General features: G+C 39.3%; 3 protein-coding genes, 1 long non-coding RNA gene and 1 pseudogene across 8 annotated transcripts; 2 read left to right on the plus strand and 3 right to left on the minus strand.

The window, feature by feature from the left end:
- The first annotated feature begins 94,633 nt into the window (after positions 1 to 94,633).
- On the plus strand, positions 94,634 to 102,978 carry LOC116411717. Its single transcript, XR_004223311.1, has 3 exons — positions 94,634 to 94,781; positions 98,870 to 98,935; positions 102,486 to 102,978. It is a non-coding gene; the product is annotated as an uncharacterized LOC116411717 (long non-coding RNA).
- An 11,515-nt stretch (positions 102,979 to 114,493) lies between these two features.
- creb5 (cAMP responsive element binding protein 5) lies at positions 114,494 to 392,920 on the plus strand. 4 transcript variants are annotated; one of them, XM_031904176.1, is made up of 12 exons: positions 114,494 to 114,824; positions 165,032 to 165,103; positions 167,549 to 167,642; positions 173,042 to 173,163; positions 197,196 to 197,365; positions 322,180 to 322,306; positions 333,592 to 333,702; positions 376,442 to 376,768; positions 383,596 to 383,823; positions 387,642 to 387,750; positions 390,217 to 390,252; positions 391,371 to 392,920. In XM_031904176.1, the coding sequence occupies exons 2-11, from the start codon at positions 165,050 to 165,052 to the stop codon at positions 390,219 to 390,221; spliced, it is 1,347 nt and encodes a 448-aa protein (XP_031760036.1). In that variant the 5' UTR covers positions 114,494 to 114,824; positions 165,032 to 165,049; the 3' UTR covers positions 390,222 to 390,252; positions 391,371 to 392,920. The 4 variants fall into 4 exon arrangements, with proteins under 4 accessions (XP_031760036.1, XP_004915450.1, XP_002933437.2 ...); XM_002933391.5 differs by lacking the exon at positions 390,217 to 390,252 and having other exon boundaries at positions 114,495 to 114,824; XM_004915393.4 differs by lacking the exons at positions 333,592 to 333,702; positions 390,217 to 390,252.
- LOC116411824 lies at positions 142,446 to 142,603 on the minus strand (annotated as a pseudogene).
- A 62,036-nt stretch (positions 392,921 to 454,956) lies between the features above and the next one.
- Positions 454,957 to 459,393, minus strand: tril (TLR4 interactor with leucine-rich repeats). The gene has a single exon (XM_002933390.5). It carries the CDS (start codon positions 458,685 to 458,687, stop codon positions 456,069 to 456,071), a length of 2,619 nt encoding a protein of 872 aa, XP_002933436.2. The 5' UTR covers positions 458,688 to 459,393; the 3' UTR covers positions 454,957 to 456,068.
- Positions 459,394 to 473,362: 13,969 nt separating this feature from the next.
- Positions 473,363 to 547,619, minus strand: cpvl (carboxypeptidase, vitellogenic-like). 2 transcript variants are annotated; one of them, NM_001016807.2, is made up of 13 exons: positions 547,391 to 547,531; positions 543,008 to 543,203; positions 542,782 to 542,900; positions 538,510 to 538,624; positions 536,788 to 536,846; positions 534,144 to 534,223; positions 529,477 to 529,543; positions 517,348 to 517,470; positions 516,943 to 517,074; positions 513,920 to 514,018; positions 506,419 to 506,592; positions 487,214 to 487,396; positions 473,363 to 473,486 (listed from the first exon to the last, which is right to left on the minus strand). In NM_001016807.2, exons 2-13 carry the CDS (start codon positions 543,195 to 543,197, stop codon positions 473,379 to 473,381), a joined length of 1,449 nt encoding a protein of 482 aa, NP_001016807.1. In that variant the 5' UTR covers positions 543,198 to 543,203; positions 547,391 to 547,531; the 3' UTR covers positions 473,363 to 473,378. The 2 variants fall into 2 exon arrangements, with proteins under 2 accessions (NP_001016807.1, XP_017950149.2); XM_018094660.2 differs by lacking the exons at positions 473,363 to 473,486; positions 487,214 to 487,396 and adding an exon at positions 497,632 to 497,981 and having other exon boundaries at positions 547,391 to 547,619.
- Positions 547,620 to 573,335: the final 25,716 nt, after the last annotated feature.

Consider the following 573,335-nt stretch of genomic DNA (forward strand, 5'->3'; position numbering starts at 1 on the left):
TACCCAGCATGCAATGGAAGCGGGTGGCGCTTGTAACTGAAGTCGGAGTCTGGAATCTATTTAGTGCTCTGGTCGGCTGGGGGGATGCGCTGAACTGTTGTTGGAGGGGTCCGTGCGCAGGCCGCGTTGTGGGTAGCACGTACAGGTATGGTTTGTGGGTAACACGTAAAAATACGCTGCTGCCCAGTACCTGGGTACAGTAGCAAAGGGGTCGCCGGCTCTCTCACAGCTGGCAAGTCTTATACATGATTTTGCATTTTTGTGGAGGGGTTTGTTTGTACAGGCTAAAGCACAGTAAGGGGGAATACGTCTCACAGTGTGACTTATTGTACTGTAACATTTCATATGCACTTGTAACTACATTCACTATATTTATGCCCACCTTGTGTCTCAAACTGATTACTTTGAATTGACTTACATTGATGATTTCTAGTATTTTACTGTGAAAGTTTTACTCCTTTAAGTCCTAGGTACCATAAAATGTGTGGCACCAAAATAAAGTGTATCAGTGACAATGTTTCTATGGTTGTGAGCTCCATTTTGATTTAAGCAGGAGAGCATTTGTTCTGTTCATGTGGCGCAGTAGAATGAAGGAACCCTGCACTGAAGGATACAGTGTGGGACAGCTGTGAGTATCCATGGAGACGTGTTGGTGTATGCAAGCCAGTAATGTTTGTATTGTGTTGGTGGGAGGAAGGAAATGGCTCAAATGCTGGTTGCCTGCAGGTAGCTTTCAGGGGGACTGAGAGATCGAATTAAAACTCCTTATGCTAAGCTACGTGTAGGGTTCCCTAAAATTTGGGTCCCCTAGGTTGGTTGCCCCGGGATAGACCCCAAGGGAGGGTAGTACTTTAGTAGTGGGACACCTTGGGTGGTTGGCACTATAAGGGTTAACGGGGAGTTAACTTCCCTGCAGTTCCATAGTTAGGCCACAGGGTGCACACAGTATATAAGGCTGTGCAGCCATGTGCCTGGAGGTCTTTTAGCCTGGGACCCCTCTTGGAGAAGAGGTTAACAACAGGTTAGAGTTAGACAGTTAGAGATTTGTTATAGACCACTCTAGGAGTGGGAGACAGGTTATCTAGTTGGGCAGCGTGGCCCCGACAGGAGGTTTAATGGATTAAGATCCACCAGCATAGCTGGAGTCAGGGTATAAAGTGCTAAGTATAGGAGATTTGCCTAATCCAGGGGTATCTAAGTGGAAGTACCGGGGTGAGGTCTGCTGAGGGGGTGTCCGCTTGGCGGGAGTACCGGGAAGTGCCCTAGAGAGGGGCTTCTGGCGAGAAGTACCGGAGGGAACCCCTAAAGGGAATCATCTGGCGTGTAGTACTGCTAATATCTCGTGGAGAGAGGGTCTCTTAAGGAAGAGGGAGTATACCCTGACTGCCTCATTGCTCCTGTGTATAACCTGCCTGTCTAATACATCTGTACAATAAATAAGTTCCACTGGTTAAACATCCATCCAGTGTCCTGTCTCTGCATATCTGGAGGACCCACCTGCCTGGTAAGCAACTACCCCAGGGAGGGGGCAAGGTGCCAGGGGTGCTGGGAGTCCTCACACTGCAGTACAGTATCAAGGTCCCAGGAGGGGAGTTATAGTTCATTCTATCCCTATCCTGGGTGGAGGCACGCCACAGTACAAAGTAATAGCTGTTCCCCATAGTAAGCGGGGCTCAGGACTCCTGAAAGCGCCAAGTAGAGTGATATATCAGCAGGTAGTGCCACATCTATTTATAAAGTGGGCTACATACGTATCTAGAGTCCTTTTTTTTTTTTTTGCCAAAAAAACACTTAGTAAGTACTAAACTAGGGAACAATAATAATGTCTGCACTGATCCTTTAGGTTTATTTTCTATATGCTACTTTTCTTTGGGGATGAAGTGTCTTGTATTTTATTAACTTGCAACCCTCTGTTTACGTAAATGTACTCTGGGCCTGTGAAGGGCCCAACTACTGTCACTTAAGAGATGCAGCTGCAGCCGCCTGACCCACTAGTGCAGGAGATTTCTATTTACATATATGTATGTATGTATATCTTTATTTATAAAGCGCTACTTATGTACGCAGCGCTGTACAGTAGAATACATTAATACAAACAGGGTGTTAATAAGATAATAGATAAATACAAAGTATAACAATAAATACAGATAAATACAGCAGCAATAAGTTAAGAGTCGAGGACACAAGAGGAAGGAGGTCCCTGCCCCGTAGAGTTTACAATCTATATGGGAGGGGTAACTAACAGACACAAATAGGCAAATATAAGTGCTGTAGGTCACAGTGGGTGACATTACAATATAAGTGCCAGTTCCCAGATTTACATAATAGGGTGGCAGTTCTGCGCTTTCTGTACAGCAACAAAATGCTCCAACTCACCCAGTTTACCTGGCCCACCTTTCATGCATGTTGAGTAATGTAGATTTTGTTTAAAGGGACCCTAAACCCTGCTGCACAGCACTGCTCAACCAAACTTTACTCAGCTGTTGCTGGACTCCCTTCATTATATGACACAGGAATCAGAGATAGGTGTAGGGATCCCAAGATTTGGGCCCTAGGTTGGGTTCCCCCTTAGACAGGCACCAGAGGGTGGCCTTATGGGTTATGGACACCTAAAGGTGGTCCTAGCTGTTTATGTGTGAAAAGGGAGTTTCCCTGCAGTTCTAACAGCAACCACTAGGTGTGCTGGAGTATAAAAGGGGATGGCACACATTTTGTGCAAGGTCCCCCCCCCTCTGTAAGAGGTTAGCTACAGGCTCCAGTTATAGTGTTCAGGTAGACCTGTTATAGTCACTCTAGGAGTGAGAGGATAGACAGGGTATCCAGAAAGGGCAGTCTGAAGCCCCAACAGGAGTTAAATGAGGTAAAGACCTCCCGGCATTACTGGCCGGAGTTCAGGTACATTAAGTGGCCACCCCAGGTGGTAGCTAGGGACCACAGAAAGGAGATTGCCTAAGGAAAGGCTATTCTTGGCGTGAGTACCGGGGAGAGTCCAAAGGGAGTGTCTCTTGGTGGGAGTACCGGGGAGAGCCCTAAGAGAGGGTCTTCTGGCATGAGTACCAGCGAGAACTCTAAGAAAGGATCTCTTGGCAGGAGTACCGGGGAATAGGTCTAAGTGAGAGGGTCTCCAGAGAGAAGTAAGGAGAAAGTACCTGAACCTGCATGATATACTACTGGATACTCTGTGTGAATACAATAAACAAGTTCATCTGGTAAATCAGCACTTCCAGTGTCTTGGTTAATTCCTCAAGGATTGGATCCTCAACTGCCTGGTAAACAACCACCCGAAGGAGGGCAAGGTCCCAGGAGTTGCAGGGCATCCATACACAAGGAAGACTGTACAGAGTTTCCCAGGGAGGGGATTTACAGTTCAACCTGTCCCTACCCTGGGTGGAGGAACGCCAAGTATAAAGTATACCTGCTCCCCCATAGTAAGCGGGGGCACAGGGCTCCTGTTAGCGCCACATGCAGTAATTGCGTGGTAGAAGTAAAGCCATAGCCAAAAGTGGGCTACATAGGGATAAAGGACAGACTTGCTCAGTGCAGGGAAATTGTGCTTAACGGAGAAGGAAAGGCTAATAGAGAGTTAATTTCAAGCTGCAGGCACACCTTCAGTTCTCTTAATAGTGCCCTTAAAGGCCCACATACACGGGCCAATTTTTTACTGTCAAACGACCGATTCCCGAACGATCCGATACTATCGTTAAGTTATCGTATAGTTGATGGTGTGCGAACAATCGTCGGCCCACTAATCGACCCGACATTATCGTCCCCAAAATCGATCGGCCAAGTTTATAAATTTTAGTCGTTTAACGATAAAATCTGCCAGTTGGTGTAAGTGTCAGACATTTGTCTTCGAACGATTGTTCTCTGCGCATGTCATGATTGCCAGCAGCGGAAGTCAACAAACATAAATAAATAAATACCGCTTCCGCCACGACATTGGATCGTACGTAGATGTACGATCGTACGTATTTTACGATAATGATACGATGAAATCTTTTGCAAATTATCGTTGCCCGTGGATGGCATGTCGTATGGAATCGATATAATCGTTCGTCGCACAACGAGTGAAATCGCCTCGTGTATGGGGACCTTTAGTCTCTCTTGTAGTCCAGCAACAGCTGAGTAAAGTTTGGTTGAGCAGTGCTGTGCAGCAGAGTTTAGTACCTCTTTAAGAAACCTTTGGACAGCTAGGGGGTGCTAAAGAGTGAGCTTTAGGGAGGGTATGTATTCTGAGAAAAACAGATAACACTGCTTCACAGGTAGTGAGGGAGTTAACTGACAGTCTAAAAAGCTTTATTTTCAATAATCCCTTGACAAAGCACAAGTTTTTTGGTGTTATTTTGTATTTTCCCTTGTCTGGATAATAGTTAACTTTTGAGAACAGACTGGTTTTCTATTTACTCAAAGGTATGTATTAGTCCTTTAATTAAACTGCTGGACCTGGAGAGCTGGGGAAAGGTTTTTGAGCAATGTTGCTTTAAGAATACAACCATGGTGTTGTTGGACTACAGCTCCCTTACCTTAACCTTGATAATATGTTAAAGTATGCTGGGTCTGTATTCCAACAATAACTGACATAAGTGTAGCTGAGTAACAGTGCTTTGATCCCCTTTAATTAAAAAAAAGAAAAACAAATATTTACAGAATTAAATTCTAAGTATTGCATAAATGTCTGGCCTACGTGTATATGAAGCAGAAGAGGCATATTGTTGGACTGCAGCCAGATGTCTAAAATTAGATATAACTGCCACAAAACCAGTTAGATCTGGTAAAACATTGCTAGGCAAACACATGCTCAATCTGCCTGGTAACTTTAGAGTGCAGCTTTTAAGGATTTTTAGTGAAAAAAATGTGGCTTTGTAAAACACTGGATGTTTGGTGATTTTCTTTTCTATACTGTAAAAGAAGCATTGCTGTTTTCTTTTGCTGTTACTATGTCATGTTTATAAATATATGTACATGCCTTAGTATACATAAAATACATCGGGCTCATTTACTAAAGTGGGACAAAGTACAAACAAACATGGGGAAGGCTTGTGTTTTTGCCCACAGTACACATTGCTCCCACTCTTTTACTAGTATAGGAGCTGAGAGCACTGTGAATTTTTCATAGTACTGTATATACTCAAGTATAAGACTAGTTTTTCAGCACCAAAAATGTGCTGAAAAAGTCACACTCGGCTTTTACTTGAGTCGGGTGCCATGGGCCCTTCCAGACTAGCACCCTCTGTCCTTTGTGTGCAAATTAGGCTACCCACAACCAGACCCGCCAGTGCCCTGGCCTGTTCCCAAATTCATCTTCATCTACCATCCTCACCTGTCCCATTCTGCATTAGACATTGCACTTATATATTCTATATAAACTATATATCGTTTTGAAGGATTTTAATTCTTTGTGTTTTAGCTTGGTTGCTGATTGAGCTAAGGGGGTAGTACTCTTAAGGTATCATCGTTGATACCATATTGTTTTTGTTGACCCTCTTCTCCACTAGAGCTAGTTTACTGTTTAAATAAATATTTAAAAACATATACCCCACTCATTTAATGTCATTTTATTACTAGTTTTCTTAGGTAAAATTAAGTACCTCGGCTTATATTCGGATCGGCTTATACTTGAGTATATACGGTAACTCTTTTGTGCAACTGAATCATGCAAAACTTACCTGCTCTGAGTACACCTGACTACCTTTTCGAACACCAGACACCTAAACAAATGCTACAAAAAACAAAACCCCCAGAGCTAGAGATTTTCAGGGACATTTGTATTTTACACAAAGGGGGTTAGAAGGGGTGATTTAGAAGTTCTTGCAGCTCACCAAAACTGGTTGCCAAAATGAAATCTACCCCATGTGCCACAGGCCTAAAAAAAAAAAAAGACACACAGACACACACACAAATCTGTAGGTGCATGCTGGTTGGCATTCTAACTGGGCCTCTATAAATATAAAGTTATATTTCTTTCTGGAAATAGTAATAGAGTGTTGTACACTTTTTATGGGAAGGTGATACTGTTTATTGGCTAACTGCTATATGTAAGAATGCAAGCTTTGTAAAAAAGCTTACATTTCACCCATGCAATTCTCACAAGTCACAAATCAATATCCTGGACATTGCTAGGTTGTTCACATTAGGAACAATTTCATCCAAACCTCCATATATTGCAAACCAGCTGAACAACCCTCCTACCTTAGATGGGATAGCTTCCAAACCAAACACACAAAAGACTCTATAGTATATAGCCAGGCCATAAGATACAACTAAATCTGTTCTGAAGACCCAGACAGGTTCCACAAGGTAACCAATTTCTGGCAAACCTTTACTACATACAGATCCAGTACTATTCATCAAATTAAAAAGCAAGCAGAATCCCAAGAGAGATAAACAATGAGGGACAAAAGGATAATTGTGTACCCATATTGGTTACCTGCAGCCCTCACTTGGGAGTCCTAAGAAAAATCTTAATGGAGATGCAACCAATATTTCAGAGAGATTAAAGCTGTTAAAATATATTCCCGAGCCGGTCCTTGCTCTCATACAAAGAGCCCCTAAACCTTAAAGTGGTAGTCCACCTTGTATAAGGGTTATTAAGGTTGTACACCATGGACATTAATGTGTTAATAGCACTGTGATTTGTGTCTAAAAGCTTATTATATTGCACACGAAGGATACTAAAGAGTTAAGTATGCTTTGAATTGATTGGCTACCAAAGGAAGGGGGTGGGTATGACTGTGTTTAAATCTTACTAACTGCTTTGTTATGTACACTTGATAAAGGGCACGAAAGGGGCCCGAAACATGTCGTGTATGGCATAAAAAGCACTTTTTTTGCAGAAATTTTGCATTTTGTCTCGTGTTCCCCCCCTATATATATATTTTTCGGTTAATGATCACTCAGACCCATGAACCCTATGCCGGTGCAGTTTACTCCTAACACCAGCAGGGTATCGGATAAGTGATTAAAATCACTGAGGGGTACCTAACATTTGGCACCCCCCAGTGATTGTAACTTCCCTTATCCTTTAATAATGTGCCTGAAATGTCCCACAGACTGTGTGTTGGGAAAACAGGACAGATGCTTCAAGACCAAATAAGAAGGCACAGATTTACAGTTAAAATCAACAAGACAAAGTCCACTAGGGGCACATTTTACTGGTGCCAACCACAGTATAAGTGACCTCATGGTCACTCTACTAATGAGAAACCACACAGAGGAACAGGAAGGCGGGGGAATGTAAATGTATAAAACCATGAAAAAGGTCCAAGGGGGGCTTGGGTGCTCTGCTCTGTGCCTTCAGTTTAGGGGGTGGACTTTATCTGTAAAATATAGAGCACTTATATAGCACTTTAATGAGCAATCCTCCACACGTGCATATAAAACGAAGTAAATCATTTAGTTTAATAAATATGCTTCTAAAAATTCCATAGGAATGAATATAACATAGTTACATAGTTACATAGGGTTGAAAAAAGACCAGTGTCCATCAAGTTCAACCCATCCAAGTAAACCCAGCACACTTAACCCACACCTACCAATCTAAACACTCACATACATAAACTATAAATACAACCACTAGTACTAACTGTAGATATTAGTATCACAATAGCCTTGGATCTTCTGATTGATCAAGAACTCATCCAGGCCCCTCTTAAAGGCATTAACAGAATCTGCCATTACCACATCACTAGGAAGGGCATTCCATAACCTCACTGCCCTCACCGTGAAAAACCACCTACGCTGCTTCAAATGGAAGCTCCTTTCCTCTAATCTAAAGGGGTGACCTCTGGTGTGCTGATTGTTTTTATGGGAAAAAAGAACATCCCCCAACTGCCTATAATCCCCTCTAATGTACTTGTACAGAGTAATCATGTCCCCTCGCAAGCGCCTCTTTTCCAGAGAAAACAACCCCAACCTTGACAGTCTCACCTCATAGTTTAAATCTTCCATCCCCTTAACCAGTTTAGTTGCACGTCTCTGCACTCTCTCCAGCTCATTAATATCCTTCTTAAGGACTGGAGCCCAAAACTGCACTGCATACTCAAGATGAGGCCTTACCAGGGACCTATAAAGGGGCAAAATTATGTTCTCATCCCTTGAGTCAATGCCCTTTTTTATACAAGACAGCACTTTATTTGCTTTAGTAGCCACAGAATGACACTGCCTGGCATTAGACAACTTGTTATCAACAAAAACCCCTAGATCCTTCTCCATTAAGGAAACCCCCAACACACTACCATTCAGTAGATAGTTTGCGTTTATATTATTTCTACCAAAGTGCATAACTTTGCACTTATCAACATTGAACCTCATTTTCCAGTTTGCTGCCCAGTTATCTAATTTTGTCAAATCGCTCTGCAAAGCGGCAGCATCCTGCATGGAACTTATAGTTTTGCACAATTTAGTGTCATCAGCAAAAATAGAAACAGTACTGTCTATGCCCACCTCCAGGTCATTAATAAACAAGTTAAAAAGCAAAGGCCCAAGGACTGACCCCTGCGGTACTCCACTAACCACACTGGTCCAATTAGAAAATGTTCCATTTACAACCACTCTTTGTAATCTATCCTTCAGCCAGTTCTCTATCCAATTACAAATATTATGTTCTAGGCCAATATTCCTTAATTTGATCATTAACCTTCTGTGAGGTACTGTATGAAACGCTTTAGCAAAGTCCAAGTAGATGACATCAACTGCCATTCCAGCATCAAGGTTCCTGCTCACCTCCTCATAAAAGGCGACTAAATTAGTCTGGCAAGATCTGTTACGCATAAAACCATGCTGGCACAAACTAATAGTATTGTGAACTGCAATGTATTCAAGTACCCTATCCCTTATTACCCCTTCCAAAAGTTTTCCTACTACTGATGTCAGACTAACAGGCCTATAGTTTTCAGGCTGAGAACGGGAATCCCATCCGGCCCTGGACCTTTGTTTACCTTTACATGTTCAAGTCTCTTTTGAATTTCCTCCCTAGTGACCCATGCATCAGTAGCTAAATTACTAGAACTGGGCATATTACAAGGGAAGCCTTCATTATCTGGCTCCTCAGATGTATAGACAGATGAAAAATAAGAGTTCAAAATTTCAGCTTTTTCCCCATTCTCATCAACCAACTTACCCCCCCGTGATAATAAAGTTCCCACCCCTTCTTGCTTCATTTTTTTACTATTCACATAATTAAAAAATAATTTAGGATTCTTTTTACTCCTAGCAGCAATATCCCTTTCCATTTCTATTTTAGCTTGCTTGATAGCTTTTTTGCATGCTTTATTTGCTTCCCTGTACCTGATGAAAGTTTCTGCTGTCCCAGCTAACTTGAATGCCCTAAAAGCACGTTTTTTCTTACCAACCTCGACAATAACACTTTTATTCAGCCATAAAGGTTTTGCTTTGCGATGCCTCTCCTTGCTTACAAGGGGGATATACTGTTGTGTATACCTACAAAGCAATGTTTTAAAGATGTTCCATTTTCCTTCTGTGTCTAACCCCATGAAAAGCCTTTCCCAGTTGACACATTGCAGAGATGCCCTTATACTGGCAAAGTCTGCACGTCTAAAATTGAGCGTTTTAGTTACTCCCTTATAGCGCTGTCTCTGCAGCATTATCTCAAAGGAGACCATGTTGTGATCACTGTTCCCCAAATGCTCACCCACACAAATGTTAGAGATGAGTTCATTATTATTAGAAATCACCAGGTCCAAAATAGCATCATTCCTAGTGGGTTCTTGAACTGCCTGAAAAAAAAAGTTGTCATTTAGCATATTTACAAACCTACTAGCTTTTTCTGACTTAGCCACCCCATTACTCCAGTCAATGTCCGGATAATTAAAGTCCCCCATAACAACAACTTGACCTAGTTTTGAAGCCTCCTCCATTTGCAACAATAGCTGGGCCTCATCCCCCTCATCTATACGGGGTGGTTTATAGCATACACCAATGATCATTTTCTTTGTGACCTTCAGCCCTACAGAAATTTCTACCCAAAGAGATTCGACGTTTTCATTGGTAATGTCTTTATTACATGGCTTTAAGTCTGACTTTACGTAAAGACAAACCCCTCCACCCTTTTTAATCTCTCTGTCCCTCCTAAAAAGTGTATAACCATTTAAATTCGCAGCCCAGTCGCATTTATCATCCCACCAGGTCTCAGTGATACCTATTAAATCATAATTTTCAATACATGCAATAGCTTGCAGCTCCCCTAATTTACCCGACAAGCTACGCGCATTAGCCAGCATGCAGCGGAGATTTTTACTTCTCCCTCTGATGTGAGTTTTTATGTATAAAAGGGGTACTAAACCCTGGTGCACTTCACTGCTCAACCAAACTTTACTCTGTTGTTGCTGGACTACAAATCCCAGAATAATGTAACATATAATGAAGGATGAGCCATGCTGGGAGCTGTAGTCCAGCAACATCAGGGTTGTATTCTTAAATCAATATTGCACAATAAAACTTTTCAGGCTCTCCAGTGCCTGCGGCAGCATTGAAATGCAAAGCAATCCTCCAATAAGAATCCCAGCTGATGTGTCTAAACCTGGCTCCCTGGTCTTTGTTCCTGCAATTGGAGTTGGGAGCATTAAAGGAGAAAGAAATGTAAAAACTGAGTAAGCTTTATCTATGTAAATAAGAACTTACAGAAATGCTGCACTGACTTCTCTGTTCCTGCAATTGGAGTTGGGAGCATTAAGCACATTTTCCCAGCACTGAACAAATACTGCTTTCAATACCAACTGCATTTACAAATAACTGTTTTGTTTTTTTTTATGAAAGGATATTGGAATATTGCATTTTCATATTAGAGTTTTTGGGTTCATATTCCATCTAATTTCTCCATAATTCTGTGTTATCCTTACTTACTGAAGTGGTATATTCAGTGTCAATAAAAAGCATATACAGTTCTAATAGACCTATTTAATGTATTAATAAATATAGTTACAGAGCATACCACATGACATTGCTGTTGCTTAAAGGGGACATATAGGATAAATGGGAAAACCCTAATTTTGTAGGCAATTATATAAGGTGCTGGTTTCACTTTGTGCTAAAAATGAATCCTATCTGTAAAAATGGCCCCTTTATTGGAGCTCCCTATAGATCCTATCACTTCTCTGTCTGAGTTTGAAATGGAGAGTGGACGTGTCCTAATGGTCCCTGCCAGAAGCACAGTAGGAGGGGGAGAGCCAATCACAGCCCTGCAGTCACACAAGCACAGGCAGGCTTCAGTTCCCTTTCAGGTCAGCCTAGCTGCTGATTGGTTCCTATCTTATAGTGCAGTGTACGGAGGGCCGCCGCCTCCCCTGCACATCCAGAGAATTCAGCCAGCAGGAAGTGGAACAGATGGGAGGGACTAGTGGAGTTTTTGTGGAATTTCTCAATAAATCGGTCTGAAATACAACTTTTTTAAGCACATTCCTTCTATATCTAGAGGAGTATAATTCTCTGGTACATTCTTAATTTTTATAGGATATGTCTCCTTTAAAGAGTTCTTTAATCAGCATACAAAACCAAATACACAACTTAGAGTTTTGGTAAGAATGTAAAAGACTATCCCCCAATTGCTTTATACTATATCGGTGGAACAAACCCAAAGGTTTGAGCTAATGGAATATCAATTTTTCTTTGTTTTATATCAAGGCGCATTATTCACAATATAGTTCCAGTTGCTATGGTGCTCCTTGGCTCCTTAGCCAAACTTTTCCAGTCAATTTGTTTTACTGGAATTGAGACAATTAATGTCTCTCAATACATGTGCGTTGACTGACTTCTTGAAGGGATCATAGAGCAGGCCTTCTCCCAAAGGTCTGCCCAACTAAGACTCTTCCCCACAAATCTGTAAATCTGTCCCTTACGATAAAATTATTGATTTATGAGACCATATGCCTGAACTTCTCTGCCAACCTCTACATGAAAAAAAATTTTTTTGAAAAGGAACCTATTCAGAAGTATTCCTGAAACCATACACACAGCCATTTAGGTATGCGGAGCAACTCAAAAAAATATATAGTAGCTGTGCCAAACATAAGGTTATTGTTGCTGACCCTCCAAAAAAAATATTTATTTATCAGGCAATGTTATATGCAGTTATCCAAATTTTCAGTTAATGGGTCATTTACAAATCAATTGCATTGTAAAACACATTGTACTGAATATTTTTCATGTATTTACTTACTAAACATGAAGTAAATGTAATACAGATGACATTGTTTCAATGCAAGAAAGTATTAAAGGGGTTGTAAACCCTACCATAACACTGTCCCTCTGCGCCCCCTAGTTTTGCTATAGAAGTTGTCAAAAAACATAATTATAGATGCAAGAAAATTCACCAATGAGAATTCTACTGATCAAAAACTTCATTATAAATACAAAATAATTGTGTCAGGCATCTTGATGTTATCTTACATATAGAAATAATTGTGCAATATTGCTTTAAGAATACAACCCTGATGTTGCTGGACTACAGCTCCCAGCATGCCTCAACCTTCATTATATGTTAAATTGTTCTGGGATTTGTAGTCCAGCAACAGATGAGCAAACAGATGAGGTTGCTCAGTGCAGCACAGTAGGCTTTAGTACCCTTTTAAAGGGACCCTAAAGGCATATTTATCTCTATATGTAAGATAAAAGCAAGATGCCTGACACAGTGCTGGAATCAGCATTCTTATTGACCAATTCTTTTGCATCTTTAATTAAGTTTTCAGTCAGTAAATAATAATTCTTAATGGTGAGTTGGTTTCCATGTGTAATTATGTTTTTCATCAACTTCTATAGAGAACTACCGGGAGCAGTGTTACGTAGTTACATAGGGTTGAAAAAAGACCAGAGTCCATCAAGTTCAACCCATCCAAGTAAACCCAGCACACACAACCCACACCTACCAATCTATATACTCACATACATAAACTATATATACAACCTCTAATACTAACTGTAGATATTAGTATCACAATAGCCTTGGATACTATGCTTGTTCAAGAACTCATCCAGGCCCCTCTTATAGGCATTAACAGAATCTGCCATTCCCACATCTCCAGGAAGGGCATTCCCCATCCTCACTGCCCTCACCGTGAAAAACCACCTACGCTGCTTCAAATGGAAGCTCCGTTCCTCTAATCTAAAGGGGTGGCCTCTGGTACGTTGATTGTTTTTATGGGAAAAAAACATCCCCCATCTGCCTATAATCCCCTCTAATGTACTTGTACAGAGTAATCATGTCCCCTCGCAAGCGCCTCTTTTCCAGAGAAGAAAACCCCAACCTCGACAGTCTAACGTCATAGTTTAAGTCTTCCATCCCCTTTACCAGTTTAGTTGCACGTCTCTACACTCTCTCCAGCTCATTAATATCCTTCTTAAGGACTGGAGCCCAAAACTGCACTGCATACTCAAGGGGAGGCCTTACCAGGGACCTATAAAGGGGCAAAATTATGTTCTCATCCCTTGAGTCAATGCCCTTTTTTATACAAGACAGCACCTTATTTGCCTTAGTAGCCACAGACTGACACTGCCTGGAATTAGACAACTTGTTATCTACAAAAACCCTTAGATCCTTCTCCATTAATGAAACCCCCAACATACTACCATTCAGTAGATAGTTCGCATTTATATTATTTTTACCAAAATGCAGAACTTTGCACTTGTCAACATTGAACCTCATTTTCCAGTTTGCTGCTCAGTTTTGCACAATTTAGTGTCATCAGCAAAAATAGATACAGTACTCTCTATGCCCACCTCCAGGTCATTAATAAACAAGTTAAAAAGCAGTGGGACAGCTTTACAGTTGGGTTTAGTGTCCCTTTAACTTTTTTTTTTTAAGTATGCCTAAGCAGGCTTTTAAAGGGGTTAACATATACTCTCCCAGGAACCTGTGCAGGAAACTCATTAGAAATAAATATAGTGGCTGTGCTTTCAGCTACCACAAAGTAGCCAATGCATATTAATGCATGCTCTTAAACATCTGGTAGGCAGCAGTGATAACTGCTAAGGGCTCCCTGGAGGATCTGAAGGGCAACACTTATTTGTAAATTGCCTGGCAAACATCACATCCGTGTTGTGTCTAAAATAAATTATATTACCGCACTGCATAAAGAGTATAAGAATATTGTCTCACTACTTTAACGTGATATTGACAAGATAGGAATAATGACAGTTTTATCCCCTAAATATTGATGAGTAAAGCTGGGCTGTTTTGCTTTGCTGAAAAAAATTTGCAAAATTATGGAAAAATTTCAAAAATTCACCAGTGTGTAAAGCCAGTGCAATGGCATAGACAATTTTTTCTGCATCTTTTCCAGCTACTAAAACCACATTTTTCTAGCAAAGCAAAATGTTTTACCTAACCATACTCTTTAATGATTTTAACTTTCTCCTCTCCTCAGGTTTCCATTCCAGCCTCCCATAATGAAACCATGGGCAGTCACTATAACTATAGCCACTTGACAAATGATAAAAAAAAACACTTTTCCATCTCCTGAAGTGTTGTGTGGTAACAAATTTATTAAGTTTGTGAGCCACCCCAAGTAGTACATGGCCATTAGCATTACGGAATGTTAATCACTTAATTAAGGAACCACACCTGTATGGAAGCATACTTACTCATAGTTCATGTAAACAACTATGATCTCCTATACTGTATATGTATGTGTAGCATTCAAGTTATCAGTGTCCACATCTATGGGGCTGATTTACTAAGACACGAATTCGAATCTGAATTGGAAAACGAACATTTTGCTACTTTTTTGTATTTTTTGCAATTTTTTCGTCGCCGTTACAACTTTTCGTAAATTGTCGCGACTTTTTCGTAACCATTACGATTTGCGCGAAAAGTCGCGACTTTTTCGCAACCGTTACGATTTGCTCGTATCTTGTCGCGACTTTTTCGTATTGAGCGCTCGTAAGCGGCGGGCGAAACTTTCAGACTTAGCATGATTTTGGAAGCCTCCCATAGGACTCAATGGCACTCTGCAGCTCCAACCTGGCCCAAGAAAAGTCACCATACTGAAGCTTGAATGAATCCGAAACTTTCGTACTCGGCGCGAAAGCTGCGAAAAACGGTATGTAACGGTACGAAAAAGTCGCGACATTTTGCGAAACATTCGGAATGGCTACGAAAAAGTCGCGTCAATTTTGCGAAAAATCGCAAAATACCAATCATTACGAAAAAAACGCATTCGGACGCATTTGGCCCGTTCGTGCATTAGTAAATGTGCCCCTATGTGTGTGTGTGTGCTAAAAGGTACTTAAAGAAAGCCTAAAAAAATGTTTAGCTGTGTGTTTTGAGCTCTTGTACCAGCCCAATGTGACTAACACTCTATAGAAATAAATAATAAAAAAATAATTGACCTGGGGTTAGGGATCAACTCACAATATTCTTATTTCCTTTGCCAGCTTGCTCTAGTCACTGCCTGTTCACAGATAAATGCATATAAGCTTTACAGTCATGTCTGGCTGCTCCCTAAAAACTGAACTCCTGCTTTGGTACTTTGAGCTAGGAGCTAGACTTTAGTTAAAGGGGTTGTAAACCCAGCCATGATGCTGTCCAACTGTGCCCACTAGTTTTGTTATCGAAGTTGCCAAAAAACATAAATATAGATGCAAGAAAATTCACCAATGAGAATTCTACATTATTGAAACAAATAAAAAAACACCATCATAAAAACAAAGTCATGGAAAAATATTTACAAGATATTGTCACCATAAAACTACAGAATGTTATTCCAACAGTTTAATTTCCACAAACACATGGCTTTATCATGACCAGGATGTTTTTATCGCTTAAAAAATAAATATACATTTCAATAAAAGCCATTTTAATACAATCATTTACAACAATAAGATCACAATTAAAAAGTAAAATATTACAAACCTTCCAGATGGCGTTCTTAAAAATAATCATCCAACCAATAGAATATGGGAGCAAATAAAAAGACCATAAAGCATACTCGTGTTTAAAATCACAAATTCCTTTAAAAAGAGGTCTTGCTGTTTTCCCATACATTTTGCGCAAAGGGGCAATTCCAAAAAAGATGTAAAACCATCTCATTCATACAGCAGGACTCACTTGAGCATTTTGCTCTAGCCACCAACTCTCTCCTATGCTGGAATTCACAGGAAGGCATTGGTGAGCTATTGCCCAAGCAAGATTAATATGAACATTCGCCAGAAACTTTCCAAAAACATTTTTCCATTTTTTGATCTTGCTTCTGAAAATGTAATTATAAATGCAAAACAATTGACCAGTGAGTATGCTGATTCCCAGCACTATGTCAGGCATCTTGCTGTTATCTTGCATGTAGAGATAATGTAATGTAAGAATCAGACATGGGGATAATGGACAGATTTGTTCAGTGCTGGAAAACTGTGCTTAAGGGCTCTGGCACACGGGGGAGATTAGTCGCCCGCGACAAAACTCCCTGTTCGCTGGCGACTTATCTACCCGAGTTGCCTACCCCTGCCATCCCGCCGGCGAACATGTAAGTCGCCGGCGGGATGGCACACGCGGCGGGGCGATTTGAGCGAAATCGCGCCGACTAATCTCCCCCGTGTGCCAGAGCCCTAAAGCTCCCAACTCCAATTGCAGGAACAAAGAACAGGGAGCCAGATTTACACACATCAGCTGGGATTCTTATTAGAGGATTTTTTTGCATTTTGATGCAGCCGCTGGCCCTGGAGATTTGGGGAAAAGTTTAGGAAAAGGTCTTTTGTGCAATATTGCTTTAATAAAACAACCCTGATGTTGCTGAACTACAGCTCCCAGAATGCCTTTACCTTCATTAACATTATATTATTCTGGAAAATGTAGTCCAGCAACAGCTGAGTAATGTTTGGTTGAGCAGTGCAGTGCACCAGGGTTTAGTACCCCATTAATTCCTTATTGTGTGACTTTTCTTTCCACCTTGTAATGATTCGAAATGCTGAGCTGTGTTAGTGTTTCCTCCCTCACGTACAGTGGATATAAAAAGTCTACACACCCCTGGTAAAATGTCAAGTTCCTGTGCTGTACAAAAATAAGACAAAGATAAATAATTTCAGAACTTTTTCCACCTTCAATGTGACCTATAAACTGTACCACTCAATTGAAAAACAAACTGAAATATTTTAGGTGGAGGGAAGAAAACAAAAAAAAAACTAAAATAACATGGTTGCATAAGTGTGCACACCCTTAAACAAATACTCTGTTCAGATCACCCCACAGATTTTCAATCGGATTCAGGTCTGGGCTCTGGCTGGGCCATTCCAAAACTTTAATCTTCTTCCTGTGAAGCCATTCCTTTATTTATTTGGATGTATGGTTTGGGTTGTTGTCATGCTGAAAGATGAAGTTTCTCCTCATGTTCAGATTTCTAGCAGAAGCCTGAAGGTTTTGTGCCAATATTGACTGGTATTTCGAACTGTTCATAATTCCCTCTATCTTAACTAAGGCCCCAGTTCCAGCTGAAGAAAAACAGCCCCAAAGCAAGATGCTGCCACCACCATGCTTCACTGTGGGAATGGTGTTCTTTTGGTGATGTGCGGAATTTTCTTTTTGTGCCAAACATATTTTTTGGAATTATGGCCAAAAAGTTCAACCTTGGGTTCATCAGACCATAACACCTTTTCCCACATGCTTTTGGGAGACATCAGATGTGTTTTTGCAAAATGTAGCCTGGCTTAGATGGTTTTGTTTGTAAGAAAAGGCTTTCGTCTTGCCAATCTACCCCATAGCCCAGACATAGAATACGGGAGATTGTTGTCACATGTAGCACACAGCCAGTACTTGCCAGATATTCCTGCAGCTCCTTTAATGTTGCTGTAGGCCTCTTGATAGACTCCCTGACCAATATCTTCTTGTCTTTTCATCAATTTTGGAGGGACGTCCAGTTCTTGGTAATGTCACTGTTGTACCATATTTTCTCCACTCGATGATGACTGTCTTCAATGTGTTCCATGGTATATTTAATGCTTTGGAAATTCTTTTGTACCCTTCTCCTGACTGATATCTTTTAACAGTGAGATCCCTCCGATGCTTTGGAAGCTCTCTGTGGACCATGGCTTTTGCTGTGGGATGTGACTAAAAAAATGTCAGGAAAGACCAACTAGAGCAAGTGAACTTTACTTTGGGTTAATCAGAGGCACTTTAAATGATGGCAGGTGTATGCTGACTCCTATTTAACATGATTTTGAATGTGATTGCTTAATTCTGAACACAGCTACATCCCCAGTTAGAAGAGGGTGTGTAACCACATTATTTTAGTTTTTTGGTTTTCTTCCCTCCACCTAAAAGATTTCAGTTTGTTTTTCAATTGAGTGGTACAGTTTATAGGTCACATTAAAGGTGGAAAAAGTTCTGAAATGATTTATCTTTGTCTCATTATTGTACAGCACAGGAACCTGACATTTTACCAGCAGTGTGTAGACTTTTTATGTCCACTGTAATCTAGGGTTCAGTTGCAGAATGAATATGTACAGGGATAGCAGAGCCATACACAAGTACAGGTCTTTGAGGGGAGGAGGAGAGAAACAAAATGAAGTACTTGTATGCATAATAAAATTAATACATTGATATGGCTAAAACTCAAACTTTATTTACATCCTTAAAAACCCAGAACGCCATTTTCTGGCTGACCATGGTGCTTTGCGAGCTGCTTTCTTCAGAGATTTGAGTTTGCTCCCTTGGGCTACGGGTTCGGGGCTCCAAGCACCCGAACCAAATTTCAACAACTTTTAAAGCATAAAACATTACTTTAACTAGGCTTTTCAATTCCTGGGTTTGTGCAGTAAGTTCATAAAGTTTATATTTATGTTCAGTATACAAAATACAGCATTTCTAATGATTTTCAATTTTAGACTTTAGTTCTCCTTTAGCATATTAAAAGAACACAAATATCAGTATTCTCTCACTTTAGAAGACTGCTGCAATCCATATACAATTAGCTTATTTACAAATTATGGGGTGGGGGGGGGGTGGGGGAAAAAAACTTGCACAAACTGCCATGGTTTGTGTGCTCTGTACCCTGCCGATAGGTGTGTTCACCAACATTGTATTCAGGCTGGGGGTGGTCAGGGCTGCCATCAGAGGGACACAGTGGGGACAGTTGTCCTGGGTGATTTTTACTTTTAAAGCGGGCCTGGCGGTACTACAGTTTTCTTAGTAGCTCGGGACCTGCTTTAATCAAATCCGAGCCCTGTCATTGGTCATCTGGATGGTTGTGCCCCATGCATACATGACGTGTGTCAGTACATGATGTCAGTACGCATAGGGCACAACCTTATAAAAGAGCCTGTCTCCTTTTGGAGGGGCCCAGAAAATGTTGTTGTGAAGGGCCCTGTGATTTCTGATGGCGGCCCTGGGAGTAGTTTCTGGGCAGCCCCATTGACACTCTCTGCTTGCAAATTATTTAGAAACACAAGAAGCTAGGGATCTCCAGAGGTGCAACCTGCTACTGAGGCCTTATGATGATTGCATCTGATTGTAGTGTGCTCTGCACTGTGTGCTTAATTTTTAGTGTATATGCCTCTAACAAACAATTACCGTACATTAAAATTATCACTTGTAGTTGACTAAGCAAAATGTATTGTTGATTGGTTGCTTTCAATGTTAGTGTCAGTGTCCCCCAGTGTCGTACTACTTGGTGAATGCAAGGGAATGGACAACAATAAAATAAAGCTATTATGGGCAATATATTAAACCAAAGGTGTTGCCAGATTTGAGTCCTTCCCAATGTTTTATTGCTCCTTAATCCTAAAGGACCAGAAAGCAAGAGCAGAGAAGGAAACTGGAATGAACAGTACATATCTAATAGAATAGGAATGTTGGAAATGTGCCCAGTGTCAGTATTTAGAGAGGGGAAGGAGACAGAGTCACAATTCTAAAACTGTTTATTTTTGTTACCATGGGAAAACATATATGTAGCCCTTGCCATTATCAGGCCTCTCCTGACAGACTTTTCCAAACACTTTCACAAGCACTTTCAGACAGAAGTTTCGGCAAGTTTTGTGGTGCATGAAAAGAGCAAGTTAGTATTACTTCCTGAGAATGTAGTACTGATACATTTAAATGGATTGCTGCATAGTTTCTAATCACAGCTATTTAACTCCCTGAAGGGCTTATTAATGAAGACCCTGGGCAGACATGCAAAAGCTTAAGCTCTGCAAACTTCTGCATAGGATATAGCCACCTTCTGCACTTTGTGCCTTAAAAATGTGGCATGAAGTGCAGAGCACAACGTCAGGCAGACACAGGGAATGCCCTCCCTCAATTATGCATTTGAATTAGTGTTAGACTGGCCTACCAGGTTACCAAGAAAACTCCCGGTGGGCCCAGGTGCCAGTGGGCCCTCCTGCTCCTGACCATTTGGCCTGCTTCATGGTCATTCCCTGTTTCTGAATGTAAAGAAAGAGGAGAAATAGATGGAAGAATAGATGCTAGCATGTAAATAAAAGACTATGAGAATAAAGAGGTTGGGTGAGGAAAAGTGGAAAAATAGTTTGGAGAGTGGGCCTACGGTCTAAGGTTTTCTGGTGGGCCCCTGGGGTCCCAGTCCGACTCTGATTTGAGTGAGATAGGGTTGCTTACATACCTATACCTTCCCACCCCTCATAAATACAGTGCAGCCGAACGCATAAAGCACTGTACTCATGGGGGCAGTCTCAAACAGAGCCGGTAAACCAACCCAGAAAAAAAAAATCTCCTTTCTAACTAAAATATATTTCTCATGCCTTAGGTATAAAGTGATTTTGTGTTTTAACCCAGCTACAGGCTTTCCTTCTAGACTGGCAAATTAATGATACTCTGGCCTACTACGTCCAGGAAGCCACTGGTGAGCAAAATAACTATGCCTGCAGACAGAAGATTCTAGGCATACACTAAATCCACTCATTTGGGATTCGGGCAAAGCCTGAACCCAATGAGAAAGATTTGAGTGAATCCTGAATTTAATCCGAGCCCTAATTTGCAAATGCAAATTAGGCAAAGGGAGCACAAAAGAGTTGGAAAACGTAATTATAGATGCAAGAAAATTCACCAATAAACTACTGATCAAAAACTTAATTATTTATGCTAAAGAATCAACCAGTGAGAATGCTGATTCCCGGCACATGTCAGGCATCTTGCTTTTATCTTACATATAGAGATAATGATGTCATATTTTTCTTTATTATATGACACAGGAATCAGACATGGGGATAAAGGGCAGACATGTTCAGTGCTGGGAAACTGTTCTTAAAGCTCCCAATGGCAGGAAAAAAGAACATGGAGCCGATTTACACAGATCAGCTGGGATTCTTATTGGAGGATTGCACACAACGCCTTGAGACCATGGTATTGCTTTGCATTATGATCTGGTTGTGTATGTTCAACTTGACAGGTTTTACATTTGCATGGCAGTTAGTTACTATTTTGGTGAAAGTATGTTCACTGTCTGGAACCAGGAGTCTTTCAATCACTGTTGTACTCTTTTGTAAATACTTGTAATTGTGAGCATTTTATAAAGAAGACGCTACATTTACAAAGAGATGAGCTAATTCTTTGGGTACTAGAATTGTGCGCACACAGCAGGATGGGAGCGCACACAGCAGGATGGCAAGTACTTGTTACTTAGTATTGCAGCTTCCTTAGCCTTCCCAAACTTGCTTTTGTCTGCTGCTGTACCATTTTTCTTTCCCAGTGCTGTAACTCTTCAAGGCAGGAGGGTCACCTTTCCCTAATCTGCAGCTGCCAGCATGATATATTTATGAAGAGTTCACAGGGGGTCACACTGAGTGTCCTTTTATTATTTATTTGATTATTGAAACTTAGCAGTAGCGGCTGCGTTTCCCATACTAGGCTTATACTCGAGTCAATAAGTTTTTCCAGTTTTCTTAGGTAAAATTAGGTACCTCGGCTTATATTCGGATCGGCTTATACTCTAGTATATATGGTATGTCCTCCAGCCTATCATGTCTTTCCACCACACGATACTTCAGTGTTCTGTCTATATCCTTAGTGTGGAAGCCTGAGAAAGAACAAAGAATTATACTGAGATGTTCCAAAAATGACAGAATACAAATTCATTAAGAAATAGGCAAGCTGTTTGTAATTTATGAGAAGCACTGTAGAACCAACAGGTGGTGGCCCTATATTTGCTCCACAGAGAGGAAAGTTACAGTGAACCTGAAAACAGTGAATGCATAAGATTACACCACAGAATATCCTCCATTATATGGCCTGAGTGGCCAGCATGCAGAACTGACCAGTTGCCAGCAACGAAAAAATCAGGACCCAAGTGATTAACAGTTGGGTGTGTGCAACCTAACATTAGCCAACATTAGCACACAGAACATTGCCAAGCATAATCGGCAACTTTGTAATTTTATTTATTTAGTATCCGGGTCATTACAAACAAAGCAGCCAGCATGCCAAAGAAAATGCACCGTCTAAGCTGTGTGCTATGCTTGCAAACACATGATATGACCCCAGTGCACACAAGAAAGTATGACGTGCACAAATTTATCCAATTAGAGAAAACTTTTGGACCAAAAAAATTGTCCATACTACATACAACATGTCCGGAAGTAATACGTATTGGTAAATTCATGAACCCTATTGCTTAGTTTTAGAGTACCCATATATTCACCAATGAAATATTCCAATATTTATTTCCAAGTTACTTGGATGTTACTAGGGTTTTAAGGGTTTCAAATCACTTGCATGTTTAAGTATTGCAGGACATCTCAGTAAAAGTTTATTACAGTATTGAAAGTATACTAAAACTTGAATATGAAAGTATAGTAGTTATGTAGAGCCAGGCTGGATGGAATGGGATGAATGGATTGGAATATAACATTTATCCATTTAAACTTAGCTCAAAATGGTCATCCATTAAAGGAGAAGGAAAAGTTAAATCACTGGGGGTGCCAAAATGTTAAGCTCCTGTTAGGAGAAAACCGCACCAGCCTGGGGTAAATTCATACAATCATCCTCCTTCATCTTCTTTCTGTGCATATGAAGTGAAAAGCCAAACTTAAACAAAAAAAGTTGGCTTTTTGACTATTGCGCATGCATGGGCCCCAGGCTGGTGCAATTTTCTGCCAATAGGAGCACCAGCCTATGGTATCTGGTAAGCGATCATAAATACTGGGGGGTGCTTAATATTTGGCACCCCCAGTTACTTCTCCATTAAATTAAATATCTAAACTTACTCCAACATAATAATCATCACCTTCTGGCTCACTGGATGTGGACAGCCTGGCAACAGGCCATGCTGTTCTTGAAACATTACCAAGGAATTCAGATATATTTTTTTCTAACAATATAAGCTTCCTATCCTCCTTTACCTGTGAACAGTTAACACTAAAAGACTTATTCCAGACTGCCAACCTTTTAGGCAAAGCACAGAAAGCCACTAATACAGCTCATGTGAAAATACATACAACAACCCAGATGTCCAGGGAAAAATTGCTTCATGGCAAAAATATGCAGACCACATTGAATGTTGGTATTCTCAAGTCAACAAAGTCTAATAAACACATACTAGCAGAGTAATAGAATAGTGTGAGTATTTAATTGAAATTTTGATACAATGAAATGCTTGAAACTGTGGGTGTGACCTTACTCGTCAGTAGTGTTTGTAAAAACTATGGAAGCCAGACTAAAGGATTCCTGAGAAATCAGGCCCAGGCAGGGATTCAAAATAGGCACTGGCATTTCAAGTACATAGAGGCCCAAACAGCCCCTTACAGTCCAATATATAGTGTCTGTCTATGGCATCTTACAGCAGCCCCTCTGGCATTTGCCAGAACCCACAGATTGCCAGTCTGGGCCTGTGACAATTCCTTTGGAAGGTTCTTAGCACTATGAAGACATAAAGTGATTATGCTGAGCTGGTAAAGTTGTGAAAATTGTTACCACCACAGGATGGGTTACCACTGTACTTACATAGTTATATAGGGTTGAAAAAAGACCAGAGTCCATCAAGTTCAACCCTTCCAAGTAAACCCAGCACACACAACCTATACTGACCTATCTATACACTCACATACATAAACTATATCTACAACCACTAATACTAACTGTAGATATTAGTATCACAATAGCCTTGGATATTCTGCTTGTTCAAAAACTTATCTAGGCCCCTCTTAAAGGCATTAACAGAATCTGCCATTACCACATCTCTAGGAAGGGCATTCCCCATCCTCACTGCCCTCACCATGAAAAACCACCTACGCTGCTTCAAATGGAAGCTCCGTTCCTCTAATCTAAAGGGGTGGCCTCTGGTGCTTTGAAAAAAGAACACCCCCCATCTGCCTATAATCCCCTCTAATGTACTTGTACAGAGTAATCATGTCCCCTTGCAAGCGCCTCTTTTCCAGAGAAAACAACCCCAACCTCGACAGTCTAACCTCATAGCTTAAATCTTCCATCCCCTTTACTTGTCCATGATTGCTCTGCCCATTTACCCGCACTTCACTTAATTTCTTCACTTTGACATTCAAAACACTGGGCAGAAATCACATTACGTCAACACCTGCCTCTGGCCTTCATGATGCTTTGTTTTAGCAGTGTATAGTCCACATCAGTTCTAAGTCAGCTGCTAGGCACCGGCCAAAGCCATTTTTACCCCCCCCTTCTTCCCCGCCAGCACCCCTGCTGCTGGCGAAGTGGAGGAAGAGAGATGCCAGGAGGCGACTGGTGGGCAGCTCATGAGAGAAGCTGCCAGTCTGCATCATCCAGCTGTGGTATGTGTCCAGCCCCATTCAAACTCTAGCCCAGTGATCCCCAACCAGTGTCTCACGAGCAACATGTTGCTCTCAGTGCTCAGTGTCTCAAAAGCAGGTAGTTATTTTTGAATTCCTGACTTGGTGGCAAGTTTTGGTTGAATAAAAACAAGATTTACTTCCAAATAAAGCCTCCTGTAAGCTGATAGGGTGCATAGAGGCCCCTAATAGCCAATGTTATCACTTATTTGGCACCTCCATGAACTTTTATGATACTTGTGTTGTTCTCCAAGCCTTTTTACATTTGACTGTGGCTCATGAGTAAGAAAGTTTGGGGACCCCTGCTCTAGCCCAACTTTCCCAGCCCTTAGAGCCAATCCATATCTGGAAGCTACATAAATGACTTGCTGACTTCCCTTACCTATATTGTACCATGCTTTATGATGGTCTAATGAAATTCAACTGTTTAAAGGGGTGGTTCACCTTTAAGTTAACTTTAAGTATGTTATTGAATGGCTAATTTTAGGCAACTTTTCAGTTGGTCGTCATTATTTATGTGTTATAGGTTTTGAATTATTTGCCTTCTTACAACTCATTGCAGTTTTTAAATGGCTGTCACTGAGGCCAGCAGTGAAAAATCTATTTCCCTGCGAGGCTTCATTATAATTGTTATTGCTACTTTGTTACTTTCTTTTCTATTCAGTCCCTCTGCTATTCATTATACCAGTCTCTCATCCAAAGCACTCCCTGCTTGCTAAGGTAGCTAGGACCCTAGCAACCATATAGCTGCTGAAACTCCAAACCAGAGAGCTCCTGAACTGAAAATGAAATAACTAAAAAACTACATATAAAAAATGAATACCAATTGCAAATTGTCTCAGAATATTACTCTCTACATCATACTAAAAGTTAACTCAAAGGTGAACAACCCCTTTAACTGTACACGTCTACATTAGCAGTTATCTTTAGTTTCAGTGAATCGGGACCTTATTACTTTTCCACCACTATACCAGTATCAATGAGATAAAACCAAATTGAGAAGGTGTTTTATTTTCTGAAGGCCAAATCAGATATACACCTGCTTTTACATGAGAAGCAGCTGAGAGAGCAAATCTAACTTTTTGCATTACATGACAGACAATCCCTCATATTAATGTACTCCGTATACAAAAGAGTATTCACTTGCTACAGGACAGTGTATAAAGACTGTCCCGGATGGCTGCTCGCTAACCTTCTCTTATGAATGCTTTGACTTTCATGTGCCAAACAAAGATGTTTCATTTTCCGGATCTGTTCCCAATGCCCTCTCATCTCATACACAACTGCAGAGCTTGCCTGGCTTGGACTGGAGCCAGATTCTATAGAAAGCAATCGGAAGAGTCTTTCATTATGGAAATCCTGGGTGTTTTTCAGGACATCTGGGCAAATGGATCTATTATAGGATGCTAGGAGGGAGTTTCTCTTGCTTTGGAATTTAAATGGTGCTTCAGTATTTGTACTATTGAAATGTATCATTTTTCCTCCTTGTTTTCCTAAGCAATTAAATAAAAAATAGAATGCAAAGATATGTGTGACAAAATGTAATTATTATGTGGGTTTGCTCATGTAAAGAATTTTTAGTGGGAGCTTTATATTATGGCATGCTACACCACTGAAACAGGCATAGGCAACTCAAGAACAATGTGGCATGCTTAAAGTTATGATACTCAAAGTACCTAAATCAGTGAATATTTACCTCTCCATGTCTTTTTTGTACTGGGAAGTGTTATAATCACTTTTAAAATATCCTTCATTGTGTATTTGCATCGCATTGTAAAGATACTATTCATATCCCTGTCTCCTGTGCTTGACCGCTTCTAATTCCTATACAGGTATGAAACCTGTTATCCAGAATGCATGGAACCTGGGGTTTTCCAGATAAGGGATCTTTCTGTACTTTAGGTCACCATAAGTTCACTAAAAATCATTTAAACCAAATCAAATAAACCCAATAGGTTTTGCCACCAATATGGATTCATGCAGCTTAGTTAGGACCAAGTACAAGATACTGTTTTAATATTATAGAGAGAAAAGGAAAAAATTTAAAAATTAGAATGATTTCCTAAATAGACTAAAATAGACTATAAGTGATGGCCCTCCTGTAATTTGGAGCTTTCTGGAAAATAGGTTTCTGGATAACGGATCCAGTGCTTGTACTTATCTCCTGCTGCTACGGCTTTACTAGGCTTGGGAGAATGCAAAAACCAAGCATGATGGTTCCTGCTGCAGATGAAAGAGACTGAAAAGCAGGTAAGAACAGGTGGGCTTGGGGAAGGCACGGGATTATAACATGTTACAAAAGAACAGGATAAGGGGTATTTTTAAGGTGTGTTTCTAAAGTGATGCCGTCCTTCATAAAAAGGGCAACCTGTTGGGGCATGTTAGTATCTGCTGGTCTAGTAGCAGAGCTCCTGCATTCAGTTCCATCCTTTGTGTCAGATGCACCTTTGATAGAGCAATGTTTGCACTGCACAGAGCTTACATTAAAGGGACACTAAACCCTACTGCACTGCTGAACCAAACGTTACTCATTTGTCGTTGGACTTCAAATCTTAGAATAATGTAACATATAATGAAGGTTGAGGCATTCTGGGAGCTGTAGTCCAGCAACATCAGGGTTGTATTCTTAAAGCAATATTGCATAATAAAACTTTTCAGGCTCTCCAGTGCCAGCGGCAGCATTGAAATGCAATAGAATCCTCCAATGAGAATCCCAGCTGATCTGTGTAAATGTGGCTCCCTGTTTTTTGTTCCTGCAATTGGAGTTGGGAGAATTAAAGGGGAAGGAAAGACTAAGTCACTTTGGGGTGCTAAAATGTTAGGCACCCCCACGTGACTTGAATCGCTTACCTTGTACCCCAGGCTGGTGCCCGTTAGGAGAAAACCGCACCAGCTCGGGGCACCTGGGGTGATGCGCTTCCTCCTTCCGCCTTCGCTAAGCCTTGACTGAGAGTCCGGCGCATGCGCAGTAGAGTGAAAAGGCGACTTCTCTGTTAAAGTTTGGCTTTTCACTCTACTGCGCATGCGCGCGTGGCGAAGAAGGAAGCGCTGCAGGTACCCCGGGCTGGTGCTGTTCTCTCTGTACAGGGGCACAGAAAGATAGCAGCAATATGCCTGACAGTGCTGGGAATCGGTGTTCTCATTGGTCACTTCTCTTGCACTTTTATAATGAGGTTTTTAGTTAGTGGAATGCTCATTGGTTTTTTTTGCATCTATTATTATGTTGTTTGACTTTTAACTTCTATAACAAAACTAGGGGGCGCAGCGGGACAGTGTTATGACTGAGATGTTTACAACCCCTTCACTGGGGATAAAGGAAAGACTTGTTCAGTAAAAGTTTGGTTGAGCGGTGCTGTGCAGAAGGGTTTAGTGTCCCTTTAAAGCTCCCAACTCCAATTGCAAGAACAAAGAACAGGGAGCCAGGTTTATACAGATCAGCTGGGATTCTTATCGGAGGATTTTTTGCATTCAAATGCAGCGGCTAGCCTTGGAAATTTGGGGAAATGTTTAGGAAAAGTTTTATTGTGCAATATTGCTTTAAGAATACAACCCTGATGTTGCTGGACTACAGCTCCCAGCATGCCACAGCCTTATTATATGTTAAATTATTCTGGAATTTGTAGTCTGGTAACAAATTAGTAAAGTTTGGTTGAGCCGTGCTGTGCAGCAGGGTTTAGTACTCTTTAACAATGCAGCATCATTTCTGATATTTCCACCTCATTACAACCCCGACTATCATGAAAATTTGTTTCTGCTTGAGTAACCCAAGCCCTATATGGGCAGCAAATGTAGTGGTGCATTCTTGTTGCTGGAAAGTGAAGCTGGTATGATAGAAATGTTTGCCAGCAGAATGCTAAACTGTGGTCAGCCCCAAGCAGGCAGGGCACAAGGCACACAGAGTACATGCAACATTAGAGGGTACATGTGGATAGGTTAAATATAGCCTGAAATATTTCAGAGCTTCTGCATATGGAGGAATCAGGAGATGTACGACGGATAAACCGTATTTACCTTTATTGAGCCTCTCAGTATAAAAGGATGTCAGTGTGCCCTAATACCACAGAGGAAATTCATCTTGGCATGGAAGGGGCCAACTAATACTTGATGGGATTGGCACTCAACGCAAATATATTTCAAATGTTGCACCAGTCTGAATAAATTGAACAGCTTATAGCAAATTAAGAGCACATTAACCTTACTGAATTAGATATGAGCAGACATGTCAAGTGAATACTACACAGCGTGCTGCCACCCTAGGCTGGAAAATCAACCTAAATAATGAGGAGCTGCCAATAAAGAAGAAAAATAACATTATGTATATGTTATATGGTGTAGAAAAATGCAAGAAAAAGTCTCATACCCTTTGCATTATGCAGTGATAGAGGTAAATCAATTACTTTCCATACCCTGGAACTTTGAGGGACTGGTTTTCGCAGTTTAGACTATAAGCTCCCATGATGTCCATATTTCGCTGCTCACTGGGTGGTATTAATTATGATTGATATAGACGGTTTATCCCACCCTACACCTTAAACTGGGTCTTCGCTGGTTTTGCATAATAAAAGAAAATGCAATTCTTCGCAGCTTTCCCTTATAAATTATATATGAAAATTAAACATTTTCAGTGCTTAACTGTAAGTATTTATTAAAGCAGTATTTGTTTATCCCTTTCTATTCTCTGGTTCTGACTTAAAACAATTTAGGGGATGAATACTCTTCTAGGTTTGTTAATGAGCTGGCTTCTGTTACACGGTTTCCGGAGTCAGAGCAGGGAATGTAAACAGCCAGACAGACATTTTTTTCATTATGCAAAATCAGTTTTTCGGTGAAGATCCTGGAAGGCTAGGGTCATTGATCCTGATGAATCTTTACCCACTAGGGGTGATGAATCTTTACCCACTACCCTGTAAGTGGCATTGGAGCTAAAAAAAAAAAAAAAATAATTTACAGGTATAATGTAAATTATAGGTACATTGTGTCCAACCTCCTGCATACCAAGATCTCTCAGCCTATTCCCAAGAGATTGCACACAGTACAATGGACCATACCCGCTGAATTGCATATAGTCTGATAGGTGTTGCCTTGGTAACTACCCCATACTTCAATCATCTTGATGGAGAATACAACTGATCTTACTAGCTATCCTGTCTCACCAGAACACCTTCATCACAGGGTCCCTTTTCCCGGCTTCACTAAAATATCAACTGCTTGTACACAATTTGTCCCATTAAAGTTTTATATAGTAATATGTATTGACAATAACAAAAGGTCCTCTGCACTCCCATTATCAATATATATATATATATAGGCCGTTAAGATATTCTGTGCATTAAGCCACCAAGAATTGCCCTCCTCTTTAAGCAAAACGGGGATTGTTTGTCCATATATTGCAGTATATTTCAAGCTGGCCAACTGTGTCAAAGTCATCCCCGTTCTGGCCAGTCCTACGCTTACTTTTATCTGATTCATTAAGAATTCTACTGCTTCAATATACATTTAACAAAGGGGTCGAGTCTTACCTGCAACTTACTTGCTTTTAAGGTTAAAACCCTCAAATGGTTGCCCTTTTAGTTATAAAATGGAGTTCATAACCAGACATAACCAAGCCAGGCTAGGTGGAAAGCTGCACCTTGCTAGACTTGGCAGAGAGAGAAGGACTTTTGTGACCTCAGTTTAGGGGTGAGAGACAGGATAGCCAGGGCCACCATCAGAAATCACGGGGCCCCTCACAGCAACATTTTCTGGGCCCCCCTCCCACAAGAGCTACTCCCACAAGGGCTACTCCCACAATGGCCCCTCCCATCAGTGTACCCCCAATACATTGGTGCCCAGGGCCTGCCCTTACAATGCTGGCCAGTGTGCCCTCCAAAGACAGGGCCCCCAATTGCCCCCATACACAGGGCCCCCCTAACTGTATGCTGGACAATTCCCCCCAAAGACAGGGCCCCCAATTGCCCCCATACACAGGGCCCCCCTAACTCTATGATGGCCAATTCCCCCCAAAGACAGGGGCCCCAATTGCCCCCATACACAGGGCCCCCCCTAACTCTATGCTGGCCAATTCCCCCCAAAGACGGCCCCCAATTGCCCCCATACACAGGGCCCCCCCTAACTCTATGCCCCCAAAAGACAGTGCCCCCCGTTAGACAGTGCCTCCTCCAGGGTCTTCTTTCTCCTCTGGCGGTGGCTCCAGCGATACTTCCCGAACAACTCCTTCTCACTTGTGTCTCCATGGGAAAGAAGACAGGCCCTTTTATAAAGTTGCGCCCCGTGTGTACTGAGGTCACACGTACGCACGGGGCGCGACCAATCGGATTCAAGTATTGATGACAGGGCCCGCAATAGATTAAAGGGGGCCCGAGCTAGTCAAAAAACTGTAGCACAGCCGGGCCCCCTTTAAAAGTAAAGATCGCCCGGGCCCGGGACGACTGTCCCCCCTGTGCCTCCCTGATGGCGGCCCTGAGGATAGCTAGCAAGAACATCCCTTGTCCCAATGAGGAGTGAGTAATTAGGGTAGTGCCCCTAGTAGATTGTGAGCCAGCCAGGGAATTGGAGTGTTTATATGTAGGTTAGAGGAGAACCTATGAGAGTTGTGGAGAGTCAGCTTGAGAGTAGCTTGGGCACTGTAAAGTAGACAGGGGAGGCCTTGGTGAGGAATGCTGTACTAGTGAGAGGAACCGACAAAGAGGAGAGGGGTGGTGTGTTTGCTGAAGAGAGAGGGTCTTCCATGCTGAGATATTTATTGATTGAAATAAACTGAAACTTGCTAGTCAGTTGACTCTGGTCTGCTTTTGTATTGTCTCTAAGAAGCCTGCAATAAAGTCTGCTGTCGTTCAAGGTTGTTAAGGATAGGGCTCCTGTGGGGGCTGCTGCTCTGTACCTTGAGCATCTGAATGAGGAAAAACACCTACTTGCCTCCCCTCCTGTCCTTCATTTATACAGTGTATTAGCAAAAGTAGCCACAGGTCTCCACACTCCGAAACTGAGCGCAGAGGCCCGTGGCAGTTTGTACATACCTGATCAAAGCATGCAAAATGCAAAAGAAAATGGCAGATTGTGGGCTTTTTTTTTTTTTTTTTTTTTTTACACTTTGCATGCTGCACTCAGGTTCACAAAGTAAGTTAAATCAGTCCCTCTAGACTGCATTACCCCATCTAGATGCATTACAATACTCAACAAGACTCACAAAAGAGATAATCAACATCAAACACCAAGATCAAATCATTGACTCAGCAGTTTCATAACATGTAGACATGAAAAAATGACTATCCTCACTGATGTAACCTACAATTTCATAGACCCTGGACACAAATCAGAACCCTTGGTGTTTTATTTAAGAAGCACTTGCATCCAGTGTCAAGCTGTGTTCTGTATTTCCTGCCAAATTCCAATGCTGAGAGAGGTGCAGATCACAGTGTCATGGGCACATGAAAGCCCTTCCTTTTTGCCTGCTAATTGGCAGCGTGCAAGTAAGTACAGGGGCTCTGTGCAGTCTGCGGCAACTGGTGCTCCCTAATGTAGGTGTCTGAATAACACACAACTGAGGAGATATGTAGGTAACAGGTGGAGTACAACTACCATTCTCCCGTTGTTTGCCCCTCATTAATACAGAACTGCATAATGCAGGGGCAAACAAAGTTGAATGTGCAAGTGGGGCAGGGTTCAAAGTGCGCACCTGTTTTTTTGCATATTGCACTCTGCTCTCAGCTGCCATTTTATCTTGGTCTCCATAGCTTTCTGCTTGCAGCTAAGCCGTTATAGATCAGATTACTCATTCCTAAGGGCGGGGGAAGTGAGTTTTATGAAATCTTATGGGAGGGGGGAGCAAGAGAGAGGAGAGAACTGTGCACACTCTGGCTTGGGATTGAAGGTTTTTTCCGAGAGGATGTCGGATACCGTAGAACATGTTTACAAAAAAAAGACAAGAAATTCTGTTTTTCTTTTGATAGAGGACTCAGCATTGCTGTAAGTGCTTACAGCTGTATTTACATAGACCTTTCTGATAAAGCTTACTTAGTTTTTACCTTTCCTTCTCCTTTAAAATGCAGACACCCCTTTTTCACCCCTGCACTCCGCGTCATGCTTTTCTTGCATTGCATTCTTAGGCAGTGAGAGTGGAGGGTTTTTTCCCTGAATAAACCTATTCCTTTGCCAGCTGGGTGATTTTACATTTTTTGAGAACTTCTACTACCAATGAGAATACTGATTCCCAGCACTATGTCAGGCATCTTGCTGTTATCTTACATATAGAGATAATTATGTCATCTTTTTTCTTCATTATATGACACAGGAATCAGATATGGGGATAAAGGACAGACTTGTTCAGTGCTGGGAAACTGTGCTTAAAGCTCCCAACTCCAATTGCAGGAACAAAGAACAAGGAGCCAGATTTATACACATCAGCTGGGATTCTTATTGGAGGATTTTTTGCATTTTAATGCAGCTGCTGGCCCTGGAGATTTGGGGAAAAGTTTGGAAAGATTTTATTGTTTAATATTGCTTTAAGAATACAACCCTGATGTTGCTGGACTACAGCTCCCAGCATGCCTCTACCTTCATTATATGTTACATTATTGTGGGATTTGTAGTCAGGCAACAGCTGAGTAAATTTTGGTTGAGCAGTGCTGTGCAGCAGGGTGTAGTGCCCCTTTACGTTATCTCTCTGTATCAGCTATGGGAATACCTGGGGAATCTCCAACTCCCGTTTGGCTTCTTTCAGAGGGCTAATTACACAATAGGTAGCCTATGGAAGGTGATAAGTAGCTGGTGACCAGAGAGCTTCTTAGACAAGGATAAAACTGCAAGCTGTGCAACTAATACATTTAATACATGATTAAGGTGTGAACATACATTTTATGTGCAGGATAATTCCTGTTGGCAAAGTTTTTAGCAGAAGGTTGGCTCAGGCAAAAGCTGGGGTGGAAACACCAAACCACCACATTAGACTAAACTGGGCAGTCAAAGAGGGTTTAATGGTTTGGATGAATGGCAGTTTGCTACTCCAAGCCAATAAAAAGCCTTGACAAAGGAATTGCATCTGTTCATGAAGACTGCAGATTTCAGCACACGCTTTTTCAGGCACTGAGTTGAGTGCGTTTGTCTAGTAAACATTCTAGCAGTGCTGTATGTATGGAATAGAAGGAGGGACAGCAGGACTGTATATTACTCTGATGACAAGACCATCATTCAGGGGAGTCATAAGTGGTTTTCATCACCCTTTGTGCTGATGCTGAGAGTGTTTGTGTTGCAGTGTTGCATGTTTGGTGTTGTGCGGCACATGCGTGGTGTTGTGAGGTACACGTGTGATGTTGTGCGGTACATGCATGGTGTTGTGCGGTACACGTGTGATGTTGTGCAGTACACGTGTGATGTTGTGCAGTACATGCGTGGTGTTGTGCAGTACACGTGTGATGTTGTGCGGCACATGCGTGGTGTTGTGCAGTACACGTGTGATGTTGTGCAGTACACGTGTGATGTTGTGCAGTACACGTGTGATGTTGTGCAGTACATGCTTGGTGTTGTGCAGTACACGTGTGATGTTGTGCAGTACATGCGTGGTGTTGTGCAGTACACGTGTGATGTTGTGCGGTACATTGTAGTGTTGTGCGGTACATGTTGTAGGAAAAGGTAACTGCTGATGCACTTTCCCGTTCTTTGTAGGAGTGTTTTATATACATTAATATTTACTGTTTCACACTGAGTTGTATTGCATTCAATAGTATAAATAAACCTAAAGCAACTGGACTCGATGAGTTGCATGATATTTTGGTAATCCTTTCAAAGTAACTCCACAGCATTCACACCTCTGTGAGTTTCAGGTGTCACCTCTCTGAAGAGTTACGGAGTTTTTCCTAATTACGGGATGTCCATCTCCCAATGAGCTAATTTTAAGTAAATCATTCTAACTTTTAAAAATGTACAGGTATAGGACCCATTATCCAGAATGCTTGGGAACAAGGGTATTCCGGATAAGGGGTCTTTCTGTAATTTGGATCTCCATACCTTAAGTCTACTAAAAAATCAACAAAGCATTATTTAAACCCAATAGTATTGTTTTGGCTCCAATAAGGATTAATTATACCTTAGTTGAGATCAATTACAAGGTACTGTTTTATTACTACAGAGAAAAAGGAAATCCATTTTAAAATTCTGAATTATTTGATTAAAATTGAGTTTATGGGAGACGGGCTTTCCAAACCTTGAAAAAGTTTTCAAAACTTTCTGGATAACGGATTTCCGGATAAGAGATCCCATACCTGTACGTGGTAACTAAGATGCGTGAATACAAATTGGTGGCAACACAGTCCTGTTGGTCTTATTTAATCACGGTATGGTTATCCAAATTATGGAAGAATGTCTTATACGGAATTGGAAGCATTCTGGATACTAGATCCAACATCTGTATTATAAGCTGCACTGCTTAACAATTTCTTGGCCATTACCTAAAACCTTACTCAGTTATTTCCTTATGTTCCTTTCTCAACTAAAGGATCTTATTTAAATGATAGGAATGGACAATATATACTGTAGACTTGCTCCCCCAAATACTGTAAGTACTTGTGCTCAGTTGTATGTAAAGGCCATAAAATTGCTACAGCAAAACATTTTTTACACAAAGATATTTGAAACCTTTGATTTCTTTCTGCAACTAAGTTATCAGCTAAAGGAAACCTAAGTTCACCTAAAATGAAATTAGCTTTTTAGTATGTTATAGAACGTATGTAGATTTTTTTAGGTTGTTTTTTAATTATTTGCCTTAAGGCGGCCATACATGGTAAGATTTACTAGTTTGGCTAGGTTGCCAAATGAGCAAATCTTTTCCCCCTATATGCCCACCTTCGGTGAGCAAGATTGTGATAATGCAATTGTTTGACCAAACAATTGCATTGCAGTGTAGGGGATACGAGAAGTTTGAGCAAGGACCAAATGAATGAGCCAACGTGGTCCTTGATCAGAAAAATCAAGCCTGTCCAATTAACATCTAGATGATTTTTGGCAAGGGACCTGGCCAGGCAACCCAGCCGGCCACCTTGTCCCCATCTCTGTTTCTCCGTTCCCCCCCGTGCACATCCACGAACACGCACATGCGTGCCATTGAGAAGTGAGCGCAGCACTAAAGCACACAGATGGCGTGCAGAGGGGGGAGCGACCATGAAATCAGCGGTGGGGGTAAGGGATCCTGGACTAGGGGTTGGCACCAGAGGTACCTGCCTTATTGTGCCCTAGGCAGTTGCCTCTTCTGCCTACCTCTAGTTCTGGCCCTGGCCCCATACATGGGCAGATGTCTAAAGGACCCAAATAGACAGCTTAAATCTGCCATGTATGGCCACCTTTACACCTTTGCCTCTTTGCAATTTTCTGGGTCACTGATCCCACAGCCACAAAACAGTTTCCTTGTGAGGCTAGCAAGCACATAGCTGCCGAATTCTAAACTGGATCGCTTCTGTACAAAAAGCTAAATAATTACTGTCCAATCTTCTCTCAGTTCTTTCTGCATTATTATTATATTCAGTTTAAGATGCAAAAAAAAAAAAAGAAAACCTTTAAAAGAAAAATCAAAATAAATAAAAAAACAGAGATTGATTGCAAATTATCTTAAAGGGATAACTTGAAGACAGTGATATTTAAGTCCTAGCCTTTCACATTTACGCTCATTACTTGTAAGTACAACTGATAATTCAGGGCTTATAGCCAAAGGGCACAGTGAACTGACATAATGATATGGAATGACAGTTTGCTGAAGCAGGCATATGCTTTAAACTAACCAAAATTAGAATTTGCGCTTATCAAAGCTTGAAAAGTCGATTGTTAAAAAACATCGAAAAATAACGTAACTGCAGCACAATCGAATTCTACTCACCAGGCCAAATTCACAGCGAGCAAAGTGCACTTTTTGACGCAATCAGAATGTTTTTTTCCCTAATGTATATTGGTTTTTTCCATAACTCATGCATCATTGCACGCCCCATTCGGGTGTTTAAACAGATGCAGTTGCACAGCGCCTGGCTCTTGCACCCTATGTCCAAATTGTCAAAATAGATGCAACTGCGAATGCACTTCACTGTAAATCAGACACAGTTGTGCCACGTAATTTAGTAGACAAATTTTTGCGTCCATTCTGTTGTTTGCTCATGTCAGCTCCGGTTTTCAGCACATGAATCTGTGCCCAATTCTTTAGGCTCAAGGGCTCTGCATCTATTGATGCACGGTGCTGAGGGAACCCTGGAGCTCTACAGCCTGGGCAGGAGGTGACAGTAGCTCCAGGGTTCACATAGCACCAGTCAATAGACGCAGCAGGACTCATTTTGGAATGAAAGGCAGGGAGCACTGATTGCAACCAATGCAATTATATGGAAGTTTGCAGAGCGCATTTGGACACAAGTACCTTTAAAAATAGTGGTTTTCGATGCAACTCACTGTGGGGAAAAGGACAAATTACTCACTGCGTCTGTGGACATAAATGAGTCCTATGGTTTTGAATCTATCAACTTTCAAAAATATTAAAAAAATATGAAAAACTTGAATTGAAAAAATTGCTTACATTTTGTCCCCTCCCTTTTACTGATACATAAACTCTTCAGCTTTTAGATACCAATTATGGAAATTCAAGCCTTTTTTTCACTTGTAAATTTGAGCTTTGGAAACTTTAAGTCAAATTTGAGAGTTGTAGTACAAAAGAAACTCAGATCACAATAAAAGCTCAAATTGGAACATAATTGAGACATATTAGGTGACATATATGTCAATGGGTGAAAATTTGGTGAACTCTCACTTGCACCCACTCAAATGGAGTGTCAGAATTGTTTTATACAATATGTCCCCATGTCTCAATTAATAATGGGCAAACATATTTCAGCTGGTAAATCTTTTCCCCTTTCAGATTATGGAATAAACACTGGTTTACAGTATATAACCTGAATAATCTGCATTTTATTCAGTTGTTTTTTTGGGTTTCCCCTTTCTGTATAATCTGTTTAGACAAGTGAAAGCATTTTATTTATCCCATGTACAGAAACCTAATTCACCACTAGGTGGCAGGCTTGACAACGAATTGGAAGGATTGAAAAATTAACTTTTGAAAAAAAAAAAATCAAGCAGAACAAAAAGGATTTATTATCATAAGAAAGCATAGGGATACTGAAATCTACACAGGGAGCAATGCTGGATCCAAACCATAAAATACATATTTTGGTGTCTGCCTGGAGAATAAAATAGATGTAATTAATAGTTACTACGGTCATGTAGATTTCTTTTCTGGTGATTTGTTGCCACAATAAAATTAACCAGCCGTAATATTTTCAGTACAATTGTAGTTGTTTTTTTACCATGGGCAGTTTTGTGCAGGAGCCAATGAAACTGTCTGTGTTCTCCCTGTGAGACAAGCACAAGGGAGAACACGGTCTCTTTGCAGATTGTAGGGCTCATTTACATCTGCAGACACAGAGAGCAAAGTGCAATTTCAAGCGCAGTTGCCATGTTTTTTTCCCCACAATGCATTTATTCCAAGAATGCAATGCAGTTACACTGTGCCTGATTCAAGCACAAAATGGGCACAAATGTTTGTGTGCTTATTTGCAAATATTTTAGCAATCTGCTGCTATCATTATCAGTGTTCGGGGTGCGAGCAATGACTGCACCAGATTTTTAGGCACAAGTGTGCGGCACCTATTGACGCAGGGTACCTGCAGAACCCCCTGGTTAGGAGGTGCTGGTAGCTCCCGGGATCCCCAGTATCAATAGGCACAGCAGTGGCTGATTCAGAATGAAAAGCAGGAAGCACTGAGCAGGGTTGAGTGCAAAAAGTTCATTTTTATTTTAATAGAAGTGGTTTTAGGCACACAGTGAGGAAAAGCGCAACTTGCCAACTGCATCTACAGACAGAAATGGGCCCTAGTGGCTTAGCTGCAATTGAACCTAGAACCACGGTAGTGTAGGGTAGCATTGCTAACTATATTATTAATAATATTAATATTGATAAATAAAAAATCCACAACCTTTAGTAACTGAGCCCCTTAATATTCTTGTTAAAGGAGAAGGAAAGGCTGTCACTTGGGGGTGCCAAAATGTGAGGCACCCCCAAGTGACTTTAATCGCTTACCTTGTACCCCGGGCTGGTGCCCCTGTTAGGAGATAACCGCACCAGCCCAGGGTAGCTGTAGCGATTGTCTCCTGTCCCTTCTCCCGTCTTCGCACGCTTGCGCAGTAGAGTGAAAAGCTGAAAAATTCGGCTTTTTCATCTACTGCACATGCACCGGCCCAGGGATTCCGAAGAAAGAAGGCTGCAGCTACCCTCGGCTGGTGAAGTTTCCCCCTAACAAGGGCACCAGTCTGGGGTAAAAGGTAAGCGATTAAAGTCATTTGGGGGGGCCTAACATTTTGGCACCCCCAAGTGACTTAGCCTTTCTTTCTCCTTTAAGTCTCTCTGCTTGAGAGCTATGTGACAACGCTGTGACATTAAACCTTGTAAACCAGCATAAAATAATGCATTAAAAAATCATGCCTCTAATTAAGGCAAAATAAGCATTATATTGTATGCATATTTACTTTTCTTAGAATTTCCCAACACAAAGGCTGAAGTATTATCCACACCTAGAGCAATTAGCCATTCCTTCTGCCAACAATTCACGTGGGATCAGTAAGAAAAACACACTTTCATTACACACCCTTTTTATTAATGTAAAACTTGCAGTTGGGGATAAAAGCTGCCAGAGCCGGAGCGGTGTCAGTGCTTGCCGATGATAGGTATATGCCTTAAATTCAAATAATAACAATATCAAGGTTAATAAAATGCCCAAAACGCACTTTGGGGAGAATAATTGTACTTAAGGTTTGTAAGGCCACAGCACGTGTTGTATAACATTGTACAGGCAACATAGAAATGAAGAGATTTGGGGTGCAATCTGCACATCTGGAAGAGAACATTTTGTCCAAACTCCTAGGAGAGTTTAAGGGGAGAAAATCACATGCGCTTTAAAAGAACACAGGAGCTTTTTGCATTTATTCCTGCTATACTATGTCCATTGCACATTTCCAAAATAAGGGTTTTCCTACACTTTACTTTCAGAACATGCATTAAGTACATCGTAGGTCTTATTCTGTTACTTAAAGGACATGGAAAGTGTTAGTTTCAACTAGTTAGGCACCCCCAGGTGATTATAGTCAGCTATTTTCAGCACCCCTTCCCCTTCGCTAAAAAATACACCGGTTTGAGCTAATATTCTAGTAAACACTGCGACTACACATTTCATTATGAATTTTACACAATTGCACAGAATCCTGCCTGCCGGCATTTCTAGTGATTGGAGTGCGAGTGACGCCTGCACCTGATTCTTTAGGCACAAGAAAGCTGCGCCTATTGATGCTGGGCACAAAGGGAACCCTGGGGCTACAGCCTGTCAGGTACAGTACGGTACAGGCGGTACAGTAGCTGCAGGGTGCCCCTGTGTCAGTAGGTGCAGCAGTGATCAATTTGAAATGCAATGCAGGAAGGGTCGAGTGGCACCGAGCACAACTATACGGAAGTGCAAGGAGCACATTTTGACACAAGTGGCTGTAATGAATGTGGTTTTACACGCAACTGTGTGCAGGGAAATTGCAGGGATCACAAATGCACTCGTGGACTTAAACGAGTCTTTGGGCTTCAGATGATTCTAGATACAGCAGGACCCACCTTCTCCTGTAACAATAAGAGAGTACCTTGTACTTGATGGTAACTGAGCCACATAAATCCTTACTGATTGTAAAAATGAAACCTATTTTTTACAGCGACCAGGCCATTATCTGTGCATGTTGTATAACTTCTGCTATGATTTTATCTCGTTAAAAATAACAAGCCATGTGGTCGATGCAGTGCTTAAAGGGGATCTCCACCTAAAATTTTGCACAATTAAAGAAAATATAATTGTTAGCAACTTTCCACTATATGTAGGTATAAAGCTGAAAACTAATTGTAATTGAAAGGGGTACATATGTGTTTATCCCTTGTTGTTATTTGGATCTAAGGCTAATACCACACATATTCCCCTATGCTTAAAAATTCTTCAACCTGTGCCTGCACCCGAGAGCATTGAATAAGCTTGGGTTCAGGTGCAGATCTCGGTGCAGAAAAAACATTTTCTTATTATGAAAAAAAAGTTTTTAGGGTGGTGATCTCCATTACCTGATGGGGTATTTTTTGTTGAAAAAGGGATAATCATTTTTAACATTTGCCAGATTCTTTAGTCATGTGACTGTAAATTCTTCCAAGTTATCCCAAAGACAGACTCAATAGCATCATGCAGTAACAAAGTAAAACCTTCCCCAATCCAGTAACCCATAGCAACCAGCCAACATAGGGAGGCCCATTTATTAACATTCTGATTTTGGTGGTTTTAGAATTTTAGAAACATGAAGATATAAATAAAAAAAACAAAAATGAATGAAAATGCAGAATGAAAACAAAAAGAACATGAAAACCTCATTTTTTTTGTTTTTGTAAGAATTTTCATGTGCTTACAAAAAAAAAAAAAACCCTGTAAAGCCATAAATTAAATAAAGATTGTTACAACTCCCTTTGATTTCTACATTACATTGCCAAGTAAATTAATGAGTACAGGTATGGCTAAAATATTGAGCACGGATATGGGACTTTACTTGGAAACCTGTTATCCAGAATATTCCGTATTACTGAAGGGCCATCTCCCATAGACTCCATTTTATTCAAATAATTCATTGTTTTAAAACAAATTCCCATTTTCTCTGTAATAATAAAACAGAACCTTTTACTTATATATCCCAACTGAGATATAATTACCCTTTATTGGAGGCAAAACAACGCTATTGGGTTTATTTAATGTTTAAATGATTTTTTTAGTGCTATTGTGATGCTTTTATCCGGAAACCCCAGGTTCCAAGCTTTCTGGATAACAGGTCCCATACCTGTGCTAGCGGTAGTGGTGTGATGGGGTGTTTGTATAGAGATCAATAAACAGATTTTACGCATTATTATTCCTGTTAGGCTGTGCATATGTGTATAATGTATTATGTGGAAATATGTCAAAATGGGACATGTATACCAAAGCATTATGCCTTAAAATATGTTTGGTATTGTATTCCCATAAACTGCGTTATATTGGCTTATCGATGATTACATCTGAAATAGTTTGTGAAGGATCAGAAATTCCCCAGTGAAGTATATTTGTATTTTTTAAAACATTAAAGCCCAGAAAGTCTGTATAGTATTAAATAATAAATACAACCATTTGTGATATGAAACCTTATTAAGAACAGAAGACAGGGTCACAGACCCATCATCCTGGTTTTCAAGCATTTTCATGTGCCTTTAATAATGGAGTAGAAGAAAACAGTGCCGGGAACATATTTCATTGATAAAAGAAGAACTCGGATCATCTGTTTTGTTTTCAGCAAAAGGGGAGGAGTGGCAGCTTTTATTTATGCACTAATATATCGGCAGGTACCTATTATTCATTATATATCACTGTCATCTCTTTGTATATAAATATTAGTTATAGTTACAGAGGCATATTGACCTTTTTTTTTTTTTAAAGTTTCTTTCTCATATGAAGAAAGTTTCCTGTTGGATACATTATATTATTGCCAAAGTGGATATGTTTAAGTATCACTGTATTATAACCTAAAAATGTAAATAGGGTGAACTCTTGGATGGTAATTATCAGAATTATTGCAGATGTTATTAATACAGAAAAAAGATAACAGACATATAACATACCCCGAGATAATGGTAATGACTGTCAGCTATCAGAATCTTTATTTAATGCATATAGGATACAACATATCGTCTGGTATAATAGTGTGAACAGAATATATTATAGTTCCCAAAGTGTGGGGTTGGCCATAACTGTCTGGTGGTTCCAGCCTGTAGGTCAGTTAAGGACATATTTAGGAAGAATGCTTGTTTGCTGTCCTACATATTACTGGAATCCATTCTTGAATGTCAGTCAAAGTAGAATTTTTGTTTTATGGCACTACCACTGAATGGAAATATTTTCATATGTTTGCAACCTCAAAATGAGCTACAAATAGACACTGGCCAAATGTTGGGGTTTAATCAAATATGTTCAGAAGCTCTGCCATGAGGTATATATCATACCTTTCGACATATACACTTTTTGCAGGACAGTCCCACATCGCTGTTAAAAGTCCCGATCCTGCTGACCCCCCCCCCCCCTTCCTTCTAGAGTCTTGTCACAGTTATGTAAGATGAGACTGTGCTGTCACTCCTCACATTATATAAAGGAGTGAACCCAATGGAGTGGCCTAAAAGCGAAAAATATGTATTTAGGAGAGCTGTCTGTGCGGGGATTTTGGGGTGGGTGGTGTGCCACAATAAGGGTCTATTAATTAAAAGAAGGCAGAGTTCAAAGTGTAAAAAGGGCCACAATTGAGAATCTGTTTGTGCATTGCACACTGCTGTCTACTCTTTTTGCATTGTACAGATCAATGTGTTCCAGTGCTCTGCACAGTTTTGTTGCCCCTGGTCAAATGCAGATTTTTAGGCTATATTGACTAAAGGTGGCCATACAGGGCAGATTTCAGTTGCTAATTCGGGTCCTTCATACCAATTCGGCAGCTTATCTGCCTGTGTATGGGTACCCCTGATGTGTCTACCTGACCAATATCAGGCCTAAATCTGGCCAGACTACAATTTGGCAGGTTTGATTTTACAGTTGGATCAGGGACCACATCAGCTGGTTGATGCAGTCCTTGGTCCGATGGTGCCTATGCCTGCCGTTTTAATTCGATTATTAGGTGGGCCGATATTGCCCACCTTAGGTCACCAAATGAGCATATTGCAACGTGTATTGTCACCTTTAAGGTGCCCTTGTTTCCAAGTGAAATTTTCATCATAACAAAAAAAATGGTTCTTTCTAAGCAAATGTTTTCAGCCATGCACAGACAACCTGCATCAATCCGTAGGGTTGCAATTCAACATCCATTGGGTTACAGGTTGAGCACTATTTATCTTCTCATGAATTTAGCAAATTACAGTAACTTAATCATCCCAGATGTTCAGAGGATCATTCTGGCAATGAAGGGGTTGATATAGCAAGTAATAAGAGGTAAAAACCTGGATGCTATGGGCAGCTGCGATTGGGCAAGCCCCCATTATAAGTGTGTGGGAATCTCCTAGGACTGAGCTCTGCTTTAATCAGGATTCACCCGGGGATTTCTGTTTCTCCTTTCCCTGTAATTGGAAGCCACGCCTGATTGCTGTTGACTTCCTATTCGGAATGATAATTTATGATGCTGACATGGAAGATTGCAATCATTATTGTAACCTGAACATTTCGTGAGATTTACTGCTGCCTTTCTTCAAACTAAATAAGTTCCATCTTTGTAACTATAAAAGGGCTGGCTTCAATGCAAATTCAATACAATGCATATTTTTTTTTTTAAACAAATCGGATTTGGGGTCTCAGAGTAAGGGAATTCATTTTTCATTTAGCTGACAATTGACATGCAGCCTATCATATAAGAAACAGGTATAAAACTTTGTGGGAGATTCAGATCTATAAGAAAGAATAGTTGTGGATAATGTCCAGATTTCTCAGTTGGATTGAATGGAGTTTTCCTGAAATAAAACAGTTTTCTCTTTAGATTGAATGTAGCTAGTTGTGTTAAAACTGCGCTTTGTAGTTTTACATTTCTAAGCAAAAATGGAATAGCTATTATAAACATATTGCTGACTGTAGCGAACCTCCTGCTCCCACATTTACTTTTCATTGAATGAAGCCCAAACACCAGTGCAACTTCTGGATGCAAAAGGCAAGCCAGATGTAACTAATATCTGGGACCAGCCAATTAGTGGCAAGGTAGCCACACATGTGGTCTCTAAATTTGGCGCCACCAGCCAAGATCTTATCGGTGTGCCCCCTAAACTGCTACAATAAATTCATATATGACTACTCTCAAGCAGGGGAACTTGAGTATAGTAAGACAGGAAAAGTGTGTGCTTACTAAAATGGACATGAGGTCAAGGCATGCCAGCCTGTTCCAACAGGGAAACGATAAAGTGTAATCATAAATACCAGCTTTGTTTTAATTAAATATATTCTTTAGGAATATTTGTTATAATAGAAAGTAAAATAATGGTTACGTTGAGCTGATTAAAATGAGAGGTTTTCCTTTCTTAGGGGATGCTTCAGTCAAAAGTTATAGCAGATGAAAGTGTGATGGTGGATCCCCAATCCTGGTGGGCCCTGGGCAATTGCGCTTTTGCTCATTTATTAAAACAGCCCTGACCATGGCCCCCTGCCCACTATGCCCTATTAAAGCCTTGTCTTATCATTTGCCCAGCTATACAGTAGCTCCAACGAAATCTTACAAGGCAAATAAATATTCACCCTAAATCTTACTCTGATTGATCTTTGGATCAGGCTTCCAGGAATATATTGAGGAGGTAAAATCAGACACCCCAAACATCTCTCTGTCTGAGTAAGTTTTAGGTTGAGACCCAACATACCCTGGGTTCTCCTGGAGAAGGAAGCCCACAGTTTAGGATACTTTAAAGGGGTAATAAACCCTACTGCACTGTACTTCTCAACCAAACCTTGCTCAGCTATTGCTGGGAGCTGTAGTTAGGATTTAGGATTAAATACAAGCTATTAGAAATCTTTTTTAAAATGTGAATTATATGATTAAAATTAACTCTATGGAGCTTTCTGAGTATTGGATTTATGAATAATGGATCCAATACCTGTATTGGCTTAATCTTACTGAAATTAGAAGCTTATGCAAAATAGAAATATAATCATAATAATATAATACAATATATACAAATTTGGAACCATTCCTGAAATAATCAATTTGCTCTATATTATCCCCCCTCTCAGCAATCTGTCTTTTCATGCAGGAGGGGGAGTCAGTTAAGTTAGTTATTGTGTGCCCTTTGCCTAGACAATGGGGGAGATTTATTAAGACACGAACGCTCAGAGTGTTCATTCGAACGCTCTGAGCGTATTTTCGCCGTTTTTTTCGCACTTGCGTGACTTTTTTGTTTGCCTGTGCGACTTTTTCGTACGCTTGTGCAAAAAATTCGGAAAGGTTCTGCCACCGTTTCCAATCGTTCAGTACGAAAATTTTTATGACTTTCGGATCAGCAATACGATATTATCATGACTAATACGTTTTTTCGTAAGCATTTTCGTGATATTTGCGATCTTCAGAAATTATCGTATCCAATCCGAATTTTTCCCATTCGGGATTCAAACTCGTGTTGTAATGAATCGGCCCCAATGTGTTACAACTGGTGGATATTTTATTATTATTATTTATATAGCACCATAATTTTACACAGTGCTTTACAGAATAAACGAAACAAAGGGATACAAATAAAGACCAAACATACAGATAAACATTTTTCCAAAAATGATTTACAGTTACAGTTGGATATTGTTAGAAGAGTGTTGGGGGGGGCCCTGTTTGCAATAGATTTTAAGAGGGAGAGAAAGTGAGACATACGGTGAGAGTAAACATTGTGGCTGTAGAGTTTCTGTGAAGGTAAGTGAAGAGTAAGAGATAAATACCAGTAGTTAGTGAGCATGTGAGCAGAGAGTAAGGGGCCTCGGTGGGTGGTTAAGTAGCTGAGGGCTCAAGTTATGGGCTTGAATGAAAAGGTGAGTTTTAAGTGACTGACTGAATGTCTAATGGGACGGGGTAGTTAAGAGCCGGGTGTGACTTGGACAAATGGTTTTTAGTAATCAGTACAACTCCCCCATACACATAAATATGTATAAAGCCACAAACACATATGTATATAACACAAATAATGGCACCCAAGATGAGCAATTTCTTACACCATGAATCTATTTTAAAGGATTCGGCCGAATACCAAATTAATTAGGATTTGGAAGGGTTAAATCTCCTTATTTTTTTACACTTCCGTGTTTATGCGGCAACATTAACCCTTCCAAATTCCAATTAGTTATTAGTTTGGCCAGGACCGTGGATTTGGCCACATCCAAACCCTGCCAAAAAAGGCCGAATCCTGGATTCAGTGCATCCCTAATTCTTAATTCTTGTCTGTAGAACTCACTAAGGGGTTTATTCAATTGATCAACATTTGCTCCAGTTTTAATAGCAACCAGTGAGTAAATACCATTTATTGGTTGGTTGTTTGAAGCCGACATATAATTGGTTACAATGAATAGTTAGACCTTTTTGATTTTACTTACTTTTAAATAGCAGTATGCCCCGAGGCAACCAACTGGTACGTAGGTAAGCATACATAGGGACATTTTGCTTCATCTGACAAAACTGTGTATTTCTTTGTAAATTATTGTTTTTGTTTTGTTTTTTTTAAACATTTCCAAAATGTGGTCATACATCAAACAAAACAATTTACAGAATACATGGTTTTAATGAACATAAAAGTTGTTCCAATCCAGATGTTCTGATAAACACATAATCTTGTACTTTAATTAAAGTAAGTCATCGATTGTAAAACTAGCTACTGAATTTGTTGAAAAGTACATAAAATATGTCCAGGGCCTCTTATACCATGAGGTCTCACTTAGCAACATATATGAGACTTTCATAAAATGAAAACCACAATCGTATATAACACTACTACCACATCCTACAGTTGTCTCATAATTTCAGATCTTTTTAATAGATTGGTAAGTTCAGGCCTGAATTGGTAACCACAAAAAGCACAATAAGAAATATAACTAGACTTGTATTATACACTATGACACTTTTATTATGGCATCATAAATTGAATCTAAAGTGACTGCAATGGAAAAAAAAATAGCTCAAAACAAATTCATGGAAGAATGAAGCAGCTGCCATTACTAGTCCTGGTATTATGTTTATATTTTACCATTTGGTGCATTTTGGTCTGAACAGAAATGTTGTTCTTCCTTGCAACCTCTTCACAAGCACGCTCACAAGCTTCCCCTAGAGCAGCAGCTGGAGCAACCTACATTCCAGTTTTGTAGAAAGAAGGGGTGCTAAAAAGGCTTTGCTTAGGAGTGGTATCATTTCTACTTATGACACTAAGGGGCTGATTTATTAATGTTCCACATTTTCCCGTGATTTGAAATTTTACCTGCAAACACTTCCAGATTTGAACTATGGTTTCTTGAATGTTCGATATATTTTCAAAAGGTTTGAAAAAACTTGAATGTAAAAGTTTGGCATTGATTGAATGTTCATGTAGAAGCCAATGGGAGTTGTCCTAAGCAACATTTACACAAGTTTTTTCAAAAATTTTGAGAGCTTGTAGAACCCATCGATGATTTGTACAGCAGAATTTAGGGATGCACGGAATCCAGGATTCGGTTCAGGATCCGTGCAATAATGTACAGTTATAGGACCCGTTATCCAGAATGCTCGGGACCAAAGGTATTCCAGATAAAGGGGTCTTTCTGTAATTTGGATCTCCATACCTTAAGTCTACTAAAAAATCAACAAAGCATTATTTAAACCCAATAGTATTGTTTTGCTTCCAATAAGGATTAATTATATCTTAGTTGGGATCAATTACAAGGTTTTATTATTACAGAGAAAAAGGAAATCAGTTTTAAAACTCTGTATTATTTGATTACAATGGCGTCTATGGGAGACTGTAATTCGGAGCTTTCTGGATAATGGGTTTCCGGATAAGGGATCCTGTACAAGAAATATGCATAAAAGTTGAATTAAAATGTACCTTAATATTTTTTCGGTACAACTGTTCAGCATATTAAGTGAATTACATATTAAGCTGCCCCATAGTATATTATTGGCCCTAATAATCCTGATATCCGCCTTCTGCCTGTTTCGAGGTTCTTAAAAAAGCGCAGAAGCCCAAAATGCATTACATTTTTATGAAGTGTAAGTTTAGTGATTGGTGGCGCAGATCTGGCATTTTTGTAGTTTGTATTACTCACAAGTAGAATGCAAAGTTAATGTTTTTTTTTTGTAATATTTAATTTTTTTAATAAACATTTGGGTTTGGTAAAATTTTTAATTTATCGGAATGGGAAAAAAAACTTTTTTAAAGTTTGAAAATAAAGGAGCCTTTGTGGATATAAGTCGCACGTGTAATACAGCAGATAGATAACTCAGTTATAATGTCACTATTATTTCAGGTTGAACATTATATCTACCTTCCCTTTCGATTTGTAGGAAGTAATGCACCCCTATTGTAAAATAGTATATTATATATCACCAAGATATTCCATGACTGATAACTCATGACAACACCAAGCACTGTTTATAATGATACATTTTACAGAATATTCATGGCTCTTGTTTATTATATACTAATTCTTGGCAACAGGTCCATATATCTAGCCTGGGGTTCTATCCAACACAATGCATAGAGACAGAAAATGGCTTATATGAAAAATATCTCAGCTATGACATGTCTATCAAAAGTTTAGACCATGTGAATGGTACTCTACACTTATACATTTATAATTAAAATAAGAATTTATTTAGACTGGAGGTAGTCTTTATGGTTAGTGGTATCAAATACCTAGAAGCTCTAGAAGGGCTCATAGCATCCACGTTCACTTACAATGTTCTGTTTTTTAAAAATCCTTCACATTTATACCCTTTATGAAATGACGGTATCTTGCTTACTGCTGTAAATAATTAGTAAAGTCCAAACTGGCAATGTGTGCTTTGATAAGTCAACTGTTTAGCATTAGAATTGTTGACATGCAGCTATAAGGAATGCATGGTTAGGATCACGATTCGGTTTTGTTTGACTTTGTAACCTTATTAGACAAAGCTTGGGTTTCTAAAAGAGAACAGTCCAAGAATGTGAAAGCTCTTTTGGGAGTAAAAGTGGCCAAAAATATTTACTTGCAGCTCCACCTAGAGCCTTTTCTCATCACTAGAGGGAATTAGAAGATGTGGTCAATACGCTCATATACCGAGCTGTTTCAATGTGCAAAATTATTGAAATAACTCTGGCAACTTAACCTATTCTTTCTTGCATAGTGAATAGACACACTCTGGTCCCAATGTCATTGTGTTAAAGCTGAATATATTTTGATCACATATATAGAGCTATAAATAAAGCCAGTATCAATATTTCAGTATTTATAGCTTTACCATTATTGTAAATAGAAATAATCTAGGCACATTTAAACTGATTGAATGAAATTGTCCCGATCTCATTTTGTACCTAATCGGAGTAATTAAAAAAATCACATCTATTCCCATTAACATGTCTTGTAAAAAAAAATTCTATCGCTATGGCCAGAAAATTGCATCACTGCTAATTATGTCATAACTCTCGAACATTTTTAGGTCTTCGTGGCTACACCCAATAATGTCCAAAACCTGCCTCTGGTCCACCCAAAATCCGATAACCATGACCCGCGAAAACAGGAGCAATTGATATGCTAATATTTTCTCTGTAGTTTGAATCTTTGTAACTCTGAATAGAAATCTACTGTTCCTGAAGCTAAAAGAAAGGTACAAGTGTTTATCTGCATTTGAACACTTGGAAAATAGTAGCAAGTTAATCTGTTTACAAGAGAAAGATGATTGGATTGGGGAAAAAAGTAAGCACAGCTGGTGCTCCATGAACTTGTGGCCCGTAGCAATGTTCCTGTGGCCCGGATGCGCGGTGCTAGTTGGACATGCCCAATTTATATAGTACAATGGATAAAGTGCAAATCCTTTCATATTTGTCATAAATGTCAGACACATTATTAATGTTTCTAACAACACGGCCATTTATCTCTTTTTGAGTGACCTGTTATGAGTAGCGGGAACTGACTGTGTAAAACACCAGAGGCCAGATTCTGAACTCAGTCTTGATTTTCTGGAAAAAACTCAAACAATTTTGGATCGGTTTCAAGCCCTGAGGCATTGTTCCGAAATAATCCAGCTTCATCCCTATTGACTTAAATTAATTAACTAAGGGAAAGAAGAAATGTATTGCTTCAGGACACTGTAACATCCCTCCTGCTTTAGCTCTAGGTACCAAGATGTGCATTTAACCTCTTCATCACCAAGATTCCCTTATTTATCAACACAATGTGATCTAAGAATATAATACATCCAAAAATGCGTAACGCTGCTCTGTTCATCTCTGATCAAGTTTTTTCTTTTCATCTATTTTTTTTGCAATTATAATAGTAGCTCCTCCCTAACAAGGGGAAATGCACATTTTCAATTAAAGTCACTCTTAAAGAACACTCTGGGGGAGATTTACTAATCCACGAACAGACCGAAAGCATCCAAATGCGATTTTTGCGACTTTTTCGTCGCCGCCGTGAATTTGTCGTATATTTTCCGCAACTTTTTCATCGCCGTTGCGAAAAAAACGTATTGTCGCAACGAGTACGAAAGTTTCGGATTCATTCAAGCTTCGGTATCGTGACTTTCCTTGGGCCAGGTTGGAGCTGCACAGTGCCATTTATTCCTATGGAAGGCTTCCAAAATCATGCAAAGTCGGTAAGGTTTTTCCGTCATTCATGATCGTTCAATACAAAAAAGTCGCAACGGTGACGAAATAGTCGCGCAAAATATGAAAAAATTGCGACGGCGACAAAAAAGTTGCAAAATTTTTGTTTCCAATCTGATTTTTTCCCATTCGGGATTCGGATCCGTGGATTAGTAAATGTGCCCCTCTGTGTTCAATCCACCTACACCATACCACACACCCCATTTTCTCCTGTGCTCACTTCTGTAATACAGGTATGGGACCTTTTATCCAGCATTCTAGGGACCTGGGGGTTTCTGTAGAAGGGGTATTTATGTAATTTGGATCACCATACTTTAAATTTTAACATTAAATAAACCCAATAAGAATTAATTATATCTTAGTTAGGGTAAAATACAACGTACTTGTTTATTATTACAAAGAAAAATAAATTAATTTCAAAAATTGGAATTATTTGTTTAAAATTGAGTAATTCAGATCTTTCTGTAAAAGGGATTTCCAGATAACAGGTCCCACACCTGTATGTGAAAAATTTAGTATACATGTAACTTTATTTTCTTGAAAATTGAAATTTCAGTTTATTTATAAATGTGCAGTCACATGGTACATGTTTATAAGTAATCAACAATTCAATTTACACGATACAGGCCTAATAAACCCCTAGTTGGGGCATTGAAGCTAAAATATATTGCTTATGTGGATGGGGTGCTCATAAATGTACCCTATGTTATAAAACTTCAATAGCAATCCTATTTGGCATCTCTAATTTTCTTTCACTATATATATATATATTTGTATATATATATAAATTTGTAATCAATAACAGTCTTTAAGAAGTACAATTTGAATACAATACATTTTGAATTGACTATTGTTATCCCTATGATTTTAAGGGATGCAAATTACTTCTTATACATGCATTTCAGTGGGACAGTAGTGACATCACTAATTATATAATAATTATAACTAGGGATGTACAGTATGGAATCCAGGACCTGGTTTGGGAGATACCATTTAGCCAAATGGAAACTAAACCCTAGGGGGGTGGTTTATCAACGCTTGAATTCAACTTTTTTTTCCAAACTTCAAATTTCTTTGCGCTAAAACTCCCAATATTTATACAGGTATGGGACCTGTTATCCAGAATGCTCGGGACCAAGGGTATTCCGGATAAGGGGTCTTTCCGTAATTTGGTTCTCCATACCTTAAGTCTACTAAAAAATCAATAAAACATTAATTAAACCCAATAGGATTGTTTTGCATCCAATAAGAATTAATTATATCCTAGTTGGGATGTTTTATTATTACAGAGAAAAAGGAAATCAGTTTTAAAATTCTGAATAATTTGATTAAAATGGAGTCTATGAGAGACGGGCTTTCCGTAATTCAGAGCTTTCTGGATAACGGGTTTCTGGATAAGGGATCCCATCCCTGTATTATGGTTCAAAAACTTGAAAGCTCAATATTTATTTAGTGCAAAATATCCAAAACCTCAAATGTAAAACTTCAGTGTCTAAAAGCTTGCAAGTTGATGTAGAAGTCAGCGGGGAGTTGTCTTAGGTAAAATTCAAGCCATTTTTTCAATTCAAGGTTTTTGAGTTTTTTTGCACTTGTAAGGTATTCAAGTTTTTTTTTTTACATGATTTTATTAAATCAAGTTTCTTTTGCAGTAAAAAAAAACTCTGAAAGGGGCATTTCAGTTTGTATGTTATTTTTTTTTTTTGCAATTCTTTTTTGCGCTAAAACTAAATTTAAAAAAACCCACAGATTTTCATGATAAATTTCATGATTTATTGAGAGTAAAAACCTCAAAAACCACTAATACAAAACTGCCATTTAAAAGCTGTTGAGGTCCTGTAGAAGTCAATGGGAGCTGTCCTAGGCAAACCCTAGGAATCATTATTTAATTCATGGTCTTAGGGTTTTTTATTCGTAAGACCACAAAGATTTGTGGAAAAACATAAACCCCACAAAAATTAATTAATTTATGCTTTTTCAATTTAGATCTCTTAACAAAGGATTAGACGTTTGTGGTTTCAGTGGAAGTTTATTTGTGGTTTTATAAAACTCTATAACTACCAAAATCAGAATGTTGATAAATGGGCCTCCCTAATTCACAGATTCTAAAATTAATATTTAAGCCCATAGGAGGCAGATTTATTCATTTTGGAATTCATGGTTTTCCTACATTTGGTCACAAAAATCATGTATAAATTACAATTTCATTTTAATTTTCTTCTGGATCACTGGTATATTTACAAATAAAATTAAATTTTTCGAGATTTTTTTATTTATAAATTTTGAAAATCTTGAGTTTGGAAAACTAATTTGAAAAAAATTTAGATATTTTTTTCCTGTTGTTATTTTCTTGAATTTATAAAAAAAACAAAAAACCTTTAATCTTCCCCATAAAGTTATTTTAAAGCTCCAGACTGCAATAATAGTTTTTTCTCTTTTCTGTTTTAGATATAAGCAAATCAAGGTTCTGATGTCTCAGTATTCGGACTGCCATATTGGATTTAGAAGCTGTTAGACTACTACTCTCAGGCCGGTCTGTATGTAAAACATTTGAGTAAAAGCCTTCTTTCAAATGTCCAACTGACTTTAGCCAATCTGATGTCAGCATGTCTCAATATTGCGACCAAGAGTGGAATTGGAGATCCGGTTTCAGTAAGATCAAACATGTTTGACTGCTTTTTTTTTCGTAATCCAATTTAATTCAATAGTGTTTTTTTTTTATATATTACAGTATATTTTTCACTCTCTCATAATTAAATTATATTTCTAATGTAAATTTGATCTTGATTTGTAATTTTAGTTGAGTAATTATAGTAATAATAATCAGTATACAGCTGTTGGGTTCGGCAGAGATGAAGACCCATACTTGCGTATCCTTTGCACCACCAGGTCAACTGGGCAAGATTGGCTCAAACCAATCCTAATCTGGCTACAGTCTGAACAAAACATCTGCAAATGATTGTGTGGATCAGTGGAATACAAATTCATTGCAGTAATGCTCTCTCGAGTTGTAGTTGATATTTCCTGTTTTGCAGGTTTCCTTGGTTTCTAACACATTGGACTGTTAAACACCAGCTGCTCCAACTGAGTCAGATTTACTATGTCTTTGATCAGTTATCTTGTCGTGATTAACCAATTTCTGAATAATTGGTGGAAAATAGTTTTTTTTTGTAAACATAAAGCTGAATAAACATTTGTAAGCAGTTTTAATTTAATTCATAAATGTGAGCTTGAGGCTAACAACTTTAAAGGCGTTTTATTTTTTTTAAATCTATTTTTCCATAATATTTGGAAATTCTTCTAATTGTATGCGGATGTTGGTGGAAGATGAATAAAAGGAAAAGCTAAGCTATGAGTCCAGGTCATATATATATATATGTGTGTGTGTATTAGCAGGGCTGGCTGTACAAACCATCAGGCTGTACCAGGGCCGGCTATACCAACCATCAGGTATGATTTGGGACAGCATTCACCATAGTAAAATTCTAATTCCCCAAATTGTTCAGACATAACATACCAACTACAATTATCTACTGAAATGTTTCTGGAGGCTAGATGGAAAGGGAAAGGAGTGGGAGTAAATATGAAAAGAAACAAGGCAGAAGAAAACCAAAGAGAAGGAAGAGACCATATATATATATATATATATATATATATATATACTGTATATACTCGAGTATAAGCCTAGTTTTTCAGCACCCAAAATGTGCTGAAAAAAGTCACCCTCGGCTTATACTCGAGTCGGGTGCCATGGGTCCTTCTAGACTAGCACCCTCTGTCCTTTGTGTGCAAATTAGGCCACCTGCAACCAGACCCTCCAGTGCCCTGGCCCACTCCCAATACTTATTCCCCCTTACATTCCTCCGGGACCGGATCTGCTGCCAGTTTGCCAATGTGCAATGAGCGTGGGGAAGTACTCATATTGTTTTTGTTGACCCTCTTCTCCGCTTACAGAGCTAGTTTACTGTTTTTCTTTTAAATAAATATTGAGAAACATATACCCCACTGATGCCTCATTTAATGTAATTTTATTGGTATTTATTTTGATTATTAAAACTTAGCAGTAGCTGCTGCATTTCTCACCCTAGGCTTATACTCGAGTCAATTAGTTTTTCCAGTTTTCTTAGGTAAAATTAGGTACCTCGGCTTATATTTGGATCGGCTTATACTCAAATATATACTGTATATATATATATATATATATATATATATATATATGGTACGAAAACTTTAATGGATTGAATTGGTTAAGTTAATGCCCTTTTATGCATGACAGCCCTTTATTTGCTTTAGTAGCCATTGACTGACACTGCCTAGAGTTGCACAATTTGTTATCCAAATACAGTATTTTCTGATGCACAGATCTACCTGGCTAGTGGGCTGTGGTGGCTAAAGTGTAGTATATCTACACTGTGTCTTTGTTAAGGTTTAGTTATTCTTTAAATGCAAATTTATTCTTATCATCCTTAATACTAGCCTTTCTATCACGCTTATGGTTTTACTTTGCTATGTCTTTCCTTGGCTACAAGGGAAATATACTGACCAGCAGCAGCATTTTAAAGACATTCCATTTTCCTTTAGTATTTAACCATGTCTTTCCCAGGTAATATGTTGCAGAAAAATCCCCTTAATACTTCCCCACACTAGTGCTGGAAATACATTTCGTAAAGATATTGGATCTATTATCTAGAATGCTTGGGACCTGGGGTTTTCGGGATAATAAATCTTTCTGTACATCACCATGCCTTATGTCTGCTAAAAATCATTTAAACACCAAATAAACCCAATAGGATCGTTTTGCCACCAATATGCATTCATGCAGCTGAGTTGGGATCAAGTACAGGTACTGTTTTATTATTACAGAGAAGAAGAAAATCATTTTTTATAAATTACAATTATTTCCTTATAATTAAGTCTATGGGAGATGGCGTTGAGCACTCTTTAGATAATAGGTTTCTGGATAATAGATCTCATACCTGTATTATTAGTTATAACAAAATCCAAATGATCAACTGCCCATAATGAAAAGTTGTCATTTAGCATATTTACAAAAATAGGTTTTTCTGACTTGGCTACAGCATTTCTTTACTTCAAGTCTGGGTAATTGAAGTCACTAAGTTTGAAGGATTTATTTCTCAGGTGAAAGTTGTACTGTACCATAGTAATTAAAGCAGTACTGAATACCACTTATTAGTCCCTGGGCACAGCTTGTGGTCCAAACTGCCTTGAAAAAAACCCAACAATTAAAAAGTTTAATTAGTGGTAATATGCATTCAAAACAGAGGTTGTTGTAAAAAAATGTTTTCCATCATTTTATAACTTTATATATTTGCTTGAGTTCTTAGTAAATTACATTTTCTTTCCCAAAAAAATATGAGTTTGGGTGGATAGATCTGCAAGTTTTGACTCAACCCTTTCATGCGGCTTAATTAACCGGTTGGGCTGTAATTGCAATGGGACATATGGAAAACATACTTTAGCTGAAAAGAACAAAATGTTTATGAATTATAGCTCTTTTAATACCCCATTAATTTCATTTAGATTTCTAGTGATGAAAACCAGCTTTTCAGAAGTTATCATAAAGTTACTTGAGGTTAAACTGTGCATGTTTACATTAATGTTATAAGGTGTGAGGTTTAAGGGTCAGATTCTTCTGCATGGCTAGTTAGGCCCAATGGATTCCAAATAAGCATACCTCTAAATTAACCCCTTTTTTGCTACGGTTAGAGTAGGTTTAAGGTGACAAAGAAATAAAAGAACATACTATTGTTTTATTACAGGGGAAATTCATATTTCAATGTTCAAACTTTTAGCATTTTGCTGTTGGACACAATGTAATCAACCGTACATGTAGGGGCACATTTACTAACCCACGAACGGGTCGAAATGAGTCCGATTGCGTTTTTTTCGTAATGATCGGTATTTTGCGATTTTTTCGTATTTTTTGCGATTTTTTCGGCTTCTTTACGAATTTTTCGTTACCAATACGGTTTTTGCGTAAAAACGCGAGTTTTTCGTAGCCATTACGAAAGTTGCGTAAAATCTCACGATTTTTCGTAGCGTTAAAACTTGCGCAAAAAGTTGCGCTTTTTTCGTAGCGTTAAAACTTACGCGAAACTTTGCAGCTTTTAAGTTTTAACGCTACGAAAAAGGCGCAACTTTTCGCGTAAGTTTAACGCTACGAAAAAAGCGCAACTTTTTACGCAACTTTCGTAATGGCTACGAAAAACTCGCGTTTTTACGCAAAAATCGTATTGGTAACGAAAAATTCGTAAAGAAGCCGAAAAAATCGCAACAAATACGAAAAAGTCGCAAAATGTTCGTTTTCAAGTCGGAACTTTTCCAATTCGGGTCGGATTCATGGGTTAGTAAATCAGCCCCGTAGTGTAATATTCCCATCAATCCTTCCTGTGGTATCTGGGACATGCAGGGTTTACTTTATCAAGGTGCCCCTTGTTGCAAATGACAAAAATGGGGTACATAACATTTTGCATCAGTAAAAATGCCACACAGAAATCATACGTGAATGTTACCCTTTTGTGCCAGTGTCGCAGATCCTAGGGTGCCTGAGCCATAATGACAGCTATTCTGATTTTAGGTAGAAAGTACAATCGTGCTCTATAGGCTCAGGGAATTACTGTACAGTTACACATGTTTTTCAGCCCAGGGTTCTGGCCCACAAATGGGCAGCATGTAAGGGAACCCCTATACCATGTCCAAATGATGCCCGTACTGACCCTCATGCACTTTGCACACTTATTATGGATGTCAGTGGAAGCAAAATATTGCTTGCAGGGAAGAATTGTATATTGTGGGCAAAATGTGCACTGCTGTTAATAAATGAAAGCAGCTATAAAAGCAGATATAATTGTTAGGTTGTTATTTTGGTTTTAGATTGCTTAACTTCCTACCTGGACCTTCCCTACGCATATGAGAGAGAATGCAAATTATATTGAAATGATAATTTACCAAAGTCCACTTTCATGCTCTTTTTTTTGGACATAAAAATTCAAGGTGCTCATTTCACAAAAAGAGCATATTTACCCTGTAGAGCAGGGATCCCCAAACTTTTTATATCCTTGAGCCACAATCAAATGTAAAAAGAGTTGGGGAGCAACACAAGCATGAAAAATGTACCTGGGGGTAACAAATAAGAGCTGTGATAGGTTATTTAGTAGCCCCTATGTGGCCTGGCAGCCTACAGAAGGCTCAGTTTGGCAGTACATCTGGCATTTATTCAACCAAACTTGCCTCTAAGCCAAAAATTCATAAAATAAGCACCTTCTTTGGATGGTGGATGGTGCTGGATTGACAAAACGCATCCTATGTGTCCAATATAGTTGCATGGGTTAAAATAAAATGGAAATGATGCTTATCTTGGGGATACCCACTTGTAATAAGGCTCTCCGCTACAGCCCATTCACATTCATCCACAATAAATGTTTTGCAGCAAACCTGCTGAAGCTTTTTTCCTATTTTTTAGATTTCTGATGGTTAAAATACATTGACTGTCGGCTGTAGATGAAGGAACAAAACACACCATCCTACTTTATCTGATCCGACTTTACATTACAGCCTATGGAAATCAGATTTTGTAGGATCGTACCTTGCTGTTGCATAGTGCTGTTGCATAGTGCTGTTGCATAGTGCTGTTGCATAGTGCTGCATGACAAGATCAGATAAGATTTGACTCCAAATCTGATCAAAATGAGCTCTTAGTTTAGCTCTTAGAGAGATACTATGATGTACCCCATATTACAGTTTATTTTATTTGATGGTTAATATCCAAACCAGAGATGCCCAACCTTCTATACCCGTGAGCCACATTCATATAGAAAAAGTTTTGGGGAGCAACACAAGCATGAAAAAAGTTCCTGGTGGTGGCAATTAGAGCTATAATTGCCCATTTAATAGCCCCTATGCTGACTGGAAACATAAACAGGAGGCTCTGTTTGGCAATTACACTGGGTTTTTGTGCAACCTAGCTGTCTTCTAACCAGAAATTCAAAAATAAGCACCTGCTTTGAGGCCACTGGGAGCAACATCCAAAGGGTTTAGCGAGCAACATATTTCTCACAAGCCACATGATTTTTAATCCTATTATTAATATAGAATCCTCTGTGATGAGAATATTAAGTTGCAATTTGCAGTAAATAGTGCACAATTTACACATTTTAAAAAGAAGTCTGTCAGTGGGGTGCTAGGACTTGTATTTCGGGAACAGCTGATCAGCAATTCATTAACCAGTCTTTGTTTTACACATATAATATAAAATATAATAGGGCCTTAGCATTACAACAACCTTGACTGCACTGCAGTTCCTCAGATGCTGAACACAATGGGCCATATTTGCAGTTATTTGTCAGTAGAATGTTCCTTGTATCTTTAGAAAGCAGAAATGTGATTCGATATCTCCCTACACTCATCACACTCCCCTCATCTGTTCCCGTCAGAACGGCTCTAATTCTTTTCTTGCCCACCTGTGTAAATATATCTGATTATTAAAGAGCAAATTGACTGGATGGCTGGAGACCTGTTTGCTCAAAGAACCTCGCAGAACAAATATTTTATTGTTCCAATTATTTTAAAAAGGGTTTTGGCAGAGGTTGCTGTGTGTAATTTTCCTAAAAGAGGTTCCAACTACTCTATCAGAAATTAAAGGGACACTGTCATAATTAACACATTTGAATTTATGCCTAACAACAAGCTTAATGTTCGGTAAAGTAGAGTCATTTAAAAAAAAAAAAAAAGTTGTAGTCACTTTTGTACTTGAATTTCTTTATCTCGTAAAGCAACAGTTCTAATTGACTTAATGGCTTACATTCTAGCTATTATTAGTATTTAGACCATGATGGTTATATAATTAGATTTTCTAAAAAAAATGGTACTTATTTAGTACAGGTGTGGGACATATCTGGGCATCCTGCTCAAAAAAGAAGATGCCTGGAAGCTTCTGCTGCTCCAAAATCTGGGAAAATCCATTCCAAAGCTGTCATTTTGCTGGATTTAGAAGTGATTTGTAGGTTTCTTTCCTCCATTCCAACTTCCTTCTGACCCAGCCAGAACTGAAGAGAGCTAAACACCTGTTGCTCAGTGGAACACAAAATTAGATTTTACCCTAGTGGTCTGGATTCTGCAAAAACTCTTTCGGTCTTGAAAATTGTATTTCAGTCATTTTTAAGATACTGAGCTTTTTACAACTATGGGTGGGGGTTAGTTGATAAATTATTCAAACATGAACTACATGTGCAGGTGGTGAAAATATGAAAACTGGCAAAGGAAAGAGTACGTTTGTGCTCTTAGGATCCATATATACAGGCCCTGATTACTGGGTTACTGCTAAATGACTATTTAAGATCACTAAAGCTGGCCATACATGTGTAGATTTTTAAAAGATCTTTTCGTTATTGTGCAACCAAGCTCATCTTGAAATGATTGTTTAACCGTCCATTTTGTCCATCAACCAAAACAACCAAATCAAGCAATATTGTCTAGTTGAAGCTATGAAAACTACCTGTTTGGTCCTGCAAACTGTTGGACAGTGGGCTAACAACAAAAATTTCAGATGAAAAATCGCTGGATGTACAATCATTTGGTGCACTTACCTTGCGATAATTTGATGGTTTTGTGAAATTGCACTGAAATTGGTCAAGGAAGGAAAAATTGTTATGCGTAAGCCTTGGGCCTGCAGTGCTCACCTCCAGAGATAAACAAACTCCTCACTGCCAAGTTATATGGGGCAAGTTATGGTTAATACATGGGGCCTGCCATTTCTGGCTGAAGCGCTCCTCAGAAGAGTTTGTATTATAAACATTAATGGTTTGTCCTCAAATGGAAATGACTTGGAACTAAAAACAGGTTAAATTTGTACCACATGCATGATAAATATGAATCAAACATGAAAGTTGTTACTAGTACTAGTACTTCACTGGAACTATTGGCACTTTCTGGTGATTTGCACATTTCAATACAATAAAACGGCATTTGGTTCTTGTATGATTAATATCAATTAATGCCACATATTCCAAAATAATACTGACACTATTTTGGGAGATTAATCAGTAAATAAGTCATTCTTTCTTTTTTATTTACTTTCATTTTTGCTATAACACAATGTTTTATGAACATTTTACACGGTTCTGTTGATTTAGAGCCAAATGCTGCACCTGGAATAATTCAGAGATAATACTAGCCGGGGAGAGTGCATTGAGTCCTATGACAAGTTAATGGTCTCCTGCTGTGTATTTATTGGAAAATAAATGGTGAGGGAAATGCTGGGCAGTTATTTTCAAGGCAGGGGGGCAGTATTATCTCATCACAATGCTGTGACACTGGCAATCTTTTTTTAAATGTGGCGAGTTTATAAAGAAAATAGAGCCAGCAAAATGATTTAAAAGAGCAACACTGGCCTGCAGGAATGACAACAAGTGTAAATAATAATGGCTATTAGAGGAAATATTACCTCAATATTATGAATGCAGCGTGTGACACTGTCAACATTACACACAAACATGCTGGGGACTTACATGGTATGAGCCTCCCCTGGAACCAAAGGTTAAACATATCTGTTTGTACACTTGACCTTAACCTATTAATGCAGGAGGAGATAGCACCTCACGTTCTATAGATCTAACAGTTTTAATGAGGGACATACATTTCATAAAACACAGAGCACTTTGGCCATGTTTGTCATCTTTAATACACATTCTTTAAAGCAAGCACAGACCCTGGATCTTTAAATCCACTTTTTTTCAAGAAAATCAGATAAAAAAAATATCATGTGTAGTTTAGTCCTTACATAACACATTATATTATATAATTTTGGAGAAAGGCTCCATCCTTATACCACAGACCTATTATTCACGTGCCCAGACTCAATTGCTGTGATAGATTCATGGGGGCTGATTATTTCCCTGTGTATATGGCACTATAGAGTGTTAGTGCTCACTAAACCTCCTGAATATCCACTTATAGAGCAAGAATATTCCACCTATAGAGATATTTAGAATGAAACGCACACTTTCTACATATTTTCAGCCATTTAGATGCTGGAAAACAACAAATACTCAATAAGGTACAAAGCTAAGGTGCCCCCAAATGATATGTATACACAGAAGACACAGAGTACTGAATTAAGCACCCAGGGGCCCCTGAGCTGCCTGAGGCGGCTCCTCCGATGCCTTCCCCCTTGGCCCTCCTCACTTACCTTTACAGCACCAGAGGGGGTCCATGGGGGCAGCATCACTAGTCCAGAGAGCGCAATTCTGCTCTGAATTTGATGCTGAATTTCTGTTTTGATAACTGGAAATCCAGCTGTTAAAGTTAACAGGAGCAGCTTTTTGCCACCCCTGGTAACTTTGGGGGCGCTGCCGTCCCTGGCAGCACCAACTGCACCCAGTGGTCCCACCAAAGTACACATACAGCTTGAGGGCTCCAAATTAATATAAAGGCATTGGGGTAGACTTATTAAAAATCATATTTGAGTAATTTTTAACTCTCACTCTCACTTTTTCAAATAATTTATTAAAAAATATGATTATAAAATGCACAAATGAAAAAAATTGTGGAACAAGTACCCCTGCAAACCCCAAGACTTCGAGTAAAGTAAAGTATTTTAAAATTTGCAAAGGACACCTCCCATTCATTCCTACATGATCTCCCTAGCCTTCAAATGGCGCAGTTTTGTATTAGAGTTTTTGTGTGGCTTTTACTCGTAATAAATTCTGACAATTTGTCATTTTAGAGTAATTTATTAAATATACAGTTGTCTGCATTAAAAGGTTCAATTCAAGGGAAAGAAAAAACACCAACATTAATAAATCTGCCCCATTGTGTGCCATAAAACAAAAATTATTGTAAATGAATGAAAGTTCCCACCTACCTTCCCCAGGTTAATGCTGAACTACAACACCCAGCAACCCACCTTAAAGGGGTTGTAAACCCAGCCATAATGCTGTCCCATTGTGCCCCCTAGTTTTGTTATAGAAATTGTCAAAAAAACTTAATCATCAATACAAGAAAATTCCCAAATGAACACTACTGACTAAAAACCTCATTATAAGTGCAAGAGAAGTGGCCAATGAGAATACTGATTCCCAGCACTATGTCAGGCATCTTGCTGTTATCTTACATATAGAGATAATTATGTCATTTTTCCCTTCATTATATGACACAGGAATCAGACATGGGGATAAAGGACAGACTTGTTCAGTGCTGGGAAACTGTGCTTAAAGCTCCCAACTCCAATTGCAGATTTACACACATCAGCTGGGATTCCGTTTGGAGTAGTTTTTGCATTTTAATGCTGTTGCTGGCCCTGGGTATTTGGTGAAAAGTTTTATTGTGCAATATTGCTTTAAGAATACAACCCTGATGTTGCTGGACTACAGCTCCCAGCATGCCTCACCCTTCATTATATGTTACATTATTCTGGGATTTGTAGTCCAGCAACTGTTGAGTCAAGTTTGGTTGAGCAGTGCTGTGCAGCAGGGTTTAGTACCCCTTTTAAAGTAGCTCATTCTTTTCAGTTCTTGTAATCATGGGACTGCACTTAAAGGGACACTAAACCCTGCTATAAAGTCAACCAGACTTTACTCAGCTGTTGCTGGACTACAAATCCCAGAATAAAGTAACATATAATGAAGGTAGAGGCATCCTGGGAGCTGTAGTCCAGCAACATCAGGGTTGTATTCTTCTTCGTATTATTATTTATATAGCGCCATCAATTTACGCAGCACTTTACAGAATATTCTTAAAGCAATATTACACAATAAAACTTTTCAGGCTCTCCAGTGGCAGCGGCAGCATTGAAATGCAATAAAATCCTCCAATGAGATTTCCAGCTGATCTGTATAAACCTGGCCTCCCTGTTCTTTGTTCCTGCAATTGGAGTTGGGAGCATTAAGCACAGTTTCCCAGCACTGAACAAGTCTGTCCTTTATCAGCATTTTAATTGATCAATTCTCTTGTATCTTTAATTAAGTTTTCAGTCAGTAGAATTCTTATTGGGGAATTGGTTTCCATGTGTAATTATGTTTTTTATCAACTTCTATAGAGAACTAGTGGGACAGCTCCCTGCCCGACCATTCCTCCCCTGACGCGTTAAATTTACGTGAGCTCAGGGGAGGACGTCGGGTGGGGTTAGAGGGGCCCCTGTGGGGGGGGGGGGGTTTAGGGGACGCGGCCGGCGGGGGCACCTGCATGGCCCCGGGGGTGGGAGCCCCTTTGCACCCTGCACCCCCCAGTCCGACCCTGCCTTTTAACCACCAAATGAGGGTAAGAGGCAATGTTTCCTTTAATTCCTTCTTGGCTCTGTGCACAATTCTTTTCTTTTAAACCTGTGTGCTTGGGTAAGAATAAATATAAAATGTTGTATATTTGCACAACAATTTTTGCCTGCACCACAATTTGTTGTGTGTGGTGGCCTCAATATGTGTATGCTGCGCAGCTTAGAGAGAAGGTTTGTGCCAGATGGTAACATTTTACCAAAACAAATAAGGAGGCATTTATCAACATTCAGATTTTTTGGGTTTTAGAATTATTTGAAACCATGACTAAACTCATTTCCACAAAATCAAAGGTCTAGTCATTTATTAAAAGATCCAAATTAAACAAGCACAAACAAAAAAAGACATGGAAAAAAACGTGAAAAAGGGCACCTGTCACTGACTTCTGCATGATCTCGACAGTTTTTAGATGCGTATTTTTTTCAGATTTGTCACAGTTTTGTCACCTAATATATGGCAAAATATGCTTTTTCAGTGACAAAATCATATTTTTGCACAAAAAATTCAAATAAAAAAAAAGATTGAACATTAGTAAATGTCCTCTAATTGTCTGAGGCTGTTTCGCATTCTTTGGGGTGGAGATCCTGGTTCCATTTCAGGTTTTAACCTTAAAGTGACAGTATAAGAACAAGCATAATATCCAAGGCTATTGTAATACTAATACAGTTAGTACTAATGTTTGTGTATATATATATATATATATATATATATATAGTTTATGTATGTGAGTGTATAGATAGGTAAGTATAGGTTTGTGTGTGCTGGGTTTATTTGGAAGGGTTGAACTTGATGGACTCTTTTTTCAACCCTATGTAACTATGTACAATGACATTCTATGCTACCTACTTTGTGGCAACAGTTTGAGGAGGGCTCTTTTCTGTTTCAGTACAATAATGGCCACGTGCACAAAGCCTGTGGGAGAACCTGAGAACCTGCGCAGCGCTCTCACCTAATATCAGCATGGAGCTGGCCACTGCTCCTGTCATTTAGTACCTCTACTAAGTGCATGTTGCAATCAGAGCAGCATTTACACTAAGCTAAATTCATGGCTAGGGGATGTCTCGCTGTATGTAGTTTGTCCCAATCTGCTCCTGACTGGGCATATAGAGCACAGTAGCGTGAGGGACTGTAAAGGTTAACAGCAATCTTACCGGTGCTGGTTTGAATCCAGCTCAATGGTGGATTTTCCTCTTGGGTCTAAAAATAATGCCACCCTGGCCCATAAATAAGGTGCTTGATGCCAACCTTATTAATAGGGAGGAAAGATAAAAAATATAGGCAGGTCTGTATTTTTTTCCAGAAAAGCTGCCAACTCTAGCCCTTACACACGTGTTTGTATTTGCAGGCAAATAGGGCACAGTTAGGAGCCTGTCTGAGTTGCAACTGGTGATCCCTTCAATAGCTTAGTGGTAGAGCAGGGACTGTACAGGGGTTAAAATAAATGCCCCCAGCCTCTGCCATGGATTTTGATAGGAAATCAGATGACCGAGCTGGGGGTGATGAAGAGGTAGGGGGTCACGGCGCTCTGTGGAAGTGATGTCACGCGCACAATGTAGGGGCATGTTTATTCATTCAGACAAAACCGGCGTAGATTCTTATCTAAAAAAAAATTTGCCTGTTAACAAAAGCCCCCCTTACCCAAAACAATGGATCTGCTTGAGTGTCTGTAAGTATCCTTGTGAACATAGTTATATAGTTACATATGGTTGAAAAAAACCCATCAAGTTCAACCCTTCCAAGTAAACCCAGCACACACAAACCTATACTGACCTATCTACAGTACACATACATAAACTATATATACAAAATATACAAACATTAATGCTAACTGTAGATTTTAGTATAACAATAGCCTTGGATACTATGCTTGCTCAAGAAATCACCAAAGCCCCTGTTAATGGCAGCATGTAAAAAGTAGGGGTTGCAGACACTGCAAGTGCTTTCCACTCTGTAGTGGCGATGAGGCCTTTCATAAAGCTCCACAGTGTGAGGAGCGAAATGCACATCAGGCTTGTCCTGTATTGTGTATTTTAAACAATATTGGAAGATGACAAAAAAAAAAAAAAAACAGTTTTTGTGACAAGGAAAGAACTTTTTTATACATTTGGGTCTCAATAATAACCTATGCCTATCGAGGTTACTGGCCATTTAGAGATACCAAGTAATGCAGCAGGTGGGTGGGTAATAAGCACACTGGGGTGCAAATGAGGTGCAAATCAGCCTTATATTGTGACATTTCTATATATACAGTATATTGTGAGTCCCTAAGCTCAGTAAGTGACAGCAACACAGAGCATGTGCAGGGAATCAGCAGAAAAGAAGATGGGGGGCTACTGGGGCATCTTTGGGGGCACAAATCTTCCCTGCTAAAGGGCTGTGGTTGCCTTGGGCTGGTACAGAAGCCTAAACATTATGTACACTATTTCTGCCCTACTTCTTTAGTTAGGCTTTAGTTCTCCTGTATGTGGTGTATTAGAAACCATATCAGTCACTACATACCTGCTGAGACATATTTAATACCCAAGTAATGAGTTTTTTTTAACAATGTTAATTTTCAAGGTATAAATAAAAGTTATGTTTGAACTTTTTAACCTGTGACAGTCTGCATCAGTTGGTGGGAACGCTTTTTTCCCTATTCCTCTGTGGTGGGGATTATTTCTTTTCCTACAAACTTTCCTTCAAATGATTTTCTTCTACTGCCAGATAACTGTGGGTATACATATTTTATAATTCAGTCGCAAATTAGCAGTTGTTGAGAAAACTGTCCGTGGGATCAAGGGGCGTTGTACAAACATGCAACTGTGTAGTACCCAGAAATTGTCACTTATTGTTCCCACTGTATAAGACCTATGAAAGCTAATTGCCTTTTAAGTGCCACACTGGTATGGGATCCGTTATCCAGAAAGCTCCAAATTATGAAAAGGCCATCTCCCATATATTCCATTTTAACCAAATAATTCACATTTTAAAAAATAATTTTCTTTTTCTCTGTAATAATAAAACAGTAACTTGTACTTGGTCCCAACTAAGATATAATTAATCTTTATTTAAGGCAATCATATTGGGTTTATTTAATGTTTGAATTATTTTTTAGTAATTTTAAGGTGTGGAGATTCAAATTACCGAAAGACCCCTTATCCAAAAAACCCCAGGTTCTGTGCATTCTGGATAACAGGTCCCACACCTGTATATATTTCTGTGCCCATGCAAAAATGTACTGATGTTTGTGAACTTTACCCTGAGCCAGCATGTACAGAGTAAAATTACAGGGGGCACAGGGAAATAGTTCTATGATATTTCCCAATTGCTTTATTATACATTTTAATTAATTTATCAGTGATATTAAGGCTATGCTGGGTAATGGTAATGCTCACATGCCTGGCTTTGTTTGAAAGTGTGTATGAAATAGGCAAAGTTTCCACCTTGAATTATGGAAGGATAAATGCACCCTAAGTTTTCAGAGACACGGGGTTCATTTTTGGTTACGCTGTTAATCTAAAGCCCATAAATTCTGTTAAGCAGCCTACAAGGCGGCTGTGTTTTGTTTTTTCAGCCCAGATGTACAAGTGTTTTCACAAACGATCCCACTTAAATATGGAACAAGTAACAGAGCCATTCAGCTTTCACTCGTGCGTCAGGTGTGTTTTATTTCACAGCATTTTTATGAAGAAAAAAAAAGTTCAATTATTACCTCTTAAAATCTTTCAGATATTTAACGCAACATTTCGTTTTAGCTTTTTTATTTTTGATTTTATGGCATTTTTCACGGGCTTACTTTTTGATTTAAACGTGTATGCATGAATAAAAACAGAATGTGAAATGCGTTTGTGTTCAAATTTTAATTAAGCAAGATTTTATATGTCAAAATTACAGCATATATATTTATTATGGTTGTTTCCATAAGTCTCAGCGAACACAGTACATTGATGCTTATGATTGCTCTGTTATGTAGTTTTAGGCACGAAGAATATATAAATTACATCTAGCAAAAAATATGTTCCTACCTGTATCTGTTTTTTTGCTTTTCACATTTTTAAAGGTTAAAGGAGAAGAAAAGGAAACATCACTGGTGGGGGGGGAATACCAAAATGTTAGACACCCCCCAGTGGACTTTAATCACTTACCTGTAACCCCCCCCCCCCCCCCCGCCAGTGCTCAACTGTGCATTGTTGGACTCTGAAGAAGGTAAGCGATTACAAACACTGGGGGGTACCTAACATTTGGCACCCCCCCCCCCCAGTGATTTAACCTTACCTTCTCCTTTAAGATGAATAGAGTATTTATGGCTAAATTTACAAGGGTAATTTACAAACTCAGCTACAAGTGCAGTAAAAATGAAAACAAATATTGTAAGTATTGAAACCATTTGTTAATAGCAGCAGTGTAACTACGAGCAACCGGGCTCCCCCACAAGAAATTCTACAGGGGCCCGGAACTTACTCTTGGCCACAATTACAATTCTTATAATGGTGAAGGGAACTACAATGCAGCAGACCCAGGGGTCCAGGGTTCCCCCAACAGCCTCTTTTGTTTTGTAGTTTACGCCACTGATTAAAAGTGCTTGTGCTAACACACTCCTTGCACTTCTGTATGGTTGCACTAAGTGCCACTGCATTCATCCTGCTTCTGCTGAATCATAAAGTAGTGCCACTATTCTTACAGTGGAAACCCTGGAGTTACTGCCACCTTGAACGTGGCAGTAATTTCAGGGTTTCCACACTGGGTTGGGTGATTGGGCATGGCAGTGTAGGGGATCAGAGAACCCTGTCCCCTGTTTCTCAGTCTGTGACATCATCCAGCCTAGCTACAGCCTGGGGAGGGATCCGGTTGGCTGGCTGCCCCAGTGCACGTCTGGGAGAGGTGTGCCTAAGTTTTGGAGCCAAAAATCTAGGGGCGGGCCCAGCAGCTTATAAATGTAGCCCCTGCTGTTGTTTGCCAGTACAGAGATAGAGACCCAGAGTGAGCAGTTAGCACAAACTGTGTGAGTTCAGACTTGAAAGGATAAAAGTCTGCTGGGCTGCCAGGGAGTATAAAGTCCTCTGTTGAACTCTCAGTGTCTATCCCCTGAGTGAACAGGTATTGCCCGGTTACCTGCTACGTGGGAGCCACCCTTTTCAACGGGGAAGGAACTCTGGGGCAGGTAGCACTACCTGGGGGGATTTAAGAGCTCTTTGGAAAGGGACTGAACTGATTTAAGGGTTGGGGGAGTCTATCCGGATCCAAGTTGGGGCTGGGCAAAGTACAGAGACTGTGCCAGCCGTGGATAGCCCACACAAGTTCCTCAGGACAGGATTATCAGTCCTCCCTAAGCTGTTCTACTTACTATTTCAAAGTTATATAAAGTTTGATATTGCTGCAAACCGTGTGTGATTATTTCCTAGTGGAATCCCCTAGAGGTGTGTTCCTCAGTGTCCACTAGGTGGAGGCACTGCGCTGTTCCCAGTCCCCAGTATCAATATTCTTTGAGAACACATATCTCCTGTGAAATAAAGCCAATATTAAGTGAATGTGCCAAGAAAGGGTTACAGCAGACTATAACACTAATTGCTGGTCCTGACAGTGTTAGCACATGCACTTAAAATTGCATTTGTTTGATGTATTGGGTGCAATTGTAAAGGCCACATGGAAGCGAATGGAATTACATACTTCCCAACATTTTGAAAACGGAAAGAGGGACAAAAAGAAATGCTGTGCGCAGCGTGACAATTTTGACCACACCCATTTTGACCACACCCCCTTAATACCACTCCCATTGGACTAAATTTGGCAGGTTATTTAAAGTTTGAACACATATCTGGGGGTTTTGGGGTCCTGTTTTATGTGTTATTACAGTTTTGCTGAAAAAGGTGAAATTGCCCTTTAAGCTGCAAGTCTCAGTTCCCCTAAGAGACCTGTTTAGCTTATTGGTTACCAGGGGCGGGCCAAGCTGACTGGGCACCCTAGGCAACCTGGTCGGCCACCTCACCCCTTGCCCCCCATCCCCCTAGCGTTTTGGCGCACATGCGCATCGGGGGGGGGTTGCAACACGATAATTATGGGTAATGACAAGTGGAGGGGCAATGACAAAGGAGATAGGGGTAGACAGGAGAGGCTTCTGCCTGCCCCCCCCCCAATTGTTGCGCCCTAGGCAGCTGCCTCTTCTGCCTACCCCTAGTTCCGGCCCTGTTAGTTACAATTGTATCTCAGTGCAGGGTGGCTTTTTACCTTTCTGGGCTCTCTGCCAAAAGCTACTTATTTAATTAAAAGCGAGAAACAATGTATCTAAATGCAGGTGACGCTCATTAAGATTTCTGGGCTCTCTGCCAAAAGCTACTTATTTAATTAAAAGCGAGAAACAATGTATCTAAGTGCAGGTGACGCTCATTAAAGCTGGCCATACACGAGCAGATCCGCTCGCTTGGCGATGTCGCCAAGCGAGCGGATCTTCCCCCGATATCCCCACCTACGGGTGGGCGATATCGGGGACCATTTAGGTAAAAAAAATAATAATCCGATCGTTTGGCCCTGGGGCCAGACGATCGGATTATGTGGGCGGCAATGGGGCAGTCGGATCGGGGAGCCGATGCGGTCCCCGATCCGACCAGATTTTCTAACCTGGCCGATCGAGATCTGGCCAATTTCAGGCCAGATATCGGTCGGCCAGGCCGATCTGCTCTCCCCATACACGGGCCGATTAGCTGCCGAATCGGTCCAAGGGACCGATATCGGCAGCTATAGTCGGCCCGTGTATGGCCACCTTTAGATTTCTGGGCTCTCTGCCAAAAACTACTTTTAACTAAATTTGTATCTTTTTTTTTATCTTTTTTCAGTGCAGGAGATCAAAGGGAAATGAGGGACTTTTCAGTAAGAATCCGGGACTGGGGGTTGAGCTGTCAAAAGAGGGACTGTCCCACGAAAATTGTGACAGTTGGGAGGTATGGAATTATGAGAAAGCTCTGCATTATGGGTAAAAACATGACAATTTGCATCCAAAATTGCATTTTACACACAGCATTTTCATAATTAAATAAGCACCATATTCATTGGTATAGCTGTACATATCTATAATATTGTTTTACAAATACCTGTCTGATATCCAAGAACAAATCATAATATGATGCTATTGTGAAATCACTCATGGTGGATAACAATAATATAGGCATCACTAAAATGTATATGGATTTTAGAGTGTAGGGACAGGAACTTCTAACTGCTGTTCAGAGATTAGAGATAACACATATATTACATGTAATTTATATTTTGTAAGTAAATAAGGAGGAAGAGTGTATCTCCTCAGTCTGACCCAAACCTACAATGGTCACTCCTCACCCCTGACCCACTTGGCCTAAGGGTAAACCTGGTGGTCCTTGGGGGTCCCACGGGTCACTAAAATGAAATATAAATCCCATCACCTTCAGACAGCCAAAGACTGCCCATTGTTTTTATAGTTGTAGGCCAGCTAAAATAAGTTTATATGGTTCAAAATCCCCAAAAGGAGCGACTGCAAATTCTCTGATATATAGGAAACACCTGAGGCCATAAGCTAGTCGGTTTGTGCAAAATACTGGGGCATTAAAAGGGATAATGTCCCCTTACTAAATATATTTCCAAGGGTATCAGACATCATCTTGGAATTCCTTGACCCTATGAATGGTTTTGGTTTGTGATATTCCAATATCTTTGTTCTTTGCCTATTTAACAACTGTGCTAAAATTAACATTTGTAATGCTATTTTGTATGCTACAAAAACCTCAGTGTTAGAAAGGCCTGTCATGTACTGTAACAGAAAGATGAATTAGATCTAGCACCTGCAGTTTCAGACTAACATCTGTCATCTATGCTTAGACAATGTAATTGACAATTTTGAAATCTGATAGCAGAGAAGCCCTGACCTCTGGCTATGACCAATGATGAGACACAATTTTTCATAGTTTGAAAAGGTGTTGACACTATTGTTTGTAAAGAGCAGGGGTTCCAGGAAAGTAAAGTCAGGGATAGGTCTTTCTGTTCTTTTTATTTTCTCTAAACAGGTTTGCTGGTATCATGCTTTTTAAAGGTACAGAAAAACAGTACAAAGAATACATATATCTTAATTGAAAACACACTGAACAGTAATTACTAATTTATCTCTATCTATCGATCTATCTATCTGCCTATTACCTATCTATCTATTTATCTATCTATTTATCTATCATCGTTCTGCCTACCTTTCTATCTATCTATCATCTATCTATAATCAAACTTGTGTCTGAAATAAGACACACTGGGCAAAAATTCCTCAATGTAGTAACCCATAGCACCAATCACAAATCAGAGTCAACCACAGTTTCTAATCACATGTGGCATTTTGTATACATTCAGTAAACTGTAACTCCAAATCCAAATGTAATTCCACTGGAGTTTACTGTTTATTTCACTGGAGAAAATTTTCAATTTCGTATTCATTTTACTACTAAACACGTCCCCTTTTGATTGCTGGAAGTTCAGCAGGTCCCACTAAAATACCTTTAGGTTGTAATTCGAGGTCACGATTCCATTGCCCAGCAGGCAGTCAGTGAGAAAAACACTCCCACTCAGCAAGTTGCAGTTGTGAGATTCAGTAAGGGACCTGTTATACCGAATACTTTTATGGCCATAAATCTCTTTAATTAAGTTACAGCCCTAATGAGTTTTAAGAAAGTCTTGGGATGGTTTTTAATCCTGCTCTTCAATGTGATACAGCCTTACATACAAAATACTAAGTATTTATAAAGAGGAAAAATTGTACTCTACCTCGGAAGCAGCAAAATTAATTAAATTGTGCTTGTTAATGGACTGTGTTAAATGAGTCTTAAAGGGGTGCATGCAATGACTCTTTGGATGCAACGACTATTTGAATGCAGATGGCCACTTAAACCGTAAAGATTACAACCATCTACTGAGATTTGGAGCTGGCAATTAACTTGGAAAGTTGGAATTTACTTGGATGTTGGAATTAATTAATCGGCAACATTGGATGAATTTGAATTGCTACTTAAGCGTTAAGCAGTTCCGTGCATATATATTTAGGGCGAAGACACATGAGGCGATTAGTCTCCACAACTTTGATTGTGGCGCCTAATCGTGGTAACTTAACTTCCATAGGCTAATATACAAGTCAGCGCAACTAACCGCACAACAATTTGTAGTGTGCTAATTAGCCACTATGACTTTTTAAAAAGTAGCGGTGACTAATTACTCTACTGCATATTTGCCTGTCTGGAGGCACTGAAGAAAGAAAAAGGAAGAAGACTGCTCCGTGGTGCTCTCTAACAGGAGCACTGGCCCGGGGTATCAGGTAAGTGATTACAATTGTTGGGGGGTGCCTAACATTTGGCTGCAGAATTTTGCAACAGAAGGGCCACTCTCTCTGAAGACAGATTTCAAATGTATTAAAACATTTACATTTGTTTTATTTTTTGTACTGTGTTTTTAACAACTGTTTTATAACCAGTGCTGCAAACTAGAGATTCATGGGCCATAACGCAAAATTTAGTCTGGGAACCCCTCTTTGCCATCCCCAACACAACTGTCCAATATCAACACCAGATTCTTAATCTGTCCATCCCTGTCACTTAATCATAATGTGTAATTGAACTTTTGCAATCAATGTGGCCCCATTCAACATGAGAGAGGCATAGAAGGGGGTAGGAATAATGTTTAGTTATGTCAGTATTTCCTTCTACCCAGGAAATGAAGAGCTTTAGCCTGCTTGACTACTCCTATCTGTTTGGTGGAATCAAAGCTGCAATGTCTTCATCCCCAGCTGTTGTATATCATTATCCTATAGGTTTTATCTAAAGAAGGTCTTTGTTCCACTATTGTCCACTATGTGCTCAAGTGGTTGACTGTAACAACTCTGAAACAGTAGCAGACAGTCAGCACCAGTCAGACTCTTTCATGAACTGCTGAACTCCTGTTAACACCAGTAGTGATAAGCGAATTCGTCCTGTTTCATTTAGGCGAAAAAGTCAAAGATTCGCAAAATGGGGAAAACTGATGCGGGTGACAATTTTTTGACACGGGTGACAATTTCTTGACACACAGCAAATTTTTCAGCGACGAATTGTGTCACCCGTTTCGAAAAAAATACGTGCCAATGGCGAAATGCGGAAATTTGCCGCGAATCCATGCCTGGGTAACTATTTCGCTAAACACCAGTCTTCACTGATGCTCTCTTGGGGCCCCGGAAATTTCTACTGAGATGTTAACAGAAAACCAATTCATTTCAGAAAACAGACCAATATAGTGAGGTACTGACAGGAGTGAGACAAAAGCAACATACTCATGTTCCTCCATGGTGTGATAATACACGATGACATGAAGACATGATGACATGAAAACCAACATGACAAACTGACTAAAATCAAAGCCCCCCCCACACAGCTCTATGTTGGTCCTCAATCCCCACTTATTTTCATCCCATATAGCACCATATATGATCCTTTGCACTTTCCATTACCATGTTTTCAGGAGCTCCTCAACTCTTCCATTGTACATGACCATCATGTTCAATTACTGTGCAATCCCGTCTCTTCTGTAAGAGCCCTTCATTTTTAACAATTCTTGGGGACCTTGACATCCTCCGCATCCAAATGCATTCTTCACAAACTTGGCATCCGTGCCCAACAGCTCCACATCATCTGTGTAGGCCAGCTATGGAAGATCTGGTTATAGTGTAACCCAGGGGCATAATTTTGGGGGCCTGGGTCTCCCACAAAAAAAATTCAGTGACCCCATTTGCGAGGAACCCCTGCATAAAATCATGGATGACTCGGGACACAAGCAAAATTGCATGTAACCCAGGATTTGTGTGTGCATGAGCCACCTGCAGCCTACCCTGTCCAGGGCCCCCTGTACCCCTGGGATCCTCTAACCATCTGTAAATACATTTCATTATTGATATTTAAGGGTCATTTCTTCTGTATTCTGAAGGATGCTTATTAGGTTTCCATATCTTATGAACTCAAAGGATACTTTAGTTCTTCTAAGGCCTATAGGCTTATGGCAGGTGTTCAGTTATTCTTGTAGTCTAATTCCCATAATACAGGGGAAATACATTGTACTTTAGCCTACTCAAAGTATGTAGGTATGCAATTCTAATAGCAAGTATAAGCAATAACAACTGATGTGGATATAGGAAAAGAGGGAACTACATCAACAATTTCAAATATGGCTGGCACACAAGATGCCAAACCAACATACCTTGAAGAAAGGACTCTTTACATCTTCAGTACCGTGTTCACCGGCCCGAGGCAATACTGTGGATCTTTTTTCAACAGCTGTAAAACAGATTTTAGTTGAACAGACAGATACTTACAGTTTAGCACAATGTAGGTCCGTCCTGCGACAATTGCATTGCAGGACCGACCTACAAGCAGCAGACACAATCGCATCTGCTGCTTGTACTAGATGTTCAAGATGGCGCCGGTGAGGATGGCAGCCGTTGCTCAGTGTCCTCCTCAACTTTGCTTTTTTCTTATGTTTGTCGTTATTTTTTAGTTTTTTTGCAACCTGCAATGCTCTCATCTTCTATGACAGACAAACTCTCCTGGACATTCGACAAAATTCACAATCTGGACCTTCACAGACTGAATTTTTTATGAACAGAGGTGACTTACCTTGGCTACCTTGGCAGAAGAAACACCGGAGGAAAAGAGGGAAAAGAGCTGGGATCCTGGTCAGGCTGAGGAACAGACAACACCGCGCCCCACTTCCCAGCATTCTTCTAGTGAACGTCCAGTCTTTGGAAAACAAGCTGGATGAACTAAGAGCCAGGATAACTTTTCATAGGGACATTAAGAACTGCAACATCTTTGTTTTTACAGAGACATGGCTTGTCCCTTCCATCCCTGACTCTGCCATTGTTCCTGAGGGACTTTTCATTCACCGCCGGGACAGAACGATAGACTCAGGTAAATGCAGGGGGGGTGGTGTGTGTGTACTGACCAACAAACGGTGGTGTACTGATGTACAGACAGTTTCATCTGGGTGCTCTCCTGATCTTGAATATCTTATGATCAGATGCAGACCTTTTTATCTGCCCAGGGAGTTTACAGCAATATTTTGTACCGCTGTTTATATTCCTCCCCACGCCGACACCACACGGGCACTGGATGAACTGTTTGATGCTATCGACCGGCAGGAAACAGTACACCCGGAGGCTGCTTTTATCGTGGCTGGCGATTTTAATAAAGCCAACATGAAGAAAGTTCTGCCGAAGTTTTACCAGCATGTAAACTTTCCAACGCGTGGTGAGAACATCCTGGACCATGTTTACACTCCGTACGCACATGCCTATAAAGCCCGCCCTCGACCAGCCTTCGGCAAATCAGACCACTCCTCAGTCCTGCTGCTGCCAGCCTATAGGCAGAAGCTGAAACGCGAGCAGCATATGATGCGTTCGGTTCAGCGCTGGACCGACCAGTCAGACAGCACCCTGCGTCACTGCTTCAACATCACGGACTGGGAAGTCTTTCGGACTGCCGCTGACAACAACATCAACAACTACGCTGAGTACATAATGGACTTTATTCACAAATGCATCAATGATGTCGTACCGCGGGTAAATGTACGGACTTACCCCAACCAGAAGCCATGGGTTGACGGAGAGGTCCGCGCAGCGCTCAGAGCGCGGACTGCAGCCTTTAAATCCGGAGACCCAAGTGAGTACAAATCATCCCGGTATGCACTCAGGAAAGCAATAAAAACAGCTAAGGGACAGTACAGAGAAAAGGTGGAGTCCTGCTATAGCAACTCTAACATCAGGAACATGTGGAGTGGACTGAAGACCATCACAGGCTACAAAGGAAAGAGCTGCAGAGTGGGGGAGGTAACTGCTTCGCTACCTGATGAGCTGAACACCTTCTATGCACGCTTTGATAAACACCTATCTCAGGAGCTTTTGTTGGAAGAGGACGGTCGCCCTTATCAGATATCTCAGGCAGACGTGTGTAAACACTTCAGAAAAGTAAACACACGGAAAGCTCCTGGACCAGATAACATCCCAGGTCGTGTTTTCAAAGCCTGCGCCCATGAGCTAGCAGATGTCTTCACAGATATTTTTAACCTTTCCCTGCTCCAGTCTGCTGTCCCAACATGTTTTAAGAGGACCACCATCATTCCTGTCCCTAAGAAAATGAATGTGAGCTGCCTAAATCGCCCAGTAGTACTCACCTCCATTGCCATGAAGTGCTTTGAGCGTATAGTCAAGGCTCACATCACATCTTTACTCCCTGCTTCACTTGATCCACTTCAGTTTGCCTACAGGTCAAATAGATCTACAGACGATGCAATAGCAATTGCACTTCATACTGCCCTCTCCCACCTGGACCAGAGAAACACATACGTGCGGATGCTGCTCATTGACTACAGCTCCGCTTTCAACACCATTGTACCATCCAGACTTGTCATGAAACTCCGTGACCTGAACATCGGTTCCTCCCTGTGCAGCTGGATCCTGGACTTCCTGACAAACAGACCTCAGGTGGTTCGGATCGGCAACATCACCTCATCCACACTGACACTTAGCACCGGTGCCCCCCAGGGATGTGTGCTCAGCCCCCTGCTGTACACCCTGTTCACCCACGACTGTACAGCAACACACAGCTCCAATACTATCATCAAATTTGCAGACGACACCACCATCATTGGCTGCATTTCTGATGGAGATGAGTCGGCTTACAGGGCAGAGGTGAGAGCCCTGACATCATGGTGCCGGGACAACAACCTGCTGCTCAACGTCAGCAAAACTAAGGAGCTCATTGTGGATTACAGGAGACTGCAGGGAGGAGGCCATACCCCCATTCACATTGAGGGAGCAGAGGTGGAGAGAGTCAGCTGCTTCAGATTCCTTGGCATCAATATCAGTGAGGATCTGAGTTGGTCTCACCATGTTGGTGTGATCACAAAAGCTGCAAGACAGCGGCTCTTCTTTCTGCGGCGCCTGCGAAGGTTCGGCATGGACTCCAGAATACTCACAAACTTCTATCGATGCACCATTGAGAGTATTCTGTCTGGCTGTATCACCACCTGGTATGGCAGCTGTAATGCCTTGGACCGCAAAGTTCTGCAGAGGGTGGTGAGATCAGCAGAGCGCATCACCAGGACTGAACTGCCGGCCATTCAGGACCTGTACAGACAGCGCTGTTGGAGGAAGATGCAGCGGATCCTCTCTGACCCCAGCCACCCCAGCCACCCCAGCCACAGACTTTTCACGCTCCTACCATCAGGCAGGCGGTACAGGACCATCCAGACCCGCACCAGCAGATACAGAGACAGTTTCTACCCACAAGCCATCAGGCTTCTGAACTGCTGACATTCTACCCAAACCAACACACACTCCCCATAACTACTGGACTCTTCCCAGTGTCACTTTAAGCAAAGCCACTTTAAATCCTCACTGCACAATTTCAAATATTGCATTTTATTATTGTAAATACTTGTACCTTTATTGCACACTTTTATTATATTTAATATTTTTTTTTTTGTTTGTTTTTTGTTTTGTTTGTCTATGTAAAGTTGGGAGGAACATGGGTCAAAAAAATTTCATTACAGTAATGATGCTTCATTGTTATTTGTATATGACAATAAACTTGAAACTTGAAAACTTGAACTACTTCCTCCTTCCACCCCCAGCGCTGCCTCCCACTGACTTCCTGCCAGGACTGCAGCTAGAAGGACCAGACAAGCGATCCGTGCTTCAGGACAGGTACTGTATATATCTCAACCTGGGCGCAGGCTGGAAGATACCATTGCAGCCCAGAGACAGGTACACATCTCAGCCTGGGCAAAGGCTGGAAGATACCATTGCTGCCTAGAGACAGTTACATATCTCAGCCTGGGCACAGACTGGAAGATACCATTGCAGCCCAGAGCCAGGTACATATCTCAGCCTGGGCACAGGCTGGAAGATACCACTGCAGCCCAGACCCAGGTACATATCTCAGCCTGGGCACAGACTGGAAGATACCATTGCAGCACACAGTTACATCACTCAGCCTGGGAAAACACTGGAAGATACCATTGCAGCCCAGAGCAAGATACATATCTCAGCCTGGGCACAGACTTGATGATACCATTGCAGCCCAGAGCTATGTACATAGCTCAGCCTGGGCACAGACTGGAAGATACCATTGCAGCGCAGAAACAGTTACATATGTCAGCCTGGTCACAGACTGGAAGATACCATTGCAGCCCAGAGCCAGGTACATATCTCAGCCTGGGCAAAGGCTGGAAGATACCATTGCAGAATAGAGAAAGTCACATATCTCAGCCTGGGCACAGGTTGGAAAATACCACTGCAGCATAGACTAGGTATATATCTCAACCTGGGCGCAGGCTGGAAGATACCATTGCAGCCCAGAGCCAGGTACATATCTCAGCCTGGGCAAAGGCTGGAAGATACCATTGCAGAATAGAGACAGTCACATATCTCAGCCTGGGCACAGGCTGGAAGATACCACTGCAGCCCAGACCCAGGTACATATCTCAGCCTGGGCACAGACTGGAAGATACCATTGCAGCGCACAGTTACATCACTCAGCCTGGGCAAACACTGGAAGATACCATTGCAGCCCAGAGCCAGGTACATATCTCAGCCTGGGCACAGACTGGATGATACCATTGCAGCCCAGAGCTATGCACATAGCTCAGCCTGGGCACACACTGGAAGATACCATTGCAGCGCACAGTTACATCACTCAGCCTGGGCACACACTGGAAGATACCATTGCAGCGCAGAAACAGTTACATATCTCAGCCTGGGCACAGACTGGAAGATACCATTGCAGCCCAGAGCCAGGTACATATCTCAGCCTGGGCAAAGGCTGGAAGATACCATTGCAGAATAGAGACAGTTACATATCTCAGCCTGGGCACAGGTTGGAAGATACCACTGCAGCACAGACTAGGTATATATCTCAACCTGGGCGCAGGCTGGAAGATACCATTGCAGCCAAGAGACAGTTACATATCTTAGCCTGGGCAAAAGGTGGAAGATACTATTGCATAATAGAGACAGTTACATATCTCAGCCTGGGCACAGACTGGATGATACCATTGCAGCCTAGAGACAGTTATATATGTCAGCCTGTGCACAGACTGGAAGATACCATTGCAGCACAGAGCCAGGTACATATCTCAGCCTGTGCACAGACTGGAAGATACCATTGCACCTCAGAGCCAGGTACATATCTCAGCCTGTGCACAGACTGGAAGATTCCATTGCAGCCCAAAACCAGGTACATATCTCAGCCTGGGCAATGGCTGGAAGATACCATTGCAGCCCAGAGACAGGTACATATCTCAGTCTGGGCAAAGGCTGGAAAATACCACTGCAGCCCAGACCCAGGTACATATCTGAGCCTGGGCACAGACTGGAAGATACCATTGCAGCGCAGAGACAGTTACATATCTCAGCCTGGTCAATGACTGGAAGATACCATTCCAGCTCAGAACCAGGTACATATCTGAGCCTGGGCACAGGCTGGAAGATACCATTGCAGCGCAGAGACAGTTACATATCTCAGCCTGGTCAATGACTGGAAGATACCATTCCAGCTCAGAACCAGGTACATATCTGAGCCTGGGCACAGGCTGGAAGATACCATTGCAGCGCAGAGACAGTTACATATCTCAGCCTGGGCACACACTGGAAGATACCATTGCAGCCCAGAGCCAGGTACATATCTCAGTCTGGGCACAGGCTGGAAGATACCACTGCAGCCCAGAGCTATGTACATAGCTTAGCCTGGGCACAGACTGGAAGATACCATTGCAGCCCAGACCCAGGTACATATCTCAGCCTGGGCACAGACTGGAAGATACCATTGCAGCGCAGAGACAGTTACATATCTCAGCCTGGTCAATGACTGGAAGATACCATTCCAGCTCAGAACCAGGTACATATCTGAGCCTGGGCACAGGCTGGAAGATACCATTGCAGCGCAGAGACAGTTACATATCTCAGCCTGGGCACAGGCTGGAAGATACCATTGCAGGCCAGAGCCAGGTATATATCTCAACCTGGGCGCAGGCTGGAAGATACCATTGCAGCCCAGAGCCAGGTACATATCTCAGTCTGGGCACAGGCTGGAAGATACCATTGCAGGCCAGAGCCAGGTATATATCTCAACCTGGGCGCAGGCTGGAAGATACCATTGCAGCCCAGAGACAGGTACACATCTCAGCCTGGGCAAAGGCTGGAAGATACCATTGCAGCCCAGAGACAATTACATATCTCAGTCTGGGCACAGGTTGGAAGATACCACTGCAGCCCAGAGCTATGTACATAGCTCAGCCTGGACGCAGAATGGAAGATACCATTGAAGCCCAGAGACAGGTACATATCTCAGCCTGGGCACAGACTGGATGATACCATTGCAGCCCAGAGCTATGTACATAGCTCAGCCTGGGCACAGACTGGAAGATACCATTGCAGCCCAGAGACAGTTACATATCTCAGTCTGGGCACAGGTTGGAAGATACCACTGCAGCCCAGAGCTATGTACATAGCTCAGCCTGGGCACAGACTGGAAGATACCATTGCAGCCCAGAGACAGTTACATATCTCAGTCTGGGCACAGGTTGGAAGATACCATTGCAGCCCAGAGACAGGTACACATCTCAGCCTGGGCACAGGTTGGAAGATACCACTGCAGCCCAGAGCTATGTACATAGCTCAGCCTGGGCACAGACTGGAAGATACCATTGCAGCCCAGAGACAGTTACATATCTCAGTCTGGGCACAGGTTGGAAGATACCATTGCAGCCCAGAGACAGGTACATATCTCAGCCTGGGCACAGACTGGATGATACCATTGCAGCCTAGAGACAGTTATATATGTCAGCCTGTGCACAGACTGGAAGATACCATTGCAGCACAGAGCCAGGTACATATCTCAGCCTGTGCACAGACTGGAAGATACCATTGCACCTCAGAGCCAGGTACATATCTCAGCCTGTGCACAGACTGGAAGATTCCATTGCAGCCCAAAACCAGGTACATATCTCAGCCTGGGCAATGGCTGGAAGATACCATTGCAGCCCAGAGACAGGTACATATCTCAGTCTGGGCAAAGGCTGGAAAATACCACTGCAGCCCAGACCCAGGTACATATCTGAGCCTGGGCACAGACTGGAAGATACCATTGCAGCGCAGAGACAGTTACATATCTCAGCCTGGTCAATGACTGGAAGATACCATTCCAGCTCAGAACCAGGTACATATCTGAGCCTGGGCACAGGCTGGAAGATACCATTGCAGCGCAGAGACAGTTACATATCTCAGCCTGGTCAATGACTGGAAGATACCATTCCAGCTCAGAACCAGGTACATATCTGAGCCTGGGCACAGGCTGGAAGATACCATTGCAGCGCAGAGACAGTTACATATCTCAGCCTGGGCACACACTGGAAGATACCATTGCAGCCCAGAGCCAGGTACATATCTCAGTCTGGGCACAGGCTGGAAGATACCACTGCAGCCCAGAGCTATGTACATAGCTTAGCCTGGGCACAGACTGGAAGATACCATTGCAGCCCAGACCCAGGTACATATCTCAGCCTGGGCACAGACTGGAAGATACCATTGCAGCGCAGAGACAGTTACATATCTCAGCCTGGTCAATGACTGGAAGATACCATTCCAGCTCAGAACCAGGTACATATCTGAGCCTGGGCACAGGCTGGAAGATACCATTGCAGCGCAGAGACAGTTACATATCTCAGCCTGGGCACAGGCTGGAAGATACCATTGCAGGCCAGAGCCAGGTATATATCTCAACCTGGGCGCAGGCTGGAAGATACCATTGCAGCCCAGAGCCAGGTACATATCTCAGTCTGGGCACAGGCTGGAAGATACCATTGCAGGCCAGAGCCAGGTATATATCTCAACCTGGGCGCAGGCTGGAAGATACCATTGCAGCCCAGAGACAGGTACACATCTCAGCCTGGGCAAAGGCTGGAAGATACCATTGCAGCCCAGAGACAATTACATATCTCAGTCTGGGCACAGGTTGGAAGATACCACTGCAGCCCAGAGCTATGTACATAGCTCAGCCTGGACGCAGAATGGAAGATACCATTGAAGCCCAGAGACAGGTACATATCTCAGCCTGGGCACAGACTGGATGATACCATTGCAGCCCAGAGCTATGTACATAGCTCAGCCTGGGCACAGACTGGAAGATACCATTGCAGCCCAGAGACAGTTACATATCTCAGTCTGGGCACAGGTTGGAAGATACCACTGCAGCCCAGAGCTATGTACATAGCTCAGCCTGGGCACAGACTGGAAGATACCATTGCAGCCCAGAGACAGTTACATATCTCAGTCTGGGCACAGGTTGGAAGATACCATTGCAGCCCAGAGACAGGTACACATCTCAGCCTGGGCACAGACTGGATGATACCATTGCAGCCCAGAGCTATGTAAATAGATCAGCCTGGGCACAGACTGGAAGATACCATTGCAGCCCAGACCCAGGTACATATCTCAGCCTGGGCACAGACTGGATGATACCATTGCAGCCCAGAGCTATGTACAAAGCTCAGCCTGGGCGCAGACTGGAAGATACCATTGCAGCCCAGAGCAAGGTACATATCTGAGCCTGGGCACAGACTGGAAAATTCCATTGCAGCAAAGAGGTAGGTATATATCTCAAGCTGGGCGCAGGCTGGAAGATACCATTGCAGCCCAGAGACAGGTTCACATCTCAGCCTGGGCAAAGGCTGGAAGATACCATTGCAGCCTAGAGACAGTTACATATCTCAGCCTGGGCACAGACTGGAAGATACCATTGCAGCGCAGAGATAGTTACATCTCTCAGCCTGGGCACACACTGGAAGATACCATTGCAGCCCAGAGCCAGGTACATATCTCAATCTGGGCGCAGGCTGGAAGATACCATTGCAGCCCAGAGACAGTTACATATCTCAGCCTGGGCAAAGGCTGGAAGATACCATTGCAGCCTAGAGACAGTAACATATCTCAGCCTGGGCAAAGGCTGGAAGATACCATTGCAGCCTAGAGACAGTTACATATCTCAGCCTGGGAACAGGTTGGAAGATACCATAGCAGCCTAGAGACAGTTACATATCTCAGCCTGGGCACAGGTTGGAAGATACCACTGCAGCCCAGACCCAGGTACATATCTCAGCCTGGGCTCAGACTGGAAGATACCATTGCAGCGCAGAGACAGTTACATCTCTCAGCCTGGGCACAGGCTGGAAGATACCATTGCAGCACAGAGCTAGGTATATATCTCAACCTGGGCAAAGGCTGGAAGATACCATTGCAGCCTAGAGACAGTTACATATCTCAGCCTGGGCACAGGTTGGAAGATACCACTGCAGCCCAGACCCAGGTACATATCTCAGCCTGGGCACAGACTGGATGATACCATTGCAGCAAAGAGTTAGGTATATATCTCAAATTGGGCGCGCGCCGGAAGATACCATTGCAGCACAGAGACAGGTAGATATCTCATTCTGGGAAAAGGCTGGAAGATACCATTTCAGCCTGGGCACAGACTGGAAGATACCATTGCAGGCCAGAGCAAGGTACATATCTCAGCCTGGTCACACACTGGAAGATACCATTCCAGCCCAGAGCAAGGTACATATCTCAGCCTGGGTGCACACCGGAAGATACCATTGCAGCACAGAGACAGGTACACATCTCAGCCTGGGCACAGGCTACAAGATACCATTGCAGCAAAGAGCTAGGTATATAGCTCAACCTCGGCGCACGCCGGAAGATACCATTGCAGCACAGAGACAGGTAGATATCTCAGTCTGGGCAAAGGCTGGAAGATACCATTGCAGCCTAGAGACAGTTACATAGCTCAGCCTGGGCACAGACTGGAAGATACCATTGCAGTGCAGAGACAGTTATATATCTCAGCCTGGTCACACACTGGAAGATACCATTGCAGGCCAGAGCAAGGTACATATATCAGCCTGGTCACACACTGGAAGATACCATTCCAGCCCAGAGCAAGGTATATATCTCAGCCTGGGCGCACGCCGGAAGATACCATTGCAGCACAGAGATAGGTACACATCTCAGCCTGGGCAAAGGCTAGAAGATACCATTGCAGCCCGGAGACAGGTACATATCTCAGCCTGGGCAGCGGCGGATTTAAAATCCGAGCGCCCGGAGGCCACCCAACGCAGCCGCCCCCCGCGCATGCGCAACTCGCCCAGAGCACGCATGCGCAACTCACCCCCCCAGCGCACGCATGCGCATTTTTGCGGGCGCCGATATGAACACATACGGAGCAGCGGGGAGAGGTCCCCGCTGCTCCGTATGGGAGCAGAACTTCGTTGCGGCGGGGCGGCATGCCGCCCCTAAATGTTTGCCGCCCTAGGCCCGGGCCTTTGTGGCCTCGCCACAAATCCGGGCCTGAGCCTGGGAAAAGGCTGGAAGATACCATTGCAGCCTAGAGACAGTTACATATCTCAGCCTGGGCAAAGGCTGGAAGATACCATTGCAGCCTAGAGACAGTTACATATCTCAGCCTGGGCACAGGCTGGGAGATACCACTGCAGCCCAGACCCAGGTATATATCTCAGCCTGGGCACAGACTGGAAGATACCATTGCAGCGCAGAGACAGTTGCATCTCTCAGCCTGGGCACAGACTGGAAGATACCATTGCAGCCTAGAGCCAGGTACATATCTCAGCCTGGGTGCAGGCTGGAAGATACCATTGCAGCACAGAGACAGGTACACATCTAAGCCTGGGCAAAGGCTGGAAGATACCATTGCAGCCTAGAGACAGTTACATATCTCAGTCTAGGCACAGGTTGGAAGATACCACTGCAGCCCAGACCCAGGTACATATCTCAGCCTGGGCACAGACTGGATTATACCATTGCAGCAAAGAGCTATGTGCATAGCTCAGCCTGGGCACAGACTGGAAGATACCATTGCAGCGCAGAGATAGTTACATATCTCAGCCTGGTCACAGACTGGAACATACCATTGCAGCCTAGAGCCAGGTACATATCTCAGACTGGGTACAGACTGGAAGATACCATTGCAGTGCAGAGACAGTTACATCTTTTAGCCTGGGCGAACACTGGAAGATGCCATTGCAGCCCAGAGCCAGGTACATATCTCAGCCTGGGCACAGGCTGGAAGATACCATTGCAGCACAGAGCTAGGTATATATCTCAATCTGGGCGCAGGCTGGATGATACCATTGCAGCCCAGAGACAGGTGCTGTAAGTGCAATTTTTTTTGCTTACACACACATACATACTTTTACATACATTTAAACACAAATATAGCACACAATTTAGCACAGTTTCTTTTTTTCATTTTGCACACTTAAATAGACACTTTTTCATGTGAACATACTTGTATACACAAACTCACAAAATCTTTTTAATTTTCTTTTTCATTTTACTTCTTTTTTTTAGTTTCTTTTCCCTAAAAACTGTTTATTTTGACAGCATGACTATTGGATCAGATATTCTGACCACTAATTACGCTGTTGTGTGACTTATTGTTTTGTTCCATTGATTTGCACAATTTTTGTGGTTTTATTGCTTTTTTATGCACTGTATTAGTGTTCCTGATCTGTTTTAAGCATAGCTTTGCTTTGGTGTAGAAAAATAACTTACCTATTTTGAATTCATCAGAATGTTTACTTTACAAAAATATATGGTTTTCTGGGGGTCTCTGTATAGTTAGGGGATGTTATGGCACATAATACGCTGTCAGGGGGCTCTGTATGCAGAAGCTGAGTTGGCAGGCGAGAAATCCATATGTGCTATTTTCATTTTGGGGTCAGTAAATATCACAGACTTTGGTATATTTATGCATATTGTGCATCAAACTGTTCAGTAGACCCCTGGTGTTCCTATTTGGGGTGATTTTCCATTGTATGCAAGAAATTGTGTGAGATAAATGCGGCAAACCGCAAAATTTTTAGGCGATTTTCAGAAATGTCACAAAAAACCACTAACTTCAGGAAATCTTTGCAGATTGGCAGTTTGGTGTAGAAAGGACTCTTTACCCATGTTGGATTTATCAGAATGTGTACTTTCCAAAAATATATGGTTTTCTGGGGATCTCTGTATAGTTAGGGGGTGTTACGGCACATAATATGCTCTTAGGGGGCTCTGTATGCAAAAGCTGGGTTGGCAGGCAAGAAATGTCATAAATATCGTCAAACTTAGGAAAGCTTTGCGGCTTGGTTCTTTGGAGTAAAAATAAATGGGTACCCATTTTAGATTCAGGGGAATGTGTACTTTCCAAAAATATATGGCTTCCTGTGGTGAGCGTACTATTTTGTAGCATTATCCCACATATAATGATGTAAATATGTTGATTTTGCAAGATGACAGGATGACAGAAATGACAGAACATATGGGGGTATGTTCACATTGATGTTCACAAACTTGATAAAAACCAATAGCTTTAGGAAAGTATTGCAACTAGTTATTTTGGAGTAGACAGACAGTTCTACCTATTCTGGATTCCCCAGAATCTGTTCTTTCTGAAAATGTTTAATTTTCTGGGATAAACTTTCTTCTGGAATTTTTGAGAAATCTCCATAAAACTATATATATTTGGTATTGGCACATTCAGGAGACATGGGACTTTCCAGATCAGTTGTATTTTCATGCATAAAATTATTTTTGTTTCTGGTGTATGTGTTTATATTATGGAAAATATTTTTTTTCATTTTTTAGACATTTAGAGGCCTATATCTTGTTACAGAAATGGAATTATACAAAAATTCTACCATATTTTGAAAACTGTCTGGCAGTAGAAGTTCCACTTTGACCAAAACAGCTGGCAGTGAAAGGGTTAAAGGAGAAATAAAAGCATAGGGCAAAGTAATAAAAGAAATGTTTGCTTCTAAACTAAACATTCACTATACAGATTGCAACATGCTGATATCATGCTTGGAACTTACATTTAATAATATACTGTGGGTTTCCTCAGTTATATCATTGGGATACTTTGGCTCCAAGGAGATAATAATTCTAAAAGTTTGAAGTCTATTTTCTCCATAAAAATGCATCTGAAAAAAACCCAAAACAGAAAGTTTAGTTATTTGAGCGGGATAACGCTAAAACAACAATGACCATGAGCTATTATTTGGGAACTAAACAGATTTGAGCAAACACTGCCAGTAATTGTTCAGTTTATTCTCTTAATGGATACTTACAGTTCCAGTAAGCAGTTTATAAACAGTTACTCCCTGTGCCCACCAGTCTACTGATGTTGTGTAATATGGTTTTAAGAATATATATACATATAGTAGAAAGTTCCACATTCACCCACAGAATTGTCATCAAAAGTTACTCCTGAAGCAAAAGAGAACAGTATGTTAGAACGTTTATCCATAGAAAGACTCTAATAAATGGTTGATTATAAAAGCAGCAGTTCACTGCAGGTCTCTTATTATCTATTCATTACATGTATGTAGACACATACAGTATACATAGATCAGCAGCACAATATGTATGTCTTTATTTGTGGTTGTAATTTTATATATGGCCAATGTCTAGAACTTAGTTGCTCAGCTGGGTACATGCTACATGATTTTGTTTATAAATCCTACCTTCTATGCTTAGCCCATAGTCTGTATTTTTATCCCATACAGTAATACAGTCATGGCCAAAATTGTTGGCACCCCAATTATGCTAACTTAGGGATGCTGTTGTGCTCATGCAAGAACTGCAGGCCAAGAACCATACATTAAAAAAACAAAAAAAAAACCACAGTTAGAAAAATATATAAATTTTATAAATGCAATGATATCAATATGAAAGTGCACAAACAAAAGTTTTTATGATCCCGAATATTCAGTGTAACGTGGTATTTTACTTATATATTATACTTCCCATGGTGCAGTGAAACGTGGACATAAAAGACAGAGCAGCTTTTAATGGCATGCAAGGCTCATCCATGTATCTGAACAAAAGTTTTTTTACCCCTTATGCTAGATCTATTCTCTCCTTGTTCCTCAATTCTCTTTTATGCATATGCCTCCGAGGAGTCCAAGTGCCTGCAAATCATAAGGGCAAACATGGACATTTCATACAACTAGTACAAAATTCCAAGTTAAAGAAATGCATCCTGCCTTATGCATTTCTTACCCTCCAGTACTCCAGTCATAGGCAGTAAAAGTTTAACTAATTATGACTAAATACTGGAGGGTATGAAATGTGTATTTTCTTTTTAACATGGAAAAAGTGTATTTTTGAAAAAATTTGGTTCTGGGGGCTGTATCCTGTTAGTTATGGCACTTTTTGACTGGCCATTGATACATATATATATATGTTATTTGTCCCTGAAGAAGTGTACAGTCAGTACTCGAAACGTTGGATTTTTTCAAATAAATTTTTTCACTAATCATTAAGTCCTTGTGCGTGCGGCTCTCTGTCCTTATATATATATATACCCTGTAGTTGATTAATCAATTTCAACTACAAATACCTAATTATAATGGCATTATTTAAATACAGTGGTGAGGATGCCATAAGCAGTGCTATCACCTTGGGGGCTAAGAAGCAGCACCTCAGGGGTACAAGCCACCTGGGTCACTAAAGGAAAAATGCACAATTTTGTGGGGATTACAATGTTTTTATTTAAAGGTCTACAATGAATGCTGATTCACAATTAATTTGCCAGTGTATACATCAGGCTTGTGACCTATCCAGGGCTATAAAGCTATGGGCGAAACAGGCCATTACAACTTCCAGTACCCTCTCCTGCAGGAACTTAATAAATCTAAGAATTCTATAGACCTCATTTGTGTCCACCTCATTTTGGATCAGGACTTTATCAAGTTTTATGATAAGCTGATAGTCCTCCTCTAGAGAAGGGAAGGAAATACCATTAATTCAGGTTCAATTTGCCATGTATGAGAAAAGCTTTGGAAGATTTTGATATAAACACATACCTTAAACTCATCAGGTACATGAAATGAAAATGGTTTCTTTGGAGGTCCCGATTAAAAGAACAAATGTCAGTTTCACAGGAACGGTGGCCATAAAATGGCTGCAGGACCTTCTGTTTTGTGAGTGGGAATTAATAAGTAAAGGTCTGAGCATAAGGGTTTGGGTAACATTATAACAATGGCATCCTACTAAGAACCATTAGAGAATATTTTCAAAGGTTTCTGAACTAGAGAATGTGGCTATAATATTTCTATTTACTTTGTGTGGGTACTCTGGATGGTTAACTAGTGGCTAGTGTCGTGGCAAGCCATATACACTTGTACTCATACAATTATGTATTAATTCCTCTGTCTCTTATAGGAATGTAGCAACAGCATATCAATTGATACAGTAATCTAAGTGGGAATTGTGATCATATTTGTGCTTTAAAGGAACAGTAACCCCAAAAGACAAAAGTGTAGAAAATTATTTACAATATAATGTACTGTTGCCCAACACTGGTAAAAGTTGTGTAAAAGTTGTTTGCCTCAGAAAAACTACTATAGTTTATATAAATAAGCTGCTGTGTTGATATGGGGGCAGCACTTCAAAGGTGAAGAGACCCTTCTCAAAGGAGAAGAGGTTACATTGGAGATAAGAGATAAAACACCATTATATTTTACAGAGCATATCTGTTACCCGACATGGAACCTGTGCCTTTTTTCTCCTTTTCCAGCTTGAATGGCTGCCCCTGTGGCTTTACAACAGCTGATTTATATAAACTATAGCAGTCTTTCTATGGCAAATTTAATGTAGATGATTTATGCATAATAAAAGAAAATATATTCTCAGTTTTCCAATACACACCAATAAGCACATTTATTAACATTCAAATTTGAGCTTTGAGTAAAAAATCACATGAATTTGAAAATTTTTAAATTTAATTTTTCTGACAAATTGTTGTGCGTGCAAAGCATTTTATAAAAAAAAAAAAAAAAAATTGTTTTTATTCTGACCTGAGTAGTGCTTGCCTCAGGCGGCAGAAAGTAGCTAACTACCAGGGGTGGCAAAAAGCCACTACTTTATTGGCCTGTATATATATATTTTTTTTTTTAAATGCCTTTATTTTCCTTTTTCCAAACAAGCAAAACAAAATAAGAAGAAGGGGAAAAAGAAAGAGAAGGAAAGAGAGGGGAAGAGAAGTTGGTAGAGAATTTACATATTTGCTCGCATTGGGATTGATAAGACGTGGGGGCTCAGTATGGTGGGTCCGGAGTGTCTACTGTTCTAGGCAGGGGGTCCCCTTCCTCGTCCAGCCATGGTTGCCATATTTTATCGAACTTTGCTGGGCATCCTCTGGCAAGGTATGTCAATTTAATGGAGGGTAGGGCTCGGTTGATGAGCTTAATCCATTGTTTTTTCCAAGGAGGTTTGGGTCCCATCCAGCGGAGTATATTCATTTCCGAGCATTTATTGGCCTGTATATTAAAGGATTAGTTCACCATTTTGTATTTTATAGAAAAGTCTGAGGAACCTTTGAGTTGGGTCCTCATTTGCTATTATTTATAGTTTGTGTATTTTTATTTCATTTTCTGCCAATTTCCAGCTTCCAAATGGGGGTCACATTCAGTCTTACCTTGGTCCTATATCCACAGATGTTAAAGGAACAGTAACACTAATTTTTTTAAATACTTAATTCCCACCAATACAACTATAATGATATGTAAGGCCTACTTCCCCTTGGATTTTTTCTTTTTTATATTAGATTTAAATTATCATAAAATTGCCCCGTTAATCACAGTTTTAAATTGGTAAATTATTACCAATGTCTGGATCACCAGTTTTTAAAAATGAAAATATAATATTCCTTTTATTTACATACTATCAAATAATACAAACCGTTTACTGTATGTGCATACAGATGGTAAAATTGGGTTAGACCACTAATCCACATAAACTGTAGCCCATAATTACTGGAATTATAGTGCTGCAATTTAGAACAATGAAACAATTGGCACTGAAATTATCCAAGCACCTGAATAACACATAAGCATTTATCCAAATCCCATCCTGATTAGCCTTCAGGTTTCTATGCATCCATTGCTCTTGGCTCCACCTCTAGGGGCCCAGGTTCCAAAATATCCAATTTTTCAAAATACCATATTATTTTATCAGGGCCGCTCCTGCCATGAGGCAGGGTGAGGTTATACATGTTCCACTTCTTACATCATGTATATATTGAGATACCCTTGTGGCTTTATTTACAGTACATTGGGGAAATTATTTACATATAAGGGAACAATATATGTGTAGGCACCTATAGGGTTAACATTCCCTATAGCTTTAAACTGTAGACTTACTTATTTCTCTGTTACTGGGCAGAAGCCCATGTATCTATTTTTCTATTAGCATATTATGTATTATTGGCTTATATGCTCAAGAGGGACTGGATGGACCAGTACCTCCAGTAAAGTTGGGAAGCAGGGACCCCGCAAACAAAAATTATAAGAGCAGGTTAACATTTTTATAGCACTTTCTAGGAAAGTAAGACAGTCAGCTTTATTTAGTAAGAGCAGCTCTTTTGTACTCCAACCCGGAGAGACAGCAGAAGTATTCTCATATACAGGCTCTGCTGCCTTAGTGAAGTGCCATTTATGCCTGCCATTCCATTTACATTGTGACTATTAATTACCCTGCATTGCATTACTATTGTCTTGGTCTTGCTGCAAAAGAACTACTGGCGTCCGTCTTTTACATCACTATAATACATCAGGCAGTGTAGGTGTACTACAGAGGTGTAGTTTAACAACAACATCCATATCCAGTGTACCCTACGCTCTATTCAACCTACCTGGACAAGGTCTATTCTAGGCAAAAATGGGTCATATAGATTGTAAGCTCTATGGGGCAGGGACCTCCATCCTCTTGTGTCTTTGACTCTTAACTTATTGCAACTGTATTTATCTTGTATCTTGTATTTATTGTTGTACTTTGTATTTATCTATTATTATCTTAATAACCCCGTTTGTATTAATGTATTCTACTGTACAGCGCTGCAAACATAAGTAGCGCTTTATAAATAAAGATATACATACATACATACAAGTATAAAAGTGTGCGAATAACATTTTCAGAAGCAGGACATTCCCTAGCACAAGTGTAAAACCGCATATGTGACTTAGCATTTAGACGTAACTTTAGGGGTCCCAGGCAGCAGTGCAAGAGCACTTAACACGTGCATGATTGCTCCCCTTAGTGCTATGCATAAGGATAACTGCCCAGGGACAAGCACTGTCCTTTTGTGGCCAGAGTCAGCCACTAATCCCCAATTGCATTATGAATGATAGGCAAGTTAGGGGACAGATAGGGAGAGGGGACACCTACTTGCCTCCCCTTCCGGCCCCTCATGAATACAGTGCTGCTTAATTAAGGCACCACAGAGCTTCATAACAGGGCATAGCAGAGACCTGTGCCAATTCATTTACGCAGGAAGGCAGTTATCTGCACTTTGCATGAGAAGCAGGGGTTTTCTGTTTTTAAAATAGTGTTTACAACTGCATCCAGCAGTGGAGAATGACAGTGACCCCCTTTTCAGGGAGAGGAACTGTACCCCATTGAGGGAGGAGGAGGGAGAGATACTGTACCCCATGCTTACATAAAGAAAAGCTAATACTTTCCTGGAGTCAGACAAGCTGCAGTTCATACTATTCTGGAAACCACTTTCATATTAAATATCACATAGATTTAATTAAATATATTCTTGTTTATATGTTTTTGAATATAAATTAGAACAGTATCCACTAGTTAGTACATTTTGGGAAAGCACAGGCATTCTTTCCTGTCACTGAAATGAAATTAAAGAAAAAAAAAAGAACTTTCAACCCAAAGTATTCTCACTATAAACAAACCAATGTAAGTCTAAAGTTCTATAAACAATATGCATTTACTGTCATCAGATTTAAAGGAGTCTATGTTGTAAGGTCCCTTTCAGCCTCAAACACTAATGTTAGCCTCTGCTGTCAAGTTGTTGCATTTCTGTAAACAAATACATAGAAGAGGCGAGAAAAGAAGCAGATGCTGTGTCAGCGCTTGCGGTAGCAGCAAAATTATTTTCATTGGGAATTTGTGGCTTGATGTTAAAAGTGCTCAATATACTTCATATACTTTTACAAGCAAAAATAAGCAAGAGATTAAGTGATTATCTTGTGGCTAAAACGGCTTTCCAGCTCGCATATATATATGTGTGTGTATGTGCTCTTGCAAGGAGAGAAGCACTTAGCATAATTTGTAATCAGCATTTGCACTTTTGTGGTTTGTAGGGGGCTGGCTGGGAATGAAACGAAATTCAGCACGGAATTCCACATGCAGAACAGGGTACCCCCGCTGCCAATATCTGAAGGAGCTGAGAGGCAGAAGATAGGGAGGCCTACACCAGCAGGAAAACGAGAAGCCCACACACAAGGTAGAAATATTTTCATCTAAAGCATCTATTCATGACTTCCACTGTAAGGGTTTATGTACTAGCACAAACTATGGTTTAGGATTTCTTCCCCATGGCCATGTGTAGCTACTGCAAGTTTTCCAAAGTTACAGGAAAAAGCTAAATTTACCCCAAGGTTCTCTGGATGCTAATGGTGAATCTGGTAGCTGTAAACTGATATGTCTAGTAAATCCTCCGGCCAATAAACAATGTTTAATATTCCAAATGATACAAAACTATAATCCCCAGCATGCCGCCAATAGATGGTCTATTGGAAGGGAACTGGGTGTTATGGTCCAGCAAGAATTGGAGTGTTAAATGTTGTCTTTGCCTTACATTTTTCAAATAGTTTATAACCAAATTAATTCAAATCACAGTATTAAACAGCATTTTAAAGGGGAAAAAAGCACAAAAATATAAGACACTGTATACAACAGGAACATGTAGAACTTTATTAGTGATTTCAATATAGGCACATTGGCAGAACAGAACAAAAATAAGCTACAACAGCAATACCATGTCACAAATGTTCTGGCTACAGAAGCACATTAACTCCTTAAATGGAAGGAGTTGTAAATTGGAATCTTTAGGTGGCAAATCTTAATAGGGTTTCACGCTTAATAAGGTTTTCGCGCTGAATCCACCCAAAACTTTTAATTTGTTCCATCCGAAACGTGTACTTTACTCTCATGCTGCCAGCAAGCAAAATGGTCTATAGGAGTCCCCAATGTGACATGGACTAAAAGGTTAAAATGTACAGTACCTCTTTTATAGGGCTGTTCACATTTTTATATCACAGGTACTATTCTATCCAGGGCCGCTGCTGGCCAAATGGGTGCCCTAAGCAGAAATGTCCTTTTGTGCCCCCTCCCCCAAATATTACGGAAGTAAAAATAAAATTAAAAAAAAACACCTACTATAGGGGCCCCACACACAGTGCCCCCAATATCCCCCATAGACAATGCCCCCAATAGCCCCCATAGTAAGTGCCCCCATAGATTGATTGAACTATCCGGGACAGCGGGATGCGCTATAAAAACTGGCGGGACAGGGGGGTAGGTTATAATATATAAAAACGATTTTTTTTTGAGCAGCTGGGATGGTGCCCCCCTGGGTGCCCTATGCAGACTGCATACTCTGCTTATAGGGAGCGGCGGCCCTGATCCTATCCTTCCCATGGAACCCTATACCATAAAGTTTTGGAGGGGGATCTTTTAATACTTTGTTATAGATAGTATATTTTTTTAGCCAAGACCGAAACCATGTTCTATATTTTTGTAAACTATTGGATACTTTGGGCTACAATTTATCCTGTAGATATTGCCTGGTTAACAGCCTAGCATGTATTTGCAACAATTGTAAGCTTAAAATTCTTGTATTATAGCTAATCATTTTCACATAAACTCTGTGACTAAACGTGGTTGTTTGGTACCCCCACTGACGTTCAGGGCTGTATCGTCAGATGTGGAGGTAGAAAAAACAGGAATTCTACCTCCACCTGCCGATTCAGCCCTAAATGTTGATTTTGCTCGGCGCTTTCAATGGCACCCAGTCAAAATCTTTTAACCTGCCTAACGAGACGCCTGATATTCACAGCCTTTGCGCTATTGGTCGTCTTGTTGAGCCGCCATACACGCACTGAATATTGTACGAAACAAGGTTTCGTATGATAATATTGGTGCGTGTATGGCCAACTTTAGTTACTAGTAGGTTTGGGACATTTGCTAGTAAGAAAAAAGACAGGCTAGCCATTTTGTTCCACTTGGCTCTTGGCTTGTAATTCGATAATATTGCCACTCTAAGCTGTTGTTAGATTTACATTCATATGAGCAAACCAGTCATATGAAAAAGTTTGGGAACCCCTCTCAGCCTGCATAATAATTTACTCCACTTTCAACAAAAAAGAGAATAGTTATGTCTTTCATTTCCCAGGAACATCTGAGTACAGGTATGAGACCCATTATCCAGAATGCTCGGGACATGGGGTTTTCAGGATAAGGGGTCTTTCCTTAATTCGGATCTCCTACCTTAAGATTGTTCAGTATCATGGTTTAGGGCAGTGGTTCCCAACCTTCCTAATGCAGCAAACCCTTTAATACAGTTCCTCCTGTTGTTGTGACCCCCAACCATAAAATATAAAGACAGAATATGTGTTTTCCAATGGTCTTAGGTGACCCCTGTGACCCCCAAAGGGGTCACGAACCACAGGTTGAGAACTGCTGGTTTAGGGGAAGGCTACAAAAATCAGAGGTTTAAACTGTAAGGAATGTAATCAGGAAATGGAAGGCCACAGGCACAGTTACTGTAAAACACAGGTCTGGCAGGCCAGGAAAAATACAGGAGCGGCATATGTGGAGGATTGTGAGAATGGTTACAAACAACCCAAAGATCCCCTCCAAAGACCTGCAAGAACATCTTGCTGCAGATGGTGTATCTGTACATCGTTCTGCAATTCAGTGCAATTTTCACAAATAACATCTGTATGGCAGGGTGGTGAGAAAGAGGCCCTTTCTGCACTCACACCACAAACAGAGTCGCTTCTTGTATGCAAAAACTCATTTAAACAAGCCACAGTCATTTTGGAACAAAGTGCTTTAGACTGATGAGACAAGAATTGATTTATTTGGGCATAACAAAAAGTGCTTTGCAGGGCGGAAGAAGAACACCGCATTCCAAGAAAAACACCTGCTACCAACTGCCAATTTTGGTGGAGGTTCCATCATGCTATGGGGCTGTGTGGCTACTTCAGGGACTGGGGCCCTTGTTAAAGTTGAGGGTCGTATGAGTTCAACCCAATATCAACAAATTCTTCAGGATAATGTTCAAGTATCAGTCACAAAGTTGAAGTTACGCAGGGGTTGGTTATTTCACCAAGACAATGACCCTAAACACAGTTGGAAAGGCATTTATGCAGAGGCAGAAGTACAATATTCTGGAATGGCCGTCACAGTCCCCCGACTTGAATATAATGGAAACCCTATGGGGTGATTTGAAGCAGGCTGTCAATGCTTGGAAGCCATCAAATTTAACTGAAATGTAGAGATTTTGTATGGACAAATGGTCTAAAATACCATCATCCAGAATCCAGACACTCATCAAAGGCTATAGGAGGCATCTAGAGGCTGTTACATTTGCAAAAGGAGGGTCAAATCAGTATTGATGTAATACCTACTATTCCTGCTATCCCACAGCCACAGTCCCTTCCCAGAGGCTATTATCCCACTGCTACTATAGGCACCATCTTTCCCTACTCTACCTGCTATCCCACAGCCAAAGTCCCTTCGCAGAGGCTATTATCCCACTGCTACTATAGGCACCATCTTTCCCTACTATACCTGCTATCCCACAGCCACAGTCCCTTCCCAGAGGCTATTATCCCACTGCTACTATAGGCACCATCTCTCCCTACTATACCTGTTATCCCATAGCCACAGTCCCTTCCCAGAGACTATTATCCCCACCACTACTATAGGCACCATTTCTTCCACCTATACCTGCTACAAATCTACAAAGGCATTTATGCAGAGGCAGAAGTACAATATTCTGGAATGGCCGTCACAGTCCCCCGACTTGAATATAATGGAAACCCTATGGGGTAATTTGAAACAGGCTGTCAATGCTTGGCAGCCATCAAATTTAACTGAACTGTAGAGATTTTGTTTGGACAAATGGTCTAAAATACCGCCATCCAGAATCCAGACACTCATCAAAGGCTATAGGAGGCATCTAGAGGCTGTTACATTTGCAAAAGGAGGCTCAACTAAGTATTGATGTAATATCTCTGTTATCTCAAATTTATGCACGTGTCTAATTTTGTTATGAAGCATATTGCATATTTTCTGTTAAACCAATAAACTTTATGTCACTGCTGACATACTACTGTTTCCATAAGGCATGTTAAGAATTAATAGGGGTTCCCAAACTTTTTCATGGTTCTGTATTTAAGAGCTAAAGTATTAATAAAAAAATAATTTAATCAAAAACAATACATTATGTTAATTTTCCAGTAACAATAAAAATATTGTCTGTATTCCTCTTTATTTATAAGAAATGTTTTCCTGTTTTTTTAGGCCCCACCATGGAAAATGTGCTGTGGTTTAATGCCAATGATTTTCTGTGTTGCCCATCATGAAAAGGTATATAGAGAGAAAAAAAAGCAGAATTTATAAAGAAGTGGAGATGAAATTCAATCCATCAGACAACACTATGTTAAAGGGGTAATGGGAATGTATCATGTTGCAGGGTTCTACTGTTGCTTTATTAGCCTCTCAGCTTTATGTTTGAGTATTTAGTACCTTTTGTCTTTCCTGCTCTGTACCTCAAAGGGCCCTGCGCCCAATAGAGAAATGGTTATTTCTTCTGCAAAAATTCAGAAGCCAATATTTATGAGCTAATTTGAAATGCTAGGGCTTTAACTGCTATCCCAAGAGTAACTTCCCAGAGACTATTATCCCCACTGCTACTATAGGCACCATCTCCCCCTACTATACCTGCTATCCCACAGCCCCAGTCCCTTCCCAGAGGCTATTATCCCCACTGCTACTATAGGTCCCATCTTCCCCTACTATACCTGCTATCCCACAGCCCCAGTCCCTTCCCAGAGGCTATTATCCCACTGCTACTATTGGCACCATCTCTCCCTACTATACCTGCTATACCACAGTCACAGTCCCTTCCCAGAGGCTTTTATCTTAATGCTGCGATAAGCACCATCTCCTCTTACTATACCTGCTATCTAACAGTAGTCTCTTCCCAGAAGCTATTACCCCACTGCTACTATAGGCACCATCTCTCCCTACTATACCTGCTATCCCACAGCCACAGTCCCTTCCCAACGACTATTATCCCCATCGCTACTATAGGCACCATTTCTTCCTCCTATACCACAGCCACAGTCCCTTCCCAGAGGCTATTATCCCCACCGCTACTATAGGCACCATTTCTTCCACCTATACCTGCTATACCACAGCCACAGTCCCAGAGGCTATTATCTCACTGCTACTATAGGCACCATCTTTCCCTACTGTACTTACTATCCCACAGCCACAGTCCCTTCCCAGAGGCTATCATCCCCACTGCTACTATAGGCACCATCTTTCCCTACTATACCTGCTATGCCACGGCTACAATACTTTCCTCTTATACTCACTGCTACTACAGGCACCATCTCACCTTAGCATAGGTACTATCCCACAGCCCCTTTCCAGAGGCTGTTATTTCCAGCTTAATTCCAAGTTACTTTATATTTGCAATATATATATCATTTCATTGTATTAATTATTTTTGTGAGATTGTTTCATTGATTTGGCACAGTAGCTCTCCTTAATGACACATTGTATATGCAAGTGACTTCTCTATGACTAGCTAGCCTGAATATCCAGCACTCAGTCCTCCAGCAGTTCGTTGCTGCAATGACAATTGGCAGGAAGGAGCGTCACTTTTTCCTAAGTAGGGGAGTCACAGCATCAGGTCCATATTGTATTGTTAACAGAAGCCAATAATCTGTGACAGGGTCAGCTATAAGTTTGAGTGGTTTAAAGGAACAGAAATCTTTAAAAAGAGCTCGAGTTGCTAACAAAGGAAACTGCCTCACAAAAACCTTTTATTATAAAAGCAAATACATAAGGGTTTATGTCCCCTGTAATGATCAGCTTTATTAGAATTTCCAAAATTCTAATATTCTCTATTTGGTATTCTACTTTTCAATTATTGTGAAATTGTTTAATGCTAGCAATATTTTGTTCACATTATACCATTATTAATTATAGTAACAAGAGAGATTCCTGGTTAGTCATATAATCTTACAACCCATTCCACTGTATAGCAAGACATATAATGTCTGTACGAAACATGTAGAAAACTTAATATTACTCCTCCACAACTTTATTATTTGGCACAAGTAAGGGAAAATCAGATTTTCAGTATAGTAATTACTTGGAAATAACATCAATGTCTCTCACAGGCACAGGGTTTGTCTTGAAAAATATTTAAAGTGACTACCTTTTTGTGGATTCCAAAGGCCATGAATTTAAAGGGGGAATTCCAGTTTCTTTGTAGCTACAAAGCAGTTAGTGTAATTAGTGTCACAAAATATGAAGTGTTACTTGGTTTACAACGTAAATACCTGCAGCTAAACCCATAGAGAATATAAGCATACCCTTGAAATGCGAAACGTGATATTCTTCATCAGTATATTGCTTGCTAAATTGCCAATGCTTAGTGTGATTAAACTTGGGAACCTAATTTTATTCATTCATGTTTCTCTTTAGAATTTAGTTTGTTTAAAAACATCAAAAATTTTGCCCAAAACTCATGATTATAAGCAGGGTTTTATATATATATATATATATATATATATATATATACATATATATAAAAATTTTAAGCATTTTTATGTTGTTGACTGCATTTTATTTAATCAAAAGCTGGCGTCTTTGTTGAGACCAATTACTTCACAAAATTCCTGGTGGCATTGATATTCCTCAAAAAACACCTGGAAATAAAAGGAACACTTGTATACAGTTTAGAGTATATTTAATAAATAACCATGACACAGGTATACACAAATGCAGGGTCGGACTGGGCCGCCTGGACACCAGGAAAAAACCCGGTGGGCATTACCGCATCCCCTGGCCTGCTAATGTCTTCCCCTGACACATTTCACTCACACATGCTCAGGGGGCGTCGGGCAGGTGCCCCTACAGGGGGTTGGGGGGGGCGGCAGCCCCGGTGGGCCCTGCACCTCCCAGTCCGACCCTGCACAAATGAACTGGTAAATGTATTGCCTGCAATAAAACAAAGTTAAAAATTAAAATGTTTGGGATAAATTAGTGAGAAGGGTTAGAATACAATACACCTGTTAAAAGTTGGCTTCCGGTCATTTGAAGAAAGGCGATACGGCGATGCAGGTGAAGTATCAGGGGAAGCGTCCACTATGTGGCGATCGAGTCTAGCCTTCCTTCTGTATATGAAGGAGTCAGGCTTCCCCTGATACTTCACCTGCATCGCCATATCACCCTTCTTCAAATGACCGGAAGCCGACTTTTTACAGGTATTTTGTACTACAGCATTCAAAATAATAAATGGTTTGCAGGATAGGGCAATTATTGGGGCAGGTTATGATAGATTTTTTACTTAAAAATTTTTTGTGTTACTTTTCCTTTAAGACTTTGGTGGAAAATTGGTGTGAATGTTGGATATACAGGTATATACATTAGAAGATTGGTTAGAATGTGTGGTATAGTTTAGTGAGAATAAGTAGAATACAGCAGGTGGGTATAATGGTTAATAATGTAGGCAGAAACTGTGTAAATGTGTTGCAGAGAGGGAATTTGCTGCAAAAGAAAAAGTTGAGGGAAATAAATTATACAATGGAAAAATATGATTTAGGGGAACTTTAGTGAAAGAAATTAGAACAACAGAGCAGCCTTAGGAAAATCAGAGAAGATAGCAACTTACTGCAAAGGAAATTTTGAGGAGATATTGATGAAGGAAAGACATTAGGGAATACAGTAAAGTGGATTCAAATTGGGTAAACAAAGTGAATGGAAAGTGGGCACAAAGAGACAAGTATGAAAGATGAGTCGAGAAGGGTGAATTAAGGGTATGGAGTATAGATAATAGGAATGAAGAAAAACTAAAAGTTAAAAAAAGCTTTTTGGAAAAACACAACACTTTTACTTACAGTTCTATTTACAATCTGGAAACTACAATCATTTGAATAATACCTTACGAAGAGGTGGAGTGGAATGAGAGACACAGAAGGAATTTAAGAACACCTCAACCTCAGTCACTCATCTGTTTTTTTGAACTGCAATCAGCTGTGTCTTTCAGCTGCCTTTGGTTGTTCCATCGATTCTGGGAATTGCTGTTCAAGTGCATCTAGCTGGAAATTCTATGTACAAAATGTATTAATACAAAAAATGACAATATAACAATATGTTTATATGTAAGAAAATTTCCTAAGAAGTCCACTATAGAGTGATAAGTAATAATGTATTAAATGCTCTTAAGTTAACTACTTGTCTAGTAACCTATGGCAACCACCAGGTAGTACAGGTCAAATATTTTAAAACAAATATCTGATTGGTTGGGTTACTAGATGTAGGCAAACTTAAAAATTTTCATTACATTACCAGGTTAGTACATAGGCCAAGCACCCTCATTGCTCTAATTGTATGCAATTGTCACGCTCGGTATCCCAAACCCAGAACAAAAGCTGAGATCCCGGTCAAAGCTCACTCTTCTGCCTATAACAACCACCTTTCGCTTCGGGTGGAGCCCTCCGCTACTCGGGTGCCGCCAGGACTTGTTGTGAGAGGATCAGGGCGAATGTTCTGGGCAGGCAAGGGAACCTTGCGTTTAACGTAAAGTTTTTAGGAAGCTGAGACGAAGTGGAGCAGGCCGAGGTCAAAACCGAACAGGCAGCGAGGTACAATATCGAAATCCGGAACACGTAGTCAAAAACAGGCAAGGGGTCAGTTCAGGCAGCAATCAGGCAAGGTCAAGGTCAGGCAAAGGGGTCAAAACAGTAGTCAGAATCAGAATAGCAGAAAACAGTAATCAGGAGGCAAAACCGAAGTTGGGCGACGAAAATATGCGCAGGCGCCTTTAAATATTTGAATTTCGCGCCTTGCGCGATGACGTCATACGTCGCGCCGGCTCAAGAGGGAGAGCGAGCACCGCCGCTCGCCAGAAGAGCCGGACGCGCGCATCGGCGCGCAAGGAGAGGCGGGCGTCCCCGCCTGGAGAGCGGCGGGCGTCCCCGCTGCCCAGGTACTTTTACATTACCCCCCCCTCTAGAGGGGGCCACTGGACCCCTTGGTTTCTCAGGGTGTTTAGCATAAAATTGTCTGATAAGGCGGTCAGCCTTAACATTAGTGGCAGAAATCCATGATCTTTCTTCAGGACCATATCCCTTCCAGTGAATAAGGAACTGTAACCCCCCCCTGGATAAGCGTGAATCAATAATCTTTTGTATTTCATATTCAGATTGACCATCTACCAAAACTGGAGGAGGAGGAGAATGCTGACGAACCACCCTGGCAGGCTTTAAAAGAGAGACATGAAAAGTATTTGAAATTTTAAGTTCAGGGGGAAGTACTAGGCGAACAGAGGAAGGGTTAATGATGTCAGAAATTACAAAAGGACCAATAAATTTGGGACCCAATTTGGCAGAGGGAACCTTAAGTGAAATATTTTTTGAAGATAACCATACCTTATCACCAACCTGATATTCTGGTGACTCCTTCCGATGCCTATCAGCAGCCCTTTTTTGGGTGCTCACTGCAGAAGACAGAGAATTTTGAATTCTCTGCCAAACTTTTGAAAAATGCTCCACCATAGAATTAGCCGCAGGAACAGCAGAAAAATGTTCTGAAAAAGAAAAACCTCTTGGATGGAAACCATAAACAATATAAAAAGGAGACTCCCCGGTGGAAGCATGAGTGGCATTATTAAAGGCAAACTCAGCCCATGGAAGAAACTCTGTCCACTGAGACTGATTATTGGACACATAACACCTCAAATACTGTTCCAGAGATTGGTTAGTTCTTTCAGTCTGACCATTAGTTTGAGGATGGTAGGCCGAAGAAAAGGACAAATCAGTACCTAAAAGAGAGCAGAATGCCCTCCAGAACCTAGAGACAAACTGAACCCCCCTATCAGAAACAATATTCAATGGAGCTCCATGGTATTTAAATATATTAGTAATGAAAAGACCAGCCAAAGTTTTGGCAGAGGGGAGGGCGGGAAGGGGAATGAAATGACACATCTTGCTAAAGCGATCTACTACCACCCAAATAACAGTATTACCATTAGAGGACGGCAATTCAACAATAAAGTCCATAGAAATATGAGTCCACGGCCTCTCGGGAACAGGAAGTGGTTGTAATAACCCCTGAGGCAGAGTCCTAGATGGTTTGGAGCGTTGGCAACCTGCAGCTGATGATCCAGCTCCTACCCCGCTCTCTTTGGGAATTTCCCTTGTAGAGCCTAAGATACCTTTCCCCGAGAAGTTCTCTGGGGATCGGAGTAAATTTTTTGCTTTCAAGGAAGCATGTAAACTCTATCTTAGTTTTTTGCCTCGCTCTTTTCCTACTGAAACAGCGAAGGTTAATTTTGTGATCACTTTACTGTTGGGTGATCCTCAGGTTTGGGCCTTCACTCTGTCCTCATCTGACCCTGCCCGATACTCTCTAGAAGCCTTTTTTAAAGCCATGGCTATTATCTATGACGACCCTGATCGGGCAGCCTCTGCTGACTCTACCATCCGTGCCCTCAAGCAAGGCAGGAGGCTTGTTGAGGAGTATTGTACAGAGTTCCGCCGCTGGGCAGTGGAGACAGGGTGGAATGATTCAGCCCTTCGTAGTCAGTTCCGAACTGGTCTGTCTGATGCCATTAAAGACAGTCTCATTAATTATCCTGCTCCTTCATCCCTTGATGCATTAATGTCCCTATCCATTCAAATAGATAGGAGACTTAGGGAGAGGCGTCAAGAAAGAATGGCCTCTTCCTTAAACCCCTCTTCTTCCCTGGTACCTGAACCTATACGTAACATTGCTACCCCTATGCCAGTAGAGGAGCCTATGCAATTGGGTTCTACTCGTTTATCTTCAGAGGAAAGAACCCGCAGACGCACTAATGGGTTATGCATGTACTGTGGTGAGGGTGGTCATTTCCGCAAAGATTGTCCAAAGAGGCCGGGAAACTGCAAAGCCTAAACAAGTCTGGGGAGTCTTGTTTGGGTAATGCAGTTTCTACTCCCCATTATGTTTCCTCTAAAATCTTCATTCCCGTGCTCCTCGATTGGGAGTACGGTAATGCTAAGATTCCGGCCTTTTTGGATTCTGGAGCGGCCGGGAACTTTTTGGATATTAATTTTGCCCATAAGCTGGGTATTCCTTGTACCACTGTAGTTCCCCCAGTCAGGTTACTGGCTATTGATGGGAATCCGCTAGGGTGTGGGTTTGTGTCTTCCAGATCTCAGAGCCTAGTCATGTCTATCAAAAGTTCTCATAAGGAACAGTTATTTTTCTATCTAATCAATTGTCCTGACACTCCTGTGATTCTAGGTCTCCCATGGTTACAAAAACACAACCCGCAGATTGACTGGGTCTCCGGTAGAATTCAAGGTTGGGGACCACACTGTGTAGTATCTTGTTTAAAAGGGTCTGTTCTCATTGCTACAACCACTTTAAAGGGTCTTCCTTCCCCATATACAGCCTTCGCTGATGTATTCTCTAAGAAAGCGGCTGAGTTACTACCTGCACATAGACCCTATGATTGTGCAATTGAATTAATTCCTGGGGCTGTTCCTCCCAAAGGTAGAACCTATCCACTTTCTCTTCCTGAGACTCAAGCAATGGAAGAATACATTAAAGAGAATTTGGAACGAGGGTTCATTAGACCATCCTCTTCCCCTGCGGGGGCAGGTTTCTTCTTTGTAAGCAAGAAGGATGGTGGGCTTAGGCCCTGCATCGATTATAGAAATCTAAATAAGATTACGGTTAAAAATCGCTACCCCCTTCCCTTGATTTCAGAGCTCTTTGATAGGGTTAAGGGTGCTTCGATCTTCACTAAGCTCGATCTCAGGGGTGCATATAATTTAATCCGGATTAAGGAAGGCGATGAGTGGAAAACAGCCTTTAATACTCGTGATGGGCATTATGAATATTTGGTAATGCCTTTTGGGTTATGTAACGCTCCTGCTGTCTTCCAAGAATTTGTTAACGATATTTTTCGTGACCTTCTTGGACGCTATGTTGTAGTATACCTAGATGATATTCTGATCTATTCTTCTAATTTGGAGGATCATCGTTGTCAGGTTCAGGAAGTACTACTGAGACTTAGACAGCATCGATTATATGCCAAGTTTGAAAAATGTATTTTTGAGGTTCCTTCTGTTCATTTTCTGGGGTACATCATTTCTCAACAAGGTTTAGAAATGGAACCAACCAAGGTAGAGGGTATTTTGAAGTGGGCTCAACCTCTCTCCTTACGTGCCATTCAAAGATTTCTAGGTTTTGCCAATTATTATAGACAATTCATTAAGGGGTTTTCTTCCCTGGTGGCCCCAATCACGGCCCTTACAAAGAAGGGGGTTGATCCCAGTATTTGGCCCAACTTACTGTCACGCTCGGTATCCCAAACCCAGAACAAAAGCTGAGATCCCGGTCAAAGCTCACTCTTCTGCCTATAACAACCACCTTTCGCTTCGGGTGGAGCCCTCCGCTACTCGGGTGCCGCCAGGACTTGTTGTGAGAGGATCAGGGCGAATGTTCTGGGCAGGCAAGGGAACCTTGCGTTTAACGTAAAGTTTTTAGGAAGCTGAGACGAAGTGGAGCAGGCCGAGGTCAAAACCGAACAGGCAGCGAGGTACAATATCGAAATCCGGAACACGTAGTCAAAAACAGGCAAGGGGTCAGTTCAGGCAGCAATCAGGCAAGGTCAAGGTCAGGCAAAGGGGTCAAAACAGTAGTCAGAATCAGAATAGCAGAAAACAGTAATCAGGAGGCAAAACCGAAGTTGGGCGACGAAAATATGCGCAGGCGCCTTTAAATATTTGAATTTCGCGCCTTGCGCGATGACGTCATACGTCGCGCCGGCTCAAGAGGGAGAGCGAGCACCGCCGCTCGCCAGAAGAGCCGGACGCGCGCATCGGCGCGCAAGGAGAGGCGGGCGTCCCCGCCTGGAGAGCGGCGGGCGTCCCCGCTGCCCAGGTACATTTACAGCAATTCACTGAGGCAGAATCTGCTTTGCACGGCTGAATGCCTGTAAATTATCCTTGTCCTTTTAGCCCCATTTGTTTAAGAGTTAGCAGAATATATATTTGCTTAGGTGACTTCCTTCATTATATGCATAGACAAACTCTAGTATTTCTGGAAACATGATTTGCCTTTGTGGTCACCATAGTCATTTGGAAGTGAAAGGTTGATTTGTGAACTATGATAGTTGTTATAGCAGATCTTGGTTGAAATTTAGAAGGCCTGAGGAGGGTTTCTGCTTGTAAGTGGTAGAATGTTTCTGCTGACAAGCAGTTCACCTGAAACATCCTTATTCTTTAGTTTGGAAACCATCAACTTGTGTCACCTTTTTGGAATGGGATTAAAGAGTTATGGGCAACACCCAAAAAGGGCAACAAGATGGATTTTTATTTAAGTGCAAAAAGCTATACCATAGATATGATATTTGTAAGCTCTTGTGAGCAGGGCCCTCTGATGCCATTATTATGTAACTGTTGTTTGTAAAAATATTGTAAGACCCTGTTTGCTCTAAGTTAATGTAATGCACTGCATAGCCTTCTGGCACTATGTATAAATAATGATGAGCACCTTTACAGGCTGCAGTGTTCTTACTAAACATTCTATCATAATTGCTATTTCCCCAAAATTTGTACCCATCCCTAGTTGTGCCTTGTGACTCAAGTTGTATATGAGAGGCAAGATGCATTGGCATGGTTGTGGGTGTTCCATAGTGTGCATCTTTTACACCATTCAGTTGCAGAGGGGCTGCTGTAAGATGCCATAGACAGTCACAATTTATTGGGCTTCTGTGGGGCTGTTTGGGCCTCTGTGCCAGGGCCTATTTTGAATTGCAGTCCAGGTCTATTTATGTGAGTCTGAAACTGCAATATGTCAGTAATGCATTCAGAGATAACAAAGCAAAAAATATATAGATATTAAGCTCTAAATATTTCCATTAGACAGCTGCAAAAGAAGAATAATAAATAAAGGTATAGTGGATGTTTTATATGGCTTCAAACTGTTTTACTGTAAGTGATTTCTATAATTTTAAATCTGAATCCACTGTATTCTACAGTCAACTTTTTATATAGCTGTGAACAATTAATAAATTCTGATACAAATCAAATCATCCATGGTGACAGTAGGTTTCAACCTTTTGGAATCAAAGTGTTTCCTATTTCTTTAGCGTTTCAGTATGTAGTAGACTGTTGTGATGACGGAGCACTCGTTCCCACTGTGTATGCAAACACTGTAATGTAAATTGTTGACAAAACCAATAGACCTTCATAAAACAATCCAAGGCAGAGGCTCGGAGAAAGTTAGTGCATTCATTGTAATTGAGTGGTTCAGTTTGGGCCAACCCTGTGTTTTATACCCCAATTTAATATTTTCATAACACAAGATATGTTTAATCTGGGTACTTTAAAGTTACCAAATATAATATGTTACAAAGTGGCCAATTCCTAATAATTTTTCAATTGGTTTTCATTTTTTTAATATTTGTTATCCTCTTCTGACTCTTTCCAGCTTTCAAAAGGGGGTCATTGACCCTGGGAGCTTAAAAACTATTGCTTTTTGATGCTACAGTTTTATTTATATTTTTACTTTTTATTAATTATCTTTATATTCAGATCCACTCCTAGTTATTCACCACTGCCTCATTCAAGCCAATGCCTGGTTGCTGGGTAATTTGGACCCTAGCAACGATATAGGTGCTAAAATTCCAAACTGGAGAGTTGCTGAATAAGAAGCTAAATAATGAAAAAAACACAAAAAATTAAGATCAATTGCAAATTTTTTAGAACACGCATAGTAAAACTGATAAATGTTACTGCAGTGCAAGAAGGGCAAGTTTACAAGTCTGAAAGAACTGAAGTTTAAAAATTATTTCATATGCGAAACCTAGACTAAATAGCTGGAGAAATAAGCTGTACCATGATCCCATAACTAGACTGAGGGAACATGTATTAGTTAGGGATTTCCCTGGCCTAAGAAAATGAATCTGATGGAGCCAGCATTTTGGAATGACCAGCTGAAGAACAGCATGATTACGTTGTTTGCAGCAAGAAAAAATGGTAGGTTGAGAAAGCAAACTAGTATCTCTCTCTAATGCCTAACCTGTGTGTGACAAGCAGAGGAGTGTTTGTCCTGATCCCAAATAGACAAAGCTTTGACATCTATTTCACTATTTATACTTTTACTGTATCCCTCAGCTCGTGCTTCATAAAGATGATGATCAAAGACAGCTCACAACTGAGACTCAAAGACTTGCCAAATGTCTTCTTTCAACTCTCTAACAGTTTCTTTTTGTACAATTTATTTGTCTTTTAAGAAGCATCTTTTGTTTTTTTTGCTGTTCCAATAAAGAAATCTTGGACACTAAGGGGCATATTGCCAAAGTGTAAAATTTCTTCTTATTTAACTCTGCTCAAGTTCACCTCAGTTTATCAGGCAGATTTTCAGAAAACATGTCATATTTACTAAAATCTTAAGTACGCTGTAGTGAGAGAAATGTGGTCAGTCTTCACTTTGCTACGTATTTCCCTATACAATTGTAGTGGGGATAATGTGCAATAAAGAAATGAAGTATGTAAGATATTGGCATGGAGGAGGTGATGTAAATAATAAAGTGCAAAAGTGGCTGCTCTATCTTTAAAATGGCAGTTCTCCCAAAAAAGACAGGATTGATCAATGCACATTCCCTGGTTCCATTTTATTAGTAATTTAGTATCTGCGCAGTTATGAGCACAAAACTGGCAAGCTAACCCACACAAAATCACGAATCTGAATCTTTTTTTTTTGCAGAATACAGATTCAACTAACTCTAAGGGCCTGGCTGAACCAGATCAGAACCCTAATTATCACATGACATTTTAAATTATGTGACTTTATAAAGGAGGTTGACAAATTGTGATTTTGCTAATTTGTGTATGCAAATTAAGTACTGGATTTGGACAAATATTTTGTGGTGAATGCAGTATTCAGCCAAATCAGCACTGCCTGAGGCGGCCAAGTGTTGTGCCTGGTAACTTGTCCGGCGCTGCTGCCTGAGGCAAGTGTCTCAATTTATTTTAAAGAAGGAAGAGTAAAATCACTGGTGGGTGCCAAAATGTTAGGCACCCCCCAGTGATTGTAATCACTTACCTTATACCCCAGGCTGGTGCCCCTGTTAGGAGAAAACAACACCAGCCTGGGGTAGCTGTGAGCCACCAATCCTCTTCCATCTTTCCAGGTAAGTGCAGCTGAAGAAGTGGTAAGGAGGCATTGGGCCTGCCTACAAATGTAACAAAACAGTATTAGCACTCCTGTATATATTTGTATGACTAGAATTGTCACTTATTTCTTGTAGAAATGCTGATTGCACTAAACCTATTACCTCTACTACAAACAGTAGAACAGAAAGTGAAAGCCTGGACCCGCCTACCACTATCCCTCATTGGCCGCATTAACCTCTTTAAAATGGTAATGCTACCAAAATTTACATATATATTTAGACAATCACCCACAAAAATACCCAACAGTTTCTTCACCAAAATCAGGGCGCTCCTTATACAACTATACTGGCATCCCTCCACACCAAAAATCAGTATAGCTAAACTTCAACTTCCAACCCAGGCGGGGGGTTTAGCAGCCCCAAATCTTTTTCTATATTATATAGCTGCTAAACTAACCACTGCAAACTGGTGGGCAGCACCAACCCTGGACAACCCGGCCACATGCCTTGAAGCCCAGACAGTTGGCTCATACGAAGAACTAAAGAATCTCTTATATAGGGGCTGCTCCTACACCCCAAAAACAACCCCACTCATGAAAGAAATAGTATGGGCCTGGAATACCGCCCTCAACCTCTTTCCCAAACCACAAAACCACTGCTCTGAACTCACCCCGCTCTGGTGCAACCCCAAACTACAGCACCTCCAAACCATACCAGACCCCCAGCTATGGGCCAGCTTCCAAGTCAAGTATATACAGGATATAGTTAAGGAAGGGAAACTTCTAGATTTCCAGACCCTAAAAAACAATTTCAACCTACCAAATAGGATGCTCTTCCGATATTTACAACTGAGACATGCAGTACACTCGCAGTTTCAAGGAACAACCCTACAAACTACCCCCTCCCGAATAGAAGAACAAGCACACAACTGCCCACACGCCAAGGCCCTCTCCCGCTCCTATGCCCATTTGGCACTGGCTAATGATACATTACTAAACAAACTCTATAACAAATGGCTAATAGATATACCAGACATGAATAAAGAGCAATGGAAGGAAACCCTTGACTCAATCTTTGATTATATAGTGGCCTCAAGAGACAGGCTAATACAGTACAAATTCTTGCACAGGGCATATATCACACCCAAAGTACTAGCAAAGATATCTCCATCTCAGGTAGACGAATGCCCCCGATGCCACCAATCCCCAGCAGATTTCATCCACATGGTCTGGACCTGCAACAAAATAGCGAGCTTCTGGACAGAGGTGGCAGACTATATATCTGATCTAACTAGTGCCCCCACCACGGCAACACCATCCGGAATGCTATTAAACCAAATTACTGATCTAGCCCCAACAACTGCGGAAAGAGCTCTCATTTCTATTCTGTTAGCATATGCCCGTAAGTCTATCACAATGAAATGGAAAGCCCACTCAGCTCCAACCATACAATTCTGGGTAAGCCAAGTCAACCAAGCAATGCCCATATATAGACTGCTATACGTCAGAAGAGGATGCCCAAATAAATTTGAGAAAATTTGGTCCTTGTGGCTAAACAAACACAATATAGGAAATTGATACCACCCCAATAACAGAACAACCCAGAATCAGAAACAAAAAATGAGCGTTGATCCCCCTCCCCCCTCCCCCTCCATCTCTACCACACAATGGTCCTTCCATCCCATGACTCTGGTCTAGAAACCCTAGGAACAAGCGTTGGCAATGCACAGTTTATAGTTGTGTTAAGGTAGTAGTAAAGTGTAGATGTATAAACCACAAAAACAGTGGAACTCAGAATTACAGGGTATGTAATGCTATAGCGAGATCCATCAAAGCACATGTTATGTCACAAAAAGTTTGATATATGTTTTGTACCATATGATCTCTCCTTTGATGTTCTGAATGGAAACTATGTCTGTAATCTGTTTCTGAATAAAACTCAATGGTTAAAAAAAAAAGAAATGCTGATTGCATCAACTTTACTTTGTGGTTCCCCGCTAATATAACGACTGATAATGGGGTACTACATGAATGAAAGTGTGCAGCAATGAAGGGATTACTCATCTCAGGGCTGGCTTCTGTATATTGCTGGAGCCACATATCTGAGGTCAGATACTTGCAGCTTGTACATAGTGGGGCCACAAGTCTGTTATTCACATCCAGATGCATCTTGCTGAGGCCACTAGTCAGAAGTCTGTTACAGTTTCAGTGCATACAATGGGGGGCACAGGCCGGAGTTTTTATTACATGCTCTTGCACATAAGAGGAGCCACTTGGCTGGAGTGTACTACTTCTATCAGTGCTTTCGTTACATTTTAGTGCATGAATTAGGAGCCACAGGTCTGGGTCTCCTACCCATAAGCAGATGCACATGGCAGGGGCAATAGGTCTGATTTCTGTCACATTATATTGCACATAGCTAGGGCCCCTATCTAGTGTATGCTACTCATATCAGTGTATGCAGTGGGGGGCCACATGCCTGGAGAATACTAGCCATATCCATGGGCCACTGGGGGGGGGGGGGGGGTTGGCCCAATGCCCTTGTCCATGGCAGATGACACTGGTCTAGGTTTGCTACTCATATAGGTGTATTTAGATGGAGCCAAAGGTCTGGGGACTGCCAGTCCTATACAGGGGCACATTGCATGAAATGTCACTCCTGCAATGAGGCAAGGTGAGAATATTGTGGTAGCGAGCAGCCATTTACCAGGGGCAGCAAAAACCCACCTCTGTTAACTTTACATTTTTAAAAGCTTAATTTCCGTTCCATGGGAGGTGAGGCAGCAGCCCCTGAATCAGAGCTGATAGCAGGGGCCACTGATTTGAGATCTGACATTACAGTGCAGGCAGAGGTCACAGGTCTGGGGGTTGCTATCTGGGGGTTGCTATCTGGGGGTTTCTATCTGGGGGTTGCTATCTGGGGGTTGCTAGCCGTATCTAAGTTTACTTTGCAGTAACCACTGATATCCCTACCTGCATACCAGTCACTGAAGGCTATTATTTTAAAGGACAAACATACCAGTCTAAATGGACAGTAATGCTCTAGCTATGGTAACGCCAAGTAATTGGGAATTACCATAAAAATTGTTTCTACTAAATAAAATAAAAATAACTAGCTATTGCCTGTGCGATGGACAAATTAAGAACTTATGTCAGTTTCATTCTGCCCTGTTAGGCTTAAGAAAGTGAATATTAACCCTCAGTGTGCTAACTTGCGGATTTATGGAGCTGCTGGATTAAGATACGACCCTCTCCACATGAGGGGTCCAACCGCCTAATAATAATTTTGGCTTTTATTTAACCCTTGGCGGCCCTTTCGCGAGTGTTTTTCCGACGTTAAAAGCGCAATCTGAATCCGTATTTCTGCTCGGCTTTGGGTTGGTCCTTTCTGCTCTGAGCTCTTCCCCCGGATCGTTCAGAAAACTTTCCCATTGCTCTGCAGAGTGCCCGGCACGACGCATCTCCCACAAACACATAAGCATTTCGGCAATTACCCTGAGACAGTGATGCAGCCCCTGTCAGGCCAGTGTTTGCGAGCAGCCCCAGGCACTTCTCTCAGCCCCGCTCTGTCAGGCACCACAGCAATCTCCAGCAGCTTCCCCGGGACGTAACTCTCTCTCTCTCTCTCCCGCCGGCCCCGCCCCTCCGCCACACCCCCCTCCCTCAGCCGACTGCTATGATTTAGAAGTTCAGGAATCCCACGTGACGTCACCAAAGGGTGATGTAATGCTTCTCTAAATAGAAAGTATTGTAATCTTCTCTCAGTCCAACGTGGTTCCTTTGTAGTACATGGCACTGTGTCTTTAAAAACTGCTTGTGTATGTGTGATGCAGGGGGAAGTCACTCCCCCACTCTAGAAAGAAACGGAGAGTCTCTAAGCAGCCTGGGAAGAGTTCGCTTCTCCAAGTGTTTGCCCTGTACATGCTGCAGCCAAATAAGTTAGCACTGTGCTCACTTTACCTGCTGCACCACAGCCTCCAGTGAGAGGAGCCCTGGGAACCAAAGTGCCTGTCACTCACAGAGACATACAAACCTGCACACTTATTCCTCATCTTCTACATTCATTTGGGTAAGTTAATATTAGTTATTATTGGGAGATAATATTTGTTGGTGCCAGCTTTGAACGAATTAAAGCAACATTCTTCTACTCAGTATAGAAGAGATTTTGGGTGAAGGCTGAGTCACGTGTTCCCGGTATGGTTCAACTGTGATTCTGTCACATAACAGGTCGTGGCGGTGCCCCTGCCAGGTGCTCAAGTCGCTGTGCTACTGGGCATGGCTATATTAGGAGCTTCTCTTTGCGCTTCCACCGCGGCTTCTAACGGGTTAAGTGCTGCCCGGAGCAATGGGGACCCTGCGCTAGAATTTGACACAAGACCTTGAACTGGCTCGTACAAGCAGCATCTGCAGCCTATTGTTATCTGCTATACAATGAGGGGTCTCTGCTGTCCTGCCGTGACAAGGGGGCAGTTATGCTCTGCGTGAGGGGGGTGTGAGCAGTTGGGAGCTATTTATCATGGAGAAGATGTATCAGTCAGAAACTTTCTATCACTTGTGTTTCCAACCCCCCCCCCCCCTCCTTTGCAAAATAGGAAGTTCCAAAAGTTTTGTTGTGTTGTTGTGCTCAGCTGATAATAGCACATAGCTCCAGAGGGAGGTCATTAGCAAGTCATTAATATGCTGCTGTCATTCTGTATAGGAAGACACTACTTCTTGCTGCCATCCCTGCCATTCTCATTGTTTTGCCAAGTCATAGATAGATATGACCAGTTGCTGACATTTAACCCCTTCTTTAACTTACAGAAGGGGTTATTTTACCAGCAAAAAAAAGGCTGCCGGACAATTGGAATCATATTTATTGAGATGCCTTTAGGGTATACGTTACAAGTACAATCTAAAACTTTTATGATCATTTGTTTCCGTTCTCATATCGCTGATATTTGACATTAGCAGTTTGGCTTCTACATTTTACACATACATCATTTTCTAATGTTTTTGGTATGCTAGTTAAAAAAAATTGAAAAAATCCTCCCACGCAGGATAAGATCACTATTATTGTTGAATGTGTTGGCGTGTGCTCTGTGCCTATTCGGTTGTTAGGTGTCAGTATTTGTATGTTTTCCCATCCGACATCTCAGAGAGCAAGGCTGGACACAAGGCCCATTACCTCATGCTGCAGCCGAGTAAGTGGGTATGATTAACGGACTCAGATAGTAAAGGGTTGAGGGGTAAGAAATGCTGACTGTGCAGTCTGTCACTCAAGCACAGTGTCTAATCACTCACATCTCTGTTGGTCATGGTTGTAAAGCACAATGCACTTGTTTCAGTTGCATCTATCATAAAGCTTATCAACAAGTTTATTTGTAATGTATTATTTCAAACTCCGTCATTTATGTATATTGTTTGTTACCAAACTATTGCTTCTAAATTACAAATAGCAATCTTGGTAACATCAAAAGCAGGTATAATAATAGCTTTGTTTGCTTATAGAGAAACATCAGTCGGAATACACAAAAGAATCTAGAGGGTTCTTTTAGTCAGGCCGTAGGGAATATAATTTCAGTGCTATTCTCTTATTTCTCTTATGACCCATCTTTACCTTGTAACCTCAAGTAGAGGTGAAAAGACAAGTGGCATTTCATTATGCTGAAAAATGATGTACCTTAGCCCTTGATCTTCTAATGACTTGCCCTCCCAGAGAGCATGAGAAGAAAAGGGGGGTGCAAAAGGTCTGGAGGGTCACTAGGACAGAAGGGAGATCAAGACAAGAAGCACAGGCTTGAGCATTAAAGAGATGTAATTAAGAGCAGGTAGCCTGATCCCAGTGGTGGCTAGAGCAGGTCGATTACTTGTCTATGCACTTAAGGTAAGCATAAGCGGCACTGCTTCTCAAAAGTAAATGGCAAGGGAACGGTGAGAAGTATTTAACAGAGGGGCATCATGATTCGGCTGAAAAGCTCAGGATTACCAAGCTCCTAAAGAATGCAACAGGTTAGAACTCTAACAGAGTATACCAGTAGAGTCTCTATGGTGCTTCCCAAATATGAAAACACAGCTGCATTAATGCACTATGTGTTTTTAGTGTGCCATTTCTCCAGTGGTAAGCTGTTAAATGAGCAGTAGAACTAATCTCTCTCTAAATAAGCAAAAAAAAAGGCTCTTGCTACTATTTATGCCAGTACATTTCTCATCTACCTTCATAAACCATCAGTGTGATTTTCTAGGAAGCAAAAGATAGTGTTTGTAATAACATTTTTATACATAATATTGGGGATTCTTGTGTACAGAATTTAGTAATTTATTTATTTCTGATTAATTTTAAAATTGTTTGTACTGGCCCACTTTAGTTGATATTTTCTTTGAACCAAGCACTCAGATTATACTTTGTGGCATTAAAACAACATTTATTTTTTTACTGAAGAGGAAACTGTAAAAGATGAGATAGTGAAATCAATTGTCATGTATGAAATGAAAGTATTTAAACTTGAAATCCAAAATACTGTCATCACTAGTGGCTACAACATTCCATGAGTAATTCAAATTGTCTTGATTTCTCCTACCAATGTGTTTGGGTAAATTTGCAAAATGCTGGAATAAGGGGGTTTGTTTGTTTTCTGGCTTGGTGCAGCTTTTTCACTTTATAATCTGGAAAATAAATCAAGGTACATATTGTTTTTGAAACATAATGTCATATATTAAAAACTTCCCTAACAAATCACATTGCAGATAGGCAAATGTTACGCCAACCGGAAGTTTTTACTCCTCAGAGCTAACAATTCATGTTTAATAGTGATGATGACAGTTTTCTAAAAATAATGCAACAATTTGACTTGGTGATTTCTTTGAAATTTTAGTTTATCTTGCTCAAAGTATTAATAGAAAACGTGAACTATACTCTTAACCAATGCACAAGATATCTGAGCACTCTTATAATAAGGACAGAAACACAGTCATTTCAACTACGATATTATGCTAACTAATAGGCTACGTCTGATAATAATAATCTAGCTGCCCAAGAGCAGAAAAAATGCTTTAGTACTGGCCTTCCTTAGCATATAATTAATGCAGAATTTTCAGACTGTTCTTCTGCACACATGCACTGAGCACAAAGTAAGATGTCTTTGTCTTGGGGTTTGTAAAACAGAAAGTAAACTTTAAAGCATACTATCATTTTTATTTATACAGTTAAAAAACAAACTGTTTTTTATATAAAATTCTAGAAAATAAACAGAAGATTTATTCATTATATTTAACATGTAAATCCTTTTTGTTCTATGAAAAGCTGCTGAACCTATATCCTTGACATAAAAAGTATTATTCACATTTGACAATAATCATCTTTTTAAAAGATACACACACATATTCTTTTTATTAACTTTTTTGCTGCATGTGATTTACCTGTAAATCACAAATTGATAGCTTAAATGTAAGGTTTAGACAGTATCCTTTGTATTCTAATCAGCAAGCTAGTATTGTAAAGTTTTGATAGCAAGAAATCAAGGCAGTGCTAATGAAACCATTGGCGAATGTGTGGAAATGCAATCTAAACATACAGGACCTGGTCACAGGAGACAATAAAACCTGCAGAGCAAGTTAGTAGATAGTTGAATAGGCTGCATGGGCTTATTAACTAAGCAAGTGGCTGCTTGCTTGGTATCCCTCAGCTCATAACAGAGTTGAGTTTGTTATACACCAGATACTGCAGCTGATTTCTAGCTGAATTTTCTGGATCACTTACTCCTTCAGTGCTTGGAAACACAGTAACCTCTTAGCTCAACCTTATTACGATTTTAAGAAGAATTAACACAAGTTTAAAACTTGTGAATATTTATAGTAAATTTTTATTGTAAAACAGTCAGAATAAATTGTAATATTGTTATAAATGTTATTTTAAAAGAGTGCTTTTTAGGACTTTAAAAAATAACAGGTATTATAATAGAGGAATCCAGGATTGTTTTAAAAGTGTCACTGCTTGTTGCTTGTTCTATAATTAAAATTGTTTCAGTTCCCATCGATGGTGTTCATGCCTTGTAATAGTTAACAGCATTAAAAAATGATTCCAGTTGCCAGGAATGAAGGCAATCCAATCATTTACATGCAACCCCTTTTCCTCCAATTGCTGATGTTCCCAGAGAATTTTTTTTTTTTCTAATATGTGGTTTCACTAACCAAGAAGTCTCACTGTTCGTAAGAAATCAAAGACTAGGCCTGTCAAACAGTATCATGCATCTGTTACATACACTGGCAATAAACACAAGGCCTTAAACATAACAAATATATGGTTGAGTCCTATTTATACTTGTAGTGTTGTTGTTTACTTGATCTGTCTCCATCAATATATCAAGCATGCCACTGCTGACCTGTTAACTAGTTATGAAAATTCACTTACACGTATAACTTGTAAATGTTGACCACATTACTGTAATTTGGGCCTCCAACAAAGTATAGCAACTGCGGGCCTCTGTGGGGGTCGGTGGGAATAATTACATGTGTAATTAAAGAAAATCACTTTCTGCTGATAAAATAGTAGGAGCTGTGCCCATATGCTTATCCAAACCCACAATATGGGGATGTCAGTTGTTGATGTATAAATGGAAGACCCCTGGAGTTCAGATTATTTGTGGGAGAGACAATTTATTCTACAACTATGATTTTATTAGTGTGTCCATTATTAGTAACAACAAAATTATGGAATGACATGATTTATTTAAATACCCTAAAATTATATTATTATTGCAAATATTTGTCAAGAGGTATCTATGTGGCCTTATGTCCCTGTCACCCTCAAGCTAATACTAAGCTCCAATGCTTGGGTTTATATTGGTGGGACATCTCTAGTGTATAATATATGTGAAGTTACAGAGTCTTGTCTATGACTTTCCTTTATGTGACCTTCACTTGCTGCTTGTGAATCATAGTTGTGCTTGACCGGGAAAAGCAATGCTTAAAAATATAATCATGCCTGGATATAAGAGCTAAACTAATAAAAGAACTGCAAGGTCAAAATAAAAAATATTAGATTTATGTATTTTTCCAGTGTAATATTTACTCACTACAACTTCATTTCTGTAAGAAGTTTTAGAGAATAAAGTCAGCTTGGCTTCCCTGAAATCCCAGGTTGCTGTGTGAGTTTCTCTTGATACAGATACTTGCTGATTCAGAGACATTCAGTAAGCGATACAGCTTTAGACGATCAAGTGTCTCACTTTAAGTCCGTTCTACAGTATCTCAATAAATAATTCCTCTTGCTTAATGTTCTGAGATGCTGTTCATTTGTAAAAGCTGTTATTTATATGAAGCGTGCCTATTAAAATGAATATCAGGCGGAGCAGTCTGTAATGGAAGAGTGGGTCTGCAAAGCTCATTTTTCCAGAAGAACTCATAACGACATATTATAGCGTATTTGTAAGGCGCTAAGCATATTCCGTACTCCTGCACATTTACATAAATACAAGAATATAAATGAGTGCTAATAGTATAGGAACCTACAAACCTAGATATGCACAAATGTAATAGAATTTAGCACAATGTAATTGTGTTTAACTTAATAGAATAATTATGCAATACTTTAACTGAGAAAAAAAGTAATAATTGTGATGAGTTGTAAATTTAAATCCTTATCTTATTCAGGTTTTTTTTTCAATTTGGAATTCTTTCTAAAATGCTAATGCAAACTATAGATGTCTATTGGGCAATTTTATTTATAAATTCAATATATTTACAATGTAATGATTCCCTGTTATTTTGTATTTATTTGACTACTTTAGGCCTAGTTGACTATCCTTTGCATTTTATATATGTAACAAGGTAGAAAATATACTAAATAGTGCTTTGAGGGTTTGATGTATTTGCTGTCCTATTAAATCCTTATGGGGCATGTAGAAGTTTTTGGCAGAGCAATGAGCAATGCGCTGCTTATGTGACTGGCAGTGAACAGGTTATTGTGTTGCAGACACTTGGTTACTGGCACACGCTGCATAATTTAAGTGCTATTAGTGTAATTTGTTAGCAATGCATTTTTGTGCATGGTTTGTAGTATTTTACACTCTAATTTTAACAACTCAGTAACTGAACTAAGCATTTGAAATTACTCAATGTAAAGTTAAAGGAGTAGGGAAATGAAAAGTCAGGTTTTTAAACATTCAAAAATTAATTATGCCAATTATGTCATGAAGTATACAGGAATGTCCACAAGAAATGATGGTACAGGGTAATATATAATGGGAGACACTAAGCTGTATGTTTGAATTTGACCTGAAACACACTTCATAACCACCTCCTCTATACAGTCCAGGATATATGGGGGTATAGGGACTAGCATTACTTTTTCACATTACCCGGAATTAGTTCCACCAGGACATTTCTTTGTGGTATTTGTATGTTTTCCCCTTGCTTATACTTTTAGGCGAACTGGCTTCTTATAACCCTAGAGTGTTTGTATGCATGAGATAGGGATATATGATTGTAAGCTCCACTGGGGCAGGGACAATTGTGAGTGAATAAGAATTCTTAGCAACATGGTGGGACAATATTGGGGTTCTACTTTAATTCCAATTTAGAGTGCAACTCACTCCAAAAAGTTACAGGCAGATTAGCTGGTTCCAGATAAAATAAACCATAGGGATTATTGTAAATTATGCATATTCTCTGTATAGTATTGTGAAATATGTCAGGATTATATAAATAAAGAAAAATACAGAGATGGGATCTTTTATCTAGTATCAGTACACCAGAGGCCACCCCTTTAGATTAGAGGAATAGAACTTTCAGTTGAAGCAGTGTAGTTGGGTTTTCACAGTGAGGGCAATGAGGTTGTGGAATGCCCTTCCTTGTATTGGCAGATTCTGTTAATGCCTTTAGAGTGGTTTGGATGATTTCTTGAACAAACATAGTACAAAAGGCTATTGTAATTTTATCAATAAATTCAATATTTTGATAATGTAATGATTCCCTGTTACTTTATATTTATTTAATATGAAATGGGAACAACACCAAGTCATTGGTTCAGATATGTGGATGACACCTGGGTCAAAATTAAAGAACACGAGGTTCCAGCCTTCACCAAACACATAAACTCGGTGGACAAAAACATCACGTTCACAAGGGAAGATGTGAAAGACAGCAAACTGGCTTTTTTGGACTGTGCTATAGTTATCAAAGAGGGGAGGGACCTGGATATTGAAGTATACAGGAAACCCACCCACACAGACCAGTACTTGCTGTTTGATTCCCACCACCCTTTGGAACATAAACTGGGTGTAATTAGGACTCTACATCATCGGGCTGAAACTGTGGCATCCAATACAGAGGCTAAGGAGAAAGAATATAAACATCTAAAAGGAGCTCTGAAAACTTGTGGGTACCCAGACTGGGCCTTCATCAAAACCAAATCAAAGACCAACAGAAAGACCAGACCTACAAACAGAAGGGAGGAACACAGCAGGCGAAACAGCATAGTCATCCCATATGTTGCTGGAACATCGGAAAAACTTAGGCGAATTTTCAACAAACATCGCATTCCTGTGTTTTTCAAACCCAGCAACACCCTGAGGCAAAAGCTGGTGCACCCGAAAGACCCAACACCCAAGCACATGAAAAGTAATGTGGTCTATGCTGTCCAGTGTAGTGAAAAGTGCTCTGACTTATACATTGGGGAGACAAAACAACCTCTCTCTAAGAGAATGGCCTAACATAGGCGGGCAAACTCCTCAGGACAAGACTCAGCGGTCTATCTACACCTCAAAGAAAAAGGTCACTCTTTTGAGGACAGTAACGTGCATATTTTGGACTGAGAGGACAGATGGTTTGAAAGAGGTGTGAAAGAGGCCATTTATGCCAGCCTGGAAAAACCATCCCTGAACAGAGGAGGGGGCCTGAGACACCGCTTGTCACCAACATACAATGGCGCGTTGACATCCTTACCCCGGCAGTTTCACAACAGTTCACACTTCCAGTCATGTACTTTGAAGGATTAACACCTTCATCAATGAGAATCTTGGTACCATTGTGATTGGATCATACCTTCTTACACCTGTCAGTTTCAGCTAACACCTAACTGAACAAGTTCAATGGGACCATTGTGATTGGATGTCTGTGACTCTACTACCATCAAGAGTTTAAATACCGGGGAATTCCCTACCAGTCATTTGAACTGAAGAAGCCACTTGGATGAGTGGTGAAACGTTTTCAAGAAAAACTCAGAAAAGTCCAGTTGTTTTAGACTTAATTCTACTAGATACTGTATATCATGACCTGGATGAATGAGAATCTTCATAGACAGATCAGTAATATGTTTCTGCTGGACTTTTGTCTCTCATACAGTAAAACTATTTTTAGAGTTAAAGCACTCACTAGCCAACTTGGAAAGAATAGCATAATACAAACTGTAGATGGGAAGTTTACAGTGCTTATAAATTCCCATTAATATATTGAATTGACTAATGGAGATTATGAACTGAAGTTTCCTTGATTTCCAACAGTACTGTTGCTTAGATGCTGTAAATATAAGTTCTTCATTTTTATGTATATATATAATTAAAACACATGGGCCAAGGTATGTAGAGAGTCTTATTTTGAAAATTACAATTTTTTATCCAGGAGCTGCCATATTGCTTTTATAAAGTTCTAAGAGATTTTAGTTTAAAGAGATAATTCAACTTAAAATTAATGTCTAGTATGGTATAGAATGGCTTATTCTTAGCAAATTCAACTTTGATCATTTTTTAGTGTTAGGGGTTGCAGGCCAGCTGATGGCAGGTGGTAACAACAGCACCTCATTGCAGTCTGAATCCTCCGCCTCTCCTTAACTTGCACAGCTTCATGAAGCAGCCCTGTATTCACATACATGGTGTATTGCGTTTTTCGTTACCCTTATTTGCTCTTTTTTACCTTATAAAGTGCAGAAAATGCAGTAAGAGTGTATGAGACGTGATAAGAAAAAAAGGGTTTGCTATGTTTTTGTAATATTACTGGTTTGTGTATACAAGTCTATAGACCTGTCCTAAATGCAGTGACTAAGAAATTCATTTTTTATTTGATTTATATAATATACTGTATGTATTGCCTACTGTATGTAACAAATCAATAGTGAAAACCAAGGACTGTCAGGATAAGATAGTTTCCTATCGCATCTGATCAGTGTTCTAAAGTGTTACAACTGTGGGCAACCTGTGTCCATCCAGCTGCTGTTGCCTTGTAGTTCCTCTCATCTTTAGCCAACCAAGTTCAAACACAAATGGTGGGCAGTGATAGACTTGAAAATGTCATGCAGATGTAGTTCTGAGCATAGAATTATCCCTGTTTTGCCTAAGCTCTTGGTATAAAAAACAGTATTCTGTATTTAAATAGATATGCAATGTTTTTGTCCAAACCACTGATGATGTGTTTGAATGTCTTTCTCTCTATCAGATCTATCCCAGTTCTTGTAATCTCAGGAATAAAATGCAGTGCAATGCTCTTTTGAAAGAAGCATTTATCACCTCTATCATCTGTACCAAACCTTTTCTCCAGTGTAGGACTGAGATGCCAGGGGCCCCACCAGAAAACCTTGTACCATAGGCGCACTTTCTAAACTATTATTCCTCCTTTCCTACCTTAAATTTTTTATTATCCAAGTCTCTTTTCTTTATCCTTCCATCCCTTTTTCCATTACAGAAATAGGGAATGACCATGCAATTGGCCAAATAGTTAGAAGCAATAGGGTCCACTGACACCTGGGCCCACTGGGAGTTTTCCTGGTATCCTGGTGGGCCAGTCCGACACTGCTTTGCTTGTATCTGAAAAAGCAAGAAACTAATATACCAATTCTCTAGTTTTGAAATTTGGTTGGGCTTATAGTCCTTATAATTAAATGGAAAGCAGGCATTAGAAAAAATATACTGATTTCTCCCTTCCCAATGATAACATTAATGCAGTTTTTGTATTTCAACATAGCTACTACCCTTGTCATAAATTGCTGATGGTAAAATATCAACTTTCAGAGATAAAACAATCCAACAGGAAAAAATATATCATTATATGTTACATATAAAACCCATGTTTTAAAAGGAAAATAGCACAGATATGTAAAAAAGTAATATTCTACAGTGAAATAATAGTGACATTGGGCCCAGCTGCTTCTAGGGGCCAAGAATAATTGCTGGCCCAGTGGAGCTTCTGTCTAATGTTTTGTTCCATATATGTGTGTAGTGATGGGCGAAATGTTTCGGCAGGCATGGATTCGCGGCGAATTTCTGCGTTTCGCCATTGGCGGATTGTTTCACGAAACGGATGGAAAAATTTGCCACGGAAAAATTCGCCGCATGGGCAAAAATTGTCGCCGGCATCAAAAAAGAATAGTCGCGGGCATCAAGAGAATAGCCGCGCGACGAAATAATAGCCGCGGGTGACAAAATAATAGCCGCGGGCAACAAAAGAATAGCCGCGGGCAACAAAAGAATAGTCGCGGACAACAATTTTTTTGCCGCACAACATTTTCGCTGTTTCGAGAATTTTTCACAAATTTTTCGGCAAAGCGAAATGGAACAGATTCGCTCATCACTATATGTGTGCAATACTTACAGCTTTCCAATTATTTGTGGAATGGAATTTCCAAAAAAGTTTATTAATGTGATAAATGGGATACTTATTTGTTTTTAATTATTGTTAAAGCTTTACACATGCCAATAGAACTTTAAATTTGATTATATCTCTCCAAAGCATATTTTTTAATAAAAGAACTGGCACTTTATCAAAAGTCAAACCTGTGGGTGTCCCAAAATACAGAGAGGGGTCAGAAGGAAAGTTGATCTACATTCTTTCCCTTGCTTTTTTCTTATATTAGTATACAGTGCTCAGTGTTTTCTTTTGTTTATATTTATGTGTCACGTAGGAAACACATAACATAACATTAGAAGAGGAGAAGGTGGAAACTTTGATTCATCAAAAAAAAAAATCATAGTAAAAAGGAATGTAAAGAATCAAAGATTGGTGTGAGGAAGTGGATTCTCTACATGTAATGACATGCCTCTTGCATCAACAGTACTGCCCTATACCCAGTACAACATTTACTACTGGACTAGTAACTCATAGTATCCAAGCAAGTTGTATATGAAGACACAAATCTGAATGGTTGACCTGGACAAATGTTGTCCCTTTAATTACAGTGCATTGATATTTTTGTCAATAATGCATTTCTCCAGTTGGAGCATTTGAATGCTCTGCGATTGCAGGTTATTACAGGACAAGATAGTGTAAGAATATGTTACTATTCAAAATAATTTTTTAAACTCTTGCTTCTGTGTAGTCTTGCCAGCTATTTCAGACCTGGATTTCTTTATGCCCTCTTGATGCTGAAGTAGTCTATATCAAATGGAACAGTTCTGAGATACATTTGGCAACCTGTTATCCAGGATGCCCTTCAAAAATCCACAGTACTTGGCATTTTAGTGCTTAAGTAAGTGTTTTAGCCAATTCTAAACATGGCACTCAAATATAAAAAAAATCTTATCTGGAAACCACCCAGGCCCCAAGCACAATGTGTAATAGATTTCATTCAGGCCTGTTTTCATTTACTGGTGGGCTCAAAGCAAAGATCCCCCTGGTGGGCCCCAACAGCACCCTCTTCCCCAGCAAATGTATAGCAGTATTAACCTAATACTACTTAACACACACACATTTGTTTGTATTAAGGCTGTATTACAAAAAATATCAGTACTTTTTTTTATTAATAATTATTAATGGACTCCCAACCACCAGGTTTTTGGGTGGTGAGAAGAGCAACCCCTTAGTCGTATGTCACATGTAGGCTGAAAATCATTCATCTGAATGACAGTAGAGACAAGAGTGATATACGTGATATAAACGTTCATAAATAAAAAAGTAAAAATAAATTATTTTTTGGATAGATTGGTCCCTAAACACAACACCTCTATGCAAGCCTTAAAATGTAAATGTGCTATGTGCAATTGCAGTTTGAAAAATGCAATTTGTTGCTACTTTTTGTATATTGTGTATTGTTTTGAATATTATTACTTCTTCCCACTAGTACCTTTTGTGCTTTGACTAGGCTAAGAGTGAATTACCCGTACCAGGTGCTGTATTCTCAGTATTAATAAGGCATGAGACCCTGGCCTTAGGAATGTTTTTGTTCAAAAAAAACAAAAATAAATGCAAAAAATATTAGTGGTAATATACAGTAATTCTGTATACACTCATTCATCTTTTCTGGTTGCTGCTTTATTCAGAAATTAATGCAGATGAAATAGCTGATTGTGACCCATATTCTGGTCCCTGGGCAGTTGCATTGATGATTTTCATGCATGATATTGCTGTTTTTTTTTTTTAATTCTTGCTATTAACGCCGATATCTATTTACAATGCTCTAGAAGCACTTACACTTACCCTGTCTTTCTAATTTAAAATAGCAAATAAACTGATGTAATACACAGTCTGTAATTAATTAAATATTTGGCAAACGAACCGGTAGCTTGCTGATACATTTAATATAGTTAGGGGCAGATTTATCAAAGTGTGAAACTATAACTCACTACAAAAACCGTATCCACTCATTCTTATGGGATTTTTAGAAGCAAATTTATCAAATTCCCTCATTTAAATGGTAAACACCATTTTACCCATTAATAAATATGCTTCTTAAAATCCCATAGGAATGAATAGAAAGTGGGTGAGTTTTTTTGTAGTGAACTCTAATCTCACATTTTGATAAATCTGCCCCTAAGAATATAGTTGGGAACTGAGCAAGAGAAAGACCAATTAATTTTTCCCACAACAAAAAACTGTGCTTTTGTAAATGCCTCCATTAATGTATAATCAGCCAGATAACACTAAAATTATTAGACCATGTAGGATGACTTTGTTACTTTTGCAGCCCGCCCCAAAGGTGGCATCAAGATAACCAATACATCCCTATGACACCTAGCAAGTTTTGTTTATCTGATCCAGATTGTTGTAGTATAGAATACAAGGGTGTATTTTAATATGTAGCATATGTGTATAGTGAATTCTATTACATTTATGGTGTCCTTTATCCAGAAACCTATTATCTAAACAGCTCCAAATTACAGGATGCTATCTCCCATAGAGTCCATAGAGTCAATTTAAAGCAACTTAGAAAATTGCTTTAAAAAAAATGATTTCCTTTTCTTTGTAATAATAAAACTGCACAATGTACTTGGTACTTTGGTGGGAAAACAATCCTATTGTTTTTTTTTAATGTTTAAATGATTTCTAGCAGATGTCAGGTACAATGATCCTAATTATGGAAAGATCCCTAATCTGGAAAACCCCAGATCCCAAACATTTTGGACAACACATCCTATACCTGTATTAAACATCTTTTAAAATTTGGTTTTATTAGACTGCTGATACTGTTCCTTCATAACACAGCAGCATACACTTTATGTATATTTTCAACTTTTTAAGACGTGTTATTTACAGCTTTCTACCCTGTTATCCTGCATATACAATTTGTTTTAAAGACCTAAGTTCATTTACATAAATGTTATCCAAGTGAAACAGCTTGTTATTGATGGCAGTTTTAGCCTTATAACAGCAATCTCGTTTCATTTTCCAGTTGCGCTCCTTAATGATAATTCCAAGTTGAACATGCAGGTTTTAATGTTCCTTCTTGTTAAAATGTTAGATCTAAGTTTAAAAATAAGTTATACAATCTGTATAAATGGACTGAAATTGGGAATGTTAGCAATATTACTGCCACATGCGTGAAATAAAAAATAATATGTGCCAAGAAAAGTATTAAAAATAACTTGAGATGTTGTATTCAATATGAGCTTTAAGAGCTGAACAACAACCCACCAGAAAAAATAAATATGGCTCATAAAATATCTGCACAGAATGCTGTTTCATATCCAAACAATAATTTGCCATCTTATTTATTCTCTGAAAAGATTTGAAACTGGTGGTTCTCTTCTACAACTACATATATTAAGGAAAATAATGCAATTAATATTAACTTCCCATCCCATGCCATAAAAACTGAAGGGATCTCAGCCCTCCAATGTAAGAGCCTAATGCTTTTTACCCCTATTTCATGTCAATTTATCAATTGCGGAATTAAATTACTTGTCTGGGTCTTTGTTCCTAATGAATTAACCCAGGCTGCAGGCCCTTAAAACAGAATAGGGTCTAACAAATTTCACAAAAAACCCTTTCAGTAGATTATACTTGTATATGATACACAGTAAAAAAAAATAGTAGTACACATTATAAATAATACAAAAAAAAGCTCTGAACTCTTAAAACGCTTTGAGGCATTGAGGAAAAGCTTCATTTACTTTCTCTCACAGCAAGAGTCATCCATAAAAGTAAAATCACTTAAGAGATGAATGCAGTATTGTTTTGTAAAAATAAACAAGGTCTAGCATGTTTAATAGACTAATTAGCACTTACATCCTCTGACGGCTAATATAAAATATTCTAGCACAGGGGGCTCTGCTGTTCAACAAATCATACATCATACACTCAACACCCATCTGCTTTTGGAATCAGAGGCATGATATTTAACCTCTGCAGTCACCTGTACAGTAGAGAGAGGCATTTTTAAAAACACACTAATTATTGAAAATAAACGTTTATAAGGCAAAAACTACACTATAAAAATTGGAGAAAAAATACAAAAATATTGCATTGAAAGAGAATAATGAGTGTGTATAAACAGTAAACAACAAATAATTCTAGCATTTCAGATACAAGATATTACTGTTTCAGGCCGATTTAGTTGCAGTCTAAATAAAACTGGGGAAGGTAACCCAGACATAAGGAAATAATAGTTGCGAGTTTATAGCTGAAGAAAGAACTGAAATGCTTCCTTTAGTAAGTGCTATTTGAGGCCCTTTCTGAATGTATTGTGGATATAGTTTTACATGGTTCTAGGCATGGTGCAGTCAGAAATGCATTCATCAAGGAGAAAAAAATTCTCTGACTAAACGAAATACAAATGTAACCTTCTTCCTTCATAACGTTACAATTATCAAGGGCCCAGGGAATTAATCAGAACCTTGTGTTCCCCCTTGGTGGATGCACAAAACAAATACACAGCTGGTACCACTTTCTTATCCTAATGAATGCTAATAGGTTAATGATTAATCACCCTTGTGTAAACAATCAGGCTCACAAATGGGCAACTATTTGTTTTACAGGAAAATATCATTAAACAGGATTAATTAACATTTATTAACTTTAAATATATATCACCTTTCTGTAGCTATTTGTATTGATGGGAATGGCTGAGCACTTTGGATATTTGTAGGCCAGGGTAAAAAGTAGTAGTAGTAAAAGTAGTAAAAAGTAGTAAAAAGGCATTGTGCAGGAGCTGGTAGTGATCATTTATTAATTGTCTATTTTTAAAGCTTGCATGGAAGGTTTGGCTGGGACTTCTGTCAGGTCCTTCGAAAATCATGAAACAAATTTTGTAAAATATGTTTTATCTCAGGCTTTATAAATATTTGCACAAGTTTACCCTTGTTACACCTGAAAACCACCAAAAAACAAACAAAAAACCCCCCTGTGTGTGTGTTTTATTAGCATATTATAATTATAATATAATAATATCATCAGGGGCCAAGTGCAAAAATTGCACTGCCACCCCCAGCCCTCCTTTCCCTTCATGTGAGATGTAGATTTTACATGGTGATCCTTTTGAAGGGGTTGTTCACCTTTGTGTTAACTTTTAGTATGATGTAGAGAGTAATATTCCGAGATAATCTGCAATTGGTCTTTATTTTTTTAAAATTTGTAGTTTTTTAATTATTTCAATACTTGTTCAGCATCTCTCCAGTTTGGAGTTATACCAGCTATCTGGTTGCTAGGGTCCAAAATACCTCAGCAACCAGGGAGTGGTTTGGATGAGAAACCGTTATATCAATAGGAGAGGAACTAAATAAAACTGCCAAGAGTTGGAAGAAGGCGGCAAATAATTCAAAAACAATAAGAAATAAATAATGAAGACCAATTGAAAAGTTGCTTAGAATTGGCCATTCTAGAACATACTAAAAGTTAAATTAAAGGTGACCCTCCCCTTTAAGACTGAGTTAGGGGCTGCTGTTCAGTCCATGGCTATAGCTAGATGATTCTGGACTAGCAGGCCCCCTACAGTGACAGCCACAGTAACCCCAGTCACAATCCCCCCCCCCCAAGCACAAGTTTATTATATGTCACTATTTCCCTTGTCTGTTTAAGTGCTGCTCAGTTTCACAGACTATATCCTGCATTATTTACTGTAAAGACTCTCGGGTCTCTAGATCATACCCTCTGCTGGTTTATAGAAGCTAGATAAAGATATTCTCATTTGACAATTACAAAGAACACATGAAGAATAATGATAAAGGGGCTATTGATGGTGAGTGTTGTGGGCAGCTTAGCATAGGTTGCCCTTTTCTTTTTGCTTTATTATTATCTTTTATTTATATAGCATCAAGATGTTTGTGGCATATACAGAAATGGTTAATTCTTTGCCTCAGGTGCTTTCGTAGTGCTACTATTTTCCCTATCACAGTTACACAAACACCAAAGTTTCATCAGGAGATAATTAACCTACCTGTATGGTTCTGTTTGTTAGCATTTAAGAGGAAACCCATGCAGATGCAGCAAGAACATAAATTGCAGATAGGGGCCCTTTAGCCCAATTTTATTCATTGGCTGAAGTATAGGTGGGACCAAATGAAGCAAGTCATGGCACATATCAGAAGGATTAAGCTTGTTTATGGAGTATGGGCTTTGTTAAGGCATTACATGCAGGGCAGCATGGAAACTCTAATACACATGTGGTGATTGCCAAAGTGGTAGGTACTTTCTGTTCGATATCTAGGGTAGCACATACCAGTAGGCCAGAGACCAGGTACTCCACAAATCCAGTTATCCTGCTGGATCTCCAGCAGCAAACTGGGGAATTTTTTTGTGTTTTATGTTATTTTATATACAGGCACCCAAGGGTCTCCCCCGCTACAGCTTCAGCGCTAGGCACAGCCCTTTGAGTAACTATATTTAAATATGGCCCTGATTGGCCCTGAAGATTGGCCCTGAAGAGTTGAATTCAATTAGGGCAAGAAAGGAACAGATCATAGCAGAAACAACTAAATATGATCCAGTGGCAAAGGGCTCCACAGTGGTTTGCCTACAGGTGTCTAGAATCCTAAGATCTTAAGATGGAAATATATATGAATGAAACCCTAAAAACTTTCTAAACTGTTGCTTTTCAATAAAACATTTTTCCAATATAATTATTCTCTATTGATATCAGAAAACTGGACTCTAGTGATGAGCGAATCTGTCCCATTTCGCTTCGGCATAAAATTCGCGAAACGGCAAGAAAGTTTGCAAAACAGCAAAAAATTTGAGAAACGCATTTGTCGCGCGTCTTATTTTTTTGTCACCCGCGCTTTCTTCGGCATGCCTGCGCCCTTTTTTGACGCGTCCATGACTAATTTGACGCGTAAGTAACTTTTTTGCCGCGCAATGGAAGATTCGCAAAACAATTTGTCAATGGCGAAATGCGGAAATTCGCTGCAAATCCATGCCTGGCGAAAAAATTCTCTCATCACTATTGGACTCCTGTAAACTCTTGTTCTGTAAGATCCTGACTGACCCCTTAATTTATATCAAAATCCTTATCCAATATTAATCACAGCAGGATATAGCAGTGGTATTTATATTCTGTCTGCAGCTTCCCAAGTAAAATGCCTCAGAGGAGGCACTGAGATAGAGTATTAGGGTGCAAAATATTTCAAGTTACGTTTAATATTTATTTTCTTTAAACTGGTTACATTATTTCAATGCCACAGAGGAGGCAATGAACTAGATCTTTAGAGTGTTGGAGATTTCAAGATATATTTAATATTTGTGCCTTTCTAGGCTAGGAACATATGGTGTGCCTTCTTAACTGGAACAGATACTCCAGCTTAGAAATGGCGATTCGACAGGCGGGGTGGTGTCAAGCTTATTATGCTAAAATCCTGGGCATAAAAGTAAAACAAATTTTTGTGCTGCCCTTGAACTTTGAACCATTTGATAATGGCTGTAATGCTATATTGTTTTCACATTTTCTTCCCAGAGTAGCTCAGAATATCCAGAAAACATGCCTTACCTGCACTTTAAAAAATAAATAAATAAATAAAATAAAAATAAAATGATTTTGTAAACTATATAAGTATTTATATATTTATATCTGTAGTGTACATTAGGTCTGTATTCACTTGGGTATTTTATTATGTGTTATATATTAGTCGGGCCACAAAACAATGGTGTAAAATGCAGGAAAACTTGAAATCAGGGGATGTAAAATTGAGGTTTTACTGTACTTACATTTAGGGCCTGCCTGTGTTATACACCTAGCGCCAGATGGGAAATGAGTGCAGCACTAGTGAGCTCAAGGCAGTCCTGTCCTTACTGCCTGCCACAGAGCCCACCAGTTCTCTCCAACTTGTGTATAGGCTAGCAAATGGCGGTGTCATTTCTGAGACATTTCCTTGTGCTCTTGTTGCCCGCTGCCAGAAGTTGGCAACCCTTTGCTTAAGGGGTAAAAAGTATGACAATAAGGTGTTCATATTATTTCCTAAAGCTTTACTATATGTAGGGAAGTAGAAATGTATACTTACTCTATAATTTAACCCCAGGCTGACTGAAGATAATCAGGCTTTATGACATATGATTAGAATTTATAGAAAACCAATGACACTACAATATTCAAGAGTAGACAACTAAAGTTAATCTTGTGCCCAAATGGTGTTGTTATTTCAGCAATACTTTTTTGTGCCACTTTGGTTACCCCAAGGAGTGAAGAGTGCCAGATTTCACGCATTTCCTGGTTACCTTAATTCAGTGGGACAGGCTGTATTTTTCAAGTCATCACATACTTAAGAAAGATTTTAGTGGTAATCTGAGCTGAATGAATTGGTTGATTATGTGTTAACTCAAAATGCGGCCTACTTGTTTTCCTTCAGGAATAATTATTGCATGTCACTAATGCGGCTTGTTGTACCTGACTCATTTCACATATAGTGAATTAGAGCTTATGTTTTCTGACATTATTATTGGGTATAACATTTAGCACATATTCATATTATAGAATATAACCTAACCTGGAACACTTTCAAGGTAATTTTGATTTAATTTAGTTTTAAACTAAAACTTCTTCTATGCCACCTACTGCAAGTCTGCACCATTCCAACATAATGGTTATATTTAAACATCAAACTAGGGGCTTAGAGCCTTTGATTTGCAGATCCAGCCTGAAGGACAGCTATGGACATACAGTATTTGGGTAGAATGGCTATGTGCTTTCTCTAATATTCATGGAAGCCAGTCATGAAGGCCAATTAGAGCTGGATTTGGAGTACCAAGATCAATTTTCAGTTATGACTAATGGCTGAAATAAATGGTATTGGTATTTAATAATGAAAATATGTGTAGTTATGGGATCTTTTTTCTGGAATGCTTAAGGCCTGAAGTTTTCTGGATAAGGGATCATTCCCTAATTTGGATCACCATACCTAAGTCTATTTAAAAAAAGGTAAACATTAAATTAAAAATAAATAAGGATTGTTTTGTCAGAAATATGGATCCATTAATATTAGTTAAGGTCAAGTACAAAGTATTGTTTTAATACTACAGAAAAAGACAATCTTAAGAAATATTTGCTAAAAAATAATCTATGGGAGAAAGCCTTCCCATAATTTGCAGCTGAATAATGAGTTTCTGGATAAGAGATCCTATATTTACTACCTAGGTAAAAAGTACTGCCTTATTATTTCAGAGAAATCAGTATTGAAGTTTTTCTTTCTTCAAAATAGGACACTATTGAGGGAACGTAATAAAAGTCGGTAACAGAAAATTATGCTCTGTGTGAACAAATTTGCCTTTTCACTAATTTTATGTGGGCTTTGCAAAAGCGGAAGCTGTTTAATGACCACTTCCGACAATGAAAAAAAGTTTGTAAATGTTTGCAACAGTGCTCAGTGTATGTAATAAAACTTCTTAATGAAAAGGTTTGCTCCAAAAGATTACGCCACCTTCAAGCATGCCTTAAAAAGTTTGCAATGCACAATTAAAATTCGCAATGCAATAACAGTCTAATTAACAATATTACATTGCAAAATGTGATTCTTTAATCTTATTTGTGCGCATTTTTTTTTTCACCGGAACTAGGGGTAGGGAGAAGAGGCACCTCTCCTGCCTACCCCTGGTCCATGCTCCCTTGCCCCTGCTGCTTCTTCTTTCTTCTTTGCTTGCTCCCATGCATTGGAGGGGGGGGATGTGCAGGGGCGAAATGAAAAGGTTTATAAATTGTAATACATTGTATAATCAAAGGTGGGGTCTATTTATTAACCTGTATGCTGTGCAGCGTGCAGTATGTGAACTACACAATGCAACCCCTGTATCATCAAATGCATGAATCAAACAAAAGTGATGCTGCAATGGTATCGAGACACTGCAGAAATCTGCAGGGTGGGTGATGTTTCCCAGTTGCAGATTCAAGGAATTTATAAGGTTGTGACAAAAACTCAAGGGGCTAATCAGTTGGAAATGTCATTAAAAATTAAAGGAACAGTAACACCAAAAAATGAAAATGTATAAAAGTAACTAAAATATAATGTGCTGCTGCCCTGCACTGGTAAAAGTTGTGTGTTTACTTCAGAAAGTCTACTATAATTTATATAAATAAGCTGCTATGTAGCCATGGAGGCAGCCATTCAAAGGAGAAAAGGCACAGGCACATAGCAGATAACAGATAAAACACTATTGTATTCTACAGAACTTATGTGTTATCTGCTATGTAACCTGTGCATTTTCTCCTTTTTTCCAGCTTGAATGGCTGCCCCCATGGCTACACAGCAGCTTATTATATAAATTATAGTAGTGTTGCTGTAGCAAATACACCAGTTTTAGCAGTGCAGGGCAACAGTGCATTATATTTTTATTACTTTAAAGCTCTTTAATTTTTTGGTGTTACTGTTCCTTTAAATATAAAATGGGATGTGAGGTGTTTTATTTAGGGATCATTAAATATATATATTTAATTTAACTATAAAATAAAGGAACTAGTAGCCCCGGATTAAAGTTAATAACAATAAGGTTATGTAGGAATAAAAGCAATAGTGTCATTATTAACCTATCGGTGATACTCTGTAATCCTGTAGTCCATGACTAAACATTGGTAACTGTGAAATGAAAGCAGCCGTGACATTGTTAATTTGTAGGAGATACTTTGTAAAGTTGTTACTTTTATAGCATCTAAGTGATACTTCAGTATTGAGATAGGAATAATAAGGATGTAAAGCTATTGTTACATTCTAAGTTTCAGTTTTGATGTTTCTAATACTATAGCTACTGTTGCAGTCAGGACACAGCTATGGTTTAAAGTAGATTAAATGAGTCAGGTCGAGGATATTAGTGTATTAGTGGTCGGCTTTTGAGAGTTTCAATTATAAAATATGATTAGATACTGTATTTTTAACTAATTAATTAAATAAAATGAATGAACAAGTATTTTATTAATTTGTTAATTTACTGTCATAATAATTAGTAGCGGGATTTAGAGATTAAATTAATGTAACTGAAAGTGGCTAGCTATTTAACTAAAAAGAAATTAAGCAGAATTCACATTGGTTTTTCATCAGATAAGTATGAGTTAACTATGAAAGTTGTGATGTCAGATCCACTGGTATTTTACATTTTGTGAATACATGTATGATAATATGCCTGTGAGTAGTTGTTGAAAGACACAAAACTGGTCAGGATTGATTGAAATAAACTTTGTTTCTTAACCACTTCCATTTTTGTTTGGCGTGCACACCCATCTGAGAAATTGTGCTTGTGGCTGGCTGGGTTGCCTAGGGCGCCCGCTTGGCTTTGCCCCTTTCCCTGATGGCAGAGCTTTGTAGATAACCAGTTTCTAGATAATACATTACAATCCATACCTGTAGTAATTTTATACATTTCTTTGTAGAAACTCTTACTTTCCTAAAAATGTATTAAACATGTATTTGATTATTAATGAAAAGGACCACATTTTCTGGAACTTTTAAACAGTCATGCATTTTTTGTTTAAGTATGGATGCTTTGAATCCAGGATTTGGCAGAATCTCTTACATATTTGCAAGATTCAGCTATAGCTGAAGTATCCAAAACTAAAAACATTTATGCCATAAGATATTAAAGTATCATACTACTGAAGGCAAGACTTTTTTTTTTGCACTAGTGATATAGGTTTACTGATTTATCTCAATTCTGAATATGTAAATAGGGTTCAGATTCGGTTAAATGAAGGATTCAGTGCATTACTAGTTTAAGGTGGTAAATAAAGTCCTAGATAGCCCTATAGCATTTTAGTATTTAATGTGAAGCAGGTTAATTAAAGAATTAACATAACTGAATTCACTTTATACAAGTGCTTTGTTGGGACACTCAACATGTCAGGCCTGCTGAACCTATGTCTGGTATCTCTTAGCTGCTGTGCTAGTGTGCCTTGGTTGTTTAGGTAAGTGGGACCCTAGCAAAAATATGTGTCCATTTGTTAAAATCTCCCCAGACTGTAAGGAAAATGTTTAATGTCCTATATATCTTCCCCAATATTTTAGTGTTTGTAGAGAATTTATAAATGGTTTATTTTTAATTTTATCAGATTTAAACAACTTGGAATTTGTTAAGTCACAGCTTCTGCATAAATTGCCTTGGAGGGAAGATAGTAAGAGGCTGTAAAAATATTTCATTCTTTTCACCAGACCAGACAGAAAACGCCTATGTTGTGGGAGGATGGTATAAAATTGCTCCTCTGTCCCTGCATTTAGTGAAAGGTTAAGTGACAGCCAGTGTTGGCTTAACTCTCCAGACCACAGTCTGCTGGAGCTGCCAGTGTTACCGCCGGCCTCTGTCCAATTATGGGAGGGATCTGTAATGTCACAAGAAGAACACACAGGCAGATTTTGGAGCAGGTTGAAAGAATCAACATTTCTTTCTGAAGCAAGTCAGCTCCTTGGAAGATAAAAAAAATTGGGAAACAAATCAATATGAAAATAAAGCATGCATACTTTGAACTCCCTGTGTATGTTTTGTAATGGTTTGAAACCAGGGCTCAGGTAAATGACTGCATTTGGTTGTGTCATGTCGATAATGTGTCCCCTGACTGTCACCTATTGCAGAGTCATTTTAGGCTTCAGGTACAGTTCTTACAAACTTTCTTAATGAACGCAGGTACAGACTTCAACTATCTTAAAGGAGAAGCAATCCTCTTCTGTCTATCTTCGTTCTTCTAAATCCCGGGGCCATCTCCCATAGACTCAGGTTTATTCTATTAAAGGTATGGGATCTGGTATCTGGAAACCCATTATACAGCAAGTTCTGATTTATGGAAATGCCATTTCCCATAGACTCCGTTATAAGCAAATTATTATTATTATTTTCTTTAATTATCTCCTTTTTCTCTATAATAAAAAAACCATGTACTTGATCCCAACTAAGCTATAATTAACTCTTATCGGAGGCAAAACAATCCTATTGTTTTTTATTTAATGTTTAAATTATTTTTTTGTAGATTTAAGGTGTAGCGATCCAAATGATTGAAAGACCACTTATCCAGAAAACTCAAACATTCTGGATAACCAGAGTCATTGCTGAAATTCATAAGTTTGGTTTGTGTTTTTTAATGTAATAATAAAAAAGTACCTTGTACGCGATCCTAAGATATAATTTCTCCTTATTGGAGACAAAACCATCCTGTTGGGTTTAATTAATATTTAAATTATTTTTTTAGGAGACTTACTGTATGGTGATCTGGAAAACCCCAGGTCCTGAGCATTTTGTATAACATGTTCATACTTGTACAATTAGACAAAATAATTGTAAAATCTTGTGCTGTGCCTAAATGTAGGGCAAAAGATAGAATACAGAAATATACTCTAGATATTAAAAAGCTGAAGAATAACCATGCCTGCTGTACTCTGTCTCTTGCACTGCATGTCAACTTCAGTATTTGAGTTTTTATTTACATCTGACGTCTACTCATATTTTGAAAGCTTATGAATTTCAGCAGCTCAACGGCTCATTATTTTTATGGCTCTCATTTGAAGTATATCTTATCATTCATACTTCACAGTGACATAGATGAAAGAATTGAGGGCTTCTCTACAAATATGTGACAGCAAAGGCAACTTCTTGTTGCAGTGGAGCCTGCTCTTTGCACCATTTGCTGAATCGAGGCAGAGCCTTGTGGGTACAACTCAGCTTTGTATAAAACCACCATAGGTTGACAACTAGTACAGGGCTTGCTGTGCCTTGAATGACGCACAAGCTAAGGGGCATCCAAAAGCAACATTTCAAGCCCTCCTCTCATGAATACAGAGTTGCTAAATGCAGGCAGCACTAGATATTAGAGAAGTAATAATGTGAGAAGTGCAGGTCTCTGTGCTCCAAATAATAAAGGTTGCCCTGCATTTGCCTGTCCCAGATGGGATCTGCTCTGTAGCTACCCCACTTGTACAAATACAGTCACACACCATACACAACATTTTCTGATAAAATCCCTTCTATCCATGGCCAGAACTAGGGGTAGGCAAAAGAGGCATCTGCCTATGGCGCAATAGTGGGGGGCGCCAGACAGGTTCCTCTTCTTTCACCTACCTCTAGTTCCGGGCACTTTCCCCCTCATGGCAGTCCCCCCAACCAGTTGCCCGCAACCCAGCCACTCGTTTGCGAGCATATGGGGGGGATGTGGCTAGGCGGGCCAAAACGGCCAGGTTGCCCACTTTGGTAGCTGGCTTGGCCCGGCACTGCTTTTATCAATAGTAGCTGCTCTCTGAAATGCCACTGGGGAAGAGTTGTTTCTTAGTTTCATGGTTTTGGATTTTAAACAATAAGGTACCTGTAGTATATTTTGAATATAAATTATTTTTTACACATTATTTTCTGTTTTTATAGCTGGTCTTTTGCTGTCCAATTTTTGGGATGTTGCACCAGTGGAAGTTAAATCACCATTTGGAACCAAAGCATATTTTTTTAAAATATAAATATAATTTTATCAACCCCACTAAAAATTGTAAATAACATACCAATAGGTACTTTGGTTTTGCAAAGTTACCAATATACATATACTGTATGTTATATTATATGTATCCCTTCTTTATAATTCCAATTATTTGTATATATTAGGCAAATACGATTGAATTCCTGTCCCAGTTAGTGATTAAAGGACAGCATGCTAACAAATATTCATGAGATTTTGCCCACTGTACAACACATTTCACAGCAACTTTGCCAAACCAGGCTAAACTTAGTCATAAATCATTCATTAAGGTGACTGATAAGTTTGAGAATACGAGTCTTATACACCAGGCACAGGTAACCTTTGTCGTCTCAACTCCTTATCGACAGCCTGCAAGTTTGATTTTTCACATAACAACTGCTGCAATATACAGATCACAATTCAGTAGATACAACTAAAATCACTGTTTTAGGATATCAACCCAGGATTTCCAAAATTCCACATGCCTTTTAATCCACAAATTCAGATTATTGGCAAGAGCTACAAAGCAGAGTTTGGAAACAAGCTCTTTGTTACTGCCAAGGGGGCTATAATTTATCTTTTGTAGTCACTAAAAGTCTAAAACCATTATCTAAAATTCACTGCACTGGAAAATATGTCACAAAGCCTAAAGAAAACCACCAGCTAAGCTGCACACTGATCCCACATGAACCTATATTTTGCACCTATCATAAAAAAATGGTATAAAAGTTTTCATGTCTTGGCAGAATTTAAGATATTTAAAATCTTTGTTGTTTTTTTCCAAAGTGCTAAGAGAGCATTTACACTAATAACTCTAAAATAATGGAAACTCCAGGCAGTATATGATTATTTATTAGCTGATAATGAGTTGGGTTGCCCTTTGCCTTCACAACTGCTCCAGTCCTTGGAATATTGTTATAAAAGCTTGGAAAGGTTTCCAATGAGATTCTGACAATGTTTCAGTACAAAAGTATCCAGTTCTTAGAGAGGTAAAAAGGTGAAGGAGGTAAAAACCTTTTCTTTACCCTTTAGACTTCCAATGACAGTTTAGTAATTTATTAAAAGATAAATTAACCCAACATGTTTGGCACCCCCCAGTGAATCAAATCTATAACTTTTTTCCATGGACCAAAGAAAAAAATACACCTGTGTCTATTTGATTTTTCCCTGGACCAGTGCATTTTTCAAATTTTACTTTATTGCACATGCATTAGTCAATGGGACTGACTTATCAACATTAGTATTTTAATTTTTTCCACGTTTCACATTTTTTTGCACTAAAAATCCTAAATTTGAATTGTGGCTTTAAAGGAGAACTAAAGTCTAAAATTGAAAATCATTGGAAATGCTGTATTGTGTATACTGAACATAAATATAAACATTATGAATTTACTGCACAAGCCCTGGGATTGAGAAACCTAATTAAAGTAATGATTTATGCTTTCAAATTTGTCCAAAGGGGGCCACCATGTTGTTACTTTGTTAGACCATCTTTTATAAGATTTGGCTCTTGCACATGCTCATTTTACTCTGGGCTGCTGTTGGGAGGCTAAGCTTAGGGAACATAGTAAATTATCAAAACGGCACATCAAGTCATATCTGCCATAGAAGCTGATTAATAATCATATTAATCATAATATGCAGACTGCACTGGTTCCTGGGTTGCCATGTCATGTAATGTGGAGTTTTAGAGTTTTTGCATTGTTTAATGAAACATTTATCAGCTCTCCAAAGCCAGTGGCTGCATGGATATGCAAAATAATCCTCCAATGAGAATCCCATCTGATCTGTGTAAATTTTTTTCCCTGTTCTTTGTTCCTGCAATTGGAATTGGGAGCAATAAGCACAATTTCCCAGCACTGAACAAGTCTGTCCTTTATCCCCGTGTCTGATTGCTGTGTCACATAATGAAGGCAAACATTTTGTAATTATCTCTATATGTAAGATAATATCAAAATGGCTGATATAGTGCTGGGAACCTAATTAGCATTCACATTGGTCAATTCTCTTGTGTATATAATTTTTTCTTCAACCTCTATAGAGAACAAGGTGGAATCTAAAAATTAATCCATAAATTATACTGGCCAAATTATCCCATTGGCATAGAAACACAGGTGTATCATGTATTCAGGTACATATAAACTAGTGCTGCCCTATTACACATTTTATACACATTTTATGACAGGATATTATATTCATCCTTCCCTATACAAAGTTTAGCTTAGTACTTAGATGTAACTTGTTTACAACAAACTTACCATATCTTCACCACCCAAAATATTAGTTTAGATGGTAATTGTGGCTTATTCTAACCAAAAAACATTCTGAATTCTATCATTCTACAAACAACTTTCTCTGATGTTGAGTCATCGCCTGTGAGTCCTACCCGAAGGCATGGGCTCCGATGCTCATGTGTCCAAGGCTTTCGCCAATGAACAGCATGTGCGGGCAGATCCACCTTCGCAGAAGCTAGGGTGAGAACCACCAAGTCTTGGCCTAGGGTCAAGCCCAGAGGACTATGACACCTATCCAGGGTGCACAAATCAAACACAAAAAGGGTGCAGAAGTGTACGGGTGCAATGCCATTAATCGCCTTGGTAAGGCTCCAGCTGGCAGCTATAAAAGAAAATGCCCGCATAATGGCTGGGGCAAAAGAAGTGAAGCATGATTAGGCATAATGAGCATGTGCAAAGCCCCCGACAAAAAATAAGTCAGCAGCTCTTCCCTAATGGGAACACAGCCCCTCCGCGTTCATCAAGCTTCAGCTTCATCACAATTAGCAATAATCATGCTTCGGTTTGACCTCATTGGCTATGATACTGCCACTGCGCAAAACAACTTTCTCTGATTCTTTAGTTACACTGACAACTACAGCACAACCAAAACCTTGACCAAAGCAACTGTTTGCAGACTGGGGGTTTTATACAGAGAGCACAACCTCTCAACTGAGTATTAATCACTTTGCATATGCAAATCAGCATTCCTGGGAAGGAACATAGTGTTTGTGCAGAGGTTACCCTGAACATATCATGTTGTTCTGCCTATATACCTACTGGCACAGATTGGCCTCTTCCCATGTGTAATGCACAAACACTTCCATGCAACTGGCTTCATAAACACTTTTAGAGTTATTGGTCTGTTGTGTACTAAAGTTCTAAAGTGAACTAGAAATGGAAGTTTGAGAACAAACTTCATGTTGGGTTGAAAAACATGAAGTCACTAAATGAAATCTGATCTGTTTTTGGCCCCACCCACTTTTTCTTACCTTGGACCACTGTGCAAAGTTTGGGTATCCTGGTGTCTGAATGGCAGCAATTTAAATTTCCCAATGAAAGTCAACGAGTGACATCTGATTGGCGGCTCCGCCCACTTTTTCTAACCTGGAACTGCAGTTACCCAGTGACTAACTCTGCAAAGTTTAGAAACCCTAGGATTAATAGTTAAAGAACAGCAGCAGTTTAAATTTAAACCAATAAAAGTCAATAAGTAAATTGTGATTGGTTGTTGGTGGGTGTGCCCACTGTGTCTAACCCTGACATAAATAGTGTGAGAAAGGCAGTATTTTAAATTTAAACCAATTGGCTGTTGGTGGCTCCACCCATTTTTTAAAACCTAAAAATGCAGTGCCCTAGTGACCCTGGGGTTAATACTTTGAGAATGGCAGGTTGAATTTCCCTATTGAAAATCAATAGTTAAAATCTGATTGGCTGTTGGTGGCTCCACCCACTTTTTCTAACTCTGAAACACAGTTACCTGGGGACTAGATCTGCAGTTTGGGAACCTTAGTGTTAATATTTAAAGAATCGCAGCAGTTTATATTTAAACATATGAAGGCTATAGGGGAAATCTGATTGGTTGTTGTTGGCCCTGCCCACTTTTCCAAACTTAGAACATAGTCACCCAGTGACAAATTGTGCAAAGTTTAGGGACCCTGACATTAAAAATGTGAGAATGGCAGCGGTTAAGATTTCCCCACTGAAAACAATGAAAGAAATATGATTGGCTTTTGGCAGCCCGCCCACTTTTTCTAACCTTGAGTATGTAGTCACCCAGTGACTGACTGTGCAAAGGAACCCTGGCATCAAACCAATAAGAAAAGTCACACAATAAGGATTCAGCTAAAGTCTAGCTCCAAGCTCAAAGTACCAGTGTGGGACTTTAGTTTGTTAGGGAGCAGCCAGACAGGACTGTGATTGGTTGGCTTGTATGAATGTTTAGTTGTGAACAGGCAGTGACTAGAGCAAGCATAGGAATGAAGAATATTGTGAGTTGATCCCTAAGCTCAGGTCACTGACATCAGCCAAGAGCAGACTGAGCATGTGCAGTAGTTTGGCAAGGCAAAAGATGGAGAACTACTGTGGGCATCTTCAGAGGCATGGATCTTTATTTCTATAGAGCTTTGGTGACTTTGGGCTGGTACAAGGGCACAAAACACATACAGTAGCTAAACATTTCTAGCCATATTCTTTTTTTAGGCTTTAGTGTCCCTTTAAGCACTCTAATTTACATTATTTATAAAGCAAAAATAAAGTGGAACAAACTGCTGCGGGTCATAGTAGGACCAATATGTACTAAATTCTGATGAGTTCTCCGAAGGAAAATCAGCTGGCATGGTTACTCAAGTTCCCAGGTCAGCATGTTGGGTTGTATAGTTGTATAGCATAGTTAGTCTGTTGTAGTGAAGAACAATCTGTTGCCCAGGCCTCTATGTCTGCAGCTCAATATGATACCTGTGTAGGTGGCCATGTCTGTTTACAGCACCTGTTATGATACATTATAGGAATGCAGGATACCAAGATACACATGTTGATCGCTCAGCCTGTTTTCTACACCTGAATGTATGATGTTAGATTTGCCTGTTGCTCAAGGCTCCTGTACATAAGGTGGCTGCTTTTCCTTGACTCATAAGCCTGTGTTTTATTTTGAATAACCATGCAAAAAGTGCAGCAGAACATGTTATACATAAAGATGGTCTCCATTTCTGGTTTATGTAATTAAGAATCATGTACATTGTTATACAAAGTTTATTTGTAAGAATGTGTAATTCTAATATTTTGTAACCTATAAATGACTGTTCATCTGTTTGGCATGGAATATCATTTTGTTTGGCACTCTCAATGCAGGAGCTGACTGTTTGGGATGTGCCTTTACTAAATGTTGTCTGTCTGTAGCCTTGGCTTTCATAAGAGAGATTCTGTCCATAGCTTTAGCTACTGTGTTGTTAAAAATTCATTTGGAAACAATGACTTTATGGATCTAGAAAAACTGCATTTAATATATGTTTGTGAAATTTATTGTATGGGTTCTATTATGAAAAAATCTGTGTTGTCTTGTCACTTTGGTATTCTGAAGTTGTTCTTCAATTGTACTTGCTTCTAGCACAGTTGGTGGTTCCATTCTTGTTCAGATTGGATATGATCATTTCTGAAGATCGCAAATATCACGAAAATGCTTACGAAAAAATCATATTAGTCACGATAATATCGTATTGGCGATCCGAAAGTCCCGAAATTTTTGTACCGAACAATTGTAAACAACAGCAGAACTTTTCCGAATTTTTCGCGCAATCGTACGAAAAAGTTGCGCGGGCGTATGAAAAAGTTGTGCAAGCGCGAAAAAAACGGCGAGAATGAACGCTCCGAGCATTTGTGTCTTAATAAATCTCCCCCTAAGGGTAATCAGCAGAATTTCAAGAACTTTGCCCTCTGTGGTTTTTACTCATTCCAAATGGTGTTAGAATAGTCAGCATTAACCTCTGTTGCCCACAGTGGCAATCTCTCAGAAGAGCCTATGATGGTGCTTGTCGTGCCATTCTTACCTAATGATAAAAAAATGGAGCGTGCTTAAAATAAACATAAATTTACCATCACGCATGTTATTTTTTAAATTATTTAATGCAACAATATATAAACTAGGAATTTTACTGTTCCATTTTGGGTTTTTAATTTTTGAAGTAGATATCTATTGTAGTCTAAAGATGCTTAGGGGGAATGTAGTAAAAGTCAGTAAGGGATAAATTATTTGTGAAAATGTATGCCTCTGTGCGAACTAATGTGCCTTTGCGTGAATTTAATATGGGCTTTGTCAACGCGGAAACTGTTTAGCAACCACTTCCAACAGTGGAAGGAAGTTTGCGAATGTTCATGTCTGTGACAGTGTGCGCAGTGTGTGTAATTCGACTTGATGAAATAGTTGTTAAGTTTGCTCCAAAAGATGACACCACCTTCAAGCGTGCCTTAAAAGTTTGCAATTGCACAGTTAAAATTTGCAATGCAATAACAGTCTAATGAACATTGCAAAATGCAAAATTTTATTCTTATTTGTGCGCATTTTTTTCTGTTTATGACTTTTTTTTACATTCCCTTATTAGGCATGTAGTAGAGCATCTCAGCTGTTAATAGGACAGTGTTGAATGTAAACGCTTTCTTTTCAGTGGTTTGTGCCTTTCTTTCCATCTTGTAATGTTTTCGGCTCTCTTTAATGATTACACACAAAGTTATAGATTGGTCACAGGCGGTAATTTGTGGGCAGTCACTTGCTGGGAGCCACTTTATTTTGATGAACTGCCTTCTTAATGGAGTCTATATTCTTTTTAACCACAAAGGCTGCTTTTAAAAATCCATTTTGTAATTTAGTTATCTTCTTTGGGAACAAGTCTTGAACTGTTTTGTAGCCCAGAGGCATCATTTTAGCCATTTGACAGATGCAATGTCAAAATGCCCCTTTAAATGCAGAGATGAATTTGACATCCTTTTGTGGGCTGAACTATTCTGTTACACTTTGATCGTGTTGGTGTTAGTTTCATACTTTACATTATAATGATGGGATTTTACTTCTGTTTTAGCAATAATAACAAGGATCTTACTGGATAAATGTCTCTAATGGATTTGTATTCTACTTCTAGGCACAAATGAAAAACAATCAAGAAAAAAATCAATTCTACATTTTAGTTAAATATTATTTGCTATAACAAGAGATTATTAATACCTAAATATATTATATAACTGTTTGCCAAAAGACTGTAGGGGTCATTTAAGACCCTGGGGGTGCAAGATGAAAAATTCAGTGCTCCACTCAGCCCAGCTCCATCTTTAGATTTGGCAGTTGTTTATAGAGGCCCATATGTTTGCTGAATGTACCATATATTCTGTCAATTAAAGGGTATTTTGTTAGGAAGCATAAGGCTGTTAAAATGATATATATTTAGCTGGTCACATATTTTTCCCCAGATAAACGTAGTTATTAGAAGTATGAGCCTGATCATTTTGGAAGCTCTCATTGATGTTTGCAGTTATAATTAAAAACACCTTCATAAGCAGGTTTTATTGCTTTTCTTTTAGTTTCCAGACCACATAATGCAATGACCTTCAAATCTGTATCCTAAATTTCATCCAAGCTCTCTCAGCCAGGAATATCAAACTGATGACCTTCCAGCTGTTGAAATCGACTCAAAAGTGTAGTTGCAGTTGTTGAGTGGTTGAGAGTTCAAGATCCATGTTTTAATCTATTACTTTAGGTAACCAGGCAAAAACAGAAAGACATTTTGTGATTCTTACAATATTTACAATATTTTTTTAGCAAGTGTATCTTTTTTCTTGTGCAAGGGAGGAGAAGATTTCATGTGTCATCTTAATTAGTGCAGGGTTGTGATAGTTTAGAACAGTGATCTCCAGCCAGTGGCTCACCACCCCTTACCTCACCACAGTTACTGTTGCTCCCAGCAGCCTCAAAGTAGATACCCATTTTTAAATCTCTGGCTTGGAGACAAATTTTGGAAGCACAGACACAGTTTTACTCCAAACAAAGCCAACTGCAGGCTAGCAGGAGCTACATGGGGCTACCAAATAGCCAATCACAGTATTTATTTGGCCTCCCCAAATAATTTTTTTTCATACCTGTGTGGCCCTCCAACACTTCTTACATCCAAATGTGGCTCACAAGTAAAAAAGATTGGGGATCCCTGTTCTAGAACGTCAGGGCAAAAAATGTTCTACACCCCCACAGCTCAAGTAATGGCAAATGTATTAATTTCCTATAGTTTTTCTGTGCTGGGCCTTGTGTACAGTTTGTCTTATTTTTAAGAAAGATAAAAATTGTCAGAGAGTCATGTCAAAAGCAGAGATGAACAAAAAAATATTCATACAGTTTTTAAAAACTGTAGGCATTTTGGTGTTTTTTGTCGAATAAAAGAAGTATATGAGATATAAGATTGTTTTTAGTGAGCTTAAGAGATTTTGAGCTGAAAACTTGCACAGATCTCTCCATAGACTGGCAATCTAAGCATGTAATGGGGATTGTGTGCCAGAAGCAGACTCCTGACTGTAATACATTTGATCTGGTCTAGTCTTGAATGGCTGTTTTTGGCCTTTTGGGTGTTGGCTATTGAACTAACTCAGATTTGCTACTGGAGGTCTTGGGTTACCACTACATCTACAGTGTAGACACTCTCCTGTTACAGTGGGGGTGTAAATCTTTTGACTGTCCACTCAATAAGTTAGAAAAAATATGAAAAACAAATCTGTATGAATTTCTGAGTGCAAAGCATATTTGGCTATTCTAGTAATTTATTGTAAATGAGATTAATTTTCAGAATGACATATTTGTTCTGAAATCCATTTTTCTAGAAAAAGCTGTCTTCTGTGAAAGAGATATGGATTTGGCAGAACACACTTAATTGGGAGTGATGAAGAACGCTCTTTGTTAACTGCTTAATATGCCCATGCCACCAGTCACATTAAATAAAAGATCAATCGTGTTTTTATGCTCTATTTCCAACCTTACTGAACATAAATTAAGCGAGGGCATTGGGAAAATATGGACAAACTGAAGAGAAATGTTATATATTAGCAATTCAAAGGCACAAATACATCAGCAAAGGGATGGATATGAACTATTACCGGTGATTGTTTACAGAGACTGCAGTTTTCTTTTTGCCATGCTATTTTATGTTAGTGGGGTGATGCAAAGGACAAAAAATCTATTCGGCAATTAGTAATGCACTCAGCATGTATTGAATATATGGAATATCCTATTCACATTCTTAAGTATAAATGTGCATTTGTAGTTGGAAATGTAAGTTAACTTTTTCAGTTCACAGCTATGAATGATATTGTAGGAATCATTATATTTTTACTGACCCTACAGAGTGCATTCAGAGGTCTGCACAGAAATATTTTCTCTTGGAAATGAAATCGAATGAATAGACAATACATTTTTCTGCATTCAAATTAATTTTAGACCAGATGTAAATACCAGTGCGTATCTATTAAGCTGTCTCAGTTCATTACTGTCCTTTAAATTTCTGGAGCTTTCTTAGTAGGAAAATGACTAAGAGTATAGATATGTATGCATGAGTGTGTGTGTATATGTCAAACCATTTATAACCATTTAGAAAATCCTATTTTTTGTTGAAATTCAAAAATAGGTAATGCAGTTGAATAAGCCCTTGCACAATAGAACTACTGAATAACTAGTCCATATTCAAGAAAATGGCTGAATTCTGCCTCCTTCTGCAACCATAGAGGCATAGAATTGAAAAGCAAATGTAACCTTTGGACAATGTTAAAATCTTTACATTTTAAAATTCCTCTAATGAAATTTCACTCTTGGTAAGGGTTACACCAGTTTAAGTAGTATAAATATACTTAGAATATTGTAGTGTATTACATTTTGTTTGTTATGTATTTGGTATCAGGGGTGGTATATAGTTGCTCTGACATTATGGTTGTTTCACATGAATAAAGATCACTGTACTTTTAAGGGGATTTCCGCACAAAGCAACTTTCCATAGCAACAAGCTGGTTAACAGACTGGAGGAGAACTAACTGAGCCCAGAGCCAAGTGAGTCAGACCCAGAGAACAGAAAGGATAAACAAATACCGCTTTCAAGTTCAATGTACAATTTTCATGTTTAATTAATGTATATTGGAATTTTTTTTTCACTATGCAAATACAGTTTTGGGTGGTGGTCCCTAAATTAGTAGTCATTTACAATGCTCCACACGGTGTGAAAAGTGCAAAAAAGGCCACAATTGGCATTTAGCTGCAGACCTTTGCTGTCCGTTTCAGAGAGCAGAGAGTTGCAGACTTCGGTTGTGTTGTAAATTAGACCTACAGTATTATGTTATGTGGTACCCATCAAAAATCAGTTTGTGAAGTATCACTTGCTTCCCAGTATTAAATATATAAGAGACAAGAGGTTGAAAATAAAGATGAGGCTATCATCATTCGGGCTCACTTCTTGAGGTCTTGGCTCAGTTTTGCTCTTTGGGTTGAGATTCTTTGTGCCTGTCTGTGATATGGTAATGTGCCTCTTATCTGCTGTAGTTCTTATGAATGCCACAACCGGCCTAATAAACTTCAACACTGAAACTGGTACTCCTTCTAAAATATCCCTGAATGTGCCTGAAAAAAATGGCCCTTATTTATTAGCATGTAAGCAATCTTGCGCTAGTGAAGTCAGTCATTTGCACTGGGCCAGTTGATATTTAAATTCTTATTTATTCAGTAAAAATGTTGAAAGACTAGCAGCAAAATATTGTTCTCCTGCTCTGTTTTGTGGTTTTTGTATTGTGTCTTCACATATTTAATGTGTTGAGAGAATAAGCAAACTACTGACAACAGGAAATTATAATCTTAGTGCCCAGGAATTACCGTCCGTCTCTTGCACCTTTGTTTTCCATTCAAGATACATTGTCATTCCCACCCTCCAGGCAGCAGCAGATTTTAGCTAAGGAAACGTAATGTATTTTGGATCAGTCGAAGTGAATTTAATTATCAGTTTTTTTTTATTCTTTTAATAACGTTAAAAATCTCAACAAAATGCCAGACCTTTTCCAAGCTTTCCAAGTTTCTTAATAATATGTGATATGCTGTTTCTTATTTGTATAAAGAAGGAGAACTCAGCACCTAGGCGTATATTTAGGTATGTATTAATTATTTGTATATAAACCCAATCAGTAGGTCAAATGTATACGGGCTTCCACCCCAAGTGCCTCCATAACCTCACAGGGGCACCCTGCCCCAGTTGTGAGCTGATCCCAGAACCTGCCGTCTGCAGGTCCCCCCAGCGCATACCTTATACTTTACTGCCTTTAGCGGAGGTTGGGGGGGGAGCGCCAGTACTTCATAGTGTTGATCAGGTCTGAGTTAGCCCATGAGAGCTGGGGCCCACTGGTTTTTTCTCAGTGTCCTGCCAGTCCAGTCACTTCATTTTCATATATGTGTGCCATGGAGAGCTCTTGGAGACCAAAGCTTTGTATTTTGCTGATGTCTTTAAGTGTTGCAGGTTGGGAATGTGAATTAATATATTAAATATCTCTTGCTATAATAGTGAAAAATAGATTCAGGAACACTGTATGTAGCCTTACTTGCCAGGAGTTATCTCTTATTTGTGGGGGTTTCGATCTAGATTAAACTTCTGGATATCTTCCAACTTTTCCACCTGGGTTCTAGCAAAGGCATCATCAACCTTGGAAAGTCCAGACTTTTAGAGAGTTTTGTTGTTTTTCTCCTACTTTCTCCATGGTGATCTAGGGTGTTGACTGAAAATTTATGCTGGTGTATTAAAACCAGGTTCTCTAGAGAAATAAAAAGAACTGGCCCATAGTTTTGTTTACTAATGGTATAGCTGCCTGAGAACTGAGATGAATTGAAAGCTGATATTAACCTTTCTTTGGCAGCTAGATAATGACAACAGTGGTTAACTTTTATTTGTTATTATTTATCTTTAACATGGTACTGTTTAACTTTGTAATTGAGAAAGAGCATATGCTTATTTAATTGATAGTTTTACTGATCTAGCTGAACTGTTCTGCAAGGAATTAAAAAGAAATGAAAGTTTGTTATTTCTACATTCACCACAATGAAGATTGATTGTCAGAACTTCCTTTCAAATTTATGGAGCAACATTAAAGGGATAATATTATTTAGAAGGGACACAATTCATAGCATTGGCTCTTAAGGATATGGTATAGTTATGCAACATTAAGGGGCTGATTTGGTGATGATTGAAATGGATGTGGGCAAAGCCTTAACTAGGGACTCCTATATCTCCCTGATTAAAGACACAAGATAAAATGAGGAAAAAGCTCTCATTAAAAGTGAGGAAAAAGCTGGCTAGGACAGAAACTGACTTAGCATAAGCATAAACTGAAGAAACAAATCAGCTATGCAGATAGGTCATATAGAAAATAGATCTGCTGGCAGCTTGCTTTGATAAAGGTAAAAAGGATGGAAGCTACTAGCAATGGTGGCAAAAGGGTATATGTCTGTAAAGGTAATCTGAGGAGTGGGAAATAAGTCATTACCAACCCTAATCAGATGGTTAAGTGCTTTGAGAACTACTTTGGCTCACAACTAAAGCTGGCCATACACGTTCAGCTTTTAGTCTTCTTCCAACTAAAACTACCCTTTAGACTGAAATTGTAGGATAAATCAGAGGATGTTCTAAACATGAAATAGTTGGCAGACACCAATCATATCAAAGTGACTTCCAATGTAGGTCCCCCAAGGATATTGACCAAAATTTTTTAACCTGGCTGATTGACTGAACAACCGATTATCCAAGCAATAATTCTGAGCCCACAAACATATCGAAAATTTACGAAATTATCAGTAATTGTATAGCCAGCTTTAGGATATGTATACAGGCGTTTTTTTCACATGCCCTAAATCCAAAATTATAGTCAACAAGTCCTGTCTGACAGAATTAGACTTGAATTTAATTTGGTCCCTGAACTGGTTCCTAATCTCCATGAGGGATAGCTACTGTATGTCCAGATAAAGTTCTTGAATAGAGCATACCTAACTCCTTACCTACCATCTGGTAAAAATGTAATACACATACATACATACATACAAAGCTGGCAGTGCGACTGTCACAAAAGCCAAGAGTAGTAAAGGGTTAAGCAAGGGTGGAGCAGTAAAGGGTTAAGTTTTTAGAAAGTCTGTTTACCACCTTAACAGTAGGGGGTAATTCACAAATACCCCCTAAAAGACGGTGAAGACGGACTGTCTGACTAGGGGATAGTGAGGTGTGAAGAACCCGACAGGGCCAAATGAATCAACAAAGTAACTAAATTATCATACCTGTACTACAGTGGAGTGGTCTATCTCAGGGCAGATTCTTAGTTAATATTTCTTTAGGCCCATAAAATAAATATCTTTCACCAAAGATAAAAATCATGGCACCCAGCAATTAGCTTATAGCTAGGGCTCCCCACAAACTCCCATGTGATGATGATCCATCTCAGGATTATCCAATATTCTGATAAAACCAGAATAATATGTGTTAGGCCTGGTGTGTTTGGTGTCTATGAAAAGAGAATTCAATTTCCCACATAATGCTCATGGTTCCATAATTTTGTTGAATACCCATAAGTATTTGAGGCTAGCTGGAAAATAAAATGTCACCAGAACAGCCAGTTTCCAAATGGTGACCCACCCTCACCTTTCTCATTGGATTGGCATCTGCTGAAGCAGCAGAGAGGGCAGCGGCAGCAGCAGAGAGGTCCGCAACAGCAGAGAGGGAAGCAGCAGCAGAGAGGGAGCTCCAACTGAAGTTAGCAAAGCTAAAGCAGCAGACAGTACCGCCCCTGTAGCTTCATAATAACTTTTGGTTACCTACCAAAAAGCAGAAATAAAGTGTCATTTACTATAACACTGGACAAAAGTGCAAAAGGACCACAGTGGAGTCTTCTGTTTATTGTCTGGCTGCACTCTCCAACTTGCTTTAGATAAAAAGTATGGTGCTAGGTGCAGAATTGTTGGATGAAAACCAACCCTTGCCTTACCCCCTGCCATATTGCTGGCATTAAAGTGATACTGACACCAAAAAAGTTATTTTTAAAAAATGAACCTGCATCAAAACCTACCTATGGGTCATGTTGACCATTTTTTCCTGAATGTTCTGTAACTCTAAGTAAATCTTACTGAAGTTCCTGGACCCGACTGTCTGACAGCCCGACTGTATCTTCTCTAGCTGTCTGTCAGAAGTGGAGCTTTCTGACATCACAAACTTTCCCTTACTTTGAGCCAGGGTCCCTTACCTGACCCTCACATGTGACCTTTTTTTTCCCTCTTCGGATACCTCTGATGTTTAACATGCGTCTGTCTGCTGCCATGTGAGTTATTTTATCTAGCCCTTTCCTATCCTCACTGGGCTCTTCATCCCTCTCCCTCGTCCTCCCCCCCCTCAAGCAAGGATAATTAATGCAGGCAGGCTTGAGCGCTCCGTTGACTGCCTGCTTCACAGGACTCTGCCCCTTACACACAATTGCAGGGCCTTTCAATTGGATGATTCTTTTTTTTTTTTTTTTCTGAAGGCATTTAAAAGGTAGCATTCACGAGAAGAGGAAAGATGGCTGCCCTGTTAAACTATAGTAGATATGCTTGTTCTGGTAATGCGACTATACTTTTAAAATGTTCTTTATAATAGTATAGTAACTTTTAACAATAAAATTACAATGGCAAGATTTTAGAAAAAAGCGTAATAGGTGTCAATATCGCTTTAAGTACAAGGCACTTTGTGGCCTTCATCTGCCACCACTCCATAACTTGTGAGTCTACATGACGTGCAAATTAGGGTATGGGAGGGGGAATACCTAAACCTTCCCATCCCACATAGCCTCCTGCACCACCACCACCTCTGCCATTTAAGAGAAGGGTCAGTGACCGGGGAGCATTTGCACTATTTATGCATAGAACTTAAAAGGACTAACTGCAATTTAACTGCAAATAGATTCGCCACATTAGTGCCACCTAGAACACTACATTTATTCTGCAAAAAGCATTACCATACTTGATTAAACAGTCCTAGAGAAGCTAGAACATTTCTAAGGGAGGGGGGAGCAGGAGAGTGGAGATAACTGCACAGGCTCTGGCCCCAGGAATGAAGGAGTTTTCTGAGAGATGAAGTCAGATACCCTAAGAACATGTTTAAAAAAAATGAGACAAGAAATCCTGTGTTTCTTCTGATAGAGGACTCTTTGAGTGCTTATGGCTGTAAAAAAAAGCTTACTTAGCTTTTACCTTTCCTTCTCCTTTAACAATACATTTCCATTAGCATTTTATTATTTTAGTGATTGGTGATTTATCCCTTTGCTTCTACATCTCCTATACTGTCATTGAAATAAGTGAGTTTCCATCAACATTACTCCTGCAGTCTATCTGCCACAAAACTGAACCACTGTGGACACCCACTAGCACCCCATTGCACAGCAGCGGTAATGGGTGCTATCATGTTCTCTTCACAGCGACTGCTGACCTGCTCAAAATTTGGTATCCCAGAATCCCCATCTATATAAGGTGACACAGAAGTGCTTTAAATTGTATCTCTGGAAGTGATGGAGTTCAGAAGGCTTTTGTTTATCTGATTGGCTTGTATATTAGAATATTTGTGTATAATTGGCAATAGTATTCTACAGTTATATAGTTATGTCCTTTATGCTCAGTGGGAGAAACATTTGAAATTATAATGTGCAATGCCATAACATTGTGGCCTTTGGTTTTGCTTTGCTTCTTGTATTCCCGTGTGTTTTATTTATTCGAGTACATTTCAGCCTGTTCTGTTCCTTTATTTTTATGTGAGCTTTGATTTGCTTCGTTAATGCATTAAGTAAACTGACCCACCCAGCCACATTTCTAATTTATTGGAACTCAGACTTGTGTTTCTCCTGACATCATAGTTTGCTGTGGATACGTAAATAATACTTCCAAACAATAAACAATGTTGCTGGGCTGTACAAGCCTCTCTCCAGCCGTTTTCTCTGTGGAACATAAATTTTATCTTAAATGGCCTAAAATAGAAATATGACCGTATCTACGTTCATTCTTCTAAAATAACATACAGAAATTCTATCGTTTCACCAGGCTCACTGACATGACACATTTCTGCCTCTGCTCAGATATGAAATACGAGATGCCTTCTCAGATAATACAATGTGCAATTTTCCTTTTTATTAATAATTTATCATTTGGAATATGTAACACTAAACAAAAATATTGAACAGGCTATTTGAGGAGGATTTAACCCCTTTTGGTTACAGGGGTGCATTTTGGAGAAGTAAATTTTACATTTGCTCAGATGGTTAATCATGGCCTACTGTTTAAATACATTATTACAGGCATAGGATTTTTTATTAAATATTATTTGCAACAACCTTCCAACCTGTTTTTTTTTTTGTTTTTTTTTTACCAGTGGGCCACATTCCAATGTAAAAAGAGTTGAGGAGCAACAAAAGCATGAAAAAAGCTCATATGGAGTGACAAATAAGGGCTTTAATTGGCTATTTGGTTGCACCATGTGGACTGGCAGTCTGCAGGTGGTCTTGTTTGGTAGTGCACATGGACTTTATACCTCAAAAACTTGCCTCCAAGCCTGAAATTCAAAAATAGGCACCTATTTTAAAGCCCCATGGAGCAACATCAAATGAGTTGGCGAGCAAACTTTTGCAGTTAAGACACAAGGGCATTAAAACAATTGCTAATTCTTTATGATGAGTTAACTTGTGGTCAGTTGCGTACACTGAATATTCTAATTTAAATAAATAGGTCTTAAGATTTGAAATGATAGAAGGAGAAGAGAGGCAAAGTTCAGAAGTAGATTGAAGGCTGTGTGATGAAGTGTATTTTGTGATCAGAACTGAGATACAGGGAGGGGGGCTACAGTACTTTAAATTTCAGTTGCAAGAAAATTGTGAGCTTGTGAAAGGATTTGCATAGGGCTGATATCGAATCATGAGATAGATGGATAAGTGTGGTGCTAGCATTTAGGGTGAAGGCAACTCGGGGAGATTAGTCGCCCGCGACAAAACTCCCTGTTCGCGAGCGACTAATCTCCCCGAGTTGCCTTCTCCTGCCATCCCACCGGCGAAAATGAAAGTCGCCGGTGGGGTGGCACACGCGATGGCGCGATTTCGCGCAAATCGCCGAAAAAGCCTTGCGAGGCAAATTCGTAGATTTGCGCAAAATCGCGCCGCCGCGTGTGCCATCCCACTGGCGACTTACATTTTCGCCGGTGGGATGGCAGGTGAAGGCAACTCGGGGAGATTAGTCGCCCGTGAACAGGGAGTTTTGTCGCGGACGACTAATCTCCCCGTGTACCAGAGCCCTTAGAACAGACTAAAGTTATGAAATATGATATATTGGTAGCACCTACAAGTAGTACGTTATAGTAGTTAAATTAGAAAACAATAAGAGACTGAATAAGTGTTTTAGTTGTTGCTAAGATAGGGTAGTAAACAGGCAATATAACACTGATGAAAGTAACAGGGTTTTTTCAAGGGTTGGAATGTGGGGTGTAAAAGAAAGATGGAGGTCTAAAATAATTGCTAGGTAATGGCCTGTGTGGAAATATAATACATTTAGTTTTAGAGAGGTTTAGTTATAGTTGGCACTGTTGGCACTGAGATAGCACAAAGGCAGGGTGACTTGGGAATGTACAGAAGAATAGAGGTCAGGAGTAGTAGACAAATAGATTTGAGTGTAATCAGAATGAAGGTGTTAAATATATATATTGATTAACAGCAACATTTATTTGTACAGTTGTAATTATTACGGTTGTTATAAATATATTTTTACCATTACTGTGCTTTTTTTGTTATTGCTTTTATATGTTCATATGTATATATATATACAGGTCCTTTTCAAAAAATTAGCATATTGTGATAAAGTTCATTATTTTCTGTAATGTACTGATAAACATTAGACTTTCATATATTTTAGATTCATTACACACAACTGAAGTAGTTCAAGCCTTTTCTTGTTTTAATATTGATGATTGTGGCATACAGCTCATGAAAACCCAAAATTCCTATCTCAAAAAATTAGCATATTTCATCCGCCCAATAAAAGAAAAGTGTTTTTAATACAAAAAAAGTCAACCTTCAAATAATTATGTTCAGTTATGCACTCAATACTTGGTCGGGAATCCTTTTGCAGAAATGACTGCTTCAATGTGGCGTGGCATGGAGGCAATCAGCCTGTGGCACTGCTCAGGTGTTATGGAGGCCCAGGATGCTTCAATAGCGGCCTTAAGCTCATCCAGAGTGTTGGGTCTTGTGTCTCTCAACTTCCTCTTCACAATATCCCACAGATTCTCTATGGGGTTCAGGTCAGGAGAGTTGGCAGGCCAATTGAGCACAGTAATACCATGGTCAGTAAACCATTTACCAGTGGTTTTGGCACTGTGAGCAGGTGCCAGGTCATGCTGAAAAATGAAATCTTCATCTCCATAAAGCTTTTCAGCAGATGGAAGCATGAAGTGCTCCAAAATCTCCTGATAGCTAGCTGCATTGACCCTGCCCTTGATAAAACACAGTGGACCAACACCAGCAGCTGACATGGCACCCCAGACCATCACTGACTGTGGGTACTTGACACTGGACTTCAGGCATTTTGGCATTTCCCTCTCCCCAGTCTTCCTCCAGACTCTGGCACCTTGATTTCCGAATGACATACTTTGGACCACTGAGCAACAGTCCAGTGCTACTTCTCTGTAGCCCAGGTCAGGCGCTTCTGCCGCTGTTTCTGGTTCAAAAGTGGCTTGACCTGGGGAATGCAGCACCTGTAGCCCATTTCCTGCACGCGCCTGTACACGGTGGCTCTGAATGTTTCTACTCCAGACTCAGTCCACTGCTTCCGCAGGTCCCCCAAGGTCAGGAATCGGTCCTTCTCCACAATCTTCCTCAGGGCCCAGTCACCTCTTCTCATTGTGCAGCGTTTTCTGCCACACTTTTTCCTTCCCACAGACTTCCCACTGAGGTGCCTTGATACAGCACTCTGGGAACAGCCTATTTGTTCAGAAATTTCTTTCTGTGTCTTACCCTCTTGCTTGAGGGTGTCAATGATGGCCTTCTGGACAGCAGTCAGGTCGGCAGTCTTACCCATGATTGCGGTTTTGAGTAATGAACCAGGCTGGGAGTTTTTAAAAGCCTCAGGAATCTTTTGCAGGTTTTTAGAGTTAATTTGTTGATTCAGATGATTAGGTTAATAGCTCGTTTAGAGAACCTTTTCATGATATGCTAATTTTTTGAGATAGGAATTTTGGGTTTTCATGAGCTGTATGCCACAATCATCAATATTAAAACAAGAAAAGGCTTGAACTACTTCAGTTGTGTGTAATGAATCTAAAATATATGAAAGTCTAATGTTTATCAGTACATTACAGAAAATAATGAACTTTATCACAATATGCTAATTTTTTGAAAAGGACCTGTATATATATATTTTTTTTTTTTTTTTTTTTGAAACAACTATCATATGGTATAAGGCTAGGGAGAAAGCAAAGGTAGTGACTGAAAGCAATATGCCCTGGAGGCATAAGAGAAAAAACCATGAGAAAAAGAACACTTTGCACAATATATTTGTCTCCACTGTTTTAAAAGAGTTTGCTCCTATGCCCCTCAAAATTGCCGCAGTCTGGTTAGGTAGAGTATCAGCTCTGCTGCAAATGAAGTGATATTCACATACGGCTGATGCCCAGAATGATATCATAGGTAATGAGTGACTGAAGCTTTACTCGGATTTCAAGTTGGATTTCCCCCGGACTTTGAAATTTGGCTTAAATGTCAGAAATGCATCTGACACTGGTTTTGTTGGCCGAAAGCACAGATTTACCCTTCATCACCTCTACTTTACCCCATTCCTAATGTGATCTAATCGTAAATAGACGTGCTTTGGCATCCCTTTTGGCAGCTCCAAAAATCACTTCAGCAGACAAAGTTATGGTTTTTTTATTGACTTGCTCTTGCATGCGTAGTCAAAATAAGCATTTGTGATAGGCTTTAAAACCCACAGATCAATTGGATTTGGGTATACATTATAAATATCTTTGGGCATTCCAAGACAAGTTTAATCTCCAGAAAATGCAGATATGGATCACCAGATCACTGCTAACTAACATTTCCACATCTGTTTTATTGTTTAATGATACTATTCAACGAGTATTTAGTTAATTTTACTTCTGTATAGATTAAATCTACATAAGAGTTTGCAATGCTTTTGGTGGTTTCTACCCAAGTATCAGTATTATTTGCAGCTGACCTTTGTCTGGCCCCTGATATAATTATTAAAGAGAAAATATTGTTGCTAAAAAGTATATTTTCTTGATATTTAAGGGTATAACTTTTTATATTTCCCTATATCCATTTATATAGGGACACTTATGTAGTTTCCTCCATGGCACCCCAAATTATGACCATCTATGAAGACATTCTATGTATGTATGTATTTATAACTTTATTTATAAAGTGCCACAAGGGTACGCAGCGCTGTACTATCTTACAAAATACAAAATTACACACAGGGAGGACAAGTGTTAAAACAAATAAATACAATAAATATATATAAATACACAGGGAATAAGTGCCATGTGGTATGAGACACAGTAGGAAGGAGGTCCCTGCCCCGTAGAGCTTACAATCTAATTATATATTCTATAGTTGTCTACCTCTAGATTTATAGATTTTATTCCTCTTTATGTTGAGTGTGCTTATCATGGGGAAATATCAGATCTCTTTGAAATCGAAGATAGTGATATAAATCAATTTACATCTTGAAAAATGCCCCTTAGTGAGGAAAAGTAAGGACATAGATTGAAGAAAACAAAAGATTGATGTTTTTCACATAATAAAGAATCTGCCAGGGGCATAGAAAGTACCTTACCCTACCAGGTATACTGGACAGAGAGAAGGTGACCATGGTTTTCTTTCATGCTCAAGCTTTATAAATATACCAACACCTAATGCTTTTTTAAAGGTTTCAGTTAGATCTTTAGCAACTCATTTTAAGCAGGTTTTATTTTATTCCATCACCCTGCCCAGTGAGGGTTGATGTAAAGGCAATAAAATCCCTGAACTGTAAAATTCATCACTATAGAGAACAACAGTAATACTGTAGAGTCAATGTTACCAGCACTCTGGCACTGGATGTTTGTGGAGGCTGTAGTCATAATAGAATCCAGAAAGTGTGCAAGACTCTTTAAGCAAATATTTTATAGCACTTAAAGTGAATGATGTGCGCGACCACTTATTTACTTTTTCACGATCTGTGGAATATCAGTTTCCATTCTTTTTTATTCCTTTTCCTTACTTTTGTTTTCACCATGAAAGACTAATATTAGGAATAGTTAGCAATTCAGTAGGGTTATATAATAAAAGGCACCAAGTTTGCCCAGGTGCAGTAGCCCATAGCAACCAATCAGCAGGTAGCATTTACGGTCACCTGTTTTAAAGCAAAAATTTTACAGTAACGGTTTGGGCAAACTTGATGCCTTTTTTTACATTTGGGGGTGAGAGTGATTGAAACATTGAACTGATCATATTAAAAGGACATTATACTGATAAATGTGAAGTTTGAAAAACAAAATATTTAGCATTTACTTACATGTCTGTGTGTATTTAGCTGCCTTTCTACTGTAACTCTTGGTAGTTGTGAAACCTGTAAGGATGGCAACAATACCTGTACAGGTAACTGATAAGCTGTGTAGATTGCCATTGAACTCTACAGAGCATATCTATAATCTCCTATGTAACCTGTGGTTTTTCTCTTTTTCCAGCTTGAATGGCTGCCTTCATGACTACCCAGCACTTTTGTTTATATAAACAATTGAGTTTTTTTAAAAGCAAACACACAGCAGTGCAGGGCAACAGTACATTATAGTGAATTTACTTTTAAACACTTTCACTTTTTGGTGTTACTCTTCCTTTAAAGATGCTTCCTCTAAGTACAAAAACAGGGTATTGAAGGTGAAGAAAATCTGCATGTGGTATATGTTTTGGCAATTTTAATCAAATATATGTATATTTTTGCTTTTCTCCTTTAATCATTTCTTACGCCTCATAGGCTATTTTTATCTCTTTTTTTATAAAGTATGTGCATGACTCAGCTGATACCTTGGCAACAATTCATACTGCTATTTCAAAGCTTTTAGCTCTAGGTGAAATACTGACCAAAAACTACTAGCAATTGGAAGCTGCCAAAAGATCTCATGGTCTATGAATTAAGGGCTGTAAAAATTATCTTTAATCCCATAAACTTCATTTCTTACTAGGTGATACGAACAGCACTTGAACGTTTAGATTTCTTTTCTTTTGTTCTAAGAACAAATGAAAATAATTGTCATTTGAATGCAGCTTTTTTTTTTTATCTTTGAATGTTATACACGATGACAAATAGTTTTCCCTTGAATTCCAGGAGTTTGAAAGCTTGGAATCCTTCAGTGTTGATGTAATCACTCAACAATTATGCTCTGTGATGTAATCTTTGAATGGTTAATAAGCCTGTAATCGGTCGCTGCACATAAAAAGTTGGCATTCCTCCACTGGTGGAATTCAAATGAGTTTACCATTTGGAATTTTTGAAAACAAACATAGTTGCAAGGCTTTGTAAGGATAGAAATGATGGAAAGGAAATGCCATTATGGGAGAGAGAGGCTAATATCACAGCAATAAAAACAAGGCAGTTTGATGTCTAATTTGTCACAGACTGGTGTATTTTCTAAGGATCTGTAGTGAACAACAGATTCTGTAATAAGAAACGGCATTACCACTGCTTCAGTTTTTTGTTTTGTAAAGTGATATGTCCCTCTTTAAAAAGACTTTAATCCTTGAATACAGCAATTGGTAAGGTAACATTTTAGGGGTAAATTCACCTCTGCGCTGTATGTTGCCAATTTTCTTAAGTATACACTTATAACAGCCATCTTGTGAATCTAATGGCCAAGATGTCTGTCAAGGATCAACGCTTCAAACCTACTACATACAAAATATGGGCTGTTTACAATACTGAGCACATGGCCTGCCTGTCATTCAGTATGTGGACATTTAATCTCGTGAACATTTTAAGGAGATTTTTGTAAAAGAAAGACTCAACATCCCATATCTCCTTCCCAAGGTATAGTTAATACCTCCTTAATTACCCATGTTTGATAACTCTCCACCATTATAACTCTCATCAAACAAGCCCCAACAATCTCAACCAAAAATGGCAAAAAAACTTTTAGAAATACCCAAGATTATTCTACATGATCCCAAGTGTGTTGTGATTTTAATTGCTTAATTTACCTAAAAGCTGGAGCTTTATGGAAACATGAAGATTCACCAGTTACATGCTAATGGCACCTAAAGCCTAAAGAGAATGTTCCAGGATTTCTCACAGGATAGCTAGCGCTATAATTCGCATTACACTGTTGGACAAAGTGAGGGTTACTGTTATTATTTTAATAAAAGAGGAACCAACATTTCTTACAATATGACAATATTTTAGCCAGTATTACTTGTTGCATTTCTTCTTGTGGATAGTTAGTGTTCAGACAAGCTTTAATGATTGTTGACTTTGGTAATTTTGAAGGTCTCTTGATATCTGCCCTTTTGGTGGCTCCTAATCTAACTGAATTATCTTTGTACTGTTTGCTAGGAAGTCCTCAAGTGCTTTTAAGAGGAATTCAACAGAACATCCAAAAGAAAAAAGCAAAACACAAGCTGGGAATCTTTTTGGAGGCGGACATAGTCTTATCTAATCTTAATATTGCACATATGGTTTTTTCCATTCATTTTTCCTTCTTTGGCAGCCTAAAGGTCTATTCCATTATATATTTTTAAAGTAAACATGCATTTAAGCAAGAAAAAAAGTAAAGGCTGACACAAGAGAGAATTTCAAGTTAAACTTGAATTTAGTTTAGTAGGGATACAAGTTATTCACACCAAAACTCTTGGCACTGTGTAATCCAGCTCAAGAACAACTTGGGTAGAAATGTAGAATTAAATGATTTGCACTATGCTACCATCATAGGGTTAAAGCTTGTTGGAAAAAAGGGGATGAAGTAGACCCCCACCCATTTACATTTTTTCAGGGGGCCAGAAAAAATGTGTAATAATGTAAAATCAGGAAAATGCATTATACATAACATATTGTATTAGACCACAAAAGAAGTATAAAAAGCAGGATAACTTCTTAATTCAGGAGGTGTAAAACTGAGGCTTCACTGTACCATATATATAAATAAAAGAGAGGGATAGACTCCTAAATCAGCACTTGTTCAGGGTTTGGCTAAGTTGTAATAACTTTTATTAATAAATATTATAATATACAAATGTAGAACTGAGTGGCCTGGGACAGAGTGGAATGTGGTGTTGCTATGGGTGTGGTTCTGGCTTTCCTTTGTGGCACAGTTTTTAATATTATGTATAGAAATTCTTTTTCCAACACGCAGAATTATTCCTTACAGTCCTGACTGTCTCTTTTGATTGTGTACAAATTTAAGGGAACAGGGATAACAGTCAAATTCTTCTTAAATACATGACAGTTTTCATTAACAACATTTAAAGGACATGTCAACCCCAAAATATTTTTTTGCCTAATAAAAGAAAACATAATTGTAAGCAACTTTTCAATATCAATTGGGGGCCCTCTCCACAAGAAGAATAGAAATGGTCCAAGTGCACTTTAAAAGATATGCAGCAATGCAAATGCCTTGAAGAAATATATATGCAAAATTCTGATGTCCCTTGTTGGACTTGTGCGGATAACGAGTCTTGATGCTGGATATTAAGTGTCTCATTGTTTTACAGTAATATAAATAAAAGGTCCTTAAAACTTTGGATAGCCTATTGCTTTAAGTTTGAAGGGCTGGGACCCTACATTGTGGTTTACAAAAATGCTTTGTAGCCAGTTATTGAACAGTTGCAGGTTATTTGATAATGCTAGTGCTGTAGTAAGCCATTAGTAACCAGTCACTACCAATCATAGCCAATCATTGACTTTGTTCTAATGAGACACCACCCAGGTGCAAATTTACACCTCTCTTGAGCTGTAAAAGAGGTCTCTGGTTTAGGTTCTAGTTTGTCTTTATTACCTAGAAAAGTATCATTCATTACTGTTACTTTCTGCTTAAGTAAATATGTTCTATGTTAGTTATTCCTAAGGGTATAACATTCTATTCACACTAGTATATAAGGTTTAGTTAGTGTATTTTCAGCTATTCTTACTAAAATAATACCTCCCAGGCTTTTCTCATCAGGCTAATATGTTTTAAATTGGCTGTTCTTTCTAGGATAATATGATTTAGCTTGGATACACTTACTATAATAATATGTGTTAGGTAGGCTGAGACATTCCTTAATATGCTTAGCCCATATATCCTCTCATCAAAGCCATTAAATAAGCAGGCATTTGGAACAATACATTTAATTGGCAAATTCTGTAGAGTAAGATTTGTGCATAAATAGATGTTATTTATAATTATTTTTCACTATATTTTGTTACAGATTTATGAGGAACAAGAGATGAATTTGGAGCAGGACAGGTCCTTTGTATGCAATGCACCAGGCTGCTCGCAGGTGAGTTCTGCAGAAGGACATTCATATTACCATACCTTGGCTTGGTTATTTAGTTTTGTGTTTGGAGGAGCTACTATTTTAAAAGTCTCATTTAGAAATAAAGATTCTTTCTAACATTGTGTAAACTGACAAACTAATGTAAAAACTTGATTCAACTCAAGTTCTAGTTAATGATATTTGCATATTTCTTTGTATCACTGCTAAAAAAAGCTTATTTCTTAGTACGACTGCTTACAAAATTACAGGATGTGATGATTGTGTCAAGTTGCTCATCCTGTTATGAAGATCATTATTTTAAAACAGAGCTTTTTGTTTGCATCTATTTCTAAATTATCAGTACAACCTGCAAATCAAGAAAATGTAAATGTACTCATTACTATATATTATTCCTGACTAAGGTATATATTCTGGATTTGTTTGCTAAGTGATTATATGAAACTAAATATATTTAGAATGTATTGTTATCCTATATTTACTGTATATAGTGCTATATTTCCTATCTGTCAGGCTTTGTGCATAACTCTGCACATCACTGCTGCACCTACTGTCTGCAACAACAAAAAAACACCATGCATACAACTAAATGCTAAATTTCAGAAGAAATATGCCAAGATTATTCTTGTTGATTCTGTTATTGTTTACATTGTGAATGTTTTTCCATTAAGGCCTTCTATTTTTTTAATTAATGACTTTCCATTATTTCCTTCATTAATTGTCATTGACTTGTGGATCCTCCCTACACTATGCATTTGGGGGTGTTGGAATTATGTCTGGAGCTAGGTACAGTTTTGTAGCAAAATTTGCCAGTTTCCCAGTGGCAACATTTTTTGTGGATCTGCTATACAATTTTTCTATACCTTTCATGTCAACCAATAGGATTGGAGCCCTCCCCAGTCCTCCTCTTGCCCATTTTAGAGGATGTCCGGGCACTGTATTTGGTAGATATTCACAGCATAGTACAGTGTTTTCTATGAAGAACAGATGTAGAATAATGCAAAGGAGCTTCTCTAGCAAGGTAGGGCAGTGTATATGCTGTTGCAGAGCTAAAATGTATTGGGAGCTAAAAATGATTTTAGGAAATGGTCTGTGTGATAATTATTGAAGAAGAAGTTAATGCAGGAGGAGGAACAGGATTTATTTTTCTTTTTGTGAAAGAGCTTTTGTACTCTTAATGGTGTTTAGGGTTTCTCAGACTCCCAAGAAGCTATGTGCTCTGAAATAATCACTTTACAGTTTCAATAATCCTTTTGAAGATACACAGAATCCTCATTGAGGGAAAGATGATATTAAAAATTACTACTGTATAATGAATGATGTATAATGAATGATAAAGAATATATCATTATTTCATTCCATAATGAAAGAATTCATATTTTAACATAATTTCACAAAAATTATATACATACATAGATGTATACACAATGATCAGAAGAAAATATATATTTTGCAATAACTAAGGACAAAAGGCATTATAAGATTTTTTCCTCAAATGATATTTGCCTCATGTGGGTTCATGTGGTCCCTGCAACTTGAGTAATTTGTTCAGAAAGGTACTCACTCCTTGTCCTTCCGTATAATAGCGCTCATGCCGCTTAGTCCTTCCTGCTTTCAATTCTGAAGTGAGCGCTGCTGTTAACACAGGAGAACCATGAAGTTACCATCACCCAGATCCAGACCCAGATCCCAAATAGGCTCTTGCATTTCCAGTATACTGAGGCCCAAACAAACCCCCACTAGGTCAACAAATAATGCCAGTCTGTGGCATCTTACAGCAGCCCCTCTGGCATGTGTCAGACCACACAGATTGCCAGTCCAGCCCTGCCCCATCTTGTGACTAGGCGGTAGCTCTAGAAATCATTATGCAGGCAGATTTTGGTACATTTAACTTTGCTAAATTTGACACAATTGGTGCTGCACAATTGTGCCGATTGCATTGCCCCTTGTTCTGCAATGAGGCTGAAATTCTGGAAAAACATTTGCATTCTAGGAAAAAACATGCCAATTGCATTTTACTTTCTAAACTTGCGGACATGCCTGTGCCCTCATGAGTTCTTTTAAAGAATCTAACTAATAGGCTCTTCTCGTTGGATCTGAAGGATTCTCTTTATTAAAACTACAGAATTTAATTACAAATAATATTAATGAGTTCTCTGTAATAATGAACATTACCTTATACTTGACCCTATCTATGCTGCATATATCCATACCAATTCAAAACATTCCTGTCAGGTCTGTTTAATGTATTAATCTTTTAAGTAGCTGTAAAGTTTGGTGGACCAAATTATGGAAAGACCCCTTATGCAGAAAATTCCCAGGTCCTCTGCATTACAGAAAATAGATCCCATACCTTTATATCATTCAACACCTATTATTTGTTCTACACAGAAATCATGATGGCATATATTCATTACATTTTCCTTTTTCTTTGTTTTCTTTGCTTTGCAGCATTTTCAGTCAGAGGATCACCTTATGATTCACAGACACAAGCATGAAATGACCTTGAAGTTTGCTTCCATAAAAAATGACAATATGTTATCAGGTAGGAAATTAAATTTGAAACATTGAGCACACATTTCTGTAAATACATTTCATAGCTTTGGTAAATGTAACATTATTAAGGCTGAAAATGATTACATCCAATAGCTTTATCCCTTTCCCAACATAATTGTTTAGAGACCATCAACTTAACTAAATCTGAAGGAAGTAAAATCCCCAAGCCTCCTCCAGTTTTCCTAAAAAAACTTTTCTCCTATTTATGCTAGATTTTCTCATTTTCTAGAAATGCATTTAGCTTTTTCTTTAAATCGACTCCTTATATTTAATATAAAGATCTGTTGTGAGTATGCTGACAGAAAGTGTTTTCAATGTGCATATTATGTTTTTAATGAAGAGTTGATACCTACCGTATATACTCGAGTATAAGCCGATCCGAGTATAAGCCGAGGTACCTAATTTTACCTAAGAAAACTGGAAAAACTTATTGACTCGAGTATAAGCCTAGGGTGGGAAATGCAGCCGCTACTGCTAAGTTTCAATAATCAAATTATTTAATAAAAGGACACTCACAAGTGCTTACATGACTACCATATTAATAAACACAAGGTAAGGGCTGGAAAATGAGGCACATCCAACATAAGATAACCACATGCAAGGTTGTACAGGTTAATATCTCATTTAATTTTACATACATATTGAAATTTTGATGTGTAAATTTGTTATTTAATTCTTATATAGTTCTGTATACTTTTTGGGGTGAGTGATGTAGAATCACAAGTTTATGTTTATCTAGAAACTCCAGCTCCATAACTGTAGCCTGAAAGTGAAACAAAATGTAATAAATGATGTATAATGTCTGTAGAGCACCGGAGGGAATATGGCAGTGCTATATAAATTATTAATATTTGCTCCCCAGCAGCACTTGTATAGGAAAATCTTGTCACAGTTCAACCAGTCAAGTTATCATGTTTCTATGGGATATAGATATATTGATTATGTATTGGCTTTTTTAAGGGATTCTACCAAGTTATCATCCATAAAAAAAACCTTTTTCCAACCCTGCTTTGAATCAAACAGTAGGAAGAATATAGTTTAGCTCCAAACACAGAACTGAAGCCTAACATAAGGGCTAATTAACATTTAATACAAATAATGAAAGCACCAGTAAAGGTGGCAATACTAACTAAATGGAAGTCCTAGACATCGCTTGTCTAAGGTGCTTCCAGCGCGATGCTTGGCAGCCAGCTCCTCCGCTTCCGGCTCCCTGACATGCAGGACTTCATGTGCACCGTAAGTTTAGGCGTCGCGTAACCATGGATACCTTCCGATCCACTGGGTAACGGGGGGATGTTGCGCGCCTCTTCCATAGCGAATGAACGTCCGCGGGGGGGGTGATGTGTCCAGGAGGCCAGAACGTAAACTACCAAACTACCGTATATACTCGAGTATAAGTCGAGGGGCCCTTTTTCAACACATTATTGGTACTGAAAATCTCGGCTTATACTCGAGTATATACGGTAATTATATATCGCTTACTGATGACCAGCCATCCATTCTCTTAAGTTAATTTTCTAAACCCTTCTTTGGCTCATAATAATAATAATTTTCTAGATGAGGCCCTAATAAGTAGTGGATATTAATGCTGAATTATAATGTCCACTGTTTTTTATTTTAATGAAGGGCAATGGTTTACTGGTTTGTGCCACCACTAAATGACTTGTTACACCTTTAAAGGGCACCTGTCACCCTAAAAAATAATTACAAATACTGTTTTATTGTGTTAGTTGGGCAAAACAAAGTTTATTACACTATATAAATTATTTAAATATTGTTTATTTTCTTCTTTTTGAATCCACAATCCGACGGCAGCCATTTTGTGGAAGCTGTTATCAAAGCAAACTTTACAACATCCCAAAATCATGTGTATGCACCAGAAGGAGAACATGATACATATTCCAATGCACAAGCTACAAAATTATAGCCAGTTGGGGGGGGGGGGGGTGTAAAAAGAGAAGAGACAGCTAAGAAGTGCAGAAATGTAAGTGAAAGTGATTGCTGTGCCTGAGGCATAGAGGCAGGATAGGCAATATATGATTGACAGCCAGTGTCAGACGGGGGTGCCAAGGGCCCATCACAAAACCTTAGACCTTAGGCCCACTCTCCCCTTCTCTGTTCACTCACTTTCTTTAGTCTCTTAATTACTTAATTTTACATATTATCTATCCTTTCCTCCATTTCTTCTGTTTCTTCTCATATAGAATTGAGTAATGGCCATGGTATAGGCATACAAGTCAAATGGTTGGGTGAGCAGGTGAGCAGAATTAGAGTTTTATGTTTAATGTAATAAGACTTTTATTACAGAGCTTTTTAATTCTGGGTGACAACTTCCCATTAACTGACTGCTTAACTCATTTCAAATAAAAACAAATGATTACATTATTATTTAAGACAATAATTGTGCAATGTCCTTTATAGTCTTTGGTTATTATGATAACTATAGTATAGTTTTTTTTTCAGATTCAGATATATGAGAATACAGATATCTGTTCATTTGTGGTGTATCTCATTGTTTTTAAATAATAAAGTAATTAATTTTAGGTCTAGCACAGATCCGTAGGTGCAAATAAAGAGAAAGGGAATAATTTAAAATCTTGCACCTATTTGAAGGAGGTGCAAATTGTATTGCAGTTCCCTAGGTTTGAATTCTCTTGCTTGATTTGTTCTGTCTGCAATTCGTGGGAGACTAGTAAGCAATCATCTAATTCTGATCTGCCCATTGGCCTAATATATGCACTGATGGAGGTGGTTAGCCTGCCACAGTTTTGTCAGGATATATCATCCAGCTGGACTGATTCCATGAAGGTTTGAGATCTTAGATGAACTTTAAATAAATCCACCCTATCTGTATCACAATATTGCATGTAAACCCATACAGAGAATGTATGAAACTCTGAACTTTAAATAAAGCAAATAGGATTGTGTGGCCTGCAGTAAGGATCCATAATATCTAAGTACAAAGTGCTGTTTTATTATTACTGAGAAAAGGAAATCATTTTTAAAATTAGAATTATTTGCTTATAATGGAGTCTATGGGAGATGGCCTTCCCGTAATCCAAAACTTTCTGGATAATGGGTTTCGGGATTGTGGATCCCATAGCTGTATTTCATCATATTATATCACAGAGGTCTGCTTACTAATGTTTGCAAACCTAATTTTCTTTTTTGTCTTCAAACCTTAACAGTTAAATAAATAAATATATATATTTTTATTTTTTTTATTTCAGTTACAGAGCTGTGTTTTGGTTAGTAAATGTAGCAGTTGTTTGTTCAGTGCTACATTCACATGAGCAGGACATTGCAAGGAGAGACAGTGACCAAAGTAGAGTCATTTTTTGAAAAGTAGTTAGTATAACTTTAATTTCATAATGGAGTCTATTGGAGATGGCCTTCCCGTAATCCAAAATTTTCTGGATAATGGGTTTCGGGATTGTGGATCCCATAGCTGTATTTCATCATATTATATCACAGAGGTCTGCTTACTAATGTTTGCAAACCTAATTTTCTTTTTTGTCTTCAAACCTTAACAGTTAAATAAATAAATATATATATATTTTTATTTTTTTTATTTCAGTTACAGAGCTGTGTTTCGGTTAGTAAATGTAGCAGTTGTTTGTTCAGTGCTACATTCACATGAGCAGGACATTGCAAGGAGAGACAGTGACCAAAGTAGAGTCATTTTTTGAAAAGTAGTTAGTATAACTTTAATTTCAATGATCAATTAAGATATTTTAGCTTAATGACCAAATATGGTGGCACTCAAATATAATTAATAATATTGTTAATAAAACAATGTACAAAAAATAGCATTAGCAGCCCAATGTTTTGCTGGTCATATACTCTACTGTGCTAACTGTAAGAAGGCAAAATGGTTAGATATATTATTAAATATATCTAGGACAGTGGATGGCAATGTGTACAATTTTCAGTTACAGATTTCTCTACTCAATATGCAAATGTATTTTACAGATAAGATGTTTTTCTATTAACACTGTTTAAATTATATGAACCAGCTATAAGCTATAATTAAGTACTCCCAGTTCTGTTCAAATGCTTGAAGGGCTTGTATCTCAATGGAATGCTCAGCCAATGGATATGACAAAGGAGTCGTGGGGTCATCAGTGTGGTTATCTGGGGCAATATCAGGCTACTGGCTGTAAATTATATTGCCCTATTTGTTTATAGACCACCAACTAGTAAATGTAAAACTCTATAATTGTATTTAGTAATACAATGTAATATAAAAAAGGGCCACAGAATAAAAAAGATAGAGGAACATGATTGCAGGAGGGAGGTCTTTATTGTATAATGCTTTATTTGGAAACACAGATTGTATTAGAATCATGGGGAAGTGGATCTTCCAGAAGTGCTTGAAAACTTGCAGACAAGGTGAGATGGCAGAGAGAGGCGCTAGTAGAAAGGAAGGAAATGTTAGAAGGGATTGGGAAATTTAGTCAAAATGCAGAGTGTTGGAGCTATATAGGGCAGATATATGTGGACTGAGCTACACTGTTGTGCAGGGTCAGACTAGGGGGTGCAGGGTGCATCAGGGCTTCTGCCTCAGGGGACCCTGCACCCCCCAAAGGCCCCCCGCCTTCACCCCCGCAGGAGCCCCCAACACCCTCCGACCCCCTCCCCTGAGCACATCCAAATGAAACTCACCTGTGACGCGTCGGGGGAGGCAGACTGCCGGATCGTGGGACTGCCCTGGGGGGTTTGGGTCTGGGCCGCCACCACAGGGTTTTTTCCCAATGTCTCGGCGGCTCAGTCCGACGCTGCTGTTGTGGCAGGTGGGGGTTGATTTTAAGTCTGAACTATATTAAACTTGAAATGAGAACCCAGAGAAGTACTTTATAGAGACAGAATAGAAACAGCAGCAGTAGCTAGAGTGGATCAGTTTAAAACCAGAGAATAGTGGATTATAAGTAATAGTTTCAGTAAAATAATTTGCTTGTAAATAATTTTAGATATTTAGTAATGCACATGCAAAAATCTATTTTGTTCATGTGCCTTGAAGGTCCACAGCCTGGGGAGTTTTGGCTGTAATTTCTAATGGGGTTATATAATAAAAAGCTTTAAATATAAAGTTTGCCCAGGTGTAGTATCCCATAGCAACCAATCAGCAGGTAGAAATAACTGGTCACCTGTTTAAAAGCAAACATTTTATTGGTTGCTTTGGGTTATTGCTCCTGGGCAAACATAATGCGTTTTATTATTCTGACATATTTTAATAGAAACATGTATTGCCTATTAAAAGTTGCTGACTATATGACCAAGATAATAATTTCATCAGTGTATCATCTATCCTAGCAAGGCCATGCTGGACAAATATTATAATTCTATCTAGTAGTAAAATAAATTTAAAGTCAACTTTTCTATTCACAGACCAAACACCAACTCCAACTCGTTTCTTAAAAAACTGTGAGGAAGTGGGCCTCTTCAATGACATTGACTGTTCTTTGGAGCATGAATTTAGAAGTGCTCAAGAAGATGAGAACAGCAAAAGAGTAAGTCAAATTCCTTTAATGAAAAACATTCATTTTTTAATTTCTTCTTGGACATCAGTATCCAATGCCAGCTGTGTTCAACTTCCTTCCTTGCAGTCTATTATAAAATAACATTTGCAGGCTTTGGTTCTTTGTGTGTCTCTGATAAAAGGTTGGCTTTCCATGCAAATACTATGGCCAAGTATGTAAGCATTGTTTTAAAAAGTTACTAGAAGTTACTAAAAGCAAAGCAGTCTTTCAATAGGACCCACACATTGGGTGCGGGTCCTGGAATGGCAACATTGTGTGGGTTAGGGTCGGGTGTGTGTTGGAGATTTTGCAGGTTAGGGTCAGGATCAGGTTGAGTTTTCTCTGACCCGCACATCACTAATATCAATATATAAGTCACCTGGCACACATTACTTTCTTTTTCGATAAATCTTTATAGAAATTTGCTGTAGGGGCTTGGATAGGTATCATTAGCCAAATGCAGTTCACAGATGACTTTGTAAAATGCAACTAATAACCCACTAATAAACAATGTGTGCCAATTCAGCCACACATCATTTTGATTTGGCAGTTAGCCACTTTAATTCCTTTAGCAGATTGTGCCAAATGAGATGCAAGTTTTTTTTTAAACTTAAAATGTAATACTTGAATTGATTTATAAATTTGGAAAAGAAGCATTGGCACTTTTTTATATTAGTATAAACACAGTTTCCCGGCTGTTTTGCAGTATTTACCAGTATGTTAGAAACCAAAGCCAACGGTGTATAATCACAACTAGTGAATGGACAGTGGCTAATTGCTGTTAAAAAAAAACAAACATCTCGTTTGGGGGAAACAAATTACTTTCCTATAATGTGCTCATTTTGTTACAGGTGGCTACAACATTGCTCCCATAGGAGTGCTGCAAAGAACCACATGCATGGGCTTTCGCTTTTCCACACCTTTCCATGCTTTAGAGAATCCTGAAACTGAAACAGGTTACATGGCCTGTAATGAAAGCCATATTTGTTTAGCAAGCTTGTGCAGACGTAGTTTATCATCGGCCACTGCCATTTCTCCACAGACCTCTTCTGTCATGTGCTAATTGCAATCCCATACATTATATTATGTTTCCAGAAAAAGCAGATTCTAAAGGTTTCTGAATGTATTTTTTTTTATTTATAATTTTCTAATCTTCTTCTGATCACATTTATGAGAAAGAACAGTTTCAAAAGGGCGTTAAAGTTTAACAGCAAGCTGTGCTAATGTTATACCATATACTGGGAGAGCTGTTGCTGATGGTTGAGTATCTAACAGAAAGGTTGATTGAAGTAAACTGTAAAGTTATATTTATGCAGCAGTGAGGAAAAACAAACAATAAATCCCCTTTGGTACCATTAATGCAGTGTGAGGAATAGGTTTCTGTGATGGAATAGGTAGGGGGCGCTAGAGAGGAGATGAGAAAGGTGAGTTTGTAAGGCAGGAGCTGTTAAAGTGCATTCAGGGACAGGTAGGAGTTCAGGGTGGAGGGGACAGAGGATCCGAGACAATCTGGAGGAGGACGGATCGGGCTATGACCAGGACAGGACAGGATGGTGTGGGCCAAGACTTGGAGCAGGACTGGAGTAGGACAAGGCAAGGACTGGGCAAGAGCAGACACAGAAAAGGAGCCAGAGCAGGGAACAATCACCCGGGGCAAGCCACAGTGCTCAATGTAAGGCCAATGCTCAGTCAAGGAATGTTAAAAGGGCTGGGCTTATGTATGGCAGAGTCTGGCCCTGATTGGTTGAGCCCACCTAACCAATAAGGCTGCTGGGGAGATGTAACAAAACCCAGTATACAGGTGTATGGAAGAATAAATGAGCAAAGAGCTCTTATCGGCTGCTCTCCTGGCTCATTGATTAGGAAGAGCAGCCAACAATCAGGAGGTTCAGAGATCAAACCCCAGCAGAGCCTAACATGCAGATGTATTCATATTTTTTGGATTAAACTTGTCATTGTACTACAACATATATTATTTAGCTCAGCTTTCTACAAAGTGGATTGTCTGCAATATAGTGGAGAAACACATTGTAGCCCCCAACGTTTGCCTACCTGCACATGCTGCCCATCCTACTACATTTTGTTTTTAGTGTTTCTAATTTGGTTGTGCTACCTCCACTTCTATCAGCTCTCATCCAACACACAGTGACCCTTTCTCTATTGTGTATTTCACATGGTTTTGCTCTTCACAGCTCAGCACTTCCTTCCTCTCTATCATAGCTCACTGGTTCACTGTAGATTTCCTTTAATTCTTGGAATCCATGTACTGTATTTACTGTTGTGGGTTAGAATTCTCTATTTTTTATGGTGGTCACTGCAGTTTTTAAGAAACCATAATATATTACATTTCTTATCTAACCACATTGAAGAAATAGAAAAAAAACACTACACCATTTCGCACGTGGATTTATTTATTTGTTTTCCCTGCAAATGATGATGTTGAAAGATACAGTCCCAAGTGTATTAAAGATATCATAATAATGTAACAGAGATCTTCCTGAGGAAAAATATGCTTAACACAACTAGGAAACAAGTCAAGGTCCTGGAATAGTTGTTGAACTTCCTTCTCTTTTCAGATTAGGAAACTTTTATTGTCGTTTTGTGCATGCCAGATTTAAATTGGAAATGGCTTGTGGAACGCCAGAATTATTCATGATACTCAGAATGCTTAAGTACTGATTGACATGCATTTCTCATTTTAAGGCCAGCATTGTTAGGTTATCTATTAGCACTAAAATGAAGGCCAACTAAACAGCTATAAAAACACTAGAAATAAGGAATTAAAAATATTTAAAAAAAAAAAAAAAAGAACATAAGTTTATTAAGTGCAAAGACAAACTGCGTTTATGTTACATTACATTAACATTGACAGCCACATGTAGGTATCTGTTATGCAAAGACTCCTACTTTCTAGAGGGATGCAGATATAAGCCAGTGATATGCTTTAAAGAAATATATATGCCTAAATGTCTGTGCCTGTACAGGCAAACTTTGTGGCCTTTGGAACAGAGTGGGTAAATGCCTCAATACCCAAATACTTAAGTACATTTCGGGAATTAGGGAGGAAAAATATTCCATATTTTTTTATTCCTGGGAATGTAATGGTTAAGTAGCACTGCTGATTACCACCCCGCCCCTTCACTATTGTCTCTGTGCCTTACTGTACTTATTATACTGTATAATACATTTGGCATTAGCCTCAGAAGGTGGCAGTTTCTCCAGGGTCCCAATTGGAGGAACTCAACAATGAACATTTTCTTCACAATTACAGTCAATTCATGTCAAAGTGTTTGCACAACTGCAAAAATTGGAAATACAGTCAAGTCCAGGCTGAGGTACATTCTGTGGTTCCCTTGTGTCATTGCGAGCACTTGCACATAATTCATCAGAGAAGGCTGATGTGCTTGCCTTTGTGGCCACAATTCCCTTTGTGCAGGACATCAATACACACAGTTATGCATCTATTTTAGCTATTTTCCCTAAACAAAGGTTGGGATCCATGGAGGGCTTTAACCATACTGATCTCTGCTCTATGAGATATACACTGCTCAAAAAAATAAAGGGAACACAAAAATAAGACACCCTAAATCTGAATGATTTAAATATTCTTATTAAATACTTCGTTCTTTAAATAGTTGAATGTGCTGACAAAAAAAATCACACAAAAATTATCAATGGAAATCAAATTTATCAACCCATGGAGGTCTGGATTTGGAGTCACACTCAAAATTAAAGTGGACAAAAACACTACAGGCTGATCCAACTTTGATGTAATGTCCTTAAAACAAGTCAAAATGAGGCTCAGTAGTGTGTGTGGCCTCCACGTGCCTGTATGACCTCCCTACAATGCCTGGGCATGCTCCTGATGAGGTGGCGGATGGTCTCCTGAGGGATCTCCTCCCAGACCTGGACTAAAGCATTCAGAATCTCCTGGACAATCTGTGGTATAACGTGGCTTTGGTGGATGAAACGAGACATGAAGTCCCAGATGTGCTCAATTGGATTCACGTCTGGGGAACAGGCAGGCCAGTCCATAGCATCAATGCCTTCGTTTTGCAGGAACTGCTGACACACTCCAGCCACATGAGGTCTAGCATTGTCTTGCATTAGGAGGAACCCAGGGCCAACCGCACCAGCAAATGGTCTCACAAGGGGTCTGAGGATCTCATCTCGGTACCAAATGGCAGTCAGGCTACCTCTGGTGAGCACAAGGAGGGCTGTGCGGCCCCCCAAAGAAATGCCACCCCACACCATTAATGACCCACTGCCAAGCCGGCCATGCTGGAGGATGTTGCAGGCAGCAGAACATTCTCCACGGCATCTCCAGACTCTGTCATATCTGTCACAAGTGCTCAGTGTGAACCTGCTTTCATCTGTGAAGAGCACAGGGCGCCAGTGGCAAATTTGTCAATCTTGGTGTTCTCTGGCAAATGGCAAACGTCCTCCATGGTGTTGGGCTGTAAGCCCAACCCCCACCTGTGGATGTCGGGCCCTCATACCACCCTCATGGAGTCTGTTTCTGGCCGTTTGAGCAGACACATGCAGGGCTCCGGCAGTGCTCCTTCTGTTCCTCCTTGCACAAAGGCGGAGGTAGCGGTCCTGCTGCTGGGTTGTTGCCCTCCTACAGCCTCCTCCATGTCTCCTGATGTACTGGCCTGTCTCCTGGTAGCGCCTCCATGCTCTGGACACTACGCTGACAGACACAGCAAACCTTCTTGCCACAGCTCGCATTGATGTGCCATCCTGGATGAGCTGCACTACCTGAGCCATTTGTGTGGGTTGTAGACTCATGTTACCACTAGAGTGAAAGCACCGCCAGCATTCAAAAGTGACCAAAACATCAGCCAGAAATCATAGGAACTGAGAAGTGGTCTGTGGTCACCACCTGTAGAACCACTCCTTTATTGGGGATGTCTTGCTAATTGCCTATAATTTCCACCAGTTGTCTATTCCATTTGCACAACAGTATGTGAAATTGATTGTCAATCAGTGTTGCTACCTAAGTGGACAGTTTGATTTTACAGAAGTGTGATTGACTTGGAGTTACATTGTGTTGTTTAAGTGTTCCCTTTTTTTTTTGAGCAGTGTAGTATACTTATTCAGAAATGACAATAATCATATCCATTAAGGATGTCCTCTTTCTGCCAATATTGTTCTCACAGCAGGTCTAATGATCATAATGTCATTACATAATGAGACAATAGAAGTGTTGTATGGTCATTGCATATTGAGACAATAACAGTTTTGTATGAGAGCCATTCTTGATGTCTACTAGGAAGATATGAATTGGGTGCCCAGGGGGATATAGACCCCACCCGAGCGCTTTGCAGTCAGAAGGTAAAAATCTATTTTTTTGGAACTTGATTTCATCTCACAAGTCATATTCACCACTGTGTTGTTACATGCTGGAATGCCTGTAATATATTATTAAATTAATATTAGAATTCTCATATCTAGGATGACATTGACATAGTTGGCCAACTTAAATATATTCGAATATATGGACAATTAGCCATTGTTTTGTTTAAGGGAGAGAGTATTTTGTTTAAATTTGATTGCAGAGTGTCTCTTGTCGTTGTCTGTTTGCATTTTGTGGTCACACTTAAACTGTGTAGTGGTAAGCACTTAGTGGTGAGAATTTTCCCTTCTGCTATGAACTGCCTGTTTGTTGAGTCATTTTTCAATATGTTTATAATGTATGTTTCACCAGATGTGATGAACACCTATTATTTCCAAATATTATTCCCAGGTGGGAATTTACTAATGCACATAATCAGGCAAGCAGTTGGCTGCATTATACTTTAGAGGTCAGCATGGGCAATGTATAACCATGGGCGTCCGCAGAAAATTTTCCAAGGGGGGGCAAGTAAGCTAGTATCATCCTGCAACAGACAAATATATATATATATATATATATATATATATATATATATATATATATATAAATATATATATTTTTTTTTGCAGGATGATACTAGGGGAGGCTAAAGATGGCCCATACACAGACTGACCTACAGCTAATGTGACACTTAGTGGATTCGCTGCTGGCGTAAAAAGTTAACCTCCCAACTACCTCTTGCCGTTCCCACTGACTCCCAGGGATACTGTACAAAAGTGCGGGGGGGGCTTTTTTGTTTTTACCCTAAAATGTTTAGTATGTTAAAGTATTTATACGCGCATTTCTGTGAGGGGATCTGCAAACATTTGTGTTTGTGATCAGGGCTAGTTCGCATTCAAATTCACTTTTATTTTTAATGGTTTTTCAGTTATTTAGCTTTTTGTTCAGCAGCTCTCCATTTGGTATTTCAGCAGCTATCTGGTTGCTAGGGTCTTATTTACCCTAGCAACCAGGTAGTGGTTTAAACAAGAGATGGGAATATGAATAGTTAAGGGGCCTACTTGGAAAAATAAGTAATACAAAATTATAATAATAATTAAATTGTAGCCTCACAGAGCAATATTTTTGGCCCCCATTTGAAATCTGTATAGAGGCAGAACAGAGGCCTGTGTATAGTACCTGGGTATAGTACCTGTGTATAGTGCCTGTGTATAGTACCTGGGTATAGTACCTGGGTATAGTACCTGTGTATAGTGCCTGTGGGATGAAATTTGCAGCAAAAGTTGAGAGTTGGTTCTCAGTTAAAGTTACAGCTGCAGATTCTACTTTTCAGTCTTCATTTGTTTCCAGTTTGCAAAATCTCCCGATCCCTGTGTGCATCTGTGCTCTGATTGGTCAATTTTACTGTCTGTCAAGGAAGCTGTGCTCTGATTGGAGAATCCACAAGAAGAAAGATCCAATCGGAGCACAGCAAAAATGGGCTTGAGGAGACAGTGCAGAAAGTAAGGTTTTTTTTGCTACTTTTCCAGGGGGGGGCAAGTGCCCCCTCTTGCCCCCTTCTGTGGACGCCCATGTGTATAACCAATACGTTTCAAAAACATTTTGTTCAAGTGCATTCAATGAACACATAGAGCTGCTCTGAGAATGTTAGTTAACTAGCAGCCCATTCTAGAACAACAATTTCAAGTTTAGTATATTAAAGTCTTATGAACAATTTGATGATTACTAGCATTATTGTACGTTATTGCTTTGTATTGTATGTACTTAACCCACTTAAACTCATCGGTAAACATGTCATACAGCGGTTCACCCTGGAATGAAGTAGATTCACAACATATTACAAATTGTTTTTGCAGCAGATTCTTCCATACACATTCTACATATGAAATACAACCTTTTCAAATAAAAACAGGTCTTTCTTCAACACTTTTCTCAGATAAACTGCACATTGTTGTGAGGAATAGATAAAGGCCTGAATTTGCCCCAAAAGTGGAAACTCCAAAGCTGCTCCTTGTATAATAGTATCAAGAGAACTAAATTATCACTGCATCTCTTACTGGTTGTTTTTATTGTGCATATATATATATAGGTTCATTTTGATTTATCAAAAGTGTATTCTAACTGTTCTTTAGAATGCATTCAAATCTTTATATATTAGAAGCCCAGGTGTGTTACAGTATGTAGTATAGGGGAATCAGTTATTGTTATTGGCCTTTATTTATATAGTGTAGACATATCCCACAGCTCACTCACATCAGGTTACAAGCTAAAAGTTAACAGCTTTTTCAGACATGTGTACAGCAAATTACAATTAAAAAATGTTTTTGTAGGTTCTGGTTTTATGGTTCTCATATAAAAAGGGTGTGTGGCATAAATAGTTTATTATGACCTTAAAAAAATGGGGTTTGCGCAGTGCCACTCTTTTTCATTTAGTTAGTAGAATCCTGGACTACTGTAATGAGCTTCAACAAGAGTAAAAGTAGCATGTAGTAGGTACTGTATTTGATCAATTCATGCAATGGCTGTGAAAAAACCCCCTTTAGTACTAAAACATAAATGAATACTTTGCAAAATGAATACTTTCTTCCTAGGAATGTTGTTTTGCATAAGCAAAACATGTGGAGATTTGGTCACAGTTATGCTCTCCTCAAGTTTATTGTACGAGTCATGTTGCTCCTTTTCATCCTATCTCACCTCTGCCATGAAAGGCAAGCCGAAAGCTTAACTGACTTTTCAAGATAATGCCCATATTTAATTAAGGCTATATTTACTGTAAATGGATTAAAAATTCACATTGCACAGTGCAATCACATTTATTGCTCATTTTATTACATTGCAAATTGTATATGTTTCATGCTGATTGAAGGTGGAATAATTTAAGACATTTTACTACATATTTCTATTGTCGGTTGAGTTGCAAGGTGTTTGCAAAGTATATCTTGACTGTGCACAAAGGAAAATTGTTTGTGCAGAGGAGAAATTGTTTACATTGCATATTTTTTTTCACCAATGCCACTTGCTACAAAGTGGGTATGTTTTCCCAGGTACAGTAACCAGTAAGATGTTTTCTCTTACCAGGTGACCCGTAAATACTAAGGGGCTGATTTACTTACCCACGAACGGGTCGAAATGAGTCCGATTGCGTTTTTTTCGTAATGATCGGTATTTTGCGATTTTTTTCGTATTTTTGCGATTTTTTCGGCTTCTTTACGAATTTTTCGTTACCAATACGATTTTTGCGTAAAAACGCAAGTTTTTCGTAGCCATTACGAAAGTTGCGTAAAATCTGGCGATTTTTCGTAGCGTTAAAACTTGCGCAAAAAGTTGCGCTTTTTTCGTAGCGTTAAAACTTACGCGAAACTTTGCACCTTTTAAGTTTTAACGCTACGAAAAATGCGCAACTTTTCGCGTAAGTTTTAACGCTACGAAAAATGCGCAACTTTTTACGCAACTTTCGTAATGGCTACGAAAAACTCGCATTTTTACGCAAAAAACGTATTGGTAACGAAAAATTCGTAAAGAAGCCGAAAAAATCGCAACAAATACGAAAAAGTCGCAAAATGTTCGTTTTCAAGTCGGAACTTTTCCAATTCGGGTCGGATTCGTGGGTTAGTAAATCAGCCCCCAAGAGCTGGATTTTTGCTATAGGTTACTGCACCCAGGCAAATAATAAATTATAATAAAAGTTCATGTGTGTTAGGATACTTGGTATATTTTAACTGGTTGGTCTTTCCACTTTCTGACTAGGGAGTAACTCCACGGTTCCCTCAGCACTTTGCAGGTCAGTTGCACACATCACTTGCATGCTGAACATTGGAAAAGACACCAGACAGCCCTTTTTGACCAATACAACGCCAGAAAATGCTGCATTGTGGCAATTACGTTTTGAACGTTGCACCGTGGCTTGTCAGACTTTTTTTTGTAATGCTAAAAACTTGTTTGAAAACAGTAATAAAACATTTAGAACATTTTATGTAAGGTAGATGGCAGCAACAATGCACTGGTTTTCAAATGCAAAAATTCCCCTGTAGGTATGTCGTCTAAATGCCTTAACATAATTCTGTGGTGTGTCTGCTGTGGTGCCTTCTCTGCACCTGTTTTAGAACTAAGGTTATTTTGTGCCGTTTTTGGCGCAGATACCTGTATCATGATCATGGGGTTCATACCTGTTTTGTGTCTTACTGAGTCATGATATCTTTTGTAGGCAGCACCCAATCCAACCAGGCATATTGAGTTTAAGGAGTGCCAATACCTGTTATCCAGAAAGCTTCACATTAAGGGGAGGCCATCTCTCATTCATATTCATGAAATAAAATAATTCTAATTTTTAAAAATGATTTTCTTTTTCTCTGTAATAATAAAACAGTACCGTTGTACCTGATCCCAAATAAGATATAATTAATCCCTATTGGAAGTAAAACAATCCTATTGGGTTTATTTAATTTTTACATTTTTTTTTATAGTAGACTAAAGGAATGGAGATCCAACAAAAACATTTGTTTTTCTAAATCATTTCAAAAGTCAAGATTACTACAAAACCAGGGATATATGGTAGTTTTCACATTTTCCGGATTTTATTATCATCACATTTCTCCATTATTACCAATGCTATGTCAAATGAAATCCCGTTGATTTAGATCCCATGTGCATTGTAAATATTTGTCTGAAAGTATACTTATGTAAATTGTATACAGACACAAATCCCTTTTAACTGCATCTGCATTTCATTTTGTATTTCGGCAAGGCTGTGTTTTTCTAAAGTATTATCAGCCACTGTTCAGCTTAATATTAAATGTTCCGAGCAGCTGGCAATTGATACATGTTTAAAAAAAAATGATACCATGCAAAATGTAATATTTTTTTTAGGGCTGCACAAACTCTTTTTAATAGACTTGCTATGTGAATTAGACTATCAGCTATTATAAACACATTTTATCTGATTTTTCCACATTCTGTTTTAAGGTGAACACCACATGGAGATACATTATCGGGTCTCTAAGTTAGAACAAAAATTCATCAGCTTTTCTGTAGGGGCTAATAAAAGTGCAGACTTTAGTTCACCTTTGTTCAGGCAAGATAATGTTGAATGGGTTTTGCTGTTGAGTAAAACAAGGTACACCTGGTATAGCAACAATTTAAAAGTTATTACCGTACATGCTAAACCTAAACAGATGAAGCAGACTTTAGTACAGTGCCAGTAACTAGTTACCATGTTCATCTATGGTCAATAACCATGCTATCACAGACTTAACTCTTTCTCTTTATAAAGTGTTTGCATGCATTTCTCCATAGCAGGAAAAATGTTGCTGTTAAAGAAATACTTGTAATTTACTAGTAGAATGTGGTGGCTCAGCTTCCAAAGGTGATTTGACATGGGCGTCTCCTGCTAAATATTTGAATACAGTGTCTTATAGATTCTCTCCTTTTTCCTCCTTTGCTTTGGGAAAGAGAAAATGCTCTGTAGTGTAGGCTAAAGTAATATACAATACCATTTCTATTACGTTCTCCCCTTAAAAGTTTTAGAACAACTTATAACAACCATAACTCCCACACAAACCTTACTTGGACTGCCACTATCTAACAAACAAAAGTAACACATTCCTCTTCCCTATGAGGATCAGGTCTTCCTAGTTCCTATTAACAAAGTAAACTTGGACTGCCCTTTATAAGCAACAGTGGCCTCTTTTCTTCTAATAAATGCTTGATGTAACTAAGTCTAGCAATGATGTACCAAACAGGTGAGACCTATACTATAGTAAGTTTAGGAGATGTTGGTTAAAAAGGTTGGGAACAAATTATAAACCAGAAAAAATGAAATGGACAGGCAAAAATTCTTATTTACTTTTTTTTATTTGCAAAAAAATGTAGGGCTATGTCGCACAATTTATTTTCTAAGCCTGCATATACATACTGACGCATTCTTGCATTGAAATTCACCCACTGAATGCACTGACAGGCAGATGACTTGCTTGTCTGTGCATACCAATATCAGGGTGGAAGGCAGCATATAGCATATTGGCAATGTGTGGCATAGTCCACAGCAAGGTGATTGCAGTTTGGCCATTAGTAGTGATTGTATTTTTTAGCATAAATCTTAGCACTGACTACACCCAGAGATTCAGGCTGATCAGTTTCTGACAGAACTGCATCATTATTTTTAATTGCATTACCCTTTAAATCAATCATTTAGGTGCAATTGCACCAAAGCCGATTGCCCAAAATGAAAACCTCATGTAAAGCTAAAATACGTGAGGATATTTATATTTAGTCTTGCAAACATTATATAAAGGTAAAACTGGACAAAAAAACAACTTTGCAATCATTTTTTCAACATAATAAAAACAGATATGCAATTTCCTTCTGTGAAAAAAGTTAAGTAGACCCTTGGTTCTAATGCTTGATATTGCCCCTGTTAGCAGAAACCACCTCAAGTAGGTTTTTTTAAAATAAATGTCTAACAGTCCCTGACATTGATTGGTCCCACTCCATGCAGAATTTTTTCAGCCGTACAATGTTTGATACTTGCAGCCTGTTTCAAATCACCAACAATCTCTTGATGGAATTTAAATCTGGGCTTTGACTTGGCTATATATAACTTTCCAATTCTTTTTAGCCATTCTTTTGTGGATTTACTGCAATGTTTAGGGTCACAGTCATGTTGGAGGGTCTACTTTTGGTTGAACTTTAGTCTTTTGACAGATGGTCTAATATTATCCTCGAGCACCCTCTAGAAGTCATAATGGATTCTATTATGTTGAGTTGCCCACACCTTCATGCAACAAAGTAGCCCCAAAACATAACATTTCCATGCTTTACAGTTTGTATCAGGTTGTTTTGGAAAAATACTGTCTTCTGGTAATGTGCCAGAGCACATTGTTCCAGATAACTTGGTCTTTGCCTAGTTGTTCATGGGCAAATATTAGTCTTGCCCTGATATTCTTTCTGGACAGCAGAGGTTTTCTCCTTGCACACCGCCAATGTTGATCTAATTCTTCAGCTTCTTTCTAATGGTAGCACTTTGGGATCAGTAGCAACAAGAGCTAACTGTAGGTCCAATGATGGAGTCCTTAGAGAGTTCTTTCAGCATCTTGCATTCTACTCCTGTGCTGAGTTCACTGGATTGACCTAAACCTGGCATGTTGGCAGTTGTTTGAAATCTTCTCCACTTGTAAATGATCTTCTGAATAGTGCAATGATTGATTTCCCATTTTAAGGTGATCTTTCAAAATCAGAAAGCTCCTTCAATCTTGGCCTGGTGATACCACACCCTTAAACAAGAAAGAAGAAACCAAACTAAATGACTGTTTAAATAACACAGGCTCCTGCAAGATCCCCTCCAACAATATTATAACCATGTGCACCTTATCTGGTGCCACTAATATAGGGGTGTAATTACCTTTCTTCATGTGAAATTTGCATCTATGTTTATTGAAATCACAAACTTTAGTACAAAATGTGCATGATATGTTATATATTATCACCTTTATCTAGCAATATTGTTGAAATGAAGTTCAAATATTTGTTGAATTTATTAAAATGAAAGGAAAATAATTGCCATATGATTTACTGAGCACTTACCCCCACAGGAAATTAATGTGTTTGGCCTCTTAAAGCAGTAAAACACATTTAGAAAAAACAGAGGGGTCAGCTTTGATAGATGTATCAGTCCAATAAAATATTTTAACAAAAGTCAGCAAACATAGGTGAAGAGTGACTTTTTTGTTTGGGAGGCTAAAGATGGGCCATACATAGACTGACTTAAAATGGATTCGCTGCTGATGTAAAAATGAACCTCCAAACTACCTCTTGCAGTTCCAGGGATACTGTGCAAAAGTGCGGGTGGGAGAGCTTGTTTCATCCTAAAATGTTTAGGACATAAAGTATTTAAACATGCACTTCTATGAGGGGTTCCCAATCCATTTGTGTTTGTGATCCGTTTGCCTAAATGTGTTTTAATTTTATAGCAAGAAAGGCAGTGGGTACTGACATCCCAGGCACATTATATACAGTGAAATGCAGTCTGTATATACAAAGCTAGCACATTATATGCCGTGAGATGCAGTGGGTACTGATGGCAGATATTCAGGCCCTGGCACTATAACACTGGCACTGATACACAACATTGGTTTGTTTCCCAGCTATGCAGTCTCATGAGGGCTCCACTGTAACTAACTAGAAATGAACATAACAGTGGCAAAAGTAAGTGCAAAAAGAAACAACAGATATATAAAAGCAGAATTAGCTTTTTCAGGGTGAAAGAGTTAATTTAGGACTGGAGCAAGGTGCCAGGTGACAAAAAAAACTATTTCATTTCAGCTAGTGATTCAGCCTTTAGAACATACACAGTATAGTACCTGTGGGAGTGGGATAATACAGTATAATATCTGTGGGAGTGGGATGATACAGTATAGTACCTGTGGGAGTGGGATAATACAGTATAGTACCTGTGGGAGTGGGATGAGGATACAGTATAGTGTCTGTGGGATAATACACTATAGTACCTGTGGGAGTGGGATAATACCGTATAGTACCTGTGGGAGTGGGATGATACAGTATAGTACCTGTGGGAGTGGGATGATACAGTATAGTACCTATGGGAGTGGGATGATACAGTATGGTACCTGTGGGAATGGGATGATACAGTATGGTACCTGTGGGAGTGGGGTGATACAGTATGGTACTTGTGGGAGTGGGGTGATACAGTATGGTACCTGTTGGAGTGGGATGATACAGTATAGTAGCTGTGGGAGTGGGATGATACAGTATGGTACCTCTGGGAATGGAAAGATACAGTATGGTACCTGTGGGAGTGGGGTGATACAGTATGGTACCTGTGGGAGTGGGATAATACAGTATAGTACCTGTGGGAGTGGGATGATATAGTATGGTACTTGTGGGAGTGGGATGATACAGTATGGTACCTGTGGGAGTGGGGTGATACAGTATGGTACCTGTGGGACTGGGATGATACAGTATGGTACCTGTGGGAGTGGGATGATACAGTATGGTACCTGTGGGAGTGGGATGATACAGTATAGTACCTATGGGAGTGGGATGATACAGTATGGTACCTGTGGGAATGGGATGATACAGTATGGTACCTGTGGGAGTGGGGTGATACAGTATGGTACTTGTGGGAGTGGGGTGATACAGTATGGTACCTGTTGGAGTGGGATGATACAGTATAGTAGCTGTGGGAGTGGGATGATACAGTATGGTACCTCTGGGAATGGAATGATACAGTATGGTACCTGTGGGAGTGGGATAATACAGTATAGTACCTGTGGGAGTGGGATGATATAGTATGGTACTTGTGGGAGTGGGATGATACAGTATGGTACCTGTGGGAGTGGGGTGATACAGTATGGTACCTGTGGGACTGGGATGATACAGTATGGTACCTGTGGGAGTGGGATGATACAGTATAGTAGCTGTGGGAGTGGGATGATACAGTATAGTACCCGTGGGAGTGGGATGATACAGGATAGTACCTGTGGAAGTGGGATAATACAGTATAGTATCTGTGGTAGTGGATGATGACACAGTATAGTAGCTGTGGGAGTGGGATGAAATCTGCAGAAAAAGTTCAGAGTTGGTGAGGTTCTTAGGTAAAGTTACAGCCTGTAGATCCTTCTTATGATTGGAGAAGCCACAAGAAGAAAGATCCAATCAGAGCACAGCTGGTACAAAACCAGAGCTTGCAAGAAGGAGGAATGCAAGATTTCCCCGATGTTAAAGGATCCACAGCAGTGCAGAAACAGCGTGAGATTTTTTTTTTATTTTAAGGTGCCAAGCTGGTTTGGGGAGGCCTCCCCTAGCCTTATTGAAAATCTGCCTATGCCAGCAAAGTATTTATAAACATGAAAAAATTTCAAACTGCTTATTTACAAATTAATATATTGTTAAAGTCATAAATGCTACAAGAGGCTATAGGAAGTAATACAGAATTATATCAAATATTCAGTTTTCAGAAAATTGGTTACACTAAGATCAGTAGGTGCTGTTTTCAGGGTTTCTGTCTTTGGTTTCCAGGAATAGTTTGCTGTAATTAGTTGAATTTACTGACTACACAAAAATATTAGCTTTCAGATTCACTTAGTGACCTGCCTTACACTGGTGCCTGATTTTAACATGTAATCGACAACTTCTATATTTGTATGATGATTGACTTCAAAAACACTGGAAAATATTATTCACACAATAAGTTCTCAATCACATCAACCCTATTATCTGAAATCTGTTTTTAAGCATTTTACATTTCAAGGTGTAAATGAAATACTGTCAACCTAAAAGTTTTATTCTGGATAGACATGTACATATGTTACTTATTATATAGCCATTCTGAACATTTAGAAAGATTCTAGTAAGTAAATGCATGAAAAAAAATAGCACACAGAAGTTTATCTAGGCTTAGTTTGCAATGCCAATATATATAGGACATTAAGACATTCTGTGCATTAAGCTAACAAGAAATACCCTTCCCTTTAAGCAAAATAGGGATTGTTTGTCCATATATTGCAATATACTTCAAGCTGGACAACTACGTCAAAGTCATCCCTGGTCTGGCCAGTCCTACACTCACTTTCATCTGATTCATTAAGAATTCTACTGCTTCATTATATATTTTAAAAAGGGACTGAGTTTTACCTGCAACTTGCTTCCAAAGTTAAAACCCCCAAATGGTTGCTCTTTTATTGGCCCATTGGTATCACCTGATTGTAGCCGGGAAGGTTGGGAGCTACAACATTTCTTGGTAGCTTAATGCACATAATGGTTTGGTGTCGTATATATACTGATAATGGGTGAGGGCAAATGACCTCTTGTTTCTGTCTATATAAATTTTGTGGTTACAGCCTCATTGAACCCCTGCCAAGCAGTTTACAATTTAGTGGTGAGCACAACTTTTCCATTTTTGCTATAGTTTTTTTTGTTAGTTTGCAGTGCCATTATCAGTGCATAGACAAAGGTTATACCTATGTCTGGATAGCTTTTGTTTTACAGAAGGATCTCTCACACTGATAATTAAGGAGAAAGAGCAGAACAAAATACAAGCAATTCAATTATGTCTGGAAATGGAGATAAAAGTCTCCCTGGATAAAACTATGTATTTAGTTTTGTTGGGGGTAGAGTTTAATAAGGCTAACTGTAGGTCATACTTAATTGTTGGTGTGAGTGATTGACAGAATCAGGAGTCTTAACTTGCCTAGAACAAGATAGTATTGTTATTACTTTCCTCCAGGCAAGAAGGATATATGTGCAATTAAGTTATTAGGCTGTACTAATAGAAGGAAAGACCATGTAGGTCAAACATCAGAATCTCATGGTTTGAAAAAATTGGGTAAACCTGCATTATGAAGGTAAACTACCAATGAAATGAGCATAAAGTGACACAGGAAAACCTTTGCAAATGAACTCTTCAAGGTACAGTACATACAAAAACTTTGGATATCTCATTTAAAAAAAAAAATATTAGAACAACAAAGGCTGGACTGTCTCTATTAAAAGGCATTTGGTAGATTCAGATTTTTTCATTGACTTCTATAGAAAACTAGGCGGAGCTGCAGAACAGCTTTATAGTTGGGTTTAGTGTCCCTTTAAGAAGTGCCTCTTTATACTAGATAGATGTTGTTTTAAATATTCTTCACATTATTGTACAAAAATTCTAGGCAATCTTTCAGGAAGTTTCCTAATAAGGAAAATATAATTCATGTCTTTAGTTAAGCTGCCCACTATAACATGCCTGACTCAAATGTGCCTAGCCAGTCTGGAAAACCAAAGACATGGAACTAACCACCATGGTTTGTCATTCAGAGCAAGTTTGTGCTTCTTCAATTCTTCTGTATACAGCATTTAAATTTTAATTTGTTCCTAGTTTAGCAATCAACACTGAACACCCCAGTGATTCAATAAGTGCCCAAAAAAACAGCATTAGCCCTTGAAGGACTTCCCTCACCCCTCCAAACTACACCAGTATGCCTATTGGCGTAACTAATGGGGGTGTAGGGGGTGCCCCTTGTAGCCTGGGGCAGACACATTGGCAACCAGCAGTAGGACATAGGAGGAAAGGGGAAGATATTCATGAAGGCTTACCTGCATATGGAGAGGGGGCTGACCATGGGGTGGAGGAGAAGTAGAGGGGATCAGTCCGAAGGTGACTTTAGTTACGCCACTAGTGTCCCCCCCCCCCAATACTGGCTGATTTTCATTACCTATTGAGAAATACCTCAGCAGGCTTGGCAGGCACCATCCCATTTCAACCAAATATTCTCCTGCAAGTGATTGGCAACATGGAGCATATGTAGCTGAAGCTAATTTGGAGTCACATGCAGAAACAGATCTGATGTCAGAAGATGGTGCCCGCCAAGCCTGCTGTGCTGCTTGGCCTTTTCTCAACTAGTAATGAAAGCACAGCAGTATTGGAGGGCTTTTGTTCTCCAATAATGTTAATGCAGTGCTGAGTGCTTAGTGACTTTATTGAATATGTAAAGCATAATTTCTGTGGAACAACATTTTTACTTACGTTATTATACTATGGGCATCATTTACAAAGAACTATGCACAACGGCAGGAGTGCTAAAGGTCACTCTTAGAGCTTTGTGCACTTAATGGTTGCTTCTAGCCCTTTAAAGGAACAGTAACACCAAAAAATGAAAGTGTATAAAAGTAACTAAAATATAATGTGCTGCTGCCCCGCACTGGTAAAAGTTGTGTGTTTACTTCAGAAAGTCTACTATAATTTATATAAATAAGCTGCTGTGTAGCCACGGAGGCAGCCATTCAAAGGAGAAAAGGCACAGGCACATAGCAGATAACATATAAAACACTATTGTATTCTACAGAACGTATCTGTTATCTACTATGTAACCTGTGCCTTTTCTCCTTTTTTCCAGCTTGAATGGCTGCCCCCGTGGCTACACAGCAGCTTATTATATAAATTATACCAGTGCAGGGCAACAGTGCATTATATATTTATTACTTTAAAGCTCTTTAATTTTTTGGTGTTACTGTTCCTTTAAGTGCTTATCCTGTGCTCTCTGCTATACTTACAATCTGAGCACAACAGGCACAATGGGGCCCTGCACTTAAAGGAGACATATCATATAAAAATTATGAATGTACCAGTGAATTATACTCCTCTAGATATAGAAAGATTGTGCTTTAAAAAGTTGTGTTTCTGACTGTTTTATTGAGAAATTCCACAAAAACCCCACTAGCCCCGCCCATCTGTTCCACTTCTTGCTGGCTGAATTCTCTGGATGAGCTGGGGAGCCGGCGGCCCTCCGTACACTGCACTGTAGGATAGGAACCGATCAGCAGCTAGGCTGACCTGATAGGGAATTGAAGTCTGTCTTTGCTTGTGTGACTGCAGGGCTGTGATTGGCTCTCCCCCTCCTACTGTGCTTCTGGCAGGGACCGTTAGGACATGCCCACCCCTCATTTGAAACACAGATGGGGACCTGAGAGGATCTATAGGGAGCTCCAATAAAGGGGCCATTGTTACAGATAGGATTAATTTTTAGCACAAAGTGAAACCAGCACCATATATTATTCATAATTGCCTACAAAATTAGCGTTTATCCAATATGTCTCCTTTAAGGCCTGTCAAAGGCAGCAAGTAAAAACAGGGCATCACGTGGTGCTTCCTAGGATATGGAGGCTAGGAGTATCCCAGGGAATGCCCATTCCTCCAGTACCCAGTGCTGCATATACTATCTTCGGGCTACCATCCTAGGAGTGCAAAGAGCTGTGCTTAATAGTGGGAAAGTTCAAAGAGCTGTGCTTAATAGGGGGAAAGTGCAAAGAAAATATCGTTTTTTGGTCACTTTTTTATTTTGCACCTTTCACTTTTTTTGCTTTTGTATGTTCTCATTAAGTTTAGATTGGACACATTCTTTAACAATTACTGGTAGCCCATTGGGCAATGAAGACATAAATATGATATTTTTCTAATAAGCAGTAACAATATATAATGTTAAGTACACAATATTGTCCTTGTACCATAAATATATGTAGCAATACATCACAGAAACTCTAATATTTCAGACTGATTTTATTTTCATATGTCTGTGAGTCTGTAGAAGTTTCTTCACTGCTGCAGTTACGATTGAATCTGTAGCCCGGATTTAGTTGAAATAAAACATATAAAGAGTCTGGAAGAAATCCAACGACAATATGTTGGCTGGTTTTTATTACATGAACTTGTTTGCATTTCACATGTAAAGCTTGGGCTTTGCAAAATCTGCTATGAATTAGATCATAACTAGGAAAAAAGAAGGAAAAAAAGGTAAAATAAAGAAGTGTAATACTCATTTCTTTACTGCTTGTGGAGTGCTGATATATTTTCATCTGCATAGTAAATGGATAGAATTTACTGAAATATAATATTACTGGTACCAATATATATTAATTGTTGTTACTGAAACAAAGCTGATGTATATTTGATCTGTAGTAGAGTGACACACTTTGGCAGAATGTAAGTCATAAAGTAAAGGAACAATCAAGAAGAATGTACATATACTGTAGTCCTAATAATAATAATCATAGTAAAAATATTATACTACTTTGCCTCGAAATGCACACATGTATATAGCAATGCCCTGAACTAAAACATGAATCTAATAAAATAGCCTGGTTTTAAGCTTATTTTCTTGAAAACAATTATGTACCACATAATCAGTCAAAATGGTAATTCCCAGTTCTGCATCTCTTTGTCATAACTAAATAGAACATGCTTACATGCACATTTTTTTATACCAGTATGTGCAAGTAGTGGTCTATGGACAATGTATCTGGTTAACAAGAGCCCAACTCAAATCTATTAAAAGCCTCAAATGCTCTAATTAAGGTGCACTGTGGCTATCAAAATATTAAGCTCATTGGGAGTAGGACAGATCAGGGGTAAGATTATATGATATACAGTGGATATGTTTGCAAATATATAGTCGAAGACTTTTTTAGACATTAGATTTCCATAGTTAAATACCCCATATTCTTTACATAGAATCAGCCTGATGCATCACTTGCTGTTATAGATCCTCTGCACCCTCTTGAACTTCACTCCATCTGTGCCACAATCTGAAATTTATAGCCATATTAATTATATGTTTCCTATCTACACTGTTGTCCAACAAAACTACTAGCAACTTTACATGGCGAAACAAAGGCTGATGCCACACGTGGCATAGGGCTGATATTTTCGGCAAGCGGAAAAGCGCTTGGCGAAAATTCAGCCCTACGCCTGCTACTTGTGCCTGCACCCGAATGAATGGAATACGCTCGGGTGCAGGCACATGTAGCCGAAATACTCATGAAAACGCGTGAGAATGCAAAGTCTCGTGTTTTCATGCGTATATCAGCTACATGTGCCTGCACCCGAGCGTATTCCATTCATTCGGGTGCAGGCACAAGTAGCAGGCGTAGGGCTGAATTTTCGCCAAGTGTTTTTCCGCTTGCCGAAAATATCAGCCCTACGCCTCGTGTGGCATCAGCCTAAACTACTCTTTGTGCTCCACCAGTATGGCTATGCTTCTCTTGTAATTTTAGCTTCTATCAAGAGAAAGTGAAATAACTTCTGTTTTTTATTATTTATTGAATAGTCTTTGTTATATGTATAGTCTGTAGTGGGTGCTGTATGGTTTTGGCATTGCAAAGTACAAATGGTTTGTTATCACAGGTTCTGTCTGTAAAATAATTCCATAATAATGTCCCGGAAGCGGTGTCAGTTTTCATAAGCTGTATACTCATTTTTTTGTGTTGATGAGATGGGATGGCCCTTCCTAGTAGCACACACGCACTGTTCAAGCCTTGTAGCTTCCTCTCACTTGCGTGATTTGTCCCAAAGTTTGCCTTTGATCATATTTTGGGGGTGTCTTAGTAATCCCAACAGAAAAGTTGCAGTGTCTGACTTTATCATCAAAAACATATCTGCAGCACTTCATTATAACACTCCATTACTAGTACTGTAAATGTAATGTACAAATGTAAAAATGAATCATAATATGTCATGGGCAAAGCAAAACTTGCCTGTACACAGCAGCCATTTATAGTATTTGGATTCAGATTGGCAAATCATCTAATAAACCACCAAAGAATTTAAAGGATTGATGCTGGTACAATAATAATAAAACCGCCTTCAATTTTATTACAAAATCAACAAAAGAATATGAAATTCACAAGTTATTTTTGAATGTGTGAAAAATTTTCATTAGCCCAGGATTTGTTTTTTATGGCTCTGGCATTTAAAATGGGAGTTTTACCTTGTTAAATCAGAGGAAACACTGACTTTAAAATTAAGGTACTGTTTATATTAACACCCTATTTATCTGGTAGATGTCATGTGTTTAGATTGGTATAGAGCTATGTTGCAAGCAAAAAAAAAAAAAGCACACTGTTTGAATGATTTTCTTATTGTTTCACTTGATTAATGCAATTAGCAATAAAGAAGAATCTTCATAACATACCGTACATAATGACTAAATGACATTTCTCTGTTCCTCTGGTTGCTCTCACTAGGGGTCCTGCCGAACATAGTTTTCTTTTCTGTGTCCTACATAATAAATCCAAAAGGAGTATGGTAAGGAGTATGAGACTTTTAGCTGAAAAACCAGTAATCATCAGCTTTCTTAATGAAAGCTTCAAATCATTAACTGGTGAATGGTAATTTCATTATTCTTACCCTCAATATCTAAGAGACCAAAGATTTCCCTCCCAGTAAATTTAAGGCAAGCATGCCAGAGACCTGGTTTTTGGTTTATGTTTCCTCTATTCAGACCATTTATACTTTATGGGACACCCTGATAGATGCCTATTTAATCACATCTACTGTAGAAATGGTACTGAAGCAGTTACATGCTGGAAGAAGATACAGTGTCTAGTATGTACAGTATCTAGTATGCACAGGACTGTGCGTGCTCATTGTACAGGTATGGGATCCGTTATCCGGAAACCCATTATCCAGAAAGTTATGGAATGGTCCTCTTCCGTAGACTCCATTATAATTAAATAATTTTAAATTTTAAAAACGATTTCCTTTTTATGTGTAATTATAAAACAGTACCTTGCACTTGATCCCAACTAAGATATAATTAATCCTTATTGGAGGCAAAACAATCCTATTGGGTTTATTCAGTATTTAAATGATATTTTAGTAGGCTTAAGGTATGGAGATCCAAATTACGAAAAGATTACTTATCTGGAAAACCCCTGGGCCCCGAGTATTCTGGATAATAGGTCCCATACCTGTATTAAACCCATTACATTGTTCCCAAAGCCCCTTCCTGACCTGCATAGTTTTTGACTTGCTACAAACATACTTACCCCGTTGTACTTCAAGGTCCCCTCCTTAACGGCATTTAGAAATGATTATATCAAAAACATTTCATTTTATTATTTTTATTGAATTAGTATGGTGAATGTATGAGAATGTTCCCTAACCATGAAAATCTCACGATTGCTGCCTATTTAAATATAATTCAGGCTGGTGTTTTCAATACTGTTTCTGAACAACAAAGTATAAAACAGTGGCTGACATGCTTAACTGAGAACTGTCCTGCACACATGTAGTGCTCAACATACCAACTTTTCCACAGTTACTCCATGTAAAAGTAGAGTAGAGTAGTGTATGATTATTATACATTTGCTTTTTGCATTAAGCAGGTTTAATTCAAAAATTCTAAATATTCCCTGACATTTTAAGTACAAAGAGGCCCAAACCTCTTACCTGCCCAATAAATAGTGATTGCCTGTGGCATCTTACTGTAGCCCCTCTGGCATTTGCCTGAATCTACAGATTGCCAGTCTTGGCCTGGCATCATAACAGTATCATAACAGGTATGTGGCAACTGCACAGAGTAAACATATACAATTTCTTCTATATAATGTATTTGCATATATACACACACAGTTTAGAGGTTCCATTATATTTGCCTCAGTGGAAATGTTCTTCAGGTGCTATAAAACATCAGAATGTAGCGGTGCATATGTGATATCATATATAGTTCTGCTGAAGCTAAATTGCCAAAGGTTACCTGTCACTGTGTATAAAACAAGAGTGGGAAGTGTCTAAATAAGAAGTGTGGACAATATACTGACTCAATCTTATGCTGTAATCATGCGCAGAAAGTTCACAATAGTATCACAATAAAGAAGGACCTACAGTCCATGCAGTCCTTGCATGGAGGAATTTCAAATTTGCCTGATTAGATATCTAACCAAGCTCCCTACTTTTCCAGGATCAATATTTACAAAACTTTCTGCGCATGATTACAGCATAAGATTGAGTCAGTATATTGTTCACACTTCTTATTTAGGCACTTCCCACTCTTGTTTTATACACAGGGACAGGTAACCTTTGGCAATTTAGCTTCAGCAGAACTACATATGATATCATATATGCACCGCTACATTCTGATGTTTTATAGCACCTGTAAAGAACATTTCCACTGAGGCAAATATAATGGAACCTCTAAACTGTTTGTGTATATATGCAAATACATTATATAGAAGAAGTTATATGTGTTTACTCTGTGCAGTTTCCACATACCTGTTATGATGCCAGGCCCAGACTGGCAATCTGTTTTATTTACACATTTGGCTTACCTAACCATCATTGGTAAAGACAATGGATTTGAAAATGCAAGTGCTAATTTACCTTTTCACTGCTGGTATTTATATTTTGTCTCCTTAGAGTATTACTATGCACAATGCAGCAGGAGGAATGACAGGCCCAGGGACTCACCAGCTCTCAAACCCACGGCTGCCAAACCATGACACCAGCGTTGTAATACAACAAGCCATGCCTTCTCCACAGTCCAGTTCAGTCATAACACAAGCACCTTCTACAAACCGTCAGATTGGGTAAGAGCAGTACTTTCATGGTTGCTTTGTTGAAGTCATTTCTATGTGAAAGCTCTATTTAAACAATAATTTAATGAAAGTTAGTCTCTAACATGGTGGACTGAATGGGTGTAATAGCATATGGGGATGGTCAATTGTCTTCTGATTTCAATGTAACTGGTGATCTTGTGATTTCAATGTAACCATCATTCCATGTTTGGAATCCCAAAGAATCATTCTGAAAATCTTATAAGAGCAGATCACACAGCGGAGTTATTCCAGTCTGCCATGTGTGAGGTATAGAGAATGCACACTTCTGTTTAGCAACTAGTGCTATTAGGACATTTTGCCAAATTAAGAGCATTTTAATGTGCATCTACTTGAACAGAATTCATTAAAATGCATATATTGAACTTACACACATTTTTAATGAAAGTTAATGAAAGTGAGTTTAACATGCATATTTGTGATACTTTCATATTTAATATTGTTATAGTTAATATTTCATTTTTCTACTTTTATATTTGTCGTGTATAAAAAAAAAAATCAAATGATATGTGACTGTGATAAAACACAGACCTGGTTCATTGTAGGTGCAACCAGGGAGAATAAAATAAATTAAAATAATTTGGCTCATGCACAACATTTAAACATGTTTCAAACCCATCAAAAAACATCTGTATGTAAGGGTCATAATGCAGTTGTTGGGAGGTGTTGCACAGTTGGTCAGGCTATAAGGTAGTCCTTGGTATTGGTGTATGCAATAATCTTTAGCACTGCTAATAAGTAAAACCCTTTGCATAGTAAAATTACAATTACCCATTGTAATTGGTGGAGATCAACCCCACCAAGCACTTTAATTTATGACACTGTCTCCAGCATTTGTTGCTGGGACTGTTTGTGCTGCTGAAGTCATGTCTTTTGGCACGTTTATGATAAAACACTCAGCTGTTGGAGAAATCTTCAGGCAGTATTTTTAAAGGAACAGTAACACCAAAAAATGAAAGAGCTTTAAAGTAATAAAAATATAATGCCCTGTTGCCCTGCACTGGTAAAACTGGTGTGTTTGCTACAGTAACACTACTATAATTTATATAATAAGCTGCTGTGTAGCCACGGGGGCAGCCATTCAAGCTGGAAAAAAGGAGAAAAGGCACAGGTTACATAGCAGATAACAGATAAGTTCTGTAGAATACAATAGTGTTTTATCTGTTATCTGCTATGTGCCTGTGCCTTTTCTCCTTTGAATGGCTGCCTCCATGGCTACATAGCAGCTTATTTATATAAATTATAGAAGACTTTCTGAAGTAAACACACAACTTTTACCAGTGCAGGGCAGCAGCACATTATATTTTAGTTAAATTTATACACTTTCATTTTTTGGTGTTACTGTTCCTTTAAGCACAGTAGGTAAATTTTCAGTGCAGTCATATGTTCCACTTGGGTGGGAAAAGCAGAGGAGCACTATCACTTTAATGGCACCCTTCATTGTTCATGTCTCTATTTGTCTCTTTGAGGGGAATATCCACTATCCCACTGGGCATCTGTACCAAGTTGTTAGCCGTTTTCTGAACTCAACATATAAATGATGCTTATTCCATAATTTATCCTGTTTCCCAAAGACCATGTCAGACCACTGATGTGGTCTTCTGCTGACAGATTGGTAGAGGCAATCCAGTGGCATCCATTGGCCTGAAGGTCAGTCCCGGCTGGAGCTGCTGTTTGGGTGGCAACAACTTAATTCTTGCCACATAAACTAGCATTATCTAGAGCGGTTTGCTTGTATTGAGTTGGTAGGCAAGCGGCACATGGGAAGATTAGCTACTGCTCTTGTATACGGTGCTAAATAGCCAGCTTCAAGTAGAAGCTCCTAATGTCACTGTGTGTAATAATCATCATAATCTCTGTAGGACAAAAAGGTCCCTTTTGGTTGCTGAGCATTTTGGGTAATGTTGTTAGCAACACCAACATGTTTTATGAGATTTTTTCCCCTTGTACTCCCATTCAGCAGTTTGATATAATGACTTACTCATAAGACCATAAAATGTATGTGAAATTGATTTCAGCTCTTTATTAACTTTCCGTCTACATTGTTGAGATATTTCCTGTACTCGTATTCGGAAATTAGAGCTGGAATTACTGATTACATCTATAGCATTAACTTAGTTGCAGACGTTTGATGATAATTACTGAGAGTATCTGTGGCTTTAATAACTGTTAACCTCTGATCACATGTGATTATAATTGGACATTTAAAGGATTATCTTTATATTCACTGTGCCTTGGCATTGTTAAGTGGATTAATCTGCTCAAGTTCACTAACCTTCATTGATTTATATCATTCTTACTATTTAGAGAGTTGCTCTTTTTTATTCTTTAGTAAAATTCATGATATAAATGATTACTTGCATTTTTTAACATTTTGTTACTTTCAGCAGAGTAAGCTTTTTGGGGCAGGAACCTCATAACAACTCTGTACTGAAACTCATAGCACTTACACTATGTATTTATTCTCCCTGTCTTATTAATATATATTAGTATTTAATCTCACGTCTTCTCATCTATCTATCTATCTATCTATCTATCTATCTATCTATCTATCATCTATCTATCTATCTATCATCTATCTATCATCTATCTATCTGTCATAATTATTTCTGTCCAGTATTGTCCAAATAAAAAAATCTTTATTCAACAATACGCTCAAACTTAAGCCTTTATCAGGAATGTATATACATACTGCATAATCTTTTGGTTCTCTATAAATAAATACAATACAATACACAGTATACCTAGTATACATAGTGCAGCATTTAAAGTTCTGGCATTAATACTGATTAAAAATAAACAGGTTAGTCTTATTTCATGGGCAGCACAGAGGGCAATAAAATACTCATCATTCTCCAGCTTTACTGCTTAAATAAATGGTTCCTTCATGACTACTATTTGCTCCCAATACAGTATATTAATAAATGAATGTGTCTTTTGATAAATTACATTTACCTTGCAAAAACAGTTATGGTAAAATATTTTTTTTTTGTTTTGCATGTGGATCTGATACAGGTGTGGGATCAGGCCCGGAGTTGTGGCTAGGCCCGGGCCTAGAGTGGCACAAATTTAGGGTGGCATGCCGCCTAGCCACATCTAAACTTCACTCACATACAGAGCTCTGGGGTCTAGGCGCTCTGGAGATTTCTGCACCTCCGGTTGCCAGTGCTGCGCTCTGTGTGTGAGATAAATGGATGCACTTTGGGAGAAAGTAAAGGGGGCAGCCGTTACCCAGAAAGCTCCAAATTATGGAAAGGCCATGTCCCAAATAGTTCTTTTAATCAAACAATTCACATTATTAAAAAAGATTTCCTTTTTCTCTGTTATTATAAAACAGTACCTTGTACTTGATCCCAGCTAAGATATACTTAATCTTTATTGGAGGCAAAACTCTATTGGGTTTATTGAATGTTTACATGATTTTTTAGTAGACTTAAGGTATAGAGATCCAGATTACAGAAAGGTCCATTCTGGATAACAGGTCCCTTACCTATATTGAATGATGTGCTTTATGTGCTGTTATCCTGCATACTGCAGTCTATACAGTGTAAAATATGTTCAGAACACAGGAGAAACCATTAATAAATATTCATTTTTGAAAAGCATCTGTGTGTAGGATTTTCCCTCACTTGTGTGTTTTTTTCCGGAACTCTGAAACAGAGAAATAAAATCTTTCCAAATTGTAAGATAAGTAAAAAACTGAAAAATTTGCCTTTTAAAAATATGTGCCGAGCACAGTTGTAAGGAGAGCATGAAAGGTGAAAAAGCTTGGAAAGTCGTTCACTCATTTCCATTTCTTCCCCAAACACATTAAAATCCAAACATTTGGGAATAAGCAGTATACTAATTTCAAATGTGAATTTCTTATAGTCCCCGGGGAATGTATCTTTTAACATACATTTCGTATTAAGGATTGCACATTACACTTTGTATAGCGCCATGTTGGAGTAATATTCTGATTTTATCACGGCCTCAAACATTTAAGTGTCAAAGTATGGCCAAGCCACCTGCAAATGTTTGAGATGGCTCGGATCCAAAAAAAACAGCCAAGAGTAATGAAAGTCTTTTAGGCTATGCAGTGTGTTTTGCTCCAGCAAGAGACTGAAATCCACCTGTGCCCACGCAGAGACTGACTCGTTGGGGAGTGGTGAAGTGTTCACAGATGGGGCTCTCCTGGGGATACTGTGGTTCCTCTCCTCCTCCCTTTTAACTTGCGCATACACATACTCTCTCCAAACCAGTGTTCATTTCATTCATTGCCTTGGTAACTCTTTTCAGAATAAAAGCAGAAAACCTCAAATATATATATATATATATATATATATATATATATAAAATCCAAATTAATTATTTAGAGGTGTTAACTGTAAAAAGGGCAACATTACATTCTAGAGCACTAAAAAAACAACGTAATTGTGTTTTAGTTGTGAGTGTAAAAATGCTGCTTTAGAGCAATGGAGTATTCAGTGTAGCTACATTGTGTTGCCTAGTTTTCCAGAACCCTGCTCTGTGACCCTTGGCTATAATATGAATGTTGCTCTGTTTTACTTTTCTTTATTGCACAAGTTTTTACTTTATGTGCCTTGTTAGCTATACATTCTTTGGCCTCATTCACGGTAATAGCTTTCATCTGATTGTTAAATAGTTATATAGTTAAGTTGGATTGAGAAAAGACCAAAGTCCATCAAGTTCAACCCCTTCAATCGGACCCCAGTGCACATATATACGCACACTTATACAGACCTTTCTATACACTCACATATATTAACCATATATACCAACATCAATACTAACTGTAGATTTTAGTATCATAATAACCTTGGATACTATGCTTGCCCGAACAATCAGCCAAGCCCCTCTCAACAGACTCTACCATCAAAACATCATTTATGCAATATATTTTTTTCCTTTAATAGACAAGTTAATAAGCCTTACACAATAAACAAGTTAAAAAGCAAAGGACCTAGGACAGACCCCTGTGGTACTCCACTAACAACACTGGTCCAACATTTTCTAACAGGGTCAGTGTTGTTAGTATTGTGTCTCAAGGGTCTGTCCTTGGTCCTTTGCTTTTTAACTTGTTTATTGTGTAAGGCTGTCTGTGGTTGCTCATCACATGGATGAATATTAACATGTTTAAAGCTATGGGGCTGTTTATACTAGATGACTGAGATTTATGTGGGAGGGCATCTGGCATAGTGGCTCACTTGGGGCAAGCACCAGAGATTGAATTAGCTGAGTTGAAGCAGATGGATGCATCTGCACTGGACTATGGAGGATACCTTAACGTTGTTGTAAATGTATGAGTGGGAACTAAGGTTGCCCCCTGTCCAGGTTTTTAACCCAGACAACCCTGTTTTCACAAGGGCTGTCCAGGTCAAGACTGCCTGCCCGGTTTTTAGGAAATGCAGTCAGGATTCCCCTTGCATAACATGGCAATCAACCAATCATTTCTGTCATAGGTCCACCCCCGATGTCATCCATCCTGCCCCTGACATCACCTGCTCACCCTGTGACATCACCACTCTGCTCTCTGTCTGTAGTCAGGAAAAGAGAAAGTTGGCAACCTTAGTGGTAACCTATACAGCCACACTATGAAACTATATATACGTGTAGTTTTAATTGGGTTTGGTAGAGGAATTGAGCTTAATCTGCACTAAGGTCTGTATCCACAGGAGTAGACAGCAATGCTGAACTCAATAAATATACACAACTGCATCTGACTATAATAGAACTCTGAATCCTGTCCAACATGCCCGGACTGACAATCTGTGTGTTCTGGAAACAGGGGCTGCTGTAAGATGCCATAGACAGTCACTAATTATTGGTCTGGTGGGGGTTGTTTGGGCCTCTGTGTACTTAAAATGCCGAGACCTGTTTTGAATATCAATCCATCCTGCTTTCTAAGAAGGTTATGATATGGTGCAAGTAAAAATGAAACATACAAGAAAAGTGTATTTCATTAATTGGGTCCACCCGTTTTTTAAAGGTCAGTGAAGAAGCCAAATGTTAGTGCAATGTGTGCAAGAGACATATACATAAATATACTCCTTATAAATGGTTAACCTTAGCAGGTTGAATCTTTGGGCAACTCATCCCATCACACAGACACTGGCACCCCCATTCATTTCTATGGAGTTTTATTGACTGTTTTTGATATGATGTTATTGATGTTATTGATGAGACAATGAAACAGACGTTTAGAATTGTGCCATATTCACCCCTATCCCCATGAGACTATTGTAATATTGCCCCTAAAAATAATGTTTTTATTAAATAAATGGTTTTAAAAATGATTCTGTCTCTTAATGTATATAGTTACATTTCGTTACATAGGGTTGAAAAAAGACCATCAAGTCCAACCCTTCCAGAGTTATCTACTAGCAACTGGCATTTTAAAGAGTTTTAAAAACTATTTCAGATGTTACAACTTACTGTCGTCTAAATATATATATTCCACAATACCAGGAAATCTTGGACACCACAAAACTAGTAAGCCGATTATATATTTAATGTTTGTGTCTACATTTTTAATAATTCATTTGGCTTTCATCACACTGAAATGCCAGCTGAACTCCCGCGACTTGATATACAGTGGATTTGGGATCATACAGATAATGGGCTCATGTCTGCAATAAGAGCAATGTAGAGAATGGCACATCTATTGCCTTGATGAAGCTAATGTAATTTATAGGGCCTATAACAGAGCTGTATTATGATTATTGTAACTCTGCTGGCTTCATGTAAATGTGGATGAATCCAAGTATTGTTATGTTTCAAGGCAAGCTTGAATTTAAAATTTGTAAGTTCCCAAAAGGAATAAATAAGATGTGATAAATATATCCTAAGTAGAAACAGACAGACGGGGAAAACACCCCAAACAGTAATTATTATAAAATGAATCCTTCTTAACCAGCTTTTTATAGAGAAATATAAATCCTCTAATTATGTTTTAAGCTGCTGCTGTCTAGTCAGTGGAGCTACTTTATGTCTACAAATCGTGTATTTGTAGACACATTTACACTCGCTGTTTTGGAATCAAGGTTTGCAGAAGGGAAAAAACAGATGTGAGTCTTTGCAAAAATCTATGGATATGTCAGGCACTTCAGGGCCAATTTAAGTGGTGGACAGACCTGAAGCATACCAGACTTTGTGGGAACTGTCCAATCCAGTTGGCTCTTGAGCCAAAGGTAGATGCTGGGACATTAACAATAACTGAAGATCCACAGGTTGCCAAAAACTTATATAAGAAGTTTTTGCCATCTAATATTGTTAAAACCAGTTCTCCTTACAGTACCTGCTATTTCACAGCCACAACCCCTTTCCATAGGCTGTTGTGCCCACTACAACTATAGGCACCATCTCTCCCTACTATACCTGCTATTCTATAGCCACAGTCCCTTCCCAGAGGCTATTATCCCACTGCTACTATAGGCACCATCTCTCCCTACTATACCTGCTATCCCACAGCCACAGTCCCTTCCCAGAGGCTATTATACCCACTGATACTACAGGCACCATCTCTCCCTACTATACCTACTATCCCATAGCCACAGTCCCTTCCCAGGGGCTATAATCCCACTGCTACTATAGGCACAATCTCTCCCTACTATACCTGCTAACTCACAGTCACAGTCCTTTTTTAGAGGCTATTATCCCTCTGCTACTACAGACACCATCTCTCCCTACTATACCTAATATTCCACAGCCACAGTCCCTTCCCAGAGGCTATTATCCCACTGCTACTATAGGCACCATCTCTCCCTACTATACCTAATATTCCACAGTCACAGTCTCTTTTTAGAGGCTATTATCCCTCTGCTACTATAGGCACCATCTCTCCCTACTACCTTCTACCCACAGCCACAGTCCCTTTCCATTATCCCCACAGCTGCCATAGTCACCATGTTTGCAAGCTGAGTGCTTTTATACAGTTCATAGAACTCTCAGGTGACTTCTAGTATCCATATATGTTAAAATAAATGGTTCATGACTTTTATAATACAAAAAACTCTTGATTCTGGTGATTGATTGTGGCAATTTTATGCTGAGTATTATGCATTCTCTTGGGGATAGAGCTTGGCCACCAACTCAGGTTTTCATAATTCCAACAATAAATGCATCCTTATTGCAACTTTGAAACAGCTTTGCGGCCATCATTTCATTTATGTTGTTTATCCTTATGCAGCATTTTCCCCTGAGAATTCTAGCATCAATGTTGGCCCCTGCTAAATACAATGAACCACAACAACTTGTGACTGATTCATCAATATTTGTTATCAAGAATGGCATTACTTGGCGTGCTGATGAGAGTGATAGTAAGAGAATTTTTGTGTATTCACTAGAGTCAAGGAGTTGAAAAATGTTTGAATTAGTATTGATTTAGGAATTTAAAATGACTAAAAAAGATAGAAATGAAGCATATTGGTTTAATAATGAATGTTGCTATACAAATTATGCCTAAAACATTCTGTGCTGCTGCATACATAATAGTTGGCAGCAGAATGGAAGAAACACAATTAAACATTGATTTGTAGGTGGTTCCTAGCCAGAGAGCGCTGTATATTTTGTTATATCACCACACCAAACCATCACATGTGATTTTCATGTTACATTGCAAGTTGGTAGAGGGCACAAGCAGGGGTCACAAGTAAGAGGAAACATTTTATTGCAGGCTGTACTACTTGTTATTCTAGAAAGCTGATAAACACTGTGGGGCTCATTTATGAACACTGGGCAAATTTGCACATGGGTAGTAACCAATAGCAACCAATCAGTATTTGGCTTTTTCCATCCAGCTGCATGTAGAAAAATGAATTCAGCAATTTGATTGGTTGCCATAGGTTACTGCCCATGGGCAAATTTGCCCAGTGTTGATAAATGACCCTCCCTGTGTGTTTTTCATTTAGCATTACAGACCACGTGCAACGTTGCAGGCTGAAAGTCCCATAACATGACCATAGTCTGGTGTAACATTGTCATAGATCTGTTGTAACAGTCAAGAGGTTTACAAACAATATAGTTATGAGGTTGCAGTATTTACACATAAAAGGTATCAGATCTCTTACATAAAGATCAAAAGTGGGTCTGAGGACCTCCCCTCCCAGTTGTGAGGTCCACCTGATGCCGCACTCCACTCCATACACATGTACTTTGTATTTTCCCTTGCAGCTGCAATCAGAAGGGTAGGTCATGGTGGAGCACCTAGGGTTTCAGACGCAGAGTGGTTCTGGGTCGGTGGGGCCCACTAGGTTTTCTACCAGTGTCTGACCCTGGTCAAAAGGTTATTCTCACCATATTCAGAGAAAATCATTGTTTTACTCTTGATCATTGTTTCCACTATTTTGCTGCTGTTATCAACAGGGCTTTTACAAATGCATTGGGTACAATTGCCTGAAAATATCCACTTTTATTTTTCTTCAAGTCATTGGCTGATGCCCAGGCTGTTATCTATCTCCTTCATAGTAAGCAGAGGATTGGTGCCCCCCGTATTTATCTTAGAACAAAAACCTGGATTAAAATATGAACATCAGTCATATTGGCACCCAGGAGTCGCTTAGGGCTCTGTCATTCATTCTTAGCACGCCTAAGAGTCATGCATTCCAATTATACCACCCCACCCAGTGCCACCCCAGTAATAGTTTTATTCTTTTTTTCCAGCTTTCTCATGTAAACCATACATGGTTTAATCATTCCAGTTTCTGATCCTTATAGTGATCCTTCAGGCTACAAGATGCATGATTTGGTGAACATATTGCCCCCTCTTTGGATGCCCAAAAATAAACACTCACATTCACCCTGTACTATATATCTTTACATAAAACAGCAAGGTTATTGGAAGATGTGCTATACAGAACTAATTAAACACCTTAAAGTAACTTTTTAGGCACACTTTATATTTATTGTTCCTATTTGAAAATCATACAGATAAATCCTCATGACAAGAACCCGCAAGGGTACATTGTGATTTGTGAAATAGGACCTTAATCTGAATCCCACATCCCGTACAAGGAAACAAAACAAAAGTTGCATGGCTATCACTGCGCGTCTGCGGCTACCTCAGGAGAGATCATTAGAGCTTCATTCTATCATTATGAATAGCAAATGAATTCACACTGTGGCCACTTAATGCTTAGGATGCCTGGTATACATGTCTAGACTGGTTATCCATGGAGTTCTTAAATGGCACATTAACAATTACTTAGCGTGTTTGTGAAACCTGTTTCTATTTTTTCATTCTCCTTTTAATTAACAGTCCTCTCAAACCAAAAGGCTGTTTCACTGTTTGCAGAGTTCTTCAGCACAGTGCTCTGGGGGGAAGTCTGTTTTGCTTTTGTAAAGGAATGGTAACCATTGGCAAGGTAGATGCAGTTGTTCTGTTGTTTTGGGTTCTTATAAACCTTACTTAAGCTGTAAGCCAAACTGGTGCATCAAGTTAATGAACAAAATTTTTTTCGTTTAAATACATTATTAGAACATTTTTTTGGGCAAACTACATGAATGAACACATTTTGTTTTTTTTTTATTTTAAACAGGTTGTATTCATAGAGTACAATTTGTGTATAGAAACTGTGCCATGTTACAGTAAAATACACAGCTACCAATTATATAGCACTCAATATTCCTTTTTTTTAAAAAAGAAGGAAGAACAGTCATTTGTGTCAAGCAAACCAAAGAATTTCCCACTGAAATTGGATCTGGCCCATTGCTTATAAGATTGTAGCTAATAACATGACCAGGGCGGCATCAAGATCTCCAGTCGTCCCCCAGAAATTAACCCAACTAATCACCCTTCTGACCTTGACCAAGTCCATGATGGATATAAAAAGCCACAGCTTTCTTTACACAATAACCATAAACAAAAATATGATACATATAAAAAATGGTAATCAGCACCCCAGAATTGCTCACCTACTGAAGCTCCACCTGAGTGAATGGGCCACCCGCCTTGTCAGCCACCAGGTGCAGACGCCTTCCAATGGACAAGTAAGAGCAGGTAAGGTGCTGCCTCCTGGGACAATTACCCAAGAACCAGAGAATATATGCCCCTTCCTGCCCTTGTAAGCTTTCCCTCTCTTCCGCACAACTATGACAAAACCAATTTACCACTCCTCATACCTAAATAGGGGTGGGAGGATGGATGTTTCACCCTGTGATGCTAAAGGCAGAAGAGACGGTGCAACTCCATGGCACCCCTTCTTATACTCTTTCTCTCACCCCCTCCTTTTTTTCTTCATACCAGACTCACAGATAAATCAAAAGGGTTGAGAAGACTGCCTCATATGTATCAGCTGTTACACTGGTTTCTGCTTTAAAAACCCAGTGGGTGAGTTTTAGCCTATAGGATAAACCCATGTAAATGGGATTTTCTTGGAAATTTTTGGGATTAGTTCCCAGAATTCCTTGTGTTTATTTGCTTATGTATGAGACAGTCTCCTCAACCTATTTGATTTTTCTGTAGACCCACAACCATGGCTTTACCTAAGCTGATCAGAAAACCCTGCTCTACACTGATGAGCCCCAAGAAGGGCAAAACCGGTCTGTATTTGGGGATCTGATTAGCTGTTATCCTTGAGCTCTTTGGGATTAGTTATTTCCCAGAATTCTTTGTGTTCATACCAAAGCCAGTCACTTTCCTCCTCCCCCCCTTGCTCACCTTGCTCCCCCTTCCTTAACTCTGGTGTCCAGGGAATTCCATTCTGGAGGTTCCATACTTCACCTTACAGTGTACACCTACATTCTTGAAACAGTAAACACTTGAATTCTCAGTTTTATGCCATGGCACTGCCATGCTGATTTGTAGCAAACTGGAAGCAAGAACAATTCACATGATGATCTGTAAATGTCTATTTATCTGCACAGAACTCACTATACATTTTTACAATCACATTGAACAACATTTCTTCACTATGTGGAATATTATGGTGGTATGGAATAAATAAACATGGAGGTGCTATTTGGATAGTTTTTTCTATAGCATGGTATATAAATACAAGGGTAAGACCATTTTTAAAATGTTTTCTTAAACTTCACAGCCTAGTTTCCATTTATCGGACAAACAGAGTCCTGGCAAATTATGTTGCAAACCTGCCAATGTTGGCCATGTTGGCCAAGCCCATGGCCCTTTACATCAACATATTTTTTTTACTACACAGTAAAATATTGATTACATTTAACATTCAATACATAAAGCTTTTATATGAAACATTCACACAACTTCGCCTTTTTTAGGTTCCCTTAATAAAATGTGTTTATTTTGTTTCAAGTGGGCAGTCACTTCCACTGTCCACAATTGCTGCTTGTCCTGCAGCATTTTTTGTGTATGAAGATTGCTTTTGCTGTTTGTCTCCCTATTCTTCTACTAAACCTATGCATCTAGGGGGCAGCTGTCCCTCTGTGTGCAGGCATCACTAGACTGGCCACAGATTTTGTTGTACATATCTTTCCATGTATGGGACGTATACTGCTTCCAGTCAGTTGTCCTTTTTTTTTATTTTCATTAGCACACAGTCGGGGTAATTTATAAACACTGGGCAGATTTGCACCTGGGAAGTAACTCATGTCAACCAATCAGATGATTACTGTCAGCGATTAACCTGCAGCTGGCTGGAAAAATCTAACCACTGGTTGGTTGCTATGGGTTACTGCCTAGGTGCAAATTTGCCCATTGTTTATAAATGAACTCCAGTGACTTAACCTCCATAGCACAAGATGTTACTTCCTCAGCTCCATTTTATTGTTGGTGGGTTTTTTTTACACCTGAATTCCTTAAAATTCCTTATTATATAACTTATTAAATTCATATAAATAAAAAAATACATGTTTTCTCAAACCAGCTAAAATTAAATATTAATGCTTATTCAAGAAAATCTTTCATTTTTGAATGGGCACATGCTACAAGTACAAATATGAGGTGCCTAATAATTACGGTTGGATTTAGTAATATACATTTGGCAGTGCACAGGGTTTCATGACTCTCGCTGCACTGTCACGCTGCAGCAGTGTTTGTTTTAGTTGTGAAACAGGATAATGATGTGTGAGTAAGAATAGGGGAGTTTATTTCACTGGGAAATTTGCTGCAGAGCTTCATAGCTGCTTGTTAATGGAGTGAGGGACTTATTTAGGAATGACACGGCAGCAGGCAGCTTTGATTCTGAATGGATGAATCATTCAAGTAACTTGTGGAAAAGGCACAGTTTGTGTGTTTCTGAGTATTTTCTTGTGGGCTTCTGCCTGGTTGTAGAAGTCATAGGTGCTTGGGCATATTGTACCTGCAGGGCCCGTTTTACACAAATGTGTTGTCTAAGCAACTAATTGCTTCAACTTCAAGATTTACTTTTCATCTGATTTAATTACTTCTAGTCCTGTATATTTTTAAGTGAGGCAATATTTAAAATCAGTTGCAGCTTCACTGGTTGCTCCATTTAGCCCTCCCAGGCAGACTTCTAGTCGATCTGTTACAAATTATTCTACTATATGGCTTGTTATCACTTGAAAAAGGGACTATTTTTCTGAAATATGTTCTGATAAGCACCAATAAAAGGTGAATTGCAGACTTCAGTACTGCTATGCCCTGTGTGTTTCTACATTGTGTTTTTGAGCTACTGGAGCTCCCTCTGATTTAATCCATACTTATCTATTGGGAAATATTGGGCAAACAGTAGAACTGTAGCATATAGAAACTGTAACAAACTGGTTGCAAGTTGAGGAGGTTATCCAACATTATTATTCTTTCAGTCAAAACAAAAATGGAGGATCAGTGATAATTTATGTACAGGTACCATGGTATCCATTATCCAAACACCCGTTATTCAGAAAGCTCCAAAATATGGGAAGGCCATCTTTCACAGACTTCATTTTAATCAAATAGTTAAAATTTAAAAAAATTATTTTCTTTGTCTCTGTAACAATAAAACAGTACCTTGTAACTTGTACAATATATCTTTATTGGAGGCAATACAATCCTATTGGGTTTATTTAATGTTTAATTGATTTTTAGTGGACTTATAGAATGGCAATTAAAATTATAAAAAAAAAAATGTCCACAGGTCCTGAGCATTTTGCAAAAATGGTCCTATTCCTGTACTAAGAGGTCTTTACCTCTTTCTTGTCTCAGTGTCAAAGAACCTCTTGTGCCATAGACAGCACTATATTATGTGTATGCCAGGGGTTAAAGGAAATTTGTTCATCTAGTTTTTTTGGGTAACCAGCATGTAAAGGGAATCCATTAATGAAACACTTCTGAGAGGACACAAGATCATAATTGTTTCATCTGATAGCATACAGGACTTGAGACACTCTAGTAGTGATAGTAAATAGTAAGAACCAATTTGTGCATTTTTTGCTTTAAATTATATCTCGCCCTTTCCCAGTGTCAGACACAGACCCACATCTAGCTATCTCTTTAATGAGGAGGGAGGATGAGCCTGTTTGAGCAACACTGAGTCTCTTTTGTTTCAAAAGGCAACAGCTGCCATCAGTAGTATCTACAATGATTAACATGTTCCTAACACCTCTGTATCTCCTATCAAGCTGCTGGAAGACAGCATGTTTTCTACTAGAAAGGGAAGTTGCTCTCTGGGTTGCATCTAATCGTCATATGGTTGATGAGTTTGGCTTGCAGCATCAACAGTTTATAATAAATTATGTCCTTAAGAAACATACCTTTACCATAATCCTGGTGAGTAAAGAGATGCATAGTGCAATTTGTCTTTTGCCCACTCCTTAATGTATTCAAATTGATTAAATAAACATTTTTTTCCCTCAGGTATCTCCTGCAGTTGTGATTTGTAGAATAAAAACATAAAATAAAATGAACTGTTTATGTGAATGGTTATTTTAGGTATAAGGTTTGTTTTGATATTTCTCTTGTTGGTTAGGTCAGTTGTCTTAAGGGATAAGGGGAAGGACCAGAACGAAGGGGTGGTCACAGCACAGGGCAAGATTGAGGCAAAAAAGTCTTAGGAATGCATCACCTACTTTTATTAATCACTCCCTAAGAATGTAAGTATCAGTTGCTTGCTAAAAAGTCATCAAGCCCATTCTTGAAACAATCTAATATATTTGCAAATATAACCATTCCAGAGAGAAAATTCCAAGACTTCATAACTTTCATTGTAAAAACTGTTAAAGATTAGTGAATCTGTCCCGTTTCGATTCGCCGGAAAATTTGCAAATTCGCAAAACGGCAAAAAAATTCACGAAACAGAGAAAATGTTGCGCATCAAAAAAAATTGTTGCCCGCGACTATTCTTTTGTTGCCCACGGCTATTCTTTTGTCGCCAGCGGCTATCTTTTTGTCGCACGGATATTCTTTTGACGCCCATGACTATTCTTTTTTGACGCATGACTATTCTTTTGACGTGGGTGACAATTTTTGGACGCGCGGCAAATTTTTCCACGAAACAATCCGCCAATGGCAAAACGCGGAAATTTGCCGCAAATTCATGCCTGATGAAACATTTTGCCCATCACTATTAAAGATGAATGTGCAAGGGCTTCTCTATGTTATGTGAAAACATTTTATATTGTATGTTTTTTTTATATCAACATACTTTCTTTGTAATGTTTAATTAGGAAATAGCATTTTAATTTTTGCACTAAAGTGGAAAGGAGGAAAAGGTGGTTACTCAAATCAAATCAAATTACATATGACCATACATTTATTATATATAGATATATACAACTGAGACAGACTGCAGTTAGGAAAATCTCTCTCTCTTTCAACTAAGTTTTCTGATTACAAGTGGGTGGTGGAGGGAGGTAATAAGAGCAGAAACAAAATAGTGTCCCATTGGTTGGCTCTGTGTCCAGTACAGGCTATGTGTATTTGTCTTTTGAACACTTTAGAAGTGTAAGAAGTGTGAAACAAATTTTGGCAATGTTACTGACCCTTATTTCCTTATTTAAATGTTTTGGAAAATAAATCTATCTTATTAGACAAGGCCTTTCTATCCCTGGAAATGTGTTTTTTACAATATGGCAGCTGTGGAGTAGTGCCTCCTGACAGTTCATGGTGAGTGATAGTTCTAAAATTTTTACACAACACTAGAAATTGTATAATTGATTTATTGAGCACAAAACTATTGTAGAAAAGTAGATCAAAATTATCTTCACAGCCCAATCTTTAAGTGAATCAGCCCATATTCTACCTGCACTTACATTACACCTAAAAAGAGCTTTTCCTGCTACCTGACCCAAAACTGCTTTTAGAATAGTAGATTAGAATCCCTATTAGACCCAAGTCGACCCAGATTTTTTTTTATCTCATTCTCAGCCTGCAACCACATTCTAACCAATGCCTTCAGGTATCCAATGTGCTGCAGAAAGCCACATTAAGGCCTTTTGCCCACCATTTATTTAAACTAAACGTTCTGGGCTATGACATATTGTACTGTATTTTTTGTACCTGCATCAGTAGTGAAAACACCAAAGAAATAGTGAAATATTATTAAAGAACAGCTGATAAAGAAATTAAGTCAGTAATGCGATTTCATACAAAAACTCGTAAGCCTTGCTATAGTGTATACTGAACTATGACCATCTGAACCTTTCTCTGTGACTCACTGCAAAGGGTGTTTTCATTTCGGACAGAAGTGTATTGGGCTGTGGGAATTTAATGCAGGGCTCTGTGCTGGAATATTGCTTGGAAAATGATTTGTAATTTCCTTGGCACAATGACTGACAGGTTTGAGTTTTTAATATATAATCTAGTGTTGGCATAATACAAAAGTGCAATTATTTCCACCAAAAATACTATGCCAATATACTCCAATAATAGGGTGTCTGTGGTAAGTTTAAGGGTGGGATAAAATCCTCTGGTTGTGTCATTACCATTATCCGTAATAAGCAAAGGCTGGCATATATCAATTTTCCCACATGAACAGGGATTAATTTTGAATGTATAAAGACATAAATTATAAATGCAGAGGCAGAACAGGCACAAAATCTCATGGCTGTTTTTCCTACAAATCTGTGTGTTTGCTGACAAGTCTAAGCCATTGTGGCCACTGATATTTGTGTGCCTGCAATTTGCTGGAGTAAAGTAGCAATGAAAGGGCTGTTTTTGGGTGGGTAAGCACTGTGATGGCTTGTTTGGCTGTGGGAAACCCACAATGTCTAGCTTCAGTTAGCTGCAAAAGATTATTTTGTAGATTGGCAAGTTCGGTAAACTAGGCCCAACATTTTAACATTCATTTGTTTTCATCTGTGATATACCAAAAAAAAAGCTTTATTTTAGCTAGCTATGTGGCTGAGCTGTGGAACATTATACAGACTACCTAAGGCTAAGGGCAGAAGGAGCTGTGCCTTGGCTTCTCTCTACTTGCATTTTTCCGCAAGCACAGAAAAGCTAATGCACTATTATCTTCTTCTGCTTGTCTGCACAGGGATGGCATTGGCCTGTGTGTGGACATACGGAGGGGATATTGGCATGAAAATTAAATCACGTTTTTGCACAGTTGTATGCTTGGTGTTGAGCTGAGGCACAGCTCTGTGTGCCATTAGGCTAACCCAATGTATTCTTATAGCAAGTACATTACTACATATACTATTTTAATGATAAGAAGAATAACAAAAGAGCCTTTAAAGGAAAACTACACCCCCAGAAGGAATACTTAACCAACAGATGGCTGATTGGCTGATGGGGCCTAGCATGTATGTGTGCCTTGGCTTGTTTGTGTGCACTGTGAATCCTATGATCCCAGGGGGTGGCCTTTAATTCTTATTCTATATAGGAGTACCCAATATCACATACTACTAAAAAAGTATATTTTAATGAAAATGGTTTATTTAGATGAAGCAGGGCTTTACATATGAGTTTGTTTATGCAATATATTTTTATAGAGACCTCCATTATTTGGGTGTATAGTTTTCCTTTAATGAATGGAATTTTTTAGCAGTTGTATGCATATATTGCTTGTTTCATGTGTACTGTGTATTATTATAGGTTGCATATTATTCACCCCCCTCTGATTAGCAGACACCCTTTCTGGTCACAGGCAACTGTCATTTACCTATCTTCACTCAATAAAACATACTAAAGTGTGTATTTTCACATACAGAAATGTAGATTTAGGGCCACAAATATTTTGGGTGGGGGTTGTTGTTGCCTTTCTCAGTCAGAGTCTCAGTACGTTGTGATTGGGCACTTTAAAGGAAAAAAATACCTCCCTTTTTCATATAAGCTCATTCATTTGGATTTATGGTTGCTACCTAGCTAATACAGGTATAGGACCCATTATCCAGAATGCTCAGGACCAAGGGTATTCCGGATAAGGGGTCTTTCCGTAATTTGTATCTTCATACCTTAAGTCTACTAAAAAATCAATAAAACATTAATTAAATCCAATAGGATTGTTTTGCATCCAATAAGGATTAATTATATCTTAGTTGGGATCAAATACAAGGTACAGTTTTATTATTACAGAGAAAAAGGAAATCAATTTTAAAAATCCTAATTATTTGATTATAATGGAGTCTATGGGAGACAGGCTTTCCGTAATTCGGAGCTTTCTGGATAAAAATACCTGCCAATGCTAGGGACAATACCTACGACCCTGGCACACCTCTGAATTACCCCAAATCCCCTATTCAAGCTCCCCTTCTACATCCTGAACTCACATATTCCCTCTGATAGCGATCCTGATGGCAATGCCCTGTGCTGTTTGCGCCATTGCCATGCCCCTTACATCAGACCTGCCCCTCATGGACCAACCCCCACCCCAAATATTTGGCCAAAAGGTGGTAACCCTATCTGGGTTGATGTGTAAAAAAATGGGACATCTGTATTTTTTTTTTTACAATGACATACCTGATTCCACAGATTGAAAGGAAACCATAATAGTGTATCTCTCATAGAAATAGAGTTACCACCTGGTCAGTATTTGACTGGCCCAACCGGTAAATCACCAGCTAGGGCCAATTAGAGATGTAAAGAACTGTTCGCTGGCGAACATCGGGTGTTCGCGAACGCGGAAATTCACGAACTTTTGGCGATGTTCGCCATTTTGGGTTCGCCGCGGTTTTTTTTTGCGCTGCGTTTTTTCGCCTCGGTTTTTTCCGCCGCGTTTTTTCGCCTCGGTTTTTTCCGCCGCGTTTTTTCACTTCGGTTTTTCGCCTTTGCGTATACACAGGAATAGCTTGCGTTTTTTTTTTTGGCGTTACTTTTAGGCGTTTTTTTGCGTTTTTTTTTGCGTTTTTTTTACAAAGTCTTTTTCAGAGAAATTTTTGCTTGATCCCCCTCCTGCATGCCACTGTCCAGGTCGTGGCACCCTTTAAACAACTTTAAAATCAGTTTTCTGGCCAGAAATGGCTTTTCTAGGTTTTAAAGTTCACCTTCCCATTGAAGTCTATGGGGTTCGCAAAGTTCGCGAATATTCGCGAGTTTTGCCGAAAGTCCGCGAACGGGTCCGCGAACATTTTTGCCGATGTTCGCTACATCCCTAGGGCCAATATTACAATGCAGGTAAATTTGTAATACCCTACAAATTCCTTCCTTTCCTGACCCACTCTGCTGATGTAGAGTCTTAAATTGTAAACAAACACATAAAAAAAATCTTGTCAATGCCCCACAAACACATATATCTGTTCAGCCCTCAAGATAAAGAAAATTCATGTTGAAAAGTCTGTTAAAGGCTGCTAAAAATTCATGCAGAAAAAACTGAAACCAGTATAAATCAATAAAGAAAAGAAATAATTGTCCAAGGTGTCTGGTAATTCATCATTTATGAAGATGTCCTTTTAGCTTCTCACATCTAGCAGACTATAATTGTCAGACAATAATATTGCAGTATTTGATATATGTTTTCATTTGCAGTAGGGTAATGCAGCCTTCTCAGGGCACATTTTTCTTTCTTGATGCCTAGCCATTTTTATTTAGTCACTAAAGTAATCTTGGGCTTCCAATACTTAAACCAATTTAACGTCAGGTTGTGTTAACTTTTGGGGATCGTTTACAGCTTTGTCACCTCATGAAATTAGTTTACCCCAATAAACCAATATCTATAGAGGAATACCATCATGATTTCTGTGGTGTACTTTTTATTTCTAAATCACTGTTTACATAGCAAATAATTCACTCTACCATTTAAAATGCTATTGTTGAACCAACTAATGTATATTTTTTAGTTGTAATATTGGTGTGTTGTATCTCAGTGCATTGTGCCTGAGTCTGAGCTTTCAGAAAGAGCCAGCGCTACACATTAGAACTGCTTTCAGGTAACCTATTGTTTCTCATACACCATGTAACTGGAGGAGTCCCAAGCCGGACGGATTTCTTACTATTGAGTGCTATTCTGATATCTACTGGGAGCAGCTATCTTGCTCCCTTCCCATTGTTCTGCTGATCAGATGCTGGGGAGAAGCAGTGGCGTATTTAAACATGCCCCTATGTTGAGGCTGGAGAGCCACCCCAAAAACATGCCGCCCTAGGCACAGGCCAGAGTGCTTTTTTTTTTTAAATAATAAAACAGGTTTTCCCATGACAGTATGTCTTTAAATGTCAAGTAAAGTTTTATCCATTAATCTTTGCATCATGTAAACTCTATGCACCTGTGCTGTTTATTGGTATATTACATGTAAAGTGTTCAATAAAATGGAATTGTTACCATTGAGTAAGTTCAGTGTTTTGCCATATATATCATAATTACAACAAAGTACATTTTAGGCAGCAATTTTAGCTTTTCCTTCCTCCCTTCCTCAGTTTGAGGTATGGACTATTGTTGCCATATAGAAGGGTTGGCCTACTTTGTCCCATTGAATTAGGAGCATTGGTGCTGCACCCATTATCAAGCAATTTATTAACTAGTACAATTTTTTTGCCTTCCAAATTGTTTACTTGATTGCGGCAGGTACAATTAAACTGGAACTGTGGGAATTGCAATGTGGGTAAAAACATGACAAACTGTGATTTTTTTTGTTTTTGTTTGTTTTGCACTTTTTTTGGTAAATGATCCCTCTAGGCTCCATCATGCTTTAATATTAAATGTTAGTAGAAATGGAAAATGTGCCCAAATTTTCATAAAAGTGGTGCCAATTGGTTTGCACATATCTTAAAATTGGCATTTTATTTTACAAGCATTAATTCTGATCTTTTCGTTGCCAATGTTTCCATTGTTTCAATCGATAGAAATGAAACATAAGAAAGCATGAAGTCTCTGTAATTCATTACGATGGCAGCAATTATAATGCACGTTTGGAACCACTTCCACTTTTCTAATGGTAACCATGTGAATCCTCTAGGAGTCTGGAATTAAATAACAAAGGAATTTATGGTGTATAAATATATCATTATATTTATGTGACTTTATTTTTTAAGATTTACAGCAATACGTTCTTTCAGTACACAAAATGTAAGATGTTAATTAATAGGTGAACATAAGGACTGTGTCAAACTAAATAGGAAAAAAATAAAATTGCATAGGCTGCATTATCAATACACATCTAAAGGTTGTTCTGTAATATTCTGTGAGACATTCATTGTGCCCCAGGAATTTGTTTTGACATGTGACTGGTTGATATGACTTCCTAAACATGGTGCAAACTTTGTGACTTCTATTACATTACGCTCAAATAGATGGACAGCAAGGAAGGGAAGTAAGACTGGACTAGGATGTAGAAAACACTTGGCTACATGCAACAAAAACATCATAATCCTTAGCAACCACCTCCTCCATTGCCAGCAGGCCCAGACTGGCAATCTGTGGGTTCTGGCAAATGCCAGAGTTGGCTGCTGTAAGATACCATAGACAGTCACTAATTATTGGGCTGGTGGGGCTGTTTGGGCCTCTGTGTACTTCACATGTCAGGGTCTATTTTGAATACCAGTCTAGGCCTGGTCACCAGCCATATTCATAAAAATGCAAGACACAGAATCACATCTTTAATGGTTTTTTTCCTCTGTGAAACCCACCCAGGTAATGGCAGATATGGTGATTTGAAAAATTTGGTAGCTCTGTGGTACAGGGACAAAGCTCTTTAAAACATCTCATGACAAATGTGAATAGACTCCAAAGCCCAAGTCAAGTCAGATGACAAGTACGTATCAAAACTGTCACTTGCCAACATTTGCCATTTGCAGGTGATTCCCATTTAGCTTGAATGGGGTTCATTTTCAATTGTTTTATCCCACTCCCATGAAGCTTCAAAACAATTCTCAGAATTGCTGTGTCTGCCATTACCCTAAGTAGAACAACTGACAAAAAATGCAAATATTATTTGCTTTAAAATTCCTCCGGCCCACAGTTTAATTTTTACCGTATAATTTAAAAATAGGTGCAAAAAGGGCAAATGAAATCAAATTGGGTGTGAAACTATTGCTACTCAAATCAAATATTCATTCTGACTTCCAAAACATACAAACAGCCAAATTTATGCACATATATAGCTGTTATAAAAATAAACCATGGAGCTTTCTGCACACTTGAGGCAAAATTTTATTTTCCGTGCCCTAATAGTTTCAGTGTATCTTTAAAATCCCAAAGTTTTACACTTAGTGAAATTGCAATCAGATCCAACAGGCTGAGAAAATGAAATTCATAAAAACAAGAGTAAATTTGGATCAATTTCCCCTGAATCCTCTAGGGTAGCCGTCTCAGTTTCTCCTTGTTTCATGTGGTTTATTTTGCTAACATTCATGGTACTGTACAGTTTTGAAATTCGGCCTTGACTGCACACATGTGGCCAGAGGGTTGTAAAAAGAGAATGCACTTGCAATCAACTCGGGTTATATCCCTCTGTTATGAAAGCGTTTGTGATTTCTTACAGCTTACTTGAGCAAGATACCCAGCAGAGCCGGCAGTTTTATGTATGATTTAAAAAAAAATAGGATATATTGCTATCCATAAGCCAGTTTCATTAAGGCAACTCACACCCACCACCAGAACCTACTGAAAAGTGTGGATTGGAACTTATCAGACTCTGCAAAGCTTTATGTACAATGTTGCCTACGACCAGAAGTACTTTTAAAACAAAAAAAAAATTTTGGTAACAAATAGTCAAGGTTCCCAAAACAAAAGTACTTGGAGCCTCCACCAAACTAAGAATGGCTAAACACTGTTAATAAGCAACAGCAATGGTATTCTAAACCCTGATCATTGCCCTGCTTAATATAAAGCCTCGTCTATGGTAGCTAATTGTGATTACAGACAATTTTTATCAGCAGTAGTGTTTACATGGAGGCAGATTAATCAACATTCCGATTTTTCTGGTTTTAGAGGTTTTTGACAGCACAAATAAACCCATTTCCACTAAAACACCAAATGTCTAGTTATATATTAAAAGATCCGAAAGGAAAAGGCACAAACGAATTCAAATGTGGAAAACAAAAAACCCAACTAGTGTATAGCTCTGTCTGTACCTGTCCATGCCTTTTGTCTTCCTGTTTTTTTCTGTTTGTTTTTAATTGCTTTTAAAAGGTGACTAGAACAGACTAGCTAAGGATGGATCTGACTATGCAAAATATCATAAATACAATTATCACATTGTTGTTTAAAGAAACTTCTAAGACTGTTCCAGTCTTGCACATGGAGAGGGTTTGTTGTATTAAGACACTGAAGGCATATATATATATATATATAAATATATATTTGTTCCTTTATACCTCCCTATAGTTGTGTCATAAAGAAAATATAAGCAAAAGCCAATATCCACAAGACACACTGGAAATATTATGTTTTATGTATTACAAACCTAACCTTCCCTCCAGTGCTTAATAACAATCAACAGGAGATTCCTTCCTCATAGCATGCATTTCTCTGTTGGTATTTAGTGGCCGCCAGACATATGAAACAGGACCGTGCTTTTTTAAGCCTTTGTGTCTGTATTGAGCTTCCATGCATTGCAGAGCTGTGCTTTTATCACCCTTTTTCTGCATTTGCCATCACATTTTTGACTCCTCCACTACTTTCCGTCCAAATATCCATTCCAATCGTATTGATAACCAATATTGGCTTTTTAAATAAGCATTCATTTTACATGACATCATATAAAGCACATCAGATACCAGCAGGATACCACTCTTTGTTGCGAAGTGGATTACACTTACAAGTACCAGTTGCACCAAAAGAATGGGGCTCAGGCTTATTTAAAAAGGAAGGGTAGGCAAGTGTAGGAGGACAGGGGCAGGACAAACAACAACATACCAACCTGCTCCTTGTTTTGTGGTAGAATACAGATGAGAGGGGATTGGAACTCAGCATGGATATGGTAATTATGCCCCAGTTTTAGCCAAGGTTTTAGCCAATGTGGATGCGGTCTCCTCAGACAAGGGTCCCAGGATGGTGTTGTTTCTGGTTGCCTGCTCCCACTTGCCCATCTGTTGCTCTTGCTAAATATGGCCGGCATGGCAGGCAGCCCAGTTGGTGGTGGTGGTCTTTCAGCAAGCATTCCGTGTGGAGATATAATGTTGATTGTTGTTCTCATATTGTTATTCTAATATGGTAAATGTTTAACAGCAATTTTGTTAATAAAAGCCGTGGCCTGTTTTATCTCAACTTGTTTGTCTTTTTTGTCTTTGGGGGGTTGGTAATAATAGTTGGGGAGGTTTTAGAAAGTACATGAATTTGTATATATATTGATTTGTAGGCATTCAATAAATGTTTTCATGTGTGTCATTTCTGGCAGAGGATTTACAGATATGGCATCCTATCCCTGTATTTTATTTGTGATATATTGAGAGATATAGCAGTAGCCCACACATATAACTGATGGTATTCTTCTATCTATACATTTGATATATCTACGGTATCTGTATAATGATTATGACGGTTACACTAAATTTACTTACATGTAGTATCCTGAAGCCAAAATGACGTTTTTATTGCATTTTCCCTCTCAGATTCGTTGGAACATGTCATGCACGTCAGTCTAGTTTTGTCAGTGCTTGGAAATCTGTAGAAATTTATTTTTGAATGTCAAAAAAAATATTTCCATTTGGACAAGTCTTGTTATTTTGTTATATTTTTCTGATATATTTGGTGTTTCTAGGGCCGTAAAGACATTTTACCCTTTAAAAGAGATTAAAAATGTTCCAAAGAGGACTGTAATGTGACAGGGTATATATATCCATATTCATGATGAAATAACCCCTCCATGGTAACCATAAAATAAACTCTGCATTTCTTGACACTTCATCAGCACTGAGCAGCCTCCCGTATTATACACCTGATGAAGGTTCAGTGACAATTTACAGATGTCTATATATTACTAACCACTTGTTACAAATCTTTCAGGATATGTACTAACTCATTATTAGAGGTCTCTTGTACAGAACCATGATCTTGAAATTGAGAATAACATTTCATGTCTAGTTTTCTGATATTGATTTTTAAGCACCAAGATTTGTAGGTACCATGTCCTATACCCAGCAAGCACATGCCACATGGGTGCAGAACTCTAAAGTAGTCCACATTTTTTGAAGGAGGTACAAGTTAAATTTTCTTAGTCACTGGTACATGTACTAAAATCAGTGTGTAGAAAAAAGTGAAACAGGATGTGCTCATTTAACCCTTAAGGGTTAAAGATGGAAATTGCCTCAAGCTGTTTATATTATACTTGAGACTTCTCTAACTAGCTCGACATTACTTTCACATCATACCATATGTCCAGCTATCAAAATATATTATTTTAAACCAAGCCACACAATATCCAGTACAAGAGGAATACATAAAAAGAGTCCTATTTTGAAATACTGACACAACACATGCCCACGCATTCATAGGGAAAGGGTTAAAAACAGTACAGGCAATTTGTAGCTTTTATCATAGCATATATTTTAGCTGATTGGATATCTATTGGGCATAGAATGACACCATTTTGTAAATTGCTGTTTTTATTTGTAAAGAACACTAAAGCATATGATTTCTAACCTGTGGGAATATTCACTTACTTACACAAAACTTACTGTAGTATATTTCAGGTGAAAATTGTGTTCCTAATGGAGAATAACTTGTCAGTTGCCAGTCATTTGGTGGGCCAGGTTTACCATGCATTTAAATACATAGACCATAATTTACACCCTAGAGGTAAATTCCTTTTTGGCTTATGGGTAGGCTGAGGCGATCTCTATCAACCCCCCCCCCCAAAAAATCATTTAGTCATTTAGTCACCTTGTGTAAGGGGCATTTAAACTTTACCAACCTGCTGGCTTTGAACCCCAGTGAATATTATTCTGAACCATTTCCCATTGTTTAAATTAATAGGTGCAATTGTACACCATTCATTAGAAGAAGCAGGATGGACATTTTCACAACCATGTAAAAATGCATGAATGTGTTTGGACACAAGTACTTAATTAATTGTATCAATACCCACTCTCCATTGTATCCATATTAGAGCGCCCGCTCTTGCAGGCACATTTTATATGACACCCTGTTTGCCATAAGACTACTAATGTAAAAATAGATTATATCTATGCTTTATCTTTAAAACGCAACATGAGCTCAAAGTGACGTTATGTGTTATTTGCTTGTGTTATCTCTTATTGTGATGCAATCTAAGCCCTATTGGCATAAGTTAGATTATTTTAAATATTAAAACCTATAATTTTAAGAACTGGCACACGCTATGGCTTAACTCCGAATGAATCAATAGCCTGTAGCAACATCATATTTAAATGAGCGCATAATAAAACATGTCCTTCATCCACCTTCAGGAAAAACACTTAAACTCCGTTTAAATATGCCACAACTCATCATGTACACTGCCAACAAAAAGCCAATAAAATAGTAGATATAAACTTTCCCACAATGTAAATAATTTGGGGTTGATTTTTCTCTGGCTACAGCTTAGGCTCAGCGCCTGCAGCTTTTAAAGAGACGGCAGTGTATAAAAGCTGAAACAACACAGAGAGGTCTCCATTTATAATACTCTGTTAACCAGCTGCCATACAGGTGTGCTGTATATTCACTTTTTTCAACGCGTACAGTTATTCCCTGCGCATTTCACTAATGGCATAGTAAAAGTAAAGGTTATGGGTATCTGAAAAAGGCAGTTCATTTAAAAATGGAAGGAATAATGCTTCCTTTTAGATCAAATATCAGAAGATCAAAAGATAATCTTGACATAAAATTCTAGAGGCTATAGAAAGCAGAGAAGATGCCACAGATCGTGTGTTACTTTGTGGTGCTTCATCAACAAGTGCAAATTCTCTTGAGTGTAATCCATCACTAGCCTAAGCTCTTTGGTGTGATCTTGCAATGCGACTGTCCCACTGAGAATCATAGCTAGAAGTATTTTATACTAGTAATATCATAGGCTCTTCTTACGGGTATCATGTGATGATTATAGGGAGCTATTAAATTTACTGGCACTGTTGGCTAGAGAAAGACAGAAAAGACACGTAGTATAAAAGGATATTGCCACAAAGCATGCAGCACACTTGTGGCTTAAATTAAATTGGCCAAAAATGCAACTGAAACTATTCTCTCCATGTAGACATTTATTTTAATGGAGCATGTAGCAGATTCAGGGATGTATAATGCATGTTTTTCTGTATTTCAGAGCAAGCATCTGCTTCTTGTTTCCGAAATAGTAAAAACCTCTATAGACCACTATACGGAAGGTTTTACCTTAAGAAAGGTCATTTTCTAGCACTTTAACTAACATTTCTCTTAAGAGCCTTTATAGATGATAGCTTATTCCAGATGTTTTGTTGCTGCTGGTGCAGGTCTCTCTCACCAGAATGAGGGGAGAACCTTCTTGGGTAAATAACACTGGAACCACTGAGCCCATCTGCATCAACTGGCACTATAGTGGCCCCTCACTCATAGGTGCCACTCAAAAGTGTGCTCACTTTGCCAAATGCAAGAATTCGCTTTTGAGTGTTGGAAATTGGTGTTCACTCTAAACCAGTTTTCTTTTTTCTGTTTTATTAAATCAACTTACAATGGTGCTAGTATATATGAGTCATATTTAATACAACCTATGGCCTTCCTGCTAAAGTTGAACAACAACACCCAACTTCCCATGAGAAGTTAAAGTTTTGACATTACCCCATATCATAACAACTGTGCTGATTTCTATGCAAATAAATCTAGATTTATTTTGTAATCAATAACTGTGTTGAGTGAAGACCATGATTCATTCTATAGCAACACTATAGCATTTTGCATTCCTTCTATAGATCACAGCTCTTTACACATTTCCATGTGGGTTTGGGTACCACAACAATATAACAACAATATAAGGGCCATCACAATATGGGAAAGATTAGTTATCACGCTGCCATGGATTGTACAGTTCAGATAGAGGCCTGAGTTTCTTTATAAAGTCAAACATGCTGCTCAGCTGCAATTCTTACTATTTTTCGTAGATCTGGAGTCTGCCAAATCTTTACTACTCTAGCTAAGTTTAACTTTAGCGCAATGGCACATGGGAAGTTTTGTCACCTGTGATAGATCTTGGCTACTGGGTGATAAAACATTCTTTTTTTCCTTTCCACCAACTTAAATGTAAATTGTGAGTTTGGAAACATACGTGGTGTGGCTACTTTCTAAGGTAGCCGGAAGGTACCTCTGCATGCAACTTTTGGCTACTTCACTACATAGCCGCACTGTGAATATTTTCCCACTGGTGATATGCATTTTAACAGGTGAGAAGGCATTTGAAGAAAATTATTCAGCAGTGGTAGAGGATATTTATCACAGGTGACTAATCTTCTGGAGTGTCATTGCCCTTAGGGATTTGGTGTATCCGTACATTTTGGTACATGATGATTGGTTTTATAACAATATAGTTTAGGGCTGTTAATCCATATATTAATACAGACAGAAAGAATACAATGCGGACATTCTAAAGTAAGTAAGTAGCACGTTAGCAATTCAAAAGGGCAACTGTTACCATTGGGAATTACCTTTGATTTAGGTAAAGTACATTTAACTCTAACTATATAAATGACCTGTTGCCTTACAAGGTACAAACTCAAATGTTTAATCATTCTCATAGCTGTTGCATAATTACAAAATCAAGTCAAATAGAATATGAACGTTATACTGATGACTTTGAGTTTGGGGCTAGGTATAACTCTAATGTTTCAATAATTTCACAACAATATTACATCAGATTTCATATTTTTGTAAACATCTTTTAAAGGGTTGGATCACCTTTAAATGAACTTTTAGTATGATGTAGACATAGATATTCGGAGCAGTTTGCAATTGGTATTACCTTTTTTTATTTTTATTGTTTTTTTAGATATTTGTTTTTTTGTTCAGCAGCTTTCCAGCTTGGTATTTCAGCAGCTACCTGGTTGCTAGGGTGTTATTTTCCATGTTATTTTGGATTGAAAAACAGACTGGAATCTGAATAGGAGAAGGGCTGAATAGTAAGATAAGTAACAAAAAGTACCAATAACAATAAAATTGTAGCATCACAGAGCAATAGTTTTATGTCTGTTGGTTCAGTCATCCCACTTGAAAGCTGGAAAGTGGTAGAAGAAGAAGCCAAATAACTCAAAAACTATATAGAATAAATAATGAAGATCAGTTACTAGGAACAGAACATTCTATTAACTTACAGAAAGTTAACTTAAAGGTAAAGCACCTCTTAAATTTGGGTAAACCTCCCATCTATCTAACTGATATTGTTCAGTGTGCGTATAATTCTGTTCAACTTAAGTTCCCGGTACATAAACAGGGGCTGAAGGAACCACAACAATACCAGGTTGGCTTTCCTTTAAAAAAAAAATTTTTTTTTTGAAAAGTGACATCCTTTATCAACCAAATGGTACTGATATTCAGTTTGAGTGATTTAAAAGATGAGTAATGCAACAGTCAAGGGGCAGTTTTTATTTTGACAGTATTTCAGTTGCTTTAACCTTTAAATATCAAATAATAATAAAATACCATCTTCTTTTAAAAAGTTGCCTCATCCTTGTCACTTCCCAAATAGCATACTGTTCTGCAGAACATTTTCATTTTATTAAAAGATATGTTTGTACAAGTATGGGATCTGTTATCTGGAAACCTGTTATCCAGAAAACTCCTAATCACAGGAAGGCAATCTCCCGTAGACTCCATTTTAATTAAATGATTCACAGTTTTGAAAAAATGATTTCCTTTTTCTCTGTAATAATAAAACAGTACCTTGTACTTGATCCCAGCTAAGATATAAGTAATCCCTATTGGAGGCAAAACAATCCTATTGGGTTTATTTAACGTTTAAATTAGTTTTTAGGTTGAGGGCACACAGAGCATTGGCCTGCATTTTTTTTCAGAAAAGCAGATTTGCTTCCCTCCCTAGCTTCTTTGATCTGCACTTAAAGGTACAGCTTCCGCTTGCGTGCAGTTACATGCTGTAGAGTGGAGCAGAGGTTGGCCCAAAAACCCGACAGCAGGTATTTTCGGGCTTCCCCTCGCTCCCCTCTGCTGTGTGAGCCTGCAATGCTCTGTGGCCCTCAGCCTTAGTAGACTTGTTGATCCAAATTAAGGAACGATCCCTTATCCAGAAACCCCATACCTGTATAGGTAATAGGCAAAACATTTCTTTTTACAGTGAGTAGGGTTTTTAGAAAAGAGTATCAAACATTGAGTAACTAACTTGTTGCTTAAGGTGCTCCTAAAGCACCAGCATTCTGCTTATACCATACTTTATTTGCACCATGTTGTTCTTTAGGCACCTTTGGCCCTGTGAGATTTGTTAAAGACTGTTATAGGTGCCGGGCCAAGCCGGCCACATGATGCACACACACAGGTCGGCGGGGTTGCCGGGGCCGCTGGCCCCCCGGGTGTACTGCAGTGGGGGGAAAGGGCCCGGAACAAGTGGTAGGTGAAAGAAGAGGTACCTGCCTGGAGCCCCCCCATCGTTGCGCCCTAATCAGGTGCCTCTTCTGCCTACCCCTAGTTCCAGCCCTGCTCTTCTACCACAACCAGCCCCCCTTGGGCTACAAAGTTTTTCATGTACTAGATTTGTAACTCCATCCTCCAATATTTTTGACAAATTCTTGTCTGCACATGTTTTATAAACATTGATTTCTGTTTCTTTATTCAAGGATTATATATATATATGTATGTCTGTATATATTATATATGGTACCGATATCTGGATTGCATTATAAATATCAAAATTACATTACATGGGAATGTTGCCTTAATGAGACTTTCCCCTTATAAGCAAAAAAACGAAACCAAGAATTTAACTGAATCTGAACGAAACTGTGCAGTTAATGTTTTGATTAGTGGTCTGCTTGTCTACTATTGCCAGATCTTTGAGTGGATTTAATTGTAACAAGTTTCTGAAAAGACATTTATTTCAATTTATGTTGCGTGGATGCCTATGGGTAATAGGTAATCCCGTCAACATATAAGGAAAAAAAAATAAAAATTGGATTGATCTTTTTAGATGAAACATTGTATATAACCAACCGTCCAAGGTATTAAGGGTAGGGGGAGTGTAAAGGGATTTGTATAATACGAAATACCACAAAAAGTGGTTTTCCAAGGAAAACATACGGAAACCTACTATGTGAATTTAATGTATGCCAAAGTTTTGAAAAGGAAACATTAATGGTGAAGTGAAATCTCAAAGGATAACCAAGCAATAAATTTTATGTCAAAGAATCGCCTGTCAGTGAGAATATATCAAGCAATGCAACTTTCGTAAAATGTCAAGAAAAAGAAATAATTATATGTTTATGGAAGGAGTTCAAAGAGCTGTAAGCCGCATCTCATTGAGCAGATTCTAATACATGAGCACAACAGGATTTCCACTAGAGGTTTTTTTCCTGATATAAAGAAAAACAGACCACTATTGTTAAATAGGATAAATCATGGTTTAATGTTTGCTTTGTTACTTACAAATGCTACAAAAAAAAAAAAGAAAAGAAATGGGAATTTTGCTTTTTTATTATGAAACAAGAGCGATTAACCACATGCTGCTATGTTTAACGGAAATTCGTGCTGGGCTACTTTTTCAAGTCCTTGTTGACTATGTGCTGCTCTCAAACATATAGCTGGCAGGCGCCTAGACAGCATTTACAAGCCTGCAAAATCCCTGCAGTGAAAATGTAGACTAGAACTGATATTTTTAAGACTTTATTGGATGTTACATTTTTTTTTAATAAATATTGTTGGATAGGCGCTTCAAAGGCCTGTAAAGCGATATGTTCTAGAAATGACAAAGATATATTTTTAGCTGTATAGATTGATGCTTTTATATAGTGATGGGTTTTTAGAGCACCCCTTCATTTCCATTGGTATTTTTTCCAAAGATACAATATAGGGGAGATTTATCAATCCACGAACAGTCCGATCGTTCATTCGATCGGACCGTTCATGTTTTCTGCAACTTTTTCGTACCTTGCGTATTTTCGGCGATTTTTTTCGTTATTTAACGCAACCTTTTTTTACTGTGCATAAAAAAAAGTGACAATCGTATTGTCGCAATGAGTACAAAAGTTTCGGATTCATTCAAGCTTCAGTATCGTGACTTTCCTTGGGCCAGGTTAGAGCTGCAGAGTGCCATTGAGCCCTATGGGAGACTTTCCTTGGGCCATGTTGGAGCTGCAGAGTGCCATTGAGCCCTATGGGAGACTTTCCTTGGGTCAGGTTGGAGCTGCAGAGTGCCATTGAGCCCTATGGGAGGCTTTCCTTGGGTCAGGTTGGAGCTGCAGAGTGTCATTGAGCCCTATGGGAGACTTTCCTTGGGCCAGGTTAGAGCTGCAGAGTGCCATTGAGCCCTATGGGAGACTTTCCTTGGGCCAGGTTGGAGCTGCAGAGTGCCATTGAGCCCTATGGGAGGCTTTCCTTGGGTCAGGTTGGAGCTGCAGAGTGCCATTGAGCCCTATGGGAGACTTTCCTTGGGCCAGGTTGGAGCTGCAGAGTGCCATTGAGCCCTATGGGAGGCTTTCCTTGGGCCAGGTTGGAGCTGCAGAGTGCCATTGATTCCTATGGGAGGCTTCCAAAATCGTGCACAGAAGGATCAAAGTCGGAAAGGTTTTCCTGCATTTTTCAGATCACCTATACGATATTATCGTGACTAATACGATTTTTTCGTAAGCATATTCGTGATATTTGCGATCATCAGAAATTATCGTATACAATCCGAATTTTTCCCATTCGGGATTCGAACTCGTGTTTTAATGAATCTCCCCCTATGTCTCCCTTTTTACAAACTTCCTGCAAGAGCATTATATATTGTATAGTTGTATTTATCATGATGAAATATCTGTGGAGCAACAGGAGCAGTTATGAAGTGGATAGTGGATGCATTCTTTTTGCTTTGCCTATTGTTATTATCTTTGAGATGATTGTGCTCCTGCGCTACTCAGAAATATGGGTTGTGTGATGCTTCTGGGATAATTTAACAATAGGGGAAGGCATCCACCAAACTGCAAACTCAAGCTCTGGCCAAAGGACGAGCACCCATCTGCAAGCCAAGTGTGCAATTGGGAATTACCATACTTGATACCATGGCACAAGATAAAAATATTGACCGAGCATATGGGGAAAATCATATTTTGTGCACCCCAGAATTTGAGAAAGCATATAATTAATGAACATCTTTAGTTTGCATAGGTAATGTAATGGCTATGTTTAAATACTGGTCACTGTACTGTTCTTCCAAGCAGGAGTGTAACTACAGGAGAAGCAGACAATGCAGTTGCTGGGGGGGGGGGGGGCTCAGCAGTGTAGGGGCCCAATAAGGCCTGCATTAATGAGCATTTTTAATATTTCTTGGTAGAACAGGTCAGCTTACCTAATTTTTGAGGCCCTAAATTGAATTTTTTGTGGGGCCCAGAAACATCTGGTTATGACTCTACTTCCAAGAACATCTAGGACAGCAAACAAAACTTTACCCCTTAATTTACCCTAACTAGCTTTTAGGCTGTTTCCCAGTCTACTGATTTTGGTCTCCATAAGAAACTTTGGGCAACTGCTTCCCCTGCTACTGAATGCACTAGCTTATAGATATGTGTATCTGTGTCTGCATATGTTTATATGTGATTAGATCTTGTGCAGCTCTAATTATAAATCTCTGTGAATATTTGGGTGTGCTATAGTATAGGAATAAATAACTAATATCGCTTGCTGGAGCGTGGGTCAAAGGAATGCATCACCATGCGCTTGCTTTCCTTTCTGTTGGATCTGAGTCAGTGTTTTCTGGGTAATCTGTGGATGAAGGCAGTCGCTTAAGCTGGTGAGCGCATTGGTTTTTTTTTAACCTGTGATGCAAACTTAACAATAGCCCAAAGCAAGATTACACATATAGGGATGACATCATGGGCAGGCAACAGCAAGCTCTGCAGTGCCCACATGGTGTATTAGTCAATGTTTTCAACGGTATTTAGTACAAAGTAAACATGCTTGTAGTACAGTTACGTGCTTCAAAACAATATGCTTAATACAAAATTGTCTTACTATGTGTTTAAAAGGTTGTATCACAAGTCTTTCTTTAATTGAACCATATCAACAACATAAACATAGCTGGTAGAAAAAATAGGTTCTAATATGTTGATAAAATGCTTGGGACTAATGAAAATAGGATGCTGTTAAATTCTGAGAATGTTCATTCTCTTTCTTAAAAGGTTATCAGACAGGTAAGCCCACCTTTTTTGTTGGAAAATGTAGCTATCAGCATTTTAATGGCTCTGCCTGCCTGAAAAAACACCAATATTATAGGCTAAGACCAAATTGTCAGTTGATAGCTGTAAATTGTTTAGAGTATTTTTACTAAAACCCCCAAAACAAGATAGAGTATTCCAAATGACCAGTTGGCATTCAAGCACACCATTTGACCTTCAATAACTTTTAACCAAAAGTGATGACAGGAACATTACAAACTGAACTGGAACATGCTGGCACATATTTAATAAAAGCACACACTATTCTAGGTGATACTAATCTCAGTAAATACACTGGTAGTTATGCTTTGTTAGTGATTCCAAAGTACAGCTAATATCAATCCAGCTGGTACCCCAAGCTATGCAGGGTTTATGGAGGAAATTCCGTAAGATGTTGCAGATGTGCAGGGCAGAGAATTAAATACACTTTTCACAGAGCAGAACAGGAGGTTTCTACTAGGTCCAAAGAAACCCAGCGCATTGACTGGCAAATATAGAGTTCACCATGACATAAACATGTACATCTCATTACTCATTGTTTTTGTTTTCTCTTCTGTTCCATCCTGTGTCTTCATTTTATCTTACTGATTTTCTTTCATGTTCTCTTCTTTTTCTCACCTTCAAGTTAACTTTTATTATGTTATAGAATGGCCTATTGTTGGCTTTTCAATTGATCTTCATTTTTTATTTTATATTGTTTTTGAATTATTTGCCTTTCTCTTCTAAGGGCTCTGGCACACGGGGAGATTAGTTGCCCGCTACAAATCTCCCTTGTCTCGGGTGACTAATCTCCCCGAACTACCATCCCACTGGCGAAAATGTAAGTCGCCGGTGAGATGGCACACGCTGTGCAGGCGATTTCGGCGAATCGCCGAAGTTGCCTCGCGAGGCATTTTCAGCGATTTGCCGAAATCGCCTGCGCATACGCGGTGGCGCGATTTCAGTGAAATTGTGGAAGTTTCCTCTCAAGGCAACTTCTGCGATTTCACTGAAATTGCGCTGCCGCGCGGCAGCGCGATCCGGGGAGATTAGTCGCCCGCGAACAGGGAGATTTGTCGCGGGCGACTAATCTCCCCATGTGCCAGAGCCCTAAGTCTATTCTGCTTTCAAGTGGAGGGTTCACTGACCCTAGCAGTCAAAAACCATTACTCTATAAGGCTACAATTGTATTATTATTGTTAATTTTTATTGCTTATGTTTTCTGTTTAGGCCCTCCTCTATTCATATTCCTGTCTCTCCTTCAAACCACTGTGACTGTCAAAAACTGCAAATAATAAAAGACAAATAGCAAATTCTCTATTTAATACTAAAAGTTAATTTAAAGGTGAACAACCCCTTTACCATTTTTCTCACTTTTAATTCCTCTCTTTCTTTTATTTTGCACTTACCCTTTTTTTGCTTTTATGCTTAACTCCCTTATACTTCACCATTTGGTCTTCCCTTCTCATTTCTCTATTTTAGTTTTCTACCCCCCTCTTCAACTCATCCCCCTTATCTTCTGCATCTAAATTGTCTCCCCACTTTTTTCTCTGGTTCCTTCCTACTGCCCCTTCACACATGTACTTGTTCTTTTCCTTGCTCCTTTTCTTTCACCTTCCCACATTTTCTTCTACTTTTTCCATTCGTCTCAAGTCCCCTTATCACCCATATCACCCTGCTTACATCCTCCATCATTTTGTCTAATGTTCTCCACTTTGATATACCCACCTTATTTCTATTATATTCTGCTACTTTCTCTCTTTTTGTTCTCCCTCTGTCTCCTCTCATATCCATTTGATGTAGATGTTTTGCAGAAAAATAATGTATTTTTTCTTCTTATACAGTGTCACTTTATAGGTATTACATTTTATGCCAAAATGTAAACTTTTATGCTTAAAGTTAAATTTACAACTCTATAAATATACCACTGGAGGTTTTCAGAATAATTACATAATCAAATGTCCATTAATAAGTCATCCTATGTTTGTGATATAGTCTGAACAGTAGTTCTCAAATTCACATAGCAGTGTGGGCCATTTTAAAGAAAAATAACATTTTTGGAGGGACGGAATGCTAACATTGGCCTGCAGTCCCTTGGAGGATACAAATGTGGCATGTAGCCCTTGTGTTTTATATAACTATATTTGGACATACAGAAAGATTGATAAATGCATATGCTTTTTGGAAAGTGAAGGATTCATGAAATCCGATCACTTATGTTCTGTATCTGTAAATACAGTTTGTTGTATAAAGAATATTACCAGTACTGTTTTAAGAAAACAAAAGAGATTAAAGAATTCTTCTTGGGATCTCCTGAGATATGTCTGGTAGTAAACAAATATAAATGTGTACATATGAAAAGCCAGTGGGGGTTATTATCAATGCAGCCCCACGTGTCGGTGCTCTAAATAGATGTGACGGAGAACGCATCTTGATGTAATTTAGTACTTGCATCCAGCTCAACTTGCATGTCTTCAACATGGCTGCAAATGCTTCTGCCCTCCCTCTTCTGATAAATTGTGGGCAACTACATCTATTGATGTTTGGCTACCCTTAAAATGCTTCAATGTGTATCAGACTGGGGTGCCCAGGGCTCTCTGGTTCACCATCTTAAGGGCCACCAACCATCACCCCTGTTGTTAATTCCCCCCCCCCAAAAAAAAACTAACTTCCCCTCTGCCCCATCCCAAATTCTTGCCACACCATATACAGTAGCTGCGGCCACTTAAAAGGAATGGGGAGGGGGTGATCTCACCCATTCAATATATTATATATATAAAGATTTAATTGTAAACTGGATATATAAATTGTTTTTTATACAGAGGAACATGAGGAGGCCTAGTTATCAACATTCTGATTTTCATGGTTTTAGAGGTTTTTGAAACCACGAATAAACTTTTTTAATTTTTAACTAAAACCACAATTGTCTATGCATTTCTTAAAAGATTCCAATATAAAAAGAATTAATTAAAATGCAGAACAAAACAAAAAGACCTCAATTTTTTGTAGGTTTTTACAGTTTTTACAGAATTTTGTGTGCATACAAACAAAAAAAACCCAGAAAAACCTTTAAATCCCAAAATTTAATAAGGATTGTTACAATTTGCCTAGGACAACTCCCATTGACTTCAACATGACATTGACAGCTTTTAGTGTATTTTTACATTTACATTTTCGTGGTTTTGCCACATAATAAATGACAAAACATTTGCGTTTTGTAGACAAAAAAATTATGTTTTTGCACAAAAAATATGAAATGCAAAAAAATATAACCATTAGTAAATTTGACCCATAATATTATCACCCTAATTTGCCACCTGGGTGAAATGGGGGTACCCCTCTCTTATACCCCCTTCAGTAATTTATCATTTCTTGCTGTATATTATTTGTTGTATAATGTTGATCAGCCATCTTTATCATTTAACTCTACCAGCCATAGGGAGTCCTAGTTTTATGCAGCTGTAGGGTCACATTCATAAATCAGGCCAACTGAAGTGAGAATGACCCAAACCTAAGCATCCTTTATATGAGAAAAGTTCTTATGTGCAGTACATCTTACCAAATGTATCTAAATTCATCAATAAGGCAGCATATTATTCAAACAGTAGCCATAGGCTCCTGAGAATCACTGCATATATTACTAGATTTTTCTCTAGTTTCTTAATTTAATAACAGCAGACCAGGCTCCCAAACAGATTTATGATTAACCAAGAGAACTATCAATGAATAAAGAGGCTTGTGTTCTGACACTGGTGTTCTGTAATGTGTTCACTAATAATTTGCTTAATTGGGCGGCCTTCATACAGTTTACAACAGCACCAACATACGAAAAATATTTAGGGTGAAAAAAAAATGTAATCAAAGCAGAGAAAGTACAGTTCCTCTAATTACATCTTGTAAACTCTCTGCTAAAGATCAGCTGTGCGGCTGAAAGCTCTGAATGTTTCTGGGCTCTAGATTTAATGCTTGGAAAGTTTCTGTGCCCTGTCAGGACCTTGTCAAGAATATTTCTTTGACTGAAAGCTTCATAGCAATAATATAAGCTGTATTTGTGGGTACAGTGCATATAAGCAAATTGTTCTGGTGGAACAGAGAATATGCCTCATTGTGCCATGCAGTTAGACAGACACTTGGCAAAAGTCAGAAAAGATTCAATAAATTGTTTTCCCTTCAAATTTACTATGGTAGATAAAGACACTAGAGTTTCATGGGGCATTGAGTGCAACCTTTTTCAGGGAATGGTGGTTCTTTCCATGATTTCTTTCTGTATTGCCAGCTTAAAAAGTGACACCAAAAAAATGATAGTGTTCTATCTATTCAAATATTAATGTACAGTTGCTCTACACTGGGTTGTATGTTTGCTTTAGAAATACTACTATAGTTTATATAAATACCCTGCTGTGTGGCCAGGTTACAAAGCAGATAACATATAAGCTCTGCAGAATGCAATAGTGTTTTTCAGTGATCTGCTAAGCCATTTAGCCCAATTTGTATGTGTGTATGTTATGTATATGTATGTATATTTTGTATCTATATAGCACTACTTATGTGTGCAGCACTGTACAGCAGAACAATAAATTAATTAATAAAACAGGGGGTCATTACAATGATAGAAACGTAAATACAGTACGATAATAAATACAAATACATACAAAGTACAGTTGCATTAAGGATTTCACAGAGCTAAGTGTCACAGAATCATTTGGATTTATTATCTTTATTTATTAACAAATCTTTTAGATTTATTTAGCAAAACATAGTAAAAAAACTAATTTAATGCATCTGAATGCTTGCAAGGTCAGGTAGAAGTCAATGGGCGCTGTCCTAGGCAAAATTTAAACTCTTTAGTCAATTCAAGTTTTTTGAATATTTTTCAAGCTGTGCAACCCATTAAAAATTAAATGAAAATTATGAATTTAGGGAATTTTTTTTTCATTTGCAGTTTTTAATCCAAGTTTTTAAATAAGGTTGGAGGTTTTTTTTTTTCATTTTGAAGTTAAGATAGAAAAAAATATGAAAATTACACAAATAGATAAGTCAGTTGTGCAGCACGACAAATCAGTATGTACAGATGGAGCCTCTATGATCAAACTCTATGACTCTATGATCAACTGAAATAAATAGCGTGCTGTGTGCCAGATACCCAACATTCATTTAATACCAACATTCAATCTAAATATTGTATCCTATTTATTTTACAGCAAGCAATAATAAGATTTGTTTAAACATTACAGCATTCCTATGTTCTATAAGAACTATCCATCAAAAGAAGACATTCTGCTACATATGATCCAAGGGAGATTTTGCGGTCAGTTTTATTTTATAAAACAGCTGAGGTGCCTTGGCCAAGTACTGACTAAGAATTCATCAGAAGCAGTAAATCAGAAGTTTGACTATTCATTTTCTGCTTACACCCTTGGTTTGGCTGTTTGAGGAATAGGTCCCTAGGTGCGCCCTGACATGGAGAAATAAATAAAAATTATAGTAATAAGAAAAAAAACCTCACCCACTAACAGTAACAATTTAGAAACTTTTAATCCCCACATTTTCATAAACGAATAAAATAAAATGCTGACATGGCTTAGGCAAGCCATATATTTTTATGTTTGTATCTCTGAGATAGCGGAGAACGTGTTGCTCTTAAAAAACGCCTGTCACTAAATCCATACCTGGTCAGTACAATGTTACCTGAAATCATCATGGCAATGCTATGATATATTTTCTAATATGGAGTTCTAAGACTTGTAACACCCTATCCTTGGTACTTCTTGGCGCTCAGGAAGCTAAAGTGGTGTAACCTTAAAAGGTGAAGTTGATTTATGGTTGATATGCATTCCTGCCAGCCATGATAGAAAACATATTTAACCCATTGTATAAAAGGAATCGGATTATTTGGAAGGGAACTAATACAATATTTTTTACTCTCTGGAGGACAGTTTTTGCGTCTGCTGTTAAATCCATTCTTTATAAAAAGAGAGTGCTAACAAGCCATATGAGTTTCTAGCTGAATTGTGATGGGGATAGGAGGGTCTGCTTTGGGGCTCAATCCTATCCATAAATCATCTTTCTAAGCGTCTTTTTGGAACCACATTTGGCTGTAGTTCAAACACATAACAAGACCAGGTGCAGAAGCATATTCTATTTATCCCTTTTCTTTACTATTTTAAGAAGTTTTTACTGGCTATGAGATATATATATAGATATAGATATATGCATGTACAATCAGTTGAAATACGTTACTATAGGTTGTAATGTGAACCCTTTTATAATTTGTCCAGCCAAAGAGAACTCACTCATTTTCCATGGCAACACATGTTTAGTTAATGGGGCCCACAGGTATAGTTCCAGAGTGCAAGTTTTAATATGGGTATTTGAAAACTCCTCAATATGTGCATTAGTTGAGGCTTAATTCTCAAGTCTCCAAGGAGACAAACAAGTATGTTTGCTCTACAGAACCTCATAAACATTAAGACATGGCATAATTAGGAGCTTAGAAAAACTATTTATAGGGAAAAAAGTGAGTAAACAGCAAGATTCTTTGTTTGCACTGTAACTGTAAAACTACAGTCTCTGGTTGTTATATGTGGCCTTTTGAAAGTTCTTCTGGAAAATGTGTATTTTACTTGATATTGTGTGTAAGTATCTGTATCTTAATCCATCTAAGTAAAATGCACCAAGTGAATAGGCGCAACTGTAGCTACAATGCAGAAGTGTGTATCCTGATATGCATCCATGTAAGACCAACAGCCAGCTGATGCCTTCTTGTGTGGACCCAATGGTCGATACTCCAGCAAATCATCAGCTGCTGTATGTGCAATATAGCAGTGTATGAGAGTGAGTCAATTAATGGTGAAAACATTTGGAGCTACTAGTAGCAGCTACTTGTCATGGCTACAGAAATAGACAATGCTGATCATTTACGAATAATTGTCTCTAGATCTGTTTTAGCAGAGGCAATTCTCAGTATTGTCTATGGCAGGGTATTTTCAGGTGTTTAGCTGCTGTGTCAAGTAGCTGCTTCTAAGTAGCTCTGTGTGTCTTCTCCCTTATATATGTAAACCCAACAGCCACATAAGTGTCATCAATGGCTTTAGTACAACTTTCCTACAACTACAACTTTACAACTTTTCCTGTTATATAGTGCATTCTTAAGGGCATGCCAAACTAAATGGAAATATATAAATGTCTTGTCTACAGATTTTCTCTCTGGATTCATTAAGATGATTTTATGAATTTTAAAATATCCTAAAAGGCAACTAAACCCAGCAAATATTTTTTACTGTCCCACTATGTCTCAGTTAGGGCATGGCATTACTGTATTACTTACAGTTCTGTAAGGGGATGGTTAGTGGCATGTGCTTGGAAAGTGTTGCATTGTGGGAGGCCCAATTGCACCCTGGCCCATGGTATTTAGTTCTGAATCCAATGATTTACCATGTATAACAACTCTGTGTAGCTAAAATTGTGACTCCTCTGCCTTTCCCTTGACAGTAAGCTGCATATAGCTGCTGTGTACAGTACATATTCCCCAAACATTGTTGCGGGTGAAATATCACAAAATGTAACAAAACAAAACAAAAAGAGCATTTGGATGATATAGTAATTAGTGGATTACTGCAGCAAAAGATACACAAAAAAATTAACCATGAAAACCATAGCTCCATGCACACCAACAATAACATTGCACTTTTTCAGTTTGTATATGAGGTTATCTGGCAGGAATGTGGCCTGGTTCTATGATAGTGCATTTACATTTTCTGTATTTTCTGCTTTAAGCAGTGAAGCATGTCTTACTGATTTACACAATTCAGCTTTTATTTGTTGTCTTCTTGGAATCAGGTTCATTAGCTTGTGGCTTTTGCTATCAGGTTCTCATTGATCAATGATTCATGGTAGAGTAAATCCCTTTGTGTGGAGAGGTAAAACATTCATCTTTAAAAGGCAGGTGAGGTATGTAGCGGTACTGTAAATACGCCAAACACCATCACAACAGATTTCCTGGGCTGAACTTGCTATGAGTACTTTGCATTTTCCAGTGCAATGTACTCATAGAAAGTCCACTAGTCCTAGTCTGTAGGGGAAAATAGGCCCAGACTGGCAAGCTGTGGGTTCTGACAAATGCTGCTGTAAGATGCCATAGACAGTCGATATTTATTGCGCCTGTGAGGGGCTATTTTGAATCCCAGTCTGGGTCTGATTGAAAAGCAATGCTTGAGTGACAATAGTAATATTATAATCATACCCACTAGGGCTCGGATCAGTGTCTGTACTTTTATTTTATAAAAAGCGTGAGCATTGTACCTTGTTGCATATATGAAAGTGAGTGGCATCCAACTGCCAGGGTCTAGCAAAGGGAGACACTTGCCATGGTTTCCTGTGAGAAATTCAACTTCAGGTATGTTGCCTGCCAAGGCTTTTCTCACAGACGTGATTATATATATACTGTATATATTCTGTGCAATGTGTTTCCAATAAAGTTGTGATTGCCTTTGCAGGGTGTGCCAGTCTTATATATTTTTTTGTATACTATATTATTTGACTGTGCACCCCACTATATACAATTTTTTTGCATCAGAGTGCAGCTACTACCAGGACTGATTGGTAAAGAAGGTTACTATTTGATTTAAAAATATCAGTCCCTTTGGATTTTACAAGCTCATTTCAATGCTGGAATAAATATTTCCAAAGTTGAAAAGGGATTTTCCGAATCATTAAGGCCCCCTCCTTTCCCCCTTTAATTGTACTGTGAATCCAAGTGAATTTTAAGGCAGCATTTGATAATTTTTTGGGAGCAAACGTTCAGTGGGATGTTGGAGCTCAGTACTAAAACCTTTAGCACAGAATGGATTTTTATTGCCCAAACAAATTAACTGATCTGAGAAAATGACATGTTGATCAGCTAGATAAATACATGTCAGTCTACAACCAAAAACTGTGTGCTGCATAATGCAAGAAAATGTAGTTCTAAGCAACTTTCCAATACACGTTAATAAAAATGTCAGTGGTTTCTAGTTATATGAAAATGTGTTTGCCATCAGAAGCATGAGTGGCAGGAAGGCCAGATGGGCCAGCTACCTCTTGCACCTCTCCCCTTTATCACCTTTTGGGACCTTTTACCCCAATTCCCTCAATAAAGAGACCACGCCAATTTTTGTTGCATAATGATAATTATTATGTATTACTATATTATTTTGTAAATCCTATAACTTTTTAACCAGTATGCCACTTATATTAACCCTAACCTGTTGTTAACTTAGCCTAATGGCCACTGGTTAAGTGGTCCAAGGATCCCATCCTGTGCACTGGCCATCCTTCCATACCCCAAGTCTTTGATTAACCATCAGCCGCAACACACCAACTTGATGGTACTCTGCCAGCAAGGGACCCCGTGCCCGAGCTGGCCCACTACACCCCATCCAACAAGCTCTCCAGAGCCCATAACACTTGCTTTCTTCATTCCACAGCCTCCCAGGACCACCAACAAAAGCTGTGACAATTAACTACATTAACACATTCTAAAAAACATCATTATATAACCATCAGAGAAGGGAAGGGGGCTGGGACAACAAGTTTTCACACCACTCCTATGGTATCCTGTGCCGAAAGAGGGATTGTTGCCCACTCTCTGGCTCCTTTATAACCCCCACCTAGCCTGTGATGTCACTCCGCTCCCCCCACACTGCGTGCAAGCTCTATTGACCTTCCCGGCTGGATGCTGCCCTCCTGGACATCCCCAGTCATGCCCGCCTCCTGCCCATTTAGGCTCCTGGGGTTTACTGAATTTGAATATCCCTTTCTTTTCACAATTTTCAAATAAAATTTGGCTCAGCCAAAGTTAATTCAGACTAACTCCAGGTATTTCTCAACCACGGGGGTTCATACTGCATTTGCAGTGAAAGAGCCATATGCAAATCTCACCCATTAAGTTTGGTGACCCGGCCATGAGTCCTAACGCCAGTGGAGAATCATAGTTTAGAACCTCAAACGTCAATGTATAAAGGCAAATCAAATTTGGCTGTAACTCGATTTAAATAGTGGTCCGGGTGCTAATGCCCAAACGTGTAGCCAGGGGAGATGTCACAACATTTATCATGAATGGCTTGCACACCATACGATAATTAAAATCCTTTATTCCAAATCAAACATGCTGTCTTTAATGTTTGATTTGGGATACAGGATTGTTACTATCCTCCGGTGTGCAATTCATTCATGGATTCAAGTTATCCCTTTCTGTTCTCCTCCAGGTCTGTTAATCAATAGCTTCTGCTTCACTGGGTGTTTTGAGTGTCAGAAGCAGCAGTGCAGAGAAGATAAACAGTCCGATGATTCTATTTTCAATAGCAATTAAAGCATTTGTAAATTAATAATTATTTTAAAATTGCTTAAAATTACATTTTCTTTCATTGTGCAAAAAAAAATAAAATAAAACAAATTTGCTTTAAAAACTTCCTGATTGTCTGTACATATATGTATATACAAACTAAATGCTTAATACATTATTTTTGTAACTACCTTTTTTTCTGTTCACTCTCCATATTCTGAACAAGTTCTTCTGTGCTATGTCCAAGTACATCCAAGTTGGGGGTGACTCAAGAGACTTAGAACATATAAGGGCAGCATCTCAGCCACTGATAGACCCCATGGGTCGCATAATATAAACCCACTAAAATACTAAATTTGCTTAATTATAGAAAATAATTCTTCATTGTTTGTATAGAGGAACATCATCATCATCTTGGTTTATTTCTATACAGCCTATAAGGTATGCAGTGCTTTAAAATAATAACATACAGGGGACTTTAAATACATTAGCAAATTGGAGAGAGGGATTAGAATCCCATTACTTCAGGCACCATCCAACCACCTACACTTCCCAAACACAGATTCTGTTATTCCCATTATTTTAGATTAATTTGAAGTGTGAGTTCCTACAAAAACCCTCATCTATGAGGGGCCCCGCTATGTGTAAAAGGCTATTGTTTCTGCTAAGACCTTCTATAGACAGGTCTGTTTGAAACCAGTGGACTCTTGGGAATCAACTACAATATATGGAATCAAAATACATCATAAATTGGAGCATACTGTGGCTGTCACACAACAATTTGTTTCAGAAAAAAACATTCTTAAAATTATACAATGATTTTTCTCTTTAACAGCATAATAACTGTTTTATAATGCTGGTCCTGTGGTTGATACTAAGCACGTGTTTGGTTTATTATCCCTACCAGGCTGAGATTAAACTTCTGGCAGTGCACCTGAAATCTCACAACAGGACAAAGCATGTCATTGTAGTGTTTCTTCCACTCTGAGAACTTACCAAAGTTTTCTATCCCCCTGCAGATGTTTCTGTAACCCTTTCCAATGGGGACATAAAACTCCCACTTATCCAACATGGGGTGTGTAGTTAGTTTTCCCTGTGTTAGTGCATGAAAACACAAATGATGACACTGGTGCACACAAACATTGCTGCGTAACCATAGTTGTGTTCACATTACAACTGTATTTGCAATATGATATAGACCCCCCCAGCACTGTGCACTTCACCTCACAAGAGATTTTTAATCTTGCATGCAGTGTAGTATGCATCAAGACCCTTGTAACCCTATTCTGGCTAATAATTGCCAGTACCGGCTAGTAGGTATGAGCACGGGCACATGTGACTCCAACACACAGGCTGGGTCTTCGCAAAACGGAAGAATTACACTTGAGAGGTGTTGCAGAACTACAACTCTCTACTGCCACAACGTGTATATAAGTAATTATGGACGCCAGAGGTTCTTTTGCATTGAACTAGAACTTGGTTTATTGATGGTACACAGCATATGCAGGGTTAATACTCACAGCTTTGAGGTAGAATAGCACATAAATGTCAAATGCAGTTGCAGATAGCAGAAATAGTATGGCACCACTGCGGAGATAGGTATAGGGGATAGCCAGGAGTCCCAAAGGTAGTGTCTGCTTTATCTGGACCGGATCCCTACAGCGACGGTGGTTCAGGGGTTAATAACAGCCTAAATCCTATGTCTGACACTGCGGTCCCTACAGTAAGGCAGCAGAGCCTTGGGGGTACTAAACCCTCTATAGTCTCCTATGTGGGAGCGTATAGCTGCTCATACTAAATAGCCCTGAACTAAGTCACACTCCTAAAGCGTGCTATAACAGAGTCTAACCTGCAAATGACTACACCTCATTCACGGGGTCCCTGATCCCCGACTTAGAATCACTAGATGGATTGGCTTCCTCTAGGGCACAGACTTCTGGGCCCAGTTGAGAACCCAGGCTCAATGTGCAACCTGTTCTGAAGGATAGGAATGCCAAAGAGGAAGTGCCCACACCCTGCAAATCACTATATTACAGTGTGCAGGAAGTGGTCATCCTAACTAAGGGCCAATAAGTGCATAGTGACACATAACTAAAGTGGCAACATTACAATCTGCTCAGTAACAGCAGATAGCACAGTGTAGGGCTAAAGCCATAGGGAGCTTAGTTCCTATGGGTCCCTACATTCTCCCCCGGGAAAACCCATTCCGACCCGGCAATGGAGAGAGAATGCAAACACATATATCAAAACATTTGTTTGAAAATATTGCAAAATAAACAGTTCCATACAACCGCTTCAGATAGTCTCTCCTGAGATCTATCACGACATAATGGATACTGCAAGAAAAGGCATAGTTAAGGCACAATAGTGAACTGTTACTGTTACGTTACTGGAACATATATACAACCCACATGAGTGTCTACCAGAGAACACTCAGGCCTATACTTAGAGAACCATGGGATAACTCCTGTCCCTGCTCAGGGTTTCCCAGGCACACACTTACAACTTGGGAGAGTCCTGCTGCCATCAGGCCCACCCAGGCACTTGCTTAGATTGTGGTGAGGTTTTACACAGTTCGTTACACAACCCCGGTTGGGCTTTTCTGAAAAGGAAAAAACATATAAAGCACATCTTAGCAGTGCAAACATGTAAGTGCAAACTTTAATCAACTGGCCCCACCAAAAACCATTCTTCAGTCAATGCATCTCATCCCACCCTAGCCCAGTGTTCATAGAGTGCCAATTCTATGCACTTTGTAGGATATGAGAAGAGGTAGTAAGTCCCACCTTAATAGGCAAGTCAAAATAGAAGTTATGTTGTGGTGGGGGCTCAGCAGTCTTTTTTTAGAGCCAACTATTTACAAAGCTCAAATTAGTCTCTTAGGTGAGAGTGAATGAAAATTAGACAGCCCAACAACTTTGGGGCAACTGAGGAGATATGTGCAAGTCTCTAACTCATGTGAGTGAGTCCAAGCAAAATCTTTAAGGGAAGAGGTTCCCAATAATGAGAATTATCCAGGCATCCTAGAGCCACTGTGGGTATTCAGACTAGAGTCCCAAACCTCTCAACAGTGTCCTCGTAGGAGATATAGTACCTTGGATGTGGTTTGTCTATGCGAGCACCGCTGGGGAGCAACGCATTGATGCAGAAGTGCTTCTCCTCGCTGTATTTGCCGCAGCTTTTAACAAAATGCTTCATGATGGTACGGCCGTACCACCACTCATTTACGGTGTCGCACAAATAGGTGAGATCTTTTTCTCTTTTCTTTGGATTTGCGTGGAACAAGCCAGCCGGCCCGATATCCTCGCGGCGACATAACTCCCCGTACAACCACTCCTCCAGGTGTCGATCCACTTTATCAAACACCCACTCAGGTGCATATGGCATGAAGAATCCGTACAGGTCTCGAACCCGGAAATTTATTATCCGTTGCACCCGGGAGACTGTGCGGAAGACTTCTGGGTTTGCTCTACCGGGGAGGACCCAAAAGGTACTCTCATCCACATCTGGAAACCGTCGGATGGCAAGGTGCCTCTCACTTGAAGGGCCTACCTTGGTGCTGGTTGTAGCGGTAGTGTCGATTTGTTGAGTCTCTGGGGGGTCATCCTGATCTCCCCATCCTGGAACTGACTCTGGGGCAGATTGTTCTGCAGAGGTTTCAAGCACACTCCCTGAAGGTGATACCCCCAGAGTAGGTGATGGTCTGGAGGAGCCACGGCCGCGACCCCTCCCCCTGGCGGGTGGCTTGTTTTCAGCCGCATCGGAGTCGGAGGACCCCATGATGAATGGGCCTTCCCCTGGCTGGCTCCCATAAACCTCGGACACTGACATGGGAAATGTGCCCTTTTTCCTCGCAATAGTATAGGAAGGTTTGCGTAGGTGGCTTGGAGACAGTCCAGTAATAGGCGCACATTCAGGCGCTGTAGCAGACTCTTTGTTAGGCTCTGTGGGTGGCTCTATAGGTGGCTCAGTAGTATCCACTGGAGGGGTAGCTTCCCCTTTAATCTCTGTGTCTGTGGCGGCGATGGCCTTGAGAGACACGCTGTCCAGGGCTGAGACCACTGAGGAGGCTGGTTCACTGTCCTCTGGCTCCACAACAACATTGAAGGGGCCATTCCAGCACTCCTTTGAGCAATGGGGGCAGATGGAGCTAAATTTGTCAAACTCCTTTATAAGCGCTTGCCCGCACTTCCCACAGTAAGGGGTTACTAGGTGAATATTGTCCCGTATCACCCTTATGCCAAAGTTCCCTGCCCATGTGTATCTGGGCTCAAGCTTTACTTTGTCGGGCTCCCGGAATGAAAAGGGATACTTTACCCGGGGCATATCCAACTCCTCCCATCCGTCCCAGCCGGCGTCCGCCATTTTGTTATCTGGGTACAGATGCTGTGGGGTCCTGGAGGTAGTATCCGCCACAGTGAAATGTCCACAACAGCAGCCGCTGTGTTTGGTAGGTGTGGACTGAGCGCTGTAAAAGCTTTGGAAGCTGTTAAAGGCTTTCTTAGCTAAGTCAGGTAGCGATGCTGCAAGAGCTATCTGAGATGCGTCCGCACTCTCAGCAAGTCTGGCACAAAATGGCGCTCGTGACATCATGTCCGGGCACCTCCCTACAGAACCGCACTTGATTGGCTGCCTTCCCCCACGTGACTGGGGTGATGGGCGGCGGTTTCTGCAGCGCGCGTCTCCTTTACCAAGATGGCGGCGGTTTACTTCGCGCCAAATATGGCGGCGCCAACAGCTTGCAGCGTGGAGTAGGAGATAGGCGCGAAAATCACAAAAATACAGTTTAGTAGTCGGGGCACATGGGGCACTCGGGAAGAACCTCAAACCGAACCCACGGCCTTTTATACAAGTATTATTTCAAAAAATCAGGCGCTTTGCTTTAGTGAGTCCGTAGCTGCAAAAGCGCTTGTCAGTCACTTTTCAATAAAGATTATACACGGCAGTGTGCAATAAGGGCCCCACGTTGGGCGCCATAAATGTAACCCTATTCTGGCTAATAATTGCCAGTACCGGCTAGTAGGTATGAGCACGGGCACATGTGACTCCAACACACAGGCTGGGTCTTCGCAAAACGGAAGAATTACACTTGAGAGGTGTTGCAGAACTACAACTCTCTACTGCCACAACGTGTATATAAGTAATTATGGACGCCAGAGGTTCTTTTGCATTGAACTAGAACTTGGTTTATTGATGGTACACAGCATACAGTGGTGTGAAAAACTATTTGCCCCCTTCCTGATTTCTTATTCTTTTGCATGTTTGTCACACAAAATGTTTCTGATCATCAAACACATTTAACTATTAGTCAAAGATAACACAAGTAAACACAAAATGCAGTTTTTAAATGAGGGTTTTTATTATTTAAGGAGAAAAAAAATCCAAACCTACATGGCCATGTGTGAAAAAGTAATTGCCCCCTGAACCTAATAACTGGTTGGGCCACCCTTAGCAGCAATAACTGCAATCAAGCGCTTGCGATAACTTGCAACGAGTCTTTTACAGCGCGCTGGAGGAATTTTGGCCCACTCATCTTTGCAGAATTGTTGTAATTCAGCTTTATTTGAGGGTTTTCTAGCATGAACCGCCTTTTTAAGGTCATGCCACAACATCTCAATAGGATTCAGGTCAGGACTTTGACTAGGCCACTCCAAAGTCTTCATTTTGTTTTTCTTCAGCCATTCAGAGGTGGATTTGCTGGTGTGTTTTGGGTCATTGTCCTGCTGCAGCACCCAAGATCGCTTCAGCTTGAGTTGACGAACAGATGGCCGGACATTCTCCTTCAGGATTTTTTGGTAGACAGTAGAATTCATGGTTCCATCTATCACAGCAAGCCTTCCAGGTCCTGAAGCAGCAAAACAACCCCCGACCATCACACTACCACCACCATATTTTACTGTTGGTATGATGTTCTTTTTCTGAAATGCTGTGTTACTTTTACGGCAGATGTAACGGGACACGCACCTTCCAAAAAGTTCAACTTTTGTCTCGTCGGTCCACAAGATATTTTCCCAATCTTCCCAGTCTTGGCAATCATTGAGATGTTTTTTAGCAAAATTGAGACGAGCCATAATGTTCTTTTTGCTTAAAAGTGGTTTGCGCCTTGGAAATCTGCCATGCAGGCCGTTTTTGCCCAGTCTCTTTCTTATGGTGGAGTCGTGAACACTGACCTTAATTGAGGCAAGTGAGGCCTGCAGTTCTTTAGATGTTGTCCTGGGGTCTTTTGTGGCCTCTCGGATGAGTTGTCTCTGCGCTCTTGGGGTAATTTTGGTCGGCCGGCCACTCCTGGGAAGGTTCACCACTGTTCCATGTTTTTGCCATTTGTGGATAATGGCTCTCACTGTGGTTCGCTGGAGTCCCAAAGCTTTAGAAATGGCTTTATAACCTTTACCAGACTGATAGATCTCAATTACTTTTGTTCTCATTTGTTCCTGAATTTCTTTGGATCTTGGCATGATGTGTAGCTTTTGAGGTGCTTTTGGTCTACTTCTCTGTGTCAGGTAGCTCCTATTTAAGTGATTTCTTGATTGAAACAGGTGTGGCAGTAATCAGGCCTGGGGGTGACTACAGAAATTGATATTGAAATTGAAAATTGAAATTGATAAACCACAGTTAAGTTATTTTTTAACAAGGGGGGCAATCACTTTTTCACACAGGGCCATGTAGATTTGGAGTTTTTTTTCTCCCTTAATAACGTAAACCTTCATTTAAAAACTGCATTTTGTGTTCAATTATGTTATCTTTGACTAATAGTTAACGGTTTTTGATGAGCAGAAACATTTAAGTGTGACAAACATGCAAAAGAATAAGAAATCAGGAAGGGGGCAAATAGTTTTTCACACCACTGTATGCAGGGTTAATACTCACAGCTTTGAGGTAGAATAGCACATAAATGTCAAATGCAGTTGCAGATAGCAGAAATAGTATGGCACCACTGCGGAGATAGGTATAGGGGATAGCCAGGAGTCCCAAAGGTAGTGTCTGCTTTATCTGGACCGGATCCCTACAGCGACGGTGGTTCAGGGGTTAATAACAGCCTAAATCCTATGTCTGACACTGCGGTCCCTACAGTAAGGCAGCAGAGCCTTGGGGGTACTAAACCCTCTATAGTCTCCTATGTGGGAGCGTATAGCTGCTCATACTAAATAGCCCTGAACTAAGTCACACTCCTAAAGCGTGCTATAACAGAGTCTAACCTGCAAATGACTACACCTCATTCACGGGGTCCCTGATCCCCGACTTAGAATCACTAGATGGATTGGCTTCCTCTAGGGCACAGACTTCTGGGCCCAGTTGAGAACCCAGGCTCAATGTGCAACCTGTTCTGAAGGATAGGAATGCCAAAGAGGAAGTGCCCACACCCTGCAAATCACTATATTACAGTGTGCAGGAAGTGGTCATCCTAACTAAGGGCCAATAAGTGCATAGTGACACATAACTAAAGATGCAACATTACAATCTGCTCAGTAACAGCAGATAGCACAGTGTAGGGCTAAAGCCATAGGGAGCTTAGTTCCTATGGGTCCCTACAACCCTGGACACAAGTTCTTATTGAAGGAGCACCCCTTAGTTCTCTAGCACATGTTTTTGGGGCCTTTGTAAATGATCTCTCTTGTAGGGGTAAAACTTTGGGGGCCCAGGCCCCCCTGCAAAAAAGATTCCAGGTCCCCTCTGCCCCTCTGTGATTTTGTGCGGGGGTAACTTGCGTTTAGGTTTGCCACCTTTTTCGGCTTTAAGATCTGGGTAGGAGGTGGGACCAGTGAAGTCGGGGGCAGGTGAAGTTCCGTTAGTATGGCTATGATGGTGGCAACCCTACCAGTGATTTTGCTTGCTGCCGACGACCCCCCCTCCCCCCCACAATATTTAGGGCGACTACAGAGGAAGCAGACTGTGCCAGGCCCACTGTAGTTAATTCACTACACTCTTGTCTTTCTTGATGGCCTGAAAATAGGTATTTATACTATCCTGGAAGTTACAGCAGCTCCCAGATGTTGTCATTATATATGGCCAGTGTTCTCCAGCCGGTGTGAACTACAACTCCCTGCATTCCCCAAAAACAAAAGATTGCTGGGAGTTATTGCAGTATCATAAGTTTGATGTGCCTAATTGAAAAGCACTGATTCCATTATTTTTTATTCTGTACCTGTTTGAGATAAGTGCACAGGGTAAGGCCCTCTCAGAAAGTTTGTTTGCAGGATCAGGAATACGTGGCTAAAAGGCCTGAGGGAAGCCCTTTATAAAAAGCTGCACAGGGCATTGCAAGTCCTTGGGGCTGCTCTGATTTCACCTTTAATTACAGTAACAAAATACTCCCAGCAAAAACTGCTTTTGTTGTTGCAAAGGTTACACATGATAGATCCCGGCAGGCAATGTGATGTTTTTCTTTCTTAGCCGAAAGATTTATAAACAGACCCATGGTGCGTATTATAAATATTTGTAAGCAGGCTAAGAAAGCATTAGGAGGGGCGGCCGCACTGTTTACTCTCCAAGTTCACGGGGATGCAAGAGGCAAGGTCAATGGTGACTTCCTTTTCAGCAGGGCTTTTGCTTTCATCCTTGCCCCCGTAGAAAGACTGCCAGCACAACAAGAGGGGTTATGGTAAAGTTTCCAGCCACGAGTTCATCCAGTACATCGCACAACTGGATAGATTCAGTCTTTCTTGGTCAGCTGTGGAACCGTACTGCTTGCAAAAAAACTGTTACACTTTGGGGCAAATAGAAAAGGCATTTGCCCTAAATTAACACCACAAATGCTCACATTTTACCACATGACCTAGTTCTAGAGCTGTATATAGCACTCAGATGGGGACAAAGTCCTGTGTTAAACACCTATGAGATCTTGGAATAAACTACACTCAAAGGGCAACTTATATAGGACCTCATTGCACTTGTAATTTCTCCAGGAATTGTGCATAGTACATGTTTTTCGGCTTAGGTTTATTGCATTTATCTGTGCAGACCATTAGACAGGGTAGGGAGTTTTATCTGCTATGGTATACTAAATATGCCTCCAATGGTGTCAGACTTTGGCTCTTGGATTACTAGACTGTATCCCATATGGAGTCATGTAAGGATATTATAACAATATAGGAGAGCTAAGGGAAGTAAAAAGGAGGGTTGTAACCAGCTAACAACAATAGCATCTTAGCAAAGAATAAAACTACTGAGTCATAATATTCCTAGATGCTAAAGGGATGCAAAAGGACAGTTATTATACATTACCATATACATTTATATTTAGATTTTATTCTCTTAAAACAAATACTGTACAAAAGGAAAAATAGATAAATCAGGATATTTATCATTAATTAATGCATTAATATGTTATAGGTATGTTTTTGGTCTATACATCATGCATACATTCAGTGCCATTACAGAGTCTTTTTTTGGTCTCAAAATGAAATCATTCATTGTCACTACTACGTAACACTATTCCAGAAAGTGTGCAGTACTATACTTGTAAATCCATTGTAACTACCCAGCTGCATCCAATAAAACTTAAAATCTTCCTTTATAATATTATATATTTCTGGTGCATAAAACAGTACCAACAAAATGGTCTTTTAAGCACAAATATCAGCATTTGTAGTATTTGTTCTGTCCTGACTTTAGCTAGTCAGCGTTCTTGCAATTAGATAGAAAGTACCCTGCAATATATGTATTTAGTGTGTGCTTATTTGTAATGCAGTTGAGCGTTCTGAAGCATTGATCTATATCTGACCCCATATGCACTGCAATCAAAATCAAAGTTGGCTTAAATCATATTTATTTATTTTTTTTTGTCTAGTTCTAAATGAAGTTCAAAGTATGTTACAGACACTCACTAGTGGCATGTTCAATTGCATTTAATTACAGTGCATACAAAAGACTTTCTTTTCATCTGAAAAAAGAAAAAAAAACAATGGAGCAAGAGTGTTTGTAATAACCCACAGTGCCTGCTGTTATTCAACTTCAAAGTTCTGATAGCAGCAATAACAGGGTTAAGTCTTTGGGGAGTCATTGGGTACATGTCACTGGGAAACCTGAGCAGGCTCTTGTGGTATATTGGTCATGTTATGGAACCCACTATCTTTTCACTTGATGCTGTGAAAAAACATTGATTCTGATTGACAGAATCAAACTTTTGGAGCAAGGCTGCACTTAGCTCAGGCTATCCATTTCTTATAGGATCAAAACAATGTAGTGTACAAGGGACCAGTTTTCTCCTTGTAAAAAAGTTAGGTGGTAGTTGAACTGGGAGCTGTAACTTAAGAGTCACTGGGCTACTGGATGCGGGAGTTGGCACAGCAACCCATCATAAAATGGGTATTTTTAGTATGGACATTACTTGCCCTTTTTTAGTTCTTGCTTGGTAGATTACCAGTGCATAGATGATTACCCTGTAAAATGGACTTCTGCTTATCTTCAAATCAAAACAAAGCTTAGGGGTTGTTTATACAGAGCTCAGTATCTTTATTTAAACGAATTAAGCTACATAATGGTAAGGTATAGTGATGAGTGAATGTTTTTGCTAGGGATGGATTTACTGCAAAATTTTGCATTCGCCATTTTTTCGCAACACTGCACCTAAAATTCGTTGTGACAAAAATTGGCAGAGTAGTTGCGGTCGCTTCAAATATGTTGCAGTTGGATCAAATAAGTTGTAAATTTCTCAGCGAAGCAAAACAGGACAGATTTGCTCATCACTTTTAAGGTAGTTAGTGTAAAAGCAAAATCATTTTCCGGATGTCTCAGAAATAGATGTTTTTTTTTAATTAAAAGAATAGGCAGAATATATTTTCAGTATACGTTCGATTTTCTATTCTTATGTCTATAAAAGTATAATCTGTCCCTTAAGTTACCATTCCTTTTCTTGCTGCTAATATAGAAAGCTTTTGCTTTTTCCATACAGACAAAACTTCCCTTCTGGTCAATTAAAGCAGGACAGCCATGCAATCTATGAAACAAAACTGCCCAACATGATATTGTATTCCATGTATGTATGTATAACTTTATTTATAAAGCGCCACAAGGGTATGCAGCGCTGTACAACCTTATAATATACAAAATTACACACAGAGAGGACAAATGTTATAATAAATAAATACAATAAATATATATAAATGCACAGGGAATAAGTGCCGTGTGGTATGAGAGACAGTAGGAAAGAGGTCCTTAAAAGGTGCAAAGTTTCGCGTAAGTTTTAACGCTACGAAAAAAGCGCAACTTTTTGCGCAAGTTTTAACGCTACGAAAAATCGCCAGATTTTACGCAACTTTCGTAATGGCTACGAAAAACTCGCGTTTTTACGCAAAAATCGTATTGGTAACGAAAAATTCGTAAAGAATCCGAAAAAATCGCAAAACATACGAAAAAATCGCAAAATACCGATCATTACGAAAAAAACGCAATCGGACTCATTTCGACCCGTTCGTGGGTAAGTAAATCAGCCCCTTAGTGTAGAGCTTACAATCTAATTTACCATGTAAATAATATGACATTTAAACGCCTTTAAACTCTTTGAACATATAGAACATTTTATAAACATATCTACAAATGTGCCAACATAGTTTTGCACGTAGAACTGTCCTTCCTTTATAATGAGAGATGTCCCAAACTCTTTCCTTCTAGCTTTTGTTGTAATACAGGTCCCAGCACTGTTACCTGTCAAGGGACACTGGGAGTTGTATTTCAACAACAGCTGGATCACTGTGGGTTGTCCATAAATGTCAGATGTAGAAAAGCTGTGTTGGAAATTCAGCTATTTCATTATTGTTGGAAAAATTAATGGGACTGAAAGAAGGCCTTGGCAGGCCAGCCTGCATTACACTCTGTGAAAACATTATGAAGCAGAATGGTGATTGACAGAACTCTAAACCTGGCCCTGACTAACACAGCTGAGGGCAGCACTGGTTACAGCAACCCAGGAGTAACACAAGCCAGGGCCCAGGAGTGACTTCCAATTGCAAAGCACTTTGGGGGCATGCAGAGAAAGGTTAACGTGGTCCCATAACAAGCAAGCTTTTCCAAACTCAAGGATCATGGGCCAATGCTTTGAAGTAGAGACACAGTCTTGATTAAAATTAGACTCAGTCCCAATTCTCAAAAAGCTAACAAATGTCGCTGTTCCTAATGATTACCTTTCCTTTATTGAGTGCTGACTTACTAAGCAGCTTTGTGCAGCAGGAATTACAAAAATATGGTTCAGATTAGTAAATTCAGTGAAAGGAATAAAATTAAAGCAGTGTATAGATTTTATCGATATCTTGTAAACTTTTAGTACTAGTACAGTGTTATAAGAAGACAGGGACATGTAAATATAACTATCGGCATCCCATAATCCTTTTCAGCACTTTCGGGAAGTAGTTATAGGACAACAATTACCTAGTCCAAGAAAAAAAGCATTTTCATATAGTGGAGAGAAAAAGAAAATGGTGTCACCTTCTCTGAAACAACATCAGTGTTAACAATGTGTAATGAAGAATAAAATATCATAAGCAGCAAATACAAATGTATGGAAAAAGCCCAACAGAAAGTTGTTTGTGACTGGTTTACCTCACAGCCGACAATCAGCTGACTATCAAAAGGATCATTTCCGGCACTTCCTGTCTAGGCATATTGGGATACTGATAGAATGCGTTTCCTTGAGCTGCCTGACAAAGATGACATATTTATCTGGGGCCTTACAAGGATTATCTCTCTGAACTCTAATTAAGGAAATACATTTGAAGACTCTTTTAAGAAAACTCTGTCTTATTTGTTGGGGAACATTACATTACAGGCACAATAAACGACCTTAGTTCGGAGATACAGATTTCTTATACAACGCTATGCGCTTGCACGGTTTTCTGTAAAACCTATAGTGCTGCTAATACAGTGTAAGTAATAAAGTAAATGTGAAATTCTGAATTTTTAATCATCAATTGGCATAGAATAGTTGTTTTTAAAAAAAGGAATAGTCACGAGTAATGGAAAATATTGGCTTATTCATTCCAAACAGTGGGGATCAAGGGAATCATTACAGGTGGCATAGAGGGCCCAATGAGGCCACACTTCATGAGCTATTTCAATATATCTTAGTAGAAAAAGTCAACTTACTTGTATTTTGAGGCTCTAAATTGAATTTACTGTGGGGCCCAGTAACATCTAGCTACGCCACTGGTGGGGATAATGTTTTCAAAAAGAAAGAATAAAATAATTTTTACAGTTCCATTATCTCCTTTTTTTCTTGTTTTTAGGTACAGTAACAGTTTTAAGCTTAAACTGACTTATGTTGCGTTATTTCCCCAGCTATATTAAAAATCTGGTTTATCTTCCCCTTAAAGAGATACAACCCACTGCTGACACAAAATATGAATATGACATTAACAAAATTAAAGTAACATAGTAAAATACTTTTACCATTTTCAGGCACAAACACAATTACGATGGCCACAAATTGGACCTTTTTCTCTGAGACCCCCACACAGCAATTTCAGTTACCAAAATTGGATGTGATTGACCCGCTCTCCTATGTGTGTGGAGGGGGGGGCATTGGCTGACCTGGTCACCCTACAGTCCCTTTACAAAGCAAGTAGACTTGAATATAGTTATGTTTTGAGAAAATGTCATTTGTTTCTCCTTCTTAGATTCCTTCCTGCATTAACTCATCATTTATATGCAATAATCACTTATATACTACAGGTATAGGACCCGTTATCCAGAATGCTCGGGACCAAGGGTATTCCGGATAAGGGGTCTTTCCGTAATTTGGTTCTCCATATCTTAAGTCAACTAAAAAATTAATAAAACATTAATTAAACCCATTAGGATTGTTTTGCATCCACTAAGGATTAATTATATCTTAGTTGGGATCAATTACAAGGTACTGTTTTTATACAGAGAAAAAGTTAATCAATTTTAAAATTCTGAATTATTTGATTAAAATGGAGTCTATGGGAGACGGGCTTTCTGTAATTAGGAGCTTTCTGGATAACGGGTTTCCAGATAATGGATCCCATACCTGTATTAATTAGGCATGAAAATGTAAAGACAGGCAGTTTATGTTCCATTTGTTTTGCTAATCAGAATGATTACAGCATTTCACCCTTCTGCCTACTGAATAAAACAGGTTGACAATAAATCATAAAATAACATGAGATTGTGTGGTGCAGTGTTAAGGCAAATTAACACATGGAACTTATTTCTCTAAAACAGAATCTGGTCATATATACCCTTTAAATATTAGTGAACAGTTGTAATGTTTTTTTCAGCTTTATAGCTATTTTGCATCAGTATTTTATAGTTTATAAAGTTTTAATCATTACCTCCTTTTACTCTAGCCTTAAGGGCTAATGCATGTGAGGCGTTTCAGAGTGATCAAAGACCATATTCTAAAACTTACAATTTGCAAATAGTGCATACCCATGACCTTAGGTTGGGTTATTCACAGTGCTTTCAGTTGTATTCAGTGGAAAGCAACCCAAGGGAGTCCCTACACTGTGATCACTGCTCTGTGTTTTACAGTTTTTAACCCCAAGTTAATACCATTACCCTACTAAAGATAAAGCATACCCAATTATTAGGGCAATGCTGCCTTAGTTGCATATTGTCTATTAGTATTAAGTATAAATACAATAAAAACATGGAACCTGATGGCAAATACAAAATAAGTCATCTCCAACTATAACTATTTCTAATTTCTAGTCATATAAAACTGTATTGTTTTGTGCTTATGCAAATGCTTAAAATTATTGTCACACAAATGCTTTTGCATAACAGCATCCAGTCTGATTTGGTTAGCTTAGTCAGATTTAAAAACCATTTTGGCTAGTATATTTGTTGGTATGTGTGCAGGGTCAGACTGGGGTGTGAGAGGCCCACCGGGGCTGATACCCACACCCCTTCAGGGGGCCCCTGACTGCCAGTCTCTTCAGTCCCACCGCTTACCGCTCTTATACATTGCTGTGATCAGGGAGGGAGGGCAGCAGGGGAGCAGCAAGCAGGGATCGGGTCTGGGTCAGCAGGCCCACCAGGTTTTTTCCCGGTGTCCCACCGGCCCGGTCCAACCCTGAGCGTGTGAAGGAGGTTGCTTGGATTATGATCCATTATGATCTTATAATTTGTTTTAAGGACTAATCGACTGCATGGATTGGTAGCATCAAAAATGGGCGTGGTCACGTAAAAAAAAACGTGAGCAACAAAAAAAAAAAAGACCCGGGTGGCAAAAAAATCTTGCGACAAATGCGTTTCGCAAATTTTTTGCTGTTTTGCACATTTTCTTGCCATTCCTCGAATTTTATGGCGAAGCGGAACGAAACAGATTCACTCATCACTACAGGCCACAGTGGTGACAATTAACACAAAGGGTAAGCAATGGGAAGGAGGGTGGGACTCCGTTTTCTCTCTCCAAAATGGATGCCCTCCTTAACTACTCCTGCTTCAAATTCCTTAAGCTCCACCCCCCCAATGCTAAACAACTAAGCCCAGCTATTAACCCCTGTCTGGCAGTTTGTCCCACCCAGTCAAGAGCCCTTATTCAGCAATTGTTGTACTGGGCTTCCCTGGATTGATCTAATTATCTGAGCCTCCTTTTTTTCCACATTGCAAGAAAATGTAATTCTAAGCAACTTTTTAATATGTGTTTTAATGTTTTTTCGCAAATGTAATTGCTATCGCAAAGAATTATTGAGATTTGCAAAATATCTTAATCCCTACTGCTTTGTTTTTGGCACTTTCATTGTGAGGTAAAATAGGGAAATATGTCTTTCTCTGACATGTCCAAGAGTCTCCCTATAGACCACATACTGTACAGCAACCAAGTTCACCAAGAACATTCACATTGTCATAAAAATTAGGAAAATTAACTGAGGACTCGAAACCATCAATATCTATTCCAACTATTTTTTAGAAGACGCAGGATTAGTTTGCACTTTAATGTAAGTCTTCTATTACTTGTACTTCTTCAACAAGTGGCTACAATATACTGCTTAAAATGCAGTGCTGTCATCTCTGGCTTTGAAACATGAGCATTGATTTTAACGTAAAGCACCTGGAGTAAAGAAAGCCCATAAGCAAAATCCAGATTAACAATATACCATAACATGGGTTATATGGTGCATATTGAAAATCAGTGAAGGCTGTTGCCTGGGATATACAGGGCATATAAATCAGCGTTAGGTCTTGACAACATCTCATGCCTAGTGATGGGCGAAATAATTTGCCAGGCATGGATTTGCAGCAAAAAATTCATGACATGTCAAAAAATTGTCGCTGTGTCAAAACAAATTAGGGGCACAAAAACATTTTTTTTACATAATTTGACGTGATTTTCAATGTTGCAAATTTTTCAGCAAAGTGAAACGAGACAGATTCGCTCATCACTACTCATGCCTTAAGATACTGAATAGTCTATAGACAATACAGATTCCTGCTTTGCTATAATTGTTATGATCTTGATTTGTCAGAACACCTTTTTGACTTTATATTAACATTTGATTGGTCTGGTTATATATTTGAATTTGTAACAAGAGAACCTTATTTTTCTCACCTGATCTAAGCAGAAAGTTGTAGTCACAACTGGCATGATACATGTAAAGAAGTAAGTAAAAGACATACAGTAAGATAAATATTCCCTGGGCCCCTTGTATATTCTTCATAACTGTAATCTAAGGCTTATTATAAAGGCTTTTTTCATGTTGTGCTTTTATTAGATTTATTGTCATTTCTTATTAAATAATGACACTGATGGGACGTGTTTTTGGTGCATTTTTAATGTTCAAGCATGCTTTTCTGTAGAGCCAAACTAGGGACATTCAGTCTCTCTTGTACCCTACACCCATGGTTGCAGTGTTTGGCTCATATGAAAGCCACAGAGAAGAATGACAGCTGGCACTGAAGGTACTTTTTCATACCTGCATGTACATTTCTGACTCATAGGTCTTATACACATAAGTTTTAATAAACTTCATGAGGCAACCTTGGTGTCAACTGTGAAATGTTGGGAATAACATAAGTCTTAATGAACTTCATGAGGCAACCTGGGTGTCAATGGTGGGATGTTGTATTCTAAAGGGACAGCTTACTGACCAGGTGCTGTATTGGATGAAAACAATGTTATTCAATTGGTAAAAAAGATGTTTAGTTTAAAAGTTACTGCTTGGTAACTTAAAGTAAGCATTCTGCCATTTAATGTCAACATCAGTGGATGAGATTTAATATGCTCACATAAGAGAAACCAGTGGCTGTGCCACTCATATCAATAAACATTTTTCAGGCCAAATCCAAACAATATGGATTTTGTGCATCCCTATTTATTACCCAGGCAGGGCCCCTTAGTGTTAAGAATTCAGCGGCACAAAATGGCACAAATGTGGCCCATCTTGTTTTTCTATGATCCCATGAATTAATTAGACCACCTTATTATATAGTATATATATGTATTATTATATATTATATAGTTTTTTCCTAGTAACTTTATAACCCACACACCAACCCCCCCCACCCCCAAAAAGAAGAGTTTAAGAATCAAAAAATTATTCCTCTTAATTAAAAAAGGGGTTCTCCTGGTGCTCAGTACTGTATTTATTCTACAAATGAGCTAAAGCGTGTCAGCTATTTAAAGATCAGCACTGACCTTATATCCACCTTTCTTTAAACAGAAACATAGGAAGTCCCATGAGATAGAATAAAGAAATAGTAATATGGTTTACTTTTTGTGCTGAATATTTAGGACTTTACCCTAGCAGATGTTAGAAGGACGCTGGGCACCTCATACAATCAGCATTTCTTTGCAAAAAAAAAAAAAGAATGTGTGTTGAACTGTTGAAAAAAATAATATAGTCACCCTGGAACCACATTTGAGGCCTTCTGTTTATTATTAAAAACATTTGTTTCAAGTTGTAGCCCATTTTTATGCAGTGAAAATCTGAAAACAATAAGTCTTGTTCATTGACATAAACCGTCTGTCAGGCCCGTGTGGGATTTAAGCTGATAGAAAACAGAGAAAAACTATTTTATTTGTAAAATTAGGAATTTTAGCCTGTGGAACTTTCAGGTTTATCAGCAGTAAAGGTAGGGACACTGGTATTATAAACTGTTAAGGGCTCACCATTGACTCCTTTTCCCATGTCCCTTAGGGCACAATAAAAAAAATATAGATTGGGGAGAGCTGCTAATAACATAACTGTACAGCTCTGCGGCACTGGTACATAGTATTTTTTGTCTTTACAAATTCAAGTGCCAGTGCTGGCACCAAGGTTTTTTATACCCTGATAATATGCAGTGGGTTTATAGATGCATCTAGTTCTCAATACAGTTATATAATGACATAGATGCCCCATACAACTTTGTAATTTTGTGTGTATCATCATGCCATTTTCGAGTATGAATAGCAACTTACCCTTACTAGATCTCCTAGTATTCTATGTGATTAAGATACTGGGACTTAAAAATAGAGTTATGGGACCTGTTATCCAGAATGCTTGGTACCTACGGTTTTCTGGATAAGTGATCTTTCTATAATTTGGATCTCCAGACCCTAAAGGGCCAATTTATTAACAAGTGTGAAAACCATGAAAAACTCTAATATAAAACTACACCATGTAAAAGCTTGCAAGGTTGTGTACAAGTTAGTGGCAACTGTCCTAGGCAGAAGTTTTCCTGATTTTTTCATTTACAAAAAAATGAGGGTTTGAAGTTTTTTGTGTTGTTCTTCGTTATGCATTTTTATTCGTTTGTGCTTTTTATATTCAGATCTTTTGGTAAGTCAACATTTGTGCTTTTATTAATTTGTGAGTTTTTTCATTTTTTTTGTGGTAGAAAAATCCATGAAAATTACACATTCGAATTTTGATAAATCTGCTTCCCTGTCATCATTTAACCATAAATAAATAATTATTTATTTAAAATATGTAATTATAATTTAAATAAATAAACCTAACAGGATTGCTTGGCTTAAGGATTAATTATATCTTAGTTAGGATCTGATACAAGGTACTGTTTTAGTACTACAGAAAACAAAGAAAATCAGTTTTAAATATTTGAATTACTTGATTACAAGGGAGTCTATGAGAGATAACATTTCTGTAATTCTGGAGTTTTCTGGATAACGAGTTTCCAGATAACAGATCCCATAACTGTATAGTGTATTTGTTACCACTACAGTGACCTACAGCTTACAATTGATTGTATTGTTATAGAAAGGCTACAGCTTATGGAAATAAAACACTGGTATAGAAGCCTTCTTCTCCAAAAAAAGTCTCAGAACAGTTTAGTGCTGCTGTGGCTTGATGGGCAATGTAATGGAATAACACAGTCCATTTATATTTGCATGGAAGGTTTGACCAAAATTACCATCCTAACTTTACTCTGACCATTGGAAAAAGTTTTTTGGATCAGTCAGTTGAACTAATGTCACTCGTGTAGGAAATATGTGCAAGAAGCCTTGATATTATTGAAGCAAGGTTTCCAAAAATGTTTACATAAACTGAGTTCTTTATTTTGCTGTATATGTTTGAACACTGTTAAAGCATTTGCAAATAATAAGTAAATAGGGCTAAGTAAAAAAGGTATTGAGCTGTGAGAATATAGGCCTCATTAACTAGTTGCAGGGACAGGTGCAAAGGGCAATACAATGGGTGCAAAATGTGTCAAGTTATTTCCCTGAATAATGTGATGCCTGCATTTGGGCATTCTGTATGCATGTGGGTTGGTCTAGAAACAACATGTTAGCAATTGCAGGAAATAAGTACGGTGCTTCTTTGGTATCCAAAAAAACAGTGCAGAATGTAGCCAATCCCACGTGTTTTTGGTGTTCAGTGGATCGGTCCAATTTTGCACCTCTTGGTGTTCTTTCACTTACCCCTGCAACATAACTTTTAGCTTTTTGTAAGAGGGTTAAACACAGTAGGAGGGCTGGGTGATGATAAAGGTTGGTGGTAGTCAGAGCAGTGTCCACGTAGTGAGATCAAATGACAAGCTGAATCAGTAACGTGATTAAAGGAAAACTATACCCCGAGAAGGAATACTTAACCAACCGATAGTTTATATTATGTTAAGTGACCTATTAAAGAATCTCACCAAACTGGAATATATTTCTCTGTAAATATTGCCCTTTTGCATCCTTTCCCTTAATCTACCATTTAGTGATGGGCTGGGTGCTCCCTCAGAGATCACATGACCAGAAATAATGCAGCTTTAACTGTAACAGGAAGAAGTGTGGAAGCAAAAGACAGAACTCTGCCCATTCATTGGCTGATGGGACCTAGCATGTATGTGTGCCTTGGCTTGTTTGTGTGCACTGTGAATCCTATGATCCCAGGGGGCTGCCCTTAATTCTAAAAATGGCAATTTGGATTACCCAATAGCACATACTACTAAAAAAGTATATTTTTATGAAAACTATTTATTTAGATGAAGCAGGATTTTACTTTTGAGCTTGTTTATACAATATATTTTTATAGAGACCTACATTGTTGGGATATAGTTTTCATTTAAAGAAATTGTTGATAAACAAATAAATATACATTGAGCTCTTACATAGAAGCAGAACTATACATGTCTCATTGCAGTCTGTGCAAGTACAATTTATAAACGTCACCTTTTTCATTACTACTATGCAGGGATGCAGATAGAGACCCAGGGCACCCCTACCATACAGCTATGTGTTGGAGTCAGGAATAAAACAGTTAAATTGCATATTAGAGCTATAATGCTCTATATACAGCATACATGAACAACATGTCTCTTAAAGAAAAAGTCAACCCAGGATATAACTTTTTGCCTAATAAAAGTAAACATAATTCTTAGCAACTTTGCATTATACATTCATTACAAATTTGTAATGGTTTTCAAGTTTTTTGTATATGTGTCTGCCTGTACTTTTCTGTTCTCTGCCCTGGTGGCTCTACATTAGAAACAACGTAACACAAGGCAGCAGACTGACAGGCCTGACTTGCTAGAGGAGACTGGCACTTGCAACATTGTTTGAAAAGTAACAACCAGGAGTTCAGCAAGTGCTGCTTTCTATAGCAGTTACATTTACAAATAACTTTTAAAGCACTGAACATGTATAATAAATTGATATTGGAAAGTTGCTTTTTTTGTTGTGCTACTTGTTAGCGTTCAGTTATGCTAGCAACTAGAGAGCAATTTGATAGTCAGAATGGGCAACAAATAGTAGATGGCATAAAGAAAGAAATTCATGCAAGATATGAATTAGATATTACTGAAGCCAGAAAACAGGACATTATACAACATACTACATACTATTTTATGCATAACTTCCATGATTTTACATTTTCCTGGATTTTACATTGTATCTTCTGGTCCCCTGAAAAAATGTAAAATGTGGGTTCTATTGTATTTATTTTCAACATAACAGACACAGAATTTCTACATTGTTTTGTTGATTTAAATGTTCCTATCTGTGGTTCTGGGCCTGCTTCAATCAATATGTGCACATTTCTACTCCCAGGGGTCCGAGGGCAAAGATAATATCTAACAAAAGGTTCACTAAAGCTCCTTTAAACTTTAATGTACATAAACACAGCCAGAGGGCCCCGGATTGACATTCTGGCACCATTCCAGTATGCACAGTCTGGCTTTATAAATGGCAGCTGCCGGCACTAAAATCCGCTGAGCTTCATTAGCTGGAGATGTTGTTTGTCCTCTTTGTGCATGCATGATACTTAGTGCAAATCTTCATTTAGACTCCCCTAGTATAAAGGTATTTGCTGTACCAGGCTTTATATAAACAATGATTTGATAGTTAGTCACAGCAAATATTGGGGTTGGATCGGAATCCTCAAGTCCACAGTTTCCAGCCTGTGTTCTTTGCTGTACCACATTATACGCCAAGCCATGTTTTCACTATCCCACCCTTTATTAGTGTGTCTTTTATTTTGACATTCGTCACTGATTCTTTCCTTTATTTAAATGTCGTAAAGGAAAGGACACACATGCTTGTTTTCTTTTCAAAATATAGGGCTAGTTTTAGGTCAGAGCACAGAGGGCCTCCTTAGACAGAAATATGTACATATTGTGTAATATTTGTCAGGGCTATGGTGGGAGTTGTAGTTCACCAACAGGCTGAGCAGTCATTGATGTACAGTATGTATGTTTCCATAGTTTTCCCTTTTTAACGACCAGGACATGCTTAATTTTATAGCTTCCTAAATAATAAAAAACAACAGTTCTGCTGCTCGGAATAAAAACATGCACTGGGCTAAGGTTTTACCTGTTACTTACTATCTTCAATATACACAAATTAGTTTGTGGTAGTTTGTTAGTTAAATTATTTTCTGCCCAGTAATGCCTTTGAGAGCCTCTGCCTGTGGGGAAATCACTGCACATGTAGCTAAAATGCCAGTGCCTGCTGCAGTTTCCCTTCTCCTCCTCCGGAAAGTTATTTTCCCAAATTACTGTTTAATATAACATTCTGGTGGTTACCCCACCCTCTCTCATTTAACCTTTTTATCTATCTTTTGCTTGCATTTTGCTTGTTTCTATAAATAGGCCCGTAAAGCATGTGTTTTTATGTGTATGTTCCTTGTATAGTTAGTTGCATATATATGTGAAATGAATGAGGAGACACCCCATATTGTGCTGAGGCAAGCAATATGGCAACATAAACCCGTTGGTACAGTGTATGGGACTAGGTCGGATATTTTTCATTTTCATTACAGCTGTTACTCTTCTTTCATACAGTGTACGTAAACAGTGTGTTTTCTGTAGCCCACAATAATACATACACCCTAAATTTGTGCATGGTGCAACTTACAATGCTTTTTTTCCCCAGAATGCAGCATTGTTCCCATTATTCTAGCGTAATTATGTGAATGAGTGGGAGATGTGCTTGACACATCAAAACTTGAGAGTCTGTTTTTTGTCATTTCTGGCATACAGTGTCAAAATTACACCGCCAAGATGTTGGTAGCTTCAGGGTTCCTCAGCGTCAGTAGGTTCCTATCTGCAAGGTACTGCAAAGACTGCATCTTTTTCCCTGCTGTGACAACTGGTGTTGTCATAAATCAGTCCTTCTGTATCAAAAATATAGTCATGGGCAACGATGTTAGAATACAAAGCAAATATGTTGATTGTACTGTTTTCTTTCATGTGAAAATCAATAAAAACTTTCAAATTAAAAAAAATTAGAATTAAAAAAAAAATATAGTCATGGTCAGGCCTGGATTTGTTGCAAGGCCACAAAGGCCCAGGCCTAAGGCGGCACAAATTTAGGGGTGGCATGCCGCCCAATCCACATATGGAGCAGTGGGGACCGGACGTGCAGAAAACTTAAGCGCATCCTTTCCCCCCTGCTCCGTATGTGAGTTAAACTAACGTGGTGACTGTGACTGTGACTGTAGCTGCTCAACCAAAATTTGTTAAAGAGCCCCACACAACACAGGAACCCTGAATATACCCATCACTGTAATCTGTTCTGTAATCTGGTTTCAGCAGTTTGAATGTTGCCTTATTCATCAGAGGACACAAGGACATTCCTTGATCCTAGAAGAAAGGAGGTTTCAGCTTCAATTCTGTGGTACTGGGGAATTTTCTCTCGTTTATAGCAGCTGTATCGGCAGATACATTAGATAGTTTTAAGAAGGGTTTTTATGTATTAAGCTATAAACTCACATTTTAATAAATATGCCTTTAAGAATTCACTATAGAAGTCAATGGGAATTCTTTCTCAAGATTTCAAGCAACTTTATTTTATTTTTTTCACAATTTGCAAACTTTTCAGCATCATTAAAAATTAACAATGTGATTTTTTAATTTGTGTGTGACAAGCATCTCTGGCAAATTGTCACTGTTCTGTCATAGTTTTTTCATAAAGGATATGTAAATCCTAAATATTCCTATCATTTATATAAGATGGGCACAACTTTCCCCCAAAACAGCATCATTTACACTGCATATATATTGCATATAAACCCCTGGAGGGTTTATCTGTCTTTCAAATGTGCTAGTGCTCTAGAATGAAAGTAATGAAGTTTCCAGAAAAATGTGTTAACCTTAAGCTTTAATATTGATAACTCTGCTCCAAAATGTTTGTATCTGAGGGCTAAATGCTCCTAAATGTATTGGGAAGAATGCAAGCGTAGTGCCTCCTGCTTCTGCCCTGGTAGCCACACATAGCTGCAGCGAGCAAGGGCAGATACTGGGAATGAGTGTATACTCACAGATTTATAATGTCAAGTGTACAAGGAAGACATCATCTAAAATAAGAAGGCTTTATAAGATTCTTCCCCCTGTCAGTCAAAATGGAGATACATCAAGGGCTTACTGCCACTGAGATCAATCAAGTCCTTCATCAAGGTAACATGGGAAATAGGGATGCACTGAATTCACAATTTTGGCATATGTCCAGACTTTGAATCTTTCAAGACTTTCAGAATCTTGGCCGAATCCTGAATCAAATCCTGGATTTGGTGCATGCCTAATGGGAGCGTACAGTGTGTCATGACATGATTTATGTAAACAATAGTTATTTAAAAACAAATACAGATATCGTACCTGTTAACAAAATGCTTGGGACTTGATAAGGGTTTTTTTTTTCGGTAACTTGCCTCTCCATACGTTAAAAAAAATCATTTAAACATTAAATAAACCCAATAGGCTTTTTTTTGTATCCAATAAGGATTAATTATACCTTAATTGGGATAAAGTACAAGGTACTGTTTTATTATTACAGACAAAAAGGGATTCATTTTTTTAAAATGTGAATTGCTCCATAGAGCAATACACAGGGTATTTTTTTAATTTTAATGCTTTAAGTGGTGTTCTGTTGCTTCTTATACTACTGTACTGAGAACAAACACGCTTTCTAAACATCCTAAATAAATGCTCTAGGAAGATATACATTAAAAAAATCTGTAGAAATATTACAGGGTCGTTGAAAAGTGGGAAATATCAACTGGAACTACTTGGAAACTGGATATATAATATCAGCAAATACTTTGAAGCAATTTGTTCATTCGCCCCTCTGATTCAGTTTTAAGATGTGTAATATATACCCTTATATGTTATAAAAGGCGCTAAGTTTGCCCAGGAGAAGTAACCCATGGCAACCAATAAGATATTTGCTTTTAAACAGGTGACCAGTAAATGCTTTCAGCTGATTAGTTGCTATGGGTTACTGCTCCTGGGCAAACTTAGTGCCTTTTATTACATAACTCCCTTAGTTGTGCACTTAATTCAATATCGACAGATCTTTTGATGTTCCCTGGTAACTGAAGGGTAAGAAAACCTGTCATGTGCCAAAACTCATGTTCCCAAAGGATATTGTAAAATGAAATCTGAACCTTGTAACGTAAAAAAATTACAAGTCAAACTGATGTTCTATTTCCAATGGTCAACCACAAACACTTTATAAGTAGAATAAGATGTAGTCAAATGATGTAGACAAATATAGGCTGTTTGGTGCTGAGTCGAACGGCACTAATTAAAATAGGATCATAAATTTCTTCAGCTTGTAAGTCTGAACAGCTTTCTCAGTTATGATATAAGAATGCCATTCTGCTTCCATAAAACACCATTTAAAGGAAAAAATAAATAGGAGCAATGTGATTACAGCTCTGGATAAAAAACATGAAAGGTGGCAGACTTGATACATGAGAAAAAAAACACTTTAAAGAGTAGCACAAGAGAAATATTTTCTAATTATACTTCTGTTCCATACAGACCTTCTCATCTTCCTGGGAAAGGGGAACTTTATCTTGGCAGGAAGTAGATGGCTGCTGATGCCACACAATGATTTATTAGCAAGAACATGAAAATCCATCTTTATTTTTTTTTCTCCCCAGAAAGGCACAACAAGGCACGGTTTTTACGTTTACTTAAAGCGTGGGTCTACGATGCGTGTTGGGCTAAACTCTCTTTCCACAAATGGGAGAGGAGCATGGAAGAATGCCACCTGAGCAAAGACTGGCTAATTGCAGTTTTTGCCACAGGATGTAGAAGAAATCCCATAACACTTATTGAAACCTTTAAGCAACCTCAAGAGAAAACTTTGCTCAAGCCAAGAGCAAACGTTAGCCAGGCTCGTGGCCTTTATAGTGTACGGCTGTAAAAAGCAGTACAGTGTGTTATGTGTCATCTAAGGACGGTGTTAGTGTTTGCTCTTCTTCCAGCTAAAGTAACACATTGCTTTGTTTATTCCTGCTAAAATTAAAGAGAAAGTATCTTTGCAACGAAGGGGCTGGCAGGACACCCTTACTGTCAGTACAGGCCTGCTAAATCAGTGCACTGGGATTTCATGCCTTCCCTTCAAAGGTATTAAGGTCATTTTTATTGGTCCCAGTGAGGTTAGAATAAGTAAAGCAAGATTATTTTAGGTTGTTATGGGTTACGTAGCTTTTGTTGCACCCTATGCTGTTTAGTTATGGTAAGCAAATCTTCCCGGAACAGCTCATGCAGTGCTTATTGGGTCAATATTTCAAATGGTGTTTAGCCAGTCAATATGTTACAAGAGACTCCCTTGTTTCCGAGTAATTTTTTCTTTTTCATAGTTCGTTGTATTTTTTCATAGTTAAGTTGGGTTAAAAAAAAGACCAAAGTCCATTAAGTTCAACCGTTCCAAGCAAACTCACAGAGACCCATACCAACTTATCTATACACTCACATGCATAAATTACATATACATCATCAGTACTAATTGTAGATTTTAGCATCACAAAGTCTTGGATACTTGCCATCACAACATCACTCGGAAGGGCATTCCCCAACCTCACTGCCCTCATCGTGAAAAAACACCTACGCTGCTTCAAATGAAAGTTCCGTTCCTCTTATCTAAAGGGGTGGCCTCTGGTGCGCTGATCATTTTTATAGGAAAAAAGAACATCCCCTATCTGCCTATAATCCCCTCTAATGTACTTGTACACTTGTAATCATACTCACAAGCACCTTTTTTCCAGAGAAAACAACCCCAACCATGACAGTTTAACCTCATAGCTTAAATATTCCGCGAGGTTCCTCTATATATATCCGATGAGCTTAAATATTCCATCTATTTTATTAGTTTAGTCTCTGTACTTCCCCAGCTCATTAATATTCTTCATAAAGACTGGAGCCCAAAACTGCACTGCATACCAGAGACCTATAAAAAGGCAAAATTATGTTTTCATCCCTTGAGTTAATGCCCTTTTTTATGCAAGACAGCACTTTGCTTAAGTGGCCACAGAATGACATTGACAATGACAACTTGTCTATACCCAGATCCTTCTCAATTAAAGATCTTTATACAGGTATGGGACCTATTATCCAGAATTCTGGGATTTTCTGGATAGGGGAACTTCCCATAATTTGGATCTCCGTACTTAAAGTCTACTAAAAAAATAATTTAAACATCAAAAAAAACACAGTAGGATTGTTTTGCCTTCAGTAAGCATTAATTATATCTTAGTTGTATTGTATCTTAGTACAATACAGTATTTTATTAATACAGAGAAAAAGGAAATAGTTTTAATAATTTGAATTATTTGATTAAAATGGCATCTATGGGAGATGGCCTTCACATAGTTAGACGCATTCTGGATAATGAGTTTCCAGATTACAAATCCTATACCTGTACTGTAGATTATCCAGGAAATCCCTCCAATATCCCCTTAATGTCCTGATTTCTGCTTATACAGAATAAGTGTATGTAATAATACAGTAAATTAAGGACTGTTATATTTATATACCAAAAAATGTAGTTCATTTTCATTGTTATATCATTCTCTGTGTAGAATATGATATAGACAGTCTCTGCTCAATAGATAAAACCATAAAACCATTATTATTGATTGGAGCATCAGTAGATACTGTAGCAGACATAAATATCCTTTCTACAGTAAATAAGTCTGAAGTCAAAATGCAACTAACAAGGGGACAATGGGTAGGAAAGAACATATTTAGTACAGAGCTTTCACTGTTAGTGAAACCAAATGTCCTCTACCACCATTTGTTTGTCAATGGCTGTGCAATGAATGGTAGTGTGATAATGCACAAACACTTACACCCTACACTATATTGTACACATACTCTGCTCATGTTGAGACAGCATACAGGTACTGTGTGTGGTTAGGCACAAATACACACACATATGACACAGATTAAAGATGTGTAGCATGTAGGAGAGAAGATCCCAAATGGCAGCACCCAAGGCACCAAGCAATGTTGCTCAACCTAAAGCACAATTAGGCTGAAATTAGAATAACCTGATGGTCTGCACACACCCAGAAGTATAGCAAGGTGAATATGATAACAAAATGACTTTACCAGATAAAGTGAATATGAAACCGAGCAAAAGAATTTTTTTTTGTGTGCCTTGTGCTGTATAAGTTTTATAGGAAGTTTGATTATCAGAAAGGTTTTATAAGAAACCAAACCTTTATGTTAAGACTGTAAAGCAACAGAGCTATTCATTATTAAAACAAAGGCCATAAATTACCTCTTAAAAAGTTCTAAAAATAGATTTTAAACAATGTACATTTGGAGGACATCCCTACCCCCTTATCATTGACAGATGGGGGTGGGGAACTATAATAAATCATTTGGAGACAACGGGGACAGGGAACAGATGCATTCTGGGTAGGGAACATTATTCTCTGAAGGCTTGCCATTGCTTCATGTTGTTCCTGCAAAAAAAAATATGTTAAAAGCTTTTTAAAAACTGTGTGAACAAACCAGTGGGCTGGCTCAACCCCAATACTGCATTATGTGTGTTCATACAAAAATGTGTACACTCTACAAATTGTTGTGTGGACTGGTTTTAAACTTCAGTCGACCTGCAAATGTGCATTTCTTAGTAGGAACATTGCAAATAGGGAATTACCCCAGGGTTACTATGATCAAAGGTAAAATATTCCATATATTATATAAAAAGGGTTATTGCTGCTAGAACCTGTGTAAAGTTTCCACTGGTGGTGCAAATAATTGTTACATACTTATTCAGTGAAACCATTCAGTTGGTTGGTGCACAGAGGAGGCTTATTTAAAAAAATGGAATGGAATGTAAGTGCAAAAACAAAAAACTTGAATGCACTTGAATGAAAAAAGTCACTTACATTATGCCTTGGACAACTCCTATTGACTTCTACATGTACTTGCAGGCTTTTACTGTAGATGTTTTACATTAGAGTTTTTTGTTAATTTTTTGCACTTAATAATTATTGAACATCCGAGTTTTGGAAGCAATAATTCCAATCTGTACAAAAAAATTACAGAAAAAAATATAACTTCAAAACATTGCATAATTGGTCGGCACAGTGCACATTTGAAATCCTATTTCCCATTAAATATTTCAAAATAAAGATCAAGCTTTAGTTATGGCTTTATATTAGGAATGTATTACAGGCATCTGGAACACCTAATGCAATATTTTAAATCATTTTCTTGCCAAAGATATTTTCATACAGTTCCATTACAGTTTCAGCTGAATTAGACACTGTGACTTACACCCCTTTCACATTTTTTATTTTCTATACACTTTTGCCTGTAAAAATATTTATTTCTTAAAACACATAGGCAGCGGAAAAAGTAATTATTTTACCTAAAAAAATATTGGTGGCGTTCCTCAAACTGCTGGAAGATTTCATCAGATTGCTTTGGTCATTCTGCGCAGACATAAATATTTTCTGAACAGCATGGCATTTGCAGAGATGATATTTATTCAGACGTGGTGCCAAATTAGGTGAAACCCATGTATCAGAAATCCAAAGGCGTGACTGATGTACATTTCTTTTTATGCTAATTTTTATATAGGGAATCTGGATTTAGAGTTAATTAAAATCACATTACAAAACACTTGCTTTGGACTCGAGGATCGTGCAATCATAATAAAAAAAGTGTTTTACGAGACGAAGAAGAAGGATGATGTTTAATACAGATGTATCAGTCGCCCTGCACAGAACTTTGCCACGTTGCGCCGTGTGTATTAAGGAGATTGATCCACTGTAAGCACATTGCTGACATGGAACATTGTGGTTAAACCCCTCAGTCGCTTGATCATAGCACAAATGCTCACTTACTCATTTGCAACGATCTCTACAAACTCATATCCAGTTCATCAATACTGAAAGCAACAATTTACTATTATTACTTAAGTGAAATCCCAGGATGCACATAAAATGGGTAATTAAAAGAAACCAATAGTAATGCAGAAGCAAAGAAAACTTTAGCATGCAAGGGATACAGTATATCTTAGAGCTGGGCGGTATGACCAAAAATTTATATCACTGTATTTTTCAAAATTATATCGGTGTCACGGTATTTGACGGTATTTTTTTTTCCATGCATGATTAGGTGTTAACCCCATTTCCTAATAAATTAGAGAATAATTACTGCAGTATTGAAAATCAAAGTCAGGCAAGCGAAGGATCGACAACAGAAAGTCGTAAGGTAAATCAGGCAGGCTTAGTTTCCCAGGCAAGGCCGCAGACAACATAGCACAGGAGGAGGCGTTTGATAGCTTTAAATACCCCCCACGCATGCGCAGAACCGGCGCCGTCAGCGCGTTGCGGACGTGCACGCTTTGACATGTACGTGCGCTTTGACACACGCGCACCTGGACGCGCGTGTGCAACGTCCCGCAGACAACAGGACGCGCGCGCGCACGCAAGGAGGCACGCGAGACCTGGCCGCACGGGTGAGTACCCTGACACCCCGGTATTGCGGTATCTGAAAAATGAATATAGTTTTAAAAAAAAAACACCGGTATTCGGTATTAAACGGTATATCGCCCAGCCCTAGTATATCTTATAAGGAATGAAAACAGAAAGAGAAATTACACAGCACTACCCTGAATAGGGACACAGATTGTATCAGGTGTGCTGTAGAATTGTGCATGCAATAGAATAGGACAGTGATCCCAACCAGTGGCTCAGGGGCAACATGTTGCTCACCAGTCCCTTGAATGTTGCTCCCAGTGGCCTCAAAAAAGGTGCTTATTTTTTAATTCCTGGCTTTTGGGCAAGTTTGGTTGCATAAAAACCAGGTGTACTGCCAAACAGAGCCTCATGTAGGCTGCCAGTCCATATAGCCCCTATAATCAGAGCCCCTACTTGTAGCCTCAGGAACAGTTTTAATGCTTGTGTTGCTCTCCAACTCGTTTTACATTGAATGTTGCTCGCAGGTAAAAAATGTTGGGGATCCCTGGAGTAGGACATCCGTATGGGCTTAAGTAAGGTAACCCTTTATATACCTTCAGTAATAGTCAGGAGTTATATCAAACTGGCATTGAGAGCAGGCTTAAAAGAAACCAAACTGTCTCTCTAGTATCAAACTAAATGGTATCCCTGCCTATACCTGCATTTTTCCACCTCTAGACTTAGCCGACCCTGAAGATCCCTAATAGGAAATCAGAAGGAAAATAGTAGGGCACAAACACCCAGTGAATCCTTAAAAAAAGCTTCTAATAGTGTAAAGTCTTATATCCTTGCCCAATTGGTGGACATTATTCATGTTATAACATTGTAAGTAGGGATCAGTGTTGTGTTATGCCTGAAAAATTTTCACAAAATTTTCATAAATCTGCTCTAAAATTCCATGTTTTATTTCACTAGGACAAAAAAGAAAAAAAAAATACTCATTAACCTTGATTTGGTGCAAGAAAAAATATGCCAGAAAATGCCTATTGACTTTTTTTTTTGTAACTTACAGTTTTTATTGTTTTTTTTCGTTTACAAAAGTAACATGGCATATTGAAGCATTTTATACCATACATTTATCGTTATTAACAGATGAACAACAAAAAAATATAGCAATCAGAAAAGAGAGGGGGGAAGAGTAAGGAAACATTGGTTAACTGGGGAAAAAAAGGGGGAAGGAGGACCAATCGGGTGCATGCCTATTGACTTTAATGGACTTGGTGCAAGAAAAAAAAACATTGATTCCAACGCACACAGTGCCCATTGAGTCCCAAGGATCTGTTGAAAGTTTGTGAGATATTCTGCGGTTGTCCTAATAGTATAACGGACTAAAAGGCTAACAATATCCAGTAATGTAATGATCCATATGAATTGTAAGCCCTGGCTTGTGTTGCCATGTGTTTTATTTATCTGCTCTGATGCCTGCAGATTAAACAAACCTTTATGCTCTTGCTGAAAAGTCAACCAGATATTCATTTTGAAGCATAGTCATTTCAATTTGAGATTTAGATTATCCATTAGACCAAAAAGCCATATAAAGTCAAATTCATGTTTTTGTTATTTTAAATTACATGTTTTCTAAAAGTGATACAGTCTATGCATTAGCAGATATTACTGCCTATATAACCTCTTGGCCACCAGCAGTGCTGCATCAATTGCCTGGATCCAAAAATACACACATTTTTTGCCATTTATTATTAATTACAAAACTTTGCCATCTTAAAGCTGTCAAGGTCATGTAGAAGTCAATGGAAGTTTCCCTACTCAAATTGTAACAATTTTTATTTAATTCATGGTTTTAGAGGTTTTAGTTTTTTGTAAGTCCACGTAAGGAAACTTTATGGTTCTCGTGTTTGTTTCATTTTTGTTCCACATTTTAATTGGTTCTTGCTTTTTCAATTCAGATCTTTTAATAATTGACTAGTCATTTGTGGGTTTAGTGGAAATGAGTTAATTTGTGTGTTCAAAAACCTCTAAAACCACAAAAATCAGAATGTTGATAAATCTGCCCCCTAGAGTGGGGTCCCTGATTGCAGGTACTGTACATTTTATTCTCTATGGCTAGTAAAGGGCTAGTAAGTGACAAATTATTGTATTTATCTACTAGATATACCCATTTGCCTGTAAATTACGGTCACTAACTCTAGCTGCCAAATAGCAAGCTGAATGTTAGACAGAAGAGGAAGGAGAAGAGAACACTGTAGAATTAGGGATATGAAGTGTAGAAGAACAAAATATCAAAGCACTTCTGTAACATTATTACGTTATATTTTTGTTTATTGTTTGTGCGTCATAGAAAAAATAATTTAAAAGACAGTACAGTGGTGCAAACATTGCACCGGTTTAACAGGAGACCTTTGTTAAAGGGACAGTAAACCCTAACAGTAAAGCTGTCCCACTGTGCCCCCTAGTTTCTATAGAGGTTGACAAAAAACTTTATTACACATGGAAACCAATTCACCAGTGAGAATTCTACTGACCAACAACTTGATTATAGATGCAAGAGAATTCACCAATGACAATGCTGATTACTTGTAGTGATGAGTAAATCTGTCCCGTTTTGGTTCGCCGTAACTATCTTACATATAGAGATAATTATGTCATTTTGGATTTATTATATGTCACTGGAATCAGACATGGGGATAAAGGACAGACTTGTTCACTGCTGGGAAATTGTGCTTAAAGGAGAATGCAAGTCAAACTGTAAAAAGCATACTGCCCAATAGTCCTCCTATTGTTTAGTAAAAACGCCACACTTTTGGCTCACCTAATCAAATATTTACTCAGTCACACTTACTTCACATTTTCTAGAACAGGCAGCCATCTCTAAAAAGGTATTCTCCCTTCCTTTCCCTCCTTGCTTCATACTGCACATGTGTTTCATTCCCTCCCCCCCCTCCCCTCTGCCAGATCCGCTTCTGATTGGCTGGTGGGCATGTGTAGCTCAGAACAGGAGACAGGATCAAGTTACACACATGCTCAGAGAATAGGAAGGCTGCCGCTGGCACCTACAGGAAGGGGAGAAAGATTTCAGTGATGTCACTGTAGTCTTCACACTGCTGTAGGCTGCCAGCACCATATCTCAGAGAAGCAAGCAGGGATCTGGGAATTTAGATATGCAGTAAGTACTTAAAAAGAATGCCTTTAGACTTACTTTTAATTTATATTAACCTTTCATTGTCCTTTAAAGCTCCCAACTCCAATTGTAGGAACATAGAACAGGGAGCCAGATTTACTCACATCAGCTGGGATTCCAATTGGAGGATTATTTTGCATTTTAATGCAGTTGTGGGCCCAGGAGAGCTAGGGAAACATTTCATGAGCAATATTGCTTTAAGAATATGACCCTGCTGGACTACAACTCCCAGCATGCCTCTTCCTTCATTATATGTTACATTATTCTGGGATTAGTAGTCCAGCAACAACTCAGTGAAGTGTGGTTGAGCAATGCTTTACATTAGGGTTTAGTGTCACTTTAAAATGACCATGTTTGTTTTTTAGCACAAGTCATTGTCTAATAATGGCAAAGCAATCCAGGAAGACAAGTAAAGTGAAAACAGGAAAGCAACAGAAGGAAAGTTAGCACAAGAAAGGTCAACCATATATCATGCATCAAAGGGCAAGGAAAATACATCTTACTGTTTTTTCCTTTGTAAATCAGTGGAAACAAATCTGTTTATAAAAATGTTTAATTATTTCTCTTGCTCTCTCTCTTACTCTCTTTTTCCTAAAACACTTCCCAAGTAGACTATTTGATATACCTGAGTTATCAGATGTCATCATACATCATCACCAATTCTTTTCAACAATTTTATGGCACAGATTTATGAAAATGTCAGATTAAAACTCACCACAAAAAAAATCACCCACTTTCAGTTCATTCCCGTGGGGTTTTTAGTCCATTTATCAAATGTTGAACTGCATCTTTCACCGATTCATAAATATACTTCTACATATCCCATAGGAATGAATAGTAAGTGTGGGAATTTTTCTGCAGTGAGCTCTTGCACTCACATTTTCATAAATCTAGTGTTTACCATCCCTGCACAGTAAACTCATTTGAGTAGCCCTTGCAATCCTGTAACCCTTGTTTGTTTGTTTGCAATAAGATGTCTGTAGATATTATTTACTGTGGTGATTTCTTAATATTCCTAGATTGTGATACACAACTGGGCGATGAAGCATGTTGCCAAGGCATACATTTTCATATTATTTTACTTCATAAAAAAAATCTTTGATGTGTTTATGTGTATGTAGCAATAATAAACAATTTCATTTGCAAAGATGGCATGATAATTAAATGAGGACGATGTATAATAGATAAATATTCCAAGCCCGTACTTTGATTTCCTAGAACATTTTAATCAACTGGGTTTTAATCCCAAAGACTGCAATTTGTAAACCAAAAGAACCCAATGAGTTTAAAAAACTTTGAAGGTGTTTTCTATCCAATTTTTTGTATCATTAAAGAAAATTAAATCACACGACTGTCAAAATGTACATTCATTTAACATTTTCAGTTCAATTTGTATGGGACCCCTTATCCAGAAACTCAGTACAGGTATAGGACCCATTATCCAGAATGCTCGGGGCCAAGGGTATTCCGGATAAGGGGTCTTTCCGTAATTTGGATCTTCATACCTTAAGTCTATTAAAAAAACAATAAAACATTAATGAAACTCAATAAGATTATTTTGCATCCAGTAAGGATTAATTATATCTTAGTTTGGATCAAATACAAAGCACTGTTTTATTTTTACAGAGAAAAAGGAAATCAATTTTTAAAATCTGAATTATTTTATTAAAATGGAGTCTATGGGAGACATCCTTTCCGTAATTTGGAGCTTTCTGGATATCGGGTTTCCGGATAAGGGATCCCATATCTGTATCTAGAATTAGGGGAAGGCATCTCCCATAAGTACATTTTAAGCAAATAATGCTAATTATTTTATTATTTTCTTTTTCTTTGTAATAATAAAACAACACCTTGTACTTGTTTCTAACTAAGTTGCATTAATCCATATTGTGGCAAAGCAATTACATTGATTTATTCAATATTAAAATGTTATTTAAGTATACGTAATGTATGGTGATCAAAATGATGGAAAAACCCAGGTCCCAAGCATTCCGGCTAATAAATCCCATAGCTGTTTATGTAATTGCTACTGAAAGCAGTATCTGTCTGTTTGCTTATATTCCCAGCAGTGTTGCTTGAGACTGTAGAAACCATGCAGCAGAAGCATCTGATTAGAGAAGAGATTGTAAGCTTATTTGGGCAAGGACCTATTTACCTCTTGTAAATAATAATAATAACAACTGACTTCTGCTACATTGTTTCAATAGTCAGAACCAGAAAACAGAGTTTGAGGTTTAACTGCATTTAATTATAACATTTTCCTTTATTTGTATGGAGTTCCCCTTTAACAATCCTTTCACTCAAGGGACTATACCATAATACACGATAGCCACTTTTGTTGATGTTGTTTCCTATGTTTTACAACAACAGGAAAACCATTTAAAACACAGTCAAACAATTCTGTGTGCTTCTCTTCCCGGGGCTTCCCTTGTATAAACCCTGGCTTCCAGCTGATCAAGCTTATACAGTAACGTATGACAAGGAGCAGACCCTTTTAAAAGATTAGCATGATAATGAAGAAATTGTTTTCAATCATAAGTATTTCTGGATATAAATAAATGTGCAATCTGCAGTGAGTATTATGGGTATGTCTCTGATCATGAAGTGGTTCTCTTTCCCCCATTCAACACCCACATTGTTCCCGAGGTATCTATAACGTTAACAATTCTACCATCACCTAATCTTCCCAGGCCCGGTGCCTTAGGGTTATCCTTGATTCTGCCCTGTCCTTCACTCCTTATATCCAGTCACTTATCAAATCATGTCACTTTCACCTAAGAAATATTTCCGAAATATGATTATTTATGACCCAAGATGCTGCCAAAATTCTTATTCACTCTCTTATAATATCTCGCCTGGACTACTGTAACTCCCTATTAATTGGCCTTCCCCTCCAAAGACTGTCCCCTCTCCAGTCCATAATGAATACTGCTGCCAGGCTCATACACCTCTCCAACCGCTCCTCGTCTGCCATGCCACTCCGCCAATCCCTGCACTGGCTTCCCCTACCATCCAGAATAAAATTCAAACTAATGACTCTTACATTCAAAGCAGTTCATAACTCTGCCCCACCCTACATCTCTGAACTCATCTCTAGATACCATCCAACCCGCTTGTTATGCTCCTCTACTGACCTGCTCCCCAACTCTTCTCTCATTCCCTCCTCACACGCTCGCATTCAAGACTTTGCAAGGGCTGCCCCCCTTCTCTGGAATTTGCTCCCACAAACTATCAGACTCTCTCCCAATCTCTCTGCCTTCAAGAGATCTCTAAAAACGTATTTATTTAGAGAAACTTACTCTAATCTAGTTTAACAAACCCTCAGTGTGCCGCTAAAAGCAATACCCTGTGCCACACCTCTCTCAACTGCTCTTTTGGGCAGGGCTCTCTTCACCTTTTGTATCGGTTATTGATTGCTTTATATGTTACTCTGTATGTCCAATGTATGAAACCAACTTATTGTACATTGTACATTAATATGTTGGCGCTTTATAAATAAATGTTAATAATAATAATAATAATCATGTATCCCAATGCAAGAGTAAAATGGAAAAATGAATGGCAGAACAGACCAGATTGAGATGTTCAGAAAAAGGCGGAATGTATCCAAATACAGCAATGTTTCATGGCTGCATGGCTTCAACTCAAATGTATCTATAGAGTGATCTGCATATGACAGGGCGCCATTTCATCCTACTGCAGTGCCCTTTAGCTAACAGGCAGATTTATTAAAATGTGAGATTGTAGCTCTCCACAGAAAAATCCACCCACTTTCTATTCATTCCTATGGGATTTTAACTAGCGTATTTATCAATGGGTGAAAGTAAGAGTTCACTCATTGATATAAAACTTGAGTGAGTGAATGTTTCTGTGGTGAGCTCTAATCTCACATTTTAATAAATTTGCCCCAAAGTATAAGATTTGCCTATAAACTTAAAGTGTTCCAGTATAGAATAATATGCTATTATCCAATCCTAGATATCCCAGGTCACTTTTGTGAATCTTCAACAAGCAGTTGCTCTCTAAATAGGATACCCCTTATTCCCATTCATTATTTTGGCCCTTGTTTTCTGTAATATTGTTATCATCAGATTTCTAGATCTAGGAATATAGAAAGTTTTATCTAGCCACAGCTGGGGTGATAAAGGAATGCTTTATATCTAGTACTTTGCAAAGGTTTTAATGGCCCTTTTGCAGGCAATTAAAACATTTCAGAAACCTTTATTCTTAGGGATACTATGTAAATAAATTGTGGCAGGGCAGTGACAGATGGGGACCATTGATGTAAGTGGGGTATAGGCAGAAGTGGTTATTCTCAGGGATGCCGGTCTACTTTAACATGGATGCAACTGCACTGCATTATCACAGTGATTTGGTGAAGTGATAAATGGGCCTGTTCTCTAGCAGCAGAAATATATGTCACACAGCTTTCTCACATACACTTACGGGCAGCTTGATGCTCGCTAAAATGTGATTTTATCATGCACTGCTGTCTGCACTACAATCCACTTACTTTTTTTTAAAAGAACCAAAAGCTCAAGTCAATAATTCTTTTCAGTACTGCTGTTTCTCATTGCCAGTCCGATTATTCATTACTGGCAGCTAAGTAGGGAATAGTGACAATGTAAAGCTAAGGTATGCGTTCTGTGGCATGGGGAAAACACATACTAATGTATTTTTCCATTTCTAATCTATTAAATGATATAAAAGAAATTGAAGATTTTTCGAACAACCAGGATGTACATAATGTTATACTAAATAAATAAATATACATTTAGAAATGTACTCCCTTACTTACAAAAAATTCCCATGTTTTTTACCCACATTTCAGCATTTTTTACCAGAAATCCAGCGAAATTGGGTCTACAGCAATTTTTGATGCACCAATACAGATGCAAATTAACATTCACTTTGGCATATTACAATATAGTTTTTTTTACTTGGTATAAGTGTTGGAATGGTATGCAGCATTTGTAATGGCATTTGTGTGTGTTCTACTATTGGAGTGACCTGCTATGGGAGCCCTGGAACTACCACAATGTCTAGGCCAGGGTTCCTCTTTTACCCATGAGCAACAATTAAAAATAAAATAGTTGTCGAGCAATACAATTATGCAATAAGGGGGTTACCAGTAAGGGCTGTGATTGGTTATTTGGTAGCCCAGTTTGGACTGGCAGGCTACAGGAGGTTCTGTTTGGCAGTACATGTGGTCTTTATACCTCCAAAACTTGCCTGCACTTGCTTTGAGGCCACTGGGAACAACATCAAAGGCATTGGTGAGCAACTTGTTCCTCTCGAGCCACTGGTTGGGGATCACTGGTCTAGGCTGTTGAAGAAAGTAGAAGTGATAAGAAAGATTGCCACAGTCTTCTTTTCACAAGCTTGTGACACTTTTATAGACACAAGAGAAAGCAAAAAAATCTACATTCATCTCTTAACATCTCTGTTAGACAAATGTAGAGAAATAAAACAAAAAACAAAGGTATGTTAGCCCTATAAACTTAGACAATGTTATCATAGGGCACCCTTTGGCCAGGAATGGTAATGTGCAAATTACACATTATGATATTTACTGAATAACCTTAATGATTCGCAAAATTAGCCGTTCCTGAACATTTATCTTCAAGGGTTTAGCTGTTTTGGGCGGGTGTTACTATTGAACTAGTCAGTTCCTGACAACTATAAAGCTCCTCTTTCTGAAGCCGTGTATAGAGCAGCACTAGGTTTTTATTTTATATAGTATAAAACTGCAGAAAAATGTGACATTTTAGTATTCACAAAGGTAATGAAAGTCATTTTTAAAGAGACTCTTTCTCTAAGGAGACAGGTTTATGAGTTTAGAACTTAATACATAACAATTCACCCATGTTCTATTCATTCCTCTGGGACTTTTAGAAGCATATTTATCAATGGGTGAAAGTTAGAGTTCACCATTTGATAAATATGCTTCTAAAAATGCCATAAGAATGAATAGGACGTGGGTAAGGAACCACGGAGCGGTTCAGTCGCCTGCAATAGATCTCTGCTATTGCGGGTGACTAACCACTCCAAAATGGCTTTACACTGGCAACCAGGGCCGGAACTAGGGGTAGGCAGAAGAAGCAGCTGCCTAGGGCGCAAACACTTGGGGGCGCCAGGCAGGAACCTCTCCGGCCTACCCCTAGCTCCTTTTTCATTGCCCCCGCCGCTTGTCAATACGCGGTGGGGGCAATGAACTATCGCGTAGCCACTGCCCCCCCCCTCCCCCGGAACTGCGCATGCGCGCTGAAACGCGAGGGGGGGCGGAAGGTGCAGGGGCGAGGTGGCCGACCCGGTTGCCTAGGGCGCCCGGTCGGCTTGGCCCGCCCCTGCTGGCAACAATAGGAGTCGCCGATGGAAAGCCCTTCACATTGCTTATGTATTTCAATGAAGAAGTTTCCTCCGCAATTTCATCAAACCGAATCGAAGCAAAGTGCTTTCCACCAGTGACTCCTGTTGTTGCTGGAGAACAACATTTCAGAGCGGTTAGTCACCGTGATAGCAGAGATCTATTGTGGGCAACTAAACCGCTCCGTGGGTCCTTACCTTTAAGTTCTAAACTCACATTGTGATAAATCTGTCCCTTATATTCTTTGAAGAAGCAAGTTTGCTGTAGCTACAACAAGTTATGACAGATAGGGGAACAGTCAGACAATCTGTTTAAATATTAACTAAAGAGCCCACGCATTGCCACCCACACCCACAGGTCACCAAATAAATCTACATCATTAAATGCGACCAGGAGCACGGATGTTAACTGACACCCAAGAGTGGAACTTGTGAAATAATTTCCTATGAAAGCCCCAACAGACAGAGCTGACATCATGAATCATGACATCCATTGGGGCAAACAAAGCATTTGCTTTAACAGCGTGATCCTTGAATTCCGAGTTCAGAGATGTTAGAAGTGGAGCCAGACAAAGGATCTTCCTGCAAAACAAAAGGATATGAATCCGCCGTGTCAGTCTGACAGGGAGATTGCTCTTCAGCACAAGAAGTGGCCTGTTATTTATTTAAACCTGCTTTCAATGGCTGCCTAGTCCAGCACTCAGTTTATCTGCCACTGATATTTGTTTTCCCTCTTTCACATAAAAGCAGATTACAGGGAAACCATACTATCTATCTATGTATCTATCTATGTATCTATCTATCTATCTATCTATCTATCTATCATCTATCTATCTATCTATCTATGAATCTGTATACACTGTTTTCTTTTTATTATTTAAATAGTGGTAAGTTGTATGGGGCAGTACATCATGTGCTACAGAATAGCTCCCATGATGTTTAGCCAACCAATAGTACTTGTACTTTTGTATTTCAGAAACGGGTTGTGCAATAAATAAATAAACAAATAACTGCATTCAGATAATGCTGCATTTAGCTGTACCTGCAGGGGCCCTGGTGAAGTCCTATAATTTCAGTATCTTTGCATTTTCTCACTTACTAAAAGCCCTTCAACCCCTTCTTAGGGCTCTGGCACACGTAAGTCGCCGGCGGGATGGCAGACGCGGCAGCGCGATTTCACGCAAATCGCCCCGCCGCGTCTGCCATCCCGCCGGCGACTTACATGTTCGCCTGTGGGATGGCAGGGGTAGGCAACTCAGGGAGATTAGTCGCCCGCGAACAGGGAGTTTTGCCGCGGGCGACTAATCTCCCCGTGTGCCAGAGCCCTTAAAGCTATCTAATGTATCAGCCAGTAGGACTGATTCTGGGAGGGAATGTCACAGCTTCACAGCTCTCACTGTAAAAAAAAAAAAAAAAAAAAGAGAATTCCCTCATGTCTGCTGGAAATACCTACAGCTGAATAAAGCACCATAAGGTTTATATGTATATTTATACATTGGTATCATATACACACTTAAGTGCCTCTTCTCCTATGTAAACATTCTTGACTTGGCCAACCTTTCCTCATAACTGGGGCCTTCTATACCCTTTATCAGCTTAGTTGGCCCCCTTTAGAATCTCTCATCTTCCATTTATATCCAAGACACCACTGCATATCCTTACCAGTACTTTATACAGGGGAAGAATAGCCCTCTCGTCCTCTTTTAATACAGGAAAATACATTTGCTTCATGCTGATAACTGGCAGTGCTAAACTAGAAGGTATTGTTTTTGTATGTTTAAATCACATGTTTACTGGACCTTCAATAATGATTCACTGTACTATGCAAACTAGACTACTATCTTAGGATAACATCTTCATGTGGGAAATCCCTTGTCTAACTGTTTCTTATTCTGCTTATTATGTTTATGTGCATGGCACTGTACCACTGTAGCAATTGGCCAAAACATCCAGGATGCCCAGCAAAAGACTAAAGTAGGACATTGTTACACTAAGGGAGAGTGTTTATTAACATTTAAGACAAACATTGCCGGTGTTGTTGCCCCATAGTAGCCAATCGGATCTCTGCTTTTGTTTTCTAACTTGTAGGTTACCATTTAAGTCTAATTGCTGATTGGTTGCTCTGGGCAACATCATCGGCCATGTTTTTCTCCAGTGTTGATAAATACTCCCCACTGACTGCAGATGTTGCTGGCCTACAACTCACTTCATCTACACATTCCTATTGGTGCTTGGCCAGAGAATGATGTGTGTTTTAGATATGTAGTGAATGAAGAGCTAAAGGTTGTGGTAATCCATAAGATTGCTGTATTTTTTTTAAAAGCAATTTGGTTTAAAGTGATACTGACACGGAAAAACAACTTTTACAAATATGAATCTACATAAAAAGTTGCCTATAGATCATGTTGATCATTCTTTGCTGATATGTCTGATTTTGTAAGTAATTGTTACTTGAAGTCCCTAAACCTGACTGTTTTGCCAACCTGACTGTCCTTTCTCAGCCTGTCAGTTATAGCTTCTAATGCTAACGGCCTACTCGTGCACAAATATGGCAGCCCCCTCATAGAGGAACATGGGGGATCAGATAGAGAATGTAAAAGCATTGGACAAATACTTTTATGGCAAAATTATAAATAGTATTCAAAGTCATTGTTATGATAGATGTAAAAAAGGTTTAATTCCTGGTTTCAGTATCTCTTTAAAGCAACGGATTTCCCTGAGATCATTTGTAGCACTCGTTGTGTAGTAAGATGAGTGTAAGGGGACCATTTGATCCACTATATTAAAATATAAAATTGCTTTGGTTATCTGTTTAGTATGTAATAATACACATTTTAATAATATGTCAATTGTAATGGAGAATTTTTATACCAAGAACTTGTTCCCAACACCCCCCCCCCCCCCCCACATACTAGTGGTTCAATATCCCAGAGTTGTCCGTAATACAATGGCACTCAGGGCTACAAACGGGATAAACCCTTAATTGAGATTTTTATTGGGGTAGTGCAACGTTTCGGGGCAAAACAACCCCTTTATCAAGCATGCTTGATAAAGGGGTTGTTTTGCCCCGAAACGTTGCACTACCGCAATAAAAATCTCAATTAAGGGTTTATCCCATTTGTAGCCCTGAGTGCCATTGTATTACGGACAATATTGTATTTTTGGAGGGTGCCGATCCCTCTGGCAGTGAGCACCGGGCGTCTGTTTCTTCTGGAGAATTAAGGGTGTGCGAGGAAGGTCTTTGCTGTAGGCTACGTCACTATCCCAGAGGGCATTAATAACGTGTATAAAGGCTACTTTTGAGATTAGAAAGTCACAGGGCCCGATTCACTAAAGTCCGAAATAAGGAGTGCTATTTATAGCATGCGTTAAAAATCTTATCACTTCTTATTTTTCGCTCGATTCACTAAAAGGACACTTGTCATAATTAAGAAGCGATGTTCTTGGCGTTATTTATCTTACAATGACATATTTTAATGAAAAAAACTATGCGATAAGCGTTATAGGGGCCGATTCACTAAAGGTCAATAACGCTTATCGCATAGTTTTTTTTCATTAAAAAGCATGCGATAATTAAGTACCGATTCATCAAAGTCATTTCGCATGTGTTAATCCGCATATTGCATGCACAAAAAAACGCATTGCGTTAATTAGCGAATAGAAATAGTACTAACGCATGATTCACAAACACATACTGTATGAAGCGTTAAACGTGCAAAATATCGTGTTAATCTGTGTGAATATTAACCCTACTTGGGGCAGGGGGTACTTAAAGTAAATTGCGGTTCGTGAGCTATTGGCAACACAACATGGAGTTTGCAGTTGTATTTTTTCTGTGTTGGCCCTAGAGTGATGCATCCTCCAGTTTTCAGGGAAATGGTGGTTTTCAGAAAGTAATGGTTACGTGCGTAATATATTGCGCTCTGCAAGTGTCCTTTTAGTGAATCGAGTGAAAAATAAGAAGTGATAAGATTTTTAACGCATGCTATAAATAGCACTCCTTATTTCGGACTTTAGTGAATCGGGCCCACAGAGTCTTACCTTTCCCTCTAGGAGTTAAACTAATCAAGGAAACTTTGAGAGATAATTGTGCCATAAAGAATTTCCTGTATAGTACAGTTCTCAATGTATGTATTAACAGGGCCATATCTCCTATATAGGATGTGTGACTCTGAGGTGCCTATAAAGAAAGAAAAACATTTAAATCCCCTGCTTTCTGAGCAGCATGGTGGAGACCCATCTCTTCTGTGATTTCTGCCTGCCAAACTGTAAGGCACATGTTCCAATCAGTCAGGGACATTTAGAGGTCCTCTGAATTAAAATATCATACTGAAAATGTTATTTATGCCCCAAAGATACATGACCTTTAAGCAGGACTTTAAAATGTGAGAATAAGGGCAACAAAATAGTTGGTGAAGGATTAAAAATTATCTTTTATAGATTTAACATGTTCCACTATGCTGTATAAGAGGAATTAGACAAGCATATATTCAACGTGTTTGAAATAAAGGGGAACTACAGAGGCTTGCCTTCTTTCATTTCATAAAACTTCAGTTATCCAAACAAAATTGATTAGAAACATATGAAGAATTCTGTGTTCCAATTTGGACACAAAGGCAATCAGTTTCTGTTAAAATTCATCAGTCAATTTGGGCACCAATAAATCAGTGATGTTACTGTATTCTAATTATAAGGAAATTGCAATCAGTGCTCCCCGGAGTGATTTGAATAGAGAAAAAACAAGGGTTGGCTTGGCATGGGTAACAAAAGCAGCATAGCACGATATGGGCAGTGAGGTTTGCCCATAATTAACCGTTTGGCATTATTCAGTTTCATTTAGGGCCCATAAGCAAATAACTAAGGGAGAGCTAAAAATTACACAAGGAGGGCCATTTATCAATATTCTGAGTTTATTGATTTTATAGGTTTTTGAAACCACAAATAAACTCATTTCCACTAAAACCACAAATGTCTAATCATTTATTAAAAGATCTAAATATTATGAATGAATATAAAAATCACGAATGAATTTAAATGCGAAACAAAAAACACAAAACCTTGAATTTTTGGTTTTCATTTACAAACAAAAAAACTCCAAAAACCTCTAAAACTCACTGACTTCTACCATGCAGAGTGGATCCTGTGCCAGATGGCAATTTGTTTTATTTGTAGTTTTCGTAGTTTTGATACATAATAAAAAATAATTCTGGGTTTTTTTTTATACAAAAAATCATGGTAAAATACAACTATAAGTAAATCTGCCCCATGCTGTTTAAATGAAAGGTATGTGCTTTTCTAAAGTTGTGTCTTAGTATTTTACTTTGTTATTGTTTCGTTGTCCACCCAGCAATTTGTGCCAACACATCCTTCCAAAAATATAACTGCACTCAGGTCTAGACTTCCCCCCATATGAATCTGATCACTGCCACGGCACTTGCATAGTGGAGTCTATTCTGCGGCTCAAGCAGCACCAAACAAACATTGTGTAGCAGCTGATTACTCACCAGACACACATGTCACCCCCCTAACTGCTCTGACACCAGCTAGACCCTTGGAGGTTTATTACATATACAGAAGGGAAGGGAGGCCAGCTGCATTACAGGACTATGGATGCTAAGGTGGAGTTTTTGCTAAAATGTTCAAATGAAGCATTATTTTGTGCATGGTTTAGATCAGTGATTTTTAACTGATGGGTCGGCATGCAAAAATGCGTTCCTATGTGTGAGCTCCATGGGATGGAAGGTACTACGGAGCCCAGTATGTACCACCTCCCGGCTGCAGGCTTTAGGCAGGGGACATCCAATGCCTTAAAGCACTGTGCTCTGTGCCTTACACTAGGTTTTTATGCATCGCAAGGTAAAGAGCATGGTTTTTATGGATCAATACCATGGGTGTAAGTTTTTTTTTAATAGTCAACTTTTATTGATTTTCTTATAAACAAAGGAAATGATAGAAGGAAGAAAGTGAGAGGAAAAGGGGGGGAGTGGGGAATGGAGAGCATATTAGACAGTTGTTGCTGGAGACTCCAACCATGGGTTCCAAATCTTCTCGAACTTTAGTGAGCATCCTCTGGCTAGATATGTTAACCTGTAGAGTTCCAGTTGTGAGTTGATCAACTTTTTCCATTTAATTAAAGTAGGAGGTAGGGGACCCATCCAGTGTAGGGCCACAGTTTTTTTGCATAAAATAGCAGAGCCCTCATAAGTGCTAATATTTTTCTTTGGACTCTTGCCAAAGGCAAATTTTTTGTTTGCAACCATTTTAAAGAATCCAGTTAGGGGGTGGGCATAGCATACAGTCAGCTCACAGCCTATACAGATAGGCACCATAAAACTGCACCAACTTATTCAATCTATACCATGGCTGTTTAAGGGTTAATCATAGTGATGAGCGAATTTTTTCGCCTGGCATAGATTTGCAGCAAATTTCTGCATTTCGCCATTGGCAAATTGTTTCTCGAAACTTCTGAGAAAATTCGCCGCCAAAACATTTGTGGCACTTCAAAAAAAATTGCGGTTGCGTCAAAAAAAGGCATGGTTGTGTCACAATGCCCACAGGCTACAAAAAAAAGATGCAAGCGACAAAAAAATTGCGCGACAAACCCATTTTGCGAATTTTGCTGTTGTTTCGCTAATTTTTCGTCGAAGTGAAACGGGACAGATTACTAGTTAATCATAGTCTGCAGAAATGATATAGACCTAGTTAATGTATCATACATTTCAGTATCCATAAATAATAAAGTCATCATTTAGATTGCACTGCATGATTACATTCACTGGCATATTTCCTTCAGTTGGACACTGCACTTTGCACTGGCAACATCAACATGTTACCAAAGTCTAAAGTTTTCCAGAACATTCTCAGTATTCCCACTGACCCAGCAGCCATGCTGATACAATTTAACTCCCTGCTACTATATTTACTAATATTTTGTTGTTTTGATTTGATATTTTAGCTGGTATATGTCAAAGTCAGACAAATAGAATTGCTTATGTAAACTGACCCTAAACGACTCCAACTGCAGTACTACTAAACTAGCTAAATAGCTAAATTGGACCCAAGGAAAACAGAAATGTTGAGGGTAATGTTGATCAGGTCCTTTATATAAAGTTGCCAGTGGTCTAATTATCTCTGGTAAAAAACAAAAAGGAATTTAATTAGGAACCCTGCCTACTCAGATGCTTGAATATTTTTCCATGTAACATACACTATGAGCTGGTCCTGACTGAACTCTCTAAAAATATTAGTTGAAGCAGTCACTCATCAAGAAATGCCGTTCCATTTGCTTTCCTTAAAGGGGACCTGTCACACTAACAGTTAGTTCTAAATTGTTTTCTATTATGTTTGTCAAGCAAAATAAACTTCACTTACGCTATATAAATAATATAAATCTTGTTTCCTTTAGCCTTGGAATTCACAATTGCAGCAAGCAGGCAGCCTCCATTTTGTGGACACTGTTACTAAGGCAAACTTTGTATCATGCCAAAATCGTGTTTATGTGCCAGTATGGGGGGACCTGATACCCATATCCATGCACTGGTTACACATTTAGATGGTGAGGAGGGAAAGGGAATGTGAGGAGTGCAGCAACATCTAAGAAGTTCTAAATTGAGAGTGAAACTGAAAGTAACTGTCTGTTCCATCTCTGTGCCTAAGGAGGCGGGGCAGGCAGTATATGATTGACAGCTGGGATTTTTAAATGCTTTTATAATGGGTATGGATGTGGTAATAAACAAATGAGTTTGGGTTTTATATTCAATTTGAAAAGGAGTTTTATTATACAGTGTTAAAGGGGATCTCCCCTCACCCATGTTTATTGTTCAGTGTTTTTAAGTTCTCTGTAAATGTAATTGCAGTTTTTCTCTTGCTGGAAAATAATACATTACTGTACTAGGTGAATGGCTTTCAGCATGTTGTAAGCATGATTAGAATTATTTGGAACAATGCACTGGATTTTCTGTTTGTAATGAACAGAGTTTAACGGGACCTTTGTTAATATGTACAAGAAATTCTTGTGCAGTGACACTCAGTCCCATTTTCTAGGTATGACTGTACTCTGTATATTTATGTATAGAAGGGAGGGAAACATAAATGAGTAACATTTGGGATTTCCAGGGTCAGCCCTCGGTTCCAGTTTACCATCCCCCATAATATAATTAGACCATGGATATTGTTTCCCTTGTTAACTCTATCTGAACTTAGGAACGTAGAAAGATGATTGGATAAGGATGCTTTTCCTTATGGATTCCTTGGAGATTAAAGTTTTCGCTGTTGGGGTCCAGCAGCTTATACTGTGGTTTAGCAAACTGGCGTTGGCTTTGAGGCCCAGCTGCTCCTTACTGCAGCACCAGCTGTAACGGAGGCACGCAGGGGTCAGGGAACATTATAGCCCCCACATAAATTGTATCAATTACCATTAACACTGGTCCTGCAATGACAGCAACTCAGAGCATGGTTGTAGCAGTCAGAGAGGCACTGAAAAAACTCTGTTTGACAAGATTTATTTTAAAATATAATAAGTGTCATTTCCTTACAAATGTGTTGTGTGCAAAGTGCAATTTCAGACACAGTTCACCTTATTTTTTACCAACTTTGCAGCATTTTCACTAAAAATCCCAGCATACGAGGGGTTTTTGCATTTGATGCAGGTCTGGCTGACACATTAATTGAAGTGCGCGTTTTGACAGATTGGACACAAATGCCCTGACAATTTTTGGGTTGGGATTGTGTCATTTGCCAGGATCAAAATCAAAAAATCTGTGCGTGATTCTTTAATTGCAAATCTGCAGTACCTATACTGCACCTCACGTAAGGAACCCTGGAATTACCGCACCTATAGCCTCCAGGAGTTCCCTGCAGCTATATGGGCATTTGAGAACAGAAGCTCACTAAGTGCAACTATACGGAAGTGCAAAGAGCAAGCATTTTTCAATAAATGGCATCAATTTGTGCGGCATCCATTTTTGTGAAACCACAACCAAGTTTACAGTTAAAAAAGCCCTAGTATTTTTTCACAAAAAACTAAAATGATAAATATTTATATATATATATATATATATATATATATATATATATATATATATATATATATTTAACTAGCTTAAAAAAACAGAAAACATTTGTTTATACTTCTTTTCCTACGCTGAGGAGTCTGCATGCCATTTGGAGTGTTCTTTCATTGGAAAGATATAATAGCAGCTGTAGTTACACACCACCCGTCACATGATGATTGGCTAGTAGGTATTGTTTTTTTTAATGGTATAGATGTAAAATATGAGCAATGAAAATAGTCACAAGAAAGAAGACTTATTTATGACCCAACTGCAGTGTGCAAGATGCCGTTTCTGATTCAATTCGGCATGTGTTTTACCAAAAATACTGTGTTTTTTTCCAGAGTTTCAGTGTAATTGGACTTGTGCAGGATTTTTTACAGCAGCACTGAGAATATCAATTTTTACATAACGTCAACTTTGCCCTTAGAGGCCCATTTATCAACATTCTCATTTTGTGGTTTTAAAGGTTTATGAAACCACAAACAAACTTAGTTTTTCTGAAATTTATGGATTTATTAAAACTGCCTTTTAAAAAGAGCACAAACAAAAAAGAGAGGAAAATTGCGAAAAACTGGAAAAAACTGGAGAAAAAAGTGACCTTTAGTAAATGCTGTCATTTTCTCATGGGCATGAGCAGAATAACCAAACACCCTAAACAAACATTCTCTTTGTAATTCCAATTTTGTACCTGCCCAAATCGATGTTTTGCATTCCAAATGGAAAAAAACACAATTTTAGGAGCTCTGAGTCAACAGTGGGTACAGTTAACATTTTCCAGCCTCTGGAATGGCAGAATGCCATGTTCAAGATCTGGAGTACCAGGTCCCCCAGCCCATAAATTGGCTCTGGGATGTTTATGCAGCAGAGTTGGTGACTTTCTCAGACTAGACACATACATACCCAATAGTTCCTACCATCAAATTCTTTTTTATTTTATAAAATAGGAATCATATAATCAGGCAGGAATCATATATTATTGGGCAGCAGCATGCAATAATGCCACACTGCTGTATTACCATGTTTTTTGGGGGTGACATTTCTACAATCTGTTCCCTAAATAGGGATCTTTATTAAAGCAAACCTCTTTCTCTGATCTGTGTAGCCCAATGCCCACTGACTTTATGAGCTGATACAGGCCAACTCCAAGCACAGAATGGATCCTGTGTCATCCCCAAAAGCCCGGCATCAAAATGCCGCACTTGAAATGAATAAGAGGAGCCGCAGCAGTGAAATTATGGGTATGATAGAGATTGCACTTTAAGATAAAGCTATCCTACCCAAAATATTCAGTGTGCTGTGGTTGTAGTCATACACACACACAAACACACGCACACTCACACACGCACACACACACTCTCTCACACACACACACATTCACAAACACACACATTCACAAACACACGCACACACACACTCTGTCACACACACACATTCACAAACACACATTCACAAACACACACATTCACAAACACACACACACTCTCTCACACACACACACACACACACACTCACACACTCTCACACACTCACACTCACTCACACTCTCACACACATACACACTCACACACACACACACACATACACACACTCTCACACACATACACACACACATACACACACACACTCTCACACACACACTCTCACACACACATACACACACTCTCTCTCACACACACACACACACACACACACACACACACACACACACACACACACACACACACACACACACACTCTCACACACTCACTCACTCACAGACACACACTCTCACAGACATACACACACACTCTCACACACATACACACACACATACACGCACACTCTCACACACATACACATACATACACACATACAACCGACACAAATTACATTCTCCAACCTCTCCTGTCTGCAGATTAAACCAGTGGCCTTAAATCCCCTTAGCTGCTCTGTCTCCTTAGGACTGAGTATTCCGATAGTGCTTTGAACTTGCAGTTTAAGTTACACCAAACAGCTGCTCTGTCCCTAGAACGGCTTCCCCTGGGAAGTCAGAAATTAAAATATGATAGCTTCTAAGCTTCTCTAAGCTCCTTGACTTACCAGAGCCGCAGCTGTACTGCAAGGCATTGTGAAGGGGATGTTAAAAAGACTGATGTGACTCCTTACATACATACCACCCCGCACTGGGGCACATTGTGCCAAGCATGTGTAGACAAAACAGACATTTTATTGGACTAAAAGTTCCTCAAATACAGGATTTACCTTATCATTAACTGGGGACAGGAAGCAACATGGGAAAAGTATGGTTTCCTGTAAGAATCCAAACCACTAAAACAAAGCTAATAACCTGCACAGGGAAACCATGTTGTCGCCAATATGACTGGATGCATTTAATCAACAAAATGTTACCATTATTATGGTATAAAATACTTCCAATGTCACTGTACATTTTATTTGTCTTAAATCTCTCTCTGATGCCTTCATTAGGTCACACACATATCTGTGTGATATCAGGGACTTAATAAGCAGTAAAGACCAACGGGACTCTCTGCAGGTATATTTATTGAGTTCAGATGCTAAATCTCTAAGAAGGTGGCTTTTTCCTAGTGAAATATTGGCTTCATAAATTATATATAATAACCACAATGAAAGTGCCAAGTTTTCTGTTGTTGTATAATTCAGCAAGATGTCTGTGTTGTCTTTTTTTCCTGATACATGGAAGCAGGTCAGCAAGCACACGCTAGTAAACATGAAATATTCTGACAGCACAAACACCTGTCCTGTTTAGGACCAATTCTAGACAGAATCATCCATTCTCCTGTGAGACCATAAACTGTTCCTCTGTCAGTAAGTAGTGCTTGAAAAAAGCCAACATAAATGAAAAAAAAAATAAAGTCTCCATGGCATTAAGACTGACAGAGAGGCAGACAGACACCTTTACTGACAGATAAATCCATATATTAATATATATATATATATATAGAGCTTGGCGCCCATTTGTGCTTAAAAACGTTTGTACTACACTGAGATGTTGCTGTCCCTGATGAAAGTTCCAGATAGGAACTGAAACGTCGGACTGAATAAAGCCTCACATTTATTCATCTACACCTTTGTGATTTTTCATATGAAAACCCTGCGTGTGCTGTCAATCCTACCCTGAGTATATATATATATATATATATATAGAAAGAGAGAGAGAGGGGAACATTAACAAGAATAGATAGATAGATCATACCTCCCAACATTTGAAAAATGAAAAGAGGGACAAAAAGATTTGGCAAATTGTTTTGATCACGCCCCCTTTTGTGGCCACGCCCCAATTACCACACCCCATTTAAAAAAAATACCCCTTTTATATAGATGAAATGGCGGGTGCAGACGAAAATGTGCTATACCCTCATACTGAATGACCTAAGGAAAACAATATAGCAACTCCTACATATAAATACAAATATAGAAAGGCAGTGAGTTATAACTAAGTACCAGTTTTGCCCCCCCATACACAGTACCCCCATACACAGTAGCCCCCCCATACACAGTACCCCCATACACAGTAGCCCCCCATACACAGTAGCCCCCCCATACACAGTAGCCCCCCCATACACAGTAGCCCCCCATACACAGTAGCCCCCCCCATACACAGTAGCCCCCCATACACAGTAGCCCCCCATACACAGTAGCCCCCCATACACAGTAGCCTCCCATACACAGTAGCCTCCCATACACAGTAGTCCCCAATACACAGTAGTCTCCCATACACAGTAGCCCCCCCATACACAGTAGCCCCCCATACACAGTAGTCCCCAATACACAGTAGTCCCCAATACACAGTAGCCTCCCATACACAGTAGTCCCCAATACACAGTAGCCCCCCATACACAGTAGCCCCCCCATACACAGTAGCCCCCCATACACAGTAGCCCCCCATACACAGTAGCCCCCCATACACAGTACCCCCCCATACACAGTAGTCCCCAATACACAGTAGTCCCTAATACACAGTAGCCCCCAATACACAGTAGCCCCCATACACAGTAGCCCCCAATACACAGTAGCCCCCATACACAGTAGCCCCCAATACACAGTAGTCCCCAATACACAGTAGCCTCCCATACACAGTAGTCCCCAATACACAGTAGCCCCCCATACACAGTAGCCCCCCCATACACAGTAGCCCCCCATACACAGTAGCCCCCCATACACAGTAGCCCCCCATACACAGTACCCCCCCATACACAGTAGTCCCCAATACACAGTAGTCTCCCATACACAGTGCCCCCATACACAGTAGCCCCCTATACACAGTAGCCCCCAATACACAGTAGCCCCCAATACACAGTAGTCCCTAATACACAGTAGCCCCCAATACACAGTAGCCCCCATACACAGTAGCCCCCAATACACAGTAGCCCCCATACACAGTAGCCCCCTATACACAATAGCCCCCCAATACACAGTAGCCCCCAATACACAGTAGCCCCCAATACACAGTAGCCCCCAATACACAGTACCTCCCATAGGCGCTTCGTCTGTGGCTTCGTTATGCCTTGCACTGCGCGACAGGTCCTTTTATAAGGTTGCGCCCCGTGCGTAATGACGTCACACCCACAGGCACAACCTTATAAAAGGGCCTGTCGCGCAGCGCAAGGAGAGGCATAACGAAGCAGCCGAAGAAGCAAGAACATCCGGCCACAGCAAGCGCATCCCGCTGTGCCGGATAGTTCCATGGAACTATCCGGGACAGCGGGACGCGCCATAAAAAGTGGGACTGTCCCGCGAAAAGCGGGACAGTTGGGGGGTATGGATAGATAGATAGATAGATAGATACTGTAGATAGTAGGTATGCGCTGACTCCAAAATTTGGTTTGGGATTCGGCCAAGATACAGCCTTTTTCAGCAGGATTCAGATTCCAAACTGAATAGGAATCCTTAAAAACACATGACTTTTTGTCACATAAACATGGAAGTAGAATATATTTTGTTGTCCTTGGCGCTCTTTAACCCTTCCATATCCAATTTACATATATAAATTAGGATTCGGATTGAGTTCTGTATTCAGCCAAATCCTTCATAAAGGATCTGAAAATAGTAGATTCGATTCATCCCTAATAGATAGATAGACAGACAGAAAGCCAGACAGATAGACAGACAGACAGACAGAAAGCCAGACAGATAGACAGACAGACAGAAAGCCAGATGGATAGATAGATGCAGAGTTTTATTTACTTAACAGTTTATTTTCCTAAATGTGCCCCTCGTGTTGCAGAAGTAATATCACGTGCACACATGGCATCACTTCCTCTACATATGATGTCACTTCCCTGCCTACATACCTGTACATACCTGCCTGTACCCCCTCACCCCCCCAGCTCATAAAACATATAAGGGCTGATTCACTAAAGTGCGATAAGTTTTATCGCACTCGTTTTTGCATTAAAATTGACACAAAAAAACGCGCAATTCGCTAAAGTATTATCGCATGCGTTGTCGCATATCGCGCGCGTTAATTTACGCAGAACCGCATTGTGTTAATTAGCGCGCAGAAATAATACTAACGCATGATTCACAAACACTTAGACGCGCTAAATATCGCATTTGTCTGTGTGAAAATTAACACCTACTTGAGGCAGGCGGTAATTATAGAAAAGTACAGTTCATGAGCTTTTGGCAACACAATATGGACTTTGCAGTGGGATTTATTCAAGTCTGTGTTGGCCCCAGAGTGATGCAGCCTCCAGTTTGCAGGGAAATGGGCATTTTCAGAACAGTAGTTTTACGAAAGTAATGGCGTGTATGGCTAATATGGCATGCATTTTTCTGCACGCGGCGACTATTTGTGCGGGATGCGTTGATTAGCGCGCATTCCGTCAAATACCGCATGAAAATAGTCTTCGCGACTTAAATAACGCAAGCAGCATCGAGTCTAAATTAACGCAAGTATGCTTTTAGTGAATCGTGCGTTAAGACGTGAAAAATTAGACGCGATAACATTTTTAGCACATGCTATAAATAGCGCACATTTTAATGCACTTTAGTGAATCGGCCCTATAGATGGATAAATGAATGTATGGATCGATTCTTAGACGACTGATAGATAGATAGATAGATAGATAGATAGATAGATAGATAAAAATATAACATCTCCAAACCATTTCCATATCATGTCAGTACAGAATTAGACTATTTAATAATTTCACGCTAAAATGAAATTGATAATGTGGATTTATTATTTAGCAGTTAAAAGATATAAAAGGAAAGGCAGCACTATATGAAGTAGCACCTTGCCCAGACATAAATATATCATGCAGGTCAGTGACATTAGAAGGAGCATCTTCTCAACCATGTTTGAGTCACTATAAGTAGAATCTACAACGGCGCCAATAAAATTATAGTCCATCACCTTTCCCCCTGCTATCGCCAGTCAGGCATTTGAAGCTGTTACTTCTGTTGACCACTGAGGCATCACCTGATAATAAAATATATCCAAGGACGGCAGAATGAACATTGTTTTTTTTTTCTTCTAATAGATTATCCCAATTAAATATATTGTCTCAAAAAGACACTTTTGCAATGACAAACCATAGCTGATAGGAAAAAGCAATCCATTCTGGCCTTTTATAGCCTTGTCATTATGCTGGAGACTGGGCCTGTAATCACATCTATAAAGTCTCAGAAGATGTGTCTGCATTTTACTTGCCAGCAGAGAAAAAATTTATATGCACATATATTGAACAAATATCATTTTTATAAGGAGTTAAAATCAGACCATTAAATAAATTACTAAGGTCAAGCAAACATTAAATAACTCTGTGTTTCACTTGGGACTGTTTAAAGATGGGTGATCTGCAGTGTTTAGATATATATATAGGTGGCCGATTTTACAGAGGCGTTTGTGTTGTTTTTCTAAGATTTATTATGGAATACATTACACAAATAGGCCCTTAAAGGAACATTAACACCAAAAAATGTATATATTTCAAAGAAATTAAACTATAATGTACTGCTGCCCTGCACTGGTAAAAGTTTTGTGTTTGCTTCAGAAACATTACTAGAGTTTATATAAACCCTGGTGTGTAGCCATGGGGGCAGCCATTCAAAAGAAGAAAAGGCACAGGTTATATAGCAGCTAACAGATAAACCCTGTAGAATGCAATGGTGCCTTATCTGTTATCTGCTATGTAACTTGTGCCTTTTCTCCTTTTTTCCAGCTTGAATGGCTGCCCCCATGGCTACACAGCAGCTTATTTATATAAACTATAGTAGTGTTCCTGAAGCAAACACCCCAGTTTTACCAGTGCAGGGCAACAGTACGTTATGTTTCAATTACTTTAAAACACTTTCATTTTTTGGTGTTACTGTTCCTTTAAATTTCTTGCTTGCAGAACTACAACTTCTAGCATTCTTATTGCACCTTAGTTGATTCTTGGATGCTAAAATTGATTGAACAGGTATTGTTATCTGGAATGCTTGGGGTCTTGGGTTTTCTTGAAAAGGGATCTTTCTGTATTTTGGATCTCCATAACTAAAGTCTGCTAAAAAAAAAAAATATATATATATATATATATAAATAATAAATCCAAAAGGATTGTTTTGCCACTATATGAATTTGTGCAGATTGGGATCAAGTACAAGCTACTGTTTTATTATTACAGAGAAAAAACATCCCATTCCTGTACAGCAGTGATCCCCAGGAGCAACATGTCGCTCACCAATCCCTTGGATGTTGCTCCCAGTGGCCTCAAAGCAGGTGCTTATTTTGGAATTCCTGACTTGGAGGCAAGTTTTGTTTGCATAAAAACCAGTTGCACTGCCAAATGGAGCCTTCTGTAGGCTGCCAGCCCACATAGCGGCTACCAAATACTTAATCACAGCACCCTCATGAACATTTTTTCATGCTTGTGTTGCTCCCCAACTCTTTTTACTTTTGAGTGTGGCTCACAGGTTAAAAAGTTTAGGAACCCCTGCTGTACAGCATTATCTGCAGCAGCAAAGTTTGCCTGAAACTACTCTATACCATAGAATAGAATGAATCTTCCAAGCATTGTTTAAAATGCATATAGAGAATATAAACTAATACAATGTAAATAAAATACAATTTCATTAAAATATAAAGAAGTTTGTGTAGTGGCTATGGATTGCAGATTAGATTACATTTTTAATAACCAGTCCAAAGTGGCACTAGTTAATATTGTCTGAACAGGGGGCATATACATGGCTAGTACCCCCCCACCCTCAGGAAGTCCTTGTTGATGTCAGTGGAGCAGAAACATCTGCAAAACTATAAAATTAAGGGGGGCATTTCCAAAATAATAGTGTGCTCAAACTGAAAAATTGTGGTAAGCTGCAAAAAAGGAAGGTCTTTTAGGTGTAACGGACTTTCTTATATTAAACTGGGAAGATGGAAGGCTCCGAAGAAGAAGGTGACAAGGATCATCTGCAGTAATACCCTGGGCCGGTGCACTGGCCCAGGGTATCAGATAAGCGATCTTAATTAGTGGGGGATGCCTAACATTTTGGGACCCCTGAGTGATTTAAACTTTCACTCTCCCATAATTTTTTTTAAAAATGTATGCAATCCCCCCATAAATAAACATCAGTTAATTTAAAAATGCAGGGAAATGTGTAATAGCCCATGCAATATACAGGGAGCTGATTGTGGTTGGTTGTGCCGGGCCCCCCTGTTTCTGTCACTTACTGTAGCTACAGCCACAACCATGAGAGATGCTGTGCAAGTGCTGCCTGCAGGGAATGTTTACCCAACAAAAGTTGTCCCTTGGGAAATGCAAAGCTCCCTACAGCCACTGCTGCACATATGTCTAGACAGGGAGAGCTGCAGTATTTTGCAGTATAATCTTTCAGTTTGAGCCTGCAGGGATGTCTGTGGTGATAGTTTAAGAAGCTTTCTTAATGACACCCCCCAGTCAAATGCTGCACTTACTCTGTTGTTTGGAGCTATCTCCTTATAGATACTAAGATTTAGCATCTGTGTGTATTCAGTTTTCCTCTTCATGTATTGCTGTAGCATCTCATTCACCAGCGGAAATGCTGTATATGTAATAACATTTCAATAACAACAATAGTATGATACCCAAAAGATTTATTTTTACTTTGTGACAAAAAAGTTAAACAGGTTTTTAACAGTGATCAATCTGAAATTCTTAAGATATTAGGGCTCATTTAGGTGTGTAAGTGCAGTGTGCAAAGCGCAATTTCAAGTGCAATTGCCATGTTTTTTCCCACAATGGAGTGTTTTTCCCAGAAAATCCAGCGCCATTGTGGTTGTAGTTGCATCTGATTTGCCAAAATTGACACAACTGCGCACGCATTACACTGCAAATCATACGCATTGTGTGGAAGTCTGTCTGAACTCGTGTGGTGTTTGCCAAGCAAGTGACATCTGTGCCTGATTCCTTAGGCACAAGTGAGCTACGCCTATAGGCTTTGGGGGCAAAGGGAATCCTGGAGCTACCGCCTGGTCACGAGGTGGGTTCCCCTGCATCAATAGGTACAGCAGCACTCCATTCAGAATGAAAGGCAATAAGAACTGAGTCTCACCGAGTGGAACTATACGGAAGTGCAAGGAGAGAGCATTTTGATGCAAATGGGTTTTATGCACAATTGACTGTGGGGAAATTTGCAGGACATCAACAGCGCTTGAGTTGTAAATGAGCCCTAAATTATCAAATATTAAATTTTTTCCACTCTTAACAAAAAAAATCACTTTTGTTGATTTTTTTTTTTTTTACTAAACACTCCAGAACTCAATTCTGCCATAACCCATTATTCTTATTCTATAAGCATCTGTATTGTGCCAGAATCATATAAAATGCTTCTTTGGTATGAAAAATGTAACCAATTATTAATAACAAGGATTATCTCAGATGTTTGGTTATGCAAAAGATAGATTCATTTCTGTAGTTCTGGTGAAACAGAAATACTAGCTACGAGTAATCTCTAAAAAGAAAATTATAGTGCTGAAAATACAGTAAAACAAACATGGAGCAACATTATTCATTGGAACTGCTCACTGCTGCCTCTATTGGATAACCTGGGCTATGCAGCATTTGTGTTTTCAGAACTCGGTAATGGCATTTTGGTTGCATCTAACACAATATGTATGCTGTATATTTTAGCTGTCTCACATTACATTTACATAGTATTCACTAATATTAATTTAACAGTCATAATAATAATAATATAGTCTTGGAAGACTGATAGAGAAGAACTATTGAAAACAGAATCCTGTGTAAAGAATATCTACAAATAGGCAAATAGTTATTTTTACTGCCATTTAAACTGTGCAGAACAGCAGTTCTTTTTAAACAGGTATGGGATCCATTATCTTGAAACCCATTATTCATAAAACTCTGAATTATAGTAAAACTATCTCCCTTAAATCACATTTAAAGGGGTACTAATCCCTGGTGCACTGCTCAACCAAACTTTACTCAGTTGTTGCTGGACTACAAATACCAGAATAATATAACATATAATAAGGTTGTGTCATCTGGGAGCTGTAGTCCAGCAACATCAGGGTTTTATTCTTAAAGCAATATTGCACAATAGAACTTTTCCTAAACTTTTCACCAAATCTCCAGGGCCAGCGACTGCATTAAAATGCAAAAAATCCTCCAATAAGAATCCCAGCTGATCTGTGTAAACCTGGCTCCCTGTTCTTTGTTCCTGCAATTGGAGTTGGGATACCTGACAGAATCAGAATCAGTGTCTCATTGGTCACTTCTCTTGCCCTTATAATGAGGTTTTTAGTCAGTAGAATGCTCATTGGTGAATTTTCCTGCATTTATAATTACGTTTTTTGACAACTTCTATAGCAAAACTAGGAGGCGCAGGGGCACTTGGTTTACAATCCCTTTAAGCAAATAATTCTAATTCTAAGAAAACAATAGCTTGTACTTGATCCCAGCAAGTTATAATTAATCCTACTTAATTTATGCAATATTTAAATAATTTTTGGTAGTATGATTACATTACATTTCATTACATTAACATTTATTTATAAAGCACCAACATATTCCGCAGCGCTGTACAATAAGTGGGTTACATACATTGGACATACAGAGAAACATATAAAGCAATCAGTAACCGATACAAGAGGTGAAGAGGGCCCTGCCCAAAAGAGCTTACAATCTACAAGTGAAGCCTTATCTGGAAAACCCTGTGTGCCAAGCATTCTGGATAACAGGTACTATACCTCATACTAAGTAAATCGTTTAAAGCAGTCAGCATTTAAATGCCCAAAGTGCTTTGTGTGTATGTGTTTGTGTACAGTGCTTCTTCTCATTGTGGGCTGGCTCTGCACAGAGCACCATTATTTGAAATACAGGTCCTGGTATAAGATGACATGCCCCCACCTCCCCGAGGAATGGCTTGCTGATCAATAATGACTGAATAGAAGGGGCTGGCTGGAGGGACCCTGGCCATCAGCATTGTAACACGGAGCTCTCTGGGGTAATTACATTACACTGAGTGTATGGGGCTCTTTCACTATCAGGAGGCAATTGACAATCGGGAGAGCCATTTGATGTTTTTGACAGCTGTTTGGAGGTGGCACTGTTTCTCCTCTGTGTTGATCCTGTTGCCAATGGCAACTGCACCACCAGCTCTGGAACTTGGCCTGGGGCTGTTTTGGTTACACTAAAGTTTTTCGCTTCAGCTCTGCCAGAATTAAATGGTGACTTCACCAGCACTGAGAGCTAAAATGAGAAGGAGGGGTGGTGAGCAGGGAGAGAGGAGTGAGAGGGCCAGAACATTACATCACCATCTGGAGTAGAATCAAATGGGAAGGATATGAGTCACACAGGCTAGTTAAGTGTTGGCTCTGATTCTACATACACTCATTCCAGGGCTCTCGTGTTCTGCGCCTCAGCAGGGAATACAGAACCAGTGATGTCCATGAGGTTTGTCTTTCATTTTTTACCATTTTTAAACATTTAAATATTTGTGCACTTTAGAACTTACTTGTGATCCTTTTGATGCCGCCGGTACTTTTTTTTAACTTTTTTTTTTTGTGGTCTGTGAGAAGTTTGTGGAGTTTGCTTGGCTGTAGTACCTTGCTGGGATGCCGGAGCAGTGCATTGCACATTCCTATCACACATGCCTTGTCATTAGTGGGTTAATAAGAAAGAGCCAATGGATGCTTGGTGATGTAATGCTGGCTCTGCAGGGCAGTTAAGCAATGTGAAAGTTTGAGAGGTCATAGCTGCAAAGTAGTTACCTGTCCTCCTGGGGGGTTCCGTTTATTATCAGTATCAGGAACATGAACTAGCTTTAGCCTGCACTCGCTAATTGTTTACAGGCTTCACCCTTTATCTGCTATTAGGAAAGTTCTGTTATATTCCTGCTTTGGAAAATACCAAGAGAGAGACAATATTATCACAGCTGCAGATTATTTTCTGCACAGAACTCCGAGTATTAAATGGTTTAAAACAGGCACCTTAACCTGACGCAAGGGGGGAAGTTGAAAGTTTTGTTAATCCGAAAAGTATTGCAAAGTGTCATTAATTGTCCTTCAACAACAGATGTAACCCTGTGTATGCCAAAAAAAAGCCTCTCCTGTTGCAGAGATAGACTTATAATGGGGATCTGTTTTCTATAGAAGCAACATGATTTCATAATTGTATGGAGCCATAAAAAAGAGCTATCCTAAAAGTTCAGATACTTATAATATCAGAGGAGATCAGGTTTCTGCTTTCGGATTACTTTTCAGTTCTCCATTCCCTGGTTTCACGGAATGTTTAGAAGTTGTTTTACTCTGAACAATGAATCACCTGAGCCCCGTCAGGCTCACTAAGGAGGCAGCATGTATTTGGGTCCATACGTGGGTTCCTTGGATTCTGCAGTTACTGCTCATTGTTCCCCATTTTGTAAGAATGAGAAGTTTCAGACTTGAAGTGACTCAGTTGTATTGACGTCATTTAATTTGAGAATCTAGGTATTCAAATACAGAATACAAGATATATAACTTCTGCTCAGTCTTCTGTCATTTTCCAAAGGCCCAATATGATCTGGTACAATATCTAATACTGATTCTGTCAATACACCCAAATAATGTCTTAAAAGGGATGATGGTATTTACAGTGCAACACCAATTCTTTGCATGATGTTTGCAAAAAGTTCTTGGCTGGCTGTATTTTAGAAATTGCGCCCTGAGCAGGGAGCTATAAATACAACTAATTTAAAAATTCTACCAGTGTAGAACTTTAATAATTATATAATTTAATTGTAATTGTATATTATATATAATCCTTACTGTAGATGGCCAATATTTTATGGGAAGTTACATAGTGGATTTTACAGCTGGATGGAATCCCCCACAACCAGCAGATCAGAAATATGTATGTTTAGGATATAGCAGTGGAACTATGGCACAACTTTTCTTTGCAGTTTTGTAGACTTTGCCAGGAAGAGGTTATTTTCAGGATTCATATATTTATGAATTTACGTATCCAATGAGAATTTTAGCTGAAGGCATTAGTGGAATCCCCCATTAACAAATGATGTGCTGCCCATGATTTTGATGCAAAAGCAATAGAATCTAGTTAATGTATGTATTGCCAGTGAGAAATCCCAGACAGGCATGTCATAAAAATCCTTGCCTGCTTGTCCCTGGGGACAAAATATAACTTCTTTTCAAGAGGCAAATATTCCTGCTTTAGAACCAAGGGGGTTAAATTCCAGCTATCCCAAATCAAATATGTTAGAGCTGGCAGAGAGACAAACCTACATCTTGTTACTTGTTACTTCCCTGTTCATCAGGTTCTTCTATGTACTTTTCTGCTGTTTTGGCTTTAGAAAATGTGTAAGAATGTCATTCACATAAATTACACATTGACTAACGAATAAGCACATAGCTGCCCTTTTTTATGAATCCAAATTAAAGAAAAATTACTTCTTCAAGCAGCAGCAGCAGCAGCAGCTAAATTCCTCGAAGCTCATTGCTGTGACACATTGCTGTCCAAACATGAACTTGTCTTGCAAGGGGGGTGAGAGGGGTTGTGCGCTGAGAGTAAATTGTCTGCTAAACAAGTTGTGCCTGGTGTAAACACTGCCATAATCAGTTGCTTGAAGGGAAATAATTCCTAGCACTGAAATCAGTTTCATTTGAAATCATTTTTGGACTTCTTTTGGGATACTGAAGTCTTGTCATGTTGTCTTGAGTACTTAAAGAAACCTTTTCTGCATAGGATTTTGTCTACCTACTGTCTTCAGACAATAATACTGCCTTAGTTGCACACACATGGTGATACCAGCATACAAATGGCTGCTTGTTTGTTGCTTCTTCTGATTGCTATTGATATTGAACTCCCCACAGTGGGTCTCCAGGTTTAGCGCTGGTAATTTCACCCACATTGACTAAACTCCATTCAATCAAACCTGACTGACATCACTTATACAATTAAGAAAATTGCCCCCTATTCCTACGTGGCTGTGTGTAGGTGCTTCAGTTTCAATGAAAAGCTCTGATTCCTGGAATTAGTAAATTAATTCTACTAATGTCACTAAAAAATATGGCGTGTTCTTTTTAAAAGTTTCCCTTTTCTTTGAATTGTATGTATCTATGCATGTATATTTTATAAACCCAGTCCTGCACAGCAGGAAGTAGAATATATCCAAATAATTCTAAATTAAAACAGAATTTTCCCCAGGAAATAAAAAACATTTCTTTGAAAATAAATTACAATTTATATTGTATTAATTAAAAACAATGAAATCTGAGTTTCAGTATTTTTGCCACTTTGGAATAGAAGACCTCTTATTACTGAATTCTTCTAATAACCTCACCAAAAACCCATGTTTAATAATTTTATTTGAATTAGACTTAATTGCCACAGATTTTACTGATGCACACTTGGGTTTAAATATATATTAGTGTAAGAAGAACGTGAGAAAAAAATTTGAGGAAAAGTTTTGAGCACAATTACAACTGTATTCAATAAACTGTGTATGAATTTTCAATCTGTGTTTAACATATGATTTATCAATGTCCAGTTACGGGACCCTTTATCCAGAAACCCGTTATCCAGAAAGTTCCAAATTACATTGTTAATAATAATAAAACAGTAGCTTGTACTTGATCCCAACTAAGATATAATGAATCCTTATTGGAGGCAAAACAATCCTATTGGGTTTATTTTATGTTTAAATGATTTTTTACTAAAGTTATGGTAAGGTGATCCCAAGCATTCTGGGTAACAGGTCCCATACCTGTACATTCAATAATGTATTCTGTATAAACTTCTCTAGTTATAAAACGGTACTTTCTGAAGAATTAGAAGCAAGTCACAAGTCTGCTTAATCATATAGATTTTTAAATGAACTCAGGGTTGGGCTGGGCCAGCAGGGCACCAGGAAAAAACTGGGTGGGTCCTGCTCCCCCGTCAACTCAGACCTGTGAGGGGTTTTATGTTGTAACTGGCATGGGGGCAGTAGTCTCAGTGGGCCACGGACACCCACGTGGACCACAGCTATCTCCTTTTTCTATCTATAGGTTTTTTTGATGATGATGATGATGATAACATGCCCTGTTACTTCTGAGACAAAGTATTTTTTAATCTCAAGAATTTTGTTCCCTGTTATCTCAAAAGCATTTGTGGTTAGCGAAATGGAGGGAGCTTGAGCCAATATTCCAGAGAAGAGGCTAAAGGGTAATTGAGCTGGCATGTGTGGCATACTAAAATAATAGGGTCCCTTTCCCTTGCGAGCACAGTCGCCCTGGAGCTACCGCCACTTCCTGACCAGCCTAAAAAATTGTGCACAGACATCATTTGGACGCCAAATGTAAGAAATGACTTGGCAACTGCACACATATTTTGTTTCTTTCATTTTGTCAAATCAGACACAATTGCATCAGATGTATCTTTCCCTTGTGACTGCAATGACTGTGAAAAAACTGCATTGTGAGAAAAAACATGGCTATTGCATTTGGAATTGCACTTTGCTCACTGCACTTTGCTCACTGACATAAATGAGCGCTAAACCTCATTGCCACTTTTTGCAAAACTTTATCACTTACCTCCACAGTGCAGTGTATACTGACAAATCTACTGGCTCATATATAAACTAATCTTATTAATGATGGAACAAACTGTGTTTTGATGTCACTCTGCACATGGCACAATGCAACATGCCACAGCATTGGTGCTTCCCATCTCTTATAGCATACCATGACCTTGTCTATCTGTTAGAAGAGGACTAAATCCCAGTTTATAAGAAAGGTTCTTAAAGTATAAAGGTATCAGAACTTATTGTGTGTACAAAACACACACTGCCATATTGTTTACTGAAGCATCATGCGTGGACAGCTATAGCAATAGCTCTATTTATGTAATATCATTAGCTGGTGCTTTGCAAATGCTCTGTTAATGCAAGAGATACAGCAGCTCCTATTCATATGCGAAAATATACAGAGAATGAATGTTCTGTGCACACAGAATCCAATGGCCCTTTATGGAAAATAAAAAGTAGGATGGCAGCTAATTTGCCCTTTTGCCCGAGGCTCCAACATGTAACTGTAAAATCTGTGGGTCATAGCCTGCTGCTTAAATTTTGTAGCTTTGCCGTCAGACAACGCTTATAATACGGTTAATTGTGGCACGCAGGGTGGAGTTGGGGGGTATTTAATAACCAGCCATTTAGTAAAACATGTAAAATGTATTCGTTTTCTAAGAAAATAAGAAGCCATTTTTAATGTAGAATGTGAGCTGCAGGCTAGGGATAGCAGCCTGTTTTTTTTTTTAATGTTAAATGTCTAATTAAATGATATCCGACAATATCAGCATAAGAAATAAATGGCATTTTATCCTGAAGTTGGATCTTGGCAACTGCAATATCCCTCTGGGTCCTATCATAAAAACTCCTATATAAAAACCCCTGAAATCACTTGATCATTATAAAAACAACAAAGCGATGAATACTTTATTACCATCAATCACCATCACTAAAATTACATTCTTCTACCCCTTGCAAAAAGAAAACATTATTGTGTTTATGTAACATTTTTCTCTAAATTATTATTTAAGAAGTCACAATAAACTCAGCTTATCAGGAGACCTGAGGGGTTTCTTGAAGTGATACTGACACTTCTGGTCAAAGATAGTAATCATTACAGTATCACTTCCAAAGGAGGCACTTTATTGATTTTTTTCCTAATTCCCCCAACCCATCACCAAACCCATTGCTACTGGAAAGTCCAACACTCGGCCATGGCTTCATTCAGCTCACTGGGCTGGGGCCTGGGAATGGCAGAAATGATCTAATAGCACATTCTCCAGCCTATTAAAGGATAGTGCTATCCCCAGCACAGTGAAACAGATAGAAGGGGTTCCATGCACTGCTAAATTTTGTTAAATGAACTACAGGGTTGGGGGAAGTTTAATGGTTATTTGTAACAAAATATTATTGAGGGCCTTCATTGGAAGTAATACTGAAATGATTCCTTTCCTTATTAGGAATATATCAGTATAATTTTAATGGAATACTTTGAGGATCATTTACAGGAGTAAGCAAATGTCTTAAAAAGGTGCAAATTTGGTGCAGCATTATTTAAATTCCTCTAATTTAGCTTATCATCACCCCCTTAAAAGAGAAGGAAAGGCAAAGTGACTTGGGGGTGCCAAAATGTTAGGCACCCCCAAGTGACTTAAATTGCCTACCTGTTACCCCGGGCTGGTGCCCCTGTATGGAGAGAACAGCACCAGCCCGGGGTACCTGCAGTGCTTCCTCCTTCCTGTATCGCTGCGCGCGCATGCGCAGTAGAGTGAATAGTGGAACTTTAACAGAGAAGTCGGCTTTTCACTCTACTGCGCATGCGCCTGTCGCTTAGTTGTTGCAAAATGAAGGAGGAAGCGCTGCACTACAGGTACCCAGGGCTGTTTTTTTTTTCCTAACAGGGGCACCAGCCCGGGGTACAAGGTAAGCAATTAAAGTCACTTGGGGGTGCCTAACATTTTGGCACCCCCAAGTGACTTTGCCTTTCCTTGCCCTTTAAGAAATGATACAAACCACCCTTATTTCCTGTAAATTGCACTTACTGTGGCAGTGCTAGGACAGACACATGCATGCATGTATGTAGATTAAAAGCTTAGTATACCCAGAAGCAGAATCCTTCTAATCTCACCTGAGGTGAGGTACATACAGGCCCAGACTGGCATTCTGTGGATTCTGGCAAATGCCAAAGGAGCTGCTGTAAGATGCCATAGACAGACACTATTTACTGGGCTGGTGGGGGGCTGTTTGGACTGTACTTGAAGTGCCAAGGCCTATTTTGAATCCCAGTCCAGGCCTGGGTACACAGGCTTACTGATATCTTAGTTGATGGTATTAGACAAAGCAGAAGATGAAGCATGGTGACAAGGATGCACCCCATATGCTGCAGCACCTTACACTAAATGGCTTTAATAATATAAATACCAAAAATAAATTCTAAATACACAGCATTAGAGATCGAGTGAGTAATGTTTATCCAGATTCTTAATGTAACAGTAAAGCTTAATATGCCCATATGGCATGTTATAAGGCCCATATGTACTGAAAATGTTTTTATCTTATTGATATTAATATCTACTCAGCCCACTCTTTTAGGGGGTGGGGGTTATATTTACATTAGAGGATAAGACGCTTCGACTGCCAGCACCTTTTCCCTCAGTGCTACTGAGTGAGTATTTGAGAACACTGCCGTTGCTCTCAAAGTGATACCTTGACGTGCAATATATGTCTGCCATTTCCCATTCTACTGAATGAGAAATGGCTGTGTCCACTTTCTGGCAGGAGTGAAGCAATACAACACTATGGGGCAGATTTATCAAAGTATTTTGGATTCTGACCTGTCGTTCTTTGATGAATGTGGCCCTATATGCAGCGTCGGACTGGGACCTCAGGGGCCCACCAGAAAACCTTAGACCACTAAGGCCCACTCTCCTTTCCTCCCCCAACCTCTTTATTCTCCCAGTCTCTTTATTTACATGCTAGCATCTATTCTTCCATCTATTTCTCCTCTTTGTTCCCATTCAGAAATAGGGAATTACCATGAAGCAGGCCAAATTATCAGGAGCAGGAGGCCCCACTGACACCTGGGCCCACCGGGAGTTTTCCTGGTAGTGGGCCAGTCCGACACTGCCTATATGTGCTATTATGCTTAAAAACCTAATTGAAAAACCTTTTTAGGTCCAGAAAAAACTTGTGACAGGACCTTTCACATGTATAATATTGTATATCATTGCGCATTATTTCTGTTAGATTTGTCTCTGCAGTGTTCCTTTTCATACTGCACAGTGCTTGAAATTAACATTTTGGGGCACGTTTACTAATAACTTTTATTTTTCAAAAATCAACTCATTTCCATGAATGTCCTAAATTTACTGAAAGTCAGCGGGAGAAAACTTGCAGAAAACTTGCAGCACCTTACTGCGACTTTGTGATATTTGATGTTTTTAATATTTTTTTTTAATTGTCGACCAGAAAATGTGAATTTTTTGAGTCTTTGCTCAAAAACCTGCATCAAAAATCCAAAACCTCTAAAGTTTCAAGACAAAAGAAGGATCTTAAAGGAAGGGAAGGGACTGCTGCCATTGACTTGTACATGATCTTGGCAAGTTTTATCTGGCAAATTATCAGGTTTTTAGCCAATCAAATGCATTGTAAATCGTGAAAAAATCACTTTTTTCTGTGTCTTAGCGCTAAAAATCCAAATCAAGAAAAAAAAAAATCCTATGGTTACTAAATGGGCCCTTTTATGTCACCTTCACAAACAATATCTTATGGCACCCTAGCTAGTTTTGGTGACAAACAGTCTGTCTGCATTACTCCCTTCCCTGTCCGCCCCCTCCAGCTATCTTATCAGTTCTCTGTGGCTTTCTGCTGTGCCTCATTAGCTATATTATAAAGGATTTCCTGGTTCGTATGAGCAGGAAGTCTGGTGTGTGAAAACCATTGCTTCCTCCAGCAACATGTCTATCGAAAATATCCTCATCTAAGTGAAAAACAAGAAAATGATTTATGGCGTTAACCAGTTGTTTCCACTTGAGTGAAAGTGATCAGATCTTGCTATTCTTCAAACAAATGCAAACTCCCCACTGAAATAGATTCTAATACAGATTAGCAAAATCTTATATTTTTTATGGGAGTCCTGTGGTAAAAAGCAATTGCTTTTTCTCTGTAATTATTATACCGTGCCGTGTACTTCATGATTTAAATGGTTTGTTAGTAGTTTAAGGCATGGTGCGACAAACCTTAAATCCAGAAAACACCAAGTCCCAAGCATTCTGGGTAAAATAAAATAAAAAAATATCCTAAACAAAAAAATCACCTACATTCTATTCCTTCCTATTCTGACTTTCACTCATTGATAAATACACTTCTACAAATTGTATGGTTTTTATGTATTTAGTGCTAAACTCACATTTTGATAAATCTGCCCCTATATATCTAGTACAGCAAGAGAGCAAATATGATACATAGGGAAACCTCTTCCCAAAGAACTTACAGTCAAAGAGAATAGTTTATAAATTACAGGTCAAGTCACCTTCGTTCATTCTGTTAGGATTTATGGCTGATATTCTAGCTTTGTGAAAGAGTATTCTGACCACAGCGTTTCAGATTCCTATAGGAAACCCATCGTTTACATGACTGCAGAATTTTGAATCCCTTAACCCAAATATTTAGATTAAGGTTAAAACATAGGATTTCCAACAGAACAGCAGCCCCAATTTACAGACCTGACTCACTTAAGACATGGATTAAAACAGTTTGCTGCCCGCATTACCCAATACAAACAGACAGCAAGCCAACTTCCACCCTGGCTTAGATAAGTTGGGCGTGAAGTTCAGAGATATTGTTCCCTACACGTCGAGTATGATAGTGCTATGAGTTAAATTATTTCAGTATTACTTTAAAGGGATTCTGTCTTGATTTTTATAGTGTACTTTTTATTTCTAAATGACACTGTTTACATAGCAAATAATTCACTCTACCATTAAAAAATTCATTCTTTAACCAATAAATTTATTTTTTTTTAGTTGTAATATTGGTGTGTAGGCGCCATCTTAGTGCATTGTACATTGTGAGTCTGAGCTTTCAGAAGGAGACAGCGCTACACGTTAGAACTGCTTTCAGGTAACCCATTGTTTCCCCTACTCCCATGTCCCAAGCCAGACTTGGATTCCTACTATTGAGTGCTATTCTGATATCTACTTGGAGCTGCAAGGATTAATGTAACTATTTGGTATTAACATGTACCATATTATTGGGCCAAGGCTAGGCCACACCCTTCCACACTTTAATATAGTGTTAGGAAATGGGTGGTACTTTCATCTTGTCCTGCAGCATCTGCCCTAAGTGGATGTCTCCAGGAAGCCTGGAATCCACATGGCCCAGAAGGTTAGGCCCTAAGGGACAAATACCCTTAAAGGGACCCCGTTATTGAGGTAATAGCAAGTGTAGTATATCTCTGGTTATAGTATGTTTAGAAATGTGAGACAGTCAGACTTATTTAGTAAGGGCAGTTTCTGGCTCCAACTAGGAAGTTAGCGGATTAGTCTCCTTTACAGGCTATGCTGCCTTATTGTAGAACCCACTGTTAAGACACAGGTATCAGGCTAGTGCTTATCCCTGATCCATTGGCTGTTTGGGATCTGGTCCAATAAAGTGAACATCCTAAGGAAAGAACTATTTCCCAACACTATCCACAGTGGTGCAGAACTGTTCCATATCTATTGTACTATCTACTGAGTCTGCCTTGCTTTAACACCTCATGTGCTGTGAGTATAATTGCTGAACCCTGCTATACCATCTTTGTCTGCATTAATAAACCAGTTGTTAATTAGGTAATCAAGAGCTTCTGGCATCCATTTGCTTATTTACTGCATTTTACACTTACAGTGGGAGGTGTAGTTAAACAAAACCCATCATATAGTAACTTCCCGTTAGCGAAGGCCCATCCTGCTGAAGAGGAGTCCATTGTACCACATGCTCTACCCATAGCTGGAATTTGTCTATTTTAGCCAAAAAGGGGTTACACTATCTTTTCATTGTTCTGCTGATTGGCTTCTGGGAGGGGGGTGATATTACTCCAACTTGCAATGCAGTAGTAAAGTGTGACTGAAATTTATCAGAGCACAAGTCACATGGCTGTAGCACCCTGGGAAATGAAGAATATGGCTAGCCCCATGTGAAATTTCAAAATTAAATCTTGAAAAAATCTGTTTACATTTTTGAAAAACATATTATAATGCAGGATTCTGCTGGAGAAGCTCTATTAATGAAAAACAATGATGCTAAAACATCCAGGCTAGTAAGAATGAATACTGTACTATTCCCACTAAACATGGAAAAAAAATTGAAAAGTTGTTTCATTCAACTTCATGATTTGCCCTATTTATTTACAGCTGGGAAGGTATTATCATGTTTCAGCACCAAATCGAATATACACACAGTGTTTTAAATAATAAAAAAGATATGCTTAACCCAATAAAGATGTGGTGCTTATTTCCAGAAAAAAACCCACTGGCTCTGAACCAAAAGAAACCTAAATATTTTGCCAGCAGTTTGCAGTTTAAAGTAATCCCCACATATTTCCCCTCTTTCTTATATCTCTTCCTAAAACATATGCCTGTATCCTCAAACACAAGCCACCAGAGAACTGGCGGATTGTAAGATAAAGGCTTGGGTTAAGAGGTTTATTGTTTCAACAGAATCAGGGTTTATTCGTTCAAGATGCTAATAATTGTAGCTTGACTAATCCGGAGAGATAGATGTTTGAGCCACATGCAGCCTATAATGCCTGTACTCGTTTATTCAATGCGACAGGATTACAGGGCAGAGGAAATTACACAAAAAGAATCAGTGGAGATTTCGGTGACATACACGATTTGGTAGGGCCTGCTCTGGGCCAAGGCAGTGGGTCTGCGAGAGAAAGGGCTGGAAATGATAGTTTTACATTAATGACACACATTCACATGAAAAATAGAGGGGGAGTGTGATAAAAGGTACAGTAAACTACAGCAACCAATCAGCTGTTTGCTTTCAAACAGGTGACAAGTAAATGCTGATTGATTGCTGTTGGTTACTACACCAATAGCAAACTTTATACCTAAGATATCGTTGATATTTTCTTTTACATTATTTTTCCAGTGCCTGGTTTGTCAACTGGGTGCCCAGAGGCCGCCCCCTCACTTTTTCCTTACATTACATTTGATCAAGGTCTAGTAACCTATAGCAACTAATTACAGGTTTGCCTTTAGTAAATTCTAATTGATGGATTGTTGCTACGAGTTTGTAGACTACCTGCAAGCTTTCATTTCTACACTAGTGTCTTTATGAAAATGCTGACTGGGGAGTTCTGTCCCCATCTACTGTTTTGTTCCTTTTCTTATTAAAGGGGTAGTTCTACTTTAACATTAATTTAGTGTAGTTATAGAATAGTCAGTTCTGAAACAGTTTTTATCATTCTTTATAGATTTTGAATTACTTACCTTTCTTTTCTGCCTCTTTCAAGCTTAAAGTTTAAAATGCTGTCTGGTTGTTGGGGGTCAACCAACAAAACTATTGTTCTGTGATGCTACAGTTTTATTGGAATTGTTACTTTTTATCTATTTAGGGTCTATTCTATTCATCTGTCGGTGGTGTCATTTAAACTATTGCCTGGTTGCTAGGATAGATTAATTTAGACCAAATGCAGATTGTCTTAGAGTATACCGGTATATATAGTAATAAATGTAATATGAAGGGGAACTGGCCCTTCAATGAGTTAACCTGTGAGATCAATGTAATGCATATGGTGCATGGCCATTTTTAACATCCAGGGAAAACTGACTCTACTGGCAACAAAAAAAGAACAGCAGCTACTTTCCAGTTAACCCTTCTTTTAGTAAGAAGCATCTATATTTTATTTGATGGAGCATATAGAAGGCACACTGAGCTACTAGTAGCAGCTATTTGTCGTGGCTACTAAAATGGACAATGCTGATCATTTACTGATAACTGTCTCTACTTGTGTTTTAGCAGAGACAATTCTCAGTATTGTCTATGGCAGGGTATTTTTAGAGTTTAGTAGCCTTGAAAAAGTAGCTGCTACTAGTAGCCCAGTGTGTCTTCACCGTAATACAACTCAAATTAGGTATCAAAGTTTTATAAATTAACCCTTAGGATATGCCCAGACCAAATCTGTTCCTTGTTTGTCATGTGACTGCTCACAAATCACAATCGAAGACAATACAATTTGTTCCTCTTAAGGTGGCCATACACGCACCGATATTATCGTACGAAACCTCGTTTCGTACGATAATTGGTGCGTGTATGGCATGTCAGCGAGCCGACCGATATCGCAGGAAGCTGCTGAAATCGGTCGGCTCGCCGATCGGCCAAGTTAGAAAATTTTGATCGGGCGCCATAGAAGGCGCCTGACCAAAATTCTCCCTTCAGAGCTGAATCGGCAGAAGGAGGTAGAAATCCTATTGTTTCTACCTCCTTACCTGCCGATTCAGCCCTGAATGGTGTGTGGCGGATCTGACGATGTTTCGTGCGACCGACGGTCGTACGAAACATCGTGAGATCGCCACGTGTATGGCCAGTCGGTCGCACGAAAAATCGTCAGATCCGCCACACACCATTCAGGGCTGAATCGGCAGGTAAGGAGGTAGAAACAATAGGATTTCTACCTCCTTCTGCCGATTCAGCTCTGAAGGGAGAATTTTGGTCAGGCGCCTTCTATGGCGCCCGATCAAAATTTTCTAACTTGGCCGATCGGCGAGCCGACCGATTTCAGCAGCTTCCTGCGATATCGGTCGGCTCGCTGACATGCCATACACGCACCGATTATCGTACGAAACGAGGTTTCGTACGATAATATCGGTGCGTGTATGGCCACCTTTAACCTCTTTATTTTGACCCATAATTTGTCTCCGATTATGAATTTATGGAGGAATCGGTATTTAGCTAAAGACAAAGATTAGGATTCAGTGCATCCCTAGTGGTAATGTCAGTGAGATCAGTAAGAGCAGTTGTATGGTGACACAATAAAACACTAAAGCTTGTAGACTTACAATAGAAGTGTCATGGTTATAAAGGGGTAAAAAGGCAGAACCACTGAAATTTGTGTTACTGAGTTTTCTTAAATTATTTCTAAAACTTCAGCTTTGATGGAAATGGTTCATTTCTATAGGACTAAAAGGCAAATGATTTGTATGTTGGTGAAATGGAGTGAACGGGATTACAAAGCACCATGGGATGATCACCAGTTATTTACACCTGTCAGTGACGGCTATGAGGGGAGACACTTGGGTGTACTATTGCTCCTCAATAAATTGCTTCTCATGGCACAACATTATTCTTTAAAGGAAAACTAAAGATGTAGGGCAGAAATTTATACAGTATGTTTTTGGCTTCTGTGCCAGCCCAAGGCAACCACAGCCCTTTAGCAGGGAAGATCTGTGCCCCCAATGATGCCCCAGTACCCCACCATCTACTTTTCTGCTGATTCCCTGCACATGCTCTGTGCTGCTGTCACTTACTGAGCTTAGGGACCCACTCACAATATATACTGTATATATAGAATATACATTTTACAATATTAGACTGATTACTAATTAATATAGATAATTAGTACATGGCAGCTCTGAAACCACTGCAATAATCATCAGAATGTAATAATCAGTCATGTAGCATTATATGACAGCCGAACCTTATTTTCTGCGTGATCATTTGAGACGACCCCTAAGCTTATCTCATCAGCAGCCCCAGAACAGTCATTGCTGAAGATCTTATCACAGAAAAGAGAAATTGGTTGGAACTGAAAAGTATCTTTTAAGTCATTTTGGTACCATTACTAGTATAAGCCAGACAGTTTTATCCTTCTCTAGTTTATATATAAAGTAGATAAATTTAATGTGTTTCATCAAAATGGTTTTCTGCTACACAGACTGAAGCTGGAAATGGAGGAAGTGATACAAAAATACACTTTTCTCTGTCACTTTCTACACAGTTGTTTATTTTTTTAATTAAAAAGTACATTGAGGTGGCTGCAAAATCACTAATAAAAAATGGCTTTGAACCAGAGTTAGTTTAGTTAAGGCACAGTGTTGCTAGTAAATCGACTGAGATACTCAGCTGGCTGTACTTAGTTGGTTTCAAGTCACTTTATAGCTCTGGACAAATTGTTTTTTGGATTCAGTTCGGTATTTAGCTTTTGTGGAGACTTTGGTACAGGTATGGGACCTGTTAACCAGCTCAGGACCTGAGGTTTTTGGATACGGGGTCTTTCTCTATTTTGGATCTTCTTACATTAAGTCACTAAAAATAATGAATTAAACCAAATAGGATGGTTTTGCCTCCAGTAAGGATTCATTATGTCTTTGTTAGTATCAAGTACTGTTTTATTATTACAGAGAAAAAGGAAATCACTTTTAAAAAATATGACTTATTTGAATAAAATAATACAAATGGAATCTATGGGTGGTTTTTCTGGATAAGATAGTGGATCCTGTACCTGTATTCCTCAGATTTAAAAAAACATTGTTGGATGTTGTTTAGTAATGAGCAAATCCGTCCTGTTTCGCTTCAGCAAAAATTTTTTGAAACTTTGGAAAAATTCATGAAATGGGAAAATGTTGTGCGTCAAAAAAAATTGACGTAACATTTTTTTTTGCATGCGTGCCAATTTTTTTTTTTGTCAAGCGACATATTTTTCCACAGCAAATTTTTGCTCCCATTTTGTGAACAAAATCCGCCGATGGCCAAACGCGGCAATTCACTTCAAATCCATGCCTGCCGAAAAATTTCACTCATCACTAATTCTGTTACTTTACAGTGCATTTGAAACCACTATTCACATCAGAAACTATTTAAATTTGCCCCATTGTCATCAATAAATAAATTCAATAAATTAGTCAGTTAAAAAGATTAGTTCTGAAACATCTAACTTGGTGTAGAAACCCTCCCTGCCTCTCTCTCAAAGGGACTTTTTAAAAGGCACCCATGGCGGCAATGTCTCATCAGATGGCTGTAGTTGCTGTGTATGTAGCTTAGAGCCTGTGATGCAATATAAACCTAACTTATAAATACACTGCATTATCACACCAACATTTATTATTTTACTCCTGTCTTTACCATGTAAATTATTGGCAGAACAATTCATTTATGTAAACATATAGGTTCCATTTTTATCCTCAAGGCCTGTAATAACTACATTTACAAACCATTATTTGTTTTAATTTGCCTTGGAAACTTGCCATGAAGCCATCCCCCACTTAGCCAAATACTGAACTTTACATTTAAATGTAGTATATAAAGTATAAAATTCATAGCTTAAAAAGTTGAACAAGAAACAAGTGAATGTATAGAAAATAAATATAATTATATTAAAAATCCTTAATTTTAAAACTACATGTATCATATTGTGTCAGTATAAATAGTGGTATTGAAATCAGAATTTTCTTTTGTGGAAATTAACCTCTGTTTTGTGAATGTAATTAGGGCAATTGTATGAAAGTGTCCCTCAGTAAGCTCTTCTTGACACAGGTATATACTGTAGCAAGGTGTGGTAAATTAAAAATTAGGAAAAAAGACTTGAAAGTATCTTTAGGTGATTTTAGAAACTCACATGCATCTTATGCCCAGAGCATGGTTTCCATTTGAAAGGTCCCAAACTTCTAAGTCCCAATTTCACTGTGCAAGGAAGCAGTGACCCAGCTACCTTAAAGTCTATAGTGAGTTGGGCCTGGAAAATAGTGAAATAGATTGCTACATTTTTCATGAGCAATAGAGTAGATCTCACTGGGTTTGCACTACTGTGCTTGCATGAACACAGATTTTTGCAAGGGACACCTGGCACTCTAGTAGGAAGGTAAGTAAAATGCTGGCACAGCGCTGAGTTTTTCCGCCGACTGGTGCAGTTTTCTCACAGACTTTACATGTCTTTTTACAAAAAGTTCCTCTCTTCAGCTTCAGTTCTGCCTAACATTTGGCACCCTCCATTGATTGGACCTTTCCTTCTTCTTTAACCTGGAACTAGCATGTTCCTCAAAACAGATGCTTTGTAATGTGATATGCATGCTGCACATGTTAGATTCCTATAGCATTGTCTCTGGTGCCTTGCTGATTGGAAGGGCTTTCTACTTGTATGAATTCAACTGACCCTTTTTTAAGGTGTTCACCTTCCTTAAAAGTGAGAGCAGCTCTGTTGGGGTCCTAAAAGATTCACACACACACTCGACAGGTTTATGGTTAACCCTATGAGGGCTGTCATCTTCTTCTTTTATGCCATGCGTGACGATCAAAGAGCCAATGGGAATGTAGGATTGAATATGTGCGTTCTTCTCAAAGGTTACTGCTCCTTATGTGTATCACCTCTGGGGGCTTTTTTGGTTTGAAGGATAAGGTTCCTCCTTCAATTAACGTGAACGTGCTGGTATTATTTGAACAACCATGTATATGCCTATGTATGACTGAAGCACTGCCGTGCCAATTTTATGAAAGCAATAAAAAGTATCTATGCAGTGACCTACGATTTGTCCAAGCAATATGTTTCACGTGGCTCAGCTCAGACTGGCTAATGACAGTGCAGCAACGTGACAAGTCAGGGCTATAGATTTGCAGTTTTTCTGGGATTAGCTACAAACTTATTTTTATTTTTGTCTCTAGCCCACGGTACTTATGTAGGTGTGTGCTTATTAAGCCTAGGCCAGCATTGCTGAGTCATCACTTCAATACAGAGCTTTATATGCAAGAGCTGCTATGGCTTAAGGTATTTTATTATGGTTTCGTGAATGGCTGCCTCCAAATTTAAGACTATCATCTTGAAATCATTTTAACTTCCTTTGGTCTTGTTACATGTATGCACTTTATTATACAGGCTTTCCCCTTGGGCTTTCAGTCTGCTCCTCATCTTGTTTCTCTATACATAAACCCTTGTATTAACATAAATACACATAAAAAGCTTATTATCCTCCTTTGTGTCATTTTAGAAATATCTATAGACATGACTTTATTATTTTAGAAAAACATTTTTTTACTTAATCGAATTATAAATTATTTTAAATCATTTTTGTTTGGGAACAGCTAATGGTTTCCTGTGATAGTGATTTCATTGGAAAAAAACGGCAAATGTGATTTTTTTCAAATGTTTTCATTCATTTTCTTTACTGTTAATAATATCTGTTGCAAACTATCCAAAACAAGTACTCTGTATATTTTTTTCTTTTTTGCATGTTTTAAAATGTTGAGGAAAGCTTGCTATGGTTATCTTATATAGAGGTATGGAATCCATTATCTGGAAACCTGTTATCCAGAAAGCTCTGAATTATAGGAAGGCATCTCCCATTTTAATCAAATAATTCAGTTTTTGTTTTGTTTTTTTTAATTGAGTTCCTTTTTCTCTGTGATAATTAAACATTAATTTGAGCGTTGGAGAGGAAAAATGCCTATTGGGTTTATAACATTTAAATTATTTTTAAGTAGCTTTAAAGTATCCAAATTACAAAAAGAACCCTAGGTCCTGAGCATTCTGGATAACAGGTCCCATACCTGTACTGTATTTCTTTACTTTATTTTCACTGCACTAATGTGCGATTGGTTTTTGCTACAAATGTTCAGCGATGGGCAAAATTTCCCGGCAGGCATGGATTTGTGGTGAATTTTATGCGGTTAGCCATTGGCAGATTTTTTCACCAAACAGTGCAAAAATTTGCCACATAAAAATTCATCACATGACAAAAAATTTTTGCACATGACAATTTTTTTGCTGTGCGCCATTTTGGGCGTTTCGCAGATTTTTTGCTCTTTTGCGAATCTTTTCAAAGATTCGCTCAATTTTTGATGAAGCAAAATGAGACTGATTCGCTCGTCACTATAAATGTTTCATATTATGTATATAATATATATATATTCTTGCACGGAAATAATAAGTTATGGGTTAACTTTATTAACCCATAAATAACAACAAAGGAAGTTGGCAACAAAGGAATCAGTGGGAAATATTAAATTAAAAAACATGACTTCTTAGATGGCCCCTTACCCTATTTTGCATTATATGAATGAATGAAATTGTACAGTATGTACAGGAGTGCTGGGTGCACACACAGGGAGGCAGATGTGATCACGGGGCAGCTATTTAGAAAGGATAAGAGGATGAATACACTGGAATGACCACTCACCACCAACTTGGTTTTCACCATAGAGCTTAAAAGCTTAAATGGGAAATCTGTAAAATATTAGACTGTAAAGTAGATGCACTTTTAGATACTGGCCTGGCTGGGATCTGAGCCAGTCTGCACCTTGTAGACAAATGAAACAGGGCTAGAAAGAATTTGAAGTCAGACACATGTAAATATTTCAAATTATATTATCTTAACATTACTTTGGGGAATTTACATTTAATTAACCTCTGAATATCTCTTAACTCATTTATTCAGTATAAATAGGATTTTGTTTATTTACCACTTATACAAAGTAGAAAACCCCAAGAAAGCCTTCTGGCATTGAACATTGTTAACTGCAAATCTTTTATTTTTTTTTCTTTTGGCTTTAGCTATTTGTGGTCTGGAAAATATAATAACACAAAGTTCTATGTTATAGTCTGTTGTAGTAAAGCTGGTATCCCTCTGTTATTGTAACCTACAGTCCTGTAATAATATGTAAACAACAGTTATGAATCAGTGTGCATTTAAACTAAAGGTCATATGTGGAACCTTGGTGAGAATATCTCGGGGCTAGTCTGACATGCCAGATAATGTGCAGCAGTTATGCTTATTTATTGTTAATTCTGCCTGATACTAACCATACTCTCTCCCTCCTGACCAGGCCTGTTCCAGGCTCTCTTTCCTCATTACTACATCTGCACAACAGACAAAGACAGCCCATGCCTGCCTCAATGCCCGGCACCCTCCCCAATCCCACCATGCCTGGATCTTCAGCGGTACTAATGCCAGTGAGTCCTTTAACTTTCATTTTGCAATGACAACTGTTATTCTTTGTATAAACACTTACATGTTGCAGTACAGAGGTTATTCATAATTATGTTGGGAGACCTAGAACATGGAAGTCTAGCTGATGCCACCCAGGGATGAAATATGATGCTAAACTGGCTTTATCACTTTTACAGAATGTTATCTAAAAATGTAATTAATAATCTGTTTAAGGGGTATCCTGTATCCTGTTTAACAGATCAATTAGATATTCAATGTTTGGTTGACCAATAGGGACTGCAGCTAGTGTTGATTGGCCAAGTTGAAAAACTTCAATTGAAATGAAACTTAATTTAGTCACCAATTTGTGGCCTAACTGCAGAAGTATCCAAACATTGCTGCACAGAGAGGCATATCAGGGGTTTTCAAGTCAGCAAAAATGTGGAAAAAGAAGAAATACAGTAATTGTTTTTTTTAGATATGAACAGATATAGTAGCATGGTGCAAAATAATCTATCTCTAAAGGAGTCATTTATAGTATTGCATAGTGCAAATAGTTTTTTTTACCCATAATAATTTTTTTTCCATAATTCCAGCATAATTATATATATATATATATATATATATATATATATATATATATATATATATATATAAAATAGTCCATAGGGTGCACACCATTTGCAGCAACAAAACCTGGGTGCTAGTGCAAAAAAATGCACTGGAACAAGGACAGCACTCCTAGGATTTAAAGAATTGTGAGCAAAATGTAAATGCAAAAATAGAAAGGTTTATTACTCAACGTTTCGGTCTCACACAGTGAAGGTTTCTGTGTGAGACCGAAACGTTGAGTAATAAACCTTTCTATTTTTGCATTTACATTTTGCTCCCAATTCTTTAAATTCTAGGAGTGCTGTCCTTGTTCCAGGATATATATATATATATATATATATAGACAACAACCAGCACTTACCCATTATCAATATATATAGGACATTAAGACAATTTGTTCATTAAGAATTCTACTTCTTTGTTATACATTTAACTAAGATACTGAGTTTTACCTGCAACTTACTTGCTTTCAAAGTTGCCCTTGCTTTTCAAATGGTTGCCCTTTTATTGGCCAGTTGGGATCACCTGACTGTAGCTGGAAAGGGTGGGAGCTACAAAATGGAGCTGGCCACTGCTCCTGTATAAACTATAACAAAAAAAGGGAAGTTGTGCTCACCGCTAAATTTTAAACCATGCAATGAGTCAGTGACCACAAAATTTATATAGACTACAACAAGAGATCCTCTGCACTCACCCATTATCAATATATATATGACATTCTGTGCATTAAGCTACCAGGCAATGCCATCCCGTTTTAGCAAAACAGGGATTGTTTGTCTATACAGTGGATATAAAAAGTCTACACACCCCTGATAAAATGTCAGGTTCCTGTTCTGTACAAAAATGAGACAAAGATAAATAATTTCAGAACTTTTTCCACCTTCAATGTGACCTATAAACTGTACCACTCAATTGAAAAACAAACTGAAATCTTTTAGGTGGAGGGAAGAAAGCCAAAAAAAATAAAATAATGTGGTTGCATAAGTGTGCACACCCTTAAACTAATACTTTGTTGAAGCACCTTTTGGTTTTATTACAGCACTCAGTCTTTTTGGGTATGAGTCTATCAGCATGGCACATTTTGACTTTGCAAGATTTGCCCACTCTTCATGGCTGAAACACTCCAAATCTGTCAGATTGCGAGGGCATCTCCTGTGCACAGCCCTCTTCAGATCACCCCACAGATTTTCAATCGGATTCAGGTCTGGGCTCTGGCTGGTCCATTCCAAAACGTTAATCTTCTTCCAGTGAAGCCATTCCTTTGTTGATATGGATGTATGCTTTGGGTCGTTGTCATGCTGAAAGATGAAGTTCCTCCACATGTTCAGCTTTCTAGCAGAAGCCTGAAGGTTTTGTGCCAATATTGACTGGTATTTGGAACTGTTCATAATTCCCTCTATCTTAACTAAGGCCCCAGTTCCAGCTGAAGAAAAACAGCCCCAAAGCATGATGCTGCCACCACCATGATTCACTTTGGGTATGGCTTTCTTTCGGTGATGTGCAGTATTGTTTTTGTGCCAAACATATTTTTTTGAATTATGGCCAAAAAGTTCAACCTTGGTTTCATCAGACCATAACACCTTTTCTCACATGCTTTTGGGAGACTTCAGATGTGTTTTTGCAAAATGTAGCCCGGCTTCGATGTTTTTCTTCATAAGAATAGGCTTTCCCCTTGCCACTCTACCCCATAGCCCAGACATATGAAGAATACGGGAGATTGTTGTCACATGTACCACACGGCCAGTACTTGCCAGATATTCCTGCAGATCCTTTAATGTTGCTGTAGGCCTCTTGGTAGCCTCCCTGACCAGTTTTCTTCTTGGTAATGTCACTTTTGTGCCATATTTTCTCCACTTGATGATGACTGTCTTCACTGTGTTCCATGGTATATCTAATGCCTTGGAAACTCTTTTGTACCCTTCTCCTGACTGATATCTTTTAACAATGAGATCCCTCTGATGCTTTGGAAGCTCTCTGGGGACCATGGCTTTTGCTGTGGGATGCGACTAAACAAATGTCAGGAAAGACCAACTAGAGCAGCTGAACTTTATTTGGGGTTAATCGGAGGCACTTTAAATGATGGCAGGTGTATGCTGACTCCTATTGAACATGATTTTGAATGTGATTGCTTAATTCTGAACACAGCTACATCCCCAGTTAGAAGAGGGTGTGCACACTTATTCAACCACATTATTTTAGTTTTTTTAGTTTTCTTCCCTCCACCTAAAAGATTTCAGTTTGTTTTTCAATTGAGTGGTATAGTTTGTAGGTCACATTAAAATATATATATATATATATATATACAAAAGTTCAAAGGTAACAGGCACTCACGTCTAAAAAGGTGTAAATTTGCCTGGGTGCAGTATTAGAAAGAATCTATTACAGCAAGTAGAACAAAAAATGCCGCACTCACAGGTCTTAGTGAAGAAAAAGAATATTATTTATTTATTGCAACGTCAAACTAACGTTTTGGCTGTTGCTGCACTTTGAGAAAGGCTGCTGCAGCAGCCGAAACGTTAGTTTGACGTTGCAATAAATAAATAATATTCTTTTTCTTCACTAAGACCTGTGAGTGCGGCATTTTTTGTTCTACTATATATACTACTATATACTATATATATATATATATATTAGAATACTCGGGACCTTACCTTAGGTAAAAATAATTTAAACATTAAATACACCCAGTGGGATTATTTTGCCAAAGATATGGAATCATGCATCTTATTTCCATTAGATACAAGGTACTGATTTATTATTACAGAGAAAAATGATTAGAAGAAGTTAGAATTTTTTGCTTAAGTTAGACTTCATGGGAATTGGCCTTCCCATCATTTGGAGCTTTCTGAATAACAAATTTCCTTTCTGGATAAGGGATCCCATACCTCTATATATTTATTGCGTGCAGATATCAGTGTATCTCAGAAAATTATGTTGTTCACATCAGTCCTTATCCCTGTCCCCCCACACACAATTGGATCAATTAGATCAGTAGCCACAGAACCTATGCTTATGTTTGGGAGTGTTGGAGCAAGTTGGAGCACCATGAGGAAACCCACACCCATGTTAGTGAAATCTGCTTCCTACAAACAGTTGTAGTTGTTTCTGTCTCTTTGACAACTGATACAAATGTTTTTGAAGCAGGACCCTATAGCAGATGCTCAACACTAGGCCAGGATAATACAGTACTGAAACTTTAGAGAGTTTAGAGACTGTCAAAAAAACTAATTTTTTTAAATATTTTCCAACAAACCACAGCAATTGATTGCAGAAAACGCAAGTGTTTCTGCCATTGTTTTGTCTGAAACCGGATACTTCGGCTTTCATAAATCAGCCCCTGGGTGTCCCCAATACACAAATATTTTTGAAATGTGACAAACAAAACTGAATAGTCTACTCTAAATAATTAATAGTATTGTTTTAGAGGCTTTATCATTTGTCAAACTCTAAAGATACTTAACAGAAGTCACAGATTATTGTAACTTTTTTAGCTGTTTTTTGGTTAGTCTTGGATTTAAGGTTCTGACTCCAGCTTTTAGGAGGCAACTCTATGACTTTGGTATATGTATCCCTAAACCTACATAATATATTTAATCATGTATGTTGAGGCTTTTAGAACCAAGGGTACACAAAGGCTGTAATTTTGGTCTCGCCTACAGCAGATACACATTGCACTCTGTAGTTCTTTCATAGTTGTTAGATTGACAATGTTTCATGCCCACTTATTTGAGGCCCTTAAAATCATTGAGGGGGGTGTCCATACAGATGGTCATTTTAAGCTACCACATTGTATTAACTGGTATATTAATTATGTGAGTGAGTGTGCATGTAGGTGTTGGTTTCCAAGCCATAACTTCTGCTTTACTAGGTGCCACTATCTCTCCATCATGTTTAGGATAATACCGGACTCCTGTGAATCTCCCGCAGGCTATCGCTTTCTTTCCCCCATCTGTTTTTCTCTTAAAAAGGTTGGCACAGAGTAAGAAGCCAGAAAGGTTTATTTTCTCCTTGTCTAAACTTGGAAGGTATTCATTACACACTTGCAGGTTCAGTTTCAGGACAAGCTGAAATCAGCATTGTTTCCCTTTAGTATAAGTAAAGACTATCAGACACATTAGGGGAAAAAATTACAATATGAATAGAAGAGAGACAATGACATTTAAACAGGCACAGAGTGACATAAACTGATCGTGGGCCAAAAAAAAAACCAAATTGGTATCTCTTTAGTCCACCTTTGTAAGTGAGCCCCTGTTTTTTTTTTTTAACATTGTGAATTTCTTGGAAGTACCTTGCCAAATCTCCAATCCTTCCATTTAATCCAAGGTTTTCAGGCCTTTCCTCTCCAGACGGCAACGATCCCTGTGCTATTAGGGTGATAACAAACATGTCCTGGATTTTCTTCCATTTAATTCCTCTTCACACTAAATGGTAACATGAAATAAAGTCTCAGAAGGCTCATTATAACGCTAATGACATGGGGTTACTTGACATTTCCGAGATAATGAACCACTCTGGACATTTTTGAGACTTTATTTCATGTTACAATTTAGAATGAAGAAGAGGAACTGGGTTTTTAAAAAATCCAGGACTGGATCATTATCGGCTTCATGACATGGGGTTAGTTCACCATTTTTCATGAATAATCACAGTTTATGTTTTTCACAGTAACCATAATCAGAATTGGCTATGTAAAAGCATTTGTATATAACTTCCATTTCTTTCTGTCCTCATGTTCTAAATTGGTGCTCTGTGTCATTAGGCCTCATGCCTCAATTATAAATAGTTTGCTACTTCAAATGAATGGATGCAAATTTATGATTGTTTGAGCCATTCAGCTTGAGCAATCAAGGTTTCACAGGTTTTCGGGCAAATCTACCTTGTTGGTTGAGGTTTTTTTCTCCAAATGGTATTTCTTAAAGGAACAGTAACACCAAAAAATGAAAGTGTTTTAAAGTAATTAAAATATAATGTACAGTTGCCCTGCGCTGGTAAAACTGGTAAGTTTGCAACAGAAACGCTACTATAGTTTATATAAATGAGCTGCTATGTCAACACGGGGGCAGCCATTGAAGCTGGGAAAAAGGAGAAAAGGCACAGGCACATTGCAGATAACAGATAAGCTTTGTAGAATATAATGGGGTTTTATCTGTTATCTGCTAAGTAACCTGTGCCTTTTCTCCTGTAAATGGCTGCCCCCGTGGCTACACAGAAGCTTTATTTATATAAACTATAGTAGTCTTTCTAAGGAAAACACACCAGTTGTACCAGTACAGGGCAGCATTACATTATATAGTAATTACTTTTATACACTTTCATTTTTTGGTGTTACTGTCCCTTTAAGGGCTCTGGCACACAGGGAGATTAGTCGCCTGCGACAAATCTCCCAGTTCGCAGGCGACTAATCTCCCCGAAACGCCATCCCACCAGCGAAAATGTAAATCGCCGGCACCTTGAGAGGAAACATTTTTGCCGGTGGGATGGCATTTCGGGGAGATTAGTCGCCCGCAACAAGAGAGTTTTGTCGCGGGTGACTAATCTCCCCATGTACCAGAGCCCTAAATAACTAAAACTTTGGCAGATTTTAGGTGCCTGAGTACAGCAAAAACTATTAGGTTAGAATAGCATTATTTTGTAACTGACAGTTCTAAATGGATGTTATCATTACATAATTACCAGATTCCTTATAATCCTGTTGAAATTATGTTGTGTTAATTAATTTAATGTAAGAGATAAATCTGGCATAAAATAAAATATTCTGAAATATTTCCTGTTTCTGAATGAAAATATGCTGTAACTTTCTGAATAAATTAAAGGCATTTGAAATAGAAAAAATGTATTTTCTTGACTGGTAATGTAGTGGCAGATATAGTCACCCCGTTTTGGATTAACATTTACTTATATTTACTGATTTATTTTCAGTTATTACAATAAATAAAGTACCCACTTTAGTAGGGGATGCTTGGCTTTTTTTTCCATACATTGTGCCACAATGACTGATTGATTGGCCGCTGTTAACTAGATGTTACCCAATCCAGCTATCTTGCTCTTTGGACAAATTAACAGATCACAGAAAAACGTAATCATGCAAACCAGCCATATTTAGTTCAATGAGTGAAATCAGAGAGATTGAATAATATAAGGGCAGCCATATTTAGTTATAAATATATTATGTATAAAAGTAGAAATATAGGACAAGGCAGTAGCTTTGACTAATGCACAATTTCAGAATAGATTGTTTTACCAAAATTTTAGGAGTTGGAAGTTTATAAAAGTCTGTCTGGGGACCCAGTAACTTTTGCTTCTAACATAAGTAGCCACAATCTGCATATTTTAGTAAATGAACAAGAAAATGATTAAAGTAATGAGACTTTCCATAGCTCAACTGTAACAAGAAGAACATTTGCGGTTTGAGTTTCTACCAAAACAGTTTATCGGGATAGGCTCCCTGGCTCTTTAAATAAGAACCGTTAATCTCTGTACTATACTACCACCACATTGGGCATGCGTCCTATCTTGTCGTTCTGCTTAGTCATATAGTACAGACAGAGGTTATTTAGTAAGCAAGTCTTGTGGGAATCAACTAATGTGCAAATTATCAGACCCATTAGACTAAAACAAATACTTTGAAAGACAGAGCTTGATATTTTATATGCTGCCATATTTCTGCTAATACATCACTCTGCTTACTCTATCTGGGAACTTTAAGGATTTGAGCGAGTTTCTCAGATTATAGACCTATGGCAAAAAAATTCTGCTTTGTGCACTCCCGAATCATGATTCACATTCTTTAATGTTATATCTCACAGCAGCCACCACTCTACTTACCATATCTGGGAACTGTACTGGGCAAGTCTCCTAAAATGTAGGCATAGCAGAAAATGTAAAAATAACTGTAGAAAATGTTTAACAGGGATGTTAACTTTTTTTTTTTTTATAGCGTTTTAGTTATTTACCTTGCTTTTCTGCCCCTTTCTAGCTTTCAGATGGGGGTCACTGACCCCAGAAACCAAAAACGATTGCTCTGAGAGGCTAAATTTTTTATTCTTTCTTTTTATTTCTCATCCTCCTATGCAGTCCTTTGCCTATTCATATTCCAGTCTCTCATTCAAATCATAGCCTGGTTGCTAGGGTAAATAAGACCCTAGCAACCATATACCAAAGCTGCAATACAAATGCTAAATAACTTAAAAAAAAAACACAAAACATACATCTTACTAAAATGTAAAGCAAGGTAGACCACCACTTTAATGTACATTGTAAATATACTTAGAATTATATTTTCTTTAATTATGCTAAACGTTTTGGGGTGGATATCCCCTTAAATATGTCTTACAGTGGTTGATATGGTAACCCTCTAGATCTGATGGCTTTCTTGCTTTATCACACCAACCACTGGGCCACCCTACCTGACTGCCCTCCAATACCTTGCCCTTGCCTTGTATGAAATATTGGGGTGCAAAAGTCAAAGCTAAGTTTGCAGGCTGTGACACTGGGATAGTACCAATTACTGAATTGTATTAATTACTTGAGGACAAAGTTTAGGAGCTGATTTTTGATTGCTTGAGCCTTTTGGAATGGGCTATACGTCATCTTAAAGCTCTTGAGGTCATTTAGAAGGAGCTGTCCTAGGCATTTTTTGTGGTCCTTTTACCTTGAGTTTAGTCAGGAATTAGTGAGCCAAAAAACCATGAAAAAAGGACAAAAAAGCTGTCATGGTCATGTAGAAATCAATGGAAGTTGTCCTAGGCAAATTAAAACAGTCTTTATTTAATTGTGGTTTAGGAGGTTTTCAGAGTTTTTTTCATTTATAAGCACACAAAAAATGTGGGGTTTCCAATTTTTTTTCATTCTGCATTTTAATTCATTCACCTTTTATAAATGACTAGCCATTTGTGGTTTTAATTGAAATGACTTTATTTGTGCTTTCAAAAACCACTAAAATCAGAATGTTGATAAATGGGCCTTCACGTGTTTGTAGGCTATATAATTGCGACACTGCAAAGGGGTTAAACATATCAGGGCTAGCCACGAATGCTTCCAGGTACAGTAATGCTAAATGTGTTTATTTACACAGTACGGTTCTTCTTTTGGCTAATTTAATAGCCAAGGGACCTTGAAATGATTTTTGGAATGTTAATTGAATAAGAGTACATGTATCCTTCATGCTTTTCCACTTTTTAAAAGATAAGTTTTTCTTTTTTTGCTAAGACATTAGCGTAAGCTTAACCTCTAGCAAAGGTATCCGATTGCACTTGGTATGATCTACTGTAGTATCCTGACAGGGCTGCTTGGCAAAACATAACTGGCTATCAGCACCGTGATTATGTAACCATCCATCATAGTGAACTGCAAATCCTGGGCTGGGTTCTAACAAAATCCCCAAATCTGGAACTTGTGTTGAAATATTCCAAACAAGATTCTGTAGTGCACAAACATAATATATACAAGTTTATGTATGTCTGCAAGTGTCCGTGTTCTTACTGTGTGTATGCATGTGTCTGTGTGTGTGCAATCATATGTGAATTGTAATTTGTACTCTCATCCAAGTGAGCAGTAAATGCTGTACCCACAGGGATAATAAGATTGTGTAGAAAACACATCATTATGTGCATGTAAGTACAGAAATGAACTGCAAAGGCCACGTCAGCAGTAAATGAGTGTGTAAGATAAATGCCTTGTACTTTTTAAAGCTTTTAATAAGCAAACCTGCCTGGCAGAGCAAAGCAAAGCAGTCTGTCTATCACCAAGCTGAACATGTCTGAAATAAGAAATCCTCCTAATTCTTCCAGACACTTAGGGGCAGATATATCATAATGTGAGCTTAGAGCTTAATACATATATGGGGGCTTCTACTATTGCTCGATTTTTCTGTTTGGGTTTTTTTATGCTGAATACCTGATTTTGTTGCACACGTTTTTTTTTATTACGCCGGCTAAAACATGTCGAGATCATGTAGAATCAAAGGCGGATGTCCCTTTTACAACTGGAAGATCTTTCTTTGCTTCATGGTTTTAGATGTTTTCGGGGGGATTTGACGCTGGCTTTTGTGTGATAAAACAAAAAAGTTGCAGCTTTCATGGAACAAAGCGAAAAAGTTGCGGTTTTCATGTTTTTTTATGCAACTTTTTTTGTTTGTGCTTTTTTAGTTAAGATCTGTTAATAAATCCATTTGTGGAAATGAGTTGATCTGTGGTTTCTAAAAACTAAAAAACCACAAAAATCCAAACGTCACCCACTTTTTTCTTTTATTTAAAACTAGATCTAAAAAAAATTGTGATTGAACTTAATCAAGTTTTTGTTCCTCTTGAAAAGGAAACTTGAATGCAACAAAAATTATATTGAAAAGATGTTCACTCTTTGTGTAACACAAAAAGTAGGGCAGCACTGTTGGATATAATAGTTTATGCCATCTCAGGACTTCTAGATGGAAAAGCCTCAGGCATCTGAGAGGATTTATTAGTAAATAGCCTTTATGCTAGTTCATAAAAGTAACAGTCTTATATACAATACTCTGAAGCAGATTTATCAAAGACATGAGAGCCTGCCAGAGTAAAATTCCGCCACACTCAATTACTTTCTATGGGGCTTTTAGAGGCATATTTTTCAAAGGGTAAGTTCTCACTTTCACCTACTGATAAATCAGTCTTTAATACAAAGAGTGGAGGAATTTTACTGTGGTGAGCTCTAATTTCACACTTTCATAAATCTGCCTATCTATGTGCATAATCCATAATCCTAAATACTGGCAAGCATGATACCTTGTAATATTGTTTAGAGGACATTATAACAGCATTATTCATGTATTATAACAATAATTATTCATATTTGTGATTATTTGGGAAGCTTTTCCATATTATTCATTCCCTTTAATTATTATTTGCTCAATTCTTTACCTGCAGCTGGGGGCTATATTTTACACACCTAGCTAACACATGCAAAATAATATCCCCTTCCCCCTGTCTTTAACCCCTAAATGCTAGCTTGTGTTCCAGTTTTTGCTTAGCTTTCGTTTATTTTCTCCCCACCCCTCATTTGTTTGCAGTTTCTTTGCTTGCCCCTTATCCTCATGTATCCAGTTTCTCTCTGTATGTTCTCCACTGTGCATTTTCCTTTCACGTGATAATAATAAAGGAAGGCCAGATCAGCTTGGAAAATCACAGTGAAACTAGTTAATTAAAGAAAGGATTCTTGTGTTTTTCTTTTTAAAAAAAAGCCACAAAGCAGTGTAGAGTTACTTTACTACCCTTGTAGTCAACCAAACGTAGGGCTTCATTAATAGAACAGATTAAACTGTACCATTCTGAGATACTTCCCACATCCCAGTATATCTGTAAGCATCAGTAATACACCTCAAACTGCTGTATCTGACCACTTGGTTATGGAGCCCTGCACCTAATCTATAGCTGCTGCTGGAGGGCTGGAGGTAGCAAATATAATAATATGTTTATAACCATATGAGATAAAAACTGCAGCATTGCGTATTATTGCCAAATACATAAATAGAAAGACCCCAACCGTCCCCTTTTGTTGGATCAAAACACATATTTTAGTGCCAGTGTAGCTGCCTACAAGGTGCAGTTAACTTCAAATCCCAGAATCCTCTGTCAGCACATGCATTTCCATAAACACAATTCTTCATGGTGTCTAAATATAGCTGCCACTGATGTGTCCCTGTTTTTCCTCATGTTTCACACAGATGGAAAGACAGATGTCAATGAGTTCCAATATCATGGGGATGCAGGGCCCAAACATAAACAATCCTTGTGCTTCACCTCAAGTCCCACCAATGCACTCAGAAGCTAAAATGGTAAGAGGATGCCTACTGTTTTTGGTTGGTTTTGGGTCTTAAAGAAAAATGCTACTTTGTCTTGATGGAACCATTTATGTACAAAAGCTAGGATAGTGTACAATAATTACAGCATAATAGAACACACAAGAACAGCAGCCCTAAGTACTGTGAGTCTAAGTCTGAGGGGCTGAATATGCATGAATGCGTGTGTATGAGTGTGTGCATATTGAAGTGTCTGTGAGCATTTAGAAGATTAGTGAGTAGGAAGTGTGCATGTGTGTAGGTATGTGTGTGTGACAATGGGTGAGTATGTATGGTAAGTGTGTATGCGTGTGTGTAGGTATGTGTGTATAAGTGCGACAATGGGTGAGTATGTATGGTAAGTGTGCATGTGTGTGTGTGTAGGTATGTGTGTATAAGTGCGACAATGGGTGAGTATGTATGGTAAGTGTGTATAGGTAAATATGAGTGAGTATGAGTGATATGAGGATTAATAAGAGATGTGTTTGCTGGATTTTTTTAGTTCCCGGACCCTTTGGATTTCCACATTTTGGGTCCAACGTAGCTCAAAACAAGCTTACAGTGTGGCTTTCTTGTGTATCTAGGGGCTCAAAAAGACAAATAGTCTCCCCAATTCTTACACCTAACTGGCCTTCAGGTTGAGCCATCCCAACCACTGCTCCAAGTCTCCCTAGGTAGGGGTCAGCCACACAGTCTGTAAATCGCTGTGGTGTAGACCACATACTTTATATACTTTATATGTTCACACGTTTTCACTTACTGATGCAGCTAAAGAAGATCACATACAAAAAAGGCCAAACGTATTGTAGACATGTGTTAACAGAAGTTGGCATTAGCTAAACCCATACTAAGTACTAGGGGTTATGCAGTTACATGTCTTTTCCTTTTTGGCACTGCTTAATTTATTTAATAAAAACATTACTTTTAAGTGAATATGATTTTCAAACCCCCAAATGTTATGTTGTTATGTTGTTTACTAAAAGCACAAAACTATATCTAGATGTGAATTCCTGATTTTAATTTTGAGAGCTTGCATTGTTTTGTTTTTTGGTAGCTGGAAGAATACACGAAGAGTAAATCAAGTAGTTTGTATCCATAGCAGAATTTGTATACCAAGAAATTGTTGAAAGGTTGTCAACAATCAGCGACTGCTGAACATTTGGAACATAGTGCACATGGTGGTTATGTAAAGTGTACCATTGTAGCAGAGCGAGAACGATGCCATAAACAGATGTGCATAGTATTCCCAGTATTTGATTCAGCCTCGGCTCGGAGAAATATTTGTGTATTGTCATAGAAATCAAATGGCTGCGTACAACAGATGTGAAAAAACTAATTGATAGATTCTTGTTTTTGTTGCAACCCTCAGAAATGGCAATAATACTGTTTAAAGAGTTATTTAAGGTCAGGGCTTAAATGCATGTGATTTAATTTTATTTGATTGAGTCCGTGGCAAGACTAATATGGTTCCTCTTCAGAAGCATTTATTACATTTTCAGTAAATAATAATTAGAAAATGATTATTTCTTAAAATCTTATCCATAATGATTGTTTTTTAGTTGCTTATTTTTATGTATAGTTTGCCAAATTCATAACACCATCTGTAGCATATATTTAAGAAATGCCTGTTGGTTATACCACTTAGACATCATTCTGGCCGAACATTTTACTTTTAAGACTTTTGAGGATGAAGTGAAGAATAAAGTAGAGCTGGATATGAAGGCCCCTTATTGGGCATCTAATGTTTAAGTTTAATCTGAAGTAAATCTGCATATATTGCTTATATATATATGTGTGTGTGTACTGGAACAAGGACAGCACTCCTAGGATTTAAAGAATTGTGAACAAAATGTAAATGCAAAAATAGAAAGGTTTATTACTTGATAAAGGTCCCAGGAGGGACCGAAAAGTTGGAACGCATGGGGAATGAATAAATAGAAGAATTGCTGTGAAATGGTGTGCTGGTCCTGTTTATAGGTATTTACATATTTTGATCAGCACCCATCTGTTAAACTGGTTTAGAGTGCGGACACACAGCTTGACTGTGTGAGATCAAAACGTCAAGTAATAAACCTTTCTATTTTTGCATTTACATTTTGCTCACAATTCTTTAAATCCTAGGAGTGCTGTCCTTGTTCCAGTGCATTTTTTTGGTACTAGCACCCAGGTTTTGTTGCTGCAAATGGTGTGCATCCTATGGACTATTTTATATATTTATATATATATATATATATATAGAGAGAGAGAGAGAGAGAGAGACGCACACTCAGGGACTTGGTGCAAAAGAAAAAAAGTTTATTGAAAAAACTCCAACGTTTCGAGTACAAACAGTACTCTTCTTCAGGTTTGTCCCTGAAGAAGAGAACTGTTTGTACTCGAAACATTGGAGTTCTTTCAATAAACTTTTTTCTTTTGCACCAAGTCCCTGAGCGTGTGATACTCTTTCTCTATATGTCTATTTTTTGTCCTGCACCCAGGGCTGTTATTTTGGTGACGGGTGTGCTCCACTCTGTTCTCTCTGCCTGAACAAAGCACAACATAGTGTGGGCCTTTAATCCACCATATTTTTGCATATCAGTTATAGTGGGAAGGCTGACCATTTGGTCCCATCTGCCAATAACTGGACACCTTAAAAGATATGTTAACCCCAATTGTTTGAGTGTAGGCAGCCATCTCAGGTCATTGTGCCTGATCCTGAGTTTTCAGGATTAGCCAGCACTTAACAACTGCTTTAAGATAAGCTATTATTTCTTCTACTCAACATAACTGGAGAAGTCATGACCAGACTTGGATGTTTACTATTGAGCACTGTTCTCATATCTACCACTAGGTGGGGCATGGGAGTTTTTTTAAGCTATGCATGTGACAGCAATCTGTTATCTGGTTACCTTCCTACGCTGCTTGGGGAAGAATGGGGTGATATCACTCCAACTTGTAGTGCAGCAGTAAGGCCTTTGCTACACGGGGCAGATTCTCAGCCTGTGGATAAATGCAGACCGAGGATCTGCCCTTATGTTAAAAAAATCTTATTGTTATGCCTGCACCTGATCCATTGTGTTGGTCCAGGTGTAGGCTCATGAAGCAGAAATTGGCCTGTAACTTGAACAGTTATGTGTCGAAATCCACTTTATAATAAGATGGATGAAGCATAGGGGCAGATTCTGGGTTTGCATTTATCTGCAGCAGAGTACAATTCACATGGCTGAGGGCACCTGGGAAACTAACAATATGGCTAGCCCCATGTTAAATTTCAAAATGAAATATAAAACATCCTGTTAACTCTTTTGAAAAATGGATTTGAATGCAGGATTCTGCAAGAGGATTACTATTAACTGATGTGTTTTGTAAAAAAACATTAGGGTTAGATGTGCAAGAGCTTACAATCTAAAGGTATGAGAAGCATTTAAAAGTTTGATGAAAAGTATGGCTTGTTTACTTGTGATAATTAGGTGAGAATCAAATAGGCTTTAAGAGGGTTTGCTTGCAGATTGAATGAGATATTTTATAAAACACAGAGCAAGCACACTGACGGAAAAGGTTACCTTACATAGTGACACCTCAGTTAGTTTTCATTTTGCTTGTCTTTTAAAAGAGAGATAAAGTGATATTTTGCTGAGGCCACATTTAAATTTTGAATAGTAGACTCAGACTCTGATTTATACTGTTAGACCCAAATGACATACATTAATGTAAGTGAAGAGATTTTAGTCTTCCCTAAGGTTTGTACTAATGAAAGACACTTGTCGATAGAAACTATGAACAGAAAGTAAATAAATCAAATTTGGGTAAATCAGCATGTCAGTATATATAAGCATTCAGTGAGTAATGAAATTAGCATAAGTGTGGGTTTGCTAGTAGAACCTGGATACAATTAAATTCAGCAGCTTGTATATGAAACAATGGTTTTCTGTGCTGCACCGCAAAACCAGAAATGACAAGAGAACACAATGGTCAATAAACTGCAAAAAAAAAAAAACCTCCGGTAACATATGTTTCTGGCAACGATGTAGAACTAAAACCTAAAAATGATTATGGCTAGAAATGCTGAATTTTATATACTGATCTTACTGTCCCAGCAGAGAGGTTCAGCACTATAACAGCAATGATCCAGGCTTTTAGATTGTACAGGAGCTCCCCATCTTGGATCTTATTATTATTTTTTTGTAGTATAAGTGACACTGCACATGCTCAGTGTGCCCAGGGCTGCAAAGCTAAGATTAGGGGTCATCAGAAAAGCAGAAAAGCAGGTTTGTCATAGAAACTGATGCTGCAGGGTTGATTATTAAATGCTGATGCAGAATACACTTAATCTTTGGTATGTAAACCTGAATTTCTTGTTAATTAGCTTCATATAGTGATGTATATAATCTATACTCAGTATATTGTATTCCGGTCCCTAAGCTCAGGAACTGACAGCAGAATACAGCATGTTTTGTGAATCAGCAAAAAAAAAAAATACAGGTAGCTAATGGAGGCATTAACAACATATACTGCAAGTGCAATTTTGGATGCAATTCTATGTTTTTTTTTTAATTATTCAAATGCAACATTTCTCCATAATTTCAGAGTAACTGAAACTGCTGAAGAGAAATGTGCCCAATACAATTGTGTTTGATGCATCAGAAATTGCACATTGCACGAGTCCTAATGTGTAACATTGTTGTCTACTTGTTTCTACTTGTTTGTGCTGTAGTTAACTTGTTAGCAGTTTAAGTCCTGTTGTATGCAGCATGCATTCCAAGGATATTCACATGTACTTTTTGCAATGGCTATCATACATTTCTGCAATGTCTGTCTGAACTCATATCAAAAGACTGACCTAACTGGAATTATAATCACTGATTGTGTGTCTACGTTTTCTTGTTACCAAAGCCTTGGAACAGCGTGCCTCTAAAATTTATTGTGTTTTTCTAGTTCCTTGTAGCATTCGGTGTCTCCCGGTTCTACTGTATGGAATTGCATTAAATCTGAATGTAAAAATAATAGCCCTATATCACCAACATGGCTTTCATTACACAAACAAAGGCAAATAGCATTAATCACTTCAGTGCTTATGATAGTCTGTGGTTTGTGTGAAATCTTTTAGATTCGTTACTATACAGTAGTGGGAAAGTCAAGGTAAAAAATGTCCCTAATGAGTTGCTCTGTTACTGCCAAATGTACATGATAAGCAGAAAGCAGAGCTGCTAAAGCAGAGTGATACTATTGTTCCACTCCTTTGTCAGTGTGGGAACTATGGTGTTATAATAAATAAGGCCTAAATTTGTCTTTTTTAAAAAAATATTAATATTGCTATGATTGCTGCCACATACCTCCCAACATTTGATTAAATATTGTGACATTTGAGGCCAACATTGCTCGCTAAGAATGCTGTTAAACCTACTTAAAGGGAACTCCACCCAAACACTTAAGCTTTTTGAAAAGTAAACATAATTTCAAGCAACTTTGCAATATACATCAGTTAAAAAATATGCAGCCTTTTCATGATTTATAATGTAATAATATGGTTTGGAACAGTTACCTAAGGCTGCCCCCCTGTTCCCCTGCTGATCTGGCTGACTGGTTTGAGAGTCAAATAAAATGTAACAGTGATCAACTGCCCTCAGCCTGCCTCCAAATCCTCCAATCTTCTGCACACGTGACGTCAATCAGGAAAGGAGCGTCACAGTGCAATGCATTGTGGGTTATATAGTTCCTGCATGCTGTCTGTAAGCTGGAAAGAAGTTGTTACAATATGTAACATCAATGTTTTAGTCCCTCCTCCCCTGCCAGGATTTCAAATGATACAAGAGAAGAACTGTTTTGCAGCATATAAAAATTGTATTTATTCATATTCTTTGAAGGAACAGATTACCGTGATAGGTATATTAGGGGTCTGCGTGGGGCTCTTTAGCAAAGTTTAGGTAACATTATGCTTGTATAACTTATACAGGTAAAGGATCTGTTATCCGGGAACCTGTTATCTAGAAAACTCATAATTACGGGAAGACTTTCTCCCACAGAATCTATTTTAAGTAGATAATTCACATTTTTAAAAATGATTTCCTTTTTCTCTGTAATAATAAAACAGTAATTTGTACTTTATCCCAAACCAAGCTGCATGAATCTCTATCGTTTATTTAATGTTTAAAATATTTTTAGAAGACTCAAGGTGGCCATACACGTTCAGATTTTAGTCTGCTTCTGATGAACGTTTTAATGCAATGATCTGAAACTTACATTCAGACTGAAATTGTAGAATAAAAATAAAATGCAAAAAATACAAATCGGAGGATGGTAAGAAAGTAACTTCTATTGTAGGTCCCCCAAGGATATCGTCAGATACACAATGCATCCGCAGATTTTATTGTTATCCAACCAAAAACTAAACGACTGTTTTTAAAAAATAATAATAATTTTTTTCTTTTCATTTTATCGGTATGTGTATGGCCAGAATTAAGGTTTGTAGACCCAAATTACAGAAAGATTTCTTATATGGAAAACCCCAGGTCCCAAGAATTCTGGATAAAAGGTCCCATACTGTATAGTAAAGTTACATTATTTGCAGGAATTGAGAAGACAAATGTTTCTTGTTTGAATCTTATTTGAGTCAACTCTAATACATTCTAGATTTTGCACGGTGGAAGCGAAAGGGTTAAATAAACAGAGTGGTTGATTAAGTTTGTAAGCAACAATAGTTGCTCCATAAAATTCTGCCTCATGTGCTGCTCCCTTTCTTCAGCGCCTGCCTTTTTATTTATAACCCTTACACATTACTGCCTGGCCTTTCCAGGTCTCATAATGAACATTAATTGATTAGCTGGATCCAGGAGAAGTTTTAGCACTACTAAGTACTCTCCCAGTGGGTACACAGCTAAATACTTTATGAGGTAATTAGTATGGCAATGCCTTTTCAAATGAGTCCTTTCAGTAAAGAATTCTCGGGGGGGATTATTATTGGTTTATGTATATATTTTTCTCAGACACAACAGAAAAGGAGTATTGGGATGAAATGTTACAGCTATTTGGAAAAAAAAAAGTCTTAAGTGTTACTGAAATGCATCTCTGTTGCCGGCTTAATTCTATCTAGTGATTAGCGAACGGATTCCTCTTTCCCAAGGGTTTCCATCTTTTAGCTAATATTTTGCTGCAGCTAAGTATCTGGCTAGGGTTACATACATAAAACTCTGCCAACCGTGTTGTTTCAGGTGTATTTACATGTGGAATAAATTGCTGAAACTGGCAGTACTGTTCTTATAATTTACAGCCAATGTCACATTCAGTATGACAGTCTTTTTGGATGACCTTTATTGCCAACCATAGGTTCCTTCTCCAGCTCAGTCCTGCAAAGTGGTGGCTGGAAAATTACATCTGATGGCAAGACCAACATCCTTTTATCTGGTGCACCTCTTAAATTGTGTAGGGTTTAATTCTGGCTTAACAGTATGCTCTTCTAGTCTTTCCATGTGTGTCCTTTTGCCAACAGGGGGTGCTTGGTGATGTGTGGGGCTTGTATTTGCTAAGACAACATTGTTTTCAAGTAAGTTTTTATTTGCACCTACAAAAGAAAGACTAAGGGGCTAATTAATCAACGTTTGAAGTACATTTTTTGGATTATGGTTTTAAAAACTGAAATGTTCGAAGTGCAGAAATTTGAGAAACGTGAATATTAAATTTCTGCATCTTAAAGCTTACTAGTTATTATTATTATTATTATTAGCATTTATTTATAAAGTGCTAACATATTTTGCAGCCCTGTTCATGAAGAAGTCAACAGGGTCGGACTAGGCCAGCAGGACACCAGGAAAAAAACATGGAGGAACCCAGACCTAATCCCCACCTGTCACTCCCATGTTGGTGCAGTGCGCAGGGCCCTTGGGGTAGCAGCACACCCAGGTCCATCACTAGAAGTCAATGGGAATTGTCCTATGTAAAAAATAAAATATTTTTTTTCAATTTGAGTTTATCAAGTTTTCCAAATTTTACTGATTTTTTTGAGACCTTGTAGATCCACTGAAAATTATGAGTAGAATTTCAAGATTCACAAATTTTGATAAATAAGCCTCTCCATATTAGGGGTCCTGGGTTTTGCTTCAGAGGAGATATGATAATAGGGTTAAGAGAGTATAACTGGTGTAATAAAATTATACTTTGTTAAACAATCATTTCTAGCTTAGGTAAATCTGAATCTATAATTTGTTTTTGTTTTTTAAAAATATGAAAAGCTTTGCTATACATAATCTGATACAGGGACTTCCTACTTTATTTCATTAGAATTTCTTGTTGCTCACATGTGACTATTAACATGCACAGTCATTTGTTTAGTCTGACCTTAAAAATTATTACTTTAAAATTAGATCTACTTTAATTTTCCTTTGCAGTTCTTGCACGCGCTTAGCCGACGGGTTGTAACTATCACAGTTGCAGACTTGTTGGAAAATTGCTCATTATTCATGCCAAGAAAAAAACTACAGTCAACAGTACAAACATTGGTCAACCTGGTAAACAGTGGCAGCAAACTTGTGTCATGTTGTGGTTAGAACGCTAAACCAAGAGACCTTGTGCAGGCAATTTTATGTTCCTGTTTAGACACAAAAAATGAAATTGGCAGGGAAATGTTTGCGGCAGAGGTTTCTTACGTGTGACACTATGGGAGGAATTTAGAGGAAAAACAATGAAGTGACAAAGCCACTCTCTTTTACTCGTATACGGAGGAAATGTGATTATTACTACAAAATGAGACTGGGAGTATTACAATTGGTATCAGCACTGCTTTAAATGGAAATTCCAATGTTTCTCTACCCAAATGTTGCAGAACTACAGCTCTAAGTATTTTCTAGGGTTACTCGGATGTGACTGATGGTTATCTCATATAAAACAATTGATATTTCACGGCATCCTTTGTAAGACAGCAAGAAAAAGCCAAATGTCTCAAATGACTATAGTTGTTCTTGGTCATTGTTGTTTTTTCTCTTATGTTCTTCTGGGTGTGCAAGCCTTGCACATATGCACTAATGAAGTATTGCTTGCTGGCATTATGGCTGAGCTTCCCACCTGAAACACAGCCTCTTGTTCTTTATTCTCTTTCCTATGAAATACACCCTTCTGACCTTTTCTGGGCTCTTTGATTTATTTAAATGTTTCATTTATATCTACAGTCTGTTTTCCTTAGCCAAGCTATACCTATTAACTTTCTACAGTTTCATTACAAAAACCAACAGTTATATGCGAGACAAAGCACCATTTCAAGTAATGTTCTGTGATAGAAGTAAGTACAACGGGATCAGGTTTGGTATGCAGTTCATGGAGTTAGTGTTTATTAGGTTGCTAGGGGTGCCTAATTCCCCACCATGAGTTGAAGAGGTGTTCAGTGCAACTGCCAGACTTTTAGCTAGAATAGTATTTTACATGGTTTTTGAAGCACAATCCAGCTAGCCAAGGAACTGCCTTAGAATGCATGCATGACTTCATATTTGGCAGCTGGAGGAGATAGCTGTTTATCTAATACTGTAACTCAAATATACATTCAACCTTGCCTACCTATACAAAAGTGTAGAATATTTTCTATAAATGTAAACTATAAGTGCAAAAATGTAAAATAATGAATTCAAACAAATTAATATTCATTGTGACACAGTATTCTGCTAGGTACTTTCCTTAATACATCCTTTTTACATTATGTGCACTTAAATACTCAGGTTTAAGCACGTTCCTGAAATCAGTTTAGCACTTTTGTCGCTAAGCTCACTATTCTATTTAAACACCTTGGACCATGTTTATATATGAAAATGATTCAGTCATTGAAAGCTTGTTGGGCCAGATTCTTCTTTGACCTTTAACATGGTCAAAAAATTAAAGAGTTTCATATACACTTATGTATACAATACTGTTACCCTGTACATAAAAAAGGCATATGTATATTAGAAACTCGAATATAAGGTAACTCACACAATGTGTGGGAAAAAAGGCCACAATCAGCAATATTTTTGGCACATGCCTACTGCATAGGGCATTGTGCAGGACTCTGCGCCCTATTTGGAATCAAATGAGGCCTGTCTTAGGCCATTCTTCATTAAAAATAGGCGGACACATAGATGTTACCCACACCCATCCCATGCATTTTGTATCATCCAGGATCTAAGGCAGGCGGTAAGGCCAGGGCTGGGGTCCACCGCCTGATGCTGCTCTTTGCAGCGATAGTTGGATCTGTGATTTATCCATCCCTGCAAAGTGCAGCATGCAAGGGTGCAAGCAGGGGCATATTTATATTTAGGCATCTGGGGGCTTGTGCCTAGGGCAGCAGCCACCACCAGATGAAACCTATGGAAATCCAGCAGTGGAACTTGGGAGTTGAGGGTGTACAGAGCAAATAAAGGGGGTGCATGTAGGGCCAGTGCCTGGGGTGGCACCAGATCTAAATACAGCCCCTGCTCTTAGAAAGAACACTAAGGGGTGCGCTCTTGTGCCACAAATCCATACCTTGGTTTGTCCATTATTGCTTTCTACATTCAGAATCCTAAGGCCAATGCACCCAGGTGGCTTTGACTGCAATGTTCTTGTCTCGATTTACACCTTACTATGTGTGTAGCATCTGCATTAGTCTAGAGCATTACATTTCTAGCAGACTGGGCACTAAAAGGCATAAAAATACTTATTCATGTCTTCATGGAAATATGTTTATATTGCAAGGGTTTAGTATGGACCAAATATTTATAACTGAAACTCAAAGTGACTTAAAAATCACTTTATGCAGCCTAAGGCTTATGCCAAACATTTTGGCCCAAAATGCATGCTCACGTGTTTCAGAGCAAAATTCCACTCTGTGTGCCTGCACCCAGGCTGACAACGTGGCTCCGGGTGCAGACACAGAAGATCAGTAATTGAAGTGTGGGGCGGATTCTCAGCCTGCGTTTAACAGAGTACCACCAAGGCATAGATCTCAATATGTTTTTGTGAGTTGGCTAAAATGGATATGTTTATGCACTCACATGGATAGATAGATAGATAGATAGATTTACAACTGTTCATGGCATTCTTCGATTTTAGGGCAGCCAAGCAAGATTTGAGCAGTCAGTACCTTGCAAACATGTGGAAACCACTATGTGGTTCTGATGTGATACAAGGTAACATTTTACCCTCTCCCACACCTTTGACAAGAATTATGTCGCTTTTATTTCATCCAAGCGTCTAAATGCCCATGTTTACATGATTAAATGAAAGCTCTGTAAGCTGTCTGTACCACATGTACATGAATGGTATCTTTGTGAGAGGGTGAGGTCACTGCAGAAGGGAGAGTGAAGTAAGACCACAGCTGTATCTACAGGCTTCTCCTGTACGTAGGCTGCTGTCTGCCTGCTGCACTACATACATAGGGGATCATTCATCAAATTCTCTCAGCCACTGCAAAATTGCTGTCCCTAAAAGCATCATGATTGACATAGACAGAACAGCACTAATTTCCAATTTCCTCTCCTAACGAGACCCCTAATTATTTTGTTAAGGGCATGAATTTGGGATGATATTGTGTTTAGCTCTTCTAGCCAGTTCTGCAACCTAGTGATGTGTTAATGGGTGCTGATAGGGAAATCACTGATTAGAAAGTTTCCAACCAGCAATTTTTAAGACACTCCACTTAATTGGGTACCTTGGCGGTTACTGAGTTTCACAGCGTAAGGATAAAATTGGGATCGTCTAAGAGACCAACCGTCAGTTGAGAAAAATACAGTCATCTACATCTGTCATTCACTTTAACATTAATGTGTTTCAAGAAAAGCTTGTGCTTTAAATATTTCTCTCTGCATATTATTACTATAGCAAACTTTCTTCATAATTGATTACCAAATTAAATTTAGCATCTGCCTTTTGAAATTCGCAAGCTCCCTATTCATGTCCTTCTCAGATTTGTTTATGGAGTAGAGTTTTCTGATGCCATGTGTTTTCATCCGTGTTGATCTAAAAGAAACGGTTGCTTTGGGCAAGGCTCCCTTCACCTCTTGTATTGGGTATTGGTTGTATTTTTGTATGTGATCTGCATGGAGATCCTTGCCTTCAAGGTCTGGCTAGTGCAACTCTTCTTTAAATACCATGCAGGTACAGATTATTCTCTTTAGAGGTGTGTACAGCCTGCCCATACCCCAGTGCAGCCAATCGGTGGAGTGATGGCATCAGTAGCAGCAGGTGTGTGTGGCAGCGTGGGGGGGGGGGCTGCAAACTGTTTCTCTGGTCTAGGGGTGCACCGGCTTTAGTCTGGCCCTGTGCCTCAATGGTTTCTTGTGGGGGGGTTCTTCTCAGTCCATGCACATTACATTACCTCTCCCATGCTGACACATGCACTGGAATTACTGGTACAGAAAACATGATGGCACTGGACTGTTGTGCATCTAATAAAACTTCCCAGGATCAGCTAGTGTTTTTCGACAAGAGGGGAAAAAGCCAGAACTTAAGGGCTAGACACTGGAGCAGGTCTGAACTGGGAATGAAAATAGACCCTGGCATTTCACAGATGGACCCAAACAGCCACCAGGCCCAATAAATATTCTGTTTAGAAAAGTCCCTCTGGCATTTGCCAGAATCCACAGGTTGCCACGTCCAGGCTTGGACTGGAGTTCCTGAAGGTGGTTTCCAAAATGCCTTGTAACAGATTTCACATCTCTGCCAGATTGCTTACTGTAGCCTCCCTTTGAATGTACATGAAACTCTTTTTAATCCAAAAGCAGTTGTTTAAAATCCCATGGTATAAGCAACCTAAATTTCCCTAATGGGCCATGCAGTTTTGTTTTAATCTGTGTCGATTTCCAGAGTCTGACCAGTTACATGTTTTGTCATTATTATTTTAGAAAAGGGTGAAAGATAATAATAAAATATTGTATCACGCAAAAATAAAATATTTTGTAATATTATGGGACAAAATAAGGTTTCATGGAATAGGAGGAACTGTACATACAGCAGAGTCCAGATGGATCAGGATCGCAATTGTGAGTAATTTGCTTTACCGACAGAAAAAAACTATATTAGGACGCATAAAAATTGCTTTCATTAATTTATGAAACGGAGATCTAAATATTTTGTTAGAGCTGTAGAATTGTAGAACATAACTTTGCGATCAATGTCATATTTTTCAGAATAATGTCATGAAAATGTATAATGAATGTGCAGTGCTGATGGAAAGGAAACACACAAATGCACACTTTGGCTAAAAGGCATTTGCAAACATTTCAGGTTGATACAGTCTGTCTGATGATGGACATTGAGTTCATACACAAAGAGGTACGAGACAGAGCCACAAATGGCACACCATGCTGTTAAAGGGAAGATTAAAATCTGCTTCTTTTATTTACTGAAACCCACAAATATTTCTCTGATTACAGGTTTACTAGACAACTATATGGGTGAAAATTAGAGTTCATCCCTACGAGATTTTTAGAGGTGTATTTATCAAATAGTGAACTCTAACTTTCACCCGTGCTTCTAAATACCCCATAGAAGTAGAAAGTGAGTGAATCTCTCGGTGAGCTCTAATCTTACATTTTTATCTGTTTTATCTATTTTTATCTGCGCCTATAAATCCATCAGTGATGGTAAAACTTAGGTGCAGTGAAAGAAGCAAAGTCATAAAAACTACTTCTTTCTTTCCATTGAACTCTATGGGGCAGATTTATCAAAACACAAGTTCGAATCCAGAATGGGAAAATTCGGATTGGAAACAAAAATTTCTGAAGATCGCAAATATCACGAAAATGCTTACGAAAAAATCGTATTAGTCACGATAATATCATATTGGCTATCCGAAAGTCACGCAATTTTTGTACTGAACAATTGTAAACAGCGGCAAAACCGATCCGATTTTTTCGCGCTAAAAATACGAAAAAGACACGGAAAATACGATTGGACAATTGGAGCATTCGTGGATAAGTAAATGTGCCCCTATGTCCTTAAACTGGAAGTGCGTGCAGTTGTGATTTTTTTGCTTCCAGTTTTTCAACATAGAAGCACACAGAGGGGTTATTAGAACACATAGAGGGGTTATTTTGCTGGAAATGCATTGCTACGGTGCAATTACCCATAGCAACCAATGCAAAGTAGAAAATAGAAGCACCGGAACAAATTAGCACCTATAATAGTAAATCAGATAAAAAGGCAGACTGGATTCAGTACCTTTGTCAGACAACTTAACTATAATTCAACCTTGGAGTTGGACCTTGAACATTCTAATTATATAATGCCATTTCTACTTTACCTTACATCGTTTCTGGTCTGGTGACCCTACTACCAATACTGATATATTTTCTCTTTTTTAAATTCAATTTTCTTTCGACCCTCTCCTGTCCAAAATAAAATCAAATCTACTTAAAATGGTATTTTTAATGCATTTTGAAGAACAGCTTGTAAAATCCATTGATTGTAATTCCAAGGCGGAAAATACTAAATTATGACTACAAAATATATATGTTCATCTGATAAACTCATAAAATCTAGATATTGTAAATCTGGGACAGAAGCCAAATATCATCTTTTTACAAGCTACTTTGAACTCTGTGCGTCTCTTTGTTTTATGTATAATTCTCTGTACCAAGCAAAGGTTTTAATTATTAGGCTTGGAAGGCAACTTGGCATTAAATCCAAGGGTTTTATCAAATTAGAAACTGATTCCCATAGGTGTGCTCTTGGGTTTTACACACATGGTTTGTCCTCAGAAGGGCACGCCACTAGTCGCTTGCTTCCTTTGCTTGCTGATGCCAATAGCATTTTCTTTTAACCGTTTAGCCTCTCTTGAATAGGTAAAAACATATTAAGGGGCTTTACGTACAGCAGTATCTATGCACCCAGCCACACTTATCTGAATTCCAATTCATAGTAACATAGTAAGTTAGGTTGAAAAAAGACACACGTCTTTAAGTTCAACCATTTGTGTCTATATGAAACCTGCCTAAGTTCTAGTTGACCCACAGGGAGGCAAAAATACCATTCCAAAGCCTCTCAAATTTGCCTCAGGAGGGGAAAAAATTCATTCCTGACTCCAAGATGGCAATCGAACCAGCCCCTGGATAAACAGTTGGACTTTTTTGCGTCTTGAATCTTTATATTTTGCTTCATTCTAACCATTGGTATTGGGTTGCTAGGTTCAGTAGCGCACAGAAACTAAAAAGAAGGTTCATGCTGTAATTAGATTTTCGTTGCCATTATGAGTTTCATGTACTGTATATACATGTTCAGGCCCTCTTATACATCTACAATCATTTAGACATACTAAGGGGGAGATTTACTAATCCACGAACGGTCCAAATGCGTTTTTTCGTAATGATCGGTATTTTTGCGACTTTTTCGTATGTCCCGCGATTTTTTTGTCACCGTCACGACTTTTTCGTATATTTTCCGCAACTTTTTTGTCGCCGTCGCAAAAAAAATGGATTGGTTTTTCCGGCGTTTACTAGCGCTCAATACGAAAAAATCGTGACGGTGACGAAATAGTCGCGCAAAATATGATAAAGTCGCGACGGCGACAAAAAAGTCGCGACAAATACGAAAAATCGCGACAGCGACGAAAAAGTCGCAAAATTTTCGTTTCCAATACGTTTTTTTCCCTTTCGGGATTCGGATTCGTGGATTAGTAAATCTGCCCCTAAATGTCTAATAGTTAAAAACACTCTCTGAGCTTGAACGTGTGGTTTGCATCACTGCTTGGGCTCTTCTTAAGGTTTTGTGGGTGGAGAAGGGCACTTGAAAAATGAAAAATCTGCATGCTTGCATGTTAAACAGAGTATGCAGTTATATTAAGAAAGGTGGTGCAGGAATGGCATAGCTAAACACCAAAGGGCTTATTCACAAATGCTACCACAAAGGAAATTGTGGAGACTTTGAGGCAGATTTACTAAAACTCAAATTGTGTCTCACTTTTATTGTTTTTTAAACTTTGAATAAACTCATTTCCACGAATGTCTGACATTTATCAAAAAATCTGAACTGAAAAAGTATGTGCAGGAAAAACTGTGACTTTTTCGACTTGACTCTAGAGAAGATGCTCTCGCTTGGCGAACTCAACAGGCGAGCGGATCTTTACGTGTATGGCCACCTTTAGTAAATGCCCCCTTTAATTGCTGTGCACAAAAATACTTGCACCACTAAATGTTCTTTGTGCTTACTGCCAGTGTGCTGGTTCAGCCGGAGAAGTAGAGCAGTTGAGCTGTTCACCAAGTAAGCATAGTTACCTATCTGTCCCGTTTCACTTCGGCAAAAAAATTGCAAACCGTTGAAGATTCACGAAAGGGCAAAAAATTTGTGAGCTGTGAGTTTTCTTTGCATCTCTGAATGAATCATTTTTTTTTTAGCATTCTGGGATTTCTTAGCATATCATAACTGCACAAATAACTGATTTTCATCTGTTTTTGACACCATGACAGATGTGACACATTGCTAAGAATTTTCAGTTTGCACAGGGTTTAGCAGAGCAGATGCTAATTGGATCCTGCATTGGAAAATAGTGCAGGGAGTTCTACTCTGAAGGCACGTTCTGTTATGCTGGAATTCTGGGGAAGTCATTGCATTGTTGGTAATGAAACCAGGACATTTGCTTGAACAGTTATACGTGTGAATCTCTGGTGCAAGTAATGGGCACTGAACCCACTAATAGTAAATAAGGCCTTTTGTGATTTGAATAAAAGTTTTTATTTAAAAATATCATGACCAAGGTCAAATAGTACTGTTGCATTAAAGGAAAACTATACCCCTAAACAATGTAGGTCTCTGTAAAATACATTTCATGCTCATATGTAAAATCCTGCTTCATCTAAATAAACCATTTTCATTAAAATATTATTTTTTAGTAGCATGTGCTATTGGGTAATCCTAAATAGAAAATTGCCATTTTAAGAAGTAAGGGCCGCCCCCTGGGGTCATATGATTCACAGTGCACACAAACAAGCCAAGGCACACATACATGCTAGGCCCCATCAGCCAATTAATGGACAGAGTTCTGCATTTTACTCCCACACTACTACCTGTTACAGTTAAAGCTGCATTATTTCTGGTCATGTGATCTCTGAGGGAGCACATGGCCTAATGGTGGCTCGAAGGAAAGGACGTAAACTAATGTATATATCTCACTTTGGTGAGATTCATTAATAGGTCGCTTAACATAATATAAACATAAAATAATCTGTTGATTAAGCATTTATTATGGGGGTGTAGTTTTCCTTTAAATGTTCTTAGAGGGCAATGCAAAATATTGAATGATAAAATGAATGTTGTTTCTCCATTAATGCACCGCACGTCACATCCTTTTTAAATGTAGACAGCCTGGTAAATTTCCCATGACTATCAAATCTCTTGACCCAATCTGATGCAGCAAGGTAATCATGGGTTTGTGCCTTGCCTCTGTGCAATTAACTAAAAGGATTTAGAAATGAAGCATTTTTCCCCCTGGAGCCAGCAAAACGCTGATGTTGTTTTCACCTTTCTGTTGTCAGCCAATAATTTATCCCTGTACTTAGGGTAATCAGCTTTAGTGAAGCCATTTGTTCTTCCTAGATGGTATAAATCAAAGGTGCCCTCCTGTCTATATAAGAGCGCCATATCAGTTTCACCTTTCCCCTTCTGTCTAAATATGGAAGTTTTACAATGTAATGTTATATGTCTGAAGGCTTTCAATACCTAAATAAGGTGTAATTGCTGTTTATGCTCGGCACTCATAAAACAAGGCACAAGGGATATGTTTTGGGACTTCCGTCAACTTAAAACCCTTTATGAAAAAATTAATAATATTTTACTATATAATAATATTTCTTTATAGAATATTATGTAAAGCATAAATTGCAGACAGAACACAAACATGCAACAGTTTTCTTTCCAGAGAGTGGTGGAGAGGCTCATTATTGTATGGCTACTTATTGTGTATAGGTGTAGCCAGAGTTATCCCAAAGTGAATTTAGCTGCCTATCCATGCCTGGCGAAAACATTTACTCATCACTATTGCTAAACACTTTAATATGAGGGCATACAGCTTATTCAAAAAATGACATATTATTAACCAGCTAATGAATGCCCCAAAATACTTTTATTTTTCTACCTATGTTTTTTCCACGCTAAAGGAAAAATTGCCTTATTAACAGTTAAGGATTCACAGTGCACACAAACAAACCAAGGGCACACATACATGTTAGGTTACATGAGAAAATTAATGGACAAAGTTCTGTCTTTTACTTTAACACTATTTCCTGCTACAGTTAGAGCTGCATTATTTCCTGTCAGGTGATCTCTGAGGGAGCACGCAGAACATCACTAAATGGTGGCAATGACACCCTTATTTTAGAATTTACCTGTGTGAGTGACCATGCTTTACCCAAGTAGCCTGGGAGTCACCAGGTTCTATTTATACTATTATAGGCACACCAAAAATATTGCATAAGGCTGGTTTAACTAAAAGTATAAACAAAGGTAGCATCCTATATTTACAGCATACATCTCTACATATAACTTTTTTATTAGGCCTGCTTTAATTTATTCTATAGTGTATCCTTCATGTAATAATTTGTTTTAAAGAGAGATTGTGTTATGTGTAAAAAGTAGTGATGAGCGAATCTGTAACGTTTCGGTGAAAAATTTGCGAATCTTTCGAAAGATTTGCGAAACGGCGAAAAATTTGCGAAATGGTGAAAATGTTGCGCGTCAAAAAAAATAGTCTATTCTTTTGTCATGCGCAGCTATTCTTTTGTCGCCTGCGGCTATTCTTTTGTCGCGCGGCTATTCTTTCATTGCGCGGCTATTCTTTTGTCGCACGGCTATTCTTTTGACGCCCGCGACTACTGTTTTTTGACGCTCAACTATTCTTTTGACGTGGGCGACAATTTTTGGACGTGCGGCAAATTTTTCCGCAACAAATTTTTTCATCCATTTCGCGACACAATCTGCCCATGGCGAAATGCGGAAATTCGCCGCAAATCCATGCCTGCCGAAACATTTCACCCATCACTAGTAAAAAGTAATAAATTGCCCAGCTGCCAGGGCATTGGGAAGTGCCACAGGGAAGGGTACACTTTCCCATCTACCTAAGCACCTAATTCTAATTTGTTCTTCTTTATTATTAACATTTGTCTAAATCATTTATTGACAAATATGGTACGGAAGCCTTCATGTGTGGTGAATTATGTAATGAATACAATCCAAGCCCCTGAAATATGAAATCTGTGGAGCAATAATTAACTAATCACATAGAACAATGGAATATACTGAACAGCCTGATGCATGAAGTTGTCATGGACCTTAGATGTGACTTTGTCATACCTGCTATCCTTCAGCCTGGCCATGGCTTACAGATAAACAGTAGCCACTTGCTACATATCAGAAGAAGAGAATTCTGTCATACTAACTGATAATCATACACCGTTGTTTTTTGTATGTATGTAAATCACAAATTGTACCTACTATGTACAGGAGTTGGAGCATTGGTCATTAAATGGCAAGACTCAATGAAAGGTTGTGCTTAAAGCAGTTTGAGAAAGGTCCCAAGGGTAACCAAACCATTGGATTCACAGTGATGGGGTGTGAAATAAAAGTTAAAGCTAATCAAGCAACAGAATACTGGCCCTTCATCACATACTGTATATTACTATTTGATTTCAGCACACATCAAAAGTTGTGTTTGAGTGGAGACTCTTTTGTACAATGTATATATTTATATATCTTTAGTTGATAACCCTCTGCCTGCAAAATACTTATATGTTTACTCTTAAAGGGACAATTTTTCTTTAAATTTTCTCTTTGTATTCATAAAGTGGCAATATTAAAATGTATATGTAAAAAATGTTGCCTTTGCTTTTTTCCCACTAGTTTTTACGCTATGCCAAAGCTGCCATTGTCTCAGGCTGGCTGGCCACAAGCTTTCTAATCAGATCTCCCAGATCAATATGCCTAAGCACAGTCAGACATCTAATTAGAAGTGCTTCCCTCTCATTTATTATAGGCTATGTGTGCAGCTGGACAGAATGTGCCAGATCATTCATGCAAGCATTGGATATTTTTACTGTGTAGCAGTATTTAATATGCTTGTGGTTCCTTTATTTAAAAAGTTAATAAGTGGCCAAAAGCAGGTTTTGTCTTTAGAATTGAAATTATGAAAATGTTGGAATGTGGTTTTTAACCAAAGAGAACATTACATGAACCCGGAAAATTGATGAAAATACAAGATTTCTAGTGCAGCATTTTTGCATGTGATTAGTGCAAACTGATTAAATTAAACCTGTACTTAATGAATGATGACACAATTCTGTTACCTTTTCTACAGACGGAAAGCATTGCTGTTCTACTTTTTGTTTGCAGTAATTTGTTTCTTGGGATTGAAGTCACAATCTCGACCTTGATTAATCAATAGAAATTTGGTACAGCCAGGCAGTAAGGGCAGTGACACACGGGGAGATTAGTCGGCGAGCGACAAATCTTAATTGTCGCTGGCGACTAATCTCCCCGCAATGCCATCCCCCGGTGGGATGAAATATGCGGTGCCGCGATTTGCAGAAGTCGCCCAAAGTTTCCTCTCAAGGCAACTTCGGCAACTTCTGCAAATCGCTGCGCCGTGTATACCATCCCACCGACGATTTACATTCTAGCCAGTCGGATGGCATTTCGGGAAGATTAGTCACCCGTGACAAGGAAGATTTGTCACGCAGCGACTAATCTCCCCTTGTATCACTGCCCTAAAAAGTAGCCCCATGTAAGTGATTGTTTGCTCAAGTGACAGTTGGTAATTTCAGATCTAGGAATGGCAGCTCAACCATAGTGGGGGCACTGTCACAGGCTGTCTTGTTTTTATTCAGAGATGAAATTATGGGTGTAACCCATTGGCTGGGTCTAAGTAGGACTTTAGCAAACTGTTTACTCAGCTGTCCCAGAGCAGCCACTTCATGACTTATGGATAAATGTAAAATCCCACTCTGTTGGATGCTTTATGCCATTCATTCCACTTAAATGTCACTTAACAATTGGAAACCGAGTGTCAGCCAATCACTGTGCACAATTTGGTATATTTCCAAATATATTTGCCAAGAATGGCATGTACGCCTATTTACATATTTATTAAGATGGAAAATACAGGCTTTCCTTGTTTTATGGATGAAAAGCCAAAATTTACACAGGTCTTTGAAAAAATACATTAAATCTTCATATCTTAATATGTTTGCTGATTTCAAGTTTACAACGTGTAAATTAATAAATGGATCAAAATCTATACCATGCAGTTACAGAATGTTTAAGAAGGCTGCCTGTAATAATGTGGGCCTTTGCTGCAACTAAGCAGGCAAAGCCCTTCCTTATAAGCTAGTTTGACTATACTGTGTGATTTTTGTGTAGACACCCTAGTACAAAGGAAATTGAGCAATTAGAATTGGAGTATAAAAGTTTCTAATCCAAAATCCAGGCTAACTGTTGACCCACTCTGGAGAATGAATGAGGTTTTGTTGCCCCGGACTGCATGGGCCCTCACTCTGTTCAGCTCTCTGACCAGTTGGCTCACAATGCCCTTTGGTTATCTACATGTGGCCATATTGTACACATATCTCAAAAGTTTCCCCATGGGGCCTGCATAATACTCCTGCCTTTATCTGTACCATGGCAAAACAGAATTCACCTAAAGTTCCTGGGCCTGTAGAAAACTCTGTATTTAACTCCTTTGTGACTTTATGTATCTCTATATTTCACTGTAAGTTAGAATTTTTTTAATTACATCTGATGTTTTTAAATTTGCCCACACTCAGGGACTTTCAGTTTATTGAATGGGGGGAGCCATGCAGTTTAAATGTAACATATGAATTGACGCAACTAATTTATTAACACAGTTTGACAGCAAAGATTGATTGTCAGGAGGATCCAGGGATATGGCAGTTCAGTTTGGTTGGAAAATTACTAAATTGTCTCTGTCCTTGTTGGCCAGTCAAGTACTGTTCAAATTGTCACCAACAATTTTGTGTGGGGTTCTGAAAAGAAAATTATCCATGGGTTCGAAGCCCCTGAAGTTACACTCCTGACTGTGCCTTGGGATTTATGGAAATCGCCTTACGCATTTTCACCTGATTATGGGGCAGATTTATCAAGACATTTAATACATAAAAACTCACCCATGTTCTATTCATTACTATGATAGTTTTAGAAACATATTTATCAGTAGGTAAAAGTTAGAACTCACCATTTGATAAATACACTTCTAAAAATCCCATAGGAATGAATAAAGCATGTTTGAGTTTTAATGTATTAAGCTCTAAACTCACTTTTTGATAAATCTGCCCCTAAGTGTCTGAAGTGTAAAGTGTTTTACAAGCAACCATCTCCATTTATCCAGAGTCAAAGGTAGTTTAGAGGAGATTTCTCATGTGCCCCATTTGGCACATTATTTAATAATTTTAGCTGATTTAATCAGTTTTATGCATAAACTTCTTCCAAATTGCTATCCATATGTTCTCAGAATCAAGCTCCTCCCATTTACATGTCATTGTATATTAATTTGCCACATGATATAAACAAAGCAGGGTAAGGAAAGGCAAACACATTTATATGAGAAACTCACTAATTTTGTTTTTGTTTTACATTTGTCCTAAAATGTATTTTAAATGAGAATTTATAATTTGTCAATCCAGGACTAGCCTGTTGTAATGCCAAACCCATTCCAGCAATATATGGGGCCTCATAGGTTAATCACTTCTCATTGTATGCTGTAATTCCAAAACAAACTTAATTCGATACAGTTAAAGCCTAAAGGGCAAGAAACAAATATTTTACACTAAATATGATGTTATTCTAGTGATATGTGGTATGAAAAAAAACATCTGGAGCAAAAAAAGGATGATACACTGAACGGGATTCATTTTATCATGTAGGGCTAGTGCCAATCCATCTGCAAGCATTTAAAGCATAATCTCCAAGTGCTGTAATATTTGTGGAACGTGTACGGCCACAGCGGATTAGGGCTCCGCCCAGTGGATACTGGTCCACAGAGGATCTGGCTGGAGTAATTAATGAATCCATTTGGAAAGTCGGTGCCCTTCAATTAGCCTCCATGCAACAGAGCAGCTGTGATCCTGGCCCCCTGGGAAGAGTGCAGAGAGAAAGCCTGAGACTGCTTTATGCAGCTGATTTATAAGAGTAATTATAGGCTCCATTTGCTCAATATTGTTCAATATAGGTGCAGTGAAATGAAATTAAGAATTTATAAGCCATTAATCACAACTGCACTCAGCATCAGAGTCTGCGGGATGTGGCTCAACACAATACAATCCTTCATAAAGAGCATTCAAAGCAGGTCCTGTATATAACTAGTCACAGCTGACCATTGGAAACAAATACTGTGTATAGGGAATGGATAAATGGAACAAGTGAGAACCGTGAAAAAGTCTGCAGAGGGAAATGTTTTTATTTTTAGGATACAGTGTCAATAACAACAAACTGATTTGTATTTCTCAAAATATTCTTTAATGGTAAAGGAGATGTTTTTATTGCTACTGACAGTGGGTGAATGCAAAATGACTTTACAGTTTCTGTTTCTTACAATATCATAGGTGCCAGTGCAGCATGGCGTTGTGCATTTTGTCTCCATGTCTTTGGGCTGCCAAACATGGCAAAGCAGCCAAGATATATGGGGTTATATAATCTATATAATTTATACATACCGTATTTTCCGGTGTATAAGACGACTGGGTGTATAAGACGACCCCCAACTTTTCCAGTTAAAATATAGTGTTTGGAATATACTCGCTGTATAAGACTACCCCTCTTCCAACGCACACCAAAGGCCAGGCGACTGGCTGGTTGTTGTATACAACTGCTTTCATTGGTTAGAGTGCTCACACAGGACATTGGTAGCCAAGGCCCCCTAAAACATTAGTAGCCAGGGCCCCCTAAAACATTGGTAACCAGGGCCCCCTAAATCATTGGTAACCAGGGCCCCCTAAAACATTGGTAACCAGGGCCCCCCTAAAAAATACATCATGCAGGTAGGCAGCTGTGAGTGTACATGGAGCATAAACAAATCAGAATGTCACTTCCGTGTTGCAGCCATAAAGAAACAAATCATTGCCTGTGAATAGTGCTTGGCTAAAGTTACCCTTTAGCAATGTACAAGTCAGCGCAGTGGACTTTCTCCAGCACCCACCCAGCGACTTCCTCCAGCTTCCTCCCCCCCCCAGCAACTTCCCCCCCCCCCCCAGCAACTTCCTCCGGCCTCCCTCAGCTTCCCCCATCCAAGCTACATCCAAGCTACCTGTATTAAAAAGGGCCTTATCGGCTCGGCGGGGACGCCCGCCGCGCCGCCATCGGCGGGGACGCCCGCCGCGCCGTACTCCCAATGCGCCGGTTCCTTCTTAGTGCGCGCGCGCGCGCACTTCCGCATCTCATAGGCGCATGCGCGCTGACGTCATGACGTCAGCGCGCAATGGCGCGAAATTTAAACTATTTAAAGGGCCATTTTCATACATTCATTGCCCGTGATAGGTTTTACTCCTGGTGCCTGTAAATTGTGCTTTATGCTTCCTGGTTGCTCCTGTTTTGACCCTGCCTGGCTTTGACGATTCTAATTCCTGTGTCCTGATCCGTGCCTGTCCCTGGCTACTGTTTCTGCCTCATCCTTCTGATTGATTCCCGGTTTGACCCTTTGCCTGCCTGACGATCCTAGTTATCTGCCCGCCTCGACCCAAGCCTGTCTGACCACGTATTTGCCTACTCTTATCTGTACCGTGACCATCGGCCTTAAGACTTATATACAGTCGTGCCCCATTGCTAGCCAGAACTCCTGCTCTGCACCTCTCGTATAAGTCCAGGTGGCATCCGAGTAGCTGAGGGCTCCTCCCGAAGCCAAAGGCGGTCACGCTACTGGTGAAGCACGAGCCGAGACCAGGGTGCTTTGCACTTGTTCTGGTATTGGGTGCCGATCGTGACATTATCACGGGCCATGGAAGACTATGGTCACGAAGCCGCTGCTGCTCCATCTGCCTCCTCCACCACTGAAGTGTTGCTGACCACCTTGCTTCAACGCCTAGAGGAACAGGAGCAGAAACAAAACTATCTCCTGCAGGGTTTTCATAATCTGACCCGTAAACTGGAGACCCCACAGCAGCGGTCCAGTCCAGGATCTTCTCCTCCTGTAGGTTCTGCTAACATGTGGGGTAACACCATCAAGCCCCAAGAACCTAAGATTGCCTTCCCTGAAAAATTCTGTGGGGACCGATCCAAATTTTTCACATTTAAAGAGGCGTGTAAGCTATATCTTAGTTTCTTTCCTCATTCATTCTCTACTGATGAGGAGAGAGTAAGATTTGTAATGACCCTCCTTCAGGGTGACCCTCAGATTTGGGCCCTCAGATTGCCCACCTCAGATCCAGCCCGTTCTTCCTTAGACGCTTTCTTTGACTCCATGGCGATTCTCTACGATGACCCGGATCGTGCATCCACTGCCGATGCCGCGATTCGTAGGCTTCGCCAGGGGAAACGGGATGTAGAGGTGTACTGCACTGAATTCCGTCGGTGGGCAGTAGAAACTGGCTGGAATGACATGGCCTTGCGCAGTCAGTTTCGTATAGGCCTGTCTGATTCTATTAAGGATAGCCTGGTCAACTACCCCCTATCTTCTAACCTGGATGACCTCATGTCTTTAGCCATTCAGGTAGATAGGAGACAGAGGGAAAGAAGAGGTGAGAGGAATACCTCTCTTCGTTCTAATTTTTTCAGCTCTCCCAAAGCTGTGTCTAATTTTGAATGTGCTGGTCCCTCCGTACCTTTACCTCAGGAAGAACCCATGCAATTGGGCATTTCCCGCTTATCTCCTGAGGAAAAGGCTCGCAGGCGTTCCCAAGGGTTGTGTATATACTGTGGGGAGAAGGGTCATTTCTTAAATCAATGTCCTAAGAGGCCGGGAAACTCCCAAGCCTAAATGGAGAAGGGGAGCTCCATTTGGGTGCAGGTGTTTCCTCTCCCCTATCTGCCTCTAGGATTTTGATTCCGGTCAAACTAACCTGGCCCACGGGCTCGGTCAAGGTATCTGCTTTTGTGGACTCGGGGGCGGAGGGGAATTTTTTGGATGCCGCTTTTGCAGCCAAATTTGGTGTTCCTTTATTACCTTTAAGTACCCCCATGAGAATCATGGCAGTAGATCAAAGACCTTTAGGATCAGGGTTGGTTTCTGAGACAACCAGGTCTCTGTCTTTGAGTATAAATTCTCATTATGAGGAGTTAGCACTTTACATCATAAAGGGTGCTACCTATCCGCTCATTTTGGGGTTGCCGTGGCTCCAGACTCATAACCCCACAATTGATTGGGCATCCGGGAAAATTATATAATGGGGACCTAATTGTGTGGGTTCATGTTTCTCCTCTATAATGGCAATCACGTCCCTGGAGGGCTTACCCGCAGCTTATGATGACTATATCGATGTATTTTCAAAGAAGGCTGCCGAGACACTACCCCCTCATAGGCGTTATGATTGTCCAATTGACCTCATTCCCGGCTCTACTCCCCCCAGAGGAAGAACTTATCCTCTTTCATTGCCCGAGGCCCAGGCAATGAGAGAGTATATTTCCGAAAATCTAAAAAGAGGGTTCATTAGGCCCTCAAATTCCCCTGCCGGTGCTGGATTCTTTTTTGTGGGCAAGAAGGACGGAGGTCTTCGCCCATGTATTGACTATAGGGGGCTTAATAAGATTACTGTTAAAAACCGCTATCCCCTTCCACTAATTTCTGAGCTTTTTGATCGCGTTAAGGGTGCCAACATCTATACTAAACTAGACCTTAGAGGTGCTTACAATCTCATTCGTATCAGGGAAGGGGATGAGTGGAAAACCGCTTTCAACACAAGGGATGGCCACTATGAATACTTAGTAATGCCTTTTGGTCTCTGCAACGCTCCCGCTGTGTTCCAGGAATTTGTCAATGACATTTTTCGGGATCTGCTGGGGGTGTTCGTAGTGGTCTATCTGGATGACATTCTGATTTTTTCCTCTAACCTAAGTGACCATCGTAGTCATGTCAAAGAGGTGTTACGAAGGTTAAGGGAGAATAATTTGTACGCGAAACTTGAGAAATGCACTTTTGAGGTTAGTTCCGTCCAGTTCCTGGGGTTCCATATTTCTAGTAGGGGTCTAGAAATGGATCCAGAGAAAGTAAGAGCAGTTCTGGACTGGACACAACCTCTCTCTCTACGTGCTACCCAAAGGTTTTTAGGTTTTGCCAACTATTATCGTCAGTTCATTAAAAACTTCTCCCTGATTGTTGCCCCCATCACTGACCTTACTAAGAAGGGAGCAGATCCCAGCTTGTGGCCTTTTGAAGCTGTGCAAGCATTTAATTTTCTTAAGAAAGAATTTGTATCTGCCCCCATTCTCCGTCATCCTGATACTGCCCTTCCCTTTATTGTTGAGGTCGATGCCTCTGAAGTTGGGGCAGGGGCGGTTCTCTCTCAAAGGCATCCTTTGACTAACAAACTGCATCCCTGTGCATTTTTCTCTAGGAAATTTTCCCCTTCTGAAGCCAACTACGATATTGGTAATAGAGAACTGTTAGCAATTAAGTGGGCCTTTGAAGAATGGCGGCACTTACTGGAGGGGGCCAAACATGCTGTTTCTGTATTTACAGATCATAAAAATTTATTATATATTGAGTCGGCCAAACGGTTGAATCCTAGACAGGCTAGGTGGGCTCTATTTTTCACCAGGTTTAATTTTTCTATTACTTATAGGCCTGGCTCCAAAAACACTAAAGCTGATGCACTCTCTAGGAGTTTTGAATCTAATCCTCCTGACCCTAGGGAGTGCATACCCATTATCCCAGGTGAGTTGATTGTGGCAGCTCTGGGGGTTGATCTCACCAACCTTTTATCCACAGTTCAGTCTTCTGCCCCAGTTGGGACTCCCTCCGGGAGGCTATTTGTTCCTGAAAATCTCAGGGAGCAGGTGTTAAAAGAAGCTCACGACTCTAAAATGGCGGGGCACCCTGGCATTGCCAAGACCGTGTCTCTCCTGTCTCGTAGCGTTTGGTGGCCCTCCCTCACTCGAGATGTCAAAGCGTTTGTTAATTCATGTTCTGTCTGTCATAGATCTAAACCTTCCAGAAACCTTTCACAGGGATTGTTAAGGTCACTGCCAATCCCTGACAGACCCTGGTCCCATCTTTCGATGGATTTTATTGTAGATCTCCCTCCTTCCCAAGGAAAAACGGTAATTTGGGTGGTGGTGGATAGGTTTAGTAAGATGAGTCACTTCATTCCCCTCCCACACCTCCCTTCCGCTAAATCTTTGGCTGATTTATTTGTGTCTAATATTTTCAGGTTACATGGATTTCCGATTAACATTGTTTCAGATAGAGGGGTGCAATTTGTTTCTAAATTTTGGCGAGCGTTCTGTTCTCTGGTGGGGATTGAATTATCTTTTTCCACCGCATATCACCCTCAGACTAATGGGCAAACTGAAAGAGTTAACCAGTCACTTGAACAATTTCTGAGGTGTTATGTGTCTGACAATCAGTCCTCTTGGGCGGAGCTATTACCCTGGGCAGAATTTGCATATAATAACGCCACTCACTCCTCTACTGGTCAGTCTCCTTTTTTCATTGTCAATGGTCTTCATCCAAAAGCATTTTCATTTTCCGGTTCATTGTCATCTGTGCCCTCTGTTAATTCTTCGATTAGTCAGTTTGCTAAAATTTGGTCTGATGTTCATGATTCACTTTCTAAAGCTACTGCTATCCAAAAGAAATCTGCTGACAGATCCCGCAGGGAGGCTCCCCACTATCAAGTTGGTGATTCAGTCTGGCTATCCACAAAGAATATTAAGTTGAGGATCCCTTCTCTTAAGTTGGGGCCTAGATTCATTGGCCCATATGCTATTACTGAGGTTATAAACCCCTCTTCTGTTCGTCTTAAGCTTCCGCAAACCTTTAAAATTTCTGATTCTTTCCATGTTTCCCTTTTAAAGCCAGCTCCCCAGGTCCGTGTATTGCCTGTTCCTCCCCCAGTATTGGTTGACGGGCAGTCCGAGTTTGAGGTACAGGAGCTTCTCAACTCTCGTATGGTGCGTGGTCGACTCCAGTATCTAGTAAGGTGGAAGGGCTATGGCCCTGAAGAGAATTCTTGGGTTTCAGTTAATGACATCAAGGCTGATCGTCTCAGGAAACAATTCCATTCTAGGTTTCCTAAGAGACCTGGGGGTCCAGTGGCCCCCCCTGGAGAGGGGGGTAATGTAATAAAAAGGGCCTTACCGGCTCGGCGGGGACGCCCGCCGCGCCGCCATCGGCGGGGACGCCCGCCGCGCCGTACTCCCAATGCGCCGGTTCCTTCTTAGTGCGCGCGCGCGCGCACTTCCGCATCTCATAGGCGCATGCGCGCTGACGTCATGACGTCAGCGCGCAATGGCGCGAAATTTAAACTATTTAAAGGGCCATTTTCATACATTCATTGCCCGTGATAGGTTTTACTCCTGGTGCCTGTAAATTGTGCTTTATGCTTCCTGGTTGCTCCTGTTTTGACCCTGCCTGGCTTTGACGATTCTAATTCCTGTGTCCTGATCCGTGCCTGTCCCTGGCTACTGTTTCTGCCTCATCCTTCTGATTGATTCCCGGTTTGACCCTTTGCCTGCCTGACGATCCTAGTTATCTGCCCGCCTCGACCCAAGCCTGTCTGACCACGTATTTGCCTACTCTTATCTGTACCGTGACCATCGGCCTTAAGACTTATATACAGTCGTGCCCCATTGCTAGCCAGAACTCCTGCTCTGCACCTCTCGTATAAGTCCAGGTGGCATCCGAGTAGCTGAGGGCTCCTCCCGAAGCCAAAGGCGGTCACGCTACTGGTGAAGCACGAGCCGAGACCAGGGTGCTTTGCACTTGTTCTGGTATTGGGTGCCGATCGTGACACTACCGTACCTCCTGCGGCTTCCCTGCGGCTCCCCCACCAGCGACCTCCTTCGTCTGCGTCTTCCTTGTTGCAGCTTGCTTCCTCATATGTCCGGCCAGGGCCGCCGTCATTGGTGGCCAGCGGAGAATTTGATTGGTTGCGCCCCGTGCGTGCGTGCGTCCGCTGGCCACCAATGACGGCGGCCCTGGCCCTGGCCGGACATATGAGGAAGCAAGCTGCAGTACCCGGCATATAAGACAACCCCCGACTTTGGCACAGATATTTTGGGGTAAAAAAGTCGTCTTATACGCCAGAAAATACGGTATATATAATTTTCGCAACTTTTTTGTACTTTGCGACAATTTGTGCAACAAAATCGTATTTGTTGCAATGAGTACGAAAATTTCGGATTCATTCAAGCTTCAATATCGTGACTTTCCTTGGGCCAGGTTGGAGCTGCAGAGTGCCATTGAGCCCTATGGGAGACTTTCCTTGGGCCAGGTTGGAGCTGCAGAGTGCCATTGAGCCCTATGGGAGGCTTCCGAAATCATGCACTGAAGGATCAAAGTCATAGCAAACCTGTAAGCAGGTAGCATTTACTGGTCACATATTTAAAAGTAAAGCTCCTGGGCAAACTTAGTACCTTTTATTAAATATAGGAATGTATCTGCTATGTATATCAAAATCCATAACTTCAGGCTCATGTTCACTATACCTGAAAAAGGCTAAACCACTAGGCAGAGAAACACAGTAAATTAACGAGCTGAAAGTGGTGAAGACTCAAACCTACAAACAGTATATAAAGAGGTTATAACAAATATTAAGACTTTAAATGATTACAAGAAAAAAATGTTACGTAAATACAAACTCATTTTTTAAACAAAGAACTTTCTTTTGTTCCCCTGTCTGCAGGGCAATGCCCACAATGATCTGACCCAATTTATCTTGATTTGCTTGCTTCTTGCCTGTAGGCATTATGCCTGATCAATGCAACTCTTTGTCACTCAGGTTTTCCCACAAAGAGAATCATCAAAAAAGATGGGTGATGGATGGTGCTGTACCCTTTCCAGTCAATAGACATTATTGTTTGTTTATTTAATTACACTCAGAAGCATTAGGGTAAAAGATGTCTGTAAATATTTCTTCATTTCAATCACGTTTTAGCTTAGGGCCTCAAAATAATATTCCCTCTGCTAGGAAAATAGTTAACCAGTGAAATACCAGGATACTCCCAACATATTTATAAATAACAAGTAGGGGTTATTCATGCTAAATTTATTATAATAGGCAGCTCACCTATACCTATTCAGTTCTCTATGAACCTCTACTACATGCTTTATGGACATCTTTACCTGGATCTTGTACATAGGTTTGTCAGTCCAAATGGCTGGCCACCTTACTAAATCTATGATTTATGATCTGAAATGAAGATCTGTGCATTAAAGGGGGTAGTTACTGACTTCCCATGCTTTATTGTGCTTATACAGTTTTTATATTTTCATATTTATTTCAAGAACTTGATACATTATTTATTTGCAGTTGATGTGCCATTACCCTTAATCATAATTATATTATATGTATATTATATCATATTTATGTTTAATATTTTGTAGGGCCACCTTTTTCAGCAATAACAGTTATATTTCTTTTGAGCGGGTGCATACCAACTTAAAGAAGCAGAGACATTTATCTTATATTTATGTTTTACGTGCCAGCTTTAAACACTGGTAATTAGTGGCTTTGGCCCATCCTTTCAGGCAGATTAAGTTCAGGTTGTTCAGGTTTATTGGATGCACTTTAGCTTTCACATGGCCCCACAGATTGAGTTGACATCAGGACTGTGACTGAGCCATTGGAAGGCATTCACTTTTTGTTCTTGACCCACTCCAGTGTTAAAGGAGAAGGAAAGGTAAAAACTAAGTAAGCTTTATCAGAAAGGTCTATGTAAATACAGCAATAAGCACTAAGAAAAGCTGCATTGAGTCCTCTATCAAAAGAAACACAGGATTTCTTGTCTCCTTTTTTGTAGGGTATCGGAAATATCCTTTATTCATCGGCACAGAGTCTTCGCAGCTCTCTCCTCTCCCCCTTCTCCTGCACCCCCCTCCCATAAGAATTCATAAAACTCCCTCCCCCCCATTAGTAATGTCTAATCTGAGCTATAGGATAAGCTGCAAACAGGAAGCTATGAAGACCAAGCTAAAATGGCAGCTGCAATCTTAAACAAACAGAGAAAGCTTCTAGGGCTCTTTGCTCAAGTATGATAAAGCTTTCTGCAGAATAAATATAGCATTCTAGGTGGCACTAATATGGCAAATCTATTGGCAGTAAATGCCAAAATGATTTTACTTCTCCTTTAACATACTGTAGACCTTAAAGGGGACCTGTCACCCTAAGACATAACTCCAAATTATTTTCTATATTGTTAGTTAAGCAAAATGAACTTTACTTACACTATATAAATAATATAAATCTTGTTTCCTTCCGTCTTGGAATTACTCAATCAAAGCAAGCAGGCAGGCACCATTTTGCGGACACTGTTATGAAGGCAAGCTTTGCATCATGCCAAAATCTTGTTTATGTGATAGAATGGAGGACTAAATGCTCATGTCCATGCACTGGCTACACAATTAGATGGTGAGGAGGAAGGGGGAAAGTGAGATGTGCAGTGACATCTAGGTAGTGCTGAACGGAAAGCTAAAGTTATTTTCTGCCCCGCCTCTATGCCTAAGGCATAGAGGTGGGGCAAGCAATATATGATTGACAGCTGGGATTTTTAAATGGGTTTGGAAGTGTTAATATAAAAATGAATTTGGGTTTCATGTTTAATTTGAAAAGGGCTTTTATTATACAGTTTTTTATGTCTGGGTGACAGGTCCACTTTAAGGTGGCCATACACGGGACGATTCTATCTGCCGATATCAGTCCCTTAGACCGATTCGGCATCTAATCGGCCCGTGTAGGGGCACCAACGACGGGCCTGCCCGACCAATATCTGGTCAGAAATCGGGCAGGTTAAAAAATTTAGTCGGATCAGGGGCCACAATGGCTCGTTGATGTGGTCCCCAATCCGACTTCTCCTCTACTCGTCGTTGGGCCAAACAACCGAATTAGCCTGGACATCGCCAATTAGCTTGGTGACATCGCCAAGAGAGTGGATCTGAAGGTGTATGACCTTTAGGGCTTGGTATCATTGTCCTGCTGAAAAATGAACTTTCTCCTAAGCACCCTGCTGAAATAGATTCTCTTGCTTATTTTGCACCATTCATTCTTCCTTCTGTTTTATCAAGATGCCCACACTCGGTGTCAGACTGGCCCACCAGGATACCAGGAAAACTCCCAGTGGGACTAGGTGTCAGTACTTAATTCTCTATGAAAAGAAACAGAAGAAATGGAGGGAATGATAGATAATAGTATCTAAAAAGAAGTAATTAAGAGACTAAAGAAAGTGAGTGAACAGGTGGGAGAGTGGGCCTAAGGTCTAAGGTTTTCTGGTGGGCCCTTGGCAACCCCGTCCAACACTGCCCACACTCTACTGCTGAAAATCCCCACAGCATGATAGTGCCACTACTATACCATAATGGTCAACCATATAAAAAGCTCTGATATCACAAATATGGTGACTAGCAAGAAGCCATTCAAATTAACGAACATGAAGCAAACCAACTACAATATAGGTAAAGATAAGGTCAGATAAGGTCATGACAGAGTTTTAAAAAACACTATATTACAGAGAGTTATAAAAACACTATACCTACAATACTGTAGGAAGGAAGTAATATTATGTTGTTGTTCTGATTTTCAGAAGCAGGGATTGAGAAGAATCTTATGGTGCAAAATATGGGAAAATACTGCAAAAGAACCTGTTTCATTCAAACTTCTGGCCTAATACTGGGCTTCACAGCAAAATCTATTTGATTATCCACAGGCATTCTGGATAACCGGTCCATTACCTTTATAGAGTAATAATGAATATAAATAGGGCACACAATACACACTTCGTATCACATCAGGTAGAGCTCAGTTAGAAAAATCAACTTAGTAAAAATCTTTTCCAAGAAGAACTAAAGTGTCCCAGACTATTTTTTTTATTTATTGCTTCTTTATGGTTTCCTGAGTACTGTTTTTATCCTGCATTGTGCATTTATTTTCTAAAAACATAAATAAGGTTCCCTTTTCAGTACAAATAAAAGTATCCCCTTTAATATCAGAAGTAAGTTATATGTACAGTACTTCTATTTGGCAGCAGCAGCAGCAGGGAAATTCTATTTTTTCTTAGGTATTTCCCTGTAGCAAGCAGGGGCTTTCTCTTATCTAGATTATTTATTTATGGCACTATTCCAGAGGCTTTACACAGAGAAAGCACTTACTTGGCATTGTTGATAAAAATTTATTGGGATGCTAGTCTGCAGTGGTCTAGTAAAACATTCCATGGTATTCTTTAAAAAAAAAAAAAAAGGCATCATGTAGTTTTCAGTTGCAGTGTCCTTCTGATCCAAGCCTGGGGTTACAATGCACCAGATACTTTTTAAAGGAGCCTTATGATGTGGTTCATTAGAAGGATCTGCTTTACATATTCTATTTCAGGCCATGCCAACAGTCTTTTAGGCCACTTTTGTCTTGCACTTCTGTTTAGTCTAATCATTGCCATCTTTATGTTCCTTTAGAACAGGCATTGTTAAGCTGTGGGCCTCAAGAGCCATTGTACTACTAAGATTGTTCTCTTCGGCTGACCATCTTTGCTTTAGTAGCAGTGTGTTCTACCGTCTTAGCCATAGAACAAAACCAGAAAATATAGGGTAGCTGATACTTTTTATTGGCTTACTGCCAAGACCTGAAACCTTGTATTTTTTAATCTACCTAGCCAATAAAAGGTCTCTATATTTTCTGGTTTCATCCTTGCTTTGAGATTGAGTTTATTTGCATGCTTTTACCTAGGATTTACCTGTACATTATTTTTTAGATTAACAAAACAGAATGTAGATATAAGCATTATAAGAGCATCAATAGCATGGTCATTCTGATCCCATTTTGGGGTTCTTGCTAAAAATAAAGTGCATTCAAAAAAAAAAATCATATATTCCAAAAAAAAATCAGTGGGAGGTATATTCAGGCTATTTTATAATTCACATGTTCTTTAGTTTTATTTTGTGAATTAACATTATTAAGGGGCAGATTTATCAATATGTGAATTTAGAGCTCAATACATAAAAACCCACATTCTATTCATTCATATGGGATTTTTAGAAGTTTTATCAAATGGTAAACTGAGAAAAAAAGTGACCAGGGGGAAAAAATTGAGTTAATTTACAAAAAAACTTAAACTAAAAAATTAGTAAATCGTCCACCTGTTATATATATATATATAATATACATTTTAATAATAAAAATTCTTCTGTTGGTAGCTTCCTCCTGTTAGTTATATGATATTACACATCCAACCTGCTGAAAAAACCTTGTGCCTCACCAGGGAATGTTCTGTAGCAAACCCAACCTGCCTTTTCATAAAGCATCAATGGTTGTAACACTCGAGATTCCTAGACACCCAGAAAACATTTTCCAGGGAGTGGCCATGTTATCGGCTGCCCTCTGTGTTAGTTTATGTTGGGCCCTAATATGTTTGTGTAGATCCATTTGTAGGTAAAGATAAAAACTGGCAGATTGTCACCCACCACCAAAGAACATCTGCAGTGAGAAAAAGAAAAGAAAAAGTCACATGATCATTCTCCTTTTTATAGCCCATGTAGCCCACTCATCTTGAAAAAAAAAAATTATAATCAGGAGTCTGGGACCAATAGTTCATCAGTAGAAATGTATATTTACCATTCAGAGTAGAGCAGAGACATAGGTGTTACTGATAACGTTTAGGAATACAGCAATAAGAAGTTTTTTGGATAGACAAAATCAGAAACCCGAAGGAGCTAACAGAGAATAATTCAACATAGGGTTGAAAAAAGACCAGAGTCCATCAATTTCAAGCCTTCCAAGTAAACCCAGCACACACAACCCACACCTACCAATCTATACACTCACATACATAAACTTACTAACTGTAGATATTAGTATCACAATAGCCTTGGATACTATGCTTGTTCAAGAACTCATCCAGGCCCCTCTTATAGGCATTAACAGAATCTGCCATTACCACATCTCTAGGAAGGGAATTCCACAACCTCACTGCCCTCACCGTGAAAAACCACCTACACTGCTTCAAATGGAAGCTCCGTTCCCCTTATCTAAATGGGTGGCCACTGGTGCGTTGATCACTTTTATGGGAGAAAAGACACCCCCTATCTGCCTATAATCCCCTATAATGTACTTGTACAGAGTAATCATGTCCCCTCGCAAGCGCCTCTTTTCCAGAGAAAACAACCCCAACCTCGACAGTCTAACCTCATTGCTTAAATCTTCCATCCCCTTTACCAGTTTAGTTACAATGTGTGTGACAGTGGCCAGTCCTACACTCACTTTCATCTGATTCATTAAGAATTCTACTGCTTCAATATACATTTTATACAGGGACTAAGTTTTACTTACAATTGCTTGCTTCCAAAGTTAAAACTCCCATATGCTTGCCCATTTTAGCAGCCACCACCTGAATCACCTGTAGCTGGGAATGATGGGAGCTGGCCACTTATTGCACCCCCCACCTAAGGTTTAAAATTTAGTGGTGAGCACAACTTTCCCTTTTCTTAAATTTAAAGAAATCCAGTAGCTATGCTATAAAGTCTTCCTGGAGCTATAGTAATCCATTAGCAGATACCAACAAACTGATCAGGACACTGTGCCCAGGAAGGTAAATCAAAATTTTGACATAATAATATAAGACATTTTTTTTCTCCCTATTTTTGTTTTCTCATAGCCAAGTGCACAGTTCTTCCAGTCTTTGCCAGTTCAGCAGTAGACAAGCAACTCAACATCTTGTTTTATCCTTTGCTATTTTATTGCATTTTAAGTCAAGCCTACAAATTGCATATATGAAGAGCCAAGAAAGCAGACATAAAAATGTAATCTGTCACTTTTCCATACAGCACCACTGCGGCCAGAAACACACCAAGCACATTTAGTCTCCGCAGCATCGCCGGGTTTTTTTTTTTAGCAGTTAAATAGAGCAGATTTTTCAATTAAAACAAATAAAGTGAATTCCCAGGCTGGAGCACTAAATGTAAACAGTTTACTTTATCCTTGATAGGTTCTGGTGGGTTATAAACACTGTAAGTGATTGATCTCACTAAAAACGAGCACTTAAGGCACGTGCAAATGATTTTGCTTTGCAAAAGCCCATGTACATTAGGAGAATTATATAGCTTCTTTCTCTATTCAAGTTAACATATAATCGTGGTCTATTGGGGAGAGTCACCAACATTTAGTTAAACTTGTCTAAACTTAATTTGAACTTTTTTTTAACAAATTCACTGTTGCCCTAAAGACAAAACTGTAAATTAACATTTTTTTTATCCAGTGACATAATTTGGAGGTTCTGATGGCTCAAATTTTTTAAGAGGTTCCATCCCTAAACTTTCTAAAGCTTTATTCTCACATTCATAGAATGGCACAACAGTCAGGACCAAAACTTGAGGGGCCCACATCACCCACCAGGTCTTCTATCTCTTTGTTCATACTCTGTTTCATACTCTGTTTTTACAGAGTATTTCTAGCCTCTTGCTGTATTTCATATCTCTAAGAACAGAACAGAACATTAAAAAGGGAGAGATATAGAACACAATATTGTACTGCATTGCTGTCAATCTCCTATATTATTTGGGGCCTGCCAGATATATATGCTGTACTTTGGTGTAGGGGTATGTGGTTAGGGCATAAGAGGGTATGGTCAGGTTATAATGAGCTTGAAATATCTTTCAAAAAATTTTCCCACAGCATTGGCATTTTTGGCACTGTCACAGTGCCAGGTATAGATGTGTAGCTTTTATGGCACTATGAGTATACAAAGAGTTGTACATTGAAATATAAGAAATATAGTTCAAATACACTGTTGCTGTATACACACAAATCTATACTGACCTATCTATAAACTCACATACAAAAACGTATATATACTTATATATATATACCAACACCAATACAAACTGTAGATTTTAGTATCACAATGGTTGTTCAAGAAATCATCCAAGCCCCTCTTAAACGTATTAACAGAATCTGCCATTACAACATCAGTAGGAAGGGCATTCCCCAACCTCACTGCCTTCACCATTAAAAACCACCTACGCTGCTTCAAATGGACGTTCTGTTCCTCTAATCAAAAGTGGGGGCCTCTGGTGCACTGATTGTTTTTATCATAAAGAAGAACATCCCATATATGCCTATAATCCCCTCTAATGTACTTGTACAGAGTAATCATGTCCCTTCACAAGCTCCTTTTTTCCAGAGAAAACAACCCCAACCTCGACAGTCTAACCTCATAGCTTAAATCTTCCATCCCCTTAACCAGTTTAGTTGTGAGTCTCTGCACTCTGTCCAGCTCATTAATATCCTTCTTAAGGACTGGAGCCCAAAACTGCACTGCATACTCAAGGTGAGGCCTTACCATATACCTATAAAGAGGCAAAATTGTGTTTTCATCCCTTGAGTCAATGCCCTTTTTTATACAAGACAGCACTTTATTTGCTTTAATAGCCACTGAATGACACTGCCTGGAATTAGACAACTTGCTATCTACAAAAATCCCCAAATCCTTCTCAAGGATCCCCCCAAAACACTACCATTTAGTGTATAACTTGCATTATATTATTTCTAACTTATTGCATAACTTTGCACTTTTCAACATTGAAGCTCATTTTCCATTTTGATGCCCAGTTTTCCAATTTTGTCAAATTGCTCTGCAAAGTGGCAGCATCCTGCATGGCACAATTTAGTATTGTCAGCAGAAATAGAAACAGTACTTTCTATGCCCACTTCCAGGTCTTTAATAAACAAGTTAAAAAGCAAAGGACCAAGGACTGACCCCTGCAGTACTCCACTAACCACACTGCCCCGTTTGGAAAATTTTCCATTTACCACCACTCTTTGTAATCTATCCTTTAGCCAGTTCTCTATCCAATTATCCAAATATTATGTTCCAGGCCAGTATTCCTCAGTTGTGTCTTTAACTTTCTGTCAGTACTGTATCAAATGCTTTAGCAAAGTCCAGGTAGATGACATTCCATTTTCCTTCTGTGTTTAACCATGTGAATAGTCTTTCACAGTTAATACATTGCAGAGATGCCCTTATACTGGCAAAGTACGTCTAAATTTACTCCCTTCTAGAGCTACAACATTATTATAAAGGAGACCATGTTATGATCACTGTTCCCCAAATGCTCACCCACACAAATGTTAGAGATGAGTTCATTATTATTAGATATCACCAGGTCCAAAATAGAGTCATTCCTAGTAGGTTCTTGAACTGCCTGAAATAAAAAGTTGTCATTTAGCATATTTACAAACCTACTAGCTTTTTCTGACTTAGCCACCCCATTACTCCAGTCAATGTCCAGATAATTAAAGTCCCCCATAACAACAACTTGACCCAGTTGTAAGGCCTCCTCCATTTGCAATAGTAGCTGGGCCTTATCCTCATCATTTATACAGGGTGGTTTATAGCATACACCAATGATCATTTTCTTGTAACCTTTATCCCTACTGAAATCTCTACCCAAAGGGATTCCACATCCTCCCCATTGCTGTCTATATATATTTATTTTTTTACTAATGCAAAATTAAAAAAATAAATAAATTTAAAATAATTCCACCCCCAAACAATCTAATCTTTATCTAACTAATGCATTTTCAAAAAAATATACTTTTGTAGTTGTATGTGCCATTGGATAATCCTAAATAGAAAACTGCCAATTTAACTAAGGGCCGCCCCCTGGGATCATACGATTCCCAGTGCACACAAACAAACCAAGGGCACACATACATGTTAGCAGGGCTGTATTTATGTCCAGTGCCACCCTAGACACTGGACACACTGGGCCCTCTACAATGCGAAAGGGATGCCACTTTCACCACGATCATATTACCCCACAGCTCCACCACCAGATTTGGCCACAAAATATCTGGTGCTGGCTAGGGAGGGTTTCATTTTTTTTAAACAAATAAATTATTTATTATATAGGCACAGACACTGATGGTCATTTAAAGGGATTGTAAACCCAGCCATGATGCTGTCCCACTGCTCCCCCTAGATTTGCTATATAAGTTGCCAAAAAAACATAATTATAGATGAATTTTACTGATGAAAAACTTCATTATTAATGCAAAAGAATTGACCAATGAGCACAATGTCAGGCATCTTGCTGTTATGTTACATATAGAGATAAATATGTCATATTTTTCCCTTTATTAAATGACACTGGAATCAGAGGGGATAAAGGACAGGTTTGTTCAGTGCTGGGAAACTGTGCTTAATGCTCCCAACTCCAATTGCAGGAACAGAGAACAGGGAGCCAGGCTTACACACAGATCAGCTGAAATTCTCATTGGAGGAATTTTAAAGCTTTTTTTTAAAGCATTCGTTGACTGTGGAAATTTGGGGAAAAGTTTTAGAAAAGCTTTATTGTGCGATATTGATTTAAGAATACAACCCTGATGTTGATGGACTACAACTCCCAGTATGCTTTTAGCCTCATTATATGTTACATTATCCTGGGATTTGTAGTCCAGCAACAACTGAGTAAAATTTCATTTAGCAGTGCAGTGCAGCAGGGTTTACATCCCCTTTAGGGCCATGGTAGACAGGGAGATTAGTCACCCGAAATAAATCTCCCTTGTTGGGGGCTACTAATCTCCCCGATATGCCATCCCACTGGCTTGAATGTAAATCGCCGGTGGGATGGCATATGCGGCGACGCAATTTCCTGAAATCGCGGAAGTTTCCTCTCAAGGCAAGGCCGTCTACCATGGCCCTTAACAACACTGGGAAATTTGTAAAGTAAACCATGGCAGCCAATCAAATTATTGCATTCATTGTTCTACCTGCAGCTGGCTAAAGAAAAGCCAGTCACAGATTTGCCCAGTGCTGATAAATGAGCCATATTTTGTAGTCCATTATTCATATAAAGTAGGCCTGGGGCTAGGAGTCGCATTTCAACAACTAAATGACTGCAGGTTTAGCAGGTCTAATACAGTACAAACTGCACACACCTGCTATTCTGTAGGACCCAGTGCAGTCACACTATTTACACCTTGCTCAAGTAGACTAAAAAGCTAAACATATATTTTTACTTTTTTTTACATTTACCACTGTTGAAGGAAAAAATTGTTCTGGCACGTTCTCTTGTGGAAATTCATCTCATAGTCATGCAGCATTTAGTATGGAGGGGGGTGTTTCCCTTTTTGCTGTAAACATACTGACTGAAATACATCATGCACCCTTGAGTTAACTGAGCAGGGATTTAACACTGAATTGGAGATGAGTGTAGCAAATTTGGGACTGGGTGAGGCTGATCATGTTTTTCTTTTACCACAATTTATATCCAAAGGCAGCTCGCAAAAAACAGCAGGGAGTTTCAGGACTGGACACACCTAAAGTGTTAATAACCCCGTGTGTAACAAACAGCTGCATGGTAGAATTTGTCAGTCATTTTTCTGCAGAAAAGGCATAATTTGCAATGTAAGTCAGATTTGTTTAATGTCAAAATCTGATAAGGATCCCGCTTAAGTATGTACAGTAAATATGTTGGTTCTATTTATTTTTGCATGCTTAATATGTGAAATTAATTGGGATTAATACGGGAGGTTAGTAGGGGTTAAATAACAATTCCCCCATACCTCCCAATGGGGGAAGTAGGGTTACATCAAATTCCCTCTGTTGTTTACCCTGTGTGTGCTGGGGTGATGTATAGATAATGCAATTCATGTAGGTTCTTAGAAAACCCCTCCCTTTTCAGCTATAGAAGGCATTTCTCTTTTAGGAGCTTGTCTAACTCCTTAAAGATATAGCTCAAGGACCACTGGGGTATACATGTTTATTATTAGGCATTTGTGGAGCCAGGAAGCAGGTCATCACCGAGACCACCAAGCAAATGGCTACCGACCAAGCCAGAATATCTTTAGCTGTTACACACAGGCTGTACCTTGAACAAGACAGGTATCATTTACATCCTTATTTGGAATTAACCATTTTCTGAAAGAACCGGGTAACGTACAAATATAAAAAGACAAATATGTGTACTTTCCCCATGGAAAGTAAGAAAAGTTTTTCATCAACACTTCCTTATATTTTTATTACAAAAATGAGAAGTATGAGAGAATGGCTTAATAGGAGCACTGAACTTCTGCAAGGTTGAAATTATACATATAAAGTTGCCTCATTGCTTTTCTTAGCTGAGGTTGGATTGAGATTTCTTGCTGCCTTACAGTGGTATTGTAACTGGTATTGTTTTAAATTGAGATGTCTTATCTCTCAACTGATGCATAAGATATGGCATTTTCTACTTACATCTATGCATATATCTAGATATGGGGCTCCAATGGAAACTATTTACAGAAGCATCATAGATTATCCCATTAACTTTGATTGTTTGTGTAGAAAAGGGGGCATATAAACTGCATAATGTTAAACTTTTTTTAACTCTTTTTATTGAATTTTCTCCAATACACATACACATGGTTCCAGTATGCTTAAAGCAATTCTAACATTAGAACCTACACCAAACAGCATTTAATTTACCAAAAACAAAAAACACGTTCGGTTCACATCAGTATTAACTGATGGAAACATTACTGTCCATGGATGTTAAGCTTTTAACATAATGCAGCAGCAGAATACAGAACGGAATATATTATTGGTATTGGTTACTAGACCGGGTCAGACTGTGCACCTGTTACTACCTAGCCTGCTAAGAAATGATTGCTGTTTTTATGTAGTAAATTGCATTTAATTCTGTTTTTTTTACTTTCAGAGATTGAAGGCAGCTTTAAGCCATCATCCAGGAGCTATATCCAATGGGAATATGAACTCTATGGGTCACATGATAGACATGATGAATTCCCGACAGGACCAGACTCCACATCATCATATGCACTCTCACCCGCATCAGCACCAAAGCCTGCCCCAGCATCATCCGTACCCTCACCAACAGCACCAGCATCCGCCACACCATCCTCACTCTCAACCCCATCACCAACAGGGACACCCTCATCATCACTCTCATTCGCACCTTCATGCGCATCCGTCACACCATCAGACGTCTCCACACCCTCCCCTGCACACAGGGGGACAAGCACAGGTAGGTGACAACTATATATAATCTGATTTTCTTTTTTAAACCTAAGTGTGGATTTAGAAAATAGTTATATATAAAGCACAGCGAATAAATTGAACTCTCTTTTATCACCTGGAAATACAAATACTCCATGGATTTCCAACGTCAAGGTCTTTAAAATCATTGCTCATATTTGGCATTGATGAAATGTATCTTGTAGCAGAGTATCTGAATATTAAATAAACATATTTAGTTCCAAAATATGACTGTAGGATATTAAGCTTGCAACAACATCACAGTACACCATAATGGTTAGCCAACATCTATCTATCTTTTGAGACAGGAGAACCTGCTGCTTCACATTTCAAATATATTTTGCACTGCTGCAATGTGAATCTATAAGGGATATAAGGGATCTTTAGATAAAAAAAATCTCACCCGTTTTTCTTAGCAAGAAGACCACGGGAAACCATTTTTGTAGAACATCATGCCAAAAGTTTAATCTTCTGCGTTGTCATCACTTGTGCATAGCGTGGAACTGTTCATATAATATGCAGAGTGTCACAGACACATAAGCATCCCGCGTACAAAGCATCCTATGTTGAAACTTGAAAATCGTCCAGGAAATAATCATTTTTTCGTTTGAAAAATTCCTTCCGAGGACCTGCCTTAGCTTTTGGGATTATGCATAAAGCAACAGTGTTACGTAGGAAGCCATTTCTAGCACTGTCCTTTCGACAGCCAGCTGGACAGTTCGGCTCTTTCACAAGAATGTGCCAGCCTCATAAAAATTGTTAAGTCTTCTAGGCTTCAGAATTTCTTATGAAGTTCAAATATTCGCTTGACAAACTATAATCCTGCAGGAGACCTCAGAATCAAAAAGGCCAATAAAAACGAATTGTTATTCATTTGCATTGACTTGCTGTTATTATTATTATTATTATTATTATTATTATTATTATTATATGGGTATATGATCTTTTTTTCTTGACACTTGTTATCCAGTGTTGTAGTAAATAAGTTAAGCAAATAATCCTGCTTTTTGATTTGCTTTTTCTCTGGTACAGGTATAGGACCTGTTATCCAGAATGCTCGGGACCAAGGGTATTCTGGATAAAGGGTCTTTCCATAATTTGGATCTTCATACATTAAGTTTATTAAAAAATCAATACAACATTAATTAAACTCAATAGGATTATTTTGCATCCAGTAAGGATTCATTATATCTTAGTTGGGTTCAAATACAAAGCACTGTTTTATTTTCACAGAGAAAGAAGAAATCAATTTTTAAAATTTGAATTATTTGATTAAAATGGAGTCTATGGGTGACAGGCTTTCCGTAATTCAGAGCTTTCTGGATATTGGGTTTCCATATAACGGATCCCATACCTGTATAATAAAACAGTAGGGATCATTTACAAATTGCAGAACAGAGTGCAAAGTGCAAACCAGTGCAACATGCCATATATTTTTTTTTTTTTGCACTTCGCACCCTGCCCTGAGCACCCGTAGGTGCAGGTTTGGAGCACAAAGAGTTAAACTTCCCCAATAACTACAGCACTGCCTGCAGCTGCCCGACCCCCTCATCACTGCTAGTGCTGCACTTTTTTCTTGCTTTGGTTTTTGTAATGAGGCACAATGTTTTTAGCAGCTTGGTGCTGCACATCATAGAAACACTTCATATCTAGAGAACCCAAACCCAAGCATTACTAATATTAGATCCCATAACTGTAGTGTTCTCTAATTGCAATCAACTGTGATATCATGTAAATGAAACTGCCACATCTTCTTAACTGAGCTATAAATATGATGTACATATGACCTTGGTAAATAATGGAAACAATATATTTTGCAGCATTGTGAAGAATACAACAAACCAGTTCCCACAAGCTGACAAATACTTTTATTTCTATCTTGTTTTAACTTCCTTGGGCCCATATATCCATAGGCTGTGTATACTCATTTTACTTCCCAGTCCCATAGGATGTTTTTGTATGATGGGGTAGGGAACAAGCTCATTCCATGTCCTTTCCACGTTAAATCATTTAATATGTGAGGGAATGTGTTGCTTATTTGTTTGCCTGAAAATAAGCAACACTGAACAGTCTCAGTGTTTGTCACAACAGTAAGTGGGTCTGCAATTTGCCAAAATCATGTAGAAGTCAATGGCAGATGTCTCTTCCCTTGCCTGAAAGATTCTTCTTTTGACTCAAAACTTTAGAGGTTTCGGATTTTTGACACAATCTGGAAAATTCAAGTTTTCTGGGCGACAATTTGAAAAAGTCGCAGTTTCCGAGACAGACTTTTTCAGTTCACATTGTTTAGTAAATGTCAGACATTCGTGGAAATGAGTTTAGTTGAATTTTTAAAAATAAAATGAATAGAAATGCTAAGAGTTTTGTTAAGGTTTGTTATTATAGGCTGCAGGCAATATTTGATTGGTCCAATGTAGATTGGTCCATTGTACTGGCCATCAAATGTTGCTGAGCTATAAATTCCAAAAACTCAACAGAGCCTCTAGGAGGTTGCACGATGCCCAGGGGAAACTAGTGAAACTGAATGCCTGATTGTTTACTGTGACTTACTGTATGATGCAAATGCTATAGTAAATGAACCTCTATTAGACTATTTGTAATACACATTTGGCTAATTGTATATTATGTATGTAATATAAATAAATATAGGTAAAGACAAGGAACAGGACAGTGATAATTTGATAGGCAAAGTCCAGTGATGACTATTCTACCTACATGGTTAGTTATTGTGGTCACTGTGGGTGTCTAACAAATAACCCTCGGTATGTTTTTCATTCCTTTTCCTTATGAAGGAAACTGACTTACAAAAATCCACTTTACTGTTGTGGATTCTTAACAAACCATTAGCACAAATAGCTATTTTTGTTTTCCTTACGTTTTTTTTATATATGTAATGACTTTTTTGCTTGCTTTTGGGAGTTTCCTGGCGTAACTATTTTTCATGCTGAACACAAGTCACTTATGCCGTGAGTCACGGGCTGATTGCACTGGTATAAAGACTTTATTCCAGCATGTGCTAGTGATTTGGAATGGCCGGCTGCCAAGCAGCACAATTGAGTTGTTTGCAGCTAGAGAGAAAAATGCTAGGTAAAGCGAGTCCATTAATATTCCCTTTGTATATCTATATAAGATAAAAATCCTATCTGTGCAACATACTTGCTAAACAATTGCTGCAGTTGGGATGCACGTTTATAGATATAACAGCTTCCCTTTGAAGGGGCAGAATAAACCCTTCAACAAGAGTTTAATGAATGCTTTTGCTATTTCTAAAGCTAAACAAGCCTAACAGAAATAGAAGCTACTTTTATTTTTCTAATTATCTGGTTTCCGTACGAAATTGCAGGAAAAGAAAATTTAGTAAATCAGATTCCCAATGTGCAGGAACTGCCTGAATAATAGACTCCTCCTTTCTGTAAGCCAGAGATAGACAGAACAAGGGATAAGGGAGAGGGTTGTTTATACAGATTTCATTATCTCTATATAAACTAACTGATTAGTAAGTGTAAAAACAACAGTGTTGCAATAATAAAATAAAAATGTTTAAAAAATGTTTTTTGTATTAAAAGTAGTCAGAATACATTTTTAGCACCAGTTCTTGTGCTAATGGTGAAAAAGATTTACGTAGATATATCTCAATGTGCTATGGGCAATCATGTCTGGGCAGTGGCAGAATTGGGAGGTTAAAAATTTCAGACCCCAGCACACCCGAGCTACTGGGTTGTTTTTTTGTTATCAGAGCTCATGTTAATGTAAGAGAAAGCGATTACTATTTAAATGCTTGTCTGTGTAGTAAGTACACAGAGTTGCAAAATGCTCTCTCTCTCTCTCTATATATATATATATATATATATAACTTTTTTTTAAAATAAATTCCAGTGAGACAGAAACAAGCCAGCAGACACATAAATTACAGACCTCTGATGTCTCAAAAAGTTGTGCCGTATGTACAAATTAACAGACGCTCTTTTATGTGACAGCTATGTTGAAATGTTAAAATGTGATCTTTGAGCTGATTCATTTGCAGACATCATTATAGGAAGATAAAAATCAGAGCAGCCGTCAGTTACAGGTGTAGTCTACAAATAAACACACTGTCCAACCCGAGAATTTCATGAATAGTAAATAGAGGTTGAAATATACGATGCACAGAGTCCCAGATTTTGTTTTTATAACAAGTGCAACTTCTTTTTTATTTGACTGATACTTCTGCTGCTTTCCATTCTGGTTATGTGGCCTGATAGTTAGGTGAGCGTTAATGTAGTGTGTGGTAATGCTTACAGTTGATATTGTGCACAAGCTGTATATGTATTTCCGCCTAATGGGCACAGTTTTGCACCCCACCCGTCAGTGTGCCTATTGCTTGCACTCCTAAAAGCAAATGAGTCCTGAAGTCATTCTTTTATTAATATCTTTCTGTGCCACAGACCAGTTTCTCCTTGATTTCAAAATCCACTCTATTATTCTGTTTATTTCCTTTAATATTTTTAACTGTATTATTTTTCTCTTGTGTTTTTCACTACTAATTTTGCTACGTTTTTCTGCCCTCTATGATGTTGTGCCTTCCTCCCATACGCATATTGATATGATCTTACTTTCCCATTCTGGTCTCTTCTCCTTCTTTCATTTTCTTTTTTACACTTCACAATTCTCTTAACTTTCTATTTTGACCAATTCTCTGTCTTGTCTCTTTTGTCTATTTTAATATTTGCCCTAACTTCCTTTCCTATCTCTTCTTCACCTAAATTCTGTCTGTATTTCTTCTTCAGATACACCTTCCTCACTGTACTAGAAACTCATGGGCAATTTATTTTATTTTCAATGTCCCAGCAATTGTCCCCAGGTTGTACAGGTATGGGACCTGGTTTGCAGAATGCTCAGGACCTGGGGTCTTCTGGATAATGGGTCTTTCTGTAATTTGGCTCTCCATACTTTAAGTCTACTAAAAAAACATTAAAAAATTAAATAAACCCAATAGGATTGTTTTTCCTCTAATGAGGATTAATTATATCTTAGTTGAGTTCAAGTAGGTAATCCTTTATTATTACAGAGATAAAGGAAATCATTTATAAAAATGCAAATGATTTGCATATAATTAAGTCTGTGGGAGATGGTCTCCCTGGAATTCAGAGAATTCTTGATAATGGGTTTCCTGATAATAGATCCCATATCTGCAATACCCATTATAACTGTTGTGGAGCTGCATCTGCGAGTGTTTAGTTGCAGCAATTTATATTAAAACCTATAGCAGAAAAGTTGCTGTGATTAGTAGCTGCGACAGACTTTTCAAAAAGTCGCGGCAACTAATGCTCTGTGTGTCTTCGGCCTTTGACAGGTATGGTATTTCTTATCCAGACACTCATTATCTAGAAAGCTCCAGATTACAGAAAATCCACCTCCCATAGACTATATTAAGCAAATAATTCAAATTTAAAAAAAAAATGATTCCCTTTTCCTCTGTAATAATAAAACAGTACCATGTACTTGATCCCAACTAAAATGTAATGAATCCTAATTGGACGCAAAATAATTCTATTGGATTTATTTAATGTTTAAATGATTTTTAACAGACTTAGGGGGTCATTTATCAACCTTCGAGTTTGGTGTTTATGGTTTAAAAACTTAAATGTCTGGTATTTATTAAGTGTAAAAAACCCGTAAACCTGAATGTAAAACTTTGCAATCTAAAAGCTTGCAAGTCTCTATAGAACCAATGGGATTTGTCCTAGGCAAAGTCAAGCCATATTTTCAATTCAAGATATCTGAGTTTTCGAGTTTTGTTCGAGTTCTTTTATTCAAACGAATTTACCACATCAATAAATAAGTGAGCATTCGAAATGCGAGTTTATTTGATTTAGAAAGACAAACTCGAAAATTGATAAATACTGTTGAAGTTTCGAGTTACAGAAAGACTCATCTGGAAATCCCCTAGGCCCAAGTATTCTGGATAACAGGTTCCATACCTTTATGGGAAAAGGGAGACCTAACAAGCTGGAGGTGTCTGCATGTTTTTGCTGGCCCTATTATAGTTGGCAGATGGCTCTGTTGAAATGTTCCAATACTCTGAAGCTGGCTATAGGTTAGTTCCAGTACAGTTAAAAATAACATCCAATTTTATGTATTATTTTAAGTCTTCAGTTTCAGGTTTCAGCATTTTGCCTGCTGCCTTAGCAATTAAATAATGGGTAATCTATTTCAAAAAGAATGACTGTTTGCTTTTTATTATGTAAATGTAGAATTCACATGATAATAATGGCAGCACAGCTCAGCATAGCACATTTTCTGTTTACATGTTGGATGAATGGCATGGATATGATACACACACTCCTACTGCATTAGACATTACACTTTCTACAATACATAATGGCAAAACCAGTGGATGAGAGAATTGCAGTATCTGCCCCTTCTAAAAGACTTTTGTTTCTTGAAATATGTTGCACTGGATGTTGTTAATAATATACTATAACTTAATGCTGACACTTTTATATAGATTTTGCCAAGAGACTGTATTTTATATTCTGAAAATACAGGTTCAAAGTACAAAAAGCTCTCCATTTTGTTTGGACCACAATATTTCTTGACTTCCAAAGGAGCTGGCAGCTCATGTTAAAGACTTTCTTGATACATCCAAGATGTTGGTATGGTAGTTTATGTGTGTAGCTGTGACCTGAGACTTCTTTGGGTTTTACCTTGACAGTAGAAGGCTAATAGATTCTATATAATTAAGTTCCTATGAGGACATTGTGGCTCTGCTTGCCATCACCGAATTTCAAGTCCCAGTGGTTTAGAGAATCAATTACGCTTTTCTTCCCCCTACAGCTCTCACCAGCAGCACAGCAAATGCAGCCCACTCAGACAATACAGCCCCAACAGCCCACGGGAGGCCGTCGCAGGCGGGTTGTGGATGAGGATCCAGACGAAAGGAGGCGAAAGTTTCTGGAAAGGAACCGAGCAGCTGCCACCCGGTGCAGACAGAAAAGGAAGGTCTGGGTGATGTCACTGGAAAAGAAAGCAGAGGAACTGACCCAGACAAACATGCAGCTTCAGGTGTGTACTGTATGGCCTGAAGAGGCAAAAAGAGAAGCACTGTTTACTGCCAGGGCATTTTCTGAACAGCTTGATCATACACAACCCGCTTGCACAGCAAGACACATTAGATTAATAATGAAAACACAGACATAATCAACAGTTGGTAATGATTGAGGTCCTTCTTATAAAAACAACTCATGCTGAACAACCCCAGAACTAACTCTCTGAAAACCTCCAGGCCTAATAAAGATTTCTTTTAAAGAAATCTACACTTTTTTTTTTTTTTTAAACAAGGTACATTTGCGTTTTATTAAATGTTATTAAAACCTGTATTAAAATATTAAGTTACATTAAACCATTTTATTAACCTCATGGAAAGTTTTAATAGGGCAATTTTCTGAAAATATGTTCATTATTAAACAATAATAAATAACCTTTAGCTGTATTGTAATTGATTACAAATTATTTCTCACTGCCACAAAAAGCTCAATATCTGTTCTTTACATCACAAGCTGAAGTTACATTCATATATATCTATAGTTATTGGTTTGTGTGATTTTTTTTTTTTTTTACTAAAGTCTCTTTTAGAAAAAGGAAAAGTTTTTCTAAATTCTTAAAAAATAATATTAAAAAAAATATTGGATAAAAAAATGGTAATTTAAAATGATATGGCTCATATAGGAATAAAGGTAATTCTTAGTAATTTTAAAAAAAATTGTTTTCATTTAAATAGACATTATTCAAATGTGTGCAGAAATCTGTTGCTGTTATCCTAATACATTATAGAATTATTTAAAAAATGAATATAAAAATGATTGGCAGTCATTTTCTTACATTTAACATAACTAAATAATTATTATTGTTGTTGTTGTTGTTATTTCCAATATATATTATAGATATATTTAATAAAAGCTAAATATTATAGTGCAGTTTTTAGCTGTCCCTTTAAAAAATACAGTTAAAAAAGCAATGCCTGTCAAAGTATGTAGTACTGATTACATGAATTCTAATAATTATTATGTATATTAGTATCTTGTTCTCTAAATCTAACAGCACAGGGGAACATTTGCACGATGGTAAAATACTTTCTAAGAATGGTTTTATTTTTCTAGAAGCATTAAGTAAAATACATTAGTTACTGGGTACAGGAAGTGCTATTTCAAATGATATTTGTATTATCCATGTAGCAGGGCCTGATATATCCGCTAATAATAACATTATTATATGAAATCTTGCGCTAATAAATAGGTCCCTCCCATGTCAGTAACAATGCACAGTAACGTACAACATTTACATAAATGGCATAAATGCCTTCATTTTAAAAGACACACAGATCGATGGATTTTCACAATTGTTGTTAGTAAGAAGCCTTAACAAGATTTCACTTATTTATTGTATCCTCAAGAGGTTACTATCCAGTATCAGGAACCAGATTTAGAGAAAAAAACCTCATTAAAGGGTTTCCCCTGTCAGTATTTACAAAAAGGTTAAATAGGGAAATCAGAACCTGAATATTTCTTGTTAAGTGTGAAGAGCACAACCTGTAGCTACACAAGCCTCTATTGCAAAATGTGCTTTTCTTTTAATTGGGAAAAAAATGTTTGTTTTAGTGGACATCCTCTATAAGAATGGGATTTTAATGGACTTTTTTTCTCTTACACTGACCTGTTTTTCCACACATCACCTCATATGTGGAACTCAACTCAATACATTTTCCTAATCCCTCATATGCATTTGGCCACTGGGAGTTCAGTTTCAGTATGACACATATTAAGACAGTTACATATAGTCAGTGCATAAAAATAACTTTTAGAAAGCATCAATGGGAAGTGAAATAAATCCTGTCTTAGAAATAGAGCATATTTTCCCTTTAACAGAATAATGAAAACTTTAAGGGTGAATAGTCCAGAAATATAAGCATTTTTACAAGATGTTTCCATTAGGAAAAGACGCTAAGGGGCACATTTACTAACCCACGAACGGGCCGAATGCGTCCGATTGCGTTTTTTTCGTAATGATCGGTATTTTGCGATTTTTTCGGAAAATTATCGCGACTTTTTCGTTACCAATACGATTTTTGCGGAAAAACGCGAGTTTTTCGTAGCCATTCCGAAAGTTGCGATTTTTTCCTAGCGTTAAAACTTGCACAAAAAGTTGAGATTTTTTCGTAGTGTTAAAACTTGCGCGAAACGTCGCGCCTTTTAAGTTTTAACGCTACGAAAAAAGCGCAACTTTTCGCGCAAGTTTTAACGCTACGAAAAAATCGCAACTTTCGGAATGGCTACGAAAAACTTGCGTTTTTTCGCGCAAATCGTATTGGTAACGAAAAAGTCACGATAATTTCCGAAAAGTCGTAAAGGCGCCGAAAAAATCTTAAAAAATACGAAAAAGTCGCAAAACGTTCGTTTCCAATTCGAATTTTTTCCATTCGGACTCGGATTCGACCCATAGTAAATGTGCCCCTAAGAGGGGATTTTATTCAAATTTAGTTTGTTTTTTTCTCTATTTGAGAAGAAATGTGGCAAAAAGGGAATATTTTTATAAGTATTTTCTGAACCCTTGGATAGTCAGAATTTATAAAAGAAAAAAATGAAGCAAAAAGTTGTCAGAAAAATCCAGCAAGTAAAAGTTGGTAAGTTTCTAAAGAAGTCAAAGGGAATAGTCTCTTACAACTTTATCTGTTTCTATCTGTTTATATGGGCGGTTTATGAAGGGGCTGAGGAACACTCAAGCATTCGGGTACTAAACTCCTGCAAGAGTTCCCAAACTCCCAAACTATTGTGTTGTGTCTTCATTCCAATATCACGCTTTTCCTGACAAAAAATTAAAATCTCTGCACCTAAAACCTGCCAAGCTTCTTATGTTTTTGTTAAAAAAAAAAAACCAATCTGCACAAAGTGGTATTTGAGTTTGGGAACTCTTGCAGGGTTTTAGTACTTAGTACTAGTAATGTTCCTGTTACCTGCACTGCTGGTTCTGAATACATGTTGCATATAGTCTGCTCCCTTCCAGCCAACACTCTTTATGGGATTTAGATACTGTTACATTTAGAAAAAAGCTTTAAAATCACTAAAAATGTGTATTTACTATGCATTAATATCCAATGCCAATTACATTTACAATCAAATTTTAAAATAATTGGAAAAGTGTAGTTAATTAGACAGATGTTTTTAATGAAATTCAGTGTAACTATGTTATTATATGTTAAATATAATATTTAGCTTCTGTACCCCATTAGAGGTGACTATTATCTATGTGATATTGGCTTTCCCTGTCAGGGTCGGACTGGGCCGCCGGGACACCGGGAAAAATCCCGGTGGGCCCCGGCCCTAGTGGGCCCCAGCGGCCCAGTCCGACCTTTGCCGGCGCTCCCCCTACTGACTGTTCCTCCCCGACATGTTCAGTTTATACGCGCTCGGGGAGGACGTCAGGCGGGGGCCCTGCGGGGGGGTTAGGGGGGCCCCTGGGGGGGGGTTAGGGGACGGACACGGCTGGGGCACCTGCAGGGCCCCTGGGGCGGGAGCCTGGGTGGGCCCTGCACCCCCCAGTCCGACCCTGTTCCCTGTTACTGACTCTCCTTGTCAATTCTGCTGTAAAATATGAATGATGGGCCCTAAGCCAGTGGTTGGGATGCGCAGACTCCATTCTGCTGTGTAACATAGGTATTGCCCCCTCTAAGCACAACTCACCAAGAAAAGTGTAGTTAATTAGACAGATGTTTCAAGGTTTTCTGTATCTTTAAAGTCCATTTTGACTTTGATTTTGTGATTTTTATAATTTTATGATCTTTTGCTCTTGTTATATGCTTGTATTTAAAATGCCACATTTTTTTCCAGAATGAGGTTTCAATGTTGAAAAACGAGGTAGCACAACTGAAACAATTATTGTTAACGCATAAAGACTGTCCAATAACTGCCATGCAAAAAGAGTCACAAGGATACCTGAGTAAGTTCTGAATGCCATCTTTTCTTCTTTACACCTTCATCTTAACTGAGTGTCTTGCCGTTAAGGTCGCCAGTACCTAGTTACAGGAGGCTTCCTGGTAACGGCAAACATTTACATTTCCACAATACTCACCCCTTTAATATGCAACTAAAAGATGCAGCTTTCTTTCTTAAGAAACTCTACATGGTGTTTAGATGACCTCTGCCAACTGGCTGCAAAAATTCCATAAACAGCCATACAAATACTCCCAGCAGCCTTTAGGCCTCAATTTACCCTTTGCATACTGCAGGTTATATTGACAGGCCTAGTGTTACTTGTAGCACTTTCAGTTGCCCCAGTGGCACGAGTGCTTTGAGATTCCAAGCAACTGTATTCATTAGCAATGAGCAATAAATTTTCATAGCTGTAAAATTTGCGAAACACATTCAAGCCAATGGGCGGTTTCTCAGAGACGTTTTCTGAATCCATTGGAGTCTATGGGCATCTTTTAAAGGTGACTTTTTTCACAAAAAGTACTTTGGGGTCTACAGGCCTTTTGGGCAAAAATGATCAAATTTTGCCACAGATCCCTACCCAAAATTTTGGTCACTAGTTTTCAATTCTAGTCAATAGTATTGATCAGCCTTATCTCTTTAGCCCTTTAAATGTGGGCCATTGTGTTCTAACTTTTGATCTAACTGGACTTCATGTACTGGCAACATTTCTTGTGCCGAGATCAAAAGGCACCAGCGATGAATGAGTAAAAATCATCAACAACTGTGTCCAAATTTGTTGAATAAATATAATACAAGTATGGGACCTGTTATCTAGAATGCTCAGGATCAGGAGTTTCCCGGATAAGGGGTCCTTCTGTAATTTGGATCATTTAAACATTAAAGAAACCCAATAGGATTGTTTTGCCTGTTATAAGGGGTAATTATATCTTAGTTGGGATCAAGTACAAGGTACTGTTTTATTATTACAGAGAAAAAGGAAATCATTTTTAAAAATTAGAATAATTTGCTTATATGTCAATGGGAAATGGCCTTTCTGTAATTCGGAGCTTTGTAGATAACGAGTTTCTGAATAATGAATGCCATACCTGTATATATATTGTGTATAACTGTTATATTTAAGAGTGGATAAGTTCCCTCTGCCCATTTATTTAGTCTGAATGGGAGGAGTTAATCAGAATCCTCTATCTAGTTAATACCCTGGTTTGGTTTGATTTCCATGGGTTTGTATTAAAATGCCATTATTCATCTAAATTCAATACAGTGGGAAAATTTGAAAAATGTATTCTGCTTATCATTTTCATGTCTAAAATAAATCAAAAGTGTGTAACTCTAGACTTGAAGTCGTTGCAGAAGAGCTGCAGTTTACTGATTTGCCAAAGCTGTACTCGTTATTGCCATACGCTGCGCTAGTTATTGCCACTACCCTGTGGTAGTTTGCATATACGTGTGGTAAACTACTCTTTATATATGCAAAGGAAAACCATGCACTGGGCGGAATCTAAAAAGTCTCTTTTATCTCAGAGTGAAGCTAAATCTAACTTCAATGAGTGATTATTTTCAGTTCAACCAAATTATCAGTCAGGAATGGAGAAAGGATTAAACTCTTTGATGAATGTGGCAAAATGATAACCTGAGACTGCACATTTTTCTTTTCAAGTTTTCCCCTAATTCTTTAATCTGCTTTCCTGCTTCCCTTTGCAAAAATGTCCCAAAGCATGACATCAGAAACAGGTGTCCAACTGCTCACCAACAGACCGTGCGCCCCTACATTGCACACCATGAGTATCTAACACCCTCAATAACAAGCCAAGACTAGCTGGCTTTGTTTCTGAGCTACTAACCGTAGTGTGTGGCTAAATAAAGAGCCCTAACTATGTAGTTAGATTGTGCTTGTGGTTTTGTATCCATTGTGAGGTCATGTTGTCTTCTTATTCTTCTTCTATGGCATTTTCCATTGTCTTGGTTCTGTTATTCCAATTAATTGCTAAGCAATGGACACCCATAGCCTACACATATGTAAAACCATATGGCATATTACATTTTTGTGTAATGCTTTAAAACAATTTTCGCAAGAAAAAGCGAAATTTGGAACCCCCCCTGCTTGCAATTTACCTATTGCTGTCTAACTTATTTCTAGATCCTTGGACATAAAGATATTATTCAGCTATTTTGTTGCAGATTCCACCAACTATTTAACACATTGCTACTTGCAGCTTTGTTAATCATTTATCCTAGCAATTAGCTGACTTGCTTGGACTGAATTGATATATGTATTTATTTTATAATTGTATTGTTTGCGTGAGCATATATGAATACCTCATAGAAAATATCCTTTATTACCAATGAGCTGTCAGTATCAGCCTGGATTGTATGATGTCATTGCTGGCATTTTTGCAAACAACATTTCTTAAGGAAATATGCAGGAGAGCTGCTTAAAGCATTTTAAAAATGAATTTTCCATTTTATACAGGATGAGTACTGCTACTCAAAAGCTGCCCAGTGCATGGTAAGTTACCTTTCCCTAAAGATACACCACATTCACTTGAAATGACCTTTCTCTCTACATTATCAGATATAATTGAAAGATTACAGAGAGAGATTCAGAGGGAGATTTGTTTGGGAGAGCAAAAAAAAAAGTTAAAGCTACATAATATTTTTCTGAAAGTCAATTGGCGTTCCTTTGGGTCTTCCATCAGGAACCTTTCTCTGAATGATCACAGGATACAACATTATTTTGTCTTGGGGTGTGTTTTCAGTCAAGCTTTTAGCAGATTTGTAAACCTTTAAAAGAATAATGTTGACTGAGTCTAAAAGATATCTCCGTAGCCTCCAACTTTATATTTTCCATGCAATGGGATTTGTGTTTGTTAGGATAAATGTTTATTTCCATGTTCCTGATGAAAAGCCTATTTCTGTTTCATTGCATTCTGCTGAAAAACCTAATTGTTTAAAAATAGCACAACCCATAGGGAACCTTGACAGAACCCTTGTAGAACAGGGGTAGCAGGTGGGCCATCAAGGTGAGACACACCTTCCATAGCCATGTCCCTCCACCCAAATGTGGACCATGTTCCAATATATTATCAAAGATTAATATATGCTGGCAGCTGTAGCCAAAAACCCCCTTCATGGCAAGTTTTAAAGCAACGCTTCTAAAAGGAGACGTAAACCCTACCCCTTTCTCTGCTGCGCAACTTTGCAAATTTATGGCAGGTCAGGACACAGGGAAACCTGGGGGGGATAGGATTTAGTTCTCCCTTAATCAAATTGTAGATCCATCCTTTATTGAGATTCCTTGCTGCTTTGTGACCACAGTTTAATAGTACTATATCCACCCTTCTGATGTTTGATTACAGGCCAAGCAAGTCATATCATTGTACTCTTACTGCTAGAGAGCAGTGAACTACCTGATGTACCTGAATTTGTGTAATTAAATTTAGGGTTCCTTCTTTAGAGAGCCAGGAAGTGCCAATGGGAGAGCTTTGTGGAATGTTTATGTCCGCTTTAATGCTAGGACTTGATGTAATTGATGTAAGCATGTCAGGTTACAGTTGTTGTAATAATATTCAATGCAAATGTATTTAAACATGTATAATATATATATATTTCTTTTCTTTCATTCAGGCCCTGAAAACAGCCCACCAGAAAGTCCTGTCCCAGCCTGCTCACAGCAACAAGTCATTCAGCATAACACAATTACAACTTCCTCCTCTGTCAGCGATGTCGTTGGAAGTTCCAACCTCAACCCGCTTGCCAATCACAGAACAGACATAAATCCCATTCTCTGAAAGGTTGGGCTTTAGAACTGCCTTCGGGGGTTTGGTATAATATCAGATCTTCCACTTTTATGAACTTTTTACTCATCTTTATTTGAAACCTGGAAGTATCTTCAGTCCTTGAATGACCTTGGCCTTCCTTTTTTATACTTACTATTAAAAAATGTGTCTTTTTTACTTAAAAAAAAGGAATTTATGCAATTAATATGCTAGCAACTTTGGGAAATGTTTTCAGCTTTCTCGATTTTCTGGTACAATTTTAATTGTTTATGAACTAAAGCATTTATGTACATAGCTGTTTATTTTTGTTTTTCTTACCAGTCTACAAAGTGGCCTGAAACAAAGAGTCTGCTTATTTTGAATTGATACTTTATTACCATAGTAGCATCTTATAATACTCAAACATGTCTGGTTTGTAGTTTTGCATCTCTCCTTGCCTAGGCTCGGCATTATTCTTCCGTTAGGGATCTCTAGAGCTCAGTTTATTAGAGAAATCTTCCGTTCCCAAAGAAATGAACAAATTCTAGCTTTGATCTTTGTTTCTGCTCTTCTTTTCTCTTCACATCGAGGCTGCTGATTGAAAAGTCAATATGGATAAAAAAGTATTATGTAAGAAATATGCTTTTCAATTTGTCAGTGCCCTGTTAAGGTCCCCATGTTCACAAGTTCAGCTGAAGCAGATCTGAGCGTGCACTGTTTTCTATTTAGTTTAATCCAGCAAACCAAAACAATATGCAGGCTGTTTTTATATATATATTATATATATATTTTAAGAAAGCATTTACTTCTTAAATTGTTTTGATTCTTATTTTTTTGCCTTTCTACTTCTAATATAGAAATACAAATACCCTTTATAAAAATCATATATATTAGTACACCACTTGTAAAACAAAAAAAAAAAGTGAAAATGTCTCAAATACCCCAGGTGCTAATTTCCATGTACTTTTTTTTCTCTCTGTGGAAAGGACATAAAGTGAAATTGTACGAACATATGCACTAAAGGTATAATGATGCATGTTGCATTTGGTTATATTCAGAGTTCTTTTAAACTTTGCTTTTGTTGGATTGGTCAAAATGCATTTTAGGAGCCTCTGTTGCCTGATTTTTCTCAGTTTAGTAATGTGACAACTTGACATATTTATTTTCACGGCTCGAGTCTGTCTGTTTCTTATGCTAAACAGACAAGCTAACGATATAAGTTTGCTGTTCTTTAGCAATTACCAAATGGTGGAAGTGGTACCGCTGCCTGAGCTTGCCATCAACTGCAATCCAAAAGGAGCAAATCAAGTTTGTCATGAAACACTGCTAATATAAACATGCACATTTTTGTACAGGTATGGGATCCGTTATCCGGAAACCATTATCCAGAAAGTTCCAAACTCATAGATTCCATTATAATCAAATAGTCCAAAATTTTTAAACATATTTCCTTATTCTCTGTATTAATAAAACAGTACCTTGTACTTGATCCCAACTAAGATATAACTAATCCTTACTGGAGGCAAAACAATCCTATTGGGTTTATTTTAGCAGACAAAGTATGAAGATCCAAATTATGGAAGGACCCATATCCGGAAAACCCCAGGTCCCGAGCATTTTGGATAACGAGTCCTATACCTGTAGTCGTAACACAAATATGTTGGATTCAGAAGGGCCAAGCACCTTGAATGTAGTTCATGTTATTTGCACAGTATTTATGTACATAATCAGATTTCCTTTAATACTAGCCTCTGAATCTCATTTCTCATGAATGTGCTAAAATAACAGGCAATCTTTGCCCTTTAATGACTATTATTAAGCCATTTGTATCACTTGACCCTGTTATGACTAAGATATAATTATATATCTTGTATGGCCAGTATTTAATATTAAAGGTTAAAGACCATTGGCAAATTTCTGCATGAACTTTAACTCACATACTTATTAATATAAAATAATTACTATATAATGTAAGTATGCTGTTCATTTTCTTTTTGGATATATCCAAGGTTTTATTTTACCCCCCTGTCCAGTTTTTAGAGCAGCTCTCTGGTTTTTAGAGGTTTGGTGCTATTTCTGGTAATAGCATATTTACTCAGAGCTCAGATACATGTTCTACCTAAGCCATGGGACATATTTATAAAGCTGTGTGAAATATAAAAATAATTGGTGTACAATACATGCCATATTAATAAAGCTCCATTGTTTTTGTTACATGTGAATGAAAGCCAGGCAGTGGGATTATAGTTACAAACAGTTAATGGCAATGTTTATTTGCGTCAATTATCTTAGATCCGACTTATCAACATAATCAACATCATTATTTGATAACATATCATTACGTATTACAAATGTATTTTATCTGTCTTCAAAATATCTTTAGCTCGCAAAATTAATTTTCTGCTGGCAGAATGACCACAATATACATTCTGTGGGCACAAAATGTATTTTGTAGTCAGAAAATGTATTTTGTCAGCAAAAAAATTATTTATTTTTTTTTTAACCACAATATATCTTTTTTTCTGGCATAAAAGCATCAAACCCATTTTTCTAAAATCATTTCTGCAAGTACAAAATATCAAATAAAATCCTGTGAACACAAGGATAAATCTGTAGTCACAAAAATAATTGTGAACATGTATACTTTAAAATGTTTCTTTTATACCACAAAATTGTGTTTGTAGAGTTAATTTTGTACTGTAAATAGAAAATAATTTTGGAGGCAGGTAAACTGAATTATCCAGATGGATTTGCAGTTTATCCAAAGTGAGCACTATACCTGCGATCCAACTTGTTTAAGCTAAAATGAGTGCAGATTAAATCATTAACACTGCACACTGCATGCAGGTATCAACACTACCACAATACAGTTTTTGCAGTAACTGCTGGGTAAGAACTTGCATTGTGGCTACAAACTATGCACACAGTTTTGTAAATTAGCTCTAATATATTTTGTGATCTGACAATGTATTCCATGAATACAAGATAGTTTTTATGACTACAAAATAATTTTACCAGAACCGTATCCATTTTGTAAATTCCAAAATTAATTGTTGGTAAAAAAATAATCATTTTGCCATGCAAAAGCATTCTGTGCGTGTACCATTGTATTTGCAAATATAATTTTGTTACCGCAAATTTACCTTTGTGTTCAGAGAATTCGTCTGTGTTTCGTGACATTATTTTTGCGACTGCAGAATTCCGTTTTGTAGACAAAAGTAATTGCAAAAATGTTTTGTGTTCACAGAATTCTTTTTGTAGGGACAAATTAATTTTTTTCATTGTAAAATGTATTTCATCACTACAAAATGCAACATTGTAAACAATATATGCGCATGAATTTTAAGTTTATAATATGTTTTGTTTTTCAAAATATACAAAGGGCACCCTGTATTATTACAATGTAGTTTTTAAACACAGCTTTAGTAATATGTCCCCTGTATGTAACTGCTCAAAGAACACATGCATTTACTATGCATCCTACTAAGATTCAAGGTAGCGTTCCTAAAATCCTAAATACAAAGAATGTCAGAAAATGCAGGTTAAAACAGAAGAAAGTGCATTTGTTTTCCATTTATGTATTTAGCTATCCTTTTTTTTAAGTTTTTGGTTTTTTAATGCATCTGTACAGCAGACAATAGCAAAAAAAAAGACAGTAGAAAAAAATGGTTGACAAACTGCAAGGAAAGCAGCCCTTTAATGCTAAAAGCTTTCTAAAATGGCAGCTATGTTGGCAACTTTAAAAATAATTTCTTGGAATCATTATTATTACAATTACCATTTTTAAAACTTTTACAGGTATAGGACCTGTTATCCAGAAGGCTTTGGACCTGGGGTTTTCCAGATAAGGGGTCTTTTGTAATTTGGATCCCCATACCTTAAGTCTACTTTATAATCATTTAAACATTAAAAACCCAACAGAATTTTTTTGCCTCCAATAAGGATTAATTATATCTTATTTGGGATCAAGTACAAGGTACTGTTTTATTAGTTGTCAAGAATGACATTGTACAATGTAGCATTAATGTTTTCTTACAATGGAACCAAGGGCCCTAGCCCCAAGCATGGAAAATAGCCCCAGACCAATATTCTTCCTTCACCAGACTCTTTATGAGTTGAGTCGACTAGTGTTCTCCTGGCTTCTAGCAAACCTAGGCCATCAGAATGCCATTTATCATTTCAGAGGCTTAGTTTCCATTGCTTCAGAGTCCAATGGTGGCTAATAATACCCCGTTGCAGGTCATGCTTGGCTTTCCACGTGGCAATGTTAGGTGTGTTTACCACTGATCACCCATAAATCCCACACACCCTACAAATTGTTCTTTTACTGACGCTTCTTTCATAAAAGGTATGACTTCATTTTCCAGTTGTTTCCATTGACAGTTTGGAACTCAACAGTGAGCGTTCCAACTGGGAATGTTATTTTAGATAAAGACTTTTGGCCATACAGTTTAAATACCCTGTTGACCTAGTGTATATGTTCATTATTTCTAGGTATAGTAACCTACAGCATCCATTTTACCTTCTACTGGTCTAATAATGAAGGCAAGCATGACACAAATCAGGGTTTACCCAAAAGGGGTAGGGTTTTGTGAAAAATAGGCAGGGCTTCATGCAGAATGGTAGGGTCAGGTGGATCAGGGACATGCCTAATCTGTAATTCATTTTGATTTTCAAATCTTGGAATATATGTGCTTAGATGGTTATTGACACTGTTGTAACCAGTTTGGCTTACACTTATTCTCTTTTTATAAAATAACCATGAAGTTTGCTGTTCATTATTTAAGTTATTCGCTCCATGGAAATACACAGTGATGACCTTTTGCTGTACAACAATTCTAACAAAGTAAGTATTGACTTACATGTATAGAGCAACATAATCATGTACTATTCTGTGGCCATAACCAAATAAACCAAAGAATATTGCTCCTTGAAAGTGTTATCACTTGTGATTAATTAATAAGCCAGAGTATTCTAATAAGCATGAGAAGGATCCACGCATTCCAGTTTCTTGTCATTTTATGGGCCAGAACAGATAAAACCCAGTAGCTAATGGTCCTTGATGGTAGTTCTACTGCCACCCAAATTGCACAGTATATGCTGCTACCAGAATGTGCAAAGTGAATGCAGTTGCAGTCGTGATGCTTGTCTGTATCCTGTATCATATCTGGGGTATAGACCGTAGCAGTCCTTATTACATCAGTACTCCCAAAGGCAGTGTAAATGTATATGTTAGAATACACTGAAAAACTGAGTGCTGTGATTGGTGGAGTTGAGTATGCACACAGGGATTATGCAGTAAGAAATGCTGCAGTATAATACATACATACCTCTGTTCATTGTCACAAGTGGCCTTCAAATGCCTTTTGAACAGTTTTCCCTTAATACTAAGGGGCACATTTACAAAAGCACGAACGCTCCGAGCGTATTTTTGCCGATTTTTTCGGGCATCCGCATGACTTTTTCGTACGGCGCACGACTTTTTCGTACAGCGCACGACTTTTTCGTACAGCGCACGACTTTTTCGGACGTTTGTACAAAAAAATCGGAAAGGTTTTACCGCTGTTTACAATTGTTCGGTACGAAAATTTCGTGATTTTCGGATCGCCAATATGATATTATCGTGACTAATACGATTTTTTCGTAAGCATTTTCGTGATATTTGCGATCTTCCGAAATTTTCGTTTCCAATACGATTTTTTCCCATTCGTGATTCGGATTCGTGGATTAGTAAATGTGCCCCTAAGTATAGGATCTATAACTCAGAAAATGCACCCTCCGGAAAGGTCTGAAATACACATTCACAGTTCCCACAAATTTTAAACAGAAAAATCTTCCTGTGTAATGGAATTGCTTTTTCTCTGTAATAATTAGACAGTACTTTCAATACAGATGGCAAAATAACTGTTTTAGTAGCTTTAATGCATTTAAATTACCTAAGCATTCTGGATAATAGATCCCATACCTATAACACTGTAGCTGTAAATAGGTTTTCCCAGTGCCCTCAGTCTGCTGAAGCTCTTTCAGTTGGAAATCCCTGATTTACACCATATGCCTTAAGAATAAATGAAGAAAGGATGAAAGGTTCAATACACCATATTTTCTTTATGCTTTAAAGACCTTGTGTAAAACTGTCTGTTTTTAAGTTCGGCGACACACTTCCCCGGTTTCCATCTGGGTTGGCACTGAAGGCGGCATGACAAATTTATTGTTGGTGTATTAATGCAAATAGATTTATAGTAGTCAGTGACCAGTTATCCAAAACCCACCTGATGTCTTTCATTTTGTGTTAAATTCACAACAAGCTCAGGTGTGTGTCTCGGTAGCCAGCTGAGGTGCACTTGCATAGCTCAGTTTGTTAAGAAGCCCCCCCTCCCATTATTTATTCTCCCAAATGAACACATAGGGGCTGATTTACTAAGACACGAATTCGAATCCGAATTGGAAAAATTCCGATTGGAAAACGAACATTTTGCGACTTTTTCGTATTTTTTGCGATTTTTTCGGCGCCTTTACGACTTTTCGGAAATTATCGCGACTTTTTCGTTACCAAAACAATTTGCGCGAAAATACGCAAGTTTTTCGTAGCCATTACGACTTGCGCGAAAAAACGTGAGTTTTTCGTAGCCATTCCGAAAGTTGCGCAAAATCTGACGATTTTTTCGTAGTGTTAAAACTTGCGCGAAAAGTCGCGCCTTTTTCGTAGCGTTAAAACTTAAAAGGCGCAACGTTTTAACACTGCGAAAAAATCGCCAGATTTTGCGCAACTTTCGGAATGGCTACGAAAAACTCGCGTTTTTTCGCGCAAATCGTATTGGTAACGAAAAAGTCGCGATAATTTCCGAAAAAATCGCAAAATACCGATCATTACGAAAAAAACGCAATCGGACGCATTCGGCCCGTTCGTGGGTTAGTAAATGTGCCCCTTAAGATGTGCCACCATTATGCACTGGGCACAGATCCCTTCAGTATGGATAAACTAACAATAGTTGTATTTTTTCTGGTAGCAAAATGGTTGTGGTTTTATGGCTGAACTTGGGGTATGCTACCTAAGTACAGAGGCTGGCATAGAGTGCAGTGGCTTCTCACCATCTTAAGTTCATGTATAATTAGTAGAGGGACATAGTACATAGTTCATTTACAATACAGGTATAGAATCCATTATCCAGAAACCTGTTTTCAAGAAACAGAGCCGGAACAAGGGGTATGCAGAAAAGGCAACTGCCTAGGGCACAATGCTGATCTCCTGCCTACCCCTTGCTCCCTTGCCCCCCGCTGCTTGTCATTGTCACACACTGCATATAAAGCAAATCTAATTTTTAAAAATGATTTCCTTTTTCTCTCTAATAATACAACAGTAGCTTGCGCTTGATCCCAACTAAGATAGAATCTATCCTAATGGGTATATTTAATGTTCAAATGATTTTTATTAGACTTGAAGTTTGTCTATACAAATTACAAAAAGATTCTTACTTATCTCGAAAACCCCAGGTCACAAGCATTCTGGATAACAGGTCCCATATCTGTATTGTGGTCACATGGTTAAACGGAGTTAGTAGATCAGCCTACTGTCTGTTTATGTCCATGTATGGTATAGTCAGATTTTGGTAACTGTTTCTAAAGGAACAATGGAAGCACGTGTAGTTTGGCACTCACATAAATAAATGAATGAAACTTGTCTGGCATAAAGGTGATAAAGGTGACATTTATTTGCTTGCTATATAGTGCTATAGAGAAAGGTTCTCAGGACCCTAAGGTTACTTTCTTTAGGCTAGGATTTAGAAAATAAATTTAAAACAATGCAAAAAAATAAAAAGAAAGCTCATTAAGTCATAAATTCTAAACCAAATGTAGGATGAGAGAAGGTGGGCAGCGCTGGAGATAAAAGGTGTGCAAGGCCTATGATATGCACTATTGTTGTAAAAGAGCATGAATCTAAGGTATAAAGTTAGCCCTGTTTTTAAAGTATTAAAAGGAAATTGATATCATTTTTCCCTCTGACTTGACTGTAAATACTGGGATTTCTGCTATTTTGGGATAAAATCTGTACAAATATCTGAGATACGCTGTGAATGCCTTCTGGCCTAAGGTGGTTTCATAGAAACGCATGACTGATTGAAAATCTATTAGAGTCAGTTCAAATGCCCTGCAGATAACCAGTATTCCCCCAGTATAGCATGTGGACAATCAGTCCTTATTTCTATGAACAGATTTGCTACTACAGGGCCATATTATCTCCCATAGCAGTCACTGTTGTATTTGAGTAAGAATGACGAGAGTGGATTTTAGAACAGATGCTGTAGGTATCTTATTAGGTTTCAAAAGTTATTGGCAAGCTGCTAGTCCAGCGTGATGTGGCTGAGATGGTACCTTCAATTGGACCCATAGGGGACATTTTGGTTAATCCTTGCTACATCCCATTGCTAGCATATTGTCATTTAGTCACAGATTCTACATTTCAGTGTTATGGTGAATGAGAAAAGTGTCTGGCAAACGTTGATATGTCTATGGTATCCTTTGAGTAGCTGGCTGTGTTTCCTAAGGATTTCTTTAACCCAGCCCTATATTATCTGTCAGCCTGCCTGCCTGCCTACAATAAAAATCATAGCCCTTCTTTCAACAATGATGTTATGTCACATTTTTGAGTTTACACAGAAGTTTTTCTCATTTTCCTAGTATGCTGGTCATATTTATGTTTACTTCTTGATACCAGATTATTACAGATTATTACAAGGTTCAGCCCCTTCATTTTTTGTTTTGTTTAAACATCTTCCACGACCATGACACTGGGAAGTTCCACTTTATTTATGAGATAACGATACTAAGTTCCACTTAACTTTGATATGAAATATATATTCTCTTACATCAGATTTCAGATGAGTGTTGGCAAATAGTCCTGCTTTTAGCCCGACGCTGTGAAGTTTCTATTCTATTGCTTTGTATCAGTCATTTCTGGGTGCTGTTTGTTGCTCTGCTTCTCTGCTTTGCTATTTATTGTTAGGATCTTTCATTGGACTATTTTGTTAATACTGTAACAGACTGTGCAAAACTATAAATTCTTTCTTGTGATCTACTGGTGATCTAGGTAAAAAAAATTTTTTGACCTACATAAGCACTTAAAGCTTTTTTTTTTTTACTATAAAGCACTATTGTTCCTGAGTCAGCAGATATATCAAAATACAAAATAATCCCCCATTGGAAATCCAACATAATATGTGTCCTCCCTCCCCATGTTTGATTATAGTGTAATATAGTGATGCCAAAGCTACACAATAATGTCTGTAAGATACCAGCAAGGTGACTGACATAGTGCTGCATAGTGTTTGGGATAAATGAGATATTCTGCATTTCTGTAAGTGAAAAGAAATCACTTAAAATAACATGGGTAAAGTTTCAGACAGAGACACTAGAGCCAAGAGGCAATGCGAGTGCCTCTGTCCTTTCCTCAGGCAGCATTTTACCAGGAGTGACGATAAGCACAACTGGAAGTTTGCCTCTTTTGGTGTAATAGGGCTTTCTACACTAGTGATCTTGCCTCCACCTCTGGGTCTTAGATGTGATATGTGTGTTTTTATATCAGATAGTCGATAGCTACAGGGAGTTTACCAGGGTGGCAGACAATGTATGTGCTGCAGAACACTCCATGTGGCTGAAACAGAAAGTCCTGCAGCACAGAATGTAAAATGGAAATACTGGGCACTTACAAGGGTGTGTAGTTGTGTATGTCTCACCAATGCCAAGAAAAATATACATCTGGGGGGGGAATAGGCGTTCTGTTTATAAAACTTTGTTATAGCAATGGTCCATAAATCTTCTCTGCAAAAAAATATACTGGCAGTTTTTGTCTGAACTATTTCATGCATAATGTTTGCCTGTTATATAGAGTATTGAATGTACATTAAAGCACTTACATGGTGATTTAAAAAGAACATCTATAAATAGCATAAAGAGAGAGTAAGCACATATATATACTGTATATATAGATGTTTGTGTCTATATAAACACTATGGGGCAGAGTTTAGAGCTTGATAAATAAAAACCCACGTTCTAATTATTCCTATAGGATTTTTAGAAGCAAATTTATCAGTGGATGAAAGTTAGAACTCACCCTTTGATAAATACACTTCCCATAGGAACAAATAGAACATGGGTGAGTTTTTATTTACTAAGCTCTAAACTCACATTTTGATAAATCTGACCCTGTATATTTGTCTGAAACCAAATAAAGCAGAGAGTGTTGGGCTTGCATGTAATGTGTGGCTCAGTCGCTATTAGATCTTTCTGTGTGGGTATTGAGAGTGAAACTTTAAAGCAATAAAACTGAATATGGCAGAGGGTTAATACATTGTGTATATATTGCCAAGTTCAGACCTGCCTTCTACCCTCTTTCAAAACTCCAATGGCCCCAATTGTCCCAGATTTCTTAGTACAGTGTACCGCCATCTTTCCATCTTTGTATCCTAATATCCTGCAGTTAGAATTGCTTGTTAGTGTCTGCAAATATATTTGCATCTATTGTTAAAGATGGAATCATTGGCACACAGAGAGCCCCCCGTCCCTGGGGTGGGTATAGGGTATAAGCCGGGATGCCCTGTATTTACATCCCTTAATACAGAATTACATTTCCTGCATAATGATTTCTATCCTGCTATACTGCATAGTAACTGCCTGAATGAGATTCTTGCCTGCCTTGAATGTAGCCATTCCTCTTGTCATTCCTTACTGGCCATTTAATGCTTCCTTGGACATTTTTATCACTTGTTCAGTTATCTGACAGTTGAAACATTACAAAACAATCATTATAGCACCTGCCCTGAAGCAGGTAATTATTGCAGGGATCCCGCCTGTCCTTGCACTTTATATATAAAAGGTGACAGATGGGAAATTCAATGCGACCCTCTCTCAGTGCCTCCTCAGTACCACGTACCATAGCATTGCATCAAATCCAATAATGTGGCACACGGCAGCAGCTGTAAATGGCTCATAGGGCAGTGACAACCTGGGATACTGAGAAAAATACAGTGCCCTGGAGGAGAAAAATGTTCTTTCCTCTTCTCCTGAGTTATCCCCTTGGTGTCTTTACTCTGTTATTATCCAGTATATAATTCAGTGAAGGCTAGATTTACTAAGGGGTTACAAATCCTCTTAACCTAAGTGGCATTGCCTGCTTTGAAGAGTATGCATTATGGAACTAGCACTTACTTTGTTCATAGCGTAATTTTGTAATTACACCCTAAAAGGTTTTCTATTGCCAGGCATGTCTCCCCAGTAATGATCTACAAAACACCATCTTCGCTGCACTTTAAAGCAACACGAAACGTTTACTCAGCAATTGTTAAACATATGCAGGTTCAGTTCAAACAAGCACCTACCTGTTTTAAAATCCATAGACACAAACAGCATTGGTCATTAGTACATTTCTGTGCACGCAAATCATTTTGCTTTTTTCCATATTGGCTGTAGTGAATGTGTGACTTTGTATGTGTGTATATTATCCACAAACAGAATTTACATGACCTTACTGAGGGTAAAGCCACACTAGGCGATTTTGTTGTCTGAGCATTTTGTAGTTAGAAGGGAGGGAGACAAAATGCTCATAATTGCCTCCAAATTAACTTTTAATGGGAATCATCTCAAAGTGCCCAGACTGTTCTTCTTGGGCCTTCAGTATGAATGGGTTTGATCCTTCAAGATAAAGAAGTGCATGAGGCTGACATCACTTTAGTGAGACTAAATGAACCACAGAGATTAATCACTACTAATTGTAGCTCATTAGAATTAGGATTCATTGTTTTATAGGAACACTTAGTATATTATGCCCCATAGGAAGCAATGACATTTATTTCAAACCAGCTGCAAACAATCAACTTCCAAGGGTGATATAAGCCTTAAGGGGTCATTTACTAAGACCCCCAGCTGAAGTGCAAGAGCACTAAGGAGTGCAAGAGCCTGCTCATTGGTAATCATGCAGAGTTAACTCCTTCCTGGGGTCTGGCTGCAGCATCTGCACGTTTCCCTTGTGCTGCTGCCTACCATAGGGCGTGGGTAGGTGCAGGTGAGGGGACAGATTGGGGCAGGAGGGCCTCCCCCCTTACTCCCTCATAAATACAGTGCTGCCAAATGTAGGCAAGTCTGTATTCATGGATTCATGGGGACGACTGCAGGTCAGAGCACTGTAACCTGGGAAAGTCAAGTAGAGTGAAAAAGTGGATGCAAAAATGGCAGATTGCACCTGTTTTGCACTTTGCACACTGCCTTCTGAGACAAATAACCTCTTGAGAAAAAACAGGGTTTCTTCTTTTAACTCCAGCCCAGATCATTTTTCAGACTAAAGAAGCATTATACTGTATGTAAGGTACCATATATATATATAATTTATTAGAATACAGAACCATGTGTACATGTAGCTCAGAAATTACATCCTTTGCTTTAAAATGAAAATTGGTTTCATAACATTACAGCTCCTAACGGTGAGAATCACAGAGAAAGTTGCACAACAATGACACACAATCATATTGTATTACAAAATCCCTACTAAAAGCACTGTAAGACATTCTAATTTTCATAAACCCAACCCAATAGCAATAATAACTGCAACAAAGAGCTTCCCGAATATGGCCATTGAAACAGAAGTTGGTGCCTTTGCTCATAATTCAGTAAAATATCTGGTGCAATCCTACAGCTATACAAGTGGTGCAACTTGTTAAACCATTGTAACATAATGAAGTCTTCATTTCGTTTGTTCAGTAAGAGACCAGTAAAGGTGTACATCCCCTTAAAGAATGATGAAGGCAAAATTTGGTTGTCAAAATACTGTTTTTACATTGTTCTAATTAATTTTCATATTTCATGAGCTAAACAGAGCTAATAGAGCATTGAAACTGGTTCCTGTTCCCCACTTCCTGGTTCTTGCGAGGCAGTCAATAGATTATCAGTGCTTAGATAAACTTCCTGCATAAAGGACTTTTGCTTATCTGTAAGCCAAAGCAGTCACTGAAAAGGGGTGAAAGGAAGGGGTTGTTTATACAAAGCTCATTATCAAACTCAGCTATAGTATAAAAACAAAGCAATTATACATCAGTGCTTTAGGATTAAAACAAATATACAGATTTTTTAAAAAGAATAGGCAGAATACATTATCAGCATTATCAGCAAGGATTCTAATTATATTGCTAATGTTAAAAAACATCTTTATTAAAAATGTGTGTTATTATTTTATTTTTTGTTTTACAGTTCTCAAGGTTGGAATTCAAACTGCAATTTGTTTACCAAAAGCTTAATTATCCCTAATTTAAGTCCTGGCTTAAATCTAAAAAGGTTTCTCTGTTCCTGCAATTGGAGTTGGGAGCTTTAAGCACAGTTTCCCAGCACTGAACAAGTCTGTCCTCCCCAACCCCTTGGATGTTGCTCTCAGTGGCCCCAAGCCAGGTAGTTATTTTTGAATTCCTGACTTGGGGGCAAGTTTTGGCTGAATAAAAACAAGATTTACTACCAAATAAAGCCTCCTGTAAGCTGATAGTGTGCATAGAGGCTGCCTAATAGCCAATCTTAGCCCTTATTTGGCAGCTCCATGAACTTTTATGGTGCTTGTGTTGCTCTCTAAGTCTTTTTACATTTGACTGTGGCTCATGAGTAAGAAAGGTTGGGGATCCCTGATATACAGTATCTGGTTCCTGTGTCATATAATGGAGCCAAAATAACATAATAATCTCCATAAGATAATAGCATGATGCCCGTTGTAGTGCAGGTAAGCAACATTCTTATTGGTGAATTATCTTGCATCTATAATTAAGTTTTTGATCAGTAGAATTCTCATTAGTTAATTGTTTTCCATGTTCTCCTAGATAACTAGGGGGCATGGGGGGCAGTTTACAGTTGGGTTTTGTGTCCCTTTAAGGGTGATATACCTTTCTAAATAATTAAAATATTACTCATCCTAAGTAGGCCTTTAAAAGCTTAATCACAGATCCAATAGAGAATTCCCCAATAAAATTCATACTTATCAGCTCTGGCTATCTAACATATTGGGATTACTTGCTTATTGGCATTATGCCCTTGCTAATATTATACTGTCATCAAATTTCAGCAGCAGGGACATAATGCTGTTTAGAGCTAGAAAAAATGTATGTAATGTCTTTGGCCGCAATAATATGAAACCATGAATACAAAGTCAATTGTAAACCAAGCAGGCAGGGTTCCACTGGAAGATAGTCTTTCATCAAATGGGTCGCTGTCGCTGAAGGATAAAAAAGATCTATCATGCAGTGTTGCATTAGGAATTCATCTCTATGGCTGCTGGGCTACAGCTCTCATCATGCTTTTACCTTTAATAAAATGCTGTAAAGTGGACGTTGTAGTCAAGCAATATTTGGGTGGAGCACTACTATGGAAGGTAAATGTCCACTTTAAGTCTACAAGGGTTGAAAGGAAGAGAAAGTAAGAGGTGGACATGCGTGCTGTGCCTAGATTTAAATAGTATTCCTGAATTGTCCAGCTCAAGGCTTTGGGGCCCAATTTGGCCCTCCAGGGGACTGTTATATGCCACGCCCAACCAAGGTTGGTAGAACAATTGAGACACAATTAGCAAATTCTTTTCACAAGGGGAAAAAGCTAGAATTCAGTCTTCCCACCTTAGTATTATCCATGTGAGCATGATAGGAAATAAATAACTTTCTTTACTGAGTCAGATCCCTTTGTATTCTGTCACTTTCTTTTCTTTCGTACACCCTGTATAGACCCCGCCTTCTTTGTTGCTCAAAGGTACCTGTGTGTAAATACTTCCTGTGGCATTTCCCATGTTACCGTTGATGCTACGCTTTGTTTTTCGGTTTGTGAACAAAGAGTCACAAATGGACATTGTTTGTATTGTTCAGATTTTACTTCTCTTTCTTGATTAAAGAAAGACCATTTGTACAAATGTTAATATCACTGCAATTGCATTATAATAAAGCACTCAAAATATAACAATTTTCTGTGTCCAGTGAATGTAGACTGTTTTATATTCACACCTATTCTGTTTCACTCTATATTAGAAGCTACAACTGGACATTCAGAACACCATACACTGCCTCTTGGGTTTGTAACATCTCCATATAACACACTGAGCACTTACAATTTTATGAAGAACTGCTATTATTATTAGGAAATATTTATGATGTATCTCTACATGATTTCAACACTTATGGGTATTTCTCTCTTCCTGTTAAATTCCAGTTACAGCTGTTCATATATTTCCAAGCATGTAATGACATCAGGCCATGTCTGTTATTAGTACTAGATAATTTCCCGTTAGCTACCTGTGAGATGTGTATAAGTTCTGAGGAGTAGCGGTTAAAGTCATGCAGGATGCTGTGGCATCAGAGTCAAACTCAGCGTCCCCAACCCTTGGGGTCCCCTTCAATCCAGACTTTGTCCCTGCTCTGAGCCTGGCACTCCTCCTCCTAACAGCAGCAAGTGAGAGGAACGTAGAACGTACACAGGGGAATGGATAGGCGTAGGCTGGTGACCCGTTTTCAACTGGGGTGGGGGGCCCCTGAACCCAAGTCCGAGTGGCATTCCTTTAAAAAACTTAGTTTATTTTATAACAGAGCTATGCAAGCTCTATGCCAGCTCTGTTGCTGGGCCCACTGTGTCATTAAAGTGATACTAAAACCCTGGTGCACTGCACTGCTTAACCACAATTCATTTAGCTGTTGCTGGACTACAAATCCCAGAATAATGTAACATATAATGTGGTAAAGGCATGCTGGGAGCTGTAGTCCAGCAACATCAGGGTTATATTCTTAAAGCAATAATTACATAATTATCTCTATATGTAAGACAGGGGGCCCCAACCTTTCCTACTCATGAACTACAGTAAAATGTAAAAAATACTTAGAGAGCAACACAAGCATCATAAAAGATCATGTGAGTGCCAAATAAGGGCTAAGATTGGCTATTAGGCAGCCTCTATGCACACTATCAGCTTACAGGAGGTTTGTTTGGTAGTACATCATGTTTTATGCAACCAAAACTTGCCCCCAAGTCAGGAATTCAAAACTAAATAGTGGGAGCAACATCCAATGGGGTGATAAGCAACATGTTGCCCCCATCACAGATGTAAGATAACAGCAAGATGCCTGACAGTGCTGGGAATCAGCATACTCACTGGCCAATTCCTTTGCATTTATATAGACATTTTTCTGTCAGTAGAATGCTCAATGGTGAATCGTTACGTTTATTGGCAACTTCTATAGCAAAACTAGGGGGCGCAGTGGGACAGAATCATGGCTGGGTTTACAACCCCTGTAAGTTTACAAAATACAGCATTTCTAATGATATTCTATTTTAGACTTTAGTCACATTTAACAACAACACCAACTGTGTATATACAGGAGAAACACTGGATGTGTAAGCACAATAGACAGATGCTGTATACTGTCAACGTGCACAACCTGATTTGAAATACAGGAGAAGCATAAAATCCTGCTCCACTAAAGCTTTTTTACATCATACAACACATTATACAAATATGAAGCTGCAGACACTGTATAATTTCCCGTTGTGTAGCTTTGCTCCGAGGCCAGAGTTGCCCTTACCCAGGCCTTACAATGCTATGGTAATGCGCACACTTCTGGGAATAAGTGCCCTAGATTTATGTGAGGGATTCAAGGTGATAGTGTAACAGCTAATGAATGTTCTCACTGAGCACTAAAACCTAAGGCAATCTATCTGGCCCTAGGATAGCTTTACATTCACATTGTGTCATGATATTTGATGCTTCCAACATAATACTGTGCCCAAAGGTATCCGATATCGGGACCCATTGTTACATCAGTTGCCGTCCTCTGTGCTGTAATGGCCAACAAGCAGGAGTTTATTGCTGCAGCAGAACAGGTCATTTGGTTCCAACTGCCCAATCACTTGCTATGAACGTCTTCAACCAATATCACAGCTATAAAGCCTAAGTGAATGGGATTACATTCTAGAGATAATAAATGTGATTCAATGGCATCCCATTTACCTTGGACATTGATTGCATTAATCAGCATTTTACTGTGTCAGCGTTTGAACACGCTATTAAGTGGAATCCAGGATGATATATGATAAAAGGGTAAAGTGGTTTTTATTACTGTGCAAATACATTTCTGTCGTCTGATCAGATGCAAACGTTATCCAACAACACAATACTTTCACATGAGTATCCAGTTGAACATTTAAAGGGGAAGTTCACATGTAGACAGTGACATTATAAAGTAAATGGCACATTTTTGTAGTTTAGAGATTGCATTTGTTTTTCTAGATGTTCACAGTTTGACATATATAGGTACAGTTTGGCATATATAGGTACAGTTTGACAAATATACGTACAGTTTGACATATATACGTACAGTTTGGCATATATAGGTACAGTTTGACATATATAGGTACAGTTTGACATATATAGGTACAGTTTGGCATATATAGGTACAGTTTGACATATATAGGTACAGTTTGACATATATAGGTACAGTTTGACATATATAGGTACACGGGTATTTTAAATAATAGGTTTTATTCGATTTTCAATCCAATAAAGGAATCCATGTTTACAGCTGAAAATGTGAAGTTTGTAGCCCAAACCTTCATTGACTGACCCGGACAATATTACTCCAATATTACTACTACTTATTTTACCCTTCCAAAGCAGACATGCCAAACTTAATTACAGTCACAAGAGCAGTCTCCTATTCTCATTTAATATTTACATTTTTAACAGGAGCCAATTAGGGTCAAAAGCCATGATGGTCATGTTTCCTGTTAAGCAATGTAAGTCAGCATGAAACTGCTTCTTCTTCTTAGCATCCAAAAGTCCTCCAAGCAAGAACATGTACTGCCCTTAAAGTTTTCTCACATACGGAGCAATGGGGACCGGATGTGCCGAAAACTTCAGTGTGCCCTCTCTCCTCTGCTCCACATGTGAGTTAAGGGGACATGTGAGGGGCGGCCCCGGGGAGCTGGACTAACAAATCTGGCCGAGTGCACTGGCACATAACTCTGAGCTTTGGTTCAGAGGAGTCAGTGGCACCCAAAGTTAAAGGCCACTATATAGGCACCTAGTAAAGGCCTGCATGGGAGTGACAAGATGTTTGCAGCTGTCTAGTTTATGAAATATTGGGCGGCATTAGTGGTCTGGCAGATCTTCACTCCTCAGCTGACAAGGCAGAAACCGATACTCGGAGCAGACATTAAAGGGGTAAACCTTTCCCTAATACTGAGGAAACCCTATACTGATGCTCTGTCCCTCCGAGACCAACTTATATGCAAGTAAGTTTGTTATTAATTCAGTGGTTTTTCAAGCAATGGTTTCAAGTGTCAATTATGTTGGTGTTTTACTGGTGCCCATAAAATTTAATTAAATTATGCAGGTATGTATTTTGCAATTGGATACCACATTAAAAGCAAGAGAAATTTCACTGAGATTTCTGTTCAAAGTGCACATATTAGCCTTAGGGTTGGCGGATTAAACTAATGCCATATAATTGGTGGAGATACAAGGTTCACTCAGAAACAACCCCAGGCTTTCAATTTTATGTGTGGTGCAAGGAATCCAGACTTTCCTTCATTAACTCATTCATTGCAGAGGCTGCATTGTTATGTCCCAGTTACACAACCTTCGGGTCTCTTGTGCTGAATTCAGTGGCTGGAGGGGACACAAGAATAGAGCTGCCCTGTGGCTGTCCTGTCTGATGCACAATGTTACTGTATATTTACGCTTCACTGTTTGTTTGTTCTCCCCTGAGAAAGATCACGCAATGTGACTGAAACGTTGGGATACTAAAGTACATTTTCTTTGAATTTTGACACAAGTCCTGTGAGTGTGATACTTTTTTCTTGTATATAAATATATATATATATGTGTGTGTGTGTGAATGTATAGATATATATATAAACAGTGCAGAAGGATGGTACTCACTGGATTTGCTGAATCACTGTTTGACTTCCGCTGAAGGTCTCTGTGGGCGACTGAAACGTTGAGCAAACTAAACCTTTGCAAGACTTATTCAGCAAATCCTGTGAGTTGCATTCTTCTCCATTGTTTATGTTGTTTCTCAGTTCAGGCACCCAGGTAAAACAACTGTTTATGGTGTGCACCTTGCGTCTCTCTCTCTCTCTATGTGTGTGCAAGTGTGAAACAGAGCATGTTAGTGTGACCATACATGGCCAAATTCAGCCATACTGCCTGGTGCTGGGGGTCATTTATCAACACTGGGCAAATTTGTCTGTGGGCAGTAACCCATGGCAACCAATCAAATGCCCAGTGTTGATAAATGAGCCCCACTAAGTTTTGCTCCAATATAGTACACCATAGCAGCCAATCATTGAGTAGCATTCACTGATCACCAGTTTAAAAGCAACTCTTATTGGTTACTGCCTCTGGGCAATCTTAGTGCCTTCATTACATTTGGGGTTTAGTGACCAAAACAAATATTTATCATTATTATAGTCACCTCTAAAATAGCAGAAATGTCTTAAAAGACCACTTTTACCAAAAATCCTGCCCAGCGATACCCAGCACTTTGCACTGTAGGATGGAGTCCAATCCTAGATTAGATTTATCTGAATGCTGAGTGCATGGCCTTGAGTCCAAACCCTTCATACCCCAAGTCTTTAGACCACTGGACAACTGAAGGTGATCATTTTGTTCATCAGCTGCAATGTTTGCGGGGTGTGTATAACGCCCATAGTGTCCTCACATCGCTGCACAGCGAGCACAAACAATTTGGCATCGGTTTCTGGCACAGTTTCGCTAGTCCTCATGGAAAAAATGCTACACTGTGTGCCATAGGACAGCCCATATTTGACACAGAAAGAGCAGCTTAATGTGAAATGTATCATTTTCTGAAATGTTTGTGTTACACCCCTTTAAATAGACATCTGGATATGGCGCAAGTCTTGATAACAGAATTTTTGAAGTATTTTATTTGCAGTCTCTGAGGAACAATTTCCATGTAAATTGCCGCGGTTGCATGTTCCTGTAAATTCTAAGTGCCGTTATGTGGTTTTCCTCTAAATTGCAGTCTTGTGTTAGCACTGCTCTTAGACAAAGTAAAGAAAACATTTTAGTGATGATATGAGGGGGAGACAAGGGAAATAAGTGTGAACATATTAGGAAAATAATAAATCGGTTGGCCGAGTGCTGTGGAATAAACAGGTTTGATTGTATCTTTGCTGACTGGGAAATAAAGGGTTTAAAGCACATTATTAAGAAATGTAATAAGGAGTCTTGTAGTATTCATTCCAGGTCATTATTTGCCATTAAGGATGATGTTAGTCAGTTATGAGCCCGGAACGGGGAGCTTGGACTACTAGATATTTCCACATACATGGTATCTGAGACCTACAGGAGGGATTCGATCACAAATGGAGTACAGGTATATGATTGATTATCCAGAATGCTTGGGGCCTGAGGTTTTCCGTATAAGGGGTGATTCTGTCATTTGTATCACCATACCTTAAAGGGGTTGTTAAAAAAATGATTGCTTAGAATAAAGTCTATGGGAGATGGCCTGTAATTTGGAGGGGTTTCCAGATAACAGATCCTATACCTGTATTTATATATAGTAATATATTATAATATACAGTGGCTTGCAAAAGTATTCGGCCCCCTTGCACTTTTCCACATTTTGTCACATTACAGCCACAAACATGAATCAATTTTATTGGAATTCCACGTGAAAGACCAATACAAAGTGGTGTACATGTGAGAAGTGGAACGAAAATCATACATGATTCCAAACATTTTTTACAAATAAATAACTGCAAAGTGGGGTGTGCGTAATTATTCAGCCCCCTTTGGTCTGAGTGCAGTCAGTTGCCCATAGACATTGCCTGATGAGTGCTAATGACTAAATAGAGTGCACCTGTGTGTAATCTAATGTCAGTACAAATACAGCTGCTCTGTGACGGCCTCAGAGGTTGTCTAAGAGAATATTGGGAGCAACAACACCATGAAGTCAAAAGAACACACCAGACAGGTCAGGGATAAAGTTATTGAGAAATTTAAAGCAGGCTTAGGCTACAAAAAGATTCCCAAAGCCTTGAACATCCCACGGAGCACTGTTCAAGCGATCATTCAGAAATGGAAGGAGTATGGCACAACTGTAAACCTACCAAGACAAGGCCGTCCGCCTAAACTCACAGGCCGAACAAGGAGAGCGCTGATCAGAAATGCAGCCAAGAGGCCCATGGTGACTCTGGGGGAGCTGCAGAGATCTACAGCTAAGGTGGGGGAATCAGTCCATAGGACAACTATTAGTCGTGCACTGCACAAAGTTGGCCTTTATGGGAAGAGTGGCAAGAAGAAAGCCATTGTTAACAGAAAACCATAAGAAGTCCCGTTTGCAGTTTGCCACAAGCCATGTGGGGGACACAGCAAACATGTGGAAGAAGGTGCTCTGGTCAGATGAGACCAAAATTGAACTTTTTGGCCAAAATGCAAAACGCTATGTGTGGCGGAAAACTAACACTGCACATCACTCTGAACACACCATCCCCACTGTCACATATGGTGGTGGCAGCATCATGCTCTGGGGCTGCTTCTCTTCAGCAGGGACAGGGAAGCTGGTCAGAGTTGATGGGAAGATGGATGGAGCCAAATACAGGGCAATCTTGGAAGAAACCTCTTGGAGTCTGCAAAAGACTTGAGACTGGGGCAGAGGTTCACCTTCCAGCAGGACAACAACCCTAAACATAAAGCTAGGGCAACAATGGAATGGTTTAAAACAAAACATATCCATGTGTTAGAATGGCCCAGTCACAGTCCAGATCTAAATCCAATCGAGAATCTGTGGCAAGATCTGAAAATTGCTGTTCACAAACGCTGTCCATCTAATCTGACTGAGCTGGAGCTGTTTTGCAAAGAAGAATGGGCAAGGATTTCAGTCTCTAGATGTGCAAAGCTGGTAGAGACATATCCTAAAAGCCTGGCAGCTGTAATTGCAGCAAAAGGTGGTTCTACAGAGTATTGACTCAGGGGGCTGAATAATTATGCACACCCCACTTTGCAGTTATTTATTTGTAAAAAATGTTTGGAATCATGTATGATTTTCGTTCCACTTCTCACGTGTACACCACTTTGTATTGGTCTTTCACGTGGAATTCCAATAAAATTGATTCATGTTTGTGGCTGTAATGTGACAAAATGTGGAAAAGTTCAAGGGGGCCGAATACTTTTGCAAGCCACTGTATATATTATAATACAGAAATCATCAGATAATGTGAGACACCAGAGGACAGTTATTATAAGCACTGATAATAAATTAATAATGTAACACTGTGTTTTGGATTCTATGACCAGAGTCACACTGGGGCGCCCAGGGCCCACCGGATACCTGACTCAAGGGCCCCCCCACCCATCAATATGGTTGAGTCCGTATTACACACCTTAGCACATGTCCAATCCATCTCCATTGCTTTTGCATTTGGATGATGTTCTCTTGATGACACTATATAAGTTCATAGTTTGAAGCTTTCTGTGTCCAGAAGATGTGCAGAATTATTCTGAGACTTGTGGTATGGAAGGCTGAGAGCTTGGCCAAATTATTTTCTGTCATACGCCGGCACTCTAAACCATAAAGCAATGTTGACACAGCTCTGGCACAACAGTAGTTTGGTGTTAATTTTGTATTATGTGGACTTCCAAATATTGTTGGTAGCTCTCATAGGGCCCGATTCACTAAAGTCCGAAATAAGGAGTGCTATTTATAGCATGCGTTAAAAATCTTATCACTTCTTATTTTTCGCTCGATTCACTAAAAGGACACTTGTCATAATTAAGAAGCGATGTTCTTGGCGTTATTTATCTTGTGACGACATATTTTCAAGCAATATATTATGCAGCGCACAACATATTACGCAGCACATTGCTTGAAAATATGTCGTCACAAGATAAATAACGCCAAGAACATCGCTTCTTAATTATGACAAGTGTCCTTTTAGTGAATCGAGCGAAAAATAAGAAGTGATAAGATTTTTAACGCATGCTATAAATAGCACTCCTTATTTCGGACTTTAGTGAATCGGGCCCATAATGTTTCTAGCTTTGCTGAGCCTCCTTCTGATGTCATCTTCAGTGCCACCATCTTTTTATACAATATGGCCAAGGTAAGTGAACCTATCTATGAAGGGCAGAGCCTTTATTACTCAGCAAGAAACCAATGACTATAGCTCCTCTAATAGCAGCAGCTGAAAATACATTTGCCCAGGTGCACCAATCACCTGTTTAAAAGCAAACATATTATTGGTTGCTATGGGTTACTGCACCTGGGCAGACTTAAAGCCTTTTATTACATTTAGTGGTAAGTGAGCAGAGACACACTGACTGATGAGCAGTTGAGTACAAGTTTATGAAAAATGTATTGTTTCCAAAATTTAGGGGGACTCTAAAGGATTTTGCTGTAGTTATGCCATTGCATGTAAGCCATAGATGCTTTGTACCATCTGTACGTCTCTCAATATATGGCTGTAAATGTCTGGCTTGTCACGGTGGTGTTTTTTCTTTAGCCTCTGAGCAAGAGTTAGACAGGATAGAGGGCAGGGCTTAGGAGAACAAAATTCTTATTTGAAATAAATAGGAAAAAAATGTTTAAATTCCAAAGGGGTGCTGAATCTTGCCTCTCATTGGCCCAATATTTTTGAGTAGTAGGAATTGTAAGAAAATTAGTTGATAAATTACATTTTTTGTTGTGACTGTGATGTCAGGTGCCTATTTTGAAGTCACATACTTATTTCCCAAGCTGGCTCTGCATGCTCAGACCTTGCCCAAACATATTACTTCTTTAGGTTTGTGCCTTTAGGTCTGACCTTAAATCTTGGCTGCCTGCCCTGACCCTTTTGGCTTACACTGACCACCCCTCTACCTGACCCACCTCTGTACTACGTTTTACGTGTTCCACCTCTGACGTGGGTAGGATACCACAGCAGAATTTCTGGGGCACTGAAGACCCATGTCGGCAGGGCTCTCCTGCTTCACTTAACAGGTTCCTCCTATTTAGCAATCCCAGGGCTCCTTAATGGTTTCTAATTGTGATAATATCAGTGCGCTGGGGAAGGAAGGTGCCGCTTTATGATTAAAAGGAATCCTGTTCCTTGGGACTGCTGACAGAGTTGCAATAAATATGTCTTCATTATATGAGGTGTTTATTATTCAAGACATCATTTACTGCAGCATTTATTGTGCTCTTAGAGGTGTATAGTAAATGACTCAGAAATGATGTTACAAGATGTTCCTTTGGGTCACACCTTGATTCAACTGTTCATCTAAAGAGGCCGACCTGTTACATAAAAGACAATAGATCTGTGAGGATCGATTTCAGAGAATGACATGGCGTCAGATCATTCAGTTGGACTTGTGTTAAAAAGCTTCATAAACACTATTTAAACTGGGAAAAAAGAAATAGAATTTTCTTTTGCACGGACATACCTGCTTCCACAGACTCAAAGGAAACCATGATAGTCTGCCTCTGACTCATAGGGACCATTTCCCAACCTCCCTTAGGCTCAGAGTCATTTAACGCTTCCCTCCCCTCCCCTCCATTGTGATGTGATGGATTCCAAGACTTTAAGTCTCTCTCTTTCCAAAGCAGTTGATGCACAGGTTCTCTGGAATGCAGAGGCATTTCAGCTACCAGAATCCTTTACTTCACAAAGGAACAAGATGAGGGTCAGGTTAGATCACTCTGTGAGCCTAAGGTGGATGGAGACATTGAGGGGAATTCACAAAAATTGAGATAGCCTTTTTTGGAGTAAAAGCAGTGATAAAAGTGGTGTAAAACACTTTCTCCATATTCACAAACCGAAATCTGCCAAAATTCCGACTTAACAACCACTTTTTAGTTTTTGGTGAAAGAAAGACTTTTTGTCTTTTAAACAATATTTTAATGACGTTTTGACAACATTTTTGCCGAAATTTTCAAAAATAGAGTAAAGCTCAGTAACTTATGTTTTATGAATCTTTATTTAAAGGAAATGTAAAGCCTCCTAGGCAAATTTTTAGTTTTAGCAGCAGTGTCCCCTCTTAAAGGGGTACTAAACCCTGCTGCACTGCGCTTTACTCAGTTGTTACTAGACTACAAATCCCAGAATAATGTAACATATAATGAGGCATATATAAAGGCATATAAAGGAATTCTGGGAGGTGTAGTTCAGCAACATCATTTACAGAATAAGCTCTTGTCAAGGTGGGGGGGGGGTATATTTTTGTGGAAGTGTGTGGGAGGCCCAAAAACAAATACATTTAATTTAGGAGAGTAGAATGGCTACATGTTAAGGCTCTCATTTAGAAATAATCAAAAATCCTTCCAATGTATGCAGATCTTGGTTCAACCAGCGTGCATTGAGCACATGAGGTTTGTCCGGCCACTTTTCATAATTTCAGACATGGAATCTGAGATTATAGAGGTATATATATATAATATTTAATGGAGGATATAAATGATTGTGCTTAACTCTGGACAGTTCCTGATCAGTATCATGTTTGTTTGTGTTTCTTTCATCATGACACCTTCCATTATGACACATAAAATGCAATTAAACTGACAAGTGAATGCCCCTCACAAGGGTGGAGACCAATCTGTATATTACACAGCAGCAGCAAAAGGGTTAGGTGTGCGCGTCCGACTTTGGTCACTCATAGTTTATACACGAGAGCCGGCAATGTCTCCGTTCGCTCAGTATTTTTACCAGAGTGATGAGGTGATGAAGTATTTGTTATGGCCTCCCAGCTGCACAGTTAAAATTAATTACATCTGTCACTTTGGCCACACTTTTAATTCACGCCCAAACGTGCGCAGGCATTCGGCGTTGCTGCCTCGCTATGTCAGTGGAAAAGTCAACTCTTCAGGGACACATAATAATTAATATCCCTCCACACTAAAGCATTGATCAGGCACAGTAATGTTTTGCTTTACTCCCAAATCCATACTGCATAAAAAGCATTAATCCAAAGTATCCATTGGATAAGAAAATAAAGCATTAAAACAATTAGAACATATCAGCCAGACATGACTTTCAGTTCATTTTATTGTGCCCTGATGAACGGATTCACCATTAACTGCTAATGGAGACAAAACTGATTATAGAAAGAAAATGCGTATTATTTTGCTTTTGTCAGACTGGGTATAAGCTCCTGTTTGGAACAGAAGGGGCAATGATCATTTGGCAGCAATGGAAATAGTACAAATATGACAAGTTACCATGATCCTGGGCGCTGGAATAAAGTGCATGACATTTCCATGGTAGCAACCCATTTGCTATGGAAGGGCTGCTTCTAGCATTTGTACTTGGTAGTCGCTCTTGACTGGCAGATTTTTACCTGGGCAGGACCCAGTAGCAACCAACCAGTGAGCAGCTCTATTCCTTTATTTAGGCAGCTGCAGGCAGCTCACACTTTCCTTTTCTTCTCCTATTCTTCTGCCCTTAGAAAACTTCTACTGTAGTCCTCTCACCATGCTCTTGTCTTTTGCCCATCACTCCCTCTTTCCTTTTCTTTTATGCTCTCCTTCTTGCCATCCTCACAGTTTTTTTGCATTTCATTTAGTTACAGTTTGCTGGGAGGATTCCTAGAGCATTGGTCCAGTCATCCATATTCGTGGAAATGAGTTTTGTCTAATTCACCCTCTAGTTCAGTGATCCCCAGCCAGTGGCTCATTAGCAACAGTGTTACTCACTAACCCCTTGGATGTTGCACCCAGTGACCACAATACAGGCGGGTATTTTTACATTCCTGTCTTGAAGGCAAGTTTTGTTTGCAGTCCACATAGAGGCTACCAAATAGCATAACAGTCATTATTTGCCTGGAATCAGACATGGGGATAATGGACAGACTTGTTCAGTGCTGGAAAACTGTGTTTAATGCTCCCAACTCCAATTGCAAGAACAGAGAACAGGGAGCCAGGTTTACACATCTTATTGGAGGATTTTTTTGCATTTTTTTAACTTAAAGGTGAACTAACCCTGTTAGCATATACTCAAATGAGGGTTAATAATCAGTTAAAAAAGAACTACCCCCCACCCCCAGAAAAAAAAAAGCAAAGCCCCCATCCATTGCCCTCCATTCCTGCTCCCTCCCCGCAGAGCCTATTACAATGAAAAGTGTCTGCGTGTCTGTTTGGAAAGCTGACCTATGAATGCAGAACAGCACAGTGGAGCTAGAAGGCGCCATCTTCTGTATCCAGGGGTGTATTTAGGCCCAATGCTACCCTAGGCACCAGACCTAAATATGCCCCTACGTCACCAACATAGCGGAAATGACATCTCACACAGCGTACACATGACGTCACTTCCACAGAGCAACGACCCCCACACCCTCACTCCTATGGAAATCCGAGATGGAGGCTGGAGACATGTTTTTTTTTAAATAAAGGCATCTGTGGGCAACCCCCCAAAACCTGCTGCCCTAGGCACAGGCCCTCTGGTGCCTTATTATAAATACCCCCCCCCCGTCTGTATCTTTGTGTTTTCTTTAGATCAGTTTGGCAACACAGAGCTTGCTGGCGCTTGCACAATTAAAGATACTCTGGGGTTACCTACAACTGTGTATGCGCCAGCAAGCTCCGCGTCACCAAAGCGATCTGAAGAAAACACATAGATACATAATATGGCGCCTGCTAGCTCCGCTGCGCTATTCTGCATAGCTTTACTATCAGAGACACTTGTCATTGTAATAGAACTCTGCGGGGAGGGAGCAGGAAGGGAGCTCAACGGAGGCCAGTTAGTCTCTTAAATGACTACTATAATGTGCCCTTAAAGTTTAGTTTGAGCTACAACTTCCACCATTGATAGCCAGCCTTCAGTGGGAGTTTGTTGTTACCTGTATTAACACTTCCAATAAACATTTAAAATATACCATAATTAAAAAGTGCATTTCCCATTTAATGTGTTAAACTGTGCATCCGTCTTATCCTATAGAAGTACAGTCATCTTGTGCTTGGGCTTCAGACAGGCATGGGCCCATGAAAGCATTGCTTGCCGGTGCATCACAGGGATGGGAGCACAGGGAGCTAATGATATGTTTAGGGTTTGCTTTATAGTGACACAGACAATTCATTTATTTCCTCTTTGAAGTTGTGTATGAGTTATGGTGTCTCTTCAGCCTTGTAATAAACATCAATAAAAAAATCAGTAGCAAATGATATAACATGTCGAAATCATACTTTATATCTCACTAATCCTATGTATGTTTTTTTGTTTAAAATGTGATTGCTAACTTGTTGTGCATGATGGAACATAAACGCATTCTGGCTTGGCTGTGTAAGTAATATAAAGGGGCTCCTGAGCACTTGTAGGGCGTTTAGGTCTGGGATTAAATTCTCAGCAGGGCTAACATCCTGGCATAGGTACAGAATTGTACTAGTCCCAAAGCAGCCATTCAGCAGGGGACTTTTCTCAGTCAATGCAGTGCAATTGGAGTAGTAAATATCTGATTGTTGCGCTGGGTTACTATACAGCTACATGTTTGTACCAATGACTTGTGTCTTCATTTGGGCCTTCCACACAGAAAGGGACCAAAGTATCCAAACACCTCTGGCAGGCAATTATTAGCCATAAGATGAATTCTGCAACCACTGTATTGAAGTAAAAACTCATGACAGATATGGGTAGCTCATGAAATTGTTGTGTGTGCCTGCAATATCTCCAGTAAATGGTGAACTTATAATGCTATATTATTCTATTGCAGCACCATGCCCTACCTGTATATCATAATGAAATGCATTACTTCTACACAGTGTAGATCCTATATAGCAAGAAGAGCATCAGGAAACTCCATGGATCTAGCTGAACCTGCTATCCTGAGATTGAAAAAGAAAGTCACCATTTCTGGAAAAAATATTGCCTTTACCATATTTGAATCTTTTTTTCTTATTACTAACTTTGGAATCAGGCATCATTTGACCAAGCAGGCCAGTAAAATACCAGTCAGGTGGCAACCCTATGGGCAGCGTGGTGGTGCATTGGCAGCACCAGGGGCATTGGCATAACAATAGAGGAAGCAGATCCAACAGTCATGGGTAGCCAAGGGGACATAGTCACCTGGATCCAAGAGTCTGCTTCTGTATGTAAATCTCCGCTCCACACCGGCTTCCAGGTAGGAGAGCAGATGGACAGGGAGCTGGGATTTATAGGTGAGTATTAATGAGCTGGAGAGAGTGCAGAGACTGCAACTAAACTGGTAAAGGGGATGGAAGATTTAAGCTATGAGGTGAGACTGTCGAGGTTGGGGTTGTTTTCTCTGGAAAAGAGGCGCTTGCGAGGGGACATGATTACTCTGTACAAGTACATTAGAGGGGATTATACAGAGTAGTTACGCCAGTGGTCAGGGGCCTCCAATGGAGGAGGCTGCTTGTAATCACAAAGGGATAAACATGTCACTGCAATCATATTAAACAATGGTCATGCATTTAATGTGCTAAATACCATCTGAACACCAAATTTAGTTTAGGAAAGTATCTTGTTGGAACCACAGCACAATTGGTGTTGGTCTCTGCTTGCCTTTTTATTATAGTGCTTTACAGTAAATGGGTTGTCACTGCCAGGTTCTTCTTCCATTTCTGCTTTGCCTGTTTCCCTGGTTCTTCCAGATTGTAAATGTTCAAGAATGTGTCAGCCCTTTCATTTTTACCTGTTTGTATTTATAAAATATATATTATATGAGGCATTGGTTTGGTGTTTATTGGATAATAATATATAATAATATAAATAATGGTTTCTTTCATCCAACGTGGGGCCATTTTTTCCACAATTTGTGTTTTTTTGTGCTAAAACTCAATTCTTTTATGTAAAAAAAATCTGAATTTTTCACCATTTATTATCAAAACCACGAGAAATCCAATGTAAAAATACGCCATATAAAAGCTGTCGTGGTCATTTAGTCAAGTTAATTAGAACCGTCCTAGGCAAATTGTAACAATATTTAATGCATGGTTTTGGGGGTACAAAGATTCGTACTAAAATGTAAAAACCAATAAAAATGTGTGGTTTTCTTTTTGTGTTTGTTCCGCATTTTAATTCATTCATGCTTTTTCAAATCTGATCTTTTAATAAGTGACTAGACATTTGTAGGTTTTGTGAAAATTAGTTTATTTGTGGTTAAAAAAACTCTAAAACCACTAAAATGCGAATGGCGAGAAATCAGCCTCCACGTGCGCCTGTGTTTGCCAGCTATAGTGCCCCCCACAGTGGGATAATCCCCTCATTCCTGGTATTTCAATGTAATACATTGGTTCCCATACACTATGGTTTTACACTGCATAGCATTGTGTTCTGTAAGGGGAGCCAGAAAATAAAACATTAAAGGGTTTTCAGTTTTGCTTTTAGTACATTTTAGACAGTGATATTCTAAGAGAATTTTATTTTTCCTTTTTGTTGTCATTTATTAACTAACCACTTTCAGTTGGCACTTGGCAATTGTTTGGTGGTACAATAACATACAGCATCCCTGATGCTATGGCTTTTGCTTCCATACGGTGTAAATTTACCCCATACACCTAACATTAGGCACATGTATTCCAAAACATAAGTTATGTTCCTTCTCGGTAGGGTAAATGGGCACCGTAATTTTAGGCATGGTGCTTTATCAAGGAAAGAGACATGCGCACTAAATAATTATGTATGAGGCAACATTAGGCAAGAAGGTTCCCTACAGATTAGGCACATGTATTCTGTAATATTAGGCAAGAATTATCAAGGGTCAGACTGGCATGCAAGAATACCAGAGGATCCCCTGGTTGACCCACCCAAGGCCCTAGTGGCAGGATCGTATTTGGTTCAGTGCTGCCCTAAGCAATGGTCGCCCCCTTCTCTTGGTAATTGGCTCATGTGCAGGTGGTCAGGCTGTCCTTCGCTTGCACCAACCACAAGGTACCCTCCCCCCTTAGCTCTGTGTCCGAATTTAGCTCAACATATAGGGTGGTAGGTGGTTTGTATTTTTTGAGCACTTTTATTTACCATAAAGGTACCAGAGAGCCACCATTACCCCCCCCCCCCCCCAAAGCAGCCTCCCTGGGCACAGGCTCTCAGGTGCCATGCCTAGTGGACAGCAGTAAAGTACAGTTTCCATCAGCCTTTCTTTATTTCCACCCAAGCTCATATAACACCTATAGTTATGTGTGGGTTGACAAAAAGTCAACCTGATCCTAAGACGCCCATTTCCAGCCAATGCCCAACCCGACCCAGCAAGGCACCTCTATTTATAGACCTGCACCTGCCCCGCCCCATATCTGACATCACAAAGGGGGTGACAGTAGGTGCGCGCCTATAAGTACAGGCTGCTGAAGATGGAAGCCAGACAGAGTGAGGTTGCAGGCAGGGAGGGCAGAAGGGAGAGCTCAGCCAGAACTTGTCCATTACCTGGAAATCCTGTGCGAATGGCTGTCTGGATCCTGCAGATTTTAGGCTTGCCTGCATGTTGCTAAACACCTATAACATTATCACTCTCTAGATGTAATTCCAGTGAGGGTGGACCATGATGTCAGACTCTCTGGTGGACCTAGAAGGGTGTAGCCCAACAGTGAAATGACCAAGAAAGATTAGGCACATGTAATATAATCTTAGGAAGAATGTTCTATCTAGATCATATGCTTGTACTGTGTAATATAAAAAACTAGAATACTTTTTGTTAAGGAAAACCCCAAGTTTCTGCACTGCAAACAGAACAACCTAGATTTGCATTTGGGTTCTATACCATTTGCTTTAATAAGCAGCAGTACCAGTGCAGCACTGGTTAACGTTGTCAAGCCTTATATGAGTGATTTGCAGATACAGGTTGTATGTCACTGCCTATGTTACTGAGCAATTGTGCTACTGTGTTCTTGGTGATATAAAAGTTGAGGATCCCTTTGTACTGTAAGTCTGCATGACCCGGGTATATGAGCACAAGTGCCTTCTGCTATGGAGTACTTGGGACAAATCCAGATGGAATATCCCTGCCTTACGTTACAGTGTACCTTTGCTTGACAAGATACAATATCTCTCTGCTGAGTATTATAGTGTGTGTTTGCCAGATCCACATAGACCAAACCTGCCTAATGTCATCTTTACCAAATATCACATAGAACTTGACCACATCAGTACACACCTGCATAATATGGTGCAATAATTCCTCAGCCTAGTGAACAATACAATAGGATATGCCAGTAAAAATACTGCCATATACAGGTATGGGATCCCTCATTCGGAAACCCGTTATCCAGAAAGTTCTGAATTATGGAAAGGCCATCTCCCATAGACTCCACTAGAAGCAAATAATTATAATTTTTAAAAATGATTTCCTTTTTCTCTATAATAATAAAACAGTACCTGTACTTGATCTCAACTAAGATATAATTAATCCTTATTGGAGGCAAAACAATCCTATTGGGTTTAATCAATACTTAAATGATTTTTAACAAACAAGTTATGGAGATCCAAATTACGAAAAGATCCCTTATCTGGAAAACCCCAGGTCCCAAGCATTCTGGATAACAGGTCCCATACCTGTATACTGAAAAAAAATGTCAGAGGTCAGCGACATGCACCAGTGTAATATATGGATTTTCAACAAAGCTTTTTTAATGATTTTCTAAGTGTTGGTCCGTTCTGACTCAATATTTCCTTCAGGTGGTGAAAAGAATTCTTAAACTAACACACTACTCATATTACAATAAAATCCCTTTTTGTATTGTTTCAGCTCTAAATGTTATAGAAATACATTATGTGCTCTGTGCACAAAAGAATTACCAGCTTGAGACTGAATGAAGCCAGAGTAAGTTTTTGAGCAAACATGCTTGCCCTCTTGTGGCATATTTGAGAATTACAAATTTTTGGGGGGAGAATTTTCAACATGTATTCTACAAAAATATTATGTAGCTTGATGTAAAATGTGTAATTTCATATATATATATATATTTTTTTTTTTATTATTTATATATTTATAGGTAATGTATATACACACACACTGTCCAACAGTCCCGCAGGATCATTAGCTATAATAACTGCTGCACTTAATGCTGATTTATGCTCTTCCTCATTATGTCTTTTTATCTGCTGTTTCTTTGTCATTACAGGGAACATAAACTTGGTTATTTCACTCAATCGCCTCGGCTATTTCAGCAGTCGCTGACCTCCACTGTAAGGTCCTGGCTTGAAAGCCGTTTGTCCATTAAGAGACATTCTTCTTGTCTTATAAACTACTTGTCTGCCATTGATTCAGGAACTGTTAATTGCCACACTCACATAATTCCTTTCTTTGGGGTACAGGGCAGGGACCTTGCATGATGGATATGCAATAAATTTGTTAGTCATGCTTTTGGTCTTTCTCTCTTCTATCACAGTATAACCCTCTGTATAGCTGTGTCTACAGTTATGTCTATAACCTGAAAAATAAAAATTCCCTTGGTCCAAACTGGCTGATACTGTAATGTTTGGCTTGCAATAGTACCCAATTCCCAGTGGGTATATAAATGTATTTCTCCAACTGATTTCTTTCTTACTTTTCCAAGATAGTAAAAGGTTCCAAACTACAGGGACCAGTCACTTATATTAAAGGGCATGTAAACCCTGCTGCACTGCACTGTTCCACCACATTTAACTCAGCTGATACTGGACTACAAATACCAGAATAATGTAACATATAATAAAGGGTGAGGCATGCTGGGAGCCAGGCCCGGATTTGTGGAGAGGCCACAAAGGCCCGGGCCTAGGGCGGCATGCCGCCCCGCCGCACCAAAATCTAAAAAGTTTTCTACCCATACGGAGCAATGGGGGGACTTCTCCCCACTGCTCCGTATCCAAGTTTGGCCCACTGCCCATGCGCGCGCAAGGCGTCCCCCCCCCCCGTTTGCGCATGCGCACGGAAACCCCTCTCCCCCTGTATTGCGCATGCGCACTCGGGGGGGGGCGTGCGACCGGGGGCGGCCTCGGGGCGGGCAATTTGGAAATCCGGCCCTGCTGGGAGCTGTAGTCCAGCAACATCAGGGTTGTATTCTTAAAGCAATATTGCTCAATAAAACTTTTCCTTAAATCTCCAGGGCCAGCTGCTGCATTTAAATGCAAAAAAATCCTCCAATAAGAATCCCAGCTGATCTGTGTAAACCTGCCTCCCTGTTCTTTATTCCTGCAATTGGAGTTGGGAGCTTTAAGCACAGTTTCCCAGCACTGAACAAGTCTGTCCTTTATCCCCATGTCGGATTCCTGTGTCATATAATGAAGGAAAAAAAATACAAAATATTCTCTATATGTAAGATAACAGCAAGATGTCTGACATCAGCAGAATGCTCACTGGCGAATTTTCTTGCATCTATAATTATGTTTTTTAGTAACTTTTATAGCAAAACTAGGGGGCACAGTGGGACAGCGTTATGACTGGGTTTACAACTCCTTTAACTTACGGTAATGGAATTATAAATATATAATAAATGCATGTTGCAGGGCTGCTTTAATTCCAGGCAAGGCACAATTTGCAAGTATTTTCTGTCTGTGCTTGTGTGGGTTTCCTCAGGCAGGCAGGTTAAACTTCATTATAAATGCAAAAGAACTGACCAGTGAGAAGGCTGCTTGTATCAGTAAGCAGCAGGGCAAAATGTTTAGGCAATGTAGTATATAATGGCACCAGAAACATTCGGTACTGAGAATCCTGGCAATAAGCAGTAGAAAAAGCATCAATGATTTATTGGTAACTCTGGTGTATCATGTGAGTTACATGGGTCATGTGACCCTGCTTATTCCTTCCCCTTTCCTTTGAAAAGATGAATAGTGAAGCTGACTGAAGGATTATGATGGCATCAGACACTTTCACATCCTCTTCTCTTTATTCCTGTATTTTCTGTATTCCTGTAGCGCCAAACAGCAGACTGGGCCAGACTTACAGACAACATTTGGATGCAAACACATTTAACCTTTTGCATTTAATGAAGAATGAGTCCCAAATGCCCATGTGGTGTATGGTGGATTCTTCCAGCGGTGGAACCTCAGTACAACTGTAGGTGGTGCAGATTAGAGGGTGAGGCCAGTAAGGGTCTGGCATGGTGTTTTGGATGGTACAATCCTGTGAAAGGATAATGACCCCCAGGCACAAGTGCTTTCTGAATGAGCACTAAGCGGTGTGCTTTGGCACATTTGCACTTCTGGGTTCTGAAAGCTGCAGTTCAACCACAAATGGAAAGCAGTAGCTCCTTACATTCTTGTAACACCTTTTCCAGGAATGATACAATGTAACCAAATCACCTACAGAATATTGTCTCACAAGGAGGGAATCTGCATGCCTGCGCCCAGATCAGTCCAATGACAATAACATTCCAGCGCTGCCTAGCAATATTCCTTCCTATTATAATCATGAATGTGAGTTTGCATGCAGCTGTGCCGCTTCTGGGAAGGATAAGACTGGGCGATGCAGGTCCCTGGGTGCATAGCAGAATGCTCGCTTGCATCATTCCTATTTGCACAACTGAACATGTGGCTTATGGCATATTCTCCCCTCACACCTCACGCTGAGACTCAGGGCCGTCACTTCTTTCCAGCACAGCCCTCTTGTGTTGCTCTAAAGCAGCCCTAGCACTGCTACTGCAGCTGTTCAACTTCACCTCCCATCACCTCATTTCAATTTACCAACCTCATTGTTGAGGGCAGAAGAAAAGTCAGTGCTATAATAATCCTGGGATTATTGGAGTCTGCTTCCCTAAAGAGCCCCATGTCCCACCTTCTTATGTTTTTATAATGGGGTCCAAAAACAAGACCCCTGATGACTACAGCATTGCCTGGGCATAAATGACACAGTACATTTAATAACAAGGCAGACAGTATGTTATTTCTCCATGATGTTATCAATATTGATCAACATCCAGCACCTCGCACTGCTCTCAGTGCAATCTGGAAGTTGCAGTTTAACAATATACATTTATTCCCACATTATACACAATCATTTCCTGTTATATATTTTGTATGCCATTACACAAAAACATACAGTATATATATATACACACACACAAGAGCCACGAATATCTTGTAAATTATATCCAAATAAATGGAGCTTAGTGATGTCATTGGTTACAATCTGTGCTTAGTAATGTAATTTCAGTCACATGAAACACATTGAAATGTTGTGCATCATAATAAATATTGTACCCCCTGTTGTAAAATATAAGAATATTAGAAGTCACTTTGGAGTTCCATGACCTGTATAAAAGCACTCGGCCATTTGCCTCGTGCTTTTATATGGTCATGGAACTCCTTGGTGACTTATAATATTCCTATATTTTACAACAGTGGGTACAATATTCACTATATGTATAGTTATTAGATATACAATTTATATAACCACCCATAAAAGTCTTCCACTTCACTTTATAGCTCTGCCTTTAAAGGGGATGTAAACCCTGCTGCACTGCTCAACCAAACATTACTCAGCTGTTGCTGGACTACAAATCCCAGAATAATGTAACATATAATAAGGTTGTGGCATTCTGGGAGCTGTAGTCCAGCAACATCTTAAAGCAATATTGCACAAAAGAACTTTTCCTAAACTTTTCTCCAAATCTCCAGGGCCGGCGGCTGCTTTAAATATGAAAAATCCCCCAATAAGAATCCCAGCTGATCTGTATAAACCTGGCTCCCTGTTCTTTGTTCCTGCAATTGGAGTTGGGAGCTTTAAGCACAGTTTCAAGATGCCTGACATTTATAACTGCATTTCTAATTAGGTTTTTAGTTATAATTCTCATTGGTAAATTGTCTTGCATCTATAATATTTTACATTATTCTGGGATTTGTAGTCCAGCAACAGCTGAGTAAAGATTGGTTGACAGTGCAGCAGGGTTTACATCCCCTTTAATACAGCAACTACCATGATGTAAAGTGTTATACAGTAACGACTAAAAGGAAAGTGAAAGGGCAGGTACTGTCAGGAGTTTCATTGCCTTTGGAAGAGGAAGTTTCTCACTGGGTTTGATGTGCCCCGTGTGACATTGCCCTAAGGGTATATTGTAATTAAATGTATTAAATGTATAGGAATTCTTTGCAAATGTTTGTGTTACTGGTCTTTTAATTAAAGATGCTGAGGATCTGCTAATGAGAATCCTAACTACAAGCACTACACTATATAAATAAGTCCCTTTTGAATTTAGATAATAATTTAAGCCACTAGGTGGCAGAAAATATCTGTCTCAGAGGAGAAAGCAAATAATACAGCAATTCTCTGGGGTTCATGTTTCAGGTAAAATGTGTTACCTTACAGTCACATCTTTATAGCATAATCAGAAAGCTTTATTACTGCTAAAATACCATATATATATATATACTAACACCATTTCTCTCTACAAAGTTATATAGTTAATTTGGGCTCAAAAAAGTCCATCAAGTTCAACCACTCCAAATAAATGCAATTATATATATAAATATATTGAAAGGTCCAGGAATGGTGCCCACAGAGAACATACAGAAATGTATGTATATATATGAATTGGAAGAGGTTTTTGGCCACACAGTGTGTGTGCGTAGGTGTTGGTATGTGCATGGGGGTAGGGCATACCTCCCAACCTTTTAGAAAATGGAAAGAGGGACAAAAAGAAATGCTGCACACATCGCAGCGAAATTTTGGACACACCCATTTTTGCAACCACACCCCCTAAATACCACTCCCATTTGACTAAATTTGGCAGGTTATTTCAAGTTTGAACACATTTCTGGGGTTTTAGGGTCTTGTTTTATGTGTTATTACAGTTTTGCTAAAAAAGCTGAAATTGCCCTTTAAGTTGAAAGTCTCAGTTCCCCCTAGAGACCTGTTTAGCTTATTAGTTACAATTGTATCTAAGTGCAAGTGTGGCTTGTTACCTTTCTGGGCTCTCTGCCCAAAGCTACTTATTTAATTAAATGTGAGAAACAATGTATCTAAGTGCAGGTGCAGGTATTAAGATTTCTGGGCTTTCTCCAAAAACTACTTTTTAATTATGTTGGGTTGACAAACCTAATATGCTGTTCTTCAGATTATTCTTCTGTTTTTTCTTCTTCTTCTTCTTCTTAGTGCCCCCCATTTTCTAAACGCTACTCCTCCTACAGTTTTAGGGGTACAACACCCAAACTCTCCACACTTTTTCACCCTATAGCGGAACATGTTGCTTGTGCTTTTCTAAGTGATCGCGCCCCCCGTTTTTTTGTGGCGCCGCTCCGAACACCCCAATTTTCCCATTGACTTTGACAGGGAAGATTTTCAAACTGCTGCCACTCTTACAGCTTTGAGGCTACACCCCCCAAACTTGAATAACATAGTCATGGGGTCACCCTGAATGAAAATATGATGATGGTTGGATGCCCAAAAGTGGGGCAGAGCTGTGAACAGTCAATCAGGTTTAACCTATTGACTTTTAATGGGGAAATTCAACCTGCTGCCATTCCCACAGTAATAACAACGGGGAGAGATATTGGTCTATAGCAGTGGTCCCCAACCAGTGGCTTGTGAGCAACATGTTGCTCCCCAATCCCTTGGATGTTGCTCCCAGGGGCCTCAAAGCAGGTGCTTATTTTTGAATTTCTGGCTTGGAGGCAAGTTTTGGTTGCATCAAAACCATGTATACTGCAAAACAGAGCCTCCTGTAGGCTGCCAGTCCACATAGGAACTACCAAATAGCCAATCATAGCTCTTATTTGGCGCCCCTGGAACATTTTTCATGTTTGTGTTGCTCCCCAACTCTTTTTCCATTTGAATGTAGCTCACAGGTATAAAAGGTTGGGGACCCCTGGTCTATAGGATCCGGACTCCAGCAGGTCTTTTCCCAGTTTTGGCAGTACTATAATTGATGCTTCCCTCATTGAGGGGGGTAGTTCCCCCCTAGTTAAGACTGCTGCAAAGACTAATAGAAGCTGGGGGGCCAGTGTGTCTTCATATGTTTTGTATATTTCGATTGGCAGGCCATCTTTCCCTGGTGACTTCCCACTAGAGAGTGTTGCAATGGACTCTAGTACTTAGTTATAGTGATATTTGCCTCCAGCATATCTTTCTGTTCTGTTTTTAAGATAGGTAACTGGATTTTATCTAGGTAGTGGTATAGTTGGTGCACTTGAACGTTTAGCTGTGTTTGACATAGTTGTTCATAGAAGGCCCCAAATACCTTGCTGATGGCTCTGGGGTCCTCTATGATTTGGCCTGCTGTGTTCCCAATGGTTGGGATTATTGGGGGAGAGGTTTCGGTTTTAGCCAGGTGTGCAAGCATTTTCCCTGTCCTGGCTCCCTGTTTAAATATATTATATTTAAGGAATAAGTACTGTGTTTTAGTTTTAGTTTCTAGGAATTCTTGGTACTCTTCCTGTGCTTTTTGTAGGTCTAGGTGTGTGTGGGAGTTGGGATTTGTAATAACTGCCTGTTCAGCTTGGGTGATCTGTGTTTTAAGATGCGTTCAGAGATATATACTCCCCTCAAATACACTTTAAAGGCATCCCAGCTAAGTGGTGCCTCTTCAGATGGGGCGTTATTTACAAAGTATGGGGGTGTGGGGATGGGGAAACACACTAAATACAAGAGGCTTGCGCCTTAACCCGGTATGGATAACTATAGTGGGGACAAAGGGTGACATAGAATCCACACTACAGGAGTACAGGAGTAGTGTGGATTCCATGTTATCCATACCGGGTTAAGGCGCCAGCCTCTTGTATTTAGTGTGTTTCCCCATCCCCACACCATTTCCAAGGGAGCATGGTCAGAGATGCCTCTGGGCAGGTATTCTATACTCTGAGTTAATGAAAGTGTTGTTTTGGAGGTAAGGATCAGATCTATTTGGGATAAACTTAGGTGGGATTATAATAGCAGGAGTATTGTTGGGCGGATGGATGGAAGACTCTCCATGTATCTATGAGGTCTAGGGATTCTAGCCAGGTGTTGAATTTAGGGTTGTCCCCACTTCTGCTTGTGCCATCCCTTTTCCATCTATCTTTGGTGGGGTTTGGTGTGGTGTTGAAGTCACCTGCCATTAAGATAGTAGAATTGGGGTACTGAACACTTCCTCTGAAAATGGTGGGGGATATATGTATTGGCCAGTATGTATTATCTAGAGCAGTGCTGTCCAACTGGCGGCCCGCGGGCCGCATGCGGCCCGCGACCCCCCTCTGTGTGGCCCCCCCACCTGTCTGGCTGCTTTGATGGCTTTCTCTTGTGTAAGCTTTAAATTGTATCAGTACTGAGATTAACTGGCCCCCCTGCATGGTTCTCACCTCAGATTCAGGCTGTAATCAGGCTGTATTGTTTAAATATGTAATCCTCTGTGTTGTTCACACCTTTTAATCTCTGCATTGTTCACCCCCTGCAGTGTTCACACCTCAGGCTCAGGCTGTAATCACACCCATTGTTCACTTCTTCACACCTCAGGAGCAGTAGAAACCCACAAATAATCCCTGCACACTACAAAAAGAACATATACTGTGGTGGTACTGCAATTAAAACGTTTTTTAATATATAGTTATTGTGCAGACTGTAGGAGCAGTGCCAGCATTGTGTCACTGTAGGCTGCCTGTGTGTGCCATACACACAGGCATCATAGGGCAAGCAGAGTATGGCACACGCAGGCAGGGTAGGGAAGGCAGAGTATGGCACACACAGGCAGGGTAGGAAAGGCAGAGTATGGCACACACAGGCAGGGTAGGGAAGGCAGAGTATGGCACACACAGGCCAAGTATGGCACTAACCAGCCAAGTATGGCACACAGGCAGGGTAGGGAAGGCAGAGTATGGCACACACAGGCAGGGTAGGGAAGGCAGAGTATGGCACACACAGGCAGGGTAGGGAAGGCAGAGTATGGCACACACAGGCAGGGTAGGGAAGGCAGAGTATGGCACACACAGGCAGGGTAGGGAAGGCAGAGTATGGCACACACAGGCAGGGTAGGGCAGGCAGAGTATGGCAGGTTTTTGCTGTACTACAACCATTAATATGGGTATGGTCATGTGATAACATGGGTGTGGTTTCAAGTGGGTGCGGTTTCAAAAAGGGGAGTGGTCAAAACTGGCTTCCATTATCGGCCCTCCACCACGTAGGTCGGAAAAATTCCGGCCCTCGGTACAACAGAAGTTGGACAGCACTGATCTAGAGAATATTTTATATTGGATTTACCTTTGTGGCCCATTTTTAGGTTTAGTAGCGTGAACACTACTCTTTTATTTATCAATGTGGAGACTCCTCCTGTGGAGGTGGAGGTGGAGTGGTAGGTGTGTTTCCTGGATAAGGAGAATATCGGGGCTTTGCCTTTTGGCATAGTTTAGGGCAGTGTGTCTCTCAATGGGGTCGTTGAGCCCCCTTGCATTCCAAGATATAAGTTTTAGGTTACCTGCCATTGTTAAAAGAGTAAGGAGGACAGGGCATAGTCTATTGGGCATCTTGCCCTACCCGCTCTTCCCCTTAATTGTAGTGTCTGTTTCCCTTATCATACTCTCTTGTACATTGTCACTGTACATCCGCGTGCATAGAGATAGATGTCAAAACATACAATAAACCCAACTTCCCTTCCCTCCCCGTGGCTCCATTCCCAAACATTAGAGGCTACTTTTCCCAAAACCATAACTTGTATCAGGGTAGAACTAACCCTTAACCAGAGTGTCCACCCAAGATAGTTGGGGGTAGTGAGTGTTATCTCTTGGGCCGCGTTACCCTTCCAATTTAGTGCTGGAGGAGGTGTAGGCACTCTGTGGCCATTCCACGTGAAGGTAGCTAGAGCCCGTCACAGTACCAATGCCCAGTCCAATAGTGCTGCAATACGCCATTTAGGCCTCTCCCTTGTCTCAGAGTTTGTTCAGGGAAGCAACTGGTTGTCAGATGGGTTATAGCACGCAGTTTATAATATGTCTATATGTCCAGTACTTATTGCAGTTAAATAGAGAATGATAAGACAGGCATCGCTTTTTCAGGTGGGCTTCTATGGCTAGTGTGGTGTAGGAGCACTTATACTTTACCCTCCCAGCAATTCCAGCCAGTTACAGGCATCTGTCGGGGATTCGAAGAAATTGACGCCCGCGGCAGTTTGCTCTCTAAGTTTCGATGGGTAGATCATGGAGTAAGGGATCTCCTTCTGGCATAGACGCTTTTTTATTTCAAGAAATCTTGCTGTTTGTCTCTGAAGCTCTGCCAAGTAGTCCAGGTAGAGAGAGATACTTGTATTGTTGTGCTTTATTTGCCAGTTCTTGCGGGTTATCGTGAGAAGCTTGTCTTTATCTTTACAGTTGTGGATACGCGCGATCAGTGGCCTTGGTGGAGCGCCCGGATAGGGGGCCTTGATGGTATTCTATGCGCCCGCTCCACTGAGAATGCGGTCATCAAGTTGTCAGGGCCAGCCCATGTCTTAAGGAATCTTTCTACAAAGGCCTCCGGGTGGTCCCCTTCCTCTTGCTCTGGAAGGCCTATAAGCCAGATATTGCTCCTTCCTGTTTTCGAGGTTGTCCACTTTTTTCCACCACAGTTCCACCTGTTGTTGGAGCTCATGGGTGATTTGCTGTATGGGGTGGCTCATGTCTTCCAGGGCCAAGATTCGGGCCTCTGCAGCCGCTGTGCGCTCTCTTATGCATTGCATGTCATGTTTGATCAGTGACAGCTCAGCTTTCAGCTCATCTGTTTTAATCATAATGGTGGCTTGGCAGGTTTGTTGCCATTGTTGTACTGCCTTCAGCAAGTCATGCAAAGTTGGTTCCGGCTGGGATGCTTCAGTCTGCGTGCTTAGTTTGGGTGGAGAAGGCTCGGGCGCCATATTGGATGATTCAGTGAGATTTTAATTGCAAATCTGCAATTTGCAGAATTGATTATATATTGGTAGACCAAAAAACCATGGCATAAATCAGCAAAGCATGGATAGGTCTTTAGTCATGGTCAGACCACGCACCAATTGGGATAGAAACTGGCCCAATAAGGATGAGAGATCATTTAGCCCCTTGGCACCTTAATGATTCTTTAATAACACGTTTAAAAATGCAAAAACAAATAGAAACAACAATAAAGGAATACTTTAAACAGAACTCAACCCAAACCGTAGATCCCCAAGTAGTATTGCTGGCTCATAAAGCAACACTTAGGGGAGAATTAATAACAATAGCTAAGGGATTACGTAGAAAATACAAAAAACAGCAAAAGAGCCTAGAACGAAATATAAAACAGAGCTGCTATACCATAACAATCCTACAAAGCAACTAAAGGAACAAATACAAAACAATAAAACATGTTTCTGCCTATATTGGTTAAAACAGAACATAGGCTGAAACAACTAAAACAGTTCTATTATACAAAAAGCAATAAAGCAAACCCCCTTTTAGCAACCAAAATTAGATCCCAACAAGCCCAACATAGAATATCACATCTTACCCAAAGCAATATCAAAATCACTGGCCCATCTCAGATAGCTAATGAATTTGCCTTATACTAAACCTCTCTTTATAATTTAGAAAACCAACCAAATGAACCAAAGCCTACTAAAACCCAAATTAGAAACTATCTCAACTCTCTCCACCATCCACATCCCAACCCCTCCCAAAAAGATTTCCTTAATGCCCCAATCACTCAGGAGGAGGTGTCACAAGCAATCAGCCTATTGAAAAAATGGTAAACCCCCGGGTCCAGATGGATTTACAAACACATATTATAAAACCCATAAAAGTCTGCTTATACCACACCTGTTACCAATCTTTCAAAACATTATGGGTATGGGAAAGGTAAACCCAGAGTTTCTGCAGGCGCACATATCTACTATCCCCAAACCAGGTAAACCTTTGAATATTTGTTCTAACTATAGACCTATAGCTCTGTTAAATACAGATTTAAAACTCTACTCGAAGATACTGGCCCAAAGGCTTAAAGGAACAGTAACACCAAAAAATGAAAGTGTATAAAAGTAACTAAAATATAATGTGCTGCTGCCCTGCACTGGTAAAAGTGGTGTATTTACTTCAGAAACCCTACTATAATTTATATAAATAAGCTGCTGTGTAGCCATGGAGGCAGCCATTCAAAGGAGAAAAGGCACAGGCACATAGCAGATATCTGCTATGTAACCTGTGCCTTTTCTCCTTTTTTCCAGCTTGAATGGCTGCCCCCATGGCTACACAGCAGCTTATTATATAAATGATAGTAGTGTTACTGTAGCAAACACACCAATTTTACCAGTGCAGGGCAACAGTGCATTTTTATTACTTTAAAGCTCTTTTATTTTTTTTGGTGTTACTGTTCCTTTAACAGAGTTCTTTCCTCATTAATTAATAATGATCAGGTTAAATTTATCACATCCTGTCAAGCACCAGATAACACTAGAAAATTACACAACCTCCTACATGTCATTAAACAACACAAATATCCAGCTTTGATATTATCCCTTGATGCAGAAAAGGCCTTCGACAGGATCTACTGGGATCACATGGAATACAGATTGCGCAAATTCCAATTAGGTAATACATTTATCAAAGCAATATCAGTTCTCTACTCAACTCCCACAGCAAGAGTAAATACGGCAGGAATCCAAAACGGAACTAGACAAGGCTGTCCCCTGTCACCTCTTTATATAGTTATTATTCGCAGATGACATCATAATGTCCCTCATTGACCCACATATATATCGGTACCTAATTTGATCACAGAATGAATGGAATTTTAGTCAGATATCATGGTGCCAAATTAACCCAAGTAAAACACAGGCCCTCCCAATTAACATACCACTCCAATCTTTACGACTATTGCAACAGAAATTTATATTTGAATGGAGAGACACGTTTATCACATACTTAGGGTAGAAAATACCAAAAGATCCACAACTATTGTTTAACTTAAAGGAACAGTAACACCAAAAAATGAAAGTGTATAAAAATAATTAATATATTATATACTATTGCTCTGCACTGGTAAAAGTTGTGTGTTTTCTTCATAAACACTACTACAGTTTATATAAATACCCTGCTGTGTAGCCATGGGGGCAGCCATTTAAATTGAAAAAAGGAGAAAAGGCACAGGTTACTAAGCAGATAACAGATAAGTAGCAGATTCCCATTGTATTCTACACAGTTTATCTGGTATCTTCTTATGTAACCTGTGCCTTTTCTCCTTTATTCAATTTAAATGGCTGCCCCCGTGGCTACACAACAGCTATTTCTATTAACTATAGTAGCCTTTCTGAAGCAAACACACAATTTTACCAGTGCAGGGCAACAGTACATTATATTTTAATTATTTTAAAACATTTTTATTTTTTAGTGTTACTGTTCCTTTAAATTATGTACCACTACAAGAGATGCTCCAATCAGATTACCAAAAATGGAAGTCTCAGAATTATCCTGGTTTGGTAAAATAGAAGCCGCAAAAATGAACGCACTGCCGAGAATATTATACCTATATAGAACAATACAAATACCGCTTTCTCCATGATACATTAAGTTATTACAAACACAAATTAATGATTTTATTTGGCAAGGTAAAAAACCTTGTATAGCAAGTAAAGTTCTACAGCAACCAAAACTAAGTGGGGGGCTGGGAGTTCCCAACCTGCTATACTATAATAAAGCTAGATATTGATAGCTTGATAGATATGTGATAGCTTGATAACTATGTCATAAATGTGATCTACTAATAGCCAATCAGATTTCATCCATTGAATTTCATTGGTTTAGATTTAAAATGCTATTTTTTAATTTACTATAATTTACTATATAACAGTGGTCCAAGGTAAGAAAAACTGGGTGGAGCCAACAACAGCCAATCCGATTTTATTCAGTGATGTCACATTTTTCTAACCAACATGAAGTTTGTTCTCAAACTTCCCTTTCTAGTTAAATTTGTATCTTTTTAAGCTCAGTGAAGGAGATCAAAGGGAAATGAGGGACTTTTCAGTAAGAATCCAGGACTACGGGTTGAGCTGTCAAAAGGGGGACTGTCCTGCAAAAATCGGGACAGTTGGGAGGTATGGTAGGGTATTTGTGTATCTACAGCCCACCTAACAGTGCAGCCTAAGATTAGTACAGTAATAGTGGGTACGCATGTAACATATAATAAGTTTGTGACATGCTGGGAGCTGTAGTCCAGCAACATCAGGGTTGTATTCTTAAAGCAATATTGCACAATAAAACTCTCCTAAACTTTTCCCCAAATCTCCAGGCCAATAAGAATCCCAGCTGATATGTTTTAAGCACAGTTTCCCAGCACTGAACAAACCTGCCCTTTATCCCCATGTCTGATTCCTGTGTCATATAATGAAGGGAAAAAATGACATAATTATCTCTATATGTAAGATAACAGCAAGATGCCAGACACAGTGCTGGGAATCAGTGTTCTCATTGGTCTCTTCTCTTGCACTTATAATGAGGGTTTTAGTCATTGCAATGGTCATTGGTGAATTTTCCTGCATCTATGATTACATTTTTTGGCAACTTCTATAGCAAAACTAGGGGACATAGGGTGACTGAATGATAAGTCTGTGTATAGAAGATCCTTGGCAAGAGCCCCTGCATGGATGCCTCCTAAAGAAAGCACTTAGTGAGACAGAATGTCCATTCTCTGCTAACTAATCTGACTCTCAATCGAATTTTCCTTAGTTATGGAAGTCTTTTGCGCAGCAGGATCCCAGCTTGCATATGTTAAGAGCTTGGGGCCTGCAAATCATTTATGTGGGAAGCAGTACAAATATAAACAATGGAAACATTGCCTATTCTGTTCCTAGCGTGCCTGCATGAGGCCTTCATTAGTGCATACGCTGTGAAAACCTCAAAACCAAATGCTGGAAGAAGAATGATTCCAAAAGAGCTATAGGGGGTTGCAGCCAGGGCCTTGCAGTATTCCGAGATTCACAGCTGGTTACTGAAATAATATTCCCAGGGTCTTCTGTCAGCTCATGTCTTGCTGAGAATGCTGGGAGTTCCAGCTCTGCAACAGCTGTGAAAAATCTGTACCAGACAGTAAGCTGTCTCTGCCATAGTGCCAAGGCCAGGCATGTGAAAAACACCGGTCTCCTTTGTGCCCAAGCACTCATCCCCTGCCCTTGGGCCTCAAATATAGACTCAAGCGCCAATCAGTGTCCTCCTATAGAAAGCAAAAGTAGGGCCAGTTGCTATATAACTGCATTGTAATGGGTGCAGTTTTATGTCCATTTACAGTATGTGCCTAGCTTTGTCCCTACTATTCTTATCGGGGCAATATACCCCTTTTAGCAACATAAGTTCAAGGAATAGAGTTTATGGCGACCATATTTCCCAGTATGCATTAACCCTTTTCAATGGTTTTTAAGTCATTTGTAAACGTAGTATTTACATTTTTTGTTTTTTTGCACTACACAAGAGAGGTAATTTCAAGAGCAGGGAGCAATGTGCAATTTTTAGTGCAAGTGCCATGTTTTGTTCCCATAATGCAGCATTTTATAACAAGAATTTTAGTGTCATTGCACGTGCCAGGAGGTGTTGCACCTGAAGCAACAGCCAGCAAACTTTAACACAACAGTGCTTGCACAAAAACGTCAGAGTTCAGTTGGCTTCATTTACGGTGTTCAGAATGCAAAGGATTTGTGTGCCCTATTCTTTAGGCAAAAGTTCTGTAAGCAAATTGGGGCAGTAGCTCCAGGATTCCCCTGCGTCAATAGGTGCAACTGTGCAGGATTCGGAATGGGAGGGTGGCGCCAAGAGCAACTAAACAGAAGTGCACGGTGTGCATTTTGATGCAAGTACCTATAATGAATGGGGTTTTATGTTAAACTGAATGCGAGGAAATTTAAGGGACAGCAACTGCCCTTGTGGTTGTAAATGAGCCCTAGTAAATTGAAACCACTTTTCATCTTTCTCTTACACCAGTATTTGAAGAGGAGGGTGCAGTAAAACAAATAATACAGATAAAAATGAACATATGAGCCCTCTGTATAATGAGCTGCCCCTTAGCTCAAATCTTAGCAAAGGCTGCAGCTTAGGGGGAGGGGTTTGTATAGACAGAGCACATTTCCATTTGAACAGTTTTCCCTTAGCGCTTTATAAGAGCAAAGAATAAGAATATTAAATTATATATTAAAAGAATAGGCACAATACATTTTCATTTTCTATGGTGAAAATGTCTATATTGATGCAATGAAGGTACTTTCACCGATACAGGCTTCAGTGCTTTCATATGGGTGCAAATTACATCTATTCTGATGAATGGTGTGGCCAAACTGACACTGGTACTGTGAAAAAAATGCTGCATTGTAAGTAAAAAAACATGGCTTTTTGCTCCCAAATCACACCCTATGTCTGTTGTCTTTCTCCCTTATGATACAATTGCATCAATTGACCTTTTTATTTTCTGGGTTGATAAACTACCAGCCAGGAGGCAACACTACAATACATAGGGTCCTTTTTATTATCCCTTTGCCGAAATCGACTGCGCAGCGTGTGCCATCCCACCGGCGACTTACATTTTCACCGGTGGGATGGTAGTTCGGGTAGATTAGTCACCCGTGACAAGGGAGATTTGTCGCGGGCAACTAATCTCCCCGTGTGCCAGAGCCCTTATAGGACAGTTCTGCTTTATTTTTTTAGAAAAACATAAAGGCAATTCCATGCTAAATACTGTATATATCTCTATCAGATATGGGAGCACCCTCATTTAGCCACACAACTGTACCATTTGTCAGTATAATCAATCAGTGCACAATATAACAAATATTTATTGGAAGTATTAAGCGCAGGCTTAGCTGTATATTTCCCTTCTCACATGCTGAAAGGAGTTGTCCTTAGACTTAGTGGACAAATGTTGTTACTTCCCCAACAATTCCCATCATGTGCCTCTACAAGAACATACAATTTGTATTAATGATGTAATTCTGTATAGAGAATGCATTTGACAGAATTCCAGCCAAAAAAAGGGTGTAGTCCAGTAGTTTCCCAACCACGGTGCTGCCTGCCAGATCAATAATCCTGCGATCCCAGTGGAGTGTTCAGTAACCAGAAGGCCAGTTAGAATGAATTGTGGGTTTGAATGCTTATTTACCATAATAATTCTGGAACAATAGCAGAGTGGATATAATGGCCATGTTTTCATATCCCTGTAACTTGGTTACATGGTAACGGGGGCCCTTCCAAATTAGATAACCTAAGGGGAGTCACAACAAAAAAAGTCAGAAACTTCTTGTGTAATCTATCATGTTGTAAGGATGCAGGGAGGTCAAAAAGAGTTAGCAAAGAGAAAATCCCTTGAGATCCGACAAGATAACATTTATTATTAAGGATAACATTTCAGTACAGAACTGATCCGGATCCTGAGTGCATAGAGTAAATGAATTACAGAAACTGAGCAAACGAGCAGTTCCTTCAAGAACCTTATATGAACATTAAGGGCTCTGGCACACGGGGAGATTAGTCGCCCGCGGCAAAACTCCCTGTTCGCGGGCGACTAATTTCCCAGAGTTGCCTTCCCCTGCCATCCCAACTCGGGGAGATTAGTCGCCCACGAACAGGGAGTTTTGCCGCGGGCGACTAATCTCCCCGTGTGCCAGAGCCCTTAAGATGTGAGAGCAAGAGGCAGGTTGAATGGATGGGACATTTCACTTTGGTCCTCATTAACTGTGATGTAAACCTTAGTGCACTGCACTGCTCAACCAAACAAATCACAGAACAATGTATGCCTGACATAGTGATGGGAATCAGTGTTCTCATTGGTCACTTCTCTTGCACTTATAATGAGGTTTTTAGTCAGTAGAATAGTCATTGGTGAGATTTCCTGCATCTATAATTATGTTTTTTGACAACTTCTATTGCAAAACTAGGGGGCAGAGGGGGACAGGATCATGACTGGGTTTACAACAAATTTGTACTAAACCCTGCACTGCTCAACTAAACAGTTTTGCTGGACTACAAATCCTAGAATAATGTAACAGTTAAAAAGCTTGAGGCATGCTGGGAGCTGTAGTCCAGCAATATAAGGGTTGTATTCTTAAAGCAATATTGCACAATAAAACTTTTCCTAAACTTTTCCCCCAAATCTCCAGGGCCAGCGGCTGCATTAAAATGCAAAAAATCCTCCAATAAGAATCCCAGTTGATCTGTATAAGGGCTCTGGCACACGGGAAGATTAGACGCTCCCCAAAATGCAATCCCACCGGCGGGAATGTAAATCGCAGGCGGGATGGTATACGTGGCAACTTCCATGATTTCGGGGAAATGGCGGCGCCGCGTATGCTATCCCACCGACGATTTACATTCTCGCCGGTGGGATGGCATTTTGGGGAGATTAGTCGACCGCAACAAATCTCCCTTGTTGCGGTCGACAATCTCCCCGTGTGCCAGAGCCCTAAACCTGGCTCCCTGTTCTTGGTTCCTGCAATTGGAGTTGGGAGCATTAAGCACAGTTTCCCAGCACTGAACAAGTCTGTCCTTTATCCCCATGTCTGATTCCTGTGTCATATAATGAAAAAGATGACATAATTATCTCTATATGTAAGATAACAGCAAGATGCCTGACATAGTGCTGGGAATCAGCATTCTCATTGGTCTCTTCTCTTGCACTTATAATGAGGTTTTTAGTCAGTAGAATGCTCATTGGGAAATTTCCCTTCATCTATAATTCCGTTATTCAACAACTTCTATAGCAAAACTAGGGGGCGCAGGGGGACAGTGTTATTATTATCAACTAGCAGTAAGGCAGGTTATATGTAGGCATTATGGTTGAACTTGATGGATGTATGTCTTTTTTCAACCTAACTTACTATGTTACTATGTATTGGGTTTACAACCACTTTTATCCCAGACAGACAGAGGTAGATCTCACTGGAACAACTCAGTACAGCCATCTAAATGAATTTATTGTGTGAAGGGAATCTGAGAGGAGGAAACTGATTATTATGCTATTGGTAAAATACTTATTGAGAAACCAAACTGTATTTTTATATTATTCTTTGAGTCAAGTTGCATTTGCCCAAACTGCTAAAAGCTTTAATATAAAATTATAAAAATCACCTTTGTTCTAAAGGGATCATTTATGTTTAGTTTGCAGGCTTTGTCTGCACCGGCAGAGAGTTAAACTTTCTACAATAACATTTCAAGGCCTTAGAGAGGCTTTGCTGGCAATTTCTTTAAAACAAAAAGAAAAAAAGGGATAAGCATCTGGTTCCAGTTGAACATTAATTTGCCGTTGTCTCAGAAGGCAAATCTTAAAAATCTGTCTTTTTAGGCAACTGCGGGAGATGTATATGTTCAAAAATACATTCTTGGCAAACTTCTCTTCCAGGAAATCATAAACTGGAAGACTTATTCTACAAGGAGCAATACTGGATGTTTACATTTACTTGGGATAATTATAACTAAAAGTTAAACAGGGTGGAAATCTTACCTGGATTCATTCATTGATTCCCTTCTTTGTTTCTCTCAGGGCCACAGCTGCCATTAGAAACGTTGGAGCCCCTTACAAGTTATTCATATGGGGCCCCCAATGATCACAAACTCACAGTAACAACATTTTGGCTATGCCATTTGTCTGTGCAATATAAACAGCTGACATTACTCTATAATTAGCAATTCATATAAAGAGTTCCATTGATTAATGCACTAATTACGGTCAGTTCATTGGAGATCAGTGCCATAAGTTCTTGTCCCTGATCTGCGCTGTCATTACTTGATATTGAAGTTATGCGCTTTTTTGCATTTTACCTAGGGTTCATTTAGGAGCCCATGGATCTTTCTGTGGGACCCAATAACTAGTCAGTAGTAGTTCAGAAAAACTAAATTAATAAAAAAGTCAGTATTGTAATTGAGGGTCAGTGGAGTTCATACATAAGTTACATAAGTTTATTTTGCATAAATTGCGTAAGTGTAGGGGCCCAATGATGTTGCTGTGGGGCCCAATAACCAGTCATTCCACTGCTGAATATTTCATGTCAGAAAGCTCATACAAATTAATAAATAGATCCCAATATAAACATCTGACACTACGCTATAAGCAGCTCATATAAATAGTTAAAATAAATAATTATTGTGCTAATAACTCAGTCAGTTCACTAGGGGGTAATTTACCTTAAGTCTTTTAATTCATTGGGCAGGCCCGGATTTGTGGAGAGGCCACAAAGGCCCGGGCCTAGGGCGGCAGAAGCTTAGGGGCGGCATGCCGCCCCGCGGCAAGAAAATTTTTAAGTTTGGCTCCCATACGGAGCAGTCGGGACCTCTTCCCACTGCTCCGTATGGGAGTTTGAACAGCGCATGCGCACTCGCGGCTGCGTTCGCGCATGCGCACCGGGGGGCGAGCGTTTGTGCATGCGCACGGGGGGGGCACCAACAGGGGCGGTCTCGGGGCGCCCAGAAGAGAAATCCGGCCCTGTCATTGGGGGTCAGTGGAGTTTGCCCTGCCTGCCCCTGTCACACATCTCTGCGTTGTCTTTTCCTTGATACACAAATTACCTACGTTTCTAGGCAAGATCCTTACATTTCTAGGAAGTTTTCACAGAATTTCTGAAAATTGCATACATTTTGTCAAAATGTTATATGTAACTTACGCAATTTATGTAACTTTCATGACATGGCCGGACCCCCATTCGGAGGATGATTTTACTGGGCCCAGAATTCCCCCCACTAACCCCTCTTATAGGTCTGTAATACCACCCATGTTGGACAGGTAAACTGAAACACTGTGCTGTAACATTGCTTGCTCTGCTATGATTAGAAAAGCATTTTGTATAATGGAACAGAGTGGAGCCAAAGTCCTAATTTTATGCAGGAGGGGAGATTAGTAACAAATACACGCCAATCATTATGATATTGATGATAATGGGCAGATTGTGTACAAGGGGGGCATACGTGTGTATGCCTATTTCTGTTTTGTTCTGCTCCCTTGTACCTGAACAATCAAACATCAGAAAGTGAAGAGGAGCCATGGAGCTACAACTCCACTTTGCTTCCTCTCTGTCATAACCGATAATCCTGGATCCACCAGGATCACAGGATTATTGATCTTAACTGCTTCAGATTGACCATACTGTCCTGATGCCCTGATGGTCAGATAGTATTGTCAAAATTGGCCAAACTGCAGTACCAAATCTGGGCAGGTACGTTCAGCTCTAGATAGTGGTCACTCTGTACTTATTCAAGGGGGTAATTTTGTATTTTAAATAGTTAAAAGACAATTAAAAATAAAATAAAACATCAGACCCATAAGATTTTTGAAACAACAAATTAACTAATTTCCACAAAAACATAAGTGTCATTTATTAAAAATTTAATTGAAAAACCCAAAACCTCTAAAACCACAAAGCAAAGAAAGTTTTCTAGTTGTAAAAAGGGCACCTGCCACTGACTTCAACATGACCTTGACAGTTTTTAGGAGGCATATTTTTTTCTTTCCCATAATAATTGGTAAACAAAAATCACCCTTTTCTGCGACTAAATATGTATTTTTGCACAAATAAAATTAGTAGAGCCCCCTTACAGTATATGGCTATACGTATCCAAAGACTGTCTAAATTGACATGTTCTCTGGAGGAGGAGGAATAACGTATTGCTGGAGAAGGAATAATGATATGAAGCTGCATTTCAAGCTTTAGACTAGGGCCCCTGATTCCAGTGAAAGCAAAACTTAACCCTACAATGCACAACGACATTCTTAAAAATGCTGGGCTTTTAGCTTTGTTGCAACATTTTGGATAAGGTTCTTTCCCGTTTCAGCACAACAATGCCCCAATCAACAAAGCAATGTCTCTACGGAATAGGTTTCTGAGATGGGAATGGAAGAACATGACTGGTTTACACAGAGCCCTGACCTTAACCCAACTGAACACCTGTGGACTTAAAGGAACAGCAACACCAAAAAATGAAAGTGTATAAAAGTAACTAAAATATAATGTGCTGCTGCCCTGCACTGGTAAAAGTTGTGTGTTTACTTCAGAAAGTCTACTATAATTTATATAAATAAGCTGCTGTGTAGCCATGGAGGCAGCCATTCAAAGGAGAAAAGGCACAGGCACATAGCAGATAACAGATAAAACACTATTGTATTCTACAGAACTTATCCGTTATCTGCTATGTAACCTGTGCCTTTTCTCCTTTTTTCCAGCTTGAATGGCTGCCCCCGTGGCTACACAGCAGCTTATTATATAAATTATAGTAGTGTTACTGTAGCAAACACACCAGTTTTACCAGTGCAGGGCAACAGTGCATTATATTTTTATTACTTTAAAGCTCTTTCATTTTTTAGTGTTACTGTTCCTTTAAGCAAAGGGAGGACCTACTTTTTATCAATATTTAGAATGAAATTTTTGGCCTTATAGGAATAACCGTGAGTGCTCTATCAGCCTGCACCTCTCGTGGTGGAAGCAATTTTAGGTTGATAGGTGCCCTTTAAAGGAACAGTAACACCAAAAAATGAAAGTGTATAAAAGTAACTAAAATATAATGAGCTGCTGCCCTGCACTGGTAAAAGTTGTGTGTTTACTTCAGAAAGTCTACTATAATTTATATAAATAAGCTGCTATGTAGCCATGGAGGCAGCCATTCAAAGGAGAAAAGGCACAGGCACATAGCAGATAACAGATAAAACACTATTGTATTCTACAGAGCTTATCTGTTATCTGCTATGTAACCTGTGCCTTTTCTCCTTTTTTCCAGCTTGAATGGCTGCCCCCGGGGCTACACAGCAGCTTATTATATAAATTATAGTAGTGTAAAGGTGGCCATACACGCACCGATATTATCGTACGAAACCTCGTTTCGTACGATAATCGGTGCGTGTATGGCATGTCGGCGAGTCGACCGATATCGCAGAAAGCTGCCGATATCGGACGACTCGCCGATCGGACAAGTTTGAAAATTTTGATCGGGCGCCATAGAAGGCGCCTGACCAAAATTCTCCCTTCAGAGCTGAATCGGCAGAAGGAGGTAGAAATCCTATTGTTTCTACCTCCTTACCTGCCGATTCAGCCCTGAATGGTGTGTGGCGGATCTTACGATGTTTCGTGCGACCGATGGTCGTACGAAACATCGTCGGATCGCCACGTGTATGGCCACCTTTACTGTAGCAAACACACCAATTGTACTAGTGCAGGGCAACAGTGCATTATATTTTTATTACTTTAAAGCTCTTTCATTTTTTGGTGTTACTGTTCCTTTAAGGGGGATCCCGTGAGCTGTAATTCCACATAGCCGGTTGGCTATAGGTTCAGTACATGAAGTAGTTGCAATAAACTCAACAATTATTCTACACTGTAAAGAAAAGCTATCTAAACCAGAGCAGATAGCCACATTTGCTAAATATATAAGTGCAAAGAATATTTGAGCTCCGTGAAATTTATCTGTGTGTTTATAATAAACTTTTGCACAGCTCCCTTGACAATGAAATCACATCAAAAAGCAGATGCAAAGTGCCTTCATGGGATGACGCAGGTTTCCTATGTGTCTCCGGGGTCTAGAAAAATACTTGCTTGGGACAAATGAAGTAAGTGAGGCAAGCCCCTGACTTGTGAAATTACATCCTAGACCAAGTATGTGTAAGCATTTCTGGCACAATGAGTTTCAGTTCAATTTGTTCAGCACATACAGCACACACAACATGGGAGGACATACTATTCTCACAGAGGATGGAAGGCCTGTAGCAGCTGTGATGGGAGTTCCTCAGTGTTACCCCTCGCGGCTAAAGTGAACCAATTACATTTTCTAATATCCAGTACATTTGGCAAAGCCCCCTTACAGATAAAACTATCACATATGGAGCATTCCGGCTGTATGCATTAACTTTCCTGGCCCAAATACCAGACAGTCGGTAGCCCACACACTTTATTCGATACAAAGGCAGATCTTTAAAATCCATTAAACCAACTGCCAAGGACACCTTGTAAAACTCGAATATCACTATGGCTAGTAATGTAATGTAATATAAGGGATTGGAACACCCAAGTACAGAGCTTTATAAAGCTGAACAATACATTCCTCCTTCCAACTGGCTACCTGTGTTCATTGTAACAAGTGACTTAGTGACAAGTATAGTCAGGTGGGTTTCAAGAAAAATACATGGGAAGAAATGCCAGGTTTATACAGATCAGCTGGGGTTTTTATTGGAGGATTTTTTGCATTTCAATGTAGTCGCTGGCCCTGGACATTGTTCAATATTGCTTTAAGAATACAACCCTAATGTTGCTGGACTACAGCTCCCATCATGCCTGACCCTTATTCTATGTTACATTATTCTGGGATTTGTAAAGTTTGGTTGAGTAGTGTAGTGCACTAGGGTTTAGTACCCCTTTAAGGATAATCACATACAGTGCATTTTGTAGCTCCATGTTATTTTTCAAGGCTTCACAATGTTGGTGTTTTGTAGCTACAACAAAGAGTACAGTGTGTTTTTGTGTCACATCCACAGAACAGAAAAGGAGAAACAAACACTACAAGAAAACAACTACAATTACATGTATACCACTTTAAAACCACTAAAAATGTTTAATGAATGTTCCCTGAAAAGTGACTTAGAGCTACATTTTCTGTCACTATGCAATTTTTGGGTGGAAGACTCCTTTAATCAGTCCATCAGTGTATACAATGGAGGAGTCAGAGTTTTTAGGACCAGCTCTGTAGTAGCAGAGTGCAATCAAATTTAATGTGAACAGGGCCCCAGGGCCAGATAAAAATCCCCCCTCAAGTACTCAAGAGTTTAGGTCAGACTGGATGGCATTGCCAGTGTCTCTTATCAGTTGGCTGGCCTAGCAGTCTGGCAGCTCACAGAAAGCACAGAGCAGCCAAACACAAATAAAAAATGAGAGTTCCAGTAAGCCAGACACATTTTATATTATAGGTGCTGTTTTGATTCGCATCCCTTACTCCCCTGTGACAAAGTTTATGTAGGGAAATCTGCTTGATATACATGACAAGGCCTGTTATGCTGGGAAATGTTATCATACATGCACATAAATGATATAAATAAATTATAGCTGCCTGATACCTACACTACTTGACACAGGAATGGATAAACAAATGTAACAATTTATAAATATCTCTCATTCTATAATTAACTGTGTGTTAGCAAATAGGATTTATATTCTGCAATATTTTAAAGGAGACATATCCCATAAAAATTAAGAATGTACCAGTGAATTATATTCACAGGATTGTGCTTAAAAAAGTTGTATTTCAGACTGATTTATTGAGAAATTCCACCAAAACCTCACTATTCCCGCCCATCTGTCCTATTTCCTGCTGGCTGAATTCTCTGGATGAGCTGGGGAGCCGCCAGCTCTCAGTACACTGCACTGTAGGATAGGAACCAATCAGCAGCTAGGCTGACCTGATAGGGAACTGAAGCCTGTCTGTGCTTGTGTGACTGCAGGGCTGTGATTGGCTCTCCCCCTCCTACTGTGCTTCTGGCAGGGGCCATTAGGACACGCCCACTCTTCATTTCAAACTCAGACAGAGAACTGATAGGATCTATAGGGAGCTCTGATAAAGGGGCAATTTTTACAAATAGGATTAATTTTTAGCACAAAGTGAAACCAGCACCATATATTATTCTTAATTACCTACACTATTAGGGTTTTTCTCATTTATCCAATATGTCTCCTTTAAGGTTACCAAATAATGTGGTAAATTAGCTTTAACAATCCAATGAGCAGAGCTGAACTGATTTAATATGTTTTTTGAAGAGATCCAAGATGCTTAGATAATATTCCGTGATGATGTCTTATTTATTAAGGGCAGGCTCATTACAATATTGGTACATTTCTGCCCCTTCTTCCTCCCTTCTAAGCCTTGCCAAGTGGTCTTTTTCTTAACAGTGTATGGCATGGGCAGAGCATTTCATGTTTATTTGAATGGGAAGAGTCGGCAGGCTAGGAAAGTGTGCATAGGCTTTACTATTAGTCTAGATCTCCTGCACCGAAGATACAAATTTAATCAAAAAGCAACTTTTGGCAGAGAGCCCAGAAATCTTAACACGCTTCACCTGCACTTATAAATATTGTTTCTCACATTTAGGCTGATGTCAGACGAGGCGTAGGGCGGATATTTTCGGCAAGCGGAAGCCTCAGGGGCCCACCAGAAAACCTTAGACCATAGGCCCACTCTCCAAACTTTCCTCCCCCAACCTCTTTATTTTCCTAGTCTCTTTTATTTACATGCTAGCATCTATTCTTCCATCTATTTCTCCTCTTTATTCCCATTCAGAAACAGGGAAAAATCATGAAACAGGCCAAATGGTCAGGAGCAGGAGGGCCCACTGACACCTGGGCCCACCGGGAGTTTTCCTGGTATCCTGGTAGGCCAGTCTGACACTGCCTGCACCCGAATGAATGGAATACGCTCGGGTGCAGGCACATGTAGCCAAAATATGCATAAAAACACAAGACTTTCAAACTATCGCATTTTTATGCGTATTTCCGCTACATGTGCCTGCACCCGAGCGTATTCCATTCATTCGGGTGCAGGCACATGTAGGGGGCGTAGGGCGGTATTTTCGGCAATCGCTTTTCCGCTTGCCGAAAATATCCGCCCTACGCCTCGTCTGGCATTAGCCTTAATTAAATAAGTAGCTTTTGGCAGAGAGCCCAGAAAGTTAACAAGCCACACCTGCACTGAGATACAATTGTAATTAATAAGATTAACAGGTCTCTTGGGTGAACTGAGACTTGCATCTTAAAGGGCAATTTTAGCATTTTTAAGAAAATTGTAGTAACTCATAAAACAAGACCCTAAAAACCCCAGCAATGTGTTTAAATTTAGTCAAATGGATGGGAGTCGTATTTAGGGGACGTGGTCAAAACATTTTCTTTTTGTCCTTCTTTCCATTTTCAAAATGTTGGCAAGTATGCTGAGGAGTTTTATAACCATAAAAAGCACAATGCCAAGTGCTTTTATACAGATTACACAGACTCATAGGTGATTTCTAATATCCTCATATTTTACAACAGGGGTACATTATTTTGTATAATACACAAATGTAAAAAACTGAGATAGGTTGACACTTTTCCTGAAAAAGTAGCAACCCTAGCTGTGAATATACAGCCATTCCCATGAGTAATGAGCACCACTGGACTCTGCTTTGTACAGGTATGGGATCCGTTATCCGGAAACCCGTTATCCAGAAAGCTCCCAATTACGGAAAGCCCATCTCCCATAGACTCCATTTTAATTAAATAATTCAGATTTTTAAAATGTATTTCCTTTTTCTCTGTAATAATAAAACAGTACCTTGTATTTGATCCCAACTAAGATATATTTAATCGTTATTGGATGCAAAACAATCCTATTGAGTTTAATTAATGTTTTATTGTTTTTATAGTAGACATAAGGTATGGAGATTTACGGAAAAATTACGGAAAGACCCCTTATCCGGAATACCCTTGGTCCCGAGCATTCTGGATAATGGGTCCTATACCTGTACCAGAAAGAGCAGAACCCTAGGGAGCTTGAGGGCCGCATCTCAAGGCTCCACATAAATGGCTGTTGTAACAGTAACTAAAAGTGTTCCAAAGTGACTGATGTGTCACATAAATTTACCTGAGCAACAATTACAGGAGGATATCATTATATAAGCAGAATAGCTACTGTTTCTCTACAAGTAGCAAAATTCCCCACAGATAAAACAAAGTTGGAGGTTTAGAAAATCCTGGAGTTAGGCCAGTCTGAATTCTGCAACAAATCGGCCCTGCTGTGTATGAAACCTAAAGCCCTAGTCTTCCCATGGCCCAACGTGACCCACAGAGAGCACGATGGATGGAATCTCTTGACCTTTGCAAGCAGAAATGGTGGCTTGGGACCCACTGGTAGAATTTATAGAATAAAGGCCAGATTTATCAAGGCGAAACAGGAGTGAGTCCAGGGAAAATATGAAATTTATTAGACTAAGGTTGCCACTGATTTTTACATCTTGTTTGAAAAAGTATTTAAAGAGCAAGCAGTTTGCGCTTGATAAATACAGCAAAGTGGCCTTAACATGTTTGTGTGGATAAATGCAGGTCCTGGGTTTCTGGAAACTATTATCAGGAAAGGGAAAACACTATACCCAGCATTCTGATGGCTGCCAGGAGATACCTGGTTGGTTGATTAGTTGTTGATATAAATCTGCCACCTGTACCTTTAAATAACCCAAACATATACTATAACTGCAAAGGATACACAGCAAAAATTTTACAGCCCAAAAATAAATAGTAAAAAAAAAACATAATTTTTAACAATCGGTGAAATACCACAGTTAGTTCTAATGCCACATTACAGGGAGATGATGGTTTCAATCACCATGCTAATTCCACAACCTGCAATGCATAAAAATAGCTAGCATTGCAATCATAGTTTCCTTTTAAATTCTTATGAACACAAAGAATGACACATTGATGTATGCATGGACAGGTATAGGGCTGTGTATGTTTGCCCTGGCTAGAGGGAATTAAAATGAAAAGATAAGGCTGATATCCCCCAAGAATACTTTTATCTGGAAACTAAGAAAAAGTTGCACAAAATTCAGTATGGAAGATATGCACAGCGGTCACTTGTTACTCCTAGTGTGGGCAGTGGGGTTCACCCCAAGTATGGAACAACAGTATGGTTAAAGACTACCTTTTGGAGCACTCGCCCATCACCTGATCTGGGAACTGGCACTTATATTGTAATGTCACCCACTGTGACCTACAGCACTTATATTTGCCTATTTGTGTCTGTTATAGATTGTAAGCTCTACGGGGCAGGGACCTCCTTCCTCTTGTGTCCTCGACTCTTAACTTATTGCTGCTGTATTTATCTGTATTTATTATTATACTTTGTATTTATCTATTATCTTATTAACACCCTGTTTGTATTAATGTATTCTACTGTACAGCGCTGCGTACATAAGTAGCGCTTTATAAATAAAGATATACATACATACATACAACAACAGTGTTGCATTTTCGCCATACTTAAGCTGATGCTGTTCATTCACGGTAGGAACCAATAATTCTACCAGATTCATTACCACTGCTTTTACATTAAAGGGGTGCTGTAGTCCAGCAACATCAGGGTTGTATTCTTAAAGGGGTACTAAACCCTGCTGCACTGTTCAACCAAACTTTACTCAGCTGTTGCTGTACTACAAATCCCAGAATAATGTAACATATAATAAGGTTGTGGCCTGCTGGGAGCTGTAGTCCAGCAACATCAGGGTTGTGCTTTAAAATGGGTTGTAATCCCTCTGCGCCCCCTAGTTTTGCTATAGAATTTGTCAAAAAACATAATTATAGATGCAGTTAAATTCACCAATGAACATTCTACTGACTAAAAACCTCACTGTAAGTGCAAGAGAAGAGACCAATAAGAACACTGATTCCCACCACTATGTCAGGCATCTTGCTGTTATCTTACATACAGAGATAATTATGTCAATTTTTTCCTTCATTATATGACACTTAAATCAGATATGGGGATAAAGGACAGACTTGTTCAGTGCTGGGAAACTCTGTTTAAAGCTCCCAACTCCAATTGCAGGAACAAAGAACAGGGAGCCAGATCAGCTGGGATGCTCACTGGAGTAGTTTATGCATTTAATGCAGCTGCTGGCCCTGGAGATTTGGGGAAAAGTTTTATTGTGCAATATTGCTTTAAGAATACAACCCTGATGTTGCTGGACTAAACAAAGGCTCTACCTTCATTATATGTTACATACAGTAGTGCTGTTCAAAAGGCAAAACAATTCCAACAGTTGAGAAGCTACCAATCCATAAGCTCAGGCCACGTGCTACCCAAAGTGCTGCCTTACTCAAGACGCAAAGCAACAAGCTGGGGGTACAGGTATACAAATGTAAGCAGCATTGCCATAAATAGGGCCATGAAAAAAAAATTTTGTACTGTTTACAATGTCACAAAAGGCCCTAAAAAATCCCCTTGTGTGGTGCCCAATGTAAAAAGTGTGTTTCTGATAGTGGCTCTTGTATTTCGTTCCGTGGGAGACAACCCCCAGTACTCAGCTAGATGGCATAGCTCTAAACCCTTCTCTCAACTTGCCCTTAAATTTGGTCACATATGTTATGCGCCAGATCATGAACAGTTTGGCACTCAGCCTGACAACTGGAACACATGGGACCTTCAAAAATGCAGTCTACCAGTGAGCAGCTATAGAAGACTCTTTAACCCTGGAATGATTTTTAGAGTGCAACTGATGATATCACAGAAGGGGTGGTAAAAAGAAGCAGGCCTGGGGATGATAGTCTAGCAAATGCTGGAGGGGCTGCTGCAAGATGCCAGAGGCCAGTGCTTTATATTGGGCCTGTGTGGGGCTGTTTAGGCCTCAGCTGTGGTAAAATGAAAAATCTAACTGCAATTAGTGTACTTACTGACAATAAAACATTTAAGCAAAATATGGGATTACCCTTTTATCCACACAGTCCATACCATATCCACTGTTTCATCACCTTGATGTTTCTTTGCATATTAATTGCTAGAGTCCTCCCAGAGTGACTGGCAGCAAATAGAATCATTGGTAACACCACTGCAAGTATCATGGTAAAACTCTGGCTGTTATAGGTTAAACAGTTTGTTCACCTTTTAGACTTTTAGAATGATGTAGAACTTGTCTTCATGTTTTATTACTTGCAGTTTTTTAATTATTTAGCATTTTGTTTGGCAGGTCTCCAGTTTGTCATTTTGGCAGCTATCTGGTTGCTATGGTCCAATTTAACCTAGCAACCAGGCAGTGGTTTGACAGAGAGACAGAAATATGAATAGAGCAGGGCCTTAATATGAAGATAAGTAATACAAAGTAACAATAACATTACAACTGTAGCCTCACAGAGCACTCGTTTCTGGCTGCTGGGGTCAGTGACCTCCATTTGGAAGTCAGAAAAGAAAGGCAAAGAATTTGCTATAAAAAAAATAAAACATGAAGACCAGTTGAAAAGTTGCTAAGATTAGGCGACTCAAAGTTAACCTGAACGTAAACCACCCCATTAAAGCTCTTGTTCATATTTGTTACATTGTGCACCTATGTTAGTAAGCAAGCCTTGAGGTATGCATTTTACATGTGTCCTCTGGGAACTGGGTCTTAATTTTATTGAGTTAAAAAGGAAGTGACAGAAACTTTCTGACTTACTAAAAAGTTTCCATTTAATCCATTCTAACACTAGGAAAGCTCCTTCTCTGCTATCTATAAAGGGTACTTCTGCCAAGACAAACGGCATGGCAGTTCTCATTCATATACACCGCTTTGCAGGAAGGGAATGTTCTGTACACACATTCTCATGCTTTAATTAAGGGGAAAATAATGCAAGATATATTTTCCCTTTGGGGTTTTATATGGTTCTTTTTATGGCAGTTATTCAGTAATGGGTCACCATCCTTAAAAAGCTGCTCTGCTGGGGGACTGTGCAATTGGTTACATCTGTACAAATATGATGAATTCCAATGGGGAGTCTCTGTATTTGCCATCAGCACACACCACATGTCCCTTTACAAATGGGCAGTCAGAACAGGTGGGCCAACGTACACGACATATGGAGGCTGTAGGGGTCTGGAGAACTTCTGATGGCCATTAAGGAGGACAAAACAGGACCATTACCATTTAGCTAGAAATGCATGACATCAGATAATTTTATATTTTTTATAGAAAAATGAATTCAACTTTTCAAGTTTGTCTTGCATATAAGAATATAACAATCACAAAAGTAAAAAAAATCCACACCAATATAGAACAAAGATATATCACATGTTACTTTTATATGGGCCAGGAAATGCATGTCCATTGCCCTAATCATTTTCCCCTTTCCAGGAAGTGAGGAGTGCAAAGGAAAATTGCTTGCCCCTTTTGCTGAAAAAAAACCCAACTTGTAATGAAGTTCAGACACAGCATGGGAAATGTACATGTACACATAAAAATGTTGGGACATTACAGGAGGGGCATTGTAAATCTCATAAACCACTGATTGTTGGAGACACATTAAACAAAGGCACTGAAGGCATAAAGACTTGCGCATTTCTACATTGCCTAGGAAATGTGCATAAAACGCCTGCAAATAGGCACTTGGGGGTTATTGGAGGAATCCTTTGTTTATTTTATGGCATGTTAAGTACATCTTGTTCCATCACTTCTTTGGAGCCCAAACGGACAGTAAAAGTTAGCACCTTTCCAACACTTGCTTTAAGTAAAAAAAATCAATCATTTTTAAACAAGAAATAAATTATGGACAATTTACTGACATGTTAAAGAATATCACCATGGAAATGAAGAGCAGTTAATTAAATCAGGTCGCTGCCACAGAGATCTGGGACAGTCGTCACACTGAGATGCAAATTCCCCACATCAGTGCTTTGGCAACCACACAGAATTCATGTTCTCCATCAGGTTTTGCTCCTATATACAATCAGCCAGCGCCTTTCCAGTTGATCCTGCACTGCAACTCCCAGCATCCTCAGCAATGAACTGGAGAGTTAATTCTGCAATTAGTTAATTAGATCATATTTCCATTAGCAGATTTTCAAACACTCTAAATACACTAGAGTTCTATCATTGGGTGTGCCTTCCCATTGGTGATTGTGCCACTGTACCTGATAGTAATCAAATCCTTATCTCGCAACTGAAGCATCGGTGCTTAGCTCCAAGCCAGGACATATCACTCTGCAGTAATTCACATATGCAAAGAGAGATGAGGAATTCATGGGTTAGTTACCATTTGGCCACTGAATGGAATGATGTAAAGGGTCAATCTGTAAATCTCTGAAGCAGATCTTCCCTGTGTATGTTGCCACCTTCCCTAAAGCGATCACAGCCAGGAAACTCAATAAGATCTGCTTCACCCAGTGCACAAACCGTAGTCCGGGGACGATGAGACTGAAAACCTGAGAAATCAGTAGAGACCCCTGTACCCACAGACCTATAGGGGCGTCGGGTGGAGTACATCTGCCGAACATGCACTGGGGCTCTCCTGCGGCCCCACTTCCTGTGAGCCAACCTGGATACCCAAGCCACCAAGCCCAAGAGAAGCAGCAGGGCATTGACAGCAAGCAGAGCTAAAGCCAACACTTGGTAATTAAGCAAAGGTCGGTCATCTTCTGATGGTAGGGTGACAAGCCCTACACAGTGGTCCCTTGGTGCCATAGGACATGCTCTTCCGCCAATAATGCTCTCTACACACACCAGATATGGCGTGTCACCAGTCAGCTCTTGCAGAGTTAGGGATTCTACCCTACCACGTGGGTAAACAAAGCGCTGGAATCGACCTGTCTGCCCAAAGCGCTCATACAGCACTCGGAATAAAACAGGCCCTCGGGTGTGAGCACTCAAAGTCTGCCAGCGGACCCGGGCTGTGCTACTGCCAACAGACTCCACTGACAGGTTCACCAAATACAACTTGTTGAACTCACATGGGTCAGAAAGCAAGGATGGAAAAGGAGCAACCTGGGGCAAAGTCTCAGCAGCTGGATGCATGGGATCACCTGCCTGCTGGAAGGAATTATAGTTAGGTAGTAAGGTGTCTGAGTGGCTCAGATGCAAGGTCTTAGTTGCAGGGTTGTCATGGTGAATGGGTTTGTCAGTGGTATCATCATGTTGCAATGTAGTGAAAACCGATCTCACATCTTCCAAGTTTGGTACCACAGATGGAGTGTCCAATCTGACAGGTTTTTCTGAGTGCATGGATTCTGAGTTAGGTGGCAAGTTACTGGAAGCTGGGATGAGAACACTCACCTGCTTGACTTTGCTCTGTGTGGGATGGACAGGTTGGGCTACAAGATGCAGCTTGCGTGAATGTTCTGCAGAATTCTTTACAGACTTTCCTTTCCCCTTCCTTGAGGTTTCTAAGCCACGGTTTTTAGCAGTGCCGTCCTTGTTTGTACTTGATGGCCATTTCGTGACCAAGGCCTGTTGCCTTAATGCCAATGTTTCAAGTGCAGGAGAAACCTCTGATGGGGGGGTAGGTAGCTGCAGAGACTTCTCTTCAGTCTTTGGTTGCACTCTAAGGTTATCTGCCCCAGTGACAACTATGAGGTCTATATCTCCTTTTCTAGCCTGGTGCACCCCAATATTCCCATCACTTAAAGTGCTGGTCATCATCTGTTCCTGACCTGCAGGAGTTGTGCTTATCCTACAGCCTCCAACATCCCATAAATATGAGTCCTCCAGATAGTCCAAATACTTCCCTGCCACTTTCTGAGGCTCAAAGCACTGCACAAACACTGTAAGCATGCGGCTCCTAGAGTGCAGCGTTCCCAGAATCCAGTGCTTAAGATCCAAAAGCTGGCAGTCACAGCTCCAGCGATTGCCATCCAACTGCAAGCGATAGAGGACAGGATTCCCAGCAAAGGTCTGCCCAGAGAGGTATCTCAGCATGTTATGCTGCAGATCTAGCACCCTCAGCCTCATTAGTCCTTTAAACGTTTCTGGATGTAAATGGGAAATGGCATTACGGCTCAGATTTAGCACCTCCAAATTGTGCAGGGGCACCAGGACACCCTCTGGAAGCTGAACCAGTTTGTTCCCATCCAAATGCAACTCTTGGAGCAAGTCAAGTCCCAAAAAAGTTTTAGTCTGTATCACTGAAATTTGGTTTGAACTTAGAACAAGCCTGGAAAGTCTCTGTAATCCATTAAACAGAGAGGGTCCAAGCTGCTGCAGTTGGTTTCCAGCCATTGTAAGGGTGCTAAGAGCTCGCAGGGGCAGGAAGGTAGGTTGGCGCAGGAAGCTCTGTGGGTTCCCAGACAGACTTAGCAGGCGTAGCTTCCCCAGCCCTGTAAATGCATTTTTACTGATGTTGGTTATTTTGTTGTTCTCCAGATGTAAGTATAACAGATTGCTGAGGGCAGAGAAGGGGGAGCCCTGCAAGTTCTGGATGTCATTACCATCCAGCCTGAGCTTGATCAGAGCCGCTAAATTAGAAAAGCTGACCCTGCTAATATTGTGCAGCCGGTTCCCATTTACATTGAGAACCTTAAGCTTCCTAAGGGGGGCCAAGGCACCGGGGGCAAGGGTGGCCAGCAGATTGTTGCCCAGGTACAGCTCTTCAAGCTCAGTGAGCTTCTCAAAAGCCTTTGGATGAATGGAGCCAATTCGATTGTACTGTAAGTCCAGTCTCTGCAGCTGGGGAAACTGCACAAAGTCCAAGGCACTGATATTGGCAATAAAGTTGCCTCCCAGACTGAAGGTTTTAGTTGCACTTGAGCTGAGCATGTGGCTGGATTTGGGCACAGATAGGAGACCTCTGTTGGAGCACAGGACATGTTGTTGGTGCTGACAGTCACACGGCTCCAGGCACTTGGGCTCCACACTCCGGGCCAGGGTGCAAGTGAGCAGCACCAGCACTTCTACTAAAGCAGCTTTCGCCATGGCACCTGAAGAAGCCAAAATCTGGGCATCACCTTTCCCTGTGTAGCGTTTTGCCCAGCTTCCAAACTGCTTCAATTGTCAGCTCTAAGGGCAAATCAACTTTATATAACGCTTAGCCCTCCGTTCCAGCATTCAGGGTGAAGACACTTTTTTTGTAGCAGATATGCTGCGGCCACTAGCGACAACTCACTGTGCGTGTAACATGCGCTGCGTTCGCTTAGGTGAGGAGCGATTTTATCGCCGGGAGTATTCCCTTACCCTGTAGCAGCGCAGTTGGCAGTGGGAGCGGGCAGTTGGGTCAGTAGGCAGCGCCAGTGCGCAAATCGCTGCTTCTCCTTTTGTCCATGGTTATTCCAAGAGACTAGCAGCAAATCCTTCCCGGTCCGGCCGCTGCACAGTCCAATCAAGGTTCCTCCAAAAGGCTCCGACTCGCCCCGTCTCCATGCTAGCGGGGTACTAATGCAGGCAGGGCGGGTTTTGCAGCGGGCTCACTGGCCACAGATCGCCTCACAGCCCGGCGCTAGCGGCAGCACCAGGGAAAATAAACTTGTGGGTCCGAGAAGGGGCGGAAATCCGTTCTTCCCACACTGGGTCCCTGGAGATTGTGAGCAGGGAAAGAGGATCCTGGAGAGGCAGCTCGGAGCTGTTAGTGGGAGGAGGGAACATCCAACACATGGGGAGCTCACAACATTCACTTCTGCAGCGAGAAACCTGCCCTCAGAACAAAAGGACACACTCAGCCAAATCACTTATGTGCTCAGCTCTAGCTCACTGCCATACTGCCATACTGCCATACTGCCTTACTGCCTTACTGCCTTACTGCCTTATTGCCTTATTGCCTTATTGCCTTATTGCCTTACTGCCATACTGCCTTACTGCCATACTGCCATACTGCCTTACTGCCATACTGCCATACTGCCTTATTGCCTTATTGCCTTACTGCCATACTGCCATACTGCCATACTGCCTTACTGCCTTACTGCCATACTGCCTTATTGCCATACTGCCTTACTGCCTTACTGCCTTACTGCCATACTGCCTTACTGCCATACTGCCTTACTGCCTTATTGCCTTACTGCCCTACTGCCTTACTGCCATACTGCCATACTGCCCTACTGCCCTACTGCCTTACTGCCTTACTGCCCTACTGCCCTACTGCCCTACTGCCCTACTGCCCTACTGCCTTACTGCCATACTGCCATACCCATACTGCCATACTGCCATACTGCCTTACTGCCTTACTGCCTTACTGCCTTATTGCCTTACTGCCATACTGCCATACTGCCTTACTGCCTTACTGCCTTATTGCCTTATTGCCTTATTGCCTTACTGCCATACTGCCATACTGCCTTACTGCCATACTGCCATACTGCCTTATTGCCTTATTGCCTTACTGCCATACTGCCTTACTGCTTTACTGCCATACTGCCTTATTGCCATACTGCCTTACTGCCTTACTGCCTTACTGCCTTACTGCCTTATTGCCATACTGCCTTACTGCCATACTGCCATACCCATACTGCCGTACTGTCGTACTGTCGTACTGCCTTACTGCCCTACTGCCTTACTGCCCTACTGCCATACCCATACTGCTATACTGCCGTACTGCTGTACTGCCGTACCCATACTGCCATACTGCTATACTGCCATACTGCTATACTGCCGTACTGCTATACTGCACTGCCTTACTGCTATACTGCCATACTGCCATACTGCTATACTGCCTTACTGCCATACCCATACTGCCATACTGCCGTACTGCCATACCCATACCCATACTGCCTTACTGCTATACTGCCATACTGCTATACTGCCGTACTGCCTTACTGCCATACTGCCATACTGCCATACTGCCATACTGCCATACTGCTCCTGCCCAGCCTTCAGGGACAAGGGGCAACAATACCACTGGGCAACAACTAATGTATGGTAGGATGTCTATGGAATTTACTAGTAAATTCCAAGACCCCAGTTTTAAGGGCATAGGCACACAAGGCACAGTGCGTCACCCACACCTTATCTCCTCCAGTGCCAGTGACAGAAGTGCCCTTTCCACTCTGGGGTGTATGCTCCAATTAGACCAGACTGGAATTCAAGATAGGCACTGGCTTTTCACAGAGGCACAAACAGCCCCTCACAGGCCCACTAAATAGTGACTGTCTATGGCATCTTACAGCAGAACCCTCTGGCCTGTGCCAGAATCTACAGATTGACAGTCCGGGCCTGTGCGCCAAGTTGTACTAAGGATACAGGGGTGGTAGTGTTTGGTCGGGTACTTGCCCTGGGCACCCTCAGCTCTATGCCCAGCACTGCAGGCTAGCTCATGTGCAGTAGAGTTAGATTCCCTTACACAAATGTCCTATGCATTCACATTTATATCTGCACTAGGGGACTCCTGGGAATGGTAAGAAACATGCTGGCATGCCGCTGCACTACTTATGCACTACTATCAAATTCAATAGGGGGAACACATTGCCATCCTCTAGTGAATTTGACTTCTACCATGGAAGCTTGTTGCTGCCTAAATGGCACGTGAGCAAATGACTTACAGGCTGGTGATCAGAACCTATAAGAATCAGCCAGGGTCATGATGCCATTGCCAGGAATAAAGGTGCAAAGAGCAGGTTTCAGGAGCAGATCAGGCCTCTACTGAACAAATAAATAATTAGTTATGGTGGGCTGTTGCTGGTGCTGGGCAAGGTCCAAGGAAGGCCCTGTTTCTATCAGATGAACTTTTTTCCCAGAAGGAAAGGTAACAGTGCCTTATGGATATATAAGCACTCTGCATTGATTTTTTCATTTTTTTTCCTGATGAAAACTGCTATTAAAATTAAGCTGACAGGAGTATGACAGTGTAAAACTAAAGCAAAGCCATCTGCAATAAGCACGAACAGTTGCTTAACCCCAAAGGAATGGATTTCTTCACTTAGCTGTCCTTACCCTGAGAGAAATTCCTGCAAGGCTGAGTAAAAGGCAAGGGCTTCACAGCCCAAATAGAAACACACTATAAAAAGCTTAGGGTCCAACTTCTTGATTAATCTCCGACCTCCTTTTCACTCTCTGATGTCACTGAAAAAACCTCAGTCTGTTTATTCAAGTGTAAAAAGATGTGGTCATATACTTTATGTACCAGCTGAAACCGGAAGCAGGGATATCCGCATTGCTTGGATATTTATAATACATTCTGTTTGCCCTCATAGTAACTAATTACACGTTCTTTTCTGGCAGATCAGACGGCTTTCTCCAGGCCAGCGCGGGATCATGTGGCTTATGTTTGTAACTGTTTACAATGGCCACCTGGTTTGCTAAACACGTTGGAAGGACATTTTGAGTAAATAAGTGGTTTTGAGTGTGAATTTCAACACCTCCCGCTCTTATGCTGCAACTATTGTGTGTCTTGTTACAATGCCTTTGTACAGCACTGGGTATATCTGGCAACAACAAATTCATGGGCCACCTACACAAGCTTTGGCTACGGTCACACATAGATGTTTCTAGGGCCAGCATATAAAGGCAGGGAAACAGCATTAACAGGCACTACGTCGGGCCTGTGTGCAGAGAAGCAGATTTCAGCATTTTTGCACTGAATTTTGCTTTGTGTGTTTGCGCACAGGCCAAAGCAGCGTCTGTCAGTTCTGAGCCAGGCCAACTGGGCACCCTAGGAAACCCAGGCAATGACAAGCAGGCGGGGGGTAACGAGGGCTTAGACAAGGGGTGTGTTACAAAGTACGTGCTCAGTGCAAACACCATTGTTGTGCCATAGGCACATGGGTCTTCTGCCTACCCCTAGTTCCCCCACTCGTGCCTATTAAGCCTGACACAGGATAGAGCAGTTCCAGTGTTTCTCTGCAGGCCATAGCATTAGACTGGGCCTCCTAGGGCCCACTAGAGAACCTGACAGGCCCACTCCCACAGCAATAACGTAGCCAGAAGTTATATGAGGGTCAAGAATAATTCGACCTGCACCCAAACCTAACCCACCTGCTCCCAAACCAACTCAGTTTCTGCCCTTTATTTATAGACCCAATCTGTCCCACAATTATGTCACAAAAGGGGCGTGGCATAGCCGGTGTGTGCCTTTAAATTCAGAAGCCGGAAGACGCAGGCCAGCAGTGTTAGGTTGTGGGTAGGGAGAGCGAGTAGATGCACTCAACCCAAGCCCACCCACGACCTGCAAGTGATGTGCCGAGGCTGGCCCAAACCTGCCCAACCCAATAGGTATCGGGCCGGCCCACACATCACTAGTAGCCAATGCTAAATGTTCTACCCTTTATATAAAGATAACATAGTCTGCAGTACTTCTACAGAGATTTTATATTGCAAACACTGTGAATGTGATGCTTTTAGTGCACCATATAGGCTGTTATTTGGGCTTCACCCAAACACAACTTAAGCATTTTTTCCCCTGCTTATCTGGCTGACTACCTTGAGACTCAAATAAAATGTAACAGTAGTCGACTGTCCTCAGCCTGCATCCTCTAAATCCCACAATTCCCTTCACATGTGATGTCAATAAGGAAAGGAACATCGCCATGAAATGCATTGTGGGTTATGTAGTTCCTGCATGCTGTCTGTAAGCAGAGAAGTTGTTACAATTTGTAACAATGTTTTAGTCCCTCCTCCCCTGCCAGGATTTCAAATTATGCAGAAACAGAACTGGTTTGCAGCTGGATTTCAGCATATAAAAATGATATTTATTCATACTTCATCGATATTATGAAGAAACAGATTACAGTGGGGTAGTGGGTTCTGTGTTGTTTGGGGCTCTTTAACAAATTTTGGTTCAGAAGGCGGAGTTCCCATTTAAATAACTTAATACAATACAAAGCAGGCAGAACACGGCAGTTATGCCAATTCAACATTTCAGGCCTTAATGCACGTTCAGCAAATATTAGATTGTAGGGAATGGCATCAATACCGTACCCTCCCTCTTCCTCCTCTCTCTCATATATATATTTATAAAAATATACACATATACACTGCATCAGTTGTTTAATATAGCCTTTTGTTAGGTTACTCAAACACTTTACTCAAAAGGAGAATGCAAAAAGTGCCCAAACACTTATTTCAAAAGGGGCTTTATTATGCAAAGATAACATCACTGTTCACACAGAGATATCAACTCATTCTAGGTTTTCAGTGAGATTGTGAGCCAGTGCTGGGGGTTAAAGAACATATTTGACTTTAGGCCACAATTTGCACTTAGTACAGATTGTTATCTCACAGGCATCAATGCATCACCCTCTTTATCTGTATATTCACAATCTGTAGGGCTTCTTGTGGGACCTCAATTAACTAATTAAATACTGTTGCCACATCAGTGGCAACTCTGCTGAATATCGTACGATATTCGGTGCGTGTATGGCAAGTCGACTCGCCGATTGGCCCGGTTTAAAGATTTTGATCGGATGCCATAGAAGGCGCCTGAGCAAAATCTGCCGTCAGGGCTGAATCGGCAGAAAGAGGTAGAAATCCTATTGTTTCTACCTCCTTATCTGTTGTTTCAGCGATGGTCGCAGGAAAGATCGGAAATCGCCACGTGTGTGGCCACTTTTAGGGCCGTGGCAGACGTGAAGATTAGTTGCCGTGCGACTAATCTCCCCGATATTCCATCCCACTGGCTAGAATGTAAATCGCAGGTGGGATGGCATACACTGCGTTTTGCCGAAATTGTCAAAGTTGCCTTGACAGGAAACTTCAGCAATTTCGGCGCCACGTATGCCATCCCACCGCTGATTTACATTCTATCCGTCTGCCACAGCCCTAAGGCAGGGATCCCCAACATTTTTTACCCATGAGCCACATTCAAAATGTAAAAAGAGTTGGGGAGCAACACAAGCATGGAAAATGTACCTGGGGGTACCAAATAAGGGCCGTGATCGGCTATATGGTAGCCCCTATGTGGACTGGCAGCCTACAGAAGATTTTGTTTGGCAGTTCACATGGTTTTTATGCAACAAAAACTTGGCTTCAAGCCAGGAATTAAAAAAAAAAACCACCTCCTTTCAGACCACTGGGAGCAACATCCAAGGGGTTGGTGAGCAACATGTTGCTCCCAAACCACTGGTTGGGGACCACTGGCTTAAGGGCTATGACACACAGAGCTACTTGTCACATCTACAAAATGTTAGAAAATACCCTGCCATGGACTATACTGAGAATACTGTAAAGACACATGTAAAGACAATTATCAGTATTGTCTATTTTGTAGCTGCTACAAGTAGTTCCGTCTGTCATTGCCCTAAGGGTAATGTCCCATGTAGAGATTAGTCTGCCCCGATAGATCTCTGTTACAGTGAGCAACTAATTTCTCTGAAATACCTTCCCCCGGCAACAAAGGGAATTGCTGGTGGAAAGGTTTAGGCATCACTTCGGATTTCCAAAGTCGCTCAAAGTTGCCCGCAGGAGGAAACTTTGTGTGACTTTGGAAAAACGAAGTGATGCCTAAACCTTTCCACCAGCAATTCCCTTCCATTCCACTGGCGATTCACTTTGTTGTCGTGGAAAAACATTTTAGAGAGATTGGTCGCTCCTTGGAAGCAGAGGTTTATTGCCGGTAACTAATCTCTCCATGTGTCATTAGGCTAATTCTGCAAGGCCGTGGGTGACTAATCTCCCCAAAATACTTTTCTAATAGCGATAATGTAAATCACTATTGGGAAAACATACATGCCCCTAAGTCACCCAAAGTTTCCTTGCAAGAAAAACAAAGTAGTGCGTGTTTCCCACTAAAGATTTACATTTTTGCTGGTGGCAAAGCATTTTCGGGAGAGACTTGTTACCCACAGTAGTGCAGATTTATTGCGGATGACAAATCTCCTTGTTTGCCATGGCCCTATGGGCGACTAAACATCAGAAGATACCGTTTCAATAGTGTCAGCGTAATTTGCCTTTCTGTAGTCTGGTTGTAGTTTCACTAGTGTTGTACCTGTAAGTACCACTGGTGTGTGTACCCCAAACGAGTGACACTGGCAGCAAACTATTAATTATAGGAATGTGTTTCAGTAGATCATTATTTTCCTCTTGCAGAAACAGGGAGCCACATGACGTTAAGGTGACCATACACTGTAAGATCCGCTCGTTTGGCAATGTCGTGAGTGGATCTTTGCACCGATATGCCTACCTGAAGGGGGTGATATCGGATATATTTATATATATATTGACCTTCGGGTCAAAATATCAAATGAAAACAAAGGGAACGCGACCCATCAGAGCATGGACCACATAGATAAGCCAACCTGGTCCATCAGGAAAATCAAATCTGCCTGATCGATATCTGGGCAGGTATTGGTCATGTAGTCCTGTTGGGGGTGCCAGATAAACTGCCAAATTTGCCTGAAGGAGAAGAATCGGCAGCTTAAATCTGCCCATGTATGGCTATGTTTAGGGCAAGGACACATGGGCGGACTGTAGCCAGCAGATAAGCACAGACTTAAGCTGGCCATACACGTGGCGATCTAACGATGTTTCATGCGACCATCGGTCGCACGAAACATCGTCAGATCCACCACACACAGTCAGGGCTGAAACAGCAGATAAGGAGGTAGAAACAATAGGATTTCTACCTCCTTCTGCCGATTCAGCCCTGACAGCAGATTTTGGTCAGGCGCCTTCTGCGATATCGGTTGACTCGCCGACATGCCATACACGCACCGAATATCGTACGAAACGAGGTTTGTACGATAGTATCGGTGTGTGTATGGCCAGCTTTACAATCCACCCCTTTTCTTAAAGACACTTAAAGTTGTGCCTGCACCCAGAAGCACTGAATCCGCCCATGTTCAGGCACACCCAACCAATATTCTTCAACTAAAGTGAGACATTTGTTGCCGGATATTGGCTGCGTGTGCCTGCACCTGGGCGGATTCAATACTTCCAGGTGCAGGCACAAATTAAAGGTGGCCATACACGGGCTGATTTTAGCTGCCGTTATCGGTCCCTTGGACCGATTCGGCAGCTAAAATCAGCCCATGTAGGGGAAACGACTACTGGCCTGCCCAACCAATATCTGGCCTGAAATCGGCCAGATATCGATCAGGCAGGTTAAAAAATTCAGTCGGATCGGGGACTGCATCGGCTCTTTGATGTGGTCCCCGAACAGACTGCACCTATTCCAGTCGTTCTCCCAGGGCCAAACGACCGAATTAGCCTAAATTCCCCTCGCCAAGTGAGCAGATCTTTACGTGTATGGCCACCTTAAGTATTTTTAAAGCAGATTGTTAGCCTGTGCTTATCCTCATGCTGACAATCTGCATGGTGTGACCTTTCCCTTAGACCAGTGATCCCCAACCTGTGGTTCATGAGCAAAACATTGCTCTCCAACCCCTTGGATGTTGCTCCCAGTGGCATCAAAGCAGGTGCATATTTTTGAATTTCTGTGTTGGAAGCAAGCTTTGGTTGCATAAAAACTAGCTGTACAGCCAAAAATAGACTAATGTAGTCTGCCAGTACACATAGGAGCTACGAAATAGCCAATCACAGCCCTTATTTGACACCCTCATGAACATTTTTCATGCTTGTGTTGCTCCCCAACTCTTTTTACATTTGAGTGTGGCTCACAGGTAAAAAAGGTTGGGGATCCCTGCCTTAGACTAATGTCCCACGGAGAGATTTAGTCGCCCATGGTAGATTGCTATTAATCTTTCTGAAATGCCTTTCTGCCGGCAACAAAGGGAATTGCGGTGGAAAGGCCTACACATTGCTTCAGCTTTCCAAAGATTCCTGAAGTTGCACGCAGGAAGCAACCTCGCCGACTTCAGAAAACTGAAGCAATGTATAAGCCTTTCCACTGGTGATTCCCTTTGTTGCAGGTGGAAAGGCATTTTAGAAAGATTAGTCACCTGCGGTAGCAGCGATCTATCGCAGGCGACTCTCTCCGTTGGACATCAGCCTTAGGGAGGCTGGAGACGGATAGCTTTCTTAATTAGATGCATGATGGATATCTCCTGAATTGCAAATGATTTGATAAGGATAAAAGGGATTCAAGAATCTGCTGATTAATGGAACTTTAAGATAAGGGGAACACTGTACTGGGGGTGGGGGTGGGGTTTGTAGTTTAACAACAGCTGGTGAGCAAGGTATAAATGATATCTGTTCAGAGGAAGTTACTATTCCCTGCCACAACGTATTATATTTAACTTACCATTATAAAAGATAATTTCCTCTTTACAAATAGAGTTCCTTTTATTCTTATAGGTATGTTTGTAACAAATAACCAAAGAGTCATAATAACCTTTATACATCTGTTATTCAAGAACCAATCAAGCTTAAAAAAGCTTTGCAGGAGGACGGGTGGGTACAATTCATAACAGTTGATGTAGTTGCCAGTTTTTTGCTTTTAGCCCATGTTGGGTATTATTTGGATTCCCCCCCCTCACCCTCCCCAGCAGCATCTTTTTCCCTTGGGAGCATTTATGGCAGTAGCGAGCTGCATCTTCTATTGCCCCAGTTTTTAAATCAATGACTGGGGTGAGGTCAAGAATTTAGTGTCTCCGATTCATAGATCAGAATAAATGATTCACTACACAAATGACTGGAAATGCATCAGTACCAACTTTAGTTTGACAACCGCTGGTGCGTCTTTAGATGGACCACTTAAAGCTTCCAGAGTGCCATGTGGATCAACTAGTAGTTAGGCAGGTTATATATAGGCATTATGGTTGAACGTGATGGACATATGTCTTTTTTCAACCCAACTTACTATGTTACTTACTATGTTACTATAACCATGAGGACTCCATGGATTTTTTTATTCCTGGTAATGGCTCCTGCTCTATTTTATATTTTCAATCTTTAAAGGGACACTGAGCCCTGATGCACAGCCGCTCAACCAAACTTTACTCAGCTGTTGCTGGACTACAAATTCCAGAATAAAGTAACATATAATGAAGGTAGAGGCATCCTGGGTGCTGTAGTCCAGCAACATCAGGGTTGTATTCTTAAAGCAATATTGCAAATAAAACTTTTCAGGCTCTCCAGTGCCCCCAGCAGCATTGAAATGCAAAAAAATCCTACAATGAGAATCCCAGCTGATCTGTGCCTGTGATATCAGTCACTTAGACCGATTCGGCAGCTAATCGCCCGTGTATGGGCACTACCGACAGGCCTGCCTGACCGATATCTGGCCTAAAATCGGGCAGATCTCAATTGGACAGATTAAAAAAACTAATCGGATCGGGGACCTCATCGGCTCGTTGATAAGGTCCCCGGACCAACTTTTCCTATACCCGTCGTTATAATTCGATCGTTTGGCCCCAGAGCCAAATGATCGAATTAGTTTGGATTCTCCCGATATCGCCCACCCGTAGGTGGGGATATCGGGAGAAGATCCGCTCGCTTGGCGACATCGCCAAGCAAGTGTATCGGCCCGTGTATGGGGACCTTAAATCTGGCTCCATGTTCTTTGTTCCTGCAATTGAAGTTGGGAGCATTAAGCGCAGTTTCTTAGGAAAAAATGCCATAATTATCTCTATATGTAAGATGACAGCAAAATGCCTGACAGTGCTGGGAATCAGCATTCTCATTGGTAAATTCTCTTGCATCTTTTATTAAGTTTTCAGTCAGTAGAATTCTTATTGGTGAATTGGTTTCCATGTGTAATTATGTTTTTCTATAGAGAACTAGCGGGAACAGTGGGACAGCTATACGGTTGGGTTTAGTGTCCCTTTAAGCACCTCAGGACCTAACCTATAACTGACAGTTCTTAAAGGGATACTGTCATGATTTTTATATATAAATACTTTTTATTTCTAAATTACACGGTTTACAAATAACTCACTCAACCATTTAAAGTTTTATTTTTGAACCAACAAATGTATTTTTTTAATTTGTAATAAAGAACCAGCGCTACACATTAGAACTGCTTTCAGGTAACACTAAGCTAAGTTACGCTCGCTTGGTGAGGTCACCAAGCGAGTGGGTCTTCTTCCAATATCCCCATCTATAGGTTGGTGATTTTGGACTAACTTGGTCGTTTGAGCCAAATGATCGAATTAGAATGACAGGTATAGGTGCCATTGGTTCGAGGACTGCATCAACGAGCCGATGTGGTCCCCGGAAAAATCAAACCTGCCCGATTGAGATCTGGCTGCCTTGGTTGGGAATTAAGGTGGCCATACACGTTAAGATCTGCTCGCTTGGCAGGGTCACCAACGGGTGGGCGATATCGGGCAAGTTCAGGCTAAATCGGTCGTTTGGCCCTGGGGCCAAACAATAGAAATAGAATGACGGTAATAGGCACAGTCGGTTCGGGGACCACATCAACGAGCCAATGTGGTCCCCGATCCGACTAAATTTTTTAACCTGCCCGATCAATATCTGGCAGATTCCAAGCCAGATGTTGGTGGGACAGGCCCGTCATTCGTACCCACACACAGGCAGATAAGCTGCCAAATCTCTTGCATCTTTAATTATGCTTTCAGTCAGTAGAATTCTTATTGGTGAATTGGTTTCTATGTATAATTATGTTTTTCATCAACTTCTAAAAAGAACCAAAGGGTGCAGTGGGACTGCTTTACAGTTGGGTTTAGTGTTCCTTTAAGGGCTGCCCCTGAATAATACTTTGTACAGCAGAACACAGAAGAGACACTATAGGCATACGAGGGTACACTGAAAAGGAGCAATTAAGGCATCTATCATTGATGCTAACTAGGCAAAGATGTGCAAACTAAGGTTCTGTATAATCTATAATACCAGGGTGCCTCAGTAATAGAGAAAGATCTGTGCGTATGATTGCAAAATGTCTTAGAGCAACAGTTCTGCTGCCGGCTTGTGTGTGCCCTGACAATAAGGAAATCATTATATATTATAAGTCGAAGTAATTGCAATTACTGCCCACATGCCTTGAGGAAGAGCCCGGCCGGGCTCGAAACGTCGCATTTTGTGTACAGTATGAATTTGATCTTTTAATATACCTTTTGCACTTTAAAGTGTGTGCTGTCCATTCTTGAACTTATTGTATATGCAAGGATATCGGAACCTGTTGGGGACGTGCACCACGTTTTGTTCTATTGCAGGGTGCTGTACTATTGCATAAAACAAGAGTTTATTATATATATATATATATATATATATATATATATATATACAGTGGTGTGAAAAACTATTTGCCCCCTTCCTGATTTCTTATTCTTTTGCATGTTTGTCACACAAAATGTTTCTGATCATCAAACACATTTAACTATTAGTCAAAGATAACACAAGTAAACACAAAATGCAGTTTTTAAATGAGGGTTTTTATTATTTAGGGAGAAAAAAAATCCAAACCTACATGGCCCTGTGTGAAAAAGTAATTGCCCCCTGAACCTAATAACTGGTTGGGCCACCCTTAGCAGCAATAACTGCAATCAAGCGTTTGCAATAACTTGCAACGAGTCTTTTACAGCGCTCTGGAGGAATTTTGGCCCACTCATCTTTGCAGAATTGTTGTAATTCAGCTTTATTTGAGGGTTTTCTAGCATGAACCGCCTTTTTAAGGTCATGCCACAACATCTCAATAGGATTCAGGTCAGGACTTTGACTAGGCCACTCCAAAGTCTTCATTTTGTTTTTCTTCAGCCATTCAGAGGTGGATTTGCTGGTGTGTTTTGGGTCATTGTCCTGCTGCAGCACCCAAGATCGCTTCAGCTTGAGTTGACGAACAGATGGCCGGACATTCTCCTTCAGAATTTTTTGGTAGACAGTAGAATTCATGGTTCCATCTATCACAGCAAGCCTTCCAGGTCCTGAAGCAGCAAAACAACCCCAGACCATCACACTACCACCACCATATTTTACTGTTGGTATGATGTTCTTTTTCTGAAATGCTGTGTTACTTTTACGCCAGATGTAACGGGACACGGACCTTCCAAAAAGTTCAACTTTTGTCTCGTCGGTCCACAAGGTATTTTCCCAAAAGTCTTGGCAATCATTGAGATGTTTTTTAGCAAAATTGAGACGAGCCATAATGTTCTTTTTGCTTAAAAGTGGTTTGCGCCTTGGAAATCTGCCATGCAGGCCGTTTTTGCCCAGTCTCTTTCTTATGGTGGAGTCGTGAACACTGACCTTAATTGAGGCAAGTGAGGCCTGCAGTTCTTTAGATGTTGTCCTGGGGTCTTTTGTGGCCTCTTGGATGAGTTGTCTCTGCGCTCTTGGGGTAATTTTGGTCGGCCGGCCACTCCTGGGAAGGTTCACCACTGTTCCATGTTTTTGCCATTTGTGGATAAAGGCTCTCACTGTGGTTCGCTGGAGTCCCAAAGCTTTAGAAATGGCTTTATAACCTTTACCAGACTGATAGATCTCAATTACTTTTGTTCTCATTTGTTCCTCAATTTCTTTGGATCTTGGCATGATCTCTAGCTTTTGAGGTGCTTTTGGTCTACTTCTCTGTGTAAGGTAGCTCCTATTTAAGTGATTTCTTGATTGAAACAGGTGTGGCAGTAATCAGGCCTGGGGGTGACTACAGAAATTGATATTGAAATTGAAAATTGAAATTGATAAACCACAGTTAAGTTATTTTTTAACAAGGGGGGCAATCACTTTTTCACACAGGGCCATGTAGATTTGGAGTTTTTTTTCTCCCTTAATAACGTGAACCTTCATTTAAAAACTGCATTTTGTGTTCAATTATGTTATCTTTGACTAATAGTTAACGGTATTTGATGAGCAGAAACATTTAAGTGTGACAAACATGCAAAAGAATAAGAAATCAGGAAGGGGGCAAATAGTTTTTCACACCACTGTATATATATATATATATATATATATATATATATATATATATATATATATACACACACACACACACACACACAGTATATGTAGCAGATAATGTGTGTTTGTATAGCACACATGCAGCTGCAGAGGCTGGCTTGTACAGTTGGCTGCACTTTGCATGTTCAGTTATAGATAAGGCAATTAGAATACAGTTGCCATTCTAGGATTTGCATAAAGTTAATTCACAGATATTTTCACACCCATAAGATGAAATGCTTAGCAAAAAACAGGATGTACGGGGTAGAAATAGTGCACTTAGGGGCCACATATAAGCCAATTCTATCATACATACAGTTTACCAGGACACAAGACAGACATCAGCCTTAAGGTGGCCATACAGATCACTTGAAAATTCAGGGACACCTCTAAAACAAATCCAGCTATCGGGCTGAACTATTTGCAGTTTATTTTAAATGCAATCAGTGCTGTCCTGCAACATTAGCCGTGTCCCTAAATTTTCAACCTACCGTATACGGGCTGATAAAAACTGCAGAAGGACGAGTCGGCAGCTTAATGGCCGGTGCATGGCACCTTCGGATAGGCCCATCCAACCTATATCTGTCTAAAAACCAGCCAGATGTTAAGCAGGTTTGATTTTTTTCTGTCAGATCATGTGTTGGAGTTAATGCAGTCCTCAGTCTTACAGGCTACATAGGATCCAAACAATCAGATCCATCCCTTTCTCACCTACATCAAAGTGGGTATATTGGGGAAAAATCCACTTGTGTGGCACCCTTGCCAAACAAGTGGAAATGCTTGCACAATTGTCTGAAATCACTAGATTTGATTGTCGGCATTATGTTCCCATTTTCTGAACTCATAAAAAACTTGGGTGTTAGAGTGCCTGAAAGTCCCATGTGTTACAGTAATCTTAATGTACGAATTGTCAAATTTAACTGTAGCACATCCAGAGCTTTGTCTGGTAGCAAACATTTTAATTCAATAACAGTCGAAGGCTTTACACTTCCTTATAAATCTGTCAATCATTGCATAGGACCTTTCAGGCTGGTCATAGGGCAGGATATGGCCTCCACCTCTCACGATTACCTGAAACAAAAAAAAACAGATTGTACAGAATTATCCAAAATACTTCCACTTTATTATTTGGTGTGTTTACTATTAAATGAAATACTTGACAGCATCAGCAAACTGCTAAAAACTGTGCAAAAACAGCCTGTATATTTATCACTATAGTGTTTGCTAAGGCTGCACAGGCCGTCCTGTGACTTCACACTCGGCATTTGAATTGCTTCTACTTGTACTTGTTCCACTGTTACCACTGTTAGGCACCCAGCACCCACAATTATCACCTGTAAAATACTCACTAATATGCTTTCAGCAATATTCTCAGACTGCAGGGCTACTAGTAGCACCTCCTACTAATATTTCTATTAGTTTTAACTTTCAATATGTTTATTATTTAACATATGTTGCTTTCTGTGTAGAGTTTTCTACTTATTTATTTGGAAAATTACATAATAGGGAATAGTGACTAAATGCTCACAGATATGTCACACACGCCATTTCAAACCACAGTATGTTAATTGATCAGTCCCTGTGTGAGGTTTTTGTCAAATGGTTTGAATAACTGCACCAGATCAGCAATAATGGCACAGCAGGCCACTCAAACACCAATTCAGCACAACTTTCCAGGAATCCACCTTGCACTGTGGACACAGGATGGTTTTTGACCATAAAATGCCAAACCTTTGGAAAGGTAACGTATATATCTACAAAGACATAACTCACACAATTGCACATACTATACTATCCTTTAAATAAAATAGTTTATAAAAAAAAAAAAGTTTGTCTATGCTCTCTCACTGATGAACCTATTATTTCCAATTGGCCCGGAGCTTTAGCTACTTGCCACTTGCCCACCTACTGTCCCATTATTAACCCTGCAGCTGGCAATGCTTCCTAGTCTGAGGCTCCCATTTAAGGTGTGAAAAACTGCATAAATCAGATCTGGCCTGCTGACCTCCCAGATTTTTAACTGCAACTCCCACATGCAGATAGCATATCTAGGATAAAAATCCTTGTATTTACTGAAAATTTCCAACATTTTGGCACATCATACACTTCATTTATACTCCCCACACCTGCGTGATGCTGAGGATAAGGGCAAATAACTTCTCTGCCCAACCCAAAAACCAACCATTCCCCAAGTAATACTACTCCACAAGGTGGCAACTACACATCTATATTTCTACAATATAATGCATTACAAATAATGTAGGATTCTAGTTCGCATCTATTGTCTCCTTATTAAAGAAGACGCAGTAGAATACACATAGTGGAAAGCACAGTGCAATTAGCTTTATGGCCCCTGCTAACAGCACTGTGTGAAAAAAACTGTGCTTAAAAGAGTTCCTGCCTTTTAATGGGCAGTTAAACAAGAAATGATGGGACAGCACCCGCTGTGTGGCTACATACTTTGAAAAGGAGCACACTGGCAGTTCTAGGGCCTGTTTTTCTCTGGCTATACCAGTGTGCAGTCAGTTGGCAGTTGCCTTAACACATGCACACAGTATTACTCAGGTTTTTATGGATAAATATGATTTGCTAAGTAGTGCAGAAACTTGGCTGTACTTAATAGGATTCTAGCCTTCCACTTGGCAGATCTTGGCCAATTTATAATCAGTGGAACTGCTCCAAATGTTGCTACTGGACAACTACTGACCTGACCCCAATAGCAGAATAAAAACAAACAGAACAACACGCTTATATGGCCCTTTTAATGCAGTTTTCTTTGAGGCAGTGCCAGATTTCTTGCAGTTAGAACATGTACTGAGAACACTTCAGGTTTACTTGGTTACTTGCCTATCGGTAGTTTACATGCGAATCGCCAAGCTGTTGATACTGGCTTGGAGTCCAAAAAAGGGAGCCTGGGTGGGACTAATCACTGATAGGCTGTGCCTCGGTTTCTCTCCGCTTACATTTTAACCAACAAGCTCCAATCTGCTCCATTAAGGCATGGCATTGGCCTGATTTCAGTGACAAAACACAAAAGTATTTTTTGCACCAATATCAGCTTTGCGTGTCATATAAACAAAGGAAAGGTCTAATCACTGGGGGGTGCCAAAATGTTAGCAAAAAACTACACCAGCCCCGGATTACCTGCAAGCTATCCTCTTCCTTATTTTGCCTTTGTAAAGCTTACACATGCGCCGTAGAGTAAAAAAAATGAACCTAAACAAGAAAGTTTTCACTCTACTGCGCATGCGCTGGCCCACAAATCACATAGATATAATCCTTGGTTGCATGAACCCTGGGCCGGTGCAGTTTTCTGCAAATAGGAGCACCGGCCCAGGGTATCAGGTAATCGATTACAATCACTGGGGGTGCCTAACATTTGGCACCCTTCAGTGACTGACCTTTTCCTTCTCCTTTAATGTAGCCATACACAAGCCAATAAAAGCTGCTGACAGACCTGATCAGCAGCTTATTGGTCTGTGTATGGGTCCCTCAGATGGGCCTACAGAACCAATATCTGGCTGAAAATTGGCTAGATGTCTATTGGGCAGATTTAAAAATCCCTACACCCACCTATAGGTGGAAAGCTGTCGATATTGGTCACTTATACCGATTCGGCAGCTTATCAGCCCGTGTAGGTGCAGCAACGACGGGCCTGCCCGACCGACATCTGACCTGAAATCGGCCAGATATTGATCGGGCAGGTTCGGGGATCGGATCGGGAACCCAGGGATCGTTGATGCAGTCCCCAAAACGACTGCACCCATTACCGTCGTTCTAATTCGATTGTTTGGCCCCAGGGCCAAACGACCGGATTAGCCTAAATTTGCCTGATATCGCCCACCCATAGGTGGATGTCCACCATTAGAGGCAAACTGCCACTAAATAAAGAGATTTTGCTTTGTTTGTTAGCAGCTCTTTACAGAAACAGTTTTTACAGTTTATGCAAGTGTTATACCATCTATCCAGATGTTTTTATTTTCCTGTATTTGCTGGTTTTTGTTCCTTTAAGAATTCCAATTATGGTAGAAACATGAAGTTTCCACATTACCTTAGCATGTACCTGGTAAAGGAAATCCCTGAAATACAAAGCCAGCCAGCACTAAATGAATCAAATCTACCATAATGCATAATTAACCCAGAGCAGGCAGGTCAGGGGGGCAAAGACAATGAACAGAGGGATTAAGTCTGGTCCTTTGATCTATTATGTGTGAGTGTTAGGTGCAGCTAGTGAGGGCAGCTGTGATACAGATGTAGTACAATATAGCTATAATAATTACCCTATACAGCAACACAATAGCACTAGTTACATGGAAGGGAATCAATAACAGATAAAGCACATTCAATTTTATAAATACATCATATGGTAAACAGCTGTGTGGGGGGAAGGGATGGGTTTCATTGTCCAATACAATCTGGCACCAAAAAGGAGCTGTAGCCGTCCCATCCACATAATTCTAAAATCTCAATATTTATATGCCAATTATGTCATATCCTGACTATCTCTGTAAGGTGAGAGTGATAAACCCACAGGGGCAGATATACATGTTCTCACCTGAATGTCAATGCTCACACAAGCCAATTCTGGCCTGAAAGCTGGGAATGGACATGAAGAGACTGACTCACTTGGGGAGGTTACAATATGTTAGATTCAACCCCCCCCCCCCCCCCCCCCCCCGAAGAATATAATCACTAAGTTTTTTTCTCTTTGCCATGACATGACATAATCCTAATGAAAGAAAATGTAATTATAAACACTCCTGAAACAATGTAGCAGACAACAGACAGCATTCATATACCTGGAGGAGAACCGACTCCTGCTTCTTTGTTTGTTTTTACTGTGCTAACTTTCAAGATTCAAAACAGCAGTGAGTGCAAAGAATGAAGGGGATAAATAAATACTGCTTTTAATAGTAATTACATGTAATTTTAAATCAACTCATATTTATAGTCATTAATATATATTTGAGAGTTGTTTAGAAAAGCCTGATTCATATGAGGGTGATTGATTCTGTCTGTGGAAAAAACCATTGTGGGGCAATTGTGCATTCAGTTACATTCTAAACTGTGGAATTTGTAGAGCTGGGTTTTATTGTCTAGCAGGCAAATTAGAAAAACAACGGGAAGCAACCTTAAGGTTGCCAGATTACAGGTGGCAAAACACGGGTCGATTTCAGCTGCCGATATCAGTCCTATAGACCAATTCGACACCACCGCCGCTCCTCCCGACTGACATCTGGGCTGAAATTGGCCAGATCTCGATTTATGGGGTTTGTTGATTGTATATCATGCTGCCCAGAACATTCACAAGCTCTGCTTGCATTATTTACCCCTGTTGGTGTTCAAAATGTGGACAACAGGTTGTAAAAATATCCATGAAGAACAAGTGACTGACACGATTGTCATTAATTAAGAATACACCTAGTATAAAGTCTGCAGTTGCACATGACTTTAAAATAACACTAGATGCCATATTTATTAATATTGGAGATAAACATCACCGGTGCTGTGTCCATAGCAACCAATCAGATCTTGATCTTCTAACCTGTTGGTGACCTTTCAAATTTAATTGCTGATTGGTTGCCATGGGCAACAATACTGGCGATATTTGTTTCCAATGTTAATAAATACGTCCCAAAATGTATGGCTTCCTTAGGGCATGCGGGGTGTATGCTTGGCCTGTGGATAAACGCAAGCCAAGATTTTGCCCCATGCTTAAAAAAACCTTATTGATTGTTGTTGTGATGCCTTGTCCTATGATTATAAAGGCACTGACATTTTATCCCAGGTGCAGACACAAGGAGTGAATTTTGTTGTGAAACTGCTTACATACGCAGAACTGCACCAAAACACACTCTGTGTGCCTGCACCAGGGTCAAAATTCATCTCACGTGGCAGTGTCTTTATAAATTAATCACCGGACACGGCGTCACAACAATGACAAAGAAGCTCTCTTGACCAAAGATTATACAGTAAAATCATTAGAACCCTTACACGAAATACAATTCTTTTAGGTGCTCTTAATGGCACAATAGTAATGGTCCGACAACATACCCCTGACCTGAAAAATGACCCCAGTACCACTTACTTTGTAGACAGTATTTGGTTTTTACTGAGGGATAAATATGCATTAGGTGGTATGTCGAATTAATAGAAACTGAATGGATATTGCAGCATCATCCCCAGGATGCAATATCCAGGGGAATTGCAGAATTTTGACATTTAGAATAAAATTCAGTTACAATATTTGATGTATTTCATAAAAAGGAAATCCAAGACTGGCAAGGAAGCCCATTGAAATCCCTTAACGTGTAAATGTAAATAACCAATACTGATGGTAATCAGCTACTTGTATGACTGTAATTGGCTTTTATGTGCAGAGCCAACTCATAAAAGAGCACAACAAAGGTCAGCTAGGCTGTAAGCGAGCAGCTGTGTACCAAAGGGGAGGAAGCAGCCTTTACTGGCCTCACACTAACACCATGTCTTTAATAAACAACAAAGCTAAGGGGCAGCCCAAGGAGCCAGATTCTATTAACTGTGACCCATATTTCCTGCTTGACCTCCAAATGGCAAGGATCAGGGGGGCACACAAAGACACACCCTTGTTTCCTTACAGCCTTATTAGCTGCAAAATCCTATGTATTACATTGAAGGTTAGTAGGAATAATTTAATGCAACTATTTCCTCTGGATGTCAAGTGCTAATAAGCACATTCTCTTTTTCTGTTATTTAAGCCTAAATTTGCTTTGACCTTTCTGACAACTGAGCCTTTTGGGACTACACCTTGGAGTGCATGTGTTTCCCCTGCAGGAGAGAATTATATGGAGATGGCATGCAAAGCAAAATCTCTCTCCCATCCTTCCTTCCCAAACTGAAATGGCGTTCATCTGTTTCCTTTATGTGCTGCATTCAGGGGCAGATCACCTTCACAACACTTTTTTTTTCTTTTTTATTTGGTACACCAAAAATAAGAACTATTTTCCGTAGCTTTCTATTTTTTATTGTTTCAAAAATATTTACAATGTAAAGATTAGGTTAGCTTCCCCCCCGTGGTTTGCCAAGCAGTAGTGCCACTACTCGCATTCAACCCCTCCCGGGGGAGTGACGAGCAGGCGGCGGGGAGCAAGTGCCACAGATCTGGGAGTGGGGTGAGCAGGACTGGAGGGCCTGGACAAGGGGGTAGGCAGGAAAGAAGTATGTACCTAGTGCCACCCACTGTACTGCCCTTCCACTTACCCCTAGTTCAGCTTAGTAAAATTCTCAAGGTATCATTTTCTAACATAGGTGCTAAACTGCAGTAGTGCAGTTGCAAACACTGACCGATAAGTAAATAGCTTTCAATGGACTATAGGTTTGAGAATTTAAGCCAAGACTTGAATGGTTACGATGGGTAACTGCATGATTTTTAGAACCTTTTGTCTAAACTGCAATAATCTGATACATCAGTTGCTGCCAGTCCACCCAACTGTGGACCCCAAAATGGACAGTGTGTAGCCATAAGTGGGTGGGGATTTAAACAGGCTGGGTTGTGTCTGGGCATTGCAGAGACGTGTTTGATTTCAAGTGTTGTCGGGGGTTATGGATATGCTATTTGCATATATTGTGCTAAACCTGTTCGAACTTTACTATTTGGTGAAATTTCTTTGACCCACATTTCCAGGCTTTGTGTTTCAACACAGTCCAGCACAAAATAATTAAAGGGAGGAGTTGGCAAGCAGACATGTAAGGAAGTTCACTGGTTTTAGTGAAAAGAGCACAGAAAGTATGTGGCTTGGCCAAACATACATTATTCAAACACATGGTCGCAATATGGGACAGAGGTTGATTCTCTAAAAGGGACCCATCTATTACAGCAGGGGAGTCTTTCCTGGATCTGTTTTAGATATGACTGTCATTGATTCACTCCGAGAGCGACATGTGGCTTTGCATACCACTGCAAATGGGGAAAAAATGTATATTTTGCTTGTTTTTCTGCTCATTTGTTCAGGAGCAATGAAATTGGGGTGGCTATTTGGTTGCACTTATAAAAGGTTGGAGGGCAGGTCTAAGGCTAATGTCACGCTCTTTTCAGTCTCACTTGAATGTGAATTGGCCAGAAGGGCAGGTGTGCATACATTTCAGCCTAAAAATGCTCTGATTGTTTTTGGGGTGCAAGGCACCCAGACATGCACTTCGCAGCATTTCCTATTAGTAAACGGTAGCCATGGAAGGTGATCATGGGTGCTAAAACTGTTAGGTTGACCCCTTGAATTAGCCTAAGGCAGTGCTGTTAACTTATTGGGCTGACTATTGCTCATGCATAGCATAGTGTTCGAGGGCCAGATTATACTAAAATGACGTTATACAGTGAAGACTTTGCCGCCTTTAAGCAGATCAGTAGATTGTAAGCTCTTTTGGGCAGGGCCCTCTTCACCTCTTGTATCGGTTATTGATTGCTTTATATGTTACTCTGTATGTCCAATGTATGAAACCCACTTATTGTACAGCGCTGCGGAATATGTTGGCGCTTTATAAATAAATGTTAATAATAATAATAAATCAGGGACCATAAAAATCCACTAGAGGACCAAGTCCTGCCCATAAGCCTCCAGACAGCCCCGGCCTAAGAGATGTATCTACACTGCATTCTACACAAACCCACAGCTTTCCCCTTTAATTTCTCCAAAGTATCAAACATTCAACTCCCTTACCAATTAAAATGATTAAATAAGAACATTGTATCCTACAGGAAAAACTCACCAAAATACTTTAGGATAGGCAAGAGGGTAAATCTGGAACTGGCATTTACCAAATTAAAGATGGGTCCAAAATTATCTCAACCACACAAATTTCTCAGAATTACTCATCTAACAGAACTACCCAGGATAGCCAAGAGAGATGCACACACTTTTTTGTTGTGTACACCATTTTTTTGTTGTGTATTGTCTTGCAAATGACTCCAATTATCCCTTTTATCTACTTTTAAAATATCTGGGACTCCATTCACCATGGATTGGAAAAACCTAGAATGTGAGATGCGCTTGGGCACGCAGTCTCGTTGCCTTAGAAATGGTGAGAAATGTAGGTGCATCAACCCAGCTCTTCAGGTACTGGCACACGGGGAGATTTCTCACACACAGTAAATCTGCCCTACCAGAGGTGACAGATCTCCCGAACATTGCATTTACCTTCACTTACCTTCGTAATAGTGCAAGTAAAATACGTTACTCGCAGAGATTTAATCATGGGAAAATGCAAAAGAAGACGATCACTGCTAGTAATGTGTATTACTCCCAAATTTGGGAGATTAGTCGTCCACAGTGGTGCATTGTTTCAGCATTGTTGCAGGAAAAACACTTTTTTAAACTTTACCCTATACTTTTAGTATGTTATAGAATGGCTTTTCCTTACCAACTTTTCAAATGGCCTCCATTTTTAAAATTATTTGCATTCTCTTCTGCCTCTTTCCAGGTTCAAATGAGGGACACTGACCCCAGAAGTAATAAAAAAATTACTCTGTGAGGCTACAATTTTATAGTTACTTTTTATTATTATTCATATTCCTGTATCTCTTTAACACCATTAACTGGTGGCTAGGTTAAATTGGACCCTATCAACAAGATTAAAAAACAGAAATAGCAGATGACAACAGATCCACTTTCCTTCACCTGCATACAAAATGCAGACTGAGGAAAGCTGATGATCCACTCAGTGTGCCCCTGCCTGTAAAGCAGCAGTAACACCAACAAATGAAAGTTTTTTTTATGTAATTAAAGTATAATATACTGTTGCTCTGCACTTGTTGTTTGTGTTTGCTTCAAGGCTACTATAGTTTGTATAAATAAGCTGCTGTGTAGCCAGGGGGTAACCCTTCATAGAAGATAACAGATAAGCTGTGTACAATTCAATGGTGTTTTATCAGTATCTGCTGTGTAACCTGTGCCATTCAGACCTATTTCAATTTGAATAGCTAACCCCCATGGCTACAAAGCAGCTTATTTATCTAAACTATAGTAATCTTTCTGAAGCAAACACACAAATGTTACCATTGCAGGGCAACAGTAAAATGCAAAAAAGGGAAAATTTATTGTAAGCCAGATAGCTGCTAGCGATGTATTTTACTTGCAACAATCCAAAGGTAAGTGAAGGGGAAGGCCTTTTTGGGAGATTTGTCGCCTTTGGTAGTGCAGACTTCCAGTGGGTGATATATTTTGTATTTATCTTTGACCGCTGTTATAGTTCTTCTGTACAGTGCTGCATGCATAAGGGATCAGGGTGGTGGGGTTTAGTAGCCAGCAGCAGTAAGCAGGTCCGAGGGTGTTCGTGCAGCAGATATATGGCAATTAGTGGGGGGGGGGGCCCAAGTGGTTGGGATCCTGTTGGACCCAAACTACTGCAGCCTGACACTGATTGGTTTAGAATCAATTATATTAAGGTTCAGCCTACCCATAGGTTAAGAATCCCTGTTCTCTGATTTTGCATTCTGGGACAGACTAGCCCCCAACATTTTATACATGGACTTCCAAAGTCAATATCTTGCTACAGCAACAAGAAGGGTGGGGTTTTAATTCAAGGTTGCATAAGTTTAGTAAAACCCTTGTCTAAAAATCTATGAGAAGCCAAACGGAATTCTATGAAAAAAAGCAAAATAATATTTGTGCATGTTCACCCTTCAACTGTTCAATCTATTCCCAGCCTTAAAGGACAACTTAAGCCCCCTTTTTTCCCAGTTCGGCAATAGTAACTGTCAACTTCATTTTGGAAAAAACCATTGGAGGGCCACATCATAGCCTTGTTCTGCATGACAATAAGTTGATAATCCACTCCCTTTGCAATCAACTAAACAGTTGTGAAGAAGAAATAACCATAACTAATAGGCCTCAACTAGTGGGCTTGAAAGAGTCATGATCAAGTGCTTAGTGTGCATGCATTTCAACTGATGGCGTTGGTGGAAGTAACCAAAGTTTCTTCACAAAATACTACAAGGACGTTCACATCACACAGATCATTTACTTGGAAAGATGAAGTGGAGCAGAAATAGAGCCAAACAGTGATAGACAATCATCGATTTCTCAATTATGAAGAGGAGATTTTAAAGGTGAGGCAAGGCAGGATACTATTTTTGCTGTGTTTAATGGCCATGAGCCATCTCCAAAAGCCCCCTGCAGCTGCAGAAATGTCCAGCTGGATAGCTGTCAAGCTGAGACCAAATGCCAACTTTCTTTATTTGATGTGGGAGGAAACCAAAGCACCTGGAGGAAACCCACACAGTGAAACATACAAACTCCTTGTTGATAGTGCCCTACTTGAAATCAAACTCCAGAGCTGCAAGGCAACAGTGCTGAGCCATTGTGTCACCCTACTTTTATCATAATAGAATCATCAAGATTTCTGAACGTTACTTGTATAAGAAATGAAAATACATAAAAATAAATAGAGAAATCGGAACGACAAACATATTTCTGAGACACCTAGAATATTAGAAGTACTTATATCCCTGAAATCTGCATTTCAATAGCCTTAATATACCATACAAATAAATCACATAAAAGTATGATCCAGAGAAAGGCACACTTATTTGTATAGGGAAAAAGCTCACCAAAGTTCTGCAGTGGGCTGCCACGAAATGAATATATAATCACACAAAAACAAGCCACTGAAAAGAAGGGTTACATTTACTTCTGCTGAAACAATTATTTCCTCTCAATTTACCACAGATGGCAGTTCATCATACCTACTGCCCATTTGTTGGGGCATGATACATGCATTAGCTGGGAGGCCAAAGCACAGCTGCACATAGTTAAGAAAGTAGAGGGCCATGGACCACCACAATAACTGTCTTAAGGTGGCCAAGGTAGCATAGGATCTTAGTGTATGCCTCATGCACATACTCTTTCAGCTGATTAAAGTAGAGGGCTGTTGGTTTGGGAGGTGCTTTGCTCAAAAATTACTACAAAAATACGTCTAAGGCCTATTTTTTCCAAGGGGACATGACAAGTTACATTGCTATGGAAAAACAAGTTTATTACAAAAGTAATAAATTTAAAACAAAAAGTTGACAAACTTTATGGTTATAGTGGCAGCCCTGGGAACCCCTATACCCATACCTTTGTGTCAGTATGGCTCTGGCAGATTTATGGAACTGCCTCACTTATTGCTACTATAACATAATTATAACATAATTAATAAATAAATAAACCTTAAAGGGGACCTGTCACCCAGACATAAAAATCTGAATAATAAAAGTCCTTTTCAAGTTAAACATGAAACCCAAATTCCTTTTTTTATAAAGACATTTAAAAATCCCAGCTGTCAATCATATATTGCCTGCCCCGCCTCTATGCCTTAGGCATAGAGGCGGGGCAGACAATACCTTTAGCTTTCCATTCAGCACTTCCTAGATGTCACTGCACTTCACACTTTTCCCCTCCCCATCACCTAATCATGTAGCCAGTGCATGGGTATGGGCATCTGGTCCTTTAAAAAGATTTTGGTGTGATGCAAAGCTTGCCTTACTAACAGTGTCCACAAAATGGCAGCTTCCTGCTTGCTGTGATTGAATAGTTCCAAGACTGAAGGCAACAAGATTTATACTATCTATATAGTGTAAATAAGGTTTATTTTGCTCGACTAGCATGATAGAGAAGAATTTGTTTTTTCTTAGGGTGACAGGTCCCCTTTAATTAAAGGAAAACGAAAGGCAAAATCACTTGGGGGTGCCAAAATGTTAGGCACCCCCAAGTGACTTTAACCGCTTACCTTGTACCCCGGGCTGGTGCCCCTGTTAGGAGAAAACAGCACCAGCCCGGGGTACCTGGAGCGGATCGCTTCCTTCTTCCTGCTTCCGTTGCTGAAATGCCAGCAGTGGGCGCATGCGCAGTAGAGTGAAAAGCCGACTTTAATGTTTAAGTTCGGCTTTTCACTCTACTGCGCATGCGCGCGCAGTGAATCAGGAAGAAGGAAGCGCCGGCAGCTACCCCGGGCTGGTGCTGTTCCCTCCTCACAGGGGCACCAGCCCGGGGTAAAAGGTAGGTGGTCAAAGTCACTTGGGGGTACCTAACATTTTGGCACCCCCAAGTGACTTTGACTTTCTTTTTCCTTTAAGTGAACTTTAAGTTCTATATTTGCCAGGGTGCACTGAATCCTACTCTGAATGCTCTGTCTCCAAAGGCATCAGATATTTATAGCCATCTTTGATGTGACTATGGAACCATCTTTGTGACTATGGAACGTTCTTCTAAACCAGGAAGTTAACAGTAAAGTGAAGTTATAATTTGTTTCAAAGGGGTCAAAGAAGCACAATATCCCACTGTTTCCCTCCCGCACACACTCCTCCAGCCCACACAGGGCTCCATAATGCATTTACTACTTGATTTTGTGTTTTGTGGCTGAACATTGTGTAAGTTCAAACACACTGATTTAGGCTAGTAAACCATTGGAGGTTGTATCCATATAGGAAACCAAAAGATAAGAGAGCGACTTGGGCTCTCTGTGCCAGTCAGCTTTACTGCAACACCCAAAGGACAAAGTACAAACATGTTAAATAATAGGGCCATTATTTTAAAAGTGTGCCATTAATACCTTGTTCTCAAGCCCCCATTCTCTTGCTGTCTACTTGAAACTTTTTAAGAATTGCTTTGCAAGAAAAATAAACTAAAATATAGTAATAAATATTGTATGTTTCCTTTCATTACAAAACATTTTTGGAGCTAAAAATGTTGAATAATTTGAATAATTTTGTTTCTTGACTCATGTGTGTGTATTGGTCGAGCACTCCATCTGTGGCTTTCCTTTCCAAACCACACAAGAATAATTTCTGTGGTGTTCTACAATAGCGCTGTTACATGTCATTGCTTGGTGGTGATATGATGAAGAACAGCTGTTTCTGGGCACAACGCTGAGATGCAACATGTACCACTGGAACAAGTTGGCTTCTGCCATATAACAGAATAAATCTGCCATGTGGTCTGAAGCAATGTTTTGAGGACGAAGTTAGACAGTCAGTACCACCAGGCCGCTGCCAGCTAAGCAGATAGGATGTAGCTTACAACATTTTTATTATTGCCATGATAATTCTCAATTTACTGATGTTTTTTGTTTTTAAAGGTATATTTTATAATATGCTTTTTAAACATCAACTATGTAAACACCATAGGTTTTAGTAGGAAATTTACTGTATTTATTTTTTTGCTGCATGTTTCAGCTGGAATATAAAAGTTTCCCAGGTCTTAAGAATTTTTTTCCTGGAAGTTCTTCCATATCTTACACTGTTCATCCCAATAGGTACCAGCCACAATGCCTGCCTGTAGAGATAGATTTGTACGAATGATGTGCAGTGTTAAGCTAATAACACACGGGAGTTCTGACCAGATGTATAAGCAGGAAAAAAACACGAGGCCAAAATGTCCCTATCTGTTTAAAAAAAAACTTCCTATAGAGATATATGGTAGTGTTATGGCAGATGATGTGGTGACAGGCAGACCACCTGTCAGAAATTCTAGCTTTCATAGTCTGCCTTTCAATGGCACATCTGCAATAGTAGCACCTTTACTAAAGGAGCAACTAGGTCTTACTTGGCCCCACAGCAAATTAATTTTAGGACCAATGCACAGACCTATATAATTATTCCTGAATTTGGCGACCTTGCCAAATGAGTGGATCTGGCTGTGTATGCCCACATTAAATGTATTAAAGCTTATTTCTATTGAAAAGAATATTTTAAAGCACATTATACAACATTAGAACATAATACAAGTTCACTACATTTAAGCTTATTTAAAGCACTTAAAATTTGTAAAACCAACTCTTCAGGTTACCTGAGAAAATTCTCCAGCAACACGCACATAGCCAGCCACTTCTGTATCTGTAGGAAGGACCTTCCAGACAAACCTTTCGGCTTTCTTGTACTCCTCTACTTTAGACCATGGTACTGTGGGCAGGAATCGTTCAGTGAGAGGGGCAGCCACTATAACATCAAGCTGACCACTGTATAGGAGGACCTGGATAAAAGTGATACTTACATTAGAATATGTAATTTATACTACTGCCATACAAAGTGATGCCCATTTTACAATACATTAATAGTTCAGGCAGGGTTGACATGAAATAAATGATAAATATATACATTCATAAAGTGCCATGTATTTAAATTCAGCATAAAAGAGATCCCTGCCTCAAAAAGCTTACAGTCTAAGCAGCAGTCAACTAACTAATAAACACACATTGCAGGGAAATATATGCAGTCCCTTGGTTGGGAATTAAGGTGGCCATACACGTGAAGATCCGCTCGCTTGGCAAGGTCGCCAAGCGAGCGGATCTTCACCCGATATCCCCACCTACGGGTGGGTGATATCGGGCAAAGTCAGGCCAATTTGGTTGTTTGGCCCTGGGGCCAAACAATCGAATTAGAACGACAGTAATAGGCACAGTCGGTTCGGGGATCGCATCAACGAGCCGATGCAGATGGAACTTCAGGTAATTAGTAAAAAGAGAAAAAGGTTAAAGGCAGGAAATGGCCTTAGAACACGTCTTCTATTCGCCGAGTGCAGGCCACGCCCTCCTCTACATCGCATCCGGCATCCTTGGGACCCACCCTACCTTGCCTCACAGTATCCGCGGCCAAACATATTGTATGGCTCTCACAGAATTACATTTTAAAATATGTGGTGTTTATGGCTCTCTCAGCCAAAAAGGTTCACGACCCCTGGTCTAAAGGGAGATTGGTAGTAGTCTGGGAAGGAAGTTGTTAGGCAGGGAGGTGGCTGCCTATGAAAAATTAACACAAAATTGAATTTTATGTCATACTTGTGATTTTTTTTAAATAATGTACTTGCAAATAATGCATAACTGAACAAATATAGGGCCAGGGAATGTGCATTGATCAGATCAGCTATGTTTGCAGGGATTATTAATAGAGAACACAAATTCGTATTTGTTTTGCCTCAAATGAGGATTAACAAGGATAGTACAAGGTACTGTTTTATTATTACAGAGAAAAAGGAAATCATTTTTAAAATTGTGAATTATTTGATTAAAATGGAGTCTATGGGACATGGCCTTTCCGTAATTTGGAACTCTCTGGATAAAGTAATACATGCTTCATAAACATTGAAGGGGTCCGATACCGGTACTGATAAAACTGTATGAATAAAGCACGATTTTTCGTACGTGTGCAGTGGTCCAACTATTGAAACTGATATCCATGTATTATGAATTGTTATTTGCTTTGGTTATCAGTCAAGTTTAAATACACCATAACTGCGCTTTATCCGCTAGTAGATGGCTGTGACGGTAAGGTCTTATTCTCTATAAAAAGCAATTCACACATTAGTCTTCCTAATTCATTGCCTTACCTAGAATTCATGTTCTAATAACAAATGAACAGTTTATCCACTCATTTGCAGAAGTAGCTTTATGGAACAAAAGGAAAGCCCTACAGTATTTTATATGAAAGCCTAAAAAGGCTAAATGCATATTTGCCAACAACTAGCCCGCATGGAGCAACTATACAGAACATTTATAAAAATACAGACTCTTCATAACTGCAGTTTAGCCATACAACATCTATTTGACACCAGACGCGCCAACATGCGGATTTAATTAACAGTTATTATACTGATTGCTTTTGTCAATGCAGTGTAACATTGTACGCTACAACCTAGCTGATAAACTGCAAAGGAATTTAAGAAATTCTTGATGGAAGATTTGAAAATACAGTAATATAATTCAATTCCTAGGCCAGGCTCCTATTTCACCATCTCCAATGTTATTACATTGTATTTATCTACACTGGTAAGGTCTTTGTTTTTATTGCTTTCTAATAGAGAAAAAGTCAACAGATTCCTTACCATGCACAATTTTCTTGCTAAGTAAAAGTTATTTTATTAAAAAATGGCCCATACAAAAAAAAAAATATATATATATGTATATATATATATATATTGATATTTTGGTAAGGAATGGTGCATTGAGTTCATGCTTTTAAAATAGGTGCTTGTATAACAAAACACAGAGGCCCAAACAGCCCAATAAATAGTGATTGTCTATAACTTCTTACTGCAGCCCCTCTGGCATCTGCCAGAATCCACAGAGTGCCAGTCTGGGCCTGGTAGAGTTCTTCAACACTCTACAATCTCAGATTAAATGTTACGGTTGACCCTCTAGGGTCAGTGTCCACTAAGCAGATCGATAAATTCTAATGGTTGCTACTCCTCAGCATAAGGATAATACTTGACAACCCAAAACAAGGTCTCCAACACAAAGCCATATGTAATGGCAGAAGGAACAGTTGGCACAAATGATAAAACAACCCCAGTAAAACTCTGCCCTTGCTGCCAGGGTGAAACAACCAATATGAAGCAAATTTTCAATCCTCCCCCATCTGGCCGATATACATAATACATTGGTCAGGAACGGCGGGCTTCTATACATGCACACATAATCATATCAGACATATTTTATACAGTCTTATCTATGTGTTTATGGCCACCTTAAGGCCAATAGCATATAGATGTTTTGACTACTGCTGCCCTCAGCACAGATCAGCAGAGGCCAAAACGCCTTCACGCAAAAATGTTTACTATTTTACTTGGATGGAAGCATCAAGAGAAATTAGATTGTTGCTCTATTATTGCAGGCATGAGAATGATTAAGTACTCATGATACGCATGATAAAAATACAAGGAAAACAACAATACATTTAAAATTTATTTAAAACAGGGTAGAACTAGCATGCAAACCAGATGTGCTGTTGTGCTTCCAGGCCAGCCACATGGTTGTTCTGGTAACAAAACAGGGGTGTTATTTTGCTTCATTACTTCATTAACTAAATTATATTTTCATTTCTTTAAACAAATTTGAGCTACAAGCAGATTGCTCAGTTCTGCCATTAGTTATTTATGTAAACCATTGGGCTTTTTGATTTGCTGCATAAGTATCAAGGATTTGGGGCTTAGTATATAACAAGTACCAAGTATTTGAGGCTTATTATATAATAGATAGGAGGCATATTGATGTTGTGTGTGTGTAGTTCTTTTGCAAAAGCGATCCAATGATTTAACAATGAATAGTGGTGTACCAAGTACAACATGTTACACGGGGAAATATAAAGGACTGACTTTGTTTAGCACCCATAAAACTATATATTAAAAGCTCGTTAGAGGCCTCTATATAACATGAGCTCATAAAAAAGTTGTTATTTTGGCACATTCCAAGATGAGGCCAGGGTTAAAAAGAATAAAACACTTTGGGGAATAAATATGAAATGTAAACATTGTCTACTGAAAAAAAAAGTTACAATAGTAGAAACAAAAACTGTGTGGAAACATAAATGAATGGTATGGTTGCAAGTCTAATGTGTGATTACATGGATGTTTTTTGATCATCACAACCAATAGCTGGCTAGGTTACAAATGCAATAATTGCTAAATGACATAAATACACCAGTTTCTTGTGAACTACCCTTTAGTTTGGGGCTTCCCATTATCTGCATCTGCAATGGATATCCTGCATAATATTCAGAAAGGATCACTCTTTTAGGAGACATGCACACATTTTACTTGAGTGATTAGACTGTAAAATGTCATAAAAATCTTTGTATACATTCCACATAGTTTGCTGTTTATGTTGTTACCAATGTGCATTTACTGACAATGTTGAGCAATTTAAAGAGGCCCTATTCTCTGCTTAATTAAAGCAAGGTGGATAGATAAGCTAAACAGTTATCAGAAAGGTAGCTGTATGGGCCCCTTCCACCCTTATTTCCGTCCTTGGCCACTGGATTTTATTTCATTAAGCAGGCAGCCAAACCTTTGCACTATATTATATATTCAATATTAAGCACAATCAAACAAATCAAATCTCCATCCTCTGTAATCAAATCTCTGTCATCTATAAAATTTGTCACCGTCACTAATACACTACTTTTAATTTATATGTCATCACAGGTTCACATTTGGTTCAATGGAATGCTAAAAAGTGAGCTGAATTAGAATCCACATGTGCAGCTCCAATTAAAATAAAGATAACGGAATGAACCAATGATTCAAAATTGTTATTAAAACATAAATGACTAAGAAATTAATGGGAGTATGTAATAAATGGTCTTAAAGGAACTAAAGCTTAACTAAAAAAAGTAGGCTAGAAATGCTGCATATTGTGTTTTGTGCTTCTGTACCAGCCCAAGGCAACCACAGCCCTTTAGCTGGGAAGATCTGTGCCCCCCAAAGATGCCCCAGTAGCCCCCCTTTTCTGCCGATTCACTGCACATGCTCTGTGCTGCTGTCACTTACTGAGCTTAGGGAGTGACACACAATATACTATGCATATACAACATAAATGTCACACTATAAGGCCGATTAGGAAATAATACAGATTATTAGTGCATAGCAGCTCTGAAACTTGTGCAATTAGAACCAGAACTTAATATTCAGCACTGTAGCATCACCCTCTTTGAGATACGAACCTCATTTTCTGATTAATAATTTGCTACAACCCCAAAGTGCAGTGACCCCCTGTAACAACTTTGAAGTACTGGATCATAACTACTGTAAAGATGCTGAACCTTTAGGCTGGTTCAATAAACTCAGTATATAAAATATTGCATTTCTAGCCATATTCATTTTTAGGGTTTAGTTCCCTTTAATTTTCACACTTGTCTAGTAACCCACAGCAACCAATCATTAGGTAGTGTCTGCTGGTCTGCTGTTCAAAAACATCTGATATAGGTTGCTATGGGTGACTAGATATAGGCAAACTTAGAACTTTTTATTACATTTCCCTGTTTCACACCAGACATTTGTTAATCATTTACATACAGACATGGTAGCCACCTATTCTGGAAAACCCAGTATGCTAAAGTATCTCTTCTCTGTATGTGTCAGTCCCTATTAGAAGCAATGCAGTCATAAGACAGCATTAACTTCTTAATTTGGCTTCTGTGGTACACATGCCTGGTTTATGGTAAAGGCAAAGTAATCATACTGGGCTTTAATATTTAATGATTTTTAGCAGACTTAATATATGGAGATCCAAATTATAGAAAGATCCCTTATTTGGATAAACCCCAAGCTTTGGATAACAAATGGTATACCTGTATCTCTCAGCACAGCATGTATCACTGGTACCCTTTAGGGAGATGCAAACATATCAAAACCAAACCATGGCCTTGTATACTATGAACTGACCACTGTACATATAAAAACAGAATAACAAAGAATTTGGAGGGCATCATAACTGTAAAGTTCTTTCCTGATTACAGCCAGCCTCTGTAGCAGATTTGTAACTAAGTAACCAGAAACTTCCATTCCAATTTTTTTTTTTCATTACAGAACATCTGGACTTTAAACAAAAACTGCAGAATACCCAATACAATGGCTTGCTTGTATTTGTCTAACAGAGGAGAGTCATGTCTCAAAAGTCAGTGTTTCTACAAAGACACTGCAGATGTAAAGAGCATTTCTGACAATATGGAAGTAATTATACCCATGTTATGTTCTGAAATGTGCATTGTTTTCTAGTCAGTAAAATGTTTTTAAGAGAGAAAAAGTATCTCAGTCCAGATTTATCCTTAGTTGCATTAGAAATCATTTTAACAGGTTTTGTTTAGATATCTTTGGGCTTTTTAGTCAAATAGCACTATATAAATAAAGATAATTACAAATAGGATGTAACAACTGAAGATGGCTTCTCTGTATGTATGTGATAGGTTTAGCTCAGCAAAAAACTGCTTATAATAACTTCAAGAGTCAAGATTTAATCTTATGTGATAGGTTTAGCTCAGCAAAAAACTGCATATAATAACTTCAAGAGTCAAGATTTAATCTTTTCCAGTGCAGAGAGCGCTACTGCACTCTAGGCACTGGCGACGAGCCCCCCTCTGAAGCATAAAAGCCTAAGTATGGAGGGGTAAGGACAGGGCCAAATTTGTCTTCTGGGCGCCCCGAGGCCATCCCCGTTGGTCGCCTCCCCCCCCCCCTTTGTGTGCATGTGTGAACGGGTGCACACCCCCCTGTGCGAGCTGCGAGCTCGTATACGCAAAAATGTAAACTCCCATACAGAGCAGTGAGGAGAGGTCCCCACTTCTCCGTATGGAAGCCAAATTTAAAAATTTTGTTGCAGCGGGGCGTCATGCTGCCCCAAAATTTGGGCCTTGCCACAAATCCGGGCCTGGGTAAGGAAGGTGGCATTCCCTAGGCTGCCTCAGAGCGACACTAAGGGGCTGATTTACTAAGACACGAATTCGAATCCGAATTGGAAAAATTCCGATTGGAAAACGAACATTTTGCGACTTTTTCGTATTTTTGCGATTTTTTTCTGCGCCTTTACAACTTTTCGGAAATTGTCGCGTCTTTTTCGTTACCAATACGATTTTCGCGAAAAAACGCGAGTTTTTCGTAGCCATTACGATTCGCTCGTATCTTGTCGCGACTTTTTCGTATTGAGCGCTCGTAAGCGGCGGCCGAAACTTTCAGACTTAGCATGATTTTGGAAGCCTCCCATAGGACTCAATGGCACCCTGCAGCTCCAACCTGGCCCAAGAAAAGTCACCATACTGAAGCTTGAATGAATCCGAACGCTACGAAAAAATCGCAACATTTTGCGCAACTTTCAGAATGGCTACGAAAAAGGCGCGATTTTTTGCGCAAGTTTTAACGCTACGAAAAAATCGCCAGATTTTGCTCAACATTCGGATGGCAACGAAAAAGTTGCGATCATTTTCCGAAAAAATCGCCAAATACCGATCATTACGAAAAAAACGCAATCGGACGCATTCGGCCGGTTCGTGAGTAAGTAAATGGGCCCCTAGGGGTTGAAATGCCCCTAATGATCACATAAATACTCCACAAACATTTTTTTAATATATATTTTACCTAATGATTATAATTGATAATTATTGGGGGCAAAACAATCCTTTTTGGTTTAATTAATGTTTAAATTATATTTTAGTATAATTAAATTACATAAAGATCCCTTAATCAGAAAAAGCCCAGGTCCAAAGCATTCTGGATAACAGGTCCCCCTACCTGTAGTCTGGCTGGATACTGCTCAGTACTTCCTGCCTTCTGCTCAGAATCTAGAACCGTTGTGCCTATTGATGCAGTGGAACCTTGGAGCTACTACCACCTCCTGACCTGATGGTAGATCAAGGGTTCCCCTTTGAACCCAATTTCTGTAAGTGCAGCACATTTGTGACAAAAGAATCGTATGCAGATGTCTCAAACGCTGAACAGACACCAGACTGACTCATGTGACTTTTTCACAGGGGTTGCCTAAGACAATTGGAAAACACATATTTCCGATGGTCTTAGGAATCATTTTATGGTTGGGGGTCACCACAACATGAGGAACTATATTAAAGGGTCGCAGCATTATGAAGGTTTAGAACCAATGTGGCAGCAGCTAAACTGTAGTAGCATAGCAGCAGGGAGAGATTTACAGACAACAGTATATTGCTCCTGTCTGATTATGTCACGGTCAAATAGAGAGGGAGTTGGCCCAGCAATAGTTCTTGGTATTTCTGCCAAGAGCACATAACAAATAGCGAGGTCACAGCACTAAATACATTGGACAACTCTAGTCTGAAGCTGGAGTACACAGACGTGGTAACAAAACTATCAGTGAACATTTTCTTCAAAGAGTCCAGGAAAGTTGAAAGCTTTTTCTTAACAGCACAGGCATGAAAAGAATTCTCAGCAGAGGTCTGAAGGAAGCCAACAGCAGTAGCATATAGAACCAACAGGGGGTAAGAGGAGATGTTATGCCTCGAGTGAGGGATTGTGAAGCACAATGGGAGTCCACAGAATAAGGTAAATTTAGAGTAATGGAGAATGTCCCTAGTCTGTAGAAAGACTGTACTGATTAGGGTTTAGGAAATATTCTCCATTTGGTGGGAGGCTGGGTCATGCTTAAGTGCAAGGCACATTTAACAGCATTCCATATTAGCTCTCTGCATTCCTAGGGGAAACAACCATGGCTACAACTTGCTAAAAACCCTCCTACGGCCCAAACCACTCTGAAGTTCTGTGTGCATCTCTTTTTTTTGGGAGGGGGGGGTGGAAAATGAAACAGAGTACGGTAGCTGAAACTAGTTTATCATACAGTAATCCACGGGAAATATGTCTCTCATTAAGAGCTACTAATTCCTGGGGTATTCTAGTAAGAATCTCTTCAATGGCAATAAGACAACATTGTCTATACAGAATAATGGAAAAAAATAATACATGAAATCCAGGAATTGCAGGGTGGTGAACATGATCACTGTATTATACTCCTAATAAAGAAGGATGCTAACCAGTAGAAAGCCTTGTTGTTCCAACAAGTCATTCTGTGCCTTGAATCTAATTTAATATTAAATCTGTACTGTTTCACAGTATCCAGCCCATGATGCTGACGCCCACTATTAAGACAAAGGCAAAGTAGCCTTTTTTTTTTAATTTCTAAGATATTTTTATGATTGGGTGCATGCTGTTTTGGGTGAGTAACCTGCAACTCTGCTTTCTGTCCTTAGGGTTGGGGTGGGCTTTGAATTGAGAGTAAATACTGTATATGGATATATGTGCAGAGTTAAAATGCATGTAAATATATGATATAAGTTTATTGTTGCACATTTTGTTTATATGTAAAATACAATATTTGCTTTTGTTTTGTAATTATTATGTTTGTTTAAATTAAAAAAAATAGCCAAGTAGCACCAACTATATCATTACTAGGGATGCACCGAACCCAGTTTTTCAGGTTCAGCCGAACCCCCAAATACATACATATGCTAATTAGGATTTGGAAAGGTTAAATATCAGCGCATGGCGAAAAATTTTACACTTTTAGTGTTTATGCAGCGACATTAACCCTTCCAAATCCAGCATGTGCTAATTCGGATTCGGTTCAGCCAGGTTGTGGATTTGCCTGAATCCTAGTCGAATACCAAACCGAATCCTGGATTTTGTACATCCTTAATCAATACTGACCCCAAATATTAGTACAGGTATGGGACTGGTTATCCATAATGCTCGGGACCTGGGGTTTTCCAGATAAGGGATCTTTCCATAATTTGGATCTCCGTAATTTAAGTCTGCTAAAAATCATTTAAATATTAAATAAACCCAATAGGCTTGTTTTGCCTCAGATAAGGATTAATTATATCTTAGTTGTACAAGTACAAGGTACTGTTTTATTATTAGAGAAAAAGGAAAAAAAAATTCAAAATTAGAATTATTTGCTTATAATGGAGTCTATGGGAGATGGCCCCCCCCGTAATTCGGAAGTTTCAGCATACAGCAATAGAGTAAAGTCTGGTTGAGTAATTTAGTACCTCTTTAAACAGTACATGTTAAAAGTGCTCACTTGCAAGTGCCCCCAAACTTAAGTTGTTGCCAGGGCATTCAGAAAAATCTTCTTTCCTTCTCTTTACATTACAGCACTTTTTTTAAAAGTTTATTTAAAAAGCAGTGTTCATATATACTTTATTGGGCTGCATGTAAAGAAAATTTAAATATAGTTGGGTGTGGATCAACTCTGGTTCTGTAAACTCTAGTAGTTACTATGGAGACATATACATTCAACTATGTTTTAACAAATAGCTGTGTTTATATTCATATAGTAGTTTAGATAGGCTTATGTGCCTAGCCACCTATCTTCTATCCAGACTTATAGAATATACTCCATTTAACAATTCAACATTCATTGATGCTGCAATATTAATCAACTCTGTGACAAGACAGAAGAAATACTGCCTTAAGGAATTATTTACATCTTCCAGATTTGTAGCATATGTTAGATACACCCCAGGAAGAACCTGAATTGGCAAACAAGAAAAGATGGACATAGGAAGTTAAAGGTAAAATCCCAACTTTCCCTGTATGAAATGGTGTTTTACAACCTTTAAAATGTATACATAAATGTTTCAAACTAAGAAAATTAAAGGAGATGGAAAGGTAAAAACTAAAGTAAGCTGTATCAGAAAGGTCTATGTAGATACAGCCATAAGCACTGCTCTGAGTCCTCTGTGAAAAGAAGCACAACATTTCTTTCCTTTTTATTCTGTATACATGATCTTCTGTGTCAGACTTCCTGCTCTCAGAAAAATCCTTCAGGACACAGCACAAGTCTGCTCAGTTTGCTCCTCTCTCCCCCTCCCTTCTCTTCTCTCTCCCCTTCCCCTCTATGCTGTGTTCTGCAGATGACTAAGCGATTCGGAATAAAATGCCAAAATGCCTTTTCTTCTCCTCTTTAACATTTTTTATTAGAAGTCAGACTTACTTTTGTGTTTGGATATACAGGGTACGTGTATATATATATATCTATATACCCTGGATATACAGGGATACAAATTGTAACAACTTTTCCACAGCTTACAGACAGCATAGAGCAGGGGGGACAAAAAGATAGATTGCGGTCCAGTAGATCACTTTAAGGTTTCTAGTAGACCTCGAGGTGGAATGCAGTGGGATGATATCCTGCCACTTCTCTTCTGTTTTCTCTTTTACTTTTTTTTTTAGGTTGTTCTGATGGCAACAACCAACATAAATGATGAACTTGTCCAGTTACAGCATATTGGAAAGACATATGACCTGGTTCAAAAGGCGTTCTCTAAACCAAAATGGAAGTTGAATTAGGTTTCCTTTTACTTAGATCGCTTTCTTGCCCAAGTCATGGCCAAGAGGCAGAACTAACATGCCAACACTGGTTACAAAGAAGTATTAATATCTACTATGTAAGTGACAAACCTCAAAACACACATGATTCTTACAATTTTACTAGAAGATTCAGTAGTTGTATATGGACACCATAGACTCTTTCTTGTAAGTCACTTACACACCATAGTCTACCATACTAGGGGCCCATTCATTAAATCACAAATTTTGGGTGGTTAAAAGCACGATTGGAAAAAATTCTGAGTAACCATGATAATTTCTGATGTTCAAAAATGTCACAAAAATTCTTTTCTTGGTTGTATGAAAATATTGTGGTTGCGATCCAAAAGTCACAATCCGAACGTGCGTAAACGGCACGAAAACCTTTCTGGCTTCAATGTATGATTTTGGAAGCCTTCCATAGGACTCAATGGCACTCTACAGATCCAACCTGGCCAAAAGATAATCACAATACCAAAGCTTGAATGAATTCCGAAATGGTCGTAGTCTTTGTGAAAAATACAACTTTTTTGTGGAAGTTAACAAAAACCACAAAAAAGTCGTGGAATTTTAACGATATTATAGTGGACATTACAAAAAGGTCTATAAATTAGAAAAAATATGATTTTTTTTCTGAAAAAAAAAATTTGTGGTTTCATGAATGAACCCTAAGGGGCACATTTACTAATCCTCGAATCCGAATGGGAAAAAATCAGATTGGAAACAAAATGTTTGCGATTTTTTTTTTAGTCGCTGTCGCGAGTTTTTCGTATTTTGCGCTACTTTTTCGTCGCCGACACGACTTTATCGTATGTTGCGCGATTTTTTCGTCGCCGTCATGATTTTTTTGCATTGAGCAATTGTAAACAGCGGAAAACCAATCCGAATTTTTCGCGACGGCGAAGAAAAAGTTGCGGAAAATATACGATAAAGTCGTAACGGTGACGAAAAAGTTGTGCAAAATACGAAAAATATGTGCCCCTAAGTGTTGCTGAGAATTAGTTATGAGCTAATGTTTTCACCAGGCATAGAATCGCGGCAAATGTCTGCCTTTTGCCATTTGCAACTTTTTTCGCAAAACTGTGACAAAAAAATTGCAGAGAAAAAACACCCACTGAATTTAATGTATTTGGAGTGAGAAAAAGGTTGAGTGTGCATAAATAAGTCACTATGTAGCTGTGACAAACGCATTTTGCAAATTTCTCAGCAGTTTCGCAAATTTTTTGGCAAAGCGAAATGGGAGAGATTTAGCTCATCAAAACTGAGAATACATCATCGGTTACTTAGAATAAACAAGTCAATTTGGGGTTAGATGTTTTGTTTATTTCCCTCTTATTAACCATTCCTGTCCCTATGTTAATGAAATATGCAGTCCTATCTGTTTTCACCATGGGTACAGGCAAACTGCTTACCCATGAAGGGAAGCATGAAGGGAACAACTTTAGCCTGGCATCAATTCAATTTCAATGGCTATCCATTATCCTCTGGTGTAGGAAAGCCCTACAACTCAATTGACTGCCATAATATGCTGAGGGGTTTCACTTCAGCAACAGCTGGGTATCCTCATGTGAGCCTCTCCTTCTACAAACTGAAAAGGAATCTTAGAGCTTTCTTGCAACTTTCTCATGCTGGTGCAAATCGTCTTGAGAGAAAATAAAATTGTCTTTAGTAAAAGAGAAATGTATTTTATTAGTGTTGTTTACCTTTCATTTATTTGTTTTTTAAAATGTAAGAGCTGACTTATTTTGTGCATGGAAACATCTTACATATGTACATATGACATGGAGGAGCCATATTGCCCACCTTAATTGGATTATTTTAAATGGATTTTAGTAGAACTGCAGAAAAAGGTGCAAAGTAATAAATGTAGCAGGCTGCTACCCGAAGCCACAAGGGTGAGATGCACTCAACTGCATTCTTAGTTTGGTTGATATGGTACAAAGAGCCCTATGAGCCATTGATGAACAACTGTAAGGGGAACAAAAAAGACAGCATAGAATAGTTTTTAAGAGTATAAACCGACTTCCTCTATGGTGCTGTGTTTCTTGCACTCAAACTGAGGTCTAGGCACAGCTAGTGCTGTGATCGTTGCTACTCAGCTGATAGAAATGGGTAACGCATTAAGTAAACCTCAGTAGGAGATTTCTTCTAAAAGTTTGCCACAATAGACATGTGACGAACAGCTGCAAAGATCTACTTGCATTTACTTAGGAGTTTACAGAATTATATGCCAATGGGAAGCAAATTGTTTTATGGCATTTTATTACCACCTTTAAATCTACCTAATATGCCACAGGCCAACATGTAAAGCTGTCTTTTCAGATAAAGTATTATTGATTGCCCTGTGAGTCTTGTGAGGCTCATGTTTTTACTTGAATTTTTACTTTACATTTTTATGTAAAAAAATAATTTACTTTTAATAACATTGTCTTACACATTCCTAGGTGCAAAATTACACCCAAGTTGGTTACAAAAAGAGTTTTTTGCCTATGGACGTGCATAAGGTGCACTGAACCCTTGAACTTAACACCTTCCATCGGGGGGTACTCCAGTAAGGGCCCATGACAGAGCAGGGCCCCAAGACAGGTGAAAGTGCTACAGTATTTGTGGCATGTAAAGTGGGTAAGGATTGTAAAGGAGTGGGTTGTGAAGGTTTTTCTCCCTGTAATGGTGCATTGCTGCGGTGGATTAGGACCATGACCATGTGAAATGACCAAAGGGTTAAGTAAGTGGCTTCATTTGTATATTGCACCCATACTAATTTTTAGCAACTGAAAGATCACATGCAATTGACCTGCACAGCCTACCCTCAAAGCACTTCCTGTCAATGCTCTTGGAACATAGGGCAAATCTGCATTTTCTCTGCCAGTGAACACATTAGCACATTAGTCAAAGAGGCAGAGTTATAAAAAAATTTAATTTCATTTTTTTTTAACGTTACGTGCTTATAAAAAAAAAAAAACCCTCAAATTTGGAAACAGCAATTGTGTAAAAATATGAACTTCCAAAGAAGACACAAAATAAAAAAATCACTTTCAACTCAAATAGGAGAGATAGCTTTATGAGGGGCAGTCATAACCTCTTCTGTAAAAAGTATGTTCTGAACTGTGAAGGCGGAAAAGCTGCGTATCAAATGCAAAAGCCACTGTACAAAAAGTAAGTTACTGGAGAACTTTCTAAAGAATGTACTGTAGGTGGGATGGAATGACATGGGTATGGAAATACAAAGCTTCAGGTCTGTTTTAGTCATTTGTCTATGCTAAGGTGCTGACATAGTATCCAGATAGCACTTTATTATGTGAGCAAGGCAAATAGCTACCTGTTTTATTTTACATTTGCAACAAGACCAGCAGATCAAAATGAAGCCAATTACAGAACCTTCCACAATAGATTTGGTCAAATATCTAACTGAATTCGAACTTTAATGTCTGTGTTTGATTGTGGTTAATATGCCACTAACCAACGCAAGGATAGAAAAGGTCCATTGACCATTCCTGCTTCTGAATGTTTACATTTTCCCCCATGTCTCAGTGTACGGATAACTCTAAGATGAAACAAATCTTCATTTATACCAGATGTATTCTCAGGAGGAAAAAAGGTGTATGGTGTCACATAAAGCAAAAATGTATTTACTTTGGAAGACATCATTTCTTGTTGATAACAGGGCTGTCACAAAGTGTGAATCATTGGTAAATCTAGCCTTTAAATATCCACATCTTTAGGATATACAGTGCATCTGCTCTTCATTAATGTGAGTAACACAAGAGGAGCCTCTTTTTAATGATTTTAATTATAAGTGAAACGAACAACTTCCTCGCCACATAGTAGAAAGTATTTTGGACCTGGGTCCCAAACCATCAGTTAGGCTAAAATACATTTGTATGTAATGTAAAACTGCTTTACACTGCCAAAATTCAAAATCTTAAACAGTACATAAAGGACCCAATTATGTGGGAAATTAATGATCTGCAGATGAGTCAGTGACAACCTACAGAATTTTATGAGAATGATTTCCTGTCTAGTTAATCCCCCAGTCGCTAACAGCCACCATTCTATTTGCTCATTATCAATCACATTGTGCTATACAGATGTCAGGTGTTGATCACAGTGTCTCACAACATTGACACAGGTTGGTCTTAATGAGATGTCATTTTAGTATAAGTGGAGATGAATAAGTGTAAGCATAGGTTATGAAACCTATTCCTTTAGTTCCATTGATTGTCTCACTGAACAGCACTCTAATAGTCATGATCACGATTAGTTCTCACAAGTCTGCCTTACTCTGCTTCTGCTACTGATATAGGCCTAGCATGGACAAAGGTAGCTTTAGTAATGCATTTGCTGACTAAAGATATAGACAGTCTAACTAGCATGATACATTTTGTTTAACCAATATTTGATGAAATAGTAACTAACTATCAAACTCAAAAGTTAAAATGACATTGCCATTACTGTTACTTTAGATGTGAGTTTGAGATTACAGAATTTCCTTAAAAGCTATTTTTCATCAGAATAATTTTTGCAGATAATTCAGTTTTCTAAAACAGAAATGACAGGAATGACACAGCAGGTTCACATCTCACCATTCTGATCAGATCAAGTGACCACCTTATTCAATGCAAATTGTTGGACAGGAAATACATCACTAAACACATATCAAACATGGCCATGGCCATGGTACTCTTCAAGTTACTTTGCTCCTATACACACTACTTACAACTTATACATAATACTGGTCCAGCTTATTCTGATGAACTGAGTGCAACTGTATACAAGTGTAAACTACCGACTGTATGAACCACAAGGGATCCCTAGAAGTAACACATGCCTTAAGAAGGTGGTACTTCCATGGGTCCCTTAGCATGCTTCTTCTAAACAAATTGACTGTTATTGATGTCTTACATTGGCTCCAACTGGCAGTCTGTTGATTCTGGCAAATGCAAGAGGGGCTGCTGTAAGATGCCATAGACAGTCACTATTTAGTGGGCAGGTGGGGCAGTTTGGGTCTCTGTGTGCTTGAAATGCCAGGGCCTGTTTTGAATCCTAGTCCACACCTGCATCATGCACACACAAGTTCAGTAAAAGAAAAACCTTGCAACCGATTTGCCAAGTGAACTCAAAATGAAACAATAAATAATTAAATTGTAAGATTTATATTGGGATGATAACACAAAGCATACAAGTAACTTGTGGAGGCTCGGGTGTATAAACCCCAAACCTATCTCCAAAATATTCAATCCCAAACTGTTCAAGAAAAGTCAACACATCAAATAAAGTTCAAGTAGCTCACCAGAGTCCAGAGGTGGTCCAGGTGCTCAGGGCCCCGAACCCGTAGCTGAAGGGTGAAAAATCATAAACTGTTGGAGGAACTTCAAGCAAACCGGACAACAGAGTCTGCTAAAAGACGGTCTTTCGTTTCTCAATTTAAAATCAAGGTGCCTGACGCGTTTTGTGTGTGTGCGCACTTAATCATAGGCCTATGATTAAGTGCGCACGAGCACGAAATGCATCAGACACGTTGTCCGGTGTGCTTGAAGTTCCTCCAACAGTTTATGATTTGCCAAGTGAGACACTAATATGCATTTGTGTTTGTAAACTGTGCACCAGTTGTGAAAAAACATGATAATGTGCGTCCATTTTAGGACATTGCACTCACATTCATAAATGAGGCTTATATATACTGTATATATACTGGCCTGTACCCCAAACTCAAAGCCAATACATACACACAGTATAAAACAAGTTATTATTTAAATCAAAGTTCAAAATTAATAAACATGACCATTAAAGGGGACCTATTTTGTTACAAACAATATTGTGCCAATGAATTGTACTCATCTAAATATAGAAGGAATGTGCTTTAAAAAGTAGTATTTTGGGCTGATTTTTTGAAAGTTTCTGTTCCACTTCCTGCTGCCTCCTTTCTCAGGCTGTGCAGGGGGGCCAGCAGCACTCAGCAGCTAGGCTGACCTGATAGGGAACTGAAGCCTTTCTTTGCTTGTCTGATTGCAGGACTGTGATTGGCTATTCTTGTGACCTGTGACCTGAGAGGATCTATCGGGAGCTCAAATAAACTTGCAACTTTTCCACATAGTTTCAATTTTAATACCAATGTGAAACCAGCACCATATATTATTTATAACTGCCTACAATATTAGAGTTTTTTTCGTTTATCCTATATGTCTCCTTTAAAGTACCATATGTGGCTCCCATTGTGTAAAGATAATTACAAAGATTTTGTTACAGTCGCCAAGGGGTAACAGTCATATTCTATGTTGGCACAAGGCAAAAGTGTTCTTTAGACAGCTGGCAGTGTATATAACGACAGCCCACTGCCAATTGGTCAAACCCGGAGAAAGTCAAACACATAACCCTGGACTCAAAACAGTGTAATAAAAGAAAATGCATTGCTTTACTGTTTTTTCAAAGAGCAGAACCCAGTAGGCAATGTCATAGGTGAAATGGGATGGCCACATGTTCCTTTACCATAAAAAAGAACCTTGGTGTATGAACAAGCACACAACATTTTAATGAAATAAAGACACATTCATTAAAGAGGCAGAAAAGACAGTTCATTGTTTATCTCTTTTTCCATTCTGTTCGCACTTCCCTTTGTTTTATGGTTACCCCGGACTGATTTAATAAACAGGCAAAAAGGGCATTTCGCTGTACACAGCACTGTATATTTTTGCAATCCAGGAAAACACTGGAGTAAATAAAAATAATATACATGATAGTAAAGACACAACAGCACCATGTTGAGAGACAGGAGAAGGTCCTGTAGATCATATAGTCATAACAAAAGTATTTCAAAAGAAATGACACTGAGATATATAAAGTCTGTAATACAGCGCATAACAATGTCAGTGACATCATTTTTCTTGTGCCCATTGACTTTTATTCTTTATGTGACATCTTGCTGAAAACTGCATGGAGGATTCCCATGGTCAGAACCCTAACCTTTACTGTTCCTGGATATTAGGGAGGGTTTATCCCCCTTGGTTTTCCTGAGTGTAATCATTAGAAACGCAGGTTGGATTCCCAGGGACAGAATTCTACCTAGCCCACTCAGCCTTCATTGTTTCTGAATTTTAAGGAGAACTTAGCCCCCTTTGGTCCTCCGAGAGTAAATCATTGGAAAATGCAGAGAGAATTCCCTAGACCAGAACCATACTCAGCCCACCTAGCCTTCGCTGTTCCTTTCTGGATATTTACTTTGGTTCTCCTTTGAGTGTTAGTTCATTGGAAACTGCAGGCAGAATTCCCAGCACACCTGCAACTAAACCTGTCTTATTCTCTTTGGTTTAGTTTTACCTCCTCTAAAGTGAGCCATAATGTGAGGCTGAGTATGGTAAAGATAGGTCTAAGCATTTTGTGACTGCCTGTTTGAGTAAATGGCAGGAGTTGGGTTGTGTGATAGTGTGAATATGTTGATTGTGTTCTTATGACTGAGTGAGCTGGGGATTTAAGTAATGGATAGATTTCTAACAATATTTTTTTCTTTCAGATGGTCAGCTCAAGCATATATTTAGCATTTAATTAATATGAATGTGGGTAAACTCAGGTATCTTATCGTTACAGAAGACCAATCCAAAGTAAAGGCACATTTGTTGCACTAGAGCACAACATGAATTTCAAAAAGCATATTTTACACAAATAAGAAGAGATACTGATACACTTTAACTCATATACTTTAAAAAAATATTTCAGATTTACCACAGAAAATGAAAGCCAAGTTAAAATAATAATAATAGGTGTTTTTCCAGAAGATTGTGAATATTGAGTGATTATTTAGGTTCTCTAGAGCAGTGTTCCCCAACCAGTGGCTTGTGAGCAACATGTTGCTCCCCAACCCCTTGGATGTTGAACCCAGTATAATGCCAAACAGAGCCTTCTGTGGGCTGCCAGTCCACATAGGGGCTATTAAGTAGCCAATTATTGCTCTTATTAGCACCTCCAGGAACCTTTTTCATGCTTGTGTTGCTCCCCAACACTTTTTCAATTTAAATGTTGCTCACGGGTATAAAAGGTTGGGGATCCCTGCTCTAGAGCATAGGTTTTTATGTACTTTCTGGATACAACTGGGTATCTACAGAACCACACAGATAAAAATGCATGTACTGAAGACACAAAAGAGTCATATTTAAAGGCCAATATAAGCTAAATTCAATAGCATATGCAAATCACTGCAAATCACCAGCAGCAGTCTACTCTAATTAGAACTTGCAATTTAGGTGTATGCCTTTTCCGGTTCTGTTACATGAGATGTAAAGTTTTTTTCTCTTTCATCTCACGCAAGAGGATGTTAAAACAAACAGGCCTTAAAGCAACCCCAGTCACCGTTTGATGGTGACTGTGAAGAATAATGAGATTTGAAGCGGTAAAAGTCTTACCCTGTAATTATCCATTAGCACAGCTAACCAAGGCTTTATAGTCTTCATCACATCTGAAAGCAAATGTTTTTCAACCTCAGAACCATCGTGGAATGTTAGGTTTCCCACATGGATTGATTTCCGTACTTCTGAGAGGGACAAAAATGATCCAAAATATTCTTGGTCTAAAGGCTCCTGCAATAGGAAAAATATGATGATACCATTATTAAGGTATATATCTATGATTTTATATATAATGTTAGTTTTAAAAGAATACTAAACAATACACAATTAGAGAGCAGAAAGGAAGTCTCTGGGTTATGCATTATGTTGGATAAGGTTCTCCTGTCCAACAAGGAAACCTACCTCAGTCTCACACCATCGTTGAGCTTTACTTACATTTTCATTGTACCATTTATTGGGTAAACCAGTTGTCACTCAATATTTTATGGAGAAATAAAAAAACTGGTCAAAATGATCTTTTTACTTAAATTGCTCAGTAACATTTAGCAATAAATAGGAGCCTTTGTTGGTTATGTAATAAAAAGTACTAATTTTGCTTATGAACGGTAACCTATAGCAACCAATAAGATGTTGGATTTTAAACATGCAATCAGAAAAATCTACCTGCTGGTTGGTTGCTATGGATTACTGCTCCTGTGCAAACTTAGTGCCTTTTATTACATATGGGGGTGTCTCTTGTATGCTCTGATATTTAATGGGAGCTCATGCACCTTCTTATGTGGACATGATATCTGTGCCCCTGAGGCAAGGTTCTCATCTCACCTCACGGTTGAAAAGCCCTTCCTTCCATTTAATCATATAAGCAGGTTACTGACTGACCCAGAAGAAGCTTGACTCATCCACGCTTCTCAAGGACCAAATCAGAGTAATTTGCCCTCCATTTGGCAAATTTTAAACAAAGCTGTTGAGAGAGAGAGAGAGAGAGAGAGAGAGAGAGAGAGAGAGAGAGAGAGAGAGAGAGAGAGAGAGAGAGAGAGAGAGAGAAAAGAGAGAGAGAAAAGAGAGAGAGAAAAGAGAGAGAGAGAGAGAGAGAAAAGAGAGAGAGAGAGAGAGAGAGAGAGAACAACCATGCCCCAGACACAAATGCTGGGTAAATGAGCACTAAAAGGTGCACATTAAATCACCCATATGGTTCGGCCTATGCACAGAGCAAAACAAACAACATGACTAATGAAGGAGCACTGTAGCAGCATCAACAATGTATGGGTGTCATAGGCCCACTGGTATTTGCTTACAGTAATGATTTATTAGTTCTAACTTAAAAATTAGTTCTATCATCAAAAATGGAGTATTTGTGCCTGAAGACAATGTAAAATGTTAAGTTAAGTGCTGACAAAAAAAAAAAAAAAAAATATATATATATATATATATATGCACATAATACAGGCCCAAAACTGCCTCACTAATCCATCTGGGCGTTTTTCCACACGAGAAAACATTACAGCCATCAGTGCAGAATTCTTACTGTGAGCGCCTGCACATGGAAGTGGGTAATAACCATGCAGAAACATGTGAGAATTCACAAACATGTGGTAGAATGTGCATTGCCTAATGCAGTCCCCATGGGCGCAATCTGTCAGTGTGACACACACACACACCAAAAGACGAGGTTAAATTATGGGGCCTCTTAAAATGCAGAGTGGGGGTCAGTTCACATTTTCATCTAAAACATGAACCGTAAGAACTGAGAAGTGTAAACTTTTCCAGACTCTGTGAAAAATGCATTAAGAAAGTATCTGTTTCATTCAATCAACTGTTAATTAGAAGAGGTCTTTAAAATAGTTCACTTAACCTCCCTTATACTACAAAGGGAACAGGAAATCCAGCTCCTTTTAGTCTCAGCTTGTAAAATACTTACATATGAAATCTTGGCTGATTTATAATTTACTTTACATATGCCACTATTTGTACATTTGCATATACACATATATCTACACACAGGAGTAGTAAATGCAATTTATGGGGTTCCACAGCCTCCCCTGCTCCAGTAACCCTGGCCCCTGCTCCAGAAACCCTGGCCCGTTAAGGGCCTACTGAGAAAGATGGATGCCATTATGCGCATATCTGTGCAACCGCAAGCTAACCTCATCCCTTTCCCCCCCAAGAAGTAAAGAAATAGAGTGCTGCTTATTGACTAACATTTGTTTTTAGTTTCAAACTTGCAGTAAACAGTTGAAAACTAATTGCTGCTTGCTTGGCCAGGGTTTGTAAATAAATCCATGGGATTAACTAAGAAGCATAGCACAGATGTGTTATTTCAGGAGTCACAATATCTGGCAGCCAGTGACTTCCATTACTGCCCTCCTGTGACTACACACAGCATATTGCATTGTGGTCTAGGGTAATCCAGAAATCTATTATACAGATAGCTCTGAATTACGGAAAGTTCATCTTCCATAGACTCCATTTAAATCAATTAATTCACATTTGTTTAAAAAAAAAGACTTCCTTTTTTTCTGTAATAATAAAACAGTGATTTGTAGTTAATCCCAATTTAGATATAATTAATCCTTATTGGATTATTATGGTGCAAAAAAATAAATTGAACCTTTGGAGTCTTTTTCTAATCAACCCTCTATTTAAACATGCAAACCACTACCTACAACCATAAGACTTTTGGGGGTTCATATGACGCAGCTTTTGGTGACAAATACCACCTTTCAAGTAACATTTAGGGGCCGATTCATTAAAACATGAGTTTGAATCCCGAATGGGAAAAATTCGGATTGGATACAATCATTTCGTATTAGTCACGATAATAACGTATTGGCGATTTTAAAGTCACAAAATTTTCATAGCGAACGATTGTAAACAGCGGCAGAACCTTTCCGTGCAAGCATACAAAAAAGTTGTGCGGGCATACGAAAAAGTCGTGCAAGTGTGAAAAAATTGGCGAAAATACGAGCGTTCGTGTCTTAATAAATCTCCCCCTTAGAGTTGACAGCCTAACTCCATAGATTCAGTCTATTCCTTCCTATCTTACAAGATTTACCAATAAAATGAAAAAGTAGATGCTTTGGGGCAGATTATTATAGTCACATATTTCTAAAGCACCAACATATTCTGCAGCACTGTACAATAAATAGATACATACATTAAACATACAGAGGCACATACAAATCAACCAAAAACATTTATCCACAAGGCTAGGCTCCTGCCTAAGAGGATTTACAATCTAAATCCAAGGTACTACCACTGGGGGGTACCAAATATTAGGCACCCCCAGTGACTGTAATCACTTACTCGGTACCCTAGGCCAGTGCCCCTGTTAGCAGAAAACTGTGGGCTATTTGCAAGTGATTCTCTTCCTTCTGTCTTCGTGGTCCAGGGGTGGATGCATGTGCCAACTCATACTGCACATGTGTTGGCCCCAGGACCACAAAGAGAGAAGACAGAAGGAAGAGAATCGCTGGCTCGCAGATACCCTGGGCAGGAGCACTGGCCCGGAGTGTCAGGAAAGTGATTACAATCATTGGGGGTAACCCCTCAATGATTGTACCTTTTCTTCTCCTTTAATAAATTTTAAAAATTCACATTTATGAAGGAGGACAGCATGTTTTCAACTGCTTGAGCGTTTAATGTAGTATTACACATTTATGTACTATTATACATTATATAGTGGCCTTCTGAAATGCTACGAACACATTCCATTCACCTTGAAAAAACAGAGACTAAGATTAAAATAAAATTTAAAAATTGCCAGAAGCTTACTTGTGAAAGCGGACACTACATTTTGCATAGTGAAGAAGTCTGCAGCAGTAACACGAGTACGGGAACTTAAAATTCCTGATGTACAGAAAAGCTGTATTTTAGAATGTCTCTCAGTGCTAACGTATAGTGTTCAGACACGGTGAGGCCCAACAGGGTTGCTAAGTTTTGCCTGAAAAGCCAGATAAAACCAGTTCTGCATGAATTATAATTTCTTTCTTCCACTTTCATGCATGCTTGGCTACTTTTTCAATATTATATTAGCAGCCCCCTTTTAGAATGGAGTCTTTAGAAATAATATTTGATTGATATTAAACAATGCAAAATGTTTCCCTATTTTAAATAGAGCTTTATTTGTTACTAGCTAGGGCTATATCTATAAGTGTACAGGGAGTAGCCCAGGGCTAACGCTGGCTATACGGGCCCAGATATGATAGGGCAGTTTGGTCTATACTGACTGACCTTCTGGGCATGTATGGTGATTCGGGTTCTGACAGACAATCCTCAAACTACCAGGAACACAGAATTATATTTTATTTAGGAAACAGTTTTAGGAAACAGTTAAAGGAAGTGAATACGTCATACTATCAACTTAAGTGGCCTATTATATATTTTCCAGTTTGGTAAGATTCTAAATATTGCCCTTTTACATCTTTTCTCTTGAGCTAGCATTTTGTGATGGGCTGTTTGCTCCCTCATGGATCACCTGACAGGAAATAATGCAGCTCTAAGGGGCATATTTATTATGCTGTGTAAAAAACAGCGAGAAAATTTGCCATACATCTCCAGGCTTTGCAGCGTAAAAACGGTGTAAAATCGGCTTAATTTTTTATGCATATTTCTTCCACCGGAACTTATGGAAAATAACAGCGTAGTATCCGGCATTCAGACGGCGATCTTTTCCATTTATTTTACACAGCTTTTTACTCCGTTTTTTCAGCGAATTAGTTTTACACAGCATAATAAATATGCCCCAACTGTATATGGAAGAAGTGTGGGAGCAAAACCAGAACTTTGTCTTTTAATTGGTTGATATGACCTAACATGCATATGTGCCATTGGCTTGTTTGTGTGCACTGTGAATCATATAGTCCCAGGGGACAGCCCTTGGCAATTAAAATGGCAATTTTCTATTTAGGATTACCCAATAGCACATACTACCAAAAAAGTATATTTTTATGAAAATGGTTTATTTAGATGAAGCAGGTTTGCAATATATTTTAATGGAGACCTACATTGTTCGGCGGTATAGTTTTCCTTTAATCAACATGTAATGCTGCGTTCGTGGTGATTTGAGGATTACCTTTTGTGATGAAAAAATTCCATCAATTTCTCTTCCAGCCAACTGTTTAAGCAGTTGGCTGGAACAAAATGGAACAATACAAAGGTGGCCAATCAGTGGCGTACAGGTTGGGCCTGTGGGCTGGGCATACAGTGGGTATCTCAGTAAATTAGATTAAGACACTGCAAGAGTTTGCTAGGACCCAGTGAAGGCAAACACAATTTTTTTTAGCTCTGACCAAACACAGTGCAAGCTGGAGGAAACAGGAGAACCGGTATCTGAGGAAGAAAGAAAGCCAGAAATTGCATCTGATAGATATATTACCGGAGGACAGCAGAGAGCCAAAGAGTCCCAAGTAGGAAACAAAACAGGAAAGCAGAGCGAGAGAAGTGCTGCTGTCAGACAGCAACAAACAAACTGAAAAGGCGAACCAAAGAAAAGTTAAGTGTGCTTAGTCTACAGCCAAACAATTACTTTCCTATATAGCTTCCTCTTCAGATCCAACTAATCTGACACTAAGTGGAGGTTAAAATGGATACAAACCACCTCCCCCTTTATTCTGATCATTATCATACCATGCCCTAGTCATGCTAAATACCTTACCTAGCCACTGCTCAGGAACATCCTGTGATGCACCAGGTCCAGGGCTGTTTTGGTGAAGACACTGGAATTCTGTGAGGCATTTAGGATTATTCTTGTACACTGGAGTATGGAAAAAAGCTCTGGGGTTTTTTTTTTAGATAAAAATTCCTACTCCTGCAAATCCATCTTTTCACCATTGGGATTCCTTAGCATGAAACATTAATTGCTAAATCTCTCAAAGATACGCCTGTTGCATGACAGATTGCAATGAGCAGTGCCTAGGATCATGAGGCAGAACAGAAGGAAGTCATAAACACCAGGAAAAGAATAGGCAGCAGATTCTGAGGTAGTTTACTAACAAATTTAAAGGGGATGTAAACCTCAAAATAACATGTTGTCTAATGGAAGAAAATGTAATTCTTAAATATCCATATACATGTATGAAACATTTTTAGTGGTTTTCAAAGTTATTTGTTAATGCAACTGAAAGTATAGAAAAGCAAGGTGCAGATACTACTTTAAATAGCTATTACATCTACAAATAACTTGTATACCACTGAAAATGTTTACTGAAAGTGAATTGGGAAGCTGCTCAGAATTACATCTTATTTTATTCAAAATGTTATTTTTGGGTTTACTTCCCATTTAACTAGCACTAGAAGACTTGCAAATTGCAAACAGGCTGTAAGTTGCATATACGCAGTTTGCTCATCTAATGGTAAATCATATGCTGTCAGCAAACAAAAAATCAATATTCATGCTAGAATGCAAAAGATATCACATATATAGTCCTATCCATCAGTGCCCAGATGATAAGTTTCCAGATGAGAGCAAATCTATGGAAGACCTGATGAAAATAAAAGGACTTCTCTTGATCATCTGGATGACTGTTAACAACATGATACAACATGATATAAAGCTGCCAATGGGTCTATAATGTGATAGGGGCAGGGATCAATGTGAATAACATACACTCTCTGTAACAACACTGTGGGATATTTTGGAGATGTATATAAATATATATATATATATATATATATATATATATATATACAGTAGACAGACAGAGTACCGCACACATAGGGACTTTGTAGAAAAAACAAAAATGTTTATTGAAAAAATCCGACGTTTCGAGCACCAAACTAAATAATTAGTTCCTTGGCACTTATATAAGTACCTATTACCTTTGCCAAGATCACAACATTCAAATGAATACCAAATGCCATTTCTGCATCTATTTCCTTGCTGACTGTAACTAGAAAGTAAATGTGTTCGGCTCGCATTATCCCAGAGTACAGACAAATAATACAACAGATTCCTAAAATCATATATTATATTTGTCCCTGCTTCATTTTTACTTATGCAGAATTAGAAGAAGGCATACTCACAGTTTGCAGACCAAGTATGGTGGGGACTCTTGTTTATTAAAGCTGGAAGCCCAGTAGGTGGGCAGTGCTGCTTTTAACAGAAGCCTAAACAATACTAAATGCCTATCAATACTGCCTGTGTTTTGTAATTTCTCTGCTTCTCATCCTTACACTTCTTTGCAAAAAATGACCAAAAGATTCTCAGACATAAAAGCTCATACTTGCTGACAAACGTAATTGCTTAAAATCTGCACTTTCCAGAGTCAGACTTGATGGGAGAAATAAAAGTCAGGGGGGCCCAATAAAATTGCAGCCATGTTGCAGTACTACAGCTCCTACCATTCCCCAGTAGCCATTGGCTATAAGTGGTTCCTGAAATGAACAGTTGAAAAATAGTTTGAGTATTGTCAAAATACACAAAAATGAAATGTTAACAGTAATTGGCCAGTGTTATTAAATGTTCATGTACATTTATCAGGGCATATTTTGGAAGGATTCCCTAAATAGGCTCAGCATAACAACAGAACAAAAAGCTACAGTATGCAGTCATTGTGGATACCTGGCACTGAAGAAAGTTGAAGTAATTGGTGCATCCTGTGGCATTCTGGAAAAAAGAGGGATACTCTGTCCTGTCTCCATTTAGCAGAGCATCAAACACCTAAAGGGAAAAACAAGCAGTAGTCGTCAGCAATGCAAAATAAGTCAGATATAATCATGTTCATATATTGACACTACATTTCTTTTTTAGTATCTAAACACAAAGTAAGGAGGATGTTAAAAAGGGGTCTTTTAATTATCATATTTGCCTATGCCTATGGAACATAGGGAGTATTCTCTGCAGATATTATAGGCCGGCATAGAAGCACCTTATCACAATCATAAGTCACAATCTTTCAGAAACCAAGCAATAAAAATGTGATATGGGAAAATGCAAAGAAGGGCATTTTCACGCAATTAAGACGCATAGCCAATAAGAATGTCTTTTACTTGTGGCATTCCAAAGTGTAGGCAATGGAAAGGCATTTTTAAGATATTTGTTGCCTGTGGTAGCACAGATTTACCCTGGGTGACAGATCTCTTCATGTGGCATTGCCTTAGTGTTCTATTATGTTACCTTTAAATTGACAAGGTAATGCTTTTTGAACATAACAAAAATTATTTAAAAGGTGATTATTTATTGGCAGATGATAATCAGAACATTTTTTTTCCTGTTTCAAGCTTATTACAAACAACTATGGTGGATTTGATTCTGGACATAGACTGAATGGCAAATGAATCAATATACATTTAAATAAACTGAGGCGCAAGTACAGAAATACATATGGGGAAGGGCTATGCAGAGGAGACAAATACATGATCTAAGTCAGTGATTCCCAGCCAGTGGCTCATAAGCAACATGTTGCTCACCACCCCCTTTGATGTTGCTCCCAGTAGCATTAAAGTAGGTGCCCATTTTTATATTTCTGGCTTGGAGGCAAGTTTTGGAAGCACAGAGACACAGTCTTAAGGTGGCCATACACGGGCCGACTATAGCTGCCGATATCGGTCCCTTGGACCGATTCGGCAGCTAATCGGCCCGTGTATGGGGAGAGCAGAGCGGCCTGGCCGACCGATATCTGGCCTGAAATTGGCCAGATCTCGATCGGCCAGGTTAGAAAATCTGGTCGGATCGGGGACCGCATCGGCTCGTTGATGCGGTCCCCGATCCGACTGCCCCATTGCCGCCCACATAATCCGATCGTTTGGCCCCAGGGCCAAACGATCGAATTATTATTTTTTTTACCTAACTGGTCCCCGATATCGCCCACCCGTAGGTGGGGATATCGGGGGAAGATCCGCTCGCTTGGCGACATCGCCAAGCGAGCGGATCTGCTCGTGTATGGCCACCTTTACTCCAAGCAAAGCCTCCTGCAGGCTAGCAATCCACATCGGGCTTCTAAATAGCCAATTGCAGTCAATTTGGCATTCCCAAAGAACTTCTTTCATGCTTGTGTGGCTCACCAACACTATTTAAATCTGCGTGTGGCTCACAAGTAAAAAAGGTTGGGGATCCCTGGACTAAACTAATCAGGATCAAAGTGTCTTAACATGAATTAGAGCCAAGGTGTAAAGTGGGTAGATTATCAGATGACATGGATTAAGGTAGCATCGTGTCTCCACAGATAGCAAACCTTTCCAGGATTATCTTTAAATGTGCTACTTTTCTTTCCACACCTCTCACACTAACCTGCACTACACTGTCTTCTTCCTGCTGTGCGGTGGGAGGTCTGTGGCTTTTTGGCCTCTGCTGAACCAATTACCTAATCTTAAAATTCTTTAAAAACAACAAAGCAAGGTTTGCCTCTTGGCCAGTTAAATGTTGTTTGACACCAATGTTATTCATAGGGAAGAAAGATAAAAATATAGGAAAACCAATATTTTTTTTTAGAAAAGTTGGCACCCCTATGTTCGCCCTGTATAGCACTGTGTACACTTGCTAAATAAATAAATAAATACAGTACAATACATGGTGCAAAGTACAACAAATCTGCCACCCTTGAGTGGCCCCTGTCATTTCAGGGCCATGTCACACATTGCATGTTCTCCACCAGTGCCTTCCCCAGGGGCCAAACCAATGATCTGCTTCCTTCCATTCCAAAATTACAATGAATTGACAGGCATGGCATTTACCTATTAATGGACAGGTCAGATTTTGCCACAAAAGTGCATACTTCCCTGTTTCTGCATGGAAATCAGCCCCATCTGTGCACTAATAGGCCAAAGCTGCTCCTGTCAATACACAGTTCTTTAGGAGTGGGAGGAAGCAAACTGCAACACTTTTTACTCCATAAATGAAGGCACAGGTAAGTGCCACTCTATACAAGCACTGGCTTGTGGTTTGCTATTCATGGGAAGGTGCTATTTACAGCACTCTTCTGAGGTGCACTCTGTCACTAGTTATGCCATCAATGGCATAACTAGTATAATGGCATATAAATAGTATAGTGGAAATAATAATTTATTTTTTTATTTAATAAATAAAAAAAATCACATGAAAGTTGTTTAACTTACTACGGAAAAAATCTTGCCCCTCTCATGAGAACATTAGGCTTTATCTGGGTATCTAATTTGCATTAGTGCCACAGTAGTTAATGCTATTGCCTTGCAGTAAAGTTTGATTTTAATTGATATGTGCATTCCCCACTCCTGTAGGCAACAAAGCATCCAAGAATGTCCATAAGAATTGGGATAGCCCATTGCAAAACACTTTACCATATACTTACCACAAAATGGGGGTTGTGGGCTGTATCCAATACACAGCAAGGCCTAATACTCAGGTATCCCAGATTTCCACTGGATGATTTAAATCTTGAGGCCATGTAACATATTCAATTACTGAATCTAAAACAGCTTGTGATGGACCAGGCTATTTCTTCAAAAACAATCCCATTTTAAAACCAATGCCAAGAAAAACAAACATGAAATTTATTTTACTTGCTTTGGTTCATTTCTAATTGTCCTTTGACCCATATTGTATTAGCTTGGATGATCAGATAGTTTGCATTGTGACTATATCATAATACAAAGACTCACAATACCTACATCAAAGGCTTCAATCCACTTCTCCTGCTGGATATACTTTATTGCCAAATCTGCTTGCTGTTGGATAAATGCTTTCTGATTTTCATCCACCATGCCAGTTTGGTAAAGGAAATCAGCATAGCCACCCAGCATCTTTAGAGAGAAGGAAAAAACACAGCATTTGTTAGCATCATTTACTCTCATGTGAGACAAGCTTGTGTTTAATTCTAATCTGTTACTCCAGTCACAGATTTTAAATCCTTTCTGGTCTAAACCTGATATATTAACTTACTCATGATCTAAAACATTTGTTAAGGAAGCATTACAAAGCTGGGAGTGTGCAAGCATTATCAAAACAATGTGTAAGAAGGAATTCAACCACCTTTTGGACTTGAAAAGAATGGAAATTGAATTAAAGTGGCCTACCATTTCAGGATCACAGAGCCCATCTCCAATGGCAATCCCCTTGAAGTTGATTTTCACCTTTGCTGTTGGATTGTGAGTGTGAATATAATAACCAATAGCTGGGACATATTTTCCTGCGTAAGACTAAAGAGAGAAATGAAAAAGAAAATACAATAAGGTATTGTTAATTATTTTACATTAGCAGCATGTTAAAAGCGGTTAAACAAGAATATCTTAACAAAGTGTTGCCATATTTAACCCATTAGTTACCTGCTCAAAGGCTGATGACGGGGCCTTTTGTTTCCAAAAGGAAACTGGGTCTCCTGCTGGTGCCAAAGTCATTTAATCTAGATTAATAGAAACAGAGCTGCCTTCTGCATTTTTTCATGATTATGCAGGTAAATGTGGCCAGTGCCACATCAGGCATATTCATCAGGCATGTGTTTATCTGCCTGTATGCACCTAAAGGTGGCCATACACAGGCAGATTTCAGCTGCCGATTTGGGTCCTTCAGACCAATATGGCAGCTTATCTGACTATGTATGGGCACCCCTGATAGCCTACCCAACCAATATCAGGCCGAGATCTCGATTGGGCAGGTTTGATTTTCTGTCGGATCAGGGACTACTGACGGCGCCTATGCCTGCTGTTGTAATTTGATATAATTTGTCTGATATCGCTACTGCCAATATGGGTCTACTAAAAAGTCTGACAAGCACTGATTTAAACTGTAAGGTGATGGTCAGGTCAATTATGCATGAAAGATGGATGGTTTGGCATAAACTGAATGTTTTGCCAAGGATTTTGCTGGGGTTATGTGGGTGGTATGTAGTAATATGTGTAACATTTTCCAGAACAGAGATAATTGCATTACTGTACTATTTTGCCCCACTTATGGTCAAAGGAAGCAAAGGTTGAGAGTTGTTTAGATTAATGATGTAAAGTTTCTTACATCTGGTAGTGGGATTCAGATATGGGGGTCGGTTGACTAGAATTGTGCAGAAGGCATGAGTAGGTCCTAGAAGGCTGTAGATAACCTGTAGTGGAAAGGGGGAACCAAACTAAATGCCTCAAATAAGGAAAACATAAAGGGGGGTTCTGTATTTTTAAACAACAGCATTAAGTTTCTGCTTCTGTCTGCTATATGCGTGATAATTCAGGCCCCCCCACAGAGCAGTTTCACAGCAAATGCACAAAGTACACATTTTTGTTTGTAAGTTTGTTTAAAACCATGAAAACATAAAAGAAAAGAATTGGAGTTGTTAATGTTTTTTGCAGCAATTAAATAGGCTGGGTAAGATAACAAGTTACAAGGATACATTGCCTGCTGGGGCAATTTTTTTGTTCATACTTCAGCAAACATCACTGATCAGGTCTAAAGGTGGCAGGTGAAATGCCTGATTATGGCTGGACTACCTTACTGCATCTAGGTATGGTGGGGAGGTGTTTTTGGCCTAAGTAACATATCCTTCTTATGCTTTATACTCCCTGCATAATGGTGCCCCTTATTGTCCTGAATTTATAGTGCTGCTAACAAATTACTCAATAATAATATTTCCAGAATAATCTAAATTGTTCCAGAAGCTCTCAATGATATGTATCCATCTACCTGTAGGCCACCTCTTTATACTTGTCTATCAATACATTATCAAAAAGAGCTGCACTACTTCATGCCTATAGATTCCACCCATATTTCCATGACATGAAATATATACCCTGTAATAATTGATGTAAATAACAGTCAGCATAATTCTCATGTTATCAACTATTAAGAGTACAATTCAAATTTTATTGAACAAACCTCCTAATGATAACAGTATTTTTTTCAAGAATAAAAAACTTAAAATGCACTGTTCCAAATTATTAGGCACAGTAACAAAACACTTTATAGGTTGTAAAGAACTGAAAATTGTCATTTGTTGTTTTTGCAGCATATTTATTAAAATCAAAAGCTATTTCAAACAAACTTAACATTTTAACTTTTTAAACATTTTAACTGTCACGTTACATTTTAACATAGCACCCCTTATTTGCAGCTTCACAAGTTGAATTTGTGAGTTTTTGGACAGTTTCTGCTTGAATTTGTTTGCAAAATGTCAGAATAGCCTACCAGAGCTGATTTGGATGTAAACTGCTTCCCACCCTCATAGATCTTTTGCTTTAGGATGCTCCAAAGGTTCTCAATAGGACTGAGGTCAGGGGAGGATGGAGGCCAACCATGACTTTCACTCCTTTTATCCCCATAGCAGCCATTGATGCAGAGGTATTCTTTGCAGCATGAGATGGTGATTGTCATGCATGAAGATGATTTTATTACAGAAAGCATAGTTCTTCCTTTTTTTCCAGGGAAGAAAGTGGTCAGTCAGAAACTCCACATACTTTGCAGAGGTCATCTTTACACCTTTGGGGACCCTAAAGGGGCCGACCAGCTCTCTTCACATGACTCCACCACCTCCTTGCTGATGTTGCAGCCTTGTTGGAAGACGGTGGCCTTCCATCAACCATCCACTACTCCATCCATCTGGACCATCCAGTGTTGCACGGCACTCATCAGTGAACAGGACTGTATAAAAATTAGTCTTCATGTATTTCTCTGCCCAATGTCGCCGTTTCTGCTTGTGAGCATTGGTTAGTGGTGGCCGTATAGAAGGTTTATGCACAGTTGCAAGACTGTGGAGGACTCTACACCTTGATGTCCGTGGGACTCCAGAGGCACCAGCAGCTTCAAATATCTGCTATGTAATGGCATTTTAACAGCTGCTCTCTTGATCCGATGCATGGATCTGGCAGAAATCTTCCTCAATGTGCCTTTATCTGCGCGAACACCTCTGTGCTCTGAATCAGCCACAAATCTCTTAATAGTGTGATGATCACGCTTACGTTTTCGTGAAATATCTCTTTTCATACCTCATCCAAGGCATTGAGACACAATGCCATCCATGATTTTGATTAAAAACCAAAAAATCTAATCTTTGTGACACTTAAATAGACTTTGCATAATAATTTGGAACAGTGCATTGTAAGTTTCTTATTCTTAAAAAAAAATACCGTATATACTCGAGTATAAGCCGAGTTTTTCAGCGTAGGAGTGATGTGATGCGCTCGCACCCCCCCAGCCAGACTGTACAGACTGTATTGCCGGACAGGCGACCGGCCGGACGCACGCACCCCCCACCCCAGACTGTACCGCCGGACGCCCGACCGGGGTAGTGATGCGATACACTCGCCCCCACAGACTGCACCGCCGGCCGGACGCACGCAGGCAGACGGAGGAGTGACGCGATGCGCTCACACACCGAGCGCATCGCGTCACTCCTCCGTCTGCCTGCGTGCGTCTGGCCGGCGGTACAGTCTGCAGTCTGTTTCAAGTCAGCTTGAAGGAATAAGTCAAGCAGTAACAAAGAACATTGCTTCAGCAAGGACTGGAATCAAGCTTTGAGGTATTCAAGCTTTGATATATTCAGTAAAAGAAGATCTGTCATCAGTAGTCTTGACATCTCTGAACTTGTGCTTATAAAGGTGCCAGTCATACACTATAGAGGAATGAAGCACAGGTTGGGTAAATATCCCACAAAAGTTATAGGAGACAGGAGCATTTGGATCCTGCTTGCTGCACATATGTCACTGGCAAAGCAGTCTGTCAGAAACCAGTCGTTGTAATCACTTCACATGTGTTACATTGGGAGGTTTTGGAAGTGCCACTCCATCACTGCAGCCCATTTTGTAAGCTTCTGCCATTGACAGGTTTCTAGGACTCTCTAGACAGATAGCCACCTCTGTTTTTTTCCCTTCCTCTCTAGCATAAATGATTTTGCATGAGCAAGGTAAGGAAGTTAATAAAATCCTCCACAAATCTTTAGGAAATTCAATAAAACCTGGCATCTTGCGACGGATGTGTCTGGCATCTGTTGTGCACTAAACCCTAGGCTTATACTCGAGTCAATACGTTTTTCCAGTTTTTCTTAGGTAAAATTAGGTACCTCGGCTTATATTCGGATCGGCTTATACTCGAGTATATAGGGTACTGTTATCATTAGGAGGTTTGTTCAATAAACTTTGAATTGTACTCTTAATAGTTGAAAACACGAGAATTATGCTGACTGTTATTTACATCAATTATTTTGGTAAATGAGAGTAATATCCTCTGCCTAATAATTTGGAACTCCTGCTGCACAAACATGGCAGCCTCCTCACAGAGGAACATGCGGGATCAGATAGGGAATGTAAAAGCATTTGGCAAATACTTTTAAGGCAAAATTATAAATAGAAAAGACAATGTTATGATCAATGTAAAAAAAAAAAAGTTTAATTTCGAGTGTCAGTATCTTTTTAAATATATTTTTGTAGCTTTATGGCATGGTGCTCCAAATTACAGAAAAGTACTTATCTAGAAAACCTCACCTGACAATTCTAGATAAAAGTTTGGCGCTTGCGCATTAGCGTTCACGCGGGGAGGGGGGCTTGTTCATGCATGCGCATTCTCGTGGTGGGGGGGCAATAGGAGAACGCCCCCAGTAGAAATCCGGCGCTGTACACAGGTGAAGTAGATAGGGACAGTGTAGCCTTAGCACAATATCACGTGACAGTTTGCTATATGGGTAGGAAGGAGTATTTAGTGAGGAATCCAATAACATCTGGTTATATTACATTATTCTTGGCTCCTCAGCAGACTTTGTCTGTGAAAGATCTGTACAGTAAGTTAAATTGCAGATGTAAAAGTAGCCTTCTTAGTGTTCCAAATCCCATTTCAAGGCATGTTTTTAGAATTATTGACCATTTAAACATCCCATCTGTAAAGCCTTCGAGCAAAAATAAGTTTTCATTCTTAAAGTCACTTTTTTTTTACCTGCTTTGAGTCAAAATGTTTGTGTGCACAAACTGCAAACACAATGTGCATGCAGAAACAAACTAATGTAGATGCTATAATGGATGAAAGTAGTAAAGGCAGCAAATGACAGCATTGAATTCAGGGAGTAAGCATATCAAAGCTTTAGCAGTACCATACCGGCCATTGATTATAACATCTAAATCAGGGGTCCCCAACCTTTCTTACACGTGAGCCACAATCAAATGTAAAAAGACTTGGAGAGCAACACAAGCAATAAGATTGGCTATTAGGTAGCTTCTATGCAAACTATCAGCTTACGGGAGGTTTTATTTGGTAGTAAATCTTGTTTTTATTCAACCAAAACTTGCCACCAAGTCAGGAATTCAAAAATAACTACCTGGTTTGGGGGCACTGAGAGCAACATCCAAGGGGTTGGTGAGCAACATGTTGCCCCTGAGCCACTGGTTGGGGATCACTGATCTAAATGAAGAGAAAGAGTAATGGCAGATGGAGCATTTTGGCACAATTGTGCAAAGGCACGGGCAAGTAGATGGTAGTTTCATTACCTTCAATAGAAAGGTATTATGCTCTTGGCAGATAGGGCTTTTTGTGGTCTGTGCATCAAGTACCCAAAGCAGTACCTTTTATAGGTATATTTCAAAATGCAAGTTTTCTGCTTAGGTCTATTCCTCAGGCAAGGCATGATCAAAGCTTATCAGCACAGAAACAAACCTGTAGAAGATTAGTCAGGGTTCTTATGAGTCTTCTTTGCATATCAAAAAGGTCACACATTGCTCTCTGAACCTGGATATAATTTCTTAAACAAAGAGCTCACCTACCTACATGCAGAAATATAATGATATTCAAATGACTTGGGGTTGTGTTTTTTTTTTTTTTTTTTAACAATGAGTTGGAAGAAATAAACACTCATTTCCTCTGCTTGCCTCTTCTCCTCAGAAAATATAGCAAATGGTTTCAATTTTGGTAAGAAGAGACAAATGCGTCTGGCAGCCTCATTCATTTCAAGGCAAGAAAAACAGTAATTTTTATATAAAGAAAGCACAAGCTGTTTTATATATAACTAATTGCTTGCGCCAGATTTGTGATGGAGAGATCAGAATCACATGTTCTTCAATATTCCATTCTTAATTAAAACAAAGAATGGAAAACATAGGCGTATATTTCTAGAGCTAGAGAACATGGTCCCATTATCTATGAAGTACCCTTTGCAGATCTATGTAAAGTGTGTGTGGGGGAGGGAAGGGGGGGTGATTGCATAATAAATTATTACTTTTAGACTTGTGTAAAAAAGGCTTCAAACCCCCCCAGTGAAATGAATTTGTCTCTTAAACATTTATTTTGTTTCCTGCATTCGCAATGAAATCGCATGAATTATTGTCTTCACTGTAAAACATTCAGTATAAATGAGCAGGATTTCCCTTGGAGAAATTCTCACCCATCACATGACAGGATAGATTTAGATAGGTTGCTGACCATAAATCAAACAGAAAACACTCTTTGAAAATAAACTATAAAAAACAGGACGGGCCATAAAGATGAAAACCACAATATCCTGCAGCTGCTAGCATCATGAGGTTATCCTTACTTTGTTTTGTGTTGTAGGTTTACAGTGCACATATTCAATGGGATCATTTTGCTTATTTACTATACTGGCACAATGTTAGGGGTACAAAAAAAGTACCATAACCCAGCATGCTCTGAGTGTCACAGTGCAACATTTTTATCCAGTATTACAATGTTATTTCTGTAACGTAAAAAAATTGCATACAATGCAACCTGTCATTTTTGGAGCAAAACTTTTGCTAGACTGACAAAACGGAACAAGTTGTAGCAGCCTTAATGTGTGTGTTCCTGAGTGTGGTCAGTGAAGCTGTTTGCCATAATCTGGTTGCCACCAAGTTCATGCGCCTATAGGTAAAACACACAAAACCCTGAATTATTAAGTGGTGTACTGTGACCCCTGTGCTGGAGAGAGGATTCCAGGGTATATGGGTCCTTTCTGGGCCCAGGCCCCACCGTGGTTGTAGGGTATGCTGATGTGGTGAATATGGGCAATGATAAACACGGCATTAAAAGCCAAAGAAATTAAGACACACATGGAGAAAGTGCATGTATATATAAGGCAAAACAGTATCATGCAATAAGCCATATAAGTACACAGGATAGGGAGTGTATGTTAGTACCCAGGTATATCTACACTTCAAATGAAAGGGCATAAGTGTCTAACTAAGAATAATGCATGTTAGGGATAGACAATATCACTTTCTTTCTACCCTGCTTTGGAGACCTATAACATATTAAAGGAAAGGTAATAACATACATTATAATAAAAGACAACACTTTGCTGTTATTTGTTATGAATATATGAATTTGCTCTTTTTTTGCAGAGTTCATAATTAGAGACCACACGGGACAATCATTCCACAGAAGTTGATCACAAACGACTGTGCCCAATTAATACCATTTTAAAATTCATGTGGTATCCAACTAAACAGCCCCTATTCTGCTATTTACATGAATGGGCAATCTATGTAATGATTTAGTGAATTGGTCAGCTGAAGGGGAAGCGGCTGTGGGTGGAAATAGGAATTTTGATCTCTGCAGTACTTCTAAGAAGAAGGTCATGGCTCTCACAAGCACCCGTGTCATGGACCTACACTTGCTCATATCCTTAGATTAAAATATGAAGAGACTACCACAGCTATTTCACTATATAAAAGGCAGAATTCCACAAGAGACTCATCTACATATCCAAGGAAAGTGTTGCAATGAACACACACTTTTGGGAGTAACCGCTTACTCTGTATCGGACTTACATATGCTTTTAATCAAGCACAACATTTATCCCATGTGAATTTCTACAAAATGGTACAGTTAAGCAAAAAATAAAAAAACAGCTCTTAAAAGTATTGCATAAACAGAATTACATGCAAAATGTAAAACTGTAATTATATGGTTTGTTTGAATCGAGCAATTAAGTGTGAAGTTGAAAAACAATACATAAATTATATGCCTTGTACCAAATTCTTAACATTTTTCTACACATTGATCTACTCCTACAATGACATAATACTATATGATAGTGATTGTTTATAGAGATTCCAGAAATTCTATGTTGTATTATATTATGAAGAAATGTTCCCATTATGTAAGATATGGAACATGCAGCTGAAGAAGTGGAGATGTGGAGTCAGATACTAAGGGGCACATTTACAAAAGCACGAACGGTCGAGCGTTCATGCGAACGCTCCAAGCGTATTTTCGCCGATTTTTTCGGGCGTCCGCACGACTTTTTCGGACGTTTGCACGAAAAAATCGGAAAGGTTTTACCGCTGTTTACAATTGTTAGGTACGAAAATTTCGTGACTTTCGGATCGCCAATACGATATTATCGTGACTAATACGATTTTTTCGTAAGCATTTTCGTGATATTTGCGATCTTCTGAAATTTTCGTTTCCAATGCAATTTTTTCCCATTCGTGATTCGGATTCGTGGATTAGTAAATGTGCCCCTAAATGTAATAAATATGGCACACACGGCATTTGGGCCAATACTATGCTGAAAAAGAAAACAACAGTGCTTAAAATGCCTGAAATCACTTGCTGTTGTGTTTCTAGATGAAGGCTGCCTGTGATTGCCTGCATGTGCCATAACAGGCAACTTAAGTGCCCCATTTGCCTGTCACTGTTTCCCACTGAAATATATAGGGATCTTTGCAGTTTTATCTTATCCCGGTCACAGCCTCATCATACAACATCTGAACCTAAAGAAAAAGGTGAGCCCCCTCCCCAATATTAGGCACCCCCAAAGTACAAATTGCTAGCTTTTCTCCCAAATCAGTTCTCTGGTTAAAAAAAATTGCACTGGTCTGATGATTGTTCTACCTAACCCCAAATCCTTTGCAAAAGATTTGCCCGAAAACTGAACCAAATCCGAATAAGGAAGGTATTAAAAAGAAGCCACAGCTCAATTTTACTTCCCACAGTTGCAATTATTCAGGCTATCTGTCCATACAGAAAAGCACAAAGGTAGCCTAACCACATATGGTCAATCATGCAGCATCTGTCTATTCGGCTGGGGGCCAATGACTTGAATACCATACAAATTTGGTTTGTGTATGGCCATTAGGTGGCAAGAGAATGTATTGCGGGTAAGTGCTCAGACACCCCCCAGATACTACTTTTTGGGTTTATATATTCTTGTTCGGCACTAAAAGATCTACTTGATGGCCCTGTGTTATTCCTATTGAAGCTGTGATATCATAACATATGCATTATAACATTGTTTTAAAGATTACCAAAGCAGCATTCATTTTCTCTAAATGGCTACCCCAATGCATTATATGCCACTTCCCATCGTTCCCATGGCATAAAAGTGATCCCTATCCTCTGTAAAACCTAAAGTAATGATCCCTAACCTTTTGACCAGTAAGGGCTCTGGCACACGGGGGAGATTAGTCGCCCGCGATTTAACTCCCTGTTCGCGGGCGACTAATCTCCCCCATGTGCCAGAGCCCTAAGCCACATGTAAAAAGCTTGGAAGCAACAAAAACATGCCAAATAAGGGCTGTGATTGGTTATTTGTTAGCTCTTATATGGACAAGCAGTCTCCAGGAAGCTGTTTGGTAGTACACCTGGTTTTTATGCCTTCAAAACTAAACTCCAAGCCCGGAATTCACAAATAAGCTTGTTTAAGACCACTGGGAGCAACATACAAGAGATTTGCGAGCAACATGTTGTTTGTGAGCCACTGGTTGGGGAACACTGACCTAGAGTCTAAACACGTTCTCCAGCATTCAGAAGTATATAATTTTCACGGGACAGTCCCCATTTTAACATCTCAGACCACAGTCCTGGATTCTTACTGAAAAGTCCCTCATTTCTCTTTGATCTCCTGCACTGAAAGCTAAAAAGATACAAACTTTCTCATACGTAATTAAATAAGTAGGCTTTTGGCAGAGAGCCCAGAAAGTTAACAAGCCACACCTGCACTGTTACAATTGTAACTAATAAGTAATAGGTCTCTAGGGGAAACTCACAAGACCCCCGCAAAACCCCCAGAAATGTGTTTAAAAAATGGGCGCAGCATTTCTTTTTGTCCCTCTTTACATTTTTTCAGATGTTGGGAGGTATGCATTTGTGCTGTGGGTTTGTGGTCCTCTTCATAAAATAAAGACTAAGAAATAGAACACACTTTTCCCATGAATTTTCCTTAAAAGATCTTACAACATGGATCTAGATTTCTATTCAACTGCTGCTCTTATCTATACAAACACATTGCTATGCGCACATTCAAGGTTAGATGGGGATAACGTCCAGAAAGCTAATTTAGAATTATAAATTCATAACATAACTCAATTTGGCATGAAACATATAATTTCTTGTTTAAACATTTACTAAAAAAAAAAAAATGAAAAAGTAAAACCACATATCTATGATTTGGCAGCTTCTCTAGCTACTTAGAATGGTCAGCAGTCTGTAGATGTAAAGTAAAACCTTTCTGGACAAAGAAAAGGAGAGCTCTGTTTCCAGAGAAAAACAATCATTAAAAAATAAAAGGATAAAGAAACCCAAGACAGTATAGACACCATTCTAAATAGCTCATAATGTTTAAGCATACGTTTGGCCAAAAGCCCAGACTTTACTTGAAGAACCTAAGGCTAAAAACCTGATACATATGTAATAAAAAGAAGAATGTTTTTTGCCAAGATTTTATTGTCATGCAGACACCCGTCCAAGAAAGAAACCAGGTAATTGACAGACATTAGGTAGAAATACAGAAATTTACAGTAGAAAAAGGGTCCGTTGGTCCTTTCATTCCACTGAATGCTTAACTGGGCTTTTGCTTAAGGGTGCAATATGTACTCAGGTTCAGAGTTGCCTTCACCTGCCATCCCACCGGCAAAAATGTAAGTCGCCGGTGGGATGGCACACGAGGTGGCGCGATTTCGTGCAAATCGCCGAAGTTGCCTCGCGAGGGGCGACTAATCTCCCCGTGTGCCAGAGCCCTTAAATAAACTCTCCTGATTAAAGGGGGTTAGAGGGATAAGTTTTAAGAAAAGACAGATTATGTTTTTATTACCCCAATTATTTTGTTTTTGTCAAACTTTGGTGTATACTGTCCCTAGGTACATAAAAGTATTTCCTCTCTTCCAATTAGTGCTGCATGTCCCACATCAGAAGTTTTCAACTTCATAAAAAACTTTAGACCAAACCCTCCAATAATATACATTAAACACTAAACAATAGGCCACCCCACTTTAGACCAGAGGAACTAAACTTCCATTTGAAGCAGCGTAGGTGGTTTTTCACGGTGAGGGCGGTGAGGTTGGGGAATGCCTTTCCAAGTGATGTTGTGATGGCAGATTCTATTAATGTCTTTAAGAGGGGCTTGGATGTTTTTTTGAACAAGCACAATATCAAAGGCTTTTGTGATACTAAAATCTACAGTTACTTTAGTATAGGTATGTGTGCATGTATATATACATATAATACACATTTATGAATGCACTGGAGGTCATTTGGAGGGGTTGAACTTTTTTCAACCCAAATGAACTATGTAACTACTTCGCCAATTAGTGGACCACTACTGTTTCACTTTATGTAAAGTCTTTGACCTTTTCAAAACATGGGAATAATTTAGTTCCAAAAGGCCAGTGGGAAATTACTTATCCGGGACCCTAATTTATTTTCAGACATCCTTGTCCTCTTACAAACTGTCAGCAGTAGTTAATGCAATTTATAATTACAGATATACATCTTCTAAATTACACTGGTCATTAAGAGTGCTAGGCACAAATACTAGATGATCTGATATACAAACCACCATGCCTTCATTCCCTGTCTGCACTTTGCTATAAGAGCAGGAAAAACAAAGTCAATGTTTATTTTTTATTTTATTATGCCAGTATTTCAAAGCCACTCATTACCTTTCAATGAATAAGAAACATAACATGTCAAACTGGTCGCTACAAAGCCAAATTTCTATTTATATTTATAAATGAGGGCTGGTATGCTATTAATTCTGTATAAATCCATTTAGAGAGGAAATCTGGCCACACAGGCAAAGGGAACAAGATATTTTAGTAGTTGCCCTTCAGCCATAATTTATTAGTAGTACATGCTCGCAAGGGCAAATTGCAATAAACCCAAAGATTGCATCAGATCAACTGGCAGTAATGCAGACCTGAGAATTTCTGAGTTGTTTAATAACCACCACGCTTGTCAGACTAGTCACTGGTAAAGTTTCATCATCCATAGGTCACTGGTTGATTATCTTCAAATTCAACAGAAATGCTTACCTCACCAGTAGCATAAAACTCATTCTTTTGATATTCAGGAAACATCTGGAAAAATTGCGTGAGGGCACTGGTTAAAAAAAAAAATAAAAAAATTGAGTGACCATGAGAACACGTGTGTTCCCAACATGTATTCAATACTGTTATCTATAACATTCCACATTTAAAAACCTGACACACTGCTGCAACCTACCACAACCATGGCAATTAAACCCAGGTAACCCAAAGCTTTTCCATCACATCAGTCATATTGGACTGTCCCTCCCAGGGGCACCATAAGTTATCATGGGGCCCTATACTACCAAATTAGATGGACCCTCAACCAATGGGGGTCAAACTATTACCCCACTAGTCACCTAGGCTCCCTGGGTAGTGGGTCTTGCCCATTAAAAAAAAAGTGTCTCACATACACAGCTGATCTGCCCGGGCAGCACCCTAATGATACCACAACAACTGAAATGTATACATCCCAATCAGACTTATATAGCTTTATGCAATTCTGTTTTACACGAAAAATCTATAGCAACCATACTGTAACTACTATGAATAGTTTTTTTCCACAGAAGTTCCTTGTATGGTTCCTTGTCAGCATTTTCCCTTAATATGGTGATACCCTAGGGTTCTGTACAGAATTTGCTGTTTTTCTACCCAAACATTATACCTTTGAAAGTCTTTGCAAGTTGGCTGGGGGTAATCTTTTACTATCCTTTTGTAGTCACATCAACACCATTGGAAATACCTATGATTTTTTCCTATTCCGTATTGCCAAAATTCATCCTTTTGGGCTCAACTACTTGGGATCAGATTTTGTGAGTTAGAAAATCTTGTCACGCAACAGCACAAGGTTTTGTAGGACCCTAAAAATCTGATTACTCCTGCTGTAATACAAGTCATATGGTATGTTTTGTTCATGCATCTACATCCTACAGACAATGTATTTTATTTAGAAGAAAAAATCAGACACCATCTGACATGGAACGCATTGGATGGCAATCTTCCATGTAGTTTACACATCAGATTTTTCTATCAGTCCCATTATATTTTGTCCAATGCAACTACATTCGACTTATAGAATGCATTCTGTTAATCCAACGCCATCCTACAAAAGCACCTGTTTAGTTTAGCTCTCACTCTTTCAAACAGCTAAAACACAATCTACCTTCTAGGGATGCACCAAACCCAGTTTTTTGGGTTCGGCCAAACCCCCCGAATCCATCCTGAGAGATTTGGCTGAATACCGAACTGAATCCTAATTTGCATATACCTAATTAGCATATGCTAATTAGGATCCGGAAGGGGTAAAAGTTAAAAAAACATTTGCTTCCTTCGCTTCCGTGTTTTGTATTAACCCTTCCAAATCCGAATTAGCATCTGCTAATTTATGCTAATTAGAGTTCAGTTCGGCCAGGACCGTGAATTTAGCTGAATCTGAACCCTGACGAAAAAAAGCCTGACTCCTGGCCGAATACCTAACTGAATCCTGGATTCCGTGCATCCCTACTACCTTCACATACACCCCCTTTTCAGGCTGTCTTAAACTCTTCTCTTAGAATCCTTCTTTCTTCTCATCCTTTCTTCTCACCCAAGGCTGATGTCCCATGGGGAGATTAGCCACCTGTGGTTAATCTCTGTTAGCATGGGCAACTAATTTTCCCAAAATGCCATTCAACCAGCAATAAAGTGAACCTCTGGTGGAAAAGCATATGCGGCACTTCCTTTTTCCGAAGTCATGCTCAGTTTCCTCAACTGGTAATTTGCTTTATTGCCAATTGAAAGTACATTTTGGCGGGGGCTGGGGAGAGAATAGTCTGCCATGGTAGCAGAGATTAATCATGGAAGTCTAATCTACCTGTGGGCCATTTCCCTAACAGAGAACAGGCTCATCTGCTGTTGAAATCTTTATCATTGCTGCCCATTTAAGGTGACTTGCAAAGCCATTTTTCCCTGCACCTCACTACAACTCTCCACATCTGTCTACAAGCATTCTGGCTAAATCCTCTGTTCCAAGCCATTATATTCTTGCAACTAGTCATGCAACCTATGGGACAATGCCTCAACATCTGTAAATTGCTGTACTTATCCTATTTCTATAAGTAACAAACCCACTTAGATTATACGTTCTATAGGGCAGGGACCTAATATATAACATTTAGCATTTATATGTACCTGGCAAGCGATTATAATCACTGGGGGGGAAGGGGGTGGGGCCATTTTGTGCCCCCACCCCCATTTAGTGCTTATCCCTTTCCTTCTTGGTGGAGAGAGAAAAAACACATTTTCTTATATCTCTATGTAAGAGAGAATGTAAAGATGCTTTTAATCTCTGGAATTCGCTCCCACAAACTGTCAGACTTTCTCCCAATCTCTCTGCCTTCAAGAGATCTCCAAAAACGCATTTATTTAGAGAAGCTTACCCTAATCTTGTTTAACATACCCTCAGTGTGCCGCTAAAATCAATACCCTGTGCCACACCTCTCACAACTCTGTCACGCCCATACCCACACCTTGTGTCTCAACCCTTTCTCCTTGTAGATTGTAAGCTCTTTTGGGCAGGGCTCTCTTCACCTCTTGTATCAGTTATTTATTGCTTTATATGTTACTCTGTATGTCCAATGTATGTAACCCACCTATTGTACAGCGCTGCGCAATATATTGGCACTTTATAAATAAATGTTAATAGTAATAATCTTTTTCACAGTCAACCACACTTTCCATGCATTTAGGCAGCTGGCCTTCGTGACATCATGTTCATTCGCTAGCAGAGCCTGTCTTTAAAATTGGTTATAGGAGCACTGCACTTACCGTACTTACATTAACAGGGGTTTCTCCATTACCATAAAGTATTAATAGTTCTGTTTTAAAAATCTGTGTACATTTATTGCTGTTCTAGAATACCATGAGGTTTATTCACGATCACTGGAAAAAACTGCCCCAATTCCATTGCCCATAACAAGCAATCAGCGTTAGCTTTGATCAGTCTACTAAAAATGGAATAACAAAAAAAAACTGATTTGTTGCTCTGGGTAACTTCATTGGGCCAGTTCCTCTAGGATTTATAAATGATGTTTTGTGAGTTATAGTAGTGCTTATTTAATAAAATGTAATACTTAGGTTCAGCCGAAACGTTAAGCCTCATTATTCATACTATGATGACTGAAGAATTCCAACTTAAATGTACATTACAGTAAGTTTCCTTTCTATCCTTGTTTTCTTGTAATGGAAAAATAAAGAGAGGAATACAGAATTATTTCCCTGCTGCAGGGCTTTACTAAGCATCTTGTAAAATTTGAATCTGTTAATGAAATAAATGCTCCCCGTCTTTGTCACATGCCTGTAATTCTCTTTCATTCTTCCCAGCGTGCCCCAACAGTGAATCCAGCAGTCTGCCTTCTTGGATAAATGCACTTATATACTCCTCCAAGATATACTTCACAAAAAATTAGAATCTGCCTATGTCAACAATTTGCTACCAATGTCTACTCTTGTTTATTCTGCTTGTCTGCTCATTGCTTCCAAAAGTATTTTCTTCTTTTCACACTCCATTTAACTGTCTTTGTTCTGTGAAATTATTACATCACTCCTACCATTGACACATTCCTTCTCAGATATATTAAATAACATTTGGCAAAATGTAATCTTTTTCTACATTCTCTCACTCATGTTTTTTGCTTGCTGCAGGCGATTTCTCCTGGTTCCTGTCATATACCCCCATATTCCCAGTACTTTGTTAAAATGCCCTCTCTCTTTTTCTGCTAGCCTCTTAACTTCTGAAATGTGTTATCCAATACCTGTACTAAGTTTCTTCACAAACCTTCTGGACCCTTTGCAATCTGATTTTCAACCGGCACACTGTGAGAAAGCCATATAAAAAATTGTAAGGATTTTAATAATATTGATAGTTGATTATGCACAATCTTGTGCTTGTAGACAACCAGGAGAGCATCACCCAAGTTCATTTAGGCAGCTACTGTCTTATTCATTCAACTCTTATCTCCCTGTAACTGTAAATCTTTTCCTCCTAGGAGACATTGGTCACCAGGTGGCGCAAAGACACATATTAAAAAGTGCAAAAAATTTCTGAACTAATTTTGACCTGCAGGATGCGGAAACCTACTCTAGCATTCAGGTAACCTGCTTTTTTGGAAGATTTTGGTGGTTTCTTGGGTTACAGGACCCATTAAAAACCTCGATTTCCATTGCTGCTATTACAAAGGAATTCTGGTATGGAATTTCAGAGGTAAGGAAAACTCAATTACTACCTCTTGGAGCAATAGCACAGTACATGGTTCAGTTTTGTCTCTTGCTCCTGCCACAACTTTTGCAAATGTCAGTGCTCATTACCTACCTATTCGGGTCTTAAATTACCCACCCACTTTTATTGTAAGCTCTACAAGGCAGGGACCTACTTCCTTGACTTGAAACATGCAGCACTTAATCTATACGAGTGACTATGCCTATTGCAATGTGTGTTATGCACATTTATATTATTACTGCATTGGAAAATGTACAAAACAAGACTGATACCAAGCACTACCAAAAACAATTCTAAAGAAGCCTCTGCCATAGACATGATTATGCATTCTTCTTGTATATATTACAAAAGTAATAGGAAAAATCGATTGTTGTGCTAAAGTCTAAAGTTAGAATCTTAATAATAAGTAAATGTAAACCTGTATAAATCTCGTCCAACGTCATTCTGATCTTTTGCAAAACCCTTGTCATCATCTGTAAAGCTGAAGCCAGTCCCAACCTGAAAAACAAAAACCAAATGACATAAATGTTTTAACAAGTAGCCAAAGAAACATGAAATACTCTGGATTGAGTTTCAGCTTTTATGAAGTGACGTCAAGGCAACAGACTTACAGGTCCCAGCTGACCAGCTATGATTTGGGTTTATAGTCAAATTCGAAAAGCCAATGACTCAAAAACTGGAAAAAACATGCACATATTAAATGGAATGCAGATGAACTAATCCTTTGGAAAATCCACAATATACCCAAGGTAGCACTGTGGAAGGCCTAAGCCTATTAAACATTATTTTAAAATTTGTATAAACATACAAACGCACAAATATAAACACACATATAAGCTATGTGATTATACATTTGTCTATATAGACACACATACACAAAGACATAAACCCATATTTAGTAAAAGGCTCAAAGTTTGACTAGGTGAAGTGTTTCATAGCAACCAATAAGATGCTTGCTTTTAAGCAGGTGACCAGTAACTGCTACCTGCCAATTAGTTGCTATAGGTGATAAGAAGTATAGCAAACTTTGCTCCCGATATTATATAACCCCCTTAGAGGTTAATACCCATAAATGATAATCAGAAGACATTTGTATCTTAAAGGAGACATATCCTATAAAAATTATGAATGTACCAATGAATTATACTCCTCCAGATATAGAAGGATTGTGCTTAAAAAAGTTGTGTTTCTGACTGATTTATTGAGAAATTCCACCAAAACCCCACTAGCCCCGCCCATCTGTTCCACTTCCTGCTGGCTGAATTCTCTGGATGAGCTGGGGAGCCGGCGGCCCTCCGTACACTGCACTGTAGGATAGGAACCAATCAGCAGCTAGGCTGACCTGATAGGGAACTGAAGCCTGTCTTTGCTTGTGTGACTGCAGGGCTGTGATTGGCTCTCCCCCTCATACTGTGCTTCTGGCAGGGACCGTTACGACACGCCCACTCTCCATTTCAAACTCGGGCAGAGAAGTGATAGAATCTACAGGGAGCTCGAATAAAGGGGCCATTGTTACAGATAGGGTTAATGTTTAGCCCAAAGGGAAACCAGCACCGTATATTATTCATAATTGCCTACAGGGTTAGGGGTTTTCCCATTTATCCAATATTTCTCCTTTAAAGGAAAGCGACTGCTCTGGGATGGAGGTTCTCCCAGGGCAGGAGCTGGGACGGAATGGCTTGCAAAGTACAAGTATTTAATCCACTATCCAGACACCCTTTCTTCAAAAAGCTTGCATTAAGGGAAAGCTGTCTCCCATAAACTCCCTTTTAATCAAATAATGTAAATATTTAAATATGATTTCCTTTTTCTCTGTAATAATAAAACTGTATTTTGTACTTGATCCCAACTAAGATATAATGAATCCTTATTGGAGGCAAAATAATTCTATTGTCTTTATTCAATGTTTAAAGTAGCGTTAACATATGGTGATCCAAATTATGGAGAGTCCTCTTATCTGGAAAACCCTAAATCACAAGCATTCTGGATAACAGGTCAATCAAGGGCCCATGAAATCTGGTGTCAGCTTACTGGCCAATGAAGAGGGCCCACCAACAGGCCTGCAATACTGATATCTGGACAAAATATCATCCAACAGGTCACCATAGGCTCTTATGTATGATCTGATCAGATTAGTCTAGCTTGTGTGATTTTTTTTTTTTATAGCTTTTTTTTTTTAATCACTAATTTATTTTACAGAATTTTTAACTTTGCAACCTTGCTCATCATCTGACAGTTTTTAATAAACATTTCCATGTTGTATTTATTTTTTGTAAAAGATTTTGTTTCCATTAATGACTGATTTCACAGTTTTAAAAAGTAGAGGGTCTTAAAAAACAACAGAACTTGATATGGAAACCAGAATATAGTTATTTTAAAGAGGTAGTATACCCCCTTGTTCAACGTGACTGCAATGAATGTACTGAACATGTTATTTGGCTATTGTTGTTTAATTGTAATATTGTTAATTTTGAGCTAAACAGGGAAAACATGTTGCAAGGTAGAGAATTAGATTGCCAGTGCACAGTCATAACAAAAGGATTTGGTAAGAGGGCAATATATTGGTAATCTAATTATCTACCTCACAAGGAATACCCTGCCACAGTAAATACTAAGAATTGCCTCTGCTAAAACACGTGTAGACAGTTATCAGTAAATGATCAGTATTGTCTACTTTTGTAGCCGTGACAAGTAGCTGCTACTAGTAGCTCTGTGTGTCTTCAACCTAAGGGTGAAGACACACTGAGCTACTTAGTAGCAGCTACTTCTTACAGCTACAAAATTACAGCAGTAAATGATCAGCATTCTCTAGGTGTGTTTTAGCAGAGGCAATTCTCAGTATTGTCTATGGCAGGGTATTTTCTGGCGTTTAGTAGCTGTGACAAGTAGCTGCTACTAAGGAGCTTCCTGTGTCTTCACCCTAAACTGAAGTTGAAGAAGAAGGTATTATTCCCCTTTAAAGTATTCCAAGGAAAATACTGCACAGTCAAATCTAAAGATCAGAAATGAAAAATAGTCTTTTGGTTTTTTTTTTTTGTAACCTTTCAAATTCAAATACTTACTGGATTATCAATGTAAAGCACTGAAAATTTTTCTGTCCACGAATATTTTCGATAGCCCACTGCAAAGACGGGAAAAAATTTACAATAAAATGTATCATTCCAGCCATTATAATGACATTTTAAGGAATATAGAAATGTTTTCACATGCAGTTCTCTAATCTGAAATGGCAAATCTTTAGATTCAGAAGTACTTAAAGGAAAAGTAACACAAAACATTTTTAAGTAAAAAATCTATTCTACCCTGCCCCAATAATTGCCCTATCCTGCAAACCATTTATTATTTTGAATGCTGTAGTACAAAATACCTGTTAAAAGTTGGCTTCCGGTCATTTGAAGAAAGGCGATACGGCGATGCAGGGGAAGTGTCCACTATGCAGCAATCAATTGATAAAGCCTAGCCTGACTCCTTCCTATGCAGAAGGAAGGCTAGGCTCGATCAATCGATCACCGCATAGTGGCTGCTTCCCCTGATACTTCACCTGCATCGCCATATCACCTTTCTTCCAATGACCGGAAGCCAACTTTTAACAGGTATTTTGTACTACAGCATTCAAAATAATAAATGGTTTGCAGGATAGGGCAATTATTGGGGCAGGGTAGAATAGATTTTTTACTTGAAAATTTTTTGTGTTACTTTTCCTTAAAAGAAGAAGGAAAGGCATTTTGACATTTTATTGCCACAAGATTAGTCACAATAGTGCAAGCTAGAACGTTATATTTCTTCTTTAGAATGTTTTGCCATACCTGAGTAAACAGCCGTAGAATCTCCCTCTGTTTGTTTAAAGGAGTACTAAACCCTGCTGCACTGCATTACTCAACCAAACTTTACTCAGCAGTTGCTGGACTACAAATCCCAGAATAATGTAACACATAATAAGGTTATGGCATGCTGGGAGCTGTAGTCCAGCAAAATCAGAGCTGTATTCTTAAAACAATATTACACAATAAAACTTTTCATAAACTTCTCCCCAAATCTCCAGGGCCATCGGCTGCATTAAAATGCAAAAAGTCCTCCAATGAGAATCTCAGCTGATCTGTGTAAACCTGGCTCCCTCTTCCTGCAATTGCAGTTGGGAGCTTTAAGCTCAGTTTCCCAGCACTGAACAAAAAGTTCTGGAGATCCAGTAAACCCTCTGAAATAGAGACCAGCATGTATTGTATATGAGCACAACAGCAAACTGACAGGAATCTTGGATGATCCTCATCATGAATAAAATTAGTGTTGGCAGACTAGAATTTGCAGCAAACAGGTAAAGTTGTTATTCAGATGTCAAACACCATTTAAACCTGATCTAGTTGTCCCCTTCCTATAATTTTTATTAGGGAATGGTCAGTGTGGCACTTATAAACGGTGCATTATTTTTGTGTGAAAAGGAGGGACTAAAAGCCATGTCAGAACCAATATACAGATATCTCCTTGTATATATTAAATAATGCATATACTTTACTGCTATAAGACTTTCCATTGTAAAGATGCACTACTAGCACGTATATGAAAGGTCTAGTTATACAGTTCTGCTTGCTTATTTCAGAATTGCCAGTCATTTAGAAGGGCAAACTACCCAATAAGAAACTACAGAAGGTATAGCTCATTGAAAAATATTACTCAAGAAAGTACACTATCATTTGAATTACATTAACTTCCTCCTTCCAGCCAAACATAGAAACATTTACTCTTCTTCAGTAACATACTAAAATTAATCATTTAAACACTCCACTTACGTGTAAGATTCTCATTCACAATGTAAGGTCCATGCTCCACAAAAAGGCCAAACATTGAAGTTCCACCTGGTCCACCCTGCAGCCAGAGTAAGACCGGGGCATCCCCTGGACTGACCTGTTACAACATAAAAGACATTGAAGCCCAAAACACCTTATTAAACTTCACACAATACCAGGTACTTACATGATACATAAGAACACAACCCAAAAGTTTAAAATAGTGCTGTGGGTTTTATGCATACCCACATGGCAGTACAGTAGGATCTGACAGAGTTACTACTCTTGATAGTGTGGCTGAAAGACTGTTACTATAAATAAAAGGGGGACATGAAAAATGATTCTACTACTAAATGAGAACATAAATCCAAGAAAAGTCAGAAAGGCACCTACGTATCAAAGTACCATACTAGCATGGTAAGTCTTCTTTTAAATATATGCTCATGTGTGTCCGTTAATGCAACTCAAATACAGATTTACAGAACATTGTTTTAACGGGACACTAAACCCTGCTGCACAGCGCTGCTAAACCAAACTGTACTCCGTTGTTGCTGGACTACTAATCCCAGAATAATGTAACATATAATGAAGAGTGAGGCATGCTGGGAGCTGTAGTCCAGCAACATCAGGGTTGTATTCTTAAAGCAATATTGCACAATAAAACTTCCCAAAATCCGAGGGCCAGCGGCTGCATTGAAATGCAAAAAATCCCCCAATAAGAATCCCAGCTGATCTGTGTAATTCTGGCTCCCTGTTCTTTGTTCCTGCCATTAGAGTTGGGAGCATTAAGCACCGTTTCCCAGCACTGAACAAGTCTGTCCTTTATCCCCATGTCTGATTCCAGGGTCATATAACGAAGGTACAAAATTACATAATTATCTCTATATGTAAGATACCCGCAAGATGCATGGCATAGTGCTGGGTATCAGCATTCTCATTGGTCTCTTCTCTTGCATCTTTAATTAAGGTTTTAGTCAGTAGAATTCTTATTGGTGAATTGGTTTCCATGTGTAATTATGTTTTTCAATAATTTCTATAGAGAACTAGGGGGTGCAGCAGGACAGCTTTAAGGTTTGGGTTTAGTGTTCCTTTAAGTTGTTTGGTGTATTGATTAGTTATTCACATTACGTTCCAGGACCTTTTACAAAAGCCTACTTTAACTTAAAGAGGTGTGGCCTAAAAAAGAACCCACACCTGTTGGAGAAAACAGCCCAGTCGGCACTAGGCTGCTTGGACTGTGAGGGAGCTCCCGGTGTGGGCAGTTATGTTATTTAGTGCACATGCACATTAATTATGAGTATGCGTGTGATGTAGGAGCAGTGGATGCTACCCACTTACATCACATCCGTGAACAACATGCCTGCCAGCACCGGAAACTCCCTTACGGTGTGGGCAGCCTAGCACTATAGGGGGCTATTTTATTAAATGAGAAACTATTGTTTCCCCTAACTGGAGTGCAGGCTCTATTAGCCCACACCCCTGGAGAGGGAAGCAAATTCAGGGTGATAGGTGCCCTTTAAGTGGCATAGGGCTGATGGTCATGTGAAGCAGCATGGCAGCCTTTTTGACTTAATTCAATACTATTAAAATGAAGCCATGTTTAATCAAACCTTTACATGGGCTTTATATTAGGTAATAACTAATAAGAGCATCCTGTAGTTAAAGCTATGGTTTCCATGTAAAGATAACTGGCCAATTAAATATATAAAAACAAAAATCTATAAATACAGCTCTAATTCTTGAAGAAAAAAAAATACACAGTAAAAACTTGTATTGGAAAGCAGCGCCCTCTGCTGTTTACAAAGCTGTATCACCAAAATAATTTACAGCAAAGACCTTACATATAAAGGACTGTGAGCTTCAAATAACGTAATGAAGCGGGAATCAGGCTGAAAACGCAAAAGAAGGCATTTTCGGCTGATCCCAATTTTACTGGAGTGTGCAAGGGAGTGGATCTGATTTTCTTGGCCTACAAATAAAATGCCAGCTAAGGGCAGCAAAGCAAACGTTCCGTGTGCCACCAGCCTAAAGGTGGCCATACACGGACCGATTTTTTACTTACAAACGACCGATTCCCGAACGATCCGATGCTATCGTTAAGTTATCGTATAGTTGGTGGTGTACGAACGATCGTCGGCCCACTAAACGAGCCGACATTATCGTCCCCAAAATCGATCGGCCAGGTTTAAAAATTTTGGTCGTTTAACGATAAAATCTGCCAGTTGGTGTGAGTGTCAGACATTTGTCTTTCAACAATTGTTCTCTGCGCATGTCACGATTGCCAGCAGCAGAAGTCAACGACATCGATCGTACGTAGATGTACGATCGTAGGTATTTTACGATAATGATGCGACAAAATCTTTCCCGAATTATCGTTGCCCGTGGATGGCATATCGTATGGGAACTCGATCGCCATACGATCGTTTGTCGATATAATCGTTCATCGCACAACGAGCGAAATCGCCTCGTGTATGGCCACCTTTAGGAGGTAAAGGACTTATTAATTCTATTGTATACATATTATCACACTGCAAACCCCTAGAATCTACCATCATGGCCTCTAATTGGTCAAATTTATGGTGCAACTGCAGCAATGTGATATGCATAAAAAAAAAATGGTATGGGATCAGTTATAAAGAAACCAGTTATCCAGAAAGCTCCAATTTAGAGTAAGGCCATTTCCCATACACAATTGTAATCAAATAATTCTCATCTGTAACAATTAATTCCTTTTTGTCTGTAATAATAAAGCAGTACCTTGTATTGATCCCAACTAAGATATAATACAATCCTATAGGGTTTATGTAGTGATTTATTAGTAGGCCTAAGGTATGGAGATCCTGAAAACCCCAGGTCCCAAACACTCTGGATAACAGGTCCCACACCTGTATATATTTTGTATAAATCATGTATCACACAGAATCCATATTTTTTATCTCTCCAAAATTACTTTATACAGTTCCCAAAATAACATACCTTTCTCCCTGCATCCAGATTTATTTTGTTTCTCTATTACAGGCAGTTCAACTAGAGCACTTACAGACTTCATAAACCTGTCGCTGTTCTCTCTCTATGATAACCTCAAAAATGTGCCTACTGTGCATGCCTGATTGATTTTCATTTGAGCAGAGGCTGTGAGAATGGTCAGTGGGCACCTCTTTAAGGTCTTCATAGTGGGAGAGAGAAGGAGGGCTCAGCAAGCAAAAGGGGTCAGAGCTTCACGTTAGACAAGGAAGTCAGTAAAACAGCTGCAGTTCTGCTGTTTGTAATAGAGAAACAATATAATCTGCATGCAAGGAGAAAGGTATTTTATGCTGGGGGCTGTTTAGAGTAACTTTAGTGGATTTTAAAATAAAAGGCTTACTTATGCTTTAAGTTGGCTACACAAGGTCCAAAAAAGAGTCGCGACTCAACCCCTCCAGACCAAGCCATTAGCTTACCAGCCTGACCTATAGATGGCTGGAAGATTTGAAAATCCCGCTGGCAAGGACCAGTCTCAGTAGTAACAGGCACAGTGTTGGACTGGCCCACTGGGATACCAGGAAAACTCCTGGTGGGCCCAGGTGTCAGTGGGCCCTTCTGCCTCTAACCATTTGGCCTATTTCATGGCCATTTCCTTTTTTTTTTGCTTGGAAACAAAGAGAATGAAGAATAGATTATAGCATGTAAAGGAAACAGACTAGTCAACAAAATAGCTTAAATGAGAAGAGGAAGAAAAATAATTTGGAGAGTGGGCCCATGGTTTGAGGTTTTCTGGTGGGCCCCTGGCATCCCAATCCGACACTAAACAGGCAGGTCTGGCCATGAAATGTGAAATTAATCTGAAGCCATAAAGTATGTATGTATGTATGTATAACTTTATTTATAAAGCGCCACAAGGGTACGCATCGCTGTACAATCTTACAGAATACAAATTACACACAGGGAGGACAAGTGATATAATAAATAAATACATTATATATATATATATATATATATATATATATATATATATATATATATTTATAAGTGCCATGTGGTATAAGACACAGTAGGAAGGGGGTCCCTGCCCCGTAGATACTTTATAAAGTATCATAAAACGGTTTCCCCCAGACATATTCCACAGCTCTTTATACACAGCATACACCATTCACATCAGTCCGTGTTCCATTACGATAGAGTGTTTGGGACATGATCTCTACTGTCTGAGAGGTAACCCACTGTCAAATCCTTGGGTCTGGGGGGGGGGCACTGCCTAGTGGAGTGACGCCTAATTGACGTCGTAAGCAATCTTACCTGAGCAGGGAAAAACCAAAAGAACATATTGCTGTTGTAAGTCTTGTTCACAGTGAGATATCCAGCATAGCTCTTGACATTTGCCCCTGGTAGTGGGCCAACCAGACTTAATGCTCTTGCTAAAACAGAAAAAGGCATTTAATGACCAGTGTTATAAAAAGAGCCAAATAAGAATCATCATCTAAAAAAAATTGTTGCTTTCTGATATTGGCTACTGTTTTCAGACCTTCATCAACTTTTCCAGTCTCCAAATATGGTGTAAGAAAAAGAGGAATTCCAGGGTCCTCCCTTGTTCTGCTGGTTACTTTCACCCCTTTAAACATACGTCCAAAAGGGTTTGTTGGCCGGGCAGCACAGCAAAGATCCAGGTTGACAAAGAGAGAGATCAATAGAAAGAGACAGGCAATCTTCTCCATGTTTTTCTGGAACAAGACAAACAAGGCAGAAAGTATCACATGACTCATGCTACACACATAAAAATAACCAAAATAGGAGGCTTTAAGCCTCACTTAAGGAGATATGCAAATGACTCCTCAATGTTCCTGTGACCAAATATGCATCCAGAATTGCCGATTTTATAGCACAGATACAACCTAATAATTCAGAGCCATATATTCAAACTTGTAGACACTTTATTTAATCTCATCAGTGCACAGTGGCATGAATAAGGCCCTTGCAGACCCCACAATATGATCAGACTCCACCACTGACAGGGTCTGCAGGCTCCTCCACAGCTCCCGAGTGTAATAAAGTAAAGATGGCTCTGCGTTCCACTGTGGAACAAACTTTTTTTTTATTACAGTTTTAGTCAGGCAGAGAAGGTGCAAGACAGAGAGAGGCAAGCAGAGTTTGTGGTATTCTAGTTTTTTTTGGTGTTTAGTAATGATTTCAATTTATCCATTTGCAGTGATGGTACTTGCATGTCTGGGGTTAATGGAATTTGCTATGGCCATTTCTGCAGTGAACTTACCAGCAAGGGGGTCTGGGGTTAACAGAGTGCTTACTGGCCATATCTGCAGTAATCTAACTGGCAAATCTGGGGTTTCTGCAGTGATCTTATGGTCATATCTGAGGTTAAGGGAGTGCTCAATGGCCTTTTTTGCAATGATCTTTCCATCATGAAATGCAGGTGCCACAATATGTTGTGGAATGCTTAGGGCAACATTATCTTCTGGTGCACTTTGCGCTGCCAATCCAAACATGGAAAAGGGGGTGTTTTTGTAAAATGGGCATGGTATTTTGGGGTGCGGCTACAAAGTGGTCATGGCCCAAAAAATGTTGGCCTCTCTATGCACAGCAGATCATTTTTTTCACCCTTTCATTTTTTTTTTTTATGTGTTGGGAGGTATAACTGCCAGAGTGTACAAGGACAAGGAAAGGATATGAAAGAGTTAACATTAAAGTCATTCCTGTAGTGATGCTATCTGCGTTTGCCATTCCCCTGTGTATTAAAGGAGAAGGAAAGGCTAAATCACTTTGGGGTGCCCAATATTAGGCACCCCCAAGTGACCTAAATCGCTTACCATGTACCCCAGGCTGGTGCCCCCGTTAGGAAAAAACAGCACCAGCCCGGGGTAGCTGCGAGCGCTTCCTCCTTCCTTGTTCGCGCGCTTGCGCATGTGCAGTAGAGTGAAAGGCCGAACTTTAACAAAAAAAACGGCTTTTCACTCTACTGCGCATGCGTCAACTCAGGGATTTTGCCGGTAGAAGAAGGCGGAAGGAGGAAGCGCTCGCTCAAGGTACCCCGGGCTGGTGCTGGTTTCTCCTAACAGGGGCATCAGCCTGGGGTACAAGGTAAGCGATTTAAGTCACTTGGGGGTGCCTAACATTTTGGCACCCCCAAGTGATTTAGCCTTTCCTTCTCCTTTAAAGGGACACTAAACCCTGCTGCACAGCTGCTCATACAAACTTTACTCAGCTTGTGCTGAACTGCAAATCCCAGAATAATGTAATATATAATAGTAGTATATAATAGTAGAGGCATGCTGGGAGCTGTAGTCCACCAACATCACGGTTGCATTCTTAAAGCAATATTGCACAATAAAACTTTTCAGGCAATCCAGTGCCGGCGGAAGCATTGAAATGCAGAAAATCCTCCAATAAGAATCCCAGTTGATGTGTGTAAATCTGGCTCCATGTTCTTTGTTACTGCAATTGGAGTTGGGAGCTTTAAAGGAACAGTAACACCAAAAAATTAAGAACTCTTATGTACAACGTTGTAGAATTTATAAATAACAGTTATATGGCTGATTCTCTGTAGCAGAGTCAGCCCAAGTATTCAAAACCTGTGGTAGGGTTTTTATCTTACAATAATGTAAATATAGCATATTTGTCAGTATAAATATTTGCTCATCTAGATGTCAAGTACAGGTGGGTTAACTTAAGTCTTATGAGAACATGCCAATACAAAGACATGAAGGAATGCTGATAATGTTGTCTCTCCCTCGCACAGGGAACATTTTAGTCACACCACTGAGACATGTAAAAAGTGTGGTGATCTGCACAGTGCGAAAATAGACCTTCCTGTTTCCTGGTGCTTCAGGGTGTATATAGTGAAGTGGTGTGTGAGTCAGAGCTTGTTTCATATACACACTGGTTTGTATTTACAGGAAAAGCACCTTTCCAGATTATTGTAATCTGGAGAAAGATATGACATGCTCTTCTGTGCTAAAACAATTACAAAAAACACAAAGTACAAGTGAAATAACATCCTGAGCTTTGTGGGGGGGGGGGTCTCTTCTAACCAACAGTGTCCCCACAGTTGCAACACCTTTGGACCCTGTTAATTAATATGCATTATGAGATGCAAGAGAGATAACATAACAAAGAGGATAAGTCTCAGCCACAAAGTGCTTCTAAATGAAGAGGCTTCCAGATTCCCATCTTGTCAACATCCTCAGTGCAAAGTAGGAGATGGCTAGAACGGAGTCAATGAGCTTTGAAGTAAAAGTGGCAATCTGCACCCCCCCTTCATCCCAGTGGTACTATTGCAGTCGGCAGAGTTAATGGGTTAGTGCCAGACAGACCAGATTACACAAAATGGGGGAGAAGAAGAGACCAAATTAAATAGTTTCTCCTGACAGTAACCAACAGAAACCACACATATGAACAAACTTATTCCACCAATTGCTTTACTTTTTGTATGAGCACAGTGGCTGTGTTTTCCATTTATAGTAGCAGCCAAAACATATTCCAACTGCTCCCAGGACTTTGCTCTTTGCTAACAAAGCAAAGAGACACTTCTGAACCATTCATGCTGCACTTTTTTACACCAGTGTTTACACATTACCAACCAGTGTGTGAATCCTGACAAACACATGCTTCTTGATAGCTGCTTTCAATATTAACAGAAGGGGAAGTATATATGTGTGTGTGTATGAAGGGGACCCATGGGGTTAACTTCCCCTACTAGCACAGGGAGTCCTGGGAGCAGTAAAAGATTTATGCCCTAACTAGGGTTGCCACCCTTTCTCCCTAAACATAGGTAGCATTAAAGGGTGCACTGTCAACCAAACTTTACTCAGCTGTTGCTGGACTACAAATCCCAGAATAATGTAAAACTCAATAAGGTTGTGGCCTGTGGGAGCTGTAGTCAAGCAAGATCAGGGTTGTATTCTTAAAGCAATATTGCACAATAAAACTTTTCCCCAAATCTCCAGGGCCAGCGGCTGCATTAAAATGCAAAAAATCCTCCAATAAGAATCCCAGCTGATCTGTATAAACCTGGCTCCCTGTTCTTTGTTCCTGCAATTGGAGTTGGGAGCTTTAAGCACAGTTTCCCAGCACTGAACAATCTTGTCCTTTATCCCCATGTCTGATTCCTGTGACATAATTATCTCTATATGTAAGATAACAGCGAGATGCCTGACATAGTGTTGGGGATCAGTGTTCTCATTGGTCACTTCTCCTGCACTTCTAATGAGGTTTTTAGTCAGTAGTAAATTGGTAAATTTTCTTGCATCTGTAATTATGTTTTTTGCCAACTTCTACAGCATAAATAGGGGGTGCAGTGGGACAGCATCATGGCTGGGTTTACAACCCTCTTCAGGTTTGGGGGGGCACAAAGGGGTGTTCACTAAATGGATCAGATTGGCAAGAATTTGGTGAGTAGGGGTGGTTACAAAGCAGTTGCCTGGGGGGGAGAACAAATGTTTGTTGAGTTGGCTGGCTGAGACTGCCAAGTTGACCATCAACCTTGAGTAACCTCTATAGTCATGTAGATACACCACTGTAGTCAAACTTTATCACAATCATTCATGATGCACAGTTCCCAGCATCCATCATGTAGACTCCCAGTTCATCTAATTGCAGGTTTTTATACAATGGTCAGGGGCAGGGAGGCACTGATAGCTTACAAACAGCACAAACTGTTACATATACATTTATACTATTAGTCCTGTGGTTTCCTACAGTCAGGGGATGCTATGAATTGAGGCACAGCTGCTTGCAAGTGACAACTTTGTGGTACAGAGGCCAAGACACACTGCAAACAGTTACTGTACAAACTACACTGGCACAAGGAACAGGAAGCCGGAGCCAAACCAACACCGACCCCTCTTGAAACAAGCAAATGGTACAGCCCATCAATGCGTCACAGAGCAGAACTTACCGGCTGTCTCTCTCTCGTTCTAGCGGCGATTAAACGGCCTGGGTGTGGGTGTGCGGGTACAATGGGTACATTAAAGGCGCTTTGTAGCTGCTAGTTGTACCACGTGATAAGCAAACACAATTCGCCGTGGCCGTACTTCTTCCCTATTTTGCCCGTGACGGAAAGAGCTTAGCTAGTCAGTCTCATGACTGCAGAAATGAGGGCTCAGCGGCTGCCAATCATTGCGTAATTTGGGTGCACTGCCACAGTCATCCAGTAGGTGGCGCAGCGCGCTAGAAATTGCTATTTTTACATTTCTTGATTTATATTGAGATTTAGCCGTTGTGCCAGGGAATTTCAAAATTCTTGTTGTATAAAAGCTTCACTATCGTAAGTTAGATTGTGTAATTGGCTGTATACACTGCTAGAAAGGTAGAGTTTCCCATAATTTTATTTATCTGTTATAAAGCACATACAGATTTGTGATGTGCTTTACAGAGATAAAGCCACTTACAATCTAAACATTTAAACACACTGTGGTCAAGTCACCTTAAAGCATGTTTTTGAAGTGTGTAAAGAAATGAGTACTGGGAGGAAACCCATACAGAAACAGGGAGAAAAATCAAATCTGCCTCATGAACTTGCTAGTAAATTAATTTATATGCATTCTGCAGGAAAGAGTGGGTACCTGGGCATTCTGTAGGGTTAGGTGGGTACCTGGGCATTCTGTAGGGCTAAGTGGGTATCTGGGCATTCTGTAGGGCTAAGTGGGTATCTGGGCATTCTGTAGGGCTAAGTGGGTATCTGGGCATTCTGTAGGGCTAAGTGGGTATCTGGGCATTCTGTAGGGCTAAGTGGGTATCTGGGTATTCTGTAGGACTAAGTGGGTATCTGGGCATTCCGTAGGACTATCTGGTTATTCTGTAGGACTGAGTGGGTACCTGAGCTTTTTGCAGGACTGAGTGAGTATCTAGCCATTCTGTAGGACTGAGCATCTGGGCATTCTGCAGGACTGAGTGGGTATCTGGTCATTCTGTAGGACTGATTGGGTAGCTGACCATTTTGCAGGACTGACCATCTGGGCACTCTACAGGACTGAGTGGGTATCTGGCCGTATTGTAGGACTGAGTATCTGGGCAACCTGCAGGACTGAGTGAGTACCTGAGCATTCTGTAGGACTGAGTGCGTATCTGGTCATTGTGTAGGACTGAGCATCTGAGCAATCTGCAGGACTAAGTGGGTATCTGGGCATTCTGCAGGACTGAGGGGGTATCTGGTCATTCTGTAGGACTGATTGGGTAACTGGCCATTCTGCAGGACTGAGCATCTGGGCATTCTACAGGACTGAGTGGGTATCTGCCCATTGTGTACGACTGAGCATCTGAGTAATCTGCAGGACTGAGTGGGTATCTGGCAATTCTGTAAGAATGAGCATCTGGGCATTCTGCAGGACTGAGTGGGTATCTGGGCATTCTGTATGGATGAGCATCTGGGCATTCTGCAGTACTGAGTGGGTATCTGGGCATTCTGTATGGATGAGCATCTGGGCATTCTGCAGTACTGAGTGGGTATCTGGGCATTCTTCAGTATCGAGTGGGTTTCTGGGCATTCTGCAGTCCTGGGTGAGTATCTGGGCATTCTGTAGGAATGAGCATCTGGGCATTCTGCAGGACTGAGTGGGTATCTGGCAATTCTGTACCTCTCTTAATTAGCCATGCTTTGTTTTACAATGGCCCCCATAGTCATCCTTTCAGTTTGATACGGTCTCGATTTCCTAGTGGACTTATGCCTACCTCAACCATCACCTGTGGACCCACTAGATGGATCCACTTAGCCATTTCAAGATTAGTCCAGCAGGATTATGAAGAATGCAGGTGACCAAGCACTCACTAGCAAACACCACCTTTAGGTTTGGCTTAATCAAAATACGTGTCCTGGTAATGCTAATGAAAGCAGGGTGTTCTGCATCATACTCATCTCTCATGGGTTTCATTTGCAGGGTCGGCTGGGGGGTGCAGGGCTCACCTTCTGCCTCAGGGACCCCTGCATCCCCCAATGGCCCCTGCCACCATCTGACCCGCCCCCCCCCCCCACACCCTCCATCACCTGAGCGCACCTAAAAGAAACTTACCTGCAGTGCATCAGGGGAGGGAGACAGCAGATCACAGGAGCGCCTTAGGGGATCAGATCTCAGCCGCCGGCCCAGTCCATCTATTTAATCCCTGGTTCTTAATATTTGGTCCCAGTATAGTATAATGAAGGACAGTGAAATGGCACATGAGCTTACATTTTATTTTGGACAAAGTGTGGTACTAACACCTCATTTTTGTAACAATTATTTTATAACTGTACGCTGGAAATCATTATCCTTTTTTTTTTTTTTACAAATAATGGCTTTTTATCATTTTTAGTAGCTGATCAACTTCAGAATATGGGTTAGACCAGGCCAGGACTGGAAATCTGTGGATTCTGGCAGACGATGGAGGGGCTGCTACAAGTTGTCATAGACTGGGGCTGTTTGGGCCTCTATGCACTTGAAACGCCAGGGCCTATTTTGAATCCCATTTCAGGCCTGGGTAAGAGCGAGCATTAGCACAAGAGTGCTTCGTCCCAGATGTTGCTGGTTTTCCACCATCATTCTTTTACCCTTGATTCCATGTTGAAAAATGGTGTCTTCTGGGGACTTAGGGTTATTAAAAAGGGAATTAAAGGAGAAGGAAAGGCAAAGTCACTTGGGGGTGCCAAAATGTTAGGCATCCCCAAGTGACTTTAATCGCCTACCTTGTACCCCAGGCTGGTGCTTCTGCTCGGAAAGAACAGCACCAGCCCGGGGTAGCTGCAGCGCTTCCTGCTTCGCTCGCATGTGCAGTAGGGTGAATAGCGGAACTTTAACAGAGAAGTCGGCTTTTCACTCTACTGCGCATGCGCCTGACGTTTAAAATGAAGCTGGAAGGAGGAAGCGCTGCGCTACAGGTACCCCGGGCTGGTGCTGTTTTCTCCTAACTGGGGCACCAGCCTGGGGTACAAGGTAAGCGATTAAAGTCACTTGGGGGTGCCTAACATTTTGGCACCCCCAAGTGACTTTGCCTTTCCTTGTCCTTTAAATGGGACATGGTAGACTTTGGTGAGAGATCTAAGCCTGCAAACTAGTTAAAGTTTGCTTCATCTGTAAATTGTAAGAAATAGTAACATCAAGCTTGTCATTGTGTGGCGATATCAAGTGATTTTAAAAAAAAAAAAGTTGATAGAAATTTAAAAAAAAAAAAATATGTATAGAGAAATAGAAAGAGAAATAACAGTGAACCTATGCATCATAGTAACATTATATATGCAGCTTCTTGACCTGATACTTTGAATTTGGCCCTGAATTTCACCACTGGGTAAGTTTTATTGAAGGGTTTAGAATGTGAAAAAGCAATTCTTAATGCCTGCACAAAATGTTACTCCTTAAGTTAACAGGAGTGGCTTTTTGCTTTTGTGTCCAGGGGCCGACTGGGCCTTGTCCTCAAGGGTCCACTTCCCTTACCTCTGTCGCAAACTCCCCACTTGTCCGCCTGCCCAGCACACCGCCTAAACAATGCACCTCTGCCTGCTCACCCAGTGCACCGCCCACCTGTACCTTGTACTTCACCCTCCTCCGCCCACTTTTCCTAACCTTGGACCCACAGTTACATAATAAAAACCACTGTGCAGAGACCCTGGTTTTAATAGTGTCTGAATGGTAGCAATTTAAATTTGAATGACATCTGATTGGTGGTTGGTGGCTCCACCCCCTATTTCTAACCGGGAACTGCAGTTACCCAGTGACTAACTGCAAAGTTTAGAAACCCTAGGATTAATAGTTAAAGAACAGCAGCAGTTTAAATTTAAACCAATAAAAGTCAATTGGTGGTTGGTGGGTGTGTGCACTTTTTCTAACCTTAAGTCGAAGTCACCCAGTGACAAATTGTAGGCACCCTGGCATAAATAGTGTGAGAATGAAAGCATTTTAAATTTAAACCAATAAAATTCAATTGATAAAATCTAATTGGCTTTTAGTGGCCCAGTGACCAACAGTGGCCCCAGTGACCAACTTTGCAAAGTTTTTTGGGACTGACAGCATTTGACACTTCACCATTGAAAGTAAATAGGTGAACTGTGATTGGCTGTTGGTGGCTCTGCCCACTTTCTTTTCTAACTTTGAATGGCAAATACCCAGTGACTAACTCTGGAAAGTTTAACAACCCTGGAATTAATACTTAAATAATGGCATCAGTTTAAATATAAACCATTGAAATTTAATGGGTGGAAATGGATTGGCTGTTGGTGGCTCTGCCCACTAACCCTGAATATGTAGTCAGCCACTGACTGACGTGCAATGTTTGGGAACCCTGACATAAAGAATATGAGAAAGGCAGCATTTTAAATTTAAACAAAAAAAAAATTCAATAGGTGAAGTCTAATTGGCTGTTGGTGGCCCCACCCACTTTTTAAAACCTAAAAATGCAGTCCCCTAGTGACCCTGGTGTTAATACTGTGAGAATGGCAGCAGGCTGAATTTCCCCATTGAAAATCAATAGTTAAAATCTGATTGGCTGTTTCTAACTCTGAACCACCTGATAACTAGCTCTGCACAGTTTGGGGATCTTAGTATTAATATTTAAAGAATGGCAGCAGTTTAAATGTAAACATATGAAGTATATAGGTGAAATCTGATTGGCTGTTGTTGGCCCCGCCCATACACGCACCGATAATATCATACAAAACCATGTGATTGGCGTTTGGCGGCCCGTCCACTTTTTCTAACCTTGAGTACGAAGTCACCCAGTGACTGACTGTGAAAAGTTTTCATTCAGGCTGACCCCATGACTATGTGATTCAAGTTTGGAGAGTGTAGCCTCAAAGCTGTAAGATTGGCAGCAGTTTCAATTTCCCCATTAAAGTCAATGGGGGAAATTCGATTGGCTGTTGTTGGCCACTCCCACTTTGGGATCATCCCACAAATGTCGCTGTTTCATTCGGGGTGACCCCATTATTATGTTATTCAAGTTTGGGGGGTGTAGCTTCAAAAAATCTATCCTGTTAAAGTCAATGGGAAAATTGGGGGGTTCGGAGCGGCGCCACAAAGAGACGGGGGGCAGGATCGCTTATAAAAGCACAAGCAACCTGCTCCACTATAGGGCGAAGAAGTGTGGAGAGTTTGGGTGTTGTACCTTTAAAACTGTAGGAGGAGTAGTGTTTAGAAAATGGGGGGCGCTAAGAAGAAGAAGAAGAAAAAGCTGAAGAATAAGTCGAAGAACAGTATGTTGGGTTTTTCAACCCAACATAAAAAAGATAAAACTTAGAGACATTTTTACTTTACTTTAAGTGACCCCGGGAAATTCCATACAACCTGAAGTGTAATTTCAACAACACCTAATAAACTGAATTCAATCTTCCATATTTTTTTATGTCAGAATAGAAAGGGAAATTCAAATAAGCATTTGGAATTGATTTCCTGCTAAGAATTTCCATGCTCTAGATATGCCTTGTGTTTAAATTCCTTTAGCCAGGTCTTGTACAAATCACTGAAGTAACTCTTCAAAAGAGCAGATTAAGACTGTCAATTCCTTAAATCTCAGGGTTTAAAAGTCATTTATTTCCCATAAGTAAATCAGCTGGTTTATTCAGACCGCTCCTAAATGTCAAATGTTATAATCAATTTTGCTAGTAGATCTCAGCTATACCTATAAATATGAAGGTATATTTTTTTGCATATTCAAAATACAGAGGACTTGTATTTTACAGTGAGACTCTACCAGCTCATATGCACAATCTCTCAGATCTCTCTTACATATTGCATCTTTGCATGAATAACATATGGTTATCTTCATTTGTTTTCTCTGCCATAGAGTCATATATACCAAAGGAGAATCTGAACATGCTAAGAACGTGGGAAAGCTTGAGATCAAAGCAGGACTTGCACAGCTAGTGCAAGCCAGCCCCTGCTCTTTATCTCTGACATGTAGAATCCCCATCTAGGTAGTGGCATAACTGTAAAAAAAAAAAAAATAAAGGTTATATATATAGGAGAAGGCATTCATGTCAGAACAAATGTTTCCAGCACAAAGAAATAGGAATTTCTTTTATGAGTAGTATATATCAGTATTCTGGTAATTAATAAATCAGCCCCTAAATCTTGCCCTTCCCAGGATTTGTGAAACTATCAGCAGCTTTTACTTTCCAGAATCTCATTATGGCACAAGGCCTTGCCAACAGTTTCTCCTCTTCACAGAGTTTTTTAACCTTACTAATAGACAGCTACTTTCTCTGTCATCCCATCATTCATTTGATTATTTATATGAATTTTATATGATGTGTCACTTCCTGGTTGAAGCTTCCATGCCAAGAGCAATAAGGTTTCTAGGGGAGCACAGAAACAATCTCCTATTCATACATGGGGAAACCCATACACAGCAACAGTTGCATATAAGAATATTGTGTTTCCCCTTTATCCAGTAGGGACATATATAGCTGTCGGCAGAATATACATTCTCACGGTCACTGTAAAACTTGTACAACTTTTTTCCTGTTTTTTTTTCTATTAATCAATATTTCAGAAAAAAATGTAAATCGCAATTAGTTTTAAAAAGGTGATCACCATTCATTTTAATGAGCCTGTAATATATCAACTGTTTTAAAGATCTAAAAAAAACATCAACATCAACGCCCTTGGCTTTTATAGAATCTTGAAGGAGTTAAAGCTGGAGATCGATGATACAATGGTGTCCTACGACGTAACATCTCTGTTCACATGCATACCCACTGCCGAGGCAATTGAAACAGTGAGGAAACGGCTGAAACAAGACACCACCGTCAGCGGCAGAACAAAGCTGACCCCAGAATAAGTTTGTTCCTTACTGGACCTATGTCTCAATACCACTTACTTCAAGCACAAGGAAGTTTTCTATAGACAAAAACATGGCTGTGCCATGGGTTCGCCTGTGTCTCCAATTGTAGCGAACCTTTACATGGAAGAAGTGGAAAAGAAAGCCCTGGACACCTTAAAGGGAACAACACCAAGTCATTGGTTCAGATATGTGGATGACACCTGGGTCAAAATTAAAGCACGCGAGGTTCCAGCTTTCACCAAACACATAAACTCGGTGGAAAAAAACATCACGTTCACAAGGGAAGATGTGAAAGACAGCAAACTGGCTTTTTTGGACTGTGCTATAGTTATCAAAGAGGGGAGGGATCTGGATATTGAAGTATACAGGAAACCCACCCACACAGACCACTACTTGCTGTTTGATTCCCACCACCCTTTGGAACAGAAACTGGGTGTTATTAGGACTCTACATCATCGGGCTGAAACTGTGGCATCCAATACAGAGGCTAAGGAGAAAGAATATAAACATCTAAAAGGAGCTCTGAAAACTTGTGGGTACCCAGAGTGGGCCTTCATCAAAACCAAATCCAAGACCAGCAGAAAGACCGGTCCAACAAACAGAAGGGAGGAACACAGCAGGCGAAACAACATAGTTATCCCATATGTTGCTGGAACATCAGAAAAACTTTGGAGAATTTTCAACAAACATCGCATTCCTGTGTTTTTCAAACCCAACAACACTCTGAGGCAAAAGCTGGTGCACCCTAAAGTCCCTACACCCACGCACATGAAAAGTAATGTGGTCTATGCTGTCCAGTGTAGTGAAGAGTGCTCTGACTTGGGGAGACAAAACAACCTCTCTGTAAGAGAATGGCCCAGCATAGGCAGGCGAACTCCTCAGGACAAGACTCAGCAGTCTATCTACACCTCAAAGAAAAAGGTGACTCTTGTGAGGACAGTAACGTGCATATCTTGGACCGAGAGGACAGATAGTTTGAAAGAGGTGTGAAAGAGGCCATTTATGCCAGCCTGGAAAAACCATCCCTGAACCGCGGAGGGGGCCTGAGACACCGCTTGTCACCTACATACAATGCTGCTTTGACATCCTTACCCCGGCGGTTTCACAACAGTTCACACTTCCAGTCATGTACTTTGAAGGATTAACACCTTCATCAATGAGAATCATGGTACCATTGTGATTGGATCATACCTTCTTTACACCTGTCAGTTTCAGCTAACACCTAACTGAACAAGTTCAATGGAACCATTGTGATTGGATGTCTGTGACTGTACAGGTATAGGACCCATTATCCAGAATGCTCGGGACCAAGGGTATTCCAGATAAGGGGTCTTTCCGTAATTTGGATCTCCATAACTTAAGTCTACTAAAAAATCAATAAAAAAGTAATTAAACCCAATAGGATTGTTTTGCATCCAATAAGGATTATTTATATCTTAGTTGGGATCAAGTACAAGGTACTGTTTTATTACTACAGAGAAAAAGGAAATCATCTTTAAAATTCTGAATTATTTGATTAAAATGGAGTCTATGGGAGACGGGCATTCCGTAATTCGGAGCTTTCTGGATAACGGGTTTCCGGATAAGGGATCCCATACCTGTACTACCATCAAGAGTTTAAATACCAGGGAATTCCCTACCAGTCATTTGAAGTTTTTCATTTTCATTTTATTGGGTTTGTGTTCGATAAACTTGACCAGAATATTCTATACAATACAGTACTTAAAGTTAGCTTAAAGGTGAACTACTCCATTTAACAGTGCCTTTGCGTATGATGGGGCACTTGTACTTTTCAGTTGGTCTTCATTTTTTATTGTTTGAATTGACTTTTTTTTGCCTCTTATCTGCTTTTTAATGAGGGTCATTGATGATTGCTCTGTGAGACTACAATTTTATTTTTATTACTTTTTATTGCCTATCTCTCTATTCAGACCCTTTCCTAATAATACTTTCATCAGATTCTAATCTGTCAAACCACTTTCCAGATATCTGCTGCAATTCCAAAATGGAGAAAAAGTGAAATAATTTAAAACATCAACACAAATACAAAATTTAGGGCCATTTTAACATTTAGGGCCAGATTCAATTCAGTGAGAAGGGTTATCACATGAAAACTCATGGAAGAGATTCAATTTAAGATGCCATTCAATTCAGAAAAACTTATCTTAAAGGTTATCAAGTCAAAACTCTGTAACTATATGGGGAAAAACTGGAACTGAATTTGGAGAAAAAAAATTCTCCTCAAATTGAATCTCGTCCATGGGCTTTCATGTGTAAAACCATAAGATAACTTTTTCTCAATTAATTAAATCTGGCCCATTTTCTTAAGGGAATAATGAGCACTTAACAATTTTTTTGTTGGCCCTAATATTTTTGTATCTGAATTAAAACTGTGCCCTTGCCTATTTAATGAATAACCACTCACCAACCTTACATTCTCATGTGTGAGTTATCATTCTTGTGTTTGTTAAGACTTTGCATTACCCATATAGCTAAGGGTTAAAATTAGTGAGGCGCTGGGAAAAGTTTGTTATGTTTTCTCAGGGACTTCCCATTGGCCAACAGAAAAATAGTAAAATTATTTTTTGCAGCATTTCCCACTTCTACAAATAAGAGAGGGGATTTTTTTGTATGAAAATGTACAGTGCGGGCTGGGAAAGTGCAATACAAAGCTTTTTAATATTTCAAAAGTTTAGTATTAGTGTTCAGTCTGCAGTAGTAAGTATTGACCACTCACTCCTCCAAAAGATGCATGGTGCATGGCTGGGAGTGTAACATTACAATGCACTGGAATCTGTGTTTTCTTCTTGCTTCATCTCCGCTTACCTCTGGTATGATGCTGTTAATCACTGTACAGCCTACTGAGGTCATTTTTGGCCAACAACTTGGAATACCATGAGTTTATAGACCTGCACCATATTGAAATAACAAAATCAGACAGAATAACACAAAACAAATAAGGTGTTATTCATGCCTCTTAATTATTATTATTATTAAATTATATAGCGCCATCAGTTCACGCAGCGCTTTACAGAATAAAGGGGCACAAAAGACAAAACAGTTAACATGTACATATAGACAGTTCACAAAAAATGGTTTACAGTTACATTTGGATAAGGATTGGAGACAATAGGCAGAGGGCCCTGCTCGCAACAGCTTACATTCTAAAAGGTAGGGTGGCTGAGACATAAGGTCAGGGTAACTAGCATGGTGGTAGAGTTCATGTTGATGTGTGAAGTGAAAGTAGGGGAAGAATAAGAGGTGAAAACCAGTGGCTAGTGAATGTATGAGGGAAGATTAGGGGTGCTCAGTGGGTAATCACATATCTGAGGGTTTAGGTTATAGGCTTGAATGAAAAGGTGAGTTTATAGAGACCATTTAAAAGCCTGGAGACTCTGGCAGTGTCTAATGGGATGGGGAAGAGTGTTCCAGAGAATGGGTGCAGGATGTGAGAGTGAGAGGAGGTGATGAGTGAGGAGGAGATAAGGAGGATGTGTGTAGAGCGAAGGTTACGTCTGGGGGTGTACTTGGTGATTAGGGTGGTTATATAGAGTCGTGCGGCACCAGTGAGTAGGTGTAGGTGAGTACAAGAGTCTTAAACTGAATCCTTTACATGAGAGGTAGCAAGTGCAAGGATTGGCAGAGAGGGACAGCACTTGTGGAGCGGGAGGAGAGGTGTATGAGTCTGGTTGCACTGTTCATGATGGATTGGAGTGGGGTCAGTTAAGACATGGGAAGCCCACAGTAGTCTAAGCAAGATATGACAAGGGCGTGGATGAAAATTTTGGCAGCTTCATGTAAGTGAGTAAATGAGTAAGGAAAGGTCGAATGCGAGCGAGGATTTTGGGGTGAAACCGACAGAAAGCTTGAGTGCATCAGTACATTTGTAGCCTGTTTTGGATTCCTTTCAGCTTTTACTCATTTTAGGGATGTCTAACCAAGCGGTTGCATAAAGGGTATAAATAATGAAAAGGATAAAGAGGAGAGGATGAGGGAATGCTGTGAATAGCTATGATTATATGGATGAAAATTTTGGCAGCTTCATGTAAGTGAGTAAATGAGTAAGGAAAGGTCGAATGCGAGCGAGGATTTTGGGGTGAAACCGACAGAAAGCTTGAGTGCATCAGTACATTTGTAGCCTGTTTTGGATTCCTTTCAGCTTTTACTCATTTTAGGGATGTCTAACCAAGCGGTTGCATAAAGGGTATAAATAATGAAAAGGATAAAGAGGAGAGGATGAGGGAATGCTGTGAATAGCTATGATTATAACGCTTTGTTAATAGCTTCCATAGCTGTTCAGCTGCAAATGCTGTTACCCTTTTGGTTCAAGGATTAACATAGCAATTTGAGTCTCTATGCCCTTTCTGGGCTCTCCTATGGTAACTGCATACTTGATAAACCTTTTATTAGAAAAGAAACATTATTACAACTGAACTGATCAAGTGCAGTCAATGTCATCTAAAACATATTTGAAAAGCGCAAATTTAATTGTGTAACTGGTAAAGAAAATCCAAATATAAAAGCTATGGAGAAATGTAGTAAGGTTAAAGGCAATGTTTTATTACTGAAGTACATTGCAGGGTGAAATTGGATATTTGATTTATGGGAAATAATCTTCATTGTCTCTGCAGTCCTCATGACCAATACTCCCTCTGCACTCATAATAGCTGCTCCTGCTGCTATGGAAAATGAATGTCAGCTGTGTGAGGCTTAACATTTTCAGTTTAAACGTTACGTTAAAGGGAATATGGATAGTGCACTTACCTTCCCTTCCTTCAACATACACACAGTTATTTTTCTCAGCAGGTATTTTTTATCAAAAGAATGCAAACATTACAGAATATGTTTACAAATGTTATACTCTGTTGACAGAAGCAGGATTATTTGGAATTTAAGGGATACCTGTATTGGCTAACTGACAAGATTTTATATTGCAAGCTTTCTTCATAAGGCACGTTATGTAGAAGGAGATGAGCAGGAGATATGTAGTGATAATCTTTTGCTGCAAACAGACGCAATACATTTAGCTTTATGCATTCTTTTGCAGTCATAATTAAAAATATAGTCTAATGTCTTCTATTGGGTCCACAAAATGCATCTGGCAATGGTATCAGAAACTTACAATAACCTCCTAATATCGCATAGTGAAAGATAATTACAAGAAAATAAATCTATAAGCTGACCACTCTGGACTTGATCATTTCCTTTTTCCAAGCTAAAAATAAATGTCTTTCATTCACTGACTGCCACTGAAAACATAAAAAAGTCATAACAAATTTGTCTGTACCCCATCTGCCCACTTGTTTACCACCTTCATTTAACCCTATATGGTGGACCAATAGCTGCTTGCCTGAGCAGTTATTGTATAACAGTGTTGATAAGTGGCACAAACTGGACCTGCCATTTTACTCTTTGTTTTAGTGGGTCCTGCCTCATTTTGTCCAGTATGGATACAGTTTAAAGCCTGTACTTCTGACCTAAAACATGGCAAGAATTAGCAAGCCCTACAAAACAAACAACCTTTGAAAGTCAAAATATTTGCTTTTCATCTAAACGTAGTTCTTACTTTCAGTATCTAAATTTTCCCGCACCCCCTTTTGGCTTTGTTTTCTCGAACATGCTCTTCATCCTCCTACAATAGGCAGTGCTAATAAAGCTCTGGCACAGGGCTGCAGAATTTACTATCACCATTGAGCCACAGACATGCAGATGAGGCCATGGCCTGCATACAACATGTGCATTTAAGTGTGATCAGTGTTTTTTTTTTCATTTTGATTTAGAAAATATGTATATAAAATTAAACACTGAATAAAATTGTATTTTCACAGGACAACTTTTGTATGTTTTGGGAAATCACCCAGTTCTCTGGTTAAAGATTTACAGGTATTGTTAATCATCTTAACAGATGCCTAAGTTGCTTGCCAAGGAACCCACTACATCTAGGCATCTCTAAACTTGCAAGGCTGACTAATTTTTTTCTGTTAATGTTTTAAAGAATTATTCATTTTGCACCTGCAGAAGTGTTACAATGTTTGGTTATTTTAATTTCTCTTCAGTAGAGTCTTTACACTGGCCCTACATAGCATTATGGTCCGTTTAATTGTTTAGAACCAAATTTCTGTCAATCCCTCTATGTCTGGCCCCTTGACCATAGAGTGAAAGAATCTGGGTAATGGATATAATGATATGTGCCATTCAATTATTCAGAAAGAGTTGACATTGCTGAGGGCTACATTCATCAAATCAAGAGTTCGAATCCCAAATGGGAGAAATTCGGATTGGATACAATAATTTCTGAAGGTTGCCAATATCATGAAAAAAACATATTAGTCACGATATTATCGTATTGGCGATCCAAAATTTTCGTACCGAACGATTGTACAGTGGGAAAACCTTTCCGACTTTGATCCTTCTGTGCATGATTTTGGAAGCCTCCCATAGGAATCAATGGCACTCTGCAGCTCCAACCTGGCCCAAGGAAAGTCACGATAATGAAGCTTGAATGAATCCGAAACTTTCGTACTCGCCATGACAATGTGATTTTGTCGCACAAATTTTGTCGCAAAGTACATAAAAGTTGCGCAAAGTATGAAAAAGTCGCGCAAGGTACGAAAAAGTCACCGAAAATACGCATTCGAACGAACGCTCGGAGCATCCGTGGATTATTAAATGTGGCCCTGAGACTGCCCATAGATAAAGTATGGTATTAACAGAATACTACCTTTGTTTTAGGGACTACAAAGGTCCTACACAAGAGACTGCATTTATTAAATGGCAATAAGAGAGAATTAATGCTTTTTAGCAGTAGTAAATATTCAAAGTCCTTTTCTAACATGTAACATATATATTACTAAAATTACAATATATAATGTAATCATTTTCTGTGCAAGAAAATTGGTGAACAAGTAAACAAGTGATATACACAGTGCCTATAAAATTATTCACCCCTTTCCTTTAATCGTCACAGAACATTGAATCATAGCGGAATGAAATTTTGTTATTTTGACACTGATCAACAGAAATAGATTCTGTAATGTCAACAAACGAGATCTCTGCAAAGTGATGTAAACTAATAACTGATTGCATTATTATACAACCCCTTCAAGCCAGTAGTTAGTAGATATACCTTTAGGGCTCTGGCACACGGGGAGATTAGTCGTTTCCTCTCAAGGCAACTTCTGCGAATTCAGTGAAATTGCGCCGCTGCGTATGCCATCCCACCGGCGATTTACATTTTCGCAGGTGGGATGGCATTTCGGGGAGACTAGTCGCCCGCGAACAGGGAGATTTGTCGAGCCCGACTAATCTCCCCGTGTGCCAGAGCCCTTAGCCTTAATGCTCAGTCTTTGTGGATAGGTTTCTATCAGCTTTGCACATCTTGACACTGCAATTTATCTCCATCACTCTTTGCAAAACTTTCAAGCTCTGTCAGGTTGCATGGAGATTGTGAGTGAACAGTTTTGTTGTCCAGCAACAAACTCAAATATGAAGTGATGCTGTTTGACGACAAATCTTCAGGTTTCTTGCAGACTGCACCAGGATTTCATCTAGGAATTGTTTACATTTTGCTGCATTTATTCTACCATCTACTTTCACAAGCCTTCCAGGCCTTTATCAATACTACAGCATGATGCTGCCACTACCATGCTTCAGAGTTGGGATAGTGGTGCTTTTATGATGATGCACACGGCATTTAGTTTGATGCCAAAAATCTCATTTATTTCAGATCATAGAACCCTCTTCCCATCAACGTGTGAGTGGTCAAGCACCCAGACAACAGTTCTAATACCATCCACTGCCAAAGTGTCATAGGTCTTTTGGTGGCCTCCCTCACTGGTCTACTTCAGTGACTTATGGTAAACAGCTAGGCCTATTCTGTGCCATAACCTTTCCATTTCTTAATGATTAATTTAACTGCACTCTAAGGGATATTCAATGTGGGAGCTATTATTTGTTTATCCATCCCCTGACTTGTGTTTTTAAATCTCTTTTTCATGGTGTTGCTTGGAGTGTTTTGTCTTTATAGTTTAGCTTATTTTATTCCACAATACAAACTTACCAGATTGTGGACTTTCCATATACATTTTTATTTATACTACAATCATTTAAAACCCCCTGACCACACACAGGTGATCTTCATTAAACTAATTATGTGACTTTGGAAAATAATTGTCTGCACCAGTGATGATGGAGGTGTGTCATATTGTATTTATTTATTTCCTGTTTATTTCCTGTTTATATTTATATAGTGCCAAGGAATTACTGCAGTGCTTTGCTTTTGCTTATAAATGATTCACATCAGTCCCTGTCCCAGTGGAGCTTACTTAGGCAATCAATTATTGTATAACTATAGGCCAAATTTGGTGAGACTTACACTGAATTGGCCTTCTATGTTGTACCAAAAAACTAATATCAAGTTCTCACTCTCCCAAACATTAGCCATAGTAGACCTCATTTATTATATTAAGACCAATCCACAGAAAACCTGCATCCATATGACTTATGCACCTTGCAGTTTTCAATAAATGAATAGAAGGTCCAAAGCCTTGTGCTATTGGTGAAGAGCAGAATTGTACAGGTATTGGACCCCTTATCTGGAAACCCATTATGCAGAAAGTTTGGAATTACAGAAATGCCATCTCCCATAGACTCCATTTTAATCAAATAATTCACATTTTTAAAAAGGTTTCCTTTTTCCCTGTAATATACTTAATCCTTATTGAAGCCAAAATCATCTTATTGGGTTTAATTACTGTTTAAATAATTTTGTTAGTAAACTTAAGGTAGGAGATCCGAATTACGGAAAGACCCCTTATCCGGAAAACCCCAGGTCCCGAGCATTCTGTATTATGGATTCCATACCTGTACTTAACTTAAAGGGTAAGTCCAGGTATGGGACCTGTTTTCCAGAATGCTCAGGACATAGGGTTTTACAGATAAGGGATCTTTCTGTAATTTGGATCACAATACCTAAGTCTACTAAAAATAATTTAAACGTTAAATAAACCCACCATGATTGTTTTGGCTCCAATTAGGATTAATTATATCTTAGTATCAAGTACAAGGTAATGTTTTATTATCACAGAGAAAAAGGACATTTTTTAAATTTTGAATTATTTGATCAAAATGCAGTCTATGAAAGAGCTATAGACTGCATTTTGATATGGATAATGGGTTTCCGATTAACTGATCTCATACCTGTACAGGGCCACACTGCATCTTGTTCTTGTTGGCGCTTCTTACGTTTTCTAGGTCATTGGGCTCCATGTTGTAGTGTAAAGACCTGTTCCCAGGGAGCTAAGTAGTGGATATCATGCTATGCTTATGGACGAAATTGGTGCTTCGTTAATTTCAAAACAGTTCTTTTAAATAATGGTACAAAATATGCAAGAATTCATGGAATTTTAGAAATGTCCCAGAAAACCGATATTAGCATTTGGACCCAGAAAGCCTGCTTACATCAAGAAGCTTATGTTTCAGCTACCTACAAAGGCTAATTCATATTAATGAGCCTAAGCCCCCAATGGGGCCAGCCCCACAGTTTGTGAACCATGGAGCTAGGGAGAGTTAGTTATGGTACTATATAGCTAAAAATATGCTTGTTGATATTGAACATTGCCTAAGCTGATTCATGTGGCATCAGGCACATATAAACATAACTGGATCACTGATCTGTTGAAGCGGCTTTGGTACATTTAATACCTACGATATTAATCCAAAGATATATAAATTCCAGCCAACCAAATAACAACTGATCTTAACTATCTAGTTTAGTCTGAACAATACAAGCAAATTGGCTGAAAGCAAATAGGCTGCTATACCGGTATGTTATTGCACTGTAACATTGCATTTATGCTAGTAAATGACATGCCTATGCAATTTATAAGAAATATTAGCATAATATGTTTTCATGTAGTGGGATGATTATGTCATTTATCATTTTTGAAGACCACATTCATTTTAGGCACCTCCAGCAGGACAGCCTAGCCCAGACTTACAGCAATATGTAGAGCATTGCCTGGGGTCTGTGCAGACCATGGTCGAACAAAAGGCCTCTGGCTCCCACAGGAAAATCTTTTTAAATTTCAATTAACCAAACCTTAAGAAAATAAACTGTTTCACTCACATATCCATATTTTGCTTATTGCAAAGGACCCCACATGGCCCTATACAAGCCATGGTTTCCCAGCTGCTTTAGAGTATAAGCACTGGTCCCATAACTGTGAATAAGCCACCCAACAACTGGCAAATTTGGCATGAGTATTTTGATGCTGCCCATCACCTATGCCCACATTGGATGGTTATAAGTTTCTACATCTTACCCATATATCAACCCACATCTCTCGAGCTTTGCTGTAGGATGCTAGTTTGGCTCCTTCACTTTGCATTTGATTAGGGACAGATTTATAGATTAGTAAATTTTTCTCACCTCCTTGTAGTTTTCCCATCAAGCAGGGCGAATGCACTAAGTTGTTATAGAGCCCTTTTTGTAATACAGGCATGCTGGTAGTTTGACAGCTCTGGTTGGCATCCTGCCACCACTAAAAACTTGATGCCATAAACCGGTGCTGAGAAGGGGGGGGGGGGTGCCATTGTAGGTGATAAAATGGGTTTCTAAGATGACAGCCTGGCACTGCTTATGCCATGGTTTTAAAGGAACTCTTAATTGTTCAATTATATTCAATTATCTAAAAGTTTATCCCTAATATGAGAGATGTTTGGTTGGTGAAACTAAGCAAGCAGTTATTTTTTAATGTTGGCCTCGGTATGCCACAGTAGTCTATGGATGATGTTTCCCCATGGCTACTCCCATTTATATGAATTACCAAAAATATTAAGATTAGAATACTTTCATGTATACCTATACCAATATCATTTATTGTGCCTGATGTCCCAGGAGATGTAAACCCAACTTATGCACAGTGTATATTTTTTCTTTAAATTGACTAAAGATGGCAGAATGCCCTGTGCAATGGGGCCCATCACAAATTGTTCTTGAATTAGGTTTAGCTTATTGCATGGATCAAATGTCTGTCAAATACTGAGACTATGATATGCAGCTAATAAGGTAACCTTACAAAGTCATAATGTTGGGGGACAGAAGTAACTACACTACATAGAAATGCACTGCACGCAAAAATATGTATGTGATTGCTTTGTAAGAGTAAACATTGTTTCTATTGGACTTCATTAAAGTAGTTCCTACATTGTGGTGCTCAGTTGTATTTGCAATTTTATTTGACAAATTATTAATTTCTCTTTGTTTTTGCCCATAAGACAATTTCCATGTTCATTTCTTACTGCATTACACTGATGGAAAAATGCCTGAAAATATGTTAAACTGATATACATATTCATTTTCCTGGGCAATTTTCCTGTAAGTGGCCCAGGCACTTGGGAGCTGGTTAATAGAAATGAAGCGCACTGTGTTCTGCTTTGTGTCATCCATTTTAACACTAGCTTTTTATTAAGATACATGTGAAGCAATAAAACATGTCCATGTTCCTCGCTAGCCACGGAGCACTTTTGCTTCAGTTGTAATAAGGTTGGAATAATAATGCATTTTTATGGAGAACTGGAGAAAGACATTGGAGTTTCTTTTTCTCATTGTCAGTGCAAGTATGCCATGTAATATATCTGTCTGATGATCTCCAGGTGTGGTTTAGCTATACGTGCCACTCCACCACCTACACTCTGATGTCATGTAAGTTTTAGTTCCACATCAGCTAAAAAAAGCCCCAGGATATGCATCTGGCCCAATGCCTTTTAGTCAAATAAATAAACATAACGTCTGGGTGTATTTCCATTGTGTATATGTCTGCATATATTTCAGGCTATAAATGAAACGCATGTACTTGTAGGACCCATAGGGTTAACATGCCCCTATGGCTTTAAACCTTACAACTTCCTAGTTTATGCTGTTACTGGGCAAAGACCCATGTATCCGGTTTATAGCTTTGCATATGTGTCTTATTGGTTTACAGGTTGACACCACCCTTTCACTTCTAATATAGTGTTTAGCAAAGGGCTGGGTCTTTCTTTTTGGCTGCCTCTTTGTCTCAGGTGGAAGGTCCACTGAGCCAGGGATCAACAGGGCCCCAGTAAAGCCATCTCTACCCTAGAGTATCCATCTACACTCTAGTGAAGTCGGGGACAGGGACCCCGTGAATGAGGACCAGTTATATAGTTATACTCTGTCGAGCACATTCTAGGAAAGTGAGGTAGTGAGGAAAGGAAGCAAGAGCAGCTTTTGGCTCCAACCAGGACAGTAGCTGGAAGTACCCTTCCATACAGGCACTGTTGCCTTAGCATAGGGCTACGGTTAATATGCAGGATACAGGCTAGTACCTTAACCCTGATCCACAGTCGGCTGTTATCCAGACTGCCCTCCACAGTGGTGCCAAGCTGACCAAGTGCGTTACCGTGCTCAGTCTCCTAAAAGAGGTGGGATAAACCGGTGGCATCCTCTCTTGTTGTCCTCAGAGTGTACTACTGCTATAACATCTGCATTTGTGAGTATATGAGCTAACCCTGTGCACTGAATTATCTTGGATAATAAACCCATTTCATTTATATAGTGCTACTATGCAAAGGTGTACATTTGAATAATACAACAATAATACAAACAGGGATCATTACAATAATATAAATACAAAAATTTGTGTACATTCAAGAATCGGTTCAGAATCTGACTAAACTAGCTGCAAGTGAACCCTGGGACAGACAAAAAGATGGCTTTTGGCACTTACTAGAATAGCCCAGTAACCAGGGTCATTTTAATAAATGGCAGTAACTTGTAACTGAATCCCCCTGAAATGGCAGACCACCTCATTTCTCCATTCAGTGAGCATTACAACAAAGAAATTCTGGCTTTTTATTTTTTAATTTGTTTTCCCATTTTGTGATTATGGTTCATTCACTACCATAGCTGTCAAACACAGACTAATTACAAATGTATTTCGGGCAGTGGCAGGGGCCCCACAAATACCCCTTGAGAAAAGGAGATAACCTGTTTTATACTTGATTTAATTATAAAACGCCCTTATTCCAATATAAAAGAACATTAGCTCTACATTCACAGATCACTATGAATAATATTGCAGGAACAATTCTGAACCCATCTTCATACAAAGCAAATGGTATTGCTTGAAATCTATGGAATAAATCCTACAATATAAATCTAAAATTTGTCTAATTTATAAAATATATCACTCTATAACAAGTATTAAATCAATGTACTAATTAATCTATAGAACAGTAATTACTGGACATTTGTGGAGGACCAATCTTTGTTCAGAACATAGCTTATAGCAAGGTTACAGATATAGGAAATCATTTGTGTTGCAAACAGAAGATGTAGGACAGCAAAAAATGCGCTCACTTCAAATCTCACCCTGACCTTCAAACTGAGACCACTGTTCAAGGCCTACCAGGATGAGCAGCCCAACAGTTTGGGAACCTTTGATGTGGAAGAAGCTCAACCAAACTTTACTCAGCTGTTGCTGGACTACAAATCCCAAAATAATATAACATTTAATGAATTAAGAATCCCAGCTGATCTATATAAAGCTGGCCATACACATACCGATAAAATTGTACGAAACCTAGTTTTGCATGATTTTCGGACTCTGCGCGGGCTCAGAATTATCATCCCGATAATTTCCGAACCATGTTGATCTGTCGTTTAGTTGATCGGCAGGTTAGATCATTTCAGTCGGATTATGATAAAATCTGAGCATGTATTGTATATGGGACGATATGCTTGGGGGGGAATTGAACTATTTCAATTTCAGAACATCCTTCGATTTGTATTTTTAGGGATTTATCCTACAATTTTAGTCTGAATGTTAGTTTTAGATTGTTGCATTTAAAGTACGACCGATATCCAAACATTCATCTGAACGTGTATAGCCATCTTAAATCTCAATCCATGAACTTTGTTCCTGCATTTGTCAGAAGCTTTAAGCACAGATTCCCAGCATTAAACAAGTCTGTCCTTTATCCCCATGTCTGATTCCAGTGTCATATAATGAAAAAAAATGCATAGCAAAAAAAAAAAAAATGCATAGCAATCTCTTTATGTAAGGTAACAGCAAAATGCTGTTTTTGAACTCTAGCATTCTCATTGATGAATTTTCTTGCATCTAAAATTTTTTTTGCCAACTTTTATGGAAAACTAGGTGGCACTATGGTACAGCATTATGGTTTACAGCCCCTTTAAAATTTCCTAAAGACCAATTTAAACAGAAAAGGTTGATATTTCACTAACTTATTGTATAAACGTCCTTCAATAGGTAATGGCAGCTGCTAAAAATCAATATTCTTGTACCAGCTTGACGCACAGCCTACTTCTTTCAAAACAGCAGTTCATTATCATTATCATTATATTACTATTAGAGTCAATCATTTTGTAGTACAATAGCAGTAGAATCAGAATAATATTCAACGCAAACCAATATTTTTGTTGTGTCTACTGAAAAGAAATTTAGTTACAAACAACTTTCCAACAAGTTCATTAAAAGATGTCAATTAAATTATTTATCAATGTAATTACTACTGAAAGAAGTATTTGTCTGTGCCTTTCTGCACTTTTGGTCTAATTCCTGAAACAGTTGTTTGTTCCACTCCAGCTAAAGACTATGGGGGTCATTGTTGACCCTGGGTGGCGCAAGCGAAAGAGCACTAATGGGTGCAAAAGAGCATAAGACACCTATGTGCCTCCTCCTTCCCCTCCTGAATGGAGTGCTACCTAAAGCAGGCAGTGTTCCATTCACAGGGCAATCCACAGCTGTATCTATGTGCATGATACAAAAATAAAGGCACAAAATGACCAATAGTAAACAAAACTCTCACCAAGTAGAAGCGGTGGTCTAGGTGCACCAGCCCTGGCCCCTCAACATGAGGTGCAGAAAGCAACAACCACCATGGGCATATAGGTACTCAGGAAACTCCACAGGGGTAAAAAAAAATTTAAAAGTAAAAAAAGACTTTATTCAAAGTTATATTAAAACATCTCCAAAGGCCCTCCATGTTTCATGCCCTAAGGGCACTTTATCATGGGCTAAATGTGGGCCACATGAAGTAACCATATATAGAAACACAACCAATCAGAAAAAAATTAGAAGTTAGAGAAAACATATAGGACAGATTCTTAAAAAGACAGTTTTGTCCCTATTACATTATATACAATATATACAAAAATTATTTTTTTTCTGATTGATCCATGATTAAGTGCCCTTAGGGCATGAAACGTGTAGGGCCTTTGGAGAAGTTTTAATGTAACTTTGTATAAAGTCTTTTTTACTTTTAAAAATTTTAGCTCCCTGTGGAGTTTCCTGAGTGTCTATATGCCCATGGTGGTTGTTGCTTTCTATATACATGATGCCCACCGCAGTGGGCAAAGCACTAATAAATTGCAAATTTGGGCATTTTGCATGAAAGCTGTGCATCTCCACAGTTCTGTTAATTATCAGGCTTCTGATACATTGTAACAAGTCAAAAATAAAAAGAGACAGATAGAAACTGCGTCCAGGGCTGGAACTAGGAGTAGGCAGAGTAAGCGCCTGCCTGGGGCACAATCACTGGGGGGCGCACTTTAAAAGGAAAATAATTTTTTTTTCATTTATTTTTTTCTTTTTTAAAACTAGTTCCCTTGGCCTTCAAAAATCTCTCCCTCCCCAACCCCCTCTGGCGTGTGTGTTGTGCAACTTAACTTGTGCTGTAGTTGGGACCTAGGAGCGCTCCCCCACCCCTCTCTTTGCCGGCGCGCACCTTAATAAACTGACACGCTCTCCTCTTATCACGCTGGTGCTGTGACGCATGCGCAGTAGGGGGTAGCGTGCAGATACGCCGTCATTCAAACAGCGGAGACAGAGAAAGCTGGCGCGCTGCGAAGTGTGAAAAGAAAGTCTGAGCAGGAGAAACCTGGGAGTTCTGACGCTTGCTGCTGGCACAGGTAGAGATGATTTGGGGGCAATATATGATTTTTTGGCTGCTGCTGCCTGCTGGCATAGGTACCTATTAGGGGCAAATTGGGCAATATAAATATTGCTGGGGGGGGGCTTTGGAGCAATATGATTTTTTTTGGCTGCTGCAGGCAAAGGTACAGATTGGGGACTTGGTGGCAATATGAGGGATTGGCTGGTGCTGGCACAGGTACAGATTGGGGACTTGGTGGCAATATGAGGGATTGGCTGGTGCTGGCACAGGTACAGATTGGGGACTTTGTGGCAATATGATGGCTGCTGCTGGCACAGGTAGATATTGGGGGCAATATCATGGCTGCTGGTAGCACAGGTACAGATTGGGGACTTGGTGGCAATATGAGGGACTGGCTGCTGCTGACACAGGTACAGATTGGGGGCAATATGAGGGACTGGCTGCTGCTAGCACAAGTACAGATTGGGGGCAATATGAGGGACTGGCTGCTGCTGGCACAGGTACAGATGGGAGGCAATATGTTGGCCACTGGCACAGGTACATTGTGGCGATGGCCATTGGCACAAATACATGGGGACAATATGAAGGTTGTTGGCACAAATACATGGTGCAATATAATGGCTGCTGGCACAGGTACATTGGGGCTTTATGATGGCCAGTACAAGGGGCAATAAAATGGCTGCTGGCAGCCTTGCACAGGTACATGGGGGGAATCAGGAAGTGGGGGGGCACTGATTGAAGCCCTTGCCTAGGGTGCCAAAATACCTTGGCCCGGCCCTGACAGTGTCCACCAACACATATATTACTAATAACTTTAAAAGGATCACAAATTTGTTTTTTTACCTGTTTTACCCAGATAAATTGACAATACAAACCTCTGCACTCACTGTAATTGCTGTTTACTATAAAAAGTGACAGCCATTATTACTGTGTTACCAATAAACTAAAATTAAAAAAACAAAAAAGAAGATGGTAATGGCAGGGATAGTACTACATGCCAATTACCTTTGAGAACAAGTTCAAAAAGCTCATTTGTGTCTCTGAGCTCAGAGAGCAAAGTACAATTACCATGTTTTTTCCCACTAAACATTTTTTCCCAGAATTCCTCACAGTGCACAATGATGGAAATCTCAATCCACTGATACTAAACAACTATAATAGTGCCAGGTAATGGTCTAGAAAACCACTCTCTTGCATAGAGGTTGATACTTGCAATAGAAAATCATCCAGTAGCAGTTCAGAGACTGCATAGTGAAAAAAAGTGAATTTATTCAGCCCAAATACATGTGCACCAAGGGCAATGTTTCGCCTCTTAGCCCTTTATCAAGGCTCAATAAAGGGCTCAGAGGGACCAAAACTTTGTCCTTGGTGCATATGTGTATGGGCTGGCTGAATATATTCACCTTTTCCCACCATGCAATCTCTGGATTGCTTCTGGATTCTTTCCTATTTTCCCAGAATTCTGGTGTTATTGTGGAGGCAAGTGGGCAATTCTCTTGACGCAGTTGCAAATTGCCAAGCGTGCTTGTAGATGTATACAGTATGAGCCCTCAGCCCTCAGCCTTGTAGCCTCAAAGACAAACAATCTAGCCAAACTTGGCTGATTATTACCATGAAAATCACCCTTGGGTAAAACTGAACATGGACATAGTTAAAAGGGTACTACACCCTGCTGCACTGCACTACTCAGCATGTTAACACCTGTTTACTAAATGGCAACAAATATAAATTTGCAATTATTCTGCCGCAAAAATATGTGATCACCAGTTATCGCATTCAAATATGGTACATTCTAATTAACTCCAGGTTTACTAACAAAATGGTCTAAAGATAAAATTGTCGCCGAAATATTTGCAAAACATTAACGCCACCTGGGTAATGGTAAACTATTTTTTTGCCAGAATATTCTCAAGGGGACAGGAAATATCCTATAACACACTATTTTCTACCCATCATTAATTTCATTCGGTTTCATTGTAATTGGCTACATTAAACTGTGCATTTATATGATGCAAACAATTGGTGAAACTGGTTTATATTTGTTTATCTGATTATATTGATGGGGGTAAAGCTTGTGACTGGATGGATTATATGATGAATACATGTTTGATGTAAGGTCATGCACCTGGGATGTAAAAGTATGCAAGCCACTTATACCCTTAATGGGACTGCACTAGGCAAATCCATAATGGAGAAGGACCTTGGAGTCCTTGTAGATAATAAACTTGGCTGTAGCAAGCAATGCCAGGCAGCAGCTGCAAGGGCAAACAAGGTTTTGAGCTGTATTAAAAGGGGTATAGATTCACGGGAGGAGGGGGTTATTCTTCCCCTTTACAGAGCACTGGTAAGGCCCCATCTAGAATATGCTGTTCGGTTTTGGTCTCCAGTGCTCAAACGGGACATGATTGAGTTAGAGAGGGTCCAGAGAAGGGCAACTAAGCTGGTTAAGGGTATGGAAAGTCTCAGTCATGAAGAAAGACTGGCCAAGTTGGGTCTGTTTACGCTGGAGAAGAGGCGCTTAAGGGGTGACATGATAACTATGTAAAAATATATAAGGGGATCATATAATAAAATTTCTAATGTTTTATTTACCAGTCCGTTTAGAAGAAGGGAGGTTCCATTTAAATATTCGGAAAGGATTTTTTACTGTGAGAGCTGTGAAGTTGTGGAATTCCCTCCCCGAATCAGTTGTACTGGCTGATACATTATATAGCTTTAAGAAGGGGCTGGATGGATTCTTAGCAAGTGAGGGAATACAGGGTTATGGGAGATAGCTCTCAGTACAAGTGAGAGAATACAGGGTTATGGGAGATAGCTCTCAGTACAAGTGAGGGAATACAGGGGTAGGGGAGATAGCTCTCAGTACAAGTGAGGGAATACAGGGTTATGGAAAATAGCTCTCAGTACAAGTGAGGGAATACAGGGGTATGGGAGATAGCTCTTAGTACAAGTGAGAGAATACAGGGGTATGGGGGATAGCTCTCAGTACAAGTGAGAGAATACAGGGGTATGGGGGATAGCTCTTAGTACAAGTGAGGGAATACAGGGTTATGGGAGATAGCTCTCAGTACAAGTGAGATAATACAGGGGTATGGGGGATAGCTCTTAGTACAAGTTGATCCAGGGACTGGTCCGATTGCCATCTCGGAGTCAGGAAG

This window comes from Xenopus tropicalis, chromosome 6 (assembly GCF_000004195.4).
Source record: "Xenopus tropicalis strain Nigerian chromosome 6, UCB_Xtro_10.0, whole genome shotgun sequence".
NCBI classification, from domain to species: Eukaryota; Metazoa; Chordata; class Amphibia; order Anura; family Pipidae; genus Xenopus; species Xenopus tropicalis.

Excerpts from the sequence above, each read along its gene's own strand:
- creb5 (XM_002933391.5), top strand. The coding sequence starts at position 165,050 with ATGAATTTGGAGCAGGACAGGTCCTTTGTATGCAATGCACCAGGCTGC. Across the intron at positions 165,104-167,548 it reads ATGCACCAGGCTGCTCGCAG|CATTTTCAGTCAGAGGATCA; the intron begins GTGAGTTCTGCA and ends TTTGCTTTGCAG. Across the intron at positions 197,366-322,179 it reads TCTACAAACCGTCAGATTGG|GCCTGTTCCAGGCTCTCTTT; the intron begins GTAAGAGCAGTA and ends CCTCCTGACCAG.
- cpvl (NM_001016807.2), bottom strand. The coding sequence starts at position 543,197 with ATGGAGAAGATTGCCTGTCTCTTTCTATTGATCTCTCTCTTTGTCAAC. Across the intron at positions 542,901-543,007 it reads GACTGGAAAAGTTGATGAAG|CAAGAGCATTAAGTCTGGTT; the intron begins GTCTGAAAACAG and ends TTTCTGTTTTAG. Across the intron at positions 506,593-513,919 it reads TCAACTTTCTTCAGTGCCAG|GAGCCTTTAGACCAAGAATA; the intron begins GTATCCACAATG and ends TTCCTATTGCAG.
- tril (XM_002933390.5), bottom strand. The coding sequence starts at position 458,687 with ATGGCGAAAGCTGCTTTAGTAGAAGTGCTGGTGCTGCTCACTTGCACC.